At 39.3% G+C, this 576,716-nt stretch overlaps 1 protein-coding gene across 1 annotated transcript; it reads left to right on the forward strand.

Moving 5' to 3' along the window:
- Positions 1–14,125: 14,125 nt before the first annotated feature.
- Positions 14,126–472,870, forward strand: CPQ (carboxypeptidase Q). Its single transcript, XM_079126296.1, has 8 exons — positions 14,126–14,260; positions 105,804–106,268; positions 153,893–154,100; positions 210,134–210,341; positions 306,429–306,540; positions 359,961–360,052; positions 396,581–396,782; positions 472,414–472,870. Exons 2-8 carry the CDS (start codon positions 105,836–105,838, stop codon positions 472,575–472,577), a joined length of 1,419 nt encoding a protein of 472 aa, XP_078982422.1. The 5' UTR covers positions 14,126–14,260; positions 105,804–105,835; the 3' UTR covers positions 472,578–472,870.
- Positions 472,871–576,716: the final 103,846 nt, after the last annotated feature.

Consider the following 576,716-nt stretch of genomic DNA (forward strand, 5'->3'; position numbering starts at 1 on the left):
GATGTTGGGGAGGGGGAGACACAGCCCATAAAATAGATATACTCCTGGAAAGCAAAACATCTTGTATTCTTCTTTAGGTGTTGTGAATGCCTTGTGCAGTTACAGATTTTGAAGACATTCTTATGCGAATGACTAACCTCCTTATAAAATCTTATATCCCTTCCCAGCAAAAATTACTGTCACCAAGCTAGGAAAATACCAAACTCTTTGGTGGACCATAGAGGTTTTGACCTTTAGTTTTCCTGAATCATATAAATAAAAGCCAAAAGAAGTGACATCAATAAGCAAATGAACATCTATTAAGCAAACCTGGAAACTCCCTATAGAACCCACTTAAGGAGACAGAATGACTCAATGGTTCTTCTTGTTATGAAGAGGTGCCTAACTCAGGGGTCATGGTGTAGACATGGAAGTCAGAGAGGCTGCTCGTGGAATGAAAAGGACATAGCCTAGACCTTTTGGAGGGACTATATTCAAGGTGAAACAGAAGATCAGGTTCAATGTACCATGAAGTGTCAATCCAAAGATATCTAGGTATAGGACCACAGGATGAAGTCAAGATAAGGAAACAGAGCAAGAAGGTTTAGCATGGAAAGTACAAAGTGGAACCTGGAGCAATTTTCTGAACCAGTGGGACATAACTGTAGGATCTGTTTATACGGCCTCAGTAACTTTAGCCATGGGAGATGAGGAAGTTGTTAGAATTACCAACTCAGGAGCTCTATAAACCAAGACTCTTTTGGAAGCAAGTAACAGTAACGCAAACTCAAATAAGCCTAAATTTATAAAAAGGAATTTGTTTGTGCATATTGCTGAAAAGAAGAGAATCTAGTTTCAGGCATAGTTGAATCTTGAGGTTCAGCACTTTTCATTTATGGTCTGTTCAATTCTATTCCTCTCCTTGGGTTGGCTACATTTTTTTTTCCCACTGTGTATTATATTACATCAAGGAGTTGGAATATTTTTAAGAATTCCAACCTTCACCTATCCTGGAGAATCCACTCTATCTTTGGGCTAAATTTTAAAGTGGACGCAGGCCCAGTTTGGATCATATACCCGATAGTAAACTAATCACATGATCAGGAGATTAAGTGTGGTGTGGGAAGTAGGGTGTGGGGATTATGTACCAGAATCACGTGGAAAGGGTGAGCCAGAAGATCTCCAGAAGGGCAACATATTACCAGAAAAAGGGAGAATGAATTAATGATGGGCAAACCAACTCTACTAGAATGGGTGCCCAAAGCACAAAGTCCTAACATCACATGCACCCATCCATTACAGACCTGTATTCCCAAGCCAGGGAGTGGATGTGTTTCCCATGCCTTGGACTTCTCCTGTTTGGAATTATTCTCTATGCTAGCTCATCTCTAACATGTAGGACAATAACCACACAGAGCAGTTCTGCCATAAGACATCCTGGAGTGTCTTGCTATGGTACTGGCCTGCTTCTAAGTCAGGCCATCTATACCTGCTATACCAGGGTCCACTCTGATTCACATTTGCTTGTTGTTTTAGTGTTTTCTAAGAGACCAGTGGGCAGTTTGCTTGACTGCAGCACAAGTAGTAGGCAAAGTGCATTCAGGATCAGCCAAGCAAAGAAATGAATTTTCGGGTCTCTGGTGAGATGACTTCAGCCATAGAGGCCACCAAATACATCTGCCTTTGGCAGAAAAATGTCAGCTTCTTTTATTGTAGTCCCTTCCTCCCTCATTCTATTCCTTCATCTTATCCATCCAGCTATACATATCTATCTATCAATCATCTATCATCTGTCATCTGTCATCCATGACACTCACATAGCACTCACCATTGTAGGTGCTTTGTTTTACAAATACCAACTCCTTTATTCTACCTAATCTTCATAACCTCATAGTTCTCTTTGTGTCCCAGCTGAGCAGTTAAGGAGAGGGGTTTTCAGCTGTAGGCTTATAAAAGTCCACATATTGATCCTTGTTATTGTTTTTTAGATGTGGTGTCCCCCAAAAGCTTACATGTGAGACAATGCAAGGTTTGTAGGAGAAATGATTGAATTATAGCCTTAGCCTAATCAGTGAATAGATCCTTGATGGGATTAACTGAGTGGTAACTGGAGGCAGGTGGGGTGTGGCTAGAGGAAGAGGAGCATTGGGGGCATAGCTCTAGGGTATATATTCTGTATCTGGGGAGTGGATACCTCACTCTTTGCTTTCTGATCATCATGTGAGCTGCTTCCCCTCTGCCATACTCTTCCACCATGATGTTCTGCCTCACCTGGAGCCCTGAGGAATGGAGCTGGCCTTCTATGGACTAAGACTTCTGAAACTGTAAGCCCTCAGATAAACCTTTCCTCCTTTAAAATTATTCTGGTGGGACCTTTCAGTCACAGTAGCAAAAAAACTGACTAAAATAATCCTGAAGATTTGAAGAGTCAAAGTAATTCATAATTAAAACTAACAGAGAGTAACATAGCTCAGAATAAGTCAAGGTTACCCTGGAAGGTGAATAAGATGTTACATAAGTATTCACTGAAGTGTTTAGTCCCTGGGTCTTTTGAAAATTATAATTATAATTCAAGTGATTCTTCTGAAGTACCTTAGTGTAATATAAATAAACTAAATTCAATTAAAGCTTTTAAAGTTCTTCTATGTGATAAAGATTGTGCTAAACTTTTTGTGTTTAATGAATTAGATATTTCCACTATCATAAAACTTGCTTTCTAGTAAATAATCATCAAATGTGACAGACTGATAGTTATCTTTACATTTATGACACCTTTCTTCCTATTGCTAATAGAGTGTCTAAAAGTTTTAGTTGTATATTTGGTAACCAGACTAGAAACTACATCCTTTGTGTCTAAGGTTAGCTATGAAAGTACGTGTTGGCCAACCATAAGTAATACATCAACTCTCGGCTCGTACTGTCTAAAGACTCTCCCTTGTTCCCCTTCTTCTGCCCCATCCTATAGATTGGAATGTAAGGATTTGGTGCCAGAGTTTAACTTCAACTACAGGATCAGGGCTACACTCCAGCATCCTTTCTCAACTGGGGTTCCTATAAGGGAATCAAACCCTTTAGAAAATTATTTTAGTAACCATTACTACTATTATAACCATTCATTTTTTTCAAGGGTGGTATAAACTTACCCCATTTTAGAAGCATAGGAAAAAAGTTCATGTCCACAATGGATACCTTAAATCACTGAAGATTAATTCTCTCAAGAAAACTCCATTGGGAAGGGCTACCTGAGGATGATGAACCAAGATCATAGAAGAGACCTAGACTCCTGTAGCAATGTGGGTCTTAAGGGGCATGCGGATCAAAGAGATGTATATTATTGGGCAAGTTAATTTTGGTCCCAGAAGATAAATAAGAGTACTTTTGATATTGTCTTTGGTGCCATCCTTCAGCTGAGGGAGGTGATCTGGACAGAGCAGCAGCAGAAGAGACAGAGAGAGCAAACTACAGCAATGCCAGGGGCACTTTTCCCATATGCCTCTTGCCCAACTTTACCCTGACCTATCTAGGATACCCCAAAAAGTATCCAGGAACCCAAAAATGTCAAACTGCCTAGAAACAAAGAATACATAAAAAGGAATGGTCAGACTAAATACATATTAGTAACTGGCTGCTGTTTCTTCTGGGAGGCATCCATTTTCCCAGAGATAGATGGCTGCAGTTGCCAGCAGAGTGGGTGTTCGTGGACAACTTGAAATGCTGTGTTCTGTGTCCTATTGGAATTTTGCTTCTCTCCAGTATGGTAACTTTACAGCACTCCTAGCAAACCATTGATCTCCTTCCTGTAGTTTTTACTAATAAAGTCATGGCATACTAGATGGAGCTAGCAGGTGGAAGGTCTCTCCTAGCATTGGTGCCCAAAGTACAAAGCCAGCCCCAACATCACAAGTCATTCTTAGAATCCCTTATAAGATGGGGAGTTTTCAATATAGCCTATAGATAAGAAAACAGATGTCTGGAGAATTTTAAATAATCTGTGAAAGGGTCTAGAGTTATTAAATGATGTCTGGCTCCATAGCAGATACTTTTTCCATTATACCATGAAAGTTTTCAAGTACTGAGTACAAAGGATCTCTATGGTACATAAAATTGTTAGTCCCGATTTTTCACCTCTTTGTGTATCCATGCTCTTCACAAGTGAGTTTAAAGTTTCTTCCACTAAAGGTATGATGTACTTTTTGGTCTCTTGGCTTTGAACTCAGCTCCATGACTTAGTTTGGGCAATAAAGTGTGGAAAGTCACCATGTGCCTTTTCTGAACCCAGCCTTTAAGGGGCATTGCAACTTCTGCCAGCCCTCTGGTCTTTTGCCATTGCCATGAGAAAAACATGACCTGGATAGTAACTTGTCCTATAGAAGAATGAGAAGAGCACACTTAGGTAATTCAGTCCTTTAGTCTAAGGTCCAGAATGAATATCCACACTTAGGTAATTCAGTCCTTTAGTCTAAGGTCCAGAATGAATATCCATTGAGCAGACCTGAGCCTAGCCTATAACCTGAGCCTAGACAGACCTGCAGATTAAAGTAGAGCAACCATTCTGTGCCCACCCTAGATCAGACTCAGCCAACATGCAGACATGGGAGTAGGAATAAACGCATATGAAGACACTGAATTTTAGGGTACTTTGTTATATATAAATAGCTGACTGAGACAATCTGTTTGATCACGTTTAAGCCCTTGGGGAAATATTATCAAAAATATTGCTATTCTTATTATTATTCTTTAATGACTCCCTGTAACTTTTATGATAAAGGCAGGACTATAACCCATCTCTAAACTGTCTTGATCTGGCCCTGTCTTAACCATCATTTCACCTCCTCCTCTGTGCACCTGTTTCTTTGGGTTCACAAACAGGTCATGCTGTTCTAACCTCCACATCTTTGTGTACTTAGTTCCCTCTTCCAAAAATGCCTCTTTACCTTCTCTAATTAATTCTAATTTTTCTTCAAGATGAAGCTTTCTCAGTCCTCCAGTGTGATCAATACACCCCCTTTGATGAGTTTTCTTTAGTCTAGAGCATATCACGCTTTGCTAAAACCATCTTCATACATGTCTGTCTCTTCTGGTATCTAGAGACCAGAAAATGTTTCATTTATTTTTGATTCCTGGAGTCCAGTATGATGCTAGTCATAAGATGAACCCCACAGGAAATGAATACTAGTTGGAATAAATGAGCCATCAAGTGGTTATTTAAAAACTTCCCTTGCTTAAGGAATTAATCTGTACTCCAATAAGAGGCTCTTTCCCCTAAGAGAAGGATCTCAATTATACGTGGTCCCTTAGACCCATTATCTTTGTCTACCAAGTACTTTGGGGCCATCACTGGTTTTTATTTAAAAATTTTTAATTATGATAAAGTACCCAAACCATAAAACTCACTATATTAATCATTTTTAGGTATACAGTTTAGTGGCATTAAATGTATTCTCGTTATTATGCTATGGTTTGCACCATCTATTCATAGAACATTTTTCATCTTGTGAAACTAAATGACTCCCCATTTTCCTCTCCCTGAGCCCTTCTCAATCACCTTTCCACTTTGTATCTCCGATTCTGACTATTCTAGGTACTTTATTTTTGAGGTACTGGGGATTGAACCCAGTGGCACTCTACCACTGAGCTACATCCCCAGCCCTTTAAATTTATTTGTTTTTTTAAGTTTTGAGACAGATTGGTCTCAAACATGTAATTCTTTTGCCTCAGCCTCTCTAGTAGTTGGGATTACGGGTGTGTGACACCAAGTTGGACTTACTCTAGGTACTTTATATAAGTGCCATCATATGGAACTTGTCTTTTTTGTGACTAGCTCATTTCACTTTACATAAAGGTCCTCAAAATTCATCTGTGTAGCATAAGTCAAAATCCCCTTCTGCTATGGTTTTGATGTATGTAGCTCATGTCTGAGGTATCCCTCCAAAGTTCATGTATGAGACAGTGCAAGAAGTTTCAGAGAAGAAATGATTGGAATGTAAAAGTCTTAACCCAATCAGAGAATTAATCACCTGACAGGGATTAACTGAGTGGTAAATGAAGGCTGGTAGGGTGTGGCTGGAGGAGGTGGGTCATTGGGGGTGTGGCTTTGGGGTATATATTTTGTATCTGGTGAGTGAAGATCTCTCTCTCTCTCTCTGCTTTCTGATTATTATGTGAGTTGCTTCCATCCTCCACACTCTTCTGCCATAATGTTCTGCCTCACCTCGAGCCCTAAGGAATGGAGCTGGCCTTCTATAGACTAAGACCTCTGAAACCATGAGCCCCTGAATAAACCTTTTCTCCTCTACAGTTGTTCTGGTTGGGTCCTTTAGTCGCAGCAGCAAAAAAAAAAAGCTGACTAAAACACCCTCCTTTTTTATTTCATCTCATATGCCACATTTCTTGGATAGGATTTTCCATGATAGACACTTGGGTCGCCTTTGGGCTATTGCAAATAATGCCATATTAACATGAGTACACACATCATCTCTTGGAGTCTCCACTTTTAATTGTTTTGTGTATACACCCCGAAGTGGAATTGCTAGATCATATGGTAATTCCATTATTTATTTATTTATTAATTTTTGAAACAGAGTCTTACTATATTGCTGAGGCCATCTTGAGCTCTTAGGCTCAAATGACCCTTCTTCCCATGTAGTTGGGATTATATGTATGTGTCACTGTGCCCAGATAGTTTTAATTTCTTGATGAACTACTATATTATTTTCCATAATGGCTTCATCTGAAGCTAGGATGGCCCTTCCATGTTCTCCCCTTGGGTACAGTTGTGGGAAGGGCAACTGTTCAAAAATTGTATTATATTTCATGGAAGGTGGCATTGATTTAATCCAGATTCCTAGAAGTCTCTGTTGTAACTTCTACTAGGATTGCTGAAAATTGTCTGTGGCATGTTTTCTGACCACTGATACCTCTAGTAGCACAGATTCTGCAGGGTTGTGCCGTTCGACTTCAGGATATTCACTGCATCCTGCATCTATCGCATAGCCCTTTCCTGCTCTGGGACTCACTCGAACCTGGCAGCCTGTTTTGTCCCCTAGCATCTGAGTTAGAGAATATCCAGGTATGGAAATATCTGTCCTGGAGGAACCAAAGAGGCATACCAAGCCCCATGCTTCCTTGTTTGTGGTAGATGATGCAAGATGCAATAAAATTGCCTTTTAATTGGGAGGGATGTCCCAGGATGCTCCGAACTCATGCCTGCATATTTTACTGATGAAGTAATTCCATTCTTCCTAATTTGGCTTCTATCTCACTCTCTGGAGCTCATATGTCATATAGTATCACTATTTCAATGAGCCATTTTTTACTTATCCACTCTAATAAGCATTCTGAACACATAGAGTAGACCAACATAATATTCTGGGATGTCGAGTTGGTCAGGTATCATTAAGACAGAGAATGGGAGTTGAGGGGAAGGAAAAATAACATAATGAGACAAACATCATTATCCTATGTACATGTATGATTATGCAAATGGTGTGACTCTACTTCATGTACAACCAGAGAAAAGAAAGTTGTACCCTATTTGTATACAATGAATCAAAATTAAAAAAAAAAAGAGAGAGAGAATGGTAGGATTAAAATAGCTCTGAGTCAAGACTGTCCATTCCAAGTGAATATGACTTGTTTCTGATTCTCCTGTTTAGTGGGAGTGGAAGAGATCTATATTTATCATCTTCACAGCAGCATACTACGCCCCTGGGACCATGTTAATCTGCTCTAGTGAAGGTAACATGTGGAGCGATGTCATGTTCTAACTATATTTGATTTTTAAGGCAAAAGAACTGTTAACTTATAGGGAGATACAATGAGGACCACATCTCTATATTTTATCCGTTCCTCTGAACAGTACTTAGCACCTAGCAAGGATCTCAGGATGATCCTAACTAATGTGCGACCACAGTGGCTCTTCAGAAAACATGGAAAAACCAACACCCTATACTAAAAGAAGTACACGTCTCAGAACTGCCAAGGTAGATGGTGTAGAAAGGGATCAAAGGTTCAGAGAGGTGGGCCCCATGTTTGAGGGGGTCCTGTACAAGCCAACCCTTCAGGGAGTTAAGAAAGGTCCAATGCTTAGTAACTGCTTCCTTCATCACCTCTCTCCTGAGAGGCAGAGGACATGAGGAAGCCAAACTTTCCACTCCGAAGATTCCCACTCATCCTGAAGCACAGAGTCAACTTTATTTAAGAATTTACTACAACTTATTGGTCTATTTTAAACTTGGAATGGAACCACCATTTGACCCAGCTATCCCACTCCTTGACCTATACCCAAAGGACTTAAAATCAGCATACTATAGTGATGCAGCCACATCAATGTTCATAGCTGCTCAATTCATAATGGCTAGTTTGTGGAACCAACCTAGATGCCCTCCAATTAATGAATGGATAAAGAAACTGTGGTATATATACACAATGGAATATTACTCAGCCATAAAGAATAAGAAAATTATGGCATTTGTAGGCAAATGAATGAAGTTGGAGAATATCATGCTAAGTGAGATAAGCCAATCCCAGAAAACCAAAGGCCAAATGATCTCTTTGATAAGCTGATGAGGATACATAATGGGGGGTGGGAGAGAGGCAAGAATGGAGGAAGGATGGATTGTATAGAGGAATGAGGGGCGGGAGGGGTGTGGGGAAGGGAAAAATAACAGATTGAGACAAAGATCACCCTATGTACATGTATGATTACACAAATGGTATGAGTCTACTTCATGTACAACCAGAGAAATAGGTTTTACCCCATTTGTTTACAATGAATCAAAATAAATAAATAAATAAAGTTAATTTTTTTTCTACGTAAAGAAATAAAAGTTGTTTCTAGAGAAATTGGAAATATCATGCAAGGAAAAGGAAGAAATAAACATATTCATCTCATTACACAAAAGCAAATACCATTTTGGTACCTTTCATTCTTGTGTTTTTCACAATCTTTTATATAGTTTCAATCATATAAAACATGTTTTGCTACTTTAGACTTTGATATTATAACAGAAGCATTTTTCCATTATTTAAATCTGTGTGAACACCCCAGGTGGGATACTATACAGCAACAAGTGCATTGTTTACTTGGTCATATCCTTGTTTGGGGATAGGTACCCAGGTGCTTCTTGACTTATGATGGGGTTACATTCCAATAAACTCATTATAAGTTGAAAATACTGTAAGTCAAAACTGCATTTAAGGCATCTAACCTACATTATACCATAGCTTAGCCTACGCTATCTCAAATGTGCTCAGAATACTTTCATTAGCCTACATTTTGGAAAAATCACCCAATGCAAGCCTATTTTATAATAAAACGTGGACTGTCTCATGTACTTTATTGAATACCTGTATCCACAAAGCCTTGTTGGTTGTTGTCCCTCCTGATGGCATGTGGCTGGGTGGGATCTGCAATTTGCTGCCACTGTTGATATTGGGAGAGAATATTGGTCACATATTGCTAGGCTGGGAAAGGTCAAAATTAAAAAATTCAAAGTACAGATTTTACTGAATTAATATTATTTTCATAATAAAAGTTGAAAAATGTCATAAAGTTGAAAACTGTCAAGTCAAATCAGCATGAGTTGGAGACCATCTGTACATGATGTATATTACAAATACATATATTTGTAAAATTAAAACTGTCAACATTAAGATTTTAAATTTGAAACCATATGCTAATGTTTTTTATACTAGGAAAAATGACTTGTAAATCTAGTTCTTAATTGCTGCATATTTCACTATGTGGCTATATGAAGGCTATTAGGAGCTGTCCCTGTATTAGTAGTCATCTAATGTATTATCACTGTTTTGCTATACTAAATTAACCTGCTATATTTATGATCATTTCTTTAGAATAGATTCATAGAACAGCATTATTGGGTCAAGGAGTGTAACAAGGACAGCAAGCTGTTCAGCAAACCCTTGCTCTTTTTTCCTGAGCACACAACTAGATGACATTTCCCAAGTGCCTTTGCAATGAAATGTACCTGCATGACTGAGTTCTAGCCAGAGCAATGTGAGCTACTGCCAGGCCTGCTCTACAAAACATTACAGGCAAGCTCTCTGTATTCTCTCCACTTTTGCTGGCTCAATGGACCTGTCCATTGAGAGTGACCTTGGACATGTCCATTGAATCTATCTAGCCAAAACTCCATTAATTTTCAGGTTCTGACTGATTATATACAGCAGCACTCTCTTCTCCCTGCTCTCTTTGACTCCCTTCCTCCCACGCCATCTAAGACCTGAAACCATTCAGGGAAATCATATCTACAAGAAATGAACTTGTATTTTATTTGAGTCTTTATACATTATTTGGGTTAATGTTTAAGTATTGTCTAATAAAATCACACATTTTAAACTGTCTTTATATATTTTAACCTTTTTTTTTAAGCTACTATCTAGAAAGGTACTACTAATGTATATTCCCATCTGAAATGTATGAAGGAGCCAACATCTTTGTCAGTATTAAAACTATATTTGCCACCTTGCATGGTAAGTTTTATCATCATTAACTCTGCCTTTTAAAATTTTCAAATTTAATGATCAGTTGACATTGAATATTTTTCTGTTCATTAATCTTTTGCTTTTCAAAAGTGACATTTTTTCTAACAAAGTTGTAAAATTTTTAAATATAGTTTTTTCGAATGTATTTTTCATGCATTTCATGTTTTAATGTATGTGTTTATATACAATTTGAAGTTAATACTCTATTGACTCAAAAATTCAGGTTTAAATTTTTGGTCAGTATTTTAGAGGACCCTCAAACTATCACTATCATTTAAAGGCATAAGTAGCATCTCATAACAGATGAGTCCAAGAAACAAAAGAAAAAAGCTTAATTTGGTTCTGTGATTTTGGGAAAACTAAATAGATAAGTGGATAATTGTAGAATAATACATTTAAAATAAACATCAAGCAATTCCTTTGAAATTCTGATGCTGGAAAACAGGGCCAACACCTGGAATATTCTGTATTTATTTGGTTTTAGATAGTGTGATTTGGCTGCAACCCACTTTAATCAGGAGCAGTATTATAATGATGTTAGCTCAACTCTTAGATTGGCTTTGACTTAGGAGACATATGTTACCATCTTGAGTTTCTTATATGCACTAAATACTTCATTCCAAACATAATAACTGCCCTGGCATGTTCTCAGCTAGGACTGGAGGAATGAATGGTGGCAACTAAGATTCTAGAAGTAAAACCCATTCCCCTAGGCTTTCTTTTACCTCTCTGTTCTCACATGGCTCTGCAGGTCACCTGATTCCCTGGCTATTCTGGTCAGTTCAGTCTCAATTATTATTAGGATTTATAAGTTTGTATTGAGTGCCTACTTAATGTGTTAGACACTGTTCTAGGCATTGGGAATATAGTAGATAAGAGAGAAAAGTTTCAAAATCCCTGTTCTTGATGAACTTGCAAACTGTACAAAATACACATAAGTATTATCACCTAGTATGCTGGAAAATGGTAAGTGCTTTGGAAAGAATAACTAGTAAATCAGGGGGAGGGGCACTGGCAGTGGTAGGGGTGGGGACAAGGGGCTGGTTGCAGTATTAAATAGGTGGTAAGGGCCTTAGGGGGAAGATGAGACTTCAGCAAAATCTGGATGGAAGGGCACAGGAAAACCAGCCAGGTGGGAACAGCCAGTGTACAGTTCCTAAGGCGGGAGTGTGTAAGGAGTCACAGGAGAGAACGTAGTATGATCAGAGTCAAGTGACTATGGCGAAGGGAAAGGGAGGAGTTAGATCATGCAGTATCTTGTAGGCCACTATATACACTTTGGCTCTTACTCTGGACAAAACAGAAAGCCACTGGAGGGTTTGAACAAATGACATGATTTGCCTCTCCTTAAAAAAATCTATTCCTATGAGGTATTGCCTACCCTGTAGGGCTGTTAATGAGGTCACAGAGCTCTTAGAACAGTAGCCCGATACAGTGGCACAAACCTGTAATCCCAGCAACCTGGGAGGCTGAGACAGGAGGATCATAAAATCTAGGCCAGCCTCCACAATTTAGTGAAGCCCTAAGCAACTTAGTGAGACCCTGTCACAAAATAAAAAAATTAAAAGGGCAGGGGATGTGGCTCAGTGGTATCATAAGTGCTACTGAATGTTTATTTGGTTACATAAATTAAAAAAAAAATCTTTGATGAGATAATTCTGAATGTAGTGAGTGGTTTGTGACTTAGCAGGGCATACTGACAGAAACCAAAATTATAAGATGATGTGAAGTAAGCATGAAAGATAGTGGAAACACAAAGAATACCCCCCCCCCCTTATAGTGGTCATTATGAGCAGAGTCCAGGGCTTAAAGAATGTTCCAGCTGGAGAGAGCAGATGAAGAGATACACAAATGTCACTATATCGGAGGCTTAAAGGCTCTGAAACAGACATGAATGAAATGAATGAAAACCAATCAGGAAAAATGTTATAGTGGAGGTATAAGTAAGGAGTGATTCACTTGCAACTGTGGAGGCTTCATAGAGAAGGGACCCAGCATGATGACTGATTAAATGTACTTCAGAATCAGGCCAGTTCAATTTGGAATACTGACTTTTCCTCTCTAATCCTCACTCTCTTCACTGGTAAAGTGGGAATAATAATGATGATGATAATAGTAACACCTAGCTCATAGAACTGAAAAAACTCATTGAATACATCTAAAGTTTTAGTGCAAAGCACTCAATAAAGGGGAAACTCTTATGATCATCACATTACGAACGAAGTATCTGACAGAGTTAAAGAGAACAAGTCAGTGCCACCTAAATGATAGCCTATGAACTGTTTTTTTATAGGCCCATGAAGCAGTATAGAAACTGAGAGTAAGCATTTAGAATTATTTTTAAAGAATAATTTACTTGTTGCAAACTTGTATTCTCATTCTAACAAAAAACCAGGGCTTGCAATATTTTATGTCTTTATGTCACTTTTGCTAGGGTTTTTTGTATTTTACAAAAATAATAGCCATGAAAGACTGGACGCAATAAAAACTTGTTCTTTATTCAAGATAGTCTGAGGAAAAAGTAACTTAATGGGCTGAATAGGACATCTAGAAATGATCATGGAAAGGTTGACCAGGGCCATATTGTGAGGGTCCCTGAATGCCTTACAGAGTTGATATTGTGTGGTGGGCAACTGGATTCATTAAAGTTTAGAGGGATTTTTAACTGAGATTTATAGGTATGTAGTAAAAGGACTTTGCACATTTTTTGTGTTTAGTGAACATGTAATTTTTTTATTTGTGTGTGTGTGTGTGTGTGTGTGTTTGGTTAAGAGGAGAGACTGGAACTGCTCAGTGTTTTACAAAGATAACTGTTTGTATTTGATAAGAGTTTGGCTAAACAAAAGAATTTAGCTAATCAAAACAAAAAACGCTGACAATACATGAGCACATACTTTGTGACCAGAAATGTGTGTGACTGTTGAGATAAGGTACACCCGGTCATCAGATGAGTCAGCTCTCTTCTTGGTCATCTTTACATAATTAATGCAAAAAAAGAGAAAAGACTTTCAGATCTCCTAGGGTGGGTCATGTCCTCTCCCCTCCATCATCACTGGCTCTCTCCTGCCACCGGCAGAATGGGGAAACAAAAGTTTAATAATCTCTTCCCCATGGGAGATGTTTGACAGCTCATAAAACATAGTTTTCGAGGGCAGCTTGCCCTTAGCCATGCTCAGAGAAAGAAACAAAAACAAAAACAAAAACAAAACAAAAATAGTTTTCCTTCCTTCCCCACCTGCACAGACTCCTGAAAGCACTCCACAGCAGTGCCAAGCCCTGTGCCTTCCGGCGGCCCTGACGCAGGTGGGACCTGACTGAGGCCACAGCTTCAGGAAAGCACCAAGCCCAGAGCCCAGGCCCTGCACACCCACGAGGTCTGAAGGCGACGCCCGCGTCTCTGTCGCCCCTGTGAGCAGCAGCTAGGCCAAGGGGTCCAGGCACTCCGGCTGTGACACCAGTTTTCCAACCGGAGCCAGAACCCAGAAGGTGGGGAACCATCCGGCCGACTGGTGGCCCCGAGGTCGCCAGACTCAGGGCGAGACCCCCAGGCGTTCTGGAGGTGGCGCCGGGTGCCCGCGCCCCGGCTCGGAGCCAGGCTTCCCGGTCCCGCCTCCCCGGCCAGGGCGAGGGGGAAGGAAGCCGGTCACGAGGCGTCGCGGCGCGGCAAGGTCTGGCCCGGGGTGTGGCCGCCGCCACGTCTGGTCCGGCTGCAAGCCTCCCTAGGGGCGCTTCCTCCGCCGCCTCGTCCGCCTCCGCCGCGGAGCTCCCAGACCAGGTGCGTGCGCTGCGGTCCGGGCTGTGCCCGCGGGCGGCTGAGCCCAGGCCCTGGCTCCTCCCGGCGGGCGGGCCCGGGGAGGGGGACAGGCTTCCAGCACCTCTCATTCGCAGGAGCGACTGAAGGACGGGCCTAGGGAGCCACTGGGAGTCGGCCCTTTAGTGACACTGGAGGCCCGGGCGCTGGAAACTTGGAAGTCCCAGGACATGGGGATGGAGGAGGATGCCGCGCTACAGCAGCCCTGCCCCACCGCGGCCTTCGTCCGCCGGGGCCCCAAGCCCCAGGCCCCAGGCCCCAGCCGCCAAGCTTCCCTCGGCCCGCATTTGGAATATTCTTAGTTCCTTTGAACTGCCAAGGGGCTTTATCAGGGCGCTTTTGAGGTTCCTTTCACTCTTTACCTTGTACTTGTGCTTTTGGTGTGCTTGAGCAGTTTCCTCTCCTAGACTCTATGATGCATGAGGGCCAAGCCCACGCCTGGCTGGCCATGGACTTAGTGCTGCTTAGTAATGAAACGAACATCTACAGAGAACTGGATGAATTAACAAATTAAGTGAATGACTACCTATGACATAGGGCAGAATGAAGGAATATATGAATGGATACAAATACGTATGAAGTGGAGGCCGTGGATATGCAGGCTTCTAACTTGTATTTTCTGTTCCTCTTCCAAAGAGTTGTGTTAAGCGGTGCACTTTTGCAAATGGAGTCGTTCTGATTGTCATTACTTAAAAGGAATTCTATGCTATTGTTAAAGAAATATCACCAGACATCCCCTGATACATCCACTGTGGAGTTGGATATACATGTTTGCTTAACACAAAATATACCTAGGCCCTTTCTTGGTTGTACTTAGTTTTCTTCTACATTGAAACTTTTGAAAAATTCTTGTCAACATGTTATTATTTAATGTATTTCTGGAAGATAAGTTTGAATTTAAAGGTTGAATCACATGACTCAGACTTGTTTCAAGAACCAGGCATTTATTTCTCTTGAATTCAGGATTGTGAAGAATCTACTGTTTTCCTGAGACAGGTGCTGGTTGTTCTGTGGGTGACTGAAGAAGGCTGAATATGGCCCAGAGAGGAAAAGAGGGACATTTACATGTGTGTGACCATATAGCACACGACAACTGCTTTAACACAATTGTTCAACGAAGCAGTGCTGTTTCTAGATCAGAGTTCCAGAAAAGCTGGGCGAGCTTGGATTTGTTACTTGATATCTTTAGGTTTTAATTTCTTAATTTCCAAGATGAGGGAGCTCAGCTGGGTCTCCTTTGTGAGTTAAATTTTGTCTTTTATCAGGGCTAGAGGGTGTAGATTATTTCTTGGAGTTCTGCTAACTTCAGTGGTCTGCTTGGCATTCTGTAGAATCTTGTTACTTTCTTCTCTGCAAGTTACAGCTCATTTGCTTTCCTCTCAATATCTGCAATAAGAGGACTTGAGACCCTTGCTGGTGGGAAGAAATGAGGGTAAGACTTTGTTCTACATTGTCACAGGCTTCCCATCCTGGTTCTAACTTATTTCCAATGCAACCCACACAGAAGATGCCATATATTTCGAGTTATCTAGGGAGTTGTGCCACTATTAATTTGCATGCATTTGAGATTAGTTATCATAGATCACATTTTAGAGCTGAAAGGACCTTGGAGATTTTTTAAAGGCACTTAAAAAGTCATTTTACATACACATTAAAATATTTTTGCACGCTACATTTAACAAACACAAAGTCCAAAAATAAAATTAATGTTACTTACTTTAGTTATTTCAAGTCTGTAGCGAGAAGTGGAGCAAATGTTTTGCTTGGTGAAAAAGACTGATTTTCTCAGGCTCTTTTCCCAAAGAGCCAGTTATGGGGTCATGTGTCATTCAGGCATGGAATGTCACAAAGATGATATTTATGGAGCACTGACCATGCAGTAGGCACTGTTATATATTTAATCTTTTTACATATATTGCCTCCTTTAATCCTTACTGTAAATTTAAGAGCCAAGTACAATTGTAATCCCTATTTGACCTTCCTAAATAGGAACAGTGCTTGGAAAATGGAAAAATCAAGACTCAAAATACAAGCACATAGAGGCAGGATTTCTCCCAGATACAGAGACAATCCCTGCTAGGAAAGCCTGTGTGTTTTGAAGAGTGTGGTCCAGAATGTATACATATTCTGGGTCCTGAGAGTAAGTGAATTTAGAATGGTAGCGCAAGATTGGAACGATTAAGACTGAATTATAGAAAAGTTGATCATTTCATTATTTTGAAAATTATGGACTTCCATTGAGATTCTAGCAGACTGATATTTTGACCTAGGTGCTCATGCATTTTAAATTTAAATTTGTTCAGTCTTACCAATTTTAGAGTATAAAGTGGGTGACATTGAGAGCTGTCATCTTGAGTGGCACTTGAGAGCTTAGAAGCCTGAGTGCCAAGCACTGTTGTTTCTTGGGCTAGCTTTGTGTCCTTGGGAAGCTGCTATCTGGCAGCTCCTCCATAGGAGGACAGCCCCTTGTGCAGACAAAGCCCAATGCCTCCGTTTCTGTAATCCAGGGACAAGAAAATAAGATGAATTTCCAGGACCCTTAAAAATTGATTAACAAGATCAAAGGACAAAAAAAAATAATTGGAAATAATTATTACTACTGTTATTATTATTATTGCTGTTATTTTGTCAAACAGGTTTATACTCATGGAAGGCAGAGACCAATTGTGTCTGCTTGGAAAACCGAGAGCTGATGCCAGTTTGATTTAGTTCAAGAGGCTGAAACTTTCTGCCCTAAAGGCTGGTATGATGGAATAGACCTTCCCGTTGCTTGCAATATTATGGAAAAAAAAAAAAAGCCAAACAAACAAACATTAAAGAAACAATTTTTATTACTTGCCCTGGAGCTGGAGCTTTAGAATGTACTTTCTTTTCCCCCTACCCTCTTAAACCACTTGGTTTTTAAAAGCATACAACCCATTCATGTGTTAGCTATAGTCAGAATATTGATCCTTTCTCTTTATTCCTGGGCTCTTCTCTTTAATGCAGCAAAGTAATAGGACTGGTGTGCTTCTAGGTATCTGGAATTTTTCTTTAGTTATTATTTTATTTGGCAAATATTAATTATATAACTACTCATCAAGTGTGTACTCTGTGCCAGATAAAGAATGGGATACTTAGTTTCAGGAGGAGAGTGATCCATTACAAATACTTGCACCCCAAATGTAGAAGAGGAAAGAGGTATGGTTGGAGCTTGGAAGACTTGCCAGAGGAGGTGAATTTTGAAGTGTGCTTTGAGGGAGAGGCAGCTGTGGAACATCCAGGTAGAGATGCCCTGGATAGAACCTTGACCCTAACAGAGTTGTCACATGATAGAGATTTCTGTCAAACCCCACAATAGGTCCTTGATCAAAAAAGGCACATCCATTTGATATCTCACTTAAAAAGAAGAAGGAAAAAGCACATTTGATTGGCTAATGACCATCACATTGTATTTCAGGTGAGGTCTTAGACATTGGATCCTTACGTAAGTTTCAGTGAAGAAAGAAAGGTTAAAGACTCAAACAATGAGGACCTACCATAAGCCATCAAGAGACACTGTGATAAGGAAACAGACAGGAATGGTTCAAAGAAACAAAGATAAAGAAACGGCAGGACTGTAACAGACGGCGGTGATCCCTACAGATCCAAGTATGGGCAGATTTGGAAAGCAGAAGAAAATTGAGGTGACTTTGCCAAATAACTGTACTTCTCTAAAGATAACATTGTCACAAGCTTTGATTTCTCATCTTACTCAGTTTGTCAGGAAGAGACAAACAGGAGATTGTTCAGAGGTGTGTGTGTTATCCAGAGAGTTGATCTTATTTTGCAGAAAAAGTGCTGGGAGACTTTGAACTAACTGAAAAATAACAGAGGAAGAGTAAGATAGAAAAAGGATAATGATAGGAAGAATTTTTCAGAACATTTGGCAAATTTCATGAGGCATGGTTGTTAATAAGGAAAAGGTGAACCGGTGTATTGTATGTTGGTATAGCAGTATTAGATTTCCTTGGAAAAAAAAAAGATTAGTACTGTGTATTTAAAAAGCAATTTTACATCACATATAACTAATTAGAGCAAATTTTTTTAAAAAAGCAACTTTACATTTGATTTTTATAAAAATGCACAGATGTAGAATGTAGGCAGACACTATTAGCTTTCTATTATAAACTTAAAATCTGGTATTAAGGTAGCTATGGTTGTAACTGGCAGTAACTCTCAGCCTTTTATAGTCCTCTGTTCTGACCATTGTATCAAAGTCGGAATTTGCCTTGGAGCCTTGGTTTCTTGCAGTGTGTCCTCTCAACCTCTACCATGTCACATCAAATAAAAGGAAAGCAGATGGTCTTTGAAGGTCAACAGAGTAAAGATCTTCAGGGGGAGAGGTAGTGGTGGAAAGGATTTTTAGTACCAGTTCTGCTGAGTGCAGTAGGGATATTCATGAAAGGTTGTATTAGAGAACATCAGTGGAAGTGAAATGACACTTATAATACAATAGGCGAGTACAATATATAATCTTATAAATCAATCTTCTGTGAAGGCAGTCACCCCTTTAGAAGGTGAACTATCAGTCATTACTTGACTTATATTGTCTGAATAAATCCAAACTTTTAAGTTTATTTAAAGCAAGATACATTCCTAACATCTAATTGTATTACATGTGAAGACTTTGCTGACTTGGCTTTCAAATATGAAGATGGGAAACTGGATCCCCAAATTATTAGAGACTACTTAAAACATATCAAACACCATGATTTCCAGTTAACTTCATCTAGCTACTTTTACTGCTTGCCAAGCACCTACGTGTAGGGCACTGGATGGAAGGAAAGACAAACCCAGCCCTGATGTCATCCCCAGTTTAACTGTGGAACTTGCAAGAGTCAGTCATGATGTGATCCATCCATATAGTGGGTCAGGGTAGGGAAACCAGAAACTCTTACAGTCCTTGAGTTCCATATTAATACTAAAATAAAACCAAGTATACTTCAAAAAAATGGGCGTTACACTAGACCCAGAGTTACTTTCTATTAATAAGAGATAAAATCTAGAAGGAAGGGGTAGTTGTCAAGCATTTAAAATGTATATCTTCAAAATCAATAAAACAAAGAAAAGTGTGAGACACTAGCAAAACAACCTGTAGGAGACCTTAGGTTTTTCATTTTACATGATAAATACATCAGACAAAACTAAATGGAAGATTTGAATACTACAACTAAGGAGATTGAAGACTATAATTTATGAGTGAATAGGGATAAGGAATGTTTCAAAATTATGAAATTGCAGTTTTAGTAATTTCTGTAAGGCAGAATTTGTGGTCATGAACTCTGTTGGCTTTTGTTTTTTCTGGAAATTTTTTATTTATTCCACATTTCTGAAAGTTAGCTTTGCCAGGTAAAGAATTTTGGTTGGCAGTGTTTTTCTTTCAGCGATTTGAATATATTATTCCATTTTCTTTTGGTCTGCAGGGTTTCTGTCACAGATAGCCGTATTGAGAATCACTTTTTGTAATATTTTTCTTATCTCTTGGTGCACTTAAAACTTTTTTATTTGTCTTTGGTTCTTAATAGTTTGACTATACATGTTATTAATGAACTGCTCTTGAATTGGAGACCTCTGTACTTCTTGTATATAGATATTGGCATCTTTTATAATTTTGAAAGTTTTCAGCCATTATTTTACAAAATATGCTTTACAACCATTTTTTCCTCTATCTTTTCCATCTGAAATACTATTTAGTGAAGATTATTTTTCTTGTTGGTGTCCTAAATTCCTATTTGCTTTCTTCATTTTTTCATTCTTTTTCCTTTTTTCTCCTATGACTAGATGATTTCAAACATTCTTTCTTTGCACTTATTCTTTTTTTTTCCTGCTTGACTGAGTCTGTTGTTGAAGATTTCTATTGGATTTTTCATTTCCATTATTATGTTCTTCATATCTAGGATTTCTGTCTTTTCTTTATCGTTTGTATTTTTCTACCTTCTCATTTTGTTTGTGTATTGTTTTTCAAAATTTATTTAATATTATGTCCATGTATTCTTGGAGTTTAGTGTATTTCTTTACAAGGATAATTCTGAAATTGTTGTTTGTTATTTCACAGAGCTCCATTTTTTAAGGCCTGCTATTGGAACTTGATTAGTTTCTTTTGGTGGTATCATAATTCCCTAATTCTTCATAATCCTTGTGTTCTTGGACTTGTTGTCTATGCATTTGAAAAGACAGATACCACTTCTGGCCTTTTTTGAAAGGGACAGGTCTTCAGAACTTGGTCTAGCTTGCGACTCTGATTGGGCCACCTGGTAATGACCCAAGGCAGGCAGAGCTTGTTGAGTTCCCTAGTTGGCTGGACCACTTTCTGTGTTCTGAGTTTGAATGGGGCTGCGCTCTAGACTCTCAGCCATCAGCCTAGACAGTGGAGCTTCCAGTTAGGAGCAGCAATCCCCTCTGGTTGAGCAGAGTGGCTGTGTGTGTTCCCTGACCATGTATTTGGATTCCGTATTTGGGCAGGGCTGCAGAATGTACCCTGCAGTTAGGTAGAAATGTGGCTCAGAATGAATGGACCCAGAGGCTATGCTCCATAGAAACCCAAAATTGAGAATTGCCTCTTCTTCCTGGGAGGTGTCCTGGAGTGGGCTCTGAGTTTGGGTTGAGCTGTCCTTTTGTCCCAAGTTGAACAGTTTCAAACGCCATGCTCCAGATAAATGCTCTGTGGCAAGACTCTCCCTTCGGAGCTGTGGGACCTTGGAGTAGGCTCAGAGGTAGAGCCCAACCACTGTTTGGACTCCAAGGTTGGGCTGGTGTAGGTCCTGTGTTCTGCTGATATGCACAGAGGCAGTGTCTCCTTGCCTGTGCAGGGCCCTGGGGTAGGCACTGAGACAAGGTGTGGAAGCTTTCTATCTAGGGAATCAAGCCAGGTTGAACTTCCCCACTGTTCTTCTGGGAGTGACCAGCATGGCTTTGCAGGTGAGCTTTGCCATTGACTGGTATCTAATTGAATAACTACAGTGGCAGGAACATGAAGCTACCACCGAGCTCCCTATGCTGGTTGCTGTGAGCACTGCCTCCTTTTTCTCCCTACCTAACCCTAATAGGTCTAACCCTGCTGTTACCCTCAGTGTTCCCTATAAGGTAAGACACAAGCTTACCTTGAAGTGAAGGTAAGCTTAGGTGAGCTTCCTGTGAAGTGTCTCATAATCCATTTTCTACCTTCATATACTATATCCTTTCTCTACCCAGAATGCTAGGAAAGCTGATGTCCACTCCCAGTTCTCTTTTCTCTCTGTAGAAACTATGAGCTCAGGGAAATCTTATCTTTGTGCTGTTGGGGCAACATGGAAGAAGGGGAGGGTTGACATAGGCAAAATGAGACTGTTCTACTTGTCCTCTAATATGGTTTTATTTGGTTCTCTGGTTCATGTGATGTCTCAGTATAATCCCCAAGTTTTGAGGTTTTCACAAAGGTGTTCTCATCTGTGGATATTTGCAAGTGAATCTTTCTATAGAGTGAAGAGAACCTTCTGGAATCATATTGCTGACATCACTTTTATATATTTGCAGAGAATTTACTTCCTTCTTGGAATATTTATGAGAAATTATTAAAAAAAACTAAATGAAGACTTCAGTGAAAAATGTCTGTCTTATTCTTACTGACCTTGTGCCTTGGTCTTCTTGTTTAGCACATGGTTTTAGCCAACTTTGTAATAGGTTGAAATAGTAAAATAAAAAGGTAACATTTCTCTTTGTCTCGTGATGCTGTTGAGCTGTTCACACAATCCATTTTCCACTTTCATATACATATCCCCCTTTTGTGTCCAGATGATCATTTTGAGGTTCTTTTTTCATTATAAAACTACATTAGATCTATGTTATAAGTAATTTGTATCTGTATTTATTATATTTTGTTGAGTAACTATAGATCCATTTTGGATCATTAAAGCCATATATTGTACCCTACATTTTAATGCTTACAACATCTGGCTATTCTTTCATAGGGTTTTTCTTTTCTAAGCTAAAGCTTAATAAAAGAGGGGTGGGCAGGGGATAATAGGAAGTCTAAAAAATAAATGGAAGTATCACAAACACTAATTAAGTTCTTTGAGAAGCAGATGGTAAATGTGGAAATCAACTCTATTCTGATTTCATTTATCTGCCTATTCTGTCTAGATCTTAGGTCTGCCACTTAAACTAATCACTCACTAGTATCCTGTGTTCCTTGTAGTTTATTAGTTAAGAACATGGGCTTTGGCCCAGTGTGGTGGTGCATGCCTATAATCCCAGCACTTTGGCAGGCTGAGGCAGGAGGATCACAAGTTCAAAGCCAGCCTCAGCAGTTTAGCAAGGTCCTAAACAAATGTTTCAAAATAAAAAAATAATAATGAAAAGAAAGGACTGAGAATGTGGCTCAATGATTAAGTGCCCCTGGGTTCAATCCCTGGTACAGAATTAAAACCAAAACCAAACAAACAAAATGGGCTTTTTAGCCAGTGTCTTGGATTCAAACATGAGCTCTACCACTATCATCCATGTGACCTTGGGCCAGTTATATATCCTGTCTGTGTTTCAGATTTTTTATCTGTAAAACTGGGAAAATATTTATAGCTGTCTGTGGTAGACAGAATAATATCTTGTTTCCACCCTCAACAGTGTCCACGTTCTAATCCCTGGAACCTGAGAATATATTAACTTCTGTGGCAAAGGGGAATTAAAGTTGCTGATGGAGCTGGTTATGGTGACACATGCCTGTAATTCCAGCAACTCAGGAGGCTGAGGCAGAAGGATTGCAAATTCATGGCCAGACTCAGCAATTTAGCAAGACTGTCTCAAAATAAAAAAAGACTGGGGATGTAGCTCAGTGGTATAGCACCCCTGGATTCAACCCCCAAAATCTCCCCCTTACAAGTTTGCAAATGGAATTAACATTGCTAATCACCTGACTTTAAAGTAGGGAGATTATCCTGGATTATCTAGGTGTCCCCAGTGTAAGGACAGATGTCCCTAAAAATGGATACAGAGGAAGAGATGTGACTCTGAAAGAATGATCAGAGAGAGGCAATATTGCTGGCTTTGAAGAAGAGGAAGTGGTCTGAGTTAGGGATGGGAGTGGCCTCTAGAAACTGGGAAACACAAACAGGTCCCTTCCTAGAGCCTCCAGGAAGGGGAGCAGCTCTGCCAACTCATTGCTTATTTTTTACCTGGTGCATCCAGGGTTGGTCATCTGACCTTCAGAACTGAAGAGAATAAATTTATATTGTGTGAGATACCTAGGCGGTAGTGATTTGTTACTGCTATAACAACAACGTAAAATGCTATAACAACAACGTAAAGTAGTAATACATCCCTGGTCCTACAGAGTTGTCTTAGGGTTTAGCAGTGTGTACATTTAGGACCTCTTCCATGCAAGGGTAAGTGCTGAATCAATATTAGACACAATTAGTATTTATTGGTACTTCATTCTCCCTTTTGTCCTTGTCCCTTTGTCATAGTTGTCTGGTGATTACCCAAAATCGTTGTGCCTCCCCTACCAAGACCTTGGACCCAGGAGTCTCTCATTTTCGTGCTGGGCTAGACTCAGTCTCCAGCAATTTGTCTAAGTTACCATTTCAGTGTCCCCACCAGTACTGGCTCCAGCAGCATCTGGTCCAGGGAAGCAGCTCTTGGCTGTGACTCTCCAGATGTGCCTGCCTCCCCAATAGTAGGTTGGTGGTTTGCCCTGCCATCTCAGTTCTCTGATGGGTCCAAGGAAGGTTACTGGTTTTCAGTTTGTTCAGTTTTATCTGTTGTTGTAAGGACAGGAGTGATGACTTGCAAGCTCCTTCTGTGTGGAGCTGAACTTGGAAGTTCTGGCAATGTTGTCTTCACCCCAGGGCTTTAAGGATCTCCATTATTCTCAGTACATCTTTCATGTCTATACTTGACTTCTTTCTGGTTTTTATTCTCTGGTCTTCACCTTATCAATTGTAAGAGTGGCAGAATTTTTCTTCATGATTCTTTTCTTAAACTAACTCTTCTTAACACATTACCCAATCAGTGTCCTTAATGTATATGTCTAATTTTGGACTTTTAACATTTAAATTTTTCTCTTAAATGTTTGTGATAATAGGACAAAGTGAAGGTATTATAACAGTTTTTGATAATTGAATCTTTTTCTTCATTGCATTGTTAAAGGCAAAGTATTAGTGGTACAATTCTTAAAGATGAATGGATTCTTCAATGTGTATTTGTAGTATATTTTTATTTATTCTTCCCTAAAAGAACTGCTTCTCTATAGCTTTTATGTTAAGTTGGACTTGTCTGTTAGCTGAGCCACTAAACTAAGCTGCATTTTCCTGGGTCAATGAATAATGGAAACAATTCTCAGAATAATTAAATCAGCTAAGACCCAGTTTCTGGGCAGGGAGTTAGGATTTGATATTTTCTTTTGATTGGTTTTCTGAAAACTACTAAAACTTTAACACTAAACTTTCTAGAAATGGAGTAATCACCTCTCATGTCATTTCTCTAAATCCTTTTCCTGAATGGGGACAGGCAGTTGTAAAGACTGGCAGGGGAAAGAGGATGTATACTCATGAGGGAAGAAGGACTCTGCTTTGAAAACACAGATGAGCCTTTGGATGTGGAAATTTACAAGGCTCAAAGAGGCCTGAAACATCTTTAGAAGCCGAGTCCAGCAGAATAATGGGAGGCTGTGTGCTGGCTTGGCATGGAAGCCTGTCTGGCACAAACTACACTGTAAACAACTCTTCAAACATTTGCATCTGCATACATGACATGAGATTCTCAAAATGTCCAATTAAACACTTGTCAATGGAAGAAATGTTTGTTTCCTCAGGGGACTGGGTGTCAGCCTTGGCCTTTCTATTGGGGAACCAGCTTCAGCTGATACTGTTATGTGCTCTTCCTTTCTGGTCTTGCTCCTCTCCTTCTTGTTCTGATGAAATTCCTCTTGAAAGCTGTGGAAAGTGTGCCAAGCTGTGGGCCATGGGATTTGCTTAGGTAACTAAAGAAATATCCAGGCTGTGAGCACTTTTCAAACCCAACAAAATCCCAGTGCTTTAGATTCTTTTGCACAGTTCTAAACCGGTTGTGCTTGAAAATTTTTAGCAAGTGGTTGCAGTTTAGGAAAAGAGAGAAGGGTAGTGCTGTTATTATTATTTTTTAAATATACTTTTTCTAAGGACTGGATTCCTTTTTATCAACAAGCATTTATAGAACAGGAATTAATAGTAGTGTTGTATATGTGTTTGTGTGTCCTCATCCTCTGATTGAGACAGCAATGAAATATTTGGATATATGTTATAGCATCACAGAGGACAAGAGAAAAAACAGAGAATGATCAAAGAATTTTCAATTTTTTTTTTTAGAAAACTTGTATAAAAAGAAAACTCTGTGTCCTTGAGCAAATTTCCCAGATCCATTGGCCTCAGCTTCCTAATCTATAAAATAGATTGTATAATATCAAGAAGAACAAAGATTATCAATATCAAATAAAACGATTTCTGTGAAGCACCTGTAACAGTACTTGCCCCATTGTAAATGCTCAACAAATATTAGCTAGTAATGAGATATTAATAGCTTTTTGGACTAAAGAGGTTTAAACATTCTTGTATGGTGAAGGAAAGGAGGAAAGAACAGGGAGAGGAATTAAATAGTTGGTGCAGTATGGATTGAGGATTTAGTTTGGGGAAGGCTGGTCAGCTGTTCTTTTATCTTTACAGGAGCTGAGAAACTCAGGATAGATAAAGGGATAGAAAAGTTTTGAGGGAAGATGAAATACAAAGCATCTCATGGACATAAAATTGTCCCCTGAGTTATGTGGAAGAAGAGCGCTTTCACTGATCATGAAGGGGAGTAGGGGTGGAATTTGGGGCTTAAGGAGAGTGGAAAAATTGTGTGGCAGCTGCGTGGGGAACTTGATAGGGGTCAACTGAAGATAAATATAAGGGTTGCCCAGCAATGCAGAGGATACAGCTGAGGTCAGAAAGCCCTAGTTTCTTGTGGAGATATTTGGTTATGTGAATGTTGATGGTAGTATTGTGCTCCCTGAAGCATGCACAGAGACAATCCAAAATTAGTTTTGAGGAATGGAAAAGGAGGTGAGGAAGAAAGGCAAAGGCATTCTAAGATGCCTTAGTGAGAAAGAACATTGTTGGAATCATTAACCACCAAGTAAGGTTGTGAGCTAAGATTAATCTGAAATATTAATTTGGGTGGATAAATGTTCAGACAGACTGGAGGTGGGGGTTCTTCACTGAGCCAGCATGGATCTGACTGCTGCTCTGTTCCATTCATGTGCTGAAAGATGGGGTGACAGTGACGTAGGAGACCAAGCTCACTTTGAAATCTCAAAAACTGGGCAGATGATCCAAAGGACAGCAATCTGTCCCTTTGGGAAAGTTTAGCCTGGTGACTTAACTGAGTAATTAAAATTCAGATTGTGAGGTACTTTGGAAGAGGTAAGCAGAGGGTGCTAGGAAGTCATAGAAGAGGACATTCAACAACCTGTGAAGAGAGGGCAGGTCAGGAAAAGCACCTGGAAAGGATCTTCCATGAATAGAGCCAAGGCAATTGTAGGAAAATGAGGGTGAAGAATGACAGGAAGTGAGAGGAGAAGACAAGGGAGCAGACCAAGGCAAAAGCAGGGCACGGACATTGATTTGGTCAGGGCAGATGAAGAATTTCATAGAGAAGGTGGTAACTGAGGTAAATTATGTATTATACTGTTCCTTAGTGAAGGAAATCAAGAAAACCTGAATTGAAGTGGTAAAATTTAATAGGTAGGGACTGAAAAAAGAGATGTCAGTAGAAGAGAAAGATGAGATTTAGTGACTGATGGATTTTGTGGGGAAATGAACAGGGGATTTTGTACTTTTGAGCCTAAATAATGGGGACAATTACAGATTCAATAACAGGGAAATCGAACCGTGTTCTTTTTTTTTATTTCTATTTCAATTTTACTACTGATTATTTACTCTTTAATTATTGTCTCTGTAATGTTTTATGCTTCTGAGGGCGGGGATCTTTACTGTCACTTCTTTTGTATTATGGAAAGTTCAGGAGATATAGTTTTAAATAAAGAGTTGGTAATTGAATAATTATTAATTGGAAAAACTACTAACCTGTAGTAATTACACTTTGAATATACATTGTGAGCTTCCCTTTTCCCTATGGGCAGAAATAATTTTGAATTGATTGGACTGACAGATGCTGAAACAATTTAGTTCAATTAAGAAAATCCTTATTAAGTTCTGGAACATATGGGAAAGTGCCGAATAAATATTCATTTGTTTACTTTATTCAGTCAGCAAATATTTAATGAGTATATACTATTTGTCCTGTACTGTGTTAGGTACTGTAATAAATGTTTGCTGTTAACCATCTAGATATGTAAAATCCAAACTGATATCTGGGCATGGTGGCTGAGGCAGGAGGATCAAAAAATTAAAGCCCCTCTCACAAATTTAGCAAGACTGTAAGCAACCCAGTGACCCAGTGAGATCCTGTCTCAAAAAGAAAAAAAAAAAAATTAAAAAAGGGCTGGGGATGTGGCTCAGTGGTTAAGTATCCCTGGGTTCAACTCCTGGTAATAAATAAATAAATAAGATCCAAACATGAATCTGACGTGGTTCTCATCTTTGATTGATTTTACTTACATGACCAACAGTGATACCACTGATGATGATTATTATGGTTTGGATATGAAGTATCCCTTAAAGACTTGTGTTGAAGGCTTGGTCCCCAGTGCAGCTGTGTCCAGAGGAGGGACTTTTGGAAGTGATGGGGAACCTTATGAGGTGTCTATCCTCATCAATGGATTAATGCATTGGTAGCTGAATAGACTGCTGGGAGGTGGAATATGTAGGTGGTAGAGCATGTTTGGAGGAAAAGTCACCAGGGGTGTGCACTGGGAGGGTGTTTCTTGTTCCTTGCCCCCTCTTCTCTCTCTGCTTCCCAGCTGCCATGAGCTGAGAAATTTTCCTCTTTCATTCCCTTCTGCCATATTCTTCTGTCTCACCTCAGATCCAAAGCAATGGAGCCAGCAATCCATGGACTGAAACCTCTAAAACCATGAGCCAAAAATAAGTCTTTCCATCTTTAAGTTGTTCATGTCAGACATTTCATTTCGGTCACAGAAACAAAAAGTTGACTAACACAATTATAAAACTTTACAGAAAAGCGGAATAGATGCTTATGGACATTTGAAGAAAGGAGTAGTTCATTCTGACTCAGATATTTCAGGAAAGGAGTTACAGAGAAGTTAATATATAGGAAAAAAAAATGAAGCATGCTGAAGGGAAGCATTGACACTCATGTTTGCTATGAGAAAATATTGTGTTTTTCACAGGGTGTTGTTAAAAATTAGCACATTGGAATGTTTTCATTTCCAGGAAGATAGGAGTATATTTAGTTTTTCCTGTTTATCCCACAGGTAAAACTAAAAACCTTGACATTATGTATACAAAACAAATATACAAAGGCTCTGAAAAGTGAAAAGAAGGCAGCAGACCCTCTAGGGACCTTGGGACCAAAAGAATGACATGTTAGTGTGTTTTCTTTTCACTTTGTGTGTCTTGGACTTATAGCTGAACAAGCTGGCAACTTGGAAATACCAAAGGATTTAGAGATAAGGGAAAAAAAGGGAAAGAAAAACCCCAATGAATGCTTGATCTCCATAGCTAGAGGACCAGGAAAGGGATAATCTAGCCAGACAGAAAACTTTTAAAAGGCAAGCGCTCTCCTCCAGACCAGCATCACAGAAAAACACTGTTGCTGCCCTTAGCAATGCAACCAAAGATGGAGCAGGTACCTTAGATATCTTCCCAACCATGACTGTGTGAGATATCCCAGCACTCGTGAATGGTGGTGTCAGAGAAGATCAAATAGGGATTTTATGCCCCTCCACATCCCCATCTGTGGTGTCAGTATGGACTCTGCTGGACGCTTGGACTCATGGTGTAAGTAGCCACAATGCACTATTCCCTTACTGGCTGCTATGGTGTCAAATAGGCTCTTGTGGAGAGTCAGGACTTTAACCATTGCCCAGGAGTAATGAGGCCATCCCATCATAGTGTCACTGGAGACCACACAGAGGGTTGGAATTCCTTTACTTAGAATCAGTGAGGAGACCTCTTCTTCCTCCAATGTCAAACAAAGTGGGGAACCTGAACTTCTGCATCTGCCTGGCCCTATTGAGGCACTGTCCTTCTCTTGCCGTACAGTGGTGGTATCAGGGAAAACTAACTAAAATAGAAGGTTTGTAGTCTTATAGTATAAAAATGTCTGGATTTCAATTAAAAATTGTTATAACGTGAGCTAGAAAATCTCATGGTGAAATGAATGACTAAGTGCTATAAATTCTTTAAACAAATTAAATGATAAAAGAAGGAAGTTTGGAGTGTTAAGAAGGAAAGAATACAGTGAGCAAATATGTTGGTAGATCCAATGGGTTTTTCCTCTTGAACTTTCTTAATTGTGTTTGACAGGTGAGGTGAAAATTATTAACACTGTCTAATGTAATTCTAAATGTATTTAGTGAAAATAGTTAAGATTATATTATAAATGTGAAAGGGTAATGGGATATAATAGCAAGTAAGTTTTCTATCTTCTACTCAAATGTTTTCTATCTTCTACTAAAATGATGACACTGGCAGACTATTTTATTTATATATAAATACTTCGAACAGGCACTAAAAATGCTATGTAAAGAATCATGTTGAAAAATGCTACAGATAAAACAAAGTGGAATTCTGTAAAATTTTCAAGCTTAGGAAAGTAATGAAAAAACCCAGAGAAACAAAAAAGAGAAAGGAAAAATAGAAAACAAAATAAGCAGAGAGACAAGTTCCAATATATAAATAATTGCGTTAAAGATTAATGGTGCAAACACACCAATTGAAAAATAGAGATTGGCAGAGGGAATTGAAAAAAGAAAACATGTCCCAACTCTATGCTGTGTATAAGAAAGTCACTTCATCTACAATATAGGCAGATTGAAAATAAAATGATGAAAAAAGTTAAAGTGAATTTTTGTTATTTGAGGTAACTACAGATTGTTTAAAATTGACCTGAATGCTGAGTTAGCAAATACTGAACTGCTGCACCTGGGGAATATGCATGGTTAGGTTCACAGGTGTTACAGAGTTAGGAGCTTCTGTTCTCATTTTTGTTAACTGGTGAGTAAATAACATGTTTTGTGTATGTTTCTGTTTAAAGATGTCTTATTGAGTATGTATTGTTGATTCATTAGGTTTGAACTCTTGGCCAGTAGCACTATGACTCATGTTTGAATAAACCTTGTCTAACATATACAGTGTTTTCTGTATAAATCACATCATAGCCTTCATGTTCATAGGAACAATAGTCAGTACTTCATTACTATTTTGAACAGTGGAATAGCCAAGTTAAAGCACAAAATTATTAAAAATTTGGCATAAAATAAACCGTGAAAAGGACACTTGTTTATAGCTTGAGAACAAAAATAAGAAGCCACAGCATCGTTTTATTTGACCTTCACTGGGAATGTGTGTGTGTGGGGGGTGACTCAAGGTTTCTGCTACTCTTGATGTTCACAAATGACTGAAAGAGCACTCTGAATATTGATTTTGGTATTACAAATAAATTTTAGCATAAGGTGAATCAGCAAATATAGAATGCACAAATAGTGAATCAACTATATTATGCCAAGATAAATCAAAGGAAAGCAAGAGTAGCTATATTAATATCTGATAAAGTAGATTTCAGGTCAGAGAAAATTACCAGAGACATTATTTCACTAAATATGAGATTTAGTCCACCAAGAGGACATAACAGGTCTACATGTGTAGGTAGCAAAAACCAAACCAAACCAAACCAAAACCACAACATCAACAAAACAGTTATATGGGAAGCAAAAACTGACAGAATGACAGAAGAAAAAAAATGTAAAATTATAGTTGAAGACTTGAGTATCTCTCTTTCTCTTTCAACTATTGCATGAAGAGTGAGGCAGAAAATTAACAGGGATATAATAAAACTCAACATCACCAACCACCAAAAGTTTATAATGGATATTTATAGAGCATTCCACCCAACAACAGTGGAATTCAAAATGTCCATGAAACATTATACTATGTTAGACCATATCCTGAACCATAAAACACACCTCAGCAAATTTAAAAGAATAGAATTCATGGAGACAATAGAATTGTCAATAGAATTCTGACCACAGTGGACCAAGTAAAAGTCACTAAAGGAAGATAGCAGGAAAATCTATAAACATTTAGAATTTAAACAACACACTTCCACATAATTCATGGATCAAAGAAGAAATCTAAAGTGAAGTAAAAACCACACTTAATGAATAAAAATGAAATTACAAATGTTAAAATTCATGAGACACAGCCAAAGCAGTACCAAGAGGGAGATTTATAGTAATACATGCATACATTAGAAAAAAGGACAGGTCTAATATTACTTTAACCACTCATCTCAAGAACTTAGGAAAACAAAATCAAAATCAAAGAAAGCAGAAGGAAGGAAATAACAAAAGTCAATATTCAATGGAATTCAAAAAAGTAAAACAATAAAATCAATGAAATAGGTGATTATTTGAAAAGATCAGTGAAATTGGCAATTATCTAGTAAGACTGACAAAGAAAAACACACATACTGATAGAAATAAATTGATAGAATAGAAAGAAGAAAATGACTATAAATGAAAGAAGAAAAGGAAAAATCTAAAGTTATACTTGGAGACTTCAGTATCTTTCAATTATTGCTTGAAAAATGAGGCAGAAAATTAGTGAGGCTATGGTAGATGTCAATGCCACCAACAAAAGGCTAATAAGAGAATATTATAAACAGTTTTATATACGTGAATTTGACAACATAAGTGAAATGGACCAATTCCTTGAAAAGCACAAACTACCACAATTCACTTAATGTGAAATAAATAATATTCATAGCCCTGTAACTATTAAAGAAACTGTATTTAGAATTTTTAAATTCCCAAGAAAAAACTCTAACCCCATGTGATTTCAATGAAGAAGTCTACGAAATGTTTACAGAGAAATTAATACCAATTTGATACACTCTAATCTGAAAAACGTAAGAAGGGGAAACATTACCAAATTCACTTCATGAAGGTAGTATTACTAGGATACCAGATAGCAAAAGCAATAAAAAATAAATAAGACTAGAGACCAGTATTCCTCATGAATTTAGAGACACAAAAATCTTGAAAGAAATATTAGCAAATAGAATACAGTGATATAGGAAAAGAACTATACACCATGACTAAAGGAAGTTTATTTCTGGGATGCCAGGCTGATTCAATATTTAAAAACCAGTCAATGTAATCCATCATATCAAAGGCAAAAGAAAAAAATATCACATGATCTTATCAATGGGTACACAGCAGGTATTTGACAAAATCCAGCACATGTTCGTGCTTAAAATTCACAGCAAGATAGGAATGAGGGAAACTTCTTTGCTAAAGAGTGTCTATAAGAAACTTAACATTTTATTTAATGATAAAAAGCTCAGTGTTTTCCTCCAAGATCATAATAAAATGGGCAGAATTAGTATACTCTTTTCAAACATTATTATACAGGTACAGTAGATTGTGTGGTACTAGTAACAAGATGGACACAGGTATCAATAGAGCTGAACACAGAATGCAGAAGTACATTCACATAAATGTGCCCCAGTATTTGCTTACAAAGATTCAAAAGCAACACAATGAAAGAAAGAAAAGCATTGAACCTTGTCAGCAAAATATGATCCTTGACATAAGTCTCAGACCTTATATAAAAAATTAACTCAAAATAGATCATGAACTTATATATAAAATGTAAAACTATAAAACTTGTGGGAAAAAACATAGGAGAAAATATTCAGGATCTAGGGTTAGGCAAAGATTTCTTAGACTTGACCTCAGAGCATGATTCATAAAAGAAAAAATAATAAATTGCAGTATTCAAAACGATAACCTTTTGCTCTGTGGAAGATCTATGAAGAGCTTTGAAGATGAAAAGACAAGATGCAGATTATGAGTACAAATTTGCCAACCATTTATCTGACAAAGGATTAGGTGTCTAGAATAAAAAATCTCAAAACTCAGAAATTAGAAAGCGTGTCATCCAATTAAAACAGGGGAAAAGACAAGAAGAAACATTTTCCTGAGGAAGATATGCAGATAGGAAATAAGTATGTGGAAAGTTCAGGTGTCACTGCATACCTATCACAATGTCTAAGATAAAGAATAGTGGACCATGCTAATGCTGGTAAGGTTGTGGAGAATCTGGATCTCTCATACATAAATCACAAAGCCACTCTGGAAAGAGTTTGGCAGTTTCTTTACAAAACTAAATCTGTAACTACTGTGCAACACTTGTACTCCTGGGCATTTATTCCTGGAAAGACTTATGTTTGCACAAAAACTTATAGCTTAATGTTCGTGGCAGCTTTATATGTAATAGCCCCAAACTGGAAACAACACCCATATGTTTCAGTGGGTGAATGGTTAAAAAATTCTGTCACATATCTGTCCTGTGGAATATCACTCAGCAATAATAAAGAACAGATTATTAATATAAGCAATGACCTTGATGAATTTCCAGGAAATTCTGAATTAAAAAAAAAAAAACAAGGTAATCTACTGTATTATTCTATTTATATAATGTTCTTGAAATGACAAAATTATAGAAATGGGGAACAGAATAGTGGTTGCCAGGAGTTCAGGTGTGGATGAGTGGGGGTGGGGGAAAGGGTGAGTCTAGTTATAAAAGAGTACAGCATCAGTACATCCTGGTACTGATGGAATGTTCTATATCCTGCCTGTCTCAGAAGCAGTATTCTGGTTCTGATGGTGTACTATAGTTTTGTAAGATGCTATATCAGGGGAGTTGGCAGTAACTTGGGAAAGGGTTTTGTAATGAGGCTGGGGATGTAGTTCAGTGGCAGAGTGCCTGCCTAGCATGCATAAAGTGCTAGGTTTGATCCCCAGCACTGCAAAACGAAACAAAACAAAAGAAAGCAAAAGACCTAAAAAGCCTGTAAGAAAAAAGCAGAATGATTTAGTGTGGTTTCTTTCCTTGTGGTTGATCATCTTAAATCTTTTTGTCAACCAGTGAGCACTGATCTAAAAATATTTATTCTAAATTCCTGCTTTGCAGTCAGCATTATGGTCACTGGTACAATTATAGAGACGTAAGATTTGGAATGCATACAAAAATGTGTGTGTGTGTGTGTGTGTGTGTGTGTGTGTAAAGCATGTGCAAGGATGGACATAACTCTCCTCTTTCAGTAGTTCTAATGTTCCACTGTAAATTGTAAAAGTTATAGTGTAAAGTGGTATTTGTAATCCTATTCAGCTCTTAACTTGCCAGGAAGAATATCCTTTCTCAGGATATGTAGCTTCACTACAGTACCAGCCATTGTATTGTCAAATCCATGTGAATTATGCAAAACAAAAGAAAAACAAATGGCCTAGCTAAGGTTTGGCAGCTGCAACAAGGAACCTATCAATCTGAGGTTTGTTGTAATGCACTGCATTTAAAAGAATAGTCTTCCAAGTAAATTTAGTGCTTGGAATGAATGAAGAATCTGAAATTCATTTTCAAAAGATTGGAGGAAAGAAAAAGAATAAGAAAATGCTTGCCAACTTTTCCTTGATTTGTACTTATATAGAAAGATTTAGCAATTTAGATTCTTCCCTAATTATCAGTTAATTTGTCTGTGGAATCTCTTGGAAAATCTATTTTCACATTTATTTGAATTTGAGGAAAAATGGGAAATTTGGGAAAAATAAGAAAAGCGTTTAACTGGAGTGATAGTTCACTAATATGGTTTTCAGGGAGCTGGCAGAAAAATAGATCCTATCAGATCTCATCGTTTAGAAGATTCTTACAGATTTAGGTGAACCAGATTTGAGAATTTCTGATTTTATAAAATCAGATAAATGTCTTGAAATGCAATGTCCAATTCCAGCTTACTATGTGATAAAAATGAAACTATAAAAGCAAAAAGGAGGCAAAAGTAAGGCTTCATGGACTTCTTAGGTCATTTGTGAAAGCTCCTATTTTGCAGATCACAAAGCAGGTGGTTAGCAAATACTTTGTGCCTTGATAGGGCTCTACTATTGTACCACTCCCAGGCTGTGACATAGTATCCTCTGGGGCTGTATAGTGCAGGATTCGTCTGTATTTGTGAAGATACCCTGGCACCTATTGTGTGCCTGACTGTGTTAGGTACTGAGGATACAACAATGAACAGAGCACCTGAAAAAAAAAAAAAAAAAAAAAAAAAAAAAAAGTCCCTTTCATGGTGTTTCCATTCTAGATTAGAAATACAATGAACTAAGCATTCAAGTTAATTTTACAAAGGTTGAGTATCCCTTATCTGAAAAGCCTGGGGCAAGAAATGTTTTGGATTTCAGATTTCTTTTTGGATTTTGGAGTATTTGCATATATATAATGAGATATTTTGGGGATGGAACCCAAGTCTAAACACATAGACTCATTTATGTTTCATAGACATCTTATGTACATAGCCTAAAAATAATGTTATATAGTATTTGTTATGGTTTGGATGTGAGGTGTCCCTCCAAAGTTCATGTGTAAGACAATGCTAGGTTTGGAGGAGAAATAATTGGGTTATAGCTTAACCTAATCAGTGAATTAATCCCTGATGGGGTTAATTAAGTGGTAACTGGAGGAAGGTGGGGTGTGGCTGGAGGAAGTGGTTCATTTGGGGTGTGGCTTTGGGGTATATATTTTGTATCTGGAGAGTGGAGTTTTTCTCTCTCTGCTTCCTGATCATGTGAGCTGCTTCCCTCCGGCCATACTCTTCCACCATGAGGTTCTACCTCATCTCAAGCCCTGAGGAATGGAGCCGGCCTTCTGTGGACTAAGACCTCTGAAACTGTGAGCCTCCAAATAAACTTTTCTTCTTCTACAATTGTACTGGTCAGATCTTTTAGTCACAGGGCAAAAAAGCTGACTGAAACAATATTTTATATAATTTTGTGCTCAAATTGAAGTTTTATGGTGTGGAATTTCTACTTGTACATCATGTCAGTGCTCACAAAGTTTTGTGTTTTGGAGTATTTTTGATTTTCAGATTAGAGATGCCCCACCTGTGTAGTCTGTTTGGAAGTGACATGTTCTACCTTTATTTTATTTTTATGTGGTGCTGAGAATCAAACCCAGTGCCTCATGATGCTATCATTGAGCCACAACCCCAGCCCCTGTGACACGTCCTATGCAGAAAAATAAAGTACAGGTGGAGGAAAAGGATATCTAGGGTTGCGCGGTGGGGGTGGGGTCTTTGTGATTTTAAATAGGCAAAGGAAAAGTTGCCTGAAAAGAGGATTTCGAACAAAGACTGGAAGGTACTATGTTCCCTCTGGGTAAGATTATTTTCAAGCAGAGGAAACAGGAAGTTCTAGGATTGAGGTGGGAATATTACAACTCAACAACAAGGCAAGATTGGCTGGAGCAGAAGGAGGGGATGCTAGAGATGAGCAAGGACTTACTCCTGGTGAGTTGGGTCCATTCTGAGTGCTCTGAGTGAAGGAGCAACACCATCTGAGCAGATAACTGGTTTGAGTTCTGTGGGCTTGGCTAGTTAGAAAGTGGCTTAAATACCATATGGATGCAGTTCCAATAAAATGCTAAAGCTAGAGTTGCAACAGGGGAAGATGGTGGTTAAAATGGAGACAAAACAAAAACAAATAACCACTAACAAGATTTTCCTATTGCTTGTAAGAGTGGTGGATATTGCGTTGTAATTAAAACTTGGTCTTCCAAAAGTCATTGTTCCACTAGAAGCAATGAAAATGGACAATAGGGAATCTATTTCAGTAGGTAATGCAAAATGTCAATCATTATCCTGGTGTGTTAAATCTTTCAACATTGGCAAAATATATAAGACTGGTATTACAGCTTGGATTCCTCCTGTTGGAAAAACCAGTTGGAAACAGAAAGGTTCTGAAGGAGAAGGAAGTAGGAGAGGTAGAAATGGCTGAAATACATGATATTTTTCTTCTCAATAATGTGCTTTAAAGCAATCTTGTGGGTTTCTTTAAAAATTTACATCTCATTAGATCTACAAGGCAGAAGAGTAAAGTTTGGTAATCTCTAATGTATAGGACTTCATGACCTAAGCAAACTTCCATATTACCCTGAAATAGTACTGAGTGCACAGGTTTCCTTAAGAAATGCTTATGGAGACTTTAAAATAATGAGAAGGACCCAGCACACCTGGCTAAGAATGGCTGCATGATATTCCCACTCTAGATAAAAGTCTGCCAGCACCTTCATTCCAAGTGCATGCATGCAGGTTGCAACTTGGCACAGTGGCTCTAAACAGGGTCGAGATTCAAACGGCACATGAACAAAATCTTTCTTTTGTTTGAAGGAGATATATTCCGTTCGTACCCTGATATAGCTACATCCACAAAACTTTGGGAATCTCATTCATCTTGTTTTTGGTAAAAATAAGAAATGCCTTTGAAAAACAGTTCATCTTTGGATGTAAAGGAAGAGAAAAACCTTTTGATGTTTGGCAAGATTTGCTTAAGAACAAAAATGATTTAAAGGGCTTTTAAAAAAGAACCAGTGCTGTTAATTTTTTTTCTTCTCCAGATCATAATCACACTGAAAATTGAAATATTGATACCCTTAAGGCTAAACATAGCCTGCCTATCCCTGGAACAAAACAAGAATACCCACAAACAGGACATCCTCTTTGGAAGAGCAAACATTAAGTGCATATCTGTTGACGATGTGAAAAGATACATGAGTCAGATAAAAGAAACCATATAAAAAGGCTTTTTAAATTTCCATTTTTTTCCACTTTGCTATTCTCAGCATGTAGACTCTTCATGGTTGTCTCTTTTGGTTGCATAACTGCGGCAAGAAACAGGAAAAGTGCATTTCTCATGTTTCTTCCTAAAAGCAGAGAAAGAAATGTTTTCTTATGTCTCATTGGCTGGAATTGAATCACATGCTCATGCTAAAATGAATTAATATCAAGGGTCATCGATTTACCAAGACTTGTTGACACTAACCACAGAGCATTTCCTGGAGCTGGGGAGAACCTCTTCCTACCTTTGACAAGAGAAACAGGAAGGATGGATTTGCATAGGTCCCCAAAGATGTCTGCCACCCCTGCCTCAGTGAGGTGAGGAAATCAGCACACGATACCACCAACAACTTTCTCACCCCCCTGTTCTCACTTTTGTTAATTATGCATCACTTCATGTTAGGGCTTCTCGCATACTCATTCTATTCTGTAATCATAATCACTGTATTTGTTTCAGTCTTAGTTATAGTGAATTCAGTATAATTACAGTCATGTGCTGAATAATGATGTTTTTGTCAATGATGGACTGCAGATATGACATTGGTCCCATAAGATTATAATGATGCTAAAAATTCCTATTGCCTACTGACATTGTAGCTGTCATTATGTCATAGAGCAATGCATTATCCTGTGTGTGTGGTGATGTTGGTGTGAATAAACCTACTGTGCTGTCAGTCAAGGAAAAGTATAACACATAAGTTGTGTATAGCACCTAATACATGACGATGATAATAAACAACTATGCTACTGGTATATGTATTTACTGTTCTATACTTTCTAATCAGTATTTTAGAGTGTACTCATTCTAATTGTTTAAATAAACTTACTGTAAAGAGGTATGCAGTGTTACATTGGCAGCAACCTCATATGTCTTGTGTTTACTGCGTTTCTTGATTGCATTGTTATCCCTTGTGCTTGATTTAATTTTATGTTGTTGTGTTCATCATGCATCTAGCAGCAATAGACTCTGCCATATATATACCACGCAGCCTGGGAGTGTTGTAGGCTGTACCATCATAGGCTGTGTAAGTACACTCTATGATGTTCACACAATGACAAAATCACTTAATGACATATTTCTCAGGACACATCCCTATTGTTAAATGAGGTATGACTGTATTAGTCCTTTTTCCAGAGTTACTTATTTATTTACTTAGTTAGTTATTGTTAATGCACTTCTTGGGTAAAGTGAATACACTAGCAATTTCTTCCAGGGGAAGAGGGAACAAAATTCTTTGGGTTCTTGCATACTCAAAAAATATCTGTCAGCCTTTCCTAATTCCTGAAGTTCAGGAGAACCTATGAGAGTCTGAACAAGTCAACTACAGCATCCAAAGAACTAGGCACACCTCATTTCCCTGCATTGTGCATGTAAGTCTTGCCACACGCCAACAGAGTAGTTGTAGGATGTCAGAAGAGAGCAACTGTGGCTCCAGATCTGAGATAAAACCAGCAGCAGACTGGAGGCATTCTTGTCATGGATGGAGTGAGAGTGATGCAGAACATCTCTCCAGGTGAACCACATGCACCTTCTGAGGAGAAACCACCAAAGAAGTGAAGGCCAGCAGAATCAGAGAACCAGAACTATATGGAGTAGGAATCCCAACAACCACCCACCTGTCCCAAGCAGCTGGTTGCATGCATCAACCCCCGCACCTCTCAGATTTCGCCCTCCCTGTTGTAAGACCTGGGTGCTCTCAAAGCCTGGAAGATGAGGCGAGCGAGGCCCAGTGTGCACACGGTGTGTGGGGAGAGAAGAGCAGATCCTGCTCACTGCTCCCTCCAAGCCATGAGCTGAAGCCTGGCTGGCTCCAGGGAAAGGAAAGGAGAAGAACTTTTAACTAGATATAAACTGGAATTTGAACTCCTATTAAATACTGGAATAAGTCTTCTAATAACAGAAAGTGATTGAAAAGTTGTGCAATCTGTCCAGGTGTTATTACACAGCTGGCTGCAGGGATTATTTGGATTTCACTGAGTGCAGGCTCTGCAATAACCTGGTTATATGCAATATAGTAGAACTAATACAGACATCAAAGTCAGACTGATTTGGTTTGAATTCTTGCTCAGTCACTTACTTCCACGTGATTTTTGGCAAATTTTGTTCCACTGTTTCTTTAAATATGGAATGGAGATGGGTCATAACATCACTTTTCAGGGATTCGGGGGAAGATTAAGTGAAATAAATTCCAGGAGATATCTAGTGTGATGCTTGTAGCATAGATCCTCGAAAGGGCATGGTGATAATTATTGCAGCTGAAGACAGATGTGGTAAATCAAAGACCAATGGTCGATGTAGCTATCAAGTGTAGTTTGCAGTGGTTAGATGAGTCAAGTGCAGGAAGTGTTTGACGTTTTCCCAAACTGTTTTCCAATGAAGTCTATACATTGAGAAAGCATTTTTTTCTGCTTGCTTGGGAAGCTCAAATGTAACTAACTGAAAGCTATTACTATGAAAACTATGAGAAAGGGCTTCTTGTCTTGGATTAGAAAGATGAGGAAGCTCCAGAGAGATCTGAGGCAGGCTTCTGCCAGTCCCAAAATGTGCCACCCACATTTCACTGGAACGATGGTCTGAATAACGTGCTCTGGGCCATGTGAGTGTGTTCCTTGGCAACCCTGGGCCTGCTGAGTTTGGCAGGAGGGGATTTTCATCTTGCCAGCTAAATCCCTGCCACTCTAGACTGGCTTTAATGTCTTTGCTCCTGATCCTTTCCTTATCCCCAGCTGAAGGAACTTATGTTTGCACAATAGCCATTGTGTCCCGTCCCTTCCACTCGCTGACTCTGACCCTCACCTCCTCTCCATATTCTCAAGCTTGGTCATGCATGTGGGAGGCTTGCTTTGAGAAGGCCCCAGCTTTGGCATTGCCAGTTTCTCATCTGCCTCCCAATCTCTCTCTTACGTTGTCTGGAGTCTGTCTCCTTTGGCAATCCACTAAAAACTGAAGTTGCGCTGGTGAGTGGAAATGTTCTATTTCCGGCTGCCGTGGAGAAGGCAGTTCTGTAGAACTTTAGGGTTAATAGGAAGGCTTCTGCTGCCCACAGGTGGTCCATTTTTCCTTGGCAGCAGCTGATAGGAGTACAGCAGGGAGATGGGATCATTCCAGGAGTTGTCCAGCCTTCACTTGAAGTACCATCTGAGAGCAGCTTTCCCCCAGAGCATGCTCTACCTTTGGATTACCCACTCTTCTGGGTGGGCCTCTCATTGGTCTGAGGCATAGGCAAGAAAAAAAGCAATGGAAACGAGGAAGGAAAGGGAGGGGAGGGGAAAGGGAGAAGAGTGAGAAAGGTGAATGAACACTATCGAATTCTCCTTCTGTTCTTGTCCTGTAGTTTTACTGACAGTTTAAGATAATGTCCCATTGTTTCGTGCTTGTTTATTTTGATAAGTAACAAATAGTGCTAATTATGTGCCAGGCCCTGAATCAAATACCTTACATGTAGTATGTTTCTTAATATTCACTACAAACACTCAAGACAGGTAATATTATCTTCGTTTCAGAGATGGGTAAACCAAAGCATGGAGTCCTAAGATCACACAGGTGGTAAACGGTAGAGCTGAGTTTCAAACCCAGGAATTATATTTCCTTCCTCCTTGTTATGGTTTAGATATTAGGTGTTCCTGAAAAGCTCATGCTCGAGGCAATGCAAGAACATTCAAAGGTGAAAGGATTGGGTTATGAGAACCTTAACCCAATCAGTGAATTAATCCCCTGTTGGGAGTTAACTGCATGGTAAGTAGGTAGGGTGTGGCTGGAGGAGGGGGCCTTTGGAATTATGCCTTTGGGGCATATATTTTGTATCTGGCTAGTGGAATCTGCTTCCAGGTGTGATGTCTTGAGCTGCTTCCCTCCTCCACACTCTTCCTCCATGATGTTCTGCTTCACTTGGAGCCTGATAAGTGGAGCCAGCTGGCTGTCTAAGGACTGAAATCTCTGAAACTGTGAGCCCCAGAATAAACTTTTCCTCCTAATTGTTCTTTTCAGTTCTTTTGATCATAGCGGCACAAAAGCTGACTAAAACACTCCTTTCCCCTTCTTTTTCTCAAGTTGTAAACAAGTGTCTATTTAGTTTTTTTTTTTTTTTTTTTTTTTTTTTTTTTCATTTTATGCTTATTTTGGGTGATTTCACTGTTTAAAATGGTCCCTTGTGCCGTCCTCTGGGCTATCCAGTACTCCTGAGAGCAAAAAGTTTGTGACATGCCTCCCGGAGGAAATGTGTGTACTAGACAGGCTTCCTTCAGACTTTGACTTTAAAGCCAGACAGACTGTGGCTACCAGTCCTGGGCTGGACCTCTGGCTTGTGTCAGGCACTGTGCTGGTACTGTATGATCTTATCTTTATCCAGAGTTCCAGTGTTGTTGGCTCTGAGCACACTGTCAAAGAATCAATTGATATTCAATAAGGGTGTCTTTAAAAAAGAGTCATGCATAAAGCAAGATTGTGTATTGATAAGCTAATAAAAATGATGCACATAACCTAACCCTGTTTTCCCCCAAGAGCCATGATTCAGTCTTCTCAATCCAGTGTCTATGGCAACTTTACAGAATATAACTACTATGAATAATGAGACCTGATCATATGTCTTTTTTGGCAAAGATGATAATAAATGTCTCCTTGCCAAATCTCAGTTTGGTTAGATACACTGTCATCTTTCTAAGCAATGTTGTCATTTGCCAAGCACTGCCACTTCCTAGGTTTTGTTTCTTCAGTTTATAAAACCCTGTACAGAATATTGTACCTGGTGCCTGGCAAATAATCAGTGCTCAGGAAATGCTTATTGGGTGCATGAATTATTAAGTGAATGAGAAAAGTAATACTTAAAACCTAAAAGATAACCTAGTCCAGTATTTTGCATTTTAAGAAATATATGAATGGACCTGGGAATCAATATTTTCTTTCTTTTTAAATAAATTGTAAATCTTTGAGGTAAGAAAGTTGTTCCAAGTTGCCTTCTGATTGATTATAATACTATTTGTTGAGCACTAGCTATTGCAAATTTTTTTCTATTGTGATTTTTTAAATGGAATTTTACACAGTTTGCTATGTGGATTATTTATTTCCTTTAATCCTGTTGAATAAGATTAAGGTTCATCTGTCTTGGATAAGAGTCTACCATTTATTATCAATAGCACTTTGATAAACAAAGAGGCGATCAGCTACCTTATAATCTGTTAGGCTATACTAAGGTTAAAAGGTGATGACTCAAAGATTTAGATAGATTATGTAAGGGGATTCTGATCCATGAAGGACCTTTTCTATGTCTAAGGTCCTATGGAAGTAGATTTCTATTTTTTTTTTTTTTGCATCTATTCAACAAATATTTTGAAGATGGTGATATAATTTGAAATATCAAAATGTGTCTTCATTGAGATTGTTCTTTGGCATATTAGAAAATACTGTTTAGAGGGAAAAACATCTTTCATACTTTCATTCCTCAAACATTCATTTTGTACTTATTTTCCAGGTACTTGGGATACAGCATAAGACAAAGCCCCTGCCCCTCAAAGCTTATATTCCTTCAGGAAAAGCAGAAACCAAGCCATCTATCCAAGGTTTGGTCTCTCCTGTGGCCCTGTTCCTGACCCAGCCACTCTATTTCATTATCTGTTTTATTGTACTCATATCACCTATTGCTGTCTAAAATTATCATCTCTGTGTTTATTTATTTATTGCTCATCTCCCCTCATGATGAGTACACAGCTTTAGAAGAGCAGAGACCTTTTTGTCTTCCAGCTCCACCTAGAATGGAGAATTTGGTCCAACAGTATGCACTTAATAAATGTTTGTTCTTATTTAATTATAGTAATGCCATGAAGTATATTCTTGACAATTTTGACTTAGCATGGGGAATCAGGAATAGTCATTAAGGAAATACTGATTGACTTAAACTCTGAAGAAGAAGTAAAAATTAGCTAAAGGGGCAAAGAGGATATATTGCAGTCAGAGCAATCTGGACAACACATGGCACATTGGCAGGTGTGAAATAAAATCAATGCATCTGGAGTTTCAGAGTAGGAAACTGAGATGGGCCTGGAGAGGTAGGAGAGGGCAAGACATTCAGGGACTAGGATGATTTGGAGTTTTTATCTTAAGAGTGGTGAGAAGCTAATGAGGAACTATAAACAGGAAATTAATCTGAGTGGGTGTGTTATCACTCATAGCCTTGAAGATCAGCTGTTCAGTTTTGAAAATCTTGAATTCAAAGTACCTGTGAAACATCCAATTGAATATGAGAAGTAGAAAATTGGGTGTACACATATTTGGGTTCAAAGATGAGTCTGAAATGAACATACTTATTTAAGTGACAGCATTCTGGACAGTGGTTGAAGTCGAAGATGCTGATGAAATTGTCTAGGAGAAGAATACAGAGGAGAAACAAGACTTCATTCAGACTGGCCCTCGGGGAACTTCACCTTTTAAAGACTTCATAAAGAAGCATGAAGAGAGACAATCGTGAATGAGGAGGAGGCTGATCTATGCTTGTTTCCATGACCCCTCTAAAAGGTTCTTTTGGGGGACGATCCAAGATGGTGGACTAGAGGGTGACTGCATCTCCAGTCACTCCAGAACCCAGGATTCAAGAAGGGGAGGCATTGAGAGACTCGGACTAAAACAGAGCCACGGGGTGAGTCTCCCCCACCCGGTGAAGTGCTGCCCGATGGCAGGCCCAGATTCGGGTGACTTATTAGAGTAGGGCAGAGCAGCTAGAGTCTTCCCCAGGCAGCTCTGCTGCACTCCGGCGGTGGGCTCCTCCCACAGGGCCAGATTTTCCAGCATCTCGGAGCAGGCCCCCCAGTGAGAGCCTTTCTGCACAGAACCAAACTTCAAGTCCCTGATCCAGGGCGGCGAGTTCCTGCCCGCAGGTTGCTTCAGGGACCAGGACAGGGCAGCCAAGGACTTCCCCAAGCAGCCCGCAGCCCGGCCCCCTCCGGTGGGAAGCGCCTTTCCAGGCTAGCTTCTCAGAGCAGGGCCCCCAGTGAGAGCCTTTCCACACAGAGCCAGCTCCAAGTCCTGAACCAGTAGCGGACTAGGGGCAGCTTTCCTTGGAAGCACTGCATTATCAAGTCACTCCAAGACTTCAGGCTACTGAAAGCAGGAAGGTGAGACACTGGAAATCGACAGGGACACTATAAGCCAATAGAAGAATTCTGCAATATCACAAAGTCCCACTGACATCTGACCAATATGAGAAAACAAGGGAAGAAAATGTCCCAAACAAACCTAGATACTATATCAATAAAACCCAATGACAGCACAGCAGAAGAAATGTCATAAAAGGAGTTCAGAATGTACATAATTAAAACAATCAGGGAAGCAAACGAGGAGATGAAAGAGGATTAAATGATTGCACCAAGCAATAGTTAAAAGAGCAAATACGGGAAGCAAGAGATCATTTCAATAAAGAGTTAGAGATATTGAAAAAAAAACAAACAGAAATCCTTGAAATGAAGGAAACAATAAACCAAGTTAAAAACTCCATAGAAAGTATAACCAATAGGATAGAACAACTGGAAGACAGAGCCTCAGATATTGAAGACAAAATATTTAATCTTGAAAACAAAGTTGACCAAACAGAGAAGATGGTAAGAAATCATGAACAGAATCTACAAGAATTATGGGATATCATGAAAAGGCCAAATTAGAATTATTGGGATTGAGGAAGGCTTAGAGAAACAAACCAAAGGAATGAACAATCTATTCAATGAAATAATATCAGAAAATTTCCCAAACCTGAAGAATGAAATGGAAAACCAAGTACAAGAGGCTTATAGGACTCCAAATATACAAAATTACAACAGACCCACACCAAGGCACATTATTATGAAAATACCTAACATAGAAAATAAAGACAGAATTTTAAAAGCCGTGAGAGAAAAGAACCAAATTACATTCAGGGGGAAACCAATAAGAATATCAGCAGATTTTTCAATCCAGACCCTAAAAGATAGAAGGGCCTGGAACAACATTTAAAAGCCCTGAAAGAAAATGGATGCCAACCAAGAATCTTACACCCAGCAAAACTTACTTTCAGATTTGACAACGAAATAAGATCCTTTCATGATAAACAAAAGCTAAAAGAATTTACAAAAAGAAAGCCAGCATTACAGAACATTCTCAGCAAAATATTCCATGAGGAAGAGATGAAAAACAATGATGCAAATCAGCAATGGGAGGAACTAGCCTAAAGGAATAGCCAAATAAAGGAGAAACCAAATCATGTCAAAAAACAAAAATGAGTCAAATGACTGGGAATACAAATCATATCACAATAATAACCCTGAATGTTAATGGCCTGAACTCATCAATCAAAAGACATAGACTGGCAGATTGGATTAAAAAGAAAAATCCAACAATTTGCTGCCTGCAAGAGACTCATCTCATAGAAAGAGATACCCATAGACTAAAGGTAAAAGGATGGGAAAAAACATACCATGTACACAGACACAGCAAAAAAGCTGGAGTATCCATCCTCATTTCCGATAATGTGGCCTTCAAGCCAAAACTAGTCAGAAGGGATAAAGAAGGACATTACATACTGCTTAAGGGAAGCATAAATCAGCAAGACATAACAATCATAAATATCTATGCCCTGAACATTGGCTCATCCATATACGTCAAACAAATCCTTCTCAATTCCAGAAATCAAATAGACCACAACACAATAATACTAGGCAATTTTAACACACCTCTCTCACCGCTGGATATCGTCCAAACAAAAATTGAATAAAGAAACCATAGATCTCAATAACACAATCAACAATTTAGACTTAACGGACATATATAGAGTATACCATCCAACAAAGAATGAATACACTTTCTTCTCAGCAGCACATGGATCCTTCTCTAAAATAGACCATGTTTTATGCCACAAAGCTACTGTTAGCAAATACAAGAGGATAGAGATACTACCTTGTACTCTATCAGATCATAATGGATTGAAATTAGAAATAAATGACAGAATAAAAAACAGAAACTTCTCCAATACCTGGAGATTAAATAATACACTATTATATGATGAATGGATAAGAGAAGACATCAGGAGGGAAATAAATTCTGAGAAGTAAATGTGAACAAAGACACATCATATCAAAATCTCTGGGACACTATGAAAGCAGTACTTAGAGGAAGATTTATTTCATGGGGCACATTCAACAAAAGAAGTAGAAATCAACAAATAAAGGACTTGACACTGCAGCTCAAAGCCCTAGAAAAAGAAGAGCAGACCAACACCAAAAGTGGTCGATGACAGGAAATAGTTAAAATCAGAGCCGAAATCAACAAAACTGAAACAAAAGAAACAATTGGAAAAATTAACAAAATAAATAGTTGGTTCTTTGAAAAAATAAACAAAATTGATAAACCCTTAGCCACACTAATAAAGAGAAAGAGGGAGAAAACTCAAATTACTAAAATTTGGAATGAACAAGGAAATATCACAACAGACACAAGTGAAATACAAAACATAATTAGAAGCTATTTTGAAAATCTATACTCCAAAAAAATAGAAAATTTCGAAGACATCAACAGGTTTCTAGAGACATATGAATTGCCTAAACTGAATGAGGAGGACATACACAACTTAAATAAATCAATTTCAAGTAATGAAATACAAGAGGTCATCAAAAGCCTACCAACAAAGAAAAGTCTGGGACCAGATGGGTTCTCAGCCAAGTTCTACAAAACCTTTAAAGAAGAGCTCATTCCAATACTTCTCAAAGTATTCCATGAAATAGAAGAGGAGGGAACCCTCTCAAACTCATTCTATGAAGCCAGTACCCCCCTGATATCTAAACCAGACAGAGACACATCAAGGAAAGAAAATTTCAGACCAATATCCTTAATGAACATCGATGCAAAAATTTTCAACAAAATTTTAGCAAATCGCATCCAAAAATATATTAAAAAGATAGTGCACCACGATCAAGTGGGTTTTATCCCAGGGATGCAAGGTTGCTTCAACATCCGGAAATCAATAAATGTCATTCACCATATCAACAGACTAAAAGTTAAGAATCACATGATTATTTCAATAGATGCAGAAAAAGCATTCGATAAAATACAGCATCCCTTCATGCTCAAAACACTAGAGAAAATTGGGGTAGTGGGAACATTCCTTACCATTGTAAAGGCCATCTACGCTAAGCCCATGGCCAATATCATTCTAAATGGTGAAAAATTGAAAGCATTCCCCCTAAAACCTGGAACAAGGCAGGGATGCCCTCTTTCACCACTTCTATTCAATATCGTTCTTGAGACTCTAGCCAGAGCAATTAGACAAACCAAAGAAATTAAAGGGATACTAATTGGAAAAGAGGAACTCAAACTATCCCTGTTTGCTGATGACATGATTATATATTTAGAGGAATCTGGAAATTCCACCAGAAAACTCTTAGAACTCATAAGTGAATTCAGTAAAGTAGCAGGTTACAAGATCAATGCTCATAAATCCAATGCATTTTTATACATAAGTGATGAATCCTCAGAAAGAGAAATTAGGAAAACTACCCCATTCACAATAGCATCGAAAAATATAAAATACTTGGGAATCAATCTCACAAAAGAGGTGAAAGACCTCTACAATGAGAACTACAGAACACTGAAGAAAGAAATTAAAGAAAACCTTAGGAGATGAAAAGATCTCCCATGTTCATGGATAGGCAGAATTAATATTGTCAAAATGGCCATACTACCAAAAGTGCTATACAGAGTCAATGCAATTCCAATTAAAATCCCAATGATGTACCTTACAGAAATAGAGCAAGCAATTATGAAATTCATCTGGAAGAACAAGAAACCCAGAATAGCTAAAACAATCCTCAGTAGAAAGCGAGAAGCAGGGGGTATCCCAATACCAGATCTTCAACTCTATTACAAAGCAATAGTAACAAAGACGGCATGGTATTGGTACCAAAATAGACAGGTAGATCAGTGGTACAGAATAGAGGACATGGACACAAACCCAAATAAATACAATTTCCTCATACTAGACAAAGGGGCCAAAAATATGCAATGGAGAAAAGATAGCCTTTTCAACAAATGGTGCTGGGAAAACTGGAAATCCATATGCAACAGAATGAAACTAAATCCCTATCTCTCACCCTGCACAAAACTCAACTCAAAATGGATCAAGGACCTCGGAATCAGAACAGAGACCCTGCATCTTATAGAAGAAAAAGTAGGTCCAAACCTTCAACTTGTTGGCTTAGATTCAGACTTCCTTAACAGGACTCCCATAGCACAAGAAATAAAAGCTGGAATCAACCACTGGGATAGATTCAAACTAAAAAGCCTTCAGCAAAGGAAACTATCAGTAATGTGAACAGAGAGCCTACAGAGTGGGAGAATATCTTTGCCACTCATACTTCAGATAGAGCGCTAATTTCCAGAATCTATAAAGAACTCAAAAAACTCTACACCAAGAATACAAACAATCCAATCAACAAATGGGCTAAGGAAATGAACAGACACTTCACAGAAGAAGATGTACAAGCAATCAGCAGATATATGAAAAAATGTTCAACATCTCTAGTAATAAGAGAAATGCAAATCAAAACTACCCTAAGATTTCATCTCACCCCAATTAGAATGGCGATTATCAAGAATACAAGCAATAGGTGTTTGCGAGGATGTGGGGAAAAAGGTACACTCATACATTGCTGGTGAAGTTGCAAATTAGTGCAGCCACTCTGGAAAGCAGTATGGAGATTCCTCAGAAAGCTTGGAATGGAACCACCATTTGACCCAGCTATCCTACTCCTCAGCCTATACCCAAAGGACTTAAAATCAGCATACTGCAGAGATACAGCCACATCAATGTTCATAGCTGCTCAATTCACTATAGCCAGATTGTGGAACCAACCTAGATGCCCTTCAGTTGATGAATGGATAAAGAAACTGTGGTATATATATACAATGGAATATTACTCAGCCATAAAGAATGATAAAATTATGGCATTTGCAGGCACATGGATGAAATTGGAGAATATCTTGCTAAGTGTGATAAGCCAATCTCAAAAAACTAAAGGATGAATGATCTCGCTGATAAGCAGATGAGGACATATAAGGGGGGGTATGAGGGGTTAGCGTTAGGGTTAGGGTTTGGGTTAGGTTTAGGGTTAGGGATAAGGAGGGTGGTAAGAATGGAGAAAGGAAGGACTGTATAGAGGGAAAAGAGGGGTGGGAGGGGTGGGGGAAAGGGAAAAAATAACAGAATGAATCAAACAATATTGCCCTATGTAAATTTATGATTATCAATTTAAAAAAAAAACGGTTCTTTTGTCAATTACCCAAGCTATCTCTCCAAAAGGACTTGAATTTACCATAATTTAATCATGTATTTTTTTTTTTTTTTGTCTTGTTTCGTCTAAATTCTGCATCTGTGGCTTCTTTGCATGTATTTTTTCCTATTGGAAGTTATTTCCAGAAGCTATTGTAGCTGAGAATTTGGCGTCACCAGCTTGGACCATGGCCTGCCCAGGTCTACCAGGAAGCCCTTACCTCTACTTCCTTTCCCTCTGCACTGTCTGACACCCATCTCTCTTAACTTTATCCCATTTCTTCTTCCTTTGCCCAAAGAGTCCCAGGGGCATGTTTCATAATTACAGCCATCATTTTACTCAGGGTTTAATAATGTTTTTGTACAGCTAGCACCTTTTTTTTTTCATTTTCCATTCTGAAATACATTTCCCCATCTCATATAATTTTTGCTTTTGTTAATGAGGTTTCTGTATTTTCTTTGTTAATAGTTTCGATGATAATATGACCAGTGTGTGAAAGTCAGTGGGGTGCCTTCTCCTCCCTGTCATTCCTCATTCTGCCTGGGTGTCTCTGCTAGCTCAGCCTGCTATCCATAGGTATGGGGATTGATTCTCTTTCTTGACTGAGGCACTCAGTTGTAATATGAAAGATTTTTGACAGCTAGCGATCTAATCCTTGCTGCCTGGACTCTGCTTTGATTCATGATCTTTGCTGCTTGAATTTTTCATTTTCTTGTGGTTCTTTCTTTGTTTTTTGATTCTTTCCTCCCTCCCTCCCTCCCTCCCTCCCTCTCTCCTTTCCTCCCTTCCTCCTCCCCTCTGTCTGTCTGTCTCTGTCTCTCTCTCTCTCTCTGTCTCTTTCTCTCTTACTGTTTGTTCTTGATCTGTGGAATTTTTCTTAAGTCTCTGATTTTGAACCAATGACTCTATTATTTGGAGCCAGGTATGTTTTTCAGCCTTTGTCTGTCATCTTTTGTGCTGCCTGTTGTAATTCCCATTCCCAAGTGCCTTGATTGACGGCATTTTGCTAACTTTGGGGAGGACCACCATCAATATGACCTTCTGTGGTTGGAGAGGGAGGGCTTAGGTCTGGAGGGCTGGGCATGAGTGTGTGGAGGCTGTAAGGCAGAGAGTCCAGGTGAGAGAGGGATGAGTAGGAGGGAGATTTTCAACAAAAGAGTCGTACTGGCTTCAAATCAATTGAATTTGAAATTCTGTCTATTTGAGTGAAGGCTAATTTTTAAAACATTTGAAGGCATACATTTAAAATGACAGCTTAATGTTAAAATGGGAAGTTATGATTCATAAGTAGTAGTATAAGTTTGAATAACATGACCTTATTCCTTGACACTAACTTCCTTATATCTTCAGGTTTCATTATATTAGTACTATGAATAAAACCCAGTAAAGTTATAGAGGAGGAAATGACTTTGAATTTTTTATCCACTATTCATTATTTATATTGTGTATTATTTAAATTACATGACTTTTTACATTTTTGCCGATTTTAGATTGTAGTATGATCTTGCTATTAAATTTTTCTGCTCTTATAATCATAACCTTCTGGAATAGGCACAAAGGTAAGAAGGCTTTGAGTTCAGTCAAGTGCCTTCCACAGAGCCCTTGGTATCTCTTTTCCTATGATGGGCCTTGAACTTATTTGATTTAGTTATATCCATGGTATTTTATTTATTTTCTTCTGGCAACATATATATTTACTTTTGATCTAGGAAAGAAAAGGAGGCAGGCTTATAGCTACAGAAGTAACCAGGCACAAGATGATAGGTCCAGTAACAATTGAGGACAGCTCTGAAATGATCCACTACTGTTCAAGAGAAATTCCTGCTGGGGATTGATCATGTTAGGCAATGTGTGCTACTGAGCCACATCCCCGGTCCTGTGGTAACTATTTTGAATAGCATGGTTCTAGATCATTGCATTAGCTTTCTATTGCTTTTATTTAAAAAAAAATGCCGCAAACTTAGGTGGCTTCAACAACCTAATTTTATTATCTTTTCATTCTGCAAGTTAGAAGTCTGGCATAAAAATCATTGTACTGGCAGAGTGACTTTCTTTTCTCAAGACTCTAGGGGAAAATCTATTTCCTCGGGAAATTCCATTTCCTTGCCCTTTCTGGTTTTCAATGGCTGCCCACATTCCTTGGCCATGGCCTCCTTCCTTAATCCTCAAAGCCATCAATGCAGCATCTCTGTTTTTTTCTTCTATAGTCACATCTTCCCCTGACTTTCTTCTTTGCCTCTTTGTACTTATTTAGCTAACTTATCCATAGGTATCAGGAATGAAGACTTTGACATCTCTGGCTCTTGTAAATCTGGAGCCATTTAGTGAAAGGACAGGTGAAACCCTATGTCTATAATATATCTATAATGCATATTATGAATACAATAATCTTCAAATCTGTTATCTATCTCTGAAGAGGTGTGTGTGTGAGTGTGTGTGTTTTAAAGGTAAGTTGAATTACTGACCGTATTGAATTTAGATAGAATATTTTTCTTCCCTTTGCTAGAATGGTTCTATAGAGAGATTTCCATTTGCCTTTCTAATTTACTGGGGCTTAATTTACAAATTGTTTTATCTGAAATCTTATTAAAGCTTAGTTTTAGGCTTTTCTTGGATAGGTCTAGAATACTAAGTGTGTTAGGGCAGTGTTTCTCAATCTTTTTTTTTTTTTTTTTTTTTTTTTTCTCAATATAACCCTTCAAAGAGACTTTCTGGACATTTTCCCCCAATTATTGTTTACCCCCTACACAATTTTAATACCAAAAAATAACTATATATCTGTTTGTATATGGTGGGTTTTGGAGGGATACAAAATACTATCTAAGATTTTTTTATACCTCCCCTTCCCACTTAGAAGTAATTTTCACTCTTTTGGGGATAATATCACCTCTGTTGAGAAGGCATTCTCCAGGATATGGTCCTTGTTCATAAGGTAAAGACTTTCTGGTGTCTCTGCTGGATGCCCAGGGTAGTAATGAGGTGTTAATGAGATGTTTTTCTTCCTTAGCTGAGTCAGAATGCTAGTATCCTCCACCAAAGCTTAGACCCTAGTGTTTGTATTCCTTTTGAACCCTAGAGCAGCCACTCTCTGAAAGCTTTGGGTAATTTGCCCTGTAAATGTGGGTAATTTGCTCTGTAAATGTATAGCCTGGCCCTTACCATTGGACTTGCAAGGGACCCTTGCATAACTTCTTCCTCTGATGCCCTGCCCTGCATAGTTGAACTCTTGACACTTAACAACTCTGGCTTCTCAGCTCAGTGGGACTCTTGGGGTCTACTTGGACTCCAGTTCACTTCCCTATGGTTAGAAAGTGGTCTCAAGGCAAAGAGCTGGGCAATCAGGATTAACTGATGATTTTTTATGGTCAGAGATTATAGTCTTTCACTGCCTCCTTCCCTTTGCCTGAACATAGTTAACTATTTGTGTGTTTTGGTTTTTTTTTTTTGTTTATTTATTTATTTATTTTTTTTACCAGGGATTGAACCCAGGGGACCTTACCCACTAAGCCACATCTCCAGCCCTTTTTAAATTTTATTTCTCACTAAGTTGCTTAGAGCATTGCTAAGTTGCTGAGACTGTCTTTTGAACTCACAATCCTTCTGCCTCAGCCACCTAAGCAGCTATGGTTATAGGTGTGCACCACCATGCCCAGCTCTTATATCTGTTCTTTTGGATCTGTGATTATTTGTGGTGGGAAGGTTGGGCCTGTACCAATAACTCTAGTCTCTCAACTTCTATAGGAAACAGGCTTTCCTGTGTGATCTTCCTCCTATCACTTCTTGAACCCTTTTGCATTTTTATGTTGATCTTTCCCAGTTTGTCAAATGTGCACTGAAGTTACTTTTCCCCTTGCCTTAGCATATTTATTTTCCTGTGCCTGGAATCCCTACTCTCTGATTCCCCATGTTACCTGGCTAACTTTTGCTCACCCTCAAGTTTCAGCACAATCTATCCTTTTCCTAAGATGCCTATATTAGCCCCTGCTATATGCTCCATATACTACTACCCTAGGGTAATTATTTAACAATTCTCCTAACTCCCCTGGAAATGAGCTCTATTAAGTCAGGGATTTTATCTATCCTGTCTAGTGCCATGTCTACAGTACTTAATACAAAGCCCAAGGAAAAACTAGTTAGCCTATTAATATTTATTTATTGAAAGAAGGAATATGTAGAAATTGTTTATTCCCTTTTTTGTAAGACTCTTCTTCAAATATGAAGGATTATTTTTATGGATTCCTTAGTTTTTGCTTCTCCTGACTATATCTCCAGAGATCATCCTGGAAAGTATTAAATATTTATAGCAGTATTTGGCAAACCATAGCCCTTGGGCCAGACCCGACTTGCTGTCTGATTTTGTAAATGAAGTTTTATTGAACAAAGTCCTGCCCATTTCTGTATGTATTGTCTACCTATGACTGCTTTCTTTCTTCCATGGCAGGTTGAGTCACTATGACAAAGACAGATGATGTTTTAAGTCAGCTTTTTTTGCTGCTATGACTAAAAGACCCAACTAGCACAATTGTAGAGGAGGAAAAGTTTATTTGGGGGTTCACGGTTTCAGAGATCTCAATCCATAGACAGAGCCTCCATTCCTCAGGGCTCCAGGTGAGGCAGAACAACATGGTGGAAGTGTTTGGTGGGGGGAAGTGGCTCACATGATGATCAGAAAGCAGAGCAAGAGAGATCTTGACTAGCCAGATACAAATATATGCCCCAAAGCCACTCCCCTCAAGCCCTACCTCCTCCAGCCACATCCCACCTGGCCTCAGTTACCACTCAATCCCATCAGGTGATTAATTCACTGATTGGGTTAAGGCTCTTGTAACCCAATCACTTTTTCTCTGAACTTTTGCATTGCCTCACACATGAGTTTTTTGGGGACAACACATCCAAACAATAACATATGACCAGTGCTCCCTAAAATATTTACTTTCTGGACTATTATGGGAAAAAGTTTGTTAACTACAGTCTCCAACATCTTCTATTTATTTAAAGGGAGAAACATGGGAAACCATAGTAGAGTAGATACTGTTGATGATATACTAGGTTAGTTTGAGGTCAGAAATAAACCTTGAAATCTCAGTTGTTTAACTCAATAAAGATTTATTTCTGCTTCATGCAAATTCCTGTGCTACTTTGCCAATTTCCCCTGGCACTGCTCTCCATACAGTGGTTCAGAGATCATTTTGGGTACAAGAAAGCACCCATCTTTCTGATTGCCCTGGCATGGGGAGAGGAGACTGGAGGGCCTTCAGTTCTTGGGCCTCAAAATGATACCCATCCCTTCTCGTAGCCCATTGGCTAGAATAGTCTTATGGCCCCACCTATAAGAAGGGTGTTGGAAAATGAGGAAGAGGGCATGGATACTTGGTGAGCAGTGTGCATCTGTCAAAGGATTGTCAAGATAATTCAAAAAGCCTTTCTTTTTGGCGGGGGGGTGGGGGCTAGTTTTTCAACTTAGCCTTTTCAGTGACAATTATCTTGCATGTGTACTTTTCCACGCACTGTTATAGTTATGCTTTTATTGCCCATGTCCAAAATATTAATAAATCCTTAAAAGTAAATGGGAAAAGGTATTTGTTTTTTAATCAGAAAAATTCAGAACAACTTTCCTTTAAATTTGGGGTCGACTGGTTTTTAAAAAATATATTTCATTTTTAAATACTCAACCGATGCAATTGTCCAAGAATATAACAATCATGCAAATTAACCAAAATACAACAATGTTTATATGGCCTGAAGTATCTCCCTGACATAAGAGGATCCTTTTATGAACCCTTAAATGCAGAGTGAAAACTTTTCTCATTAATGTGTTGTTATTTTGAGTGTTGATTTTTAAGCCGTCATCTTCTATTTTTGTCTATTTTGAGAAATGAAACCCTTTCAACAGATGAAAGCTTGGGAGGAAGCTCATTTTATAAACTATAAGAAGGACACTATTGCAGTTGATGTGAACTCTTATTTACTCAGTCTTTCTTTTATTGCTCCCATTTTTCTTTCCCTGAAGGGCACCTTTGTGGGTATCCTTGAGGAGTGAAAACCACCTCTGTAAGTCATCTGCAGGACATTTAAATTGTAGAACCATAGACTTTAGGACTCAAAGGGAGTTTTGGGACCATTTATTCCAATTCCACTGTTTTTTAGTAGTTGTTGGTTAACAACATTGGCTATATGGGACAACAACCAATGTGTGTGCTGTATCTTCTAAAAAAGTAGGGAATCTCAAAAATAACTTGAAAGTGCTCAACATGTTAGTTATTGTGAAGAAACTCTTTATTGAGGGAAGACCATTAATTGATATCAAAATATATTCCAAAGGACATTTTCAGGATATGCACTTTTCAATGAGCTTAATTTAGCTTTGATTTTTAATAGGATAAAAAGTATCCAAGAACCAGACACCCAAAACAAACTCTGAGATTTTGACAATAATCTACCTTTACACCTCATCAACACCTCACCCTGCCTTTTTCCTATCTGAACTGATCATTATTCTGAACACTATGTTAATATTTCTTTGCTTTCCTTTTTATAGGGTTTATTACATCTATATGCAGACTCTGTTTCTCTCCATATTTATAAATATATATGAACTGTTTCTATGCTATTTTTAACTAAAAAATAAGGTATCAGACTGTGTTATTATTTGGGGGGATTTGTTACTAAAATTCAGTATTTTAATGCTCTGAATCATTCATATCATTGCATGTTACTATCATCCATTTATTTTGACTTCTTTGAATAATCTGTTGTATCAGTCTAACAGTTTGTTCATTCACATTCCCATTGATGGAATATTGGGTTGTGTCTAGGTTCTTAGTGTTGAGTATAGTGGCAGCTATGAATATTATTGTATATGTTTCTTTTTGGACATGTGTAAGAGTTTGTTTTGGATTGTATGCTTAGGATAATTATGGGATCATAGAGTATATGAGTTTTCCAATTTAGGAAATAATGCTAAATCTATCCCTTTAGCCAGGGTCTGATGGAAGCAACAGCATCTACTTAGGTCTGTCTTTGCCATCCACATTCCCTCTCTTGTACTGGGACCTGCAGTACTGAGGTTGACTAACTTCAGAAACAGGTGGGTTCAATCACCTACTTTCGTCTTAGATCATCCTTGGTCTGATTAGCAATTACTGTTCTTGACACAGGCATAAAAACACTGTCAGATTCACTTCAGGTTTGGTCTCATCTTACTGCTGAGTTCTGCATTGCTGCCATCTTGATTTTTCCTAGCTGTTTGAGCCCTGACAGCTCTTTAATATCTCACCTTGCTTTCTGGCTTCACAATCCCTTACTTGTAACTAAACATGGAGGAAAAGTAACTCTGGAGCTCACTGACTTATAGACCTCTGGTTCTTTCTCACTTTTGGCAGTTGAGTAATTTTAAATCGGAGGTGACAATACTCAAATTGTTATATGGGCTAGGATGGGAACACTAAGAAGTGATCCAGGTCCCAGGATTAGTATGACACTATTGGGAGGCCTGAGAATGGGGTAGCCTTTTCTCATAAGGCTGCTTGCAGTTCTTCTGATATTCCAGAAGAAAATAGAAAACTAGATTTGTATGTGAACTCGACCTTTTTATGTCAGCAATTTATTTGATATTTGCAAAAACACTGTGCAGGCCAAACAAAATATATCTGACCTGGTCTCATCCCACAGAACACTCTGTGAACTTTGCCTTGAACTTTGGCTTGTCTGCCTTTTGCTTTGCTATTGCCCCATCTGGTTGCTCCTGCCAGTGTGTCAACCACTCTCCGAAGGGACACCTCATTGTAACATCTGTCAGGTTAACCTGGGCTTCCAAATGGACTGATAGTGAAACCAGGCAGGGCAATGTCTGATTTTTTTAGCCTTTCTCTCTGCTTGCCTTAAGTGCTTCTATCAAATGCTGGTGCTAAGAGACCTAACATTTTTGATAATATTAGTAAGAGAGAAATGTTATATAGAAGTTTTTTTTTTTTAACTATTAAAAAAGTAAACACTAGAAGAGACCAGCCTTTTTTTGTTCATTGCCTCTCATATATGTTTGCACTTGAGGGTTTCTCTATATGATCTTGCTCTAATATTAGATAGTTCTGACTTTAGTAGATGCTGGATTCCTCTACCCCACTTTATCCTAATAACTAGTGGGCTGAAACAAGAGTCTTTTAACTTAGAAAAAGGGAGTCTTTCACCTTCTGCTAGGTTAGAAATCTTTACCACCTTGTGATTTGTAGACTCTGGGCTATTGAGTGTTTAAAGCATAGCCTTCTTGAAACAGAAAAAAAATTTTGCTTTCCTTGAAATTATTTGGCACATTCTAAGGGTGGATGTGGTCAATATCAACCTGGGGAACCAAAAAAACACTTCATAAATCACATAGTTTTCTTTGCTCTTGAGTCAGTATCAGACACAGGTATTTTCTGAACTGGGCCTGCTGGTCTGCCAGGTATGGGATTATGATGAGGTCTCTGAGATTAAGCTAGTGCAGTTTGTTTCAGCAAGGTGGTAATTAAGCATAGGGTCATGGATTTGATCCCCATATGTGTCTGTTAGCCCAAAAAGAGACTCCTGGTTCATCCAATCTAGCAAAAGTGTGGTCTCAGGCCCAAGGAAGATTGGATTAGGGAGTGAGCAGATCCTTCATCATTATGGAAAAGGGAACTTCCTGTTGAATGTAGGAAGTGATGTCATCTGTGGCTAGAGTTAGTACCAATATCACCTATATGTAGGGAGAACATTTGCATCCAGTGAAATCTCCCAGCATTTTTAATATAGAGCACATAATATTAAAGGCTCAATGAAACCGTCATGGTTTCCTAGAAATATAGCAAGAGAGGAGTCTTGGAGTTTATAGGGTTGGGGTGGAGCCCTCATGGTCAAGTTGGACCTCTGTTAGACTATGCTTAGAGCTTTTGTGTGATTCCTTTGGGTGTGAAGTCATGCACTTGTACTCTAAGATGATGCTCTCCTCTCATGAATGCTAGGCAGAAGGGCAGAGAAGATTGTCTGTGGGTCTAGGATTGTGGAAACTTGTGCAGTGGCTGCTTTATGTACCCTGTGTATTTGTACACCTGTTGTATTATTTCCTGAGTATTTTCCTATGTAAATATTCATTATAAGACAGGGACAGTGTTTTCTAGCTGTATCTATTTACTAAGGGTGAGATATTTTAAAAATTATTTTTACTGTGAAAAACTTCAAAGTAATGAGAACAGAATAATGAATATCCATAATATACATGATCTAAATTTAACAATTGTCAACATTTTGCCATATTTGCTTCATTATTATTATTTGTGCTGCTGTTATCTCACCCTTACATATTTTTCCAAGACAATGGCAATTTCCAGCATAGCCACAATACTATTATCACTCCTATTAAATGAGCCATAATTCTTTAACATCATCTAATACTTGGTCCAAATTCAAATTTCCCAGTTGTCCCCATTGTGTCTTTTGCAATCACTTTGTTTAGTTCAGGATCCATTGAAGGATAATGAATTTCCTTTAGTTGTGTCTCTTAAACCTCTTTTAACCTAGAATTACCTTTCCTCACTCCTGCTTTGTGTGTTTGTATATGTGTTTGTGTCAACATGTAACATGAACTTGTTGAAGAGACAAGTTAGTTGGTCTGTACCAGGTCTCATCTTCTGGATTTTTCAGATTTTTTTCAGGATGATTTTTTTTTTAATTAAAATCTTTTTTATTTTTACAAACTACACTTTGATTCATTGTACACAAAGGGGGTACAACTTTTAATTTCTATGATTGTGCAGAATGTAGATTCACACCATTCATGTAATCATACATATACATAGGGTAATACTGTCTGTTTCATTCTACTATCTTTCTGTCCCCCACCCCCTCCCACCCCATTTTCCTCTACACCATCCAAAGTTCCTTCATTCTTCTCTTTCCCCCCGGGTACCCTACCTCATTATATATTGTCATGTGCTCATCAAAGAAAACATTTGGCCTTTGGTTTTTTGGACTTGGCCTATTTCACTTAGCATGATACAGGATGTTTTGATGCTTTGCATTTGGTGTTGAAAATAGACTTGGGTCTGGAGTTTGGCAGTGGCCAGGAGACCCTGTATGCAAAGGGGCCTCAGAAGGAATGTTCCATGTTCCTGCTCCTACCAGAACTGACAAAGTAATGTGAACTCAGTCTTTTCCAAAAGAACCAGATAATCCTTTTTCTTTTCTTTTTTTTCTTTTTTTTAGCTAGGCCTTGGTGCAGAGCTTGAGTGTGTAATGATACTATTTAATGTATATTTTGAGTAGCGTGCCCTGAACAAAACAAGATACCACTAAGAGGAAGAAAAATGAAAGGGATCTAAAGTTGTGAGAAGGTCATGGCATTTTGAGTTTGTTCTTTCCTAAAGTCTGCTAAAATTTCCTAAAGGTTTTTCTAAACCAACTGAATCCTCTCATTTCTTCCTCAGAGCAGCATCTTCATAGAACCAGGCTGTGGAGAGGAGGACCATTTGAAAAATGACTGGACTAGCATTTACTGGTTTTCAACCATCCAAACCTGGATATGAACCTGCTTCTGTCACTAAATTTACTAGTAAATGACTTTGGACAGGTGTGCTGAAACTCTGTGGGCCTCAGTCCCATACATCTTGATTTTAGAGATCCTAACTATCTCACAGGTGGTGTGAAGACTAGAGTTGGACGTAAGCTGACGTACTCTCAGCAGAGGTTGGTTAACTCCTGTGGTAGGCCAGGCTCTTCCTGAGGCCCCCGTAAGCTTTCAGATCTGTTCTGGCCTGGGACTGATGGTTTGATTTAACATAAGAACCTTTAATCAACCGGGTATTATATTATAGGGTGAACACAAAGCCCTTTTCTTTTGATGGTCTAAAATTTCTGATTCACTTGCAGTAATAGAGGCAGATGTGGTGGGGTCGAGGTGAGAGTTTGTTACTGAGTGTGAGGGAGAAGCCAGGCACTTCCATGGAATGGTTCAGGAAATACTGTGTAACTCAGGTAACCTGAGCAGTGGAGAGGGAGCCAGGAAAAGTCTGCTTACCTGAGAATGACCGAGTGAAAGAGGAATGAAGGTTCATGTAGTGTTACTGAAGGGGCTGGGTCAGGGCGGATGTGGGAAGGAGTTCTCTGTGGACTAAGGGAGCAGTTCATGAGTGAGGGAGGGATTTTTTATCTTTTTGCTATGTATATTTTTACAAACAATGAATTTTAAGCAGGCCCAAACATGAGCATATTCTTTCCAATTTTCGTGTGCCAAAATGGTTCAATGGAATTCCCAGATTATATAAAAACCTCTTTTCCTTTTATGAATATTTGGCCAATGATGAATATTTGTATCAAGAAGTTACACTGATGGAAATGAATTTATCTCCCTCCTCCTGCCTCTTCCTACCAAAACATTAAAATGTTTTGTAAATAGTAAAATGGCTGAGATATTCAGGAAGATGACAGAAAAGTTAGAGGCCTGGGGAATTCTGAAGTTAGGTGATGTGTAACTGAATAATATTGAACAAAATACACAAATCAAAAGAGGTCTAAGGTCTGTTAGAGGAGAAACTCTTTTGGGTCAGCCCTGTCTCAATGACATTGAACCTGTGTTTCAAGTCTAAACATGTCCAGAGGTGGTATTTCCTGTTTATCTTTCACAAAGCTAGCAACAATTTCCACATCACGTTCTCTGCAACATCTCTGACCTCTACAGAATGAAAAGTGCTCTTTAGTTTCCTTAGCATTCACAATGAAGAACCTTCAAGAGAAGCTTTCTTTGCTTCCCGGCGTCTGAATAATTGGTGAAATATTACCCAGAGGTGGGTATTTGACTAGTAAGGATGTTTGGTGTACTCAGTGAGAATGGTCCTTAGTGTTAAAATTTGTTTTTTAGAATTATCTTATTTATATATTATTATCCAAAAATGTCACACCTGTGCTTGGTTGCTACCCCACCTTAAAGTAGTAGCTGTATTTTTATTTTCTGCCTTTTAAAACATTTTACTTCTTAATAGACAAATAAGGAAAGAAAAAACTCAATGTTATGTCCTCATACAAGCATACACATTTCAAAAGGAGTCTCTTATAGACCCCAGCTAATACATACACAAAGGTGTTTCCAGGATTTTAGGTATAGATTTAATGACTGGGGCAGAGTGACATAATCTTTCACATAGATCCTCCCAAATCTCAACAGATGACTTCTATTTCAAACCGATTTGAAAGGCAGAAACTATTTAAATTTTACTGTAACATCATCAAATTCTGTTTCTGTTATAGCTGCGTATTGCCAGGGCATTCAAAAGTGCTTTCCATTCCCACCAATGAAAAGATATGGAGGACATCCCATTGCCTGCCTACCTGGTGACTATTCTTGATACTGTAGAATGTGTAGACTAGGGATTTCAACCCCTCACTTTGCATTCACTAATACGTGACTTCTTTTATAATGGTTCTGACTTTTCAGCTTGAGGCACATCTTTATTTCCCTTTCTGCAGTGTTAACAACGAATGTTTTCAATTCATCACTATTTAATGAAGACGTGATTAACAGTGAATACAGGGTTCAGTTATTTCTTAGACAGCCCTGTCCAAAGGAACTATGATGCGAGCCCCATATTTAATTTTAGATTTTCTAATAATCACATTTAAAAAAATAAACAGGTGAAATAAATTTTTAATAATAAATGTTATTTAATCCAATATATCAAGCATATTATCATTTCAACATGTCATCACTAAAAAAACAATGAGATAGCTCATGTTCTTTTTCTTTTGCTCTCTCTACATGGTCTTTGGAATCTAGGATGTGTTCTACAACTGCAGCACATCTCACCTGGAGTAGCCACATTTCAAAGTGCTCAATCACTAACTGGCTAGTAACTACCACATTCACAGCCTTAGGACATTTCTGAAGAAGATGACTACAGAACTGTGACTTTGTACTTAGTTTCAATTAGACTGCCTTCTTTATAAAAAATGTTCAAATCGAGGCTAAGGGTTTTTCTTCCTAAATCTGCTTCTCTGCTGGAATTCTCCAATTCAGTAATTGTCTCTGATAGTCCTACCATACATATATTCTAACCTATTTGAAAGACAAAACTATTTACAGGTAGGACACTGTACCTTCAAGAGATGCTATTTACAGTGTGCACAGTTGTATGCAGCAGTATCTTTTTGGCAATACTACCGAGGTGTTCATGCCAGAAGGGAACTTGTTCCAATAGTTTGTCTCCTTTATCTCTACACCTGATCCTCCAAACCTTACTTCTGTTGGTTCTTCCAAAGGACAACTAAAAGCAAGTCACAGCTCTCAACCTCTCCTAACACTCCAGTCCATCCTTTGTGCTGCAACCTCTGTTGTCAGGGGCAAAGCTGGGCATGTCACTCTCCTACTTAAATCCTCCATCAACTTCCCAGCCACCATCATGGGCTGTCCTTCCATCATCTGATGGTGGCCACAAGTCCTGTGTGACCTGGCTCTTACCAGTCTACCTTTCCTCCATCCTTAATTTGCTGTGCTTCTCTCACTTTCTGGGAGGACTTTCATACATTCTCTGACTTTTATCTGCAGTGCTGTTGCCTCCTCTCTGCCTGGCTATCCTCTTTCTGCCATTCTGGTTAAGTGGGACTTTCCTAGGAACTTGTTGACTCTTGGGCCCCATCATATGTGTTCTTAAAGTATCTAGTATTTTCCTTCCTACCACTTTTAACAACTGTATCTCTATGATTTTTTTTGTTTGATTTTGATGTATTATCTCTATCCATCAATTTAATCTTCATGAAGAAAGAGAACTACATTTTTCTCATTTGTCTGTTATACCTGTAGTATTAGCCCAGGGCCTGGCATATAATAAGGCTTCAGTAAATTCTTGTTGTTGTGTCTAAGAGTTCCAGCTTCTGTTTCATTGTGAGTATTTAGAGTATAAAATTTAAGAGGCATACTGTGACACTGACAAAACCAAAAAAGCCTGATAATAACTTTGAGAGAGGACACAGAACAAAAGGATTCCTACACTACTGGAAAAAGTTCAAATTGGTATAACCATTTTGGAAAACAGTTTGGAATTATATGGTAAATTTGAACATGCATGTATGCACCATGACCTAGTAATCCCATAAACACATAAGCTAAATTCAGGGACAAGAGGGATTAGTGGTAAGAGTATGCTTATTTTAGAAGGCTAATTGTGACATTGTGATCATCTCAAGACCTGGTAGAAGTTTCCTAGGTTTACCTTGTTGGCATCTCTTGCTGGCAAGGGTGGACACTCAGCAGTGTCAGTATCTCAGTCCTTTGGTGAGTGGGAGCTCCTCTTGTTGGATCTATTCATTGCTTCCATTGCTGACTCCATATTCTAGTGAAGCACTTATTGTGCAACACTGTTGTGACAAAGACAGAGACTGGGTCATTCTGTCTCCTTGGTTCTTGAGTGCTTACTCTGTGAAGCATTCATTCTGGTGAGTCCTAATGTGCTATAAGCATCTTCATCCATTGTGATAGGCTTCCATCATTCCGTCTTCAGACAGGCCTCTGTTCCTTTCTTGTTACTGACCTTGTAATCTTTATTGTTATAGGCTCAGGTCATTGTTCACTGTTTATTAATGCTTACCCCTTCTAACAGCATGCCACTTCTTTTGCACATAAAGATGACTACGTATACTGCCTGGAGCTTTATCCATTAGCTGTATCTTTTTAGACCATTTCTGAGTGGAGTTGTTGTACAATAGCAGTTCATTTTTGAGTCTCACTGATATGGAGCTGATTCATTTATTAACTAGTTTTCCTTCTTTCACTTTGTCAATTAGGAATTCTCCACATAACCACAGGTATTATTTGAAGAGAAGTAGATGATATGGGCTTCCAACAGATACAGTTTACTTGTGTCCTTGAGTCCTTTTCTGGTGTAATCCTGGATCTTATGGAATACTGCCAGACCATAGACTTGGTGGCTTGGGAAGAACTCAGCTCATGCTGGTCATTTTTTATTGCAGGGTAACAGATGTCCTTATGGTAGATGCTCAGTTTCTTCCAGAGTTCAGTAGTATCATAGGAGGTGCATACTGAGTGCCATGTAGTTCATTACTGAAGACTGCATGGCCTTATTTCAGAACCTAGGGGACAGATGATGCTATGATTCTCCTATTGCGTATTTCCGTAAAATTCGACTGGTATGTTTTCATACCATTGAAACCTCAAGAGCCGAAGGGTCTACCAGATCAGGCCCTGCTACAGAGTTTTTTGCTATTTTGGACTCCACTCACAGCTGGCAAGCATGTATTGTTGCATAACCCATGTAAATGGTGACTGCATCTGATCCTCCTTATTAACAGGAAAGGCCTACCATGTGCCAGATATGTTAGTTCATTGTAGCAAAGGCATCATATCTAGCCCAGCAATTGCAATTGTGGCTACTTTGTTATTGAATGTTATAGATTTAATTTCTTTAATAATTATTAAGAATCAGAGATTTTTTAAAAGTCTCTTTGAGTCTGTTCTGATAGTTTTACTTCTCTAGGACTATTTCACCTAAAAGATTTCATAAATTTATCTTATTAGCTTTGTAATATCTGCTCCATCCGTAGTTGTGTTCTTTTTTTTATTCCAAATATTATTTGTGCTATTTTTCTCACATCTGGTATGCCAACTTTATTGGTTTGGGCAAGGAACTAATATTTGAATTTGTTCTATTATTCTATTATATCTTTGCTCCCTATTTTATTAATTTCTTTATGTTCCTTTTCAACTTTTATGTTTCTCCTGCTTGTTCTGTCACTTCTGAAGTTGTATATTCAGCTTATTGATTTTTTAAGTTTTCTTGTTCTTTGTTACAAGGACTTAGTATATATATTTACATATATTTATTTTGTATACATAAAATATGTATACATAAAGTATATTTAGTTGTAAAAGACTATAAATCTGAATCTTGTTGCATGTCATGAATTTTGATTAGTATTTTTTCTCAGTTCTATGTATTTTCTAATTTTTATTCTTCTATAATATATGGGTAATGTAGAAGTGTTTTTGAATTTTCACATATATAATTTTCTTTGACAGTTCTTTCTGCTACTGTTTATTGATTTAACTATTTTTGTCAGATAATACAGTACATGGGATGGATTCTCTGACATTTGTTGAGATCTATTTTATGGCCTGAAATTAATTTTTAAACTATGTTGTTAGATGCATTGTTTTACAGATACATGTTGGATCAAGCTTCTTAGGTTGTTTGAAATTTTTAATATCATTGATTTGTTGTTGGTTGAGATATCCATTATTGAGGAGGTATGTTAAAATCTTCTATTATTATGTGAATTATTTTATTTCTCTGTATTTCAGACATTTTTGATTCATAGATTTTTTTCATAAGTTACTAAGCACGTATACCTGTGGAATCATTGTATCTTCTTGGTGAATTGGGCCTTTTATGTAGTGATCTCTTATTTTACATATAATTTTTTGCCTTTAATCTGTTTTTGTCTGATACTGGTAAAAAATTTATCAGTTTTGCCATTAACATTTTCTTGACATATCTTTTCATAAATTGTACTTTAAATTTTTGTGTGTTAAGCTTTGAATGTGTCCCTTGCAAATGTCCTTGAGTTGCATTTCCATTTTTATTCTGGTCTGATGATATTTATCTTTTAAGCAGAGGTGTGCTAGGTAATCAATTCCATTTACATTGTGATTAATGCTATATTTGGATTTATGTTGACTGTCTTGGTTTGGGTGAAAATGTTGATCTGGATTATTCCTCATCCTTCTGTTGAAAGATGTTCCAACCACTGAATCACCCAGTCACCCATCTGTTATGTTGGGTTATCCCTATGGCCCCTGACTGCACAGTGACCTGGGATCAAATAGCATCATGAAAAGATGTGGGAAATTGATGGAGATAGTTAAAGAGCAGTTTCAGGAAGGGACAAGTTCTTCATTATCCTGTATTTTAAGGACTATCATATGCATATAAAAGAAGGATTAAAACATGAGCAGCAAGTAACAGAGCTAGAACAGATGACTGAAATCATACTTAAATTTTTTTTTTCAGTTGTAGATGAACACAATACCTTTATTTTACTTATTTTTATGTGCTGAGGATCAAACCCAGTGCTTCACATGTGCTAGGCAAGCATTCTACCACTGAGTCACAACCATAGCTCTGAAATCATACTTTATGCATTGAGCAATTATACATGCCATAAAAGTGACTAAGTACTTTAAGTATTTTTCACATATAACTTAATTCTTACAACAAGTCACCGAGGGAAGGGGCTTATTATCTTTATTGTATAGATGGGGAAACTGAGGTTCAGAGATTAAGGAAGACACTCGGAATCAAATAACTAATTAAGCGACAGAATTGGCAATCTTACTAACTTCTGTCTACCTCTAAATCCTGTTATTTTCACTGAATAATATGACAGGAAAATAATGGAGGAATTCTCTTATAATTAAAATTTATCAAAAATGTAATGAAGTGTCATTTGAGGTAGTGAGCACCCCATCACTGGACATTTCTAAGCAGAGGTGATGTGGATATGTCAGGACTATTACACTGGAAGTTTTACTTGGAGTGGGAAGTTGTACTTTATAACAGAGGCTTGGATTAGTTGATCATTAAGATCTAGTTCTGCTTCCATCAGCTTTTTGGAATCATCAGAGCTTAACAAATATGTGCTTTTCAAAACTCCCTACTTTCTGAAAGTAGCCATGGTATGAACTTGTCCTATCTTTACTTAGTCTCCTTAACTCCCTGTAGTGACAGGTGATGTGTGCAGGTGGGGACTTAATACAATGCTCTTTTACGATGAGTTGATGAAAGTCTGTTTGGCTCATTTAGATAGGAGAAAAACAAGTTGTGTGTTTTGTAAAGTGAAAATATGAGAGCAGTGTAAGACTCATTAAAGTGATAGGCTGGAACCAAGAATTACAAAAGCTGAGAGAGTCTTCCTATCATGTTCATATATCAATAACCTTCACATTAAATTCATGACTCATTTTAAATACAAATGATATTTTAAATATGCTATTGTTTTATAGATAGCTTTGTTTTAGTTGTAGTTGGACACAATACCTTTATTTTATTTTTGTGTAGTGCTGAGGATCCAACCCAGTGCCTTGCCCATGCTAGGTGAGCACTCTACCATGAGCTACAACCCCAGCCCTATAGATAGCTTTTTTATTTGTTCTTTTTAGTTATACATGACAGTAAAGTATATTTTGACATATTTATACAAACACAGAGTACATATTATTCTAATTAGGATCCCAGTCTTGTGGTTGTACATGATGTGGAGATCACTGTGGTGTATTTATATATGTACATGGGAAAGTTAAGTAAGATTTATTCCACTGTCCTTCCTATTTCCTGTACCCACTTCCTAGGTAGCTTTTTGTAAATTGCCAGTGTTCATTGGGAGGGGGAAAAAATCCATCCTCTGTACCTTTCTTTGTGGACATGATCTACCTTATGAAGGCAAAGTGTCCATAAGAATAAAAAATTAATTTCTGTCAGCAACAGTCTCATCAAGCTAACCCCTCTGTGGCCTCTGCTTCTGTCTGCTAATTTTTACCCTCACTGCTACTCCATCAGTGACCACCCCCTTCTTTTAAAGCCTAGCCAAAAGCATATTTCTTTCAGAAGCACCACTGGCCCGTGCCTGTTCCTGTACTGTATTTCTCCAGGTAGCTGTGGTAGCAGTTGAAGTATATGAAGAAGTATTTTACACATTTTTACTTTTATTTTTGAGTAATCCTTTTAAATCTTATAAAAGCAATTCACAACGGGTCCCTACAACATCCTTCTGTGGTGTCTCAACACTGTAGTCCCTCTTTGTCTGTGGGGGACACATTACAAGATTTCCAGTGTATCCCTGAAACTGTGTACAATGACATACCCTGTGTAAGCTATGTTTTTTCCTATACATACCTACCTATGATAAATTTTAATTTATGAATTTGGCACACTGAGAGTAACAATAATCTCATTAATAAAATAAATTATTACAGTATTCACTAATGAAAGTTATGTGAAAATAGTCTCTTATTTGCCCTCTCTCAAAATATCTTATTGTACTTTCACCTGTTCACTTAAACCATTGAGTCCCAAATTTATAATTCTGAAAATATTTCAATGAAAGTGATAGGTGCATTAAAATAGGTTTGAAATAATAATCTAGATGTTGTATATATTATCATATAAATTAATATTATAATTATATTCTTATTGTTATATAATCTTATACTACGTACTGTATTTAAGTTTTTATAGATATTCCACATCTGTGATGATAGGACATATGGGTTAAAGGAAGCACTTTATTCCTTCTCTTTGGTATGTCTAAATCTTTGTCACTGCTCTTGTGCCCTCAAACTATTATTAAATAAAATAAGGGGATCCCTTTAACACAAGTACTATAATACCATGATAGTCAATCTGATAACTGAGAGAACTACTAAATGACTAATAGGTGGATAGCTTATACAGTGTGGATACACTTGATAAAGGGAAGATTCATATGAAGTGGGATGATGAGAAATTTCATCTTATGAGTTAGAATGGCATGCAATTTAAAAATCATGAATTATTTATTTCTGGAATTTTCCACTTCATCCTTTTGGACCATGGTTGACTGTAGGTAACTGAAACTATGAATACATGAAGAAACTGAAGCATAAGGAGACTGAATTGCTCAGTAGTTAGCAATAGTTTTATCATATTTCAGCTCCAAAGATTTATCAGCCAAGTGTTATGTTCCAAAATATTTCCTATGGATTTCTGATTCTTGGATTTTTATATTATATGACATAGCAGACATCTGGAATTTGTGTTTGCAGTTGGTTTGACTTTTTATTTGAATGGGCCAAGCAAGTGCTAACTAATGCAAAAAGGGAAGAGTGGATATTAAATTCCTACTAGAATGTGAACAAACTTTGAAGAAAGCCTATGACTGAGCTGAGTATGCAATAACCTGAGTGTGAGGCAGAAGGCAGGCTGGCAGATAGGCAAGAACGGAAAGGAAGGAGATATTAAAGAAGAAAAAGGAACCACCCAAGAAAAATTCTTTCAGAATTTGGCCATGTGTCTCTATTGGTTGAATATTCTGGTTTAATCCAGTTGACTCCAAGTTGACTGTGGGCTGTTTAGGGCAGTCAGAGATATGTAGTGTAAAGATGACTGGGGATTAGGAGCCTGAAGTTCTAATTCTGGAACTTCTCAAGGTTAGATTCACCATTCTTACTTTCCTGGCTTCAACTTTTCTCATCTGACAGTTGAGAAACTTGCGCCAGACCAGTGATTCCCAGAGTATGGTCTTTGGATAACATGTACCAGAAACCCTAGCAGAGCTTGTTAAAAGTCTGGATTCCTGGTCTCCACCCAAGCCTACTGAACTGGACTCTCTGAGGGTGGCTCTCATGTATTTGCCTTTTGCCCAGTTGACCAAGTATGTGCATTGAACCTTGAACACCTCTGGATGAGGTAACCTCCAAGGTTCCTTCTACCTTTGGCATCCTACAATAGCTTGACTAAGAAAGACTATTTAGTTTAGCACTATATTTAGTTTGGCTCTTTCTGAGTTTATTATTTAACATTTTTTTGTTTCTTTTTTTATTTTTTAGTTTATTTGCTACCTCTTGGTTTTAGAAAAGTGAAGACAAAACTATGTAAATATTTGTGTAAGAATCACTTAAAATTAAGACAATTCTATATATTACTTAAGAAAATAGACTTGCAGTAGATTGTACCATTTGGCCATTTTGTAATTCAGTTGATGTGGCACCAGTGTCTCCGGTGAACGCTGCTGGGGCAGTGGGACCTGTGTCTTTGTAATTCTCTCTGGGATGTTTCTGAAGCTTCTCCTCTTAAACAACTTGTCAGATTTCAAGACTCAGCAGATTCATCATCTTTCCTGTGAAGTCTTCTCTGGCTTCCACAGAAATAACCAAATCCTCCTCTATGTTTTTCATGTTACTTGGAATATTTGTCTATACTTTAAAAATAATCTGCCTGTCTATCTCTATCTATCCATCCATCAATCCATGCTGGGAATTGAACCCAGAACATTGCATGTGCTAGGCAAGTGCTCTACTACTGAGCTACATCCTCAGCCCTATAATTCATATTGAACACAATCATCATCATCATCATGCTTCTGTTGCTTGGTTATATCTCATTTGTATGTCTCTGATTTTATGGGGCCTGGCACAAAGGTGGTGTTCAATAATTGATGTTTCTTGAAAGTTTTGTGTGGACTGAGATATTTGTTCCCTAAGAAACATACTCTTCTCACCTTCTTCTGTAGTACCTAGAACACACGATCTTTTATGTACCCATTTAGAGATGACAGACTGGCCAAGTGATCTGGTTTCTCTCCTTGCTCTGGGAAATAGTTCAGCTCCGCCAAAAAGCTGTCAGGAAAGGTTCTTATATTGAGAGTGATGTGGTGATGGCTACTTGAACAGCTCAGAACTCCCTTCTCAGATTAATAGACTCGGGTCTGCCTCAAGTCTGGATTAGGGCCAATGCTTTCATATCCCAGTCAGCCAAGATCAGAAGTCAGCAAGTCACAATATTTCATTCTGTTTTGAAAATTGCAGAAATGATTTGTCAATAAACAACAGAAAGCTTCTAGGGCTGGATATGAGAAGGAAGAAGCCTAGAGCTTGGAAAGCATGTTTTTCTGTTAGCTTGGGACTGTGGACTATGCAGGAATCTTACTTCAGTCTGGTAAAGAACTTGAGAATAAGAGAAGTGCAAGGGCACAGTAGTCAAAAAGTGTTATAGTACTGGGTGTTGGTTCAGGTGTGAGTAAACGGGCACTTCATACTGCTGGTGGGGAGGACAGACCGTGTACACTGGTGCTGTCTTTCTATAGTGCAATGTTGTAATGTATCTTAAAAATCTTAAAGGTGTTTATACTTTATTTTCCCACCAATTTCATTCTATGAATTTTTCCTAATGAAATTATCTGACAAGTGTACCAAGATGTTTGTATAGGGCTATTTAGTTAGAACCAATCTAAAGATCCCAAAACTGTTCAAATTGATTCATCTGTATAAGGGGGTATTATAAAGCCATTGAAACAATGATACAAAGACATATTCACAGAGGAGGAAAGAGGTATATATTATCAGATTTAAGAACTATAAAATCATGGGTAAATTATAATTAATTTTGTGAAACATGTATCTTTATGTATGTATGTACCAATTATGGAAGTTATTGCTGAGAGATTTTTTAAAATTTATTTTTATGTTACACATTTTCTACAGAGAACATATGTACTTGATTTAGAAAGAAGTAAAAATTTTTTATTGAAAATTAACTCTTTCAGATTGGCATTCTCCAGGTTGAATGAGCAGCACTTGGAACAGAGTACAAGGGTCATTTATTAGCAAATTAAATGACTGAGTGAACAGTCAAAAAGTTTTACTTACTCCAAATTTGGTGATGTGTGGTGATACTTCTGACTTTTCTGAATTTTCCTCATTTATCTTCTTCCACTGAAACTACTTCTTTGGGGTAGCTGCTTTTTAATTCCTGAGATCTTTTGTCTTTCTCTGGCTTTCAATTTTCAGAGGTTACTGCCCTTCCTCCATACTTATGAGATTGTGCTCCTTCCTTTGAGTGCTGCTGGTATATTTCAAGCTGGCCGTTATCATTTTTATATGTTCCATTAAGGATTTTGAGAGTCAGGTTCCATGATCCAACATCATTCTACCATTTTAGCCTGTGGGTACATAAATGTTATGATGGTTAGAAACTTCTCCTTCTGTCCATTTATCTACTTATTTTATGGTTTAAAAATTCATTAGTTTTCTCTTTAGAGTTTAATTTTATGCATCCTTTCCTCACAGCTAATTTCTTTTCTAGCTTCTTGCGTTGATTGAATAGTCCACCTAAAACATAATTCTTGCCTAATAATGAAAATACTTGTCTATAAATTTGATTTCAACTTCTGTATTTTGTGGTCCTTTAGGCACATGGTGCAAAATTCCAAGGAGAAGCTTGAGATTCCTTCCCCTGCCCAGTCTATAGTCCCTCCCTAGAAAGTGACCTCAGTTACCAGACCTGCTGTTTCCTTCCAGAGCTACCCTAAGTGGATTCGTCTTTTGAGTTCAGTTTTGCCGGGGATGCATGTTTTTATTTGGTTACTATTGTCATTTTAGTATAGATTTTAATTTTAATTTCTCATTTGATATGATAATTAGGAGAGTGGCTTTAAAGCACTTATTCCAGGGATACTAGATTATTTTGTCTTTAATTTCTAGTTTTGTTACATTGTGATTAGGGAATGCAGTGTACAATTTCTGTTTGTAGAGCCCTGAGATTTAGTAAGCAATCAATTAAATGATCATTTTTTATAAATATTTCCTATATATTTAAAAGTAGATAGTCTTCAAAGGACACAAAATATATAATTATTAATTCAAAGTAATTTTATTTATTGTGGCTACTTAATCTATTATGGAAAGTGATAAATTTGTTTCCTTCTTAAAGTTTTATCAACTTCTATTTATGTTCCTGACAAATTCACTTAGGGTAGCTCTGGAAGGAAGCACCAGGTCTGGTAACTGAGGTCGATTTTTCCAGGGAGGAACTATGAGCCTGGGCAAGGGAAGGAATTTCAAGCTTCTCCTTGGAATTTTGCACCATGTGCCTAAAGGACCACAAAATACAGAAGTCGAAATCAAATAGTTTTAATTTTTGTATTTTATACCATAATATTTGGCATGAATGCTTGATTCTTATATGTTAACTCTGGATTTTAATTTTTAGTAATCCTAAAAGTAGCACCTGTATCTGGTTATAAGAAATAGTACCAAAGGACTCCAGAAGCAAAGTAAAATCTTTCCTCAGTCTCTTCACCTCCAACTTTACACTTCAGTGGCAATTATTTTCAAATACTTTTTATTATTTTTATTTCTTCTGGCAATTAGCTTCATAACTCTAATATGCCTTTTATCTTTCATTTTAAATTAATTAACTGTAGTCATTATATATAGATTCTTAGATATGAAAGAGTAAGGGTAAAGTTATGTGTGCTTTCTTCTCTTTTTCAAATAATTTCTAATTTTTATTTTTTCTTAGACAGGTGACCTTTATAATTAAAAAAAAATTCAACTTCTTAATTCATGAACTTTAAATGTTTTTTGACTTTTTTTTATTTAGGATGGTATTTTAGCTTTCCCTCACTATAACAACATACCTGAGATAATTACCTTATAAGAGAAGAATTTTATTTTGGCTCACAAAATTTTGGAGCTTTTAGCCTGTGATCAATTGACCCCGTTACTTTGGGCCTGTGGTGAGGTAGGATATCATGGTGGGAGCATATTGCAGAGCAGAACTGCTTTACTCAGGGCCAGGAATCAAAGAGGAAGAGGGGGCTGGTTGGGATCCTACAGTCCTCTTTGAGGGCATGTGTCCAATGACACAAGGACCTTCCATTAGCCCTCACCTCCTGAAGGTTTCACCACTTCCCTGAAATGCCACACCTGTGGACCAGACCTTTAATACATGGACATTTAGGGGACATTCAACACCCAAACTATAGCAGATGGGAACATGAATTTCCTAATTAATGTTCCTTGTGTCTCCCTTTCTCTAACATATGACTGGTATTAGCTACTTTATCACTTTTACATGGGGAATGTTTATATCACTCAATTCTCTAATTTTAATTAAATCTGTTTTGTCTATAAGTTGATTTTAAATGTAAAAATTTGATAGCATTTTAAAACCTAACTTTTTTTTTTTTTTTTTTTTTTTTGATATGGGGGTCTCATTATGTTGCCTAGGCTGACCTCAAACTCCTGGGCTCAAGTGATCCTCCGGCTTCAACCTCCAGAGTAGCTAGGCCTACAGGTGCATGTCACCACACCGGCTAGATAGCATTTTAATATAATAGTTATGTAAATATTCACTGCGTTTTTGGTAGGAATATGGGATATGCCGAGAAAGCAATGTAATTCAACACACCTATGTCCCTTTAAGGAGAATGTTCTAAAGATTGTGACTACAAGGATTCTCTCTAAATTTTAATATTCATTTCATCTACTAATCAGATTAAGGCCAAATAACAGTTCTCCCTTCTTTTTGACTACATTTTCTATAGCTTTATTTAATCTATGGGTTTAACCTATTAGTTTATATCTATTAATTTATACCTTATGTTCTTTTAGGTTTGTCATTTTTGAAAACCGGTTTTCTTGTTTTAGTTTCTAATTGTCTTCTTTCTTGACAGAAGACAGCCCTACCTGTCTACCATCTCACCAATACCTTGCGACCATTAGTCATAGTATCTGTTGAATATGCTCTCGCAAGAGTGTTGTCCTCTTTCTAGGTCTGTTTCAGAGCTGGCATCTGGCATTCCTCTTCATTTCACTTCTGTATTGGTTCCACTCTTTCTTAATCCTGTATGTTACTTTTTTTTGTTGTTGTTTTAAATGCCTTTACCCACGCTGCAATGACATTTTTCCCCCCTGGAAAGATTTATGGAAGGTAAACTTTCTGGGTTCCAGTTTGTTCTGAAAACGTCTTTATTATTTTACCAACATTTCACTAAAAGTTTTGCTAGGTTAAATTCTAGAATTAAAATCATCTCCTCTTAGCAATTTGAAGTTGCTACTCCTCTGTTTTTTTTGTTTTTTTTTTTTTTTAGCATCTCCCACTTCTGATAAAAGGTCTGATGCCAAACTGATTTTCTTAACTTTGTAGGAAAGATCAGTTTTTCCTACTGGAAGATGCTAAGATTTTTCTTTTAAACTCCAGTATGATAAAATTTTGCCAAATGTGTCTAGGAATTGCTTTTCTGTATTCATCTTAGTCAATGATCCTGGATTCTTTCAATCTCAAGACTGCTGTCTTCAGGTTTGAAATTTTTATTGTGTATTTGGTTGTTTTCTGCTTTTATTTTCTCTTGTATTTAAAAAAAATTATTTCAGTGGTTTTCAGGGAAGGAAAAGAGTTCTATTTGGATAATCAAACTTCTTCCTGAATTGGAAAACTACAATGTATTTTTTTTTCAATATTTTGTGACCTTTTTTATTCTATTAATTGTTGACTTAAATCCCTTTGTGTTTTGCATGCACAATGTGCTCCCTTCTTTGGCTTATATTTGCTATAGCTTTATTTGATCTATTGGCTTAACCCATTAGTCTATATCTGTTAATTTATACCTCAGGTGCTTTTAGGTATGTCATTTGTCAGCAGTACTGAGTTGCTGCTTGCTCACCCAGTCCTTTAACTCTGTACCTTTCCTATTCATTGGCTCTTCATTTTGATTAGACTCTGTAGGCAGAATGTCTTCAAGTAGTTTTATCTGGAAGTGTGGATCTGTTGTGATATTTTCTGCAAATATTCACACCTGAAAATATTTGGGATATGCACAGTGATTTATATGGTATCAGATTCTTTGGGCACAGAGTTTTATCCCCCATTATCTCTACAGATGTGTTCAGTTTGGGGAAGTCTGAGACCAGACTTTTCTCCATGCCTTTATTCTCCTTCTCAACTAGCACACCTCCACCCACTGGAATAGGCATCTGTTCTCTTCATTCTACTGACCATCATCCTTCTCATAGCTTTTGTTTCTCTGTATCCTAGGAGAGTTTTTCCAAGCTTCTTCTCTTTTGTTTTGCTGCTTCCATGGTCCATGGAGCAGTAGTTTCAGCATCACTAGCAGCTTGTTAGAAATGCAGAATTTGGGTCCCACTCCAGATAGCAAGTCAGAACTTAACCTTTTAAAAGATTGCTGAGTGACTTCAGTGCTCATGAAAGTTTGAGAAGTGCTATTCTGTCATAAATTCTGTGTCCTGCAATTTCATTCTGTTCTTCATTGTTTTTCATAGACTTTTAAACTTCTATTGCATTTGGAGTTTTCTTATTTTTCTCTATCTTAGCCCTTCCTTTGCTAGCTTCTTTTCTATTTATTGTGTCTTGGTCTTGTTTTGCAGAGATGGTGACCTTTGCCATCTTTATGAAAACAACAGTAAAAATATGCTTAAAAATTTCCACTGTTGTAGAAAACTGTTTTTAGAAGTTTCTCTTTTGGAGGTTTTAGTGTTATCCATTTTCTCTTTTGCTGGAATATCAATTTTTTTTTCATAATTTCATTGTTAGATATTTTATTGTTTTCTCATTCTGGATAAAAACAATATATATTAGATATATCCAGACTTTGTCTTTAAAACAAAAGGAGTACAGAATTACTTGCTGTTTCACTTGCTTTTTACGTGTTCTACTCAGATTTAAAGTAAAAACTGAATTTGACACTTGTTCTTGAATGTCTGAAAGGCATTCACCTATCATGAACTTAGGTGGATTATACTTAATAACCTGTTAACAGAATTCTTCCATTTTTAAAGTACAAAGTACATGCACTCTGAAATCATTTATATAGTATCAAACATTAATGATTCTTTCACTGGCCCTCCCAGAACCTGAGCTGTTACCATTTATAAAGCCTTTTCCAAAAATCTGTTTGCATATGTACTTATTATCTTGCTAAGTTACACGTGTAAGGAAAGTAGAGCTTGTAGGACAGGAAGACAGGTTTATGTGGAAGTCCAGGATAGCAGGAGAGCAAGTTCCCATAAAACTAGATGCTGTTCACCATATTTCTGGCACTGCAGCCCATGTGTTATGAAAGTTGCTATGGACCTCCAGGGGTAATTGAGATTTCTTCCTCTATTGTTTGGGGCCATCCATTCTGTCTGGTTGTAAGGATAAATTATGTGATGTATGGTCTAAGTGAACTTCCTACCCCATTCTCATTCATGCTGTACTGAATGGAATTTTTTATTCTGATAGCGAATGGCTCTATCATGTGTGTACATGTTTCTTGAAAGGGGAAATGGGAGAAGCCCTATTGTGCACATCTAACCTGCTACCTGCTGCCATGTTTAAAAGTCCAACCATTAGCTTGTTAGTGAATTTGGATAGGTAGGCCTCTCAGGTGGCACTTTTGGTTCTCCTTTTAGTTATTATTGTTTGTTTCTCATGCTTTGTGATTATTTTAATCTATCTTAAATCCTAAATTCTCTCACTTAACTCATCTTGGATTTTCTCTTTCCCTTTTTACCCCAGAATTTTTTGATGAGTCTTTTTTACTACTTTCACATTTGGGGTTCCACCTTACATTAAAAATTACTGATTGTTATTTCAGGTTCTGTATCACCAAGTAGATTGTGGGCCCTTTCCGTAATGTTGGAACCAAATCTTCCTCTCTATTGCCCACATCATAGATGTTCAATGCATATCTACTGGAAAAGCTGATCAGCATCCTGCATGCAGAGAAGAGGCGTGAGCTCCTGCCCCTTTTTCTTCCACCAAAACTAAAAACCCTGGAAAAGGGCAAGATCTGAGTGATACTTTAAAGGAGAACCTGGAACCCAGATGTCTACTATGGAGATCTCATCCACTAATGCCCTACTTAGCCTTGTCTCTCTGGTCCAGACAGTAAGTGTGCTGCTCGAAGGTTCTGCAGGTGGGCTCACTCACCTGCTTACTTTTCTCCATCCCTGTGCAGACTTTCATCTGCTTTCAGGAGGCTCAACTGATCCTCTTGTCTCCTTTCTTCCCTTTCTCCCAAACCTCCAGTGAGAGAAGAGATTTTAGTAGTAGGAAAATGGGCTGTTGAATTTTAAAAATCAGAAATAGATCACATAAATATGTATGAAGCATTAAAACCCTTCTTTGAAGTGTGATTTCCTGGCTAATGGATGCTTCTGGGCTGACTCCCTGCCCCCCTCAGTTAAGCGCTTTTCAGACCATCTTACTTTTTGGATGGTCTTAAGGACTTTATGATTAACTACCATTAGCATTTCTATAACATTTGTATTGTAATAATAATACCTTCTAAAATTTCAACACCATATCTTTCCCAAGAATGCTTTTACACCTGGTTGTTTGATTTGATGCTTCCAACAATGCCAGGATGAGCTTTGGGAGTCGCTTACTTTCCTGTTCTGTAGAGGAGACTGAGATGCCGAACCCGTGAACGACTTATCCAAAGTCATGAAGTGAGTAAGGTAGCAAGTGCTGAGTAGGAGCCGTGTGTTCAGCTGATCTGGACAGGATATGCTTCCTAGAGGTGTCAGTTATTGCAAAAGACAACCAACACTGAGTGTTACAACACAGCAGCTCCTGTATTCATTTTCACCTTTAATACTCTTCACAACCCTGCAGAGCAGATACTACTGTTATTCCCTCAATTACACACAAGGGACTGCAATTTAGAGAGGCTAAAAGAACTTACTCAAGGCCACACAGCTAGCCCTGGTAAAGCTGCAGTCAGGACCCAGGCTTCCCTTGAGTTTAATCCTAGCTCCTAGCCACGTGTACCTCTCTCAGCTTTATTAGACTGAGTCACTGAAGATGTTTAAATAGCGCAGATATTAAGAGGCTGTTCCATCTTCCATGATTTCCTGAGTTCTGATTACAAATTCTGTTTTCTTCCCAGTGACTCGAACAGGTCTGGGGTCTATTGTCAGGAGTAGAACTTGGAACCATGTGGTTGAGAAGGGGAAAGAGAAGGGAACTAACTTTTAACGAGTGCTTACTATAGGTCTAGTGACTATGAGAACCTGTATCACAAGAACACTATGTGTCTGATATTATCAGCCCCACTTTATAGAGGAGGAAGCACAGGTCAGAGATGCGAACAAATTTGTGTAAGCTTGCCAGTAGAGGAGTGGGGATCTTTTCCCCAGGTCTATCTTATGAAAAGCTTACAATCCAGACTTTCTCCTTTGTGCTCCATCAGGACTGGGCTCAGTGGTGATGTTCTAATTCTAATGAGAAAGAGCAATATTTCCCAGGGGTATAAAGAGGACTTAACTAACAGATGAATTTAGCCTCTGCTGGTTATAAGGCATTATAATCAGTATTCTGGAGTCCCATGAGCTGTGCTCTGAAGGAACTCGTAAGAGAACCCAAAGCGAAGAAGAGCTATGGGAAGTTGTAGGCCACATTGCTTTAAGTTATATCACAATGCCAGCAGGCCTTTGACTGGGATACATTGGAGCTGGGACTTAACCAGCAAGAACACATTGGTAAACATCATAATGATACACACATTTAGGAAAATGATGTTTTTAATTTTAAATGCTATGCAGCCTTGCCTTTTATAGTCAGTGCTGGGAAGTTGTGGTATACCAGGAAATGATTTACATTTTAGCCTTAGGGCAAAAATATGGAACTTGTAATTATGTGAGAGAGAGGCAAAATCTTCTAACGAGAAAAACCGAAGCTGTAAAAGTCTCGGTTAGGATGTGTGTTGATTAAACTGAGCGCTTTGCCTGACATTCATAGGGAATAAGCAGCTGTTAATGACTTTCAGGTAAAAACTTCTCTTCTAAATCTTTAGTGCACTACTGCCAAAGTTACAGAAGTGGTAGGTGACAAGCATTTTCCTGTTCCTTCTAGGGCCTTCCTGGTCCATGGTGGTCTTGAGCTTGGAAGGCTGTGCTGGCTAGACTTTGGCTCACGGGAGGAAAGCCACACATCAGCTCCAGATACGCACTAGCTGGAGCTGGCCTGAACTCTATGATGCCGATGATCAGTTGCAGATAAACTGCCAGACAGAGAAGCTGCCTTGCAGATGTGACTTTGCTGCTTCTGGGATCCAGGGCTTTCTGCACCTGTGATCTAGGCATCCCTAATTTTCCTTTCCCTGTAGTCCCAGGTTGACTTCACTAGAAGAAAACCCTTCACTAGAGTCTTGGGTGATGGGTAAAGTGACTGCCTTGCCCCTGGGAATGGGAGTGGGGTGTTTATGAGGGAGAGTTTCTGATTCTTTGCTCTTCCTCTGCCTGAGAGAGGTAGGCTATGATGGTAGTTCAAAGAACTGACTCTGTAGTCACAAATCCTTTTATCTATTGTGTGGCCTTGAACACATCATTTATACTCTCTAAGCCTCTTTTTTCATTTATAACATTATTTTAATGACACCACAATAACAGTCATGGGATTTAAATGAGATAAGGCAATATAGAATACTTAGGACTTGGTAAAGATATTATTATAACTCTTACCTCCATTGATGGCATCAAAACATGGATCTAATCTGGGTTTGGTCTCTGTACTATTTACTATTATTTTATATATTCGTACCATTTTGCTGTTGGGCCTTACTTCTGAATGAAGCTTAGGCTTTTAACCAAGTGAAATTCACTGCCACAGATCCCTCTGAACCACTTGTTTGTCAACAGGGAAGGAGTATATATCTGGAAGAGGGCTTGTCAAAAATATTTGTTCCATAGCTACAACACTATCTTGTGTGGCTGTCTTCATGGGAAACATATCCTGGATGTTTGTGACAAGTTTCATTTACCTGGAATTTAATTTCCTAGGGAAATAAACTTTTCATCTTTTGAGAAAGGATATTCATTTTGTACAAATGGTTTATGTCCACAGAAAGTTCACATTCTTACCTTTTATGCTGGTTTTAAGTCCTTGTGTGTATGTGGTGACCCTGAACATTGGAACTCTAAATGAGTGTGGGTTTGGAGACCAAAGCGGGGTCCAGATTCCAGTGTGATTGGTGCCAGCTGTGAGAGCCTTCACTTCCTCATGAGATGAGACAGCAAATGACACGACAGCATATCTATCACATTTAAAGTAACCTCTCAGTAAAACATAGCAGTTATGATTGGGGGCAGATCCCAACATTATGTGAATAAAATTCCTCAGCTTCTCCAGCTTATTCTTTAGCATTCTACACTCTGTAGTGTCACCTTAGTGTCTGCAAAGGAGGGTGATGTGGGGACTAAGGTAGCAGTACCCAGGACCCATGTCCCCTTCAAAAGCGGCTCTGCCAGTGTCTTTTAAAAATTTTTTACATGGAGCACCATATATAAAATAATTTTTTTTGATTTTTACAGACTTCATTTTGATTCATTGTACACAAATGGGGTATACCTTTTCATTTCTATGGTTGTGCATGATGTAAATTCCTACCATTCTTGTAATCATACATGTATGTAGGGTAATGTCTGTCTGTCTCATTCCACCATCTTTCATACCCCCCAGCCCCTTCACCCTCTCATTTGCCTCATGTAAGATTTTTCTTAAGAGGGGAAAAAAATGCTTACAAAGTACTTTAGGTTCAATTTTTTCATTTTTTACTATATGAACCATACTGTTAATGTTGTATTTAGGAAATGTTTGCACAACCAAAAGTCTGTTATACTAATTGATTTATCTGTTTTTGCTCCAAAACCATATTGTCCTGAGTGTTTTAGCTTCATAATATATTTTAGAAATAATTGTGACAAAATGAAATTCTTCAAAATGAAAAATTCCTGCTCTTTAAAAGACACTTTTGAGAGAATGAAAAGACAAGCCACAGATGGGTAAATTATACACACATACATCTATGTATATACACACATACATCTATGTATATACACACATATAAATAATTGGTAAATCATCAATTTAATACAGGACTTACATTCAGAATAAAGAATTCTAAGATCTATACAATAAGGAAATAACCCAATAAGAATGGGCAAAAGATTGAACAGACATTTCTGTTCAATAAAGATATGTGAATAGCAAATAAGCACCTGAGAATATACTTGACATGATCAGCTTTTAGGGAAATGTCAAGTAAAATCACAGTAAGACACTTCCATACACCTGGCTATATCAACTTATATTTAAGATATAGAGAATAGAACTCTCATACACTTTTGGTGAGAAATAAAATGGAACAGATATTTTGGAAAATAATTTGGCAGTTTTTTAAAAAGTAAAACATATACTTTTCCAGTTGTGCTACTACTAGAAATGAAAGCATATGTCTATATAAAAATTATACATGAATATTTATAAGAGTTTTATTTGTTATAGCCCCAAACTGGAAATAACCCAGTATATATCAACAAGTGAATGGATAGATGGTCTGTGGCATACACAGACAATGGAATACCACACAGTAATAAAAAAGAATAAACTACTGACACCTGTTACAAAGTGCATGAATCTCAAAATAATTATACTGGGTGATAGGAGCCAGATATAGGAAGAGCATATAGCACATGATTCCATGTAAATAAAATTCTAGGAAATGCAAGCTAACACATAGTATCAAAAAGCAGATTGGTGTTTTACTTGTACCAGGGGTAGAAGGTACAAAGGAGAGGAGAGTAGGAGGAAGGGATTACCAGGGGCATGAAGAACTTTGGGAGGATGTTCATTATTATATGTTCATCACCTTTACTTAATGAATATATATTCATTAGCCAATGATTATATATTCATTATCTTAACTGCAGTAATGGCCCCATGAATGTAAAAACATGTCAAAACTTATCAAATTGTATCTTTCAAGTATGTATAGTCTGTTGTTAATTATACCTCAATAAAGTTGTTAAAATATGATTGAATAATTTGGGCCAGTATTTCAAAGGATCAAAGAATAAAGTAAAAAAAATGCAAGAATATCAGTGATCGGCTTTCAGACCTATTAGAGTTTCCACTCTCTCTGTGGCATTTGAACAACTATATTTCTTGTATGCAATATCCAATCCAGGCTGTCAGAAGACTGAGACTCCTCACAGTGTTGGTAGCCCTAAAATACAGCCTGAACCACACAAATGCCAAGACAAATTGAGAAAGGTTTACCCTTTTCCCATAGATTTCAGTCCCTATGAATTAAATGCATGTTTGGCTTTGGTTCTAGTTGCTAGAGGCCACTTTTTTCAAGTTCATGATTGGCTCCCCACATTGACTATGGAATTCAGTAAAAAGAGCTTTTGCACCTGTGTTTGCTAAAATCTGTACCTAAATGAGTTTGGAACAAGAGACAAAAGTAACTAGAAGCAGATTTATTGCAGTCTGGACTTTGTTGTTTGGCTGACCTCTTTGCTGGTTTTCTGGGTTGATTAGACTTTGCTAACTGATGGGGCGTCAGGGGTGATAGCCCAGGCAGAGCCCCCCACTACCCCCAGCCCTGTACTTGGAATTGGTACAAACATTCTTGGTGGTCAAGTCATGTATTTTCTAGTTTGGAAACAGACATTGGAACACGATTGCGGAGTCCTGTGTTGGAGAATGCAGAATCACTTCCAGAAACATGGCTCAGGTAATTTGGCTCTCATTTCATTCCCATCTCTAAAAGGAAAACACCCTTCAATGTTGAGAGCATCTTAAACATTTTTGAAGTGGCGACACTGAGTGTGAATAACTGGTGCCCATGGGACTCTGGGTAAAAGTGGGGCTCACCTGTGCTTCTGAGATAGAAAAGAACCCAGAAAAAAAAAAAAAAAAAAAAAAAAAAAAAAAAAAAAAAAAACCCTGTAGACAGACAGATGTCAACCCCCCGCTCATTTTCAACCAGGGAAGATAAAGTACTACCATGTCGTGTAGTCGCTTGCGTTTAAACATCCTGTTTTACAAGTCTACGGTCACATTCCACATAGTGGTATTAGTGCCATGGAGGTTTCACAGTAAGATCCTGAAAGTAGGACGTGGATTGTCTTCTTAACCCTCTTTCATTTTGCTAAGCACTTGGTTCAATTAGAAGGCTCTAGACTGTGGAGTGGTGCCTAGTCAGCGCAGTGCTGGGACCTGTGGACCACCTAACCCCAACTATGAGGCGTGGTAAGCCTTCCCAAGGGGCGAGTCTTCTTTGAGAGTTACCTCCTGGAAGAAATGGGACAAAGCCTTCTGCCTCTCGCCTCCTCTGTGACAATGAGCAGAACACTTAAATTCTCGAGTGCCTGTGTTGGATGTAATAATTTCCCTCACTGGGCACTTACGAGGATTAAATCAGATGAGCTGCATTGGAGCACCTGGCCCGCGTCTTGCCAGCAAATGGCCAATATTGGTTTTCATTCTTCCATTTTTTTCCTCCCCTCTGGCTTCCATCAAGTGAGAATTTTGATTTGTATAGCAGACTACACAGAGGTAACTTTTGGAGGGTTTTCAGACGTCATCTCTGTCACTTGGTGTTTATCTTTCTGCTTCCAATTCATCTGGGTCTTTTTCCTCTGATGCCGGTCAGGGCCATGCTCCCGTCTTTGATGTGCCGCCTGTGACACTTCATCAGTGGAAGTGGCTGGCTCTCTGAGCAAGTGCTGGAGGCAGAAGGAAGATGGGAAGCAAATGTAGCCTCCGCCGGGCTGTGTTGAACAGAACCCCAGTGTGGCCATCACGTCTGTCGTCCTGCCCTGTGAGTGGGCATCTATGAGACAGGGATGCCTCAGCAACTGAGAGGAGAGACAGCTGAACGCATGTCCTCCAGGGAAGACAAATAAAGACTAAAATCATCTTCAAGAATACCTCGGATTTATTCTGCACATGGTCTCCTGCATGGAGTACCTTATTCCTGCTCTTGCCCAGGTCTTACCTGTTCTAGAGGCAAATGGTGCCACTGGGTTGAGGGGCCTTTCTGACTGGCCAGCAGGTGCTTCCCACTGGGGAAGCAATGCAGAAAACTCTGCAAAGGACTGGGCACACTTTGCTTTCTGCTGCTCTGCATTTTCTTTTAAATTCATTTTCCTGTGCATTCTCTCTTCCTAAGAAGATTCCGTGTTTTCCAATCCAAATCACCTTCTCATGTTGCAAATCCACCTAACCTCCAGACATTTTTTTTTTTCTCTGCACAGCTGTCACAACAAACTTCCCCTCATCTGCTACTAAATGTATCAGACACCATTGCACAGGCTGAGAGTTGCCGACTCATTACCCCGGGGCTTTCCAATAGAATCTGATGTTATCCAAAACTTCTCATCTGTTTCAAAGGGTACAATTTCCTGCATTCTCTGGAGGGAAATCAAACACAGTACATTTAGGAAATAGGAGGATCCTTCACAGATTTAGTAGACCTCCAGGCAATTATGAGGTGATTATTCTGAACTTAGCGTTTCCTCACCTCATTTCCGATAACAATGACTGGAGTGACCTGACTATGGGCTTTTCTTCTTTGGAGTGAGACATTGGGAAATATATCGTAGAAATCAAGATGAGCTGTGGTCTCTTTCACTTCACTCTGTCTTCCTTCTAGGCTGTTTTTCCGACTCCCCAGAGGCAACCCGTTCTCTTTCCTTTTGCTTCTGCAGTCTCTGCCTGGGATCCAAGGATCTTTCTCTCTAAGTCCATTTTCAAAATCCTTTAAATGATACATCAAGTCCCCTGATAAATGTCCTTCTCCTCTGAAAAATTACTATTTGAATTAGAAACTGCCCAGGAAAAAAAAAATCACTTTCAGCAGGTTTCCCAGGCCTTTATACAGTTCTTCTCTCCTCCCTTCTCACCTCTAGGCTGGGATGTGTTTTCTTTCCTCTGTGGTCTTTGTTACACACTCCAAACTCATCTCTCTTCAAGTGTCTCCCTAATTCCTTTTTATTTTATTTTTTTAGGTTACCTTTTTAATTTCTTGCTGTCAAACATCTGCTGTATCACCTTGAGCGCTCCAATTCCTAGAAAACCTGTTTTACAAGTGCTCTTTCTCCTTGGTATCATTTTGCTAGCTGTGCACTGATGTGGTGCTACAATGGTTTTATTTCACATTGACTGATTAAGCATTTTGAATAATTGTTTTAGCTCCATTACTGTGAATCTATTTGGCTTAACACTTTTCTCTTGCAACCTTTGATTAATGTCTGACCACTGAGAAAGAGAGGAATCAGCGCATTAAATTCCCCTTGACACCACTGAGAAGTGCTCTTTTTCCTGTGCAAGAGCCTGCAGCGACAGATGCTCTGTGCTCTGTTGCAGGGGGAGGGAGGAGGCCCGGTGGAAACAGGTCGGTGTGCGCTCTCAGCCAGTGTTTGCTAATGGTGCTGTGTGGCAGCCATTTCATCGCAGAGAGCAAATGTTAGGATTTAGGAAAAAGCATTCCGGCATATCGGATTTTAAAACGGCATGGTGAATTTCTGTTGAGTTAACAGAGTAGAGCTAGATGGTATTTTCTTTTTCAACTCATGAAACTTAACAACTGTTTAGTGAAGCGGTATTTTCATATATGTCTGTTTGACAGGTTTAATAGCAAATCTAGCAGTAAGTGACTTGCTGAACAGGCCTCCCTGGCTTGGACTGGATCTAGAACTGGGTTTGCAGCAACATAGATTGAGAGCATTTCTGCTTTTGTGTTTGTGGGATGGGGAGTCCTGTCTAAAGTGAGGGAAACTGAAAGGCATGTTCCAAAGGAAATTACTAATACTCTGCCGGAGTGTTCATTGGAACTTGTTATTAACCAGTTCAGAGGAAGATAATAAGGGAGAAACATGCTGTTTAGCAATAAAACACGTGAGTACAGTCAGCTCACTGTGACCCTATATTGGTGAGTGATAATTAAATCTGTATATCTCCGGCTTTACAGTTTTCTGCAGCTGAGTCTCTGGAAGACTTCTGTATCTTGTTTGATTTGAGGAAGCCCATATTCTCTCCTCTGCTTCTGGAAGAGGCTGTCATGTCTTATAATAGCTTTTTAACATTACTAGATTGAAGACAAATGCCTCAGTGGTTTTATTAGCACTTCCTATTACTCTCATGTAGTGTGTGGGGGTGGGGGGGTCCATGTGTTGGGAAACTAGCACTTCATGAAGCAAGAATCCCGTTTTCCTCAGATTGTGGCACCTCAGAAGTGTTAGTACCTAGGATTACCTACTTCATATTCAGACCCCAAGGGTGTACAGTATTCTTTTCATGATTTGTCTGTGCTTTTACTGACTGTATGTGCTTGGTTGTGGCTGCTGATAGTGAGCATGTACACCCGTGAGAGAATCCCAGGGTGTAGACTGCTGTTCCCAAGGGCAGCACCCTCATGGTCAGCTTGGCATCTTCAGATGACAAAGGCTCCTGTCCCTTTGGAATTTCAGGACAGACTCTGCAAGCCAAGAATACAGAGTTTGCCTACAATTCCTACTTGACTTCACTGATTGTCATTTGAATCATATTGTTTCCCTTAAGGAGCATGTAAGGGAGTGTCATACTGCTGTACCTCAGTCCTGTTGTGATAAATGTCCACAGTCAGTGACCTGCAGCTAGCTGCATGACAAACATACCTTCTTTAGAACAACAGAAATTTAGGCTTTCTTGTGTTAGGAAAGTTGAAAAGGATGAAAGAAATCCAGAGAAATAAGTAGTAAAGTAAGCCTAATTAATTTTTCTAAGATGGAAAACTCAAAATGCTCATTGCTAAACAGTAAAATGTCAGGGACATAAAATGAGTCTGTCCACTGGCTTATGGAATAGGAAGGGAGAGGGGAGAGAAGGTTGCTTCATATTGGCAGAGAGTGGGCTGAGGGCAGTGGGCCATTCATTGTGGCCAGTGGAAGGAGAGGCCAGTGTGAGTCCAGCAGGTTGTCACCCCCACCCCTCCTGGCCCAGAGCTCCTGGAGTTCCTCTGGGAAGACATCAGTATACCACTTGCCTGACTCCCCTCACCTCACCAGCCTCCTGCTTCTGCTGTGACTCCCAGAAACGGTGGGAGTGGAAAGAGGATATCATGAACTGTCCCTTGGCCCATCCCTTCGGATTCACCTGTCTTCCTTCACTCCTTCTTCCTCCTTGTTTCTACCATGTCCATGTTTAACTCAGGATGCTGTGTTCAGGGGCAGAGACATTTGAAATGAAGATTTCTCCTTGTGGGTCTTAGGAAAAATAATGGTTGAACCATTAAATACCCATGAATCCTAGTCCAAGATGGCAGGAGAGTTCCTCCTGAAACAGTCTTCTTTCTGTCCTGGAGCCCAATTCTAACAAGCAGACACAATTCTGGTTCATTCCTGTGTGGTTAATATCAGAAGTACAGATGAGTGTTAATTATATTTAAAAAAAAAAAAAAAGTTCAAACTTTTAAACATTGAAGCCAGATAGGTAGGACTTACTCTTTTCTTTTGGAATAATTATAGAATCACAGGAAATTGCAAAAATAGTACAGAGAGATTCTGTTGTGTCCTTTGTCGAGCATCCCCTAGTGGAGCATCTCTGTATCTATGGTATGTTGTCAAAACTGGGAAGAGGTCACTGGTACAATTTGTAGACTTTATTCAGATTTTACTAGCTATTGCTGGTTCGGATTTTCTAAGGAGTTCAGATTCTATGGCTTTTTTTTTTCTTTTACAAGTAGGATTGAAGGTGTACTAGGAGCAAATGTTCCTTCCTGCTCTCTTCATTTCTTCCTGTCCCCCATATGTGAAAATAGATACTTGAAAATTATATCAACAAGCACATTCTGAAGGCTTACTCTTTAAGGCAGTACAGTAGGTGTCAAGGGGAACATGAATATCTATAAAAAGGAAAATTATTTTTATCTGCGAACTATATGCTTACACAAAAATATTCTGCTCAAGTCAGTACGTATTTCCAAAGCATATAAGATGTCTTCAGCATGGTTCTTTGGGTTATAACCCAAGAAGAACCACTCTTCAGTCTAAAATGTACATCCACCTCTTCTCCCCATCTTTAGTGCCTGGTAGCTCAGTTAGGGCTTCCAAAATGAACTCTGTATTGCCTCTGGAATGGCCTGTGTTCACTTGGAATTATATTCAGTAGGCATGAGTACCTACCAAATTAGAGATTAATCCTAGATCCTAGGGGCTCAACAATGGATTTTATATAACTCACCCACAGTGAGCCCACAGTTTAGTGGGATAGAGAGGCAGTTAAAGAAGAAAATGCAATAAAGTGTAATAACATGTTTATGTAGAAGTACAAGTTCACGAGCATACACAAGCACACTAACTCAGACTAAGAAGTCCAGCAGAGATTCTCAGAGGAGACAAGACCTCTGTTCAGTGTGTCTGTAGTTTCAAAGGGTGAACAGGAATTCTAAGACAAATGATCAACAAAAGAAGCCTATAGGCAAGGGCATCAGCACACCTTATGACTCTCAGGCTGAAGAAATGATGTCATGTTTGGGAATTTGGGGTAGTTATCTTTGCTGGACCAGAGGGTGTAGAATAAAGAGGGACAAATGATAAACCTGGTAAAGGAGGTGGGGGCTTTGCATGCCAGGCTGATGCTTTATTTTGAAGGCAGTGGGGAGCTACCAAAGGGTTTGAACAGAGAAGGGAAACAATTGAATTTCTATTGGAGAAAGATAACTGCTATAGCAAAGAGAATATATGGGAGAAGAGGAGGCTGGAGGTGATTGTGGTAGTTCAGGTTGAGGGAAGATGTCTAGAAACCAAGATGATGAAGAGGGACTAGATGGAAAGGGCTGAGTGTGAGGACAACTTGGGAATCAAATTTGACAGCACTTAGTGACTAACTGGCTTCATCATTTAGAAGAGAGTGAGGGGCAAGAATGGTCCAGATGTTGGGGTGGAGGAAATTCCACACACCAGGAGTGGGGGTTCAGGGAGAAGAGCAGACTCTGGAGGGAAAGTTGTGAGAGGCATGTGGATAAGGTGGATTTGAGGGGCATCTGAGTTGTCCACACTGGAGCTTATGAACCCCTATGTTGAGCTCCAGCAATAAACAGGAATAAAGTCTTGGAGTGAATGATTTTGACAATTTGAGTGTGTAGTAGGACAAGGGCATCAAGGAGAAAGCTCCAGAATCTATCGTATTTAACGTACACATGGGAGGGAAAGGAGCCCTACAAGAAGATGGAGGAGAGCAGAGACAGGAAGAAGGGTGGAAAAGGAGAGGCTGTCTGCAGTGTCAAGTGTCCCTGATGAGGTATAGTAGAAACGGAAATATTGTCATAGGATTTAGGAGCAAGGACATCCTTAATGACCTTTGTAAGTTCAATTTCAGTTCATAGTGGGAGGAAACATCAAAGCAGTGGATTGAGTAGTGATTTTTAAACATATACCAATTAAGAGTTTGGTATAAGGTGATTTAGTTAAGTGCTAACAGGGAGTGTAAAGAAAGTGTGATTGATACTAAAATATTTAAGAATATCCATAATAAAATGTTAGAGTTGCAATGCAGCCCCCCTTTTATATTAAAAAGAGACTTCAAATAAATTGTTCAAGGTCATACACCTAGAGAGGCACAGCCAGGACCAAGTCTCAAGTCCCTTGACTCCCTTTGTAGAAGAAACTTGTGAATATGCTATAGTCTACAGAGGAAAACTAATGTCTGATGAAAGAAAAGTAATCGTTAAAGTGATGAATCAGAACCATACACTTCTATTTACTCATATGATGAATTTATTCATTTATTCTATAAATATTTATAGCAGGTATTGTGCTATTTGGTTTGTATACAAAGACAAATAAAACACATTCCTTGAGGAGAACATGCTTGGTAAATTTTATGAAAGTAAAATATTATCACCATTAAGTAATGTATAGTCTAGCAGGATGACAGACAAAATAGTAGCATATAGTGTGGTATTGAAAAAGCAGCAAGTAATTCTGCCTAGGAGTTCATGACAGATAGCTGAGTCTTGCATCATGATTGTGATTTCTCCAAATAGAGAGGATGAAAGGAAATTTTTGGCTGAGGGAATATGAGCAAAATCAGCAAGATATAAGGAATGTCTATAACTTCAAGGACTGGTAAAGAGTCTAGTGGGGCTGTAGTGTAAGGGCAGAAGAATGGTTATGCAAGCTGCATTAGTTGATTTGTGCTGCTGTAACAAAATACCTGAGATGGGTAATTTATGAAGAATAGAAATTTATTTTCTCATGGTTCTGGAGGCTGGAAGTCTAAGATCAAAGTACTTGTATTTTGCCTCAGACAAGGGTTGCTTTCTACTTTACCTTGTTGCTGCATTCTCCAAGGTGAGTGAAAGCTGTGTTCTCACATGCTAGAAAAGCAAGAGAGCTCTCTTCAACTTTGAGTCATTTCATAAGGGTACTACTCCCATTCATGATGGTAAAGCCCCCAAGACTTAACCACCTCCCAAAGGCCAGACCTCTCAATGCTGTTGTGTTTGGGATCAAGCTTCCACTTGAATTTTGGAGGGGACTTCATCATTTGATCCTTAGCAAAAGCCACAGCCACACACAGATCAGTAAATAATGGGGAAATAGATGTTTTTAGCCCAGGAATCATTTGATTTAGGCTTAAATCTTGCAGTAGTATGGGAGGTAAGATGGAAAAGCACTTGAGTTTAAACAAGTGAGATGTGAGGAAATGCTTCTAATGAGGGATAGTGGGGTTTTAGGCTGGGAAAGTGATGTAAGGGTGGAGAGGAGGGAAGTTAGTCAAGGAAGAATCTGGAGGTGAAATTGCAGACAGGTTTTGCCAAGGGTTCACCTGTTCTCCCTGAAGGAAAAGAAGAATCCAGTAAAATGTTTGCAGTTGCTAACTGACTAGAGTGGGGAATAAAGGAAGAGACAACTTGGGCTGGATTCCGAGTTCGGTGTTGGATATTTAGAATTTCAGTAGCACTGGGAAATCTACACAGACCATACGCGAGATCCTAGGACTTGCTTATGGAGTTCATTAATATGAGCAATATGTTTAGTTATGGGTCCCCAAGAAGCACCTAAAAGCAGTATATCCATTGGAAATGAACTCCCAAATAGAAGGAGCAGAAAACCTGACTGTCAGTGGCTAAAACAAGTGGAACTGATTTTTCTCACATAAGAGGAAGAGCTCTGGTGTTGGTATCGGGTCAGCCGCTCGGGGACGGAGGACCATCAGAGAACGTGATGGTATTCCCACAGAGGAGAAAAGCAGATGTACCTCTAGCATCATGAAGACTGTCTGGTTGGGTGCTTCTGTTAGGATCCCTTTGGGTAGGACAGGGCCAGAAAGCCTATTCTGGCTGGAAGGTTGACTAAAAAAGAAAGGAGAATTGTTGAATTTCCTTAAATCGTTACTCCCCCATCCTATGGAATATAATGCTTCTTTTTAAAAACAAATATTATATAATGTTTACTTTATTATCCTGAAATAAACATCGAAGATAATTTGCCTATATATGTATTTTTACATGATCAGTATGTTGACCTGACTGTAATATAGTGGAAAAATGAAAGTAGTTCATAAAAAAGCATTTCAAAATGTAAATACGAGGCATGATTGCACTAGAAGACACAGGAAGTTGTCAGATTCTTGTCTGGTGAATGTGACGGGCAAATGTAGTACAGTAATGATCTTTACAGTACCACAAGTGGCATAGGCAGTGTTTTACCAGTTCTTGGTAAAGTTTTGAACAAAACAGAATAGTTTTCTCTTGATACACTTGGTAGTTGCTTCTTGAAAAGATCGACTTGCTTCAAAACTGGAGAAAAAAAACCTATTTTGTATTTGTATGTACAATAGAGTTAAGTTCAAAGATCAGATCATGAGTTTTTCATATTGAGAAAGCCTAGGTGGATGACAGGAAAGCTCTCAGCACATCGATTGTCATCCATGTAGCAGTATGTCTGGTGTCCCTGGGCCCTGCCAATTAATGATTAGTAAGATCTCCACACCATTATGACAACCCAAGATATTCCCCCTGCACACACATTCAAAAGGCTTCCTAGGGGTAACACCATCCATATTGAGACCAACGAGGCCATTAACTTAATAAATCTGGACACTTTATACTCCAAACATATTTGAAGATTGGTTAACAGGGAGAAGGGGGCATGAATTTTGAACATGTAGTTAATAGCATTTGTTAATAGTGGGAACTCAGTCATGCTGATTTTTGTATCTTCCTGCAAATTCTTTCAGTGCCTGGCGTATAGTAAGTGCTCAGTATGGTTTCTGAATGGCTGAATGAATAACTGGAATTAACTATGAGAAATGGAACTCCAATATTACCTGAGCTTTGACTTTAATACAGGCAGAAATCTTAGGATAGTTAAAGGACTACCTACCATAGATCCAGGAATTCCATTGGGAATTGGGAAGTGAACTTTGATGTGCCACAGTATCTATGTTAGGATTTAGCATTTCTGACCTTTGTCTCAGTCCCACATCCTAGACTGAAGACTTAGAGTTAAATTTCTGTCCATGAATACTGCTCAGCAATGAAAGATTTAGGGGAAATACTTAAGCTTTCATGTAAGTTATATATTCGGTCTTTAGAAGTAAAAGTAACTGATGCAATAAAAAATCAATAAAAATCTCAGACCCTCAATCTCACTCCTTCTGTCTTTCAGCACTTCTCTTTTCTCGTGTCCCTTTCCACTTCAATTAGTCTATTCATTCTAGCATTTTTATCATAGCCTGAGACATTTTCATACAATAATTTTTTCAGGAAAGAATATTTAGAAGTAGAGGCAAAGGGTTTTGTTTTGTTTCCTCAAAATATAAACCTATTATTAGAATATAATTCACAGTATGAGAAATGTTGGTTTTGCTTCAGTTTACTTCCAGATTTAAGTAGAGAAGAAAGAAAATGACATTATAAAGGATTTTATCTCTTTTTGTGAAAAAGATAATCTGTAACTATGGATTGTGAAGACAATAAATGAAAAGCAAATCTTTTTCGAACGGTGCTCCAAAGATGACTTTGAATATATATATTCAAAGTTTTTGAATTCAAAGGCATGAAACAGCAAGGGTTTTAAAAATAGTCATTTAGCATTTCGGAGAGTACAGTATTTAATATTTCTGTAGTTGAATACAGGTAAAGGAACAATGACTTCAAACTTTTGTGCATAGGAATAAAAAACATTTTAAACTGTGCAGTTTAAGTTTAGACATTTCAAATAATTGTATAATTGCTTGAAAGAGGGCTAGACCCCTTTTTTGTCAACTAGGTTATTAGTAGTATAGGCATTTTAAATGGAAGAAAATCTTGAGTGTTTTTATAAATGAATTGCTTGACTAATGCATCTTTTGTGGACAGAGTTTCTTACTTTGGCAGGATTATTTTCATCTCTCTGAAAATTTTAGAGTACCCAGATAGGTAATAAGTAATGGCTTATTGGGGGATTTTGAGGAATCCAGTGCTATCCTTGTCCTGGTGTGGTACTGGGTTAATCACCTACACTATGGAGAGGAGGGGTAGAGAAGATCAGAGAAGAGACTTCCTTCTCAGTCCGCTACATTCCTCCCTCCCTCCCTCCCTTCCTCCCCCCCTTCCCCTCTCTCCCTCTCCCTCTCCCCCTCCCCCCCCCCCTCCCCCTCTCCCTCCCTCTCTCCCCCCCTCCCTCCCTCTCTCTTGCGCGCTCTCTTTCTCTCTCTCCTCCCTCCCCCTCCCTCTCTCTCCCCCTCCCCCTCTCCCTCTCTCGCTTGCTCTCTCCCCCCTCTCCCTCCCCCTCTCCCTCTCCCTCTCTTTCTCTCTCTTCTCCTGGCTTCATGGCAGCGGGGCGCGAGCAGCATTCACTGTGTCCCTACCCAGACCGGGAGCCTCTCCCAGCAGTCTCTTCCAGGCAGCCCCTGGGGTACCCCGGGCTTTGGAGGCTGCGTCTTCGCCTGTTCTGCCACTCGGCGGCCGCCCACTTTTCCATTACCCCTGCTACGTGGGACCAGGTTTGATTAAGCCCCTTTCTTTCTGCGTGGGTCGTTTAGTTTCCTCCTGTGTCCGTCCCGCCTCTTGAGGGGCACGGGGGTCAACTCCTGGTTCCACTTAAATGCCGGCCCAAGCCAACGCTCCCAGCCTCCTTTCCTCCTCTTTCTCATAGACCCTTGGAACTACCCTGGTCACAGGGCCTTTCGCATCTACCTCGTTACACTTGGTGGCTCTTTGAGGCTGGGGATATCATATTTTTATGCCTCCGTGCTTAGTAGGAGCTTATTACATTTTCACTGAATGAAGGGGAAGATGAAGTTGTGACCTGGAACAAAGCAGAACACCTTTTATAATTGAATAGAGAGAACGTGTTTGAGATGAGTAATACTATTTGTCTTTGTTGATCATTGTGGAAAGATTTTTTTCCTTTTTGTAGACACTATAGGAACACCACAGCTTACTTTTATTCAGCCAATATGACTATACTTCCGTGTTTCTTTTTAAAAATTTCTTACTATTTTTAGTTACACATGAGAATTGAATCTTTCTTTTTTTTTTCTTTTTTTGTGGTGCTGAGGATTGAACCCAGGGCCTTATGCTTGTGAGGCAAGCACTCTACCAGCTGAGCTATATCCCCAGCCCCTTTTGATATATTTATATAAGCATGAAACATATCTTACTCTAATTAGGATCCCAGTCTTGTGGTTGCACATCATGTGGAGTTTCACTGTGGTGTATTCATATATGTACATAGGAAAGTTATGTCAGATTCATTCCACTGTCTTTCCTATTCCTATCCCCGCTCCCTTCCCTTCATTCCCCTTTGTCTAATCCACTGAACTTCTATCCCTACCCCACCACTACTATGTGTTTAGAGACTCAATTCAAAATAGCCAAGCTATGGAACCAACTTAAGTGCCCTTCAACAGATGAATGGACAAAGAAAATGTGGTATTATATGCACTATGGAATAGTACTCAGCCATAAAAAAGACTTTATGACATTATGACTTGTACTGGTAAATGGATAGGTCTGGAGACTATCATGCTAAGTAAAATAAGCTAATCCCCCCCAAAACAAAGGTCGAATGTTCTCTCTGACAGGTAGATGTTACCTGTATTCTTGATAATTGCCATTTTGGTTGGAGTGAGGTGAAATCTTGGTGCAGTTTTAATTTGCATTTCTCTGATTGCTAGAGATATTGAACATTTTTTCATATATTTGTTGACTGTTCTTATCTCTTCTTTTGAGAAGTATCTATTGCATTCCTTTGCCCATTTATTGATGGGTTATTAGTTGTTTTTGTGTGTGTGTGTGTGTGTGTGTGTGTGTGTTAAGCTTCCTGATTTCTTTGTATATCCTAGAAATTAATACCTTATCTGAGATACAGGTGGCAAAATTTTTCTCCCATTCCATAGGGTCTCTCTTCACGTTCTTAATGGTTTCCTTTGCTGTGAAGAAGCTCTTTAGTTTGATACCATCCATTTATTGTTTTTTGATTTTAATTCTTGTGCTTTAGGAGACTTGTTAAGGAAATTGGTTCCTAAGCTGACATGTTGGAGTGTTAGACCTCCACTTTTTTTAGTAGGAGAAGGGTTTCCAGTCTAATACCTAGGTCTTTGATCCACTTTGAGTTTTGTACAGAGCAAGAGATAAGGGTTAAATTTCATTCCACTATATAAATGGATTTTCAATTTTCTCAGAACCACTTGTGGAAGAGGCTCTTTTCTCGAATATGTTTTTTGTGCCTTTGTCTAGTATGAGATGATTATATTTATGTGGGTTTGTCTCTGTGTCTTCTATTCCATTGGTCTTCATGCCTGTTTTGGTGCCAATACCATGCTGTTTTTGTTATAGCTCTGTAGTATAATTTAAGATCTGGTATTGTGATGCCTTCTGCTTTGCTTTTTCTAGCTAAGAGCTTTGGCTATTCTGAGCCTTTAATTTTTCCAAATGAATTTCATGACTGATTTTTCTATTTCTATGAAGAACATCACTGGAATTTTAATAGAAATTGCATTAAATCTGTATAGTACTTTTGATAGTATGGTTATTTTGACAGTATTAATTCTGCCTAAGAACTTGGGAGATCTTTCTGTCTTCTAAGGTCTTCTTCAATTTCTTTGTGTTCTGTAGTTTTCATAGTAGAGGTCTTTTACCTCTTTTGTTAGATTGTTTCTGAAGTGTTGTTTTTTTAAAATTTTAATTTTATTTGAGGGTTTTGTGAATGGGATAGTTTTCCTAATTTCTCTTTCAGCTGATTCATCATTGGTATATAGGAACACAATTTATTTATGGGTATTAATTTTGTGTTCTGCTTTTCTAAATTCACTTATGAATTCTAGAAGTTCTCTGGTAGAGTTTTTTTGGGTCTTCTAAATATAAGATCATGTCATTAGCATACAAAGATAGTTTGAGCTCCTATTCATATCCTTTTCATTTCCTTCTTCTTTTTTTTTTTTCTTTGATCTTGGGGATTGAACTCGGGGGCACTTGATCACTCAGCCACATCCCCAGCCCTATATCATATTTTATTTAGAGACAGCATCTCACTGGTTTTTTAGTCCCTCACTTTTGCTGAGGCTGACTTTGAACTTGCCATCCTCCTGCCTTCCAAGCTGCTGGGATAACAGGTATGTGCCATGGAGCCTGGATTTAATTTCTTTCTTTTGACTAATTGCCCTGGCTAGAGCTTCAAGTACGAGGTCGAATAGAAGTGGAGAAAGAGGGCATCCTTCTCATTTCAGTTTTTAGCCGGAATGCTTTCAATTTTTCTCCATTTAGAATGATGTTAACTCTTGGTTTCACATACATAGCTTTTACAATGTTGAGGTATTTTACTTGTATCCCTCGTTTTCCTATTATTTTATACATGAATGGATGCTGATTTTTTAAAAAAATGTTTATTTGTTCTAATTTGTTGTACATGATAGTAGACTGCATTTATTTATTTTGATCATACATAAATGGAGTGTAATCTTTCATTTTTCTGAGTATACATATTGTAGGATGCTGATTTTGTCAAATGCTTTTCAGCATCTTTTGATATATGGTTCTTGTCTTTTAAATCCATTAATGTGGTGAATTACATGTACTGATTTCTGTATGTTGAACCAACCTTGCATCCCTAGAATGAATCCCACTTGATCATAGTGCACTACCTTTTTAATTTTTTTTTTTTTTGAAATATGATTTGCCAGTATTTCATTAAGAGTTTTTCCATCTGTGTTCATCAGGGATATTGATCTGAAGTTTTCTTTCCTTGATGTGTCTTTTTCTGGTCTTGGTATCAGGTGATACTAGCTTCACAGAATGAGTTTGTGAAGGGTTCCCTCCTTTTCTATTTCATGGATTAATTTGAGGAGGATTAGCATTAGTTCTTTAAGGGTCTGGGAGAACTTGGCTGAGAATCTATCTGGTCCTGGGCTTTTCTTTTTGGTAGGATTTTGATGGTGTCTCCAATTTCATTACTTGAAATTGATCTGTTTTAAATTTTCTATACCCTCCTGGTTCAATTTGGGGAGGTCATATGTCTCTAGAAATTTGTCCATATCTTCAAGATTTTCTAGTTTATTGGCGTATAAATTTTCAAAAGTTTCTGATTATCCTCTGTATTTCAGTAGTGTTTGTAGTGATATTTCCTTTTTTATCATGGATTTTAATAATTTGAGGGCCCCCCCCTTTCTTTTGGTTAGTTTGACTAAGCGTTTATCAATTTTTAAAAATTTTTTCAAAAAACCAACTTTTTGTCTTATTAATTTCTTTCAATTTTTAAAATTTCAATTTTATAGATTTTGATTCTGATTTCAGTTATTTCCTGTCTTCACCTGATTTTGGTGTTGATTTGCTCTTCTTTTTCTGGGACCTTCAGATGTAATGTTAGATTATTTATTTGTTGTCTTTCTATTCTTCTAATGAATGAGCTCGATGAGTGTCCCAGAGATTTTGATATGTTGTATCACTATTCTTATTAACCTGTATGTATTTTGTATTCCACCACTGATTTTTTTCCTGCTATCCATTCATTATTCAATAGAGTATTATTTAGTCTCCAGGTGTTAGAGTAGCTTCTATTTTTTCTTATTGTTGATTTCTAATTTCATTCCATTGTGAACAAATAGAATTCAAGTACAAGTATTTTCTCTATTTTTTTTTTGTATTTGCTAAGAGTTGCTTTGTGGCCTAAGATATGATCTGCTTTAGAAAATGATCCATATGTTGCTGAGAAGAAAGTGTATTTAGCCATTAATGAAGAAAATATTCTATATATGTCTGTTAAGTTTAAATCATTACTTATAGTTTTTAGTTAAGCTTATTTATTTAGTTTTTGCTTGGAAGATCTATCTAGTGATGAGAGAGAGGCATGTTAGACTCACCCAGTATTATTGTGTTGTGGTCTGTTTAACTCCTAATATTAAGAAGGATTTGTTTGATGTATATAGATGCTCCATTGTTTGGGGCATAAATATTTACAATTGTTATTTCTTCTTGTTGTATAATTCCCTTAGGCAGTATGAAATGACCTTCTTTGTCTCTTTTGATTAACTTTGGCTTGAAGTCCACTTTATCTGATGTGAGGGTAGAAAGCCCTACTTGTTTGCAAGATCCATGCAAAGGACATATTTTTTCTCATCCTCTCATCTTCAGTCTGTGAATGTCTTTGCCTGTGAGGTGAGTCGCTTGGAGACAGCATATTGTTGGGTCTGTTTTTTTTAAATCCCATCTGCCAGTATGTCTTTTGATTGATGAGTTTAGACCATTTACATTCAATGTTATTATTGAGAGATGATTTTTATTCCATATCATTTTGATTTACTTCTAATTTTTAATTTGAATTTGTTTCTCCTTTGAGTATTTTTCTAGTTTAGTTTCTCCCTCTGCTGGTTTTCATTTCCTCATGAAATATTTCATTGAGTATGTTTTATAGTGCAGTCTTTCTAGCTGTGAATTCTTTTAACTTTTTTTCTTTTTATTGTGGGGGCCCTTGTATTTCTGATACAGGGCAGACTAAGGGTCTTTCAATCAGCACAGGGAACTTCAGTTTGATCAGTGTAGTGCCAGCACTTTGTGGTACATTTAAGACGGTTTGCCTTCTAATTACTGTGTTATTTCTGATTTTATCTAATGCTTTCGTTTTCTTTGATAAAAAAAAGTTACATATGTCTATCATTTATCATTTACTGTGTAAACTTGTGCATTTTGATTTTCCTAAAATTAGCCCTGAGCTTCTAGGGCTGTCCCCTGGTACAGTACTAACATTAGATTTGCTGAGTGAGTTTATATTAGTTTTATCCAACCCTGTCTTAATTTTATACACTAAAATATCTGTACCCTTGGCCCAGTGTTTTTACACACAGGAGGGCTAGTGTTTTTAGTCATTGTTTCTTTTATCACCTTCTGCTTTGCCCTGACTCCAGGTCTAGAGTAAATTTTTGATGTACAGTGACCCTAAATCTGCCTTAGGAGAGACTTTCTTCAAATTACCCTTGATTATTCGTCTTTATGCAATCCTATCCTCTCTTTTTATTTCATTATTTTAATTTTTATGATAAGTATCTTAATTATTACTGGAATGTACAAATCAATTAGATTATAGTTCTAGTGTTTTAAAATTGCATATTATATTTTATCTCATTTTTCTTAAGTGGGATATGATATTTCAATATCTTGTTCAAATTTTGTTACCTCTCCAAATTTAGATTATTAACAATAATAATTTCTGTAATTTACCAGCAAAAATCTTAGTTGAGCTACTATAACTTTCTAAAAACAATAATAATAAAAGATCCTCTAGTACTCAGTTCAAATTATGTTCCAGGGAAGACCAGGCATGGAATCAATGAACATATACTTACTGTTTACCTACATTAGGTGTACTAGGGATTTCTTATGTAGTTCATTGTTTTGCACCTTCAATCTTAGTAGATATTTCAAGTATTGATGTTACACTCGGGAAAACTGATCTTTTGAAACATATCTTCATCTTTTAAATTAATCTACATTCAAAAATAGCATTTTTGCATTTGTGGGATTTGAAGATTTGGATTAGTTAAGGTATTCAGAACAACACAGGCATCAGTTTCTGTTTTAAAGTCTCATTTTTTAAAGTGTCAAAATTAATCTGACTGCTAAGTATTATTATCAAAATGACATGCTATTTATTAGTATAAGTGACATACATGCAAAAGTATATAAAAATGGGACTTTTAGGCATTGTTATTATGAACCTAGCTTTCTTTTATTATTATTATTAGTAGTAGTAGTAGTAGTAGTAGTAATCATCCAAGAGTGAACCTGTCTTTCAACTTGACTGGTGGTCCCTGGGGGAGGGGTTTGGGTCCCTGTCCTCTGCCTGCTGAGCCACCTTTCTTTGAGGATGCTGTCTTCATGTCTTGTTTTCTCTAAAGCTATTTATGAAAACCTATTCACATGGTGCTTTGTGCATAAGTCTGTTTGAGCACATGCATTTCATTATAGTTACTTGCTTCTTAGACTGCATTTGGGTATTACTCATTGAGTTTCTATTATATATAAATGCATACCATTTCCTATTAAAAGAATTTATAATCCTCCAGGAAGTCTGTATTCATTGGTCCAGGTACCTGGTTGATTGAGGTTGCTGGTTTATTTCCTGCCTGGGAATCACAATATAGTCCTTGGTTAACTTTCTACAAAACAAGGGTATGGACTAGGGATCCCTAAGCTCTTTTTTAATGCTACAGTGTTGTTATTGTGATTCTAATTCATCACTAGAAATGTATTGTGAAATTATTAATTAACATTTACAGAATGCTTAGAGAATTTTTATTAAGTAGATACTTGTGGTATGAGTGGTTCATAAGATGGTTTATATAAATCTTTCTTATTTTCTTCTTTTTTCCTTTGCGCTAACACCACATTGGAAAAACGTTCTTTTAAGAATAAACTGTAATATGGTGGAATGTTTCGATTTGCCTAACAATATTTAACTTTCACAAACAAACATCAGTACAGTGATCACAAAAACCAAGAACCTATACATGTCAATAGTGGTGATAATCCAGAAAGCAGCAGCATACATTTTCAAAGTTTTTATTCCTGTAGCTTCTTTGTGAAGGAGAGACCAGTACTCTAATACCCTAATAACACTACGACATAGAGAGATTAAATGCTCATTTATTTCTTAAATTAAAAAAAATAAACAAATGTATTGAGTGCCCAGCATTTGAAGGTGCAGTGGTGAATAATTTATCCTACTGGACTATGAGGGTAGGGGAGAGAGATTTATAAACCAATATGTGACTGATAAAATATTACAGAGGAAGCACAGAAGATGGTGCAGATAACTCGGGTGTTGTTTGGTAAGGCTCCACAGAGGAGGTGATTTTTAAAGCATTCTCATTAAAGAATGAATGAAAGCATTTGCTAGGAGAGTAGGAGCAGGGCAAGAAGGGCCTTGCAATAAGAGAATGCATGTGTGCGGGGACCCTGAGTTATGAATGGGCCTGGGAATTTGAAGCACAGTGTGAAGTTCAATGCAGCTACATCACTATTGTCCAATATATGTATAAATATGTAACCTAACAATTTCCAATAGCCATATTAATAACAAATGAAATAGGTGAACTCAATAATAATATATCTTACTTAACCCTATATTTATGAAATATTTTAATATTTGTCTTTAAAATCAAATTAAGTGCATATTTTACACTTACAGAATCAAAATATCTGAATTTGGGGTAGCCACAGTTCAAGTGCTCCATATCTAGAAGCTTAGAAATTTGGGGAGTGCGTGTGTGGGGTGGGTGAAGAGAATGAAAACCCACAAGTGTGCTCTAGAAGGGAGGAGGAAGAGGGAGGAAGTTGAAGTAGCTGTTGGCATCATTTTTTGAAAGACCTTGCTTAGGTGCCAGCTGAATTTAAAATTTATCCTTATAATATAGTAGCTTGTGACTGTGTTTCTGAAATTACCTGTAGGGCAGGACCATTTTTTTTTTTAAATTTGAATTTGTTACAGACTAAAACTTTTGTAAAATATAGTAACAGTGAATTAGAAAAATAAAGTGAAGCACCAATTTTTTTTTAATCATTAGATTTGACAGATGTTGTCTGGGTCCATTTGTGCTGTTCTAACAATACCACAGACAGGCTTATCAATAACAAACAAATTGACTCACTGTTTTGGAGCCTGGGAAGTCTAAGGTTGGAGGTGGACATCTGATGAGGTCCTTTATATTGTGCTATGTAGATGGAAAACATCATGTGTTAGAAGGGGAAGAGAGGACAAGAAAGAGAGCAAGAGAGGTGAACCCACTCTTAACACAGTGAGTCCACTCCATGATAACAGCATTAGTTCAGTCATGAGGGTGGAGCCCACAGACCCTAAACACCTTTAAAGGCCTCACCTCCCAATACTGCCCAGTGGTGCTGAAAGTTCAACGTGTGTTTTGGAAGGAGCAAGTGTTCAAATCATAGCAGATATGTAATCTACAAGTGTCTAAACCGGATGTATGCAACCCCTTGTAACGATAGAAATGTTCTCTCAGTCTGGACACTAGAGTAGCCACTAGTCACATGTGCACATTGAATGCTTGAAATGTGGCTAGTGTGAGTGAGGATTTAAATTTTTCATTTCATTTCATTTTAATTGATTTAAATCGAAATAACTACATGAGACTATTGGCTACTGTGTTGGGTAGCACAAAATAGATTCACTCCTAATCTTTGCATTTACCCAATGTGGACTAGTAAAACCAGTCTGTGGATTGGCTTCAGTCCCAGAGCCATACTGTAAGTAGCACTGTTTAGAACATGGGTCCCAGAACTAGGATGGCTTTGTGTGTCAGCAAGCCACTTAATCTCTCAATGCTGGTGCCCCAGTTCCTCGTTTGTGAAATAAAGGTAATAATAAGAAACTACTTCATATAGTTGGGTTGTTATGAGGATTAAATGTGTTAATGAATGCAATGTACTTAGAACACTGTTAGATGCATGGCAATAAATGTATTTTGTTATTATCATTATTGTTTTCATTATTATTGTGTAGGCGATGGATATCATAAGCTAATGGAAACAAAGCCCAGTCTCTTTATTAAATCTCTGCTTTTTGTAACAATTTAGACTTCTTCCTTCTAAAAGCATGCCACAGTCCCTGGTACATAGTTGGTGTTCAATAAATAACTTTTGAACCCATAAAATACTTTTGGACTGCAGATGAAGAAGCAATTATTCTTAGTGGAAAGGGGATTAGAAAAAGCACTGAGAAAAGATGACATCTGAAAGTGCCTCAAAGGACATGCTCAACAAGCAGAGGAGAGAGCGTGTCAGCCATGAGAGCAGTGATACCCACCAGATCATACTCTATTTAGAGGGAGATGCGGCACATGACACTCTTTGCCCTATCATTGCTCCCGCTGCTTCTTTCTCCCATTCCTGGTTCTCTTTGATTTTAATCTTTCAGTAGACAGGATGACTAAGTAGCAAGAGTTTCTATGTTTTAATTGCCCTGTTTTTTTAAATTTATTTTTATTGTAAACAAATGGGATACATCTCGTTTCTCTGTTTATACGTGAAGTAGAGGCATACCATTTGTGTAATCATATATCTACACAGGGTAATGGTGTTTGATTCATTCTGTTATTTTTTCCTTCCCCCCACCCCTCCCACCCCTCTTTCCCCTCTATACAGTCCCTCCTTCCTCCATTCTTGTACCCCTCCCACCCCCCATTATGTGTCATCATCCACTTATCAGCGAAATCATTCGTCCTTTGGTTTTTTGAGATTGGCTTATCTCACTTAGCATGATATTCTCCAATTTCATCCATTTGCCTGCAAATGCCATAATTTTATTCTTCTTTAAGGCTGAGTAATATTCCATTGTGTATATATACCACAGTTTCTTTATCCATTCATCAATTGAAGGGCATCTAGGTTGGTTCCACAATCTGCTATTGCCCTATTTTTGATAAGACCAGTCACTACCTCTTGTCCATTCTTGGGAGTAATGGTGCTTGAATATGATGGAGGAGGCTGGATGCTAGTTGGGAAGGAAAGGGAAGGGGCTGCCCCTTGAAAAGCAGTCCCTGGATTATGGGTAGATGATCCTAACACATCATGTTTTTTACTTACATAGATTATTTTGGGAAGAAAACCAACTCGAAAAAAATGAAGTTCCTTCTTTTCACTTTTGTTGGTGTTATTCACCTTTTATCCTTCGGCTCTGGGAAAGCTGTATATAAGAATGGCATCTCTCGGAGAACTTTTCAAGAAATAAAGGAAGAAATTGCTGGCTATGAAGATGTTGCTAAAGCCATTATCAACCTTGCTGTTTATGGTAAAGCCCAGAACCGGTCCTATGAGCGATTGGCACTTCTGGTTGATACTGTTGGGCCCAGACTGAGTGGCTCCAAGAACCTAGAAAAAGCCATTGAAATCATGTACCAAAACCTGCAGCAAAATGGACTGGAGAATGTCCACCTAGAACCAGTCAAAATACCCCACTGGGAAAGGGGAGAAGAATCTGCTGTGATGCTGGCTCCAAGAATTCACAAGATGGCTATCATGGGTCTTGGCAGCAGCATTGGGACTCCCCCAGAAGGTATCGTTTGACTTTTCAATTTGCTATGTATTTTGCTCAACTAATGTCAGTTAGCATAATTGATTATGATATGCATGATTCGTATTATTATTTGGACAACAGAAAGGGAAATATAATCACTTCTACTCTATTGACTTAATGAGTTCTCCACTCTTAACATTCTTTTTCTGCCTTTCTCTCCTTCCTTACTTCTGTTGCTTTTTTTCTTTTTTTTTTTTAAACAAGATTGTGTAGGGTCAATTCTGAAATGAATGCTCTATACCTTTTGGTCCCTGAGACTTTAAGCCCCATCTCTTACTAATTGTGATATAATATAAAATTAGCATCATTCTGTAGAAAATAAGATATATGTGAATAGAATATTTCTTCTATGTGGCCTCAGTGTACAGAATTTCTTAGAATTATTGAAGTAGGAAACAGAAGCTGTGCAGTGAATCAATTTCATTTGTTGTTGTTGTTATTATTATTTACAGAAACTGAGCCTCCAAATGCAAGGAATCATCAAGGGTCATGTTCAAACTTTACTTATCAGAACCCTGGCTCAGTTTTGTTAGACATAATAAATGCCTAGATAGGAAATAAATAGCCAGTCAACAGTGAGCCATCGGTCAGTCTTGAATGTATTCATGGACTAATTTCCCATGGCAGATGAATTAGTTTCTGTTCTTTTGACTTTCTCTTATGCCCGAGAAGTAAAGTAGATTGTCAGTTTTTAAAAAATATTTATTGAGGTATAATTCATACACTGTAACATTCATCCATTTAAAACATACAATTCTGTGGTTCTTAGTTTATTCAGAGTTATTAAACCTTATTGTAGAACATTTAGGTTGTAGAACACAATCTAATTGTAGAATATTTTCATCAACCGCAGAAAAAAATACCATTACCCACTAGGAGCCACTCTTACCTGTTTCCTACTGAGTCCTACTTTGCTTTCTGTCTTTATAGATTTGCTTATTCTGGACATTTCATATAAATGGAATAATATGCTCTGTGGTCTTTTGTGACCAGATTCTTTCTGGTTTTACCTATGTTGTGACATTCATTTTATGGATGTACCATATTTAATTTGTCTTTTCATCAGTTGATGGACATTGGGGTAGTTTCCAGTTTTTGATAATTATGAGTAATGCTGCTATAGATGTTTATGCACAAGTTTTTCTGTGGACATGTTTTCATTTCTCTTGGCTATATACCAAGGAGTAGAATTGCTGGGTCATTTGGTAATGCTATACTTAATTTTTTGAGGTACTGCCAAATTGTTTTCTAATGTGGCCACAGCATTTGTTTTAGTTACCTTTTCCTCACTATGACCAAAACCCCTGACAAGAACAACTTAGAAGAGGAAAAGTTTATTTCTGCTCATGGTTTCAAGGTTTAGTTTATGGTTGGCCAACTCTGTTGCTCTGGGCCCAAGGTGAGGTAGAACATAATGACAGAAGGGTGTGGTGGAGCAAAGCAGCTCAGGACGTGCCAACCATGAAGCAAAAAGAGAGAGAGGGAGAGAGGGTACTCTGCTCACTGAGGACAAAATATAAACCAAAGGAATGCCTCTAGTGACCTATTTTTTCTAGCCATGTACTCTCTGCCTATAATTACTTCCTAGTTAATCCATATCATTGGATTAATTCACTGATTAGATTAGGCTTTTATAACCTAATTGTTTTACCTCTGAACATTCTTGCATTGTCTCACACATGAACTTTTGGGGGACCCCTCATATCTAAACCATAATTTCTGCCCCTGACCCTCAAAAGCTCATGCTCGTTATGCAATGCAAAATACATTTGGTCCGTGTTCCAGATTCCCCATAGTATAAACAGTTCTAGCATTACCCAAAAATCCAAGTCCAAAATCTCATGTAAGACTCAAGGCAAACTCATATATGTTTTTACCTATAAAGAACAAAAGCAAGTTACGTATATTTAGCGTATAATGGCAAAGAGCAAACACCATTTTATGTTCTCAATATTAAGTATTTTTTTCTATATACTTGTCAACACCTGTGTTGGTTATAGCTATCCTACTGGATATGAAGTGTTATCTCATTATGGTTTTTATTTGCATTTCCCAAATGACAAATGACATTGAGCATCCTTCCATATTCTTACTGGACATTTGTATGTCTACTTTGCAAATTATTTGCCTGTCTTTATATTGGACTACTTGGTTTTTAAAAATTGAGTTGGAAAAGCTCTGTTTTGTATTGTGGATATAAGTCCCTTTTCAAATACATAATTTACAAATGTTCTCTTCAATTATAGAGATTGTCTCTTCACTATCTTTATGATTTTGCTGCAGAAATCTTTAATTATGATTTAGTCCAATTTTTTATAACCTGTGATTTTTGTGTCCTATCCAAAAAAATCGCTAAAACCAAGGTCACAAATATAATTTTACTGGATATATGATTCTTAGTTGATAATTTTTTTTACTGTCAGCACCTTGGATATGTCATTCCATTGCCATCTGGACTCCATAGTTTCTGATGAGAAGTTAGCTGTTAAAATCTTGGAGGTTCTCTTACATGATAGGTCATTTCATAATGCTTTAAAATTTTCTATTTTCATTTTTAATCTTTTACTTTGTACCTAGTAAAAAGGTACCTTTTACTTTGTACCTTTGTACCTAGTGGGTTTCTGCTTTTATCTTATTTGGACATTTATCTTCTTGGATGTGTAGATTAATGTCTTCATCAAATTTGGAAAGTTTTTAGTGATTATTTTTTACAGATATTTTTCTTTCCTCTTTTCCTCTTTTTCTTATACTACATTTATAAGTATGTTGATGTATTTCATGATTTCCTACATTTCTTCAAGGTGCTGCCCATTTTTCTCACATTTATTTTCTCTCTCTCTCTTCAGTGTGCATAACCTTTATCAATCTATCATTGAATCCACTGATTCTTTTTTCCATTAGATCAAATCTGTTCTGAAACTCTACACAGAATTTTTCTTTTCATAATTTTTCTATTATAGTTTTCAACTCTAGAGTTTCCTTTTGGTTTTCTTTAAATGCTATTTTTATTTTTTAATATTATTCATTTGATCAGACATTGTTATCATGTCTTCCTTTAATTATTTATTACTTTTACTATTACTTTTATTACCTTGAACATGCTCATAATGGCTGTTTTGAAATCTTTTTCTGCTGAGTCCTATATCTGGGCTCCCTTGTAGACAGTTTTTACTGTGTACTTTTTGTTTAATGTATGATTAACAATTTGTTGTTTCTTTTCCTGACATAATATCTTAATTGAAAATGAATATTTTAAATAATATATTACAGAAAGCCTGCATATTTATCTCTCCCATTTTGGTCATTGGATTAATATATGAAATTATAATTTAAAATTATATATATAATATATATGTATATATATATTTGTAGGCATGCATGGTTTATTTTAAAACAATACCTTTATTTTTTGTTTTAAAATGTTAGCTTATAAAAATTTGCAAGTATGCTATAAAGAACTACCATATATCATCTAGATTGTTCAATTGTTAACATTCTGTCATATCTGCCTTGTTATTCTCTCTCTCTCTCTCTCTCTCTCTCTCTCTCTCTCTCCACAAACACACACACACACACACACACACACACATCACGTCACATTTTGCTAAACAATTTGAGATTAAATTGCAGATACGAAGCTCCATTATGTTTTTTGTTGTTGGTTGTTGTTGTTGGGGGGAAGGAGGTCTCCTTAATTTCGCACTCAACTATTCTGAAAGTATCACTAGGGTGGCCAGTTTTGATCTCTCGAAAGGCTGAATGAATAGGTGGTAGAGAACCCTGAACTTCTTAGGGAGTCCCTTAACCTGGGTTCTAGTGTCAGTCAGGAGTTTGTTCAGTTGCCTTCTATTAAGCACAAATCTGGGATAGGTACCAATTTTCAGGCCTCCTTTTAAAACCCTCCCAAATGTCTTAAAAATGCTAGACTTGACTTCTTTTTCTTTTCTTTCTTCCTTTTCTTTGCCTCCTCTTCCTCTTCTTCTTACCCTTTTCTCCCTCCCTTCCCTTTCTCTTTTCCCTACCTTCCCTTTATCCCTTCCCTTTCCCCTTATCCTTTCCCTTTTTTCTCCCCTCCCCTCCCTCTCTCCCTCCCTCCCTCCCTTCCTTCTTTCTTTCCTTCCTTCCTTCCAGAAAAGCAGACTTTAACAGGTTATGAGGTTTACCCAGGATTATACAACTAGTAACAGGGCATGTTGAGGCATAAACAATTGTGAAACTCCAGAGTTTGTGTTTTTAGTCATTGAACCACATTGCCTCACATACAAATATTTTGATGTTATTTTCATCTGTAAGATTCCTATTCATAGCCATGTAGCTAAAGCTGATCTATTTCAAAAGCTACTGTACCTGTATTGTAATGCATCTTCTTTTTGGACATGTTTTTCTATTCTTGTTATTTTCTTATCCTCATTTGTCATTCTGTAGTGGGGCCTGCTCTTCCTTGGCTATCTGCCTGGTATTGAAAACTAAGCCAAGTTGCTGATTGCTCCTGGGGCCTTCAAATCCCAGGGGAAGTAAGTTATACTCACTGGAATCTATTCTGGTGTTCCAAGACACACTTTCACCCCACTCCTCATTCCATGGGGTTCAAAGCAGACAAACAGTTGTCTGGCAACTGGACTATTTTAGGTTCTGAGGAGACTAGAGAGTTAGTCTAGACCAAGTGTGGAAGATTCCCATAGGAAGTGGAGTAAAATCTGCATAGAAGAATCTCAAGATGTAAGCAGAGTGATACAGAGACACTTCGTAGCCATTCTCCTAGGAAGCCGATCTTCCAACTTTGGCTTAGCTACTAACCTGTTGTGTGAACTTGGTTTTGAGTCATTTAATTACCACAGGCCTTAATATTGTGACTTGAAAAAGGAGAGTTAGTTGGAAGGGGAATCTGTAAGGTTTCCTTCAGACTGGGAGATGTGATTTTTATGAGAATCCACAAGGGATCAGGCAAGCTAGAAAGAGGTGGGTTCTCCCAGCACATGTGATGATGCAAATTCCTTGTATAACCAGAGAGGATAATTTTTTAGCTTTCCAGTTCTAGATTTGAGTTTTATAATTCGTGCTAGTTTTTCCCAGTGACAAGGTGAGGGTTCTGTGATATATTTGTGAGTTCACAGGATATATAAGCTGTTTATGTAAGAAGAGATGTAGAACAAAAACAGTCTTAGAATTAAGCTTTGAGAAATAATAATCTCTGAAGAATCCCAAGATAATATAACTGATGTCAGATTTGAAGGGAACAGGGGGAAGAATGAGACTCAGCGGTCAAACCCAGAATAGTCTGACATATGGGCAAAAAAGAGGAATGTGGGTAAAATGTATGGCTGTTCCCCAGCAGACACAGCTCTGGGTTTTCATGCTGTTGGGTCTCTGAGCCCACTCGGCAAATCACTGAACGTTTACTAATACATTTCTGCAGAGGTACAGGGATTTCCTTCAATACTCTGTTATAAATTGCATGTTTGATATCAACTTGAGAGTTCCTGAAGGCCTGGAGTGAATCTTATCCATTTCTGTATCCTAACATCCTAACACCATATTCAATAAGTAGTAGTTATTCATTCAATGTTTGAGCAACAGTGGATTTTTTAGGTAGTTCTTTCTTTGGGGTATTATCTAATTGTAATAAAAAAGTACCTTCTCCTTCTATATACTGAATGACAATGCTCCCAGCCCATTATCATTTACTTAGAATTTTTTCTGATTATAAAATCAATACCTGCTTATCACAGAAAATATGTACATAAATGTAGCAATGAATAAAAATCATGTTTGATTTTCTCTCCACTGGGATCATTGCTGTCATATGTATTTTTCCTCCATTATTTCCATATCTATATATATTTTTAATTTACAAGTTTTTTTGAAATTTATTTTTATTTTAAACAAATGGGATACATGTTGTTTCTGCTTGTACATGGAGTAACAGCATACCATTTGCGTAATCATACATTTACATAGGATAATGATGTTTGAATCATTCTGTTATTTTTTCCTTCCCCTCCACCCCTCCCACCCCTCTTTTCCTACTATACAGTCCCTCCTTCCTCTATTCTTGCACCCCTCCCACCCCCCATTATGTGTCATCATCCGCTTATCAGTGAGATCATTCGTCCTTTGGATTTTTGAGATTGGCTTATCTCACTTAGCATGATGTTCTCCAATTTCATCCATTTACCTGCAAATGCCATAATTTTATTACTCTTCATAACTGAATACTATTCCATTGTATATATATATATATACCACAGTTTCTTTATTCATTCATCAATTGAAGGACATCTAGGTTGGTTCCACATTCTGGCTATTGTGAATTGAGCAGCTATGAACATTGATGTGGCTGTATCTATGTAGTATGCTGATTTTAAGTCGTTTGGGTATAGGCTGAGGAGTGGGATAGCTGGGTCAAATGGTGAGTCCATTCCAAGTTTTCTAAAGAATCTCCATACTGCTTTCCAGAGTGGCTGCACTAATTTGCAGCCCCACCAGCAATGTATGAGTGTACCCTTTTCCCCACATCCTCGCCAACACCTATTGTTGCTAGTATTCTTGATAATCGCCATTCTAATTGGGGTGAGATGGACTCTTAGGGTAGTTTTGATTTGCATTTCTCTTATTACTAAAGATGTTGAACATTTTTTCATATGTTTGCTGATTGCTTGTAGATCTTCTGTGAAGTGTCTGTTCATATCCTTAGCCCATTTGTTGATTGGGTTATTTGTATTCTTGGTGTAGAGTTTTTTGAGTTCTTTATATATTCTGGAAATTAGTGTTGTATCTGAAGTATGAGTGGCAAAGATATTCTCCCACTCTCTAGGCTCTCTCTTCGCATTGCTGATAGTTTCCTTTGCTGAGAGAAAGCTATTTAGTTCGAATCTGTCCCAGTTGATTCTTGCTTTTATTTCTTGTGCTATGGGAGTTATGCTAAGGAAGTCTTATCCTAAGCCAAGAAGTTGAAGATTTGGACCTACTTTTTCTTCTATAAGATGCAGGGTCTTTGGTCTGATTTCAAGGTCCTTGATCCATTTGTGAGTTGATTTTTGTGTAGGGTGAGAGATAGGGGTTTAGTTTCATTATGTTGTGTATGGATTTCCAGTTTTCCCAGCACCATTTGTTGAAGAGGCTATCTTTTCTCCATTGCATATTTTTGGCCCCTTTGTCTAGTATGAGGAAATTGTATTTATTTGGGTTTGTGTCCATGTCCTCTATTCTGTACCATTGATCTACCTGTCTATTTTGGTGCCAATACCATGCTGTTTTTGTTACTATTGCTTTGTAGTATAGTTGAAGTTCTGGAATTGCGATACCCCCTGTTTCATTCTTCCTGCTAAGGATTGCTTTAGCTATTCTGGGTTTCTTATTCTTCCAGATGAATTTCATGATGGCTTGCTCTATTTCTGTAAGGTACATTATTGGGCTTTTAATTGGAATTGCATTTGAATCTGTATAGCACTTTAGGTAGTATGGCCATTTTGACAATATTAATTCTGCCTATCCAAAAACATGGGAGATCTTTCCATCTTCTAAGGTCCTCCTCAATGTCTTTCTTCAGTGTTTTGTAGTCTTCATTGTAGAGATCTTTAACCTCTTTGGTTAGATTGATTCCCAAGTATTTTATTTTATTTTTTTGAGGCTATTGCAAATGGAGTTGTTTTTCTTATTTCCCTTTCAACTGTTTCATTGCTTGTGTATAAAAATGCTTTAGATTTATGCATGTTGATTTTATAGCCTGCTATTTTGCTGAATTCATTTATGAGGTCTAGAAGTTTTCTGGAGGAGGTTTTTGGATCATCTACATATAGAATAATGTCATCAGCAAATAGTGATAGCTTAAGTTCCTCTTTTCCTATTCGTATCCCTTTAATTTCTTTAGTCTGCCTAATTGGTCTGGCTAGAGTTTCGAGGACAATGTTGAGTAGAAGTGGTGAAAGAGGACATCCCTGTCTTATTCCCATTTTTAAAGGGAATGGTTTCAGTTTTACTCCATTAAGAATGATGTTGGCCATGGGCTTAGCATAATTAGCCTTTACAATGTTCAGATGTGTTCCTACTATCCCTATTTTTTCTAGTGTTTTGAGCATGAAGGGCTGTTGTATTTTGTCTAATGCTTTTTCTGCATCAATTGAAATAACCATACGATTCTTATCTTAAGTCTATTGACATGATGGATTACGTTTATTGATTTATGAATATTGAACCATCCTTGCATTCCAGGGATGAACCTCACTTGATCGTGATGCACGATTTTCTTAATACGTTTTTGGATATGGTTTGCCAATATTTTGTTAAGGATCTTAGCATCTATATTCATCAAGGATATTGGTGTAAAGTTTCCTTTCCTTGATGTGTCTTTTCCTGTTTTGGGTATATGAGGGTGATATTAGCTTCAAAGAATGAGTTTGGTAGGGTACCCTCCTTTTCTGTTTCCTAGAATACTTTGAGAAGTATTAGAAGGTGTTCTTCTTTGAAGGTCTTGTAGAACTTGGCTGAGAATCCATCTGGTCCTGGGCTTTTCTTGGATGGTAGGTTTTTAATGGCTTCTTTTATTTCATTGCTTGATATTGATCTGTTTAAATTGTGTATGTCCTCCTGGTTCAGTTTGGGAGGAGCATATGTCTCTAGAAATTTGTCAATGTCTCAGTAGTTTCTATTTTGTTGGAATACAGATTTTCAAAGTAGCTTCTCATTATGTTCTGTATCTCAGTGGTGTCTGTCGTGATATTTCCTTTTTCATCATGAATTTTAGTAATTTGAGTTTTCTCTCTCCTTTTCTTTGTCAATGTGGCTAAGGGTTTGTCTATTTTGTTTACTTTTTCAAAGAACCAACTTTTTGTTTTGTCAATTTTTTGAATAGTTTCTTTTGTTTCAATTTCATTGATTTCAGCTCTGATTTTAGTTATTTCCTGTCTTCTACTACTTTTGCTGTTATTCTGTTCTTCTTTTTCTAGGGCTTTGAGCTGTAATCTTAGGTCATTTAGTTGCTGACTTTTCATTCTTTTCTGGAATGCACTCCATGCAATGAATTTTCCTCTGAGTACCGCTTTCATAGTGTCCCAGAGATTTTGATATGCTATATCGTCGTTCTCATTGACCTCTAAGAATTTTTTTATCTCCTTCCTGATGTTTTTCGTTATCCATGTTTCATTCAATAGCATATTTTTTAGTCTCCAGATGTGAGAGTAATTTCTGTTTTTGATTTCTACTCTCATTTCATTATGATCTGATAGAACACAAGGCAGTATCTCAATTTTTTTGCATTTCTTAAGGGCTAATTTGTTGGCATAACATACGGTCTATTTTCAAGAAGGTTCCATGTGCTGCTGAGAAGAAAGTAAATCCGCTCGTTGATGGATGGAATATTCTATATATGTCTATTAAGTCTAGGTTATTGATTGTGTTATTGAGTTCTATGATTTCTTTTGTTGGTTTTTGTTTGGAAGATCTATCTAGTGGTGATAGCAGTGAATTAAAGTCACCCAGAATTATTGTGTTGTGGTCTATGTGATTCCTGAAATTGAGAAGGATTTGGTTGATGTACAGGGATGCACCATTGTTTGGGGCATAAATATTTACTATCGTTATGTCTTCCTGATTTATGGTTCCCTTAAGCAGTATGAAATGTCCTTCTTTATCCCTTCTGACTAACTTTGGCTTGAAGTCCACTTTATCTGATATAAGGATGGAAACCCCCGCTTTTTTACTGAGTCCATGTGTGTGGTAGGTTTTTTCCCATCTTTTCACCTTTAGTCTGTGGATATCTTTTTCTATGAGATGAGTCTCTTGCAGGCAGCATATTGTTGGGTCTTTCTTTTTAATCCATTCTGCCAGTCTATGTCTTTTGATTGATGAGTTTAGGCCATTAACGTTCAGGGTTATTATTGAGATATGATTTGTATTCCCAGTCATTTGGGCTTATTTTTGGTTTTTAACTTGGCTTGGTTTCTCCTCTGAGTGTTTTTTCTCTAAGATAGGTCCTCCCTTTGCTGAGCTACATTGTTGTTTTTCATTTCCTCCTCATGGAATATTTTGTTGAGAACATTCTGTAGTACAGGCTTTCTATTTGTAAATTCTTTTAACTTTTGTTTATCATAGAAGGATTTTATTTCTTCTTCAAATCTGAAGGTAAGTTTTGCTGGGTATAGGATTCTTGGTTGGCAACCATGTTCTTTCAGAGCTTGAAATATGTTGTTCCAGGCCCTTCTAGCTTTTAGAATCTGGGTTGAGAAGTCTGTTGCTATCCATATTGGTCTCCCCCAATATGTAATCTGATGTTTTTCTCTCATGGCCTTCAAAATCCTATCTTTATTTTGAATGTCAGGCATTTTCATTATAATGTGCTTTGTTGTGGATCCGTTCTGATTTTGTGTGTTTGGTGTTCTGTAAGCCTCTTATATTTGATTTTCCATTTCATTCTTCAGGTTTGGGAAATTTTCTGATATTATTTCATTGAATAGGTTGTTCATTCCTTTGGTTTGTATCTCTGTGCCTTCCTCAATCCCAATAATTCTTTAATTTGGTCTTTTCATGATGTCCCATAGTTCTTGGAGATTCTGTTCATGATTTCTTACCATGTTCTCTGTTTGGGCAACTTTATTTTCAAGATTAAATATTTTGTCTTCATTGTCTGAGGTTCTGACTTCCAAGTGGTCTAGTCTTTTGGTGATGCTTTCCATTGAGTTGTTTTATTTGGTTTATTGTTTCCTTCATTTCAAGGATTTCTGTTTTTTTTTTTTTTTTTTGAGAATCTCTATCTCTTTGTGGAAATGATCTTTTGCTTCCTGTACTTGCTCTTTCAGCTTATTGGTATTATCGTTCATTGCCTGCATTTGTTCTCTTATCTCATCCTTTACTTCATGAATTATCTTAATCATGTATTATCTGAAGTCCTTTTATGACATTTCTTCTAACATACTGTCATTGGATTCTATTAATATAGAATCTAGATTTGTTTGGATCATTTTCTTCCCTTATTTTTTCATGTTGTTCATTTATCTTCCCCTGTTGCAGTGCAGATCTGGGTATTGCAGATTTCCCCCGTTGGCTTGTACTGGCCCTATAGGTTTCCAAAACCTTTTCTTTAAGGGAAGATCAATATTAGCAGTGCCCAATTCAGACACTATGCAATCCTAGACCAAATAGCCCTTATGAGGCCAATAATAAAATTGTCATAATGAACAGAATGAGTTCAAATATTATCTTCAGTAAAACAAACAGATTTGCAGTAAGGTCTGCAGTTTCAAATGGAGGACAGAGAGGATGCAGAGGGATGTGGAATGTAGCTGTTAATGGGATAAAAAAAGAATATACAGAAGTTCTAGATAATAGAAAGTGTGAGAGTGTAATCAAAAGAAATTGGATGTTAGCATGCAAAAGAGGGAGAAAGAGACTCTGAAAGTACAGGTAAATAAAAGGAAAAGAGAGCAAGAAAAGTAAAGAAATAAAAACTTAAAAGTTTACAATAAGGAGAAAAAAGAAAATCTACAGTATAACAGTCATATAGTAATGAAACCTCCCAATCTTCAGTAGCCTGAGGCATGAGAGGTACCTGACAATGAGCTTCAAGTCTCCAGCAGTGTCTCAGGATAGGATTTGCCCCACCTAAAGATCGGAGCTACGGCTTCCAGGATTATCCAAGATGGCCGCTCTGGCTTCGAAATGTGTTGGCAAATGGGGAGCTGCAGCTCAGCGTGTGGCCATGGTCAGCAGGAGGTCCTGGAGGTGGGATGTGGTTGGTCAGGCAGGAGGCCTGGAGGTCGGTTGTGTTTGGTGTGGTTGTGGGATCCTGGAGGCTGGGTGCAATCAGTCCGTCTGGGGTCCCGGTGATAGGGCACAGTCAGTTGGTCTGGGGGTCCTGGCGGCAGGGAGCAGTCAGTCAATGTGAGGGCCCCAGAGGCAGGGAGTCATCCTTCCGGCTGAGGAATTCTGGAGATGGTGCTCAGTCAGTCTGGCCAGGGGTCCTACGGGGCCTGGCTGTTGTCTCAAAATGACGGCAGCCACACGTAATCAAACCTGCAAGTACTGTAACAGTGAACTTCCAGGCAACAGCAGGCAGCTGGTGCTCTACTGGTGGTCGGTGATCAGTTTGCTGACTGTTGTTGGACGATCTGGAAGTGAACCTCATGTGTTGGGTGATGGATAGGTGTAAGGCAGGCGATGGACAGGTGAGAGGCAGGCAAATGGCGGATGATAGGTGCCTGACAGTGAGCAATCAAGAAACAGATATACTCTGCTTGAAACCGGAGTTACAGAGCGACAAGGAATGCAGCCTCCTTCTAGTCCGCCATCTTGGATTGGATCTATTTTACAAATTTGAGTTCACACTCCATAAATTTTGTATCCTTTTATTTCATATGTGGCAAACATTCACTACATACTCGTATATATCATTTGAAATATGTTTTAATGATTACAAAATTAAAATATGATAATTAATATAACCCAAGCCCTGATTTGGAATCTATATTTTTTTTCCCCAATTTTTCTTTCCCATTTTTCTTTTAAATGGCATGGCAATAAAAATCCTTTGCTATAAAATTACAAATAAATTTTTAAAGGGTTTTTTTTTTACATTTTTAATAAATAACATAGAAAAGGAATGACCAGGGTATTCTAGGACACTGTAACTGGGTAGCAATGAATGACTTTGAAAGTGTTCCTACAGATTTTAGAAATGCCAATATGATTATTAGAAGCCACTTTCCATCTTAATAGTTTTAATTATTTAAAGATATTAATGTAATAAATATGTGATATTACATGTGATGTTATTTATAGTACAACGTAATATACACTTATATTACTAATATAAATGTTAATACATTTAGGCTTTTGAAATATTTACGTAAATTGTTTTTCAGAAAGATTACACATATCTACTCCGCTATCAGCAATGTATCTTTAATACTTGTACATTTGCCTATATGGGTATTTTTTCCTAATCCTTGTCAATTTGATGGACTAAATGTAACATTTCACTGTTATTTTACTTTGCATTCCTTTCCTTATTGGTGACATTAATATTGTCATCTGAATATTGGCCACTTTCATTGTTCTTCTTTAAATTATTTCTGTCTAAACCACCCATTTTTCTGTTGGTACCTTAAGGATTTTCTCATTGATGTGTAAGAATGCATTACATACCCAAAGAACTTAAAATTAGCTTACTACAGTGACATAGCCACATCAATGTTTATAGCAGCTTAATTCACAATAGCCAAACTATGGAACCAAGCTAGATGCCCTTCAACAGATGAATGGATTTTTTTAAAAAGTGGCATATATTCACAATGGAATATTACTCAGCCTTAAAAAAGAATGAAATTATGGCATTTTCTGGTATATGGATGGAGCTGGAGAATACCATGCTAAGTAAAATAAGCCAATCCCAAAAAATTAAAGGCCAAATGTTTTCTCTGATATGTGGATGCTAATTCATAATAAGTGGGGGAAGGAGCTAGGGAGAAATAGAGGTATTCTGGATTAGGCAGAATGAAGGGACGGTGTTTGGAGGTAGGAAGGGTAGTAGAATGAATTGGACATTACTATCTGTGTACATATATGATTACACAACCAGTGTGATTCTACAACATGTATAACCAGAAGAAGGAGAAGTTACACTCCAGTCATGTATGATGTGTCAAAATGCACATTCTACTGTCATTATAACTAATTAGAACAAATTTTAAAAAAAAGAAAAAAATTAATGTCAAAAAAAGTTTGTTTATTGATTTCCAGATGTTGAACCAACCTTGCATCCCTGGGATAAAACCCACTTGATCGTGGTGCACTATGAATCACATGATTATTTCAATAGATGCAGAAAAAGCATTCAATAAAATACAGCATCCCTTCATGCTCAAAACACTAGAAAAAATTGGGGTAGTGGGATCATTCCTTAACATTGTGAAGGCCATCTACGCTAAGCCCATGGCCAATATCATTCTAAATGGTGAAAAACTGAAAGCATTCCCCCTAAAAACTGGAACAAGGCAGGGATGCCCTCTTTCACCACTTCTATTCAATATTGTTCTTGAGACTCTAGCCAGAGCAATTAGACAAACCAAAGAAATTAAAGGGATATGAATTGGAAAAGAGGAACTCAAACTATCCCTGTTTGCAGATGACATGATTATGTATTTAGAGGAACCTGGAAATTCCACCAGAAAACTCTTAGAACTCATAAGTGAATTCAGTAAAGTAGCAGGTTACAAGATCAATGCTCATAAATCCAGTGCATTTTTATACATAAGTGATGAATCTTCAGAAAGAGAAATTAGGAAAACTACCCCATTCACAATAGCATCAAAAAAAAAAATAAAATACTTGGGAATCAATCTCACAAAAGAGGTGAAAGACCTCTACAATGAGAACTACAGAACACTAAAGAAAGAAATTAAAGAAAACCTTAGAAGATGGAAAGATCTCCCATGTTCATGGATAGGAAGAATTAATATTGTCAAAATGGCCATACTACCAAAAGTGCTATACAGAGTCAATGCAATTCCAATTAAAATCCCAATGGTGTACCTTACAGAAATAGAGCAAGCAATCATGAAATTCATCTGGAAGAATAAGAAACCCAGAATAGCTAAAGCAATCCTCAGTAGAAAGAGCGAAGCAGGGGGTATTGCAATACCAGATCTACAACTCTATTACAAAGCAATAGTAACAAAAACGGCATGGTATTGGTACCAAAATAGACAGGTAGAACAATGGTACAGAATAGAGAACACGGACACAAACCCAAATAAATACAATTTTCTCATACTAGACAAAGGGGCCAAAAATATGCAAAGGAGAAAAGATAGCCTCTTCAACAAATGGTGCTGGGAAAACTGGAAAACCATATGTAACAGAATGAAATTAAACCCCTGTCTCTCACCCTGCACAAAACTCAACTCACAATGGATCAAGGACCTCGGAATCAGACCAGAGACCCTGCATCTTATAGAAGAAAAAGTAGGTCCAAACCTTCAACTTGTTGGCTTAGGATCAGACTTCCTTAACAGGACTCCCATAGCACAAGAAATAAAAGCAAGAATCAACAACTGGGATAGATTCAAACTAAAAAGCTTTCTCTCAGCAAAGGAAACTATCAGTAATGTGAACAGAGAGCCTACAGAGTGGGAGAATATCTTTGCCACTCATACTTCAGATAGAGCGCTAATATCCCGAATCTATAAAGAACTCAAAAAACTCTACACCAAGAATACAAATAACCCAATCAACAAATGGGCTAAGGAAATGAACAGACACTTCACAGAAGAAGATGTACAAGCAATCAACAGATATATGGAAAAATGTCCAACATCTCTAGTAATAAGAGAAATGCAAATCAAAACTACCCTAAGATTTCATCTCACCCCAATTAGAATGGCGATTATCAAGAACATAAGCAACAATAGGTGTTGGCGAGGATGTGGGGAAAAAGGTACATTCATACATTGCTGGTGGGGTTGCAAACTAGTGCAGCCACTCTGGAAAGCAGTATGGAGATTCCTCAGAAAACTTGGAATGGAACCACCATTTGACCCAGCTATCCCACTCCTTGGCCTATACCCAAAGGACTTAAAATCAGCATACTACAGAGATACAGCCACATCAAATGTTCATAGCTGCTCAATTCACTATAGCCAGATTGTGGAACCAACCTAGATGCCCTTCAGTTGATGAATGGATAAAGAAACTGTGGCATATATATATACAATGGAATATTACTCCGCCATGAGGGATGATAAAATTATGGCATTCGCAGGCAAATGGATGAAATTGGAGAATATCATGCTAAGTGAGATAAGCCAATCTCAAAAAACTAAAGGACGAATGATCTCACTGATAAGTGGATGAGGACATATGGGGCGGGGTAGGAGGGGTTAGTGTTAGGGTTAGGGTTAGGTTTAGGGTTAGGGATAAGGAGGGTGGTAAGAATGGAGGAAGAAAGGAATGTATAGAGGGAAAAGAGGGGTGGGAGGGGAGAGGGGAAGGGAAGAAAATAACAGAATGAATCAAACAACATTGCCCTATGTAAATTTATGATTTTTAATTAAAATTTAAAAAAAAAGAAATAACACTTAAAAAAAAAAGTTTGTTTGATTTTCATGTTTGATTCAAATTGAGTGTTTTATTTTAAAGTTATTGAGATGGTTTGCATTGATCCCTCACCTCTTTATTCATTTCTTCTTGAAAGCCTTTATTGTCTAATTTGAGAATGACTGGAGTATAAGCATAAGGCTGCAAATACCAAAGGTGACCAATTTACACTCCTTCTACTTTATCAAAATGCTCTAAGAAACTAAGTGTTTTAGGTCAGTTTGGGACTTCAGCCTCACTGTTTGCTCTTAAAATTGCACTTACAATCTTAGGGTCTCAGTCTAGCTAGACTTGAATCTTGAGCTGTGTCTGATAATGGGTACTTCCGCTGGTTCATGTCAGTGTATGTGTGTGGCTCATTACTTCCCTTTAAAGGAATGTTTTAGGAGCAAGAGGAAGAATATGTAGAGATAGAACTAGATTAAGCTTCATGTAGAAGTGATGGGTAGTTATTAATGGTTAGCTTGGAGATTAGAGTCCATTTTAACTGGTTTAAGGAGATGTGGGTATCTTACAGAATTTTAAACGGCTTACAGAATCACTGGAAAGGTGCATGATACACTTTAAATTGTGCTTTACAGAATGAATTTGCAAATCCCTCTGTAGAGCCAGGATACCAAGATTACTATTGCCTTTCCTAGATTAAGCAATGGCTTTTACCAGAAACCTGCTGTGAAAATTTCAGACATTTCCAAAATGGCACTTGTCTCTCAAACAGTAGAAGCAGCAGAAAATAGCCTCTTCCTAATTCTTCCCTTCCAAATCTTGTTCAAGTGCATAAATTTGGTATCACTTAATTTATCTCTAGTCCTTAGCTGTAAAAGTCCCAGAAATACAGCTTTTGGGTTTTTAGCCCTTGCAGAACAGAAAGGCACATCTGAAGGATGTTGGAAAGGATGTTGAATGTCACATGCCCATATCTAACACAACGTTTGTTTTGTTTCATCTCTTAATCAGCACTATGAAATGAACATTTTTGAAAAAAAAATAAGATAGTCATTGGTTATATTAGTAATACCACCAGTAGTATTTTGTTTCTCTGTGGTTAATGGATTAGAATGGATTTAACAGTATGAAAAGGAATATAGAGGAGAGTAATCATGAAATGGAGGGGGCCCCATCTCCCAGGGAATGCTGATGGAGTGAAGGGAAGTAGTTGTAGGGTATTCTTCAAATCTGCTGTATAAATTAAAATGGGTCCTCCTTCATCTTTTCTACCATTGCTCTCTTATGGACTTTGCATGCTTGTCTTTATTAGACCTTATCTAAAAGACCTCATCTTGGTGTTTTCATCTTCCATTAATAAATTTATGAACATTCTGGTGGTATGAAGTAGTCCATGTCTTTGAGTACCACCAGCTATGTACTTTTAATTTCTAAGTGTGCGTGTGTGCCCTTGATTTCTATCTGCATGTGTGTGTGTGTCCTTGATTTCTATCTGCATTTTCAAGAACTACTGGATGTCTTACCAGTTCCATAAATTCAGCATCCTGTTTCTCATCTTTTTTTAATAACTCTGCCATTCACCCAGACACTCAAGCTAGGAGACTGGTATGGTATTTTGCTTTCATGTTTTTGTCCTCTGTCTGTAATGCCTGTGATTAACGATTCAGCTTCTGTGTCTCCTCCTCTATAGAGAATTTTTCCATGATTGTTCATCCCCAAAGAAGTATTGACAGCTTCCTCCCTACTGCTATACTCTGAACGTACTTATATCAAAGCATCTCTCTCCTATATGTTAAGCCTCTTAAATTCAGAGTCCTTAGTTTCAATGGTTCTCAACCAGAGACAGTTTTGCTCCCCAGTATAAATTTGCTGACATCTGGAAACATTTTGAATGGCCATAACAGGGATGGTGTTACTAGTCTTTAGTAAGTGTGCTGTTATATACCCCCCAACATAGCGGACAGGCTTCTCCATCCCTCTCAACAAATAATTTTTGTATTCCAAAATTTCAGTAATGCAGATGTTGAGGAACCCTGTTCAAGTCTTCAGCACAGCATCTCCCACACGGAAAAGTAGGAAAAAACATTTGTAGAATGAGTTAGTCTTTCCATTTATCTCACTCTAACATTCAGTGGGTCATGAAGCCTTAAATGTACCTGACTCCATTTTTCAATCTTCACTATTACTTGCGAGTTCAGGGCCTCACATCTGACTCCAGTGTTATATTTTCTCTTAACTGGTACTCCTGGAGAAATTAAATTTCCATTTAATCTAGTTCCATACTCATGTTAAATTATCTTTGTAAAATATGGATCTCATGCTACTCCCTTGCTTAAAATTGTTTTGCTTTTTAGAGTATAGTTTAAATTCTTATGACCAGTGCCTGGTATATAATAGATGTGAATTAAATATGTACTGATTAAATAATGAAGGGATTTTAAGAATGTTTATAAATTTAAAAAGGATATTTGAAAACTCATTCATGCTTAAACTTTCTTGAGGACTGTGCAATTTTCATAGTTCTTTTATGCCCCCGTCATATTCTAATAATAGGTTTAGATTTGCATTCGAGTGAAAGCAGTCAGGAAAGAGGATGACAAATGAACATCAATCAAATCAAGAGGAGGGTGTTCATGACAATCTTTGTGTGTGTGTGTATGTGTGTGTGTTTTTCGAAACTTAAGCATCATGGATCAGAAAGCCTGGGAAGCTACAGCCTAAGCTTATCCACACCCTCTCAGTATTTACCTCATAGGAACCTAAAATAGCATCCCTGCACACCCCAGGGAGACATCCTACCCCCGTTACTTGCAGTTCATTTGTTAGTGAGATAACTAACTTGCCCATAAGATCCCACCGTCAGATAAGTAGTTATTTGCACCTGCTCTTTTCCTTTGGTCTCTTCAGGGAAATAGCATGTTCACAATTTTTTTTTTTTTTTTGTCAGGACTTAATCTTTGTCTGATATCTCGTCACAGTCTGAGCAGGAATGCCTTGGCCTGTATCCACAGCTACTTAAATTTGAATTTAGAGGTATAGGATCAGCTGATGAATCTGATTGCTGAGGGTCAGAATGTGCAAATTCCTTCCTTTTGCATCACATGAGGTATGGGAATTAGGAGGAAGGGGCAATGGAGTTTGTATTTATTGAGTACCTGTCTGTCATATGCTAGCAATTGTGCATGTTCTTTTACTTACATTGTCTTTGGGGACAGGTATTGCTCCACTTTATGGGATGGCCTCTTGCCAAAGGCCACACAGCTAATATGTGGCAGTCTTGCCCTGAGGTCATGCTTCCCTAAGAGCCTTCCTTCTTGAACCTGCCTCTCGGTGGAGCTTCCTGCCTCCAGTCCTTCAGGTATTTCCGTTCTCCACTTGATTACCTCTGTAAGAATGAGATCGCCACATCTGTCTTCCATACACCTTCACACATCACATAAACACATCTTAAGAAATGAAAGCACACTGAATTTGGTGGTACCAGAATTTAGAATTTCTGTTCAGCAAACTATACCAGGAAGAAAGCTATTAGCAAAATGGCAGGGGATGTTAGCACAGTTTCAGATTTTTAAGGGATTAAGACATAGGCTAAAAAATACTGGAAATCAATATGGAAAAGGCAGTAACCCTAGTAGAAAAATGGGGAAAAGCTCCGAATTGGAATTTTAAATAAGAGTAAACCTAAAAGCTAGCAAGTGCATGAAGAGATGTCAGCCCATTAATAAACAAAACAATGCAAATTTTAAAAGTAGTGAGATTTTAGCAGGGCTATAAAATGGGTCATCAGGGGTGTGAGGACAGGCAACCTCATGCACTGATGAATAGGCATGAAGTATGGTGCTGCCATTCTGGAGAGCAATCTTAAATATATTTATAGCAAACTTAAATATATTTTTATACTCTATGACTCAATAATTCACTTCCCTGGTATATTTCAAAAGGAAGTTGTCACATAGGCCCCTAAGGGTACATATATAAGGATGATTATCATAGCTATATTTGCGAGGCAGGATTCATCTGGGAGTCCCTCACTGGGCAAGTGGACATGTAAAATGTGGCAGATGTCCCATCCCTCCACCTGCCTCCACCACCCATGGAATATTATGCTGTAGTTGAAAGCAGTAGATTACTAAGATTACTATATGTATGGCAATATGGATGGACCTTATAACATCAAGTTAGGTAAAATAAAAAGTAGAACAATATACATAATGCAGTCATGCTTAACACATACAATTTTAAATGCACACAGAATACTTTACAATTTATAAGAAGAAGTATAAGCAAAACAATTCTTGGAATGGCAGGGCATGGATGGTAAGTGAGGAATGGGAATAAAAGGAAATAAATACGTTATAAAGACAAATCAAACGAAGAGATTTGCCTTGCAAAGTTTGATGATGAGTTTGTACTCTGAATTAAGGAGTATAATTAACCAAATACCATGCACCTGATATTACAACCAAAAATCCTCTTGCCTACCAGTGAGGTTAAGCTAGATATTTGGATACTTTGTCATTTTTCTCTAAGGAGAAAGGAGGCTGCTTTTCTTTTACTCTTTAAACATTTGCCAGTTCCCTCCTGACCCACCCTCTGTCTACGACATTTGCTTTGATTTTTGTTTATACCATTTAACTTATTACTTCTTGTTCATATGCTTTTAGTTTTCAGGTTCTGTGTATCTTTCTTAATTTTGTCCTCTGAGTTTCTGAGATTTTAGGAGTAGGGAAGATGTCTCTTCATTTCATTTTGTACAACTTTTAGCAAGGTCAGATCTTTAGATCACATTACAGATAGCCCAGTGTTTAAATGTGTGGATAATGTTCCCTAGAGATTTGATGATGAAATAATGCAGGTTGATAGTCTTAGAATTAGAACATGTGAAGCAAACTGGTGAGTTCATAGTTTGTACTCCACGGCAGTGAAGTTCTGTGGTACATTTTACATTAAAAGTAGTTTCCAAAGAGTTGGTGGCATTTTCTTGGCACCTAGAAAGTGCATCAATAATCTTAATGACCTGAGGGCACTTTGATTTCTCCAGGGTAGCTGAGCAGGCTGCATATTCCCTTATGGGGCACCTCACGGTCTTGATTTTCTTTGTCTTGGAAAATTGCATGTCAATTTTCCAGGAAATTTTGGAATTGTATATCATCCAAGTGAAATATTTTCTTTTCTGAGAAAACTATTAAGCAGATTAGTTTTCTTTGGTAACTTATAGGTTTGAGATCAACTACTGGCTAATGCAGTGGATGTTCAAGTCCCGATTGATAAAATAGATACAGATACCACTGGGACTGGGTGATGTCAACCTAGAATTTTTAAATTTTTAAAAATTTTTTACAGACTACATTTTGATTCATTGTACACAAATGGGGTACCTCATTTCATTTCTATTTTTTAATAAACTAGAGGGTGAAATTATATTAAATTTAACCCTTGCTAGTTAGTGCTGAGACCAAGAGCTGTTAGATTTTCCTTGGGAACACCTTCTACAGGAATCACTGCAAGAAGACCTCAAGAAGTACAATTTATTGGTGATAATTACGTCTTTATTTCATCACTGTATTAGGGTCCTCCAGGGAAATGTAAGCAACAGGCAATATATTTATATCTACAAATATTATGTATAATATATATGTGAAGAAACTTATTATAAGTTATTGGCTCATACGGTTTTGAAGGCTGTAAAGTACCATGGTCTGCCCTCTGCAAGCTGAAGGCAAAGGAAGGGCAGCGGTTTTCTTTGAAGGCTTGATACTGAAGAGTGGCAGTTTAGATTCTAGTTCAGGCCTGAGGCTTGAGAACCAGGAGCTCTGAGGACTGGAAGAGACTGAAGTTTCAGCTCAGTCAGGCAAAGTTCACTCAAGAGTCCTGCCTCTTTGTCCAGTTTGGTCCTTCATCGTTGGATGATGCATCTGTTTTTCTCAGTTCACCAATTCAAGTGCTAATCTCTTCTGGAAACTCTCTCACTAGCACCCCAGAAGTATATTTAATCAGCTCCCTGGACAACCTGTGGCCCAGTCAAGGTGAAAACATAAAAGAAACCATCACAATTCCCAGGTACACAACAAGGTAATGGATAGGGCATTTCTGAACAGTGCATATAGATGACAGATGACAGATGATGGGTGGAAGGAAGATGATGTCCTATTAGTGGTGAAAACCTATGACAGGACCAGATCAGATTTATAGTTGGGGAAACTATTGATATTTATAAATAGGAGGATTTTCAGATAAATATTTTTTAGAAAGCATTCTCTTGACTCTGGGACAAATGGGTGGGAAAGAGAATGACTGGAAAGAATCCAGATTGGAGGGACTAACATAGTTTGGATTAATGACTTCAGAAATAAAGGAGTAACTATTAAAGCACAATAAAAACCTTTTGATATAAGAGATGAAGAAATGAGAGGAATCAAGGATGATAAAGCTTTCAAGTTTGGGTTAGTAGAAAAATCATAATATTTCACTGAGATCTGAAGAAAAATCAGTGATGTTATAGAGGAAAAAAAGGAAGGTTTGGGGAAGACACTGGCTGAAGACAGTGGATATTTGTTTTCAATATGCCGATCTTTTGAGGCTGATTCCATAGAAAGTAGGCATGTCCTTTTATACAGTGTCCTCACATGTCACAAACTGATAATAATAAGTCAGGGTAATCACTGATCCTATCCATGTGGCATTTCTTAATTCCTTCTGTTAAATTTACAGACTCATCCATATCCTGTCCTGCTGCTGCCACTGTGGTCATTCTTGTTTGCTAACCTGTCAGATCAATGTAAGGTAGCCCCTGCCACGTGGTAGGTACCCAGGAATTGGTTATTGCATTGGGATCACTTTATGCCCAGCACAGGGTCAGGTGATGGTGGTAAACAGGTGAATTAGACAAGGAGAAAACACCGGGGAAGTAAGGTGGGAACAAGGAGAAGAGGGGAAATACTTCTGTCTGGGGGTTGAACAGTACTTCAGAGTGATATGACATTGAAGGACAAAGGATTTACTGGGTGGGAGAAGACCAGAAGGGTATTTTTAGGATAGAAACAGGAAGAGCAAAGACTTGAGGTGGTGAGAGCGTGAGGTACGTCTGCTCAATGCCTGGAGGAACAGGGTCATGTCAAGGAGACTCAGTGCCGAAGGGACTGTGAAGGTACAAAGAGGGACTGTAGGAAACCTGAAGCCCTCTCATGTATTTCTTAGGACTGAAATTATTTCTGAGGTGAGAAATGAAGGGAAGGAACACTCAATGATCATTTAATTTGGTATTTTTAGTAGAAGCATACGGAACTAGGAGTGAAGAGTTGGTATGAGTTTTAATGTTTTCTACTAAATAGTGTGACCAGGACAAAATTATAGAAATTCTCTGAACCAAGGTCAGTTTCTATGTAATTTATTATTAGCATACTTCGTATCTGATACTAGATTTCCTGAGAGTTTTGTTTTTTTAGCAAGGGATCTAGTTCTTTGATTTTTAAAAATTGAATAAAACCAACAGCATTTCATAGTCTATTGATTATATGGACATCGATGAAATAGTTTCTAGCCTTACCTTCACAGAGGACTGTTAACCTCATTGCCTATTAATGTCCCCTCCTTCTCTACCCTGCCTTTATATAAACTGTCTATGACAGTCTATGATCCAAATCACTTTAAAGCTAGTGAGGCTTTTAGTGACAGAACTAATTCTTTGTGAAAAAATTTTTTAAAACTTCAGGCTGCCATATTGTATTGCTCCTGCACCCTACCTTTCAAGTGCATTTCTATGCTGAATTTGGGGGAAATAACCTCAAAACAGCCAGTGCTTTGTTTTCAGAGAAGGCTCTCGGCTCTCTCTTTCAGTTCATGAACCAGGACATTGGTACTATGACTGCATTTTTGCTTTGTTTTTATCCTTACTTGTGAATATACCGGGTCTGAAAAGAAGAAGCTAATGATGTGCAAACAGGAAGTATTAATTCCATCAAGTTTTTAAAGTAATATTTCCCTGATTTTAAAAGTAATGTATTTTCTTTCAAATGTAGAAATTTGAAAAATAAAGAAAAGCAAGTAGTGGGAAAAAAACACAAACAACAAACATGAATTCCTACTGCCCAGAGGTAAGAGCTCTGATCCCTGTGTTATATGTGCATAGTGTATTTTTTTATGCATTCAAATGTTTGTATTCTTTAATAATTTACTGTGAAAACATACTCTAAAAAATGGGAACTTTTTAATGAGAGCATAGTATAATTGTTCAGAACTTGGATTTGAGGTTGAATCCTGATTCAATCACTAACTAACAAAGTGACCTTATCAATTTAATTTTTCAAAACTACTTTTTTTTTTTCCTTGCAAAATGAAAATAATTGTGTCTACTTCTTGGGTTAGAATCAGGGCAAAATGAGATAATGCATTTTAAAGTATTCAGTACTTGATGCACAGCAGTTTATTATATAAGTGCTTCATTATTGAATATTGAAATTACTTCTTGTTAATTTTTGTTCCCGTATGTGATGTTTACTAAGCTATGCACAGTTGGTTCCATCAGATTCATTACCATTCAGCTACTAATCTGTGAATTGTTTCCATTAAAAGGAGAATTGCTGAGTCAGATACTCATACCCCTGTAGGTTTTCCCAGTTGAAAGTTTTTCCATTCTAACTTTCCATTCAAGTTTTCTGAAACTTGGAACTTCTCGTATTTTTTTTTTTTTTTTTTTTCTCTGTATGCATTTGGTCACTTACTTGGTTGTTGTAGGCTTTATTTCTGTAGTGTTGACATTCTCTCGTGTGCCCTCCAGGACTGGACTTGTTAGAAGTGAAAATTAGTCAGATGGAGCTGATAACAGAAATGACATTCTGGGTGCTTCTAGGGTCTGGATCTGTGTCACTTCTGGCAATGGGGTCAGCCACAGGGTCCACATGAGTGTTTGTTAGAATCCCATGAAGCAGAGTTCTAAAATCTGGGATGGACCACGTTAGAATGTAGAATGGGAGCTGGTTGTCATAAGCATGAGGTGGAATGGGTGAAGGGATGAAGCCAGAACAAATGTAATTAATTTGCTGCTGTAGGGGTTCAGCAGAGTGTCTTCTTATGTCTTGGTGATGTCTTAGAGTCTCACTGTATTATTATTATTACTATTTGTTAAAAGATAATAAAATTGAGACAGTATTTAACAAAAAATTTCCAAATTTGACCCTGGCAAAAAGTTTTGGAGGAGGAGAAACCCTTGAGTGCTAGTGGGAGATGAGATGCTATTCTAGCCACTTTAGAGAACTACTAGGGCACAGGACCATATCCTGATTCTAGGCACACATCCCAAGAAACTTTGCACACCATACTTAGGAGACTTGTACAAAAATACATGTTGTGGTGTTGTTTGTAATAATAAGTCATTTTTAAAGGAGAGGGATCAATAGATTAGGAGATATTTACACAGTGAAATAGTTGAAAGCAGTCAAAGTGGATAAGCTAGAGTTACATGTATCAGCTTATATTGAACAATGTTGAATTTTAAAAGTGAGTTGAGGAATTATAGGATAGTATCATACAATGTATATAAACTTAAAGAACATGCAGGTTGTTCTGCTTTTATACACTTACGTGTGGGGAAAGGATAAGCATGCATATTTTGAATACCACATTTAGACAACTAGCATTATGTCTGGAGAAGGAAGAAAATGGGAATGTGATAAAACATCACAGATTTGTGGTCTGAAGGCAAACGGAAACCAAGATGGTAAAATATTAAAACATACGGGTTGAAATATATTCTGTATTATCTTCAGTTCTCATATGGGTAAAATATTTCTTGAATTCATAAAATAGGAAAATGGGGACCAAGAAAATCAATGTGACCATAATGAGGAGAAATTCTAGCAGTGCAAAGGGAGTAAGTCTTTATTGCCTTTGACACCTGATCCTTGTTCCTGGGGCCAGAGGAACCACTCTCTGCAGTGGCCAGTGAACCCTTCCCGCCACAGCCTGCGATGGGAAGTGTGGCTCTCCTTCCCTTTGCACCTGCGCAGCTAATGCTCTTTGCTCTTTTTCGTGAACCATATATATCTCCAAGGTCTTTCACCCTCCAATTTCTGACACTGTCTTGTCAAGAAACTTTTGCTTTATGAAGGCAAATGCAACCATAGTCTGGTACTCACTCTTGAACTCACTGCTCTAGAATATATAGGATTGATTTTAGGTAGTAAATCCTCGAGACTGGTTGCGCTCAGACCCAGATTCACCTTGGAAACAAAGTATATCTGTATTCATGTTTAAAAAGCACCTTCCCCATGTCTGTTTGTCAAACAATTGAATATAGCAAGCACAGGACCAGAGACAATGTAAGGGCCAACACAAGTGAGGGATTCACAACCTTTAAAGAAGCCCTCTTTCTGTCGCTTCAGGCAAAATGGGATCTGGTGCCTATGGTACCCTTGCAAGTCACTGTTTGAGACTGCTACGCCTGCATCTCAGGGATGCTGCTGAATTCCGATAATACTCTTTTGTCCTCATTTGTATTCTATTCAGTTTTGCCAAACTAAATGTTTACTAGCTGGTGCCCTTAGGAGGTTGTTAAGACAGTGACAATAAAACTATATTTTATAGAAAAATGGAGGGAAGCTCCCTTAAATATGCCTAAACTCTTTTTTAGAAAGAAAGAAGAATAAAGAAAGAAGAATAAAGTTGACAAAATAGCGAAATGGGGCTTGGTAGTTGAGCCGTAGCTGTAGGGTGTCTGGTCTGGCTCTTGGGAGGGTTTGTTTTGGTGTCTCAAAGAGCCTGGATACACAGAGCGTGGAAAGTCCCTGATCCTTGTCATCACAGAGTTTGGCTTACAGCTCCCTCATAAAGATGGAGGCTTCTGGCCTGTCTGGTATTGTTTTCTCTTCCTCTTCTCAAATCCATTTTTTTTTTTTTCTAAAATTCTCTTGAGTTGAATTTTAGAGCATTAGAGGACAGAACTTATGTAAGACCTAAAGGAGGAAATGTGTCCTCCCTTATCAATCTACATGTAATTCAAACATGTCCTACACCCACCTGTTTACCTCGTTGTCATCCTCAGGCAAAGGACAGAAACTCCAGAAGTTCTAGCTTGAAGTTCTTTGTCTTTGTTTCTCCAGGGTCTCATGGTTGTCAAAATTCTTGACTTCTTTGAAACTCAGTGTCCTCATCCTCAAATGAAATCAATAATATCTACTTCCAGAAGTGCTGTTCAAAATATGTGAAGGAAGAGTGACCTGTCACAGGTTGACTGCGCACCCCACAAGGTGCATGGTACTCAGCAGCTGCCTGTCAACCAGGACTAATTTTTTGAAGTTGCTGTAAGGGCAAAATAAGATCATGCATGTGAATGTGCTTTGCAAACTTTAAGGGGGGTATGTAAATTTGTACTATTAATGCAAAATACATGCAGTGGGCAGAACGTTGGAGAAGTGCTTTGAGCTGTTTAACTAAAATATTCTTTAATGGAATAAAGAATTATTATCCCAACATATTTAACTTATTGTCAACTTACTTAAGCATATGCTTATTATAAAACTCAGCAATTGCACTCCTAGCTATTTACTCGTGTGAAATGAAAACATAAGTCCACGCAAAGGCTTGTATGTGAATATTCATTAAGATTTGATTCATAATGGCTGTAAACTGGTGGTAGTTTCCCATGTTCGTTTACCACCTGGCAAATGAGTAAGCATGCATTTGTGCATCTACACAAAGACACACTACTCTGTAATCAAAAGGAACAAATGACTCAACAAGATGGAGGAACCTCAAAAGCATTATGCTGAGTGGAAGAAGTCAAACAGAAAACATGACACATGTGATCCCATTTCTACGAAATTCCATGAAAGGCGAGACTTTAGTGACAGACTGCACTTTATCAGCTCTGTACTGATTGTCTTCCCTAAGAGACCGTGTGGCCTTCTGGAGGTTAGGGACCATAGCTTAAACACTTTAAATCCCCAGTGCCCAGCATGTGGCCAATGGTCAAAAGGGTTTGTAGAAAGAATGGATGGGAGTGCCCAAGGGAATGGTGAGGCCTTATGAGACTGCGGGACGAGAAGGAAGATACTGAACCTGTGTTTCCCTTAGTGCTTAGAGGAACTCTGGACAAATGAGTTAAGGAGTCAGCCTCAGTTTTCTCAGCTGGAAAATGAATACAGGGCTGGGGAGATAGCTCAGTTGGTATAGTGCTTGCCTTGCAAGCACAAGTCCCTGGGTTCGATCCCCAGTACTGCCAAAAAAAAAAAAAAAAAAAAAAAAAAAAGAATACTAACTATGGGGTAGGATTGCTGTGAGACATAGATAAGAGGGTATGTGTGAAAGTACTCTGCATAGTGACACAGTTTGCACAATAAATTCTTATTATATCATTGCGTGAGTGTAGTTTTTCAGCTCTGGGATATGGTGGTGCAAAACCAGACCTAATACATAAGGGATGTTCACCTTCGTGTGTTTAAGCATAGCTTCCACCTTACATTGATGTGGTCACTTGACTCCTTACAGCATCCAGTCAGAACTAATTCTGTTTGCGAAGACATCTATGGTCTTGTGAAACTCATTCACTCAGTGTTATTTATCATTGAAGCAATTGCCAACCAGTCTGAATGTGGATCTTGTCTTATTTATTGTTCGGTCGTCTACAATACTTAATAGAATTGCAATGAACCTAAAAGTGTTAAAATAGCACACCAAGTACAGCTTAACATAGAAGTCTTAAGAAATGTTATCCAGTGTCTTTAAGAAGGCTAAATTTCTAGATAGTGAAATAGTGTCTGTCTGTTAAGGCAATTTTGTTTCCTCTGAAACCTTTTTTTTTTTTTAATTTTTTATTTGTTATTTTTAGTTATAGGTTACAGTAGGCTCAATTTTGACATATTCTTACAAACATGGAGTATAACTTATCCTAATTAGGATCCCTTTCTTGAGGTTGTACACGGTGTGGAATTTCATAGATGTAGATAGGAAAGTTACATCAGATTCATTCCACTGTCTTTCCTGTTCTATCCTCCCTCCCTTCCCTTCACTCCCCTTTGAGTTTAAGCTGTTAAATTGCTCTGAATCTTTGGAAGTCTACTGGAACTTTGTATGACTAAAGAATTGCATAGCAGCTACTATCTGTTTTCCATAAGTTTTAAAATCTGAAATCTAACACATGATCAATATGGTATTCTTTCTAGGATTTATTAACATTTTATTTTTTGAAAATAGCATTTTACCTGGATAACAAAAAGAATGGAGACTAGGCCTTATTTTTAAGCAGGAAGAGCACCAGGCTCTTGATATAGTACTATTGCCTCTATTCATCATTATTTTTGTTTCTACTTAACTTATTGATATTATTTGGAAAAAGATGAGAGAAAAATCTTCATTAGTTGCATACATTTTAAGGTACATTAAGAATTCATCCAAGTGATCTTGTGGATAATGTGACTATTTTCAGATAGGATAAAAATAAGAATTGACAAGAAAATGTGAGAGGTACTGATGTATTTTGCTGGTACAGTATAGTCTTCAAACACTTACATTTGTGAAATAGAATAATCATGGGAAGCAAAAATGTCTCTACATTATAATCATTTTTAATAAGTGAATTTCTATTTCAAGGTAATTTAAATCTATGTTCTAATCTTGGTAAGCAATTTAAAATAATTTCTTGGTTTATTGATTTAACCTTTTAAATTATATGCCAAGGGCCACTAACTTTTTGCAGCGTGTATAGATATTTATTTGAATGTGTTTTTGGTTAGGATGTGAAAATATTTGGGGAATAAATCCAATACTTATGCTTATTTACTTTACATAAATTGGAGTTTCCCATGAGTGACTGTAAAAATTGGAGGAAGTGGAAAGAAAGCGGAACTGGAATATAAACCAAATGTTTGTTTATGGGCTTTATTTAGAAATCTACGTTAGTGATTCTGATCGTTGGAATATTAACCCAATAATTCCTTCCTCTTTGTTGATTATTATTTTCATGTGCGATTATATATTCTTATGAGGCAATTCTCTTTGGAGTACCTGAAGAGAAATATTACATTTTTACCAAATGAGTTCTTTTCAATATTCTACTCTAGGAAATTTGCATTTAAGAAAATTACTTTATTTCCATTCTAGATTTTTTTCCCACAAATATTTTCCTGTTCATCCCCATCTCCCACCATCCAAATAAAAGCAGTTTATAACATCTGATAGCTTTGTCTCCTTTCAAGATTTTAGTACACACACTGTGTTGCATGCCATAGCAAAGTATTTCCCATTCATCTTTAATTACATTTCTATTTACATTAATTTAAAAAGGAATAAAAGCACCTTCAAAAGTGATTCATGTATTCACTAAACATCATGTATTAATTTGAAAAAAAAAATATTCTATGGCTCTTGCCCCAATACATAACAAGGAATCTCTCCTTTTGAAAGTGATTGCTGTAAAATATTGCTTGAGGGATTCAAACATTTGTGTGATTGGGAAATGGAGTCCTGGCTCTTAGGTTGTTTCGAGTTGCTTAGGTGCAAACATTAAGCTGGGTAAAGAGAGCTGATGTCAGGGAATGATAGAGTGTGAAGTAGAAATCTTTGGAAAGGACAGTCCTTGAAAATAAGGGTGGCGTCTTTGATCCTTTGTCCAGTCATTCCAGTGCCTGGTACAGATCATCAAATGGTGGGAGGGTGGTATTGGCACCTGAATAGCCAGGAGACGATCCAGAGGTTGTTGGTGGAAAATGCTGAGTCCCCTGGAGCTTTCTTCTCCCAAGCTGAGCTGATGTCTGGTTTTCTCACTGTAAATAATTTCTTCTCTTTATAAGAAGTAACATTCCTGTTTTAAGGAAATCTCAAATGTTTGCTGTTAAGTTTGGCAGTGGCTTGGACCTTGCTGAGTAAGAGATTTCTTCCTGTGATTTTGGTCCTGTGGGTTTAGGTCAGAGGGATGTAGTTATAAAATAAACTGTGATTTCTTTTTGTTTATCGCCTACTCAGAAATCTCTAGTGCTCTCCATTTCTCTACAGTGATGATAGGAAAAAGTTCAAACACTGGAGCATGGCAGGTGGAGGCCTTCTGGAATTTGGCTCCAAGCTAAGCATGATTTGTATCACTCTCCAACTCAGTCCTTGGCTTTAGCTTAACCACTCTTCTATGTAATCGAGTCATTCTAGGCACCTCTGGTGGGAAAGAAAGAGTAAGCTAAGGCTGGAGGGGGAGAGGCCCGGGAGCTCTAACAGAGTTGGAGAGCATCCACATCACTGAGTTCAGGGGTCCAGTGAACTCTGGAACTGTCAATCTGTTCTTTTTATTTTTTTGTACTGGGGCTTGAACTCAGAGGTGCTCAACCACTGAGCCACATCCCCAGCCCTATTTTGTATTTTATTTAGAGATAGGGTCTCACTGAGTTGCTTAGCACCTTGCTGTTGCTGGCTTTGAACTTGAGATCCTCCGGCCTCACCCCTCTGTGTGGCTGGGATTACAGGTGTGCACCACTGTGCCTGGCCGGTACTGTCAATCTTTGAGAGGTAACTTTTCAAGATGAGAGAGCAGTGCTTGTCTAGGTGACTGTGTTCAGGTCCCATGACATTTCTTGATCCCTGGCTGTCATTTTATTTCTAGATCAGGACATATTCTGTGAGTGTATGTGTTAGATTCTGGAAAAAAAGCCAGGTGGAGATTAAGTGAAGAACTCCAGACTGGTCTACCATCAGTCTGATGTTTAGTGCTGGATTTGAGTCCATGAGGAAATTACCATGAAATCCATGAACAGAGGGATATGCAGTCAGACTGGCCTAAGACTGGGGGTGGAGTGGGTGGGATGAGGGCAGCTCACACTGATGCCTGGACCTCTTGTAATCCCTGGCATATCAAACATCACAAAACACTCATCATGCTGTTCCAGAGATTTCTCTGATTTACCCCAAGGCCCCTGAGCAGGGGAGAGCCTATCAGTGACTGGCTTTTAATTTTAATGTCAGGACAGGGCAAATTCTTTCAGGGACTGACATGTACCTTCTCTGAATTCTCTCAACAGCATAACCCTTTATGATGTGTATGATTAATTATTTCATCTCTCCTAATTAATTCATCTTAGTTTAGGCCAAGGAATGACTTCTGTTTATTTTTTATATTCTGTAGGTCTTACCAAGGTAGTAAGTCCTCAAGTGAATAACACATTTTGGGTCATTATTATATCCCCTTTCCTAAAGCAAGGATGATGACAAACAGTCCACTTTTAGAAGTTAGATTTTAATTATTTTTAATGGATAGAAATTATTTAATTTCCTTAAGCTCTGTTTGTCCTCCTATCAGTAGAATGCAAGATGACAGGATTTTTTTATCACTTAGATGGGGGGGGGGGGTTGTGAAAACTGAAGGAAAAGAAGTGCATCTCTTTTTCTGATTATTTTAGAAACTGTTTTTCACTAGGAGGATCAGAAGCTCGAAAGCAAAGATATTTGGCATAAAACAGTGAGGGGACTCTGGATGGATAGATGTTCCAGGACAACTTCCATTACAAGCAAAGAAAGTCAGGCTACATGGAGGGAAACAATGTCTTTGCCATGGAAACATTAGTGGGAAGCGTTAATGAATGAAAAATGCTAATCTGAATCTAGATATTGGAATTTCCCTAAATCATGCCCTCACATATGTGTTATTTCAATAAGTGATTTCTGAACCATCATTCATTCATTCATTCAGTAGACTTTTTTATTGGACACTTGCTATGTGCAAATTGGGCTGTAGCTGCTGTAGATACACAAATGATTAAGATGCAGTTGCTGGAATCATGTGAGGCACTGCATGGAATGCAAAAATGTGTCCTGAAGCAATGAAGGCATGGACTTTTAAAAAATGGTATAATCATATCGAGTATTACTTGGCAATAAAAATGAAAGAAGTACTACCACATGTTAAAATATGGATGAACCTCAAAAGTATTGTTATAAATGAAAAAAACCAATCACAGAAGACCACATTTTGTATGATTTCATTTATATAATATACAAATTCACAGAGACAGAAAGTATATCAGTGGTCATCAGGGGTTTGGGCCCAGATGGGGACTGATGACTGATGAGTTCAGTTTTGTCCTGGGGATGATGTGAGTTGTTCCAAAGTTGATTGTAGTGACGGCTGCAGAACTGGATACACAAACACTTTTGAATGGTCCATTTTAAACTGGCAAATTGTATGTTATATGAATTTAATGTCAAAAAAGCTGTTATTAAAAAAGAGGAAGAGAGGCAGAGAAAGTAGAGAACTGACAAAGCAGTAAAGGGGTATATTTAACTGTATTTGGTAATCTGATTTATACAACAGTTTCAAGTACACATTCTCATTTTATCCTCACAACATTGCGGTGGTATTTTTTATCATGTGAAGAAACTGCAGCTTGGAAAACTTACGTGAATTATCAGAAGACTTATCACTTATGTAGCCGAATGAGTAATTAAGCTCAGGCCTCAGGAACTCATAGCATGGTTGAGGAGCTGACTCGGGAAAGTGTCCACTGAGATGGGAAGAAAGAAGGACAGATGAGAAAATCAGAAGTTCTTATATAGTCTAAATCACAGCTTTGGGTGCTGTCTATATTTGTTCTTTTGTAAGCTAATGGATGAAGCGAAGTCTTTACATGTTTAAATTCCTCGAGGATAATGGCATATCTATATCATCCAGACTCTTCCTGGTGTATGTGGGGACTTGACTACCCGTTTGCTTATGTTGGGCAACTGTATTCCAAGGGAAATGTGAGCTCACAGGCAACTAGCCAGGAGAAGTTCAGGGCCCACAGATTCAAACCCATGTCCTTGTCAGTTGTCTTAATTTCTAAGAGGAAAACCATTGTCATATCAACATGACATGTTGCCCTGCCCTGAATTACTGAATCTGAACACACAGTCACTCCAAGTTTTTGACAGAATCCATCCTTTAACTCTTTATTTTATTCATTTCCCATAGAATTTTCTTCTTTTCATTCTCATTTTACTCCTCTTTCTGTCCCTACATTGAATCTTTCAGTGAAAACTGTTGATTCTGTTTCTAAAATATATTGCAAACTCGGCCACTTCCTTTGTTAAACAGGTCAGGCCACCATTATGTATGTTTCACGGGTCTCGCCATTTTCAAGTCTGTGTCTTCTCCAGAACTGTGCATACTATGAATTTTAATGAAAATTCCATTACATGACTTCTGGTAGGTCCTTCTGCCTAGAAAAAAGCATCATCACACAATTATCTTTTAAAATACATCTTAAAAACTCATTAAGCAAATATTTGAGGACCTACTATTTGCCTAACACTCTTCTTCCTTCGATTATAGAACAAATTCTTTTTTTTAGCTCTTATGTTTTGCAGTTTTTTTTTTAAAAACAAATTTGTATGATTGACAAGTAAAAATTGTTTTTATTTGTAGGATACGACATGATGTTTTGATATACGTGTACACTATAGAATGGCTAAATTAAACTAGTCAATATATGTATTATCTCACATACTCATCTTTTTTTTTTTTTTTTTTTTTTTAGTGAGAGCACTTAAAATCTACTCTTAGCAATTTTCAAGTATGCAATGTGTTGTCATTAACCATAGTCACCACGATGTACAGTAGGTCTCTTGCACTTACTCTTCCTGCTTAACTGAAATTTTGTGTCTTTTGGACAACATCTTTCCCTCCAGTTTCTGGTTATTTCACTTCACATAGTGTCTTCTAGGTTCATCTACATTGTCACAAATCACAAGATTTCTTCCTTTTTTAAGGCTGAATAGTATTCCATTGTTTCATATATTAGGTCTTCTTTATCCATTCATCTGCTGATGGACACTTGACTATTGTGAATACTGCTACAATAAACATGGGAGTGCAGATGCCTCTTTGACATACTGATTTCACATCACATCCTTTGGAAAGATACTTCAAAGTGGGACTGCCACTTCACATATGGTAGTTCAATATTTAAGTTTTTGAGGGTCCTCTACACTGTTTTTCATGATGGCTGTGCTAATTTCCTTTTCCCTCAGTGGTGTATAGATGTTTCTTTTTTTACATCTCTATCAGCACAAATTCTAACTCTTGACTCTTGCCTTCAAGGCTCTTCATGATCGCCTAAACTGAAGATTTGTTTCCCTCATTCTTCAGTTAGCTAGAAAACGCCAAATAAGGGTGGCTTGTTTATACAAGGTAGATATTTTTTCTCTGACATGGGAAATTCTAGATAACTCTTCTCTAGGGTCTTATGAATCCACAGTCTTGTCCAGATGATCCCGTCTGAGCCTACCCCTAGTCCAAGATGGCATCCTCCATTCTCATTTGAGTAAAGACATGCCTCCCCTGTTAAGGATCCTGGTAACATCCAACTGCAGAGAAGTTGGAAAATTAGTTCTTTTCTTTTTTCTATATTATCATTTTCCCAGCAAAATGAAAAGGTTTTATTACTGAAGGAAAGGAGAAAATGTGTATGGAAGGTGGAAGAAGAATGACCCCATGGTAGAAATGAACTCTTGTCCATTATTATAATCACATATTATTTTCTTTATTATTATCCATACCATAATTTTCTTATAGGAAAGATGTGCTTTTCCTAGGTAACTGCTTGCTTTCCTCTATGAACACTGGATTTTGTGCCTGATTTTTTTGTGCTTTTTGCTTTGCTTACCAGGCAGTTTGTACTGAATTTATGGTCCTCTTCAGCAACTGCATAAACCTTTTGACATATATATTTTTTCCATAATATTGACCATGACATTATTTTAATTTTACTACACCTGTTGTCTTTACCTTCCTTCCTCATTTATTTTTATTTTTGATGTAGTTTTTGAAGTATCCACAGATTCTTTGGGTAGTAAGCAAGGAAGTATTTAAAACATAAGTCTAAATAAAATAACTGTATTTAGTGAAGATAATAAAAGTGCCTATATCACGGGACTGATGAGAGAATCAAATAAATTAATATAAGTAAAACAGAACAGTGTCTGGCATATTGTAAAATCTATATAAGTTTTAGTTCTTTATTATTATGTTAACTAAATCTTTATTCAGTGACCATCAAATAAACCGGCATAAAGAGACAGTCTTATAAACACTTTCAAAGAATGTTAAGTGAAGCAAAAGGTAAATATATATACTTAAGGACCATTCTGTAAAAATTATTTTGTCTGCATATTATAATCTGTATAGCAAGTAAGTGTTGTGTAAGATATATGTTAAAAGTTGTAGTTAAATGGCTTCCAAGACATTTGGAATGTCTTATATTAGGTGTCTTGTAGATAAAATGTATGAATGATTGCAGGTAAATGGATGCAGTTGGAGAATATCATGCTAAGTGAGATAAGCCAATCCCCAAAAACTAAAGGTCGAATGATCTCTGATAATAGATGATGATACATAACTGAGTGGGAGGGAGGCAAGAATGGAGGAAGGATGGATTGTATAGAGGAAAAAGAGAGGTGGGGAGGTGGTGGGGGAAGGAAAAATAACAGAATGAGGCAAACATCATTATCCTATGTACATGTACGATTACACAAATGGTGCGACTCTACTTCATGTACAACCAGAGAAACAACAGTTGTACCCCATTTGTGTACAATGAATCAAAATTAAAAAAAAAATGTATGGATGACTAACTGGATGAGGATTATGTCACCAGAAGAACTGTTGCTTGCTCTTCTGTTTTCCTGATAAAGATAGAGGGTCTCCATCAGAGAAGTCTGGGTCTGAATCCTGAATCAATAACTGACCAAACTTTGTGACCTAGGTCCAGTCTGTTTCCATATCAGTACATTTACTGATTGGGCATCAATAAAACCTACCACATAGGGACATAAATGAAATAATGTGCGTAAAGAGCTCTTCATGGTGTCTGACCAGAGTATGCATATTATAGTTATTATCATTAGTTTTATGCAAATCTTTCAGACTAGAGGATTATTGCCTTTTTACCTCCTAATTTTATTTTGAGTACATACAGACCTGATTTTTTTTCCTTTAAATATTTGAAAACCCTACCTTGAAAACCAATGTAAATTCTGCAAAGTCTTAAATTTTTACTTTTCCATCATGATGTTGTACAGAATAGTGGTTTTCAAATGTGACTCAAGAATCACAAATGGATTCTTGGAAACTACACAAGCTGTGAGCCCCTATAGCATTAATATTTCTATTACCATAGCTTTTGTACTTAAGTTTCTGGTGTAGATTAATAAATTATTTATGTTGCTAAATAATCACCTGTTTTTCATTAATTGTTAGTTCATCATAAGCTCATCAAAAACTTCCCATTTGTGTTTTGTTGAGTTCAGTCATTGGGAATAAATGTTCTAAGAAGTTCTTAGGTCTGCCAAAGTGGATCAGGAGCAATATGGTCAATTAAATTCAGTTCAGTAAATATATGTTGAATTCAGAATATGGGAAAAGCATTTTGCTAATATCAAGAGGTATCAACACCATCCTGTGGTGGTCATTTTCCTTCTATTTGGGAATTGAAGCCTTTGGCAGTTCCCAGCCATTTGGTTTGGGTAGGATTGGCCTCTTACCCAGGATGGAGGGACCTTGCTTAAGGCAGTCAGCGAAGCCCATCTCCATGGCCATCTTACTGGATTCAGTAGTGGATCTGTAACCCATGAGTCTTGGACTCATTTGCTGGAGTTCCTGAAAAAAAAAAAAAAAAAATTAAACTGCTTCTGTCTTTGCTGGAAGACACTGTTTTTCCCTGGGGCATACAGTGAGGCTGTGAAGTCTGGGAGGACCTGGAGCTGTGCTGTGGTAGAACATCACACAGTCACCGGAGATGATGCTGACACCGTGAAAAGCAGCACCAGGAGCCAGGAACCGCCTGAATCGATCCTGCCACTGATTTCATCAGCAAAAACATTTCCAAACCAATTGCAATGGAGTTTTCTACCACTTGCAAGTATAAGAATTCACATGTTCCTTGATCTCAGTAATTAGAAAAGAAGATTTATGGTAGCTGCAACTTGAGTGTTACTGTTATTCTAGAATACTTATTCATATCTGTAGTAAAACTTGACCCAGGGATTAAGATTATTGTGAAAACAAAATTGGCCAATGGCAAATAATTACTGAAATGGATTTGAAGTCAGTCTGACTCATGCAGGTCTTCTGCACAGTCAGTTCACACTCAGTAGTACTAGGTTAAGTACCACCTTCCAAAATGCCAGTGGCTTGGAACCACCAAGATTTATCACCACTTTTTTGTTTGGAAAAATCGTGACTCTTCGTGTGCCTTAGTAAAATGGGACTAATCCTCTTACTTCCTCCTATCACTGGACGACTCCTTAAATGCCTTTTCTTGCTTAGAAAGTGTGGGATTAATGTCTCTACTTGGATTTGTGCCCTTCTAGGGTAAGAGCTTTCATAAAATGACCTCCAGGAAATTTTCACATAAGTCATGTGGTTCTATATCTATATCATGTCTCCAGAATCTCCTTCAAGTGGCAAATTATATCAAATTGAATCATGAGACTGAGCCAGGTTTACAACTATTTCAGACAGAAGTTCTGTTTTGTTACTGCATTTTTTTAACCCAACTTTTACTCCTAAGAAGAGAGCATAGGACACTCAACATTTCAAAACATAGCTAAATAAAAAGGCCTACTTTAGAATACCAAGTTGTCATAGAGTTGTTTTATCTCTCTGCCATAACACTGTAATGACATTATCTCATATCTAACATAAACACAAACACACTCGCTTCTGTCATTTTTGCCCTTGGTTTGTGAAGATGGAATTCAGAGAGAAAACACATTTATAGATGAAATAGTGGAATCTGCTGAAAGTGCATAGAATTACTTAACTGTGACACAGCTACTTGTTTCTTTTAGAAATGACATTGTAGCTAGCTGACTGAAGCTACCAAGGATGTGTTTTAATGTCTCTAGAGTTTATCTGCTATTTAAAATTCTTTGTCATGTAAGTCTACACCTTAGATGACTATCACTTGCTAACTTCTTCAGATGTGTTGTTGATCATTTGATCACTTTGTGTAATAGGAGGAGGAAAGTAGTTTTCTAATTTTTACCGAACAATCTTCCTATGGTATCAAATATATTCATTTGATATCTTATCAGTTAGCCATAGATTGTGAAAAAACTCAGGGAGAAACTTTAAATTCAGGGCCCTGCAAAAGGCAGTTGTCACTCAGTAGTGCTGGGGTCAGTACCACCATATTGTTTTTGATATATATCAGTTGCCAGTTGGTGATTCTTTTATTCCCACCTCAAGTCTCTTTTTCACTCCAGACAGAAGAAGCAGCTTGCATCTGGTGTGTGCCATTCTTGTGGCCAATGGCAGTAAGTTCTTAAGAGACAAAGCCAAATCTTGCAATAGCTTTTAAAGGTCCTGCTCAGCTGTGACCATCTATCATGCCCATTCACACTGCATTGACCAGACCAAGTTGTTTGGCCAAGTCCAAGGGTCAGTGTCTTTAACACAGATCCTGTAGTTTACAGTTTAGGCAGTTGGTGGGAATGTGTTATCCTTTGAAGAGGAAGGGAGAGGAAATCATAGTGTTTCACGGGTCTGTCGTGGATAGGGCTATGCATCTCTTGCACCCATACCCTGTTCTGATGCTGCTTCCCCCAAAAGGCCATTTCCTGCTTCTCTCACCCACCCCTCCATCACTGCCTATGTACCCCTTGTTGTCATGTAGACCCATGGAAACTGCTCAGCTTTGCTGCAACCTTATGTGGGGCCTTTATGATATAGTGGCTAAATTATTGGTTTAGTAAAAACTAGAGCTGTCTGACATGATAAGGAACAGCTCTGCTCTAAGCCAAGAAGACTCAATCTTTACTAAAGTCATATCCATTTTTTTTAAAAATTATGCTATTGTTTCCAAGTGAAATTTTAAAATAAATCATATAATAACTGCTTATACCTAGTACATATATGTTTAGAGCCCTTAAATATATACCTTAATGCCTTAAAGTGGTTTTATCATCCTCATTTCATATGATGCTCATGAGAAGCCTATTGATGCCAATAATAGTGTGATTCCCATTTTATAGGATAGGATCAACAGGCTAGTGAGCTTTATGGCTGGAATTCATACCAGGATATTCCAATGAAGAAACATCCTCTATTAAGTATATCTTGAAAAATGCATAGTGAATTATATAAAATACCTTATTTTTAAATTATAGAGTAAGGTGATTACTTGCTTTATTGAAATAATTCACCTTAAAAATTTAAAAAGTATTTCTTTGTTTTTTGAATATCTGATTACTAAATTTCAGTTACACACAAATTTCCATAGGAAGACGGTCTTTGCCCAGAGTGGGCAGTGTGGTCAGCGAAGCACAAAGCTCCATGAAGCCAGTTACCCCATGAGAGAGAACAGAGTGCCTTCCCTGCTGTTGCTCAACATGGCCCACTGGACTGTATCCCTACTGCCCACCTAGTCTAAGCCACTGTCATCTCATCTTAGCCAAAATGTGGCAGTAGGACCTTAAATGCCCTTCCATACCTTTCCTTCCCTCCTCCAAGCTTTTCATCACACTAAGCCTCGTGACACTTTCAAACTGTGAATCCAAAATACTTCTCTTTTCCCACCCAGATTACTTAATATAGCTACAGGCTTCCACGTAATGTCACCCCAACTCTGCCAGCCTCTCATGTCATTCTGGACCTCACACTCTACCGACTTTGATCTCTGTCCTCTTTTCAGCTTCCTATCTTCCCTGCCAATGTCTCCTAGCCAATTAACATTCCTTTGGCAGATTTCACCTTTCCGGGAAGTCGGCCATGCCCCCAGACTCCTATAATCAGCGCTGTGTGAGTCTACCTAAGTAAGTCTAACTTGCCTCTGTATCCAGCCATCATGAGGCCCCTGGATTGTCCTCTTTAACCACCACTTGAAGTTGAAGGTGACTGGTTGCATGGTGCCTTCCTGCTACTCATTTGAGAAGATGTGTTAAATGACAGTGGGTTTTGCAAAATCCCTTACCCACCCATACCAGTCATCCTTACAAGGAAACATACAGCAGCTGGGGAGAAAGCAGCCATGTCAATCATGTTTCAAAGCAACCAACTCGTTCTGACAAAGAGTCCAACTCATATTTTAGAGTAGAAATGTTTCCTGTGATAACTGCTAAAGTAATCGAGGTCCTCCTGGGTCTGATTGCCTCTTTATGCTGCTGAAGTGAAAATGGCAGCAGTTGGATTTTAAGGCCAGAGGTTTTCTAGGGACCAGACTGTGCTCCATGCTTGTAGATGCTGCGTGTTGCTGAGATGGGTCCCTGTAAAACTCATGTTCTGCCTTAATGCTCAGTTAAGCCTCGTGGCCCTATGCTAGATACTGTCCATAAACAGCAAAAATCTTGCTATGAATTCTGCATTTCAGAGATTAAAGTAGACAAGCTGCTCTACTTGCAGCTTGGCCCCTGATGTCAGTGTGACAAGATGGCTTAGCACCCTGGCAGGCAAACGGCGTCCTCTCTAGAGTTGGTGGTAATTTACTGTGCCTGTAGATTTTGATGCAGTTGGGTCTTGTAAGGCTGACAGACCAGGTTTAATTGGAGCCAGGCCTCAGGAGACACAGCTTGGAGAGGATGGGTCATGTGCCTCCAGTGACCATTTGGAGCTGTGCAGAGCCCCTCATTCATCCAACTTTCAATCAAACCAACAGTTGAGTTTTATTTTTTAATTGTTGAAAAATTTTCAAGGAGACCACATCTCTTCCTTCCCTGGAATTCGTAGAGGAGAATGAAGGACTATAAATATCTTGGTTAAAAATTGGAAGATTTTTTTTTAGTGTCTGGGCCCTGGCAGGAAGCCTCCTATTCACTGTAAGTGAATAGATGTTTCATGTATTTTTCTCTTCGCTTCTTTGTTCTTTACCTGGGAATGCCCTTTCCCTCATTTTCAGGTGTCTGAAATCTTCTAAATCCCACTTAAAGTTTCTTCTTACAGGAAACTTCCTAGATTCTTCCCAGTCAGAATTTAAACTAATCTATGTTGTCATTTCATGATGTTATGCTAGACTTTAATTTAGTGCTTGTGACATCCTGAGTCTTTGGAAAAGTTGTTGTTTACCCATTTTTCTTCCCTGGCTCATACCATTCTTAAAGTGGGAACTGAAATTTACTCATCTTCCTTTTGTCCACACTGCCTAGCATGAAGTCCTGGCCTAGGAGGAAGGCTATAAACTTGTTGAATTAATTTGAATCTTTTAGACTAGTTCCTCCATGAAAAGTACATTGCACAATTGTAATATTCTCCATTAACAAATGAACCCTCAGAAAGCAACATCTGATGTGCTTTTATCTGCCTGGCCTTGAATTTGCAATTTCCTTACCATGTTAGGCAAAACACTGAGTTTCCAAGAACAACTGTTTTCCCTTCTCTGTCATTCTGAGTTCAGGAAAGGCCGACCATTCCAGGGACCTAGTTATCTTTCATAGTGCACCGGGTGGAAGATTTGGTGATAAGAGTATGAAGCTGGGCTTCCTTTTGGGTAGGGCTAGACTACTTCCTGTTTGGGGGTTAAGCCTTCTTCTGAATCAGAATCAATTTCCTAAAACCTACCACATTGAGTTGAGGCCCAGAGACATGTTTTTCTGTCTTTTTCTTTCAATAGTAGAAAACAAAGATTTCTCCCTTCACTATCTTCTTCTTCTTATTATTATTATTTTTATTATTATTCTTGAGGCAGTCTCTTTATGTTGCACAGCCTGACCTTGAACTTCCCATCTTCCTTTCTCAGTCTCTGGAGTAGCTGGGATTACAGTCATGCACTACCATGTCTAGATTTCTTATTAACTGTGTTTGGAAGGAATTAAGTCAGAAGAGATGGTGAGTGGGTCTCTATCAAATTCCCCATAGAACAGATGACCTGAGCCAATACCACACTGGTTAGCATCTGTTGTCTCTGCAGGGAGACTGCAAACAGTAATCACACACAAGGTAAGTGGCTTAAAGATGAATTGATCAGTTTTGAAAATTAGGTGTGAAAGATAAAAAGGAACCTGAGGATTTTTGTACTCTTTGTGATTTAAGAGGCTATAGCCAAGAGAGTCACTTTATGGATATTTTTAGCTTTGGTCCCACATTCTCTTCAGAAATTAACTACTTTAATCCTTTTCAGCACTGTAACATCTCACCCTAAAGTGAAGAGCCCCTCCCTGCTCCCCTGTGAGTAGGTTGGGACCCATTGTGATAATAGTACCCTGATATATGAGAGGGCTTCTGGAAGATAACTGATGCCTGACAACTTAGGTAGGCTACTGTATAACTATTTCTTTTTCCTTTTTATTCCTCTTAAAATGAAAATACTTGGCTTTTCTTTTGATATGCTCTGTATTTATAAGAGAATAGTTATGCAGTTAATGGAAGGAGCATGACCCTTAGATTCAGACAAAACCGTTAACTCAAATCTCAGCTCCCACACCTAGTAGTTGTATTAACTCTTGGAACCTCAGAATCCTTACATAAGGTACTTAGTAGAGCTTCTGTGAATGTTGACATAAATAATGGTCACTTAAATATAGCCATTAATATTAATCTCACCTACAGAAATATGTAAGTTCCTTGGAAACATGCATTTTTGGAGGGTGATAAGGGATGAGGCATATTTTTATTAATATTTTTTTTATTTCTCTTCATTCAGTGTGTGTTTCACAAATGCACACACACACACACACACACACACACACACACACACACACACACATGCCAGGCATCATTTCAGGCACTTCGGTAACATTAATGAAGACAGTAGACAAAAATGTCTACCCTATGTGTGCCTTACATTATGGTAGTGGGTACAACTGGATGCTGTTAAAGGATATGAAGAAATTCAGGGAGCTAAGAGAGACAGAAGGTGGGGAACAGGTTGTGATTGTGAATAGGAATTTGGGGGTAGGCCTTATTGTGAACATGACCCTGGTTGTGTGTCCTCAGAGGTTTTTGTAAGCTGCCTTTTAGGTTGGTGAGTGGGAAGAGTGAGGAGTAGGAGCCTACTGATTTGTAGGAGAGCACCAGTGAATATTCCCTTTGGAGTGACATGTCAAAATGCAAGCTCAGAAGAGTGAAGTTTTTCCAATGGCCTGGTGTTATTTTGTTTAATTTGGGCAAACATCTTCCTATGATATTTTGTACACACCCTGCTTTGTACAGCAATGGCTACCGAATACGGTCCACTTGTTCCGTGACTACTGGAGGAAATTATCAGTGTGACTCATGTCTGTTATTAACTGTCACCAATCAAGTCCTTTGGGGCCAGCAAAGATGCTCTCAGGTATTTGCCCTGTGCAGGGGCCAGAGCTTGCGGTGACTGTGAGTGCTACCCACATGTGACTGTTTAAATGGAAATATACATTAATTAAAATTAATTAACATAATAAATTAAAATTAAATTTGACAGTCATGTTCTCAATCACACTAGTCACATTTCCAGTGCTCAATAGCCACATGTGGCTAGAGGCTACTGTGTTAGATGGCACTGATGTAAAATATTTCCATCATTGTGGAAAGTTCTGTTAATATTTGTCGTTTTGCATGTTTCCATCTCTGACTTTGGATTTTTTATGGTACTGCTGTCAGTTTTCAGGCCAATCTTCTTTTGATTTGTTGTTTTGATTTGTTGTTTCTCACGGATCTTAGGTTTAAATACCAGATATAGAATATAGAGTTAAGGAAGGGTACCTAAGCTCTAAGAGAGATTTGAAGAGCTATCTTATGTTCAGGAACCTAAATTTCATTCTTGGAATTTATATCAAGATTGCCCAGTGCTGCTTTTGCCTGGTTATTGTGCTACAGCTCTACTCTCCTCTGGGTGGTAAGAGAATCCGACTGCTGACTTACTATGGTGTCTGAATTAGAGTTGCTAAAAATGAAAATACTGAGCTTTTCTTTTGATATGCTCTGTATTTATAAGAGAATAGTTATGCAGTTAATGGAAGGAGCAGTCCACCTTTAAAAGGGCAGTCCACCTTTAAAGGTAAGATTGCACATTAATGGGAAGGCCCTTGGTTCAGTCGATGACCCCTTATTTGGAGCAATGGCATTCCAGGAATGTTTAATGCCCAATTGTCTATCCATAGGCCAAGAAATTTGTTAGTCCCTGGAGATACAAATGAAAATGAACATGGTTCCAAAGCCCAAGGAATTCAGTTTGGGCAGTAGAGAGAGCCACATAGAGAGTGTCATTTGTCTAGTACCCAACTATGCTGAGCTTGTCCTAAAAATCTGGAGGAAGTTGGTATATGACCCAGCCTTCCCAGGGACAGGAGTGAGGAGATAGGAAAGGAAGCAGGAAACTGGGAAATGCTCCCTAGAGAAATGATTCTTGCATGGAAGCTTGAGGGAAAAATAGGTGTGGATAACATGAAGATGTTGAGAGAATGTGGTCAATAGACAGGACGTACCACGTACCTTGGACACCAAGGAGTAGAATAGCAGAGGATGAGAGTGAGAACTTGTAGGATTTGTGGTACTGAAGCTTAAAATAAATAGGAGCCAGTGCCTGTAGAGGTAGGTTGAGAGATGTGTTTTCAGCAGAGCAGGGAGAGGGACAGGGTGATGGTTCTGTTGGCAGATCTGGCTTCTCAGTAGTTCAAGTAGTCCATTTGGGAAAATGTGTAGGTTACATTTTGGGGAACTGGACTGGAAGTTGGGGTGCCAGTGGTGTGAGAGGGCTGAGGAGGAGGGGCTTGTAAGAATCCAAAAGGAGATAAAGAGGGCCTGAGGTCAGATAGTGTAATGGGTTGGACCAGGGGACATGGATTCAGTTGATACTAATTTTTAAGGGCTAAAAGTATTAGTAATTGAGGATTGATTTTATCATTGGGGCATGAAGGAGACAGCAATCAGAGATGACTCTCAGCTTTCAGGGAAACAGACTCATTCAAACTCTTCCACATTCATGGTGACAGGCTTTGACCTGTAGTTGCTACTAGTGATTTGCATTGACAACTGCGTTCTCTAGGTTAGCTTTTGGCTCTCCTTTGTTAAAATTTGAGTTGAAGTATAGACTATAGTAGTGAAGTACCACCCTTGTATGACTTTAATTTTGAAATTTTATAGAAGTTTGACTTCATTTTTAGCAGCTCTAATTCAGACACAAAATTACCCCATTTGCTGGGACATCCCTTGGGCAGACCATTGAACCTGTTATTCATTAGGAGCAGCTGAAAATCATCAGCAAAATTCCTGCACTATGCCAACAACAACACCAGTCAAATTTCAAGGTAACTCCAGGTTTCAGAAAGTTATGAATCTCAGAATCTGTCTAGTTGACTCCTTATTTGTATTTTTATGCACATTTATCATATAAAGAGCTGGAGGTTTCCTTATTTTCCATAATTGTACACTGATTTTCTTAGATCATAAATTAAATTCTGAGTTCTGAGTGTTGGTGGAGACATGTGTACAGATTTGTAGCTAATCATTTTAAAGTAAATGTATAAAACCCGGCCGGAAGTAAGAGAGGAACCTGCCCAAAGGGACCATTATGATGGGGCCTGTATTGAAGGCGAGAATTCTCCAGTACCTGCAATGCATTTTAAAAGGATTTTCCAAGCAGCAGTTAGCATTTTAATGACATCTTAGTTAACCATAAGTTAAGTTTTCAAAAGAAAAAGTAAAGAAATATAGTTCTGTCATTTATAACATTAAGGAAATAGGAGAAATATATGTTGATACTTCAGGTGTTACCAATGTATTTCGTGACTGCCTGGTTAAAGCCAAAAATGGTAGTTGTCTACCACTTTCTTTTAAATGGTCTTATTTAACCACTGCATCTGGTATTGTTCCCAAATATTTTTCTTTGTCACTCTTAACTGCTCTATCAAATAGGCTCTTTGGTGGTGTGGCATTTTTTGAATGACTTTTTGGAATATGTGAAACTCTCTTCCCTATCAGGAAACTTTGGTCAGGTCTTGAGGAAAGCAGGCATGTTTCCCCAAGTCAACAGGACAATTATATGACATGTTCGAGATTTTTATTTGAAGAGTAGTAACGTGTTGGGTGATGAATGAGGACTGTAAAATGAGAAGCATGGGAAGTTTCCACATCCTTTAAGAATGTTTTTATAGAAAGGAGGAAAGAAAACAAGCTGACTCTCCATGATTCTTGGGAGAAGTCACATTAACCATTTGTTAAAAGTTGGATTTACAAGGAACATTGGCTTCTTAAGAGTGTTCTTCACAAAGTGCCGTTTTTTGCATGATGTCACTGAAGGTTGTTTAGCAACATATCAAAATAGTTTCATGAAAAGATAAATATGTGTTTCATTAATCTCAAGAGGAACTTTCTAAAATGCCTTTTTAAAAATAAATAAGTAGTGTCATTCCATGAAATGCATGACTTCTTAGGGTGGGAAAGAAGAAGAAGAAAATAAAAGTGGCTGTTTTTCCAAGCAATTAGTGATTTAGTACCAGCTGGTCAAGTGAGGTGAAAAACTTGAGTTGTATGTTATATTATTTTGAATGCTAACCCCATAATCTTTCTCCCAGGGTAAATGGCTCTAAAACTTTGATCTTCTCAAACAAGTTTGCCAGATGTAGTGGACAAAGCATGTGTGACCTTTTGTGCACCAGTTCCACCTGGCTGCTGGGAAACCATAAGTTAGTTCTTGTTTGATTTTTATTTCTAGGCATTATAGCAGAAGTTCTGGTGGTGACCTCTTTTGATGAACTGCAGAGAAGGGCCCCAGAAGCAAGAGGGAAGATCGTTGTTTATAACCAGCCTTACATCAGCTACGCCATGACGGTGCAATACCGCGTCCGGGGGGCTGTGGAAGCTGCCAAGGTGGGGGCTTTGGCATCCCTCATTCGGTCAGTGGCATCCTTCTCCATCTACAGGTTGGTTATGGCATTTGTTTGAAATCTTTTAAAAATCTTTTCCATGAAAGAGGAGCCCTTATGAAATAAAAATAAAACCATTCAAATGAAAATACTGATCGTTCATGGATTTCCCCCCATTTCATATTTGGTCATTTGTTTGCAATATCTTCTCTGGCCTTTTTGGGATTCCAAGTATCATTTATGCATTCTTTTAGAAAGCTTTCCACATTCACAACCATCCTTTAACATTCCTTATATAACTAATACACTGTGTATTTTCACTGGAGGGTGGGTTGACTTCACGTCTGTGTTTCATCAGGATTCCTAATGACTTCAGAGGAAGCCAAGCTACTTTCCACGTTGCTAGAGAAGTGAAATAAAAATAGAGCGGATAACATGGTGGGGGCCATTTCTGCAGTAATGAAAAGAGCTGGGGAACTAGAGGAACTTGGATATAGACCTGGCTCTGCCACTGAAAGCCCTATGAGCAACTTTAGTGTTTCTTAAAGTTCTCTGGGCCTCACACTTCTCCACTGGCAAATGATGATGATGAAGAAGAAGAAATGTGCAGGATCATTTTAAGATTAAATTAAGTAAACTTAGAAAAGATACTTGATTATCTTTACAGGTCTGCATCAATGTTTGGTAGCATTATTTGAGAACAATGTAAGATTTTTATTCTTTATTACCCTGATTTAAGTGTTATCAAAGTGTTTTATTTATTTTAATGTTATATTTTATTCTTTTAAGAGACTAACTCCTCTTAGTCAGCTTTTCTTTTCTTTTTTTTTGAAATGGGCTTTTACTATGTTGTCCAGGATGGCCTTAAACTCTTGGGTTCAAGGATTCTCCTATCTCAGCCTCCCAAGTAGCTGGAACTACAGGCTTGTGCCACTGTGCTGAGTCAAGTGTTTTAACAATTCTCTGTCCCAGGATGCAGTTCAATATTGCAGTGGATGAAAGGTCTAAAACTTGACCTGTAGACATTTGGCCTAGTTTAATTGTTACATATGGTTGTGTCACACATTAAAGATAAAATATTTGAGTAACATAGATTAAAGAAGTACCATCTTAGTGCTGTAGCCTGGCCCAAGATTTTCAAAAAATGCAAAGGTAATTGCAGATGATGTTTATTTGGGTTGCAGGACTGGATTTCTAGTATCTATGTTTTAGTATCTAAGTTTATTCTGTACAATTGCTGTTTGGAGCTGAAGACACAGCTGCTTGACCTTAATTAGCACCCTACACCCTTGAAAATAAAATAACTGAGAAATAGATGTCGGCAACTAGAAAATACAGTGAGAGAGGAGTGGTACAAATGTGCAGAGAAAAGGAAAGAGTATTTTTTTTTCCTTTATAAATAGGGATAAGATGTCTTCCCAGGAGAGGAAGACAGGGCATGTTAAAACCACTTGTTGGGAATTTTATGAGAGAAAACCTAGTTGCACTGGTACTATAGTGCTAAAAATAATGTTCTTTGTAAAGTCTTTAATGGTTTTATGACTAGTGAAAAGTGATTGGATCATACTCTTTTGGATGGTTTATCTTCCCATGAGGGAAGTCCTGAAATGGCTAGCTTACTTCCCAGAATATCTCCGATCCCTTGGAATAACAAGCTAAGCAAGCTGTGGCCATTCACCATGATTTCATTGGTCATGAGAATGAAATTATGGAGCTAGTTTGTTGCTTTGTGAAACTGGGAGATTGCCAGAAATCTTTATTTAAGAACCACTACTCGTAAGACTAATAAATTCCCAGATGACTTAATACACAGTGATCTGCCAGGGTTCATTGGCATAATTTTTTTTTTTTCTGGTATAATGAAGACATTTGAGAACCAAGGATACAGCATAGGAGTAGGATTTGTCTAGCCTGTGACTTCAGAATGTCAGCCTCTAAGACTTGGGGTCAACAATTTGTCATATGCATAAAAGGGACATTTTCTTCATACTTCCAAATCTAGACTGATTATAACTCTTCACTGATTTTATAGTTACCATATTTCACTGAACTTAACTTTGTAACTCCATTCTTTGACCATTTATAAATGTGTAATGACATCGGTCTTTATATAATACCTTAGAATCTTTCATATATGTCATATTATTTTATTGTGATTACATCCCGAAGGGTCATGCAGATGGGGCATTATACCTGTTTTACAGGTAGGGAAGTAAAAGTTCAGAGAATTAGACATATTAACGTGTTTACATCTTATACCCCGAAAAGTAAAAACTAAAATGACATAGACTCCCTTTGTCCACTTCTAGCTTATAGTTTTTAGAACCAAGTTTCTTTAGGGTATTCTGTATTCCTATCTCCAAGTCTTCACCCCTCATCACTCTGCAGACTATTTTAATGCAGCACTGAAATGGAACTTCTGAAGGTCACAAATAACACCTCATTGTCAAATATAATGGGCTTCTCAGGCCACTGTCTTATTGCACCTCTCTGAAGCAGTAGTCATTATTGACTGCTTTTTCAATATTTCTTCTCTTTGTCTCTTATGACTTCTTTTATACATCCATTTTCTTTCTCTTCTCTCTCACTCTTCCTTCCCTATTTCTCTGGCTTCTGACTCTGACCATTCTACCTGAGCATTACCATCATGTTTGTGGCTTCAATCACCTTCTGTGCTTTGGCAATTTCCAGGCCCACCTCTCCCATCCATACTACTGCCACATTGCCAGCTACCTACTGGTTCTTTTGGATGGTCCATGGATATCTCTGTTCTAGCTTTCTTAAAATTTAATCCAGCCTCTCATTTCTTTCTTCTACATTTTCTATCTCAGTAAAAATAACATCTGTCTTCTAAGTCAGGTGGTCCTTGATTGTGTTTGCTTTCTTGCCTTGTCCCTCATATCTAGTAGTTACTCTGTCTCTTAGGTTCTGCTCTGTAGCAGCCATTTCAATACATACAGACTGAGCAGCTCTATTTCCCAGCCTCGCTCCACACTCTAGTCACTGGGGGCCACTAACACTTTGCCAATGCACCATGTTTCCCCAAGGTTTCATGACTGCATGTGCTTTCTTCTCCAATACCCCACTTTCCTTTCTCACTGTCACACACCATTCTTCAAGATTCATCCTAGTATCTCTTCTGGGAAGCCCTCCCTGCTATCAAATGTAGCCCAGGTGAGCCTCCTCTTTTTGGTATTCCTATGCCATCTCATATATACTCTGGATCACAATGTTTTGAGGGTAGTTTCGGCTCGTACTTTGGCAGGGTAGACTACTGGTTGTAACAGACAACTTCACATCTCAGTCAATTAACACAGCAGAGATCTCTTTCTTGCTCACATAAGAGTGCCAAAGGAGTGTTCAGCAGGTGGACGTTTGCTCCTTTTCATCTGTCTCCACATCTCCAAGATCTCAGAGTCCTCGGTACCCAGTGGACAAAGAAGGGGATGTTGAGAGAAAGTCAGTAACCAACAGGGAGGTTTTTCATGGTTATTCCTATTTTGAACTGGATATAACATACTTCTGCTCATATTCTGCTGGTCAGGATGCCATTTTGTGGAGACTGTGCACTGTGGTTTATCTTTATGCCCAGGGTGTAAGGAAAATGGATTTGGTTAAAAACTGTCCAATCTGCCCCAACTGCCTGACTACATAGTAGACTTACTAGACTGTAAGTTCCAGAAAGACATTGATTTCAGTGTGTGTGTGTGTGTGCATGTGTGTGTATGTGTGTATTTTTTTTTTTACTTCTATGTTTTATTCATTCAGTATAATGTTTGATACATAGTTTTCTAGAAATACCTGTTGAAGGAATAAACTTGTCTAAGGTTATGTAGTAAATCATGGCAGGGCTCTGATGACAAACAGGTTGTGTTAGCTTTTCATTGCTGTAACCAAAAGATGTGTCTAGAGCACTCTAGAGGAGGAAGAGTTTATTTTAGGGTTCATGGTTTCAGAGGTCTCAGTCCATGGTCAGCTGACACCATTACTTTGGGTCTCAGGTGAGGCAGAATATCATTGGACATGGTAGAGGAAAACTGTTCAGTTCATGGCATCTGATGAGAGGAAGGGGCCAGGGACAATACAGCCCAAGGCCATCTCCCACCTGCCTACAATTACCACCCAATAGTATTCAAATGAATGATCTACCAAATGGATGAGGTTTCAGCTTTCATAATCCAATCTTTTTACCTTTGAACATTGATACACTCCCTAACAATTGAGCTTTTTGGGGGACATTTTTTAGATCTAAACCATGACCCAATTCCTAGTACTCTCATCAAACTGTATCATCTCTGTAGTAAGCTTTACAATAACTTGATCTTCTAGGGAACTTTGCTCTGTATTTTGAAGAAAATAGCAGGTGCCCAATACACTAGATTATGTATATATTTTTTCTACCAAAACATTAATGAATAATGACATTTTCAGTTGCCAACTAAAAACAAAAATGGTTCCTTTCTCCCTGGCAAGATTTTTACCCTTAACTGTGGGAGTGGGCAATGTTGGATTCTGTCTAGGAGTATTGTAGACGTAAGCAGTGCTAAAGAACAGAATATGTATTGTAATTTGTTGCTGCTTATCTTCAGAGTTAGAGAGTCCCTAGAAGGAAGTTTGATATGACACTTCTCAGTGTAGTCGCCAGAATTGTCGGCCATTTTGGAAGTAGATTAGTCACATAGCTGCATGATAGATTCCTCCAGAGGAGGCTCATTACTTGTTGCCAGCTGCATCTCCAGGTTATTCTTCTTGTTTCTCTGTACCACCTTTATTAGTGGTTCTGTGCTCAGACTTCAAAGAGAAGACTTTTCCTTTATTGATGTTTTTATAACAACCTGACCTTTCATTCACCATTGACCATCGATTCATTAGCACTTTTTCTGAAAGTAAAACACCTCTTTTCTTTGTAATGGGAAAATATTTTAAAAATCAATGTAATTAATTACAGATTTAGGCTCTACAGAGGAGACCTTCTTAATAGAACCATTTGTCTTACATTATTTCTCAAATTTATATATTTTAGTAAATGTTTACTGAGAGCTTACCAGTTACTCAGAAGTTTCCAGGCACTAGGGTTACTAAGATGAATCAGACATGCATTTTTTTTCCCCTTCAGAAATAGGCTATCTCAGGAAAGAGAAGGATGTAAGGTTTAAATATACGTGATTAGTGTAACATATTTTATATGTAATGCTTAATGCAGGAGTAGGAGAAAGGAATGAAAGAAGGGAATGACCATTTATTAAGTGCCGACTTTGTACTATGCTTTTCTCAAGGCTTAAATTGTTTGTGTTAATTCTTTATGCAACTCAATAGATGTAAGTATTGGTATCTCTCTTTTACAGGCTCAGAATGGTTAAATGACTTATCAAGTTACACAGCTAGTGAAAGAACTAGGATTCAAACTCAGAAACTTTTGCTCTAAATTCCATGTTCTCTAGTTTGCACCAAGCAACCTGGAAAGCTAGTGTGGTAGGAGTCAAGAAGAGGTAGCAGAAATCAAATGTGGGTTCATTTCATTGAGGGTGTGAGTGTGGGGAGTAATCAATGAGACGGCAGAACTTGAACAAGAGAAAGTAGGTGGGAAGACATTCTACACAAGGTAAAGGCAAGGTGGGAGTGCATGATGTATTGGGGAACATACAAACAGACCATTTCTGCTAAAGCCAGGTCTCCTAGGAAATCAGAAGAATGGAACCCTGGGGTAAGGGGAAGAGGCCAGAGTTGAAGAATCCAGAGTACCAGATTGGGGCATGTTCAGTGTAATGTGCAGGAAATGGAGAACTGCTTAATGTGTTAGCACTGTTCTGGAATAGTGTTCTCAAAGTGGTCCCTGGAAGGAATCAGCAACCTTACCTGGGAACTTGTTCAAATCACTAACTTTAGCCTCTGCTAGAGATTCATTAAATCAGAAGTGCTGAGGGTAGCGTCCGGCATTCTGAGGTTTAAGAAGCCCTCCAGATGATTGTGCTGCACAGTGAAGTTTAAGACTACTTTTTAGAAAGACTCATCTGCATATGTGCACAACACGCTTTGCAGAAGGAAAGTGAGGATACTCCCCTAGAGTGCAGAACAATGAGGACTGAGATGATGGTGATGGCAACAGAAATGGCAGTGGCAGAGACAGCAGGAGGGACGGTATGAAAAAAACAAAAAACCAAAACACAGAACTTGAGAACTGGTTGGATTTGAAGAGGAAGGAGAAGGAGCTGAAGTTTGATAGGAAGGATCAAAAATCAGTTCAACTCAATATTTTAAAAAATCATGGTTTATGAAACAGTATGGGTTTGTGACTTGGAAAGAAAACACAGGTCTGATGACATATCTGGCACATTCTGTAGGGCAAACTTGTGCCCAGCAGATTAGCCGCCAAATTCTTTTCATGGATGGGATGAACCATCTTTCCTTTGCCCTTTTCCCACAATCTTTTTTTCTTACTTTATTTGTACTTTATCTTACCTTGTTAGGTGCTGAAGGCATTTGAGTTCGCGATCTCTGCTCTGAGGATACCAGATTGGAACCTGGACAATGATGAGACGAGAGGAGGTCTAGGTGGTCTAGAGGGTAGCACAGCCAGTTTGTATTTTAGACATTTTGAGTTTGTCTAAAGATGACTATAAATCCCATTGATCTGATTTTTAAATTTTATTAAAAAAAACAGTGCAACATTTCCATTTCTACATTATCCATGTATTTGATCACCCAAGGCAATTTAAAATTCTAGCCTGGCTTACTTTGCACTATAGTATACCTTGGGGCTTCCGCCTCTTGCTTTCTGAGCACACGAGCTCGAGCATGCAAAGTAATTTTTACATTAGCCTGAGTGAAATATAATTCAGAAGGTAACTCTGCTGAGGCCAAATTGTCTGTTATACTGCCATTGCCAAATATTCATTTTTTTTTCCTAGTTATTTTCTCCATTGCCCCAGATAATTGAACAGACGGTATGTTTTAATCAGCTAAGGAAGCAAAAGGCTCTCCCTGTACTGTGCAAATCAAATCCCTGCACTGGCTAACAATTCACCGAGGTGGGAATGAGTTGTTGAGAGAACTTGGCTTTGTAAACACTACTGGCTTATGTTTTACATCTCATGGCCTTTGTGTACTGTACTGATAGAATGGAGTGAGGAGGAGGAGGAAGAGGAGCAATCATTTTGGGGATGACTAAGAGATGATGAACCACACAGCTGGGGAGAGATGAGTGTGTCCAGGTGATCTTTCTGGAGTGCAGAGGGGGAGAATGCTATACCATCTGGCGAGAGAGATGTGAAAAAGTCTATAAATCAGTCTCTGTAATGATACTTAATTAATACAGAGTCAATAAGTAAGATAATTGAAGTGCTGGTTGGGCGACATTGTGGAGTTAAATAGCTTCAAAGAGGGCTCTGATTAAAGCCATTACAATTTATAAAACATTCTTCATCTTAAGAAAGCGTCTTGATGAGATTTCACATGAACATTTTGTAATCAGAGGGCCAGCTTAAAACATTCAGAGCAGAGGTGAAATGTGTTAAGAGGTCTATTTGGGATGAATTCTGAAAGCCAGTTAGTTATTCTCCGGGAGGAAAAAAAAAAAAAAAAAGAAAGAGAAAAAGAAAAGCTCACCCTACCTCCTTTGTTTTTTTAACAGGAAAAAATTAATATTTCACATTTAGACAGTCTTGGATTTGTGATGTCCTGGTGGTTTGGTTCTTCAGTGTGACCTTAGGATAATTAGCTATCGAGCTTGATTTAAATTGTTTTGAAATATTGTTGCAGTGGAGGGGGCCTGTGTGCCTCCTGGTGAAAAACAAGGAAAATGCCGCTTTGACTCCACACAGGACAATGGGCCAGCCTCCATGAGGAGGCTTTTTCCCCTCTTACTTTGTTTTTGCTTAATTCACTCCGAGCCTCATAACAGATGCACCGTAATCAAGCAGAATGCCAATTCTCATCATGTATGCCCGTGGAGGGCCACCGGGCTCCCGAGGGGGGAAACCAGAGAAGACCCGCATTGAATGCTGCATGTTTTCTTCTCATCATCCTTTCCTTCCTCCCACCTCCCCACCCCACCACCTACTCTCTGGTTATTTAAAAGGCAGATTCTTTCTTTAGAAGTCCTTTGTTAGAAATTCCAAAATGTTCTTTAATCACTGAGCTTGCATCATTGCTCCAGGTAGTGGGAACATGAATGCTACCTCATAGTGCAGAGAGCTGGGCCCTTATGCTTTGGTGCCTGGATTCTGGAGGCAGCGGCCCTTGGGTCTTTGTTCAGTCACTTGGCCGATGTGACCTTAGCAAATTGTGTCACCTTCCTATGCCTCAATTTCATCTATAAAATGGGGGAAATGATTGAACTTTTTCCAGGAGTTTTGTGGAAATTAAATGAGATAATAATATTGCCTGATGCATAGTAAGTTTTAAAAACATGTAAAATATTATTATATAGTTTTACTAACTAATTACTAGATATAGTTATTGAAAGAAAGTGGAAGGAAGGAAGAAGGAAAGGGAGGGAGGGGGGAGGCATACAGAAAAGGCGGGAGGGAAGGAGGAAGAAAAGAAAAAGCAGGGAAGGAAAGAAGGGGGAAGGGAAGAAGAGCTTAGTTTTTTAAATATCACTGTTATTTTTGAGGGGGCGTACCTGGGATTGAACTCGGGCACTTAACCACATCCCTAGTTCAGTTTTGTATTTTATTTAGAGACAGGGTCTCACTGAGTTGTTGAGCACCTCACTTTTTTGCTGAGGCTAGCTTTGCACTTGTGATCCTCTTGCCTCAGCCTTCTGGGGTTATAGGTATGTGCTGCCATGCCCAGTTAATGTCACTTTTATTAATTGGTGGACTACAATTGCAGCTATGTGGTTGGGAGAGAAATCCTTGCATCATATTGCCATTTGGATCTCTGTCTCCATTGTCTTTCCAGACTCTGCTGGGGCTATGTGTTTGCTTGTCTGTCTGCCTTTCTGGATTGGCAGTTCTCCTGGACACAGACTGTGTGTCTTGTTCCTGTGGTGTTCCCAGGACTCTCCCTAATTCCTGGCACACAGCAGTGCTAAAATAAATGAGCAAGAGTCAGAAGCAGCCTATCTAGTTTGCTAACATGTAAATTCAAGGTGTCACTATTTCACAATCACAAATGTTGAATAATAATATAGATGAGGTGACTAACCTTTTGAATTGCTACTTATCAAAAATAGAATCTCTGGAACCTGAGAGCAGACTCTATAGTTATGTAAATTTTGGTAAAGCATTGCAAACTGCATATTACTATGGTGCTTTGTGAGGCAGCTATAATTAATGGTCTGTTTGCATTGCTAGTATAGACTGTCATTTTTCATCTACTTATAACCTTGATGTAAAAATTTATTCTTGGTTACTATTTTGCATTCATAATTTTAAAATATATATAAATGTTCACCTTCTATTTTCCAGCTTTCTGATTATCAAAAGTGCCCGCTTAAGAATCACATCACTGTGGCATGTTTTTCTGAATCTCTAGTGGTAAAAAGAAATTAATGCATTTTGAATTCGGGTTTCAGGATTATGAGAATGCTGTTTGCTTATGCAATGCCCTTTGAACATTGACTAGCGTAGCACAGGAACCAAAAGAATCCTGAGTAACTTTGAGCCGATCCTTACTATTACATGAGTTTTTTTCCACTTCTTCCCCACACACACCAAGTTAAAGATGACGCTAAACATCTCTTGCACCATGACCCTCCGACTCCTTTATCCTGTTGGAGAAAGTACCAGCCAAAAGGCACTACCAGCAGACTTGGAGACTAACAAAGGTAACAATAAAGAGGGAGGAATTTGGATTCAGACAGACTGGATACCAGTGCTAGCTTTGCCTCTTAGATGCTTTGTGACCTTATGCACATAACTCAACATCTCTGAGCCTGTTTTCTCCATCTGTAACGCAGGGAGTGCGATCAGGCACTCGACACAGAACTGACTCATGGGAAGCAAACATTGAGTTGTAATTGACAGTTTGTATTGATCATGTTGTATTGATCATTGTTATTATCACTAGATAATGATGGGATGAAGGATGTAGGTTGATGTGAGCTGACTTGTCTTAAACACCAGCTCTAGAACTTTCCTCAGTGTGTGCTCTGGAGACCTTGGTTCCATATAGTTCTGACTTCAGAACCCACTCTCCCTCATCTCCCTCAGATTTTGGCTTAAAACAGTGAAGGTTTCTGGTGTGATCCACCCTCTCTGGCCTCATGTCAAATTCTCCATGCTGTTCTTGCATGTGGTTCCAAACTCAAATCAGTGACCAGTGGCCAGCCAACTGAGATGAAGCAGGTGTTCTAGTTCATACAATAGCCAAGTACTTTTCCACCCCAGGGCCTTTGCATTCACTGGCCCCTTTGCATTCCTGGTTCACTTTGTATGCTGTCTCCCAGCTTTTGTGTGACTGACTCCTGTTCGGTCTTCAGATCTCACCGGAAAAGTACTTCTCTGCAGGGTCTTTCCTGACAATTCTGAGATGTGGTCTCCCTCAGATTCTCTTCCATAACACTCCTCTGTTTGCTCAGAGTCCTAATGGCCTTTGGCAGCTCTGCCTCCCTCCCTCCCTATCTGCTTGTTTAGCATGTACTTTCTCATAAAAGTATAAGTTGCATGAAGACCAGAATTGTATCTTTCTAGGACATTATTGTATTCTCAGAGCCCAGGAGATTTCCTGGCCCATGGCAGGTACTCAAGGGATATTTGTTGAATGAATAACTATTTTAAAAATCAGTTAAGATAAAAGAATAGAGAACAAACTGTAAACAGATACACACACACATTGTATCGTGGCTTTTTTCTTAAAAATGTACCACAGTTTCTTTATCCTTTCAATTGAAGGGCATCTAGGTTGGTTCCACAGTCTAGTTGTTGTGAGTTGAGCAGCTATGAACATTGATGTGGCTGCATCTCTGTAGTATGCTGATTTTAAGTCCTTTGGGTATAAACCGAGGAGTGGGATAGCTGGGTCAAATGGTGGTTCATTCCAGGTTTTCTAAGGAATCTCCACACTGCTTTCCAGAGTGGCTGCACTAATTTGCAACCCCACCAGCAATGCATGAGTGTACCTTTTTCACCACATCCTCACCAACACCTATTGTTGCTTGTATTCTTGATAATCGCCATTCTAATTGGGGTGAGATGAAATCTTAGTGTAGTTTTGATTTGCATTTCTCTTATTGCTAGAGATGTTGAACATTTTTCATATATCTGTTGATTGCTTGTAGATCCATAAAAAAAAGAATTAAATTATGGCATTTGCAGGTAAGTGGATGCAGTTGGAGAATATCATGCTAAGTGAGATAAGCCAATCCAAAAAACCAAAGGCTGAATGATCTCTCTGATAAGTGGATGACGATACATAACAGGGGGTGGGAGAGAGGCAAGAATGGAGGAAGGATGGATTTTATAGAGGAAAAAGAGGGTTGGGGAAGGGAATGGGGGGAAGGGAAAATAACAGAATGGAGCAAACATCATTACCTTATGTACATGTATGATTAAACAAATGGTATACTCTACTTCATGTACAACCAGAGAAACAACACTTGTATCCCATTTGTGTACAATGAATCAAAGTTAAAAAAAAAAAAAGTACACAATTTTTGTTTTCCTTTGCTAGGAATCCAACCCAGAGCCTTCTGCATACCAGGCAAACCCTGCCACCAAATCATATAAAATAAGAAATCGCCTCGCTTATCAGGAGTGGTTGTACATTTTATACTACCCCGTCATGTGGGGAGAGTTCAGGCTTCTCCACGTTCACCCCCACATCTGACCTGGTCAGTTGGTTTAATTTTAGCCTTTCTGGTGGGTGAGATGGACATTTCTCTGAAGGTTTGGAAGACATTTCCCTCTTTTCTGAATCTTCCTTTGTGAAGGGTCTACTCAAGTTTTGCCCTCTCATCATTTATTTTATCCAGGAGTAAGTATTCTTTCTGTATTCTAAATACAAGTCCACAGCCAATACAAGTTTTACACGTGTTTCTCTTAACTCTTGCCTGTTCCTTTGCTTCGCAGTGTCCTTTGGTGAGAGGTTTTAAATTTTGATGAAGTCTATAACTTATCCATTTTTAGTTGCCTTGTGTATACTCATACATGCTTAATCTATATTTTATACTTATCTGTTTCTCTCTCTCTCTCTTATTTTACCACATTTGCTATCTACCCCATCTGTCTTTCTCTCATTTTCTGGAAAATTTGAAAAATAAGGTAGGAATAATCATGAAGGAATTTCACCAATAAATACATTAGTGTGTGTTTCTTATAAGCAATGACCACAATATCACCTTATGCCTAAGAAATTGATCATTGTTACACAAATGTTATGTGTTACAAAATCCATCCATATTCAGAATTCTGTGACTGTTCCTCCCTACTCCCAATAAAACCTGATTCTTTTCTAATTTCATAGTCCAATCAAGGACATTACCTTCAATTGTCATATAGCTTTAATCTCTATTATTATTATTATTGTTGTTGTTGTTATTACTTTAAAATTTGGGTTTATTTGGTCTTAATTATAGAGAAAAATAGAAAAATACATTCTTTTTAGGGGCACAGATCTGAATTTTGACAAGCAAAGAAGTTGTGTAATGACAATGTTAAGTTTTGCTTAAGTCCTGTGCTCCTACATAACAGAAATGATTAAGAAATCTCCTTTTGCGTTCCAGAGAACAACTTATTACAGAATGACCTTTCTTCATAAGGCTTAGATAAGATTTGGGGACACATCACTGTTTGCCTACCACAAAGGCAAGGCTTTAGTCTTGTGAAGAGACCTTTTTACCCCCTCTTTTCTTTTCTTTTTTTATAATCTGGAATCATTTTGGCATTTTATTTCACTGACATTTTTGAAGATTACAGAACCACAGTGTTGTACAGCATCCTTCAGATTGAACTTTTTGATCATTTCCTCATTAGATTCAGTTTAAATATATTTGGCAAGAATTCTATATGAATAATATTGTGACCCTCTTATATCATGTAAGGAAGCAAATAATGTCCCCTTTCCTTGTTGGTGAGTGTAAGTTTGATCTGGTCTAAGGCATTCTCTGTGGATTTCTTCATTGAAAGGTAGATTTTTTTCCTTTGCAGGGAAAATGCATTGTAATTATGGTAAGATGCTTGGAGACTTTGTGAGTTTTCAGTTCCCCTAGTAAAATTTTAGCATCCATTGATGTTCTCACCTGAATCAATCATTTTATTTGTAGTTGCAGATGTTTTTCCAATGTAGTTATTTCTGTTTTTCTTATTAGTTGGTGTGTTTTTTAGGGAAGAGTCTAAACTCTCCTTTCTTTTAGTTTCTGAGCATCACTGGACTTTTTAAATTGTATGAGATAATATTCATTACTATCATTCTTTTTTTGATAAACCTCAAAAAATTTCAAAGTGCTTAATAAATATTAAAGTTAGTATTATAAGTTTGAATATTTGAAGCATTGAAAGGAATTCACTTTTTAAAAAAATCCAAGTTACCCAAACTACCCCAGATACATCAGCAAATTAGCAAGCTGTAATCAATACAGTTTCCTCTGAACTTTTTCATTAGCAGCATAGATTTGGGATAATAACTCCTCAAGTTATTTTTAGTTTACTATTACCAATGTATACCATATGCAGATGAAGATCCTTCACCTCATACATAATTGCTGTTAATTGTTAAAATAAACACACTCTCAAAAACTAGCAATCTCTTCTGAGTTTCTCCAAACTGACTCCTTCCCTTCCCTTTCTCTCTCTCTCTCCCTCCCCCCTGCCCCTCTCTCTCCCCCACACCCCCTTCCTGCTCTCTCTTTGATGATGCAGTATGGAGGTTGAGGAATGTTTTCAAAGAGCTCTTTCTTTCCAAGAGAAATTAGGTCTCACTGTGGGTTTGCAGAGGCTGCTGGGGTGTTCCTCTGGGATGAGCTACTCTGGTATCTGGTACAATGCAGAATCATATAGATCATCTCCTACACTGTCCCATTCCAGTGGTGGTTATGAAGGGACAACCAGGAGGTCAACAGTCAGTCTAAGGGATCTGCGAATGTCTGGTGCTGGACTGTCACTTCTCAATAAAGTAAATATTTGAAGTCTAGGAGAAGAAGAATTCAATTTTAATATTTTCCAACTTTCTTCATTCATTCATCAATTCAATAAACATTTACTAAGTACCTTCTGTATTTCAGGACAGGGGAGGACCCAAGTTTTATAGAGGTAACTGCTTACATAATTTGGGGGTCTCTTTAAGAAAAAGAATACAAAGTTGCAAATATAAATTTTGATATAAAGCCAGTATTTATTAGAAATTGCAACAAATTTAATAAAGATGTAAAACACCGTAAACCTTATAAAATTCAGAAAAGATTTTGTTTTGATAACTACCTGTCAAGGTACAATATTTTCCAATAATTGTTGCTTACATAGCCATTGGTTTTTTTTAAATATAACAATGCTATTGTATTTTATAAAGAGAGAATAAAAAAGAATTAATCTTTCCTCTAGTTCGCTTGATCAAAATTTAGTTTTTATTATTGACAGCTTGGGAAAGTTTTTTCACCTTTGCACCATTTATTTATTTATTTTACACCTTTTAATTGGTAGTGTCATACACATTTTTGGAGTTGTCACCATTTAGAAAGCTTCTATTAAGTTTCTTTCATGTATGAGATGCAAGATTTAATGACACTGTACAAGTTTTCTTGTACATGTCAGTGAATTGGCCACATTGAAGTCAGTATGTTATCAGTGTCCTCTTTTTAGTGGCGAATTTTACTTTGTTACCTTTGTATTTGTCAATATTTTGTGTCAAATTAGCAAGAAATTTAAATATTTTCCAATGTGACTTTTTTTTTAAAATTTTTTTAGTTGTTGATAGGGCTTTATTTATTCATATGTGGTGCTGAAACTCAAACCCAGTACTTCATATATGCTAGGCAAGTGCTCTTCCACTGAGCTATAACCCCAGCCCATGATTTTCTTTTCATTATTTGGATTATTAAATAATCTAAGACATGATCCATCATGAATACTCAAAGCACATCTCTTTTTTTCAATAAGTCATAGTTTCCATGACATCTGTGTGGAATCACTAGACTTGGTCATGACAAGATATGTTACACATGTTAACATGTTACCCAATGTGTTGAGGCAAAATGTGTGATTCATACACAGATGTGCTCACTGTAGCATGACTACAGGCTTGTGCCCTACACACAGGAATTCTGATAAATTCTATTTTGTATGGCTTCCTTTAAAAAATACACAATAGGAAGAGGTGTTTATAATATCATACTCTGAATAATTGAGTCTGTTCTTGAGAACATTTCCCTTGCAAGTAGGCATCAGTCAGAATCGAATGCTTGGACTACAATTCTATGTGTCTGATAATTGGGGAAATTTTTCCAGTGACTAACTTCTGCATTTCCACACTTTCACTGCCAGGTATTACAGGATGCATTCTATCACAACAGACCTTTGTTTCCTCCATTCTTTTATATTATAACACCATGAGGGAAAGAACTTGAACCACATAACTGCATCCTGTAAACCCAAACTGATAATCCCTAAATCCAACTTCTTGTTAGCTAGATCTTCAATGCCTGAAGTCAGTCCAGTGTTGTCCAAGATTATGGAGAATGTTATGATTTGGATGTGAAGTGTCCCTCAAAGCTCCTGTGTTTCTGTAGGACTATTCAGAGGTAAAATTATTGAATTGTGGGACCTGTAACCTAATCAATTCATCCCAGTTTGAATGGACTGACTGGGTCGTAAGTGAAGGCATGACTGGAGGAAAGTAGTCACCGGGGCATGTCCTGGAAGTGTTGTTCTTTCTGTGGCCCCTTCCTCTCCCTGTCTCTCTGACTCCTGGCTGTCATGTCCTGAGCTGCTTTCTTCTTCTCCACCCTTCCACCATGATATTCTTTCTCACCTTGGCTGACCACAGACTGACTCTAAAACCATGAGCCAAAATAAACTTTTCCTCCTTTAGGTTATTCTTGTCGGGTATATTCATCACAGTGACACAAAAACTGACTGAAACAGAATATGACAGGAAGTCAGAGTGGATTGAAAGAATTAACACCTGTGAGGTTCATGGATTGGTACTGCCCTCTGAGTGAGGTATCCACAGATGTTAGCTGATGACGTTTTTATCCTTGTCCTTCCTGTCATCATTTCTATGAATGTTTTAGAGACCTTCTCCACTGTTTGCTGGTTTGGCACTTCATAAGAAGCTTCTTCCTATTTCTACTTAATTCACTTTGATAACTCAGATTTCAAAATGTTTGAGCTGGATGAGCCCTTAGAGAAGATCTGCTCCATTCCTTCATTCACAGAAAAGGATAGTGAGGCCTCAGGTTTCTCAGTTAGTTAATGGCAGGGCAAGGACACACGTCTTAAAGCTCTTAATACCATTTTTCTTTTTCTTTCAGACTACACCCATTCTCCCAGTTTTAATGTGAATTGATTTAGGCATGCATCAATTTAATCTTTATGCCTCCCCACAAGTGGTTTGTGCCTCTAAAATGCTGCACAACAGTGATATTTTGTTTGTTCTGATGACTTTTAGCAAAGTGAGCTTGTTCTGTATACTCTCACAGGAAATGGAAACTCGCCTTGTGTAAAGGTGAGCTTTCCAGGGGCTTTCTGTTTTCCTTTCCTCGGCAGAGAAGAGCCCATGCATAAACTGCCTGGCCTTCCTCTGGGTTTGGTTTTTAATCTCCAGGGAGGCGAGGCTGACAAAATGTCATCTCTTTGCCTGCTAAGGAAAGAAGCTGTGAAATAGATCTTCATTGCTTACACTCCTCAAGTTGCTTAGCACCGGCTGTATCCATAACACCATGGTGTATTTAAAATTCTGCTCATTGGATTACATTTTAGAGGGGATTCTGATGCTCATAAATAACCCAAAGAGGCATTTATGGTGTTACACTAATTTTTATCTTTAATTAGATTTATTCCCCTTAGAAAATTTAAGTGTGTGGATGCATGCCTAAATCTTGCCCATTTACTGATCTGGATTTTTCTGTTTTAAGTTCTAGAAATCTTTTAATTCAGAGAGGAGAAGAGAAAAGAATTACCATTTATTCAAGCTTTTAAGTATTGGGTGATTTATAAATTTCATCTCAATTGAGCTCTCACAAGAACCCTGGGAGAGGGATCTGTAGATATGTTTTGCATTTAACTCCATCAAAATCATATCCTAAGACATTTTGAAATAAAGGTTCATTGATGATCTGTTTTCCAATATAAGATTCTTAATATAGCTAATAGCATTAAAAAAAAAAAAAAAACTCATACAGATAAGGGTATTTTAAAGTGATCTGCAGGATCACTTTAGTAAAGGTTGCAAAAGAGGCCACACAATGTATCCCAACTGAGAAGACCAGGTGGAGTGTCCTAGTCTGTCTGTGCTGCTGCAACAGAATGCTATAAGCTGAGTGATTTATAAAGAACAGCATTTGTTCCTCACATTTCTGGAGACTGGAATGCACCAAGATCAAGGTGCCAGCAAGTTAAGTGGTCTGGTAAGAGCTGCTCTCTACTTCCAAGGGGGTGCCTCATTGCAGCATCCTCCAGAGGAGCGCTGTGTGCTCCTGGTAGAAGATGGAAGAGCACATTCCAGGCCCCTATTATAAGGGCCTTAATCCCATTCACATTTGGAGGAGCCCTCATGACCTATCACCTCTTAGAGGCCCCACCTCCTAGTACTATCACATTGGTCATTAAGTTTCAGCACCTGAATTTTGAAGGGTTCAGGGTTGAACCATAGTATACATAAAATAAAAGGAATAAAACTGCCAACAAATGTACTAACGCCAGCATTAATGCCATTAGACAACTCCAAAGAGGCTTCTACAATCTTGGGCCCTTTGTTTTGGAAGACAGATTTTGAAAGACATCTTTGGTTACATTTCTTTGTGTTCCATTTGTTCCTACCCTTCTCTCTTGTCTGCTTTCTCCTCTTTATTCAATACCTTCCTGTGGTAAATAACAGTTCCTAAATTAGGTTCTCTGTTATTTTCCAACTTGAAAGGCAAGGGCATAGGCAGTGCCCTGGTACCCCCCACCGCCCCGTAATTATGATATTTCTCCTTCCGGAGATTTGCCCTATGGCAGCTTCAAATTATTATCATCACTTCTTTTGCCTATATTGGCAGCTCCCCAAGACCCACAGAGGGAAAAGCAGATCTGCAGATATGTAAACCTCAACATCAAGACCTGGTTGATGAAATCACTCCTCCACTTGCCCTTGCCTGTTACCGAATCCTGTTCCAGCTGAGATGGAAAAGTGCATTGGTCATGCTGTCAAAAGCAGATTGGATTTCTTCACTGCTATTTCCTCCCTTCTTAACTAAAAACAAAAACAAAATACCACACACGACAAATAGGAAAGAAAAAAGGCTGTGTGCCTGTGAAAGTAGTTGGTACCATTTTCGGATTTCATATTTCTGTCAGCAAACATCATTGGAAGTGGTGCTGTTTTCCCTTCCCCACCTTTTGGCACTGGATTTACAGGTGAAGACAGGAACACACTAGCTCTCCAGGAACAGCTCTGCACATCCCCTTCTTGGTCCGTGTGCTCCATCTTCCTGCCCTTGTCTTGCTCTTGCTCACCTCTCTCTCTCTTTCTCCTTCTCTCCTTCAGTTCAGAGCTTAGTGAAATCTTTCACTCTTCTTTTGACAGATAGACAGTATGAGCTCCTTTAAGCTGAACTGTCTTGGGGGAAACTAAATTTGTTCAGGAGCAGAGCAATTTGGATGACAAGTGCCAGGATGTACCAGATGGCATGACCGGAGAAAGTCTTTTCAGGCTCCCAGCTCATGTTCCAGGTGGCCATTCCCTCTCTCTCTCCCTCTCTCTCTCTTCCCCACTCCTCTCTCTCTCCTTCTCTCTCTCTCCCTCCCTCTGTCTCTCCCTGTCTCCCTCTCTGTCTCTCTCTCTCTCTCCCTCTCCCCCCTTATTCTTATGGGTTCATGGTTAACCCAAACGGGAACCTTGAAATACAAATGAAGTTCTTAGAAATTTCCAAGAAAAAGAGTTGATGGTGACTTAGCACCAGATGCCTGCATCCTCTTAAAAGCATAGTCAGTACTTATTTATTTCTTACTGTTTACGCATAGTATTATGGATACTTTCCATACACATTTGAGCATATATCTGAAGAAGCCTCAATTATGAGCCTCACTAGTTACTTGGTAAATAAGTCTATTACTTAAGTTGAAAAAAAAAAATGGCATTTTGGTCATTTCCCAACCTCAGCTAAAGCTTGGAAGTTCTTTCCAAGGCGTGAATGGAAGTGTTCTTAAAATTCTCCATCCTTTGCTACACAGTCTCAGTGATTTTATTGGCTTTCACTCACCAGAAAGGGAACCTATGGCTATAAATGTCATAGGAAGGTCTTCAGAGAAAGGTGAGATTTTCTGTTCCATGTAAAACAATCTAAAATTCAAGACCAGGGCACTGTGGCAGGTTCTAATCTATGAATCATTATACTCTTAACATACCCTGAGAACAGGAGGAGGGAGATCAACCTTTCCAGACACAGATGGAATTTCTCCTTGGAACACTGGTAATTCAAGTGACATTTGCCATTTGTTTATGTTTGCAGTGAAATTCTTTCCCTCAACCTTGCACTTGGCCATTGCTGGTCACTTAACAAACCTTCTGAAAGAGCAATGCAAGTTGATGTTTAGGTACACAAACAAGGCAGATGTTATTAATGTTGGGCATCATGCTTGATATTTTTTTGGTTAATATTTGGTTCACCTGAGAAGCTTTATTTTTTTTTCTAGCCTGTATGCTTTGGCTCTGAATTTACATGTTTTGGAAAGTCTGAGTTTTTGATAATTCAGTGATGAAGCTTAGTCATAGGAAAGGTTGATTGTAAGTGAAGAAATAAAGTACCAGGTGGTCTACACGACACACACTTTCCTTTATTATTTAATTCTCTACTGAATTATATGTGTGTTGGTATTACGAATCCCATAGTTAGGCAAAACCAATGGTAGCAATGCCACACTAAACTAGAGGCTGAGGATTCATTAACAACTTACTGGAAATCAAAGGAAAAGACCCCTGAGCTACCCTCATAGCTATTAGCACCTTCATGTAGCAAGATGGCTTATTGAACTTCTGCTCTTCTCACCAAGATCTTTTGGGGTTTTAGCACATTAGTTTTAACATGTTTAGATTTCTGGTGTTTGGGAACGTACCAGATGAGCAGATGTAGGAATGACATTCAGGAAGGAGAGAGGAAAATCAGAATGTAGCCACAAAGCTGGATTGTCCTACCCTGTAGTGGTGGGGATTTATAAAGATAACGTCAAGTCATCCAGAGAAGTTCTGTTGAGTCTTCCTTTTAAGAGGCCGACAAGTCCTGAGATCGTCAAGGTGAGTCACATGCTGAAGATGCACCTGGTTGGTTCCTCTCTGAGTCCAAAGGCCTGGGGCCAGAGCCCTGATGGGGAAGTTCCAGACTGAGGGCTGGCATGCTAGAAAACTGGAAAGAGGACCTCCTTTTTACTTGGGAGAGAGTTAGGCTTTTTTCTTCTATTCAGGCCTGCAGCTGTTTGGATGACTCCTATCACATTAGGATTGTGCTCTACTCAGTCTATCAGTTTATATGTTGATCTCATTCAAAAGCATCTTTACAGAAAAATCCCAAATTATGTTTTACCAAATACTTGGTTACTCCATGGCCCAGTCAAGTTGACACATAAAATTAAGTATCACAGCCTCTTTCCAGTTGGTCACAGAAAGATATTTTACTGTCTCAGTGCAACAGGAAGCTTCCAATAAAGGCCAAGATCAGGAGATTGATGGGTACATGTCATGGATTCAAGGGTCCAGGGCAAAGACAATAAATCCAGCCCTAATAGGAGAATGCCTGGTTCTTAGAAATGGGTGGATTAGATTCTAAGCTATGGAAAGAATTCATTCATTCATTCATTTTTTTTCCCATTGAGATCTCTACTCAAATATCAGTTTTTCAGGGGGTCTTCCCTAGACACTGTCTTAAAGTAATCCTTTCAAGTTGCTTTCATTTATTTATTCACACAAATTTATCCAGGACCCACTCTGTGAAAGGTTCTGGGAATTCAACAATGACTATGAATAATAAACAAGGTCCCTTCTCTCACGCATTTTATATACTAATGGGGATGGACAGAAACTAAATAAGCAAATAAAGAAGGAAATTTCAGATAGTGATAAGTGCTATAAAAATAAAATAGGGTAATGGAGCAGAGTGTTGACTTGGGAACTTACACCAGTTATGTTGGTCAGGGAAGATGTCTCTAGAAGATTACAATCAACTTGGATTTGAGTGATGAGAGTGAACTGTCCATTCAGAGATCTGGGGGAAGAACCTTCTGGGCAAATAGCCGCCTGTACAACTCAGAGGAGAGAACCATTTGCCCTGCCCTGGAGATAGATAGAAAGCCAGGATCACTGGAACAGAGTGAGCAAGGGGGAGAGAGGCAGAAGTGTGCAGAGAGTGGCATGCCAGATCTTCATGGAAGGTCACAGAGACCTTGATTCAGAGTTCTCATCCCAGTGGAAATGGATTCTAAATAGAGGAGTGACTGGATCTAATTTGTGCTTTAGTAAGATCACTGGCCACAGGTGGGAAATAGATTATGGGGAACAGGAATGGTAGTCATAGGAACATTTAGGAGGCTGTTGCAAGAGTCTGGATGAAAAATTATGGTAGCTGTATTAGGGTGGTGGTAGCAGAGACAATGGGCAGTGGTCAGATTAGGCTGTTTGGTGGCAGATCCTTCAGGATGTGCTGATGGATCAGATATCTAGGGAGTGAGAGAATAAAGGATTCAAGACTGATTCCTAGCTTTTACTTTTTAGCAGCAACTTATTTTTATTTGCAGTTATTTTGTATACTTATTTGCTATCTGTCTCCTCTACTCAGACCTTAGGTACGAGGAGATCTGGAACCTTATGTGTTTCCTGACTTTGGCTCAGTATCTAGAACAGTACTGGTGACTTGAATGCATGGACATATGTGTTGACTGAGTATGGACAAGACCTGTGCTAAGCCTGAGATACAAAGGAGACCAAGATAGAAATGAGCTCCATGGTCCTGAGATAGACAATGAACACATAACCAAGTTGTTTCAGATCTTAGTAAGTGCTCTGTTGAAAAAAGGCAAAGAGGGTGTTTAAGGAGAAAACCCCCCCTCTAGTGCTGTTGTTCTGCATGTATTTAGTAGACCTTAACTTCTGGAAGAGCAAGGGCGGGGTCTTATATTCTTTGTATCATGTTAAGAACCTTGTATCTACCTAAGAAATGCAAGTGATCGAGTCATCCTGGAAGCTGTGCTTGGTGCCTGGCACATCTTCAGTACCTATTTTACCTGTGTGATATGACTTGCTAGGGAAATTGACCAAGTTCCTCCTCTCCTGTGTGGGTTGGCAATGGCTGGACCCAGGGAGCTCTGTCTGCCTGGACAGGCCTGGAATATAACTGCCCCCCTGGTTCTGGTTTTTAATAGGCATGGGCAGCCCAGCTATGGATTTGCACAACCACACACAGCCTTGCTGCAAATTTAGCAAGAGATAGTGCCTCAAGGTCACTAGGGAAGAATTAAATCTGTAAGGGGAATAAAGTAAGTTCAATAAGCATAGAGTGCCAGAAAGTGGTGTCCAGAGGGATGGAAGAAGCATCTGCATGTTTATTAAAAAACAGTTACAACAATGACAAAAAAACCCACACCTCCTCCTCCTCTTACTGAAAGAACACATTTAGTCTTCCTCTTAGGAAGTCGTTCCTTCCACCGCATCTGCCTTGAACAGAAGATTTTCAAAAGATCTTTGTTTGCCCTTAAGCAGTCTTATCCCCAGACGAGGATGAACAATCTGAGAAATTTCACTGGGTTGTTGGTGAGCTATCAAAATGAAAAATGAAAAACCTTCCCTCACTGGAGTAAGTGTGGAATACTTTGGTAACACAGCAGCGTTCACTCACCCTTTTGCAACTCCTGTCCACGTTTTATTCAGAAAAGACATTTTGGTTGTCAGGTAGTCAATAAATATTTATTACATGCCTTCTGTATTCTGGTCCTCCACTGGGAACCGTTCCTAAAGGTTTGCTTTCATGTTGCTTTTCTTGTCCCTGTGTTCATCATAACTCAAAACCGCTGACCCATCGAGGAGGTTCCAGAAGGCAGGGTTGATCAGAAGGCAGGCTGCGCCGATGGGTCACAGCAGTTCTACGAGGTGAAAAACCCAGTTGAGTCTAATGCTAAGGAGGCAGTAGCGTTTCAATTCCTAATTCAAAAATCAATTCTTTCAGTGAATGATGGCCTGCAATGTGAATGTCTGATTGTTTTCTTGCTAATATATAACACGCTCAGAGGTCTCTTCGGTGGCTTAGAACACAAGCATGAGTAGAGGCTGTACTCCGTGAGGACACTGCTAGGGAGGAGGCAGGGCATTGAGGTCCCCACTCCTGTACCACTGTCTGTCCTCTGGGCACTCAGTGCTAAGTGAGGGCGGAGAATCTGTGTGCGTGAAGACAGTATCTCAAGAAAGAATGTGCTACCACGAAGAAGAGAAATAAGTCTTGTGGGGACAAAGGAGAGGAAGGTGTTGATTCTTCTTGGGGGATTCCAGGCCTTATTAGGGGTCATTCTGTACACTTTCCCTCCGAACCTAATTTTGAGGGCTCCTCTCTCTTGTGTCAAGCCTCATCAGGATCGGTCCATGTATCTGTTTTTGCTTTAATCAGATAATCTACCTACTTTGATTTTATCCCTTGTTTCTGAGTCCTAGCTTAACTTCTAAATTCTTTGCAGAGCAGTGTCAGATATTCTGACTCTTACTCCCTTTTTTCCTCCCTATCCAACTGCAAGTTTATATTAAGAAAATGAATATGACTAAAATCACCACTACGGGAGCAGTTAATAAGCAGAGGTCTCCCCTCACTCTGCTCCCGTCAGCCTTTCTCCTTCATCCTATCAAGGTAAATGGTTGCTGGCTCACCGATTCCCCAGCTGTTGGGATCAGTGCCTCCTTTCTCGTGATACAGATAGCTGTGTGCATCTATTTCCAAGGCGACAGACCCATTTAATTGGTCTTGAGAATCAGTTCTGTTAAAAAATGAAAGCATTTGAACAACACAGATAGATATTTCCCTTGATTATCCTCTATCCCCTATTCTAGTCAGTATCCTTAGACAAAATGAATGATGTGAATTTGATATATATTCTTGCAGACTTTTCCCCTGTGTATCAAACAAGTGTGCGCATGCATGTGTGTGTAGTTTTGTGCTTTTATCTAACTCAGAAATCTTTTTACATTAGTACATATAGTGCTATTTCATTGCTTTTCTTTTCTTTTTTCTCTTGACTGTTATTAATGCATTTCTGACTCTATGTCTAATGATTTTTGTTTGGGTATCTAGCCTTGTTTTAAAAGGCTATAGTGGCTACATAGACTTACCTTTCCTCTGCTGAGCAGATCAGGTTGGGGGACTGATTACCCTAATCCAATGCAGACTAAGTTGCATAAGGACAGTTTGCAATTTCCTTAAGACTCAAACTGCTTCTGATTCTGTTTCTGGAACTCCTCCAGGGCTATTATTTATTTTTATTTTTGTGATGCTGAGGCTGGAACCCAGGGTCTTGTACATATTAGGAAGGCACTCTACCACTATCCTCTATAGGACTTTTGATCAAGAGTCTTGCCAGCCTTTGTCTCCTGAGAGAATACAGAAATACTCGTCTGCTTTTAGTAGATTTTGGCTTGGCTCTTTAGTCTTCTGTCCTGTGCAATTTTAGAACTTGACAAATAACTTGATAGGGAGACCACCTCTGTGTAGACAACCCCTCAAATCTCTAATTTTGTCACTGATGTCCTCTGTGGTTGCCAGACAAACTGTTAGTTTCTCTATCTCAGTAGCTTCTTCTGTCTGGTCTGTCGTGGTTCCATCCACCAGTGTCAGCCACTGTCCCTGTGGGTAACTATCTGTCCTTAACTCACCTCCATGATCTTCTTTTCAGAATTTTATTATTTTTTTCTTTTAACTTTTTTAGTCTTTTTGACTTCAGCAACTCTCTAATGCCTTTAAATATGTGAGTTTTGTAATTTATTTGGCTTTTTAAGTTGTTTTTCTGGGAATGGTGGCCCGCCATGAGCAACTCCATTAGGAGAACTTTTCCCTCATTGTTTTAACTGCTGCAGATTATTCCATTGCATAATATATCATCTCCTGTAGTTTACTTAGCGATTTCCCTGTTAATGGGCATACTGAATGTTTCCAAAGTTTCATTGTCATAATCTTGCAACTAAAATCAAGATACATGCATCTTGGGCACTTGCTTTGAACAATTACTAATATTGGGAATATCTAGACTGAAATGTATGGATTTTTAATTCTAACAGAGATTGCCAAATTGTTTTCTAAAAAAGGTTAAATTTAAATCTCAGGGATTGAGACGTCCCTTTAAGTAAATCAATACTTCTTAGGTGTGTGTTAGAAATACCGAGGTACGGGGGCATTCCAAGATGGCGGACTAGAGGGTGACTGCATCTCCAGTCACTCCAGAACCCAGGATTCAAGAAAGGGTGGCATTGAGAGACTCGGACTAAAATAGAGCCACGAGGTGAGTCTCCCTCACCCGGTGAAGCTTGACCCGGGCAGCCGGCCCGGATACGGGCGGCTTATTAGAGTAAGGCAGGACAGCGAGAGTCTTCCCCAGGCAGCCCTGCGCACCCCGGAGGTGGGCTTCTCCCACACGGCCAGGTTCTCGCAGCATCTCGGAGCAGGCCCCCCAGTGAGAGCCTTTCCACACAGAGCCAGCTCCAAGCCCTAGAACCAGTAGTGGGCTGGGGGCAGCTTTCCTTAGAAGCACTGCATTATCAAGTTACTCCAAGATTTCAGGCTACTGAAGGCTGGGAGGTGATACACTGGAGATCTTCAGGGACACTATAAGCCAATAGAGGAAATCTGAAATATCACAGAGTCCCACTGACATCTGATCAATATGAGAAAACAAGGGAAGAAAATGTCCCAAACAAACCTAGATACTATATCAATAAAACTCAATGACAGCACAGCAGAAGAAATGTCAAAAAGGAAGTTCAGAATGTACATAATTAAAACAATCAGGGAAGCAAATGAGGAGATGAAAGAGCAAATGCAGGCATTGAAGGAGGAGATGAAAGAGCAAATGCAGGCATTAAATGATCGCACCAATCAACAGGTAAAGGAGCAAATACGGGAAGCAAGAAATCATTTCAATAAAGAGTTAGAGATACTGAAAAAAACCAAACAGAAATCCTTGAAATGAAGGAAACAATAAACCAAGTTAAAAACTCCATAGAAAGCATAACCAATAGGATAGAACACCTGGAAGCCAGAACCTCAGACATTGAAGACAAAATGTTTAATCTTGAAAACAAAGTTGACCAAACAGAGAAGATGGTAAGAAATCATGAACAGAATCTACAAGAATTATGGGATATCATGAAAAGGCCAAATTTAAGAATTATTGGGATTGAGGAAGGCTTAGAGAAACAAACCAAAGGAATGAACAATCTATTCAATGAAATAATAGCAGAAAATTTCCCAAATCTGAAGAATGAAATGGAAAACCAAGTAAAAGAGGCTTATAGGACTCCAAATATACAAAATTACAACAGACCCACACCAAGGCCCATTATTATGAAAATACCTAACATACAAAATAAAGACAGAATTTTAAAGGCCATGAGAGAAAAGAATCAAATTACATTCAGGGGGAAACCAATAAGAATATCAGCATATTTTTCAATCCAGACCCTAAAAGCTAGAAGGGCCTGGAACAACATTTACCAAGCCCTGAAAGAAAACGGATGCCAACCAAGAATCTTATACCCAGCAAAACTTACTTTCAGATTTGACAATGAAATAAGATCCTTCCATGATAAACAAAAGCTAAAGGAATTTACAAAAAGAAAGCCAGCATTACAGAACATTCTCAGCAAAATATTCCATGAGGAAGAGATGAAAAACAATGATGCAAATCAGCAATGGGAGGAACTAGCCTAAAGGAATAGCCAAATAAAGGAGAAACCAAATCATGTCAAAAAACAAAAATGAGTCAAATGACTCAGAATACAAATCATATCACAATAATAACCCTGAATGTTAATGGCCTGAACTCATCAATCAAAAGACATAGACTGGCAGATTGAATTAAAAAGAAAAATCCAACAATATGCTGCCTGCAAGAGCCTCATCTCATAGAAAGAGATACCTATAGACTAAAGGTGAAAGGATGGGAAAAAACATACCATGCACACAGACACAGCAAAAAAGCTGGAGTATCCATCCTCATTTCCGATAATGTGGACTTCAAGCCAAAACTAGTCAGAAGGGATAAAGAAGGACATTACATACTGCTTAAGGGAAGCATAAATCAGCAAGACATAACAATCATAAATATCTATGCCCTGAACATTGGCTCATCCATATACGTCAAACAAATCCTTCTCAATTCCAGAAATCAAATAGACCACAACACAATAATACTAGGCAATTTTAACACACCTCTCTCACCGCTGGATAGATCATCCAAACAAAAATTGGATAAAGAAACAATAGATCTTAATAACACAATCAACAATTTAGACTTAACTGACTTATATAGAATATACTGTCCAACAAAGAGCGAATACACTTTCTTCTCAGCAGCACATGGATCCTTCTCTAAAATAGACCATGTCTTATGCCACAAAGCTACTGTTAGCAAATACAAGAAGATAGAGATACTACCTTGTACTCTTTCAGATCATAATGGATTGAAATTAGAAATCAATGACAGAATAAAAAACAGAAACTTCTCCAATACCTGGAGATTAAATAATACACTATTATATGATGAATGGATAACAGAAGACATCAGGAGGGAAATAAAAAAATTCTTAGAAGTAAATGTGAACAAAGACACATCATATCAAAATCTCTGGGACACTATGAAAGCAGTACTTAGAGGAAGATTTATTTCATGGGGTGCATTCAACAAAAGAAGTAGAAATAAACAAATAAACAACTTAACACTACAGCTCAAAGCCCTAGAAAAAGAAGAGCAGACCAACACCAAAAGTAGTAGAAGACAGGAAATAGTTAAAATCAGAGCCAAAATCAACGAAATTGAAACAAAAGAAACAATCGGAAAAATTAACAAAATAAATATTTGGTTCTTTGAAAAAAAAAAAACAAAATTGATAAACCCTTAGCCACACTAACAAAGAGAAAGAGAGAGAAAACTCAAATTACTAAAATTTGGAATGAACAAGGAAATATCACAACAGACATGAGTGAAATACAAACATAATTAGAAGCTATTTTAAAAATCTATACTCCAACAAAACAGAAAACCTCCAAGACATCAACAAGTTTCTAGAGACATATGAATTACCTAAACTGAACGAGGAGGACATACACAACTTAAATAAATCAATTTCAAGCAATGAAATAGAAGAGGTCATCAAAAGCCTACCAACAAAGAAAAGTCTGGGACCAGATGGGTTCTCAGCCAAGTTCTACAAAACCATTAAAGAAGAGCTCATTCCAATACTTCTCAAAGTATTCCATGAAATAGAAGAGGAGGGAACCCTTCCAAATTCATTCTATGAAGCCAATATCACCCTGATACCTAAACCAGTCAGAGACCCATCCAGGAAAGAAAGTTTCAGACCAATATCCTTAATGAACATTGACACAAAAATTCTCAACAAAATTTTAGCAAATCGCATACAAAAATGTATTAAAAAGATAGTGCGCCACGATCGAGTGGGTTTTATCCCAGAGATGCAAGGTTGGTTCAACATCCGGAAATCAATAAATGTCATTCACCATATCAACGGACTAAAAGTTAAGAATTACATGATTATTTCAATAGATGCAGAAAAAGCATTCGATAAAATATAGCATCCCTTCATGCTCAAAACACTAGAAAAAATTGGGGTAGTGGGAACATTCCTTACCATTGTAAAGGCCATCTACGCTAAGCCCATGGCCAATATCATTCTAAATGGTGAAAAACTGAAAGCATTCCCCCTAAAAACTGGAACAAGGCAGGGATGCCCTCTTTCACCACTTCTATTCAACATCGTCCTTGAGACTCTAGCCAGAGCAATTAGACAAACCAAAGAAATTAAAGGGATACGAATTGGAAAAGAAGAACTCAAACTATCCCTGTTCGCTGATGACATGATTATATATTTAGAGGAACCTGGAAATTCTACCAGAAAACTCTTAGAACTCATAAGTGAATTCAGTAAAGTAGCAGGTTAAAAGATCAATGCTGATAAATCCAATGCATTTTTATACATAAGTGATGAATCTTCAGAAAGAGAAATTAGGAAAACTACCCCATTCACAATAGCATCAAAAAAAAAAAATACTTGGGAATCAATCTCACAAAAGAGGTGAAAGACCTCTACAATGAGAACTACAGAACACTAAAGAAAGAAATTAAAGAAAACCTTAGAAGATGGAAAGATCTCCCATGTTCTTGGATAGGCAGAATTAATATTGTCAAAATGGCCATACTACCTAAAGTGCTATATAGATTCAATTTAATTCCAATTAAAATCCCAATGGTGTACCTTACAGAAATAGAGCAAGCAATTATGAAATTCATCTGGAAGAATAAAAAACCTAGAATAGCTAAATGCAATCCTCAATAGAAAGAGCGAAGCAGGGGGTATTGCAATACCAGATCTTCAACTCTATTACAAAGCAATAGTAACAAAAGCGGCATGGTATTGGTACCAAAATAGACAGGTAGATCAATGGTACAGAATAGAGGACATGGACACAAACCCAAATAAATACAATTTCCTCATACTAGACAAAGGTGCCAAAAATATGCAATGGAGAAAAGATAGCCTCTTCAACCAATGGTGCTGGCAAAACTGGAAAACCATATGCAACAGAATGAAATTAATCCCCTATTTCTCACCCTGCACAAAACTCAACTCAAAATGGATCAAGGACCTCAGAATCAGGCCAGGGACCCTGTAACTTATAGAAAAAAAAAGTAGGTCCAAACCTTCAACTTGTTGGCTTAGGATCAGACTTCCTTAACATGACTCCCATAGCACAAGAAATAAAAGCTAGAATCAACAACTGGGATAGATTCAAACTAAAAAGCTTTCTCTCAGCAAAGGAAACTATCAGCAATGTGAAGAGAGAGCCTACAGAGTGCGATAATATCTTTGCCTCTCATATTTCAGATAGAGTGCTGATTTCCAGAATCTATAAAGAACTCAAAAAACTCTACATCAATAATCCAAATAATCCAATCAACAAATGGGCTAAGGAAATGAACAGACACTTCACAGAAGAAGATGTACAAGCAATCAACAGATATATGAAAAAATGTTCAACATCTCTAGTAATAAGAGAAATGCAAATCAAAACTACCCTGAGATTTCATCTCACCCCAATTAGAATGGTGATTATCAAGAACACAAGCAACAATAGGTGTTGGCGAGGATGTGCGGAAAAAGGTACACTCATACATTGCTGGTGGGGGTTGCAAATTAGTGCAGCCACTCTGGAAAGCAGTATGGAGATTCCTTAGAAAACTTGGAATGGAACCACCATTTGACCCAGCTATCCCACTCCTTTGCCTATACCCAAAGGACTTAAAATCAGCATAATACAGAGATACAGCCACATCAATGTTCATAGCTGCTCAATTCACTATAGCCAGATTGTGGAACCAACCTAGATGCCCTTCAGTTGATGAATGGATAAAGAAACTGTGGCATATATATACAATGGAATATTACTCTGCCATGAAGAATGATAAAATAATGGCATTTGCAGGCAAATGGATGAAATTGGAGAATATCATGCTAAGTGAGATAAGCCAATCTCAAAAAACTAAATGACGAATGATCTCACTGATCAGCGGATGAGGACATATAATTGGGGGTAGGAGGGGTTAGCGTTAGGGTTAGGGTTAGGTTTAGGGTTAGGGATAAGGAGGGTGGTAAGAATGGAGGAAGGAAGGAGTGTATAGAGGGAATAGAGGGGTGGGAGGGGTGGGGGAAAGGGAAAAAAATAACAGAATGAATCAAACAACATTGCCCTATGTAAATTTATGATTATACAATGGTATGCCTTTACTCCATGTACAAACAGAGAAACAACATGTATCCAATTTGTTTAAATAATAAAAGAAAAGAAATACCGAGGTGCTGCAGGAAATCAAACCCATGCTCAGAAGTGGGTAGGCAAGGCAGATTTTACTTCTGCCAGAAGGAAGTACTACCAAACCTGACTAGCAAGCCAGCTAGGATGGCAACCCCCGACTTTTATCCCTAATCTTGTGCTGCCCCTTGCTCTGATAGGAGCTTCGGGTTACAATCTACGTGATTGGCTAATTTTAAAATCGTGGTTGGCAAAGGGAAGGGCTATAGTTAAAAAGGCCTGGAATGGGATCTTACATCCCACTGGCTAAATACTAAATGGACCATTGGACTTTCTATTTCTCACACGTGTGTCTGGTGCAGTAGCTTCAACCTAGTACAGAGCAGTTCTTCCCGGAGCATGGGGTGACTCTAACTCTCAGGGGCCCTGAGCACAGTGAGGGTTCACCTGCCATGCTGCCCCTGCCCCTCTTCCTCCTGAGGCACATTTAATAATTTTACTAAGTTTTGTGTGATCATGCGGTGGGTTTCAAGAATTCAGCAGGTTCCCTAAGACGTCAGGGGAGTGATGTAGGCACTGAGCAGACATTCAGGAGAAAAACAAACAAACAAAAAATATATATATTTATATATATATATATATGTTACTAAGCAGAGTGTATTTTCAATATAGCAATACAGGCAATTACCCAGTTGGAAAGATTAATTGTTATTGCACTGAGAGAATACTGGCCATAGCTTCAATATGGGGCCTACTTTTGTTCATATCAGTGATTTTCCCATGTGCTTGCTTTAAAATCAATCCTTTGGATGATTCACTCGGGGTATTTGAATACCTTTTTCAATTCCCCAAAGCTCTTTGGCTCAGTAGCTCTTCCTTTCCTTGCCAGGGGTTGAAAAATGGAGAGGTGTCTTTTCTAGACATCATACATTGATATTGAGCAATGGGAAGGGTTGGAGCCAGTGAGCATGGAGTGTGCAAATGTGTTCAGCCTGTTGGAGTTCCTTTAGTTCCTAGGTGGATCTGCTGAGATGGTTGTCTCAGGTCTCCTTTCACTCCGGAGAGGAATTAAGCTCTTGGCTGAATAGGAAGGATGTAGATAAGTCTTAGGCCTCTGGATACTTAACTTAAAATTGTAAAGTACAATTCCTTATTCCTTTTCTCCTTTTCAGTAGCTTAGCTTTAGGTAGCATTAATACATTCTCTTTTGTACTGAAATAAGATACCGTAGTGCTTATTTTCAAACCTAGTAAAAGGATTTTCATTGTGAGCATCCTGGTAATAAATGCTAGTTCATTTTGAATTAAAAATTGGAGTTTTGATTTTTGTGCTACCAGTTTAATTCTGACATGTAATGGAAGATAAGTTAGAAACCAAGCAATTTTTCTCCTGGATTCATTCTTTCTTTCTTTACAAGGAGGTGTTAAATCCCTACTGTGTATTTAACATTGTTTTGCATTGGTGATAGAAATATGAATAAAACTGTGATATCTGTTAGTGCTACATCATATATATTGTCTAGATTGCACTTCCAAGCAATAAGCATTTCAGAATATTGAAGATAGAAACTAAGCAGAATTATTCTACTTAGGACCAAAAGTGTATGTCTTTCTTTCTTTTTTTTTTTTTTTTTTTTTTTTTTTTTTTTTTTTTCATTTTACCAGTAATTTAGAATCTTGTGACTAAGACTAAGCACAAAATTGGGAAGAGCAGTGAAAGGGGCAAGAAGTTAATGGAACGAGGTCAGAACTGAGAGGACAAAATTTGAACAAAGGGGGAAGAGGGACAAGGATTGAGGAAGGTTGTCTACGTCACTAAACTTTCAAGATCCTCTGTTTCTCAATTTATACATCGTGACCCTGAAGACGTAAGTACATGACGAGAATATCACTGGGGAATGACAAATTCTTCACATTCTCACTTCCCTTTGCTAATTCTGGCATCAGGCGTTCTTTACAGAAAGCATGCTCAACAGTATATGGAGATACATTTCAAACAGATGATCCTATTCTTAGGCAAGCATAGCACGTTTAAATTCAGATTAATTCATTAAGCAAAAGTTAGATGATTACTCAGTATATTTGGCAACCAGTGCGCTCACAGTGGGCATACGCATGACCAACACACAGGGTTGGCACTTGGGAATGAGAAACCTAGACAAAGGGTAGGCTGGGATAGAGCCAACCATGAAAGAAGATAGAATGGGTTTAAGACTTTAAATGAAAAACAAAGCAGAATATTGTGAGCATGCAGGGGGAAATGTGCTTTTGGTTTTGGGAAGGAGGGTAGAGGGGGAGAAGGCAAAAGGATCAGAGAAACTTTTGTGAAGGAGTGATCTTTTTAACCAGTTATAGAAGGTGATTTGCATGTCAATAAGTGATGGGATGTTAATAAGAAGGACACAGTGTCTTGGGTGAGGGAACAGCAGGGGAAGCTTGTTTGATGGCTAGCAGTGCATTACGGGGTGGGGTGAGAATACAGAGGAACAATGTAATTTGAGATCACGCACTGTATCTTCAAATCCAAGCCCCGAGTAATTTTAACTAATACAGGCGCAGGTGGCTTAACCTTTCTGAATCTCATATTTCTCATCTTTAAATTGAGGACAATAGTAATGATTTTGTGCACATGTGTGTTTGTGTGTGTGTGAGAGAGGATGAGAGGGGGTGGGAGGGAGAGAGAGGAGAGAATGAGAATTGCTCACAATCGATGTAAACCTTTGGTGCTCAATAAATGGTAGCAATTATTGGTCAATTGCCTGTCTCAGTTTTGGACAATGTGTTAGATAAGAAAAGTAGTGTGTGATCCAATTTTGGGTGGTTTGAAGAAGCTAGTGAAGGAATATGGATTCAGTTTCATAGGCATTGGGAAGCCATTGAGAACTTTTGACTAGGGAGTGATATGATTAAGATATGGAATGGAAAATTTTATTCTGATTGCAGTCCTAATGTCGGTTTCATTGTAGAGATAAGACAGAAAGGATGAGAACCACTAGATAAGAAACATGGCATCTGACACCTGACTGTTACTTTCCCATCAGAGTAATAAAAACCCTGAGTTTTAACTGGCAACATTACTATCTAAAATAAAGACCTGTTTTCCTTGTAACTGTAACTGTGTGTAGTTCTCTGATTGTGTTCTGTCCAGAGAATAATGATGTTTCTTTCCCCTCACAACATCGCCTAAAAGATGGCTGGCACACCACGTTCACTTTTGTCTTTATCATTTCATTTGTCTGCCACTTAGGTCATCTGCCATCTTGGTCCAGAGACAGCTTCTATTTTAGACCCTAGGAATATTGGAAGGATGAGTTGGAAGGAGCCAGATTCCCAGAGAACTTCATGTGGCAGAATTGTCATGCTATCCCTAGATTAAATTTCACCAGCCTTTTACTTAAGAAAAGAATTAATAACTTCGTTCAAACCTCTGGGATTTTGAGATTCTTTGACTTGGAGCAGAATCTAGTACAATTCAAGAAAGAAGGAAAGAAATTACAATGATCTTAGTTCATAGGATTTGAAGCCAATCACAGTTATAGGAATATGGAAGAAACATGTTTGGAGCAGGGGAAGGATGATGGTTTGGGTTTGGTGTCCAAACCAGGTGGAGATGTCAGGTGAGTGTAATCAAGTGTTAGGAGCTTGAAGAGAGATCTGAGTTGGAGTGTTAGACTAGGGTGGGAACCAGGCCTTTAAATATCTCTAATAATCGAATATCTGGTAGGGGAAGAAATTTCTAAGGGATAGAAGTTTAAATAGTGCAAAAAATTGAAGGCTGTCCCTGGGCTATGTCTGTTCAGGCAGAGGAAAGAGTCAACTGAGAGTGAAATTGGGCAGGAGGTCCTGTCTGGTGAAGGTAAATACAGTGCTATTTTGTTTAGTGTTGGAAAGCTTTGTTTTCGTTTTTCACTTTTAACGCTTAGTTACAATTTTGTTAGACTCTTCTCAGGTGAATAGCTGCACACTCAAGTGTGCCAATGACAGAATTATCAAGGAATTCCATGGATGATGGATGGCTTTGGTCGGAAAGTTACTTAATGGCTGTTAAAGTCGTAAGCAGATGATCATGCTACATAAGTGACATGTGAAGACTGAGAGCTTATGAACAGCTTTGATGTTGACTTCAAATAAAATTACAAACAAGTCATATTTGATATATTTTAATAGTATGCATAATTCTTGTTTGTCTTCATGAGCATAGTAAGTTGCTGTTACTGTCCACACTGATATAGATCAACTGGGTGGTAGCTATAGGTAGGTAGGGTATGGCTGGAGGAAGAAGTCACAGGGGGCATGCCTTTGGGGTTTGTGGTTTCCCTAATGAGTGGTGCTCTCTCTGTGTTTCCTGGTTGCCATGTCCTGAGCTGCTTTTCTTCACCACATCCTTCTACCATGATGTTCTGCCTCACCTCAGGCCTAAGCTATGGGGTTGGCCAACCATGAACTGAACCTCTGAAACCCTGAGCCCAAATAAACTTTACCTCCTTTACATGGGTCTTCTCAGGTCTTTTGGTCCCAATGATGAAAAGTGATTAAAACATATACCTACTTTGTGGAATTGTGAAAAATTATAAGAACTTGCATAGCAAACTCTGAGACAATTAAAATGTTGGGTGTTTTAATTGATATCAATATAGTAATAAAATAATAAAAATTGGAGCTCTGTTAGGAAGTGGGGTCTGTGAAGGAAAGCTTGAATAGAAGCAGGGGTTTAATGCGTGGGCTCTGGACCCCTGGATGTGTAGTGAGGCAAGTGGCCCCATTAAGTAGAATGATAATGACAATTGTCCTTTGTAAATTACAGTGTGCTGGGCATTTTGCGTATAAGGTATGGTGACAACTCAGCAGCTCACTGACCTAAGGATTATTTCCATTTTATGAGTGAAGAATCTGAGGCTTAGCCCAGTTACGAACCCTCTGTCATACTGTCAATGTCAAAACTGGATTTGACCTTGATCTCTCTGGTTCACATGGTGGTCCTGTTCTCTCATATTCCAAATAGAATCAACAGTTCCCAAATGACAGCAGAGCTCTCTTCAGTTTGAGCACTTGACAAAGGTAACTCTCACTTGCTGAGACCCTGTGAGTCTGTCTGGAGTAGAGAGGTGATAGTTGCCTCTGTCTTGGGCAGGAAGGGCAGGGCAGGAGGCTCTGTGCATCATTTTGACAGCACTGAGCGGCACACAGGAGGTATGTACCCAGGTGTCTCACTCCTTGTGCCAGTGAACTCTGCAGGAGCCCAGCAGAACCCTTTTTTGGTGTCTTTGGTCAATAAGCAACCCTGTGGAGGGTGGCCATGTATTGAATTCCTATTCCACTCCACTTCAATTCATTTGACTTTGGAGGGTTCACACCATGCCCTTGCCTCTTAAGCTGAGCTTTCTCTAGAGTTGCTGTGTGACTGATTCCTTGTCAGCCTTCATTAGAAATTCAGATGATATTGATTTTAAATAGGCCCATGGGGTTTAGAACTGGTAGAGCAGAGGTAAGGAGGAGAGGTTAAATTTTTCCTAAATTCAAGTTTTATTAAATTCATCATTTCCCAGTAGTGCATATATAGTAATGGAAACAATACATTTTTTTTTTTTTTTAGTCATTCATTCATTCATTCTCTGGGACTCGGGTCCTTCCAACTCATCCCTCTAATACTCCTAGGGTATAACAAAGGTTAAGAGCCTACTGTGTACAAGTATACTGTGGTGAATACTAAGTGCTAGACCTGTAGAGATTCATGTATCAATCATGCCTGTCCTAGGGAATGGGGCAGAGATTCCAAGGATGGCATACGGTTTTGGATATAAATCTCTAACTTTACCAGAGTGGAATTTTGTTTTCTTAGAAGATAGGAATTGTATTTGTTTTGTTCATGGGTGTAACCCATCTATTCACTGCCTAGCATAGAATCTAGCTCAGTTATGATTCAATAGACATGTTTGTCTTATATTTTAATTGGTACATTATAATTATAAGTAATGGTGGAATTCATTATACTTTTTGAATTGACTTAACATTTCTTTGTTTTAATTTATTTTTATTTTTATTTACATATACATGAAAGTAGAGTGTAATTTGAAATATTATATATACGGAGGATAACTTATTCTAATTAGGGTCCTATTCTTGTGGTTGTACATGATGTGGAGTTTCACTCAAGGTATATTCATATGTGAACATAGGAAAGTTGTATCCAGTTCATTCTACTGTCTTTCCTATTCCCATTTCCCTCCTTTCCCTTCATTTCCTTTTGACTTAACATTTCTTATTGCATGCTCAAGTGGCCAGAATTGGTTATCAGTTCTTTTTATTCCTTTTAGTGAGATAGAAATTTTTGATTTTCAAAGTCAATCTGATAGTCAGATGGTTAAATTCTGGTAATTGGTGAATGTGCTTAGTCACAGATTGGATGAATGATTTATTTTTAATAAAAGCAGAAGGCTAATGACAAGCTCAGCAAATTGTTGGCAGTTTTAAGCCATTATAGCAGGTAGCTTAGGAAAATTTCTCGGCAAATGAAACCTGCTAGATTATATAATATTCTTGCAAGGCAACTAGGCAAATAACTTTTAAAATTACATCTATCTTGTTATTTAAAAGCAAAAATTACCTGAAAAGTCACATATTATGACGGATTGATTAGATATTTGATGGCATTTTATATGATTAAAAAATTTATAGATGATATTGATTTTAAATAGGCCCATGGGTTTAAATTAAACATTAAATTAAAATTCTAGATTTAGAAATAATAATCTCCATTCAATTACCATTTGTTAGAGTTAACGTTCATCTACTGTTGGATGATCTCTCCTTTTTAAAATACACATTCTAAATTTAAGGCTATACCTCACCATAGTGTTTATGAAATGGATTGAGTCTTACAGAATGTTCCAGTGCAATCTGAAACCACAGCAAATACTAGAGTTTTTATGTCTTAAAGTATTGTAATCAGTGATGGATTTGGAGTTATTGCCATCTTATTCCTGAATCTCGAGGCCTAGGCCTTAGAACACATTATCCAGATGTTTATAAAATGTCATTTTACTAATGTCCTGTTTATACTTTGCCTTTGTGGTTAAACAAATACATTTGCTTACTTCAAAGAACTAGATGAAAGAATTTCACTTCAACTAAATATTACATTTGAGCTGCCCAAAAACCCTTCATCCCCACCCCTTCTGTCTTAAAAGAACTCATTCCCTATTATCACTGATTTTCTCCATGACACATGACAAGAATTGAGTCTGTTTCGTGGGGTTTCATGTGAATACTGAATTCTCGGCATTGCTTCCTGTACTTCCCTTGGCTCTTCTATCTTACCTTAACAGTGTTTTCTCTTTGAAAGAAAACTTATCAATTTCTTAAGCCAGATTATTAATTAAAATATGCAAAATGAATGAACACCCATTCACTCCTCAAAACTCAGTAGCAAATCTAATCCTTTGAAAATCTTTCTGCTTAACTCATCTCTATTAATCAGCGTGAGACTAAGAAAAGGGTTCAGGAGAAAGCAATGGGAAGAGGGAAGAATAGACAGTAGCAGAGCTGATGCTTTATAGTCAGGTTGGGAGGCAGTTGAAATTTCAGCTTTTCTTTTTAAGTTAAGAACATCATGTAGTTTGATATTATTTTTAGCTTAACAATGCTTCATACTTTTTTCTGATCATAAATGTGGTATTTACACTTCTTACAAATTTTGAATATGTAGAAAAGTAAACACGAACATAAAAATCATTCATGATTCCCACCACCCAGAGAACACCACTTTTATCTTCTGGTTTTTTTCAGGTCATGTTTTGCTGTATAAATTTACTTCTATACATAATTGGGGTACAAATATGCAAAATTTTGGAACATGTTTCAACCATTTTCTCGTGACAATAAGTGTTCTTCAAAATGTGATTTTTGGTGGCTGTAGTCATCTGTTATGACTTTACCATCCTTTATTTGGTCTTTCCTGTCAAGTTTTAAGGAAGAAATTTCTGTCATTTCCTCTGACATCCAGACATATTCGTATCATCCCAAATTTTCTCCTATTTTTTTGTGCACAAAATTTATATTGCTTTTCATAGTTTACATGCAAACTTGGCATTTTTTCTGTATTGAAGTTTTTTTATGTAATTTCCTAGTCTTCATAATTAACATTTTAATGGCTTAAAAATTGCACTGAAATTGAATACTATATACATATAGCTATTTTCTTATTATTGAGTTCTTACTCTGTTGCCACTTTTTTGAAATACTGTTGAAATAATTTTAAAAGTATCTTAAAATAAGTACATTAGAATGTGTACATCTCATAAGTAGTTCTGCATAAATAACTTCCAAATCTAAACACGTATTCCAACATAGGCCCCACTGAAGTAAATGTTTCTAATATTTCTCTTTTGAAATTGTCTTTAGAACCTGTTGATGAGCTATACATTAAAAACTGGTCTCATTATTTTATAATATATCTTGGTTTAGATCCCAAATCATTCATTTGTCATACTTTCATTTGTTTATTCATTATTTTAATTTTGAAGTGCCAAATTATGCCTCCATGTAGACCATTTGGAAGGCTGCCAAATCCTCTGAAGGCAATTTCAGGGGGAAAATTCCCAGAATGTTTAGAGCAACGGGCAGTTGCTGCAGTAACTGTGAAGCCTACTGCAGCAATGGCTTTGGAGGGATAACACTCCTCCTGTTATGTGAGTTTGAGTAGATTTGTTACTATAGCCATGAAATCTGAAACACTGTAATCACACTTGCCATCAAATGCATGTCACATCTTGAGAGCAGCAACAGATTCTTTCATGGCACCTCCGTTAGTTGTGCACATGGGATGTACTTATGTATATGTGTGAAGGAGTTGTAGAATACCCTGTTGAGAACACTCTTTTGCCACACACAAAGACCCACCTGAAATAATACTGCCTTCTGGTGAAGGCTTGAACTCTCCAACACTCCGGATCAACAGCATTAGCATCTCCTGGGAATTGGCTGGAAATGCAAGTTCCCTGGCTTCATTTACTGTATCAGAAATTCTAAAGGGTGGATCCAACAATCTGTTTCAGCAAGCTCTCCATGTTATTCTGACAGATGATCTGTAAATGGTAACAATTACCTGGAGAAAAGCTGAAAATAAAGGTCAAGGAGATGACTGCATGGTGAAAGAAAGTTGGTGTTAGAGGTCACAAGTTGGCTAATTCAGTAAATGTTTCCTGAGTACTGATAATGGACCAGCAATTGTGCTGTAGTCACCAGATCCACAAAAATATAAAAGATAATGTCTTTGTTCTGATGGAGGTGATGGTTTGGAAAAATAAAGATAAGTGTAAATGGTTATAAATATGTAAATAAATCCAATGCTGCATGATACTTGGATATAAAAGTACGATATGATGATGCTGATGATGGTCTCCACCATCTATGAAACATGTTATCTTCAGGCAAGTACAAGCACTCTATATTGCAATATATTGTTTCTTTCAGTCTGTCTGTCAGAAGGAATATCAAAGATTCAAAGATTTCTGGGTACCTTAATAGGATCCCTTAAAATTGGGAAAGTTTGTTTTTGGTTTCAAAGTTCACCATTTCTTATTCAGAGCAGTTGATCCCTTCATGGACTCTGTTTGTCAGTTCACTTCAGAAATGTGTATTTTGGCACCTATGTCAGAATTAAGGTGAAGATTAAATAAGGTAAAGTATGAAATTGCTTAGCTCATCATATGTCACAGATAGTAGATAAATCATTGTTATTTTTATTGCTATTAACTGTAATCAGCATCGTCAGCATGAAAGTGGTAAGTGGCAATATGGTAAAGACTGTAGAGATATGAGCAGGACTCCAGCCAGATCTCCAGGGTTTAATTCTTGACATCTTATAACTGTGAGACATGGGCTTAGCCTTCCAGTTCATTCTAAAATGGGAAATATAAGCCAGTACTTCAAAGGGTTGTCATACTGCTGCATGAATCAGTGCATGTAAAACAGAGATGTGACCAGCACATAACAAAAGCTCAGCAAGTGTTAGTTATTATTGTCATTAGATGATTTAGAATACTCTCTGGACTGCTCTGCCAAGGAGTCTAACATTTCCTTGTGGCATTTTGTGATTTTGATGAGATGGTGTATGCTTTGGGGGCTCTACAGAACAATGATGTTACCCTTCTTTAAGTTTGTAGGATTCAAAACTCACTACATATTTGAGCAGAAGATTTCTTCAGAATATCTAAGAATAACAAGGGAAAAAAAAACTGATTCCAAATTAAGGCCTAAAATGTAATTGGGTAATTGGGCATGGCAGCATGCACCTATAATCCCAGCTATATGGAAGACTGAGGCAGGAGGATTTCATGAGCCCAGGAGTTTGAAGCCAGTCTAAATAACAAAGTGAGATTCCATCTTAAAAAAAAAAAAAAAAGCCAAGGAGAGGGAAGTTTTAAATAAAAGTTCATCCATTTTTGTTTTATGGAAATTTATCATTTAAGCAAATATGCTGTTAATGATGCACAGATGCTGTTTGTAGACACTGTTTTCTTCCTTTGCTTTGAAGTAACTGAGTGTATCACAGATTTTTACCTGTGCCAGCAGTCATTTTATAATTATGTGCTCCTGTCTATCACTGTATGGGACACAGATCTGACATGTGACTTTTATAAAGATTAGAAGACTAAAATATGTATCTGTTGCCTCAGAGGCTAAGAAGATGTACACAAACGTGAATAAACAGTTAAAACATCACCAGATGTATAGAAGAGTCCTTGAACACGTGTGATTGGAATTTAAAAATATTAGCTTTATAATTCTGCCTAGACTGTACACTGCTGGGCTGGTGCTGCAGAAGGATTTATCTGTACATATACCCTGTAACTGATGGTGGAAGAAAGGAAGAAAAGAAAATTTCAACCGACTTGTATCTATTAATTTGCCACAAGTGCTCAAATGCCTGCAAGTTAGAATCTCAGGAATTCAAATTGCCACCATGATAGCTTCAGGCTTTGCTTCCAGGTTTTTCACTGATTGTGGCATTCATTATTAAAAATTTAATTCCATTTATTGGTAGTGCTGCAGTTTGCTGGATTATGGTTTAACAGGATGACTGCCGTCTTTCTAAGACCTAAGTACATCACGGCAAATTCATATTCAATCTTTATCATGTGCACACTGTTCAGTTCTTTTATTTTAACAACATTATTTCATCTACATGATTCTGGGTACTGCTTTTGACCATTCGCATGGTATAGAAGTCCATTTTATTGCTCCCTTTCCTAAAGTTTCTCTGTTTGATTTCTTCTAGATTTACACATTTAATACACAGAGATGCAAACATCTTAGTACACTTTGCTTTTCCTATGGAATTGTCAAAGAGTTTCTTCTCCAAAGCAGAATGATCAGAACAAAGTCACTGAAGAATTTTTGTAGGTTTCGATACATTCTGGGAGAATCTTACTCGAGAACAATCAAACTAATTAACAGTACCACAAGCATGTTGTATATGTGCAGTTTCCCCCACAGTCTACATGTTAGATTTTATTTTTGTTTAGGTATGTAATGGTTCTGATGGCAATTTGAATTTATTTACTTGATATGATACTTTTGTAAAATAAAATGTTTAATATTTTTAATTTGAAAATATATAATGCACTAAGATACCACTTTGGTCATTACAAACTTTAGGAATATATTTGGTTGCAAATAAAAGACGATTTAACTTATGGTGACTATATTAGTCAGTGTTCCCTAGAGAAACAGAACCAATTGTGTGTGTGTGTGTGTGTGTGTGTGTGTGTGTGTGTGTGTGTGTCTGTCTGTCTATGTGTGCAGAAAGAGAGAAACAGAAAGGAGAAAGGAAAAGATTTATTTTGGGAAGTGGCTCATGCAGTTGTGGCTACTGAGTCTCAGGATCTGTAGTTGGCAAGCTGGTGACTCAGAAGAGCTGATGGTGCAGTTCCAATCTGAGTCTGAAGACCTGAGAACAAGGAAAACCAATGTTGTAAGTTCCGATATGAAAGCAGAAGAAGACTTCCGTTCCAACCCAAATCATTCAGTCAGGAGGAGTTTCTTCCTACTCAGCCTTTCTGTTCTATCCACGTCTTCAGTTAATTGGTGAGGCCCACCCACATGGGGAGGGCAATCTGCTTTGCTCAGTCTGATTTAAAGGCTAATCCTGTCCAGGAACGCCCTCACGGACATATTGAGCATAATGATTGACCAAATATCTGAGTGCTTTGGGGCCCAGTCTTGTTGATCATTAAGCATCACAGTGGCTTAGAGGCATGAGAATTTATTTACCATACTTAACCATGAATCACATTGGACACCTAATCAATGAGTCTGAGTTTCAGGCTCTTTCTATCTGATTCTCCATCCATGCCTTCATCCTCATGCTTGCTGACATATGGTCGTAAGACAGCTGCTGTCTCTTCGGGCTTCCACCCTTGTTCTAAACAGAGAAGCAGCAGGATGGGCAGAAGAGTATGCAAAAACTCTCTTCTCTGAGTTTTACCTCTGCCTCCATCTGATTGTCTGAACCACATCATATTCCCAAGTTATACTTGCAAGGGAAGCTGGAAAAATGGGTGTCTGGTTATTCAACATTGTAGAGGAGGGTAAAAGAGAGTGTTTGGAAATGGTGTTGGATGAAACACTATGGAGTTATTTCTCAAACCTCTAACCATGTAGAATCTGGATATAGTTTTGGTCAATTCTCTTCAAAATATTTTGTACAGTAATGAATTCTGTGTATCATATTCTTTCTGCGTGCAATTGTGTCATTTTTTAAATCTTTTTGAAGTCACATTTTATTTTGGAAGAAAGTTAATTTTGATCTATCTCATGTATTCTGTCCTTGCTTATATTTTACATTTTAAAAAGCTTTGCAGTTATATTAATATTTATTACATAGTTATTTTCCTTTTTGTATGTTTTCTATCTTAAAAATTTTTTTCTGGAATCCATATTTTATATATTGGTTAAATATATTGGTTAAATCAGTCTTTTTATTTTAAAAATCTGATAAGATTTTGTTACATTAAATTGCTTACTCTCTGGGAACATTTCATTATCGAATACATTCAGCATATACGTATTTGTTGAATATAAAGATAGGGTAACAACTATAAATACTCAAAGTATGGTAAATCCTATAAATTCTTACTATATGAAGAAGAATTAGATGTGGCCTTACCTTTTAAGAAACTCATGTGTAGGATATGATGTTTAAATTGTTAATCAGCATTTCATTGCTATGAGAAAATATCTGAGAAAACAACTTAAAGGAGGAGAGATTCATTTTGGCCCACATGTTCTGAGGTGTCCGCCTGTGGTCAGGCCACCCTGTTGCTGTGGGCCTGAAGTGAGGCAGAACATGGTGGTAGAAGGGCACAGTGGAGGGAAGCTGCCCACTGCATGGCAGCCAGGAAGCAGAGAGTGAATGAAGAAGGGGCCAAGGACAAGATGCAGTCCTCAAGGGCACATCTCCAAGCACCTACTACTCTCTTCAACTAGTCTTACTCCTCCAGTTTTCACCACCTACCAATGAGCCATTCTGCTTTGAATCCATCAGTAGATTAATCTGTTGATGAGGTTAGAACCTTCATGATCCAATTCCTTCCTCCAAGCCCCACCTCTGAACTTTGCTACACTGTGGACCAAGACTTCAACACATGAGTTTTGGGCAGACATTCCAGATTCAAATCATAACAAAATATATAATTATAATATAATGTCCTAGAGGCTATAGATAGAGGGATGGAGGGGCCCAAGAGTAGATAGGAGAGTGCATGTCCAGTTCTGTCCAGATAGTTTGCAGAGATGTTACAGAAGGACCATTTAGTTGAAACTTGAAGGAAGATATCCAGGTGTTGCCGGGGGGAGGGAATGGGTCAGACAGAGCCAGCCTGCTGATAAAGGGAGAGGAGTCTTCTGAGAGTGGTATGACATCAGCACCTCTCAGGAGCATAGAGGGTTCATGTGGGGAGTGACAAGAGCTGGGGTCAGGTTACAGAAGACTTTATATATCACACAGGTATAGAACTTATTTTCTGGCAATGGGAGCCAGTGGAGGGTTCACTGCTCTGGGGGAGCTGGAAATACTGTTGCTAGCATTATTTCAATAAGCTGTATTGGGATGTCACAAACTATATTCTTGTCTTGGTGGTCCTTCTTTTTTGTAGGGATTGAATAGAGGGGCACTTACCACTGACCTACATCCCTAGCCCTTTTTATTTTTTATTTTGAGACAGGGTCTCATCAAGTTGCATAGGGCCTCTCATAAGTTGCTGTGGCTGGCCTCGAACTTGAGATCCTCCTGCCTCAGCCTCCTGACTCACTGGAATTACATATGTGTACCATTGTGCCCGGCTCTGGGTCCTTCTTAAAGGAGAGTGAGTTGACATTTCACAAAAGGTATAGCTCAGATAATCTATGGGATGATAAAAGTATGTGTGAAAAAGGGTTTTATGTTCAATTAAGTTTAGGAAATGCTTAGTCAATTATGCTTCTTAACTCTATTTTTTCTTAGAGCTTATAATAGGCTAATGTGCATCACGATTTCCCTAAATGGGTATCTTATGGATGGATTTAACCATGAATTTTTTTCTGCCTTACAAGATTTCCTAAGTTTAGCATTTGGTGGAAAACATTGAAAACATGGCTCTAGTGTTTCTTCATTGAGTACTTAATTGATGCTTTCTGTTATTTTTCCTCATGTCAAGAATGAATTATTCCAATTTTTATCCCAAGTGTTTCAGTCAAGAATAGATATTAAAATTTTCAAGTGTCTTTATCCTGCATCTTGTCCAAAAACATATTCTGTTAGTCATATGATTGGTCCTATTGCAATAGGAGGATATTGGGGCTCTGAGGTAATGAGAGAGGTGTAGTTTAGTTGAGTACAGCAGTAAATAAGGAAGTTTCTGAAAAAGAAGACAGTCATCTGGGTTAGCTGAAGTACCTTCTACTCTAACTAGTCAGTTACAATGGTTTCCCATTGGAGCTGAAGCTGAGAATAATAGCTGATAATACAGAGCATTTCTTTGTTTAAAGTTGCAATCTACTCTTACCAAAACATTTTTGAGTTCCTCCATAGATTTATCATTATATTTATTAAAGAAATCATCTATTTTAATATTTTTGTTATTCTAAGATTAGTGTTCATTTTGCTTAATATGGCTATACACACAAATACATATTTCTTTTAAAATGGTGAATATTGAAGTAGAAAAATAAGGAGATAAAGACAAATTAGGATGATATAACAAGTTTATGCAGAAATTGTAACATAATCAGAAAAGAAACAGGGAATCTAATGTATTTTGTGATGCTGAGTTTGGGCTACAGACTATATAACAAAAACTAATATTTATGCAATGCTTTCTAGCTGACAAAATATTAAGTGTAAAAATTTAGCTTTTTCTATTTTCGTTTGTATTTATGTCACAGGCAGTTACCTCCCCTAAGACTCTTTACATTTTTGTGTTTGAGAAAAAAGCTAAAAATCCTTCCTATGTGCTGTGGATGTTAAGAAGCAAACAGTTTTACCCCCTCAGCATCTTGACAGCCTTCCTCTGCTCGCTCTCTTATGGTGTTGGCTGTTTTTGAAGCTACATCCTCTGCACTGTTTGTGAGAGTCTCCTTATTGAGATCTGTAGGACATAAGATATTAAATGTGTCTGCTGAGTTTTGTCCACATGGATTCTGTCGCCCATGTGGAGTAGAATTCAGGAATCTAACTTTTCATGCCTTTTTTCTTCCATTTCAGCTGAATTGTAGATGTTAGCCATGAATTGTAGTCCCTTCTCTTTCTGGAGTGGATTTTTTTCTTCTTTTTCCTTTTATTTTACTTGTGCAAGTTGTCAATAATTCAGTGTTTCCCCTTTGTGAAAGTATGTTGTAAATGAACCTTTTACTTTTGTGTTGTTGACAATATGAAAGTTGGAGATGGATTGACTCTTATTGTGGTTAATGACAGTTTAAAAGTCTGAGATGAATTTGTTTTTAAGGTGGTAGATCTAAAAAAAAAAATTAAAGTCAATTGTAAGTTTTTTCCAAGAGAGTTACTGTTTTAGTCAGCTATTTCCCTGCTGTGACTAAATGATCTGACCAGCACAATTATAGAGGAGGAAATGTTTATTTGAGGGCTCACCGTTTCAGAGGTCTTAGTTCATAGAAGTCCAGCTGCAGTCCTCAGGACTCAAGGTGAGGCAGAATATCATGGTGGAAGAGTGTGGAGGAGGGAAGCAGCTCACATCATCAGGAAGCAGAGAGATAGAGAGAGACTCCACTCTCCATATATAAAATATATACCCCAGAGCCACACCTCAATTCCCACCCCCTCCAGCCATACCCTACCACTCAGTTAATCCCTGTCAGGGGATTAATTCACTGATTGGGTTAAGACTCTTACAACCCAATCTTTTCTCCTCTGAACCTTCCTGCACTGTCTCACATGTGAGCTTTTGGGGGACACCTCACATCCAAACCATAAGTTACTTTCCTAAATATTTTATTTTCAATGTTTAGAGCATTTTATGTCCGTAATAGTCCTCAAATGTCTACCTTTCTTAAGGATTTTTAAGTCAAACAAGCTTTCTAATAAACAGACTAAGTGTTCCTTACTTTTATAATGAAGAAGGAAAACAAAAAAACAGAATATCTTCTTGAAATACAAGACTAGTTTCTAAAGTGCACTTTCCTCCAGCCATTCCTACCTAAAGATCACCTCTTTAGAAAGCACTTTAAAACTTAAAAGTGTTGTGATGATTTTTACTCTACTCCATATACTTTATGCCCCTGCAAAACCTACACATTCTTCATAGAGATACATAATTGTCCTCCTGTTGGATGTTTAACCTATTAGTTGATGCCCAGTTTCAAGGATTGAGTTGAATTTTCTAAATTTTGAAGGACTCAGAAACATAAAGTGCCGTGTCCTTTATAAAGAACTAGTCAGAGTGACTAGCATTAAAGAAGTTTGATGTGTAGTAATCAAGTGGGAAATTTCACTTATTTATTTAAACATTGCACTATTTTATGTAGATAAAAGGAAAATATTCAATTGTCACCAAATGAGGTCACTTTTCATAGTATACACAAGAAATTTAATGAAATTTGGGGAACTGACTTAAGGCTTTCAAATTTCACTTTGGTCCCACATTTATTTTATATGTGGGATCTAAAATGGTGCACACAGGCATGAGCAGGCATGAGCTTTATTATACATCTCATGAGCCAGGTTCACAGAAACATGATTCTTGAATGAGAAAGACACCAGAATTTCCTCTTAAAAATCTGGAAACTTAAGACTTTTATTTTTTTTTATAATAGAAATTTTATTTTATTGTAAAATTTGCCTCTTTAACTTGCACAAGTCTGTGGTTTTTAATATATTTACAGAGTTTCACAACCATCCTAATTTTAGAACATTTCCATCATCCCCAAAATAAACCTCATACCCTTTAACACTCACCATTCCTCTCTTCTCCACCAGCCCTAGGCAACCTAAAATTTACTTTCTATCTTTGTAGATGTATCTGTTCTGGACATTTCATATAAATGGAATTTTGCAATATATGGTCCTTTGTACCTGGCTTCTTTCACTTAGGATAATGCTTTCAAGATTCATCTGTGGTACACCATGTACCAGAACATTTTTTTTTAAATAGCTGAATAAAAATCCATAGTATGGCTATACTGATGCATGTTAGGATTGTTTCCACCATTCGATTTTTATGAATAATGCTTTTATGAATATCTGTGTGCAAATTTTTGTGTGGACATGTATTTTCATTCCTCTTGAGTATATGCTAAGGTATAGAATTGCTGAGTCATATGGCAAGTATATTTTTAACTTTTTGAGGAACTGTCAAAGTAGCTAGATCATTTTGCATTCCCACCAGCAATGGGCAATGTACAAGGGTTCAAACCTCTTCATCACCTCTCCAATACTTGCTTCTGTCTGTCTTTTTCACGTAAGCACTCTAGCCGGTGTAAAGTACCATCTCATTGTGGTTTTTGGTTACATTTTCCTATGGCAAATGATGTACAGCATCTTTTCATGGGCTTGTAACCCATTTGGATATGTTGTATTGTCTATTCAGGTTCTTTGCTCACTTTTAAACTGGGTTCTCCTTATTATTGAGCTGTTAAGAGATCTTTGTATGTTTGAGGTACTGTACAATTGATTTTTGTATATTGATCTTGTATCCTACAACCTTGCTGAACTTGTTAATTAATCTGCCATAGGAGATATATGATTTTCAAAAATTTTTCTACAATTCTGTATGTTATCTTTTAACTTTTTGGTGTTGTCCTTTGCAGCACAGAAGCTTCACATTGTAATTGTTGAATTTGTCTGTTTTTTCTTTTGTTGTTTGTGATTTTGATACTATATCTAAGGAACAGTTTTACTACCCAAGGTCCTGAAGTTTGGTAGTTTTTGCTCTCACATGTAAGTCTATGATTCATTTCGAATTAGTTTTTGTACACTGTGTGACATAGGGTTGCAATTTTATTCTTTTGCCTAAGAATATCTGATCAACCCAGCACAATTTGTTGAAAATACTTTTCTATCCTCATTGAATTCTCTTAGCATCATTTTTGAAAATGAACTGGCCATCTTATAATTTCTGGACTTTCAATTCTATTCTATTGATTTATATATCTATCTTTGTATCAGTATCACACCACCTTGGTCACTATAGATTTGTGGTTACTTCTGAAATTTGGAAGTGGGAGATCTCCAACACTGTTCTGTTTGTTCAAATTTCTTTATTTTGAGGTCCTTTGCTTTTCCACATGAATTTTAAAATGTGCTCATCAATTTCTTCAAAAAAGAAGAGATTTTGACAACAGAGATTGCATTAAATCTTTACATCAATTTGAGGGTATTCATGAATACTTCCAATCCATATATATCAGACATTTTTTTCATTTATTAGGTCTTTAATTTCTTTTAACAGTATCATTTATTTCTTATTATGGTTTGGATATGAGGTGTCCCCCCAAAACTTCTGGTTTAATGAGGGATATTTAAAGGTGAAATAATAAGATTATGAAAGCTGTTAACCTAATCAATCCATCCTAGTTTGAGTGAATGAACTGAGTGGTAATTAGGCAGGTGAGGGGAGGGGCTATAGAAGGTGGGTCACTGCGGGTGTTCCCTGAAAAGGTTCATCTTTCGTATGGCCTTTCCCACCCTCTCTGCTTCCTTGCCACCATAAGTAGGGCAGTGCACCTCCTTCCATGATGATGTGCTACCTTACTTGGGACCAAAGCAATGGAATTGAAAAACTGTGGACTGAACCTCTGAAACTGTGAGCCCCAAATAAAGTTTTCTTCCTTTAAGTTGCTCTTGCCAGGTATTTTGGTCACAGTGACAAAAACCTAACAGTTTCCAACAAGATGTAAACCTCCTGCTTCCTTTGTTAAATTTATTCGTAGTAGTTCACTGTTTTGTTACTAGTGTTCATGGCACTGTTGACTTATTTTCAGATTGTTTTCTACCACTTTGTTACTGTTGTATTGTTCATTGCCCCTTGCTACTGTTTGCATATGGTTTGTGTCCTCCTCAAGGTTCAGGTGTAGGTAACCTGGTCCTCAGATGGGAGCTATTGAGAAGTGGTAGAAACCTTAAGGGGTGGAGGATAGTTGGAGGTCCTTAGAAATATTGGGGGCATGAGGTATTCCTATTGGACCCTTTTGGTAATTGTTCAGAGAGGGCTATTTTAAAAGAGCAAGGCTGACCTCTTCCATCCTCTTTGCTTCTGATTTAAGACGTGATCACTTGTTTGTTCCCACTCTTGCACTACCATTTGCCATTTACCATGAGGTCCTTACCAGATCTGAGTCAATATAGGTGCCATGCCCTTGAACCTCCAAAACTGACCTAAACAACCTTTTTCTCTTTTTAAATTTTGGTGCCTCAGGTATTTTGTTATAGAAAGGATGGCTGATACACCATGGTACAATTACTTTGTGTATGTTGATCTTGTACCCTAAAACCTTGCTGAACTTGTTAATTGTGTATTTGTGTATGTGTATTCCTTAGATTTTTCTAAACATGGATCATGCCATTTGTGAATAGAGAGTTTTAACTCTTTCTTTCCAACTTTAGTCCTTGATCAATGTTTTCATCAAGAACTGATTTTAGATATTGTCAAATGTTTTTTCAACATCTGTTGAGGTGATCATGTGATTTTTGTCCTTTATTATTTTAATATGATGCATTACTTGGTATTATTTTGGTAATATTGATTAATTTTTGGATGTTAGACTAACCTTGCATTACTAAATTAACTCCCATTTGTCATACTTTGTAATCCTTTTCTTATATTGCTAATATTTTATTGGGGATTTCTTGAATTTATATCCATGAGCCATATTGGTTTGTAGTTTTATTTTCTTCTAGTTTCTTTTGTTTAGTTTTGATAGACAAAGTGACCTTGTAGAATGAGTTGGAATGTATTCTCTCATTTGCTCTTTTTTGGAAGTATTTATGAAGAACTGGTATTAATCTTCAAATGTTCCTTTTTTTAGTGCATTTTAATTATATAGAATAATCAGTTTCATTGTGGATTTTGTGTCTGCAAATAACACACTTTAATCATATCCACTTTCCTTACCCTTCCCCTCACCCTACTTTTGATCACCCTCCTTCTTTCCAATATAGTCTCTGTCATAGATAGAAGAAAACACAGGAAAAACAAAAGATTTCCCCCTCTAGATTTCACAAGGGAAAATGTGATACTTGCCCTTCTGTGTTTGTCTTATTTGGCTTAACATTATGATCTCTGATCCCATCCATTTTCCTGCAAATGACACTACTTCATCCTTAATAGCTGAAATACATATAGAGGGTGGGAGAGAAGCAGGGAGGGAGGAAAAGTGAGCTACAAGGGCACTAGGTGTTGATGGCATCTAGGCTGATTCCATAACTTGTCTATTGGAATTGTACCACAATAAACATGGGTGAACTGGTATCACTATAGTATGCTAGCATGAATTCCTTTGTGTTTATATCAAGGAGTAGTATATCTGGAGCATATGATAATTCTATTTTAGTTTTTTGAGGGACTTCCATATTGATTTCCATAGCAACTGCACTAATGTACACTCCCACCAGTAGTGTGGAAGGGTTTCTTTTCCCGTGTATCCTCACCAGCACTTACTGTTTTGTTGTTGTTGTTGTTGTTTGATTTTGCATTGTTTGTGTATCTTTTATTTGCATTTTTCCTATGGCTAAAGATGTTCAACATTCTTTCACATAATTATTGGCCATTTGTATATCTTCTTAAAGTGCCTTCTTTTGAGAGTGCCCATTTATTCGTGGGGTTATTTGTTTTTTTGGTGTTGTTTTTTGCGTTCTTTATATATTCTGGATATTAATTCTCTGTGTAAAGAGTAGCCATACAGATTTTCTCCCATTCTTTAGATTGTCTCTTCCCTCTCTTATTGGTTTCCTGTGCTCTGCATGAGCTTCTTAATTTATACTTACCCCTTTGTCTATTCTTGCTATGATTTCTTGAACTATTGGAGTCCTATTCAGGAAGTCATTGCCTATGCCTGTCTTGGAGTGTTTTTCCTGTTTTCTTCTAGAACTTGCAAAGCTGGTGATCTTACATTTCATTCTTTGATCCCTTTTGAGTCTATTCTTGTACAAGGTGAGAGAGAGAGGGCTCTAGATCCATCACATATGGATACCCAGTTTTACTAGCACCACTTTGTTAATGAGTCTATCTTTTCTTCAGAAAATTTTTTGGCACGTTTATCAAGAATCAAATGACTATAGCTGTGTGAGTTTGCCTCTGTATTCTCTATTCTATTCCATTGATCTGTGTGTCTCTTATTATGCCAGAATCATGCTGGTTTTGTTACTATGGCTCTGTAGGATCTTTTGAAATCCAGTATTTGATTCGTCCAACATTTCTGTTTGCTCAAGATTGTTTTGACTATTTGGGATTGTTTTTGCTTTCATATGAATTTATGATTTTTTTAAAAATTCTGTGAAGAACGTCATTGGCTTTTGGGTGGGGACCACATTGAATCTGTGGATCACTTTTGGTAATGTGACCTTTTTAACAATATGATTTTAGTTGATCCATGAAGATGGGAAGTTTTCCATCTTCTAATCTCTTCAATTTCTTTCTTCAGTGTTATGTAATTTTCACTGTAGAGGTCTTTCAACCTCTTGTTTAGGTTTATTTCTATCTTGTTTTATTTTTTGGAAGCTGTTATGAAGGAAATTGTTTTCAGTATATCTTTCTCAGTGGGTTCATAATTGGAGTATAAAAAGAGCTATTGGTTTTTTCATAGGTTGATTTTGCATCCTGCTACTTTGCTGAATTTGTTTATCAGTTCTCAAATTCTTCTGGAAGAACCTTTAGGGTCTTCTAAGTTTAGGATTATGTCATCTTAAAATAGGGATAATTTCATTTCTTTCTTTCCTGTGTATGTCTCTTTTACTTTTTCTCTTGCCTAATTGCTCTGGCTAAAATTTCAAGTACTATATTGAATTGGAATGGTGAAAGCAGACCTCCTTGTCTTGGTCCTAATTTTGGAAGAAATTTTTTCAGTTTTTCCCCATTTTGTATGATGTTGACTATGGGTTTTTCCTATATAGCCCTTAATATGTTGGCACAAATCCATCTAAACCTGGTGCCTCCAGGGCTTTTATCATGAGGGGATGTTGAATTTTGTTGATGACTTTTTCTGCCTCTATGTAGATGATCATGTAATTTTTGCCTTGATTTTTTAACCACTTCCTTGGTAGTTTACACTTTGCTACTGTTACATTGCAGAGCATATAAATGAAGGCATAAAGGTGGTGTTTATGCCAATTGTTTCCTCTAGGACAATTTCACTATAGTGAAAGTATAAGATTCCAAAAAAACACTGAGTCTTCGTTTTGTCCTGTTATACTAAACAATGAAGTATTCACCAGGGAAGATGTATTTAATTGCAGAAAAAGATTGAAAGGCCTTTATATTTTGAATTTAGAATCATGGCTAGAAGATACCTTTCAGTGTCATTTCTCCCAGGGGAGCCACGGGTACAAACCTGACTCACTAGACTCCTGTATGCACCCTTACCTATAACTTACTAGTACAAACTAGTCTAGAAACAGTATTTAAAGAGCCTATTAAGAAGTTAAACAGATCTTCTCTTGAGAAAGAGTCTGAGAACAAGGGGACTTTGTTGAATCCCAGACATCACATATGAGTAATAAATATTTAGATTGTCTTCCTACATGTTGCAAGGTAATTTTCAAATTCATTAATCATTCTACCAACTCAGTGGGAAAACTCTGTGCTGAAGAAATAATAACAACTAATGTTTACTAAGTAATCACTATGTGCCAAACACTGTCTTAAATCCTTTGTGTATACTATCTTTTATTCCTCATAGCAAAATTATGAGATTAATACTAAGATTATTCCCTGTTTTACAGGTGGGGGAAAACAAAGATGTAATCTGAGTTGCTTGAATGTCATGCAGGTAGAAAAAGCTGGAACCAAGATTTGTGGTTTTGTGACTCCAGAGCCTGAATCAGGCGTTGGAGTCAGTGACACACATTCCCAAGCAAGGATTCAGGTTCAGGTACTCTCTGTTCTCAGTTCTGAGCTTATAAGTAATTTTTTTTTATGAATAATAACTTTTGCAGTCAAAATTTAGGAAATAGCCATAGAGGGTATATTCAGATGGTGCTAATGACTAGAGATTAGTCTCTGCAGAGAGATGTAATAAGCAAGTTAATAAATATTTAACATTTATTGAAGTATTACTATGTTCTAGGGTAATTTATTTACTTGTGGAAATTGATTCAGTCTGAAAATAATTCTATGAAATATGTACTATTATTATCACCTTTTTAAATAGAAGAAGCTCCTGAAACAAAGATGTGGGTGATTTGCCCAAGGACAATTTGCATTAAATGGCATAGCTCAGATTTGAATCCACATAATCTTGTTCCAGAGCCTCTGTTCTTAACCATTTTGCTCTACAATTTCCCTCAGTAAACAGTTTTCTGAAATATGGTCAGAACAAAGCAGTCACACCAAGAAATTGGTTAGATATAAAACAGGATTATTGTTTGTGTATGTGGCTTGGAGTCACTCCTATGGGAGAGAAGCTTCAGACTCTTATCCACAGAGAGAAAGATATCATGGCTGAGTGGAGAAGGGCTTCCCTCAACATGTGAGACAGCTCAAAACAAATAGGTGAATAGGGAAAAAAATCAAAAGGCTTTTATCTTCCGTTTCAACAGGAGATGGAAACAGACTAATAGGTTGTGTTATGCATGCAGAAGCTGGGCTATGGTCTTGGTCTGGGAAGAACTGTGGTCTGAGAGGGTCTGGAGCTGTATCCCAGGTATAAAAAGGGACAGTTGGAACATGCAGTTTTAGAAAATGATTTTGATGAACTTCATTAGCAGATACAGAGGTTGAATGAACAGTACATTAACATAGATTCCAGTGTAAGTATTTTGAGTAGCTTCTGGATCTAGGTTCCTTCAGTCTTTTCCTCGTAGGAGCACACATATTTCCTTGCATATTTTTCTATAGTTTTCCTGTGCAGTCTTCTACCAATAGCACAGGGTCATATATTTGAAGCTTACCTTGGATGGAAAGAGTTCCAGTGTCAGTCAGTGATCACAGGACTGACAGTATTTTCTTCCAAGCACGTGGATCTTCTGGTCTGTACCCTTAACAAACTTCAGAGCTCCTTTATTTCCTATCCACATGTCCTCTTGGTCATGAAAGCACTGTTAATGTCCTTCAGAGTCTGTGGCAATTTGAAACTCAAAATGATCATCCAACTTATCAAAAAAAATTCTTATAACATTTTCAGTGAGATAATTATTAAATTGAAATTTTAAAGCCTCCACATAAGAGTCAAAGGTTAATATGCAAAGGTTCCTGGTCCACTTTCACTTACTTTCAAGGTAACCTGTGGCTTCTTTTCCCAAGTCCTCACACAGGTATTCAGGAATACCAGGATGGTGTGCCTAAGATCCCAACAGCCTGTATTACTGTGGAAGATGCAGAAATGATGTCAAGAATGGCTTCTAATGGAAACACGATTGTTATTCAGCTGAAGATGGGAGCAAAGACCTACCCAGATACTGATTCCTTCAACACGGTAGCAGAGATCACTGGGAGCAAATATCCAGAGCAGGTACATGAACGAGTGGGATGGGTTGTCTGGGAATAGGGTGTTCTGGTCAAGTTTGCATTTTTAGAGATCCTCTGGGGGAGAGAGAACACATGTTTGTGGAGATGGTCCTCATAGACTCATTAAAGACTGAAAATCTCTATCTCTCTACCTATGTTCCCATTAAAACTTTCATTACATTGGAGAAGGACAAGACAAATTGAAAAGCAGAGTGAGATCCATGGTGTGGAATCAACCTCTGAACAATTGAGAGCGTACCATATTGTACATATGTGTTAGATTCATTCCATTTGGAGCCAGCTGGGGATTTGAGATCATATCAATGGCTAATACTTAGTGTGTTTATTGGCGATTGATCTTGTTGAATCTTTCAAAACTCAATGAAATAGGAATATTTTCTTCTTTATAGACCAGGAAACTGACCTAGAAAAAAACTCACTTGCCTATGTCCATACCGGTAGTAAGTGGCTAAGAAAAAACTCAAATCCAGGACCTTGTACATATTAAAACAATTTAACCCACAGTTTATGTGCTGTTTCCAGTTTTTATGTTTTTTTAAAAAAATAGTCTTAGAGGTATATCCAGTCTCTCTATACTAACAATATTAAATAGCTGGGGCAAGTTACTTAGTCTCTGAGTTTTAGAGAACTTATCTGTAAAAATAGGATAGGTATATGGAGCTAACAGGATTATTATGAGGACTAGATAGATAGTGCACATCAAAAAGCCCAGTTCAGTGTTTGGTGCCTTACAGGGGCTCAGTGATTTGAGTTTACTTCATGTGACATCTGATGTGCACAAAACAACTTTCACAAGTTATCCAGCACAAAAATCTTTATTAGTAGTAATTGAAGTTCTAAAAATAGAGCTCAAAAATAAAGTTATTCAGAAAATTTTCGCTTATATTTTGATGGTATCCTTGGAGTGAAGGCAGAGTTCACACTAGTATTTGATGATGTAAGAGCAGGCCTTCTGCACAGGGCTGGATGGAGAATTTCTGTATTACAGTAAAGATCATTTTTCTGTTTAACCCCCTTTTTCCCTTCTCAAGTTGCCAGCTTTTAGGACTAGGCATCTTCAACCTTGAGGATGTGGCCACAGGGATGATGGAAAAGCAGATCTCAGTTGACCCTCAGGAGTGAATTAGTTTTCCAGAAACTATGGTTTCAAATGTAGAGAAAGAAACAGGCTGAGCTCCTTGTCCCTCTGGGAAACTGGTAACAGCTGAAGAACTAGGAGACTCTATTCCAGGTACAGAACAGTTAGACTCACAGTGTAATCCTTACCACATTCCCCCCATCCCCAGTCAGTAGCTCCAACATGAAGTTTTGCCATCTTCAGATTGCATATTAGAGGTTTAGGATTATCATTAGTTGTCTGGGAGAGTTGGCTGATATTTGTCCCAAGGATGGGTGGCAGGGTCAGTGTGAGTTATTGGCATCTTTAGACCAGAGCAGTCAGAGCTGTCAGGGTTTCCAACTAGAACACTTAGGCAAAAGAGTTCTTGAGAGGCACATGCTGGGGTAGTGTTAGCTCTGACAGTGTCCTGGATGCCACTCACATCTTCCAGCTGGGACAACTTGAACCTGTTTCTCAACCCAGCACAATTTGTTCTTTTTATTTTTTAAAACCCGTTTTATTGATGTATAGTTTACATAAATTTAATTTATCAAACTTAAATGAGTAATTCAATGAATTTTGAAAATATCCACAGTAATGTAGCCACTACTACAACTTTAATAGAGAGTGCTTACCTTTTCCTGAAGATTCTCTCAGGGGTCTTTGCAATCCATATCTTTCTCTAGCTCCTTCCCCCGCTGGCAGCCACTGACCTCCCACCTAGAACTGTGGTTTTGTCTTTTGTAAAAATTTCATATATAAGTGAAATCATATCTTTCATATCTGACTTCTTTCACTCAACGTAATGCTTTTGAGATTAATCCCTGTTATTCTGTCAGTTATTTCTTTGTATAAATTGATGAGTAGTATTCATTATATGGTTGTACAGCAATTCGTTTTTTCATTCTGCAGTTGATACACATGTGGTGGTGTTTAGTTTATGACTCTTAGGAGTAAAATGTCTGAATATTCTTTTTTGTTTTTGTTAATGCATATGTAATAGTGGGGTTCATTTTGGCATAATCATACATGCATGGAATATAATTTGCTCTGTTTAAATCCCCAGAACATCCTCTTTCCCTCCCCTTTTCTTCCCCCCGTTCCTTTGCACCCACTGATTTTCCTTCTATTTATTTATTTATTTGTTTTTTAATTGATGCTTCATAGATATGCATAAAGGTGAAATTCACTATGGTCTATTCATGTATGTACACATAGCATAATTTGGTCAATTTCATTCCACAGTTCATCCCTTTTTCCATCCTTCAGTCTTCACTTTCAATCCCTTTCTCTACTCCACTGATCTCCCTTCTATTTTAATGCCCCATCCCACCCTGCTCTGTGTGCCTTTTTCCCCCTTATTTGCTCTATCTTCCACATGTGAGAGAAAATATTTGATCCTTGACTTTTTGAGTCTGGTTTATTTCACTTAGCATAATTTTCTCCAGTTCCATCCCTTTACCAGCAAATGACATAATTTCATTCTTCTTTATGGCTAAATAAAACTCCATTGTATACATAAACCACATTTTCTTAATCTGTTATTCTGTTGACCAGTACGTGGACTGTTTCCATAACCTGGCTATTGTGAATTGCACTGCAATAAACATTGATGTGTATGTGGCTCTGTAGTATGCCAATTCTATTTCTTCTGGAAAAATAACAAAGAGTGGGATAGCTGGGTCACATGGTGGTTCCATGCCTAGTCTTTTGAAGAATCTCCACATTGCATTCCAATGTGTTTGTAATAATGTTTGAGTGTACCTTTCCCCTCACATTCTTGCCAGCATTTATTGTATTTCTCTTGATGATTGCCATTCTTAAGATAGAGAAGACAAAGATATGAAATCTCTATAGTTCATTCCATTGGTCTTCTTGTCTGTTTTGGTGTCAATACCATGATATTTTTGTTACTATAGCTCTGTAATATTATTTGAGATCATGTATTGGGATGTAGCATTATTCTTCTTGTTCAGTATTGCTTTGACTATTCTGGGTCTTTCATTCTTCCAAGTAAATTTTAGGATTTTTTTTTCTAGATTTGTAAAGAATGTCATTGGTATTTTATTGGCAGTTTAATTGAATCTGTATATTGCTTTTGATAAAATGGTCATTTTTATAGTATTAATTCTGCCTATTCAAGAACATGGGAGCTCTTTCCATTCAAGGTCTTTCAGTTCTTTCTTCAGTATTCTGTAGTTTTCATTGTGGAGTTTCACTGTAGAGGTCTTTCACCTCCTGGATTAGATTTATTCCTAGTATTTTATTTTCTTGAGGCTGTTGTCAATACGATGGTTTTCCTGAGTTATTTTTAGTATATTCATTATTGGAATATTTTTGTCCAAGTCTTTCTGTAGACTTACACTTTTATTTCTCTTGGGTAAATTTGTAGGAGTGGAGTTGCTAGATTAGTCTGAATTTTAAGCACTCTGGTCTCTGTCAAGAGCTTCTCTTTGTATTCTTTAGGAGTAGCACCTTCTCCAGGTGGGTGGATGAATGATTTCAGAGTGATCTCAGGACTCAGGATTAAATTTTCAACCATTGCATTGCCTGACATCCCAAGAGTTGGTCATAAATACCTTATTCTCAAGATATGAAAGGTATACTATCAAAAGCTCTCCCACAAAGAAGTCGTAGGGTTATTTCTACAGAAGGAATATAAAGAGCATGGTGAAGTTCAGACTGTGTGGCTATGTTTTTGGAGGAATCTGCCCTAGAAGAGGCTTGAAATCACAGCAGATATATAGAATGTGAAGGCAAGTGACAAGCACCTCATCCCCACCTCAGATGTTAGGTCCATTAACCAACAGACCTGAGTAAGCACTGTTCATCTCATCGCTGGTTAGTGTCACCTCTTCCAGGAAGCCTCCTCTGGTAACTCTCCTCTTAACCCAACACTTTAAGTCCCTGTTGTTTCCCACTAGAGTTTGCAAATGCCCTGAGAACTGGCACTATGTTTACTTTATTTCTTTTCTTTTTCTCTTCTCTAATGCCTATCCCAGGACTTGGCATCAAGTAGCTTCTCAACACATCTTTTGTTTTATTAAAGTGAAGAGAATAAGTAAAAATGGACATGACTGGAAGATTTTCTCAATCTTGATCCTTTTTAAATCTAGAAGTTTTCCTGCCCTTTTAGAACATTGATTGTCCGTTGGCATATTGGATTTCACCACTGAATGTGCTCAACATGTCCAGAGCTGAGCACATCTACTCCCTCATGTCTCATCCCTTGCCTTAGTTTCTTGTGCCTGCTAAATGAACCATATCTATCTATGAGCACAGCTACAAAGCTTCAAGCTATTTTTCAATCCCTCCTCCTTATCACTGTCTTACAGTCAAGCATCACATCCTGTTCAGTCTACTTTCAGCATATTTTTGGGAAAAAAAAAAAAAACCTGTTTCCACCTTGCCTTTACTGCTGTTACCACCCCAATGCAGGTCCTATTACCGTCCTGAGTTTTTCTTCTTCTGATCTCTTCCACATTCCTTCTGTTCTTTGCAAGGAAGCTCAAAATAATTTTGAAAACACTGATCTCAGTGTTATTTCCTTGCTTTCTGGCGCCTCTCTGATGACTATGCGGTAAAGATAGTAATGAAGGTAGATGCTGAGGTGAGCAGAAGATGCACGGAAACAGAAAGAGGGAGAAGCACAGAATGTGAGGGTTAGATGGGAGACAGTTCTATTAGGAAGTTGTACATTTCCCTTCACACATGAACAGAATATGGGGATGAAGAAAGGAGGAAAAGGAATGTGTGATGAAAATCCTATGCCAACTACAAAATGTTCTTTCATAGTCCAATGAGAGAACTCAATTCTCTTAAACTCTGGCAAAATTTCCTCAAGTCGTTGAATTTTATGTATAATGATCAGTAATGCTGACAGGGACACAATGTTGGTTTTGATAGTTTACATTGACTAACTTATCCCTGAAGCATTCTTGCTACTTTGTTCCACAGCAGACTAGAGAATAGTGGTGCTAAATAATGGAGTAAATTGGTTGCAGTGGAAATTCTTTCTAAAATAGGAGAGGGTAAACTGAAATCCCCATTATTCTGCCTGAAGGTGGGACGTGCAGGGTGACTTGAAGATAGGCAGAGGAGAGGAGGGTGGGTTAACACTAGGCAGTGCCTGAGATAACACTCAGTACAGTCCCTTATATCTCACTGTGTATGCCCAGAACCTGAATAAAAGTGAGCAGTTTGCATGTAAAGAACCTTCTGCTTTAGCCTAAAAACCATTGAAAGACGTAGTGAATTTCAGCTCTGGAAAAGGGTTTATATGATTGATGAAGTATTAGCACATTTCAAAACCCTATTGCATAATCCAACCATAAGCCTGGGATAAATTACCAGAGAATTTTTCAAAATGCCAATAATATGAATACTTTTTTTTTCCTTGGGATTCAATGTGTGAAAATAGTAGAACAGGGTTATTATACACATAAATCTTATTCTTTTCCCACAGAATCCATGGTAGAATGTTTTGGCTCCTCCAAGATGAGGATTCTCTTTCTGCTCTGACTTATCAGAAACTGGCTTTTGTGTGAATAGGTTATGTTGCAGGGTTTAGCAGATCTTGAACTTTGGAAGCTCCAACATTAACCTCTGAATTTCTTTCTCAGACAGCTTTATTCCTGGGAAATCATCTGTGTTAGTCAGCTTTCTGTCACTGTAACAAAATACTTGAGATAACTAACTTACAAAGAGAAAAAAATTATTATGGAGGTTCTAATCTAAGATCAGGCAGACCCATTGCTTTGGACTGCTGGTGGGCATGCTGGATGGCAATTGTGGGGAGCCCTTGGCAGAGCAAACCACTCACCTCATGGTCAGGAAGAAAAGGAGGAAAAGGAAGAGATCAGAGTCTTACAATTCCCCTTAAGGGTAGACCCCTGGCTATGTAAGGAAGTCTGTGCTAGTTTCTACCTCCCAGTAGTGCCAACCATGGGAACCAAACCTTTAACCCATGGGCCTTTGGGGAACATTCAAGACTCATAACATAGCCCTATGGTACATTTGTGAGGCCTATCCACGGCTGAGAATGAGTCATAGGGAAAGCATGTGAGCTTTTTTTAACTTCTGAGATGATATTCCATAGCACTAAAATAGCAATAAACCCCCATTCATTAAGAAATTATTTTGTGTTTGAAAATTCACAGAAAATTTGTTACCATCTATTAATAGGAATTATTTTTTAAAAAAATTTTTTAGTTGTTGATGGACCTTTATTTTATTCATTTATCTATATGCTGCACTGAGAATCAAACCCAGTCCCTCGCACATGCTAGGCAAGCACTCTGCCACTGAGCCACAACACCAGCCCAGTATTATGTTTTATTAAATCAATAGAGTTGATCCTAACACTTAAGACCTCTTAGAAAGAGATAGAGTAGGCATTCTTGGACCAACTCTATGGCTTTCAGGTGAGGAAACGGAACCTGGAAGTTCCTATGCAAGGGGACACCATAAATGCATGATAGGAAAACATATGGAGCAGGACTTTAGGTTTCCTGACTCTCATTTCTTCCTGTGCCTAAGAAATTCCTTTATGCCTGGGTTCACCTTAGCTGAATGCTGTTTAAATCTGAGGAGTGTAGAATTGATTCAGAATATAAGCAGTACCGTCCTTATCAAGTTATCACACAAGAGAAATTTATGTCTTTCCCTTAGACATTTTCCTCCTGGCATCTCTTTCCTATGCACAAAGAGCTCTCAGATATTCTGGCCCTTGTTGCCTCCTGAGGGCACCCTCCATGGGATTTCACCTGGGAACTTACCTATGCTTGGTCCATTCCTTCTTCTCATTATCTCTCAAACAAGCCCTTCGCTGGTGACCTTTTATATTCCTTGTCACTTTAGAAAAGGATCTGATGATGTACGACTTTTGTGGTATTGATGACTTTATGATGTCCCTTTCCTCTGTGCCCCACCCATGACCCTCATCCTCATCAGTCTGGCACATCTGTGTAGCAGAAGTTTATAGACAAAGCCACAATACATCTACCAGTTGCATCATTAAGATATATAACAAAACACTTTTCATTTTCAAATAATATTAGACTCACAAGAAGTTATAAAAATAATGCAGAGAGTTAAGGTATACCCTTTGCCCAGGTTAACATGGTTAGTTATAACATCCTATGTAGTGATAGTACATTAACTGGATGAGGAAACTGGTTAAAAGGTACTCCTGAGAGAGAAAGTAGCTTTCTTTTAAAGCGTGGCCTACCCCAGGGCATCCTCTGTACAGCATCCGGTGCAGGGTGGACCCTGCTCTGACCTTAGCTCTCAGTCCTTTCCCAGGGTTAATTTCTGATGCTTCCATGATTTTCCATTCTAACAAGTAAACAAATGAACAAGTAACCCGAGAGGAGTTGTACTCAAACTGACTTGAATAGAGGGCAAATGGATCTGAAACTAGTGTTTCACTTCACCTGCTGGAGAGGCTTTCTCACTAGCAGGGGATTCTCTAATGTTGACTCTAGGGGCTGGCCCGTTTCATTTGATCCTCAGTGATTTCCTAGGTCTTATTCTGAGATTTTCTCAGGAAATGCAATATTTTTAAAATGTTAATATATTCAAGAATTCCTCTGAGAGGATTGTATTAAAAGAAAAGGGTTTTGGATTTGCAAGGGAGGGGGATTGATGTTATCTAACACACTTTCTGATAAAGCCTTGATGAGGGGAATTGTTTTTCATACCTATATTTTTCCTATAGCAGTTATTTTCTTGGATTCAAAGAAAAATTTCAGGTTTCATGTGTCAGTATTATTTCAAATATAATGAAGCACTATGGAGACCAATGGGAAATATCAGCATGAAGGTTCCAGACTTTCCACTGAGCATTCTTTCTCTTGCTGTGGGGCAGGGGTACTCAGCATGGTTGCTGTTGGATCTTCTGGGTCAATAGTTGTGTCCTGGGCATTGCTGGACTGTCCAGCAGTATCCCCAGTCTACTCCCTTGTATCCCTGCCCCCCCCACCCTCCCTCTGCCTTCTGAGGTCTTAGTCATTATTTTTAAAAACGTAGTCAGATAAAACTTTTATCATGAATGGGTAGTACACTATGTGTACTATTAGACAAGGTGTTAGAGAAGAGTAGGAATTTCATGGAGTAGGCGTGTTACTGAGTTTTGTTTTCGAATAGTTAGAAACTCTGCTATTAAAAAAAATTTAGAGGCTCTTCTTCACCCTTCGATGTTTTAACCTAGCGATATGCATTGCATATCTTTAAGAGGGAGCTTGGCAATATTCCCCAAATTTTTGATCATGGAACCTTTTTTCCCAGAGTATTTGAACATGAAACATAACTTGAGAAACAGTAGAATAGAGGAATGAGGTCCACTGGGTAGGTATGTTTTGATTTCTTCTGCAGTCTTTTCCTTATTATTCATTAATTCAGCAGACATTTATTATCTGGTATGTGTCAGGCACTCTAGGGTTCAGCAAGAGCGTTGGGTGGAAAGCTGTGCGTTTAGAAAAACAAAGAAGAATTCAAATCCTGCTTTGTACATTTCATGGTAGATTATTTTACCTTTCCAGATATAGATATTAGCCTTTCTTAGGGGAGAGTTTATGCAAAAGCAAGGAGTAGAGACTAAGGATGGTCACCCCAGGAGTGACAGCCCACAGTGGGCCTGACATGCCATATGAAGGGCTGTGGCTTTGTCCTGTAGACAGCAGGACTTGTGAAGGGTTTGAACAGGAATTTTCCTTTGACTTCATCTGTTCGTTATTATACATTCGAGTAGGCAAAGACTAAAATTTAGTCAGGAAATAATAGACCTTAAGCTAAAATAGTCGAAGTAGCATTGAAAAAAAGAGAAGGATTCAGAAAATATTTAGGAAATAAAATTGGTAGGAGTTGTTAAAGTGGGATGTAGGAGAAAAAAAGAGGGAAAGGGCAGTTTGGATGACTGAGAGAGTTCATTCATTAAATCCACAGGAATTTATTGAGCTCCACTGGTATTCTGGGTGTGTCAAATTAACTCACGGCACATGGGTTTGCATGGTAGGGATGGGCAGTTAAATGAGCAATTGCAGTAGATGGTGGTGAGTGCCATATATGGTGGGGCATGATTTAATGGCTCATTTCAGTGGCAACCATCCTAGTCCAGAAGGCCAAGGAAGACTTTCCAGGAGATTCAGTTTATTCCTACGGCATGAATAAAAGGAAACCGTGCTAGGACTGGAACTAGCATGGAGTGTATTCCAAGCAGAGAAAACAGTACATACGAAAGCCCAAAGAGTAGTGTTATTCTGTTTTTAAGGGATGTGATATAAGTTCCTATAATTTCCGAATCCATTTGATAATAAGCCTTGTTTTCATGGAGTTATGCTGTAAAATAACCTGGAGAAAAAGGCATGGCCTATTTCATTTATGTGTGTTTTTAAAAATAAATTATTGAAAAGCTCAGCAATCCCCTTGGAAACTGCTTTAACGTTGACGCTGTCAAGACCCTTGTTGAAGTAATACACAAAACCTGATTGACCTGGTGGACAAACTCATTCCATACATAATTGAGTAGTTAGAGGCTGTGCAGCAAATGCAGCTCTGTCTTTCATCTGAATACATAGTCTGATGATTTGTAAAACCTTCCCAGTGAGTACAGCAGGTTATTCTGCCTGGGTGGGAGCCTTTTTACTAACTTAAGCAGCTGTTTAAACTTTCATAAGCAAAGTAATTATTAAATCTTTCATGAACATATTGGTTGGAACATTCGTTCACATCTTAACCTTGAATTGGAAAGTTTTGAGGGTGGGGTTAAAGGGTTTTAAGCTGGCAAATTCATTCATTTTTTTCCCCTTTTTTATTATAAACCTTTTATGGCTTAGAACCAGCCAACCTAAATCATGGGAGGAAAAATACATGTGTGGCAAGCATGAGACATTTAATTGTTTGTTTTTCAAGTTTCTGAACTATGCTCATAGCTATGCATGCCTCTGGGCTCATAAAGACAGCAAATGGAAATAGCTTGAACCAGACAGGCTGTTTTAGATAGATAGCCACCCAGGTAGGCAAGACAAACGTTGGTGATTACTCTTTCCTGGAGTCAAGTCATCTTGGTGTGCCAAAATGGGACCTGCAAACAGGAGGATTTTATTTTATTTTTCATGGGTTGAACACCTTGCCCTTAGGAATGATGGAACCGTTTGCTAATAATCACAATCACAAGATGAAGGATACTACACATTTATAGAGCACTTATTAGGTGGCAGGAATATTCTAGATGCTTCTCATACATTATCCCCTTTAGTCTTCACTGCAACCTTGTCAAATAGGTAATGATGTTATCCCCACATAACAGATGAAGAAACCAAGGTTTAGAGGGCAAAGTTCACAAAGCATCTGAGAGGCAGAGCTGGAATTTACACTACTCAAATTCTGTCTTATCACAAAACCTGTGTTCTTAACAATTTATCCTCTTGTGCTTCTCAGTCCCCTTCTATTCTAGTTTGTAAAATTCTGCTACCTGACGACTTTCCCCTGTTTAACCCAAACTGAAAGGAGCTGGGACAACCATCAGCATCAAATGCTTCTATAGCAACGAATGCTTGTTGAACACCTACATTGTACAGGACACACTGGTTATGAGCCTGGGAAATATTATGGGACAGAGAAAAGATGAGATAAAAGGCTCCTTGCCTGGTGGCAGTAAGTTTTGGAACTTAAGCTACAGTGCTGAGGCAGGGCTCATAGCACTGCAAACCGGCTGGCCCAGTACTAACAGATGCATGGAGTAGTTTATAATTTGCAGTGTGCTCTCACCTATATTATCCCTGCTTAATTGGCAACAGGGCCAACTATTATAATAATATATATATACGATATAATATATATTATAATTCCCACTTGAAAGATAAGGAAGCTCATCTTTCAATAAATAAAGCTCATCTTTAAATAACTTGACTAAACTCAGTCATATACCTAATAAGTGGGAGATTTAAAAAAAATACAAAATGTGATTCCTCCTTAACTTACTATGGTCATTGTCCAGAGTCCTGAAATTTTATATAGCATAAATACATGCTTTATGAATGTCTGGAAACAACCTAAAAACTGAAAATATTTGCATAAATAATTATGATCGTAATTATGGAATAAGATAAATGTTTGTAGTTTTTAAAATATGGTCCACATATTTTTGCTCCCTTTTGAAAGATGGAGCTGAGTTCTCTTTCCCCTATGTGTGGGCTCTACCTCGTGTCTTAACTTCTAATGAATAAAGATAGCAGAAGTGATGGAGTGAAAGCCAAGATTAGAATGTAAAAACACTGGATTAAAAAGCAATGTGAGGGCAATCCAAGATGGCGACTAGAGGATGACTGCATCTCCAGTCGCTCCAGAACCCAGGATTCAAGAAGGGTAGGCATTGAGAGACTCGGACTAAAATAGAGCCACGGGGTGAGTCTCCCCCACCGGTGAAGTGCAGCCCGGGCAGCAGGCCCGGATTCGGGTGGCTTATTAGAGTAGGACAGGGCAGCTAGAGTCTTCCCCAGGCAGCCCTGCGCACACCAGCGGTGGGCTCCTCCCACAGGGCCAGTATTCTCCAGCATCTCGGAGCAGGCCCCCCAGTGAGAGCCTTTCTGCACAGAACCAAGCATCAACTCCCTGAACCAGGGCGGTGAGTTTCCTGTCAGCAGGTTGCTTCAGGGACCAGGACAGGGCAGCCAGGGACTTCCCCAAGCAGCCCACAGGCCCGGTCACCTTCCGGCAGGAAGCGCCTTTCCAGGCTAGCTTCTCGGAGCAAGCCCCCGCCAGTGAGAGCCTTTCCACACAGAGCCAGCTCCAAGTCCTGGAACCAGTAGCGGGCTAGGGGCAGCTTTCCTTGGAAGCACTGCATTATCAAGTTACCCCAAGACTTCAGGCTACTGAAGACAGGAAGGTGAGCCACTGGAAATCCACAGGGACACTATAAGCCAATAGAAGAATTCTGCACTATCACAAGTCCCACTGAAACTCTGACCAGTATGAGAAAACAAGGGAAGAAAATGTCCCAAACAAACCTAGATACTATATCAATAAAACCCAATGACAGCACAGCAGAAGAAATGTCAGAAAGGGGAGTTCAGAATGTACATAATTAAAACAATCAGGGAAGCAAACGAGGAGATGAAAGAGCAAATGCAGGCATTGAAGGAGGAGATGAAAGAGCAATGCAGGGCATTAATGATCACACCAATCAACAGTTAAAAAAACAAATACGGGAAGAGAGAGATCATGTCAATAAACAGATAGAGATACTGAAAAAAACCAAACATAAATCCTTGAAATGAAGGAAACAATAAACCAAATTAAAAACTCCATAGAAAGCATAACCAATAGGATAGAACACCTGGAAGCCAGAACCTCAGACACTGAAGACAAAATATTTACTCTTGAAAACAAAGTTGACCAAACAGAGAAGATGGTAAGAAATCATGAACAGAATCTCCAAGAACTATGGGATATCATGAAAAGGCCAAATTAAGAATTATTGGGATTGAGGAAGGCTTTAGAGAAACAACCAAAGGAATGAACAATCTATTCAATGAAATAATAGCAGAAATTTCCCAAATCTGAAGAATGAAACGGAAAACCAAGTACAAGAGGCTTATAGGACTCCAAATATACAAAATTACAACGGACCCACACACATGTGCCAGACCAAGGCACATTATTATGAAAATACCTAACATAGAAAATAAGACAGAATTTTTAAAGGCCGCGAGGAGAAAAGAATCAAATTACATTCAGGGGGAAAACCAATAAAAATATCAGCAGATTTTTCAATCCAGACCCTAAAAGCTAGAAGGGCCTGGAACAACATTTTTCAAGACCTGAAGAAACTGGATGCCAACCAAGAATCTTATACCCAGCAAAACTTAATTTCAGATTTGACGATGAAATAAGATCCTTCCATCATAAACAAAAGCTAAAGGAATTTACAAAAAGAAAGACAGCATTGCAGAACATTCTCAGCAAATAGTCCATGAGGAAAGAGATGAAAAACAATGATGCAAATCAGCAATGGAGGAAGGAACTAGCCTAAAGGAATAGCCAAATAAAGGGGGAAAACCAAATCATGTCAAAAAACAAAAAGTCAAATGACTGGGAATACAAATCATATCACAATAATAACCCTTATGTTAATGGCCTGAACTCATCAATCAAAAGACATAGTCTGGCAGATTGAATTAAAAAGAAAAATCCAACAATTTGCTGCCTACAAGAGACTCATCTCATAGAAAGAGCTACCCATAGACTAAAGGTGAAAGGATGGGAAAAAACATACCATGCACACGGACACAGCAAAAAAGCTGGAGTATCCATCCTCATTTCAGATAATGTGGACTTCAAGCCAAAACTAGTCAGAAGGGATAAAGAAGGACATTACATACTGCTTAAGGGAAGCATAAATCAGCAAGACATAACAATCATAAATATCTATGCCCCGAACATTAGCTCATCCATATACGTCAAACAAATCCTTCTCAATTCCAGAAATCAAATAGACCACAACACAATAATACTAGGCGATTTTAATACACCTCTCTCACCGCTGGATAGATCGTCCAAACAAAAATTGAATAAAGAAACCATAGATCTCAATAACACAATCAACAATTTAGACTTAACCGACTTATATAGAATATACCATCCAACAAAGAACGAATACACTTTCTTCTCAGCAGCACATGGATCCTTCTCTAAAATAGACCATGTCTTATGCCACAAAGCTACTGTTAGCAAATACAAGAAGATAGAGATACTACCTTGTACTCTATCAGATCATAATGGATTGAAATTAGAAATAAATGACAGAATAAAAAACAGAAACTTCTCCAATACCTGGATATTAAATAATACACTATTGTATGATGAATGGATAACAGAAGGCATCAGGAAGGAGATTAAAAAATTTTTAGAAGTAAATGAGAACAAAGACACATCACACCAAAATCTCTGGGACACTATGAAAGCAGTACTTAGAGGAAGATTTATTTCATGGGGCACATTCAACAAAAGAAGTAGAAATCAACAAATAAACGACTTGACACTGCAGCTCAAAGCCCTAGAAAAAGAAGAGCAGACCAACACCAAAAGTAGTAGATGACAGGAAATAGTTAAAATCAGAGCCAAATTCAACGAAATTGAAACAAAAGAAACAATCGGAAAATTAACAAAATAAATACTTGGTTCTTTGAAAAAATAAACAAAATTGATAAACCATAGCCACACTAACAAAGAGAAAGAGGGAGAAAACTCAAATTACTAAAATTCGGAATGAACAAGGAAATATCACAACAGACACAAGTGAAATACAAAACATAATTAGAAGATATTTTGAAAATCTATACTCCAACAAAACAGAAAACCTCGAAGACATCAACAAGTTTCTAGAGACATATGAATTACCTCAACTGAACGAGGAGGACATACACAACTTAAATAAATCAATTTCAAGTAATGAAATACAAGAGGTCATTAAAAGCCTACCAGCAAGAAAAGTCCGGGACCAGATGGGTTCTCAGCTGAGTTCTACAAAACCTTTAAAGAAGAGCTCATTCCAATACTCCTCAAAGTTTTTCATAAAATAGAAGAGGAGGGAACCCTCCCAAACTCATTCTATGAAGCCAATATCACACTGATACCTAAACAAGACAGAGACACATCAAGGAAAGAAAATTTCAGATCAATATCCTTAGTGAACATCGATGCAAAAATTCTCAACAAAATTTTAGCAAATCGCATACAAAAATATATTAAAAAGATAGTGCACCACGATCAAGTGGGTTTTATCCCAGAGATGCAAGGTTGGTTCAACATCCGGAAATCAATAAATGTCATTCACCATATCAACAGACTAAAAGTTCAGAATCACATGATTATTTCAATAGATGCAGAAAAAGCATTTGATAAAATACAGCAACCCTTCATGCTCAAAACACTAGAAAAAATCGGGGTAGTGGAAACATTCCTTAACATTGTAAAGGCCATCTACGCTAAGCCCATGGCCAATATCATTCTAAATGATGAAAAATTGAAAACATTCCCCCTAAAAACTGGAACAAGGCAGGGATGCCCTCTTTCACCACTTCTATTCAACATCGTCCTTAAGACTCTAGCCAGTGCAATTAGACAAACCAAAGAAATTAAAGGGATACGAATTGGAAAAGAGGAACTCAAACTATCCCTGTTCACTGATGACATGATTATATATCTAGAGGAACCTGGAAATTCCACCAGAAAACTCTTAGAACTCATTAGTGAATTCAGTAAAGTAGCAGGTTACAAGATCAATGCTCATAAATCCAGTGCGTTTTTATACATAAGTGAAAAATCCTCAGAAAGAGAAATTAGGAAAACTACCCCATTCACAATAGCATCGAAAAAAAAAAAAAAAACTTGGGAATCAATCTCACAAAAGAGGTGAAAGACCTCTACAATGAGAACTACAGAACACTAAAGAAAGAAATTAAAGAAAACCTTAGAAGTTGGAAAGATCTCCCATGTTCTTGGATAGGCAGAATTAATATTGTCAAAATGGCCATACTACCAAAAGTGCTCTATAGATTCAGTGCAATTCCAATTAAAATCCCAATGATGTACCTTACAGAAATAGAGCAAGTAATTATGAAATTCATATGGAAGAATAAAAATCCTAGAATAGCTAAAGCAATCCTCAGTAGAAAGAGCAAAGCAGGGGTTATCGCAATACCAGATCTTCAACTCTATTACAAAGTAATAGTAACACAAACGGCATGGTATTGGTACCAAAATAGACAGGTAGATCAATGGTACAGAATAGAGGACATGGACACAAACCCATTTCTCATACTAGACAAAGGGGCCAAAAATATGCAATGGAGAAAAGATAGCCTTTTCAACAAATGGTGCTGGGAAAACTGGAAATCCATATGCAACAGAATGAAACTAAATCTCTATCTCTCACCCTGCACAAAACTCAACTCAAAATGGATCAAGGACCTCGGAATCAGACCAGAGACCCTGCATCTTAGAAGAAAAAGTAGGTCCAAACCTTCAACTTGTTGGCTTAGGATCAGACTTCCTTAACAGGACTCCCATAGCACAAGAAATAAAAGCTAGAATCAACAACTGGGATAGATTCAAACTAAAAAGCTTTCTCTCAGCAAAGGAAACTATCAGCAATGTGAAGAGATAGCCTACAGAGTGGAGAATATCTTTGCCACTCATACTTAGATAGAGCACTAATTTCCAGAATCTATAAAGAACTCAAAAAACTCTACACCAAGAATACAAATAACCCAATCAACAAATGGGCTAAAGAAATGAACAGACACTTCACAGAAGAAGATGTACAAGCAATCAACAGATATATGGAAAAATGTTCAACATCTCTAGTAATAAGAGAAATGCAAATCAAAACTACCCTGAGATTTCATCTCACCCCAATTAGAATGGCGATTATCAAGAACACAAGCAACAATAGGTGTTGGCGAGGATGTGGGGAAAAAGGTACACTCATACATTGCTGGAGGGGTTGCAAAGTAGTGCAGCCACTCTGGAAAGCAGTATGGAGATTCTCAGAAAGATTGGAATGGAACCACCATTTGACCCAGCTATCCCACTCCGTGGCCTATCCCAAAGGACTTTCAAATCAGCATACTACAGAGAAACCCGCACATCAATGTTCATAGCTGCTCATTCACTATAGCCAGATTGTGGAACCAACTAGATGCCCTTCAGTTGTGAATGGATAAAGAAACTGTGGCATATATATACAATGGAATATTATACCGCCATGATGAATGATAGAATTATGCTTTGCAGGCAAGTGGATGAAATGGAGGAGATCATGCTAAGAGAGATAAGCCAATCTCAAAAACTAAAGGATGAATGATCTCGCTGATAAGCGGGTTGAGGCCAAAAAGGGGGGGTATGAGGGGTAGCGGTAGGGTTAGGGTTAAGTTTAGGGTTATGGATAAGGAGGTGTGAGAATGGAGGAAGGAGGACTGTATAGAGGAAAAGAGGAGTGGAGGGGTGGGAAGGAAGGGAAAAAATAACAGAATGAATCAAACAATATTGGCCTATGTAAATTTATGATTTTGAATTAAAATAAATAATTTTTAAAAATGCAAAAAAAAAAGCAATGTGAAACGGGAGAGCAGGTCAGCCTGTAGAGTGCTTGCCAAGCGTGTACACGGGCCTGGGTTCGAATCCCCAGCACCTTCGAAGAAGCAAAAAGTGAAAAAGCAATGTGGCTTCCTTCTTTCTCTCTCTTGGATCACTTACTCTGGGTGAAGCCAGCTGCCATATTGTGAGGATACTCAAGCAGCCTTGTGGATAGTTTCACGTGATAAGAACAGAGGCCTTCTGCTGTTAAATGGAACAAATGTGTCAATAAGCAAATCCAAGTGCTCCAGTCTGGCCCTTAGAAGGCTACAGCCCTGACCCATATCTTGTCCACAACCTTGCCAGAGACCATGAACTGGAACCAGCCAGTTACACTACTCCCAGATTTTTGATCCACAAAATCAGTGTTAGATAATAAATGATATTTTTTTTAAGCCACTAAGTTTTGGGGGAAACTAATATAGCAATCAAGCAGTACGAGATATACAGAAAAGAATAACTGGGTCTGAGTTGCTACAAAAGCAGAACATTGAAAGATGAGAAATACAATTAAAACCTTACTAAGTGGACAAATAATTTAATATGAGACATTCTGGCAAAGAAAAGAGAGTGTGTGAAAAGCATGGAAGGTGTGTCATAGCAAGGCCTGTTGATGAACTGCACAGTACAGGACAGAACAAAACCACACACCTCAAAACACACAGCATTTTGAGTATGGGAATCTATGAGAATTCCTTATATCATAATGTAACAACCAAAGTTCTTAAAGTAACTGGGAATCTACTACAAGTTAATTTCTATATGGGCTATTGAAGAAGATAAGAGAGCAATGAAAACATCATTTGAAATATTTCCCTCAAAAATTAAACCCCTCCAAAATACTGTATATCCTTAAAGTGGAGTTTAGGCTATCCAGAATGGCACCCTCCCTATTTTTACTTCACTAAACTGTCTGGGCCCATGTTGTGAAAACACTAGTTTAAATGTAGAGCCAAAAAGTAACTAATGAAGAACACCTGGAGTCTCCCCAGGATTTCACCACACCAGTTCTGCTACAACAATCAGGTAGAAATTAACGTTTTATAAGCAATTAAATGTTTTGCTTGGCATCAAGCTACCCAACTGAATTTTTCAGAAAGAGAATTGCCCAAATTGACTTGTTATTCTATGCCATACCTCATTCATTGACTGACTATTTATTGAGTGCTATCCATGTGTTACCCACTGTGATAGGCCCATAAACCAAACCTTTATGATTGCAAAAATCTCCTGGCATCCCAGTTTCAGCTCTACTATTTTTTAGTTAATAGCTGAGTTCCTGGTACAATGACTATGCTTGTTGTATAAGTTGAGTTTTTAGTATGAAATGAATACCTACTCTTTTGACAAATAGAGAAAAATTAAAATAATCTTTCCTTGGAAATGCTAATGCATTTCAAGGAGTTGCTTTTATCATCTTGCTGTACTTCCCTATAATTTTTCTATGAATATTTTTTCATGGTTATCATATTTTATAGATACTATCAAAATCTATTTTTATTTAGTGTCAGGCAAAGAATTCTTGAAACAGAATTTTTAATATATTTAAGTTATGGCTATTTTATAATTTATTTAGCCTGTTATTAGATTTTGTGATTATACATGATTGACATGCAAAAATGAAGTCATAACTAAATAAATACATAGCAAGGGAATTTTGAATTTGTCTTTTGAACCGTATATGGGCTTTGTGATAATTGGGTAGTTTTAAATAATATTCAACAGGAAGCTTAGGAAGAGGTTAGCATGGCTTCTGTCCTTGCCAAAAGAACTGCCTTAGTGAAGTTCCATGAGGGCCATCACAGCCATGTGCCGAAGGTGTCGTTATAGTTACATTGCTTGCTAAATTAAGCATGAATGGTGGCATGAAGAAGATTATTATTCTGAGCACATTATTGACTCTTAATTTAAGGTTAAACTAACTTAATTTAATGTCATGTGAATTTTTTAGCAGCAATTATGGGCAGTTAATGCATGTTCTTTCTTAGTCATGCCTCATCTCTTTGCAAATTTACAATATTTCATTCCAAATTTATTCTGACCAGATTTGTAAGAAGCATTTTCTTCTCTCTCTTGAATGTTTATATCAGAAGGCTTTGGAGGTTATACTGTCGAGCCCCATTGTATATTTTCGTATTGAATCTCTAAGAAACTGGCCTGGATATGAGGACATTAGAATCAGTGCAGATCAGGTACTAGCTCAGTCCTGTCTTCATCCCTTAGGGATATTGTGTGGACAGTAGAGATGATATCTGGACATCTCTTCCTGAGTCTTTCTCCTTTCTGTCTTGCATACTACCACCCAACCAACATCCCTTCAATATATGTCTCTGTAGAAGTATAAAAAGTCAAAGGCTTCATATTTCTTCAAAGTTCATAGTTGATATTCCTCAAACCTGTCATTCAAAGCCTATATGTACAAGACGTTATGCTGGTCCTCCCTTTTCTCAAAGGTAGCCTAATATTCTGGAAACCCAGAAGACTTGGTTCTACATGTTTGGTGTCTTCCTTATCTTGGTGCCTTCCCCATACTGGCCCCTTGTCTATAGCCACATGTTGAAGTTTTACCTACTCTTTAGTGTTCATTTATTCATTCATTGTTCCATAGCATTCGTTTACTTAATAATTTCTTAGCAAAGTAGCTATTAAGTCAGACACTGTCAAAGGCCCACTCAAATGCCACCTCTCCTAAGAAACCTTTCCTAACCATTCAACCACATGCAATGTTCTCTCTTGAGAAGTTCCATTGGTCTTTTTATGCTTCTCTTTTGTCATAAATCCTCTGCCTCATTTCTGTGCCTAATGTATGCACTCAGACATGTTTTTTTTAAAGAAAAAAGGAATGAATTGATGAATAAATAAAAGTATGACTTCTGTACCAGCAGATGTTAATGACCAAAATAAAATAGTCAAGCTAGAATAGAAACTTAAGACTGTCATGGGTTTCTAGTTTATGAAACACCCACAATGTGGTTTCCATATTGGATCATACTAACAGAGAAGGGACTATAATTCCCATTCTCTGATTCCTAGATCATTGCTCTTTTCCAATTGTGCTATCAAACTCAACTCCACTGAACAATAGAAGTCATAGACAGTATTGCTTTTCATTGAAAGAATGAATGTGTCATTACGAGAATGTGTTTTGGATATCATTTATTATGGTTTAGATGTGATGTCCCCCAGAACTCACATGTGAGACAATACAAGGTTAGAGGAGAAATGACTGGGCTATAGCCTTAAGCTAATCGGTGAATTAATCCCTGATGGGATGAACTGAGGAGTAACTGGAGGCAGGTGGGGTGTAGTTGAAGGAAGTGGTTCACTGGGGTGGCTTTGGGGTATGTATTTGTATCTGGTGAGTGGAGGCTCTCTCTCTGTTTCCTGATCCTCATGTGAGCCGCTTCCCTCCACCATACTCTTCTGCCATGATGTCCTGCCTCATCTCAAGCCCCAAGGAATAGAAACTGCTGTCTGTGGCTTGAGACCTTGAAACCATGAGCCCTCAAATAAATTTTTCCTCCTCTACACTTGTGCTGGTGGGGTCTTTAAGTCAAAGAAGTGAAAAAACTGCCTAAAACATCATTGAATAGGAAGATTAAGCAATGAGTAAGGACTAGGGACCATGATTAGTTCCTGTTAGAAATGAGCCACCAAAACAGTAATCATAGCAGTCGCTTGGTGTTTACCATGTCTCAGGGACTTTATTGCTCATTTTCTCATTTAATCCTCCAACAGTTCTATGAGTCATATAATTTTATTGTCCTTATCTTAGAGATAGGGAACAGGAAGCTTAAAGAGATTAAGCAACTTGTCCTTGCCCACAGGACTAGTAAGTACAGGGGCTAGGCAGATTAAACTTTGGTTATTCAGTTTCTGAAACCCATGAGCTCAACTCTGTGCAGTTCTTTGTCTATTTATGATGCTACTGTATGTGTGAGCTTTGAAAGTGACACCTGAAATGATTTTTATTTACATAGTTGTTTCCATATTAGCTCTATTAAAGAAGAATAGGACTCAGGGGTTAAATTTTTTGTTTGTACTTTGTTGAAACCACAGAACAAAAACTCAAAAACTCACACTGCTTTGACTTGTTCCCTTTTAATATGTACACAGTCCATTCAGAAACATAATAGGGATGACTCTCCTTCTGGAGATCATCATTCCTCCAAAATCTGGAATTATTTTGAATTCTAGTTTTTACAATAGACTTCTAGAGCAGAGAAGGGTAAGATGTAGGGACTCCCTAAGGAACTGGGCATATTAGAGAAAGATGGTTTTTCTTCCCAGTATCCTTTCCTTTGGAAGTAGCCCCTCTCTTGATATCTGTGTTCCTGGTGGACTGCTGACTCTCACTCCTGAGAAACCGGGATCTTGAGCTGCGACAAGCAGGTACAGAGCAGGTTGGGGCTGAGTCATGTATGATGATGGCCTGGACAGCTCAGGATCTCTGAGCCTCAGTTCTTCTTTCTGCAAAATGGGATTCATATGCCTCACTGAGGATTCAGTGAGCTAAGTTCCATGAAAGCTTTGGCCTAAGAATGCTATACAATGAATGTCAGTCACCACTCTTTAAGAGTGTATCCAATTGTCTTGGATACAATTCCTTTTTTTCCCCTAAAGAAATAAAGGCAAAAGCAGACTCTCTACTGAGGAGGCAGGAAATGCAGACTCACTGAAGGTGCTTGAAAAGAAAATTCAACCATTCAAATGATGAATTAGCAAAAGATAATCAGGAGATTATAAACTGTGGGATGATGAACTGCGGCTTTGTTAGACTACTGCTGTTGAAACCCATGGTACTCAGTTCTTTAAAAATCAAGGGTACTAAAGAAACTCAGGCTTCTTGGGAGGGGGAGAGCTGACAGGATGCGGAGAGAATAAAAAGACTGAGAGTCTATAAAGGAACCAGCCGTCCAGCTATCCATGGTCAAGTCCTTCTTTTAATGAATAGAGTTATGATGAGGCTCCAGCATATTAATAAATGTCCCACCCTGGGTGGTGAGAACTTCAAAAGTGAAACAGTGCTTATTGGATTTGATAATAAGAATATAGAGAATTATAAATGAGATGTCCAGGAGGCATCTGTGTTAAGGAGACCTAGGATCAAGACTTTGTGTATTCTAGCTGATGAAAGGTTGTGGATAGAATCAGGGTGCCGTGGTGGAAAAAGAAAGGATCCTGCTAGCTGGAGGAACACTGGCATGAAGTGATCGGGGAGTTTTGATCAAGCATGTATCTTTGATCTTTAATATAGGGGCCTGAAGAGAGTATTAGAAGCCATAGGTGCAGCCACATACCTGATTAAAATTTGACGTTTTGCTATATTATTTTAAATTTGAGCAATTACCACTTACCCACAGTTGTACAGAGAGTAGATTTTTTTTTAAAGTTTGGAACGCAATTTTGCATAGACAAGAAACTGCAAATGACTCTTTTATGCATTCTAGTATTAGGTGTACCAGAACAAGGAATGAGAGTAGGAGGAAGTCAGTATGAAGAGCACAGGATGATGGAGATAGAGACTTTCTTCCATCATCTAGGCAATTAACTAGGGACTTTGGGCCAACTCTTGGCAAAAGAAGAAAAACAGATGGTTGTTGTCTCTGATGGCTTCTCTCTATCCTCTTCTCCCAGTTTCCACATACCCTTCTCCCCAAAAGAACCCTCTTCTTGCACAACAACCCAATGAGAGGTGTTATCTCAGTGTTATAGTTGAGGAAAATAAAGCTCAGATAGATTTCTATAACTTGCTGGTGCCTGTTTAATAAGTAATTGGGGAAAGTCAGTTTCATAATCAAGTATGTCAGACTCAAAAACTCATGACCTCCAACACTTCTGGTTTGGAATATCTGAGTAACTAGTGTCACTGTGAACAATGGAATATGGGTTGGTGTAGGTAAGAGTAAAGGGAGGTAAACTTGGTTTTAGAGCTTTAGAATTTTGAGCTTCCTTGAGATAGCCATGTTCTGCTTTCTAGACATAAGGAATATATCTTGGTTTGTTGCCCAGTGGTGGAGATCAGTGAACTTGGAGTGTTTCATTTGCTGCAGAATTAGTCATAGATGGATAGGTAGATAAATAGACATGATAGATGATTAGATATTAGATAGATAGGCAGTCAGATGGTTGTTGGTGAGGTGGGTGTTTGAAAGTTGGAAAAAGTCTCCAGTTACTAGTCAGTATTCCCATTGCTTAGTAACTTTATTTATACATGTAGCCAGGACAATTGAAACTTTCATATTTATTTTTTGTGCCTCTAGGCTGATAGTCCTCTCTGTGACTGGTACATAAGTGACAATTTTATATTATGATCATTACCCTGCCTCTTGGAATCCTAGAATCTCCAGGTTGGAAGGGAAGTTACATTTTCTCTCTTGAATTTGTTCTGTAGTCAGATGTTGCTTTAAACCTTCATGAAGTCATGATTCACACATTCCTGTCCTTCTGATAGCTCCTTCTATGAAAGTTTTCACTTTTGAGGTAGAATCTGCCTTGTGTACAGTTATTCAGCAATTGTTCCTAGCTCTTCCCTTGAGGGCTCAGCATACTTTGGGAAACAGTCTCCATGCTCTTAATGTTCTTTTCACTTGGCTTAATTTTTTTTCTGTTTCTTCAGTAGTTCCTTGAAGGACATCTTCCTTCAGGGGATTTGTTGGCCCAGGTGGTAGGAATGCATTTAGTATATGACTCCAGTGTCCTCCCCTTCAGGCATTGTCTTGCTGGCAGAAAGCTGCTCATCCAAGTCTACACCTTCTCCTGGTGTGGACCATACTCAGTGACTGATTCTACTACAAGTTTAAAAGCTCGGTTATTTCAGTTCAATTGAATGACAACTCTTTTTAGCCATTTTAGTATTCGGAATGTTCATGAGGCCAGCTGAAGCCAGTGTTGGGCTGCATTGTAACTTGACTGCCCCTTCTGTCCCTTCTTATGTCCTTTCCCTCCCTTTCTCAGGTGTTCATCTGAAGGGTATGAACTACACATGCCAAAATATGGCCCAGTCTGCTTCAAAGGGAGCCTGGCCTATAATATATGACATCGGATCTTTTCAAGAAATCATTCCAATTTGTTTATGGACTTAGACACTTGTGTAGGGCTTCTGGAGTAGATGGATACCTAGGAGCAATATCCTATATAAGCACAATGTATTTGGATATGAGGAATATGTTGAAAAAAATTTTATTACTATGCATCCACTGTTTAAAGCTCATATAGGTCAGAAATTTTTCACTTGGGGTATCTTAGCTTAGATTCAAAAGCAGGTCCTGAGACAAGGATTTACATTTGAGTAGCTTATTTGGAGAAATGATCTCAAGAAATAGAAGCAGGGCACTAGGAATATCAAAGGAAGGATAGCCAATCCAAGGTGGCATAACAAAGCCTGGGTTCAGAACAAATCCAAGAGAGAAACTTCCCATCCTACCTGGAGATTCTGGGATTCCAAGAGTCAGGGTAATTCTCATTAATGAGCCACTTAACACTATGGGCAACTGAGGTACATTCCCAGTTGGGACCTTCTGAGAAGCCATGTAGAATCATTTACCAGAGGATGAAAGAAGAGCATGTGTCACCAAATCTTGATCCCAGTGGGCCAAGCCTTGCCCCTTGAGGTGTTAATTTCTTTGTACTTTCAGGTTGTGTGTGCCTCAGAATGGCAGAGTGAGTACTGGTCAACCTCCCAGGAGACAGGCAGAGAAAGCCCTGGGCAGAAAGTTAGCTAAAGCAAGGTGCTATCAGGTTGCTACTATAAACAAGTGCTTGTTGTAGCAACAGTGGGAATAAAATGTTGAGATGAGAGGATGTGAGATAGTTTATGAGAAAGAACTAATTTAGGGGGATAACCATGGCCAGTAATGTTGAGTTTCTAGAGCTCTCTTGGTGAAGAACAAAGTGCATTGAACTAGATTCTCTCCTGACATCCATGGAAATACTGCCAGCTTCCTTTTCTCTGATCATAAGGGACAGAGAGACTTTCTGATGAGTTCAATGCAATAAAGCAGTAAGCACATGAATAAATTACTTATCTTGGCTAGCTAGATTTGTGACCAATGAAATATCACAAAGAGAAATCACAGAAAACACTATAGAGAGGCCCACATACCTCACGTGCTTTAATATCTATAGTGGACACTTATTACTGAGTGGTTTGACAATGGTTTTTCTATGAGTTCTGGAATGTTTTTGACTTAGCTGCTCTGTGTCTACTATATATATATATATATATACATATATATATATATATATAGTGCCACTAGAGATTCGAGTAGAATGCTGTTAAGTCATGTGGTGGTTCATTGTTCAATTGAGGTGGGAAGTGAAGGACCTGGGAGAGGGCTTAGAATCCAAATGAATGATCATCTGTCATTGCACAGACTGTGACAGTGTTCTAGCATCTCATCCTGTATAGAAATTGCAGTGCTCTATTTGTCAATCACCACTGAAATGATTGGTCACAATAATCTCATCATTTCATAGTCAGTTTTTTGTTGGAACTTCCTATGAGCTCATTCTTGGGTGCCTAGTGCTAAAGGCATGGGTTCTCTTTCATGAGACTTGAGTGATGTAGTCAGGCAGCCAGTTAGAATTTGATTTACTTTGGGAGAGCTTTGAGTCACAAGTCTGGCATGAAATTGTCCTGGTAGAACTTACCCTAACAAAATGTCAAAAATTTCATATTTGTCACCAGGAATTTGGCCCAGTGGGACTGAGAACTTGGTGACCAGGAGAGGCTGGTGAAAACTGTATGTCAGCAAGATGAGATATCCAAAGTACGGAAGAAGTAAGGTTAGTTCAGGTAATGAGAATAGACTGGGTTCAGTTTAGGAAACTCATCTAAGAAGTAGGAATCTAGTTAGTAGATAAAAAGAAAGACATGGGGTCCCGTTAAAGAACCTAGGAAATCAGAGATTGGACTGCTGAACGAATGTCTAACAATCTCAAATATGTATTTTGTGTCAGTACGTGTCAGACACTGTTCTCATAATTTGATGTCTAAGTCATTTTGATTCCCACAGAATGCTTTTGAAGTAGGTGTCATTATTATTACCATCAGACTAATTTAGCAGATGTGGTAACTGAGGCATGAAGGGATCAAAATATCCCATAACTAGAAAATAGATAAGCCTGGCTTCAAATCCAAGCAATGTTTTCCCAAAGTTCTTGCTCCTCTGAATACTATTAGGGTTTCCTGTTTCTGGGACAAAAGGCCCTTATATATTATAAATTCCCTTGATAAAGGAAAGACCAGTTCAGAATGTGGCTGAGTGTGGGGGAGAATGCAGTATAACAGACCCACATTTCTATGCCTCCTCAGGTGTGTCTGGTCAGCTGCATCTTGCACTGTACCTCCTGGTCACTTACCCTGTACCATTCAATCCTTGTCCTTTCCTACCACTGGGCAGCTGGGCTCCTGCCTATCCCATGCTTGGAGCTTCTGGTCCTTCCAGCCCCCTCAGAACTTGGATGAATTTCTAAGCCATGGTACATGGATTATGGGCCCATGAGCATCAGAAGTCAGTTGATAAAACTTGGAAATGCAAGAGGATGTGGCGTGAGACTTGACTAGAGGAAGGCAGCTAATGGATTCCTTCATCTTCCTCTGCCCCATTAAGTACTCAGAGGCATGAGTTTTCCTTTGGGCTCATCCTGCCCCTTGCATCAAGTGGATGCACCAGTGAAGGACCTGTCACATCTCTGGTTTATTGATAAGCAGTAGGCAACACAGTGACACTTCCCTTGGCATTGCTGGGCGTTGTTCCTCTGAAGGAAACTTCAAAGTACCATTAAAGGCCAAACTGAGAAGTTGACCTGGGATAAAATGTAGAAATAAATGGAATAATGGACATAGTTCTTAATACTCCATTGTTCAGAGGCAAGATGTAGATTCTTTGAAAAATAAATTCAGAATAAAGCAGAAGTTGATATTATGACTAAAAAGTAAAGTCAGTACTTAATAACCAGTTGCCATAATGTGAGCACTTATAAAGAAGGAGGAGGGAATTTTAGGAGGAAAGAATTTCCTGATCAAGCTCTCCATGTCAGGTTTGCTTATGGTCTGTCATCTTCATGTTACCAACGGCCAAACGGCTACCATTTTCTGCACACTGTAGTGTGTCTGACACCATGCTAAATGGTACATATATACATATTTCTCATCTACTCCTTCAAGGTAGAAAATTGAGACTCAGGAAAATGACTGACAAACTGCTCGAGTGTAAGAGCTAGATTTCCAAGCCAGGTCTGCCTAGTTCTGAAGACTATACTAAAAACTGCAAGGTTCCTTTTCAAAGGAAGTGATCTGGAGCAGAGAAAAGCCACATGGAGAGAAAATATGGCATGAGAGAACCTTATTTCTTTGTTATAATTGGCTCCCAAAGCAACTTGTGGTGAAGCCTGCTGCTGGTGTTTGAAGTATCCTTGCCTCCTAGGAGGAAGTGCCCATTCTTGGGGAACAGACTGAGTCTTCTTGAGGCTGGAGTACTGTCTTTTTTTTTTTATACCAGGGATTGAACTCAGGGGCACTAAATCATTGAGCCACATCCCTAACCCTTTATTTCATTTATTTTTTTAAATCTTGAGACAAGGTCTCACTAAGTTGCTTAGGACCTCACTAAGTTCCTGAGGCTGGCCTTGAACTTACCACCCTGCCTCAGCCTCCTGAGTCTCTGGGATTACAGGCCTGTGCCACTGCACCCAGCCATTAAGATAAGAGTACTTTCTATTGTAAAATATCCAACTCCTCCATGAACTCTTATGTGTTGGATTGGTGTAAACCAATCCTCTAAGTCTGTCTGGCAGAACCCATCCCTCAATACCCTGGTCTTACAGATGCCACTCAGCCCACAGCAACCAGCAGGCTTCCTTCTTGATTCCTTCTCCTCCTCCTCCTCCTCCTTCTTCATAGTAATATTTTTATTTGTTCTTTGTAGATATACTTGACTATAGAGTGCATTTTGATATATTATACATACATACAGTATAACTTCCCATTCTTGTGGTTGAGTATCATGTGGAGTTACACTGGTTGTGTATTCATATATGAACATAGGAAAGTTATGTATGATCCATTCTACTGTCTGTCCTATTCCTATCCTCCCTCCTTTCCCTTCATTCCCCTTTGTCTAATCTAATGAACTTCTATTCTTCCCTCCATGCCTCTCCCCTTTCTTCTGTATTAGTAACCACATATCAGAGAAAACATTCAGCCTTTGATTTGGGGGATTGGCTTATTTCACCTAGCATGATAATCTCCAGTTCCATCCATTTACCAGCAAACGCCTTACTAACTTCTTTTATAGATGTTTTTAGGGGAGCCAACATTTCTTTTAAATGATTCCTTTGAATCTAGAGCTCTTATGCCCCAATTTTCCCTCCTGGGTATAACCGCAGAGTCTTATGTTCTTGGCCTAAATAGGGTCACATTTGCATGGTAAGAAGGCATGGTGTAAGTGTTCCATATGATAGAGAATATAAATGGCATCTCATATATGACACTGACATGTCTCAGCTACTTTTTATCCTCTCAATATTGTCATTTTTTGTTTGTTCTTGTTTTTGTTGTTGGTATTTGAATGATGGTGGCAAAGGCCCTTGTTCAGAGTTATGACATCTGGAATCTGATTGCAGCTCTTACTTACCAGCTGTGTGTGACTTTGATTTGTCACCTAGTCTTCTGGGGACTCAGCTCATTCTGCTGCAAAATGGGACACTTGGGTTAGATTATTTTTCCAACCATGCTAATCATCAGAATTTCCACAGATGCCTTTGTATTCTGAAGGGCCCATCTCAGACCTGAAGCACACCTCCAATAGGAGGAAGGTCAGTGTTGGGTGGGGGCAGAAGCTTAAAATCCACTCTCACAACAAGTTCCCTGGTCATTCTGATATATTTATGTAGTATGGCCAGTCGCACGACTCCATGGGTGCCATTTACACTGTATGGACTCCATGGGCATGGTTCACACAGGATAGAATGTGAACAGTACCTCTCCCAGTGGTGCAACTCAGCAGCCCTGGATGAGCTGTTTCGGTACAGGGTCATTTCCAAGTATAGCATGAATATTCTTTGATTTTTATGACACTAGAGCAAAAAGAGGTGCTGAGTGGACAGTGGTCCAGAAGCAGGTGGTTAAGGATGAAGGCATAGTTGCTGTGAGCACAGGATAGGGAGGTGGAAGCAGCTCAAGAACAGCTAATCAACACTGCCCACAGGAAGTGGGCACATCACAACTGGCACCTGTGTACAAGAGAGAGGTTTGTGGAGAGAGAAAGGTGCTGAAGGCAGCTTGGTCCAAAATGTGTCCTTGGATCACGGGTGCTCAGACAGCCTTGAATGAAGGAAGAGAAGCAAGGCTTTCTCTCAGCTACGCCAGCTTTATAGTTGCCAACCAGTTTCTCTGCTTCGAGAGTTCTTTGACTTTGCTTTCCCTTTATACATTGTGAAGTTTCTTATGGAAAAAATATTCCAACCATATGTTAGCTAAATCAAAGAAAGGAGAAAAGATTTGTTCTCACAGCTGTACAGAGATGTTGCAGAAGCTGCCAGAAGCTGGGTTATGTTGGTAAAAAATTGCAAAACACCCGGGGTATTCAGGCAGATAGAAGGCTGAAATTCTAGGGACAGAGAGATGGCTTGCATTTGTCATTAGATTAAATGTTATAAATGAATTTTTTTCTCACAAGCTAACAAGGTGTGGTTGAGCCTGTGTCAGGTATGTCTACTCTCTAAAACCAACTTTACTTAATTTGCATAAGAATCAGTTGAGGCACTTGTCAAAAATGCAGATTCCTCTGTGGCCCTAGTCATTTCTGATTCAGTAGGGTTGGAGGAGGCACCTGGGCTCTTTGTACCTTACATGAGCATACAAGATCCAAGGACCATGCTTTCAGAAGGCTGTCCTAAATTATAATTGGAAAGATGGTGAATGAACTCTGTCCCAGAATAGGGTCTTTTGGTCCTTGGGAATTAACTCTGTGAGCCTTAGTTTCCCCTTTTGTAATATCTTTCTTTCACCAAAATCTCAGGTCTCAGAAAAATATTTCAAAATAAAACCAGTGGATTAAAGAGGCAGTGATAGTTAGAAGTCTACATGAATAAAAATCTATGTCCTGGACTTCTCTAAACCCACCCCCAAATTCAGCCCTGAGCACACGTATGCATACAAATGGAACTCTATAGTGACTATTTAAAATTTCTTAGGAGACTTTCTTTATTCCGTTGGGTTACTATAACCAAACATCATCATCTAGGTGGCTTATAAATAGCAGAAATTAATTTCACACAGTTCTGGTAGTTGGGAAGCCCAAGATGAGGTGCCAGCTGATTTGGAACCTGGTGGTGGTGCCTTCTTATGTGGTGGAAGGGGCAAGGCTCAGGGCCTTTTATAAAAACACTAACTCTATTCATGAGGGTTCAGCCTTCATTGCCTAACCATCTCCCGTTGGCCCTGTCTCCTAATATCGTGACATCGGTGATAGGTTTCAACATATGAATTTCAGGAAGAAGTGGACATTCAAATGACAGCAGAGCTTTTGAAATGTTTCTCAGAAATCAAAATGACAGAACTGCTATTAATTGGTGCCTATTAGAAAATATAATCTGCCAAAGTAATACAGGAGAACTTGGCAAGGCAGATTGCTAGAGTTTAGTAGCTAAGAAAAACAAACGTTTACCAATTAATTATATTTTTAATATATTTTATATTTGTAAGATGTTTTATTCTTATTTGGAAAATATATTAGGGTAAAGTCTAGCTGCCATAAAAAGGAAGATCCAATAATATAGGGGCTCAAATAATAAAGAAATGTATTTATTGCTCTTGTCTCGTTCTGGCACCAGTAGTTTTTGCCTGATGAGTAGCTCTGCTGCCCATGGTCACTCAGGGAAGGGTTTCTTTCATCTTGTTGCTCAGCTATCACCAAGGACACTGTTATCATCTGCACTGCAGAAGCTGGCTTGTCACCTGGAAGAGGGAAAGAACATGGAGCATCTTAAGACTCAGACCTGAAAGTGGCACTTGTGTTCACAAACCATTGACAAGCTTAAAAACACCATTGTGTCACGGGCGGCCTGGGAAATGTAACCCTCACTGAACAGCTACACGTCTAACTATAACTCTATCATTACTGCTGTACACCAAGAAAACAGCAGAGTTGGAAACTAATTAGCAGTCTCTGCCACAGAAAAGGTATACCGTGCTTTGAAAATGGAGCCAATCACTATTTTTCATGACTTCACTAATTGACCAGAGCTACTACTGTGCTGTACAATATCAGTATGTTCTTTGATGTACTGTTTCCAGCTTTTCTAAAGTCTTATTCCTAGTATCCAGCTAAGCCTGCAAATTCTTCTGGCTAATGTGGTTGTTGGTATTTCTGTTTCTCAGTTTTAGTGTTCTCCTGCATCCTGTGTAGGTCACAAGAAAAGATATTTTAATTCCTATCCAATATTTACTAAATGTGCTGTCTGTTAGAAAATGCTGGCAAAAGCACTAGAATGTATTGTCTTCCATTTACTTTTTCAATAGTTATAATGAATCTCAAGTATGACCACTGTCACATAATCAGAAGCTCTAAGCATTAAGAACATTTTCATAAGGATCATCCAGACAGAAAATGAGTGTACAGATTTTCAGCATTTTTATCGATGGATCCCAAGGCTCCACCTATCCAAATATCTCTGCATTCTTTATTCTGTTCTACCTCTTTATTTTATTTCTCTCTCTCTCTCTCTCTCTCTCTCTGTCCCCTGCTCCAACCCGGTGTGTGTGTGTGTGTGTGTCTGAGAGAGAGAGTGAGTTTGGGAGTAGGAAAAAGAATGTTTTACCAAGATAATATATGACTCTTCAGGATCATTTCTCATTATTCTTTGATGTATATCACTATTCATAACAGAAAGGTCTGATAATTAGCTTCCTTGGGATGTTCTAAAGGTGAAGTCACTCTGCTGTCATGCATCTTGCAAGGTTAGCAATATAGATTGGAGGAGGACAGAAGAAGATTGATACCAGTGAGAGCTGTTCCTGGATCACAGCCTTGGTTTAAAGAGTGACCTCCCCACCATGGGAACTGGATCCCTGTGAGATTTCAGTATGGCTTCAATGAGAGAAATTACCTCGAAGAAAAAGCTGAAGGCAGATTTTTGTGGGTTGTGGGTAGGGGGACTGGGGATTGAACTCAGATGTACTTACCACTGAGCCACATTCCCAGCTCTTCTTCTTCTTCTTCTTCTTCTCCTTCTCCTTCTCCTTCTCCTTCTCCTTCTCCTTCTTCTTCTTCTTCTTCTTTTTTTAATTTGAGACAGGGTCTTTTTAAGTTGCTTTGGGCCTCACTAAGTTGCTGAGGCTGGTCTTGAACTTGTGATCCTCCTACTTCAGCCTCCCAAGTTGCTGGGATTACAGGTGTGCACAACCATGCCTGGCTGAGAAATTCTTTAGGAAGCTCAGATATGTGTGTAAATGGTGTAATGGGAACTAGGTTACTCTCCTCACAGCTAGTTGACATTGTCGTTAAAGTTTGCCTTAGTGGAAAAATTATACAGGCATTTCTCTTTTCAGTTATACACACACACACACAGAGTTTGAGAGAGAGGTGTTTTGTTTTACTTTTGTACCACAATTTAATAGCCCTAGGAGATCTGGGCTGCCAACTTTGTTCTTACAGGATTTTGGAATTTTCCCTCTACCTTCATCACCCACGTGTTATGGAGCAGAGCCTCACCAACTGCATTTCTGTCGCTTGGTGAATGTTCCATCTTGGGTTTCATGTTTTGCCACTTGTGATGACAATTTATCATAAAATCAAGATATTTGATTTTATGGACATTTCGTGTCCAGCAATTCCAAAAGGTTGGAGTCTGCCTGTGATGTACAATGTGCCTTCCATGAGGGGACAGCTGTGATGTGAATGTATTTTTTGGGTTGGGGAAAAGGGCCTTAATGCCTCTTCTCTTTTCCCATGGATATAAAACTTTGTTATAGTAAACTAACCCTCTGATATCATATAAACTGCTGGCATTCTAGATTGTTTTAATGGCCACTCCTTATTGCTTAATACTAAACATTACCATCTGTTTCTTTCTTAATTATAAATGCAGCAGGAATTCACAATTACATCAGTAACGGTGGAAATAAAATGGAGCTAGAGGCCTGTATTTAACACAAGGCAGCCTTCCTGTAATACTTTTCTTCTCTTGCAGGCGTTCATCAGAGAGGAGAATTCCTTAGTGGTTTTCTTTATCCTCTCTGCAGTATACTTTCTATGAGAGTATCGTGCTGTAAATTCAGTGATTTCTTTTGGTGAAAGGGAGAGCTGTGTTCTTTTCTGTCCATGGAGCTAGCCATGTGTGGGCAGCTCTTTCTCACAGTACTGGAAATCAGTGGTGTGATTGTTCTGCTGTTATTGGCCTGTGTTTTTGTGAGAAGAGAGATGAGTTGTAATAACCTAATGACATGAGTCATATCATCCCCAGAGAAGACTTGGGAGTGGACATCTAAGGAACATTAGTAGCCAGACCGCCTCTCCATGAAAAATAAAGGAACATTTGGGAAGAGTGGTCATGCAGAAACTCGAAGACATATTTGCCTCAGATTACTTAGGATTTTTTTTTTTTTTTTTTTTTTTTTGGTTGTTGTTTCTAAGTGGAAAAACTAATCAAATTATAGACTTGTGGAGTTTTAGAGTTAAAAGAAACCTTTCAAAGTCTCCTGTGTCAATGCCATGGTCACTATTTCTTCCTTTTATTGTGCCTGGCCAGTTCGAACATGGGATTTGGAGTCAGCAGAACAAGGTTTGAATTTTGAGTCACCACTATGTGCTTTGAGTTCTCATTGCTGAGTTTTTAGTGTCTCTGTCCTCTTCACCCAGGGCAGTAGACATCATAATGCTTCTTGTGAATGCTGCTATTTCAATTAAATGAAAGGGACAAGTCAATCCTAGCCATTCTATCATTCCCCTTTTCCATTCATTATGATATATAAAGAAATGTTGGTATGACCAAGTTTAGTGCTTTGCCAGTGTTGTGCATCTAGTTAGTGGTGGATCTCTAGCTAGAAATAATGTTTTCCAAGACCTTATTCCAAAACAGTCTCTTTCATGTCATATCTAGAGCCTTTGCTGTCTTTCTCCACCCTAGTCCACCAATGTATTTTTGCACAATGAATAACCATAATTATCATTCATATGGTTTTTTAATCTGTAAAGTCCTTTGTAACATGTGTATTTCCATTTAGTATGCAGTAGGTGAAGTCATGCTGTCATCTTATCCTTACTCCTTAGGGAAGCTAAATTTCTGCAAGGCCAATTCTCTTGTTGAGAACACAGTGAAGGCTGAGTCAGGTCTTGAACCCAGGTCTGTGAGACTCTAGTGTGTGGTCTTCAAGATATACTCAGAGGACCGTCACTGTTGGACCAGTGCAGACGTAGATGACTGAGCAGTGAAGCAAAAAGAATCGATGTTCATCTCTATAATTTAGTAGCTGTAGTTAGAATTTTTAGGTTGAGGATTCCATGAGACCAAAGCAGTTTTCTTGAATTATATTAATATTTTAGTGATCCATGTGCTTTTTAGACACCAGACGGTTCCCTTGGGTATATGAAGCAGTGGAGCAAGAGAGAGCAGGCTTGCCCTGGGAGTGGTTACAAAACAAAACAAAACAAACAAAACAAAATGTACCAGACAACAGCTACATAAGGGCCTTGTTCCAACATGCAAATGAATAATTTGCTACTTTATAAATGTAGCTCATAAATGAGGAGACCATTTCAGTTATTTGGTCCCACCCAAGTTCAGGTTCAGGCCAGTAATGGTCAAGCTGGTGCATGATCTGAAATGGGCACCTGTGAGATCAGCAGTGGGTGAGAGTGTGGGCCTTGCGCTTAGCTGTGCATCCCAGCGCCCTCGTTCGTGAGGTGTCAGTCCTCTTTGTCCTTTCTCAACCTCAAGGCCATGTCCTAGGTCTCTTCCATCTGGTGTGGTCTGATAGTGAGCTTCATTCACATCCTGCCACTGTTGAACAATGCCCAGGCTCCTCCTGTCATGCTAGGACTGAGCCCTCCAGGACCACCATACATGTAATAAACAGGCTTCCTGAAAACCAGTCCTTTCCAGCAGTAAAACGAAATCTCTTAATCTCAGAAACCCTATTGTTGACCATGTGTAGAAAACCATGTGAATTTTAAAAAATGTAAATATTGACATTGTGAGTTTCCCCATGTAACCTGATGTAGTCTGACTTTCCCATTCTTTCTGCTATTTCTGTGGGCATTTTACCAAATCCAGTTTTATGAAACAGCTCAGAAGCAGCATTGTTCTGATGGGAAGAGCATAGGTTGTAGAGCCAGCTGGACCTTGGGTCCAGTCTGGTCCTGCAGCTTACCTGAATGACCTCAGATGAGTTCTCTGGCCTCAGTTTCTTCATCTGTAAAGTGGCAGTCACGGTGCCTACTGCCTGGCTGGTACAGTGAGGGTCAAATGAGCCACTGCCTGCAAAGCACTTCGTTACAGAGCAGGATTTTTCCTGATCTCACTCCCCAGAACCAGATGAATGATTCATTTGTGATGTTTTCCCCTCATTAGGAAGCTCCAGCTAGACAAAAGTCATTCAGGGCTTCTTAACATATGAAGTGCATTCATTTTATTCAAAAAATGTAAGAAACCCTATTTTTAAAGTTTTGTCCCTTACTTTAGAAGTCAAATCTTCTACCATTAATAGATTTTCAGTTCAGATTATTTTTACTTCTTATCCTTTCCCTGTGAGCAAGGTAGTGAGAAAGGCATTTTTTCTGTCTTGAATGTGAAAATCTCTATGTGCCAAGTACATCTTTGCGAGCATATTGTTTGTTTTAATCCAGCCTTTTAATGTCAAAAAAACTCAAAAGTTCCACTATAATTATAATAGCTAAAATGCTTATTAAAAAGCACATTAAAAGATAAAGTTATTTTTGAGGACTCAGGGGCATATAAACAGGTTATTATTTTTTCATAATTGTATTAAATCTGGCATGCACTAGCCAAGTACAAGACTTTATATGTTTTTTTTTAAGAGTTTAATTGAAATCATGCTAAAATAGAGGAATGTGAAATCCTTTGCCAGCTCTTTAAAGAACACAGTAGAATCTGGCCTACCTCAAAGGAGTATTGAGAGAAACAACCCAGTTATAACGCTGAAGGCTTCCAGTCTTTAAATGGTTTCAAAGATCAAACCTGCACAGAGTGCTACCATATGGTCCCCTCTGGAACCTCATCTTTTCATCTCTAAATGGGGCCCTCTGGTTCTCATCCAAGAAGGAGAGGGACACAGAAGGACTCTGCCACGGAGGGTGTTGGGGACCCTCAGGACACTGTCATCTGATTGATAATGACACCCTCACCGCTGTAGAGGCCACCCTTGCTGTCTCCAGTTCTGCTTTCCCCTGCTCTCCTCTTTCTACCACACATGCACACGAGCTCTGTGCACCCACATGTGTACACCTTTCTTCTCTCAGAAATGAGAGGCTTCACAAATGGTATTCTTTGGGAAAAGGTTCCATTCCTCTCTCATAAGAAGAGGAATCTGTGTCAGACATTTTCATCCTACTAACTATGCAGAAGCCCTGAGTGAGGCATTCGGGCAACCACATGTAGCTCCAGATGCACCATACAGATGGACCATTGTCCACACTGCTGGTGAGGCTGGCAGCACTTTTTAAAAAATGGACGTAGCACATATGGTCCCTTGCCTTTTGCTCTGGCTTCTGAAGTCTTACTGATCTAACCACAATATCATCGTGATACTTCCAGGACAGCAAATATGCATTCTCCAGTTGTAAACTCCGTGTTCCCCTAGTGCAAGGTGGGAATTTAATTTCTAATGAAAGTGAGTGGTAGCAAGTTTTGCTGTCATCCTACCCTTGAAAGAAGAGGCGAGGAGTGTTAGGTGCAGAAAGAGGAAATTAATGGATTGGACTCTTCAGTGTTCTGCATCTCCCCTATTCTAAGCCTTCCAGCTTCATTGGATGGTACTTCCTCATTCCTCTTCTGACCAAAGCTCTAAGGTGTGATTGCAGTCTGGAAAGTAAATTCTTTGTGCTTTGTAAACAAAAAGTTCCGAGTTTCTCACAGCTCAGAACCCTTCTTCAGCCACCGCCTTCACAGCCATTTTCAGAAAAGTTGTTCTTTTGTCTAGATATTTACAAGTTTTTAACAGGAGTCCTCTAACATCTTGCTGATTGCTGAAAAACTTGCAAAAAAAAAAAAAAAGGAGAAAGTAAAAAGATATTGTGGTCCTCTACTTCTTGGCCATTCCTTTGCTTTTTACACACCTACATGATTACCTTGAACACCACCGAAAAGAAATTATAAAATAACACATATTTATTACTTTACAAAGTAATAAATTGATTTAAAATAACATAATTCCTATTCTTTTCATTATGTTCCACTTCTTGACATAATTCTGTCTGTGTGTGTTAGGAGATTGAGGTGGTAAGTTAAAGTACCTTGCCAAATAAATCTAGTTATTTTTCAACAGACAAAATTATATTAGTGGTACAGACACTTTTGTTTTTAATTGGCTTTGAAAAATGTTTATCAAGTATCTTCAGTGTGTCATAAGAAAACTTGACCTTACTTTGGAAATGAGGTTTTTGTTTGTTTCTTTTCCTCGATTAGTTTTGTGAAAGGAGAGAGCAACCCAAGGACTTTATAACAATAAAACAGCAAGGGTAGTTACAGTGACGTAGATATGAGAAAAAAAAATAGCTTTGATTCTTTTCTTGAATGCCTCCATCACAGAACAGCCTATAACAATAGTGGTAAGATTGTGAAAGGAAATGAGCAGAGCCGCAGGAATGCTCTTGTGGTATTTCAGCAAATATTGGTGGTAGAAAATTAACAGATAAACACTGTGGTTTGATGCCATTTTATCTATCCTTTGAACAGGTTTAGGAGCTATAATTGACTCGGGCCTAGAAATCTGAAATATAATTTTTTTGTAATAGTGATTTCCCCTGCAGCTCTGACATTTTCCTTTCCATTAAACATCTTAGTTTTCAGCAAGGGGATACATCTTAGTTTTTAGCAAGGGGACTACAGCCCTGGTCATGCTTTGTCATTTTGGAATGATTTATTTTAAAATTATAGTAAGGGATTTGGGGTCAGAATTCCACCAGGCTAATTTCAAACCGAGTTTGCTGACTCCAACTAGCCATAAATGGTCCCCCACCTCCAGCATACACAGCAGAAAATGGCATACTAGGATGCCAGGAATAAGGCGATGGCTTAGATGGAATAACTCTTGGCAGTTTGGAAGAATTTGTTGATGTAAGCTGAAATGGTAGGTTAGAGACTGATTTGTGGGATCCATTTCTGCCAATGATAGCCCATTGTACAGTCAAAATGGGGGAAAAATTACTTACTGCAGCTGGCTTTTTGGCATTGAAATCACTGATGGAATAATCAGAGGGAAATCTAAGTTATCTGAAAAGATATATTGTGGCACAGGATGCCGGTTTCCTGTGTTATCTGTTTTACCTGCCTCACATGATGTGAAAGTTTTCTGTTCAGGGAGGAATGGAAACCGTGAATCTGTTGGGTAGTCCTTGGCATTGACTCATCCAATAATAACTGATGCCCACAGATACCCTTCCTGTCCTGCCTGTGTTTTTAAGAGCTGAGGCTTTGAGAAGCCTCTTTTTCAGTATCTATCCTGGGTCCAAAGCTCTTGAAGCATCTGCAACTTCCTGTTCTAGAAGCATGCACATCATCTACCTGGAATCCTGCAGCTGAGATGCCAAGTGCCAAAATTACTACAGTAGATCACTGGAAACCTGCCTAAGATTGAACTTACTTTTTCCTTTTTCATTCATGAACTTGTGCATATTCTAAAAAACATCCCTCTAAAAATAAGATTCGCATAAGAGGAATTAAGGGAAAAATGTACCACCCACCTATGTAGACAAAATGGGCAATTCTCTTCCTCTGTGACTTGTGTCATTTGGGCTTTCCCTACCTATTTTTCATTGAATGCCCTTCCAGTAGGACCTTGTGTTTTAGTCAGCTTTTTCACTGTTGTGACTAGAAGAACTGACAAGAACAACTAGAGGAGGAAAAGTTTATTTGGGGCTCACAGTTTCAGAGTTCTCAGTCCATAGATGGCCAGCTTCATTCCTTGGGGCCCAAGGGAGGCTGACCATCATGGCGGAAGAGTTTGATGGCTCAAGGCATCAAACCAGGAAGCAGGAAGAGAGCTCTGCTCAGCAAGGACAAAACATATACCCCAAAGGCATGCCCAGGGGCCTACCTCCTCCAGCCAAACCTGCCTGCCTGCAGTTACTACTCAGTTAATCCCTATCAGGAATTAATTCACTGATTGGGTTAAGTCTCTCTCAACCCGATAATTTTACCTCTAAACCTTCTTACATTGTCTCACACATGAGCTTTTGGGAGACATATCTAAACCATAACACCTTGCCATTATCTGCCATTATCCATCACAGTACTCCTGGAACTTAGGAAAGATCTTGATGATTGCTCTCTTTGAAGTCATACCTCCCTGCTTTGTGCTTTTCTCCTCTGTTCTCTATTTCAGGGTCTAAATACCCTCCTTGTCTGGGCCTTCCCTTTGGATTATAAATTTCTGAAGGGACTTGGGCAGCTGATGATTTGGCTCACCCAGTATCTGCTTCCTCTTATTCTGGAAATAGTACCTTATTTGCTGAAGAGAACTCACTCTCTTCCTTTGTACACAGGCTCAGTGGAATACTAAGTAAGATATTCTGCTCTCTTCTAACTGGAGGTGATCACATGAGACCATCCAGACTTTTTGTCTCTGTTCTAAAAGAAACCCTCTCAGAGTGGAAATGAACTAAAGCTGATTCCTCTCAAGAGAATTCACTGAAGAGAAGCAATAGATCCTGCTGCCTACGTCCATCCTTTATAAGGTCTGGATGGGTAGATTGATCTTAGAATCTGTGAGCTGTCCCAAAACTTCCAAATAAATCCCTTTGTTGTATCTCAGTTGGCCAAAATTGGTTGTCCTTTGCTGGCAAAGTACCCTGAATAGAACCTCTGTCTTCTATTCCCAGTGTATGCATTACGGTGTCTGCAGCATTTTGAAAGCAGAGTGGTTTGTTTCATAAGCTTCAAAAGAGGGTCCAGTACTCAGAGATCATAGGTACAATTGAAACAAACAACATTCTCCATTATACCCCTTCACTTCTTCCCAGAGTTTTAGAGTTTAAAATGGAGAATTAGAGCAGAGATTAACTGGAAACTTATCATCATATCTTTTAAAAAAATTTTTTAAAGAGTTTCAAACAGATTTAAATTTTCAGAATTATCATGAAAATAGTGCATAGTTCCCATGCACGCTAACACCCAGTTTCCTTTATTCGCCTCTTACCTCAGTATGGTACATTTGTCATCATTAATTGAACAACATTGATGCCATACTTCCTTTAGATTCCTCCGTTTTTTCCTAATGTCCTTTTCCGGGATCTCATTCAGGACACCATGCTATGATCATTAGTCACATCTCTGGTGCAAGGTTTCCCATACTTTCTTGTTTTCAGTGGCCTTCCCAATTTTTGGTGGTGGGGGGATTGAACCCAGGGACCCAGGGGTACTTCACCACTGAGCAACATCCCTACCCCTTTTTGTTGGTGGTGGTTTTGTTTATTTTTTAATTTTGAGACAGGGTCTTACTAGGTTGCTCAGGACCTGGCTAAGCTCCTGAGGCTGGCTTTGAACTTCCAGTCCTCCTGACTCAGTTTCCCAAACCACTGGATTACAAGCATGTGCCACCATGCCTTCCCTGGCCTTCACAATATTGAGGAGGTATTTTGTAGAATGACCTCTACTGGGATTTGTCTAGTATTTTTCTAATAATTAGGCTGAGACAATGTGTTTGGGGGACGAAGCCTCAAAGGTAAATTGCTTTTCTCTTCATGTCACATCAAGGGTACATACTGTCATTGTTGATGTTAACTTGGATCAACTAACTGAGGTAGCGTTTGTCAGAGTTACACTGTAAAGTCACTTTTTTCCCCTCACTTTGCAGACTGCACTCTTTGGAAAGAAACCACTATGTGTAGCCCATATGTAAAGAACTGAAGCATTATATACCACCTCTTTAAGGGTATAGTGTCTATATAAACTATTTGTAACACTTTTGCACAAGAGAGTTGTCTATTTTTTCTTTACTTAGCTAGGTATTTAATCATTTATATTAGTATGGATACATGAATATTATTCTTTGTTTTGGCTTATTGATTAATACTAATTTATTTATTATGTTGCCTAAATTGTTCAAGCTTTGGGAGCTCTTTGGGTTGACTCCAATGTCCCGTTGACATACTCCCATTATTGGTTTTTTGTTTGTTTGCACTTGCTTACTTTCTGGCACTAGTCATCCTTGCTTATCTGACATATTTCCTGCTCAACCATAGAATTCGCCATTTCTCCAAGAAGCCCTAATTCTTCTTATTGGAGAATGATCTTAGAAACAAAGATCTACTATGCGGTATGTTCATTACTCCTGGAATATCATTGCTTCTAGATCCTTTCTGCTACAGACCAACCCATGTATATATACCTATCTATACATTTTTCTATGTGCAACTATCTGTATCTGTCTTAAGCTGAATGTGAGTTCACACTGATGTCTCCAGTGCTAATCCTTTACCATATTCTAGTTTCATTTTCTTGCTTTTCTTTAATCTCCCCCCTCAACACTGAGAAACCTGGCTCTTATACCATCATCCATTTAGTTAATTGTGCAATTTCATCATATATGTATATATATTTTTTTCAGGATCATTAACTTGTACCCCTATGGGAAATGATTTTATCAGCTAGAATATAGTGCATATAGTATAGTTCCTTTTTACTTTAAGCCTTAGAGTCCACTCATTTCTAAAGTTACTAAGATGTACCTATGCCCCCACTGTATGTGGTAAGATAGTTTCATACCATTATCTTTTTAAACTTATATTTCATAGTTTTCCAAGAGATTAATTCCTAACTTAAGACTACAAATAGTGTTGACAGTCTTGTAATGAAAACTGCTTGGTCCCCTCCTCCCACTCCCACTTACCCTGACCTATTTCCCAAGAGCAGACTTTCAACTCTTGGCTGTTTATGTACACTCATCTAAAGTCTAAACAATCTGCCTTTTAGCTGTCTCTTGAGACTTCAACGTGAAACATTATCCATTGATTTTTCTATCATTGTAGATGAAAATTTAGTTTTATTACATCTCCTCCATCTGACCCATTTTTCACAACATATTTATAATTTTTGATTAAATCAATGTTAGTGTCTGAATTACTTACTTTCCTGATAATTTTTAAAACTCACATTAATAATTACTTCATTCTTTGTTCTTATTATGATTTCCCACCCTACAGCATTATTTGCCTACATAATCAAGCTTACTGGATAGTTTCACTTCCTTCGACCCTCATCCTCACCTCCTTGCCTCATGCTTATTCATTGAGAATAAGTGTACATAGCCAGGAACGAGGCTGCTGGTGTCTAGAAACTGAGTGGGGATGAGTCTCTGGATCTCCCTGTCTTCTATGCTGGCTTTCTTTTCTCCTTATTCCCAGATGGGAACCTCCCCCCACCAGGTCACTGAGTCCCATGCCTTTCTGAATCTTTCTCTGTGAGAATGTGAGTTGAAGTTTTCTGCATAGGCTTGGAGAGAGTAAGGACTGGGGCTGTGTAGGCCTTTTGCACATGTCTTCTGCTTCTGACCCTGTGCCTTCTCTCTGCTTCAGTGCCTCTGATTCCTGAACCTTCCTTAGATTCACTGCAGTAATACTCTTTTCTCTTAGGTAGACTCCCTGCTTTGTTCTGCTGATTCAGTAGGAAGTCCTGTATCAACTTTTCAGCTTCACTTGGCATGTTTCAGTGTTACAGATGTCTTTAAATTTCATCAAAGCTGGAATTTATATTTGAGTGTCTTGTGCTGTTGCTTATTGTGTGTGAGAGAGGGGGTGATTTTTAAGAGAAAAAACTGTCCTAACTTAAACCTGAAGTCACGTGCCTGGTCTATATTTTCTGTGACCCCCACTAAACTTAGCTCACATTACCTCTTGGGAGGAGGTCCTCTTGTATCCTCTAAGCAAAGGAAGTTGTTGGTGGATTGGCTTCCATGGCATTCTGTCTGTCTATCTACCAGGGCACATGCCGCACTGTACTACTGCTCAGTTTCCCCACTGGACTATGAGCTCATCTGGGGCAGGGACCACATCTAACTAATGTATGTGCACCATGTACCCTGCAACTGCCCATCTCTTCAGGGTGCACTCAGGATATGCTTATCAAGTTAAGCATGAGTCAACAGTGTTGAGTTTACTGCATTAACAAGTGGGCTCCGAAACCTCTGAGATACATTCCAGTTGCTTTGGCACCACTGGAAAAGTTAAGTGACAATGCTGATCTGAACTAGAAAGTCTTGATCCCATTTCATACCCTGCGACTATCCTGCCCCTGGGAGGTAAGTACTCTTGGGTGACGTAGAAAAGAATTAGAGGAAATGGAGAATTTGCAATCTGGGATGTTCCCCCAATGATCTTGAAAGGCATCTTTCATACTTTGATTTCATTTCTGTGCAGATTTACTGTGACCTTGGTGTGGACTCATTATTAGAAATAATCACCTTAACAATGGAATTAACTTAGAAGTCCAGTTGTTGCTAAGATAAAAAGGCCACACAAGGTAATGATTAAAAGAATAAGTACTCTGAAGTTGGATGTGGCTTTGAATAGTAACTCCTTCACTTGCCAATTGCTCTGAGCCTATTTTTCTGCATGAAACTTATACATACCCTATAGAGTTGCATGAGGATTAAACAAGACACTGTGTATACAGCACTGAGGACAATGTCCAACATGTGGTACGTTTTCAATAAATGTTATCTATATTCATTAATATCTTTCATGACAGTTAATATAACATACGGAAAATTGGTGATTATCAGAAATAAACTGAAAAAGTTTAGTGAAAGAAATTGGGGAGCTGGGGGTTGGGGATTGGGCATAGGAAATTAAGCCATCTAGGGAAGCAGTGGTACTTTCTTCACTGAGTACTGTTAAATTGAAAGATTATGTTCCAGCAACCAAGGAAAAGAGTAGCTATACGAATCATTTCTTATGATCTGAAGTCCATTAGCCACACCATTTAACTGTTAATGTTGTGAGGCCATTGGTGTAAATAAACGTGTTATTTGGTAATGGTCTTGTTTTCTTAACAATTATAATATATTGTTCTCTCCAACTGCTATAATTTAACTCTGGCATTCCACTAATTGGCAGATCAGCCTTTAGCTCTGTCTCAGTAGCCCATCCTCCCATCACAATTTTATATGGAAACTCACATTTAGTTGTGATTACAGGCTGAATTCTGTTCTCTCCAAATTCATACATACCCTAACGCCTAGTTCCTCCACATGTGATTGTTGAACTTCATCTGCCAGCCTCCAGAACTGTGAGAAAACAAATTTCTGTTGTTTTAGTCACCCAGTCTCTGGTATTTTGTGATAGTAGCCCTAGCAAAAATCTTATAGTTGGCACTGACAAACAAACTTTAGACAGATTTTCTGATTTTATTTTATTCTTTGTAGTCTATAAAGTTTTATCTTTTAGGTCATTTCAACTTTACCCAGCCATGTTAAGTAAGTGTTAGTGTAATTATTAACTGATTTAAAGAGGAAGCTATTGAGTTCATAGAGACTATAAACACATAGCTTCTCAGGGAACAGGTAGAATTTGAACCGAGATCATTTGATTTAAATCCCTTCTCTCCTCACTTTGCCAACTTTGTCTTACTTCTTTCCCCTTTACCACAAGTGAAGAGAATGCCCCTGTTTCTTCCTAGTGTTGCTTACACACTTTTACAAGTGACAGGTTACCCCTGGGGACTGAGGATGGCTGCCTCATGCTGGGCTGAAGAAAATAACAAATTTGACAAATCTGAAAAGAGAGCATTTCAATTTATTACTCAGTTTTCAGAATCTAATGCCTTTTAATTTTCTGTCATTGTTCCACTGAAAGTAAAGAATGGGATGTTGATATGCTTTTTTATTTTTCTGCATTTAAGCCATTCCACATGGTTAGATCCACTTTTAGGTATTCATTCATTCCACAAATGTATATTGAGTACCTGTTATGAGCTCTGAGCTTGGATGTCAGTTTTCGAGGTAGGCATTAACGTGTTCAGCATGGAGAGATGGAGCTGAATAGAGAACTGTTGGTTCTGAGCCAGGGAGGCCTTTCCATGAGATGACATTGTAGCTGCTTTGGTTTATTGAAAATATGCTTCATTCTCAGAAGATTTCTCTTGAATGTTGAAATAGTTTGCCTCAAAATAACATAGCAATCAATCTGATCTGACTTATTTTATATAATCTTAGTTTATTGTCACAGTCATTCACGATTAAAATTTTAACTGTGTTCATATTCCAAGTATCTTGGGGAGAAACAGGCAGGTATTGGACATTTTAATAATAAATTTGATTTGGGATTTCTTCCCTATTATTCTTAGATTACAATGTAAATAAGCTTGTGTGCACTTTTTTTTTTCACCAAAAATTTTACTTCAAGAGATGGAGAATGCTCTGTTTCCCTCTTACAAGTAGCAATACTTTTAAAATTAAATTAAAAATTTTAATTTTATAGACTTTTGTTTTTCTTGTGTGACTACGCAGAATATGTAACTTCAAGCTTTTGGCCATCTAATTAAAAAGCTGTTTCCAAAGTATGACCAGCACTGGAATCAGTCCAAAGCCCATATTTATAAACAGTCACTATGGCAACCCATTCTTCCTAACCATGTTCAATTCCTAATACTTTCCCAACTGTCTTTTTTACAAGATGACATAAGTAGAGGACTTGGGGGAAAAAAATGAAAAAGAAAAACTTTGGACAACTATCAAATGCTTTTTGCAAACAGAGCCTGTAAAGCTGTTTGTTCAGCAGCATGTGATTCGAACAGTGGGAGTTCATCAGACAGCAAGGATTAACCCCCTGATTTGTTTCTCTTTTTCCTTTTGGAAGGGGATAGACTGCTATGAATTCCATGTACTTAGCCTGAGCTGCCAACTGCGATTGGGAACCATGTGACTGACTGGTAACTGAAACACAAGGCAGGGACAATTCATTGTTTTCCTGCTCTCCGGGGTCCTATAGAATAAGGTTTTGTTTTGTTGAAAAGAAGTAAAAATATTTCACAAATTTCAAATCAATGTCCCCATCACCCTGAAAGTTAAGTTATCCTTTTCTCATAGAATGAAATAATGCTACTAATTTGTAGCAATTCTAATCAAATTCCTTCTAGTTACCTCCATCTCCAGTGTAGAAACTCCCTTCAAGTGAATAACACATCACAGGTCATGATGTATTTGAAGAGGATGCATTCTTTAGGATGAATGCATACATGATTGGTTTTGATTAGACCATTGTGGTACACATAGGGCTCAGAGAACCCATGGCAGTGTCAAAATAGTCCTTTGGTACTTGACTGGGTTGCATATCCTGTAAGATGAACTGATTTTTGAAAGTGAGGAGGTGGCAGGACTGTGCCATTGAGGCATCTCTTTAGGATTAACCCCTCTCCTCAGTTCAGTTTCAGTGTTTCATTGATATTTAGTTTCCTGCAGGCATAGAGGAGTCACAAGAACTGCTTCTACTGGAGCAGCCCCATCTTTTCCTGGGCCATCAGTAATTTGAAAGTAGTAGGCTACAAACTGTTTGGTCATGTCTCTAAGAGCTCTTGCCACTGGATGCTGAAACCATCTTGGCTGTGAAGGGACAAGGACTTCTTAGTCAAGGTCACAACAACCATATTAGTGACATGGAGCACTAACCAGCTTGACTTTCTGATATTTCCTCTTCCTTTGGCTTCTAAAAAATCTTTGCTTTTTTTTTTTAAATATCATATCTTTGCAAATTAGAATTCTAACCTGGAGGTTAAAAGTAATGCATTAACCTAAAGCTGTTAAAATTATGATGCAAAGAAATTTGAGGAAGCAGTATAAAATACAAAATTGAATCATCTGTGGCTAGACAGTTAAGAAAATGTTCAAGTAGTCAAAGAGAATACCTTTTTAAAAATGTACTTAACTTCCATAAGCCCATGAAATACCTTCTTTGCATCTCTGCATTGGCATGTCTCTTCTACCAGAATCACTCATATCATAAAACCCGGCCAAAGGGACAATTCAGTCTCCTTCTTCCACTTCTCCCCCACTCAGGTTTCATTGTTTGGACCATGGCACTGAATTAATCTCCTTATTATTTTATCCACTGTCCCCAGTAACACACTCTTCTTTGTCTAGCTCTGTTCATCCATTGTCTATCCATCCATCCATCCAATCAATTGTTATTATGCCTTCACTATGTGCACAATATGTGCACTATATGAAGTATATTCTCAAAGTTAGGAAGATCAGATGCTTTGACGTAGCCAGGCACAGTGGCGCTTGCCTATAATCCCAGCCACTTGGGAGACTGAGGCAGGGAGATCGCTAGTTCAAAGCCATCCCCAGCAACTTAGCAAGACCCTTAGCAACTCAGTGAGACCCTGTCTCTAAATAAAATATTAAAAGAAGGGCTGGGGGTGTGGCTCAGTGATTAAGGCCCCTGGGTTTAATCCCAGGTACCAATTTAAAAAATAAATAAATAAATAAACCACAGATGTTCTGACTTAGATTGGCTCTTCCACTATAAGACGTTATTGGGTATAAGTAGTTTTTTTATTTTTTTTCTTTTATTTATTTATTTATTTATTTTTATTTTATTGTAAACAAATGGGATACATGTTGTTTCTCTGTTTGTACATGGTGTAAAGGCATACCATTTGTGTAATCATAAATTTACATAGAGTAATGTTGTTTGATTCATTCTGTTATTTTCTCCCTTCCCCCCACCCCTCCCACCCCTCTTTTCCCTCGATACAGTGCTTCCTTCCTCCATACTTGCCCCCCTCCCTAACCCTAACTCTAACACTAACACTAACCCTTCCCTCCCCACATTATGTGTCATCATCCACTTATTAGCGATATCATTCGTCCTTTGGCTTTTTGAGATTGGCTTATCTCACTTAGCATGATATTCTCCAATTTCATCCATTTGCTGCAAATGCCATAATTTTATCATTCTTTATGGCTGAGTAATATTCCATTGTATATATATACCACAGTTTCTTTATCCACTCATCAGTTGAAGGGCATCTAGGTTGGTTCCACAATCTGGCTATTGTGAATTGAGCAGCTATGAACATTGATGTAGCTGTATCTCTGTAGTATGCTCATTTTAAGTCCTTTGGGTATAGGCCAAGGAGTGGGATAGCTGGATCAAATGGCGGGTCCATTCCAAATTTTCTAAGGAATCTCCACACTGCTTTCCAGAGTGGCTGCACTAATTTGCAGTCCCACCAGCAATGTATGAGTGTACCTTTCTCCCCACATCCTCGCCAACACCTGTTGTTGCTCGTATTCTTGATAATCACCATTCTAATTGGGGTGAGATGGAATCTTAGGGTGGTTTTGATTTGCATTTCTCTTATTACTAGAGATATTGAACATTTTTCCATATGTTTGTTGATTGCTTGTAGATCTTCTTCTGTGAAGTGTCTATTCATTTCCTTAGCCCATTTGTCGACTGGATTATTTGAATTCTTGGAGTAGAGTTTTTTGAGTTCTTTATAGATTCTGGAGATTAGTGCTCTATCTGAAGTATGATTGGTAAAGATATTCTCCCACTCTGTAGGCTCTTTCTTCACATTGCTGATAGTTTCCCTTGCTGAGAGAAAGCTTTTTAGTTTGAATCTATCCCAATTATTGATTCTTGCTTTTATTTCTTGTGCTATGGGAGTCCTGTTAAGGAAGTCTGGTCCTAAGCCAACATGTTGAAGATCTGGACCTACTTTTTCTTCTATAATCTGCAGGGTCTCTGGTCTGATTCCGAGGTCCTTAATCCATTTTGAGTTTAGTTTCGTGCATGGTGAGAGATATGGGTTTAGTTTCATTCTGTTGCATATAGATTTCCAATTCTCCCAGCACCATTTGTTGAAGAGGCTATCTTTCCTCCATTGCATATTTTTGGCCCCTTTGTCTAGTATGAGAAAATTGTATTTATTTGGGTTTGTGTCCGTGTCCTCTATGCTGTACCATTGATCTACCTTTCTATTTTGGTCCCAATACCATGCCGTTTTTGTTACTATTGCTTTGTAATAGAGTTGAAGATCTGGTATTGCAATACCCCCTGTTTCACTCTTCCTGCTAAGGATTGCTTTAGCTATTCTGGGCTTCTTATTCTTCCAGATGAATTTCATAATTGCTTGCTCTATTTCTGTAAGGTAGGTCATTGGGATTTTAATTGGAATTGCATTGAATTTGTATAGCACTTTAGGTAGTATGGCCATTTTGACAATATTAAATCTTCCTATCCAAGAACATGGAAGATCTTTCCATCTTCTAAGGTGTTCTTTAATTTCTTTCTTTAGTGTTGTATAGTTCTCATTGTAGAGGTCTTTCACCTCTTTTGTGAGATTGATTCCCAAGTATTTTATTTTTTTCGAGGCTATTGTGAATGGGGTAGTTTTCCTAATTTCTCTTTCTGAAGATTCATCACTTATGTATAAAAATGCGTTGGATTTATGAGCATTGATCTTGTAACCTGCTACTTTACTGAATTCACTTATGAGTTCTAAGAATTTTCTGGTGGAATTTCCAGGTTCCTCTAAATATATAATCATGTCATCAGCGAACAGGGATAGTTTGAGTTCTTCTTTTCCAATTCATATCCCTTTAATTTCTTTGGTTTGTCTAATTGCTCTGGCTAGAGTCTCAAGAACAATGTTGAATAGACGTGGTGAAAGAGGGCATCCCTGCCTTGTTCCAGTTTTTAGGGGGAATGCTTTCAGTTTTTCACCATTTAGAATGATATTAGCCATGGGCTTAGCATAAATGGCCTTTACAATGTTAAGGAATGTTCCCACTATCCCTATTTTTTCTAGTGTTTTGAGCATGAAGGGATGCTGCATTTTATCAAATGGTTTTTCTGCATCTATTGAAATAATCACGTGATTCTTGACTTTAAGTCTATTGATATGGTGAATTACGTTTATCGATTTCCTGATGTTGAACCAACCTTGCATCCCTGGGATGAAACCCACTTGATCATGGTGCACTATCTTTTTAATATGTTTTTGTATGCGATTTGCTAAAATTTTGTTGAGAATTTTTGCGTCGATGTTCATTAAGGATATTGGTCTGAAATTTTCTTTCCTTGATGAGTCTCTGTCTGATTTAGGTATCAGTGTGATATTGGCTTCATAGAATGAGTTTGGGAGGGTTCCCTCCTCTTCTATTTTATGGTATACTTTGAGAGGTATTGGAATGAGCTCTTCTTTATGGTTTTGTAGAACTCGGCTGAGAACCCATCTGGTCCCAGACTTTTCTTTGTTGGTAGGCTTTTGATGACTTCTTCAATTTCAGTACTTGAAATTGATTTATTTAAATTGTGTATGTCCTCCTCATTCAGTTTAGGCAATTCATATGTCTCTAGAAACCTGTTGATGTCTTCAAAATTTTCTATTTTGTTGGAGTATAGATTTTCAAAATAGCTTCTAATTATGTTTTGTATTTCAATCGTGTCTGTTGTCATATTTCCTTATTCATTCCAAATTTTAGTGATTTGGGTTTTCTCTTGTCTTCTCTTTGTTAGTGTGGCTAAAGTTTTATCAATTTTGTTTTTTTTTTCGAAGAACCGACTATTTATTTTGTCAATTTTTTGTATTGTTTCTTTTGTTTCAATTTCATTGATTTCAGCTCTGAGTTTAACTATTTCCTGTCTTCTACTACTTTTGGTGCTGGTCTGTTCTTCTTTTTCTAGGGCTTTGAGCTGCAGTGTTAGGTCGTTTATTTGTTGAGTTTTACTTCTTTTATTAAATGTGCTCCATAAAATAGATTTCCCTCTAAGTACTGCTTTCATAGTGTCCCAGAGATTTTGATATGATGTTTCTTTGTTCTCATTTACCTCTAAGAATTTTTTAATTTCCTTCCTAATATCTTCTGTTATCCATTCATCTTATAATAGCATATTGTTTAATCTCCAGATGTTGGAATAGTTTCTGTGTTTTACTCTTTCATTTATTTCTAACTTCAATCCATTATGATCTGATAGAATACATGGTAGTGTCTCTATCTTCTTGTATTTGCTAACATTAGTTTGTGGCATAATATATGGTCTATTTTAGAGAAGGATCCATGTGCTGCTGAGAAGAAAGTGTATTCGCTCTTGGTTGGATGGTATATTCTATAAATGTCTGTTAAGTCTAAATTATTGATTGTGTTATTGAGATCTGTTGTTTCTTTGTTCAATTTTTGTCTGGAAGATCTGTCCAGTGGTGAGAGAGGCGTGTTAAAACCACCTAGTATTATTGTGTTATGGTCTATTTGGTTTCTGAAATTGAGAAGGATTTGTTTGACATACATGGATGAGCCACTGTTTGGGGCATAGATGTTTATGATTGTTATATCTTGCTGATTTATGCTTCCCTTAAGCAGTATGAAATGACCTTCTTTATCCCTTCTGACTAACTTTGGCTTGAAGTCCACATTATCTGAAATGAGGATGGATACTCCAGCTTTTTTGCTGAGTCCATGTGCATGGTATGTTTTTCCCCATCCTTTCACCTTTAGTCTATGGGTTTTTTTTTCTATGAGGTGAGTCTCTTGTAGGCAACATATTGTTGGATCTTTCTTTTTAATCCAATCTGCCAGTCCATGTCTTTTGATTGATGAATTCAGGCCATTAACATTCAGGATTATTATTGAGATATGATATGGTTTCCCGGTCATTTGGTTCATTTTTTAAATTTTATTTATTTATTTGTTTGACACAACTTGGTTCCTCCTTTATTTGACAATTCCTTTAGGATAATTCCTCCCTTTGCTGATTTGCTTCTTTGTTTTTCATCTCTTCCTCATGGAATATTTTGCTGAGAATGTTCTATAATGCTGGCTTTCTTTTTGTAAATTCTTTTAGCTTTTGTTTATCATGGAAGGATTTGATTTCATCGTCAAATTTGAAGGTAAGTTTTGCTGGGTATAAGATTCTTGGTTGGCATCCATTTTCTTTCAGGGCTTGAAAAATGTTGTTCCAGGCCCTTCTAGCTTTAGGGTCTGGATTGAAAGATCTGCTGATATCTGTATTGGTTTCCCCCTGAATGTAATTTGGTTCTTTTCTCTCACAGCCTTTAAAATTCTGTCTTTATTTTGTATGTTAGGCATTTTCATTATAATGTGCCTTGGTGTGTGTCTGTTGTAATTTTGTATATTTGGTGTCCTATAAGCCTCTTGAACTTGATTTTCCATTTCATTCTTCAGATTTGGGAAATTTTCTGATATTATTTCATTGAATCGATTGTTCATTCCTTTGGTTTGTTTCTCTAAGCCTTCCTCAATCCCAATAATTCTTAAATTTGGCTTTTTCATGATATCCCATAGTTCTTGTAGATTCTGTTCATGATTTCTTACCATCTTCTCTGTTTGTTCAACTTTGTTTTCAAGGTTAAATATTTTGTCTTCAATATCTGAGGTTCTGGCTTCCAGGTGTTCTATCCTACTGGATATGCTTTCTATGGAGTTCTTAATTTGGTTTATTGTTTCCTTCAAGTCAAGGATTTCTGTTTGTTTTTTTTTTTCAATATCTCTAACTCTTTATTGAAATGATCTTTTGCTTCCTGTATTTGCTCTTTTAACTGTCGATTGGTGCGATCATTCAATGCTTGCATTTGCTCTTTCATCTCATCGTTTGCTTCTCTGATCATTTTAATTATGTACAGTCTGAACTCCTTTTCTGTCATTTCTTCTGCCATGCTGTTATTGGGTTTTATTGATGTAACATCTAGATTTGTTTGCAGCATTTTCTTTCCTTGTTTTCTCATATTGTTCAGGTATCAGTGGACCGTTGAGATATTGCAGATTTCCTCTATTGACTTACAATGTCCCTGAGGATTTCTATATATATCCCCTCTTAGCCTTCAGTAGGCTGAAGTTTTGGAGGAAGTTGATAATGCGGTGCTCCACAAGGAAGCTGCCTCTCTAGGAGTGGTGGCCTTCAGGTGGTATATTCCCTGCTAGTGGGCAGAGGTGCCTCCACTTGTTGACCAATGGTCATCCAAAGGGGAACTAGGCTGCGGGCTGAGGCAAGGCCTGTTTGGGCCTGTGTCTCTGGTTTTACCGTTCTTGTGGGGAAACCTCACCTGGCAGGGAAGACTCACCCGGTGGGGAGGTCTCGTTGGTCAGTTCCCTCCTAGAGGTTCCCCTCAATTTACAGCTACCGCCTGGGCTGGGCTGCCTTCCTCTGCAAAGTTCCCAGGGGCCTGGTCCTTCCTCTTGGGCCTGGGAGCCTCACCCTTCGCAGATGAATCTCCTTAGGCTGCCCCTCCTCAGAGAATCTGCCCGCAGTCCTGGAACCTTCGCTCCACCCCTAAGCCTGTCTCTGTGGGGCTCTTCCACCAAGAAGCCTCCTAGATCCTGGGACCGTGCTCTGCACCTAATCGCCTGGCTATGCGGCCTCTCCTCTGAGCAGCCACCTGGGGCCTCGTACAATTGCTCTGAGTCCCAGAGACCTGCCACACGCCTCTTCCTCCAGACAGCCGCCCAGTATTCCGGTGCGGTCACTAGGAGTCCAAGCAACTCACTGTGTGCCTCCTCCTCCCACCAACCACCCGTAGCCCGGGGCAATCAATCACTCCGAGTCGAAATGACCCTCCCTGTTCCTCCTCCTCCAGGTAACCCCCTGGGTGTTCAGGAGCGGTGGCTCTGAGTGGCTCTGAATCCACATGACCCGCTGCACGCGTCCTCTGGGCAACCGCCCGGAGCTCTGGTGCAGCCACTCGAGACCAAGCAACCCACCACGCTTCTTCTGCAGGTAGCCCCTCTGTGTTCAGGAGCGGTCACTTTAAGTCCAAACAACTCACCACTCGCCTCCTCCTCTGAGTAGCCGCCTGGAGCGCTAATGCAGTCACTGTAAGTCCAAACGACCGGCTGCGCTCCTCCTCGTCCTCCTCCTACTCCTCAGGGCAGGCCCTGGTGTTCAGAAGTGGTCTGAGTCCAAACAGCTCGCCACGCAGCCCCTCCTCTGGCAACCGCCTGTAGCTCTGGTATAGCCACTCCGAATCCAAGTGGCCACGCTCCTCTTCCTCCTCCTCTTTGTCCTCAGGGCAGGCCCCGGTGTTCAGAAGCGGTCTGAGTCTGCCGCGCCGCTCCTCCTCTGGCAACCGCCTGTAGCTCTGGTATAGCCACTCCGAATCCAAGCGGCCATGCTCCTCCTCCCCCTCCTCAGGGCAGGTCCCGGTGTTCTGAGTCCACATAGCTCTCCTCGCCGCTCCTCCCCTGGGCAGCCTCCGGAGCCCCAGTGGTGGCTCCGAGTCCCAGCGCTGTGCTGAGCGGCCTCCTCTACGTCGCTCCCAGTTGTCCGAGTTCACTGCTCCAGCGGGGGGAGGGGTGTCTCGCCGGCAGCTCTACTTCACAAAGTTCCCTACGTTCTGGGACCACCGCCCCATCCGGGACGCCTCCCCAACGGGAGAGACTCACCCGGCTGCTTTGAGTTGGTCCCAAGTCTCTCAATATCTTCTCTTTTGAATCCTGAGTCCTGGAGCAACATGAAATTCAGCCACCCTCTAGGCCGCCATCTTGAAACCCCATAAGTAGTTTTTTGATACATGATTTCAGAAAACAAAAGTGAAGTAAAAACGGAGAGGTAAGGGGAAAAAAGAAATAAGACAGGATGCATTAAGAAGTGGGAGACTGCTGTGGTTAACTGGACTTTGACCTCCTGGGGATTTTTTGAGAAACTGTGTAGAATATGCCTCAGAATTGTCCCCCTGAAGGACCTGAAAGCTGAGGTATTTATCTGTTGACTCCTGTCCTCACTGCTTGAGAGTTATCCTGGGGACATTACATCCCTTGCACTCTCAGGATGTTTGCTAGGGCTTGCAAGTCCTAGTGCTAGAGAAAGCACTTAGACAGGGACGCGCATAAGTCTCTCATGCCAGGCTGCAGGTGAACTCGGAGATGGGCCCAGAGGCTGTGAAGTGGGGCATTCATATCTTCTACTTCAAATTCTTTAGCCATCCCAACTGCCTTAAGTGAAAGTGTATGATAGTTTTCCATTTTCTAATAAAAAACACTAGGGTGGGCATTTACTCTTTTTCATCTGCAAAAGCTCAGCACTATGTATAGAATTGAACATACTCATTTCCTGAAAAATATATGTCATCCCTTTTTCTACAACCTTTTTCCAGCAGATTTATGCAGACAAGAAAAATATTTTAACCCAAAGCACCACTGCAAATTTCACTGTGCTGACATTAATCATGCCTATTTGATTTATTATCTATCATTTGAAAATAATTATTTTACAACTCTGCACAATGGTTTTTTTCCTTTTTTCACCAAAAAATGATTATATTCATGTAGCATAACTCTTTAAGGCTAATACAGTTTGGTTTATCACCCATTCTCTCCCTGATTCTGGCGTGTTAGTAAGCAGACTTTACGAATAAAGAGTTGGGAGAGAAATAGTTGATGCAACCTATTTTCAGAGAAAAGGAGGTGGATGCAAACCAGACTAGATACCGTAGTTTATTGAGTCCTTGGTTTTGTGGGATTAATTTACTAGGTATTATTTAATTGTTTGAAACACTTTTTCGAAAACCACTTCTGTGGATGTTAATACTTTTTAAGTGTCAAAGTTTGAATGCTATCTATTTTGGGTCCATTAAAAAGATTTTCACTGCTGGGCACAGTGGCACATGCTTATAATCCCAGCAGCTCCGGAGGCTGAGGCAGGAGGATCACGAATTCAAAGCCAGCCTTAGAAACAGCAAGGCACTGAGCAATCAGTGAGACCCTGTCTCTAAATAAAATACAAAATAGGACTGGTGATGTGGCTCAGTGGTTGAGTACCCTGGAGTTCAATTCTTGGTATCTAATAAATAAATAAATAAATAAATAAATAAATAAATAAATAAATAAATAAATGCCCCCCAAACCAACCAAACAAACAAAAACAAAAAGATTATCAGTAACCCTTTCTAATTGAATTGAATCTTGTCCTTTTTTTCTCAACACAGCCACCCACCTTTGTGTGTCACTGCTTCTACTCTACATATCACTTGGAGACAAAAGTAACAGTGAGGGATTAATATATGGAAAACAATTATTGCATGAATAAAAAAAATCCAGTTTAGGTTTATATCCAAAAACTAATGCAAATGAACTATAATAGAAATTCATAAATTAGCTTTCTTTTTGTGTTCATTTGTAGACACTCTGTGTGTTCATCAAACAAATAACAGTTTATGTCAAGAATGTCTCTTTTTCCCATGAATTTATTCAAATGTTCAACATTGAAGCCCAGGAATAATTTTTCCTTCTTTAATTCATTTTGTCCCATTATCTCAGATGTGGAAGACCTATAAAATTTTAAATGTATCATTCTCCATTTATCAGGGAAAACATTCAGCCTTTGGTTTTTTAGGCTTGGCTTATTTCACTTAGCATGATATTCTCCAATTCCATCCATTTATTTGCAAATGCCATAATATTATTCTTCTTTATGGCTGAATAGTATTCCTTTGTGTATATATACTAGAGTTTCTTTATCCATTCATCTGTTGAAGGGCATGGAGAATGATATATAATGGGGGTGGGGGTGGGGAGTAAGAGTAGAATGGTGGAACTTAGATTATGCAGAAGAAAATGAGAGGGAGGGGGGTATTAAAAATGATGGAATGAGACAGACATCATTACCCTATGTACATGTATGATTACATAAATGGTATGAATCTACATTGTATTCAACCATAGAAATGAAATGATGTACCCCATTTGTGTATAATGAATCAAAATGCTGTCTGTGAAAGAAATTAAAAGATAAATAAAAAAACAAAAAATTTTTAATGTATTATATGACATAATTACTTAATATTAAGAATGATATAAAAATTATAATATAATAATATTAATCTAGTAATATATAAGCTCTAGTTATGGTTTCTAACCTATTTTAATACACCTGTGTCAATTTCATTGAAATATTCAGAGAACTGAAAACTTGGGTTAATGAAGTTTTCCCAATTTTTTCCCTTCAAGGCTTCTTATACTTGACTGAAATTGGGGAACTCTTAAAAATCTTTTTGCCTCAGCTACACAATTGCTAAATTGTCTCCACCGTTAAAAGGTTAGATGGCTGAAAACTACCATCCTACCTGAATGTGATATCTCTGAAGATGCAGCAAACCTAGATTGCACCTCTTAAAGGTAGTTTTAATTGGCATTATATTCTGGGTGGAGGTGCTTTTAAAGATCAGCTAATCCAACCACTCTCCCAATTCTTGGATACCATTGCCAGGCTCTGGCCACCCATCTTGAATACCCACCCATCCCTAGTGCAGCCTTGTCTATTTTTGAGCATCTCTGACCAAATCAGATACAAGCTGATCTCTTTGTAACTTCCAACCTTTCTTCCTTTTTCTACCAGTGTTGAGTGGAGATGGGGGAATTTTTCTAATAAGTTTTGTAAACATTTGAACAAACTCTTCATTCAATAAATATTTATGGAATGCCTGTCATGTGTTGGACACTGGGCTACCTCATGGGAAATAAAAGTATGGGTTCCTAGGAGAATTTCCCATGTCTATAAATAAGCTCTGTTTGTTGGTGGTGGGTTTAATCTACTACACTTATATAAAATGTCATCCCAAGTTGGAACAGTAGAAGAGCAAATAAGACTTATGCTCCATCACAGAAATTTAGGGAGCAGACTAGTGACTATTAAACTTTGGGAACAGTTTTCTGGGTAAAGCGTGGAATCTTTCCTTGAGACTTTAAGTATGACATACTTTCATGTGATTCCATTTATATTCTACCTTCAGGGCAGAGGGCAAGGCCCTATGTTACTTCTCAGAGTCTCTTTCGAGTCATTCCAAGTGTCTAAATGGGGTGGCCCTGGGGGATACCAGAGTGAATGATTCAGATACGGTTAACGTCCCGATGATGTTTTGGGGGAAAGTTAAACAAAGTGGCTTCCCCTCCTACTGTTCCCCACTCTGCACGCAGCCAGATGAGTTATTCTCTGGGGAGGATCGTGGTCGAGCAGTGCTTGTTTGTGCCACTTCCCTGAAATTGAAGGTTTTGCTGGGAAACATAGCACATTAAGGGTGGATCTGGGTCAATCCAGATTCACATATTTTTGTGAGGCCAGAAAAGGCTGAGTTCCAGGGGCTCCATTCACACTGCTTTTCTCCTGAGCGGACTGGTGGTCCCTGCAAGAGAGTAATGAGGTGGCTCTGGATGCAGGGCACAATGGAGACAGGTACCTTGTGAACGAACTGTGTTGGAAAAGTGTGAGCAGTTCCATGCTGTCTCAGCAGAGGATGTCAGGGGTCCTGGAGATCTTTCTTGAAAACAAGAACATGGTTCCATTTACTCCAAGCTAGAAATACACCAGACAGGCCTTCTATACTGCAGGAACTGAGCAGACTAAGATGTTTCTACCACCCTCTCTTACCTGCTTTAGCCCACAGATCTCCCTCCCTTCAAATGCACCCAACCCTAAGGTGACCTGAGTTCTCTCTAATCTGAGTACAAGGATTTGTTCTCTGGTTTCTGGTTATTCCTCCCACCTGTCCTCCTTTATCCTGTGGTGTGCATTATGCCCTGGTGTAGCTGTGCCTCCCCCAACGGCATCCAGACAATAAGCACTGACGATATGCAGGTCAGACTGGCAGATCCCAGCCACGCACGGTCATCGTGGTGTTTTACAACCAACCAATTACTCAATTCATTTTATGAGTTGACTGTGCCCATCTTTTATTCTCAGGAAGCATTTTCTAATATCATAAGACAGGGAGTGAGGGAAAAGTGCTTTCAGGTCCAAACCCTGGGGCATTTATGCACTAATAACCTTCCTCCTCTGTGCTTTTCAAAAGAACGTAAACCAAAGCAATTAAATTAAATGGAGTTAACATTGGCGTGGTAGCATAAATCAACTGTCAGGAAATTCAATACTAAAGGGTTAACATTCCTTTCTTATGAACTGACTGGTATCTGCCTACTCTGAATTAAAAATAAGTAAAAAAAATATGATCCTGGTATAAATGAGAAGATTTCACACATGAAGGAGAGAGAGGTTGACCTTTGGCTGGTGGCAGATAAGCCGACTTGTGATTTGTGGGGGACGCATGTTCACCAGGTGTTTGTCTCCTCGCTTCTCAGTCCTTCTGCCCGTGGTGTTCTGAGCAGGGTGACATAGGTCAACAGTGAAGCAGAGTGCCTCTAGAGCGGAAAGAGAACAGCTCCCATGTGTTTAGGCCGCAGCCACCGAGCTCTGCTCTGCAGATCTGCAGATTTCTCCACATCCCTGACTCTCCCCGGGAAAAGCAGAGGCTACTTCTTCACTTTGTTCATGGAAGGAAAGCAGCTTGCAAGATAGGCGTCCAAATCTCAGACTCTGTGATGAAGGAAAATTATACTCCCAAGTCTGCAAGCGGCACATCAGAAGAAACAATTTGTTTGGATTTGGGTCTTACTTAAATTTCAGGAATCTGGGGCCTGAAGGCTTTCTGCAGAGTCTAAAAACAAACAAAACCCAAATCCTCAAACCAGGTTGCTTTTAAGGAATTGTAAATTATTTAAAACCTATTTTTTTTTTTTTTTATTGGAACTTATTGCCAATGAGTAGATGTTCTCCCCTTCCAATTTCATTTTGCATGTGACTTTCTAAGGAATAGGCATTTTTGCTAAGAGCTTGCTTAGGCTCTTGAAGGACGAAAGACCCTTATGGTTTAAATGAATGACAGTTTAAAATCCCCAGTGCTTTCTTTCTGTTTGTTGGGGCAGTACAGGGGAAGGACAAAACTACCTAGACAGAACCTTTCAAAGACAAAGGATTAAAGTATGTAACATCCCGTTTTGTCAGCATGTGGAAGGACTTATTAAATGCTGGTGAGCAGATGTCATCCTTTGCATTGGTTAAGAGGAATACTAAAAGATAAGATGGCTTGCTCTGCTTGCATGTATATATTTAGCAATGTTATATCATAAAGAACTTCTGCTTATGACTCTTTTGACCTGCTTCCTGAGATTAAACAGAGGTACTCATCTTTCCGGGCTTTCCTGTACACTTCACTCAATGCTAGTTTCTCAGCTCGGATGTTAGACAGCTGAAGTATTGTCACCTGTTCCATTACCACTTTGACTTAAATTCAGAAATCCAATTAGACAGTTTTATTCAGTGTAGTTCAAAGTATGACTTCTCACCAATTCTGATGGTCTTGCTGCAACATGCTTAAGTTTTCCTATATCTATCCTTACACTGTAGAGTTTGGGTTGGAAGTGTATTTTCACTACAGTCTCTTATTTTTAGGAGTGTGTATATAAGCACTTAAGTGAATTATGCTCTGAGATAAAATTACCCATGCTTACTTCCAACTGAAAGCATCCACTGAAAACTATGGATAAAGAATTTAGTAGTACCTCTGAATATCAGTGTCTTGATAGACAGAAGTTTCTTTATAGTAATTGCTATGCCTTGGGAGCAGCCTTTTCTGTGTTCTGAGAACCCAGGAGGGAGTTGTGAGTTCAGCTCAAACTTGGGATGAGGCATATCAAGAGGCACCCCCAGCTGGAGAAGTCAGAACTGGGAGGGGAGAATCTTAGCTTTTCTGAACTTCACTGTTAGGAGATCAAAGGGGACATGTAAGTTTCATGAGACGTATTTAGAAATTATATAGGTTTCTATGGCAGACAAAAATGAAAATATAGTGTCATCTTCCTTTCCTAAGATTCTTTAGCTTCATGTGAGCCTAAAATCAAGGGATCAAATGCATAGAAAGTCATAGAGCAGAGACACATGCTCCCTTTCACCCAGCAGATGGCTAGCAACTGGAACCCCTTAGAAGCTTTTACTGGAATCAAGAGAACTGTTGCATTCTCTCTTTGAGTAATTTTTTGGAGAGATTGAAAAGTTAATTCTATTCATTTGTGCACAGTTGTTTGAAATAGAGAGTTTATCTCATTTGTATCTCCCCTATGGAATTGAAGTCCATAGAATTGCTGTTTTAGGAGTTTCATTCCCCAGGGAGCTATTTCCAAGTATAAGTCAAACCCACACAAACAATATTACCAAAGGTTTGGTCTCTAGCAGTGAAGATGACATGCTTTGAAGACTTTGTTTTAAACGTCATATTTTACTGGAATAGTATGCATATGCCCATTTCCCAGGGTTTAGAGGGAAAGGCTTCATTATCCTCTTGGTTCTCCTAGCAGTGACTTCTTGGGTCTGCAGAATGCAGAGGACAAGGCCAAATTCCTTCTCAGGAACACAATCAGACATGCCATTTGAGTAACTGGGAAAAGGATAGGAATTGAGATAGTTTTATCTGGCTGGACTCCAAGATAAGGAAAGAATTTTGATGGGCAATTGGAATGTCAGATTTATGTCTCCTTGGACTTGGGTCTGTCAATACTGCCAGGAGAAGGGAGATGTTTGTCCCACATAGAGACATTCACACAGCAAAGATCTGACATCAGTGTGCTAAGTCTTATAAACATCCTTTGTATCAAACATTTGGGCAGGTGGTCCTGAAGGACAAGCTGCACACCCAAGGTATCCACTCTCTTCTGACACTGGCTGTTTACACACCAAAGGGTATATTGACCTTTCATCAAATATACAAGCAAGCCTCTGGCCACTCCCTCCCTCTTTCCCACAGGGGGCTTGTTGAAGTAAAGATTGTATTATTGGCTAGTAGGTAACAGGCTTCCTCTTATGGAGTATCCTGGGGATTACAACTGACCTTTTCTTTTTATAGCCATGCTAAGTTCAAACATAAAATAGGTTAAATGGTTTTGTTTTTGGCTTCCTTTCTTTTTATTTCTCTTTAACCTTTCTCTTGTGCCACAAAAGACACCTGCTTACCTAATGAAGTTTTTTTGGCAAAGGTGAAGTTGTGCTCCTGTAGTTTGATGGTAGCCCTGGAGAAATTGCTTGCTGTTTCCATAGCATTATTGCTTGCTTGCTTGCTTACTTGCATTTATCATAACCGCCCCCTCTTTCTTTTGCTCCTATTTGATGGAGTGGAATGCTAACTCTCCTGGGCTCGCTCTAGCTCCTGTTGTTACCTAGGATGGAGAAGCCTGCCTTCAGAGGTGGAAAGGACATAGAAGAAAGGATAGATGTGAGACCACAGTGGCTTAACTTGCTTAGAATGACCTCCCTCTCTTCACTTGGAACCCCTTTCCTAAGAATCTGTGACCATCTTATGACTTGGCACAGGTGAGCCCTGGGACGACCTAAGCCATGTTCTTTATATGACAAAATCCCCAAGATAACTAACTCATAAAGAGAAAAGGTTTATTTTGGCTCAGAGAGTTTTGAAGGTTCAGTCCACGATCAGTTAGCCACACTGCTTTGGGCCTGTGGTCAGGCAGCACAACATGGCAGGAGCATGTAATGGATAAAACTACTCACCAGCAAGCAAAAACAAAGTTAGGAGGGGCCTGGGGTTCCACTAATCCCCCTCTAGGACATGCCCCTATTGACTTAAAGACCACTCTAGAACCCTCTTAAAAGTTTGACCACCTCCCAATAGTGCCACCTGGGAGACCAAGCCTTTAACACATGGGCCTATGAGACATTTAAGTTCTAAATTATAGCAGTCTGAGTATTGTGAACTTTGAAACTACCATTTTCCTCTTCATCCCAACACCACATGCTCACTTTTAAAAGAAATCTATCAGCAAAATTGCTCCAAATAGATGGTGCTTCCTTTCGAAGGAAGAGAGACATTAGATAGCATATTGGTGTGGTGAAAGGTTTGAGCAGACCAGAGTCTTCCTGGTGCTCACTTGGTCCTGTTGCCTTGAATGATATCTATAGATCTCCCTGGAATATTTCCCTCTTACCAATCACTAACATCCCCAGAGGGAAACTTGAGATCTTTAATTCTGGATTTCTAGGTCTCTAAATTGTCCCAGCATTTCTTTCTTCACTTATTACTTTAAATTTTTAACTAAAAATGCTTCAGACATACCAAAAAATCTCAGAAAATCAGAAAGAGATGAACATATATATTCACTATTTGTATTGAATAGCTATTATTAAACTTTGCTGTATTTGCTTCAGATTCCTCCTTAAGGAAAGAAGCAAGAAAGGAAGAAAGCAAACAAAACATTATAGATGAAGTTAATTTTCTACCAAGATTTCCTCAGTCCCTTCTTTTTTTCCCCCACAGAATTCACTTGAGGTTTGTGTACATCATTGTCATGCATGTTTTGATGATCTTTATCGCAGATATCAGTTCTCATAAAAAGTGCAGAGTCTTGATTTTTAGTATTATAGTTTTAAACAAGCAGTGTCCTAAAGTATGCATCCTTTTGAAACGTGATGTTTACTCAACATTACTTTTTATTTATTGCATTTTTAAAAATGGGTCTATGTTGATCTATCTATATAACTGGAGTCCATCCGTTTAAACTGAGCACCAACCAGAGTTGATTGAGTCCTCACTCTTCTGAATGATACTTGACTGCACAAAGTGATGGCTTGTCCCCTACTCTTTTTAACCTGACTGCAACCTGCTCCAGTCATCATGAATTACACATTCTTGGATCCATGGCCTTGCTTGGACCTTGCTTTTCAAAAGAATTATTAGTTTATAAGTTACTGGTCTGTGCTTTGACCTCAGTGAGAAAAAAAAGTTCTCACAAGGAGTCTCTTCCAGGTGAGAGAGTTCATTTGAGATAGAATTTGCTCATTCACCCTTATCTTTCTAGCCTCCAGGAGAGTGCTTGATTCTTAATAGGCGTGCAGCAAACACTTGTGGGATGAAAGCCTGCCTGAGTGGGAGGAGACAGTTGTGGAATAAGGGTTTACTACCATGATGCCAATGCATGTGAGAGAGTATTAAGGGCTTTTCTGAAATACACCTCTCTCCAGCAACCATGGATTTTTTGCCAGTTCATTCTTCAGGCATTGCCACAATGGAATAAAGAGATGATTTTTGTCAGCTCTCTAAATTGCAGATTCTCACATGGCTCAGTGGGGACCACTGGATGTTTGTAGACACCCAAATTTCCCGCCATGAAGAATTGGCAATTTGAAAGGCCTGGCAGATGGTACACTCTTTTGCCATCTGTCTCTTAGAAGTAGCTTTGCTTTGGCTTCGACTAGGCCCCAGCAAGGTCATGAATGCCAGATTTGGTGAGAAAATGCCAGTTACATGGCTCCAGTCAACAGGAGACAATTTTCCCATATGCTGCTGTTCTCCACAGCCCAGGGCCAGTCTGCTCTGCCTGGAAGTGGGCATGGCCTCCTGTAATGAGTGGGGCAGCGGGGAGAGGGAAATGGAAAATGGCTCTGTCCCATCAGCAAAGGCTTCCTGGGGACCTTGTCAGACTCATTCATTTAATAATTGTTTACTGAACAAGCAATTGACAAGATGTTACCACTACCCCCAAGTTGCTTCTAATCCAACTTGTTTTTAAGGCACTAGGTAAACACTAATGTAAGGAGTAGAAGCACAGGGTGGTACAGAGGCCCTTAGGAGGAACCTCCCTGGTGGTCAGCAGAGGCTTCCTGGGGGAAATTTCTATCAAATGGGGGATAATACCACGTTGCAAGGTGTAGAGAATTGAAGGTGATGTCTTTAAGTTTCCTGCTGCTTGCTGGTAGCAGCAGTGATGCCAATGTGGTATCCATGCGGTGGTGATAATGGCAGAGAAGGGGAAGAAACAGCTTCCACAAGTATGTAGCCCTGGTTTCCAATCCTAGCTCTTCCTATTCTTGGTTCTGTGGTCTTGAGCAAGGCACTTAGCCTCTCTATGTCTCATCAAGAAAATGAAAATGGTGATTTGTAGCTCCAGGACAATTTTGACAATCACAGTGAATGTTTATAAGCAGCCCTTGCACAGTGCCTTACACATGGGGGGGCATTCAGTGAGAAGCAGGAGGAGAGGGTTGGAATGAACATTCAGTCAAAAGGCAACAGGAACTGGAAGGGAAGGTAGCAGTAGGGGGTCCTTAGTGGATATGGAAGGAAAGAGCTCTTGAGGTGGAGTCTGGGGACCTCAGTTTTCAGCTGACTCTGTCACTGAGGAGCTGGGTGCCCTTGGGCTTGTCTTCTCTGGCATTCTCTGGTGTCTCCCATCAGTGCTGAGGGGCCCATCCACAAATCAGAAAACTTTTAAGTGAGAGGAACCCACAGAAAGGGCCTAGGATTAAGGACAGTGGAGAGATGCCCTGACATGGGAAGGCTTTGTGCAGGAGAACGGCCTTGGGCTGGGTGCTGAAGGTCGGGTAGGATCTAGACAGGAAGACCTAAATGAAGAGGACATTCCAGGCAGGGGCACGACTGAGCAATGGGGCCAAGTCACCGGTCAAGTGTGTCAGCACCTTCCCTCATCACCTCCTCCCCTCTGGGGCAGCCCTGCTCATGGAGGAGAATGAGTAACACAAAGGTCTTGACTTTGACTCAGAAGTTTGTTCCTCTGAGAGTCAGGACTGGTTCAGGGAAAACTGTCAAGTCGTTGAAGTTAGCCCGCGAGGCCATGGTCTTCCTGTCAGGGGCCCATCCTCCTCTGCCTGCGTGTGCATTCCTGCCAGCGGGCCGAGCAAGCCCCTGTGCCCAGCCCTCTGTGTCAGCCCTTGTGTGATTCTTCTTCCCACCCTCAAAAGCAGCCCTAGAATCACTGTATGTCAAAGCTTAACAGAAGCTTGGAGTTTGTTGTGACAGGCCCCTTATTTTATTATGAAGAGACATGTCCAAGGTTAAGTACATAGGGACAGAAAGGGAACAGAGCCAGGTCACTGTTATGTTCTCTTTCTTCCACTCTGCACCTGCATTTCTCCCCACCATGTATTTTGTTTAATTAATGTGAGGCAGGGCATCGATACCCATGTATTAATCAGGACCATGGGAGCTTTAAGTGTCAGAAACCTAGGAAAATGGATTTAATGAGAAGGGCTTGTCCCTCTGTGTGTCACTGAAGCATTCTGGTGGGGCTGAGTCCAGGTTTCCAGAAGGTGGAGGTGTTTGCCTCTCAGACTCTGCTTTCCTTGACGTGACTCCATTCCCAGGTACACTGCCTACATATGGAAACCCAAAGGCTTCTGTAGTGCCAGACTTATATCCTACCATCTTAACATCCCAAGAAAAATAGGGGAATTTTTCTGGGAGAAGTCTAGAGTGGGATTCCATTGGTTTGCCTTGAGCCATGTGCCCTCATTGTTTGTGGTGAGGGGGTTGTAGAGCTGAGATTGTCCATGACAAGGCCAATGACCTCTACTGGAACCAGGGGTCATGGTCAGTCTCCCTAAACTATGCAGTAAGAGTAGTGAAGAGGTAGATCCTAAGATACACACAGGTTTTTATTTTTAAAGGAAAGAGAAATGGATGTTGAGCCAGTATGTGCACCCAGCCCCGTATCACCCCACACAACCCACCACAAGCTGCTAATTGTTTAAGGTATAGTATCCCTGATAGCATTTGCATCTTGGGAAGGTCTGTCAGTGTTTCAGTATGTGCGACAAGGGAATTTTATGTACCCTGGGAAAGCCATTGAGGGCACTGGAGAAGGGGGAGATTTGGGGTTTCAGTTTCTTCAGGCTCCCCCCAGTCACAGCTCAAATCAACTGTCTGCTCTGTTTTCTTATAATTCCTATCCTGATGTTGGCCAGGGAAATCACCTGGTGCACAGGTTTCTACTGGTCATTCACACGTGGACAGTTGAAAACTGATGCTACCTAATTGTTCTCCCAACTGTACATCCATTTGGATTCATTTCCTACCAGGTGTTGCTTATCTCCTCCTGAGCATAACTAATGTCTTATGAGCCCAAGTCCAACAGTGAATGTCTGATAGGAAATGATAAATTTGTGTATTCTTTCTCTCCTTTTCATGACCTTTGTATAGTGCTCATGTGCTTGGAGAGAGCCCAGGCTTGTTGGTTAAGAATGAAGTACCCTCGTTCTTTCTCACCAGGATGGTGTGGTGGTGGGTCCAGTAGGCACATTGCAGAAGGAAGGAAGTCCAGAGAGGGACCCTTAAAAAGTAACCTAGTTCAGTATGGCAGGATGAATACGAATATGCATTTCTGGACTGAATTGAATGGAGTTTTTGCCTACGGTCTTTTAGAGATCATTTTCAAGTCTGTTTTAATTCCTAGTGTTCCCTTACATGATTTCTGACTCATTTGCTTAATGGTTTCATTTGAGTTTAAAAAAGAAACACCAAACCTTCATTATTTACTTTCCCTGATGCTTCTCAGATACCATGGAATTCTGTAAAGCCATCAGAGAGACAGAGGGGGCCAACATTAAACATTCATCTTCGTTACTTTGGCAAAGAATTCTTGAGATAATTTGGCACAGAGGAACCAGTGTGGGTCTCAAATAGCTATACCTAGAGCTAATTAAATCTCCTTGCAAAATCTCCTGCCTGACAATTAGTAGAAATGTACAGAAAATATCTGAATATTCCAAAGGTTTTGGAGAGATCTCTGGAAAATATTTTAAAACATTTAGAAACATCAGAAGTTTGAAAAACAAATGCACATATAAGTCTGGAGCGGGGGACGGGATTTTGTATAATTTTTCCCATTACATCACTGGCCCTCAGAGCAGTGATTGGTGGGGAGAAGCTTCTTGGTAAATAGGTGGGGAAATCTGTGACTTCATCTTTACACTGATTCTTGAGTGACTCTAATGAACAGGATGATCTATTTCGCTTTGCCATATCTATGGTTCCAGCAGCATGAAATTTGCTTCCTTCCTTCCCTCCCTCCTGCCTCTCTCTCCCTGCACCTTCCCTTACTTCCTCCCTCCTGCTTTCCTTTCAGTATTTCATTTACCTCTAATCCACCTCAATGTCCCTGATGAAATAAAAGTGAATAAGGCTTAACGGCTTTGTAACCCTCAGAGAGCTTGCAATTTAATGAGGGGATACATGCAAATAAATGGGCACTTTTAGTGTAATACAATAAATACTATAATGAAGGAGCTACCCAGGCCCATGGCCATTTAAGGAGGAGAGCACTTCATTCATGCTCGATTAATCAGGACAGGGTTCTCAGAGGAACTGCCACCTAATCTGCATGTTGAAGGATAAATCAGATTAGCTAGACCTACTTTCCTGTGGCTGGGTAGGTCAGGTGGGAGGAGCCTAGGCAAGGCAAGGGTTGGTCATTAGCCCTGGCTCCAGGTGCTCAGAGTCCAGCCCAATGGTCACAGTAAGGCAGCCAAAGGATTCAGCCATGCAGACCATAGTCTAGAGATACCTCCAGGCCCTGGGTAGCAAGAGAGAGGATAGAAGTACTGGATATCTGTCAGACCTTAGGAAAGACACTTGTATGAGCGTGGTCAGGTTCAGTTCTAATGCCCAGAGACAGTGGCACTGCTCAGCCCTCAGAGGGCTGAGGACCTCAGGGATATGGACCCTGTGCAGTCCAAGAAGCAGACTGACACCCTGTGGATACCCACACCTATAGTCACAGGGGCTATCTCCACCACACCTTGCAGGAAGCCTCTGTGAGCTTCTCTAGAGTTCTTCCCTTCCCTCTAGATGCTAATCTTGATTCTGAAAAATTCCTCAGGTTTAATGTTCACACATTAGTGTTGGCATTCTTTTTTTTTAAATTTCTTTATTTTGATTCATTGTACACAAATGGGGTAAAACTGTTGTTTCTCTGGTTGTACATGAAGTCGAGTCGCACCATTTGTGAAACCATACATGTACATAGGGTAATGATGTTTGTAAGTGTTGGCATTTAAAAAAAAATTATTTTTTGATATTCTTAAAATTTTATTTTGTCCAAATAATACATGACTATTTTTCTCTTAGAAATAAGTTATATATTGCAGAAATATAATGGCCAGAGAATTAGTGTTTTTCATCTTTCTCAAATTCTGACTTCTTTCACTGGCCCTCATGACTTTTCTCATATATCTTTCTAGTTCATTTTCTGTGCTTTTTTTTTTTTTAATCCATATGTAATCATATCAGTTGGGGTTCGGGTAAGAAACAGATGGTACATTCAAGTTAGGACCATTTAAGGTGAGTTTAATAAAAGGAATATTCACAGGTGTGGAGATGGTTTAGGGAAAAGACAAAGAATCATATTTACTACATCTAGGCCTGAAGAGGCACAGAGAGGGATGGTCATGGACTGGGGCATATGGTGCTCCAGGAGGGCAGGAAGGACTCTCCAATGGGTGCTGGGACCTCAATGGGGGGATGCAGTAGTCCTCAGAGATCATAGAGAAGTAGCTAGAAATAGTGTACTCCTTCCTCTCTCCTGCCCAAGCTCCCCCATTGACTGAACCCAGGGGGAGCCAGGGAGCAAGAAGATTTAGCCTCCTAGGCCTGAGAAGAGTGGAGAAGTCTGGAGAGCTGACTGAAGGGGTAAAGAGGTAGTCTGCAGTGCAAATTTGTGCTTATTATATGATTTTGGTACCTTTAATTTCTCTGCTTGTTACAGAAATGAGATGGTACCAAGGTATTGTTCTGAGAGTTTTGATGGAGTTAACCTAAACAGTTTGTCTTCAAATTCTTTCCTGTCAGTACATATGGACCTAATTTTATTCATTGGCTGTGTAGCATTTCATCATACAATACATCAGAAATTTTTAAAAAAATGTTTATGCTTGCAATAGGTGCTCTGTCTAATAGAATATGTAACATCAGTGTAAATTAGGAAGGTTTATAATAAAACATTCACCTGTAAACTCAGCTCTCGGCCTAAGATCACTAATTACATTGGCCCCATCTGGGGCTCCTCACTTGTAGCCTTCCTGTGTCCTCTCACCCTGCAAAGGTGAGTCTGATTTTTGTGTGCGCACATGTTAATCTTCTTATGTTTTAAAAAATAGTTTTTTCATATTTGTATGTATCTCTGAACAACACCTTATGTAGTTTTACTTTTTTGACACGATATAAAATTGGTATTTTAATGGTATATAGTCTTCCTCAATTTGCTTTATATTTTTAAACATAACATCCATTTTGTTGTGTGCAGCTGTACTGTGTTTATTTTCACAGCATATAATGCTGCATTGTGTGAACATGCTACAACTTACCTTCCCATTCACCCGTTGATAGACTTCTGGGTTGTTTCCAGTTTTTACTGTTTTGAGCAATGCTGTTTATTAACATTTTTGTCCATGTCTTCTGACACATATATAGGAGAGTTGCTCCAGGGCATATACCTAGGAGTGGAATTTCTGGGTCATGGGGTTTGCTAGGTAATGTCGAATTGTTTTCAATGGGAGTGTGCCAATTTGCATTCCCACCAGAAGTACGTAAGAGTTCTGGTTGTTCCTTGTCCTGTCCGGTGCTTGGTATTTTCAGACATCTTAATTTTTTAATCACTAGTATTCTTTTCAGGGATGCCAAGGGAAACCTTAATGAGATTCAGACTCTTTTATCATAATAAATATTTTTAACCTGACTATCCTAAAAAATGCCTTCTACTTTTCCCTGTAAAATTTATTTTCCCTTTCCTGCCCTATTTTATTTGCCTCATTGTTTCCTGAAGTTTATGTTATCTACTAACTGTAATGCATTCTAAACATATGTAAAGGTAGTTAATACACCAAAAACAAACGAGTCTTTCAGTTCTTTCCAACTCTAACATAAATTCTGATAGGACTCCATATGCAAATTATGGTTCATGAAACTAAAGATCAGGATTGGTCCCATATGAAGAAGTTAGCTCACAAAGAGAAAAGAGCAAACCAGCAGTTCTCCATGGCTCCATTTTACCAAACTCTGGACCACCTTGACTTTCACAGCAAACTGGATTGTGTGCTCCTTGAAGGAAATTGTGTCTCCTGCCATCTTCTTCCTCCCTCCCTTCATTCTTCCCTACCTCTTCTCTTTCTTTCCTTCTTATATGTCCTCATTTGCTGACTGGCTAAAAAAATCTAGTGGAAAAAACAAATGGATTATGACTGAGTGGCTGGTAAATGGGATGATGAAGAATGGACCATGGCTTCTGGAGGGCAGAGGAAGACACTTGACCTCTGTATTCTCTGGATCCACTTCCATCCTGGGATGGGGAAGGTGCTGCTGAGTATTTGCTAAATGAATGAATGAATCAATACTACACAAAGTTTTCGGTTCTTTACTTATTATAGTTTACAGAGAGCTGAGTGGAGTTGAATTCCTAGCAATCTGTCCATCTTTTATTACTAGAGTTAATCTCTTTGGTAATTTAATACTTGGTGTACCTTCTCTGATCTCTTGATTGAGTCCTTCAGGAGATATAAAACATTCTATTAATTTATTTTACTTTTTTTTTTTTTTATTAGCTCGTGCTTTCTTTCAAGCACTTCATCTTCTTTTCCTAAATCTTGGGAACTGGCATCAGCTCCTTCAAATGAGCCAGCCTGCATTTTCCCCCTTCCACACAAGTAAGAGCTTGTAATCACCCAGTGTTCCTCTGACCTAGAAAAGCTGAGAAATTCACATTAATGAAAACACAGGGACTAACAAAATTGCTCTCAGCCCTCTTCCATAGAAGCATGTCTGGTGCTTGGTAATTAGCTGGATGGAATGTGGGTAATAGGTGGAGTGCCTGGCCATGCTGCTGCTGCTGCTGCTGCTGCTGCTGATACTGATAGGGTTATGCAACTTTGAAATCAGGAAGCAGAATCCGTGGGGTAGTGGAGAACTGCTTTTAACAAGCTGCTGGGATTGGCTGAACTTGCGCTGGCCTTGCACTCTACTATTATAACCTTGATGTTTTTCTCATCTGTAAACTTTATTTGCACGCCAGAGCTCAGCTGCATTTGCCCTGGTCCCTAGTTTCTTTAATCTTTTGTCTTGGCTGGCTTGCATGTAAATCGGCTTCAGACTTTCAGCTGCCCATATATTGCCCCAGTTTGCACTCTGTAAAGAGTTCTTTCTTTGTAGGCTCTTGTCCAAATGGCAGTGTGGCTTAACACTGAGCAATATGGTTGCTATTAGTAGTAATGAGTTGTTATTGAGCTTCAGTTAGAAGCTTGAGTAGATGGAGCGATTCAGATAGTTCAGGGCTGAGGGTTTCCCAGCTAAAGCTCCATGGGACTCTGGAGAACCTACCAAGCCACCCAGTTCCCTATTCTGCTCCTGCCAGAGGAGAGGTTCCCTTTCCCTACTAGAGATGTCATAACTGGTACTATGATTTTAAAATCATTGCAGTGAAAGTTTATAACATCTTTCTGCGTCCCTCACAGTAATGGAATAAGCACCATTTCCATACTTTTACATACATTATACATTATAAGGTCCTCGACTCATACCTATGCACCAAATGTGGTCATTTTCTTTTGAAAATATAGAAATGCAGGAAAACTGAACTGATAGAAAACAAAGCCGTTAACATTGAAAGAGGAAGTTGCTTAGCTTTCCTACTAGTGAAGTAGTGAATTTCTTTAAAGTGATATATGCTTAAGAATATTTTTCCATGTCCTTTCTCCTTTACTTTTTCTCTAGAGAAGATGAATTTATTTTGCAAAGTCCAATAACTAAGAGGAGTATATGCTGATTTACAATTTAGAGAAACAATTTGGCGACTCTTGCTAGCATAACCTGAATAGCATTATCCTTTTAAAGACTGTTTAACTTGATTTCATGAGTAAATCACAAAAAGGAGTATTTGATATATTTTGCCATATTCGGTTTCTTTCTTTCATCCCCATAAGGCAGGAGTCATGTTGGCTTTTTATAAACCTCACTGTTTTGACCTGAGGCCCCACAGTTGTTTTATAAGCAGGAACTCAATAATCTTGCCAAATGTCACGTTAAGGCAGGAATCCTGCAGAGGCAGCAGCGTTCTCAGAGCTAAGTTCTCAGGGTGACCAGCTCTGCCTATCACCTTCTTTGGTCCCAGCATGATTTGTACAGTTGAGTTCTGTTTGAGGCTGGGTTCGGTATAGGGACCAAGCAAATGGAAAAATAAAGAAGGACCCTTGGCATATAAGAAGAGGTGAACCAGAGATCAAGCTGACACAAAAGATCCATCACCAATAGCACAGGTTTGTGACTCAGTTCCACAATTTGAGTCAAATTTTGAGAGCAGTTCTAGTGATTCAACACACACAGCAGTCACCTGGATGCCTAACAAAAACATTGATTCCTGGGACTCACGCTCAGATTCTGATACTGTAGGTCTTGGGGGGACCCAGGAATCTGCATTTGTGTGGAAGATGCATGTGATTGCTACCCCTTGTCATCCCTTCCCTTTGACCCTTTGCCTCTGCTTCATAAAGTGACTTTGAATGTGACTCTAGTGTCACCACCTGGACCTGGAGGCAGGAATTCCTTTGATGTACATTTCTCTCACCTGCTCGAACTCCATCTGAGGGTACTTTAGGTACATTCTTTACTGGAAACCTGACTTTCTAGGAGAATCCCACTGGTCCAGCAGTGAAATTACAGAAAGCTGGAACAAGCACCACTTTCCAGACCTCCACAGATCCTCTTCCTTTGAAAAGTCCTCTACCACTCCAGTGTTAAGTAAGAGATGGTTCTGGGCTGGAATTTCAATTAGGAAAGGTGAATGGACTGGAATTAAATTGTCAAGAATTTTAAAGATTCCTCTATATATCAGAGTGGACTCTATACAACCTATAGGTACAACTAAAATAACAAAAATAATACAAATCATTTATAATCGACTACTATGTGTCAGGCCTTACTCCACAGGAGTTTCATATATTCAGCTAATCCTCAGAATTGCCAGTACTTTAAGAATTATTATTCTCCGTTTATAGATAATGAACTAAGGTATAGGGGAGTTAAGTAACTTGTTTAGTGTTGAAGAGCAAGAAAATAACATCCTGGCCTTCTTGGCTTATATAAGTTGAAATGAAGTCCTAGAGGAAATCATGAATCAGAAGAAACTTCCATTTTCAAAAGATAAAGAAAGTAAATTCATGGGAGGCAGGGATCAGAGGAACACAACACAACCAACTATGAGAAGTGCAGATATTTTTTTAAAAAATTTCCAGAAGTGTACCTAGACACAGTAGCTTTATCCTCTAATGCATATTGGGGTTAATTCCAAGACTTTCATTGTCATTCGGGATTTGACAATATAATAACCTTTTAGGCTGGAAGGTTTTGTACTTTAGTAGCTGTTAAAGATCTTATGGAGGAAATCACTATCATGACCGTGGAAGTTCTAATTTAACCCACATTGATCATAACATGTTTTTGGCGTGATCTAACAGTTCTTTCCTGATTCAAATAGCTTTGTAGAGTGTGTTCAAAGTCTGGCTTCAGTCTCTCTGGAGTTATGTAGTCCTAGGAGGTTCCCCTTTTGAGGATTTTGGCTTGTTTGTGTTGAGTGTTTTAAAATGACAGAAAGACCATTGGTATTGCTTAGTACTGAATTCTAGAGTCCTGTCTTGATAGAAACAGCTAGTGGCTCATCAGCCACAGGTACAAAGGTGGTCTCATTATGGTCTCATTATGGCCCATTTTGCTTGTGTCCTTGTCCTTGGTTGTGTCCTGTGTCCTTGGCTTGCAGAGCTGCAGGTCTCCAGGCCTCCTACCAAGTCCTCTCCAGGCAATTCTGGAGTTCCAGGGGGTACCTCTTCTGTGCTCAGTCCCAAGTTGTTTGTGACCACCAACTTCTGTCACCTCATCAATGTATTCTGATATAGTAAAATAAGTGATAGAAAGGAACAGATTTTTATGCTTTACCATTATTTCTTTCAAAGGAGCAATTTGTTAAAAAAAAAAAAAAAATCCCTCTTCTGGAAGTGTGGAGTTCTTCATATGTCAACCATCTGTAACCTTTTGAAGCTTTAATGAAATCGGCAAATATAATCCAGTATATGAGAGTGGATATGAATCAAGTCTATTATTGTTGAACAAATGGCATTAATTTCCAGTGCACATGTGGACCTGAGTTTTAAAATATTTGTTTGAAAAATGTCAAGCTGCTCATTGTTTTAGAATATTTGAGCAGCCTGCCAGTGTACTCTTTTTAAACAGTTGTGTTTCTGAAAGGTTACAGTGTTCACATATTTACTCTTTCAAATTTAAAAATTCTTCCGGTGGCATGGTAGTAGGGAAATACCTCAATTCTCCTTTTCACGGAGTGCATTTCCTACAGGGTATAAAAAATTCCCCTTCACTTTCAGCAGTGGCTTTAGACTTTGGGACTCATTGTGCATTCTGGTGCTTATAAACTTGTCACTGGGTGGAGAAGTTCTCCTCAGTGTCCCCAGAAGTTATAGAATTAGATTGCTTAAAGCTCATGGAAAGCGTGTCCTCCTGTATCCAATGTCCTAGGAAAGAGAGGGCTCGGGGGAAACTAGCTTGAGTTCTCTAAGGCTCTGGGGATTGGGTGATGAACAAGATGGCCATGGGGCCTACCCTTCTGGAGCCCAGTAAGGGTCACTATAGGCACAGGCACAGCAGTCTCCAAAGTGAGTATGGGGAAATGCATGAGGATGTTGGGAGAAAATACAAAACTTAAGTTTATCTCATGTTAAGTTTCTGCCCTTGTGTATAATGCAATATGGTCTTGGTATTGGTATCTATTGTAATAAACTTCATTATTTTGCACATATATACACAGATGAGGTTCAGGACCATCTTTTTTTTTTTTTTTTTTCTATTGATCTTAGCTGAAATCCTTAAGAAAGATTGACAAGTATATTTTAAAAATCTAATCTATCTAATCAGGAGATTGATTTCATCAGAATACCCCATTCCATAAAATATTTGATTTTTTTTTCTCTTAAAGATGAAAGTGCACCCGGCAGCATGTTTACTTTTTTGTTTTAATATCCAATTCAGCACATTTATTGAGTTAGATTTGAAATCAGAGATACTACATTTGTGGAAGATTAGCTGTTGTGAAGGTATGATAACTCCATTTCTTACTAAAACACAGCCCTCCTTGTTCATTTGTTCACTCTTCCCCCTTTTATCCTTTCTGCCTGCTGTGAATTCTCTGTAAACTGGTTTCCCCTGGCTCTAAACCATGTCCTTGCTTAGGGAAAGCCTGCACACTCTCAGCTGGCCCTCAGATTTCCCTGGGTTTTCTCTCTACCCAACACTGGTGCCGAATTGTAGACGGCTCATGTGACTTCTAGGTGATGACCTTGCCTAAACAGCGGCTGCTCCTTTCATGCACTGCAGAATTGCTGGGTCTTGCTAACCAATGGATGCTACCAGTGTCACAGGATGCTCATATCAGGGCTGCTTTCTGTGATGTTGCCCTTCCAGTCAACGGTGCAAGGAGACATTTCTCGGACCTCCCCTTCCATTCATTCCATCACTAGCCCTCATCCTTTCCCAGGTTTCCCTGCTATAGGTTGTTTTTTTTTTTCTTTTCTTTCTTTTTTTTTTTTTTTTCCCAAAAGAGATTCTTTCCTTTTGCTCCCCTCCTAAGGTACTTCTCTAACAATTGGATGTATGCATTACTTTCATTTCTTAAATAAAATTATTTGATACTGTATATGAATAGAAAAACAAGTTCTAAGAAGATCATGTTTTAGTTTGCTATACTGAATCTTTCCTGGCTTATTTCTCCAGTTCTAATTTGTCACATTCCACTACTAGGATGGAAAGTATCATCAGCATTTCCAGATGGATGTTTGTCAGTGTTTAATTATTTCTTTAATTTCCTAAGTGGGCATGCCCATCCATAATTCCCAAATTTAAATTAAGTCAGTATTTCTGGCACCTCAAGTATTTCCTAAATGGGGCTCCTGGTTCACGACTCTGTTATGAAGAAAGTCTTCTGCACTCAAACTTATATCCACCTATTGGCCTGTATTAGCTGCTCCCTGTAGCTCAGTCCTTCTTTCCAGATCTTCATGGACCATCTCTTACCACTCAGGTCTCAATTCAAACTTTACTCTGTTGGCCACTGAGTCTCCTGCCACTGTTGGTCACATTGTTTGCTTTTGTGGAATGTGTCACTGTCTAGAGTTGCATTGCCTATCCTCTGATGAGAACACAAGTTCAGAAGAGGAGGGGCATTGTCTATCAAGTTTATTGCTGTATTCTGTGCACTTAGTATGGTGTCTGGCAGTTGGTGGCTTGATAAATGCTTATTGAATACATGGATAAAACTTTTGAGAAATGCTAGGCAAAATAAAGTCAGAGTGAGCTATGCTGGCCTAGCACTTCTAAATGTACCTAAGAACACACCCACACACACAGTTGGGGGAACACAGAAGAATCTGGATAGACGGTCATAGCAGTTTACTGTCTATAAAGACATATGGATGTCAGATACACAATTGTCACTTTTAGCATTATACCAATTAATGGTTCTTGTAATTTTAAGACTGTACTACAGATCAGGCTTAAAGAGGACCTCTAGAAAGTGCAGAAGTGCCCTCCCTCCTCTTTCGTCCTCCATGTGTGTCCCTGGTTTCACCATTCAATGAAGATCACTGCTGTAGAGTGGGCCTGGAGCCATGAAGGCTAGAGGTAGACTTCTCTTGTGTCTGATTTGCCATGTTATGTTGGCTTGGGCCCTGATTTTGGTGTGAGCATTTATAACCATGGTGGCAGAGGTGGTTTCCCTTGCCATGAGTGGTACAGCCCTTAGGACTCCAGGAAAGGGGAATTCCTAAGCCCGCTTTCCTAAGGGGTGGGCTAGGGCAGCCTCCTGCTTCGGGGCTCTTATCTGGGCAGGATTACAAATTTGGGACACAGTCCCATATTTCTATTTTATTGTTGTTTTGTTCTTTTTAGATTGTCAGGTACTTCTCCATTAGTATACTACATGTTTAAGAAAAATAAACGGTGGTGCTACTATAGTGTTGGTAGGCTTTCTAGATTTGGGTGATGAAGCGGAAGGAGTAAACAGATTGAATGTGATCATTTTCTGCTCAACATACTTCTTTAAACTTTAAACAATAAGTTAAAACCGATCTTCCTAAATGTCAAGCACATAATCTATAGAACCCTTCATGTGTAGAACCAGAACTATAGGTTTTAATTTTTCATAAAAACCACTAACATATATATTTCACATTTTAGACCAAATATAAGTTTTTATTTATTTTTATATTTGCTTTTTTCAACATTTATGAATTTACCTTAGGATAATACATTACATAGATTTACTAGAATCATAAACCCCCTTTTTAACCTTGCCTGTTTATTTTCTTATTTTATCTATTAGAATTGGAGGAAGTTTTGCTGCATGTTTAATAATTTTACATTGTGTTCATAGCTAAGATTAGTCTAAAATGTACTTTATTATGCTGTCCCTGTCTTGTTACAGTATCAAGATAAGTGAGCTGGTTTAACTTTTTGATCATTCTTTAAATTGGATAAACTCAACAAACCTCTTGAGTCTAGTTACTTTATATGTATGTGAAGAAGGGAGAGCACACTTTTTGATTTGGGATTTAATTTCTTAATGTTTACGGATATTTTCAGGTTTTTTAGTTTCTTCTTGAGTCAGTTAGGATAATTATTTTTTCTAGATATTTATTCCTTTTATCACCCTAATTTTCAAAAATGTATGCAATCTTTTCATAAACTTAATTTAATCTGGAGTACAGTTTCCATTCTAGCTGTCAATTTTATTTTATTTTTTTAATTTTATTGTGGTGAGAACATATAACACAAGATCTACCCTCTTAAGAAATTTTAAGTGTACAATACATTATTGTTGACCACAAATACAATGTGGTTCAACATCTCTCTAGAGATTCTTCATTCTTGCTTTACTGAAACTTTGACTATTGGTTGATAGCCCCATGTCCCCCCTCCCTCCAGTTCCTGGCAACCACTGTTCCACCCTTTGATTTTTATAAATTTGACTAGTTTGAACACCTCCTCTAACTGCTATCATGCAGTACTTGTCTTTCTGTGACAGGCTTATTTCACTTAAGGTCCTCAAAAAGGTTTGTTGGGTTCCCACCTCTTCAGTATCTTTATTTAAATCCTGGATAAACACCCAGAAGTAGAATTGCTGCATTATATGGGAGTTCTGTTTTTGTTTGTTTTGTTTTGTTGAGATACCTCCATCCTGCTTTCCACAGCAACTGCATGCTTCAATTCCCATGAACATTGTGCAAAACTTCCAGTTTCTTGACATTGACACATGTGTTGTCTTTTTTTTTTTTTTAACTAACAGCCATCCTGACAGATGTGAAATAATATAGTGGTTTTGATTTGCATTTTCCTAAAAATTAGTGACCTTGAGCATTTTTTTCCTTGATCAGTTAGTCATTTCAATGTTTTCTTCGGAAAAATGTCTATTTTGAGTCCTTAGCTCATTTTTAAAACTGGGTGATAATTTTTTTATGTACTGAGTTATAAAAATTCTTTATATATTTTGAAGATTCACCTCATATCAGATATATACTTTGCGATTATTTTTTTCCTCTTCACCTTTTTACTCTGTCAACTATGCCTTTGTTGGCAGAAACTTTTCAATTTCATGTAATCCCATTGTTTATTTGTGGTTTTGTTTCACATGGTTTTGGTTTCATATCCATGAAATCGTTGCCAAAATCAATGTCATGAAGATTTTTCCCTATGTTTTCTTCTAGGAATTTTACACTTTCATCTTATATTTAAGACTTTAATCCATTTTGAGTTGATATTCATGAATGGTATAAAATAAATCCAGTTTCATTCTTTTGCAGGGATTATCCTGTGCTTGCCCCAAACCATTTGATAGAATATCTGTTCCAGAATTGTGTACTCCTGGCACCCTTGTTGAAAGTAGTTGACCATATGTATTAGTCAGGGTTCTCTAAAGGAACAGAATCAACAGGAAGTATAATTATAAAAAGGGGATTTATTAGATTGGCTTACACAACCACAGCTGAATTCTCCACAATGGCTGTCTTCAGGCTGGAGAGCTGGAAGAACTAGTAGCTGCACAGTCTAAGAGGCAGAAGCCTCAGAACAAGAAGGATCAACAGTACTACCCTAACCCAAAACCAAGGCTTCTGGAAATTACCTGGAGAATCACTGGCAGAGTCCGCTTTGGAAGAGTGAAGAAATGAGAGTCTTCAGATGATCAAAGCAGCAATCAATAACCCATTCAAGAAGAGTCGAGCTTGCATCTGTATCTACTTCCTTGTTCTTCCAACTTTTATTCCATGCAGGCCACCATCCTATTGGGCAGTGCTGCCCATGCTTAGGGAGGGGCTCCACTTCAGTTCACTATTCTACATTCCAATCATTCCTAGACAGCTCTCGTTGGCATATCCAGAAGCCTCTTAATCATTGGCATCTCATAATCCAATCAAGTTGACAACTTACCCATTACACTGTATATGCACATTTATCTCTGGGATTTCTCTCCTGTTCCTTTGATCTGTATGTCTTAATGCCAGTGCTATATTGTTTTGATGACCGTAGCTTTATAATATATTTTGAAATCAAAGCGTGATGCCTCTAGTTTTGTTACTTCTTAAGTTTGATTTGGCTATTCATGGTCTTTTGTGGTTCCCTGTGACTTTTAGAATTGCCTTCTTTATTTTTGTAAAGAGTGTCATTAGAATTTAGATAGGAATTACATTGAATCTTTAGATTTTTGGGGATCTTATAGACATTTTTACAATATTAAGCATTTTTACAGTATTAAGGATGTCTTCCCATTTGGGTTCATGATTAATTTCTTTCATCACTGTTTTGTAGATGTCAGTATATAAGTTTTTAACCTCTTTGGTTAAGGTTATTCCTAAGTATTTTATTATTTTTGACACTATTATAAATGAGATTATTTGCCTAAATCCTTCATATAGTTTATTTTTAGTTTATAGGAACACTACTGATTTTTTAGCATATTGATTTTGTATCCTACAACTTTGCTGAATTTATTAGTCCTAAGTTTTTCATGGAGTTTTTAGCATTTTCTCTATATAAAATTATGTCATTTGTATATTAGGACAGTTTCACTTCTTCCCTTCCAACTTGGATGCTGTTTATTTTACTCTTGCCTATGTGCTGTGTCTCAGACTTCCAGAACAATGTTAAATAAAAGTGGAGAAAGTGAGCATTCTGACCTTGTTCCCAATCTTTGAGAAAAAACTTTCAATTTTCTACAGTTGAGTTATGATGTTAACTGTGGGCTTTTAATATCTGGCCTTCATCATCATGGGATAATTTCTTTCTACTTGTTTATTGCATATCTTTAATATGAAAGGATGTTGAATTGTGTCAAATGATTTTTCTGTATCTATTGAGATTATCACGTGGTTTTTATCCTTTGTTCTATTAATGTTATATGTCATATTAGTGGATTTTTTTATGTATTAAACCATCACGTCCCAGGGATAAATTCAAGCTGGTCATAGCATATGATCCTTTTAATATGCTGTTGGATTTAGTTTGTGAGTATTTGGGGATTTTTGCATGTATATTTATTAGGTAGTTTTCATTCCTTGTGGTTTCTTTCTCTGGCTTTGGTATAGGGTAATGCTGGTGTTATGAGTTTGGAAGTATTCCTTCTTCTTCAGTTTTTCCAGAGAGATTAAGAAGGATTGGTATTAATTTGTCTTTAAGTATTGGTAGTGTTCACTAGTGAAGATGCCTAGTCCTGGGGTATCCTTCAGAGGGAGGTTTTTGATTACTGATTCAGTCTCTCTACTAGTTATAAGTTTTCCATTTCTAGGACTTTATCCATTACTTCTAGCATATCCAGTTTGTTGAAGTAGAATTGTTCATAAATTTCTTACAGTTTTTATTGGTGTCATCAGTTATGGTACTTCTTTGTTCATTTGGGGGGATGTTATTTATTTGAATTTTCTCTTTTTTTTCCCCCAATTTTAGTTTAGTAAAGAGTTTGTCAATCGTATACCTCCTTAAAAATGCCAACTTGTACACAACCATAGAAATAAAAAGATGTACCCCATTTGTGTATAATGAATCAAAATGCAGTCTGTAAAAATGAAACATAATTAGGAAAAAAAAATTAAAAATGCCAACTCTAGCCAGACACAGTGGGCGCACACCTGTTATCCCAGTTGCTCGGGAGGCTGAGGCAGGAGGATGATGAGTTCAAAGCCAGCCTCAGCAAAAGTGAGGTGCTAAGCAACTCAGTGAGACCCTGTCTCTAAATAAAATACAAAATATGGCTGGGAATGTGACTCAGTGGTCAAGTTCAATCCCTGGTATGCACCCCCCCAATATATAAATAAATAAATAAATAAATAAATAAATAAATAAATAAATAAAAGATTAAGCTCTTAGTTTTGCTGTTTTTTTTTTTTTCTCTATTTTTCCATTTTGTTTAGTTCTTATTAATTCTTATGACCTTCTTTCTGCTAACTTTGGGACTGGTTTTTCTCCATTTACTAATTCCCTGGAATGAGGTATTAGGTTAAATTGTTTATTTGAGCTCTTCCTTCTTTCTTAACTGTAAGCATCCCTTTGTGTGTGTTTGCATCATAGTACTGCTTTTGCTGTGACCCACAAGTTTTAATATATTGTGTTTTCTTTTTGTCTTGGACTACTTTATAATTTCATTTTTGATTTCTTCTTTGACACAATGATTGTTCAAGAGTGTTTCATTTTTGAATAGTTATAAATTTCTCAGTTTTCCTCTTGCTGTGGATTTCTAGTTTTGTTTCATTGTGGTCAGAGAAGATACTTGGTAAGATTTCAATCTTAAATTTGTCAAGATTTGTTTTGTGACCTAGCATGTTATCTACCTTGGAAAACACCTGTGTGCATTTGAGAAGAATGGTGGATTTCTGTACATGTCCGTCTAGTTCCGTTGGTCTGTAGTGTTATTCAGATCCTTTCTTGCCTTATTTATCTTCTGTCTGGATGTTCTGTGCATTAGTTAAGTGGGGTATTGAAATCTCCTACCTTTGTTATATTGCTGCCTATTTCTCCCTTCAGATCCGTCAGTGTTTTCTTTATTTATCTGGGTGCTGTGATGTTAGATGAATTTATATTTATTATTGTTACATTTTCCTGGTGGACTGACCCTTTTATCCTTAGATGTTCTTCTTTGTCTTTTCTGATATTTTTGTCTCAAAATCTGTTTTGCCTAATAAAAGTCCAGACACTCATTTTCTCTTTGGTTACTATTTGCATGGAATATCTGTTCTCATCCCTTCACTTTTAGACTTGTATGTCCTTAAATCTAAAGTAAGTTTCTTAGATTGAATTTTATTTGTTTGTTTGTTTTATCCATTCAGTTACTCTATGACTTTTTATAGGAGAATTTCATCCATTACATCCACTTATTGTAATTATGGATAAGGGAAGGATTTACAATTGTCATTTTGTTAGTTGTTTTCTATTAGTCTTTTAATCCTTTTGTCCGTTTTTCCTCTCTTGTGATTTTCCTTTGTGTTTGATTGTTGTTTTAAAATCGATTTGCTTTGTATTTTAAGCATTATAGTTCTTGGTGTGTTTTGGAATTTTGGTTTGCTGACTTATTTTGCATAGGATGTTTTCAATTCCATTTTTGTTGAATTTCCTCTCCCTTGAGGCTCATTATTTTTTCCTCTAGAAGGCTTGCTATCACTTCCACCTGGCCTGCACCACTTCCAGTCCACAGCCACATTTTATATCAGTTGCCCTTGCTAATGGTGATATTGGCAATAGCCCATTCTGTTTCTAAGCCAGCAGGTGACTTGACCAAGTGCCTGATACTGAGTCATGCCTTTATCCATTCCTCCTCAACAGGCTCCAACATTTTATAAATTTTTATCACTTGCCATATTTTCTTGTTGTTTGTTTCAGCCTCCTCTCCTAATCCCAATATCCTTGCTTGACTTCACACAATTATCCTGGCTTAGGTCCCCTTATCCCCAGTAAAGCAATTTTATATTCTTTCCCTGAGGGGCAGAATACCCCATGGTCAATGCCAGCTTCTGCTGCAGGAGCCCTGCAGCTACCCTAGCTTTACATCCACTCCCTGCTTGTGATTCTAATTCATTTCTAGTCCACAGAGATGCTTATCTGCTTCTTGGAGCCAAACTGTAACCTTTTGGTTTTCACGTTTTATATATCATCCCTAATTGCCATGTGTTTGGAACAGAGGAGTCATAATAGTGTAGATTTGCTGAACTGTGTTGACCAGAAGTCTCATCATTAACTTTTAAGCATTGTTTTATTTCTGGCCTTAATTTCTTGTCTGTAGCTTTGTATGGTTCTGACCTTTGAAGTACACAATAAAGGTTAATTTTTTTTAAAATGTGCTCATTGATTATACTCATCACTGAGAGTAAATGAGTTACATTACACAGTTGTTGAAAGTAAACTTCTTTAATGTTTTTATGCCTCTAAAATTGTAAAGGTCAAAGTGATTAATGGGAGATGTGTTTTAATTGTGCATTGATCACAAAAAGTGATATTGTTTCCTTTAAGGGACTAAATTCAAGCTTGATTCTGGGTCATATTTTATTACTAAACAAACAAATCAACTTGGGTTGACTCTACTGTACTCCAGGCCTTGGGAGAGATGCATGTGAAAGGGGATACAACGGCCTGTGCCATCAGGAAGTCTGGTGAGTCTCAGCTGGAGGCTGAGGTGGAGGCATGATCTCCTAACCCTCTGTAGAAGTTCCCCAGAATCAGAGAGGACAGCCTTTTTGTTTTTAAAATGCCCATACTATGTCCTGGCCTCAGCTCCCTATCAGCAGAGGAGTTTATTCCATAACCCCCACCCCTACCCCCAACTGCTTGAGATTTACCATCAGAGAGCCACTTTTAGTAACAACATTTATCTTATCAATTGGGCATTATAATAACAATAAAACATGTAATTACATTCTAAAATGGATTAGGAAACTGGATGGACAGAGCATGCGCTGGGTGCCGGTCAGTGTGTTAGGGCCTTTGCAATCACTGTTGAAGTGGCACAGTAGAGGGACATTAATATCCATTTTTAGACACATTGAAATAGGAGGTCAGAGAGCTCAGGGGCAGCCTGTTGAGGTGCCTAGTGAGTGGTGGAGGCAGACTCCAAATCCTGGCCTTTTTGTCTCTAAAGCATATGGTATTTGATGCAATAAGAGGGCCGAACACAAGGCTAAAACATGCTCTATGTACTGCAGGTTTGCTGAAGGAACATCTGAGGATCAACAGTCATAAACTGTTAGAATGTAGTATTAAAACACAGGAAAGCATGCTCCTATGACCGACCATTTAGTTTGTCCTTTGATCTTTAAACAGTTCTCCACTTAAACCTTTGTCTACAATAGCAAAGCAAGTTGATATTCAGCCTTCCTTATCTGCTCCCCATTTCTGACCATCTCTACTCCCCTTCTCAACAGAGTATGCTTTAATGGCGTGTCAGCAGGTATTTTTTGTCCCCTGCTTATGCTTCTCATTGCTCATGAAATATTCCAGACTTTTAATGCTTTCTCCAAGGCCCTATTTTTCAACCTGTCCTTGGATTTAAGGAGCTCCTAGGGAGAGAGCTACTGTGTGGCCATTTTTTCAACTCTGTTCATGCAGTTGACTAGAATCATTGATAAGATTCATCAAAACCAGGATGAAACCATCCCCAGGTATATGGGACACTTCAGTTCAAACCCAGAGCTACCTGGTTACCTAGTAACTCCAAGTTCTTTAGAGAAGGCTGTGCATATGAGATTGTTTGAGCTGTAACTTTTTCACCCTTTGCACCCTATTGTTGAAATAAAAATGTAACTTAGCTATTTCATGACTAATGGATGTTTTCAAATGGAGTAAGTTCATGCTGTTTTAAATTAGGCTCACCAAACAACATTTTTAGAATATTTGTCACATTTCTAAATAACATGTGCTTGTGATTGATATTCCCTCTAATTCAAACTGGCAGCACATAGTACCCTCAACCAGTGCTGGCTGAAGCAGACCGTATGAAATCTACTTATGCTCTGCAGCTACCCAAGTGAATCTTTCCTAGGGAGAATTTTTGCAACGTTTGAGGTGGTCTTAAGATAATTAGGCTATAATCAACAATGGCAATCATTCAAAGAGTTCATGTCATGTGCCAGGAAATAAGACAGTGGTAAGCATGTCATCTCTTTTAATTCTTACAACTTTAAGGTTGTAAGACTTTAAAAGTAGGTTTTGATTATTACTCCCACTTTACAGATTGGGAAATGAAGTTTAGAGGTGTTCAGTAACTTGCCTGTGTCAAGATGACTGGGATAAATTGTTGAAAGCACTCATTACCGTTATGTGTGTCGGCATCAGGGGGCAGAATAATTTTTAGCATGGTCAAGTAATAGGTCGTGCATTAAAGAACAGCAATCAAAGTCAGGTTCTGCACCATCTTTTGTGAAGCAGGCAGAGGGATATGATTGAAATAACCCTGGGCTGTGGGGTCAGGATTTCTGCATTCTGTTCACAGCCCTGGCAACTTGGGCAAACCGTTTCACTTCTCTGCGTAAAAGTAGAGTGTTACCCAGAATCTCCTAAGGTCTTCTAGCTTTAATAACATATAGAAAACTAAAAAAAATAGAACCTAGACTCATTGTAAATTTCTTTATTTATGATGTTCTATGCAATTAAAGAGAACAGATAAATTCTGGGAACTGTCATGAAGTTTACTATAGTTTACACATAATGCACAAAAAGTTCATGGTATCTATATATCCCAGTCTTGGTTGCTATGTCTCTAAAATCTAGTAAAATTTAGGGAATTTCTGAGGGAGCTGTCAAAATGACACCATAAGATGTTATGGGGTGGGTAGCAATCTTCAGCCTGCAAAAGGGAAAAAGAAAAAAAGAATCCCTCAGTTCAAAATGATTACACATCATGGTTTTATGTATTTCATACCTGAGAAGGTAATCTTAGGGCAGATAAAGGGAAATACTCTTTCACAAGGTGGGTGATAAATTTATAGAACTTTCTGCTCATGGACAGAAAATAGCAAACAGAACTCTGAGAATATTTATGCAAATGCATAAATGAAAGTTCATCATAGATTATCAAAGGACACAAAGTGTGGTGTTGTCAGTGACCATAATTACTGTGCCTTTCACAGGGTTCCCCCAGCTCCAATGGAAGCAAGTACCTGCCCCATGGCTCCTATTCAGGAAGGCAAATTTTAAGTTCCTTTTAGGATGGCAGAATTCCTTAAAAATAAATATTACAATTAATATAGAATAAATTAAAATTTTTTTGTTCCAGTCAGAAAAAAAATGATGGTAGAAACTTGGAAAAACAATACTAGACTTATAGGAAAACATTAGCAGTTCCTTCCCACTGAATAATGGCCCAGGTAAACCTTCTTTTTCTTTTAGAATCATTGCATCTCAGCATTGACGGGTCCTTGGAGATGATCTGTCTCAGTGCCCACCTTCTGCTCCAGGCCTTCAGGTCTGGTATTCACTCTTTACCTGACAGATGGTCCTCCCCCCTTCTCCATGATTCTTTTGCCTCTGTTTCATCACAAGGATTTCCTTCCATAGACATTCTCTCCTATGCCCCATCCTCAAATCAATGTTTAATCAGTTTCAGCCATTTCTTCCAAGTACACTGCAATCACATTTCCTATCTGCCCAAGGTTTTTAGGAGCCACAGATAAATTACACCCTTCTTGTTTTAGCCTCAGATACCAGTCCAGTAATGTGCTCAGAGAATTCAACTAGGAACAGGCATGAGTTTCCTTTTATGAATCCAATCTGAGTGACCTACACAAATCAGAGTGGATGGTCTGGAAATGGAAGCAGCTCTTTTCAGGAACAGCTGTGGAGGTGCATGCACATGTGGGCAGATGGCCCATTTTCCTGCAAAAGAAGCCTGTACCCCATAAACTAGCAGCCAACAGCTTCACTAAAAATACTTGAAGATAAGAAATCAATTCAAGAGCAGCACAGATGTCTCTGAACACACCCTGTGTGTCAGGGACCTAGCTTTGTTCTGTGGACCACCTAGTCTGAATCACTGGGGAGGAGAATATTTGTTCAAACACGCCCCCATTTGTCTGTGCCAGACAGTAGCATAATACATTCAGCTGTTGCCCTGGGGAATCCAAGGCTTTGTCTCCAACAGGGACCATGAAAACACCAATTTCTTAAGAAATTCTAGCCCACCTGTGCTTAGAATCTAGCATATGAGAAGATGCTTAATAACAAAAAGAGATGCTCAGAAAGAGGTGTGGAGTTTATGGAGACTTTTCAAAGGACAATTTCTTTACAAGTTTTTGAGGACTGTCTTGGAATATTATATTAGAAGGAATCTTGAAGTTTTATATATTCCTTCTCTTTTGATTTTCCATCTAAGACCTGTGAGAAGCCTTCAAGAAACTTTTATGGAAATTTTCCATAATCTTTCCCCTGCTGCCCATTTTTTTTTTTTTTTTTAAGAACAGCCTTCATCAGAAAATTCTCGATCACTTACATGGCTCCAATGATCATGGCTGCAGCTGAAGCCCTGCTCCCGTCACGTTTTCTTCTGCTGTTCATATCCTCCACAGAGGGGCCAGTCTCAGCTGAAGCCCATATTAGGCTTCTCTAAGGCTAATAGTGAATTTCTTTTTGCTCCTCCTTTGTAGATCATATTTTTCAACCTCATTTTTTGTTGTTGAAAATTTGAGGATTTCCTGTCTGGAAATACATTAGGCCTCAAACTTTGTAGCTCTGAAACTCCTCCTAGTACCATTTAAAATACACATGATAAAATTAAGACTAGAAGAATGAAGCATTTACAAATAAAACAATGCCTCACAAAAGCAAAAAATAAACATGCTGAGTTGCCTTCCTGAGTTTTGATTGACCAAAATATTTGTAGAGTGAAGCATGACTCAGTGTCAGATAGACATCCTGTTTATTGGTGAATGATCAACAAGAATGTGGTCAGGTTAGATAAGTACCTTTCCAACTTAAATTTCCACAAGGAATGTTAAAAGGTAGGCATGCCAAGAAGATAAGTATGGCCCAACAGTGGCCCTTTCTTAGTATTATTTATTTATTTATTTATTGGTGCCTGGGATTGAACCCAGGGGTGTTTAATTACTAAGCCACAACCCCAGACCTTTCTTTTCTTTTTTTTTTTATTTATTTTTATTGTAAAAAAATGGAATACATGTTGATTCTATCATGCTAAGTGAGATAAGCCAATCCCAGACCTTTCTCATATTTTTTATTTAGAAACTGAGTCTTGCTGAGTTGCTTAGGTCCTCACTAAGTAGCTGGTTTTGAACTCTCCATCCTCCTGCCTCAGCCTCCCAAGCCAGTGGGATGATAGGTGTGTGCCACTGTGCTGGGCCCTTCTTAGTAATTCTGATATGTACACAGCTTCCAATTGCATTTGGAGACTCTAGAGATAATATTGAAGTGTCTTTTAATAAGCTGCTAGATACAATTATTTCAAATTTGCACAATTATATTTGATCCCTAATAGGTTTTTAAGGGAATATTGTATCTGTCAGGTTTTTGTGTATTAAGGTTATTATAAAACAATCTGACCCCATGCCTTTCAAAGGCAGGTCTTTGATAATTCTTGTGAGTGTTTAATAATAGCTCATATACAAAAGTGTACAATCCAGAGAACAGTAAAGGAAGCATCCCACATGTTCTCCACACTCTTTCAGAAACAGACCACTAGCAGTGCCTCAGAGGCCCCTGTGTGTCCCTCCCTGTGCGTCTCCTCCTCTCTGTACCAACCCCATGTTCCATGTAAACACAACCCTAATTCTGATTTACTGTTATACACTTGGCTTTTTTTCATGACTTTACCATTTTTTTGTATGCATTACTATATTGCCAGTCTAATTGAAATTCATGTAATAAAATCAAGCCTTTCTATTTCTTCTTTCAATTTTGTTTTTCTTTTTTGTTACAGATTTCTGTTTTTAGATTCATTTAAATTTTTATATGCAACTATATGTCATTTTCACTATTTTATAATATTCCACTGTATGCCTAAGCAACAATTTATTTATCCATTCTACCATTGATAGATTTTGGGGCTATTTTCAGTTTGTTACCTCATTGCTTCTGAATCTTTTGGTACATGTCTTCTCGAACTCAAACCCTGGAATTCCTCTATACCTAAAGTAGAATTGTTGGATGTGGGATGCACATATATTCACCCTTACAAGGATATGTCTGATCTTTTGTTTTCCTGAAACATACAACTAATTTCCTACTCCTACCAAGAGGAGATGAGAATTCCTATTACTCAGCATTTTTGTCAAGACTTCATAGTATCAGATTTTAAGATTCTTTCCAATCATGTGCAAAGATGTGTCTTATTGAGGACTGGATTTATATACTCCTGATTAATAATAATATTGATTATCTTTCAAATGTTTGATGTCAATTCATACTTTCTTTTTTTATGAAATGCTTGTTTACCTCTTGTCCACTTGCTTTTAGATTGTCTTTATCTTGTCAATTAGTAGGAATTCTTTACCTCTTGAATACAAACTATGTTTTTTGGCTATATGTATATTATAAATATTTTCTCCCATTGGTACCCACTCCTCCCATTCCATGATTTCTCTTGATGAATATAGAGGCCACATTTTATTATAGTTGAATATGTGCATCTTCTCTTCCTGCTTTGAATCTCATATCTTATTTTAAAAGCCTTCTACTTCTCACTGAAGATATGGTTTTATTTTCTTATAAAATCTTAAATTTTAACTTTTACACTCAGGTATTAAGTCCACCTATAATCATTATATTTTTCACTTTTAGCATTTGCATTTGACTTTTTTAGTAGTTTTGGTAGATCTTATAAAATGCCCCATCTTTTCATAGATTCATTAATATATTAATCATGTCTTTTAAAAGTTCTTATCTAATAGTTTAAACATCTAGATGATATTTTGGGTCTGGTTCTGCTGAATCCTGTGCTTTGTGATAATGGATTGTTTTACTTTTTGCTTCTCTTGTATCTCATCATTTTTATAGGATGCTAGATGTTGGATGTAAGAGAACAATAGGCCCTGAGAGAGCCAGTGCTGTGTCCCCACATGAGGACACCCCCAGGAACATGGTGCAGTTGAATGCCCATGCAGAGTGGAGCTAGATTTGGGTTTCATTTCTGGGTGCTCACATGCTTCATAGGCTGGTGCTACTCTGTTTTATTTTGGGGTTTGGGTGGCTGGAGAATCTGCATGCTGCGTAGACCTCATCCTCAGCTTTCAACAGGTTCTCTGTCTGTACTGCAGAAGGTGCATCTCTGTGCTCCTGTCCTTCCCTGGCTGGAAACTGTCACTGCTCCACCTATGACTCAGCATGATGGGACAGTGTGATTTCTTGGTCCTCTGCCCCTTGGTGTTAGTCAGCCCTGTATGCCTGAGCTCAAGGGTGGGCTTCCTCAACATCCCCTCCCCCCGCCTTCCTGCCCCTCTCCAGTGCAGTACGACTCCTCATTCTGTCTGTGCAGGACTCTGGGTATGAGCGGGCTTCCTGCTGTTCTCCAGAGGACAGGAAACTCATGTATTCCCCCAGTGTCAATGCAGGACAGGAGTGCCACTTCCTCCCCCTCTGCCCATGGCCATGCAGCTGACATACAGGACAGTTTTCTGCTTCTCCTTCTGAGAGATGGACCTGTTTCGGTTTGAGAGAACATTCCCAGAGGCATGTTTGTGGGCTGCCTTCCAGCAGCCTTGGTCTACTGCACCCCTGCACCACTGAGGCAGGCTGTCCCAGGGCTAATGCCCTGCTTCTAGTCTTTCTTGACAGCACTAAGCGGAGGCCTGTGACAAAGATCAAGAAAATGGGTACCTAGTGCCCTTACCTTGGGTTTCCAGAAATTCTAAACTCTCATGCTCACCCACCTTTGCCCTCTAAGAATTTATTAACGTTTCAATTGCTTTCTTCCTTTCTGCTTTTGTCACCTTTCCCTTCTGTCTCCACCAAAGGCAGAACAGTTCTTGGGTCCCAACTAGTTTTGGAGGGGCTTGTCATCCCCTGGAAATTCAATCCATCTTGTTAAATCTCTGAACTTAAAAAGTTGTGATGTCCAGCTTCCTGTCATTGTGAGGTGGGAACACCATTCTCCTGTGACTGTACATTTTCAGAGAAAACAGACTGATTTTCCCTTGCAAATTGATTGCTGATGAATTAATTTCTTTGAGTTGGCCTGCCTTCCTTTCATCCTTCACTCTTTCTCTGTACTAGCAATGATTTTTAGGCATCCACTGGATTCTGTGATTTTCCCCCTCGCTTCTTATCATCGTTAAAATAAAGTCCAAGTTCCCCGTATGGCCTGCAAGTTTCTACTTGATTCTGCAGCCTCCGGCGTTCCTCCAGCCACTCTCTTCCTTACCGCTCTCTCTGCCTCAGTCACAGCAGCCCTCTTGCCAGCCTTCAAACAGGTCATGTGTTCCCACCCAGAGCTTTTACATATGTTTCTATGCTGCCTGGAATGCTCTTCCCCCAGATTTTGCAGGACTCACTTTGTTTGCCTGCAGGTCTCTATTTAAATGTCATCTCCTTCGGGAGAGACCCCCCTGACATTTCTACCTAAAATAGCTTCATTTTCCATCCACTCCCTGCCATCCCTCTGTTCTCTTTCACTGTCTTAGTTTTCTTTCTAGCATTTAAGACTTCCCTGATAGTGTGTGTGTATATTTTCCCCCTTCCCTAGCAGAATGTAATTCCATTTTGTTCATTTCTGTATCTTCAGCACTTAAGCAGAACTCAATCAGATGGTGGAAGGAAATGATGAGTGGATGACCTTGTCTCTGGTATCTTGCATGGGCTCTGTTCATAAGAATGCAGTTCCTACCTTGTTCTACCATATTTTGATCTTAGGCATCTTTTAGTCATGTGAATCCATTTGGACCCAGCGTCTTTGTAAGAGTGGAGTAAGGGCTTGTCTTGGGGCTGCTCACCATCCTCCCATGCTTTCACCCAGCTCATCTCACAGATCGATGACAGGCCTGTAGGTGGTTGTGCCTTTGCCAGTCTGATTCCTCACCCCAGCAATCCTGTACCCTCTGCATATCTGCCCTGCCAGGCTGGGTTCTTCCCCCACTCCTAAAGCCTTTGGGAGTCAGGGCTAATGTCTGCCTCACAGTGAATAAGCTGGGCAGTCCCAGAGCACCAGATCTCCCATTCTGTCTTCCTAGCCCTTTTGTTTGGGCTCTTACTGTGATTGCTGCTGTTTTCAATATTTTTTACTCTGCACTGCCTGTGGAAGGGATGGTGGTGGAAAGGGAGTCAGGGGAAAAGAATTGGTCAGTGCTGTGGCTGCATCAGGGAGCAGTATGAGAGGATGGGAGACTCAGGTGCCCACATGAGTCTCTGTTGGCTGTCAGCCATGTTTTTGCTCTAGGGGCTTCATATGTGGCAAGGGAGGCAGTGAAGGAACTGTGTATTTTCCTATCTTTTACCAGGTGATTATCATTCAAGAAACAAGTTTACTACAGCTCAGCGTAGTCTGTTTTGGTTTGCTTAAGTCAGGTCCAACTTCATTATAATTAATGTTCATTTGTGCCTGACCTTGACCTAAAGCACATTTTCAGAAGTTTTGTGAGTTTGTATATTTTTATGGGGTGTCTTTTGAAACTGTGTAAGAAATGTTGGCAAGATACTATTTTGAATGAAACCTTCTGCATGATGATTTTTTTAAGTGTATGCAGAAGTTCTCATAATTAGAAAGAATATGTCCATTCAAAATAAGGATGAATGAGGAGTAATTTTTTTGTTATTACCTAGTTTAAAATCAATAGGTATTGAAGTTAAGCTATCTCACTGTGGCCTCCATTTTTTTTATTTGTAAGAATATTTTTAAAAAAATCTCATAAGCTAAATGACATGTAATCATTCTTCTGTAGTGTTGTGCCAAAGACCTGTTCCCATGGGATATCATTTAGTTTCCCACCATTTAAAACCATCTTTCCCACCTTTTAGTGTAGGTAATAATTCTGTTTTAGAGAATGGAGTCATTTAAAAAAAAAAAAAAAAAACATTAAGAAGTTTAATTGTAAAATCCCAGATATTGTGAAGGAAGTTTGAAGGATAAAATAATAGCTTCCTTGATTTAGTAACTTTTATGTGTTATCTGAGAAAAAGTTCATTAGAACACATTTTGACATTTTTAATACACTGCAACCTTATTGAAAAAAATGGTCGTGAGGTCAATGAGAGAGTTGACTAATTATGCTCTCTTGTCTCAAATGGGATTACACCACATTTTAAATCAAAAGTTCCTGCTATTGCACCATGAATTTTTTCTTTATGTTTGTTTTGTTTTTTTCCCCTGCCCCTTAGAAACAATCCATTTGGGTTCATTACATGGCCACTTGTTAGTCTGGGGCATTATCCCTGTTTGTAACTACAATGAGGTCATACTAGACTGGGTCGGTATGTAGTCAAAGGAACAGCCCACAGCTGCTCAGTGGACCAGGCAGTACAAAGGGCCACCCTGATATTTTAGGTCAGAGTCCCTGCTTTCCTGGTGTAATGGGGAATTTTTGTTTTAACTATCAAGAAGATTGGTTCAATTTTAGTTTGCTTATTACTACACACTGTGCATAGATCTCAGTCTGTTGAACAATTTTTTAGGCTTCATATATTGAAGTGTAATATTCTCAGTGCACAAATGCTGAATGTATAATAAGACAAATTTCTGCAAGCTGAGCATACCTGACCAACCAGGACCCTCATCAGGAAAGAGCATGGCCCGCCCCTGGGAAGCTCACCTTGGGCTCCCTCCCTGTCACCAGCCCTCCTCACCAAGGGGAACCACTTTCCTGCTGACTTTTACACTTGATGTAAATGGAATTGTACAGTGTATTATTTTGTGTATGGGTTCTTTCATTCTTCATTACATTTATGAGATTTATCCACATTTATTGTGTATTGTGTTTGTTCATTCTTGCTGGGGTGTGTTGTTCTATTCAGGAAAACAGTTTATTCTTTCTACCATTAGCAGGTGTTCCAATTGTTTCCTTTTGGGAGGAGGGTGGGGATGTTATGGATATTCTGTTACGAGCATTCTCCTTGTTAAATCACGCGCACGCACACACACACACACATACACACATACGCATACCTGTTGGAGGTACTGTACAGCTAGGAGTGGGCCTGCTGGGTCATAAGCTGCCCTACTGATTTTTATGTCCAATTTAAGAAATCTTTGCCTAGTCTAAGTTGGCAACGCTGCTCTGTTGATGTCTCTAAGATCTTTAGTTAGCTCTATAATCCATGTACCTTGGTATTCGTTTATTATTTGATGTGCAGGAATCGAGGCATATTTTTTTCATATCAACATTCTACCATTATTTTACTTACTTTTTAACTTGTTTGAAATGTGCCCATAAAATTTAGTTCCAGAGAAACATTTTTAAAAATATTTTCCTAGAGACAATAATGTTTTTTGAAAAACAGTTTAGATTTAAGGTAATTTAAAATTTATCATGTAATCTTTAGGTTTATTTAATACTAATGTAAATGGAAATCTCAAAGTTCTTCTGTTCGATGAGTTTAATTTTTAAATGTAGCTACCTATTTGTTCAACAAAAGTAATGTATTATGAGCACAATGCAATCATTTAAAAAATATTGCTCCTCTTTTCCCATTCAAATTCAATTTGATACAGCTTTATTAGGTGTTTTCTAAAATGGGAGACAACTGAGAATGTGATTGAAGTTTTGAGTCCATTTTGATGACATTTTTGGTTTTAATTCATGTAATAAAATTACCAAATGTCAGTCAATATTAAACCAATTTATTTGGTACTCATTTATAAATAAGGAGAAGTACAATGTGAGGACTTTTATTACTATTAGAATGACCTTAGACTCCTTATGTAGTGCTGCTATACCAAGTTTTCCACTAGTGGAATAGATACAAAAATAAAAAAGGAAACATAAAAGTTTCATTTTTTGTATTCTGGAGCCTCTGATGTCATCTTGCTTAGTCTTCATCTCTTATTTGTTCTAGGTTGTGCTGGTCAGTGGACATCTGGACAGCTGGGATGTCGGGCAGGGTGCCATGGATGATGGTGGTGGCGCCTTCATATCCTGGGAAGCACTCTCGCTTGTTAGAGATCTCGGTAAATATTTAGAAAATCGTTAACCAAGGTGTGAGGATCTCAGCAGTGACATATTTAACTCAGTACACAAAATTCTTAACAGATTAGTTCCTGGGGTATGTTCAGAGATCCTCCTGAGGTTGATATTTTTTTTTAGTTGATTCCCAGAAAAGAACTAGTTTATTCCCTTAAAGAAAGAAATTTTTATTTGCTTGTACTCCAGACATCCAAAGTATCACATATTATTATCAGCCACTGGGGAAAATGAACAAGCAAATAAAACCCAAGCAAATGTAAACCACCTCAGCTAGAGACTGTTCAAGGAACTCATGACCAAGTGCAAAGAGATCGTGACTCCCCTACTTCCTCTACTTCTTCATCGTAAGACCTTAGCAAGCTGTTACGATAATGGAAAGGGTAGAAATTAAAGGGAGTGACTCAGGAATGATTCCTACAGCCACAATAGGAATCCAGGCTCAAAATTGGACCTTTCAGGTAAACCCAGATGCAGGTCAGATGGAGAGGCATGAAAGGTGATGGCTATAACAAAAGCAGCTTAATTCAATGACCAAATTTGTAAACAAATTACATACATTTTCTCTGTGCACTGGCCAAGTAGGTGGATTTTGAGTGTGGTTAGAAATGACAAGATAGTCCAAAGTGAAAGTTCCATGCCTGAATTAGACCCATGGTGGTTTTGAAGTGCCTTATCATCAGAACGTCTTGTACCTTAACTGTGGAGTAACCTGGGTTTCAGATGTAGTAAAGATGAGAACATTCCACTGCTTCTTTAAGAGCTTGTGTCTTGCTTTGTGTTTCCTACTGCTTTTAGCAAACCTTTCTAATCTCATATACAGGCATAGGAAAAATGTTTATCTTTTTAACAATAGATTGTTAAAATGGTCTTGTTTCAGGCAGCTCTTTGGAGTAGTATTTTGATTTATATCTTACTTGTGTTTTAATTTTTAAAATTTTTATTTATTTATTTTTGGCACCAGGGATGGAATTCAGGGGCCCTTAACCACTGAGCCACATCCCCAGCCCTTTTTTATGGTTTATTTAGAGACAGGATCTCTCCGAGTTACTTAGGGCCTCTCTAAGTTGCTGACACTGGCTTTGAACTCTCGATCCTCCTACCTCAGTTTCCCAAGTTGCTGGGATTACAGCTGTGCACCACCATGCCCTGCTTACTTATGTTTTGTGTTTTAAAATGGAGAGATTCAAAGGTGGTTCTGCATGTTTTTACTTCTCAGTAGGGAAGTATCTCCCAACTCATTATTATTGACAGTTTGGATCAGATAATTTTTTGTGGTAAGGTACATTCCTGATGATAGGTTGTTTAGCAGCATTCCTGACTGTTACCCACTTGGTGCTGGTAACACCTACCCCTGCCCCAAATTGTGACAATCAAAATGTCTCTTGACACTGACAAATGACCTTGGGAGAAGGAAGACAATTGTTCCAATTTGAGAAACACTAAAATAAGCTGCTTAAAAAAAAATCTCTAGGTTACCTGAATGTAGGATTTTTTTTTTTAAAGAAAAACTTACCTGAAACCCTACATTACATATATAGATACCTTCATCATCATCACCATATGTAACAGAAAAGATTCATCGAGCACCTCCTATGCGTTTCATAAAGCCCTTTGTGAAAGCGGGGCACACAGAGAAGTTTAGAACATGTCCTTTGTTCTTAAGACCCCTAGAACAGACACACACACACACACACACACACACACACACACACACATCATCATCATCATCATCATCATCATCAATATACTCATAACTTCAATGTCTAATTTTAGGATGGGGTAACACTGGAGAGAGGACTTGTCCATCAAATAAAACCAAAAACTACATTCCTTCAGATAAGATCTGAGAAACTCTGTGAATGGTCTTCTCCTCTTTCCCATCCACTAAAAATGTTCCTTGGTTATCTCTTTTTCTTCCCTCACATCATTCCAGAATGAAGTGGGCTCTAGAGTAAAGCAGGCAGAAGCAAAAGCATCTTTCTTCTTTATAGAACACAGAAAAATTTCTGGAAACTAAGTTTGTTTCATTGCTTTCGACCAGCTTGATTGGAAGCAGAATGGTGGAGAAGAAAGAGGAACTAGATTCATCTGACTTGATTTGAGGTCACTCTGTGCTACAAACTACTTTTTTGGCCCCAGGCAGGTTCATTTGAACTCTCTGGACTTCGTTTTCCTCATCTCTAGTCAGTTGTAAGCCTCTCAAGTATTCTATTTGCTCTAGGTTGAAATAAAAATTGTGTTTTCTCTAGGCTTTGAATCTCCATGCTCTGATACTCAGCATGGGACCCTAAATCACTGTTAGTCGAGTTCAATTCAATTGCATAGATAAATGTCAAATACCATGCCAAGGTGAACTGAATATCTTTCTTCCAACTCTGACAGCACATTGACTTCAGTTGCTTTTGATAACTAGTAATCAGTCTTTTAATTCAGAACTATACCTCTGAAAGATTTCTGTAAACCTGTGTAAACATGTGAATAAAACTCTAAAGTGACATTTCTTTTGTGTAGGTGTTTATGAAGCAGCATAGTATACTTAGAACACACACACACACACACACACACACACACACACACACACACACACACACTCTCTCTCTCTCTCTCTCTCTGGGACCAGACTCCTTGGGTTCACTTCTCAGTCCTATGACTTTCTAGTTATGTGGTCATCTGTGAAATGAGGATAAAAATCAGACCTACCTCACAGGGTGGCTTTGAAAATTAAATGAACACATAATATATGTAGAACAGGACCTGACCCACCCAAGTTCCCAGTAAATGTCAGCTTTTATAATTTAATGAGCATGACTCTGAATCATATTTTTAATATATGGGAGGATAATAACTTTTTTTACCATTTTTTTTTACCTCCACCCCCATGAGTGATTACTTTGCCTCCTAATTTAATATTAGCTTTACTAATGTAATTCTAGGGCTATTTTAGGGATAGCTGTTTTGCTATCCCTAAAATATACTTTGCCTTTACTATTTAAGCCACCATCTCTTGTATGATGGAAACCCACTCACCTCTCCACTTTTTTCCTATCTTTATACTAAATTTTCTGGAATCTTAAATTCCTCCTGGTCACTTCCTGAATCCATGTCTTAAATTGAATGCCGTGTATCCACTGTCCCCTTCACTTCCTGTGATTGCATCCACTAAGTGTTAAGCTTCCATTTTGAATTTGTGGATTTTGATTTGTGTATGTATTTTAACAGGAAGAACTGGGTCCAATGTTCTGGACAAAATTACTGATATACTTGAATAAGAAATAGGGCCTTGGACTTGAGACCAAGAAATGGTTTCATAATGATATTATTTAATTACATTGAGCCCGAACTGTTTAATTGATGAAATATGAAAGCTCTGTGGTGAATTCTTTTCCCAAGAAAAATGACACTCCTTCTGGATGCTTTTCCTCGGATGATGTGTCATGCAGCATGCATGTCAGAGTCCCTTGGTGGCTTGTTAATTTGAAGTGTTTGTCCAGTGGGGCTCTCTGATATTTTGAAATCTTTTTTCTAAACTGTATCCTTCTGGTATCTTCTCTTTTGCCTTTCTTTCTCACAACTCGAAGATTTACTCTTTTGCCCAAGTCATCAGCTTAAATTATATTCAATTAATATAACAAGATCTTTGTGCTTTGTAAATATAATCAGTCTTTCTCGAGTAACTGTCAACAGAAGGCTATTTGCTGTGAAGTGCTGTTGAATACTTTTCTGTGTGTGTTTGTGGTTTACTGGATGTGAAACTGTTTATTTGAAATGTCATTTCCTGGAATGTTCTGGTGTCAGTGGACAAGGCCTGTGGCCAAAAATGCTATACTTCAAATGATCATTTGGCACTAGGAAAATAAACTACCATCCATTCCAAAAATCTTCCAACTTTATCATTTTCTCTGAAGTTAGAATTTTGAGAATAATTTTTGGCCTAAAGAAATGAAAAGAATTAGAGTGAACAATATTGGTTATTAAAATGTGAGGTATATAAGAAACATCTTTCTAGACAAATTTCAAATGTGAGCATCCTCATTGTGATCATTATAGATCTAGAAATTCTCTCAGAAAATTACTTCATTTGTGTGTTCCCTCACTCATTCTCTCAATAGGGACTTGATGTGTGTTGACAGCATGTTCATGTCCCAGATGCCTTGTACCAAAGAGGAGGGAGGAGAGTCATTTGATTCAAAAATTACAATGAAATTTTTATAAGTTCCCTAGATGTAGTATATACAAATTATTTTGGACACCAGTGCGGTGATTGGCCAGCATAACTTGACTAAGTTCGTGTAACTTCTCCAAAATGAAGTTTGAGCTTTCTTTCTGCAGAAGGGGTGGGATGAGGAATTCCCAGTGGAGTACGGAGCTTCCAGTTCTGCACATGTTAAAAATGAGGATAAAATTGTTGACAGTAGCAGTCTTGGGATTGGGAGTTGGAGAATGAGGGGTGAAGGGCGATGGAATTGTAGGAGTATTTCACTTTTGACTTGATGTGTCTGCATAACATTAGACTTTGTGTAATAACCATGTGTTTAGTAATCATGAAAAAGCCCTTGAAAGTGTCCTTTCAACAAAAAAGAAAAAAAGAAAGATTCTTGATACCACCAGTACCATAAACACTCTTAGGAGCTGTACCAGGGCAGAGGAAGGAAGCAGGAAGTCATGAAGGAACCTTTATGATCTGGAACACACCAGTGAACAAGACCACATGCCCTCCAAAGCTTTGACATGCTGGTTCCATGGCAGTTAGAGATCCGTTCAGTCATTTCCAATGCAGAGACTTCTCTTGGAAGTGGGGACCCAGTGGGAAGGTTTCCTCTCCCAGGCCCTGGTCAATTCTGCCTTAGAAAAGCCCCAAGAAACCCGATATGGAGTAACCAAGGGAAGGAAATGGGCAGCTTCCAAGGAAATGGAGTCCTAAGCACAGTGATATCTGGCAGAAGCCCTGAAACCAATTTGGGACTAACACAGACCTAGAAAGGTGATCCCACTTAGAAAATCCCTGACTGCAGGCTTAGTCAGACCTTTGGGTGTAATAAAAGTGTTAAGAGCTATCATATACAGCACCATGTAGCACGCACAGAACTATACACATGCTCTCTTACCTTCTGGACAATGACCCCAAGTAGGAGGTAGTTCTCATTATTGTACAGAAGAGAAACTGAAGCAGAGAAAACTAAGTCCCCTACCCAAAGTCACACAGCTACTATGTAAATGAAGCAGTCTGACACCGCACTCAACACTCTTAAGTATTTAATAATACTGCTTTACTGGAACAGATTCCCAGTCTATTCCTAGGAACACTTGTCGTCCTCAGGATATCAAGAGAAGTTATACAGAAAATGGGGGTGGGGCACCTATGGTCAAATAAGTTAGGAAGCTCCCTTGTGGTAATTATTTTTATTTATCAAAAACATTTGTTTGAAGATGTTCCATGAGTACCATCCCTGGAGCATTTTTGGAGGTAGCAGAACTAAAAAAAAAAAAAAAATCCAAGAATATTCATTCAGATGCACCTCATGGAATCGAGTACAAATGGCTTTGGATTTGTTTTTATTCTAGATTTTCTGGCTGCCTTTGGGAGCTTTCGGTTGCCAGAATATTGACAAGCTAGAGCAAGGTGAGGTTCCCTAACTGACATGGTAGAGGTTGTCTTGTGTTTCTTTTTCCAGAGCATTTATATCCATCCAACTCAAAACTCTACCCAAACTCCACCCTGTCGAGTGAATACAGGAAGGTGCAGAGCATTCAAATAAAACATTTTCCTAAAAGATAATGGCCCATCTCTACCCTCTCACAATCCAGATACTCACATTTAAATTTTCCTAGAAAGATGTTTCTCATATATCCCACATTTCAACAACTGAGTCTATTTTATTTAAAATGAATGTAGTATTATTAGAAATATTTGAAATATGCTAAGGCCTTTCTCTGCCAAGTTTCTCTATATATCTGGATTTGGTAGAATTTTTTCCTAGAAAGAAGTTTTAGCTTAAAACATTCCATGAACTCTCCCTATTCCCATTTTATATACTTTTTCTCCACAATTATTTTGTGACTACAAGAAAGGGGTCTGATGACCCTGGGAGATATATTCTATTAAAATCACTGGTCCTCAGTATTTTTAACTTGGATGTGACATGGGAGTTTCCATGGCCATTTTAGAACATTAGGCTGCATGAATATTGCTGTTATATTTCATCATTTAGTTAGAATATTACTATTTATTTGTAAAGGTAGCCACAACCCAAGCCCAATGGCATACAGCATTGTGATCAATTCCTCTGTGCCAAATAAAGAATCTGGAGGAGTGGCAGATGAAATACATTTGCTTGTGAAGTGTTCAGGCAATTGACTTGTCTTGAATCTAAAAAAATATTTTCCCCAACATTAAATTTAATTTTTATTAATTTCAATTTTATTATGTGGGCACTTGTTTTTGTTTTTTATAAACAAATTTTTTTGATTCTGACTTTTTGTAGTTGAACTTACCCAGAATAATTGAATTTGTTTCTTTCCTTTTTTTTTTTTTTTTGTACATTTGTACTCCATTTATTTGTGTTTGAGGATGATCTCATTTTTTATTCAAATATGTTATTTCTCTAGTGGTAAGTTATGTAAGTGTCCAGCCTTTCCATAAGACCTATGAAAGAAACATTTTTCTCCAGCTGGGAATTGCTGAAAACTCTTTCTGAGGTCCAAATACATTTATAAGTTTCACTAACACAGTTGCCATCTTTATATCTTAATCAGCTAATGTAGACATTTCTGTTACACGTGCAAGAAGATAAATTTTATGTAGATCTGTCAAATAGTCCATGGGATAAAGGAAAATTTGTTAAAAATAAATCTCTTAGAAATATGGTCTACCTTTTAGTTTGAATGTGGTATGGGAAATTTAGGGGTCATTTTAGAGCCATATGCTGCATGAATATTGCTGGTATTATTTTATCATTTGGTTGGATATACCATTTCTATGTGAAAGTTCACGTGGTGTATAACATCATGACCTATTCCTGTCTGTCCGACAGAGTTTCTGGAGGGATGGCAGATGCATGCCAGGAGAGAAAAAGGCTAATAAGTCCCGCTTTTCCAACTGCCTCCCCCATGTATGCTTTGATTTGACCTTTATGCCTTAGAAAGTGAGAAAGGCAGGTGGTAAAGGAAGTGGAAGCTTAAGAAATTGGTACTATTTATCTTGGAGAAGAGGGGCCATGGAAAGATTTGTAGTAACATTAGTATCCCAGTAGATTTTCTCCCATCCAAGAATGGGATACATGTAAGTCCAGGGTGGGGCTGTCTGGAAAACCTAGCTACCTCACTGAAACATTATCATCACAGTATTGTGTACCTTGACTCACACGATTTCCTTTCAGTAAGTATTGAGCTTCTACTTCACATCAGACAAATAAAATGGACAGTGCACAGTTCCTCCTGTGGAAGAGCTCATGCTCTGGCAGCAATGACCTCACATGGTCAGAGACATTTGAGCTAAGTCTTGAAATGGTAGGAGGTGGGAGAAGAAAATGCAAGATTAATACTCATGAAAGGCCATAGCTGGAGGAGTGGAGGCCATGTTTTTGTAAGTCTGCAACAATATTTGAGTGAGGGGTGCTGGGAAATGCTCAAACGCAGGGAGAAGGTCAACTTTGAAGGGTGCTGGCTGCAAAGCTCAAGTTTAGAGTTGTGCTATGGGCAGCAGGAGTTGTTGAAGATTTTGAGTGTGGGATTGGCTTCATTGGACTTCTTTCTGAAATAAAGACATCAGTTGGGTTCTCCTATTGACCTCTAAAATGACCTGATATTAGAATGAAAACAGAAAAACTGTGCAGGAATATCCCAGCTATCCTGAACCAGGAAAACCACGGCTTTGGAATGACTAAGCAGATTTTATCTGCTGTGTAGTGATGAGCCAGCTTCTACCTCTCTATGCTAAAAATACCAAAGAGGAAGTGATGGGGTTTCTAGGGATGCTGTGTTCCTTGCCTCCACACTTCTCTGCATCCTGCTAATGCTGCATTTTGCAAAAGCTGTGGTTTACCCAGCTTCCAATGAATTCTTTTCCAGTAAACTTGTCTAAAAGAAGAGGCCTACAAAGAAATGAGAAAATATACTTTGAACATCTGATCTGACCTTTATGGTTAACTGGATTTTAAAAATTGTCCCAGAATGTTGGCTTTAGTTGAGTCTATTCTTAGGTCCCTGCACTCCCGTGAACATTCTCAAAAGCAAACATGAAGAACAGAGAGGTTCTACCGGGCCTGTGATGGAAACGAAAGGCTAAAGAAAGTATTGAAAACAGGGGGCCATTATAAAAGTATATATTTGCAATCTTGTAATGCTCTCTCATATCAGATGAGCACATCAATAGCCATCAATCATCATTGATGAGCTGATGCTCAGCTGATGTTTTTGCCTGACACCGGCACCTCCAGTCTATGAAGTGACCCAGATCTCTTTGACTTTTCAACCCTTTAAATCCTCCTTCCCTTAAGTACCTCAAAATTGAGAGGTAAATGAGAAATAGCAGGAATAATAGATTGAGCACATGCTCTGTCTTAGAATAACAGGTTCAAATCTTCCTGTGCTGCTTAGTAGTTGTCTTACCCTGTACTGACCAATCAATCTTTTACATCTCAATTTCCTCTTCTTTACAATGTGAGTAATTTATCCTCAATAGTTGATAGGATGGTTTGGAATAACTTAGATAGTACCTGACCCACACTAAGGCATCACTAACAGTAATAGTGACCATTGTTATTAGAGGCTTATTGCCAGAACAGTGGATGGCCCAACTGGGGATATAATCTCAGGGTCTTCTCAGCACTCAAGTCTTCATATTACCCATATATTACCCACTTCATATTACCCATATTACCCATTGCCCAGTTCAGCACAGTCAGGACTGACCCCACAGCAGAAAAGCCCTCCTAATAGCAGTAGCTGCTTCACAGACCTCTACTCCAGCACAACCACCATCCATGGTTGCTTACAAAGTCCTTTTTGCTATAGTGAAGGATGCTACATAGATGCTCCATAAATGTTACGCTGAGAAAGAGGAGGTACCAGAGAAAAAAAAGACCAAATTATATAGTTATATTTTGTGCTTGTATAAATATGTAACAGTCCCACTATTATGTATAATTGAAATGCACCAATAATTTTTTTTAAAAAAGAAAGAGATATACAAAACCTAAGTAAATAAATAAAGTTATACAAAATTAAAAGAACACCCCCAGGCTTGAAGAAGGAGATGATCTTCTTTTCCCACCCCCTTTGCTTACTGTGAATGTCCTTAACCTAAAAGTAACACTCTGTGTAGAAAAATGTATAATATTCCTGAAGAAAAAAATAGCAAAAACAGGAAACAGCTGCTGAGGGTAACCTAATATACCACAAAGTAAATTATCTGAGAAATAGAAAAAAAATTAAGGTGGAGAGAACAAAGAATCAATCAAGTGCTTATTATTTACAATTTACACTGGGCCTGGATTCTCAAGAAATTTTTGTTTTTAATATAGTCAAACCCCCACAATTTTCAGGCATTCTCAGAAGATCTTGCACAGAAAACCAAGGTCAATGACCACTGATGTTTGTATTATTGTCCTTTTTCTATAATAATGGCATCTTTTGAAAGGAATATGTTTAAGATATAATTGGAACTATTCTGAGTTATTGCTTTGATTAATGTGTGTGGGAAAATATAACTCAGAAGTACTCAAAGACTGTATTTCAGTCCTCATCACCATAGAGATCCATTTAGCTATCCCGTGTTTGCTTGTTTCAGGCAACACATTAGAACAAAGAAATATTTTATGAAATGCTTCATACTCTTTTTCTAGAAGAAGGAAGTGTGAATTCATCCATTATGGTCGAATAATTTTAGGTGGTGTCATTTTTGGTCACAAATAAAGCATTTGGTCAAGGGATTTTTTTTAACTGATTACCTTTCTGGGATGTTGCATTGGTTAGATCTGGAGATGGTAACTCAGTGATCGAGCACTGATCTGGGACACATGGTTCCTGAGTTCTATCCCTAATGCAGCAAAATTTAAAAAAAAAAAAAAAAAAGAAGTTGGTTAAATGTAGAAAAGGATTTTGGTGAAAATGTAAAAATATCTTCCAAGAAAACCCATGTCCTATGTTTTCTTGTTTATCATCAGCAAACATTACTGAACACAAGAAGAAGGGAGGAGAGACCTATTTATTGAAAGTCCTCTATGTGCCAGTTGCTTTCCATGACCTATTTTAATTCTCAAAACAACCTTCTAAGGTATTTGTACTATTAACTCTGGAGGTCACCTGTCCTCAGTTTCTTATCAGTAAAATAGAATGACCATATATTTGCAAAAATCAAGCATGATGTGGGCAAAGCACACATCTATCAGGGTTGGAAAGACAGAACATATAGTTGGTGGCATGAAATGTTGAAGAAAACCTTAGTGGCAATGCTTCACTCGTGATCATCTCACCGACTTGGAATTCCATGGGGTACTTTGCTGGAGCAGTGATGTGACATCTAGAGAATCATGGCCAATATCCTTGTGGTTATAATAAGGAAAAACATCAGTATTGCTCTACAGAATTTTATAACAGTAGTGTCGTTTAACTAATTGCAAATGTATAACATTTCATGACTGAAGAATCCATGGTAGTAGTGAATATGCTCACTTTAAGACTTAAATGAAGTAGAGTCAAATAAAATTTCACGTCCAGATCTGCTTAGATGGATGCAAAGATGCGATTAGATGGTTTCCAATTTTAGGATCAAGTAGTGATAGCATCTAGTGTTCTTGAACACATGGTACCAACTCTGTCCTGTATGTGCAATTATCATTGAGTCTAGAAGGCAGGAAGACAGTGATTCCTTTTATAAATGAAGGGGCTTAAGCTGATGCTACTCACAACTTTCAAAAGTAGAAAATCTCATTTCTTTTTCTTAACATTGTTTTTTAACAATGCTCTATTTTTTCAGCTAAGAAATATTTCAAGTGTTTAAAAATGACATAGAGCAATAAATGTAGACATGTCCACCCAAATTTCATAAATGTTAACAATTTGGGGTATAAGTTTCAAATTCTTAGTGTAAAAGAAGTGAAAAAAATTACAGGTACTATTGAAATTTGGTTCATACCTCTCCACTAGCCATTCCCTTCTTCCTCTGCAGTTTGTAACCAGTGGTCTGAGATGGTTTTATTTGAGTATGCACATCCAAAAACAGTATCCTGCAGTTTTTGTGATTTTAAATTTTCATAAACAGTATTATTCTCTTCCATATGCAAGTTAATTATTTTAGTTTTTGAGGTGAGTGTTTTTAGTCCATGAATTTTCAGTCTTTCTTATTTTCTAATATATGTATTTGAGGCCATGCAACTCTCACTGGATTAGCTGCATTCTGCAAGTTTGGAATTAAATAGTCATTCCATCTAAATATGTTGGAATTTTTGTTCTATTTTCTTCTTTGATTTTTTAAATTATTGCAGCTTTAAGTTTCCAAAAATACAGAGTTGTTATGAGTTATTAATTCCAGTTTTGTTGCATAATGATTGAAACATGGTCTACAGGATATTAATTTTTTGGAATTTGCTGAAAGTAAATTTTGGCTTATTACCTAGTTGGTGTTTTAAAACTATGTTGTGTTGACCTGAAAAGAATATGTAGTTTACTTTTCTTGGGACTATGATCCTATACACTAAAGATAATCATTGATTGTGCTGTTCAAGATGACTGTATCATTAATAGGGGTTTTAAAATCTGTTCAATCTATCAGATTTTGAGAGAAGTATATAAAAATCTCCCACTAGGATTGTGATTTTATAAGTTTCTCTCTGAGCTTCTATCAGCTTAGTGTTATACAGTTTGGGGGCTTTGTTTCTTGATATGGTTGAACCTAAAGACCTTCTTTATTCTTTATATGATTTTCCCCCACAAGTCCATTTTATCTTGCATTAATATCACAGAACCAACTCTCTTTTGGTTACTCTTTTTCTATTTCCTTTTTTTGTTTTATTAAAATCTTTTATTCTTACAGACTGCATCTTTGGGTTTTTTTTCTATTATTTTTTTTTTATTTTTACAGATTGCATTTTGATTCGTTATACACAAATGCGGTAGAACTTTTCATTTCTATGGTTGTGCACTATGCAGATTCACACCATTCATATAATTATACATATACATAGGGTAATACTGTCTATTTCATTCTACTGTCTTTCTGTCCCCCACACCCCCACCCCATTTTCTTCTACACCATCCAAAGTTTCTTCATTATTCTCTCCTCACCACCCCACCCCATTATATATTGTCATGCACTTATCAGGCCTTTGGTTTTTCTTTACTTTCAGCTTATCTAGGTCATTGTGCTTTAATTGATGTTGTTGTAAACAATATGAAGTCAATCTGACAGTATCAGTTACTAGGGAGTTTTGTTCTGTTTATTTTGATTGCTTGTATTTCGGTAGTTAACTTTAACAGTTTTTCTATTGCTATATTTTCTTTTCTCTCTCTTTTATTTATTTTTTGTATTGGATTAATTGTATTTTCTTAGCCTTTCTCCCACCTTCCTTCAACTATTTGGAAATTCATACATTTTCCTTGCCTTCTTTTAGTGGTTACTATTAAAATATCGGTATCTTTGTCTTGATGAAATAGTACAGCAATCATAGATTGCTCCAATAGGTCCCCTTCTATTATATATATTATCATATATAGTATTTTAGTTAGACCTTTTTTATACCCCTTCCCAAATGGCTTATTATAGTTTGCTTGTTTATTCTTTACTTTGCCACTTACTATTATCTTGCAAATTGTTGAATTGTGGTATGCCTCAGTTTTCTCATATGTTTAATGGAGATTATAATAGTACCTACTATGGGATTATTTTTATAATTAAATGAGCTAGTCAGTTCTTGACAGATAACTACTCTGAAGTTTTGCCATTCTTAATGATTATTAGATTGTCAATGTTTACTGACGTTTTTATTAACTATTTCTTTTTTCTGGTTCATTAACCTTCCTGAAGTAGAACCAAGAGTGATTCTTTTAATATAATTTTGTGAACAATAGACTTCCAGTTTTATTTTTAAATTCCCTTTATTTTGTTATCTTTGAATGATATTTAGTCAGGCAAGAAATTGTAGATGACAATTATTTTTTCCCAGAATTTGGAAGATATCCTAATTTCTTTTGGCTCCTATACTTTTTCTTAAAAATCTAATCTTGTCATTGATGATCTGCAATTTTCCCGTGATTTGTTTGGGGACACTTTGTTTTTATTTTCCCCTGCTCTGATTCTTTCTGCTTCTTCAATTTGAGAACTGATCCCTTATCTTCTTTCTTTGTTCTTTCTTTCTTTCTTTCTTTCTTTCTTTCTTTCTTTCTTTCTTTCTTTCTTTCTTTCTTTCTTTCTTTCTTTCTTTGTGGAGAATGGGATTTGGTAATGTCACAGCTAGTATCTCTTCCAATATTGCTGTCATTCTGTTCTCTCCTCCAGGAGTCCTCACAAAACAGATACCTCGTTCTGTCTCTGATGTCTCTTCATCTTTCTTTGCAGGTTTCTGGGTGGTTCCTTAGGTCTATCCTTTCAGTCAGTTCATGGTATTTTTTTTTCTATTTAACATTTCTCTTGGGGTTTTATTTTTAAAGAAGTTTTTAATTCTAGAAAAGTTTTAGATTTACAGAAAAACTACAAAGATAGCTCAGAGCTCCCTAATATACCACACCCAACTTTCCCTGTTAACATCTTGCAACTCATGTGGTCATTCGTTACAATTAATGAACAAATACTGGTACATTATTATTTCCTAAAAACATGTAGCTTATTGAGAGTTCCTTAGTTTTGGCCCAGTATGCTTTTTCTGTCCTAGTATCCCACCGAGGCACCCCATTATGTCTAGACCCTGTGTCCCCTTAGGCTCCTGGCCCTGAGCTTCTCTAACTTTTCCTGTTTGTGCTGACTTTAATGTTTAGAGGGCGTTGGCTCTTTCATAGATGCCTCTTGATTGTGATTGGTCTGACATTTTTCTCAGGGTTAGACTGGGGTGTGGGTTTTGAGGAATAAGACTACCAAGGTAAGGCCCTGTTTCTATTGCAACATATCAACTGTACATGCTGTTTACATGTCTTTCACAGTTGGGACTGATCCAGATAACCTGACTGAGCTTATACACTGTTACACACTGTCACTCCCTCACCTTGTCCATTCTGTGCCTTTGGAAGGTACGCAGTTCAGCGACATTAGGCATATCCAATCACCACCACCATCCAACCATCTCCAGAATGTTTTTCTCCTTACAAAACTGAAAGACTATACCCATTAAGCACCAATTTTCCATTCTTTCCTCCCTTTGTCCCCTGATAACCACCACCAAGCAGTTTCTATTGAGATTTAATTTAAACTATATGTGGTCTATCATTTCATAGAGTCCCGGTGTATAGTTTTTCTTTATGGTCTTCTTGGGTCCTTTTCCCTTGAGAGTAGCATGGAGGTGCCTGCACTTCAAGTCCAGGCTCGCTTTGACTTGATCTCTCTGCATTTCAGGAAAGCCATGTTCCAGTTACTGTCTCATCTTGGAACTTTTAAGTCCCAATGGATTACTGCAGCACCAGCTTTGACTTTGCTCTGTGGCCCAAATTCCCTTACTGTGTCTGGTATCTAAGGATGTCTGGCTTTCTCTCTCTTCCTCTTTCCCTTTTCCTTCCTTTCAATCTTCTTTCCTTTCTTTCTCTTTTTTTCCCCCGTGAGCTATGCTGTGCATTAAGCAGTACTGGTTCCTAAAATTCACACTTTCTAAGCATTTCCACATGTTTTTATGGCAAAGGGATCCTTTCTGCATCAGCTTGATTGGCCAGAAATCCCCCTAATTCTTTGCTTAGGAAGCAAAACACCTTTCATTCTCATCTGAGAAGACACCTGGAAAGGCAGAAGGGTAACTTATCTGTAACACCCAAGAATGAAGGGCAAAGGGCAGTTATCCCCAGGTGACCATCAAGTTTTCCTTATATCTGTATCTGTTTGTATGTGCTTTGCAGGTTTGTGGAACAAAAAAAAAAAAAAAAAAAAAAAAAAAAAAAAAAAGGAAAGGAAAAAAAACATTAAATTAATTAGCTCATGATTATGTACTCCAGGTTTTCTTAAGCACATACATGTATGAACAACCACGTTTTAAGCCTGAGATTACCAGTATTACCAGGGCAAGTTAATATGCTTTCAAATAAGACAAAAGAAATTCGAACTGTATCACCATAAAGGCATAATTTTTCCAAGTTTCTTCAGAATATTCGAAACTGGATCATAGGGTCCCTTTCATGATCCTGAGTTTGGAAACACTGCCGTAAATGTTCTAATTAGAGCCCCAGAAAGAAGAAAGTCATTCCTACCCACCTCCTTCCTCTTTTTAAGGTTTGGTGCCCCCGGCTAGTCCAGCACCTGCTCTGCAGCCACTGCTCACCCCTTTCTTGACCCAAGTTGCAGCATCTACCAAGGTTACAGATGCAGTTGCTAAGTAGTCTAGGTGTGGGTGTTGATTAGCTTTTAGAAGATGATATTTGGACTAGCACAAAGAGTATCACACAAAATCATTTCATCACCACCTTGACAATTGACCCCAATTTTCATATGAGATTAGAAAGTCCTGGACCATCAAAGAAAATATGTTCTTTTATGACTTATTGGTGATTTTGCCCAACTTTGGAAAATGTACCTTATATAATCAGCTCTCACATTAAAATTTTTCACTGTAGGTCTGTTTATTCTTGCAGAATCATGCCTTAGAAAGATTTGATTGATTTTTTCTTAACAGTTACTAGGCACGCCTTCCCCCTTCCCATCTCTCAACCCCAGTCCCAGCACTGAGGAAGAAATTAATCCATAGTCCTGCACCTAAGCCATTTGTGAAACCCACAGCTGGTCTTCCTCTGAAGTCAGCCTGTCATCAAAGGACAGCGGATAGGACATGAGTCACTGGAGAGCTTGGGGAGACCACAGAAGGGGAATCAGGAAGCCATCAGGAGGTGGAGTGTACTCTTTGTTACTTTATGTAGTTAGAGCATATTTTTAGCATGGACTTTGCTAGAGAGAAAAACAATACAATTCTATTATCCAGACTTTTGAATCACACACCTAGCCATTTGACTTACCTTATATGACCCTAGGTACTACTTTTTCCATAATAAATAAGGGCATTAAGTGAAGGATGGTATGTTCATGAATATGCTTAGGCTCTGGGTGATATGGATAAAGGGAATGGAATGGAGAGTGACATTGGTCACTGCTGGTCAGTACCCTGGAAGGTTAGGGCAGGTACTGAGTAGGCACAGGTAGCAGTCATATAGGAAATGAGCATGTGTGAACCTTCCCATATTTCCACAGGGGCTTCTGCCTGCTTCTCGCATGCCAGGGCATTATCTGTTGCATCTACTTGCAGATACCTAATATGTCATACTCTGTCACTGCTCCTCATTCACTGTGTCTCCACACTTGTTTTGAACTCATTTCTGTGACCAGATTTGAGCTCCTTATGCATGACTTTTAATCTTCACTGGCCCACACACAGCATGAGGTAAAAACTAACAGAGTTTGTCAGACTCAAGAACTGACCATGCTCAAGTACATTAGGACAGAAACTGAGAGCGTCAGAGGGAAGTTTCACTCTGGGGAGTGGAGAAGCCAGTTCACAAAGACTTTAGTCTTTTTTTTACATATAAAGAGAAAGGATAACAGAGAGTGGCAATGACCAAAGGAAAAGGACAGGAGAGAAAATAAGGTAAAGAGGCCTAACCAAGTAAAAGCAGAGCCTGGCCAAGGAGACAGAGTTGATTGGAAGACTGACATTTGTGGTGCCCATCATGAAGTCACTTGGGAAGTCCACATCTGTGTTTGGTTTGGGTCATCATCATTATACTGTCTCTGATCTTTGACCTTTAGTTAATCATTCAGCCTATTTTTGTTGTTGTTGTTTGTTTTTTGTTTTGTTTGTTTTGTGTGTGTGTTTGTGTGCTGGGATTAAACCCAGGGCCATTTGCATGCTAGGCAAGTATTGTACCCCCTAAGCCACATCCCCAGTCCCCTGGGCTCCATCTTAAATATCCATGAATGATAACAGAGAACTTGTAACCTAGTCAGTCTCCAGGTAAGCGACTCCCAATTTCTCTTGATACACTCATGTTTAAAGTGACAGTTGTTTCTTCTTCTGGAAGATAGATCTTGTTCATAATTTTTTTCAAGTGGGGAGATTAGTCGTGGTCACGGTGGCAAATTTTTCATAATTCTCCAAGTGCTATAAAAAGTAACTTAATGGCATGAAGTGAATTCCCATGATGGAGTTGTCCTGTCACTCTGAATTGCTGTAATCATCTTTGAAGTGATATTTTTTTCCACACTGTCTGTCAGCAACTATGTATAGTTTGTTTTAGATTCAAAAATGTGCAAGATTAGTTGATCTACATCCAAAGAATTCAAACTTTTTTTTGGGGGGTGGGGGTTGTTGTTGTTGGATCTGGTCACCATTTGCTAGTTCAGTTGTGAGTAGTCTTTAGTTTTGGTTATGTTTATCCGTCCTGAAATTTTACATGCAGATGCAATTTTTAACCTACCCTCTTTTCTTACCCTTCACTTACTGAATTATAGCTATAGAAAAATAATTTTTATCTTTCCTTTTTAATATTAACTTCATGCATCCACCTCTAATAAATCATATAACTTCTCTTCAGTTTTATTTCTCAAAATTTTGATGCTGATAAGACTGATCATCATCTTTCCCTATTTGCTGCATACTTATTCAAGGATTTTGTTTTCTTTTTGTATCTTCTAGACTGGGAAAGAATGTACTATTTGTAAGCAGATGATTTAATTTGGATAAATGCCTTTTTTATTTCTCTTTCCCTGTGATTTACTGCTTAAACCCATGAGAAACTTAAGTGCAGACGTGGTTTTCCAGCTTTGACAAAACCTTGGTGGTTGACCTCACAAACTTAGAAAGATTTATCTCATGTGATTCATTGTTGGAAGCAATAATATCAGCAGTTAAAATCTTCTAAGACACCATCAGGAAAAGGTAATTTTGGTCATTCTGCTTCTTGTTAAGAACAGCTGGCAATTTAGAAAGCAGATACTTGCTTAGGGGGAGGAGAGGAAAACGATCAAACAGAAATGCCTCCTTCTCAGTAAAATATGAACTGAGGATACTGTGTGGTTGTCGTAAAATCAAGTCTTAGGAGCTTACCCTTGATAAGTGTGCAGATATGTGCTTATTTTTATGTGATCTTCGGAGATTAATTTTCTTGTGCATTTATTCTCTTTGAGAGAAATACATCTAGATCAAAAGTATTGTTTGTAAACTTCTGGTTCTATATAAAAGCCTGTTTAAGATGTCATATTTGCTCTGGGTTTGTTGAGACTCAGAGTTATCTGCTGTGAATATGTCTGGGATACATGGTTTCTCCATGCCTTCTGCTGGTGAATTCCACTCACTTGCCAGGAAGCAGAGATGCTTCCCATCATTCTGAGGCTACCCACAGAAGACACACCCTCTGCCCTCCATAATACTGAGGCACTAAACTAAGTCTGCAACAGTTATCTTCAAGTCCTGACTGTGCAGAAACATCTTCAAGAGAAAATGATTCTTAAGAAAGAGATCTGCATGACCAGTTTTAGGTGAATGACGTCATGTGACTGGTGGTACATTTCTTCCTATTGGAAGCATATACAGCAGGAGGTTAAAGAAGTCGACATGTGAGCTGGATTTCCTCAAACCTCACTGCTATAGTCTGAATGTTAAATGTCCCCCAAAGGCTCTTGTGTAAATGCTTGGTCTCTGGGTAGAGCTACTGGGATATGGTGGAACCTTCAGCCGGTGGAGTCTAGTGGATGGTCCTTAGGTTATTGGAGGCATGCCCTCAGAGGGGTTTGTGGGACCCTGACTTCTTTCTCTCTCTCTTCTGCTTCCTGACCATGTGGTGAGTAGTTTGCTCCACTAGGAGCTCCCTGTCATGCCATCCAGCATCCCTGCCAGAGGCCCAAAATAAAAGGTCTGCCTGGTCATGGACTAGAACCTCTAAAACCATAAGCCAAAATAAACTTTTTTCTCTTTGTAAGTTAATCATCTAAGGTATTTTGTTATGGTGATAGAAAACTGACTCACACTCACCAACCTGCAACAGTGACTTTTAGGGACAAAACGATAATAAACTTCAGCATCTAACATCAAACTACCCAGCTTCTTACTTTTAACTTATGTAATTCCAGGGGATCACAGCTGAGCTCAAATTCATAGAACATATTTTGATTTGTTCTTTGTGGTATTGGCTCTCTCCCCACCCTGAACCTTTAGCTAGAATTGGAGTAGTAAGTTCTCTTCCCCAATAGCTTGAAGAATCAAAGAGTCTTAGTTGCCAGAACTGGAAGAGAATCTCAAAGATCATCCAGTGGAACAATCTTAGTGTTCATGTCGATAAACTGGAACCAAGAGAGAACATGGTTTGTGTAGGGTCAGGAACCATAGTGTCCATGTCAGAACACAGGTTTTCTGATTTTTAGCCCAGAGTACTCCATAATATACCCTGCCAGTGGAATTCCATTTCTGCCCAGACATTTCTGTTTCGCCAAAAGAATCTCCTCACTGTGTCTTCCACAAGCCAACCATGCCAGCAGGTATTTCCTTTTATCCTTTCTCTTGAGACAGTTCAAGCAAGGGATAGTTCCTGTCATTGTTGGGAAAGGTCTCCTAAAGGCCTTGCCAATATAACTTTTAGTTTCACAGTTTCATATGCAATTCCCCCTTTTAGAAAGGATACAAAACACAGAGTGGGTATATGGCAGATGCTCAGCATAGATGTCTACTACCTGGATGGCCGGTAACTCCTAGGAAAGTCAAGTGTTTTAATAAGGACCAGGGTTAGCCTAAGTGAAGGAGCATCTGTGAATTATAGGGTAATTGATAGTCATGCTTTTTTTTAGCTCCTTTAAAAATTCCTCCTAAAACAGCAGCCCTGTGGGTTAAAGTCAAGAAAGGGAAAGTCTCAAGGTCATCTGTAGAATTAATTATAATCTATTTAGTTGTTTCCCATCATAGTTTGTATTCACTATGTTCACTATATTCAACATGAGCAACATCACAAGACAGAAAGTGTCCTAAAAGTACAGAGACCCAGGTTTAAGACCTTTATGGGCTATTTACTATCTCAAAAACATTGTCTAGATGTAGGGCGAGTATCTTTCTCATTTCCCAGATGGGTATGAGAGACAAGAAACTTTACTCAATGTTTTTGAGATGGGAAGTAACACAGTCAGACCTCCTTATTGTATAATAGGGTCAATAATTAGTGCCTTCTTCAAGGGATGTTCTGGTGAATCAGTAAGAAAATACATGTGAAATTATTGAGCACAGAATCTGACCATAGTAAGTATTCACTAAAGGTGAGTTTCTACCTACTTTCTTTCCCTTCATTCTCTTTTCTGTAAGTTAACCTGAGATGAAAAGTGGCAGAATTAGACTTCAGTCCTGTAATGGCTCACTTAAAGTGCATCCTCTCAATTCATATCCATCTTTCAGATTGCTTGCTGTACGCACATCCCCTGTTAACACAAATTGGAGGGAGTAACATGACCTTCATTTGTTGACAGAGACACAAGTAGGCAGAACACAGTGATGAATGCCTCAATTCAGGCAGGAATTGAACATTGCCTGTTGGGTAGGATAGCTCTGCCACCTGCATTGACCATACATCACCCCTGGAAATTAACCCATCTTCACCATAGTCATTAAAATGGAAACAAGTGCCTGTCCATTGAAATTCACCTTCAGATGGGAAGGATGAAGGTCTAGCACCGCATTCAGTGCATCCATATCTATAATCATGTCAACATTTGCATTATTCTGACTCTGCCACTTGGAAAATGTTTTTTAAGATATTATGTTGCATGAATGGGTTTGTGTATGTATTATTTGTTTCTTGAATAAGAGCTGAACAGAAGCTAATAGCTTCATATGAAAATATACTGATTTCCAAATTTTGAGTCATTGTTCTCTTTCACATCCGTTCTTGCTCCCTTTAGTACATCAGGCATCCCTTATGCATTCTCAGGCATGTTGAAAGTGAAAATAATGATATGAACCCTGGTCTTTATAGGGCTAAGGGGTGATAATACTATACCCTTGCTATTTCAAAAGTATTATCACTTGCTGAAACATATAGATCATTTTAATTTAAAAGAACAATTAGTGGGTGTACAAATAGGTTCCACACCAACAACTTTTTGTTTCTTTGTCTTTGTTAAAAACCTTAGCACTAATTTAACCTTACTTTTAAATCTACTTTTTCAAATAATATTTATCAGTTGGTAGGTTATCTTAATACTAAGCATATGTGTTAAATTTTATATAAGATAATGTTTATATTCATACAGAATAAAACAAATATCTATACAATAAAATGTGAAAACAAATGATTAATGTCTCTATAAAATTAACAGATTTAGGTTCTACAATTTTGTATTATTTAATTACATATCAGTGAGGGGAACAGAAACTATTCTAATTATTTCAAGCAAGAAGGGATTTAATTTGAAGAATTAGAATCTGTAGTAGGAATAGCTAATTGTTCTATCATTCTCTCTGGCCTTAGTTTGAGGACTTAACATGGTCCTGACTGAAGGACTGTGAAGGGAAGTAAAGTTTAATTAAAGTAGTTAGGAGCTTATGTTCCTTTCCAACCCTATTGCTCCTGGAAGTAACCTTGGAAGCTAAAAGTTAAAATGGAAAATACATAGTCATCTGAGTCACCAGATAGAGGAGAGCTCTCCCTAATCTGTATGGATTTTGCATGACAAAAAGTCATCTTTAACCAGGATGAATAAATGGAGATTTGAGAATTTTGTCTGTTGAGGCAGCTAGGGTTTATTAACTTGCAAATCTTTATAAAAAATATTGGAAGGTCTCAGGGATGGTCAGGGATGCAGTTACTCATTTTAGAAAATCATAAAGCACAGAAACTATAGGAAATGGTCACCAATGATCTCGCTATCTGCTGATGAGTGATTGGTAGGAAGATACTTGGTATTTGCTGGTCAAAGTCATATCTGGGATCTACCAAGCCCTTTTGACTACCCACTTCAAAGGGGCAGAGTGATTTCTATTTTATCTTTTGTCTTTGAATCCTAACATGGATGAGTCTCATTGTCTTAATTGAAACCAAATTTCTACTGGCAGAAGTCCTAGGAAATGTAGTTTCCATGGTTTAAATCCCTGTGATACAGGGGAGGGTATAGAAGGAGAAGGTAGTATAGAGTTGCTGAAACATAATCTGGAATATAGAGGCAGTTGGTCTAAGGATGGAGTTGAGACATATCTGAAAGAAGTTGAGGAATTAAGTTGTACAGATCTTGATAACTAATTGGCATAGAGGTTAAGACCTTAGTCTCTTAAGTCAGACCATCTGGGTCTGAAATACAAGCTCCATCACTTGTACTCAGGTTAACAATCTTAACCAAAGAAGTGACCAACTAAACTCTGCCTCAATTTACTACTCTTTTAAATGGGAATTATAACAATACTTGATTATTGTGACAATTACATACAATAAAAACTTACAAAGCTCATGAATGCCTCCCATATAGTAAATACTCAATATATGTTTGTTATGATTATAATAATGAAAAAGAAATAGTTGTTTCTCCTTTTGCAATGGCTGAATATGAATAAAGTGTCTAAACAAAACCCAGGTTTCTAACTTGAGTGTCTTGATGAATGCTTATATAAAATAGCAAATGCAAGGGAAGCTGTCTAAATGGGGGAAAGAATACATATAGTTTGGAAGAATTACTAAAAGAATAAATACAGGAAAAGCTAATTTAGGTGGAGAAATAATGCATTTAGTTTGATTATGTTGAGCTTGAAAACCTGCCGGGGTCCAGCCCTAGCAGGAGTTCATGGGTTCCACACTGGTAAACGGGGCGCGGGGAGACAGCGTCGGCGATGGATGGAGAATGAAAGACACAGACTCTAGTTCTGGTGCAATCAATCCCACTTATTCTGGGGAAGGCTGGGTTTATATACATTTTTCTTCAGGCTTTGATAACAGGCTTATGATTAATAAAATCAAAGAAGTTTCCAAAGCATAGGCAGGAATTATTTTTACCGAAAGATTATGAGAAAACAGTAACCTTACAGATTATCCTTACTTAATCACAATTATTTTAAAAATATCTAACTACGTCAATGAGCTAATACAATGTTTATTTCCTTAATATCTAAACTCTATATGACCTAAGACTATTCTTACTATTTTTGCGGTAAAGCGATAGACAATCTCACGTGACCATTTCTACTAGGTCCATCTGGTTAATATCTAAATTGCTGAGTTAAGGGTTACAGGAGGACAGCGGTCCCAATGGTTATTGTGTATCAACGTTTATTATAGGGGTGACATATTTTTTGTAGGAAGGAAGGAATGTTATGAAACCTTATTCTTTTACCTTACACATAAACAAAACCATCATCTGGATTAAACCACCCTGTAGGAGATAGGGGGAGATCTATATCTACCTTCTCTAAGGGCTTGCCTTTAGCGGGGTACCAGGGCTTGCCATAGATAAAATAAGCTAGTCCATATCTAGTAGCTATTGTGGGAGGTGCTTTGTACTTAGAACTTGGGGAAACATTGTTATATATAAATTTCTGTGCCCCAACAGGTTCTGGCTTTGCTAGTAAATGCAGTGTTTGATTTTTAACATAATAAGAACATTCTTCGTAGTGAGGTTAACATCACAGGGTTTCAACATGTGTTTTTGTCTCCATGATGTTTTTCTGGAAATTTGTAGAATTATTCCCATCACCTCTAGCAAGATCCTCAGACTGAAGTGAGTAATATATTATTAGGAAAACTCCACAGAATAACATCCAAGCTAGGGAGGCATACATCTGGCTACGATCCTTTTAGGATGAATCTCTGCAATCATCCTGGAGTGGAACTCTGTCAAGCACTGCAAGGAGAGCCAGGTGCCCCCACAAAAACCTATGGGGTAGCCGAATGGCAATGTCTAGTAGGCAGGTGAATATCTAGGTTTGGGGCTCACATAGAGTTCCTAACTGAAATCTGGATTTGTGAGCTGTTAGGATTTAGATGACAGTGGAAGCCAAGGAAACATAGGAGATCAATTAGAATATGCAAAGGTCATTAACAGTTATGTGGGAATAAGTCAGTATTTAAAAGAAAGCAGAAAAGAAACCCATGAAAAAGACAAGACATAATAGCCAGAGGAATAGAAAACAATCATGCAAATGATGTGAAGGAAGGGAGGGTAGGAGAGAAAGTAAAAAACAACAGAGGGGAAAACAGTGTCAATTACCAAACATAAATCAAGACTGTGAGAAGAGAAATGAGTTCCACATATTCAGCAATGTGGGTCTTTTGGTGATTTTAATAATAGATTCAATGGAGTAGAGAAGGTGGAAGTCCAGCCAGATCACCAGGGGTAGAGGTTAGAATGGGAAGACAGGACAAGTAGATATGAAATATTCTCCCTTTATTTGAGGCACTTCACTGTAAAGGAAAGGGTTAACTGATTACTGGAAGCTTTTCAAAATCAAAGCCTATGTGATCATTTGGTCCCAGAATCACACAGAGGATTTGCAGGCCAGGAAAGATTTTGAATTACATGACTTTCAAAGTCCTTTCAATTTCAAAGTGTTTATTATTCTGTAATACTCCACTTAATAAGTACCCAGTTTCAGATTTTATATCCATAGACTGATACCCGTGAACAAGACATAAAATTTGCCTTGTCTTAACAGATTTAAGTTAGAATTTAACTTGATCTGACAGGTTTTTAGGGAAATATATTCTGGGTATCAAAATGTATATCCATACGTTGAGTATGAATGACTAGTGTCCTAAATTGTTTAGCTTCACAAACATTCCATTCCTTTACAAATAGTTTTTTAATTGGCTTCTCTTTTTAACCAGTTGCTTATGCTTATATGCAGTTGGTCTTTTTGACTACTTTTTTTTGGTGTCTCTTTCCAGCTTCTCCCAAAGAATAATTATGAAATGATTACCTCATAGCACTGGAGGTGGTTTACTGAATGGTAATTCTTTTCAAACGCTTCAGTGTTTCCCCCAGAGCCTTGGTTGGTTTATCAGCTCAAACAGAGTTAATTTGCTACTAGTGGGGTAAGTTAGGCTCCCATCTGGAGGTGCTCTACCAGGAGGAGCCCTGGCCTTGTTTGTGAAAGGTCCCAGGTCTGCCATTACTCACCTGCCGTCTTGCTAGAACACGCTAGAATCAGAATTTATAACCACGTCATCATTCTGTGCTACAGCCTTTCATCTGGGATCTTCTGTTTGGAAAGTCTCTTCAAATGTTTTCTTAGCCTCGAGGGGAAAGTTTTTCCCAGAGATACCTCAGTTTTGATCAAAAGAGTTCACAAGTCCGCTTTTAGTTTTTTCTCTGCCAATTAAGGTCCCCTTAGCTGGGTAGATTAAAGCTCATAAAGTTGGTTGCCCTGGTTTATTAGAAAACTCACTTTAGCTAGAAGAGTCAAAGTTTTCATATAGACAGACCCTAGGGAGCTAGGAAAAGGTTATTTTCCTCCAAAGAGTTCAAGTTCTGTAATTTAATTTTCCTCTGGTTTTGACCAAGCTCGATTTTTGCTGACTTTATTGTGTAATGTAGCCTATCCACTTTGGTTAGAGATTGGTCTCTGCTATCCCTTTGCATTAGAAATTCCCAAATTGTTGCTCTCATTTGTTTTTACATTTGTGTTTAAGGCCTTTCATGATCATATTAAAATATTCCATTTCTTTAATTCCAAATAACAGTGAAAAGATGCACCTTTGATATAAGAGTTTTTCAAGTGAAAAACTCCTTCTCAATGTATATATTCATTGATCATAAGGCTGCTCTAATTTCAGAAGCATTAAATGTGAAAAAAAATATGCTCTTGGAATTCAAGATATATGGCCTTAATGGTCATTACACTTGACTAAGCTTTCTTCCTGGTAGGATTCATCTTGACTTAATATCCATTCCTCTATTGCTCATTAATGCATTCAACTCAGTTATTGCGAACTGTATTACATCTTCAGCTCTTTTGCTAAGCAAAGGACAATGAGTAGTATTTGAGGATAACTGTATTTTGAGTTTGAAAATTGAGCCATTTATCATATATCTTAATCTAGGATATTTCCCAAAAGGATTCAACATTTTCCTTTAAATATTTTGAAGTCTGTCTTGAGAAAAATAGAAATTACTAGGTGGCTTCTTACATAATTTCTATCACCTCTATTCTTCTGCTTCTGCCATTGCCTTAGTCTTACATTCCCCTACACTGTTCAGCAACCTGAGCTTATATCTCTCATAGTATGCCATGCCTCCCTAGTCACCATAGGGTGCTGGGATCAAGGTGGAAGTAACTTGAAAATAAGTATGTTCATAGTCTACACATACTGAGTGCATGCACACACACACACACACACACACACACACACACACACACAAACATATATACACACACTAAGGAATAGCATCCAATAAAGAACGGGGCCTGAGGGTGTAGCTCAGTGGTAGAGTATTCACTTAGCATGCACAAGGTCCTGGGTTTGATCTCCAGTACTAAAAAATTGAAAAGTAAAAACAATGGGAATTTATGAAATGGTGATAAGTGGTAATGAAATCAGAATGTGCAGATATAAAAGAGAACTAATTTAAATTATTAGAAATAGAAATGTATGGTCATTTATAGTTTATTTAAAAAAATATCCACAGTAGAAGGAATAAACAGAGAATGCTGTCAAAGAGAGACTCTATTAATTGAATCACAGAAATTAGAAAATTGCCTAGGTGTATCAAAGGGAACACAAAATTTAAAATATTAAAGACTTTGAAACAGAATAAGTTCTATTATACATCAGTCAATACTTCCAGTGGGAGAAATTTGCTGAACATTCTCTAGAATTAAGGCAAGATGTGAGTATTCATATTCAAAAAAGGAAAAAAGATGACAAACAAGATTAAATTTTAAAAACCTTTTGTATATTTACATTATAGCCAAACTAAATAACATTGAAGGCAAAATGTCTGCATTTTTTAATGAGATATGAAATATTGCTGGATTTCAATAGGCTCACTCTTTCATTCTTTTGGAGAAAGCTGTCTTCTATGTTGATTTAACTATTTGCTACTCACTACTCATCCAGTCATTATACTGGCTTCAGCTTATTTTAGTATACTGCCATTCTTTGCTAGATGAACCAAAAACCTATTTTTATTAAAATACTGTAGTAAATAAGAGTAGACTATGGAAGAAAGGATTGGCTTTAAAGCAAGCTCCTAATACTAGTACAACAAAAACTTACACGTCTAGGGTCTCAATAGACACTTTTACAAGGTTTTTCTTCACTAATCCTCACAACATTCCCATGAGACTGGTACTACTATATCTTCCCATTTTTCCAGATGAGGCATCTGAGACTTGGAGAAGCTGAGGCATGGAGCTCTAGCTATTTTGTTAAGTGGCAGATCTTAGATTTTAACAAAGCCAAATCTAAGCTCAAATTCCTAGTGACTGTTCTATATTTTTTTATGAAAAAAAAGAAAACCTTTTAGGAAAACTACTGGTACTTTGATCATTCTTTTTCAGCAGCTCTTCTCCTGTGGGGTTGTTATTTTGGAATATTGAGGTTGATGAATTCTGATCCGTAGACTGGTGACTGGCTGTTTTGTGCATGTTTGACTTTGCTCAGATCTACCTGTGACCAAGTCCATTCAGGATGCCCAACCATGAGTTCTTTCTCAGGCAGTCTAGTTATGTCTATGATATATTACTGGGGGAACCAAAAACTCAGACTCCTGAGTCATAGAACTTACCTGCCTTTTTTTAACATGCTAGGAATTTTCTGTTGCTGGAACTTAAAGTTCTTCCCAAGCTGCCCAGTAAATTCTAACAGAGGGGCATTTCTTCTTCTTGCTTTTATGTCTTTCTGTTGAAAGCAGATACCAGTGCTACTTTTAAATTGTGGGAGGTTGGAACAAGCTGGCAGCTTGTGCTTTCTGCAGAGGTTGAAGAACAGGTATCCAAAGAGGGCCTCATTTCTTGATCAGTCAAATCCTTCAGACTGTGGATGAGCTTCCTTGGTGTAGCTACCACAGTGTCGTCCTCGAGGGACATTTCCCTAAGTCAGGAGAGGATAGTTGAGGTCATACTGAAGGACAGAATGAAGAAACATGTCCACCAGAAAAGCTATTTGTTCCCAAATTTTCACTGAATTCCTACGAGGAAAGGTATTTTGTTGAGTTGCCTGATCTTGTAGTCTACAGGTCGAACTTCAGTTACCCACACTGCACCATAGAAGTTCTGAATTTGGACACCCCAATGAAATTCTTAACTGCCATGTCAATAAAATGAAGAATTTCTCTTTATGAAAATTTCATTGAACTTGGGAGAGGTAAAACTGAGAAAATTAATGTGAAAACCTTTTGAACTACCTAAAAGCATATATGTATATTTACTTTTTATGAACCTGAAATTTCATTTTAGGCACATAAAGTTGGAATTCAATTATTGTGACTTTATTTCCCAGGACTTGACATGCTATAAGCTTCTGTGTAGTTCTCTTGAAGCCTGAGAGCCTTGGTCCCCTCTTCAACTGTACTCATTTTTTTGCACTTGGAAGCCTCATCACTTGATTCCCAGTGTGGAACTACCTTTGCTCCATTTTCCTAGTGGCCTGGTGCTTCCTAACTCAATCATCAGTCATCTGCATCCATTGCCCAGGGATTTGATACTGAAGGATTTCATTAGGACTTAAGATAAGCATGGTTTTATACCAATATCCTCTTCTTGGAAGGGAACTTTAAATTTGCACTCTTCTTCACAATGGCAGACCAAGTGGGGAAACTAGTTCTCATTGCTAGAGTGGACATTCATAGAGCATCTACTTGGAACCTCTTCACCCTCCTCAGTACTATTATGGTCATTGTGTTGACTGTCATCGTCACTATCATCTCAGACACGTGCTTCTTACTAACTAGACTTAGAAATGTTGGTTCTGTTGGGAAATAGAATTCGTGATCTTGGTGACAGAATTACATTTTGGAATTAACTATCCTGACATCTTTTCCTTTAATTCCCCTAATTCATTTCTATTATGTGATAATCCAAAGCTATCTTTTGAAGTATAGTTAGGGAAGTCACAGAAACTAATATAAAATATATAAAGGAATTCTGATAAAATTAGAGCAAACACTATCATTAACACATAATGTAGTCAAACAAATCAATAAGAAAGAAGCCTCAGGAGTGCAATGGCTAAAACCTGAAATACACAATTTGCGATTAAGTTTGAAATGTTAGATTCCAATAGCAATTAAATACATGCAATTCAAAAATAATAAAATAAATTTTTTAGGCTTCAAAATTAATCATTTGAAAAAATTATAACATTGCTTATAAGATCATAACAAAAATGCATTTCATAGACTGTGGAAGAATAATTTTGGTACCAAATATTTGGAAAGTAATTTGACAATATATATCAAGAGCCGTAAAAGTACCCTTGGACCAATTTTATTTCTAATAATATAGTCTCAAAAAAACTCAAATATCTTAAAATATTTTATGTTCAGGACTAGTCATTACAAATGTTACTTGTAACATTAAATGAAAACTGGAGTAGTTTAAGAACAGTTAAAATTTGTTTCTTCCTTAAAATAGTTTGCAGACAAAAAAAATAGTTCGCAGACAATACAAATAGAAGTTTAGAAGTTTACGGAGACTGTAAATAATACAGATAAATGTGTAAATTGTAATATAAAATTAAATATGTACATACATGTATTATGGATCAAGTTCAAAAAAATCAAAAGAATGTTAAAGAATTAAGGAAACTACCAAAAAGTTAACAAAGATTATCTCTTTTCTTTAGGGTTTTGACTATTTTTTTCTACATTTTACGTGCTAAATAAGATTTCTTCTGTTTTAAGAAGATAATTTTTTTTTTTAACAAAAAAGAAAAATATGCTCAAACCTGCCTTTTGGATGGGTTGGGGGATGCTGGCTTTCACTATGAGACCCATCTGTCCTTGAACTCATGGATCCAACTGATCCTCCTGCCTCAACCTACTGCATGCTGGGAATACAGGTGTGCACCACCACATCCAGCTTCAAAACTATTTCTCCTGGTGCTAGAGAAAGGACATCTATAAGTGCAGCTTGGTTGGGAAAGCCTATGAATTTTTTTCTATAGTAACTGAGTATTTGTGATCATTTCATATGTATTGGTTTAATATTTGTTTTGAATAACCAACAGATAACTTCTCCTAAGCCAACCTGTAAGAGCCTGAGAAAGATGGCCAGAAAAGTGTTTAGCTTAGATCCTAAACCACACATAGTATGTGATGGGCTTTAAACATGCTAACTGCACATAGATGATGCTAGTTACAAATCAATCTTCTCTCTTCATTGACAAGATTATCAATTTAAAGAGGTGAAATCTAAATGTGTGAGTGAGTATATATAGTTGAACTTGGTTTTTTGGTTCTGATGATTGAACCTCAGTTTGTAGTTGTTCAGGACTAATCTTTCCACTCTAGAGGCGTTTTCCTACATATATACATATATTGCTGCTCTGAGCAATGGGGACCTAAAACGAAAAATATCATTGCCCATATTTTGTGCTCCTCAAAATGCATTACGGTAACCACCAGTGTCTCAGGTCCTCTCTGCAGTTTAGAATCTTGAATACTTTCCTCAAAAATGTATGATGCGGGAAGGAAAGTCTCACCAGACTTTGCCAGTCACAGAGACCTTCCAGCCTCCATCAGCCATGTCTGCTGACTGGTCTGAGGGCCTTGGACCAGGGGTTTTCGAGGATTTATCTGTGCTTGTCAGAAAGTCCTCAGGATTTTAGTTAAAGTGAGGAAGCAGTTTTAAAAACAATAAGACTGTTAAACTGTGTGTAAGTAAGGGAGATGTAGAAGGGCATGGTCAACCAGGGCAAGATGGTGGGTGAGGAGGGCGGGGACAGGGACAGACAAAAGGAGCACGGGAGGTCTTCCAATGAGGTCAACTTCCAGGATGATGAAAGTGCTTGTGGGTCCAGGGAAAGTGAGGGGGAATCCAGTCAGACAGACACTTCCATTCTTGAGCTCCTAAGCAGGGAATCAAGTAGAAAACAAAAATAAACATGTGGACACAGGGGCCACCAATGAATAGTGAGGAGAGCATGGACAGGGGAGAAGATAAGGAAAGACACCATAAAAAGAACAAGCCAAAATTTCCACACTGGACTCCCATCTCTTGGGCCCCTTCTCTTCAGAGAACTCTTCTTACTGTTGCTTTTGCAGTAAACCTGATGCAAGTTTTATTGCTCTGTCTGTGTCCTGTTCTTCAGTTGTTTGCTGAATGGAGACAATGAACCCAACGCACCTAGATGGTAACATAAGGAATAGAAGTGAAATAGAAATGGGATTGTTTTAGCCAGCTTTTTCACTGTCATGACTAAAAGACCTGACAAGGACAATTTTAAGGAGGAAACATTTATTTGGGGGCTCACGGTTTCAGAGGTTTCTGTCCATACACAGTTGGCTCCATTTCTTGGGGCTCCAGGTGAGGCAGAACATCATGGTGGAACAGTGTAGTGGAGGGAAGCAGCTCAATGATGATCAGACAGCAGAGAGAGAGACTCCATTCTCCAGATACAATATATGAACCCCAAAGCCACACCCCCAGTGCCCACATCCCCCAGCCACAGCCTTCCCACCTTCAATTATGGCTCAGTTAATCCCATCAGGGGATTAATTCACTGATTGGGATAAGGCTGTCATAACCCAATCATTACACCTCTGAATGTTCTTGCATTGTCTCACACATGAGCTTTTTGGGGATACCTCACATTCAAACCATAACAGGGATGAAAAAATCTTAAACTTGAGTTCCCTTTTTCTTTTGAGTCTCCATCAGTGCGCATGCAATTCCTTAGGTTTTTCTCAAACCTAAGTGGTCAGGAGCTGGTGTACACCAAGTACCCTCTGAAGGGCCTGTGACTCCTCCATCCTTTGTAGTCACTAAACAGGACAGCAAAGAATTGTTCAGTGTACAAAGAAGAGCAAGGGAAATAAAATCTGTACAATGTACATTTGCAGTCTTCTCAATATTTGTCCTATTTGAAAAATTCTGGCTCTGATTTCTTACTGAAATTGCAGTTCAGCCAAACATAGCTGATTCTACCTTGTGTAAGTCAGTTATTACTGTCTCTCCCTTTCTTAGAACCCCTGGGAACATACAAGGCAAGGTAATAAAAACAAAATACTTATTAAAATGTAAATACAGCAGCTGGATCCCTGATGTGTTATGCTGACAACCCTTGCTGGCAGCCCAGGAGGACCCAGGTGCACAGGGCACTGACTTCTCTGGTCACAGAGCAGCGGGCCCTGAAGATGGACAGGCTCTGAAGGGAGGCTTTTGTTTCCTGATTCCTGTGGCTGGTTGCTGGCTCATTCTCCTCCATGGAATAGCTGAACTTGTCTTTCAACTAAATAGAGTACATGGGGGCAGAGATTCTTTTTTAGTTTGGCAACCCAAGTATATGATGGGGAAAAGCCGCTATGAAATAAGAGGAACGCATGAAAAATGCTTTATGAAAAAACATAAAAGAAACCAGAGGAAAGCATATTCGGCCTCAGTCATTAAAAAGCACACTACTGTTCCCAGGCATGCCTTCTACCACCCCTACCAAAGTTTGTTTGAAGAGTTTCTTCCCTAGAACTCCAAACTGGCCTCCAGTATGCTGGCGTCTCTAACAGCTGGTTCTGAAATAAGAGATTTCTCTTAAGAAAGACAAAGTCTTCCATTTCATTTGGAGTTTTACACAACGGTCTTTTGTGTGGCTTAATTTTTGGCATCTGTTTTCATAGAAGCTGTGTGGTGTTTTTTCAGTTAGATCTTTGAGCACTCACATCTTTTCACAATGCCCCTGGCAGCAGATAAAAGCAGGCCCACCCTGCAGAAATGCCACAGGTACTGCCTCAAAGAAAGGACACATGCAAATGCCACTGGGAACTTGCTTGCCTCCTGACTCATATTTTATCTTCCCTAAAGTGGCTGTTTTCAAAACTGACAGTGTCTGTTGCCTGGTAATGGAAGATAATGATTAGCACAACAAAATGGAAGTAATCACAGGGCTATTTGACACTGTCCTTAGAAAAATTCTGTACTTTCTCAGAAGCCAAAGCAAAGAACTATTTCTAAAATGACAAATGTATATAAATTTTCAAAGCAAATTGGGATTTCACTGGCAAACCCAGGCAGCTAGAGCAGTTTGCTTTAGAATATAAGGTGATATCTAATTCTTGAAATAAAACTTCATGTTGAGCAATGTCATGAATTTTTAGATAGGAAAAGGAATTGTTGTTGTTTATACTAAAGAGTAGGCTGTTTTTCTTATTTGGGAACTTGAGGGAGATGAAGTAATAGTCTTAATGCTATAAAGAAGTGGGCTTCAAAACCTGGGTTAAGTCTTATTTATTTAACATTTAATGCCCATGGTCTGTTAGGCATGAAGAGACTCACTCTGGTGCTATTATTTACTGCTGGAACAGTAAAATAGTCTTGCCAAGATTAGATTAGGCAGTTGACTGAAAGTACTCCAGATTCAAGGCTCAGAAATGAATAGATGAATCTTGTTACTGTACAGAGCACTTGAACATGTGTGTGGTGGGGTAGTGGAGTCCGGATAGTCCTCCCTCTTGAGGGCCACTCCTGAAATCTGAGGCTTGAGGAAATGACCTGACAGCTTTATATTATTAAAAAACCACTTTAATGTCAATCATTGTTTGAAGACTTTAAGAAGAAAAACAATCAGATGCTTTCTGCTATTGATCCCCTAGCACACTGATATAGATGGAGGGAGGCTGTGATCATGGTGGTGGTCCAAGCCAAAGGGTACCAGGAAATTGGAATTGATAGCTCAGTAGTCTCTGCAATAATGCATCAATTTATGCCTGGACACTTTAAGGAATATATTTGTACAAATGTGAACAAATGTGCCTTCAACTTGTAGCCAGAGTGAACCCACTGTCCAAGGAATAGCTCTTCCCTTGTTCTAGGCTTCTTGTTTTTCCTTTGCGTGACTGGCCCAGAATGCACTTTTTCTAATTGGAGTCTCATAAGTGCGCATCCAGTGAGTTTGTTACTATTTCCATCTGTGCCAGGTTCCCACAGGATTTATCTCCTCTTGAGTCAGCCTCAGCCCATTGGGAACAGTAAAGGGATTCACATAGATTAAAATCTTAAACCCTGGGCCTTGGACAAAAGGGTCTGGGTTCAGGTCTTATATTCTGCCTCTTGTTTTGTATGTGACCATGAGTGAGTTGCTTCACCTCCCTAAGCCTCAGCTTGCTGATTTATAAAATAGGAAAAATAATAAAACATCCTTGTGTTACTCTGAGGCGTAGTTGAGAAAAATTAAAGGAACCAATGTATATAACGAGCTTAGCACACTGCCTGGCATGTAGCAGGCCCCTCAGTAAAGGCTAGCTTTTTGCTGTTGTTGTTTTTGTTACTGAACATCTTTATTTAGTGCTCTCTTGCCAAGGTCAAAGACAGCTCAACATCACAGAAGTCTGTCTGGTTTGTAATTTTGTCTGCTGCTCACATGGGTGTTTTTTCACTCACTCACTTGGTTGGCTGAGGTTTTGGCCATGTGCCATCCTTCCTGTGTCCCCTGGCTTTTGATCCCATCCCATCCTCTGCACAATGCCAGGAGCAGGGCTGCTTTTACTGTCCCTGGCGGAACCCACCCGGTCACTCTGCATTGGCAGCCTCTGCACAGCCAGCTGCTGGGCACTCGTTCTCCATCTGCACCAGCTCTGTGCTAGCCTCTAGCAACTACCTTGTACCTGTTGATGTCACAGAGAGCCAAGCCAGACAGACCCCTTCCTTGCTTTGTGCTCGACTGCTTCCAGCACTCTTTCTACTTGGACCCAGAGACTTGCACCTCATTTCCTCCATGACACTTCTGATTTTTCCTCATTTAGGAGGGTGGATACAGGGTCTAAAAAGTGAGTACGGTTTGCCAACAGCTGCCCCAAATAGGGTAAATGCATTGGCAGGACAAGCAGAAAGTGACAGGCTAAGGTATCCACATCTTAAGTTCATGAGAATGCTATGTATAGTCATTAGTTTTTATTTGATGAGTTATTCATCTATGGAAAAAAGATGCTCTTTATTCTATTTGTTCTTTATAAAGCTACACAGGTTGCCATCTTGCTTTTGTCTTTAGAAATGGGCCTTACACATGCCTATGTTGTATCTGTACCATCCATGTCTCTAGTCATTGTGCCTCTGGATTTTCTTACTTTTCATTTGTTGTTTTTCCTGCATGTATTCATTCAGTCAGTCAGTCATTCTGGTGAAGGAGCAAGGGCTGCTATATTGGAAGGTGACATCTTCTATCAGAGTGCAGGGTATAGTGGGCAGAGGGGACTGGTGATGCTTCACGGCCTCAGCTTGGAGGGCAACTGGTGCAGTTTCTGTGATTTCTACCAGTCACAGGCTGCTGGTGTTTTGATTTGCTGTGCTGTGCTTTGTGGCTGCCCTCTATGGCTTCTTTATTTCCTCACACTCTGCCTGTTTCTGAATCCTTTTGCATTAGTCAGTTTTTCCTTGCTGTGATCAAAATATCTGAAAAGCAATTTAGAGGAAGAAATTTTCATCTTGGGCTCACAGTTTCAGAGGTCCAGTCCTTGGCCAACTGACTCCATTGCTCTGGGCCCAAGGTGAGGAAGAACACCATGGTGGAAAGGCCTGACTCAGATCATGGCGGACAGAAGCAGAGAGGGAAGGAGGAGCCAGGAGGGCAAGGCATAATCCCCATGAGCACACCCCCAGTGACCCACCTCCCCAGCCACATGCCACCTGCCTACAGTTACCACCTAGTACCGTAGTCCTTACCTATTATTAACCATCAAATGGATTAATCCACTGGCCTGGTTACAGTTCTCATAATCTAATCATTCCACCTCTGAACATTCCTGCACTGTCTATCGTATGAGCCTACTGGGGACACCTCATATCCAAACTATAACATCCTGTTTTCCTATGGAGGAGGGCCCTGGGAACATGGGGGTAGAAGGTTGGGTTCTAGCAGAAACCAAAATGGAGAGGTGAGCACATGCCTGTCCCTGTTGTGATGACACATAGTGACTCAACACTGATGACTCAGAAAGCTGTTCAGTTTCCCTCACATTGTTATTGAAGTCAGCCTTTATGGTCTGCCTATGCTGTAATATTTATCTTAAGTTATTTTTGTTTTCATATGTCAGAGAATGTTCTCTGTGTCAGGGGTCCCGGGTCAGGTGGTCTAGTTGAAAAGGCATGGGCACTGGGGTTAAAAAAATAAATCTGGACTCCTATCCAGCCTCAAGCATTGACTAGCTCTGAGATATTCTGCAAGTCACTTAGGTTTTTTGTAATCTTTGTTTTCTTCTCTGTGACTTGGGGATAATACTATCAGATATCATGATACTCTCAGGTATTATAGGATTGTTGTGAAAATTAAATGAGATAATGTCTGGAAAGAAATTAGCCCAGTGTCTGGCATGGCGTTAAGTGCCCAGTAAACTCTCGCTCCTCCTCCCCAGCCTCATCTCACCAGCATCAGTGGAGCTATAAATACCTTCACAGTTACGTAACTGCTCTCCACCAACCCACTCCTCGATCGCCTCTCTGCCCTCCCTCTGGATCTATACCTAAATTCAATTATGACTCTACTTCTGTTATAATCTCCCTCTCTGTAGAAAACAGTAAAACCTTGATGCTTAGAGCATGATTATGCTTTAGAAAAACTTAAAGTCCCTAAAATACTATTATGAACCACGAATATCTACATTAAAAAAAACAAAGTGATCACAAATAAACAACCTAATGATGCATCTTAAAATCTTAGAAATATTAACAAGAATCCAAAAACTAATAGGAGGAAAGAAATAATAAAGATTAGAGCTGAAATTAATGAAATAGAAACTAAAAGAATAATGCAAAGGATCAATGAAACAAAGAGTTAGCTCTTTGAAAAAAATAAACGATTGATAAACCCCTAGCCAAACTAACCAAAGAAAGACAGAAAGCACAAATTAATAAAATTAGAGACAAAAATAGGGATATTAATAAAGATACAATTAAAATCCAGAGAATCATTAAGAACTATTTTGAAACTTTACATTCCAATAAATTGAATAATTTAGAAAAAAATGGATAAATTGATAGACACAGGCAACCTACCAAAACTGAATCAAGAGGATATAGAAAATCTAAATAGATCAATAACAAACAAGGAGGTTGAAACAGTAATTAAAAACCTCCCAACGAAGAAAAGCCCAGGACAGATGGATTCACAGCTGAATTTTACCAGATCTTTAAAGAAGAAATAGTACCAGTATTCCTCAAATTATTTCAAGAAATCGAAATGGGGGGAATGTGTCCAAAATCATTCTGTGAAGTCTTAATCACTCTGGTTCCAAAATTGGATTAGACCACTTTGATGAAAGAAAACTATAGACAGATACCCTGATGAACATAGTTGCAAAAATCCTCAATAAAATATTAGCCAATCAAATTCAACAACACATTAAAGATATCATACACCATGATCAAGTTTGTTTTATCCCAGATTTGCAAAGCTGGTTCAACATGTGTAAATTAATAAATGTAATACAACACAGAAATGGAACCAAGAACAAAAATCTCATGATCATCTCAACAGATACAGAAAAAGCCTTTCACTAAATTCAACACCCTTTTATGATAGAAACCCTGAAGAAACTAGGGATGAGAAGGAACTTACCTCAAGACAACAAAGGCTATTTATGACAAACCCAAAGCCAACATCATACTGAACAGGGAAAAACTGAAAGCATTTTCTCTAAAAACAGTAACAAGTTGAGAATATCTGCTTTCAGCCCTATTATTCAATATAGCCAGAGCAATTAGGAAAGAGAAAGAAAGAAAAGGGATACAAATAGAAATGGAAGAAGTCAAATATCCCTCTTTGCAGATTATCTGATTCTATACTTAGTAGACTCTGAAGTTTCCACCAGAAGACTTTGAGAGCTAATAAACAAATTCAGCAAAATAGCAGGATACAAAATCAACATATAAAAATCAGTAACTTTTCTAAAGACTAATAATGAATTCACTGAGAAAGAATCAGGAAAACATTTCATTCACAATAGTCTTAAAAAGAATAAAATATCTAAGGATATCTAAGGCTAAACCTAACTAATGAAAATTTTAAGACCCCAAAGAAAGAAATAGGTGAAGACACTAGAAGATGGGAGGACCTCACATGTCCATTAGTTGGCAGAATTAATTTTGTTAAAATGGCCATATTATAAAAAGTGAACTGTAGATTCAATGCAATCCCCATCAAAATACCAATGACATTCTTCACGAAACTAGAAAAAAAATACTAAAATTCATATGGAAGGGCAAAAAGACCCAGAATAGTCAAAATGATCCTGAGGAAAAAAGATTTCAAATTATACTACAGAGCCATACAACATGATACTGACATAAAAACAGTCATGTAGCCCAATGGAACAGAAGCCACAGAGACAAAACCACCAGATACAGTCATCTGATCCTTGACAAGGTTCCAGAAACATATGTTGGAAAAAAGACAACCTCTTTAACAAGTGGTACTGGGCAAACTAGATATCCATATATAGAAGAATTGAACTGGATCACTATTTCTCATCCTGTACAAAATTCATCTCAAAATAAACGTTAAGACCTGAGTATAAGGACAGAAACTTTGCTATTGTTAGAAGAAGAAGAAAAAAAAAAATAGGAAAACACTTCAAACAAAGACTTCCTGAATAGAAATCCTAGAACTCAGAGGAGTTAAGAGCAAGCATCAAAAAAGGGATGGCATCCAATTAAAAAGTTTCTGCGTAACAAAGGGAATAATTAACAGAGTAAAGAGACCCTGACAGAATGGGAGAAAATCTGTGCTACCTGCTCTTTCAACAGAGGGTTAATATCTAAACTATATATTAAAAAACCAAAAACCTCAACATTAAAAAAACCAAGTAGCCAGGAACAGTGACACATGCCTGTAATCTCAGCTACTTGGGAATCTGGGGAGGTGGTTTATAAATTTGAAGCCAGCCATGGCAACTTAGCAAGACCCTGTCTCAGAATTTACAAAAAAAAAAAAAAAAAAAAAAAAAAAAATTAAGAAAAGACTGGGATATAGCTTAGTGATAGAGCACCTCAGGCTAAATCCCCAGTAAAACACACTCACACACACACACACACACACACACACACACACACACACACACTACATAAAATAACCCAATCAATAAATGGGCAAATGAACTGAACACACTTCTGAAAAGTACAAATGACCAACAAATATATGATAAAATGTCCAACAATCTTTAGCAATCAGGGAAATGCAAATTAGAACTACACTGAGATTCCATCTCACTCCAGTTAGAATGGCCATCATCAAGAGAACAAATAGCAATAAATGCTGGCAAGGATGCAGAGCAAATACACTGTTGGGAATGTAAATTAGGACAGCCACTGTGGAAATCAGTTTGGAGGTGCCTCAAAAAGCTAAAAATAGAATTACCATATGATTGGCCCAACCACTCCTTGGGACTTATCTAAAGGAATTAAAATCAGCCTACTATAGAGACACATGCATACCCATGTTTACTGCAGCACAATTCACAATAGCCAAGTTGTGGAATCTGCCTCAGCATCCTTCAGCAAATGAATAGATGAAGAAAATGCGGTATATATATATACACACACACAATGGAGTTTTATTCATCCATAAAGAAGAACCAAATAATGCCACTTGCAGGAAAATAGATGGAACTGGAAACATTTTCTTTTTCTTTATTTTTCCTTTTGGTACTGGGGGTTGAGACCAGAGATGCTCTACCACTAAGCTACATCCCCAGACCTTTGGCTGTTGTTGAAAACTGTCTTGCTAAGTTGCTGAGGCTGGCCTCAAACTTGTGATCCTCCTTTATCAGCCTCCTGAATCCTTGGGTTTACAGGCCACTGTACCTAGCTGAAGACCATAATTTTGAGTAAAATAAACCAGAGTTAGAACAATATTATGCTTTCCCTTGTATGTAGAAGCTGGAGGGGGAAATGGGAGGCCATGAAAGTAGAAGGGTGGCCAGTGAGGGAGAGAGAGGAGGTTGTGGGGAGGGAGAAGGGGAGAATGGAGAGTGTTTGGGGGAGTGAAGTTGATCCAATTGTATTTTTATATATGTGTGACTATGTCACAATGAAACCCACCTTTCTGTATAATTGAGATATGCCAATAAACATAAAAACCAGTTTTTGTTAGAACATAAATTCCCTAAAATATCATTGTTTTTGTCTTCAAATAGGATTGATTACTGACATCAAAAATCAACATATTTACTTTGTTGTTCACAACGAAATCTTCACTATGCCATTTCCTTGGTATTTTGAAAAGCCCTATGATTTTTCAGAGCAGACAATACATTGATTTTTTTCAAGTGGGTGCTAGGCTTATAATTTTTTAGATTCACTTTTAATTTTTCTGGAACTCAGTCCCCTGAACTGCAAGTGAGTCTGAGCAACCCATCTTCTCTGACTCCTACTTACTCCAAGTTCGTTATGATTTTTTGGACCCTGTGGTTCAAGATTTTGTCATTCTTGATGCTGTCCGTCTGGACTCTGCAGTGTTGCTCAGCTTCTGACTGTCTCAGGAACTGATGGCTTACTTATCTCCATCAGCCTAGAAAATGTCCCTCCCACAGGCCCAAGTTTCCAACCCCACTGAGGGAACATATCTCCACCTAATGTCTACAGTCTTGCCACTTTGTCCCTGAAGCTGGACAGTTTCAGTTGGAACTTGAAGGTGCCAACATGGACCTCCGAGTGACAGGGAAGATGCAGTAGCTTTGTTAGATGACACTTTCTAACGTGAGAGTTTCACCTGGAATGAGGCAGAAGAAGATGGAGGCTGCTCAGGACTAGTGGGACCCTTCCGTGCAGCCCCGCATTTGGAAATGCAATCTCAGGAAATGGTTGAAAGCATGGTTTGGCATCAGACGGTCCCAGGTTTGACTCTCAGCTTGGCCATGTACTAACTGTGTGGTCAGGGCAAGTGACTTGATTTCTGTGTCACTCAATTTCACTCTTTGGAAAAGAGGGAGGCGATATTACTTGCTTTGCAGAATTAATGAGGTAATGTTTATAGAATTGTCTGAGATATTGTCTGGAAACAGCACAATGTCTGGCATGGGTGCCTGTACATCTTAGTCCCTTCTCCTCCCAGCTTGTCCTGAATGTTGATCATCTCTAAAGTCACATGGGAGATGCTATAAATAACTCTCAGTTTCTCTCATTCCCTCTCTCTCTTCCTCTCTCACTGTCTCTAGTAATATCACTCTTTGTCCAGAACAACAAATGTTTTAAGAATCAGTTTTCCTGGATGGATTCAAAGCATTCACAATAATGATGGCAAAGCAATGATTAGAATGATATGGGCATTTCTTACTCCCCTGGTCCTCCCCACAGTGGGTTTTAAGAGTTCAAACAGCATGATCATCTTCTTCCCTTGGTTCCTGGACCAGGAATAGTTGTTGAATGAATATGTCTGCTATTTTGATTGTGCCATTTAATCTTAGGGTTTTTTGCACAGCTAGTCCAAATGAGTGCTTATTGATTATTTGTGTGTTCACTTCTATTACAGAATTTCAGTTTCTTCCTTTATGGAGTAGAATTTTTAAACATATTCTGTGTGTCTAAGATGGACATTGATGATGTGTTTTAGCAATTGTTTAGTATAGGAACTAGAAATAAGTTAGAACAAGACAGGAAATAATGTTCTTGACAGGTTAATGTCTACAGGGGGAGGGCAATCTAGTAGATTGATTTTAAGGTTTAAGGACAGGGGTCCTGGGAAAAGTGCTAAGAATGAAGGCAGCACATTCCTTCCCACACTAAGCACATAACTCTGCATGAATTTGGTTTCATTTCAAAAAATGGAGTGTTCACAGACTGAACATACCCCTATAAACTTGACCCTGGGCGGGCAGCAGATAAACTTGGGGAACCATTCTCAGACAACAATCCCCTGAGATATTAAGTAAATTTTGACATGTTCCTATAAATACTTTTAACAGACACAATGTAACATCTCTCCCTTACCCTACCACATTTTATACAAAAGATGGGTCAAAATGACCCAGAAAAGCAAACCCTGCATAAGGTCAGATAACCCACTGCCTTAGTGATGTTGTATTCATGAAATTTGAAGCTTTGAAATTTCACATAAACACCTCTGAGTTTGCTCTAGGTTTTCTTTCATCTTGAGGATACAAATGTGTCTCACACTTTCCATAATTAAGGAATGAAAACGTTTGAGATAAACAGCACTTCTCCTGGGAGGCCAAATACTCCTCTTGAAGAAACGCCAATTCCATGTCCCTGTGGGTGGGACTCAGTATTTGTACAGTCACCAATTATAATATCCTAGATTCAACAGGGATTCGGGGATTCCAGTCTGTTGCCACCTCCCTAGCTGCCCTTCCCCAGCCTTGTCTCCAGGTTTTACTGTCCCTGAGGCAACTTTAACTGATAATGGATTTTAATGTTTGAAATTATACTCCGTTCAAAGTTCTTTCTATAAATCTAATCTGTATCTCCTGCTGCAGCTTGAAACAGTTCTGTTAGTTGGGCTAATCCATAAACTAACATATACAGGGGGCTCTTTGATTTATCAGCAGCTGCGTGTGAGAACCAAAAGCAGGAAGTACATTAACCGCGATTATTTGCCAGATGGGTGGACCAGAAAATAACAGCTTAGAAGTTCAGAGGAAGGAGAGCATGGAACAGGAGGAATTGGAACTGGAGCCTCAAAGATGATTGAGATACGGGTTAGTTGAGAGAAAAAGGAAGGACCAGCCAGGTGACGTAAATAGCGTGAGGAAAAGCACAGAAATGGGAAGAAAGTAAAAGGGAAGAATTTATGTGGAAATGAGGACTTGAGAAGAGGAATAGTTGGCGGTGAGTCTGCATAGGTTCTTGAATACCCTTATGTAGGATGGCCTGTCCTCTATACCCATGGCCTCCAAAGTCAGAGTATGTATAAAAATCCATTTGTGTACAGGAAAGCTGTTGTTTTTTATATATAAAAAGAAATGAATTTTACTAATAATTACTTGTATTGACAATGTGTATGTTTCCCTTACATAAATATACACATATGGTGATTTATGCTCAAGTTTATTGAGCATAAATAAATTACTATTTTATTGATAGAGATGCATGTTTCCAAGAAAGGCTGGAGGTAGAATATTGCTACAGATGATAAAGAGTGATTGAAGATTTTTCACATGGCCAGTGACATGTTCAACACAGCATTTTAAAAAGATGAATTTGGTGGCAGTTATACAGAGAGGATTAGAGGAGGCAGTTAGTTGGCAATTGCAGCAGTTCAGAGGTCTAAAATTGTGGTAGCCATCATGAGATGGATGGAAAGGAAGGATACAATACCAGGGATACTTCGGTGATCTTGTTCTTATGGTAAGATTTCCCCTGGCAAGAGTCTTCAGCAATCACCCTGGGGCCCTGGAACGGAGATGTACTCAGCAAGATGAGTTTTTATTGACAACTGATTGAAAAATGGATAAGTACTACTCAATGTGCTGTAATCTGAAACCTAAACTGAAATGGAACCAAGAATAAAAAGTTGTGCTTAATTATGGGTCAAAAATAACAAAGGATCAGTATTTCAACCACGTATAAGTAACTTCATATAAAGTATTGGTAACTTACTAACTTTATACACAAAGAAAATCTTTGAAAGTGTAGATAATATCTTTGCAATCTGCATTACTATAGAAAAAAGCTTTTGAAAGAGTTAACAAAGTAGCTTTATGATAGCTTCTGAATTATCCAACAACTTATTCATCATCTTCTGTTGGGTATTGAAAAGGGATCCCAGAAATGTTCTCCTCTCTGTTGCTTGTTTCGTCTGTTCTTTTTGATAATCCCTGATCCAAGGACCAACAATGTTGTTGTTCTTCCAAAAACTACATCTTCACAAGAAATATAATTTAAAGACCAATACTGATGAATGTAAATTTGAAAGGAGCTTTGTTCCCACTCACATTTGGTCCATCGTTTTCTTAACAACTGTGCTGTTTAACACCTCACCAGTTGATGTTTCTGCAAGGTAGAACTCTTAACCAAAGTGTGATTCAGAGTTCAAATCTGTCATTAGCCTGGCTTCTCAATTTCTCCTTACAGATAAAAACACTCTAAATAATGATAGGGAAAAGGAAATAGTACATTTTAAAATGCCAACTGGATCAGGCTTGTGATCTCTACATGCTACTAATATTATCTCAGAAATATATGATTGAAAGAGTTCTGCTACCAGGCAATTTCAGTAAGAAAAACAAATTCACATATTTTAACTCGAGTCAGGCATCAGATTTAAGCTAAACATTTGTCTCAATCAAGTTATACTATAGATTGTGTATGACTGCATATGTGTAGATATTTTGTTTGAAAATGAATAAAATGAAGTACGGAAAAATAGATAAAACATGAAACACATAAAAACAAAGCCAATAAGACTGAAAGTTCTACATTAAGTAAAACTGAACATTCTCCTTGTAAGAATGTAAGTTGATACCCTGTCTTCAGGGCACTGGTGACATATGTCAAGAAACTTGAAAATGTTTATCTTTAACTTAGACTCAGTATTTTTATTTTTAAAAGAATTTGTCCAAAAAATAAAAACCTTAAGTGTCCAATAGTTAGGAAATAGCTAGAAAAGTTAGGAATAATTTTCCTGAAGATTGTTGATCATAATAAAAACCATATATGCTACGAATTTAAGTGGGAAAAAGTAGTATAAAATCATATATAAGAATCACTGTATATGACCAAGGTAACTCCACAAGAGTAGGAACCTAAAAGAATAAGTTATACTTTATGTATGTATATTCTGTCAAAATACATTCTACTGTCATGCATAACTAAAAAAAAGAATCACTATATATATGATTATATAAATTTGTATATATAAGTTTCATAAAACATGAGACTAGGGTTGTGGCTCAGTGGTAATGCACTTGCCTAGCATGTGTGAGGCCTTGGGTTCAATCCTCAGCACCACATAAAAATAAATACATCAAAATAAAGATATTGTGTCCATCTACCAAAAAAAAGTATCATAAAACATGTAAGGAAATATAACAATATACTTATAGGTTGTTTTTGCTTTTTATAATTTTTAAAAGGATGTATACTGTTTTCATATTCAGAAAAAACTATTAAAAGTAAAAATTAAAGAAAGTTGTCAGTTTAAAATAAAAATACCTATATTTTATAGTTTAGACATAAGATACTCTGAGAAAGCTCATGTGTGAGACAATGCAAGAAAGTTTAGAGGTGAAATGATTGGGTTTTGAAAGCCTTAACCTAATCAGTGCATTAATCCCTGAATAGGGATTAACTGGGTGGTGATTATAGAAAGGCAGTGTGTGGCTGGTGGAGGGGGGTCATTGAGGGCATACCTTTGGGGCAGATATTTTGTCCTTGGTGCATGGCACTCTCTGCTTCCTGATGCCCTGTCCTGAACTGTTTTCCTCTGCCACACCCATCCACCATGATGTTCTGCTTCACCTCAGGCCCAGAACAATGGAGTTGGGGGTCTGTGGACTGAGACTTCATGACCATGAGCACCAAATAAACTTTTCCTCCTCTAAAATTAATCTCATCAGATCTTTCAGTCACAGTGGTGAAGAAGTGGACTAAAACACCTGAGATTCTGTACCATTATATATTTATTTAATAACTTAATCAACAAAGAGCTCTTGATTTACTACATTTTGACTAGACAGTGCTGTGTTACAAAAGTAGGCAACATAATAGCAACTAAAGCAAATGTCAGAATTGAAGCACATTTAATTTTCTCGACTACTGAAGTGCTTTTACCTGTGTTTTTTGTGCTTTGGCCTCACAAAAATAGCATATCTTACCAGCTTTCTGAACTGAGTAGGTGCCAACGTGCTTTAGATTAAATGTCAAGGCAGTACCTTTTATTTATATTTATATACATATATTCAGTCCATCAGTTAATCAACACACATTTATTCAGCACTTGTTAAATGTTAGGTAGTAGTCCAGACCATGAAAAAGGGAAATAAGAAAATTAATGGTTTGGTGAGAAGATCAACATTGAAGTGTGGTTGGACATGAAAACAGAGATATACATCTATGAAGTTTTAGAAGAACATTGAAAAAGGAGCAGCCATCCCTTCCTTTGGGCTGGGGAAGCCTTCCCAGAGGAAGTCACGTTAGAGATGGGTTTTGTCGAATGAATGGGAGTTTGCCAGATGGAAAAGGTGAAGAAAGATCATGGATAGCAAGAAGTGCATATTCAAAGGGCCAAAAATCTGAGGCACAGGGCATATTCAGGGACCAGTGAGAACTGTGGTGTTGCTAGAGCTTTGGATGAGAGGCAGGAGCGGGGCTGAGTGAAAAACTGGGTTGGTCCAGAAGTGGCCTTCACACACCTGGAGGCACAGGAGCTCTGCTTTACCTATGATGAATAGTGCCTTTCCTGGCTATTAGAATCCTAATCATTATAATAAGGTAGGACTGTTCCCTTTGAATTATGGAAATTATAAGTGTTATGACCTGTCCCACAACCATAGATTATAAATATAGTCATATCGCTCCCATCTCCTTTGTAGTTAATCACCTGAGCCTCCACAGGGCTCCTTAGCAGGAGGTCTGTCACATCCTCCTGAGGTCCCTCCCACCGCCTCTGAGTTGTCCATGAATCCTGGGTCAGGCCAACAGGTCATTGCTCCTCCAGAAACCCGTAGCTGAATCTGCTGTTCCCTCTGGCTGCTGTGTGGCATCCTTGTACGTCCATGTCACAGTGGTGTCGATTTGGAGCAACAGGGTGACAATGCCCTTCGTTTCCATTTACGTCCTCGACTATTGTTCCATAAATCATAACCACTGCACCAGGGTGGCTGCATCTGGAGGTGTCTCTGGAGTTGGCCTCATGCCAGGCTGTGATTAGTCCTTGCCCCAGATCCTCAGGCCACTGTGTTATACCCAGGTCAACAGCCCAGACCCCTTTTATCAGGGTTAATTTATCTCTGTATCTTCTAGGACCCTCCCTGTCTCAAAACCTCAATCAGTAAGTCTCTCATCCCCAGCCCTCAATCCAAGGAAACAGGGCTGAGGGCACTGAGGTTTCCCTTCCAGAAGGCTCCTTTTTCACTGTGATTCTTCTCCTACCAGTGTCCAGATTGTTCCCCCAGTTGGCTCAAGACCTATAAGCTTGCAAGATGGATTTTTTAAAAAAAGATTCTGTTGCCCTGTCCAATGCCTCCCTCTAAATGCCTAATTGCTTATAAATACAGATCTAAGAAAGACACAAAGGGATTCTTCCAAGAACAAAGATCTTCAGGGTGAATGTTCTGTTCCTGCCTTTAAAGAGTAGTTGCAACTTACTTCCCTAAAACAATTTCTCTTTGTCTAACCACACCACTTATTTTAAAAAAAATCAATGTTAATGTGCTCATATATTATATGAAAAATTGCCCAAGGTGGAAACAAGTCTCAACCCCATGAATTTAACCACTAAGCTTCAATATCTCTTCTCATTCAATTCCTATGCTTCACTTGTCATTATTTATTTCCGGTACTCAGATACTGTGCTTATATTAATCAAGCTAATCTCAGGAAGAGAAATCTCTCCAAGTGTAAGCATTCTTTTCCAAACTGTTGCTAATTATAAACTTGTGTGAGTGTATTTCTACACAGGTGTGCTTTCTCTACAAAGTTAGGTTGCAGAACGGGGAACTTCCCTGTAGTTCCTGAGGACTTGAAACTAATAGTGGGTGGGCGCTGGGGGTCAAGACACTGCTAACAAATACTGTGCCTTAGAGGCCAAGATTTGAGAAATCCATTTACAAGATTGGATTAATCTGAGTTCTTCTGCTGAAAGTCAAGTTTACTTTGCTTTACCCTTCTCCTGGTGCAAACCTAAGACAATCAACTGACCTTTTCAATTGATCAGCTGAATGATCATCATCTCTCAGCCTTCTCGTCTTTAAACTTGTGAATAATGTGAAAAAGTCAAAACAGTTTATTTAATCTTTTCTCATGGACACTCTTTTCCCCTTAGCATTATCATTCTCTGCAATGAAATGAAAATGAAATGCATGTATACCATATTTCACAAACCAAAACAAAGTTCAGCCACATTACTGATAGTTTTTATTCTTTTAGAGAAAAACTATGATGTTGTCAACTGTTTGTCACACTATCTGGAAGTCTTAATTAAAATTCTAGGAGGTCAGGGGATCTCTGGGCAGTTTCTGTAAATCTATAGGAAAGCAAATTGCCTATCTTCTGCTGCAACCTCAGTGGGACTTGACTCCCAGCCAGTAAGTCCCACTCACCTCCAGTTCTAGAACTTTCTTTCATATGCTTGCTTTGGACTGCATCTGCCTTGCCCCAAGGCAGGGCCAGAGTTGGAGACAGGGATCCTAACTGTACCCCAATTCTACTGTGAAATGCACTCCCCCATAGACTTTGACCCCAGACTTTGTCATGTTGCTCTTCCTGTTCTTGTTTTTTTCTGTAGTTGTTGCTGCTGTTGTTTTATATGCTTCATGTTCATGGCTTTTAAAACCAGTTTGGATTTGAGAACCATAGTAAGTTTTATCACTTAAAAATGATAAATATATTGGCCAAATTATATCCCTATATTGTGTGAATGTATGAATATGTAACAACAAATCCCATCAATATATACAACTATCATGCACCAATAAAAATGGGGAAAGAAAAAAATGTTAACATATCATTTTTATATATGTGTGTGTGTGTGTGTATGTGTCTGTTGATTTTATTGTTTTCAATATATTTAGCCTTTGACCTTATCTGGAAAACAATGATTCTGGCTGGTCCTCACTTCAAATGTGCAGAGCCTGCTTCTGTTTATTTGGATTTGGATATGCTTGATGTTAGGGTGAGGAAGCATTTCATGCTGAAAACAGTCATGCATTTTCCTGCAGGCTGAATGAGATCTGTGTTTTTCTTGCAGGGCAATGCATTCTGTATAATCAAAGGCATCTGTGGGTCTGAGGTGGCCTGAGGACCCAAATGCCACACTAGGCTCAGGGTCTAGTCATTCATTGAATGAAATCCCATCGTATCTCCTAGGTTTAAGGATCATCTGATTGTCAGAATGAAAGACGTTGGCTTTAGTCAGGTGTTTGCTAACCACTGGTTTCCTCACCTCTCTGTAGAGCCCTTCACTTTGTAAATAGGTACTAATGTTCCATGCCAGTGGGAACCAGCTTTCACCAGGGCTTGAGGGGGAGAACATGAGGGCAGCACTCCAACAAACACCTAGGCAGCAACTTCCTTAGCAGCTCAGGAAATAACGCAAGAATCTATAAATGGGATGGCGTTACACTAAAACACGTCTGCACAGCAAAGGAAACAAGAGTGCAAAGAAAGCACCCAGAGAATGAGAGGCAGCTACCTTCCTACAGAGGACTAATATCTGGAATACGTGAAGAACTCAAAAAAGGCTGTCAATCATTTTAGGGCCAGCTATGCTTCTTTTCGAGGCCTCAGCATCTCTCACTTCATACCGAATGCTTCTTCATTATCTTAATATGATATCATTGGCCATCTGGTTAATTTGAAGTGTGAAGGAATCTAATCCTGTATGGTAATGACTCTGAGTTGCCCACCCAATCTACAGAGAAAGTCAGAGCATTTGCTTTTTAACAGTTAATTCTCTATAGTTGTTTGCCCTTAGAGAACTCCATCATTTTAAGAACTTTCTTGTACTGGGCATTGAATCCAGGGGTGCTTTACCACTGAGCTACATCTGCAGCTCTTTTTATTTATTTATTTATTTTTTGCAAGCCTCAAACTTGTGATTCTCCTGCTTCAGCATCCTGAGTCACTGGGATTACAGATGTGTGCCATAGTGCCTGACCCTTTTAATAATTCAATACTGTTTTGCTGGGATATGCAGAGAGATGTAAAAAGAAACTGCATCTTTTCCCCTTTTCTTATAGATTTGAAACTGGTTAGAATTTTCACTTGCAGCCTAAATGTAATATCACTTTATCCTTTCTTATTTTTTTCCTGTGTTACAAGCAAAATGTTATTCAATTTAAGTAAACCCTAAGCATATTTCTTTTAGGGAAACCAAAGACTGGCATCTTTAACAACCCTGATTAGATATCTTTCTCAGACAACAGCTTAAGCTTGTACACAAATCTGAGCAGACAGTCAAACTCTGTGGTGCAGGCAGTACGCTCCAGGAATCTTCTTTCCCACGCGCTTGAAAGCCTTTGAAGGAGTTTCCTCTTTGGGCATGGTCAGGTTCCTTCTTTTCTGTGCATATGAAAGTGTGCCTGGACACCCATTACATTGTTTTATGGTTCATTAGGAAATGTGGATTATATGCGGCCACAGGGTTGTCTTACATACAACATTCCATCTCATTTCATCCTCAAAACTACTCCAGGTAAGAGTTATGGTGTAGGCATACATTATCTCCATTTGTCAGATAAGGAGACTAGGTTTAGGTGGGTCAATTTCCCACTAGTTACCCAGTTATCACCTAATGATAGCAGGGTTCACCAGATCTGTCCACGTTTTTCAAATATAATGCCTAGTCTGGAGATGCACTAGCAGAAGAGTTTTAAATGCAGCTGGAAAAGTGGCTTTGAGTCTTATTCTAAACAAGACTTCAAGTTTGCACTCATTCATTTCTTCAGCACCACTGAATGGATACTTAATATGTGCCAAACAATCTTGGTGCTAGGGACATTTCAGTGAATTAAAAAGCATAAACCCCAGCCTTGCAGAAGCTTACATTTGGGTTGTGGGAGGTTCTGATCAAAGAACTGAAATGACCTGGCTTAGGTTTTGCAAAGAACCTCTGACCATGGTAGGCAGCATCACCTGCAGAGAGGGAAGACCTGTAGGAAGGCAGCACAACAATACAGGCAGCTGGAGGTGGCAACTTGGACCAGAGTGTAGTGGAGGTGAGGAACTGGGTTCCAGATGGATTTAGATGGAAATGCCAGTGGAATTTGCCGAGAAATTGGATGTGGAAATTTCTCTTCCAGATTTTACCTGGGACTCAGGTCAGGTCTACATCCTCAACCTGTTTTCTTGTAATGATGTTAAAATGCTTGAGTGTAAAGTGACTTCCCCCTGTATTCCAGTAGAGAATGCAGCTCCTTCACCTTTCAGTCCCTTGGTGTTAGGTTTATGAAAGGAGATGCTTGTCAGTGCCTGGAGGAGGCAGGATGGGGTTCCCAGTCTCAGGAGCATTTGCCATCCAGGCTGTGACTGCTCAGCTGCCTCCTCCTTTCAAAGGCTGTCCCTCCAGGTGGTGCACATATGTAGTTATACCTGAGATTTGTAGCATGACCATCTCAGAGTCACTCAGAGTACATTTCAATCTTTCCCAATGGCTCTTCCAGCAAAGAGGAAGATGAATTCTCCTAGTTAAGATTTAAGTCCTGCTTCACTTGTTCTGCCTTTCCTATTTCTCAGAAATGACATTATCAGGTATGAGTCAGGACAGATTTTAATTCTTGGTGACAAAAGTGGCACTTTTAGCATACCATTTTTACCATTTCTTTCTAAGTTTGGAAAAGAATTTTCTTTTTTTACTTATTTTATTTTATTGTTTGTTCCATTTAGTTTTACATGACAGCAGAATGCATTTTGACTCATTGTACACAAATGGAGTACAACTTTTCATTTCTTTCTTCGTACACGATGTAGTCACACCATTTGTGCAGTCATACATGTACATGGGGAATGATGTTCATCTCATTTCATCATCTTTCCTACTCCCTGCACCCCCCCTAATTTCCCTCTATACAATCCAAAGTTCCTCCATTCTTCCCTTACCCCCTGCCACTATGTATCAGAGAAAACATTGGCCTTTGTTTTGGGGATTGGCTTATCTCACTTAGCATGATATTCTCCAACTCCATCCATTTACCTGCAAATGCCATAATTTTATTCTTCTTTATAGCTGAGTAATATTCCATTGTGTTTAAATACTACAGCTTCTTTATCCATTCATTTATTGAAGGACATCTAGTTTGGTTCCACAATCTAGCTATTGTGAATTGAGCTGCTATAAACATTGATGTGGCTGCATTACTGTAGTATGCTGATTTTAATTCCTTTGGGTATAGGCCAAGGAGTGGGACAGCTGGATCAAATGGTAGTACCCTTTTTGTAGTTAAATTTTACTGAATAGACAGGGTCACTCAGAAATGGTCCTAGACACAGCAAATCTGCCACTAGCCTTAATAACTTCAAGATTCAAAGGCTCCTCAACTTATGATGGGGTTAAATCCTGACAAACTCATCAAAAGCTGAAAACATCACAAGTGAAAAATGAATTTAACACACTTTATTCTCCCAGCACCCAAGCTCAGCAACACAGCACACGTCAGAGCCTCAGTTGTTCCCCTGGTGATTTTGTGGCTGATGGGCTTTTTTCAGCTGCCCAGCATCACAAGAAAGGATCGTGCTGTGTATTAGAGCCTGGACAAAGGTTAAAATTTAACAATCAAAGTTCATTTTCTACTGACTATGTGCTGCTGCTGTACTACCCTAAGGTCAAAAACTAGCAAGCCATCCTAAGTCAGGGACTATCTATATAAATTTGTTTATCAGAAGCCAATGAGATTGCTACCAAGCTGTTAGTGAAGCAATAAGGTGAATAAATGTCATCCTCATTCAATTAATTTTCATTGACCTTAAGTGAATGACCTGTTTCCAAGTAGAAGAAAAAACTTGGTCATGGGTCAACATAAATGTTGCATCTGCTTCTCAGTTATTACATTGCTGGGATAGCAGGAGAAGCTAGCTATGCCTGTAGATTCAAACCAAAAGTAATCTCCAACACACTTTATCTTGAAACAGAGCAAAATTTGGTTTTAATGAAGATCTCTGTAAGGTCCCAACATCTACTAGGCTCCTCCTAACTGCACCTTCTAGATTTGACCTAATATCTCATTGAACTCGAACACCTGTTGGGCCCTGCAGAGCAGGATATCTAGTTAAGGCTGTGGTCAGAGGCTATCAATTCTTGGTCTACAAGGCTGCCTTTGTCACAAGACCTTTTGCCATTAACTTGTCCTGGAGATCAGCCCCAAAGTTGCGCCTTTGCCGTGTCAGCCATACCCTGAAGCAGGCAGCCACACCAGTCAGAGAGGAGTACCCCCCGATTCCACCCCACTACCTCCACAATGCCACTTTTAAAGAGTCACAATCAACTGAAACATTGCTTCTTCCTTTATTTTTCCTAGGGCTGCGACCAAAGAGGACTCTGCGCCTGGTGCTCTGGACTGCAGAGGAACAAGGTGGAATTGGTGCCTCCCAGTACTATCAATTACACAAGGTAGAAACCAGCCATGGATTTTTGAGTGTTGGTACATGTAATATCAGTATAAACCAAAAACATTGATGCTTTTGGTTTAAAATTCTTGCTAATGGTCCCATTTAGGATTCTCAGTAGTACTCTGTGGTCAGCTAACCCTAACAAATGTTCCTAAGTAGAAGCTTTCTTCATCCAGCCCTGTGAACGAGAATATACTAGTGAACTGAGGCTGCTCTGGTGTGGAGCCAAGGGATTTTCTTTTTCCATTTCATGGTCTGCAGCCTTAGAAAACTCCCACCTCCATGCTGCCATTTTCTACAGTCTTTCTAGTTCTTCTGTAGTATGTGTGTACTGCAGAGAAATAAACAGGCCCTCTCTTCACCGAACACCCCTCCCATATCTCTGTGTGCTGGATCCTTCTGGAATCCCTGTTTTTTAAGTACCCAGTCATGAGGCCTAGAGTCAACCACTAGCATGGCCATCCTAGTGATTGGGATGTGGCACCCAAGGGTCTCAGATCTGGGAATGTGGAGGACAGCTTGGCTTGACACTAAATATAACTAGGCAAGAATGGAGCCTGAATCAAGACGAGAATGGGGAAGAACATGATGAGCAATCCAAGACCACATTCAGTTTGGGGACGGGGAGATTTGTCTCAAGAATGAACTTCAAGAGAGCAAAACTGTAAGGTCAGAAGTAGTCTGCGTCCAGCCCAGAGGAGCTTCCAAAGTGACAGGCGTGCTGCTGGGCAGTGTTGTGTGAGCACAGAGAGGAGGGTGTGCTGCTGCTGCTGCTGCTGCCACATCATTCTCTCTAAATCTCCAGAGTGGAAGAAATGAAATTGAAATTATCCAAGTCAGAGGGTGTTTGTTTCTTGAATTATATTGATACAATTTTGGGGGGTCATTTTTTTACAGTGTCAGTCTCTGTTGCCCCATTTCAATTAGTTAGAGCATGAATTTGGGGTCATGAATTTGATCACTGAATATAAATATTTAGAGAGTACTCATGGTTTACGTATAACTCTTTTACTACTTTAATTCCTTTGACCTCAAGTAATCCCAGGGATAGGAAAATTCAAGACAAGTGTCCTTTGATTGGTGGGTCAGTAACATCATATTCTATATGTCCTGGTAGACCTTGAAATCAGATAAGGATTGTACTAGATTCAGCAACATTCAGTTAACATTTTCTGAACCCCTACCATGTCCCATGCGCTATGTTAGATATGAGGTTTAACATCATTAAAAAGATTCACACTGACCTTACAGCGACTGCAATGTAAAGGAAACTGACCACTGAGCTTCAATTATACAGTGTTCAAGTCCTTTGATAAAGAATGGCAGACACAGGAAGCTCACCAAACTGGACTTTGAAAGGCAATTGGAATAAGCTGCGTGGAAGAAATGACATCTAGGCTGAGACCTGAAGACTGAGTAGAAGAGAAGGAAAAGGAGTCGGGGGGTGGGGGGGAGGAAGTGCCGGATCTTGGCAGAGAGGACTGCATGTGCAAAGGCTGGAGGCGAGGGAGGACACAGATCCCAGAGAAACAGAAGGAGCTCAGAATGGCCGGCGTGCAGAACGCACTTGCGTTGCGGTGGGAGCATAGAGTAGATAGGTAAGCAGGAGCCTGAGCAAGAACATATAAATCCTGCTTAGAAGTCTACACTTTATCCTCGGGGCAGGAAGGGTAACTGAACTATTTTTAAGGAGGAGCTTTAAAATTCAATGCATCTTGGACTTCATAGAAAACAGAATATCTGAAAGAACTGTTCTTAAAACTCTTTTATTCTCTATAATATACTCTACCCCAAGGAAAAAAAATTGGATTTAATCTGCAGTGGATCAGCTTAAAATTTTCTCACCACTGAAATTCCTGGGATCTGAAAAAAAGATTTATTTCTCTATAAGGGTTTGAGTTTCACCATAGCCTACTGAAATGCATGGATGAAATCAGAAATTACTTGATTTAAAACTCACTCACACTTTCTCTCTCTCTCTCTCTCTCTCTCCCCTCTCTCTTTCCCTCTTTCCCTCTCTCTCTCTCTCTCTCTCTCTCTCTCTCTCTCTCCCTCTCTCCCTCCCTCTCTCTCCCTCCCTCCCTCCCTCCCTCCCTCTCTCCCTCCACCCCCTTCCTTCTCTTTCAAATGATGCATAATTGCATGAACAGACCTGGAGTGTCTTGACGTTATCTCTGTTACCTTCATACAAATGCTTTGGCATGTTGGTGGCTAAGTCTATATTGTATTTTCAGGGATGGAAAAAAAGGAATTCCAGAAAGGGAAAACATAAGCTTTTTGTTTTAGAGTTGCTCTTTATTTTACATTTTAAACGACATTCTGCCTGTTTCACATGGTTCAGCCAATCTCAGAGGGCTTGTTCTGGTTTCTTAAGATTAATACAATAATAGAAGCATTGCCAAGAGCATAACCATTTGAGGGAGAAACTGACTTTGACCTAAAAGTAAATATATAAGCAAGTCACAAACTGGAAGGCAGGGAATAAGTCAGATTTTCTTCTCTGAGGCATCTTTGAATGCCAACAGTGTCCATTCACTGCAGTCACAACAGAGATCCTCTGTTCTAGGTAAGATAATGGCAATTGCTGAAACAAGTAAGTCCTCCAATTTCAATGACTTAATATAATAGAAGTTTTTTTTTTTTTTATTGTAAACAAATGGGATACATGTTGTTTCTCTGTTTGTACATGGTGTAAAGGCATACCATTTGTGTAATCATAAATTTACATACAGTAATGTTCTTTGATTCATTCTGTTATTTTTTCCCTTCCCCCCACCCCTCCCACCCCTCTTTACCCTCTATACAGTGCTTCCTTCCCATACTTGCCCCCCTGCCTAACCCTAACTCTAAACCTAACATTAACCCTTCCCTCCCCCCCCATTATGTGTCATCCTCCACTTATTAGCGATATCATTCGTCCTTTGGCTTTTTGAGATTGGCTTATCTCACTTAGCATGATATTCTCCAATTTCATCCATTTGCCTGCAAATGCCATAATTTTGTCATTCTTTATGGCTGAGTAATATTCCATTGTATATATATACCACAGTTTCTTTATCCACTCATCAATTGAAGGGCATCTAGGTTGGTTCCACAGTCTGGCTATTGTGAATTGAGCAGCTATGAACATTGATGTGGCTGTATCTCTGTAGTATGCTGATTTTAAGTCCTTTGGGTATAGGCCAAGGAGTGGGATAGCTGGGTCAAATGGCGGGTCCATTCCAAGTTTTCTAAGGAATCTCCACACTGCTTTCCAGAGTGGCTGCACTAATTTGCAGCCCCACCAGCAATGTATGAGTGTACCTTTCTCCCCACATCCTCGACAACACCTGTTGCTTGTATTTTTGATAATCGCCATTCTAATTGGGGTGAGATGGAATCTTAGGGTGGTTTTGATTTGCATTTCTCTTATTACTAGAGATATTGAACATTTTTTCATATGTTTATTGATTGCTTGTACATCTTCTTCTGTAAAGTGTCTGTTCATTTCCTTAGCCCATTTGTCGATTGGATTATTTGTATTGTTGGTGTAGAGTTTTTTGAGTTCTTTATAGATTCTGGAGATTAGTGCTCTATCTGAAGTATGATTGGCAAAGATATTCTCCCACTCTGTAGGCTCTTTCTTCACATTACTGATAGTTTCCTTTGCTGAGAGAAAGCTTTTTAGTTTGAATCTATCCCAGTTATTGATTCTTGCTTTTATTTCTTGTGCTATGGGAGTCCTGTTGAGGAAGTCTGGTCCTAGGCCGACATGTTGAAGATCGGGACCTACTTTTTCTTCTATAATCTGCAGAGTCTCTGGTCTGATTCCAAGGTCCTTAATCCATTTTGAGTTGAGTTTTGTGCAGGGTGAGAGATATGGGTTTAGTTTCATTCTGTTGCATATGGATTTTCAATTCTCCCAGCACCATTTGTTGAAGAGGCTATCTTTTCTCCATTGCATATTTTTGGCGCCTTTGTCTAGTATTAGAAAGTTGTATTTATTTGGGTTTGTGTCCGTGTCCTCTATTCTGTACCATTGATCTACCTGTCTATTTTGGTACCAGTACCATGCCGTCTTTGTTACTATTGCTTTGTAATAAAGTTGAAGTTCGGGTATTGTGATACCCCCTGCTTCATTTTTCCTGCGAAGGATTGCTTTAGCTATTCTGGGTTTCTTATTCTTCCAGATGAATTTCATGATTGCTTGTTCTATTTCTGTAAGGTACGTCATTGGGATTTTAATTGGGATTGCATTGAATCTGTATAGCACTTTAGGTAGTATGGCCATTTTGACAATATTAATTCTGCCTATCCAAGAACATGGGAGATCTTTCCATCTTCTAAGATTTTCCTTAATATCTTTCTTTAGTGTTCTGTAGTTCTCATTGTAGAGGTCTTTCACCTCTTTTGTGAGATTGATTCCCAAGTATTTTATTTTTTTCGATGCTATCGTGAATGGGGTAGTTTTCATAATTTCTCTTTCTGAGGATTAATCACTTATGTATAAAAATGCATTGGATTTATGAGCATTGATCTTGTAACCTGCCACTTTACTGAATTCACTTATGAGTTCTAACAGTTTTCTGGTGGAATTTCCTGGTTCCTTTAAGTATATAATCATATCATCCGCAAATAGGGATAGTTTGAGTTCTTCTTTTCCTATTCGTATTCCTTTAATTTCCTTGGTCTGTCTAATTGCTCTGGCTAGAGTCTCAAGAACGATATTGAATAGGAGTGGTGAAAGAGGGCATCCCTGCCTTGTTCCAGTTTTTAGGGGGAATGCTTTCAGTTTTTCACCTTTTAGAATGATATTAGCCATGGGCTTAGCATAGATGGCCTTTACAATGTTAAGGAATGTTCCCACTATCCCTATTTTTTCTAGTGTTTTGAGCATGAAGGGGTGTTGTATTTTATCAAATGCTTTTTCTGAATCTATTGAAATAATCATGTGATTCTTGACTTTAAGTCTATTGATATGGTGAATTACATTTATTGATTTCTGGATGTTGAACCAACCTTGCATCCCTGGGATAAAACCCACTTGATCGTGGTGCACTATCTTTTTAATATATTTTTGTATGCGATTTGCTAAAATTTTATTGAGAATTTTTGCGTCAATATTCATTAATGATATCGGTCTGAAATTTTCTTTCCTCGATTTGTCTCTGTCTGGCTTGGGTATCAGGGTAATATTGGTTTCATAGAATGAGTTTGGGAGGGTACCCTCCTCTTCTATTTCATGGACTACTTTGAGAAGTATTGGAATGAGCTCTTCTTTAAAAGATTTTGTAGAACTCGGCTGAGAACCCATCTGGTCCTGGACTTTTCTTTGTTGGTAGGCTTTTGATGACCTCTTCTACTTCATTACTTGAAATTGTTCTATTTAAATTGTGTATGTCCTCCTCGTTCAATTTAGGCAATTCATATGTCTCTAGAAACCTGTTGATGTCTTCGAAATTTTCTATTTTGTTGGAATATAGATTTTCAAAATAGCTTCTAATTATGTTTTGTATTTCAATCCTGTCTGTTGTGATATTTCCTTGTTCATTCCGAATTTTAGTGATTTGGGTTTTCTTTCGTCTTGTCTTTGTTAGAGTGGCTAAGGGTTTATCAATTTTGTTTATTTTTTCAAAGAACCAACTATTTATTTTGTCAATTTTTTGTATTGTTTCTTTTGTTTCAATTTCATTGATTTCAGCTCTGAGTTTAAATATTTCCTGTCTTCTACTACTTTTGGTGTTGGTCTGTTCTTCTTTTTCTAGGGCTTTGAGCTGTAGTGTTAGGTGTTTATTTGTTGATTTTTATTTCTTTTATTGAATGCGCTCCATGAAATAAATTTTCCTCTAAGTACTGCTTTCATAGTGTCCCAAAGATTTTGATATGATGTTTCTTTGTTCTCATTTACCTCTAAGAATTTTTTAATTTCCTTCCTAATATCTTCTGTTATCCATTCATCATGTAATAGCATATTGTTTAATCTCCAGGTGTTGGAGTAGCTTCTGTTTTTTACTCTTTCATTTATTTCTAACTTCAATCCATTATGATCTGATAGAATACATGGTAGTGTCTCTATCTTCTTGTATTTGCTTACATTAGCTTTGTGGCATAATATATGGTCTATTTTAGAGAAGGATCCATGTGCTGCTGAGAAGAAAGTGTATTCGCTCTTGGTTGGATGGTATATTCTATAAATGTCCGTTAAGTCTAAATTATTGATTGTGTTATTGAGATCTATGGTTTCTTTGTTCAATTTTTGTTTGGAAGATCTGTCCAGTGGTGAGAGAGGCGTGTTAAAATCACCTAGTATTATTGTGTTATGGTCTATTTGGTTTCTGAAATTGAGAAGGATTTGTTTGACATACATAGATGAACCACTATTTGGGGCATAGATGTTTATGATTGTTATGTCTTGCTGATTTATGGTTCCCTTAAGCAGTATGTAATGTCCTTCTTTATCCCTTCTGACTAGTTTTGACTTGAAGTCCACATTATCTGAAATGAGGATGGATACCCCAGCTTTTTTGCTGAGTCCATGTGCATGGTATGTTTTCCCCCATCCTTTCACCTTTAGTCTATGGGTATCTCTTTCTACGAGGTGAGTCTCTTGCAGGCAACATATTGTTGGATCTTTCTTTTTGATCCAATCTGCCAGTCTATGTCTTTTGATTGATGAGTTCAGGCCATTAATATTCAGGGTTATTATTGAGATATGATTAGTATTCCCGGTCATTTGGTTCATTTTATTTATTTATTTATTTATTTTGAGACGACTTGGTTCTTCCTTTATTTGACAATTCCTTTAGGATATTTCCTCCCATTGCTGATTTGTTTCTTTGTTTTTCATCTCTTCCTCGTGGAATATTTTGCTGAGAATGTTCTGTAATGCTGGCTTTCCTTTTGTAAATTCTTTTAGCTTTTGTTTATCATGGAAGGATTTTATTTCATCATCAAATTTGAAGGTAAGTTTTGCTGGGTATAAGATTCTTGGTTGGCATCCATTTTCTTTCAGGGCTTGAAAAATGTTGTTCCAGGCCCTTCTAGCTTTTAGGGTCTGGATTGAAAAATCTGCTGATATCCGTATTGGTTTCCCCCTGAATGTAATTTGATTCCTCTCTCTTGCGGCCTTTAAAATTCTGTCTTTATTTTGTATTTAGGTATTTTCATTATAATGTGCCTTGGTGTGGGTCTGTTGTAATTTTGTATATTTGGAGTCCTATAAGCCTCTTGTACTTGATCTTCCATTTCATTCTTCAGATTTGGGAAATTTTCTGATAGTATTTCATTGAATAGTTTGTTCATTCCTTTGGTCTGTTTCTCTAAGCCTTCCTCAATCCCAATAATTCTTAAATTTGGCCTTTTCATGATATCCCATAGTTCTTGGAGATTCTGTTCATGATTTCTTACTATCTTCTCTGTTTGTTCAACTTTGTTTTCAAGGTTAAATATTTTATCTTCAATGTCTGATGTTCTGTCTTCCAGGTGTTCTATTCTATTGGTTATGCTTTCTATGAAGTTCTTAATTTGGTTTATTGTTTCCTTCATTTCAAGGATTTCTGTTTGGTTTTTTTTCAATATCTCTAACTCTTTATTGAAATGATCTTTTGCTTCCTGTATTTGCTCTTTTAACTGTCGATTGGTACGATCATTTAGTGCCTGCATTTGCTCTTGCATCTCGTCATTTGCTTCCCTGATCATTTTAATTATGTACATTCTGAACTCCCTTTCTGTCATTTCTTCTGCCATGCTGTCGTTGGGTTTCATTGATGTAACATCTAGATTTGTTTGCAGCATTTTCTTTCCTTGTTTTCTCATATTGTTCAGGTATCAGTTGACCGCTGTGATATTGCAGATTTCCTCTATTGTCTTATAATATCCCTGAAGCTTTCTAGTATATCCCCTCTTAGCCTTCAGTAGGCTGAAGTTCTGGAGGAAGTTGATAATGCGGTGCTCCACAAGGAAGCTGACTCCCTAGGGGTGGTGGCCTTCCGGTGGGGTATATTCCCTGCTAGTGGGCAGAGGTACCTTCACTTGCTGATGAATGGTCATCCAAAGGGGAAGTAGGATGTGGGCTGATGCAAGGCCAGTTTGGGTCTGTGTCTCTGATTTTACAGTCCTTTTGGGAGAACCTCACCCGACAGGGAGGACTCACCCAGTGGGGAGGTCTCGCTGGTCGGTTTCCCTCCCAGAGGTTCCGTTCAATTCACAACTACCGCCTGGGCTGGGCAGCTTTCTTCTGCAATGTTCCCAGGGACCCGGACCTACCTCCTGGGCCTGGAGGCCTCGCCCTTCCCAGATGAATCTCCTTAGGCTGCCTCTCCTCAGAGAAGCTGCCTGCAGTCCTGGAGCCTTCGCTCCACCCCTCAGTTTGTCTGTGGGGCTCTTCCACCAAAAAGCCGCCTAGGCCCTGGGACCCTGCTCTGCACTTTTCGCCTGGCTATGCGGCCCCTCCTCTGAGCAGCCACCTGGAGCCCCTTACAATCGCTCCGAGTCCCAGTGACCCGCCACACGCCTTTTCCTCCGGCAGCCACCTGGTGTTCCGTGCGGTCGCTCTAAGTCCAAGTGACCCACCACGCAGCACTTTCTCCACCAGGCAGTCACCCAGAGATCTGGTGCGTCACGAGTCCCAGGAACTCACTGTGCACCTTTTCGTCCCGACTGCCACCCGTAGCCCTGGTGCAGTCACTTCGAGCCCAAGCACCCCGCCGTGCTCCTCCTCCTTCTCCAGACAACCCCCCTGTGTTCAGGAGCGGATGCTCTGGGACCAAACCACTCACCACGCTGTTCCACCGGATAGCCGCCCAGAGCCCTGGCGCAGCTGCTCCAATTCCAAGCGACGTGCTGAGCCCGTATTTCTCCTTCTCCTCTGGGCAGCCCCCTCTGTTCAGGGGTGGTCGCTTTCAGTCCAAACAGCTCACCAAGCACCTTCTCCTTTGGGCAGCCTCCCAGAGCCCGGGTGGGTTGCGCCGAGTCCAAGCGCTGTGGTGAACAGCCACCTTTCCAATGCTCCCAGTTGTCTGCGTTCACTGCTCCAGCGGGGGGAGGGGCGTCTCGCCGGCAGCTCTACTTCACAAAGTTCCCTGCTTTTGGGGCTACTTCCCCGCCCGGGATGCCTCCCCAATGGGAGACACTCACCCAGCTGCTTTGAGTTGGTCCCAAGTCTCTCTATATCTCCTCTTCTTGAGTCCTGAGTCCTGGAGCAACACGAAACGCAGCCACCCTCTAGTCCGCCATCTTGAATCCCCTCAACATAATAGAAGTTTATTCCTTGCTCATTTAACATCCAATGTACATGTGGTAGAGTTCTGCTCCATGGACTTATTCAGAGATTCAGGCTGAGAGATTTCAGCAACATGGCCTTTAATATACCTTGGGTGGCAACATACAACTGGCAAATAGGGGGGTAGTTGGGGGTTTTGATGGGACAGTTCTGGAAGTAAGTCACATGGTTTCTACTCACATTTCTTTGGCAAGAATTAGTCACGTAATGGAACTGTTTGGGTGTTAGGAGACGACATCCTGGCTGGGCAACCACTTCCCAGACACAGCTCTGTATACACTATTGGAGAGCATATAGTTCTGGTGCAAAGCTAGCCCATGCAGAGTCTTCCTCTCACTTTGTTCTGGACTCTCAAACAATTCCAGCTGCCCAAGGGACCAATTGCCATAGAGTCCTCACCTGCCATGGTGCTCAAAGCAAGATCAGCCTTGTGAGCTGCCTTTAAGGAAAAGAAGTTAGTTTTTGCCCATGAAGAGCTTGCAAAATTAAACAATAATTTTAAACTTACACATAAGAAAGTCAGAATAACAAGCAATATAGAACATGGTTCTAAATTATTTAGTGAAGTATTTTGTTTTTTGCAAAGGATTTGATCATTAACAGAGTGAGTGGAAAGGCTTCGTGCAGTAAATGTAAAGGAGTTAGAAACAGAAGAAATGATCATGACCTGTTTATCATGAGGGAGGATTCTAGGCCTCATCCTTGCAGAGTAAGTGAATCTGAATGAGGATAGGAGAAAGGGACAGCCACTCCCCGTCATCTCAATTATAACCAAGTCCCAAGGTTTGCCCTTCTGCAATGGGGGTGGTATCAAACAGACAGCTTTCCTTCAGGGGAGATCTACTTTGGTAATTGTAAAAATAAAAGGTTTAAGGGACTCTGCCAGCATTTTCACAGTATAATTATGGTTATTAGTGATCGGTATCAGGAAGTAGCAAGTTGAGCCCTGCAAGCCAAATCTAGCCTGCCACCTGTTTACGTACATATCTCAAACTAAAAATGTTTCTGTCTTTAGCTGGTTATGGAGCAGAGACTGAATGTGGCCCACAAACTTAAAATATTAACTATCAGGACCTTGACAGGTAAAGCTTACAGACTCCTGGTCTATATGATTTAAAAAATCATAAAATATTTTCAAATTATTTCTGCAATACTCACCTTGTGATTTTGAGTGACCTAAAGAGGAATTTTATAAATTTTATTTAGAGTGCAGTATTTTCAATGTAAATATTTTCCCAGAAGATATTATAATAATATAAAGATGTATGCACAATCTTTTTTCCCCCCACTCTTATTTGATTGAGTTTAATAGTAAAGTTAGCTAAGCTTACATTGCACCAACTGTGGAGAAAAAGAGCAAGTAGAAAATTATCTTTTATTTTCATTGCTTTGAATTTATACTTTCTTTCCCTGTGAAGAATCTGTTCAACAGTGGAAGTACTACAAAATTTATTTTTATTTTAATGGACATATTTAGGTAAAATTTATGGAAATAATATTATTTGTTATCCTTTTCTTAGAAAATATTTCTTTGTTCACAGTGTGCTTTTATTAATATATGCAAAGAACAACATAAATCAAAGTGATTTTAAATCATATAGTAAAATTTATTGCCAAACTAATTTTCAAAATTTTATTCAGATTAATAACTACCTTTACTTCATAATTATGCTGTCTTGTGAACTATTACCTCAATTATTATAATAACTGTTAAAATTTACTAAATTTACTAAACAATTCATTAAATTGTTTGAAATATATGAAGCCATTTGTTCTTTGTGTACAAATTTTAAAACTCATATGCAACTTTATTATAATATCTAAAATGTTCTATCTATGGAAACAAACTTTGCTTCAAAAGTTTATAAGCATTCTGATGATAGTTACTAAGTCAAATAATTCAAATAAGAGCAATTCAGTTTTTCACTATATTTTGGCATCCACTAGAATAGGGATCATTCCTGAAATCCATCAGCAGAAAGTACATAAAGGATTTATGTACGAATTTTTTTTCTTATTTAAAAAATGCTAACTCACATATTTTGATAGGTTGTAAGATGTTCTTTCCACTGTCTGTCTCTCTTCACCTTAGCCTGAACTTGAGAACCAGTTAGAGGTGTACTGTTTGCTCTTTATGTTCACTGATTCTTTTTGAGGGAGCTCATCATTTTTCATGCTAGTTGTGTTTTATGGAGGTTGAACGAGCCTTTGGTGATGCCTGGATCTTGAGTGGACAACCCATACGCTTGGAGAAGGAGACCCCTGTGTGACCCCAAGCAGATCATGAAGAGAGCGTTCCTGTTGCTCTGGAACATTTCCTTCAGGTTGACCTCCAGCTCCATCAAAACAACTACTGTGCTGTTCTTTCTCACCACAAATAGGTTATGTCTGTTCTTGAGCTTTGTAAAAATGGAATCATACAGAATGGAATCTTGAATCTGGCTTCTTTCTCTAACTGCGTAGTTTAGGGATTTATTCTTGCTGTTGGACTGATAGTAGTTTGTTCCTTTCTGTCGCTGAGTGGTCCTCTGTTACCTGAAGAGGCCCCGATTTCTTTATTCTCCTGGACAAATGCAGCATAGATAGTCTCTTGATGGACATTTGGTTGTTTCCAGTTTTATCCATTATAAAAAGACCTGCTATAAATATTTCTGTACAGATCTTTTAGTGGACACGGGCATTTATTTTCTTTTGTAGTGGAGTTGCTGGATCACATGCCCAGTGATGTTTAACTTTATTAGAAACTGCCAGAGAGATGGGAAGTTTTTCTATTTTACATTCCTGCCAGCAATATATGAGACTCCTAGTTACTCCCGTCCTTCACAGGACACAGTATTGTTCACAGTCTTTTATTTTGGGTCATTCCTGTGAGTGCCATATTTTTATATTTTTCAAGGCAAAGTTCTGGAGAATAACAAGGAAAGTTCTGTCTCTGCCTCCATTTGGTCAGCATTCTTCCTTCTCCTTTGATGCCTTGCCTTGAGACCATCTCCATTCTGGTAATTATCTTATGATTGAAGGGGGACCAAAGGCCTTTCACCCAGTGAGGTTTGCAGGGGCTGTTCTAGTTAGAGTGAGCCTGTGTAAACCTGGAGGAACACCTCAGTAAGACCCGCTGGAGAAATGCTGTCCTGCTGGGGCCACAGTTCTCGGCTAGAAACACTGTCTGGGGCTGTGGCAATAGCTGGGTCCAGGAAGGGGACGATTCCCACAGGGCCTGGGAAGGGCCATTCCTCCTATGCCCAGAAAGGAGGTTATTCTAGGTAGGGGAAGAAAGACTGCATAAAATGCCCACGTGTTATTCTTTATTGATAAAAATATTATTTTAAAAATATGAACTTCTTTACTGGTTGAAATCTGCTTGCATTCACCTAGAAGAAATGTCGCCCCGCAGAGACGCCTATTATGATGAATAAGAGTTCAATTATAGGAGCAGAATTCAACTTTGGAATTTAAAAACATTGTACATGATTTTATTGAATTTTCAAATCAGTGAATAGAATGAGGGCTGTCCAGATGCCATTTGCCTAATCTGCTTTTATGAGAACAAGGTTACTCTCTGCTCTTCTCATGGAAGGAGAGCAGGATGTCATTTCTCATCCTCAAATGTAGAAAGAAGGAGAGAAAAATCCCTAAATTAGTTTCAACTAGATTTCTGGCATTTTTTAATCTTTTCCATTTTAAGTAAAAATATGATCTGGCATAATTATAATGAGTAAGGTAATCTAGTCCTGAGAAAGCCTCATTACACAAGGTAATCAAATAAAATAGATTGATATGTTCTATTCTGGCATGAAAAATATTTTAACCTTTTCCTGATTTATGGCACAAACTTCTGGCAATTGAATTACAAGGATAATGAACACTGCTGTGTTCTGCTAGTCATTAATAAGGGTAATATTTTAAATAGGTTTTATTAAATGAGGGATGGGATGTATGATCATTCTAAACACATCAGTTTATTTGAACTCTGGCCAACTTGAAAACAGAAGAATCTGAAATGAGTATGTGCAGTATTTTGTTAGTATTTCCTGGGTCACCAGTTCTGAGAAACAAAATTTCCTCTTTACTTATATAAATATGTCAAAAACATCATGTTAGCTACTTTTAGTAGTGAAGTTCTTGTCCACTTCCCCACCCGCATTTCTCATTTCCCTCTAAAATCGAAATGCTTGTGAGACTTCAGATGATCTGGGCAATGTGTTTTAATTTTGTAATCCTGTTGCCATCCTGTAATGTTACTGTAGCCAGGGTCACCCTGCTAGAGAGCTACAGTGTTGTACTCATGTTCTGCTCTGGTTATAAAAGTCATAGAGCTGATGTACTCATTCAGCATCATGGCGCCCGGACTGTGTGTCCAGCACTGCTTTCTTACATCTTCAATGTTCCATGCCGTATAGCCGTGCTAATCAGAGGTTGTGGTTGCAATCACTACTGCTGGGCTTTTCTGCATCCTGTGTTTTTCTCTCAATGTCTGAATATTTGCATTAGTCTGTCGAGAATATCACAAAATTGGTTTAAATTTCATTTCTCTCCATGTGTTCTTGGTCTGAAGCTCTTGCAGTTACAACATCCACCTAATTTGTACAGGACACCTGGGAGCTCTCAGGGGTCTTATTAGAATTTGTGGATATTATTAAAAAATAAAAGACCATCTTTTGCATTTGTTTGCTTTCTCCTGTGTAAAATTCCATTATGACTATAGAATTTCTCATTTTTATGTACATATGGTAATTACATATAGATGTACGTTGGTCTGGGCAGAACTGTCAAAATATTACCTTTGATATCAAGAGAATCATATGCCACTAAGTGAACAAATGTGAGTAGGTATCAGCACATCTCTTTTTTCTTTCTTTTTTCTCTCTTTAAGGAAGGATGCTTCTTAGCTGGCCTTTCTTATTATTTTTCTATGTAAGTGAAGAGATAGGTTGTGACCCTAGAATAAAATTTTTCCACGTCCTTGGGGTGGCAAGACCTTGCCTGCTGTTCTGGAGTAGTATTTATCCTACAAGAACTTGTGGTTTCATATCATAGTGAAGTTTGACTCGAGTGTTGGCCCAGTACATGTAAAAAGTAAGATCCTAACGTCTCTGCTACTGTAACTAACCCAAATAAGGCAGCAGCTTTTTAAAGTTGGTTCTAAAAACTTTGAGTCCAAACACTGAGGCTTATTGTGAATTTCTTATCTTATCTTATCTCACTTTTCCTACACTCCTGAACCCTGAAGGGCCTCAGCTTGTATCCAGTCTGTTTTCCCAGCTCACCAGAGGTTGTCTACAAAGCACAAACAGTTTCTGCTCCAGTGCCTCCCCATGTTTAACCAGGTCATGATCTGACCTGGAAGGACCCACAGCACACCTACTGCATGAACTGCCCCAGGAAATCAGGTTGACACACCAGGAAACACAAATCTGAACCGAGGTGTCATGCCTTGGGCTCACAAGTGACCTATATGGGTCAGAGCCTTTGGGACTAAATTATCCCATTACATGTTCTTGGGCCTCACAAAGTTACAGAGTCAGCAAACTACTTTTGAATCACCAGCACTATTTTAATGTGCCTGGAGCTGTCTTCTACCCTCTGTTGTCTAAACCAGAGGTTAAAAGATGAGATAGCAAAGAGTTTAGGCCTGCAAGACATATGGTCTCTGCTCAGTCCTGCTATTGTAGTGCAATCACAAACAATGCCAGAAGAATGAGCCTGTGTGTGTTCCAATAAACTCTTACTTACAAAAAGAAAAAACAGAAAAGCAGTCAGGTATTCAGATATGTTGCTGACCCCTGTTCTAAGTCCTTATTGTGTGGAAGTTTGGATGGAATACTTTCCCCCTGAAGCCATTGCAATCTCAGGCACAGTTTTTGGTGAGAGAGGTTCATAGTGCACTGTGCAGTCCTGACATTTAAAGGTTGTGTCTTGGTAGGCCCATCATGCGACTTTTTGTAAGGCCAGCACTCAGGAGAGTGCAGATGCTCTCCTTAGGTATTTTGCCAACGGAACCACCGTCACCAGGTCAGTGTACAGCCTTCGTTATAGCCCAGCGAGCCCCCACAACATGAATGCTGGAGTTAACACACTTCCCTCTTATTTCTTAAAGCAAGAATAGAATATTAAGATGGCTAAATGTGCTGGGCACAATGATGCACATCTGTAATCCCAGCAGCTTGGGAGACTGAGGCAGGAGGATTGCAAGTTCAAAACCAGCCTCCCCAACTTCGCAGGACCCTAAGCAACTTAATGAGACACTCTCTCAAAATAAAAACTAAAACTAAAAATAAAAATGACAGGATATAACTCAGTGGTTAATTGCCCCTGGGTTCAATCCTTGGTACTAAAGACAAAAAAAAAAAAAAAGAAAAAAGAAAAAAGAAAAGCCTAAATGTAATAATACTGAAAGACTTAATAAGGGTATATTTTGAAGACGTTTACACATCTAGAAACAGCTCTTAAAGAAATGAAGTCCCAATACATCTTGATACCGCAGCTTTCCTACTAATCCCGAACAATTGCCATTCATTGTTTAACCACATCCTAGTTTTATCCACAGGTTTGCCAACCATATTTCATTTTTTAAAACCTAAATTATTATCTGAGAGAGAGGCTTTTCCCCAGAGATCCAAAGAACATTAGGTCTTTGGCTAATCAATAGCCTTCCAGAAATTTGCCCTCTCCTGGCTCCTGTTGTTTCTCCGTGCTACAGGAATACCCAAACATCAGAGAACCATTCTCCCAAGACTTGAGGAGTGAACAGGCAGAGTGAGACTGCAGGCCGCCTGCAGGGTCAGTGCTAGAAAGCAGCTACCAGAAGGTGAGGTCACTTCGTACTCACTGTGTCCCGCAGTCACACTGGGCAGTACTAAAACTGTGTTCTGAGTGCTGAAGATCAGACACAGAACTGGGCCACAGAACCACAGGACACAGTTGTCCCTGAGAATTTGTCACAGTCCTTTGTCTTTCTGGAGCTCTTCCTAATGGGCATTCCTAAGGGTATTAGTCCTGAAGTCCTGTGGTGTCCTAAGGGCCACCCGTCCTCTGATAGAGTTGCCCTGGGTCTGGTTTTCTAACCTCCTTATCAATTAGACCACATCTCTGATTCTCGCCCCCTCTCCTCCCAGTGCTGGGGATGGAACCTGAGGCCCTCCCTAGTCTTGCACTGCCACTGAGCTGCATCCTCAGCTGCTGTAATTCCTGTTGACTTATCTGTTTGTGTAAAAAACACAAACGTGCATTTCTAACCCTTAACCTAAAGTCTAGAACTTTCATTCCTTATTTTCTTTCGGAAGACCTCCCTCTTGCGAGCTCTTATCAAATGCCTGTCCTGCATTTGCAACTACTCATTCTAGAAACTGAGGTTGCCCTTGGCAACCAGCAGTTTGTCTCAACTGCATTGGTTTCAGGGTTCTCTTAGAGAAGAGTTTCTCAAAATCAATTTCTAAAGAGCTTTTATGCCCCACACAGCAAAACATATATAAACAACAATTCAAATTCAGAGAGCTTTAACAAGGCCTTTCAACAAAGGCTTAGATTAGTTCCATAACTTGAGTTATTTTGAGATTAAACAGAATTTCTGTTACTAGTTAAAACAGGAGTGTAATTTGCTTTTATGGATTCTTATAGTTTCATTTAATAAAACTCATCCAGTGAGGTGCACCACCCCCTGAAATAGGAGGCAGTACCATAGTCAATACCTGTAAATGTATTTCAGGCATCTGTCCAGGTATCAACCGAGAGCCAGGAGAATGTATGGCATGCATCTGTCCCCACTCACTGCCATAGATGGATGCCTTTTTTTCCCCTCCAAAGCTCTGGAAAATACTTTATTATACCCATTGGGAGGCAATCAAGCTGTTTTGTCATTTGAATTAGGAAAGGTCAAAGGGAAGAGAAAGTAATAGTAGACAGAGGGAAAAGTACTTTGTAAAAATCATCCATTTTTCCATGTAAGGAAAAGTAATTTGTTCCTTTTATTAGATCTGAAAATCTAGTGGTAGAGATTTTTTGGATAAGCATATAAAAAGAAAAGAAACCATCAAAACTTTGGAAAGATCTCATTCCCCAAACAAATTATGTATCAAGTTCTTAGAGTTTATAAGATGGCATTGTAACCTCTTGCATCTAGGTGATCATTTGTAAATTAGAGTACTGTTTCATAGACATCATCTCTGCTAATAGTAGTGAGTGACTCAGGTAGTAGCCAAACCATGCACTGTTTTCCTACTTCACATGTGATGAAACAGAGGTTCACAGAAATAAGTGATGTACCCAAGTCTGCACAGGCCAGCCTCTGAGGTTCGGAGCCTGAACTTGAATCTAGCTTTATTAAGTCTCCAGACTTCAGCCATAATGGCTTCTATGACTATCTTTCACCCATCTCAAATACAGGTGTCTGTCAGCTTGTCATACACTAAAGGAAGTCTACATTAACATATCCAGGAATGCTGGATCGTTAGTAGTACATGAATGGATGAGTAGAAAAGTCACTTCAAGGTGCTTGGTTTGAAACACATACAGCACTAATCAATTCTGTACAATTTTGGAGTAAAAAGCCAAGGAATAGGGTGTAGCATGAAGATGTTGATTGTCACTATTCATTCTCAATGCTCTGTTTTTGCACTTTCTCTGGAGAGTATAGAAACAAATATCTATATTATTCATGAAGTTAACTCTCCGAATTCTGCTACAATGATTTTTCTTTTTAAAAGCACCACTTCGATTTCCAATACAATTTTTTCTTAGTTTGGGGCATTTTTTTTAAAGTTTATAGCTAAACAATAGATAAAATTAAAACTAAAACAGCCAAAGAGAACTTTTCATAATATAAGACTTTCTCAATACTAATAAATGTTAAAATTCTTCCACTTTTTAAAAATATTTGTTTAGATGTTGATAGACTTTTATTTTACTCATTTATTTATATGTGGTGCTGAGAATCAAACCCAGTGCCTCACACATGCTAGGCAAGTGCTCTACCACTGAGCCACAACCCCAGCCCTAAAATTCTTCCACTTTTTAAAAGGACTATCTTCAGATCAAAAACACCCCAAGATATCATCTTAGGACATTCCCCACTGCCTTAGCCTTAAAAGAAAAGGAAATTGAGGACAGAAACTCAACTCTTGAGAGATAGAAATGCGTGTGTGTGTGTAAACTCTCCACAATCAATTCTAGCCTTCTTTCAGAGTAACTGTGCCTGAATACCAAGGGCAGGAATGTACCAGGATGGATCCCTGCCTGTGCTGTTTTTAAGGATTTCTAAGGACAGAGGTTTCATTGTGTCAGTATTTTTTGGGGGGGTGGGTTGCGGTACCGGGGATTGAATTCAGGGGCACTTGACCACTGAGCCACATCCCTAGCCCTATTTAGTATTTTATTTAGAGACAGGGTCTCACTGATTTGTTTAGTGCCTCTCTTCTGCTGAGAAGCTGACTTTGAACTAGTGATCCTCCAGTCTCAGCCTCCTGAGCTGCTGGGATTATAGGTGTGCACCACTGTACCTGACTACAATAATTTTTAACATTATCAGACAATGAACATGGCCCTGGCCAGGTCTACTTAGTGATGTCTTAATCTAAACATGCAAATTAGAAGACAGGAGACACAATTATAAAAGAAGGTAGTTGCACATCTCCAAAAGTTAACGTCCCTAATCCTAACCTGTTTTAGTAGTCCTATGTGGAAGTACTAAGGAAGGGTAAGTGAAGAGGGGGGTTTGAAGGGTGGATTGTGACTTTTAGAAGAGAATTTTAAACATAATTTGCAAACTAAACTCAGAGCACAAATGACATAACACTTGTTTGGTTTTGTTGTAGCTGGTTTTTTGTTTGTTTGTTTGTTTGTTTGTTTGTTTGTTTTTTCAGAAATTGGAATCTTTTTCTTTCCTTGGTTAGGAGATAAAATAATGGGCAATCTTCAACACTTCTTTTTCTTCATAATCGAGACTTCAGTTTTTTCATACCTTCTCTGGCAAAGTGTTTTCTGAATGTGTTGGGAAAGTTGAATCTACCCTCGATGCTTGTTCTTCCTCAGTGGAGGCTGTTGGGCTGAAGAGCAGCCTCGTGGATAGTTCATCCAGAGTCTAATTCAACAGAAGTGGAAAGGAGGATGAGAACAAGGGACGAGATTCCAGAGTGTAACAGCATTGGCCCCCAAGGCATCAGGCCTCAGCTCCCAAAGAATTTGATAGAAAGACTTTGACCACCAGTGTGATTTTTATCTTATCATCTTTGGAGTAATTACCTTAACGCGGCAGACTGTAGTGATGGCTTCCGTGGAAAGTCTCTATTTAAACAGCTTTTTCTGAATCACCAAGAAAAGAATAGAGCAAATGAAGAGGAAGAAAAAAAAATGTTCCCTTGTACACAAAGCTGCTACCTTCAATTCTAGAAAATTGTAGCTAATTCCTAATTAGACTGACATTCCTATTGTACAAAAATGTTGAGAATGCAAATATAATTTCTCAGCTAATTATTTCATTATATGGAAGTGACACATGTGAAGTAATAAATTAACTTTGTCTTCAATGAGAGCCGGCAGTTGTGGATTTTAATATAGAAATTTTCAAGTGGAATAAAGTGCATTTCTCTCGAGACTAGGTGAAAAGTGCCCTCTATATTTATGTGTGTAATACACCTTCTTCTGTTAGCAGCTATTTTACCATTAAAACAGGTTAGTGATATTTATGAGTTAACTATGACTGATAGGGAAACCTCAAGGATGTCAAAGGTCATGGCGCCAGCTGCTACAACAGCCTCCTCTCCATCCTTCTCCTTACACACGGTTCAAGCAGTTGACTTAAGAATAGTGGTGAAAGCCAACCCAGAAAGGCAGAAAGACAAGGAAACATACAACACCAGCAGAGTTTGGAAAAACTATGGAGATAGGAATCCAAACCGCAATATGAAGTTAGGATTTCTCTTCCAACAACATAGCTGCAGTTATAATCCACCAATGAATAACAGAGACATTAGCTGGACATGGTGGCACATGCCTGTAATCCCAGTGGCTTAGGAGACTGAGACAGGAGGATCAAGAGTTCAAAGTCAGCCTCAGTAACAGTGAGGCACTAAGCAACTCAGTGAGACCCTGTTTCTAAATAAAATGCAAAAGAGGACTGGGCGGGCTGGAGTTGTGGCCCAGTGGTATAGCACTTGCCTGGCATGTGTGTGGTCCCTGGCTTGATACTCAGCACCACATATAAATAAATAAACTAAAAAATCCATTGGCAACTAAAAAAAATAAAAAAAAAATAGGACTGGGGATATGGCTCAGTGGTCAAGTGTCCCTGAGTTCAATTCGAAGGAAGGAAGGAAGGAAGGAAGGAAGGGAGGGAGGGAGAGAGGGAGGGAGGGAAGGAGAAAATGTAGTGGTAAAAGAATCTACTTTTCCTTTTTAAAAAACACAACCACTAAGTGGCTGTGTTACCTGTTTTGAAGGTAAAAGAGCAACAGAATGTCAAATGTTGTCTTCTCAAATTTATACTAGAAGATGGTGGAGCCTGGGGGAGGAGAGTGTCACTGAAGAGTGACAGTGAACCTGGTTAGAAGGTATCGAATTCTCCATTTCTTTAAGGATCATTAGTTGACAGGCACAATTACGGTTAAGATAGATTTTCAGGAAACTTAAGCTACATTAAATTTACAGGTTTTTTTTTTTTTTTTAAACTGACAATACCTAAACTAACACATCTGCCTTTGGAATCAACCCATGTCTAAAATATCTTGAGCTTGGAGGCTGCAGATTGCTTTGAATACTGCTTGGTCATTAGCAGTGACACCTCAACACCAGGGTACCAGGCCAGTTGGCGTGACCCGTATTCCTTGTTGGACAAGGTGTTAAAATCACACCTTTGGGGTTGATGGTCTGATCATGAGGCATATTGAATACAGCTTTTTCCTCTAGCTTCAATATGGCTAAGTTCTTTTTTAGTTTATTTTTAATTTTAATATTTCTAAAACCCACATAGCTTCTCTTGAAAGACTTAAGGAGCTTTTGATAAATTGTTCAGGACCAGAGTGGGAGGCCTTCATGATACATGTTTGATGACACCAGCCTTTGCTAACCTTGAACACTCTGATCTCTTCTGAAGACCTGGTGATTTCCACTGCACTTCATTGTTCTGCCTCGCATGGGAAAATCAATCTTATGCATACATCAGAACTTTATGAAGAATTTTAATAAATAATTAGGGTCTCAAATTTTAGTGGTCTGTATTGATACAGTGCAGATACCTTAAGCGAGGTGTAAAAGGAATTACCTGAGCTGCTTTCCGTCTGAGAAATCCTGCATGCCACAAACAATGACAACTGACTTAACGGCATAGTCCATTTCTTTGGTGTTTGGCAAGTTTCTTATGGAATGCATCAACACGTTTTCAAAATGTTATGCTAGGTGGAAAATGAGATCATTAGAATCAAGAAGATCTGGTGTTTATTTGTTAAATTTTATAGGAGCAGAAATAGGCGATACCAAAGAATCAGAAAAGTAGCACTCTGTAGCTTTTGGGTTCCTGATTTGCCTGAAATGGTTGGTACCCGCCCATCCTCCTGCAAGATTATCCCTGGCCCTCCCTTTCACTCTCTCCGGTGCCCTGGTTTGGATGGTATCTTAGATCACGGCTCTGCTTATTAGTCACTCTTGTTGATAATGCTTACAAGCCTGAAGGGAAAGGAACAGCATGATATAGGACATACCTTTGAGTACATACATTAGATCCGTGGAATCCTCAGAACAATCCTATTAAATGTAGGTCTTTCCTCTGTTGAAGAGGGCATGAAGCTCAGAGAGAGTGAATGGTTGTAGTAAAGTCCTGGTATAGTAATTACAACAACAGGAATAATTATCATCATTACCTTACTAATAAGGCTTTACCATTTTCCCAGCTGAGGTCCCTGACCAGTGCTTGTGCCATGGACCACAAGCTTGTATCACAGGTCTGGTGAAACCTATGCACTTCTTCTCAAATAATGTCTTTGAAGGCATAAAATAACATGATTACTGTTCCAAAGATGTGAATTTTATTAAAAACTGTTATCTAAATTTTTATCCTAAATGTATGATAAATGTAGTTTTTAAATATAGCAAATAAGATCTTAGAGTATTATTTATTACTATAATTTCAAAGTAGTGTAGTAATGAAAAAGATTATTTTGAGATTTCTGTGACAGTTCTAAAGTGGTATGAAAATATCTATGATTTCTATTGGTGACAAAGTGACAGGTTCTGTTCCACTACTGTGTTGTGTCCATAATCGAAGGAAATTTTGAATTTCAGTTAGAGGTTAATGGAAGTAAAGATGTAATTTTTTTCCAATCTAAAATCTGAATCTCCAGGGGACCTCAGATTGAGAGCTCCTGCCTTGGAATAAACCTGGGAATAATTATTGTTATCCCCATTTTACAAATGAATAAACTGAGGTTCAGAGTAGTTAAGTAATTTTCCTATTATTTTTCACTGACTGGTCAAGACCTGCATCAAATGGCATTAGTGTCTGCATGTCACCTCTTCTTGCCCCCAGGTGGCAGTCACTAGGGAGGTGGAAATTGCTCCCAGGATCACAGCCTCCTAGGGTTGCTCCACTCGTCACCAGCACAGCCTTCTGTCACCAGTGACGCCCCTGGTGAACAGCAGTGAAATCCAAAGGGAAACAGGAGAGAGGGCTGTGTGGCTGCCCAACTGCTTTTACTGAACTTGCCCTGAGCATTTCCAGCGGTCAGTCTCCCCTCAGTGGGCCTCAGGTGGCTTCCCAGGATGATCGTTATTTCCAGCGTATCCGATGCCATTTTTCTACCATAGCTATTTCCCCCTTCTCCCTTTAGGTGATTATTGTTGCTGCTTATTACTATTCTCAGAAGAGGGAAATTGTGTTTCTTCACTCCCTTAACTCAATACAGATGCCTATTGAGATTTTTTTTTCTGTAATCACTATAATTCCTTGGCCTCCTTTTATCTAAACTATACCTATTAAATTATCTTAACTCTTCTCGAAGTTAAATTGCCTCATCTATTTATTATTTCCCTTCATTTTGCCTGAATACTTTAAAACTTAGGAAGTATGTGAAGTGATTGTTAAATCGTGTTAAAGGAGTCCCAGAATGCATTTATTGGTTTCTATAATTGAGTCTTACTGATGATACCAGGTATTATTAACTTCATGTTGCACTAACTTTACTCTAACAAACCTTGAGATTTTTAAAATATATACTTGATATTTTTTAAATTCCATAAATTTTCACTTGGCGGTTTGGTAATTATTGCTCACTCCCTTCTCCTCCTGCGCACCATGGCCATTTTATTGGGAAGCGTAACACATTAGACACTGTTCCCTTGGATAGGGAAATAGGGTCTGCCCAGAATGTATCCAACCCCGTTTTCACCTGAGAATGGGGATAGCAATTGCCACACAGCCTCCAAAATAAGAGCACCTTCTTATTCCATTATGGAAAGAACCTTTGATGTTTCCCTTGCAGTTTGATAATATGGCCATATTTTTTCAAAAGCATTTTTACTCTATATAGCTTTCTGGAAAGTATTTGTTTAATGATTTCTAAAAATTATTAAATTGTTTATCATCAGAAAATTATAGATACTCATGACGTTAGAAGAAATAATAGATCCATGTGCCTTTTACCCAGTTTTCCCCTGTAGCAACATCTTACAAAACTACCATGAAATACTGCAACCTGGGTGGGGAGTTAATGCAGATAAGACACGGGACATCTCATCTCCAGCAGATCCTTCGGGCTGCCATTCCATGACCACATCTATTTTCCTCCCACATTTTTTCCTCTCTCTTTCTTTCATTAATTTTTCTCTTTTATTTTGCTTTATTTTCACTATATTTTTTTAAACTAAATTTATGTTAAACTGATACATAAAAACTTTAAAATTAGACACATTAGTGGGGTAACATGTAATAGTTTGGTACATATATACATTGAGTAATGTTTAAATCATGTTAAACATCTCTAGCTTCAAACATTTACCATTTCTTTATGGTGAAAACTTTCAAAACCCTTTCTTCTAGGTTCTGGAAATGTACAGTTTACATACTTGTTATCTGCATTCACCCTACTGTACAATAGCCCCTAACTACAGCTGTTAGCTAACTTAGTTTAGTATCCATTGACCAGCCTTTCCCACCCTTTCATCCCTCCCCTCGGCCCCTCTGGAGATGTCATCAAAACCTCTATATTTTTAGTGCTTTATAAAATATACACCAAAGATTCAGCTTATAACCTGTTGTTGAACCCTATCCTTGCTTGAGAAAATTAAACAGCAACAACAAAAACAGATTCTGAAAGACTAATGTGTCATCACCAACACTAGTGACCATATCATTGTGGTCATCATCTTCACTGCCACCACCATCATCCAAAATGGAACCCGTTATGTGCTCTTGTGGGCTTACATATATAAAATACACACACTCATGCATTTAAACACATACATAGATAGATAGATTTATTCTTTGTCTCAGCACACATTCACTGAAGCCTTCACAGTTCCAGAAAGTGTTCTAAGTTCCCTTCTTGGTATGCTTTGGATATAAGGTGTCCTGAAAAATCTTCTGTGCTGATGCTGTGATCCCAGGGGACACAGCTACTGCGTAACCTGGCAGCAGACCTAGTGTCATCCACATGGTGCTGGTTCTGCAGCAATGCAAGATGCTGGAGTGATGGGGTCATGGAGGCATCCACTGAGATTTCAGAGGAAGGCCTGGGAGTCCAGACAAAATTTAACAAATGGAAGGAATTGGAGAATATCATGCTAAATGAAATAAACCAATCCCCCAAAAAAAAAGGCCAAATGTTTTCCCTGATAAGTGGAGGATGATATATAATGGGGGTGGGGGCACGGGGAGTGAGAGAAGAATGGAGGAACTTTAGATTATGTAGAAGGAAATGAGAGGGAAGGGGGTATGAAAAATGGTGGAATGAGACAGACATCATTACCCTATGTACATGTATGATTACACAGATGGTATGAATGTACATCATGTACAACCATAGAAATGAAATGATGTACCCCATTTGTGTACAATGAATTAAAATGTAGTCTGTAAAAAATAAAAAAGTAAATAATAATTTTAAAAAATTTAACAGGGCCAATATCCCTGCAGGCTGCCCCTGAGAGGGTGATGCATGAAGCTGTCAAGGTGCAACCAAAGCTGGAAATGGAGACCCCAGGAATTAAGAAATACCAGTAATGTGGACTGTGTGCCAAGGAAAGCTACTGGCTGTGGGGAAAGCCAGGCTGAAAGAGAGGCCATGTGGGCTGCAAACAGCAAGGCCAACTTGCCACCATGTGCCCCAGATGATGGGTGTGAAGCTACAGGACCTCATATCTGCCGAGCTGGGTTTTAGTCTTGTTTTAGTGCCATCCTTTCTTTCTATGCCCCTATTCCTCCCTTTTGGAATGGGAATGTTGACTATGTTCCACTTTACATTGGATATATTGAAATTGCTTTGGATCATTACAGGGTATCGCAGCCAAGATTTTGCCCTGATTCTCAGAAGAGACTTTGGACTTGGACTTTTGGGCAATTTTGGAACTGTTAAAACTGTAGAGACTCTTAGAGACAACTAAATGCATTTTGCATCCTGGGATAGACAGGAGCTTTGGGGGGTGAGAAGTGGAATGTTATGGTTTGAATATGAAGTATCCTCCAAAAGCTCTTGTGTTGATACAGGAATATTCAGAGGTGAAATGATTAGATTAGATGGATGTGATCTAACGGATCCATCTGAGTTTGAATGGAGTAGATGGGGTGTGACTGGAGAAGGTGGGTCACTGGGGACTTGCCCTGGAAGGATTCATCTTCCCCTGGCTCGCTCTGCTGCTCTACCATGAATGGAGTAGCATTCCTCCACCACACCTTTCCTCTATGATTTCCTGCCTCACCTTGGGCCCAAAGCAGTAGACTCAGTTAATCCATGGACTAAACTTCTGAAATTGTGAGCCAAAATAAACTTTTCCTCCTCTAGGTTGTTCTTGTCAGGTATTCTGGTCAGCTGACTTCCACTCTCCTCATCTTGCTTCCATTCCAGTGGATCAAGACTAATAATAAAGTGGATAAATGGGCAGCATAGTATGTTAGGTGAAGATGACTACTGGGGAGGAAATAGGACGAGGAGCAAAGATAGGGATGTGAAGAGGGAGATGTTTAGTGTTTTACAGGGACAAGAAAGATTCCATGGAGGTGATAATATTAGAGTAAAGACCCAAAGAAGATGAAGAAGAGGGCTGCATGGGTATCTTGGAGGGAACTTTTAGGGAAGGTAAAGAGTTATGGAAAAGGTGCTGATGGGGACCTGCTCAGCATGCAGGGAACAGGGAGGAAGCCAATGTGCTCGAAGTGGAGCTGAGGAAGCAAAGTATTGGGACGTGCCATCATGGCTGTAAAGGAGGCCAGATGGAGTCAGGAGGGCTTCCTGGGCCTTTCTTCTGAGTGAGACTGGAACTTCTGAAGTCTCTTGTTGCAGAGGAGTATCATGAACTGAATTAGCACTCTAACATGATTGATCTGCTGCGGGGTGAGAATACACTGAAGGGGACTGGAACTGAAATGAAGCAATAATCCAGCCAAGAACCTAGGGGGCTGGGACAGGGATGGTGGCAGTAGAGGGGTGACAAATCGTCAGATTCCAGCCAACTGGAAAAGCCAATCAACTATGATAGGGGATCATAGATGGAGCATGAGAGAAAGAGAAGAGAGGATGTGACCCCAAGTATGGGACCTGAGCAACTGAAATAGAGGAATTAGAGAGAGGGAGGCAAGGTGCAGATTAAGAATTCAGCTTTGGACACAATGAATTAGAGGTATCAGACATTCACTTGGAGAGGTCAAGGAGGAAGTTTTGTAGAATTCAGGGAAGAGGTCACCTGCTAACCATGAGCATGTAGTTTTCTCTGTATAAATGCCCCATCTGTATCAACAATAATTCTTTCCCTCTATCAGCTCTACTTCTGCCTGTCCAGTAGAAGCTCAGCTTCTATGCTTTCCACACTGTGGCTGATATTTTTGCTCCCAGAAAACATAGCGCCTTTAGATCCCTTCATCTTAAAGACCCCCTGGTCCTCTGGTGAGGCCTCTCCACCAGCCTCCTTGTGAGCCTCACAGTGAATCACTATCTCTGAACTGTTTTCTCCAACTACCCACGTCTCCATCTCAGTTCTCTTCTCTCCTCCCAGGGCCACTGTAGCCACCATCCCATAAAAGTCATTGAATTCCCACTTCCCATTCACGAAGTGGACTGATTTAGTTGGATAGGGATGGTTTTGTGGCAATTCATTGTGTCCTTAGAGGTTCAATTCAATATTCTGTAGACAGCTTGAGGCTTCTTTAATCATAAAATCAAAGAGCTAATAACTCTGGCCTTCAGCGTCTCCATGGTCCAGATGATTTCCTCTTTTCTTTTGGTCAAGAATTCTGCAAATTCAATTAAGAGTTTGGGCATTTCAGCAGATTCAGAGAAAGGTTTGGCCTGAGGGCCTTAGGGTCACATGACTGTGAAGGCTTTGCTTTTTACTCTGAGATGGGAGCCATGTGGAGGTTTGGAGATAAGGAATAGGATCATCTGGCTTGGACTTTTTAATAGTCTCACTCTACATAGAGAACAGCTGAAGGATGGAAAGGTTTGAAGCAGAGGGACAGTTGGGAAGCTATCCCAGTATTCCAAGAGGGCAGCAGAGCTGGGGAGAAGAATTGATCTGTCTCCAAAACAGAGCAGACAGGTTTTGCTGATAGGTTGCATTTGGGGTACAGAAGCAAGACAGGGGTCAAGAATGACAATCAACATTTTTAGACTCTGCGACCAGAAGGATGTTTTGCTGTTTTCTAAGTCACACCCTTCTTAGAAGAGGAAGGAAAGATGACCAAAGGAGGCACAGGACAGTGTGATGACAGAGCAGGAGGAGAAAAGACATGTGATAAGGAGCCAGGAGCCAAGTCACAAGGGCAGGTTTGAAAAACTGGAAAAGACAAGATCAGAGCCTAGAAGCCCTGCCAACCTCTTGATTCTTGACTCCTTTCAGACTCACAACCTCCATAATTGTTAAAAGAAAACTTTTGTGTTGGCACAGTCATTAAATTTGTGGACATTTGTTACAGCAGCACAGAAAATGAATACACAATTAGACGAGTCAGTGGAGGTGCTGAGTGGCTGTTGGATGAGTCTGAATTCAGGAGAGAGGTGTGGAAATAGGAGCTTGGACTTATCACCAAATAGACTTACCTAAAACCAAAAGCTTGGTTGAGAATTCCAACAGAGTGAGTGTGAATAGAGAAAAGAAGAGGCTTTTAGACTGTTTCTGACCACCCCAACATCCAGAGGTCAGTGAGATGAGAAAAACAGCCAAGAAAAATGAGAAGGAACATCCAGGGATTCATGAAGAGAGCCAAGATTTCAAGGACCCAGAGGCCAAGGGGAGAACGTGCTTCCTGGAGTAAGCAGGTGTCAAGTGAGCTCCATCAAATATTTGCAATTTAATGCTCAGAAATAATCTCAACGGTGAATGTTTGCTAACTCCTATAAAAGTTCTAGGAAGGACAATTGATAACTGAGAGTGGACTAATTTACAGAATATGCTTATAGTTATTCTTCTAGAGATTGCCTCGGCTCTGCTTCTCTCAGGAAAAGCTACAGATCTGACAACATTATTTAAATGCTCAGAATTGTGTCATGCATTCATTTATTCATAGGTATGTTTGTAATAGGATTTATAGTTAAATCAAGAAATCTTTGCAAGAGAAAGGAGGGTCTCCATCAATAACATATTGAGGTTAGGGGTATAAATTGGAACTGGCCAAGACAAACAGGGACCTGTGGCTATCCTACTCCTTGGTTTCATTCTCAATAACTATTGAAGAAATGCATTTGCTCCCTGAAGAAAACACCTTACACCTTTACTGAAATATGAGTTAATATTTTACTTGTAGCTTTCATTGAGGATCAATATGCAGGAAAGAGACTTAGGAAAGTTAAGCATTTCTGTTATCTTTTGTAAAACCATTATTGGAGACTCTGTCCATTATTTTGTTCAATGTTCCTCATATAAAGAATCATGAAGGATTCCTCTCAGAATTGAATGCTGGGAAATGTGTTGCCTTTTCCAAGGAGCTGGTGGCATCATGCATTCTTTGGCTAGATATTGAGAGCTCAGTAATACATCAGTCTTCCCTCTTACACTGGCAGTCACAAGCTAGAGCTAGATTGTACCCTCGAGTTGCTTCTGGGGTCAATGTCAAAATTTTCCCAGTTGTGGCTTTTTTCCTTCCTCAAGCATCTGTTAAGCATCTTCTGTGTGCTGAGCTCTATTGTTTAATATGGAGTTGCAGCAGAGATCCACCAGATTTCTCCCTTGACTCCCTGGCATCTTCTTGGTCCTTGAGCCTTTGCTTACTCTTCCCACCTGTCATTGGGATCTTTACTTTGTGGAAGCCTCGGATTCCTTCAGGAGCAAGGCAAGTGTAAAACATATATTGGATAAAATGGAACTGGCCAGCATATTAGGTAGGGGCATGTTATTCAGGAAAGCCTTGGGCAGTGGTAAGATACGAAGACACTTGAGAGAACCAAGAGGGCCAAGCTCATATTTGGGTACTATGGTATTTATGAGGTTTCAAACTCACTACTGTGTTTTTGAAAGAGAACGAGGAAAAGAATGTTTAAGAAACTATAATTATTTCTAAAGCTATGTTTAGCATCTTCACTAATATTACTAAAGAGTGCTTGATCAAGTAAAGCATATGAGGATATTATAATCCAAAACTGCTAGAAGTATAGAAAAGACTCTGTTATAGAAAAAAAAAAAAAAAAAACTCTATAGAAAAGGACTTCATGAACTGGGTTTTAATATGATTTGTTCTAGGGTTGAGTGATATTTGGGTTCTCAGCTTAGTTCTGTAGGATGTGAAAATGATGAATAATATGATTTTAAAAAGAAATAATCTGCCCACTTGTAAGAAGATGAACTCAGTTGTCAGAAAGAGACTAAAGAATGAAGTTGATGTAGCCTTCCCAGCCAAGAGAAGGGCAGCAAAAGTCAACTAGTAAGCATTCAGCTGAGGGCAGACCAACACCATCCAATGGAAGAAGCACATCTTTATGTCTGTGCAGCACATTAGTGCTGAAGGAAGTGGGTCAGTGGAAGGATGAGCTCTTCCTTTTGGCAGTTCAGTTTGTACCTTCCAAACATGGATAAAGATGGATTTGGTGGAGATAAGGAGAGACTGACAGGGAGTAACCTGGGAGGGACAGAGAATGAAAAGGCTGAGAAGCTTGCTTGCACAAAGCCAGTGATATGGGACATTTCTGTTTTACAACTGCATATGGAAATGAGTATGAAGCTAGTAACATGAAACGTTTGGCCACAGTATAGTGTTAAAGGAATCAGTAGTGTATTAAAGTGTAATTGTGAGACCTTTGCCAGACATGGTGGCACATGCCTGTAATCCCAGCTACTCAGGAAGCTGAGGCAGGAGAATGTTAAGTTCAAAGTCAGTCTGGCCAGCATAGCAAGACCTTGTCTCAAAATAAAATAAAAAGGACTGGTGACGAAGCTCAGTGGTAGAGCACTTGCCTAGCATGGTGAGACCCTGGGTTCAATCCCCACTGGGCCTCCCTGGGCCTCGGTGTGGCAGCGTGGGCGGGCGCACGCGTGCACACACACACACACACACACACAACAGAGGTTGATTTTGAGGTCTGCTGCCTATGATCAAATAAGTTGCTACAACATCAGGAAAATAATTAGACACTGTGATAACATTAATCTTAACCTTTGTAAAGTCTATCTACCAATACCTTGGATCTGGCATCCTTTTATTTTTAAAAGCAAAGCAAATGCAGTCCTATTTCCTATATAGAATAAGTAAAATACATCTTTTAGCCAATGTTCATGCCACATCTTTATCCTGCTGACTCACTGCCGTTGCCATAGAGACATTTAGAGAGGGATCATATGCTTTCAGTAAGTTTAAGGGCTATCTGCAGACCTTGACTAGCCCAAGAGGAAAATTCAGAGATCTAGAGTGTTTCAGATGACATTGTAAACATGGGGTTGCATGAAAACACAGGTATTCTCACAACAGAATACCTCTGCACACGCGCCATATGATAGTGCTAGAAAGGGGTCCCTGGAAGCTATTCACTCTGTTCCTGTCTCCAGGCACCAGGCGGGCTAACCCACAAAAGGTGTCTGCAATTTTCATACTAATGCAACTTACCCAAGACAGCCTGTTTCCCCACGCTGCTGCCAGTTAAGCTGCCAAATGAAAATAACTCACGGCACTACACCTTGTCACCTTTGCTCTAGATCTCCCTCGGGTACCCAAGGCTGTTCAACACTAAATGCTGAAGACTGGTTAGAAACAAAAGCATGAACTTTGAGGTAGACCTGACCAGAAAGGGAGGCCTATTTCTGACTTTGCAAAGCAGGGGAAATCTCTTTACCTACCATCGGATGATCATGGCGGTGGTCTGAGCTGCCGGCTCTGTAAGAAGGGCCACCGCCACCTCCACTGCCACCCTGGAAACGGGACTCCAGGGCCACTGGCATGCTGTGAGAGATGAGTGCAGCAGCTCAGCCTGCACACCTGGGAACTCTCTGCTTTTCAAAACCCACTTTGTGCCCACTACCTGACCAGGCGGCGTCACCACTACCATGTGTAAAATGTTAATATTCTGCAGGGCAAGGAAGTCAGACGGAGGCTGATCGCCCTGTGTCAGTGTGGACTTTATTTCTTTGATGATTGATATGAGGCTCCATGATTAATTCAGATAATGAGGAGACTCTTTTTCTTTTCATTTGATTTTGGGATTTCAGTGTTGCTTTAGGTCAAATCCAAAGACATTTTGAGACAGATGAGAAAAACGCATTAATTTTCTCCTGGTTTTCTCATCATGTTATTTTCTGTAGGTTATGAAAAAATTTAAAAAAAGCTTTTAAACAAAAGAAGCAGCCAAATTTTGGGGGGAGAGGAGATGTTATTGAATTTGGGTCTTAATTTCTGAAGAAGAATCGCCTGGAATTTTATAAAAACAAAGAACACAAACATCATTCTTGTGTTTATATTAGGAGGGAAGTATTTTAAAACATGCAATATGTATTTTAAACAGTTTTCTTCTTTTTAATCTTGCGTCGCACCCAAAGAATGCTAATGGTTACCAAATTGGTTTTTGGCAGAGTTGCTTGACCCTTAAGGGGGGAAAAAAATAAGTGTTATAGGATGTGATTGTAGCACATGACAAAGTCATGAATCCTGAACTCTGAGTAGATATTAACTGGTCCAATGATCCCAACCAACACCGTTCTCTGAGGCCATTTCCCTACATTATATGATGTACATTACGTGGTAATGAATGACAGTTTCCTTGGCTCCTAAAAGAGAGATTCCTTTATTAAGAGAGCAAAGTGGGGGGTTCACAGATAATAACTGAGCTCATCATTGAGCAGCACAGCTTCCTCCTCTGTATGCTCCAGCTTGTCCCAATCCGTGCTGGTTATCTCAGCAATAAAGCATTCAGTCTCTCCAAGCAGGTTTCTTCCTCCACCCTGGAAACCCGAGGAAGACTGTCTTGTGTGTGTGTGCTAGATTGAGTTAAGTGAAATGGGCATGGCCCTGCTCCTTGTCACTAGCAATAATCAGTTTTTCACATCCACCCTGAGTATATCCCCAAAAGCTCATGGCATATAAGGAATCTGGGTGTTTGTGATGCCACAGTCCCAAGAAGCAGCAGTTCTAGCAGCCTGGGGACCTACCTATCCATCCCAGCTTCTCTGAGCAGAGACATTTTGTTTTCCCAGATCCTTCACCATGTGCAAACAATTAGATAATGACTCCATAAATGTGGAGCAAAGGCAGTGTCATGGATGGTGGGTGGTGTGTTTTCTTAGTTCTTCATTGAAAACATATGGAGATATTTGTATATCAATAGAAAACAATAGAAAGCTGCCATCACAACTAACATAACTATACATGAATGGAAATCAAACAGATCTCTACCTACGCCAGAATTCTGGCTTACTGATACCTATACATCCTGTGTTATTTAACTGTAAAAAATAAAATGTGTTATTAAATTAGGCTTTTTATTCTTAGTTGGAAAGAAATTCCAGAGCAAGAGTTTTTGTGTCTGTTTTCTCTCCTCTCTTTGCTTAATTAAATTGCTTTATTAACAGGGATAATAAATTCTATCCAAGCAGATCTTACACTGAGATCTTGACATTAAACAACAACAACAAAAAGTCTGTACATGTGTTTAACTACAGTCTCTCTTTCTGACGGAGAAGTGAGGACTTGTGGCTGGAAAGTTAGAGGTGACCTTGGGAGACAGGGTGGTGGGACTGAGAACCCACTCTGAGAGAGGCAGACCTCTGCGTGTGAGTTCTGACTGCAGCGCTGGCTAGCAGGTAACCGTGGGAAAGTTGGGCAAGTTGAACCTCAGTGGCTCGTCAGTGAATAAACATAACAGCAGTTATCTTACAGCACATGGGATGAGCTGCAAAGCATTCCACAGTGTCTGGCTTGTAGGAGGCACTGACAAAAATGTTAACCTGCTATCATCACAGTCAGCTAGGAGAATAGTTGATATTGGCACCATCCTGATAATCTACGAGGTAATGACGCCCAGTACTGAGAACAGTAACATGACCATGTGGCTGCTTATCAAGTGCTAATCGTGCACCAGGCTTCCCAGTGCCATTTCTCACAACTCCATGAGCGGGAGATGGGGTGGACCACGATCATCCCCATCATGTGGCAGAAGCTGAGAGGTTACGTGGAGCACCCAAAGTCACACTACTAATGATCGGTTAATAAGAGGCTCCAACCCAATCTGGAAAACTCCAAAGCCCAAACCTTTCATCTCTCTGTGAAAATGGCTGCCACACAGATAGCGTACGCTAACTTTGAAATTTCCTTTGTTTACATTACTCTCGACACCCTATGACATTGCACAGTGGCATTCCAAAACTACAAAGTCCCCTGTCCTTACCACAGTTATTCACTTCCAGTTAAAGAAAGCCAGGAAGCACTTAATGAACATGTTGTTCGAAGCCATGGTAAATTCAGTTCATGCAAAATTTTCACTCTGGTCTACAAAGGTCTTTTCTTTAAAGGTGCTAGAAGTTCATGTACACAGATTCATTGTTCAAGCTTAGGAAAGAGCATTTATCCCAACCTACAGATGGAGAAGGCAAGGGCCAAGGTGAGGTGACTTGGGGAGGAGGAGGAGGCAGGTCTCCCTACCTTAGTGGCCCAGAGCATCAGTTGCTGTGTCAGGAATAGAACAGAGTGGATGCAAGGCTGGGTCCACCTCACCAGGCTGCTAATTAGTGTTGGATGTGACAGCTAAACGGCTCACCAGCTCCACTTTTAACCTACATAGTACCTAATTAGCAGCACTTTGCCTGACTTTCTTGTTGGAAACATAGAAAATGCCTGCAATATGGAAACCCTCACATATAAGATTATCCAATTCTGTTTTCATTTGTAAAATATACTGTGATTTTCTTTTCTCCTGTTTGCAGGAGAGGCAGAGGTCGGGTGAGGAGTATTGGAGGGCCTTCAAGGGGAAAGAATTAGTACTGCCAAATCCCATGCCCACCTGCTGACCTAGCAGCAATGTATAGTTAAATGAGCCCTGAATATAGGCCACAAATGCAAATATTTTGCATATTATTAATTCTAATGATGCTACCATAATGCTGTAGCCACAGCTGAAAACTGAGGTGGCCCGTTCTATTATAAATGACTTGAGTCTTTCAATGAAAATCACCATGAAGACAGAAAATTCCTGAGAAATGAGAGTAGAGTTATGAGCAGGCTTATGCTTCGTTGACCTTCTTGTCATGAACAAAGACAACAAAAATGCAGGTGTCTCAGGGCCTCATGTTCAGGCCTATAAATGCTGGCAGAGCACCCTCCCTTGGAACCTGCCTCTGCCCTTGCTTTTTGTGGCCTTAGTACGTTTCCACAGCAAATGTTAAGAAATCCCTATAAAATGGAATCTGCTTCAGGAAAAAAGATACTTATGCAACCTTCAAATTGTTATGTAAGTGAAAAGTCATCTTCATGCGGGACAAGTGTTGCTACTCCAGTCCCATGTAAGCAGTGGCACTGTGGAGTTTCAGAAAGCAAAGAATTTCAGAGCCAATGCTACCATTTGCCTGCTGTGTGACTTCGAGAGAATTGCTTGATCTCTCTGAACTTCAGATTATCTCCTATAAAACTGTATCAATAATAAAGCCTCTTTGTCTATTTTATGGGTTGCCAAAGAAGACCAAAAGAGACTGCACATGTGGAAACTCTCTGGAAGCAGTATACAAATGTGATTATTGATTTGTAATAGATGAGTAATGAAGAATGAGTAATAGTGCTATCCAAAGATAGCTTGGGAATAACTCAACCAAATTGCTTATCAGTCTCAGAGAAAGGGATGGATCCTGGGAAACAGAAGACCTGACCAACTTGAAGGGCCTGAAACTTGCAAGTCAGGGCTGGGTAGCAATTTAGCCGTGCAACCTGTCAAGAGCCTGTTATAGTCTAAGCTCTTGCAGTGACAATATTGGCTACATCAAATCACTGTGTGCTCTCTTACCAGACTTTATTTGGGAAGAGTTTACAAACTGGCAGCCTGGCAGAGTTGCCTGGGATTAGAGTGCTGTGGTTTTACACCAGGGAGAGCAGTGTTTCATGTCTTGTTCTATTAGTGCCCTCCCCAGGGATTCAACAGATGGAACAACAACAAAACCAGAAACCCAAGACAAACCTGTCAGTTTGATGCCTTTTAGCTTCTGCAGAACTCACAATTAAAATAAGACAGACTATCTCTGTAGAGGGAAGAGGTGCAGAAATAAGTCCACAGAGCACACTGCCTTTTGTCTGAGCACGTTGAACGCTTTCTGGAGACCCCCGCCACATAGGAGGGATGGTATGCTGGCACACTGGAGACGTTGAAGAAAATTAGTTGAAAGAATATTATTGCTAGTAGAAATAATTGAGCAACTTTAGTACATTTCCCTTCGCTGTATTTTTTTTTTTTTTAATCCTTCCAAGTCAAGGCTTGAGTTTGGCAAATCCCAGAATGAGTAACTGTGCATCTCAGAATCATTAGGTAATGTGCAGACCAGACCCTAAGTCAGGCAGAGCCACATCTGTCTTGGCAACATGTGAGGAGGTGGTGGATAGGGCTAGTATTGTTTGATAGTTCCCAAGAAGAAAGCAAGGAGTGGCAGCTAGGAACCAAATATGTTTTCTCTTTTGTTTAGGTAAATATTTCCAACTACAGTCTGGTGATGGAGTCTGACTCAGGAACCTTCTTACCCACGGGGCTGCAATTCACTGGCAGTGATAAGGCCAGGGCCATCATGGAGGAGGTGATGCGCCTGCTGCAGCCCCTCAATGTCACCCAGGTCTTCAGTGATGGAGAAGGGACAGACATTAACTTCTGGATTCAAGCTGGAGTGCCTGGTAAGACAAAAAAATGAAGTTGATCTTCCTTACATACTGCCACCAATTTAAAATACAATCTCTATTTAACATGGTATAGTGGTTACTGGTTGGCCAAGTAATGCATGGAAACCCTAAGCTTTTGCCTAGCAGGTATAATCTGATGATTTCGAAAATTGGGATATTGCTACTCAGTTTGCATTTGTTACCCATCTATCTTTTCTTTCTAAATGGTAAGCTCATCTTCCCCCAGAGATTCTGATTTAATGATTCTAGAACTTGGCCCAGAAGTCAGTTGTTTTGTTTTGTTTTTTAAAGAGGTATCTTTGGTGACTGTACCACAGTGAGCTCACAACCAAAATTTGCAAAATAGAGTAGAAGGCAATTATTACCACTAATATCTATCTAGTTCTAGCTCTGTGCTAGGAAACCTTCACTGATCTAAATTCTCTACCCAAGCAGTGTGGCATCTGAAATTTTACGATTAGATTCATTCTTTGAGGGTGTGGGAGTTCCTGCTAATGATGCTTTTTTCCTTAATGCAAAGACTTCTGTTAAGAGGTTGGACGTAAGCTGACTTGCCCTGATTAGTGATTTATCATATGCATATTCTGAAGAGAAACCCTAAGTCTCTGGGGACAAGGATGGAATTATGAAGTTGAAGTAGACCTGGGGAGATGACAGAAATAGAGACAGGAACAGTCTTGAGAAGACAAACTTGTTGACTTCACAAATGTGCCCAAGACCAGGCATGGAAAAGTGCTCTTAAATGTTTATGACTCCTGTAGTCCTCCCAACACCATTATACACATAATCAAAAAACTTGTCCAAGGAGTTATCTGCAAATTAGTCTGTATTTGTGTTACACAAATAGGAAGGCCAGATTTTGAACATTTTAGCGTTATTGTTTCCAGAACCCTTTCAGTGGCTATAAAACATTTCAAAGATACAAAAACAGTGTCTCCAAAGCACACCCACTCCAGTTTTTCTTTCTTTCTTTCCTTCCTTCCTTCCTTCCTTCCTTCCTTCCTTCCTTCCTTCCTTTGTCTGCAAAGTGGATTTCACCAACAGCATACTACGTAGGTTTAAGATTTGTAGAAAGCTTTTTCTTGAGATATTATAGGTTTTAAATCATGCTTTTGGTTTTAAGGTTTATGTTCATCTTTCATAACTAGAAATAGAAGGAGTTTTCCTTTATTCTAATACAAGAACCTGGGTCGGGGGTATAGCTCAATGATAGAGCACTCACCCAGCATGTACTAGGTCTTGGGTTCTGGAAAAAAAAAGGACTAATACATGGACTCTCATTCTCTCCATTTGTTCTGTGTGTTTTACGTTCCCCAGAAGCAGCATTGTTATTTACAATGACAGTGTAATCCCTGGTCAGATCGATATACTACATATATGTTATTGACAAACTTGATCAAAGTTTAGGAGAGTTTGCCCTTACATTGCACAGACTTGTTTGCTTGAAATTTTGAATTTTTACTGAGCCTAAAACTTTTCAAAAGGAAATTATTGACATTTGAGAATCCCTAAGGAAGCTGCAGCGGGTAGCTGTGAGGAACAGACTGGCAGATAAGGGTGAAATGGACTGGAGACCCTCTAGGGGTGGTCATGGGAAGTGAGAAGGAACTAGAACCTACAACAGAATGGGGGCAAAAAACCTTGTGCTGTTTCTTGCTTTGTTGTGTGTGATGGTGAGTTCACACTGGTGTCCACCCGATTCCTGAGACAGGTTCTGTGTGGAAAGCACAAGGTAAGGAGGCCTGTTCCCTCTCAACCATGACGAGGTCAGATTGGATATCCACCTGCTGAAGTGGAGTGTGGGATTTGAGCCCATTAGAGTTGCTTAAGAATTAACTTACAAATTGTTGAGCTCTTGCTATTTGTGGTGTGCTAATTTTTGAAGATGCCGTCCTTGAATCCTACAACCATCCTATGATTGTAGGTGATTGTCCCTATTTTGTAGGTGAAGAAATGGATTCCGAAGGGTTAAATGACTCACACAAGTCTACATTGCTCTCAGGGCCAGCGCCACTCAGAATGAGCTACCTTGGTGTCAAGGCTGGCGGACTTTTTGCACAGGGGCATTGGAATGCTGAGATGGCCCTCCAGATATCTGGCAGTGTCTAAAATGTTTATCTTACTCAGCTCTTGCTTATGCAAAGGATTTCAGTTCACTGCTGCTCCAAAATAATTTATCTCTGGGAGAGAGGAGTCTGTTATTGTAAATAACTACTTATTTCTTCTCATATTCTTGGTTCCACTCCCCTCTCTACCTCTGTAGATCAGAAAAGCAACAGTTCTTTTAGATGACTATGAATGTTTCCTGGAATTTTTAAAACATTTCCTATACAGTATTGAAAGAATGAAACAAATTATCACAGCCTTCCCCTGAGTTCTATCGAACTATCTTTCGATATTTCAGATTTGGGCTATTGCTAGAAGAAAAAACATGGAACTACTCACATTAGAACTTTTGTTGCCTATTGAAAATTTCAAGAACTTTAGAAAACAAAGGAAACCAAAGAATCATTATTGATCTGAAAAAGAAAAGTATAACAGTTCTGTATTCTGTATTCTTAAAGTCCTGGCAAATAAATATTCAAACCTAAGGGTAGGATTCAAAATACTATTGAAGTTTGTGATCTAAATAACTGCTTACCTAACTTTTGGAAGATTAATTAGAAGTGATATTTCCAAATTCCATTCATCTTTTTTTTTCTTTCATTGATTCAATGAACATTTATCGAGTCCCTACCAGGTTTAATCCTATCAAGTTTGTATGATGCCTTGGCCCTGACTTCTTAATGTTCCATATATGCTGAATACCAAAATACTAATTGAGAACACAGATAGAATTAAAATTCAACATGATTTTCACTAGTTATAGAAGACAAATAGATCAATTTCTGAAAGAATTGTCTTTAGGAGAGGAGAGATGATGTCCTTCGCCCATCTAGATAAAATCTATGTCAAGGTATACAAGGCTTTGGGGAAAAAACTTAAAAATGAGTGTCTTGGATGCAATTTCTGCGTAAGTGCTCTGTTCCAGATGTTGGTACTTTAGCTTCCTGTCCTTCTGCTCTTCCTCCAAATCCTGATGTTCCTTAAGGCATACTCTGCATCCACTGTTCATTATCTTTCCTCAGCCCATGGTGCTGTATTGCTTTTCTGAATTTCCAGAGTACTCTTGGTCCTTATTCCACAATCCGGCACTTGACTGCACATGACAACATTGTTCTTAGATTATTAGGAATTTGTGTGCATCCTGCCTCCAATATTTAGTGATCAATTCTTTAAGTCTAAGGTCAATATTTTCTACTTCCTTGCCCTCACATAGCTTTTAGTTTAATTCTGGGGAATATTTAAGTTCTTGAAACTCTGAGTTGAGAGAAGCAACAAAAGCATTGAAAATAATGTTTGATAAGTTTTTGGTCCCTTACATTAAGAATGTAGAGAAAAAGGCTGAGATATAGCTCAGTGGCAAAGGGCTTGCCTCACATATGCAAAACCTTGGGATGGAGCCCCAGTTCTAAAAAGTAAAGACAAAAAAAAAGTGTAGAGAACATAATGGATGGCTGTGAAAAAAATTTTAAAAATGTTTTAAAATATTGTAAGAATGCTATATATCAGGAAGTCCAGAGCAATTACAATTACTTCTCTTAAAGGAGAAAAATGTGAGAGATGTTGAAACATATCTTCTAGTACTTTAATGATTCTCCTGCACAAAATGGTGAGCAGCTGTTTGCTGAATCTTTTAAGGATAATTTCAAAGATCACTGGCAATAAGCGATCTCAGAGGAATTTAAGTTAGTCTCTATTCACTCCAGAGAGTGGACAGACTATAAATTTAAAATTTTTGCCTGATTCTCTAAGTATGAATTTAGAAATAGGAGGAATTTAAAGTAAATAGGACTCTGGAAAACATTTGGTTGCATGTCCCAAATTATGGTGAGGTTTTGGATTGTGGTACCAGTCAATGAGACAGGGGACAGAGGAGGAGGAAAGACCCGTGAGGATGTTTGGTGGAAATGATGATTCTCTTAGTATGAGCTGAAAGAGAGGAATCTCTGTCACTTTGAATATTTCAGTACTGAGGTATAATAAATGGTTCTCAGATGTCCCTAAATACATCCTTCTTGAACATCTTTAGAAACTCTTCCACAAAGTATACACTAAAGGAAAACTTGAATACCCTCTTAATGTGACCTAAGACAATAATCCCACTTGTATTCCATATATGCCCAGTAAAAGTTTCCTTCTCTGCTTCAAAATCTGAGATTTAGCCTTTTTCTCATTTGTTGGCTTGTAGTAGAATGTGCTGGACAAAATTAGAGACCTTGAGTGTTCTGGCTTTTCAACTTCTAACTATATATGCAAATAATATAATTTTTCTCTCTAAGCCTCACTCTTCACTAGTCATCTACTGTACAGCACTGAGGAATCAATAGTAAAGAGGATGGTGGAGATTCATATCCTCACAGACGATACACTCTAGTGAGTACACTGGTTGTCTCATCTGCGAAGTGCATTTGGTAACTGAGAGTCATCATTTGCACCAAACATCCTCATGTGTTTCTCCTCCTCCTCTGTCCTGTCTCATTGACCTCTACCACAATCCGAAAACCTCAACATAATCCCAGACATGCAACCAGTTTCCAAGTCCTGTTTCTTTTAAATCCCTCCTATTTCTTCAACCACTCCTTCCTCTGCACCCCACAGACCTTGTCTCCTCGCCACTCACTGATTCCTACAGAGCCTCCTAGGATTATGCTGACCTGCATTCCCAGTCTCCTTACACCTCATGGGCTCACTGCTTCCAAAGTAAACTGCCTACACTGAAAATCAGTGCCTCAGTTGGGATGCTTTTGTCTATGAAATAACACACAAGACCCAACTCAGAATGGCAGGAAGGGGATTTTTTTAATTCTCTTAAAGGAACAGGGTTTAAGTTAGCCCTTCAGCCATGACAAGGACCTTAGCTCTCTACATCTTTCATCTCACCATCCTTGGCATGTTGACTTTTATCTTCAGGCTGTCACCTCACGGTCCCAAGGTGACTGCATTTGTTCCAGGCAACACATCTCCATATGTTGTACAATGGTGGAAGAGAGAATGTCTGTATTATCCCTTTTTAAGAGTGAGGAACTCTTCAAGAAGTCCTAAAACAGGTTTCTCCTCCATTTCATTGACCAAAATTGTGACACATGTCTAGCTAAGTATCATTGTGCTAATAGACTACCCAGGTTGGCTTACAATGATCAAATTCTACTTCCTGGGCATAGGGTGGGGCCTGGTATCCACTGGAAATAGCTTCCTGATGTATGAGAGAAGTTCTTTAAGAAGACAAGAATCTCCAATGGGCAAAAAAGTAAAATAGAAGTTGCTGCAATGTCAGTTCATCTCTCCTCCTTGTTTAAGACCCTTCACTATCCCTCATTGTCTCCAGAGCATTGTGCATTTTGTCTACTTAGCATGGACCTAAGACACGAAAGTGCCTTACTTAGCAAGGCCTTTCTCGTTCCACCTTCTTGCCTTTGAACCTGCCCTATTCCATCTTTTCTCACCAGCCAATTCCATGATTCAGCTCTTTGTTATCCTCTTTTTAAAGGCTTCTCTAATTTCCTGTAGCCCTGGTAAGTGTCCCTGGTAAGTGTCTCCTGTAGCTCTGATAAGTGTCCCATGAACTCCTCAGAATTCCCAGTGGCCTGAGAAGTAGTGTCTGGTCCGCAACAAAAGTCTATGAGTTGAAGGCCAAGTAAGTAGGTTCCAGGTATATAGCAGGAGCAGAGCTCTATGAGAGAGCGTGGCTAGCTGCAGTGTACTCTCCAACTGTAGGTTAGGATTACTTTAGTAATAACATTGCCTCAGTGCCTTGTCCTCTTTCACTATGTGTTGAATTGGTTTTCTGAAACATCATATTTTGACTTCTTTTATCTTTTGTATAATAGTTCAGACTCCACATTGAAGTACCAAATACACAAATTACTCAGACTATCACATATTTTCCATATTGCTTATTTCTGTCCAATACTTCACATGGCATTAAGCAGAACTAAATTAAAACTTTCCATTTTGACATTCCCAAAGGCTTTTCTTCTAAAATGTTCCAAGAAAAGAGACAATGAGGACACAAGTAGGCATGAATGTGTAAAGTAAACAAAAGGTTCAGCCTCTGGACCCACGTCACGTATGTTTTCCAGTCACCAGATGGAAGAGTGCAACCCAGCAGTTCTGTGTCCCCTGCTGTCCCTAATTAAAAGACGCCTCCCTGATGGTGAAAACACTCTGTGCAGTGGTGTTTGAAGAGCTCATTGCTCTATGGTGAGGAGGCTTCACCCCACTGGAAACATGGAAATGGCACTCTCCATTGTGTGACTGTATCCCTGAAAACCTTCATTTAAGTAACTGGGTAAGTTCTGTTCAATCAACAAGTGTGTCTTGAGAGCTTACTAAAAACCAGGTGCTGTTTAGACACTGAGGACAGAGCACAGAAAAGACTTAGCAGATCCGAGCCCTTGTGCAGTTTCCACTGGGGGCAAGGGCACTGGGACAGCGTGAGGAAGTGGACTTGAACAACCACGTCAAGGAAGAGTGGAGAAAAATCTGGGAGATTGATGAAGGGTCATGCAGAGAATGCCAGTGGGTGGCTCCCTCTTACCTCTTTACCTCAGACAAGTTGGAGCACTCGCTTTGCTAGACCTTGACCCTTTTATTCCAGATGGATATGTAGAGCAGCCACATCAATACTTCACCCTAGAATTGTACATTGGAAGAACTGATAAGCTCTTCACTCTGTTCCCCCTTGCAGCAGATCTGCTTCAGCTCCAGCAGAAGCCATTGGGTATCATGCCCATGGCAGAGCTGGCTCAAGCCTTCAGGATGATAACAGAGTAGGTGAAGAGGGCACTGTTTATACCAGAAGTTTCTTCCAGCATTGCCTCCAACAGTTATTTAAAGCACCCACTTGCACTTTGAAGTTAATGTTCTTTGCATTTTATCTCCTTAACTGGATGGAGGAGCGAGAGAATATTTTACTCTTGTTCGTATACCCACAATGCCTGCTACCACCTAACACATAAAAGTTTACTGATTACACATATTGATTTGAAGATGAACACAAGGAAGTTATGTAACAGTGAAAGACAGTTTGGAGGTCAGCTTCCCGATAAATAACATATGCGGAATAGCTGCAGGAGCTCCCAGGACAGAGGCCAGAAGAGCAGCAAGAGGAGAGCTCCGGCTGGATATTGGACACTGCTCATATCGGAAAGGACAGACAGAGTAGAGAAGGACATTCCTGGTGGTTCATTGTGGAGGGCCAGGGGCAGTGAGGACAGTTGAGTAACTCTGGGCCACATGAAGGGCCATACATTTTAGGTTGAAAACTCTTACAGATTTAGCAGAGTGGCCAGAAATCTTCAGCAGAAGAGACTTGATGACAGCAGTGTTTTAGGATGCCCAGGGATGTCTAGATCCCACTCAAGTAGGAGGCTCAAAGTAGAGCTCAGAAGTAGAATGAGAGCCCAAGGAAGTAACAAAGGAGGAAAAACGCTGCTTTAGGTACTATCATATGCTCTGTTTCCTGCACTGTAATGACCCTTGAACACTCTGACTTGAGTGTCTCTCTCTATCATTTGCCTTGCCTTCTGATAATATAGCCCAGACAGGTTTTACTTCTCTAACTGATCCTTTCTGGGTCTCAAGGTTGGCCCTCCTGGGTTTCCCTTCTTATGCGTTTGATGGCGATACTTGACAAATACTGTACAGGTGTTCCTCGGCTTACAATGGGGTCATATCCCAATAAAACCATTATAAGTTGGAGATCTTGAATCAAACCCACCAAACATCAGAGCTTAGCAAAGCTGCACACTGTACTGCACAGGCTGTGTCTCCTGGTGATCCAGTGACTGGGAGCTGTGGCTCTCTGCTGCTGTGTCCAGCGTCTCCAGAGAGTGTCATGTGGTACATTGCTAGCCTGGGGAAAGAGCAAAACTCAAAGTATGGTTTCTATTGAATGAATATCACTTTCACACTGTCACAAAGTCAAAAAATCATATGGTGAACCATCATAAACCTGGGCCATCTGTAATTGACTCCTTTTATATATTCTAGTGTAATAGGTAGCTATATAATATATAAATCATGGAGGATACAAAAATAAGATATGACCCCTTCTCTCCAAGAGCTCACAATTGAAAACTCACTGATTTGGTTTGAACCCCCATGCACCACCCATCACTCAGCTTAAGGAATTTTAAAATTATGAGTAGTCTTATTTCTTCAATGTCCAACCATTCTCCTAAACCCAGATTATTTTAAAGCAATCATTTCATTCAAAAAATATTTTAATCTGTGTCCCTAAAAGGTAAGAAGTCATTTTTATGTGCATAACTATAATACTATACTATTATTTCACCAAAAATGCTTAATAATAATTTTTAAAACAACTTTATTTGTACATAATAATTATACATAATAGTGGGATTCATTGTGACACATTCATATGTGCACATAATATAATTTGATTACTTTCATTCCTCAGACACTAATTTCTTAAAGTTATATCCAATATGTGACCAGTTTCCAAGTGTTTCCAATTAAATTCTTCCCATTTAAAAAAAAAAAAAAGATTTCTGCTTTAAACAAGATTTCAGTAAGTTCCAAGCAATGGAAGTGTCTGCTATGTCTCTTAAGTCTTATAATGCATAGATTCTGCCTTCACCTTTTTTTCCCTACCACTCGTTTATTGTAGAAACCAAGTAATTTGTCATGATTCCATTTCCATGGCATCATTAGACATGTTTCTCTATCCCTCATCTTTACTGTGAATTGCTGGTTAGATTTAGTGGCTTGCTCTGAGTTGAGTCTGATTGTGGATGGTGGGAAAGGCAAGGATACTTTCTAGGTATTTCATTTTATTCTCCTTAGGAGTAATGTTTAATTCATTCTCATATTCATTCTCATTCTCATTCTTTCTCTCTCTCTCTCTCTCTCACTCACACTCTCTCTCTCTCTCTCTCTCTCTCTCTCTCTAAATGTTAGCATCCACTGAAGATTATTGCCTAGTTTCATTATTTCATTACAGTATATTCTAAATGATATATTTCATTTCTCTCATTTTTTTATTAGTTTATTATTTTGTTTATTAGTTGAAATAATTCTACAAAAAAGAACTTACCCCTCATCAGCCATTTGGTTACCTTGAGATACTTTTGTATAAGAAAGGTAGGGAAAATGTTTTATTTTTCCCTTTATTTACCTATTTTAAAACTCATCAGTTGGTTCCCTAGCATCATTCAAAAATGATTAATTGGGTGATTTTTTTGTATTATTATTAGCTGATGAACTGAAAAACACTTGATGTTTTTCATTCTGTAGATATAATAATTTTTTGGCTGTTCAAATTGTCCCATCTTTGGCCAGTGAAAGCCAAAAAGCTGTTTCCTGAGTGCTTTTCCTATGATTCTTGTGGTGACTTTCTATTGAAAATCAACTTAAAGGAGGAAAGATTTTATTTTTGCCTCAGTTTTAAAGGTACTCATCCATATTCAGCTGGCTCCAAGGCAGAACATCATGGTGGAAGGTGTAGCAGAGGAAAGTTTCTCACCTCATAGAAGTCAGGAGCCAGAGAGAGGCTAGGGATAAGACATATAAGATAGACTCCACATGATCTACTTCTTCCAACCAGGCCCCACCTCTTGAAATTTCCACCACCTTCCAATATTGCCATATATTTTGAACCCATCAATGGATTAATCCACTAATGAGGTCAGAGCCCAGGTGATTCAATCACTTTCCACTTCTGAACATTGGGAACTAAGCCTTCAACACATAAGCATTGGGGTACATTCCAGATTCAAACCATAGCAACCCTCACAGACATTGGGAGCATCTTAGTTTTATGACATGACAATTGTTACAGGCCATCTTGTACATTTCTTGCAGATCTGGATTTGGCTATTACTCCAAAAAATCCAATTTCTTTTACTGGGACATGGTATATAAAGGATGCCCGCTGAGCATACTTATTGCTATGGGTCTGGTCATTGTTTCTACATATTTTCAACAGCCAGAAATAGAAAATATGGGATTTCTTTCTAAAGAGAAATTATATTAGTATTATATATTTCCAGTTCAAGTTCAGGACTATAAGGTTGTACATAACTTCACTAATGTTAGGTCTGAATCTCCTTTATCCAGTGCCAGAAATCTTTGTTTCTAGTAGAACAACAAATCACTTGTTCGCTTTGTCCCCAAATACATGCACAATAGCCTAAAAAAAAAAAAAAAAAAAAAAAAAGCCCACCAGAGTCACCACAGTATGACTAGTGAAAACAATTTGATTCCATTTGTTTTTAATATATATATTCTACTAGGATGTACAAACTTCTGTTAACCTGGGTGTGATATCATTTCGATCTTTGTTATTTTTGCATTAACATCAGAAAATGCTGATTTCTAAAGTTTTTACATGATTATTTCTAATTTTCTTCTGTAAAGTAAAAAAAAAAGATTGCAAGTAAGAATCATCATGAGATTTATTATTCCCTTGGAAAGTTATAGTTGTATTCCCAGGATGCCATGCCTGTATTGCCTGTTCTTTCTTCTTAGACCTGACTCAGACAATTTCACAATTTCATTTATTTGTCCAATTTTATATATATATATATATATATATATATATACACATATACACACACATAGAGAGATTCTATATATTTTTTTTAATTTTCTCTATATATTTTGTGCATATATATCTATATATATTTTATGCATGTGTGTCTGTGTATATACATATGCATATATAGAGAGTGGGGGGAGAATTGAGCCTATTCTGTGCCAAATATTATGGTAGATGCTTTGCATATGCTATGTAATTTAATTTCAGGAGAACCTGTATACTTTTGAAGTATGTAGTATTATTTGTAACCAGTTTTCACATAAAACTGAAAATTGGGGCTCAGGGAGTTTCCTTTGTCCAAAGTCACAAAGATATTACATGGAGAGGTAGGAATTAACATAAGAGATCTATTTTACTCCAGTGTCACAAGGATTAGCTCACATAGACAATGTCACATGACCATCCCTGTCCTTAAGGAGTTAATGCAGTGTTTAACATAGGAAGGACAACGTGATATAGTTCAAGCAAGAGAGGCATTGATCTGCCGGGACACAAAAGAGGTAACATTTCACCAGATTACCAGGAAAGAATCGGGTTCATTTGGATGGAAAGTAAATGCATTCCATGTCAAAAAACAGGGGTAGGCAGAATCCTGTGGGTAACAAATTGCAATGGGTTCTATTTTTTCTTTTAATTTTTTTAAATTGCAGATGGACACAATACCTTTGTTTTACTTATTTAAATATAGTGCTGAGGATTGAATCCAGTGCCTCACACATGCTAGGCAAGTGCTGTACCACTGAGCTACAACCCCAGCCCTGCAGTGGGTTTTTGAAATAATAGGTCATCTGTTTTGGCCCAAGTTTAGACTGAGTATGGAAATTGTCAAAGACAACCCTAAAAAGGTTGCCTGAAGCCCCAGTTGGAATCTGACTGCCATCCTGAGACTTAAGGATAGTGTGAGACTGGAATGTTTTGAGCAGAAATGAGACACAGTGGGACTTGATCCCAGCCAGTCAACAGGCTCCATCTAACCCCCATCCTCCTTGAGGAACTCAAAATAAGACCCAGCTACACAGATCCACGTACCTCAATGACTGGCTGCATGTCTGCTGGTAATTTCTTGGCAAACTTGCATTTTTTTTTTTTATTTTGCTACCAGAAGTTTTGCCAAATTAATACTTTCTTTTGATAGTCATCCCAGAAAGCATTGCACTTGTGATCATCAGGGCTTGTACTAAAATTCTCAGATATCAACAAATAAAGTCTGATGACTTAGCATAACCTGCGTGTTGAATCTTGGGGTCATATAAGTCTTGTGACATTCCTTGGGCTTCTTAAAACAGCTCTGCTAAATATATGATTATCAATTTAATTACTTTAATGGTCGTGGAAACAACAGAAAAAACATCACAATGAAAGAGATTTTGGCAAAATTGAGTTCATATTCGGTAAGGACTTTTTAGTATAGAAATAAATTATATCTCAATTATTTACAATAGACTTTCTAGTTTGGGTAATTTCAATAGATTGAGATCTTCCCTTTGCTCAGTATTGAAATTAAAAAAAAAATAACCACTTAACATGGTATTCTCATTTATAACCCTCATGGGAATTTCTAACATAGTAAATTAAATCTCCCTATTATCCCATTTTATAAGAAAGCATGAGATTAGGTAATTAATGGTAACTAAAGTTTCTCTTCTTATATGACATTTGCTGTCTTAATTGTCCTTCCAGTGCATAATATCTAAGTCAAATGTGGTTGAACTCTGTGAAATCTATTAGTTATGGATCTCTAGAGACTTGAATGATCTGTAGCCCATAATGTAGATAAGAAGTGTCCTCATTATTAGTATTCTCTCCCTCACCTCTCTCCTTCCCTCCCTCCCATCCTGCCTTCCCTTCTTCCTTCTATTCCCTTCTATTCCTTCTATTCCAGAATCTTATGGATACATATGGCATTGACTCCATCAGTAATCAGAACTATCCAGTTGTTGGAGGTTTAAACCTAAGTGAAAAATGTTTGGTGGACATGTCTCTTTTAAAAATCTACTTTTTGCAGAAATAGCTTATCACTGTTAATGTCATATTTACAGATGAGGTTATGCAATAGGTATCATTTGACTATCTTAGCACCGTGCTGCAAAACGCAGTAGAAAACAGAGCCACTGTCCAGATGGTTTCGTGATCCCAGACGCTGTTCCTCACGGTTTTATCTGACACACATGATGATTATAGTCACGTGGCATGATCATTTCAATGGTCCCCATAAGTTTAACATTTTTCATTTTGTGCTAGTGTAAACCCAGACATATAAACCCCATGATATGCGTTTGGTTATAGTCGTGGTTCACACTCTGCTATACTTTAAAATCACCTGGGGAGCTTTTAAAAATGTATCGGTGTTGGGGCCCCACTCCCAAAGATTCCGATTTAATTGGTCTGGCTGCAGGATCACAGCAGTTGTAGAAGTCCAGGGAACACCATTTATGGAGAACCTATTCATCCCCTGGCTCGCCATCCTCCTGGAGCACAAATCCATTCCTCTATGTGAACAGTTATCCCTGTACTTCTGCAAACTTGGAGGCTTTAAAGACAGGGCCCATGCGCACCTGGTTTCAGAAGCACCCCAGGTGATTCTGATATGCAGCCAGAACTGAGAACTACTGGAGTATAGGATAGTGTCAATGTTAAGAGCCGATTAAGGAGCCATGTTGAAACGGACTCAGAATCTTACTCTACTACCCTCTAGCTGTGTAAACTTAGTGAAGTCACTTAACTTCTTGGCAACTCAAATTCTCAAAAACTAAAATGGGGATAGTAATACTTCAAGAAATTTTTTTTAAAGGGCATTCTAAGTAAAACGCTTGGCACAAAGTTAACACTGAGCAAGCCTCGGTTAATACTTTAGCTACTAAAACAAAATTTCCATATTAGTCTAGACTTCTTTGTCTTAAGTCATAGAAACTCAATTCAGATGACCTGAAGCAAAATTGGGTATTTAAGTAAACCACAAGAAGAGGGTATCTGGATCTGACTTCACAAATTCCAGCATCTGAATGGTGTTATGACACACACTCGCTCTTTCTCTCCCTCCCTCCCTCCCTCTCTCTCTTTCCCTTTTCAACATCTTTTCTCTGGAGCCTTCATTCTCTGGGACCAGCTGCCCCCTTAGGCTATACTGTGACCATGGGCAACTCAAGACATATCTGTATGGAAGATGCAAGGAATTCATCCTATTCAATTCAACTGGGAAAATCAGATTGACCCAGCGTGACTGCTATGTCCATCCGTGCAGTCAGGGAATAGGCAAAGTACAAAGAAGCAGTACCGTGCAGATTTATACAATATTTCACCTGCTTCAAAATATATAAAACACTTAAAATCTCTGCTCTCCTAGGATCTATTGTCAGATAAGGGAGGACAGCAGCAAGATCCCAGAAGCAAGCAAGGAGTTCCCTAAAATTAAAACACTTAGTGTCTGCTTTTCATGATCCATATCATAATCATCCTCTTAGATGAGTTTTAAGAACAAAAGTATTCATTAGTTTTTGAGGTACAATATACCTGAGACACTCAGATTGCTAGGAAGATGAGGAGTTGGGTCAGTTCCTACCTTGCTCCCAGGAATCTGCATTACCAGTGACTGAAGTATTCTCTCCCCTCATTCCCATTCCAGTCTCTTTTCACCCAGACAGATGGGAAAACTTAGTGAAGTTCTTTACCAGAACATTCTCTATGCTACTGTACTGTGCATGGTCTCCTGGAGTAAGGCAACGAGGAAGGACAATCACAAAAGGCCCAGAGACACCGTTTAGCATTTGAATTATTCTAACCCCTTACCTAAAACTTACAGTGGAGAGGCAGCAAGTGTTGTGAAAGAGGAATAGGATCTATTACTTTCTTTCTTTCTTTTTTTCTTTCTTTTTGGTACTGGGGATTAAACCCAGGGGTACTTAACCACTGAGCTACATCCCCAACCCTTTTTATTTTTTTTATTTTGAGAAGGGGGTCTCACTGAGTTGCTTATACTAAGGCTGGCCTCAAACTCATGATCCTCCTGCCTCAGCCTCCCAATTCGCTGGGATTTACAAGTGTCACTTTCTAGCCATGCACTTTTGACAAGTTATTTAACTTCTTGGAGCTTGTTTCCTGATCTTAAACAAGAGCAATATATTCAGGGTTATTGTAAGAATTGAACATATTCGATAAGTGATAATGTATTTGAAAGTCAATTATACTCCACATGGATGATATTCAGTAAGTGGTTTTTCAGGGTTTGAGGGGAAGTTTTATATATTAAAAGTTATTGAAAAGTATCAGTTGTGAACATACTCATATGTATTTAGACCCAATAGAGAGGATGGCTGGGTGTATATTTGACTAATCTAAACATTTCAAAAGATACATAAGTATTCACTGAACTTTGGACTTTTAACCCCCTTACTTTGTGATTAGTAAACACAGTTCCAGTGCTGCTTCCTTTCACTCCAAGCCACCTGAAACTATCCTGGTTCAGTGTGACCTTTCCTAGGAAAACAACCTGACTCACTCCACCTTAATGTGGTGTGACCCTTCAGAGAAGGAAGCAAATAAGAAAAAAAGGCCATTATTACTAACATTACTAGCTCTTCTATTTCAAAGGATGTCACCGGGGATTTTGAAGTCTCTTTATAGTTCCCATTCAGCCAAAGTAAATTGATTATGAGTCAATAAGAGTCACAGGGGAGATTATCTGAATGAATGTGTAAAAACACATGGCCAAGGACACAGACTGGCACTCTACATTCTAACTGACTCTTATAAGCAACACTGAGTAATGACACGTTATGGACAGACTGGATGTTCTCTATTGGCCAGGATCCTCACCCCAAGTAATGATGTTAAGATAGTATCTATCAAAAAAAAAAAAAAAAAAAAAAAAGCATATAGTATGCATCTTCTCTGGACTGTAAGTGGGATAATTACCTCTCTAAGCCTCTCTTAATGTTAAAACTCTAATTAAAAGCACATTACTCTCCACATGAAACAGGAGCATTTTGAAGGAAGGAGCCAGTCTACTCAAGAAACCCTACTTTTTAGGAACAGGAGATGAAATAGCTCAAAATATGCCTATATCAAATAAACATAATAAATAAAGGTCAGCCAGAGATTTTATATAGTCAAAAGACTGGCACTTTGACATCACTAAAATATAGGGAGCAAACTGATGAGAATATCTTGGAAGCGAAGGAATATTTTCTTAATTTTTTTTTAACATCTGGTTTTGGAACTGATTTTACTCCAATTTCTGGTAATATAGCTGCATAAATGTGTGATTTATACAGTTTATGTGTCCCATGGCAACATAATCTTTTTCTTCTTTCATTTCCTTCCTATCCCCCTCCAATTTTTTTTTTTTCTTGAGAGAATCGGGGAAAGGTTTCCTATTTCTCAACTGTTGAATCTATTTACGAAAATTTGAACTAAACAGTTTAGCACAATTAAGCAGGATGCCTTATTCATCAAACCTTCATTTTTCTAAGACCCCAATCCTGTCAGTCACTAGAACGCCTGTATTAAGTGGAAGCTGTGTTTCCTGTCTCTTGGCACAACACATCTGGTGACGATTACAGAGGCACAGCAATGCCATTCATGTCATGGCGTATGTCTCCTGTGCCTCAGTTCACAGGCCCTCAGGGTCATTTACAAAGTGTGTGCTTTTTAACTGTCCTGGAACTCAAGAGTTTAATATTGCCTGAGAATGTGTTTATGTGCCTTGTAAAGGAGCTAGTTATTCCTTTTGTTTTCCATTATTATTGTGTGTGTGTGTGTGTGTGTGTGTCTCCAAAGAGGAACCATACAGGTTATGGGCATAAAGATACTTATTTACAAACCTTTCGTGGAAGTTGCTGCTTTTATTTATCTATTCATTCATTTATTGTTGTTGTTAGTAATGTGTTTCTTGGCTTCTCTTGGATTTTTCTGTTCTTTGAATTTAGTTCCAACTTCATACCTTCATGTTCTTCAGTCAATTCAGGTCAGATTTCTTAATATGATATCACATGCAATGAAGTGTTGGGACCCTTTCTAGAGTTATGCCCATTTTTAAAAATCTTTTCCTGACTAGTAAGCATATAGCAGTTCATCCCCTAAGCCATATTATTCAGGAGCATCTAATACCTGGAAAAGTGGAGAATTTGTAAGTCATCTATCCAAGTTTTTCATTTCTCTAATCTTAATATCTGGGATATTTGATAATATTGACAATTTTTCCCATTTTCATCCTTATGTTTAATAGTAGGTAGGCATGACCACAAGAATGTTAATTTTTTCATTTAAGAGAAAAGTACTGCTTTTTGACATTGTGAGGTTCTCTTATTATTAATATTACAGATAGTTAAATGAATTCTAGTAGAAGAGCTACCTGAAGGAGTTATTTAATGACTGAAAAAACAACTTGGAGAAAAAGAAGTTGAGACTGAGGTTAAAGATAATGGTGGTTCCATCCATGGTGGTTAATGATGTTTCTTAAACTTTAAATATCAAGTGTGTTGTAATGCTTAATTATCCTTCATACCTAAATGAATTACCAGCATATTAGAGAAAAGTGGAAGTGACCTAAAAATTCTTTAGTGTTTACTGAAAAGGAGCATCTTGGGGCTTTGAGGATTCTACAGAAGAGGGGAAACTGTTAAATTTTAGGCTGCCTTGTCCTTCGAATGGGAAAAACAGGATGCCTGACTGTGTCTCTTCTCCAGCATTAAATTTAGCATCCGTTTGCTATTAAACTCAAGGATATGTGAAGGAAGCAATTTTAATTGCTTAGCACTTAAAAACCCTGCTCTACTACTGTTCAATGAGTTAGAAATATTTTTGAAAATTTGATTGCATTTAGGGTCACACATATTTACCTGTAATAACAGTTTCTCTGAATACCTGAGAAATCTATCCTCTAGAAATGAACATTAAAGTAAAGCTGGAAGGGAAATGGAAGCTAAGATTTATGCAAGACCCACAGTGTGCCACATACGTGCATTATTTTATCTGGTCCTCTTTAACATCGTTGTGAGTATGTACTGCTGTCTGTGTCCTCCAGATGAGGAGACTGGGGCTAAGACTCTGAGGAGCAGTCACCTAAGCAGTATGAAGTGGTCAGAGCTGAAACCTGCTGTTTTCCTTATTGGCTGTCTTTATATCCCTGAGATTATGTTGAAAAGAGCAAAGTGGTTACTTCTTTGCAGTGAGTGCTATCTGACTCATCAAAGACACACACCCAAACACCACAGAAATCCACCTGGGAGCTGATTTATCTGGAGTTATGTCTAAATTATCCCATATATCAAATAATGCTGGCTCTTCTCTCCACTTTCTGCTTTCTTGTCAGCTTAAAATGTCTCAAAACTCACAATGTCCCCAAAGTATACTAAGCATGTTGTCTTATGTTACTCAAATATGTGCTGTGTTGAGTGTCTCATAGTAATCAAATTTAGGATACCTAAATCAAGAATCCTTTAGCATGGCATTTTCTAACACAAAAGGAAAGAAAGCCACCTCTAGGTATACTTCAGAGTCCTTTCAACTCGTCCCCACCTAAGAGGAATCTAGTCTCCATGAAAGTTTTTAATGAACCTCCTTATTTGACAATTAGTCAAATATCTAGAATATGGCCTACCTTTGTCATTTATTTTTCCACTTATAGTTATGTTTTAAGGCTCTTTTGATGTTGTTTGAACCCTTAGGTCATAGTAAATGACGAGGATGGCTAATAGGCTGGCTTCCACAGGCGCCTGCTAACAACTGCCTCATAAATATTCAACAGGGGCATTCTGTGTGAAGGGCTGGGGAATTAGGTGACCTGCCAAGTCATTCCACATCTAATATCTATGATAATGGCCATAAATTACATGGGACAGAAGGAATGGCCTTGCACAATGGAAAAACAAAAAGGAATCAAGATAGCCTGTGGCTCCTAGCTCACACAGGCAGCCACCGCACCCAGCACACTTCTCCCAGGTGTGGCTGCTGAGATCATGGGTCTCCCACCTAAGGAACAGTACTTCTCAACCAGTCAGGACCACCCCAAAGAGTGGTGAGCTCTTCTCTTTATTCGAATCTTTGTTATAAAGATAATGAGCATTACATCTCGAATAGTAAATTAAGAAATCCAAAACTGAATTTTAAATTTAAAAAGCTTTTCCATTAGGAATCCAGTTGCATTAATTTCGTGGACTGAAGGTAAGCTAAATTAGCCCAAGTTTGTGCATTCATTACCTTGTTCTAATCCTCGACATCACAAATGCAAAAAGCTGTCATTAAATCTGAGAACTGACGAGAACTGGGACTTCTCAATAAGAGTGTTGAAAGATTAATTTGAAAAGATCTCACTAAAAAACACAAAAGGTTATTGCTAACATAAGGTAGTTTATATTCACAGTCTGTATCTGGTTTTAAAATGCCTATTTATAGTATCTGGTTTTAAAAGGAGTTATACATTTAGAGCACCTGATCAAATTGCAGTACTTCTAAGTTATTTATTCTGGTGATATACATGCACTGTTCATAATAATGGAAATATTTCCTGATTATCAAAGAATATTTGGCTTCTAGTTATTAAACATTTTACATCCAAACCAAAACTAAAAGCAAAAAGAAATGAGAAAGAATGAGCTATTTTTTACCCTCTTTCTTCGTAATATGTTTTTGAAAGAGAATGTGCCTCTTTAGCATATTTCACACTTTCTGTTTGCCCTCAAAATATTAATGGTGAAGAAGAAACGTTAGTGATGTTAACAGTGGTAGTAAATGTCATCTAAGTATAGTTAATTTTCACCCAACTAGTTGTGAAGCTGCTAGTGGGGTAAAACTGTAAATGTTTCATCTTTGATCAATGGAAATTTTTATAATTTTATAAATAGCTATATGCCTTGATTTGTGCATCTGTAGCAGATTTTAAACATCTGTGTTCAAGATGACCATTGGCTCCACTCAGGGCAAGTTGTTTGGTTCCATGTACTACATTCAAGTCCCAAATGAGGCTTTTCTAAAAAGAAATTTTACACAAATTGTGTACCTTATTATAGACTGCATAACCTAGAATGGCTTTTTAAAAACCAGCATGTGTGATTTCACTCTGAGTTTTCAAATGTTATTCAGTTGTTGAAGAACTGAAACTTATCCATTTCAACAGTGAAAATGAGAATAATTGAGACTTCAGTGCTAGTGTGGCTGGTCACAAATGACTGTCTTAGGCTCTCTGCTACATGGGATCCCGCTCCCTTATGGACCATTTATGAGTCTATGGAAGATTTTTGCATTCAGAACCTGTGGCCTGGTTTTTCTTTCTTTCTTTTTTTTTTTTTTTAATGATTCTTTAGGGGAATAGACTGGTTTATAGCATTATTTTTATCAAACTCAATTAATTTTAGCTATAGGTAGCTTGAAAGAACAGCTCGATTAAAACTACTACATATCTAGGAAGAAAAGAAACAGACTGCCTCTAGCTTAGCTGTAAAACAGGAAGTCCAAGCCATACTTGAAAAAGCTTTTATAAATGGTCCTTCTATTTAAAAAAAAAAATTGAAACAAATTATATTACCACTCTTCAAATGCCTAGGCAGCTGTTGCCATTAAGAAAATCGCACAGATTCCATTTCTCTTGCTGTGTCTTCATGTCTTTCCCAAAAGCACAGGCCTAGTTGCATTCCAGTGATCCAGGTGTAGCCCATAGTTTCTCCTTCAATCAAAGCCAAACCTCAGGCTGCAGATTCTGCTGCCATTTGAATAGTCTTCTGATTCCTTTTGATCTGCTATTAGGACACAGTTTTTTTTTCTCTCCTGTGGGCATAAGAACAGTAGCTTTGTTGCAAGAGAATCTGAAAAATGTCTGGATTTCTTTCTTCTTGAGATCTGTGATATTTTGTTATCCTTTGGTTGGTTTGGTTTGGTTTTCCCAAAGGGTTCCTTTTGAAATTTTGCTTGGTGACTTCTAATTTAAACATTTACTACCAACTCTGCCCCTCATGTGTACTGAACTGAACTTAGGATGGGTGGAGTAGGGAGTATTGATCCCTTCTCTAACTTGAAGTGGCTTTTTGGAAACACCTATCCCTGGACCAGTAGTATTTAAATGAGGCAGTTAAGTCTCTTGGTACAAGTGCAGATTCCTGAGTCCCACACCCACAATACTAATGTAGTAAGTCTGGGGTGGGCCTCAGAATCTTCATTTTCCCCACATTTCCCTGATGATGAAGATGCAGGGCATCTGCACACCATTCTTTGAGGAACAAGATGGTTGCTGGGACCTTATTTCTCTTTTCACATGGAAATGATCTCTTGTAGCCACTTATGAATTGCATGACCTGCGCAGTGTTTCTGCGAGTTTCATAATGTTATCAGGTTAAGGACCACAAGGAAAGCAATGAGGCCACTCCATGAAAACAGCAGCTTGGCAGATGCTGAGACTTTCTGGAACAGAAGACGGGGTGAGTTCCAGGGCCCAGTTGCTTTGGTCCAGCAGTGTTGTGCAACTTATTACCACTACTCACTCTTCTAGCGTGCAACTGGAGATAATCATCTGCACCTCCTACCCACATAATGCCAATGTGCTGACAAACATTGAGGCACAACTTATAAAAATAAGCCAATTTTTACATGGAGGTGTAGTTATATAAGTAACAGATTTCCAGAAACCAAACACAAATAGGAAACCCAGCATTTTTCTTCATGTTTTATAATCCTTTCCCTCCATTTGAGATCATGGCTTGTGAAACCACTTCCTCTGAGACTTGCCCCATAACTGTGTCCTTTACCTTCATCCTGTCTCCACTCATTTCTATAAAGATACAGAGATGGCAGATTAAGTGTCATGTTTCTTCAACCACCCTCTAAACAGTGTCCTTGGAAATATTACATTTCCCATACTCAGAACCCAGGAGGTCAACCATATTTGACTTGCTGAAAATAACAACCAGCTGCTGAGCTAGCCTGGGGTATCGTGTGGGATAAAAAGTCAGGTTCAACCACAAAACCCTCCCAGGAATGAGTCAGTGTGTGGGTGCTGATATCCAAGACCTCATCTGAGAGCAGAAGGAGCTGAGTAGGGGAAAGTTCTAAGAGGTTCTTCAGAATTAGAATTTGGGCAAGGACTCATTCTTGCCCACCCTTACTAGAGAAACTTTGCTCATTGTTTTGCCCACCTCAAACTCTCCAAACACTCTGGTATTCCTTTGCATCAGAACAGAGCAGCCAAAGCCCATGCCCCCCTTAACCTCTGCTTTGTCTGACTAAGAATGCCCCTGTGGTTGAACAAGTCGGATTTATTACTCAATGCAGTGAAGGAGGAGTCATGAGGCATTGCAGTAAAAAGGTGTCAGAGGGACCTAGAGGAGGTGGGTTTCACTTCAAGAAGGATTTGGGGAGAGCAGAGGAAGTAGAGATTTGCTCTATATTGATGCTATCAGGAAGCAGGGACAATTCTATGACGAGGTGTCTTAATAAATTGCACCTATTGGGAGGTACAGTCAGACAGACACTGATACCGCAATTGGTAAAGAAGCAATAGTCACTCGTATTACTCAGAAAGGGGATGTTTAATATTTGGTGGTTTGCACAGTGGCTTTGTTTTTTTCTAACCTTACACAAAATTATGAAGTGGCTAGATTTGACTCACTCTGTCACAGTTGCAGAGTGACCTTGTCAGATGCTGGCATTCCACGAAATTAGGTGTGTGCCTGGCAGGGTTTCTTTAACAATACCAACATCTACCTGTAAATGTCAGGCTAGTTCCCAGATGCCAGGGGCTGGTTTCTTCTTCTTTTAGATCAAATGCTTTCATAGTATAAAATCGGTTTCAGGGCAGTGTGATTTTTCATGGTGAACATTTCAGGTTCTCTTTGTAGTTGCTGTCTTTAAAAAATTAATCTTCGGCATTGCCATTGTTCATTTATGAGCTGTTGATCTAATCTCAAGATACATGTCCTTAGCATTTAGGAACCTATGCAATGGGAGCATTTGGGGATTTAGGAACAGTGAGAGTAAAGAAAGACTTCTCCCGAGAAGTAGTGCATCAGTAGGGAAATTGTAACGAAGAGCACAAGGAAAGAAATGGTCCACAGGACCATGGAAGGGAAGGAGGGGTTGACAAGTATTTGAGAGAAACAAAATATCAGGCTCATCTGAACTTCTTACCATCCCTAGAGGAGCTGTAATTATCCTGAATACCTCTAGAACCAATCACCAGCAATCCCATGATTCACATTATTTATGTTTGTCTGTATGTATGTATTCAGATATGTATCTGTTGCACCTATTTGACGCATAGTTCTGAAAATATGGACTGTTAAAATTAAAGACCAGATAATGTTTCAGAAGGATTTTTTATGCTATATAGTTAAGGGGGAAAAATGTGGGATGAAAATTCCAGTAGAAAACTGTGCAATGATTAGTCTTAACACCCACTGCCTCTGAAATCTGCCAGCAATCTGCTGTCAGCTGTGTTGTCCTCGGAATCATAAGGTTTAAAGGCTAAAATATTCATTTTCACATAAACATAGAATGGAGTCAGTGTCTGAGAAGGATACATTCATCTCCTAAGAGGCACTTCTACAGAACTACCCAGGTGAGAGGGAGCCTTCCTCCAGGTATGGGGAGACCCCTGCTATCATGTGAGGGGCACAGGTAGCTGGGGAGATTGAGCTTGTGCTTGATGCTTATTACCTGGACAAGAAGAGCAGTGACTCCCTTCCTTCCTGTGCTCTCTGTAAGGACTAGGCCTCCTGAGAGGTTAAATGACAAGAGTCCAAAATCTTTATGAAAAACCATCTGCCAGTTACTTCTTTGCTTTCTACTTTAAAAAGTTCTGTCACGGCCAAAAGCCAGTCTCTTGCACCCCTGGCATCAGAATGGGGATACTAGAGTGTATTGTGGTATCCTAAATCTACTAAGCTGGTGTTCAGGGTAGGAGTTCCACTGGGTCTGCCTCATCTCAAACAAGGGTAGGGCATGCCCCTGGCAAGCCCCGCCCCCTGGCAAGGGTCTGGGAAACCTCCTTTCTTCTCTTTCTTCTCTTGGTGTCTTTTGAGAATGAGCATTTTGAGAGCAAAATTCTTCTCTGGTAATTCTTATAAAACACTTTTGTACTTGACTCTCCAAGGACTAAGAATTGGGCACGTATTTCTCCACTCATTTCTCAAGTGTCAGGAGAGAATTGAGTTTAAAGGCTCCAATTCCCTCTCAGGTTGCACTATCTAGATGAATTAGTATTCAGCACAGCTTTGGGAGAATCTCAGCTGATTTGCAGGTTTGCAAATTGTTCCGACCCATAATGAAATCTCAGGCTGAGGAAATCACTAAGCACTTCACGACACAAGCTTTTACCCCAGAGGTCTGGACATCTTGGACCAATTCACTCATCTGCTTTCTCTGCCCACGTACGTCAGCCAGCCAAGGGACTGCTTGGGAAAGTGACATACATACTACCTTGGCCTCCATTTTTAACTTGGCCCTCAACGAGGCCTCATAATCCTGCTGTGTGTCCTCAATCAGCTGCTTGCCCAAGCTGTCACACTGATATCATTCCCCTGCTCTCCAGCCTAGCAACATGATGCACTGCAGAGCCTCATCCCCTGGCTGCCTGCCCCAGCTCAGTCCATCCCCCCATCTGTTCCCACTCTTCCTTTCAGATGCAGTAGGGCATGTGTCCCTCTTCTCATCCAGGAACACATCCTAGGTCCTATTCCCTCTGTCCTCAGGCGCCTCAAACTGGCACTTTTTTCTATCTTACATATTCAGTTCTCTGTCTTCACTTAAGTTTTTCCTTCAGAATATAAAATATTTCAGGTCATGTCTTTTAAAAATACATATAAATGCTTTCTCTGGACTCTATGACCCTCTGGCTCCTTCTCTCCCAGCTAAGCTTTGCCTCTTCTCCCTGATTCCGCAGTCGGAATTCTACCTGGAGCAGTCTACAAGACTCTAGGCCTCAAAGTCCTTGCATAAACTCAAAGGTCTTGCTTTTGGCCAAAGCAAATGGGCCCATTCTCATCCTTTCCTTCCTTGGTTTCTCTGACGCACTGACACAGTTGACCATCACCTACATCTTAGAACCCTTCACAGAGCACCCTTGACTTACCACCCTTCAACTTGTATGATCTTTCAACATTATGATGGTGTGAGGATAAGAAATATTCAGTGGAGTTCACACATTGAATTTTGAACTTTGACCTTTACCTGAGCTAGGGGTACACAGCCCAAATTCACTCTCAGTGCTGAGCCTTGGGAGCAAGCAGCAGCCCACAGCCAGCCAGAGGATCCCAAGGGAAAATGATATCTACAGTGTGTGGTGTTGCTAGACTGCACTGTTGGGTAGGCAGGTGTGTTAAATGCATTTTTTGTGTGTGTGGTTTTTTTTTTATTGTAAACAAATGGGATACATGTTGTTTCTCTGTACATGGAATAAAGGCATACTATTTGTGTAGTCATAAATTTACATAGGGTAATGTTGTTTGATTCATTCTGTTATTTTTTCCCTTCCCCCCCACCCCTCCCACCCCTCTTTTCCCTCTATACAGTCCTTCCTTCCTCCATTCTTGCCCCCCTCCCTAACCCTAACCCTAACCCTAACCCCTCCCACCCCCCATTATGTGTCATAATCCGCTTATCAGAGAGATCATTCGTCCTTTGGTTTTTTGAGATTGGTTTATCTCACTTAGCATGATATTCTCCAATTTCATCCATTTGCCTGCAAATGCCATAATTTTATCATTCTTTATAGCTGAGTAATATTCCAGTGTGTGTGTGTGTGTGTGTGTGTGTGTGTGTGTGTGTGTGTGTGTATATATATATGTATGTATCACAGTTTCTTTATCCATTCATCAATTGAAGGACATCTAGGTTGGTTCCACAGTCTGGCTATAGTGAATTGAGCAGCAATGAACATTGATGTGGCTCTTTCTCTGTAGTATGCTGATTTTAAGTCCTTTGGGTATAGGCCAAGGAGTGGGATAGCTGGGTCAAATGGTGGTTCCATTCCAAGTTTTCTAAGGAATCTCCACACTGCTTTCCAGAGTGGCTGCACTAATTTGCAACCCCACCAGCAATGTATGAGTGTACCTTTCTCCCCACATCCTCTTCAACACCTATTGTTGCTTGTATTCTTGATAATCGCCATTCTAATTGGGGTGAGATGGAATCTTAGGGTGGTTTTGATTTGCATTTCTCTTATTACTAGAGATGTTGAACATTCTTTCATATATCTGTTGATTGCTTGTACATCTTCTTCTGTGACGTGTCTGTTCATTTCCTTAGCCCATTTGTTGATTGGGTTATTTTTATTCTTGGTGTAGAGTATTTTGAGTTCTTTATAGATTCTGGAAATGAGTGCTCTATCTGAAGTATGAGTGGCAAAGATATTCTACCACTCTGTAGGCTCTCTCTTCGCATTGCTGATAGTTTCCTTTGCTTTGCTAAGAGAAAGCTTTTGACAACCTACAAAGGGTTTATCAGGATGTCACCCCACCACTTGTGAAAGAGCGTCCTACTTCTTGTGTTTCTGTACATTCCTCTTCTGGGGTTTTGAATCCCTCTTCTCCATTCCTCTTTAGCTTCCTGTCATTATTCCTGACTGCTAAGTGTTGTTATGTTGTCATCCTTGAACCTTCTTATTCAGTTCACTGTGCCTGGAAGCTAATTCTACAGATTCCCAAATCTGTATTTCCCGAGTATTTAAACCTGTGTAGTTGCTATTACCAATTGGAAATCCTGTAGGTACTTGAATTCAACATACCCAAAGCCAAGCTTTGATCTCACAAATCTCCAAACCATCTCTAGGAATTGCTGCCTGATCCCTCGAAGCTGAAGCTTGGTACTCATGTAGACCCTTTTTCCTCATTCAGGCTTCTCCATTCAACTCTCAGCTGAGACACACCACTCCTGTTCTCATAATGACGCCTCTCCTTTATCATTGGACAGGTGACTTAGTTACAGCACTCACAAGTCCTCAATGCTTCACCTCTGCTAGGTATCTTTCTAAGACGTAACTTCCCAATACTTTCAAGGCAAACTCATGAGAGCACAACCTCTATCTGCCAAGCTCTCCAGCCTGATCCTTTACCAGTTCACCATGTGGACTTCACTCTTGCCATCTCACCCCTTACTGGAAGTTTCTTAAAGATACCCAATTGAGGGAAGAAGCTCTCTCCTCCTAAATGACTTTCTTGAGCACAATTTCTCATTTTATATTCTGCCTCCCTGCTTCCATTCTTCCTTTCTGGTCCCTCTGGCTAATTTCTACTTATCTTTAAAGCCCCGCCCCCCCAGTTGCTACTTAACATATCTAGATCACTTAGGAAATGTTAGTAATCATTGTTGCTGCTGTTTTGGCTGTTGGACCTACCTTCCATGTCCTCTGTCTCCGGGGTAGTCCTGGAACAGCATTAATCATACTGTGCTGTGATTGACTACATGCTTTTCTTAGCACCAAGTTCCCAATTTTACTTTTCTCACTTACATTACCTTTCTTAGCTCTAAAGGCATTTTGGTTTTCATTTCTGTTTAAAATAACAAAAATCATCTACATTTTCTAGCGAAATGGTTGTGGTAGGAGGGTAATGGTGATGATGATGATAACTACATTTATTGAGTTCTGTGTGCTAGGAACTTCCTAAATATTTCCCATTATAATCTTATTACTAATCTCATTTAATGTGTGAGGAATCTAAAGCTGAGAGATAAGTACCTCAGCCAATTCACAAAGCTTTTGTGTTGGTGGAGCAGAGCCAGGATTTGTACACGTGGAATAGTACTCCAGAGACCAAAAATATCAAGATAATATGATCCACATTCTGACACCAACTTTATTCCTACTACTTTATGAGAGAAAGCCTGGAAAGGCAAATCAACATAGTCATTATAGATCTACTTTTCGTTGTTTTAAATTGGGTCTTTGAATAAAACAGAACTCTTGCCTCAAGTTACTTCCTAGAAAGGGGAATAAGATATGAACATACCTCAATAACTAGGAAAAGTATTATGAATGCTAAAACTTACAAGGGCTTTGAAAATTGAAAAGAGAAGGTTTAAACAGATTGAGGAATGCTCAGGAAAGTCATCTGGGAGGAAAGCATCTGACATGTGCCTGAGCAATGGTGTCCCATGGGTGAGGGTGGCAGAGGGCTGAAGGCTGCCTGGGTTTCGGGGCTGCTTGCAAGGAATCAAGCAACAACCTCTTATTACCTCGCTTTGTGGAAGAATAAACCAAAGGCTAGAGTCTGGCAGAACCTTCTACCTATAGGGAAGGAAAAAAGAGAGTATAGTCCCTCTTGACCCAGAATCTCTTACTTGCTGCTGTGGGGGCATCTATGGCAGGAAGGAGGTGAAGCCTCCCTCCCAGAATTCAGTCCATTCCTGTATTAACCAGTGCCTTCTAAAGTGGAATGGTCACTTAACAGATCAGGAGAGGGTCGCATTGTCCTGGGGCTTCACGTTTGAACATAGTATAGTTCTTGCCTTGAAAGGGATGTCGGTGCTCTTTTCTCCAACTACAGAGTTGTGTGACTCCTGCCCAGAAAGCAGCTCAGTGCCCTTGACCCTCGCCTTCTCAGAAGACAGAAAATACTTTTATTTGATGAATCTATTCCATTATTTTTTTAAGTAGAGAAATATTTTATGGATGCTTTTACTTAGGGAAAATAATTAATGGTCGTAAACAACCTGAAGTTGGAAATGGCCAACTCTGACGTGACTTCTTGATGAATATGTCAACCTTAGTCTCTCTTCTTTTAGTTTATAAATACACAAAAAATCATTTTTAAATGCCTGGCACATTATTTTTTGATGCTTTGCATATGGAGGATGCTTAAAATTGCATTTTTGATTCAATATACACAGATGTTAATGTGCCTGTGATTGTAACTCTTATTTTATAAGTCCTACTTTCTGTCAGGAATAAGAGGGTTTGAGGTCCCTATAACTAACACGAAATTTAATTAATGTAGGTAATCTTGACAACTAAGGCAAGCAGCCCCATCTCAATGTCTTAAATCATTTAGTCCTTGGCCATTTCACAATGCAGTGGGATCAATCTGAGGGAGTGCTTTAGTGACGGGATTGTGTACCTCACAACTAATCAAGTACCAAGACTTCTTCCATCTACTAGCATCGCTGTGTTGTAAGTCCTCAGAGCCTTGAAGTTCTCCACTGGATCATTTGCATCTGTTCAATCACACAAGCAGGAGAGCTGGGGGAGAGAGTGGAAATTTGCAAGATTTTTCAGAACCTAAAAGTAGCACGCATGACCTCTGCCTAAATTCCATGATGAGAAAGTTACATGCTCCATCTTAGCTCAATGGAACCAGGAATGGTAGCCAGGAAAAAAATACAGTGATTTGGTAAACAATTAACTCTATTACAGTCTTTTTTCCTTTATTTGTCTAGTTAGTCTGATTATTTTGAAAGTTTCAAAGTCTTCTCTCCCCTCTCAGATATCTAAGGGGTCTCATAATATGTTGGTGGAGAAAGCTGGGGATACAGAGGTGATCAGGTTGTCCCAACTTTACACCATACACTTTTTCCTTGATTGTGACTTTCTGTAGCTGCTTCCCATTTAATTCAGTTCAAGAACAGGTGCACTGAGGTGCACCGTCCTGTGTTGTGGGGAGTCTTTGATGAAGGAGGCAGTCTCTTTACCCCAGATGCCCTAGCTAGTGGGACCTCTCTTCTACTATGGCATGTCCTAATATCAACTCTGCTTTTCTCCCTCCCAAGCTTCTCCTGAGCCCTTCAGAGAAAAGACATATTTCACTTTCCATATCGTCCATAGACAGCAACTCTCTAAAGAAGCCTTAGTGGTTCCACCAGAGACACTTTGTTTCCAAAACCTTTTGTAAACCTCCCTAGAATTAATTTCAAGAGATTAGTCTGGGTAGCATAGCCCGGAAGTATACCCTTGCTCATATTATTAAAGTTCTTTTTAGATTGTGTCCAATGCTCCCTGGTGACTCCCATGCTTCTGGTGGATCTGATTGTCCTCAGGGTCACTAGGCAGGCCATTCATACACTTGTGGAGGAAGAAGACTCTTTAGTAACTAGGAGAGTGAGCAATAGCCCCAGGTTCCCCTTCACATGTCTCCCATAGGAAGAAAAGGATTTATATAAATCAGACCCCAATTAACCATTGGTATCCTATAATCCCCCAAAGACACACAAGCAAAATTACACAATGATTCAAGGGTGTGTGCAAGTGTGTGTGTGTGTGTGTGTGTGTGTGTGTGTGTGTGTAACATTTAAATTTAGAGAAAATTTTTATGGGAGAGACTGATTTAGGCCTGTTAAATGTTAAGTTTAATTTAACAAAACAAAGATGTGTTTTTCTTCCAGACACCAGATTTCCCAAGATGAATTTTCTGGAAGAAGTCCCTCAATTCCTCCTCTGATAATCTCCTACCAGACTTGGAGGAGACAGGTGTTTTGTTTTGGTGGGCTCAACTCCACCCTTGCTCATTTTGGTTATATTAAAAAATCTGAAAATACATTTTTCTGAGTAAGAAGTTTCTCCTAGTGCTAAGTTCCCACCATGCCTGAAATGTTGTAAGGCAGCTCTAGTTGTCCTCAAGCAAAAGATCAAAGAAGAGAAAAAATATATTAATGAGTGCAGTAATTTAAAACCTCTTAAAATGTCATTCCCAAGTGCGGTGGGACTTTCCTAGCATCTCTCTGAGAAATAGATATTTTAGATCTTGCTTTAGCCTAAACAGGAAACTAGTGTCCAGGAAGTTCCTCTCATAATTCCTTTGCAAGTTTCCTCCTAGAGAATTCCTAAAGTACCTTACTAAACAGTAATGTAGATTTCCTAGTTAGAAGACCATGGAAGAATGGAGTGAGCTGGTGTTTCCAGTATGTTTACATATCTGGTCCCCTGATATCAGCCAACTGTTCACCTATACCTCCAAGACCACCACTTGGGATTCAGGGATACACTGCACAGCAATGCAATTACAATTGTTCTTCATGGAGAAAACATGAGTGTGGCTACTAATGTCAAGGAGATTAAAACCCAGCCATGAACACTAGAGGTTGGAACCCCAGCTGGAAAGTAAGCTCCACGAGAGGTAGGCTTATTCACTGCTAAATCCCTCGTGCCTTGAATATGCTGGAAAATGATAGAATCCTCAAGAATTGTTTGTTGAATGAGTGGGGATCAAACTGCATAGGCCACTACATACCATCAAGTATTATAGCTGCAAGAATAAAAGGAGCTTAGTAAGAATAATGAAGACTTTGTGAAGAGGGCAGAGTTGATCAGAGCCAGGAAGACTTATAGAGGAGAGGAGTGGGAAGACTAGGCAAGGAAAAAAGTTGAGGGAAGTAATAGAGGATGAACTGAGCATGATGCAGTGGGAAGGGGGACTTGACTGATCAGAGTAATCCACGTGGTACGTGGAGTAATAGAAACCAACAGGTCATGGAGAATGAACTTGGACATGCCTTCTAGGTTTGGGTACTGGCTGTTCCATTATTCAATAACTGATAAAGAACCCCTATTTAATATCTTTAAATTAGGAATAATATATAGTACATACATTAAATAAAACCAGGAAGATATTATAAAGTGAAAAGTTATCAATTTGAAGAGCTATTTAAAAGATGATATTATTATTGTTGTGATTGATGGCGATGGTGGGCAAATGGTTTGTAGAATGGCCCAAGAATGTGTGTCTGGGAAAAAAATAAGTTAACAAATGAAATCTAGGGATTGATTGATTATTGGACAATTTCCAAATAGGACAAGTAGGAAAATTCTCTTAAGATTCCTAAGTAAATAGTAGAAATGAATTGGGTATGGTGGTGAACACCTATATTCCCAGGCTCGGAATGTTGAGGCAAGAGGATCACAAGTTCAAAGCCAGCCTCAGGAACTTAGTGAGGCCCTAAGCAACTTGGTGAGACCCTATCTCAAAAAAAATTTAAAAAGGACTGGATATATGGCTCAGTGGTCAATCATCTTTGGGATCTTTGGGTTAAATCCCTGGTACAAAAAAAAAATCCTGGGTAAATATTAGAAGTGATTCTCAGCTAAATTTGTATGATCAATTTAAATTACTATGAATTGTATATGTTCATTTCACAAAGTTAGAATGTGGAAAGTAAAGATCTATTCATGCACTGAGTCAGCAAAGGAACTTGATTAGAATAATGCTCAACCACACTTGTGTTGCTAAGGAATGTTAGATAAAGCTTTATTGTTAATGATTCTTTGTATATATAATATTTCTCATCTTCAGAGAAATTTAACCTTGATTTAAACCTCTTTTCAAATAAATTAAATTAAATTTAAATTAAATCAAATTAAAATTAGAGTTTCTGAGTACCTCTATAAGTATAAAGTAAGATTTACTGGTTGTCACATTAAAGAAACCATTGAAGAAGCAGAAGTAAAAACTGCATATTCATAGAGTAGAGATGGTTTTGGACATGATGACATTGTCTTAAAACAAATTTGGAAGTATGCTGTGCACACAAATTGCATAGACAGTTTCAGCAAATATATGGCACTCCTATTAATTCCTTCTTCTGAGTATTAAACAGGTATCACTACTGATCAATCACATATTCTTCCCAACCAAATCTTGACTTGAGATATAGAGCTCAGGGCAGTCAATATCAATAGATTGGAGTAGGTACAGGCAAAGTGAAACCTGCTTACTAGGCAGGAATAGAGGATGGATGAGTATAATTTCAAACAAAGGAACCCCTTATCAGTGTAATGACATGCAAATGTATAAGTATAGATGATTGGTAATACATAAGTATAAAACTTGTATTAAAGTTCTATCTCAACCTTCCTTCTTACATGTTGCTTTCTTCATTCATTTGACCTTTCATTATTTATTTAATCTGACTGATAAACCAATCACCCCCTCAATAACTCATCTTATGTTGGGTCCCAGGAGAAAACAGGTCTGTAAGGTCTACTTGCTTCTCTGGAAGAATATACAGTTTGGTAAAGTTGGGGAGGTAAGATCTAGCTATGGGAACCAGTCAAATCCTGCTCCACTGTAACATTAATGTACTCTCCTGAGCTTTTCCTTTGTTTTAAAAATGAAAATGCCTTCAGACCTTAAACAAAATAAAAGGGATATGTTTCTTTCTGGGTTTGCAAAGCCACTTCTGATTTCAAAGAAAGCTGCTGGGCTCAATTCCTGATAAAAGCTGGAAGCTAAGAAGACTTCAGAAATCAAATCATTGAATTACTAAATAATCTCTGTCCAAGCATCTCTGTTCAGGTTAAGCTGCCCTTTTCCAGAATTTAGAAGAGAATAAGGAAGAGCGTCTGTGATGGGAGAAGAGTGAGGGCCAGAGCTATTTGTCTTCCACAGGGACATTGTGTACATTGCTGCTTCTGTCCCTCCAACACGTGATTGAAGCTGGGCTCTTTTGCAGCATTTGGCAATAGGTGTCCTTCCCCTTACCTCTTTTTATCTCAAGTTTTAAGGATTCAGGTTTTAATATTTTAATTAAGAACATGGTTTGGGGTTACCAAAAACCTGAGTTCAGTTATTAGCTATGTGATTTAAGGTTAATTCTGAACATCTCTAAATCTGCTTCCTCAACTATAAAATGAGAAGATTAAAAATAATTCCTCAGAAAGACTGCTGGGGGATTTAGCTAGATGCTCACCTGGAGCACCCAGCACCATGCCTAGACATTGCGAGGGCTGGATAAATATTATCTGTTATCACTGGTGACCATAGTTGACGGCACTGGCTTCCTGTTGTCACTGTAAAAAAAAAATCACCACAAACTTGATGGCTTAAAACAATATAAATTTTACAGTTCTAAAGCTAAAAAGTCAGAAATCTGTTTCACTGGGCTAAAGTTATGTGTCAATAGGGATAATTTCTTCTGGGGAGTCCATTTTTCTGCTTTTTTCAGTTTCTAGTGCCTGGTGGCCCCTTCCTCGGTCTTCAGAGTTCAGTACTCCAGTCTCTGCCTCCATCATACATTGCCTTCTTCTCCGATTCCTTCTAGATTCCTCTTACATGAACCCTTGTGATTACACTGGAATAATCAGGGTTATCCAGGATGATCCCCCATTTCAAAATCTTTAAAATAATAACATCATCAAAGGCCCCTTTGCCAAGTAAGAATAAGGTAACACTCAGGCTCTGGGGATGAGACTGAATACCTTTGGGGTCCTTTATTCAGTCTACCACATTAATCAGTTTTTTTAACATTACTAAAATAATTGGCTCCATATTTCTACAATACAGTAGTGAATGTAAACTCTGAGAACATGATGGCTTCAGAAACTAATCAAACAAATCATTGAAGAAAATCTAGTATTTTCCATATCATCTCTCCTTCCCCCTTTATCTTATCTCCATTTGCCCAGCAAAGAAGATATTATCAAATTGAGCAGTATTATTGAATAGAGAAGAATAGGAAAGTATGACCCTTAAACTCAAACCTGGGTTCCCATTCCAACCCTGCAGCCTTGGAAAAATTCGATGGTGTATTCCTGGGTGTATTCCCCAAAAACATTTCTTGAAGCAAGAATTCGAGGTAGTTTTCTTGAAAGGCAACTCTGGGAAGCACTGACAGGGAGCAGGGAAATGAGTGAGAAAATGAAGGGAAGCCACTCAATAATCTTAGCAAGCAGTTGCTTACGTGGCCACTGAGCGCCCTCTGGGATCTGGGATGCCTCAGAGGGCTCTCACCCCTGGAGAGGAAGCTTTCTACAGGGACACCATCTCCAACACTTGCAGGCACTCCTCATGCAGGCCAAGAAGCTCTGGGCTGCCATGGGACAGCCAGCATCTTGTGAGGAGCCCCAAGTGGCACAGTGTGGGAATAGGGCCCTCCCAGCATCTGTTGACAGGTCTCTCTGACTTTGGTTCCTCTAAAAACCGAGGACCACAGTGTTCCTTGTAGGGATATTTGTGACAATTATCAGTTGCATATTTAAGCACCTAGTAGCATCCCTGGCACATAATACTTGCTCAATAACTGGTGACTTTAAGTCGTGATGATATCAAAGGTTTCCCTTTAGTTTCTGCTTGTGAATTTAGTTTGTGTTTGGGAAGATCACTCAGCATTTCTGAACCCGTTTTTTTTTTATCTCTAAAATCAGAAAGAAGGGTAAAGTAAGCCATGTCAGTGTGCGTTCGTAGGACTCATACCTGATTCTCATGGTTTGATGAGATCCACGACCTTTGACACTAGCATTTGCCTCTGATCACTAGGCTGGTGATCGTGAACTGACCTTTGACTGGTTTAGCCAGGTGGGACTCTTAGGTTCTCATTGCTAGAAGAACCCAATCATGGTAGCCTGTGAAAGTTTTGATGTAAGGGTTGCCAACTCTCCTGACAACTTAACTATGAGGTTATAGTGAACAGAAATCTCAGATGAATACTGTCACATATAAAACATCCAGTGAGTAAATATTTATTAGAAAGTAAACACACGGAGAGTTTATGACCTGTTTTGTAAACTTGAATATAACCCAGCTCTGTATTTTACGGTGTTCTGACCCCCATCTTGCAAAAATTATTCAAAGGCCATCTTGAAGTTTCCAGGTTCAGGTCTGCCACTCTTGTGGCTAATAACATCAGGGATCCAGGATCCCCCAGTGTTCCTGGATGGACAGAGGACCACTTAGAGATTTGACCTTTACTTTCAAACCTGAAAATAAAGAACACAGGACTAATTGAATTCTATGTTGGGAAGCAGTCTTGGAAGTATCTTTAAATTATTTCTACAAACCCACAAATAATGAATTCTTTTCATTTTGCTAATGAGAACCCTTTTCTAACATTCACCAGACTAAATAACAAACTACTATAATTTCATCAACAAAAATGCGTTTCTGACTTTTGGCATATTAATTGACAAAGCATTGCTTATGGGTTGAGATACAGAGAAGCTTGTGGTACATAATTGAAAAGACCAGCCCTGTGCTGTGCCCTCTTCATAAACTTGCAGTCAGCACCCGGGTTATACCTTAGCAATGAGCACATAGTATCACGCACATGGTGAAGTTTGGGAGTTTTTTAGATTATGGTAAAATACAGGTGACATAAAGTTTACCATTTGCAACATTTTTATGCTATTGTCCATCACTATCACCCATCCATGGAACTTTTTTATCTTCCCAAAATGAAATTCTAAATGAATTTAAAAAATCCTTAATTCTCCAAAATGAAATTCTAAATAAATAAAAAATCCTTAATTCTCCATTCCCCTGTTCACTCAGCCCTGGCAACCTCCATCCTACTTTCTGACTTTCTAAATTTAACTACCCTTACCACTAATACTCAAATAAGTGACATTATCCAATACTTGCCTTTCTGTGACTGGCTTCTTTCACTTTGCCTAATGTCTTCAAGGTGCATCTTTACCATGGCATGTGTCAGAGGTTCATTGCTTTTTAAGACTGAATGCCTTTCCGTTTTATGTATATACCACATTTTATCTCTTTATTAGTCAACGGACATTTGATTTGTTTCCTCCTTTCGGCTATTGTAAATTGTGCCGCTATAAACATTGGTGTACAAATATATACTGAAGTATTTGAGGTAAATTACAGGCATAACAATCTGGTGCTTTTACTAGGAACCTAAGGAACTAGGTAATAATACAGGCAGAATATTGCCTCATCTGTTACTGCAGGTGATGAAGCACTTGTAACTTTTTCTGTACCTTACTGCAACTGAAAACATTGGTCTTATGGATCTTAAAAATAAGATTTTTAGAAGGAAACAGTTTGAAAGTCTCGATTTGGTCTCCTAGAACAGATTTTTAAAGTTTCATCTCCAAAAGAGCTATTAAAAATATCATTCACTGTATTGTTTAAATTTAAATTGCTTAAATTTTCTATATGATGTTTTCATTCTGTAAAAATTAGATACATTTCCACCACTGTTTGGTACTTCTGCTTGGATTTCAGGATGCAGTTGCATAAAACATTATATTCTGGGACTTCATTCTCTTTATCTCTGAATTCTGAAATGTGCCTTCATCTTCCTCATCATGAGGAGGGCACCATACTTTATAGATTATAAGCACCTTCTGAAAAACTGTAAATTCAGGAAGTATCTGGCCTGAATTCTGATGATGGCCACTGATGAACCTAGTGAATTACACTTTCAGAGGGTTTGGATACTGGACAGGACAGATCATTTGTTTCTCTAATTTATACGTGTGAGTAAATGTGTTTGTAAGATCAGGAAAACTAAGAACTAGGCCCTGTGCTTACTTACAGGCACGCTGGCAGACAGCCTCTGCCCAGGACTCTGGATCTGTCTTTCACATAACTGGAAAGAGATGGGTTTCCTGAGTTTCTGGGTTCTGACCCTACCTACTTCTTCCATCAACTATAAGACCTTGGGAAGGTTGACTTATGATTTTTCTTTCATTAACTGGAATGTAAGATGGTTCTGTTTTTAATGGAACCTAAAACTATTTTCCATAATTGACCTTGGATTTTGATCATACATTTATGAACACACTTTTATTGAGCACCTACTTTGTATCAGGCACTCTGTGAGGAGCTTAGGATGCCTCAGTGAATATAACAACATTCCCTGCTCTTATACCCCTCAGAAGCCAAAACTATTCTTGAGATGGTAACCACTAGCCACACATCTTTAAATATAAATTTATTAAAATTCACTAAAATTTAAAATTCAGTTCTTCACTGTGTTAGCTATATTTTAAGTGCTCAGTAACCACAGGTAAGGGGCCAAGGACCAATTAAGCAGAGGATTCTTAGGAGCAGAGTGCCCAGAGTAAGATCTAGAAGCAAGGGGTCTCAACTCTAGGTGCACACTTCTCTTTGACCCAGCAGGTACTTACCCCTAGCATAGTGGATATCTGAAAGGGATAGAACATGGCCCTATAAGGCTCAGGGCCCAACAGAGGCCCTATTACTGGCTCTCAGAGCTGAGCTGATGGGGAAACAGGGTTAAATTTTTTAAGAAAGATTTTTAGGATCAGCAACATAATAATAGGTTTGTTTGCTCAAGAGAACAATCCAGTTGCAAGAGAAAAGAGATGATATGGAACAGAAAAGTCTGACCAGAGCAATGACCTCAGTAGGCAGAAGGAAAGAGGGTTCATGCACAGGTGTGGAAACTGGTTTTGGATATGAACTTGAGTAGTCTTACAGAAACCAGGGGAAGGCAGAGCGTGTGGGGACTGGGGAGGGAGAGGACATGCAGGGTGGGGGGGCAGGCATGGAAGTTCTCTCCTTATTCTTCAGTGTTCATCTGCACAAGGTCCCTCGCTAAGAATCCCTTTCCACAGTGCCATTTCAGGTCCAAGTTAATTTTGTTTTGTTTTGTTTTTTGTTGTTGTTTCATTTAATTTCTGTCTCACTCACAATTCACTGTTAAGTATATTAAAAATTTATGCTCCACGTTGTATAGCTCTCTTTCACTTGCATGGTTTCTCTGTGAAGAAACCAAGACACAGAGAGACTATGATATGTCAAGAGAAACACAGCCTTGAGCTGGCAGAAACAGTTCTGTTGCTGTTTCCTCCCAACTCATGACCTACCAAGCAGCTGACACCGACCTTTTGACTATATTTATTGATAAAGGACTCACTCAGAGAGTCCCCAAATAAGAATTCTGATCTTTGAAAGTTTGAAGGAATTTTCTTTCTATTTTAAGAAATTAAAAAAAAAAAAAAAGATCTGGAAAGATAAGAAGGAAATAATTCCTTTTTTCTCTCTAATAGCATTTAAAAAGTATCAAAACATGAGACTTCTTTTTGGATATTAAAGTCTATAACATCAGTATCCTTTGTCTACACAATCACTTTCTGAGTAGTCAAGTGATTTCAGCAATTACCTCTATGCCCCCAAATCCAACCCCAAATGGAAGACAGGCAGTGAGGAGGAGATGAGTCCCTGAAGTAAGGCTCCTTATTTGTGAAATGCAAATAAAAACCACTTTTAGGCTATTCATGGAGACTTGATGGAGATCAGCTTTATAACATGTCCTGATGAACGTTCAACTTCATAGAATCAAAAGGGTTAAATGTAGCCAGTAATGGAGGAGAGAGAAAATTTTGTTACGTGGGAATACTCTGCCACATTTTCTTGGGGACTCGGTCTCCCTTCTTACTCATCTTCTGCTCTCACCCTTGATGACTCCAGCTGGCAAGGCTGAATGCCACTGCCCTTCGGTCGACCTTCAGCCAAGCTTGTAATTCACGGTCACTCAGCAGCTCTCCTGCAGACCTCTCAAGCACTAGGACTTCCTTCACAGGTCAACGTGGCTTGTACTTACCCACTTCTTTTTGCCTCCAGAGCCTGTCCCTCGACCTTCACCTCTTTGTTGGCCCTGCCTGTTTGTCCCTCTGCCACGACCTGTTCCCAACGTGTTCTCGGTAGTCACAGGGAACCTTCATCTCTCATGTGGGTCCGGGCCCCAGCCTTAGCACTTACCTCCATGTTCCATCTGCGCCGTGGGATGTTCCCACCCTTCTCAGGCTTGCAGCCTTCAGATTCCCTGTAGTGTGGTCTTCTGAGTCCTCTTCATGCTCCTCAGACCCCAGGCTACCTCTTCGTCACTGTCACAGATGGTCTTTTCTCCTGCTGTATTGGGACAGGAGAGGACATCCATCATTGTTCTCCTCATGACCTCTCATGGTCTTCTTCTCTCTCACCCTTCACAATTTTTCTCTGTCCTCCATCTTCCTTCCAGACAGGGCTACCAGGCCCTCCTCCCTTCTCTAGTGATTAGTCACGCAGGCCCACCAGAGCCTTGCTCTGTGAGCGGCCTCCTCTCTTCCAAACCTGTTCCTCTGTGATTGTGCCCATATTACAAACACATGTGTTTTTATTTTACATCTACAATTTTAAAATTTTTAATTGATAAATAAAATATCTACACATTTATATGGTGCCTACCAGGTGATATTTTAATACTTGTCTAGATTGTGCCCTGTGTTCAAATCAGAGTGGACATATCTGTCTCTTCAAATGTCATTTCTCTGTGATGGAAACAGTTAAAGTCCTTTCTTCTGTTTTGATTTGTTTTAATTCTCTAGATTTTTTTTTAATTCTTTACTTGTTTTAATTAGTTATATGTAACAGTAGAATGCACTTTGGAACATCATATATAATGAAGTATAATTTCTCATTCTTCTGGTTATACATGATGTAGAATCCCACTGGTCATATAGTTATATATATATATATGCATGGTGTAATAATGTCTACCCCATACCCCCCACTCCCTTCACTCCCCTCTACCTAATCTAAAGTAACTCTATTCTTCCTTAGCCCCCCACTATTGTGAATTAGTATCTGCATATCAGAGAAAACATTTAGCCTTTGGTTTTGGAGGATTGGCTTGTTTCGCTTAGCATAATATTCTCCAGCTCCATTCATTTACCAGCAAATGCCATAACTTCATTTTTCCTTAAGACCGAATAATATTCCATCATATATATATCACTTATATATCACTTATATATCACATATATATATATATATATCACTTTTTTTAATCCATTCATCTGTTGAAGGGCACCTAGGTTGGTTCCATAGTTTGTAACTACTCTGAATTGAGCTGCTATAAACATTGATGTGGCCGTATCACTGTAGTATACTGACTTTAAATCCTTTGGGTATAAATGGGGAAGTGGGATAGCTGGGTCAAATGGTGGTCACTTCACAGAAGATATACACTCAATCAACAAATATATAAAATATGTTCAACATCTTTAGCAATTAGAGAAATGCAAATCAAAACTACCCTTACATTCATCTCACTCTAGTCAGAATGGCAATTAGAAGAATACAAGCAACAAGAAGTGTTGGCGAGGATGTGGGGGGGAGGTGCACTCATACACTGCTGGTGGGACTGCAAATTGGTGAGACTACTATGGAAAGCAGTATGCAAATTCCTCAGAAAACTTGAAATTCTCTAGATTTTTAATCCCTAAATTGTCATTCTATTTCCCTTCTCTCTTTTGGCAAATTCTATGGAGTATATATTCAGTGCTTCCAGCTTCTATGACCCACCTGGCACCACAACCACAGCCTACCTTTTTGACCCTGTCCCCCAAACCCCCATAACCCTTCCTGAGACCCACGGTGCCCTTTCCCAGCTCCCTACCTTCTGTCTCCCCATTTCATCCCTCTGGATTGCTTTTCCCCAAGAAGTCCTTAAGGGTCACTCTCTGTGAAGCCTGCTCAAGCAGCACTTCCACCAAACCAGGCTGTCCTTTTACACATTCCTTTTTTGTTCTTCATTTTTTTTATTGAGCTATAATTGGCATATGGTTAAGTGCACCCCATCTGATAACTTGCTAATCATGCAATCTGTGCGACCACCTTCCAAGTCAAGATATTTCAAGTTCAACATACCAAACATCTCCCTCATTCTACCTTCGAGGCGACACCCCCACACACCAGAGACAGACAGCACTGTTTCTACCTCTGTCACCAGGGACTCCTCGTTTGTGCCAAACATCAGTACAATCACACCTGGATATCATGTCCTGTTCTGTTTTTCAGATTCACCCATGTCATTGCATTTATCAGTAGTTTATTTTATTTGATTGCTGAGAACTATTACATTATAGTTCTCAATATAATGTATTTATCCATTCTATTAAATACACATTTTGCTTTTCCACTTTTGGGCATTAACACCTGAAGTTACTGTGTATATTCAGATGCAAGTTTATGGTGGACCTGTTTTATTTCTGCCCCCCTTGGGAAAATAGGAGTGGGATTGCTGAGTTCTAGGGTAAATATGAGTTTAACTTTGTCAGAAACTGCCAAGCTGTTTTCAAAGTGGCTTTTACCCATTCTCATCCCTGCATCCCCTCCAGCAGCACATGTGGGTTCCAATTGCTTCTCATGCACCTCTGGCTTCTGAGTCCTCATTCACACCTTTCTCTGACATCTCTCTCCATGTGAGCTGCTGAAGGCTGCAGCGGTGCCTGGGTCCCCTGCTGTCTACCCTTCCTTAGACCTGCTCCCACTGAATCTGCAAAGAACAGAATAAAATGGGACCCAGGGAGGCAGCCAGGGGCTGGGGAATTCTGTACAGACAGCGAGTGGCCTGAGGAAATCAATATGATCTGAGTCACCCGGCAGTGTATTACAATACTGCAGCTTGAACGCAGGGCTCCTGTGGCCATTTGTTACAGCTTCAGGAAAGGCTTTTTATCAGATTCATAGTGGCAAGTGATACAAATTATTGGATTTCTTTTCCAACATAAAAAATAGCTATTTGCAGCCTTTTGAAGCGGGGTAAATGAGCCATTGATCTTACCTGTGGAACACTGCAGGATATTTTTGTCCTGTCTTAACTTCCAATATTCTGTGACTAGAGCCCGCCTCTCCGGACAAGCTGGCCTCATCGTCATTCCCTGGCCATACCTTGTCTCTACCCTCTGTATCCTCACAGTATGGGAAAATTCTTACTTGGAATGCCCTTTTCCCTTTTCCCCTCATGGAAGCTAAATCTTCAGGGCCTGGCACAAACGCTGATGTCTCTGTGACACTTTCCCAGCCAATTCATCCTTCGGTTTTGTTCTCCCTTCTGGAAAATTATAACCTTCCCAGGATGGTATAATAGGCCCCATCCTGGCTTCCAGGGCCTCTAGACTATTAGGGGCATCCCAGGGCAGCAGAGAGTACCCGAAATGACAAGTGTACCCCAGATGCTGTGGCCTGGTCCCAGAGGGCCAGCTGCTTCGCAGGCTCTCTTTTGATGTCCCTTCCTCAAAAGGAGCCACCGCGCCCCCAGCCAGCACTGTCCGCCTCCTGCCATCATCTTGAAGCAATAAATTGCTTCAGACCAGGTTTCATCACTCAGCCGCCAGTGCAGAGCCTGTGTAGCGTTCAAGAGCACGTGTTAGAGTGCACGGTCCCCGGGGCCTGTGGCAATAGGGCTCCAGCAGGCTGGTCGCTTAGGCTGCTCATTTTCTAAGGGAGACATGGGGACTCTGGGCTTTCAATTTGGCAAACATCACAAACAAGAGGGGGGTCAACAAACCCTCTGTGTTCTCTTTTCTCTTGTTCTCTCGTGCTCTCAAAACAAACCAGTGCCTTGTGTGCCCCTCATGTGCTCTGGGCAGGTTCCCCAGGTGTCTTCCTAGCCGTCTGTTGACTCCCAGTGTTTCCAGAAAATGTTTCTTTAACCTTGGGAAATGGGAGCTGAGGACGTAGAAATGCTGCTGGCTCCTGCTTCCTTATTGTGCCCTTCTGGTTATGATATTGTACTCACTCCCAACCTCCCATTCCTTCAAAATATGCTTATTCACTAAAGAATACTTAACAACTTTTCTTTCTTTCTTTCTCTTTCATTCTTTCTTTCTTTCTTTCTTCCTTCCTTCCTTCCTTCCTTCCTTCCTTCCTTCCTTCCTTCCTTCCTTCTTTCCTTCCTTCCTTCCTTCCCTCCCTCCTTTCCTTCCTTCTTTCCTCTCTCTCTCTCTCTCTCTCTCTCTCTCTCTCTCTCTCTCTTGCTCTTTCTTTCTTCTTACTAGAGCCTGTATTAGGGTTAGAAGTCCAATAGCAGCCACAGTAGAATTAGAGCTACTTCTGAGGTTTATATTTTAATTAGGAGATCTAGGTGACACCAAGTGGCAACTACAGAAAAGCGTCCTGACTGCCATCATAGTAAAAGGACACCGCCATGGGAACACCAGAGAGGAACACGGGGTCCAGGCTTCGGAGGCCTCCAGGAAGTGGTGGCCTGACTATGAGTAAGCTTCTCTGCAGTCAGTGGAAGGACAGGGGAAGGGTGCTGCACACAGAGGACACGTGTGGAAACACCCAAAAAAGGAACTGCAAGAAGCTTGGTGTGTTCAGAAAGCAGAATGCAAGACAGAGTGTTGACCACAGAGCTGAAAAGACAAGCAGGCACACAGATGGCACTTGACTTAAGAGTTTTCAACTTTACAGTGGTGATACACTGTAAAGAACATGATACACATTCAATAGAAACCATACTTCAAATTTTGATCTCTCCCCAGGCTAGCAATATGCAATCTGAGGTGGTCCCTCTCCCTCTTCCTGTCTCTCCCTCCCTCTCCTGGGCAGTGCAGTGAGCAGCTCCCACTCAGCCACACCATCACATGATCAGACAGCCCACACTCCACTGGGCACAGTGTTGTTCAGCTCTGACGTTCGAAGGGTTAGCTGTAGTCAATGCATCTTCCACTTACGACATTTCCAATTTACAATGTTTCTCGGGACATAATCCCATCGAAAGTCGAGGAGCATCTGTAATACTATAATGGAGGTTTCATGAAACTTCTAAGGAGTGGGGACCTCTCATAGCAAAGGGGAGTCAGGGAATGAGAGGACCCTTTTGTGTTCAGAAAGGTCACTCTGGTAGTGGCCTTGATAGTGTGAGTGGGAGTGGCAAGCTAGAACAGGCAGGAAGACCAGACAGGAAATGGGGATAGCCTTGGTGAGGAAGTGGTAGTGCAGATGGAGAAGATGGATGGGCTGTAATGTCACGGGAGAGAAAAGGGGAAAGGATAAGTCTCAGCTTTCAGCCTCTGCCTGTGGGGACAATCGAAGTGCATTCACAGACGTAGGGAACACAAGGAACTTCAGGTCTGAGGGCAGGGTCAAACCATCCTTTAGGCCATTTGATATGTATCTGGGCCTCAGGAGAGGTCTGGACTAGTAGAGTCATAAATCATCAGTACTTTGACAGTTACGTGGCCCCAGAAGTGGATCAGACAGCCCAGGAGAAGAGGAAAGCCTGAGGACACTAAGACACAGGCAGATGATGGGAAGCCCATAGAAAAGACCAAAAAGTGGCAGCCAGAAAGTGAGGGCAGCCAGACAGAGGAGTCCCTGGCGTGGAATAAGAGAAGATTCTTTCAAGACAGACAGATGGTCCAATACGTCTAATGTCCCGGAGAGACCTTTTATGTCCACCGGATTTAGCAACCAGAGGGCCAAGGTTGGCAAATACAATTTCAGGGGAATAGTGAGAGTGAAGTAGGTGGAAAAATGGGCAGGAATTGAGGAAATGGAGCTAGCAAATAAGGAAATGGATTTGCCTATAAATGGAGAAAGAGCCATACTAAAGAGAGGTGTGGGGTAAAAAAAATGATTTCCCTAAGATGGAACAACATAAACAGTATTTCAGTGTTTCAGAATGAAGTAAAAGAATGAAGGAATAAAATTTGTGCTGAGAAGCACCTGTAGAATATAAAGCAATTAATGAGAATATAGGTACAATGTTTACTGGCTTAAGCTTGCAAAAATGGCATAACTAAAATAGCAGGTGGAACCACACTTTGCAAAAGAGATGGAGCATTCGGTTCCATGTAGTAGACTTAACATGGTGGGAAGGTTTTGGAGCAAACTACTATGATCCATTCCCCACCAAAAGAGACTGTTATGGTTTAGATGTGAGGTGTCTCCCAGAAGCTCATGTGTGAGACAATGCAGGAAGGTTCAGAGGCAGAATGATGAGATTATGAGAGATATAACCTAATCAGTGGATTAATCCCCTAATACAGATTAACTGGGCAGTAACTGTAGGCAAGCAGAGTGTGGCTGAAGGAACTAGGTCACTGGGAGTGTGCCTTTGGGATTTATATTCTGTTCTTGGTGAATGTAGAAAAGCTCTCTCTGCTTCCTATCGCCATGTCCTAAGCTGCTTTCCTCCTCCATGCCCTTCCACCATGCTGTTCTGCCTCACGGAGGGCCCAGAGTTATGGGGTCAACCGTAGATGAACTGAGGCCTCTGAAATGGTGAGCCAAAATAATCTTTTCCTCCTTTATGTTGTTCTTATCAGGTCTTTTGGTAAGAGACCAGAAAGCCCACTAAAACAGAAATCCTGAGCAAATCACCTAATCTCTCTACCCCAAGTGGCTAGCTTGGCAATGACGTCTCAATTAGTCAAGTTCTCAATACATGCCAGCTCTAATCATCTCCTGAAGTCTAAAATTGAGAAAAAGAACATAATCTGATGATTTCTCATCTGGGCTGCTAAAGATGCTGAAGGCCGTGACCTTTGTGCTATTGATTTCTAAATTGTTGAAACTCAGACTCGTCTGAAGAGCTGGGCCTATGCTCTCTGTGGAAACACTAGGGTTTGTGTCACTTGGCCCCAGCATGGGCAGCAGAACAGTCATCATGAAGTCGATACCTGAGGTGCAGACAGAGCCGAGAAGTCTCTTTTGGGTTCCCACCCTATTTCTTTCCAGAGCTTGCCTCTGGTTTTCAAATGAGATTTCCCTGATTGAGAGGGATGCCAAATTCTGGGAATTTCTTTATACTCCCAAGCCAGGCACCAGATCTGCGTAACTGTGATGGTAGAGATTTGAATTGTCCTTCAAAGGGGCCCTTTGCTGTTTGTCTGTCTAACTGTCTGCGTGTTGGCAGAGCTGAAATTACAGGAAATAAAGAACATGAGCGTGTGTTCCAAAGTAGTTGGCACATATTGGTGACCCATAAGTGCTGTTTCCCTTTCCTTTCAGAACTGTGTTCTATAAGGCAGCATGGCAGGGCAGGAGCATAGAAGATTTGCCCTAAAATTGTGGCTTGCTTTTGAGCAGGTCTGTGAACTTGGGCTATTTTTGTATCTTCTTGAGCCTTTTTTTTGCTCTTCTGTGAACCAACCATGATACCCACAGCACCAATGTGTTTTGTGGATTAAATGAGACAACGTGGAGAAGTATCAGACCCATAATAAGGATCCAGTGTTTTACTTCTCCCTTTTCTCTGTCCCTATTTTGACTACAGGTAACACATTTGTTCTCATGGATCCAACATATTTCTTGATGTTAAGCCAATATATCAAATATTTAGTCATCCTCATGCTAATGCACTAAACTTACTACCAGGAAGTCATACTATCACCTAGACTCAGCCCTGTCTTGTCAGACACCCACAGAGTTGTGAGTGGCTGCAATAGAGATGTTATCCCCGTAGTCAATGTTGAAATGATGCCCTCCTTCACTCTTGGTGAAATCTGCACAAGCATTCTTCCTTTCTCTGGTTGAACATTTTGCAGTCTCTTTTAAAAACTGATGCCCTCATTTCATTTCCTCTCTCTGACCTGCCTCTTCTCCTCCCTCCCAGCTTCCTAAACCCCATCTTGTTTCCCTGTATTGTTTGTTTAATGGGCAGTTTAATGAGTGTAGCATTTCCATTTTGAAATGCACAGAGCACAAGACAGAAATTGGATTTCTTCCTGGACAGTTTCCATCTGCAGTCCTTGTTTACAGCTTTCTCCTTTCTTTTTTGTTCTGCAACACAACTGAAATTTGCTGAACCAGAAAGGGGAGGAAGGAGGTATGAAAGCAGAGGCAATCTGCCTTCTCATTGTTTCAGGAAGAGCTTGTTAGCGTCCTGCTCACTAGAAGACCAAGTGAAGTTAAGGTACTCCTGTAGTGCCTCTTCTGTTTGCCCAGAGCCCTGAGCCCTGACTATACAGTGCATGACAGAATCTAATTACTGAGATAATTATTGTTACCTGCACTGCCCAACTGTTGTGTTTTGTAATCAAAAGCTATATCGGCAGGTGTGAGTCCGAGCCTGCTAAAAACTCAGAGAAGCTATTGAAGGCTTATCAACCAGAAGCAGTTTTACTCTAGCAAGTGGGGCCCGTGTTGCTCTGATTTGATGTTAGCACAATGTTTGGAGATCTGGATGATACACCAGGGCCCTTCAGCCAAGGCATAGACATCAGCCCTGTAGGAATATCCTCAGCTGACTTAGGTCCACGTGTTGCTAAAACTGGGCTTCGTGGCAGTTTCAAAAAAGCTCCCTGACAGTTTTCAATTGCTTCTACAAATTCTTGATCCGTATCTTAGACAGCTTTCTTTTGGCATTCAGTGGAGGATAAATTGCTTTTCTCTGGGCAGGTACAGGCTGTGTGTTACTGGTGGGACAGTGTGTGCTGAGCTGGATGTAGGTATATATTCCTGCTCCTCACCACCTGCTTCATATTCAGCTGGCACAGAGCTACAAATTAGCTTTCGGTTCCCCATCTCAGCCAGCTCTAGTTAATTTATGTCTTTACCTCTTTGCCATAGCACACTAAGGAAATGGGGTTTCGACTTTAAAAACTGAATTTATTAAAAAGAAAACATGGTTACAATTGGCTTCTAAAATGCTTAAATTCCAAATGGAAAACAAAGCACTACTTGCAAAAGAGAAAAATTAGGTAACGAAGACAAGGACACTTAAAAGGACAGAGTAAAATAGTGAAGAAAAATGGGTGAAGCTGACAGGTGATATATTGGAAAGGGAGAAAGGGTCAAGGAAAAAGCAGAAGAGAAGAAAGGAGACAGAAAAAGAAATGCTAGGGACTTGAGTAATGGGTTCAAAAAAAGAAATAGAAAAAGTGAAGGCCAAAGCAAGAATTATGGAGGAAAAAAAGTCAGAGACATCCAGGTCTGAAGAATTACAGGTTATCTGTGTCCGGGGGGAAGAAGAGGGGGCCTGCACGTATCCCTAATGAAGCTAGATGTCTGAATTCCTGAAGACAGTCTGACAGTCAGGGAGAGTGTCCCCTGCAGATGCTAATTCAGGCTCTGAAATAAGAGCCAGCCAGGCTCATTACTGAGTTTGGCCAGCCTCTAATGGCAACAGAATTCACTGATGCATATGTAAACGGAATTTTTCTAACCCAGGTCTTAAATAAACAGCCACCAGATGTAACTAAAAAATCAGAATAGGGTTTTCAGTGGTACTTCTATAGGAATAGTCTGAAAATCCTTCACACTGCTTTTTCCAAAAATGTTGGTCATTTGCAGTTTTTAATACTTGACTCGTATTTTAGTAACTATTCCATTGCTGGACTATGAATCTTCCTAGGGTTTACTGTTAGCATTCTGCTAGGCAGAGATGGTGGCTGACCTGTGAGGTAAATGAAGCCCCTTGGCAAGAATATTAACTATATCAGTAACAGAGAAACTTTTGCAGGATTCTGATGGGACAACAACAGAAATTCCTTCCCCCAAAGTTGAGATATCCAAAGCAAGTTTCCTGACCAGCCTGAATTTGCAAAACCAGTTTCATCAGAAGCAGATAGACATGACAGGAGGCCTAAGAGATATCTCAAGAGGGTATCATTTGGTCTGTGGGCTCAGACCCAGAATCTGAAACCTGGCACTACCTCCTGGGCTTGCTGTGGATCCTGTGCTGGCAATTGGATGCTTCACTGAATCCAGGAATTGGCAATCATCAGGAACTGGGTTATAGTTTTCCAGATGGAGGACCAACTTTAGCTAAGCCCTTTCAGGTGTCTTCTGTTATGGTTGGAGAAAAACACCCTCTTTATCTATGTTTTGTAGGTTAAGTGGCAATACAATTTTTGCTAGTGAGTGAGAGTGTAGCACCAATTATCCAACTGATTTACATTTGTCTTTGGACCAGTCTCTTATATATACCTTGTGATATTTTAATATAATTGGTTCTGTTTGTTTACAAAGTGATGAGACCCTCTTGTGCTCAAATGCTGCTAGGAAGCTGGACAGCCCTGCTGGTCTTTTCCCCAATTCCCCAGTTCCTGTTCCAGAAGAGGATCATAACCTCCAGGGATGCAGAGTTATGGGTAGTGGTCAATTCATTCAGCAATTATTTATCCAGCAATTAAGGTGAACAAATCATCCTGGTTTTCTTGAGACTTTTTCTGGTTTTACCACTCAGTGTTCTGTGTTCCAGGAAACCCCTCCATCACAGGCAAACAGGAGGGTTGGTCATTCTGTCCTCTTCTTGCTCTAGCAGAGCAATGGGTGATTCACAACCACCCATTTTTAAATGCTGGTTAAAACCCAGAAGTCCTCTTTGTCAATTAATTTTCCTTGTGATTGGCACATTCCCTGGACCAAAGAAGATACTTAAGTGCTACAGTTGAAGATGTTATCTCCAGACTACATTAGAGAATAAAATTAAACTAAGGGTATTGCAGTGTGCCAATAATCAATCTAGACAGGGATTTAATATTTAAAAAATCAAAGAGGGTAGGGGTGTAATTGCGTGGTACAGCATGTGCTTGGTGTAGGCAAGACCATTGTCATTTTGATGCTGGTTCAATCCCCAGCATCAAAATAAAAATAATTAAATAAATAAAAATTAGTCAAAAAGATAAAGTTAATCAAAAACTTTTTATATGTGGATACTTTTAGTAACTCAAAAGATCATTTATGAAATGATATCACTTCAGGAAATTGAAAGAATCAACTACAATAGACATACTATTAGTTGATCTCCAGCTCTTTTTTTCCTGGAAAATGTTCACAATAACGTGAAGGGACAAAGACCTGCCTGGGGGCCAACAGATGGTGGTCCTAGTCCCTGCTCAGTCACTCACAGACCACTGATCCCACACAAGTCATGGAGCCTTCCCACTGATTGGATTTCCTCAAGTGGAAAGGAAAGCTTAGGTCAGAAGTTCCCATGGAACAGCTCGCAGAGAAGAAATGTCACAAGCCAGGAGACTGGTGCTGTAATTTCCACACTTCATTTGTAACCACGTGGCCTTGGACAAGGGCATTAGCTTCTTAGTTTCTTCATATATCAAATGGAAAGTTATTAATAGCCTACTCAGCAGGATTCTTGTGAAGATCAAGTGATTATGTAGGAAGTACATACAAATGTCACAACCTGATGTCATGTAATGACCATACAGCTTAAGGGAGCATTCAGCATTGGGTCATGATTTAGTACTAAAGTTGATAAACTATAGCCCATGCCTATTTTGGCAAAAAAAAAAAAATTTAAGTGTGTGCATATGTATTATTTATATAACATACATATATTATGTACAGCATATGTACACACAATAATTAATATACATAGCATAATATATAAATATTATATAATCTTATAACTAACCATGTTTATTCACCATATTTAGATGTTGTTCATGATTGTTTTCATGCTGTAACCACACAGTTGAGTAGTTACCTTGCAATAGAGATTATATGATGCATCAAATCTAAAATGTTTAGTTTCTGGTCCTTTATGAAAATACTTTGCTGATCTTGATCTAGCAGAAACATTGCAAGACTTTTCTGAGCTAAGATCCTCTTAGCTTAGGTCTCTCTCTCTCTCTCTCTCTCTCTCTCTCTCTCTCTCTCTCTCTCTCTCTCTCTCTCTTTCTCTCTCTCTCTCCATCTTTCTTTCTTTCTTATGCTGTAAAAAGAAATGAATGCAGAGTCCCTTCTTTCCTTATGGAAATGTTAAGAAGATATATAAGAGAACAAAAGCATTGATCCTTTCTGGAGGAAAGATTACTGAAACTCAGAGTATTATGCATAATACTAGATAACGTTAGATGCTGTTAGATGTCTCCGAAATGATGGTGGTGTATTTTTATCTGGTATTAATTCTCTCATGTCAGATCAGCTATTGCATACAAACCCCTGCACCATAGCACTACATCTAAAGCTAAAATACTATGTAGGAATCTAATTGAATCACAGCATCCAGTCAGGAATATTGGATTTAATTGCTTCTTTATCCATTTATCCTCTTAAGACTGTCATTAAACATTTACAAGACATGAACTTCAGATCATGCCAATATCTCTACCAAGGTCATTTGGCAACTGGCCATTTAGTCCAGGACCAAGATGGAGGAGCCCTGTGGGCACATGAGGAAAGACTATTCTCAAGACAGAAGAACTGGTGGCAGCACATGAGTGGTTTGCAGAGCAAATGCCAAAGATATCTGTTTATGTTGAAACTTCAATCCATATTTGAATCTTGGATGCAAGACCTACATCCAGGCTGGTTAAACACATACACAAGTGATTAACAAATCTGTGCCTCACACATATAAATATAGAGACCTCTTTCCCAAGAATTTCCTCAAATCTCCAGGAAGAATTTCCCTAAAGGAATGACTCATGTGGCTGAAGGCAGCCATGTTAGGGGGCCAAGCCTGATCTTTGAAAGTAACATCATCCTATATACAACCCATTTATAGACCCTAGGTACTCAAATCTAGATTTATGGCATAGATAAATTAGTGGATAATCATTTGCTCTATAAAAGGACTCTTCACTTTACAAGCAGATTCACTATCATCTTCCTTTACCGATCTATTGCCACTGCTGCAGTTCCAATAAAATCTCATTGTTAGAAATTCAGTACACATAGGCTTTTTCGTTGCTAACCTAGGTGGAAAGATAATGAACAAGGTGCACTTACAATGCCTTTAGATATTAAGATACAGTTTTGTCAAAGCTCTTTTAGTCTCAGCCTAGGAATTTAAAGTTACTTGCTACTTATGATTGTCTGGGAGAGATGGGTAGAGAATTTTTTTTTCAATAAAAATATTATGTGAAACAATACTAGGTGGTTTTGTTGACTAATTTGCTTTGATTATCTGCATGAGGACCCTCCAAAATGAAACCTCAGTCATATAGAAATTAGCTAACTGGCCTTTTGATGATTAGTAATAATAATATTAACAGTAACTACCATAATCATGTGCCAAGCAACATTCTAACTCTCACTCACCGAAACTCAAACCTAAACGGTAGGTATGATTATTTATTATTCCTATATTATGAATGGGAAAACTAAGGCTCAGAGAAATAAAATATTGTACCCCATGTCACAAGCTGTCATATGCAGGGTCAGGATTCAGATTCAGCAAGAAGGCTGACTCTATAATTTTTACTATTAACAACAGTACCATGTTGACAAGTAAAGCAACTGTCAAACACTGAAATGTTAGAGCAAGAGCAACATATGACATATTTCCTACCTTTTTTAAAAGCTAGTAAGAATTTCTGCCTCAGGCCATAAAAGAGGAACTGCACAGGAATTGTCCTTTTTCATTAAAAAAAAAAAAAAGAAAGAAAGAAAAAAAAAAAAACAGGATAACTGAACAAATAATAGCAACTGCTTTCATACGTTGGACAACAGGACGGTGAGGACTGTGATCCTTGAGGTAAAGGAAAGAAAAGATGACACCTACAATTGCCCCAGTTCTTCTGCCTAGAGGCACATTTTGGACCACAGACCAGTGAGGGGAATATAGCACAGTGGTCTGATTAAATTGCAGAGACAGAGATTAGAATTCAGGGAGTTTGAGACAGCTATATTTTGTACAACAGAATGCCAGACAGGAGGGGCTACACAGAAAAAACTTCAGACATCTGCATAAATATTCCCTTGAGTCTTTAGCTGAATACCAAAATGAGCATGATTGGGTAAAATTCTATAAGACACAGCAAAGAACAGCTATCAGGGATCTAGAGGCTGAAAAAGTCCAAGGGCCTATAGGGCTGGTAAAAATTTCAGTTCTGATCAACTAAAGTGAAAAGAACTTGTTGAATATGTAATACATTTAACAGAGACCCCAGAAGAGCCACAGTTTAATAGTAGGGATAAACTAGATTGAGACTGTGCTAGACTCCCCCTAGCAAAACTTAAAAACATACCATGAAAGGATCAACCACATGTATAACTACCAAAACAATACTCAACTCTTTAAAGAAGACAAGAAAATCCAGACAATAGAAAGTTTACAATATCTACCATCTAATCAAAAATTACTAGACATGTGAATAAGCAAGAATATTTGACCCATGAGCAAAACATTCAGTCAAAAGAAGCAAACCCAGAAATGTTAGTGATGATATATAATATATGTATATAAATTATTACATAATGGATTCAACAGCAGATTGAGTCAAAAGATTGGTGAACTTGAAAATATAATAATAAAAGCAATTTAAGACAAAAAAGAAAAAAAACTAGTAACAATGAACTGAGTCTCAGTGACCTTTGCAACCACCTCAAGTAGCATTATATGTAAACAGAGCCCCAGAAAATGACAGGGTAGGGGAAGAGAAAGAAAATTGAGTGATTAATGGCTGAAGTTTTTTCCAAATGTATTAAGAACTATAAACTCTCATATTCAAGAAGCTCTGTAAAACCCAGCAGGACAAACAAGAAAATCATTATAATCAACTCCCTGGAAAGCAGCAATAAATATCTTAAAAGCTTCCAAAGATAAGAAACACATTACATAAAAAGAAAAAGATAACAGTAATCAATGATTTTTGAGAAAATATAATGTCTTGAGAAACAATGGAAGACATCTTCAAAGTGCTCTAACAAAAACCTGTCAGCCCAGAATAATCAGCAAACACATTCCTCAAAAATGAGATTGAAATTAAGAAGTTTTAGACAAAATTTAATGGACAAATTTTTCACCAAAAGACCTATGCCTCCTGAAAGGTTGATGTTTATCAGATCAAATTAAAATAATGCCAGATGGACACTCAGAAGATCTGCAAAAGAGAGTTGTTAAACAAATAAATTTTTGAGTAAGTATAAAGAAGCATTTTTGCTTTAAAAAAAAAAGTTTAACGTTAAAGGTTATCTCACTATTTAAAGCAAAAAATAATAAGGATATATGTGTGATATATAAATATGAAGAAATAAAATATTTGATAATAACACTATAAAAAGCAGGAGAGAAGAAATGGAAGATTCTTAAATATGTGAAGTGCATACTACTTAATGAAGACTGTGATAAGTTAAAATGAAAGTGATATTGTCACCACTCACATCATGTACAACCATAGAATTGAAAAGTTGCACCCCACTTCTGAATAATGAATCAAAATGCAATCTGTAAAAATAAAATTTAAAAAAATAAAAATAAAGTATTTCTTCCATAGGGGAAAAGAAAGAGGAGTGGAAAAAAGAAGAAATATATGACAAGTATTAAGGTGGTGGGTTTAAACCTAATCATGTCCATAGTTACAATAACATAAATGAGCTAAACACCCCAATTAAAAGATAAATTATCAAGCAATTGAAAAGTCTGACCCCATTATATGCTGTTTACAAAAACCACACTTTATACATAAAGGCACAAGTTAGATGTAAATAGACAGAAAAAGGTGTACAACAATTTTTGAATATGTAAAAGCTACCATAACTCTACTGCCTGAAAAGGTAGGCTTCAAAATAAAGAATATTATAGAGGAGGAAGGACATTTCATCATGATAAAATAATCTGTTCATCGGAAAGACATAAGAATCTTACATGTGAATGCACCACATTGTATATCTTCAAAAAGTATATGAATGAAAAATGGACAGAATTGAAAGAATAGGCACATTTATAGTTGCAGTTAGAAATTTCAGCATCTGTTTCTCAGCCTTGTCAGAACAAATAGATGCCAACTCAGCCTGGACATGGAAAATTTGTCGACCAACATGATGAAACTGGTATTGAAGAACCCTGGGCTCCACAGTAGCAGGACTCACATTCTTTTTAAATGCAGCTCTACCACATGCTGGGTCATAAAAGCAGCCGTGAAGCATTTAGAAGGACTGAAATCATATGGAGTATGTTTGCTGACCACCATGGAATCAAATAAGAAATCAAAAGCACTAAGATGTCAAGTAAATCCAATATATGGAAATTAAATAGCATGATTCTAAATAAACCATGTGTCAAAGAAGAAATTGCAAGGAAGTTAGAAATTATTTTGAAACTTTTTGGTAATAAAAACACAACATATCGGACTGCATGGAATGAAGGCAAAGCAGTGCTCTCAGATGGTTAGCAATACTTCTAAATGCCTGTATTAGAGAGTAAGTTCTAAAATCAAATGTCTAACTTCCCATCAAGAAGCTAAACAGAAATATAGTACTCAAAATAAGTAAAAGTAAGGGAATAAGAAAGTGGAAACCAATGAAATAGAAAACAATAGAGAAAATCAATGAATTTTAAAATCATTTTAGTGAAAAAAAAATCTGTAAAATGAACAAACTATCAGATCAGTCAAGAAAAAAGAGAAGATGTAAGTTGCCAATATCAGGTATGAAATGGGGCACATCATTGTTATCTCATTAAAATGATAGTAATGGACAAGTATACATCAATAAATTCAATGACTGATGACATGAGCAAATCCCTTAACTATCACAAATTACTAAAACCAATTCAAAGAAGAAATAAAGAGCCTACATAGCCCTATAAATTAAATGATGTGAATTAATAAATAAAAACCTCCACTGGAAGAAAACCCCATGCCCAGGTGTTTCCCTAGTTAATTGTATCAAACATTTAAGGGATTAATAACAGTATTATACAACAGACATTAACAGAGGAGAAGGTAAATACTTTTGAACACATTTTGTAAGGCCCATATTATACTAAAACCACAACTAGACAAAGATATAGGAAAATGACAAGCCAATATCTTTCATGGACTTAGATAAAAAAGTCCTTAACAAAATATTAGCAAATCATCTTGGATGTTGAAAGGATAATACACGATGTCCAAGTGGCATTTATCTTAGAATTTAAGGTTGGTTTAACATTTTTAAATCAATCAATGCCCTTGTTTTAGTCAGTTTGTTTGCCATGGCGACCAAAAGACCTGACAAGAGTAACACAGAGGAGCAACAGTTTATTTGGGGCTCACAGTTTCAGAGGTCTCTGTCCATAGACAGCTGACTCTGTCTGGGCCTGAGATGAGGCAGGACATCATGGTAGAATAAAGCATCCCAGGACATGGCAATCAGGAATTAGAGAGAGCTCCCCTCAACAAGGACAAAATACAAACCCCAAAGGCATGCCCCTAGGGGACCTACCTCCTCCAGCTACACCTCACCTGCCCACAGTTACCACCCAGTTCATCCCAACAGGTGGTGAATGCACTGATTAGGTTAAGGCTCTCATAACCCAATCATTCACCTCAGAACCTTCTTGCGTTGTCTCACACTTGAGCTCTAGAGGACCCCTCATATCTACACCTTAACAACACTTGACCCCACTAAAGAAGAAAGGAGAAAAGTATGATAATTTCAGGAGATGCACAAAAACACTGAACAACATTCACACCCACTTGTGAAGAAAAAGAGGCAACTCTGAAAATCTACAGTTTATTTATAAAAGACGAATGATGTCCTTCAGGATGGGAATAAGAAAAGGAATTTCATTCTTGCCACTTCTATTCAACATCATACTGAAGGTCCGCCTACCACCATTAGGCAAGGAAAAGAAATGAAGTACAGGCTGGAAAGTAAGAAGTGAGGTTGTTTTCATGATTAAACAACAGGATTGTGTACACACAAAACCCTAAGAGTGTTACAAAAATATACCATTAGAATTAATAAGTAAATTTAATAAGGTCACAATATACAAAAATTAATTGTATTTCTGTATTCCAACAACTAGCAAAAAAAAATCACATATAAGTACATGAAATATCCAATAATAAATTTAACCAAATACATGTGAGATTTGTATGCTGAAAAATCATAAAACATTTAAGAGAATTTAATGAGACCAAAATAAATGAAGAAATACCTGGTAGTAATGGGTGGGAAGACTCAACATGGTTAAGATGTTAATTCCTCCCAAAATGATCAAGTGTTCTGCAATTGCAACTAAAATTTCAGGAGACTTTATTGTGGAACACGACGAACTGAGTCTAAAGTCTATGTGTGTGGGACTGGGGTTGTAGCTCAGTGGTACAGCACTTGTGTAGTATGTGTGAGGCACTGGGTTCGATCCTCAGCACCACATAGTATAATAAATAAATAAATAAATAAATAAAAAGTCTATGTGAAAATTCTACAAACCTAGAACAACCAGAACAATTATGAAAAAAAAAAAAAAAAAGTAAAGAAAAAGTTGCAGGACTTCCTCTACCTGATCAACTTACAATAATCAAAGTAGCATGGCATTGGCATAGTGGCATAAAGATAGACAGATGAATGGCATGGAACAGAGCCATCCATTTATTGTCACTTATGTTTTTATAAAAATATAAGACTATGTTTTCAATGAGGGAGAGAATAGTCTCTACAAAATATAGTGCTGACACAGATAACCTTATGGGAACAAAATGAATCTTAACTAACCTTACCTCCACACCATGTATGACAATGATCTTCACATTGATCACAATCTAAACAAAGTCTGAAACTATGACAACTGTAGAAGAAAATAGAGAAGGAAAATTTCTGGCCTCAGGTAAAGACTTAGGCAAAGACTTCTAAAACACATTACTTAACATGCTAACGATTAAAAAATTGAGGCATTGGACTCCATCAAAATTAAAAGCTTCCACTCTTTGGAAGACATCGTTAAGAGAACAAAAGGCAGAACGCAGGAGAAAATACATTACCTGACAAAAGACTTGTAACGTTTACAACCCAAATAAAAGGCAACAATTCAATAGAAATGGCAAAGTGTTTTAACAAACACTTCAAGAAGATACATGCATGCCCAATTAAGGACACAAGAAGGTGCTTGACATCATTAGTCATCCTAGAACTATAATTAACCAAGATGAGATGCTGCTACAGATTCACTAAAGTGGCCACAAGCAAGCAAATAAACTATGCAACAACACGGATGAATTTCTGTAAAATTGTGCTGAGAAAAGAAGCCAAACACAGGAGATTAAATATTGTTTGATTCCATGCATGTGAGATTCTGGAAAAGATAAATCTAATCAACAGTGATGCAGCCAAATCAATGATTTCCCGAGACTGTAGCAGGAAGGAAGGGGACAGGAACATGAGACAAGACTTGCCTCCTGCAGCTTTTCCCCTTAACGTGAAGAATATGAATGCAGCAGAAGGTACTGAGGTCTGCAGACCCTCTCACCAGACTCCCGTGCTTATGCTCATCATTATTACCTTGAAGTCGAAGTTTACTCATCTGTAAAATGAGGGTAATAATAATTATAGAATCACTGGGAATATTTGATAAGATAATGCATGTAAGTGTTTAGTACAAGCCATGGCTCATAGAAAGTACTTAGTAAATCCTAGCTATGATAATGGTTATGATTTTGTTCCTTTTTTCGTTATTAAACCATATGTCATTTGCTCCCAAGATGAAAAGTAGGAATGCTGGCTCCCAGCTTCCCGTACCTGCCCATCCTGAAACAGCCTGTGCCAGACACTCATACCCCAAAACTATCACCACTGCATTAAATCAGGACCCTGGGGGGTGGTGAGGCTTTTTTTCTTTTCAGGCTTCATCTGCAGAGCCTCAAGCAGTTTCGATGTGCTTTTATTTCCCAGTTGGCCTCATTTCCACCAAGATATACTTCCCTAGATTGCAAGTTCCATGAGAACGGGTACATGGGATGTTAAACCCACCATTGATTCCCCACGGTCTAGAAGGGACTTGGCACTTAGTTGGAAGGAACTTAATAGATAATCAGTTGAATTAATAGGATCCCTTGGCCACAAACCTTCTATGCAAGTCATGTTTGAAAGAATCTGCTGGTGGCTGCCTTACTACGCAGTCATGAGCGAGAGGTTAATATTGTGATCATCCTGGGTAGTCATTTAACCTCTCCACAGCAGCTGGAAGATTATTTCTCAACTCTATGAAATTAAACAAGAAATAATTCATGCTTCATGTTCCATGTCTTCCATAATGAGGTCTTCTTACCAGTTTAATTAGTTAATGAAGGACAGCACACTTTCTACTTTCTGTCAAGAATCCTAAAAGCTTTCGAGAAAAATGACTCAGGATGTGAAGCAGCAGGACTCCTGGAAAATATTTTGGTATCTGTAGCAGAGAATCTCAAGTACTGATATCCTTACCCCATTGTTCTGGACTTTGAGTATGAAGAATGGAGCAGCTAATGACATGTTAGCCCACCAAGTGCCTTTAATCTTTCATCATCAACCATTTTTTTTTTTTTTTTGAAGAACACATGGAAATGTGTAAATTACAGTTTATCTCACCACAGAAACATTTAGTCAACTATGGTTTAATTATATTTTGGGTGACTCCTGAGAATTACTAGTGTTTCCTTATTATTAGGATTGTCCCATGAGGGTCAACCATAAATAACACTGGAAATTTAGCTACACTTAAATGTTAAATTTGCATCTCAGTTTCGTAGACTCTCCGTAAATGCATTATCATGGGCCAGGATCTCTTCATGAGCATCGGTATTTAATGGATAGTCCTTGAACCAACATTTTGCTTTAAGTGAAATGTATTTGCATTAAAAGCATATTCATTTCCCAGGATCCTTCTTACACATTTATTTTCCTTTGTTTTGGTATTCACAAAGCTTTTCATGTTTAGCTCACTTATTCTCTTGTGGCATAATGATTTTTAGAAGGTTTTATTTTAGAAAGTTTGGTATTTTTTAAAAATTGCATCCCTTTATCAGATAGTGCAAAGGGCTGCATTTTGCTACCAAAAAGAAAACTGCCAGATTACCAAGGAAAAAGCCACATTATTTGCATAAATAGAAAGAAAGCAGATTAGAGTAATTGAGCTAACATTGACCTGATTTTTCAAAAGTGTCAACATCTAACTTTGTTCCATCTTTAAGATTTATGGTTTGAGACAAAGATTATTCACTGGGCTTCTGTCCCTGTAATTCTTTCCTCAGAAGCTGATTTGAGGGAAACTTCAACTAACATGTTGTAACACTAAGTAGTTTGTCATCTCTTTGTGACCAATTGCCTTACATAAAAGCAAAGACACACTTCCTTTGGATCAATCAATGCTGTCTGACCCATAAACAATAATGGAGAATAGGAAGGACCCAGAAGCAAAACTCGAATCAGTTTTTTTCATTGGCCTGATCTGCCTCTAAATAGAATCACATGACACCATACTCTTTTTTCGGACCCTAATATGTATTATTCAAGCTTTGTTATATTTTAATTTATCCTTTAAGATAGGATTTCTTTTAACAGGAAATTTTTCTTCTATTTATCTTCTATAATCTGTGGTACAACTTCTTGTGACCTTGACACTGTGGTATTAAGAAATGAAAAAAGCCCATTTTGGATCAGACTCTTGGTCCATCCAGCCCATAATTCTGCTTCTGATGATGGTCCCCTGAGGCATTTTATGGATAGCTAGGCTGCCCACTTTGACACCACCCCTAAACTTATTGAATGTGCCCTCACCAAAATAATTTAATTTCTCTTTGAAATCCAGCATAACTTAATCACTGTATATTTACACTGGAACCCTTTAAAAGGACAATTTTAGCTTGCCCTACTTCTTAGTAGGGTTGTGGAGATTCACAGCATTTTATAACTGGAAGGGCCTTGACATGTTCTCAGGATTGATTCCAATTCCAAATAACATCAGTCCTCAAGTAGACCTCCTTGTAGAGAAATATTTGTTTCTGTTCTTTGTCTCAAATCCAGTTGTTTGCTATTCAGAGCAAGTTATTCCCACAATCCCATGGCAATTCAGCTTTTTTGTCTATTAGTATAGTTTTATCAAAGTTTCTTTGAATAAATCAAACACCCCTTTCTCCTTGCCTCCAACCATTTCTTTTTTCCTAAATATTAGAAAGAACTGTCGGTCAAGACTTCCTCTTACAAGATTCAGGATCTCTTTTCCCCTGCAGATTATATACATAAGTGCTGAATAATAGACTGTGGATTTTATAAACTGTCAGTTCGGCCATGTGGAAGTAAAGGTCACAGGTCAGGGGTTTGTAGATTCTCCTGGTGGCCGCTCTCATTCTGCTGTCGACCAGTTGGCCTCTAGTACTGTAATCCTTTCACCACAGCCAAGAGAACTGGGCCCCCAGCTCCACATTCCCGGGCCAAACAACCTTGCTGAATTATCCATATTCAGGATGGGAATCAAATCAAAAATGTCTTGTGCACGTACTTCCCACATGGCTAATTCCTCTGTTTCTGCTTGCCAACAGGATGGGAGGTGGGCACGAAGAGGTGACAACAGACAAGTTCAAGTACCCTATCTGCCAAAACCTGCTTCCACTACCCAATGGCTTTGTAATGTCCAGGGTCTTTGAGCCAGAATTTTTTTTCTAAATCTATCCATTTGAACATGATTATAAAAAATTGTGGTTGTGGTAAAGCTTTTATTATAAACACCACCCTGGAAACCATCTTTAGAGTCTTTTCAGGTCCAAATACCCATATACATTGAGAATTCATGTTGGGCTCCATCACAAACAGCTTTTACTGATGTTTTCTTTGTGAGCATCATTCCTCAGGTGTGGGGGAAACTGCAGAAAGGTATTTACGAAGAGTCACACTGACTCAGGTAGGTGAAGAACTGGATTGACATCAGGCTGGGAAGGAAGAGTGGGAATAAATTCTGTACAGACAAAGCAGAAAACCAGGATATCAGGACTAATAAATAAGCATAAATGTGATTCCAAATCACCCTATCAGAAGAAATGCCAAAATTAGCTTTTGTTAGAAAACAAAAAAGAGAATGGTAAGGAGGCACGAGTGTTTGTTTATAACTATTATGACATCACACACACACACACACACACACACACACACACAAACTACGAACTCAAAGATAAGGAGCCTAGAGTCATGTGGATGGCAAGAAGCAGACCAAGGGAGAGAGGAAGGGTTTTCAAGGGGACCAGGGTTGGGGAGTAGGTGCCAAAGCAGAGAGATTTTACACACACAGGCACATGAGCATACATACGTATCTACATACATATACATATACGCATATATCTATATCTGTTTGTGCATTTATTTTCCCCCAGCCCCACGCATACATGGGAAACCATCCACTACACACAGGGGGCCACAAGCTTTCAATGCTCTTACTTACGAGGGTAATCATGGATAAAATCATGGATGGTGATTTTGTGAATCAAATCAACTTTTTTTTTATTTTTACAAACTGCATTTTGATTCATTGTACACAAATGGGCTACATCTTTTCATTTCTATGGTTGTGCACAATGTAGATTCATACCATTGGTGTAATCATACATGTACATAGGGTTATATGATGTCTGTCTCATTCCAACATTTTTCATACCCCCCCCTCCTCCCTCTCATTTCCCTCTACGTAATCTAATGTTCCTCCATCAATTAACTTTTACAAAGAAGCCTAGGAATGTGATCGTTCTTTGAAGCCCTGTAGGTGGGTGGTAGTAAAGTTAAAATTTCTGAGATGTAAAATCATGACTTCAGTGCAGATATAAATTGAACACAAAGATTTTATTCAATCATTGACTTATAGAAAAATCAGTAAGAGGTTAAGACCAATTCAAAGAACTTTTGAAGGTGAGCTTCCGTTGTAGGAAACTGGTCCAGACACCAACTTGGGGGATTTAAGTCAAATAACCTCAAACCCATTTCTTCCTGTGTAGGGGTGCAAGTCTCTGAAGCTCTCATACCCACCCCTAGTCTGCATGGAAAATGTACTGTGATCCCCCATCCCCAACTAACTACCCTTGCCTTTGGTGTGAGATGTTTTCTCACACCTAGTTCAACCTGAGACCCCTACTCCTCTGCCAGCCAACCCCCAACCAGCAATAGGGGTCCAAGCCAGGGCTTCCTAGCCATACTTCCTGCCTCCTATCCATACCTCCCACGCCACCCCCTTGGGAGTACCTGGATTTCCCACTCTATATCCACATACTGTAGTATTCATTCTCCATCTCTCACCTCACCTGTGGTGATTTATGGGTGTGATGGGATTTTTAAGATTATTATAAACCAGTAAAAAGAAAAAAACTCACCTTTTAAAAAAAACAACAAAGAGCTTTTGAAAAGTGGAGTTTAAAAAGAACAAATAAAAATAAATAAATAAAAGAATATGAATAACAAAAAAGTGGAATTTATACAATTTAATAAACAATTGGGAAAAATTAATGGGTTAAACAAAAATTGCTTAATGTCTTAGAGGTCAATGAACTGTAAGTTCTGGGATTGTTTGGTCTACGGGACAGAAATCATTTTTTATCTCTTCCAGTCACTTAAAAATGAATATGCAGCTTTATTAAGTCTGGAACTTTTAATCGATAGTAAGTAGTGAGTCAAAATAAGTGCATTCTCCTGAACACCATTAGGTGTTCTTGGCCCCTGTGTGACATTGAGAGGACTTGCTGTCCACCATTTTGCCTTGTTTTCAAGTTATGGATAACTTCCTTAACAGTGGAACTTCCTTAACTTCCTTAAGGTGAGTAGGCATAAGAGAATATCTGAATCTCAGAATATATTTGTAAGTAGGTGCTGACGTGTTTTTGTTAAGGAGCACCCACTTGCCATTCCTCAAGACAAGGGAAGAATAGATTCCCAGTAAGTGGGATTTATTTATCAAATTTGTCCCATTAGATAAATGTGTAATAATTCATTCGTTTATCTGTTCAGTGGTTCAACAGAAATCTATTCGAGTATTTATTATGTCAGACATTGAGGACTGCAATAAAACAAGGTCCCTGCTCCTAAAAAGCTTACATTGTAGTAGAAAAGATAGGCAACAAATAATAAAACCCTCACAGAGTAGGTACGGTTCCAGGTAACCTAAATGCCCATCAACTGATGAATAGATGAAGAAACTGTGGTACATATACACATGGAATACTATTAAACCATTAAAAGAAAACAATCCTGTTATTTGTGACAATACGGATGGAACTGAAGATCATTATGTTAAGTGAAATAAGTCAGGCACAGAAAGACAAATACTCCATGATCTCACTCAGATGTGGAATATAAAAGTTGATCTCATAGACATCCTGAGTGGAATGGTTGTTACCAGAGGCTATAGAGAGGGGAAGGGGAGCTAGGGAAAGGTTGATCAATGGGCACTAAGTTATGTTGGATAAGCGTAGAAGCTCTGTTGTGGCATTGCAGGGTGGGATAGCTATAGATAACAAGTATGTTCTGTATACCTTAAAAAACTGGGATAAAAAATTTTGAATGTTCTCAATAGGAGGAAATGATATCTGGTAAATGGAATAAATATGTTTAACCTGATTTAAGCATGACACAATGTATACATGAATTGGAACATCATATGGTGCCCCATTATTATGTACAAATTTTATACTTTTGTGTATGACTTTTAAAAATAAAGAAAGATAGGGCCAGGCATGGTGGTGCACACCTGCAATCCCAATGACTCAGAAGACTGAGGCAGGAGGATTGAAAGTTTGAAGCCAGCCTCAGCAACTTAGTGAGGCCATGAGCAACTTCATAAGACCCTGTCTCATAATAAAAAATAAAAAGGGCTGGGGATGTGTCTCAGTGGTAAAGCACCCCTGGGTTCAATCCCCAGTATCAAAAATAAATAAGATAACTATGGAAAAGAGAAAATAAAAGAATAAGGGAGATAGTAAGTGACCAAAGGTAAGGGTGGGCTTTATATTAAATGGTCAGGGAAATCTCCGGAGGATTGGCAGGCCCACAGTGTGTGGCCTCCCCTGAACTGAGGGATATGTATCCCTCATTCACCTTCTGACAAGTGGCCCAGGCTACTTGGGTCCAGTGTATCTCCAATTAAAATTCCCATCCCCATGTCATGAGGCCAGAATGGATACAGAGCCTGCCTTTTTATCAGAGATACCTGAATCTGAATCCTATTCCTACCACTTACTGCTGTGTGACTTTAGACAAGTTCCTCAAATCTATTTTTCATCTGTTAAAGACACATGATGATCACTTCCTCCTGATGTCATTTGGAAAATTAAATAAAACAATGTTCAAAGCTCTAGGTACATAGGAAGCATTCAACAGCTAGTAACTATTCTTCTTATTCCGCTATGTGGAAAATTTACAGTACCATCTTCACATAGTACTGGTTAGTCTTGCTAGTTCTGTAGTACTAATCTCCACTATCACATAGTTCTGGAACCCTCTGACCTAGAGGTCCCCAGGTGTATTGGTGTTGAGATAAAATACGTGGAAAAAATTATGCGGGCAGCCAATACAAGTTTTCCAAAGAGATGGAAGTTATATGGGCTTGTGGCCCACATGAAATATTTTAGCACAAGCTTTTAGGTCCCTGGGTAAATGGAGAGTCTGGAAACAAAAACGATAGTACTTTCATGGAGTTTTGATAGGGGATTTTTTTTTTTCTTTCCTTTCTGATCCTGCCCTGCTCTTTCTTTTCCTGTTTCTTTCCTCTTTTGAATTGTCTTCTCTTCTGGGGAGCTATGGGTGAGCAAGCTATTAATTAACTACTCCTTATTCTAATTTTCACTAAGATTTAGTAGGGATTAAACTACCCCCTTGAAAAGAGAGATTAAATGCCTACAAAGTCCATGAATTGATTTTCTAATTGTTTTGGTAATAATGGTTTTTGTTTCACTAGATAATGTTGCTGAAAAATAATAATTTTAATTAAATTCTAAATGTATTTTTAGCATTTTATGGATTCTAGGGAGACTAAGTTTTCTTGCAGGGAATATGTGAAGAACATAACATTCTTCTCTAACTCCATGGTTATTATAATCAGGGGAATGCCCATGATACATTCCATTGCAATTCAGTTGCACACCCCAGACGGCTCAAGATCTGTTTATGAAGGAGATCTTCCACAGCTGCTCGCCTGTGAGTGCATCCTTCATGCAGTACCACAGCAGCCGTGTATGTACTTAAATAACAGACTTGAATTTAAACTTTCAAAGCTCTCAAATGTCTCTCAAAATTTTTCTCATGACACGAATTGCTTAATTTTCCTACATGAAAAACTCACTGATTGCAGATGAGTGGAGTCAACCCACAAGAAGGGGCTCTGCAGAATCTGTGTATTTGTTCACCCAACTCTTCAGGAACTAACAGGATCCAATCTGGTTCAGAGAGCCGATGCAGGCCATGGTCATTACTGTACTCCCCTTGTGGAGATTGAAATCCACTGTGAACAGAATGGGGAAGCTTGGCTATTTCTTATAATATTCACTGGCTGGTCATCACCCCATCACACACCTGGAAAATATTTTCTTTGAGATGAGTGTTTATAAGAAAGACAAAGAGGGAGAGGAGGAAGTGGCGAGGGAAGGAGGAAGAGGGCAAATAATCCAAATTGGGGTCATATAGTCCAACCGTTCCATCTTTAAGAATAATAATAATAATAATAAAGTTCTTGAAGAACTTTGATTTATTAAATTAAAATGTTTATTCTCCAAGTTGTATTTAAATGGTGATGATGCTATGTGTATTCTGGGTCATCCTTGTGGAGACACAATGGCTATAAGAAAGAATTAATTGAGGGCTGGGATTGTGGCTCAGTGGTAGAGCACTTGCCTATGATGTGTGAGGCACTGAGTTCAGTCCTCAGCACCACAGAAATAAATAAATACATAAAATAAATTTATTTTAAAAAGAATTATTGAGTACCTAGTATCCTCACAAGCATCTTGGAAGCTAAGTTTCAGTCGCCCTATTTCAGGATGGAAGAAACTCAAGTCAAATGCCCTTCCACGATTCTTGCAGTGTCACCTGATTATTAAGCAGAAGGTTTGAATCTGAGCCCAGCCTCCCCACCTGTAACCTCTCTCTCTCAGCTGTCTCCCTTGTCCTTGGCTGACATGTTGAGGGGGTATGTCTTCGCATCCTGACTTTCCAACCTCCCTTGGGAATCATTTCCTGAGAGTAAACTGCCCAAATACTGCCATCGTTTGTTTCTAGGAGAGCATATTGGCCTTCAGAGCAGGCTCCTTCTATCAGCTTTCTACTTCTAAAAGGCATTTCGTGATTCTCTGTTCAGAGCTCATATAGCTGTCAAAAGAGAGTACACAATTTATCCCTCGGGATGGTTAACATTCCCCCACCCTGATGTCAGGTGCTCTCAGAAATTGAAATGCAGGCGCTCCCCGGGTGCCAGCCTGTTAGATCAGTAGCTGTCATGATAAGACGTCTCCTCGGAACTGCAGAGACAAAGCTGCGAAACAGCCACCAGGCCACCCTCACAGCTTCTGTGCTTATCAGCATCCTCACTGGTGGTATCGGATTTTCCAGAGTTGTTTTAATTTTGTAGAGTGTTGGTGGGAACTGAGATCTCTGAGGAAATGCCTTCCTTAAGTCATGAGTTCTAAAGGGAGGCCGCCAAACACCCACCCATCTGGCAGTCAAATTCCTTCAGTCAGAGACAGGGAATTTTGGAGGCCTGAGGAGGATATGCACAAATATTTCTTGCCTCTATTTTTTCAAAATGGGATTTGGAGTCCTTTCCTGTCAGCCACCATTCCCTGTCTTCTAGAAGCTCTGAATGGAAGGAAAACAGCTCCAAATGAACCACACTCTACTGGTATTAAATGTCCCTTCCTGTTTTCCCAGGTCCATAATAACAGTTCACCCTCTGACCACCCTCAGTGACTTCTATTTGGTGAAACTTCTTGACTCTGTCCTTAATTTGTGCATGAATCTGACATTCACTTGATGCCCTCTGAAGTCTACAGTGTGTGTGCTTCCCACCAGCTTCAACTAATTCTAAAATGTCACGGTTTCTGTTAAAATGCTTCCAGCTACTGCCAGAGTAAGCAAACAGATTTGTCTTTCCTGGGTGTGCTGGGAGCTCATGGCAGGAAGAAGCTTCTGGTAGACTTCTGGTCTTTTCAGTGGGAAGTGTGGTTCTCTTTATCTGCTTGCCTTCCTGAGAATTTCAGAGGATGAGATGTCATCAGCTGACCGTGGCCCTTGTCACCCAACCCCTGGACTATCCATCTTCCCCACCTCCTCCTCACCTCCACGTGGGTCCACACATCTCCTCCTCCACGTGCTTCTGGAGCATCTCCCCAGGTGCAGCTGCCATCGCCCCACCTTCCCTCCCTCTGGCTACCTGTGGCTCTGCACTTAGGAACTATATCCAGCCTATTTTCAGGCTCACGTTTACGACCTCCCACAGTCAACTGCCAACTTCATTTGCCAATAGTTAGCCCAAATTATCTCCATGTCACCCACATTGGGATGCTGCATATCCTAATCACCAGAATGCCTGGGTCCTTGTCACTCTATTGACATCCTAAGTATCTGTGCTGAGTATTTGTCCACTTTCCTCTACCCTGGAGATGAACTTTTATGGACTTCATAAATGAGTTTCCCTTGCTCTCTGGGTTATGCCTGGGCTTTGCTAAGGGGGACCCAGGAGGATATTGGGAGGCACTAGAAGGGGACTGAGTCCCTGGACTACCTCTGCCAATAACCACAGCTCTTCTCTACCCACTGTAACTGCAGCCATGGCTGTCCTGCTGGGTTCTAAGTGCTGGGCCACATTGGCACATGCTGTAATCTCAGCTTCTTGGGGAACTGAGGCAGGAGGATTGATTGCCAGTTCAAGTCCAGCCTGGGCAATTGAGCAAGAGCCTGCCTCAAAATAAAATTTAAAAAGAACTGGGGATGTAGCTCAGAGGCATAGTATTTGTCTATTATAAATGCAGCCCTGGGTTCAATGACCAGAACTGCAAAATAATAAATAATAATAATAAAAATAATAGTAATAATTCTTCAAGTTGCCTTCTTAGAATGTCCCTTCTGTTTCCTACCAGGACTCTGACAGGTACAGCACACAACAGGCCCAGTTTGTTCAAAAAAAATTTGCTGATTTTCATTTAGTCAGTAAAAAAAAAAAAAAAAAAAAATACATACTTTCATTTTCCATTTGGGTCTAGGTTATAGGCATTGGTGACAGAGGGCGCAGCAAAACCGAGGCCCTGCCTTCAGGAGCTTACTGTATAACAAGGGGAATGTGAGAGAAGCAATTTTAACAGAGATTGGGACAATTATAGTAAGGATTGTATGGGGAGCACACAACATGGGGACTTCACCTAGGGGTCTGGGAGGTCACTTGGTGACATGATCTCTCCACCATTTCTTTGTCCTTTTGTTGTAGCACTCAGTGCATTCTATGTTGTTATTGGTCGTGCACGCATTTTCTCTGCTCCTGCTGAGCTTTTGGAGAGCAGAGATTGTGTCTTTTCACCTTTATGTCTGCCTCAGGCCTTAACCACTGCCTAGAACATTGCAGAGACTTGATGAGTGTCCAGTCAAATTGGATTGAAACTTCACAACTCTACAGAGCTCAGCTCCAGTCCACCACTGAAGGCTATGATATCAGTCTGGATGATAATAAGTTCCAATCCATTCTGAGCTACTGAAGTAACAGAAAACAGTCTGGAAACTAGTGTAGAAAGAACACCATTGCACAGGAAGAAGCCTCCTAAATGTGGGTGACGAATTTGATAGATATTGTCAACACACCCCCTGTTCGGGATATTTGCCAATGGGCATAGGAGCCATTAATTGGGGTAATTGCTGAGTTTTCTTTTCTATATATATATATATATATATATATATATATATATTTGCTCCACTAGCTTGTGTTATGTTTAACAGCACCATGGCTGAACTCCGCAAAGGATGAAAGAATAAGAGGCAAACACAAATTCCACTCCAGAGCAAGGAGTTTGGGAAGTAGGTAGAGGCAAAGAGGCAAACCTTTCATGAAGTTTCAAAAATGTGGGTTGAGAGAAAGTCCTGATGCAGTGAAGTTCTGGAGAGTGAGTGTCCAATCTCCAGGACAGGAAGTGGGAGTAGAAAAGAGAACCCCACCTGGAGCTATGGCGCATGCCTATAATCCTAGTGGCTCAGGAGGCTGAGGCAGGAGGATAGTGAGTTCAAAGCCAGCCTCAGCAACAGCGAGGTGCTAAGCAACTCAGTGAGACCCTGTCTCTAAATAAAATATAGAAAAGGGCTGAGGACGTGACTCAGTGGTCAAGCGCCCCTGAGTTCAATCCCTTGTACCTCACCACCACCAAAAAAAGAAAAGAGAACCCTGGCAGTGTGGTTACTAGACGTTCATAGAAATGTACCTCTCACTCCCCAAAAGGTGTATTGAATGAAACAATAATCATCTTTTTATAATACATGGTTTATCAGAAGGCAAAGTAAGGAAACTTCTCAGAGGTAAGAAATGTTAAAGGGAGTATCTACAGAGGTAAAAACACTGTGGAACCCAGAATTTTTGTGCCAATTCCTGTTTGCCTAGAGCAGGGACCATTAAGAAGCAGTGAGTTCACCTAGAACAGGTGCAAAAGGTGGGGCTGCTACTGTCCTCATGTAATATATTAATTAACTTTAGACTTAGTAAGATAAATATGTGACATCTGATTTCTAAGGTCTACACTAGCAGAATTGAAATAAACTGTAACTTCCCAAAGAGTGGGGGTGGGATATGAGAGAATGGGGGAAAATCAACCCAAAAGAGGCAACAGAGAGAAAAAAAATTTTTTTTGAATTAAAAAACACAATAAGTCAATAGAAAAAATTAAGATCATGTAAATCAATCCAATTTAACAATAATCATAAACTGCATAAATGGATTATACTCTCCAGCTAAAAATCAAAGAGTCTTAAACCAGAGTTCAAAACTCACCTATATACTGTTCATAAGAAAAATCCCTAATAACATCAGGGCAGAGAAAAACTGAAAGTAAAATGAGGGAGAAAGGCATACTAGGTCCCACACTCCACAAATTGAAGCAGATGTGGCTATATTAAATATTAGGAAAAACTAGTACTAAAATGTGTAGACTTCAGTACAAAAAACATTCCAATATGCAGAGAGGGTCACACATTAATAAAATTTCAATTTACCAGGAAGATAGAAGTCTATATTTATATACCCCTAAAAGCATAAACTTTGAAATATATAAAAAGGAAATTGATAGAACTACCAGAAAAAGAAATATATCCAAATCCACAGAGGGATATTTTCACACATCTCTCCCAAAATTGATAAATCAGGTAGACAATAAGTCAGTAAGGAGCTAAAAGGTTTGAAGATCTCAATTATCAAGCTCAAGCTAATGGACACACATGGAGCCTGAGAGCACATTCTTTTCATGTAGTACACTTGAAACATTTATGAAAATGGATCAGATCATAAGCCATGGGGCAAATCTCAGCAAAATTCAAAGAATCTGTGTCATCCAGTCCACCTTGTCTAACAGTTACGTTAGAAGTAAACAATTAAAATTAAGTTAGAAGTTAATAACAAAATATCAACAAAGAAACCCTGTACTTTTTGAAAATTATTTTTTAAAATTATTCTAACTCTTGAGTCAAAGAAAAAAGTCAAACTAGAGGTTAGTAAATATATATGTATACATATATATATAATTGAATAATCATGAAAATATCAATCAGAGTAAAGCTAAAGCAATGTTAAGGGAAATATTGCCTTATTGCTCATGTCAGAGACAAAGGTAATCTGCAAAATAATAAACTGAGGATTCAACACAAGAAGTTAGGGGGAAAAAAACAAAGAAAGACGGGAGATAATAAATCTAAGAACAGAAATCAATGAAAGAAAATCTACTACATAATAGAAAGTATCTGAAAGCCCCAAGTTGTCTTCTTTTTTTCTTCAAAAGATCAACAAACTGCTAGCAAGACTGATGAACTTTTTGAAAAGAGAGAAGGCATTGATAATTCACATCAGGAATGAAAAAGAGACATCACTATAGGTCAGCAAACATTGGCAAAAATACAAACAGGATATTCTTAACAACTCTTTGTTGATTATTTTGAATATTTGGTGAAACTCATAAATTCCTAGCAAAAATGTAATTTCCAAATTCAATTCAAAAAGAAGTACAAAATCTAAATAGTCCAATAATCATGAAGAAAATTAAATCATTAGTTAAAATTGTTACCATAAAGCAAGCATCAGATTTATGTGGTTTTGTAAAAAGTTCTACAAAATAATCAAGAAATAAATAATTCTAATCTTAAACACTAGCAATTCCAAATGTAGGCAAAGAAGAAAGTTCATTTTTTGAATCAGACATACCCTTTTTACTAAAAGCAGATGACCACAAACAGAAAAGGTGAGTTTGTAGAAATATACAATTTACAATAACTCCAAAGGGTATAAGCTATCAAGGAAAGAAAACCACCAAACTGTACAAAAGTTCATACTATGAAATTTTTAAAAAAAATGACAGAAGACTTAAGTAAATAAAAAACATGCATCAGCACATCATTTTTATTGATGAGAATACACAAAATCCTATGATGTAGATGTAGAATGATGTAGAATTCTCCCTGAATAGACATATGAATGAATACAATTCTGGGCAAAACCCCAAAATATGTCTTTTGTAGAATGTTAAAATGATTCTGATATTTATTTGGAAAAGCAATGGTTTAGAATAACCAAACCAGTAGGAGAAAATCTTTGCCAATCATATTTCAGATAGAGCACTAATCTCCAGAATCTATAAAGAACTCAAAAAACTCTACACCAAGAATACAAATAACCCAATCAACAAATGGGCTAAGGAAATGAACAGACACTTCACAGAAGAAGATCTACAAGCAATCAACAAACATATGAAAAAATGTTCTAGTAATAAGAACATCTCTAGTAATAAGAGAAATGCAAATCAAAACCACCCTAAGATTCCATCTCACCCCAATTAGAATGGCGATTATCAAGAATATAAGCAACAACAGGTGTTGGCAAGGATGTGGGGAAAAAAGTACACTCATACATTGCTGGTGGGGCTGCAAATTAGTGCAGCCACTCTGGAAAGCAGTATGGAGATTCCTTAGAAAACTTGGAATGGAACCACCATTTGACCCAGCTATCCCACTCCTTGGCTTATACCCAAAGGACTTAAAATCAGCATACTACAGAGATACAGCCACATCAATGTTCATAGCTGCTCAATTCACAATAGCCAGACTGTGGAACCAACCTAGATGCCCTTCAGTTGATGAATGGATAAAGAAACTGTGGTATATATATATACAATGGAATATTACTCAGCCATAAAGAATGATAAAATTATGGCATTTGCAGGCACATGGATGAAATTGGAGAATATCTTGCTAAGTGAGATAAGCCAATCTCAAAAAACCAAAGGATGAATGATCTCACTGATAAGTGGATGATGACATAATGGGGGGTGGGAGGGGTTAGTGTTAGGGTTAGAGTTAGGGTTGGGAGGGCAAGAATGGAGGAAGGAAGGACTGTATAGAGGGAAAAGAGGGGTGGGAGGGGTGAGGGGAAGGGAAAAAATAACAGAATGAATCAAACAACATTACTCTATGTAAATTTATGATTACACAAATGGTATGCCTTTACGCCATGTACAAACAGAGAAACAACATGTATCCCATTTGTTTACAATTAAAAAAAAGAATAACCAAACCATTCCTAAAGAAGAAGAAAGGGGTGAGGGATCTTGCCCTGGCAAATGTCAAGGATTAGCAGGTAACAGCAGTGACGATGGTATGGCTTCACCACAGGGATCAACCAGCAGACCACTGCAGCAGAATTAGCCCCAAAGGAGCCTTCCCATTTAAGGAAACTTGATACGTGGCAAAACCGATGCTGCGGGTGAAAGGGGAAGGAGGAGCACTAGTTGATAAATGTTCCTGAACACCTGAAAAAGAAAAGTAGAAACCTACCTCCTATCCTGCACAAGAATCAATTCTGATTCTAGATAGATGGGCGATCTTAAAAATGAAAATCCAAACTCTAAACATTTTAGAAGAGAACATAGGAGAATTCTGATTGTAAGGTAGGGAAGCAGTTCTTAAATAAGGTGTGCAAAGTGAAAATCATAAAGGAAAATTCATCAATTTAACTATACTGAAAGTAAAACCATTTATTCATCAAAACACATCGTTAGCAAGGGGGAAAAAGTTAAGTCACAAATTGGAAAATAATACATATGCAAGCTTAATGCCAACATAAGATTAGTATCACAAATGTATCAAGAACATATCATATCACAAATCAATAAGAAACAAATCAACTGAAAAATTGTCAAAAGACCTGAACAGGCATTTCATAAAAGAGAAGATAAAATGACTAAGAAGTGTATATAATAATATGTGCTCATTCCCATTAATAATTTTAAAAAAAATAATGAAGTAACATTTTACACTCATCAGATTAGCAAAACTTACTTTGATAATACCGAGTGATGGAGAGCGTGTGAGACAAGAGGAGGACTCCTGTGCGGATGGTGGAAGAGTGAATTGAAAAGGAAAACCTTTTGGAATTGCATGGTAAATTGAATACCCACCTACCCTGCAGTCCAGCAATTCTACTTTTACATTTTGGTCCCAGAGAATGTTGATGGCAACCTATAATAATACATAACTAGAAAAACCTAAATACCCGATGTCAGGAAAATGGATAAAGACAGTGAGTAGAAAAAAGAAAAAAGAAATGATAACAGGTAAATTTTACATATGTTTTGAGTGAAAAAAGCAAGATGAAGAAATACATCTGCAATCTGCAGTATATCGTTCAAAAGCTGGCAATATTATTGTTGTTATGTGTGTGCGGGGCAAGGGGGAGGTGATTAGCACACACGCAAGACAGGACCATGGGAATCTCTGCAGGAAAGAAGGGATCTGCAATGGGAAGTAGGAGGATTAAAAAAAAATGGCCTTCAGGAATACTGGAAATATTTTTCTAGTGTAGAATTATGGACACGTGTATACTTTTTATATCATCTCCCATGGTAATATACATTTTTGTTCTCTGCAGTCTTCTATATGTATGGTGTATTTCATAATAAAACAAACTGCTAGAGGCTAAAGAACTGTGACTCTCCACAAGATGGGCCTAGTAGGTTTTCAAGGATGAACAAGACTGGAAGTTTCCCTGAGGCTCTGATTCAAGGCTGAAACTAGTGAAAAGTGAGAAGAAAGCTTTTAAGTGGGGCAGAGACTCCTGCTGGTGCCCTTGGAGGTTGCTGGGGATTTCACGTCTGCAGGAAGTAAAAGAGTGATTTGAGAAGGAAACTTGAGCAAAAGAGTATTGACTTCCTTTTGTATCCAGGAAGGGACATTACTTGCACTCTTACAGACACAAAAGAGATGCTCTTTTATAAATATGAAGACATCTGTATCAGTTACCCATACAAATGAAAGTCTATTTTCCTTCAAATGGCAGGGAGTCCAGAAGTGGGCAGGACTGTGTTTGTTGGTTGGTTAGCAGAAGTTTCTCAATCCAGCCTCTTTTGTCTTTCCACTCTGCCATGTTGAGCTGGTGGGCTTTTTGCCCCTGGCTGCTCCTAACTTCTCATCTGACTTTAATGCAGCATTAGAGACATTTTCCCAGCTCTCTGTCAGCAGAACAAAGGCTTTCCAAGAACTCTGCCAACGCCTGCTCTTCATATCGTCATAGTGAGAATGTTGTCATTTCTTGCTGGGGGGAGACAGCCTGGGAAAGTACTTATTTTTCCACCACAGCCAGTATAGTAGGAGCAGACAAAGGGAAAGGGTAAGGGTAGCCGTGGTTTCTCAGCAGTCTATCACAATATTCCACTCAGAATCCTTTCTCTTTTCTCCCTAGGAGCCAGTCTACGTGATGAATTATATAAGTATTTCGCCTTCCATCACTCCCATGGAGACACCATGACTGTCATGGATCCAAAGCAGATGAACGTTGCTGCTGCTGTTTGGGCTGTTGTCTCTTATGTTGTCGCAGACATGGAAGAAATGCTGCCCAGGTCCTAACAACAGCGAGGAAGAAGGCACTTTCGCCCTTTCTATCCAGGAATCCTGGGTCTGCAGCTTCAAGAAACTGCTCTTCCCAAAGCAGTGTTATATGATTCATCTTCAGAGCATAGTGTTTTCAGATATTCTGTTATCCTCTGTCTTGATGCTTTCCAAATTGTTTCCAGAATAAGGAATAACCCCCATCACCACATAGAATCACCGTATGGAAGGGATCGCAATGAGGGCGTTTCTTTATGCTACCTTTTAAAAATATTGTTTCTACTTTGAAAATAAATGTTGAATGAATCTTTGGAAGGCCTCTCATTTTTTGGGTTTGCTTATGAATATTAAATATAATGATTGATTGTTGTGGTTTATGTTATTTATGAAGGAGTAGAGGAATTATAAATTCCTCTTAATATCTTAATTGAATGTATGGATACATTTGGCTTTCTAATTTGCACATGTTTATAGTATAGGAATTTTAAATGAGATATGGAATTTTTTAATTAGCAAGAAAGAAAGATGTCCCCATTTGGAAAAAAATGAAGACTGTATAATCCAATTACCTTATTAAATGTGAGTACTAGGATCTGTCATTAGATGAATAATAATGCCAATTTACATGTACATTTTACATATTTCATGCATTTTAAGGAAGTTAGGGCTTATTTACACTTTGCTGAGATTGAAGCTGAAGAAAGGGCAGATAAAATATTCACAGAGTCCTACAGCACAAAAGCAATGGTCCTAATCCACTCTACAGACAATCTCTACTGTCCTCCTGCACTATGCCCAGTATTCAATAAAGAATTACAAAATATACCCAGAAGGCAAGAAAAAATAAACTCGTTGTCAGGAAAGAAAGCAATAAAAAGAACTGCCTTTCTAGGCAACCCAGAACTTGGAACGATAACCGTGATTAATGTTAAGGATCTACTGTGAGAAGTGAATGTCCATGCACAAGAACAGAGGAGAATTTCAGCAGAGGTGGTAGCTATAAAACAAATACAAGTGCAAATACTAACATGAAAATGACAATGACAGAAATTTAAGAATTCTTGGGCTCATCAGACTAGACAAGGTTGAAGAAAGAATCAATGAAATTGAATACAAGTCAATAAAAATTATTCAAATTGAAACACTAAAAGAAAAAAAGAGGGAAAAAATGCTGGAATGGATCACCCGAGAACCATAAGACAATGTCAAAAGGTCTGATATACATGTCATGTAATTGGATGACAAGGAGGAGGAAGAGGAAAGGAGAGAAGGAGGAGAAAGAGAAATAATCAGTTTTGTTAGTGATAATAGTTAAAAGAATTGAAAGACAGAGTAGAGTCATTTCTGGCAAAGTAGCAGACCAATACTCTGACTTTTTAATTCTGAAAGCAGCTAAAAATGCTAGATAACATTTGAGAATATATGAATGAAGTGATTAAAAGGTAAGGGATATTAGACAAAAGATGTGAAGCCATGTGCCAAGCCAATACAGAGCATTCCACCATCTTTCCCTTTGAGAAAATCTGAAGGATGAATATGGAAAACTTAAATCCCATTTTTTTTTCAGACTTTCCTAGCTTGGGGAACTGTAAGCAAATTCCAGATCCTGCCACATTGGGGATACTAGAAAATCCCAACAAAAATGAGACCCCAAAAGATTATACCTCAGTACCACAGTGAACTAAAAATAACTCTGAGGGCTGCAAGAAAAATTACCCATGAATCAATAGAAAAGTGTTGAGTAGATGATCCAAGAAATTCCCAGATACAGTTACAAAAAATATGAAGTCACAAGCAAAAGCAAAAAACAAACTGGAACCATAACATTCTGAGCTTTTGCTGGCATCATCAGGAAACAGAGAGACTCCACTCTCCTGATACAAAATATATACCCCATAGCCATGCCCAATTCCCACCTCCTCCAGCCACACCCTACCACTTCAATTAATTCCATCAGGGATTAATTCACTGATTGGGTTAAGACTCTTACAACCCCATCATTTCTCCTCTGAACCTTCCTGCATTGTCTCACTCGTGAGCTTTTGGGGGATACCTCACGTCCAAACCATAACAAGCACTGAGCCTTTGGTATCACTGAGAGACAAATATCTACCTAAAAAGTCTGGTTGCTGAAAATGTTTTTCAAAACCAAGGACAAAATAAATATATTTCCAGAGCAAAAACTGAGAGAATTTACCACCATCATACCTTCACTAAAAGAAACTTGACAAAGAATGCTCCCAGCAAAATTAAATGATCCTAGAGTGAACTCTAACATGGTGTACCAGCCCTCAAGGAGCCTGGATCTCAGCCCGAGGCTAGATGTGATCTTTCAGGCCAGTGAGCAATTTTACAGACATGGGTGTGGCAGGCTTCCTGGGAGAAGACTGCCCTCCCCTCTCCTGGCAGTGCATAGACATTGCATGATGGTTTTCCAGAGGGAGTTGCAGTCAGGGCCTCAGGCCTCCTGGGTCAGCCATGCTCACTTACATATCTGCATACTTAGCCCAGATTCCTCCATGAGGTCTCCTGATCTTATAGGTAAGGCACTTGGCTCCACTCTGACTTTATACTTTGCCACCTCTGGCTTCCTTCTCCTACCTCTCAGTTCCATGTGCATAAAAATACCAAGAACCTTTTGTCCAGGGCTCCTTAGCCGTGAGATGCCTCCCCACCACATCTGTACTGCTTCACCTGACCCTTGCCTGGTGACAGTCTCTAGGGAAAGATAGAACACTAGGGAACTGGTGCCTATTTCTGCCTCTTGTGTTCACTGAGTGACTAAGTCTTGTTACTTTCAATTTGCTCCTAGTCCTAGTTAACCATCTCAACCTGCCAGTTTGATAGCAATTAACAGGAAAAAAAAAGTGATAATTATTTTAAACAAATATGGGTCAAATAAAACAAAAATAATAATGTGGTCTTTGAAAGGAAAACAATATGGGGACTGGGGTTGTATCTCAGTGGTAGAGTGCTTGCCTAGCACGTATGAGGAACTGGGTTTGATCTTCAGCACCACATAAAAATAAATACACAAATAAAATAAAGGCATTCTGTCCATCTATAACTAAATTTTTTTTAAAAAAAACCATATGGAAAGGAGACACTTAACTAAAAATCATGAATAAGAAGGAAAGTTATTGGAATTAATGTTCTAAGGTCCTTGTAATGCTCTAAAAGAGAATAAAGATATTGTCTAATTTTAGGCTTTGCTAAGTTATATATGAATGTTAAATTTTCTAAAGTAACTATAAGAAAATAGAATTAGAGTGTATAATAACAGAACAACCCCCTACACATGGAATGAGAACAAAGGCTCAACAAATTTCACATTGATGCCTCAACCATCTAATCAACTAAAAAATATTAAGTTTGAGAAATAAGAATGACTAAATGAAATTAATAAAGGACTACTAAGTAATCCATAAGATGCAGAAGAAATCACAATTGAATTTAAAACATTTACAACTGAATAATAATATACACAAACACCTCTATATCAAAACTTGTGGAATGCAGGTAAGCAATTTGTTAGAGGCGTGTTTACAATTCTAAATGCTAAAAATAAAAGGCAAAAAAAAAAAAGAGCTCATTTAATTTAAGAAGGAAAGGGAATGGCAGGCAGGGAAAGGTTTAGGCAGTAAATATGGAAACTCCCCTCAGTGTGTTAGGTAGTACCATCTGTATTGTATTCTCAGAAAAGGAGACAGTGATCACAAATGGAAACTTGGATTGGAAGACACCACTCAATGATTCATTTAGTAGTAATTCCTGCCACAGTGGCCCCAGAGAAAGATGAGGAGCTGTTTGACTGATTAGTAGTGGTCATGTGGCTTATAAAATGGTGTCTTTCAATCCAATCCAAAAGACAGTCACTTTCAGGTTCCTGCTGGATTGAGAAAAAAAGTGTACCCTAATTCTTCAATCAAGCAGTATGAGGTGAGATTACAGGAGCATTTAGTCTAGGGCTAATTTTGTCCCTCTCCGAGTGTGCAATACTTCTAAATACTCAATGCCTTCACCTATGCCTGGAACTATTTCTGTCTTTGTGTAATGTAGGTTTCCTGGTGTTATTCCTCCATTCCTTTCAGTTGAATCTTTTCCCAGTCTCTCATAATTCCCTCAAATGCATGCACCAATGAACTGGTTAGCTGAAGATAATGTAGTCAGGTAGGAGACCTGTGCATCTCTGACATCCTTTCTCTGTGTAGCCCTCGTCTCTCCAAGACCATGTCCTGTGAACTCCATATCCGCTGCCTCTGTGGACATTGAGGCTCCTTCCTCACTCGTGGTGGGCTCTGCCTGGGCTTTCATCCCCTGCACTGCAACTTAAAACTCTACCAAGGAAGTAAGTGAGGGTCATCACAGGCTTACCTCATTTCTTTTCTGTCTCTGGGACATGATTGTCCTTCATTTCCTGATTTCTGGTATTTTGAAAACTTCTATTTCATATATTTAGTTGGATTTTAAATTGTTTTCATGCATAAATGCAAGTTTGGTTTTTGTTATTCTTGCTTGGTTAGAAGTCACCTTGTTAGGTCACTAATTTTTGTCTAACATCTACACCCCTGTTCTTTTTTCATCTAGTGCATTTTGACTAAATCTTTTCTCACTACTCTATTCCAGTGTGAGAGCATTGATCATCAGGAATTTCATAAACTGTCTGAAGACTGAACTATCATAAGTTTTCATAACAGGAACTATTCATTTGTTTAAAAAAAAATAGCATATCGCTTGAGTGGTGGGCTACTTCCTGCACATCCAGCTGCTTTCTGATTTGACTGTGCCGTCAAGTTGCTTTTCTTATTCCTTTGGCTGCGTAGACTTAAGTGCAAATTGAGAAAAGAACCCCATTTAAATATTGTATAATATGAAAAGGGTGAAATCTGGAACAGAGAAAGAAAAAATTAAGGGGAAAGGAGGCTGATGGCTGATTTTGCCCTTGAAATTGCTAAGATGTGGTTTCTAAGGGTTCTAGTGTGTCTGTGAATGATTTGGAGTTTAAGTTCTCTGGAGTATTCCACCTTCCTCTCAATAATTACACTAACGACATCAAGAGTGTTTTGAAAATTCTCATGTGTCTACCCTGCATACATTACTGTGCCACACAGTACTATTTGCTCAGTATGCGCTGTTCATAATAATTTGAGATGCTTCCCATTTACCTTGAGTAAATATCAAACAGATCTTGATATCTATATCTGTCTCATGAAATATACATCTTCTCTAACGGTACCCAAATGATTAATTTACAGCTATGTGATGATTAGCATAAAAATCTCATCACGACACAAGATAGAAATGTTATCACTAATTGCCATTTGAAGTGAAGAATGTTTGCTGCATAGAAATTAATGATGCATGCTCACTTCTCAATTCTCCGTTAAGCCAGAAAACCCAGAACTGTTTCTGGAACAGAAAGAAATTACCTTTGAAGTTTGTTTTTCTTTTTTCCCTCTCCCTTAGATGCTCCACAATTAACCAAAGGAAGAGAGGGAGGCAATGGTTAATGGAGTTTCGTATATAAAATGAGACAGATGAACTCAGATCTCATTCAATCAGGTCTTCCATTCAATCGATTACTTATCTCCAAGCAAAGACCTTTTCCCTGGACAATTAGGACCTCCTGTGGCCTTGAAACTTAACAGATAAATATTCATAGGTTTGCAGCATATCCTAAGGGTGCTCAAATTCTTAGGAGAACCTGACATTCTTAATACTATTATTGGTCATTCCAGGTCTGCACACAATTATCTACAAGCTTGGTGGTCCCTCACAAATCTTTGGTTTATTTGCCAGATTTAAAGAACATTCAGCTGTGCTTTAGACCTTCATGATAAAGTCAAGTCCTGATCTAATTATTTCTCTTAATTCTAAGTATCAGTCTATCCTAGAGATTTCCCCAAGCTAAGCTTGTCTCTGATCCTCTGCTGGGCCATTCACATCATCATCATCATTATCACTAATACTCACCCTGGGCAAACTATGCTGCTAAGAACCTCACATGCATTTCCTCAGTGAATCCTTATGCAGTGAGTTGGTCCCATTTTCATGTTGTTTTAGAGATGAGAAAACCTGGTTGTATAGTTCATGAGTAATTTTTTCAAAGTCACTGAACTGATCAAATATGACCAAAATCTAGAAAATTCACATTTGAGTATCATCCCCAAACATGCAGTCTCTGGATGGAGAACCTTCTGGTCTTTACACTGTGGATAGATTGCAGTTTAACTGGTTCCATTTTCATTGCAAGAAATAGAAAGTGGGATTTAAACACTACCATGCTTTGACCAAAAGAAAAAGGAAAGAGGGGCCCTGACCTGGACCCTGTGCTTTAGAGGGACCCACATATCACAAAACACATCAATAATAAGTGTATTAAGGGACACGTGGATGCTTCTGTTACCACGGAGCTGGCATTCAGGGCCAACACAGTGTGACTCAGGGCTTGGCATACCCATTCAAGCTAATGCCATTTAGGCTCCAAAAAAGGGAGGTCCTCAGGTCCTGCCTTTGAGAGAAGCCAATGTCTCAATGGTGTGAAGAAAGACACTGCTGCAGAGCTTGAAGATTTGAGGAAGAAGAAAAAGCAAATTCATTAACGTGTCAAATCTTTCCTCTTAGTATGAAAGCAGCAGGTTCTTACATAATAAGGTTTTGTTTCCTGGCAGCCTCCAGCTTCTTCTGTCTTCTTGATTCTCAGCATGTTCCAGATTGTGATTCTGAAGGTATTCATGAGTTAGCAGGGTATTAGCAACAGTTGAACATGGTGACGTTTTGCATTACTTAATATTTGCAACATTAAATAATTTGCCTTCCTTATAAACTGGAGTATGTGTTAGTTGAGGCATAATACTTCTGAAATGTAATTTCCATAACTTACATTGTCAACTTGATTGGCATGTCATGCTAGAAATGCAAATAGTTGTATTTTATAAAATTATTAATATTTAACAAACATCTTAAAATTTAAGTAGGAAATATTTTCATTATTTAAATATTATTTATTTTAACATCTGATATCCATTAATTATAATGTACACTTAATCCAATAATCATTAAACTATTTTAAAATTGAATAAAATTAATATAAAATTCACCATCTTAGCCATTTTTTAATTGTATAGTTCAGTGGCTTAAGTACATTCATAGTGTCATGCAAGCATTACTACCATCTCCAGAACTCTTTTCATCTTGCAAAACTGAAATTCTGTCCCCATTAAGCAATAACTTCCTGTTCCACCCTCATCTCAACCTCCCGCATCTGCTATTCTACCTTGTGTCTTTAAGTTGACTGCTCTAGATACCTCAAGATAAATGGAATCATACAGTATTTGACTCTGTTGACTGGCTTACTGGCTTAATTCATGTAGCACAACCTTTTTTATTTTTTTTTTTTGGTGCTGGAGATTTAACCCAGGGCCTAAGTACCACTGAACCACATCCCCTACCCGTTTTTTGTTCCATATTTTATTTAGAGATAGGGTCTCACTGAGTTGCTTAGGGCCTCGCTATGTTGCTGAGGCTAGAGTTGAGCTTGTGATCCTCCTGCCTCAGCCTCCCAAGCCACTGGGATTACAGACATGTGCCACTGCGCCTGGCTAGCATAACATTCTTAAGGTTTATTCACATTATAGTACATCAGAATTTCCTTCTTTTTCAGACTGAATGATATTCCACTGTATATATAACACATTTTACTTACTCCTTTATCCACAGATAGGCACTTGGATTGCTTCCACATTTTAGCAATTGGGAATAGTTCTGCTAGGAACAAAGGTATACAGGTATCTTTTTGAGACCCTGCTTTCAGTTCCTTTGGGTATATACCCACACATGGAATTGCTGGATCAAATATGGTAATTCTATTCTTATTGGGGGGGGGGACCTCATACTATTTTTTATAGCAGTTGTGCCATTTTGCATTCCTACAAACAATGCACAAATATTCTAATTTCTGTACAATTTAGTCAAATACTTGTTATGTCTGTGTTTTTTAACAGCAGCCATCCTAATGTCAGGTAGTATTTCATCGTGGTTAGATTTGCATGTCTCTATTGATTAATGATGGTTGAACATCTCTATGCTCACTGACTGTTTATATATCTTCTTTGGAGAAATCTCTATTCAAGACCTTTGCCCATTTTTCAATAAGATTGTTTGGTTTTTGTTGTTGTTGTTGTTAAATTTTAGAGGTTCTCTATATATTCTAGATATTAACCCTTTAATAGAGATCTGACATGTGAATGTATTTGAAATTTACCTTTTCATTCAGTTGATTGCATTTATTTATTTATTTATTTATTTATTTTTGATGGTGAGGGATACGGGGATTGAACTCAGGGGCACTCCACCACCGAGCCACATCCTCATCCCTATTTTGTATTTTATCTAGAGACAGGGTCTCACTGAGTCGCTTAGCACCTTGCTTTTGCTGAGGCTGGCTTTGAACTTGCTAACCTCCTGCCTCAGCCTCCCAAGCAGTGTGCCACCACGCCCAGCTGATCATGTTTTTTTAATGCACTGAAGTTTGAGATTTTGATATAGCCCAATTTTATTCTTCTTTTATTGCCTGTGCCTTTGGTATCATATCTAAGAAATCATTACCACATACAATGTCAAGACGCTTCCCTCCTGTGTCTTCCTTTATAAGTTTGTCATTCTGGTTCTATTAATTAGGTCATTGGTCTACTTTGAGTTAATTTTTGTATATGGCCCAATTTATTTCCATGTTGTAAGAGTTCAAGTTCTTTTTTTTTTTGCATGTGAATATCTAATTCTCCCAACATTTGTTGAAAACACGATCTTTTCTCTATTGAATGATCTTGGCACACATTTCAAAAGTCATGTGACCATGTTTGTGTGGATTTATTTGGGGGCTCTCTATTCTCTTTGTTATAGTTTGGATCTATAATGTCCCACAAAACTCATGTGATAGGATAGACAATGCAACAAGGTTCAGGGGTAGAACTTTTAGACAATGATTGGCTCATGAAGACTCTGGTCTCATCAGTGGATCAATTCATGGATAACCGAATGGACTACGGGGAGGTAGGACCTGGTGAGAAGAAGTAGGTCACTGGAGTATACCTTGGAAGAAGTTGGTCACTGGGAATGTGCCCTGGAAGGGTTTATCTCCTCCCCAGCACACTTCTCTCCTCTTTCTTCTCAACTCTCTCTCAATCCCCAACCCCTCTCTCTCTCCTTCCTGGCTGCCAGGAGCTGAGTAACTTTCCACCATGCCCTTCTACCATGCTGTTTCTGCCTTGGAGTCAGCTGACTGAATCCTCTGAAGCTATGAGCCAAAATAAGTTTTTCCTCCATTAAGTTGTTCTTGTCAGGTATTTTGAACATAGTGACAAAAACGAGTATCACACTCTCCATCAGACTATATGCCTATCGCTATAGCAGGACCATACTATTTTGATTACTGTAGCTTTATAATAAGTTTTAAAATCAGAAATTGTGTGAGATCTTCAGCTTTGTTCTTTTGCAGCACTATTTTGGCTAATTATGCCTTCTTGAGATTTCACATGAGCTTTAGGATGGATTTATTTATCTTTTACTGCCAAAAACACCATCGGGGTTATGATAGGAATTGTATTGACTCTGTAGATCACTGTGGGTAATATTAATGTGTTAATAGTATTGAGTCTTCAATCTATGAATAAAAGAAATTTTCCATTTATTTGTATCTTCTCAATTTCTTCCAGAAATGTTTTATAATTTTCAGTCTATAAGCTTTCACCATCTTGGCTATTTCAGAGTATTTTTTTCTTCTTGATGCTACTATAATTGGAATTATGTTTCTTACTTTTCTTTTTGGATATTCACTATTAGTGTGCAGAAATGCAAATGATTTTTGTGTGTTGATTTGTATTCTACAAATCTGTTGAATTCATTTACTAATTCTAACCGTTTTTTGTAGAATTGTCAGGATTTTCTACCTGACCTCCACATGACCTCTAAAAGATCATGGCACCTATGAATAGAGATAATTTTATTTCTTCCTTTCCAATTTGGATGCCTTTTTCTTTTTTAAAGTAATTCCTCTCACTTTAAAAGTTCATTTTGAATATTTTAGAAGAAAGAGAGCCTTTTATAAAACATAAAATATTTTCATATTTACTTTATATTTTATTGAGCATATTCAAATGTTTTAATACGAACAGATTTTAATTTGTAATACTTGTTATTGTCAACAAAATACAAATTGTGTGAAAAATAATTAATGATTTTGTTAAAATAAAGATAAGAGATATTTCATGGAATGCATAAGTTGCAAATTATGAATTTTTTTATTATTCATTCACATCCTACTGCCCATCAATAAAATACCCAGGCCTGGGAAATAATAATTAAATTCAACTATCTTTGATACTTTTCTGACTTTCAGTAATTATCAATGTGTATTTATCAAAGCAATATGCTAAAACATAAATAGTTTAACAGTTTGTTAGTTTTCCTTTATAATGTCTTAAATATTTACACATAAAATTTCTCTCTCACAATCAAGAAGACCAGAAATAGCCAGGCTGGTCAGGTCTGCAGTTCAATGCTTTGCCTGCTCAGAGCTTCACAGACGTTATTGGCAGTCTTAGATTTGACAGTACAAATACAATAGATTTCTCATCAACTGAAGTTATACGCTGATGAGATAACTCACTCCCTACATTGCAGCCAGGATATTTATTCATTACAAAACTGTCTTTGGACTCCATGGCTTGGAGTTCTTCAGGAACTTCCCTTTGTACTTGGAATAAAGTTCATTATGTGTAGTGCCCTGCAAGTTCTTGCCCTGCCTGCCTATCTAGACTCAACTTATACTATCCTCCTTCTCACTCTGGCCACATTGGTGTTTTTTTGTTTTCTAGTTCTTCCAGCATATCTCTTTCTTCTCTGTGGCATTTTCCTCCTTCCCCTTCTTTGCCTAATTTACTCCTGCCTATCCATCAGACTCATCTCTGAGGTCATTCCTTCAGGAAACACCCTTTGAATCTTTGATCTAGATAGATCTTAACTTTAACAAAAATAATGATTCTGCTGGTCATGCATAAAGGCTAACATTTATTGAGTATTTGCTATCCAACTGTCAAAGAAGTATGCACTTCACTAGTATTGTCTTTGAATTTTCACAAAGCCTCCCCTACACTTTCATAAATAATTAAGTCAAGATTAGACAAGTTGAGTCATTTGCCCAAGTTCACATTATTAATCAGAAGTAGGTCCAAGATTTTAATCAAGACCATGTAGCACCAGAGCCTATATATGTAGCCACAGCGCCATATTGGTTTTCTCCGGTAAGGACCCTCCTTCAAGATTTATGCATTGATTCCACGTGTTTGTTAAGTGTCTGTCATGTGCCAGTCACTGTGAGTCACTGATCAAACAAGATATCCCAGTTTCTATGATGGAGAAGAAGTGGGGATGGCCAGCTATTGACAGGATGTATGTAGATGGCCTCTAAAGAGAGGACATTTGAGCTGTGTCCTAAAGGATTATGGAGTAGAGAGACCTAGTTGTCCTTCAGAATTCTGCCCTTGCTATGATAATAGAGACTCTACATTTTAGCTGGAGTAAGGATTACATTCTCCCACCACACTTTGTGATCGTATGCAGCCATATGACTAAATACTAGCTAATGAGTCATAACGGCAAGTGGCATGAGAAATTTCCAGAAAAGTCACCTTAGGAAGACTTAGGGATGGGAATGCTCTTTTCCTCCCCATCCAAGTCAAAATTTGGGAATGGAAGTCATGAAACAACAGAGAAGAAGACAGGAAGGGGGTCCCTGAGCTCTGTACTGACCACCTCAGATAAACTTCAGTGAAGCCATGCTTCCTTCCAAAGGATGATTGGACTTCTTTATTTTTCTGAAGATTTAATGCTGCTACTTGTGCAGTATAGATGACAAGCTTTTTTCATGCACAAGCTTTGACCACAGTGGTGATTAATAAAGCATTCCCAGGAAGTCATTACAGAACCCCTTACCTCTGACTCCAAATCACAGGAAGTGGCCAGTTTCCCTTTCTCTCATGCATGTCTTTGGAAGGCGATTGGAAGGTGTTTGGCATACTGGAGGGGCCACTAGCTTGATCAGATGGCACCTGCCAAACTGACAGATAAAAAGTACTGCAATGCAAATCTCTGAGAAATGCCCCATGACACAGTGGTGATTTCACAAACACATTCAAGCGCTCAGATAAAGCTTTTGATGTCCCTGATCTTTGCACTTCCAAATGGTGGCTGAACAAACAAAAATCAGTCTTCTTTGAAACCCTTCAAAGCAGTGGTATCGCCTAAGTCAGTTTGTTGACTATTCTTTAACTTCCAAAGGTCAGGGGAAGTTTTCTGTTTGTTCATCTTTCCAGAGACACTTTCACATTCTCTTCTAGGTACCTTTGTCCTGGGAAATTTAAATCTATAATTTATTTGTTTGCTATACAAGTTGGAATTCCCCATAGAAACAGCCAATTTTCCTAAAAAAGTGAGAATGATTACTTTCAACAGTTGTATAAACATTCTATTAGGAAATGGAAAATAGAATTTACCATCATGGCAGTAAATGATTAAGGGCAGGAACTGATTCCTTTTTCTTTATTGGTACTTTATGATTATACATAATAGTGGGATCTGTTGTGACCTATTCAACCTATTATGATCCATCTCGTTCCTCAGTACCTCTCTTTTCCCCCCTCCTCCCTCCCCCTGATCCCCATCTTCTACTTTCCTGGTCTCCCTTCTATTTTCATGAGGTCCTGTGTTTTACTTTTTCCTCTCTAGCTTCCACATATGAAAGAGAACATACAATCCTTGACTTTCTGACTTTTCTTGCTCAACTTGATGCTCTCCAGTTCCAACCATTTTCCTGCAAATGACCTAACTACATTCTTCTTTGTGACTGAATAAGACTCCATCGTGTAGATATACCACATTTTCTTTGTCCATTCATCTGCTGACTGACACCTCGGCTGGTTCTCTAATTTGGCAATTGTGAATTGCACTGCTATAAACATGGACATGCTTATGTCACTATAGTGTGCTGACTTAATTCTTCAGGATAAATACTGAGGAGTGGTATAACTGGGTCATGTGGTGGGTCCATTCTTAGACTTGCAAGGAACTGCTATACTGATTTCCATAGTGGTTATACTAATTTGCAATCCTACCAACAGTGTGTAAGTGTTCCTTTTACCCCACATTCTCACCAGCACGTATTCTTACTTGGATTCTTGATGACAGCCATTCTGACCAAAGTGAGAAGAAATCTCAGCCTAGTCTTTGATTTGTGTTTCCCAGATTCTAAAACTATTGAACGTTTTTTCATCTATGTGTTGATCATTTGAATTTCTTCTTTTGAGAAATGTCTGTTTAGTTTATTTGTCCAATTATTGACTGGGAATTTTTTTTTGGCAGGAGATAAGTTTTTTGAGTTCTGTATATATTGAAGAATATTAATCCTCTATTGGAAGAGTAGCTAGCAAAGATTTTCCCCCATTCTGTAGCCTTCACACTTTTGCTTCCTTTGCTATGCAGAGCTTTTTAATTTCATGCCATACCATTTTATTAATTCTTGGTATTATTTCCAGAGCTTTAGAAGTTCTAATGAGCAAGTCATTACCTGCACCTATATGTGGGAATGATTTTTTTATTTATTTTTAAAAAAACTTTTAACAGACTACATTTTGATTCATTGTACACAAATGGGGTACAACTTTTCATTTCTATGGCTGTGCACAATGTAGATTCACACCATTCATGTAATCATACATGTACATAGGGTAATATTGTCTGTCTCGTTCCACCATGTTTCATACCCCTGCCCCTCCTCCGTCTCATTTCCCTCTACGTAATCTAAAGTTTCTTCAATTCTTCTCTTACCTCACACCTTTCCACCCCCATTACGTATTATCATCCACTTATCAGGGAAAACATTCAGCCTTTGGTTTTTTGGGATTGGCTTATTTCACGTAGTATGATATTCTCCAACTCCATCCATTTATCTGCAAATATCATAATTTCATTCTTCTTTATGGCTGAATAATATCCCTTTGTGTATATATACCACAATTTCTTTATCCATTCATCTTTCAAAGGGCATCTAGGTTGGTTCCACAATCCAGCTACTGTGAATTGAGCTGCTATAAACATTGATGTGGCTGCATTACTGTAATATGCTAATTTTAAGTCCTTTGGATATAAACCAAGGAGTGGGTAACTGGGTCAAAAGGTGGGTCCATTCCAAGTTTTCTGAGGAATCTCCATACTGCTTTCCAGAGGGGCTGCACTTATTTGCAACTTATGTTAGAATGTTAACCCTATGTTTTCTTCTAGAAGTTGCAATGTTTCTGGTCTAATTCCCGAATCTCATCCACTTTGAGTTGGTTTTGTGCAGGATGAGAGTAGGAATCCATTTTCATTCTTCTCTGTATGGATGTCCAGTTTTCTCAGCAACAATAATTTAAAAGCATTTTCTCCAACTTATGTTTTTGTCACCTTTGTCAAATATCAGATGACTGTATGTATGTGAGTCTATCTCTCTGTCTTCTATTCTGTTTCTTTGATCTGTATGTCTGTTCTTATGCCAGAACCATGCTGGTTTTGTTACTGTAACTCTGCATTATCATTTGAAATCTGGTATTGTGATGCCTCTAGCATTACTTTTTGTTCAGTATTGCTTTGGCTGTTCTGTATCTTTTTTTCCACATGAATTTTAGGACTGTTTTTTCTAGTTTTGCGGAGAATTTCACTAGTATTTTGATGAGTATTACATTAATCTGTAAATCACTTTGGGTGATGTGGCCATGTTAACAATATGAATTCTGTTGATCCATGAACATGGAAGATCTTTCCATCTTCTAGTATCTTCTATTTCTTTCTTTCAGTGTGCTATCATCTTTGTTAAAGAGGTCTTACACCTCTTTGATAAGATTTATTTCTAGATATTTCATATAGGCCATTGTGAGTGAATTGTTTTCCTGATTTCTTTTTTAGCATGTTTGTTACTTGTGTAGAGAAAAACTATTTTTGTATGTGGATTTTTGTACCCTCTGGATTTGCTGAATTTGCTTACCAGCTCTAAAAAGTCTTCTGGTGAAGTTTTTTTGTTTGTTTGGTTTTGGTTTTTTGTTTGTTTGTTTGTTTGTTTTTGTTTTATTGGGTCTTTTGAGTACAGGATCAGATCATCTGCAAACAGTAGTGATTTGACTTCTTCCTTTTCTGTTTGTTCCCTTCCCTTACCTAGCGACTTTGGCTAAGATTTCAAGTATTGTATGAATAGAAGTGGTGAGAGTAGACATCTTTTTCCTGAACCAATATATATAAAGTGCACAAAGTCACATACATGACTTTGTCATTGCACTAGAAAATTCTGTGTAATTCTATGTGTGCTGAGGTTGTTACCTTACCATTTATGTAAACTGGAGCTTGGTCATAGTGTAGGAAGGTTATGATTTGTATCTGTTTTTCAGCAATTTTTAACTAAGGAGGGTGGCTCTCCCTATGTGGAAAATACCACAGAAATTACTGCATGAGGATATGAACTACAAAGCAAATGCTTTGGGGGTTTTTAGTTTTGTTTTGTTTTTGCTTTTGTTCTTGTCAGTAGACCCTTTTAATCAGGGAGCCACAGGAAGTGACAGAAATACATTTAAACAAACTTCAGCAAAAAGAGGAGATGTAGCCAAGCACGGCGTGCCCCTTTATAATTCCAGCTACTCGAGAGGCTAAGGCAGGAGGATCACTAGTTCAAGATCAGCCCAGGAAACTTAATAAGACCTGTCTCAAAATAAAATAAATAAAAATGTTTAAAAAGGGATGAAGGTATAATTCGGTGATAGAGTTCTTGCCAAGCATGTATGAGGCCCTGAGTTCAATCCCCAGTACCTCAGAGAGAGAGAGGGGGAAAGAGAAAGAAGGTGGGGCAGGGGAGACAGAGAGAGAAAAGTCATGTAAAAATGCCCCGACAGCACACAGACTCCAGGTCTCCAACACAGCAAGGCTCCAGGAACTGAACCAGAGACTGATGCCTGCTCAGCCGTGCTTCCCAGCCTTCCACGCCTCACATATATTACATAAAATAATGATATTTCTATGGCCCATGGGGATAAAATAATGAGGCTGCTTCATGCAACTGAAAGTGACTTACTTCCTGGCATACTGATCAGCCACCCAGACAAAGCCCTTTCTTTTTCACCCAGTTCCCCGTCATGACCAATATTTACTGAGCTTCTTCCCAAGTGTGGCAAGCACAGTTCTAAGCACTCTGCATGCATTTCATCCACTTGCCAAATCCTCCCACAGTCCTCTAAGTCAGGTATTATATTTCCTCATGTTAAAACGAAGAAAAAATTTTAAAAAATAAGAAAACCCATTCGTTTAGAGGTCAAGCGACTGGCCCAAGATTGAGGCCCATCGTGAAGGCAGCAGTTGAATCGTTCTCCTCCAGGCCCTGAATCCTCAGCCACAGTGCTCGGCTGTAGCAGGCATTCAAGCCGTCCACAACAGGCACTGAACCGATGATGGCCGAGGTTGCGTTAGATCCCCACCCCTGGACCTAACAACCTTGGGAAAGGGGTGGGCTCAGTGGTAAAAACCAGCCAGGAGCTCCTGCTGTGGAAGTAAGGAAGGGGTGTTTGCAGCACATCTCACTTTCCCTAACCCACGTCTGGTCCAGTCATGTGTGTTCTATGGGTCGATGGTGGTCAAAGGCCATCCCTTTTCATGCTGATTACCCACCTGTTTTTTGTAGCATCCCAGGGTGGAACCTTTCCCACTCACCTGCCTCAACTTGTAAGCCCTCTTGTCTAAAAAGCCCTGCCTGTCTGGAGCCTCCAGGCTGAGTTCAGCATCCCTTCCTTCCCAGAGCGCTTCACGTTTGCTCCCGTCAGGACAGATACCTCAGAGCAGGGTCCTTAAAAGTACAAAGTCTGGACCAAACTGCCTAAACTCAGAATCTGGCTCGCCACTTACAAATTAGTCAAAAAACCTCTCAGTGCCTCTACTTCCCTGTCTGCAAAATGTCATTCACAGCTACTTACAGGATAATTGTGAGGATTGCTGGAGAAAGATCTGTGAAAAAGTGCTAAAAATTGTATATGGAACCAATTAAATGCAATTTGTACCTTCTAAAAACAAAATACTTGTTGCGTGTATTGAAATTATCTGTTTAATTCTCTTTCTCTGCCACCAGACTATGAAATCCTTGAATCCAGGACCTTGGCTTTCTCTGTATCAAGAGTCCCACACATGGCATGAGTCCAGTGACAGTGCCAGTCACCAAATGCTACCTCTCCTGCTCATGCTGTGCTTTGACTGCAGGATTTGTATGTGGAAACCAACTGGATCAAGAAGAGGCTTAAAAAGGAACAAACTGGAGATGTAAGCTTAGCAGGTAGAAATTTCCTGGATCTGTAATGCCATGCAATAGAAAGAAATATATAGCATCAGCTGCAACATGCAGGTGAGCAGGTCAGTAGGTCACACAAGGCTGTCCCACAGAGGACATCCTTACATGGGTAGCTGATGGGCTTGACTTGAGCAGCTCATGGTCACATGCTACCAAGTTCTGGCCTTGTCTTAGCTTCCTCATCTATAAAACAGGACTGCTAATGTCCACCTCACCATCTTGCCCTAGGACTATGTGAGCAAACGTTTCTCAAAAGCTTTAAATGGTATCTGGCATGCCCTCCATCATCAATAATTTAGCTCTTCCTAGTATGATCATCACCAAACCAACTATTCATTTTTTTATTTATTTTAGTTATACATGACAGCAGAATTCGTTTCTATTTATTGTACACAAAATGGAGTACAACTTTTCAATTCTCTAGTTGTAAACAATGTAGGATCACACCATTTGTGCAATCATACACATACATAGGGTAATAATGTCCATCTCATTCCACCATGTTTCCCTCCCCCATACCCCCTCCCCTCACTTCACTCCCCTCTGCCCAGTCTAAAGTTTCTCCATTCTTCCCTTGCCCCCACTGCATTATGGATCAGCATCCACATATCAGAGAAAACATTTGGCCTTTGGTTTTTTGGGAATGCCTTATTTCACTTAGCATGGTATTCTCCAACTCCATCCATTTACTGGAAAATTCCATAATTCCATTCTCCTTTAAGGCTGAGTAATATTCCATTGTGTGTATATACCACAATTTCTTTATCCATTCACCTGTTGAAGGGCATCTAGGTTGGTTCCACAATCTAGTTATTGTGAATTAAGCTGCTATAAACATTGATGTGGCTGTATCTCTGTAGTATGCTGATTTTAAGTCCTTTGGGTGTAGGCCAAGGAGTGGGACAGCTGGAATGGTGGTTCCATTCCAAGCTTTCTGAGGAATCTCCATACTGCTTTCCAGAGTGTCTGCACCAATTTGCAGTCCCACTAGCAATGTGAGAGTACCTTTTCCCCCATATCCTCACCAACATTTATTATTACTTGTATTCTTGATAATTGCCATTCTGAATGGAGTCAGAGGTAGCATCTTTGATTTGCATTTCTCTAATTGCTAGAGATGTTGAACATGTTTTCATATATTTGTTGATCGATTGTATATCTTCTGTGAAGTTTCTGCTCAGTTCCTGTTTTAGTCAGCTTTTTTGCTGCTGTGACTAAATGATCTGACCAGCACAAATATAGAGGAAGAGAAGTTTATTTGAGGGCTCACAGTTTCAGAGATCTTAGTTCATAAAAGACCAGCTCCATTCCTCAGGGCTGGAGGTGAGGCTGAACATCACAGCAGAAGAGTGTGGCAGAAGGAAGCAGCTCACATCATCAGGAAGGAGAGGGAGACTCCACTCTTCAGATACAAAATGTATACCCCAAAGTCATGCCCCGATTCCAATCTCCTCCTGCTATGCGCTATCACTTCAATTAATCCAGCCACACCCTACCACTTCAATTAATCCCATTAGGGATTAATTCACCGATTGGGTTAAGACTCTTACATCTCAATCATTTCTCCTCTGAAACTTCCTGCATTGTCTCACATGAGAGCTTTTGGGGTACACCTCATATCCAAACCATAACAGTTCCTTAGCCTATTTATTGATTGGGTTATTTGTTTTTTGGTGTTAAGTTTTTCAAGTTCTTCATATATCCTGGAGATTAGTGCTGTATCTGAGGTGCATGTGGTATAGATTTTCTCCCACTCTGTAAGTTCTCTCTTCACATTATTGTTTCCTTTGCTGAGAAGAAGTTTTTTAGTTTGAATCCATCCATCCATCCATTTATTGATTCTTGATTTTTTTTTTTCTTTGTGCCTTTCTCTTGTTAAGAAAGTCAGTTCCTAAGCCAACATGGTGAAGATTTGGGCCTACTTTTCTTTCCATTATAGGTGCAGGTTCTCTGGTCAAATTCCGAGGTCCTTGATCCACTCTGAGTTGATTTTTGTGCAGGGTGAGAGATAGGGGTTTAATTTCATTTTGCTGTATATGGATTTCCAGTTTTCCCAGCACCATTGGTTGAAGAGGCTATTTTTTCTCCAATGGATGTATTTGGCTCCTTTGTCTAGTATGATAAAACTGCATTTATGTGGTTTTGTCTCTACATCTTCTTTTCTGTACCATTGATCTACCTGTCTATTTTGGTGTCAATACTATGCTGTTTTGTTTCTATAGTTCTGTAGTAGAGTTTAAGGTCTAGTATTGTGATGCCTCCAGCTTCACTCTTCTTGCTAAGGATTGCTTTGGGTATTCTGGGTCTTATTTTTCCAAATGAACTTCATGACTGCTTTTTCTGTTTCTATGAAGAATGTCATTGGGATTTTAATAGGAATCACATTGAATCTGTATAGCTCTTTTGATAGTGTGGTCATTTTGACAATATTAATTCTGCCTATCCAAGAACATGGGAGATATTTCCATCTTCTAAGGTCTTCAATTTCTTTCTTTTGTGTTCTGCAGTTTTCATTGTAGAGGTCTTTCACCTCTTTTGTTAGATTGATTCCCAAGTATTTTAATTTTTTGAGGCTATTGTGAATGGGGTAGTTTTCCTAATTTCTCTTTCAGAAGATCCATCACTGATGTATAGAAATGAATTTGATTTATGTGTATTGATTTTATATCCTGCTACCTTACTGGATTCATTTATTAATTCTAGAAGTTTTCTGCTGGAATTTGTTGGGTCCTCTAAATATAGAATCATGTCATTGGCAAATAGTGATAGTTTGAGTTCTTCTTTTCCTAATCGTATCCCTTTAATTTCTTTCAACCGTCTACTTGCTCTGGCTAGAGTTTCAAGGACTATGTTGAATACAAGTGCAAACCAACTATTCTTGCAAATAGATTTGGAATGCCACACTCTTTTTCTCCTGTGTCAGAATCTTGGATGTGTGTGTGTGTGTGTGTGTGTTGTTTGCTTCTTTTTACTTTTATTTATTCAGAGCTCTGTTGGGAATCATTTGTGAGACAGTTGTCTCTTGGAAGGGTCTAACCCTGTCCTCTTGGCCTCAATAAATGTATCCTTGTACTCACAGGTGCGAAGTATAGCTTCTTGATCTTTGAAGACTTTCTAAGGACAACACCATGCTCAGGTTCAAGTTCTCTTGATATTCCCAGGAATGTGAGGGGACAGCGTTGGCAATCACAGAACCCACTTAAGTGGAGATGAACTTGATTTTGTTGTTGTTAAAAATAAATAAATAAGAAGAAGAACAAGGAAATCAAATCCAGGTCCAGTGGGACTCTCTAAGTAATAAAGGACTTTCTCATTAGCTTTCTAAGCAACTTTTAGGCTGCTGCTGTGCTGCAGAAAGACTTTTTAAAAATGCTTTGGTTTCATACGTGGAGAGAAGCCCTCAGGGTGAATTACTGGATGCCCTACATTAAAGGCCTAGCTGTAAGATCCATTAACTATAAAAAGAGAGGTTAATTACGAGGAGAACTTCATGGCCTAAGCTGAGGGAGTTACAGTGATTCCCAGTGGGAGGGCTAATCAGGAGGCTGCGTTTGGTGGCAACAGTCCTTTCCTGGTCAAGCGCTTAATGGGAAAGTCTAAGACCATTTTCAGTATTTGGGTTTGTGTGGGGACCAGGAACCCATGTGTTTGGGTTCATTAGCTTTGGGGATTATTGCCTGCAGGGATTCATTAAATAGTGGCAAGGGAAGGGGTCAGGGGCAAGAGGAACTGGCAAGATTCGACAAAAACTCTCATTCTATAAAATTAAGATCCTGATGAAACTACAAATAGTCTGCCCAAGGCTGGCACCCTGAGTCATCTGGATTGGTAAATAGATGTAGACAGCACTTTACAAGATCTTACTCCCCACTGTCATCTATCCAGATGACCCTATGATATATATGCCTTCAAATATGCTCACAGAAGGAGCACTTGATTTCCAAGGGACCACATGAGTTTTTCTCTTAGAAGCTCTTGAAAACAATGTTTTGTGTTTTGTCCAAAAAACGTTTATTTTGAGCCAGAAACCCAGTTCCCAATCCAACACTTACGGCCACCAACTTTGTGAGAACAAGTTCAGAAGGGGCAAAATTTAGGAGCTCATCCTGCAGAAGGATTTTCTGACAAAATGTATATGCACTTCAGATACCACTGTCAATTACTGAGCACCTACTACATGCCTAACACTGTGCAGAGCACTTTTCTTTGCTTTGTCCCACAATTCTTGCAATGCTCCTAACTCTCTGGGACAGGGTACGGTCACCAGTTCTGCAGGTGATGAGGGTCAGGCTCAAACTCACAAAAGCCACATCAGGGGAGCAGAGTTAACATCTGTACTCAAATGGCTTGGGTCATTTTCTACTCCTCTGACCTGCCTCAGCAAAATAGCCCACTGGTTACCTGTAGCAGAAATTAGACCATTGTCCTAAGCACTCAAAGGAGGTGGCTTAAGGGAAGAAAGGTTAAAAGGTCTACCCCGGTGGGTTTCTGACTGTGATGCCCTCTGATCTATCTCACCCACCCTTCTGATGCTTCTGGACTATTTGTTTTGTTAATCTTCCCAACTTTGAAATAAGTAAGTATGCACTTATATACAAAATAAATCTGAAGTGCTTGTATGTATTGATGATGATTCCTGGTCTCATGATAGCTGCTGCTTCAATTTTTTAAGGTCCTATTCATTATTCTTGATGAATAATAACAGAAATCCCTTAAATAGAGTTACTCTGCTCCAGACATTGTTCTGAATACTACATAAATTAATACTTCATGGGGCGTGTGTGTGTGTGTGTGTATTTTCAATCTCTATAAGTAACTTTTTTGTCATAACACTTTCAAATTGAATTATTTTTTTAAGACTATCTACTTCACTGTGCTTGCACAGATGAGAGTCCACCATTCTGAAGTTCTGCTGTTCCTGCCCATCTGGCAATTGAGGTTGTTATAGGAGATGTTAACAAACAATGGCCATGTCAGAGGTTACTAAAAATTAATGTATTTTGACCTTCAGTCTTTAGTTTCTTATCAACAGTGAGCATAAGCATTTTTCACTTTCCAATATGTTATGTTTAGCCATGTTTATAAGGCATTTCCACTTGAGTTCAGCCAAGGAGGTATGCAAATGAGGGACTGACATTAGAAAGTACTGGATATGGTAGCAAGAGCATGATTTCTGGTGCCAGCTTTCCTGAGTTTGACTCCTGATATGCCATTACTTATGCTGTGATCTCAAGCAAGTTACATCACCTATCTGCATCTTACCCTCTCCTCTGCAGAGGACTGAGAGTTTAGCTCGGGGATAGGATGTCTGCTTAGCATATGTGAGGCCCTGGGCTGGATACACACACACACACACACACACACACACACACACACACAACACACACACACCATGAAGTATTAATTTATGTAGTATTCAGAACAATGCCTGGAGCAGAGTAGCTCTATTTAAGTGATTTCTGTTATTATTCAGCAAGAATAATGAATAGGACCTTAAAAAAATTGAGGCAGCAGCTATCATGAGACCAGGAATCAGGATTTGGTTTTGTCTGGATTGTACCACCAGGACCTTCTGGAATTCAAGTACTTAGAGTACTAAAGCACTCAGTGATTGTCTTAGTTTCTGCTTCTATTTTAAAAATGACCACAGACTGGGGAATGTATAAAGAACAGAAATTTATTTCTTACAGTTCTGGAGCTGGGGACTCCAAGGTCAAAGCCTCTGGCTCTGGTGTCTGGTGAGGCTGCTGTCCTCCTCCAAGATGACTCTTCCTTGCTGCATCCTTATGGCTCAGGTGAAAGGTCAAGAAGAGAGAATTGTGTCAAGTGTTCACTAGGTCTTCCCCTTCATGGTTTAACTGCCTCCTAAAGGTACCGCCTCTTAATACTGTCACATCGGTGATAAAGTTTCAGTATATGGATTTTGGAGGAAACATAAAATTTCAAACCACAGCAGTGATATATTCATTACTCTCCTCTAACTCACCTCTCAGGCTTTACCCTATAATGTGTTTTTGAGAATATTTAGTAATGAATAAGTTTGTAGTTCACAAACATAGGCAAACTCTTTGAAGATGTTTAAGAATAAATAAGTAGTTCATAAGCAAAAAGTTTGATTACCCTAGGAAGAATTCATGGGATGTATTAAGAATAACATAGTTAATAGGTAGAAATTGGATATGTTAACCCCAGATAGAGAGGGGTGAATGGACCAAGAAACACTTACTGTTTATGATTCATCTGAGTACTAAATATTCATAAGGTACCAGACAGACATAAGACTAAATACCAAGAGGCACGAAATACATGTGAGCATCTAATATTCATGATTTCCTAATTTGGCTAAATATTGGCTATACCCTTCTAGCCTCATGTCTTCTGCCCAAGAAATACAAATAGAATGGAGAGCTGCTCATCTCTCTACTAGAATGAGTATGTGACATGGACCAAGGCAATCCATCATGGACCCCTGTGTTAGGGGTCACCATGACCACCCTCATGCACAATGATTTGCTAGAAAGACTCATGGAAATCAGAAAAGCAATTAAACTCATGGTTACAATCTGTTAAAGCAAAAGGATGCAGATTAAACTCAACAAAAGAAAAAAAATTGCATAATGCAAAGGACAAGAGAAACCCTGTGCAAGCTTCTAGTTGTCCTTTCGCAGCAGAGTTGTGTGAATAACACTTAGTTATCCCAGCAATGATGTGTGGCACCACATACAAAGTAATATCAACCTGGAAATTCAGCCAAGTTTTGGTGACTGTGGTTTTATTGGGATTCACCCACATGAAGTACCTGTGTAACTTAGTCACTCAGGTCCCAGACCCCGACAGGTCAAATTGAGATCAAATGACCCAAGGCTCTGCTCTAAAACACATTGTTACCAAACACTATCTAATGTGGTCCAAGACCCAGGTAATCAAAGACACTTGTACCAGAAAGAATGTTCCAAGGGCTCAAGGTTTATCTCCTAAAAAGTGATCCAGAGGCCAGGGCTTTCTTTGAATATACAGGGTTTGAAAACCCTAAACCCACTGCACAGCATTATTCTTACATCCCAGTTGCACCGAATCCTGAGTGTGCTAATGTACCCCATCTCTCTCCTCCTATTTCTCACTCTGTTTTAAGTTGACTTAATAAATCTGGTGATTTGAGCATCTTAGTTTGCTTGGTGACCCTTTTTGGGATATTTTGCGTGATTGTATAGTTCAAGATTACCACCTAATGTACTTGAAGCTAATTTTTCCCATGGCATGTCCTGCCTTCACCATTTGCTGCAGGTGGGTGGAGGGATGTTATGTATCAGTCAACTCTGCTGAGATATGCCACAGGAGGAAACCACACTGAAGCTTACAATGACCATGATTTCTTCTCTATTGGCCTCATTCTTCCCTTATGGCTGTTGACAACTCCAAGCTGACATACTTACATCCTGGCAATCCTAGCTATGTGAGAGATTCTCTTTCCCAAGAACTCCACCACAGACCAAGGAGTTGACAACTTTGATTTACTCAATCACTCTAGTCACTGAGGTGAGGTAGTAGCCGGGCCTGGTGATACGGCCACCCTTGATGTTGGATGCTGCATTTAGTCTCACTTGAGTCACATGGCTTAAAAATAAAGGAAAGCATTTCCCCAAAGAAAAACGGCATTGTTGCCAAAAAAACAAAAAAGGAGGAGGAGGAGGAGGAGGAGGAGGAGGAGGAGGAGGAGGAGGAGGAGGAGAAGAAGAAGAAGAAGAAGGAGAAGAAGGAGAAGAAGAAGAAGAAGAAATGTGTCTGGGCAGGTCAAAACAACTGATGTTCTCATAGGGTACAAAAAATACATGAATATTAAATATATGGATGGATAGATGGATGGATGGACAAATAAATGAATGCAAAAAGTCACTGCCCAAGACAAGGGTTTCTAAGAAAAGAAACTCACAAGAAAAATATTTCTTGTGTATCCAAACAAAAAGAGGAGTCAAGTTTAGATTAGGTTAGTCAAGATTAGATAAACTTCACTTCTCTTACATAAAGAGACACAAAGCAATTTAGGAGAGATGATGTTTTAGTCAGTTTTTTCATCACTGTGACCAAAAGACCTGTCAAGACCAACTCAAAGGAGAAGTTTATTTCGACTCACAGATTCAAAGTTTCAGTCCATGGTTGGCCAACTCTACTCTGGGCCTGAGGTGAAGTAGAACATTTTGGCAGAAGGGTGTGACAGAGGAAAGCAGGACATGGCAACCAGGTAGCAGAGAAAGCTCCACTCACAAAGGACATAATATATATCACAAAAGCATACTCCTAGCAACCTGTTTCCTCCAGCTACACTCTGTTTGCAATTATCACCCAATCAATCCATATCAGTGAATTGATACACCAATCAGGTTGCAACTTTCATAATCTAATCATTTTATCTCTGAAAATTCTTGTGTTGTCTTACTGCATAGATAAACCATTACATTCTGTCCTTGGTCCCCAAAAGCTTATGCTTATCTCACAATGCAAAATACACTTAGTCCATTTCCAAGAGTCCCCATAATCTTAATGGTTGCATCTTTGCTCAAAAGTCCAAGTCCAAAATTTCATCTGAGTCTCAAGGCAAACTCTTAGCTGTGAAAGTAGGATAAAAAACAAGTTAAATATATCCAACATATAATGACACAGAATAAATATTTCCATTTCACAAGGGAAAAATTGGAGCATAGAGAGAATGGATGGGACCAAAGCAAGACTGAAATACAGCTGGGCAAACAAGTCTATAGCTCCATGTCCAGCAGCTGGGGCACATGGCATTGTGATGTACTCTTCAAAGGACTTCTGTAGCTCTGCCCCTATGGCCTTGCTGGTTTCAGCCCACATGGCTTCTCTCTTGACTTCTTTCTGCTCAATTCCTGTACAGTTTCTGTCTGAGCATAAGGAAGAATCTTCTTATACCTCCCCCTGCAAGCAGGGTGCCCCCAGAGTCTCATCTCAAATAAAGTTTCACTTTTATACCCTTGAGCCTTAAGTGGATATGGTCTTGCCAATTCCTAAGACACTCCCGAGCCATATTTTCTATTATCTCCATGCAAAGTACTTAGCATCTCTTTAGTAGCTGTAATGTCTTTAGCATTCACAATTTCCTTAGTCCCAGTTTTAATCACACTTTTCTGGCCAAACTGCAAGTTTTCATATCTTTATGCTTTGCTTTCTGCTTCTGATTATTGCAGTAAACTTGGCTAAATGCTGCCAGCAATATCCATGCCACTGCCTGAATGTTGTGCTGCCTTGAAATTTCCTCTGCCAGATTAATTAGTACATTGCCTTTAAATTCAACCTCACAAAAAATCTCAAGATCTGGGCAAAATATAGACAACTTCTTTGCCAGAACATAGCCTGAGTGACCTCTAGTCCAATTTCCAATAGAGTCATCCTCTGAAATATTATGAAGCCAGTCTTTGCTCTCTGCCATCCTATAAGCATTCTGATCTTCTGAGCTCTTACCAAAATTGTCCATTAAATTCCACTTACAATATCCTAGAGCTTTTCCAGCCTGCATCTTAAACTTTTCAAAAACTTTCCCATAAACTCCAAAAAACTGTAAAAGGTTCTGAACCATATGGTCGGATTAGTTACAGCAACAGCTCCATTCCTGGTACCAATTTCTGTTTTAGTTAGCTTTTTCATCACAGTACCAAAAGACCTGACAAAAACAACTTAAAGGAGAAAGATCTATTTTGGCTCATGGTTTCAGAGGTTCAGTTCATGGCTGGCAATTCCATCACTCTGGACCTGAGATGAGGCAGAGCATTTTTGGCAGAAGGGTGTGGCAGAAAAAAGCAGTGCAGGAAATGGAGACCAGGAAAGAAAGAGAGAGAGAGAAAGAGAGAAAGAGAGAGAGAGAGAGACAGAGAAACTCTGCTTACCAGGGACTGTATAAAAAAAAAAAAAAAAAATATATATATATATATATATATATATATATATATATCCCAAAGGCATCCTCCCAGTGACCTACCTTCTCCAGCCACTTCTCCAGCCATATCCAGCCTGCCCGCAGTTGCCACCAGTTAATCCATATCAGGGTACAAGTTTCATAATCTAATCATTTTACCTCTGAACATTCTTGCATTATTTCACACATGATATTTTGGGGGACATCTCATATCTAAACCATAACAGAAGGAGGACTACTAAAGAATAGGTATACAAAATAAAGAATGAGAACATAGAGAAGAAATTCTCTAATAGAGACGATTACAATTTTAATAGGACATCTGCTCTAAGCACTGTGGGTTTCCAGATGCTGCTATTATTGTTATATCTCTTTTTCTTGATGCAGTAAGTCGACTGCAGTTGTCATGGGCAATTACAGTCCAGTACACAAAGTCGCAAGTCCCATCTGGAGCGATGGTCACCTCCACTGGCACAAGCCAGCAGGATCCTCAGGAAATATGAGCTCGCTCCACAGGGTTTCTCAGATTCTCTTCAACTTCCTAACTCAAGCCTTTCCTTTAGGTTGCTCCTTAGTTTTCAGCCCTGTTTGTGTCCCCTTAAAGCTGCCATTTGAAAAGCTGATTTTCAGAATGAGATTTGGCAGGGCAAATAGAGCCCCAGTTGGGAGAGTACATCTACCCTGCTGAGAAGGTTATGAAAAAGGACAGGACTATAGATTCCAGCAGCAGGTACAGGGAGAGGGAAAAAAGAGTCATGCACACACTCACATACATAAGTACCTTGAACTGCTTTTGTGCACAGCTTGTGTTCAGCAAGCCCTCAGCATATTTCAGCTCCAAACCCTTGTCTTAGGTTATTTTTCATCCTGTGCTACATTTCAGGGGAAATGCAATCTGCCTCTTTCTAATTCGTCTGACTTCCATTTTGTCATAAGATTTATTAACCCATCTTTTGTTTATTAATTCATACAGCTACTCTTGTTTAACAACTCCAGTTTGCCACAGTCCAGTAGATGTTGATGTCTTTTGTGTTGATATCAGAGATTTGTTGCAGGGTGGTAGGTTTCTTCAACCTAGAAGTTTTTAAGGGTCATGAGCATCTGGGTTAATGGGTTCCAGTCAAGGATGCCTTCTGAGATGAGATGCTTCATCCATTTAGCTCTGATGTGGAACTGAGTCTGCTTGAAATCTGGGACCTAATATCTTGCATCAAGATTGATGATGTCCGTTTTAGCCAACTTAGGATTAAATGTAAGAAAGTGTTTTGACTGTGGCTTGCAAATCACCAGCCAAAACTTATGTTCAAACTAAAATCTGAAGGCAGAAAAAGCAAAGTAAGGTCACTTATAGAAACTTTTGACAACCTGGCTGAACTTCACTGAAACATGAAGCAAGAGAGTTGATTTTCTAACAGTGCCTCAGTAGGGCACAGGAAGGGAAGCCCAGCAGAAATCATGGCATTACTCCCCCCCACCCCCCACACACACCCAGAAGTCCTGGAGGAAGTGGTGACTTGGCCTGCTTTCTAATCTCATCCATGAGGAGCCTGCACCCAGTGAGTTTGAAATTCTTGACCAGTGGGATGATGAACCCAAAGGTCAGGCCTCCTCCCTTCAGCATGCTTTCCAGAAGGGACAGGTCAGAGGGCTCTTGGGCTGACCCAAGCTCCATTATGGAAAAGCAAGGAGCTTCCTGCAGTATACATACTTTCCTCAATGCATTCAGTTGTCATACATTACAATCAAAGGAGAACCTAAAAGACAAAACAAAACAAAAAATGAACATCTGGAACCACCTAGACCAAAGAAACTGGGCTTTCAGGGAAATAGCTCTGGACATCAGTATTTTATTTTATTTTATTTTTTTAGTTTCCCAAGGTGACTTTAACATGTGGACGGTCTGAAGATTGACTCCTGGCTGAGCTGGAGCTGTCTCAGGGTTGTCAGGCAAACTGAACAAAGAATACATGTTGACTGTGGACTAGCAATTTAAGGTGCAAGCAAAGAGAAATTATAGCCACAGAGGCTATGAAGTGCCTCTAAGGGCCTGGCTTCTGTAGAGGGTGAAGAGATGACAAGGGGCATCTGAAAGGTGTATTCTAGCCCTTAAATACAGCTTTGCTCTCTCTGCTCTCTGTGCAACCAGATTCTTGGCACAGATAATTCCAAACCTGCCCTTTCCCAGCACTCTCAGCTGGCCAGGTATTGTGTGAGATTTTCTGCTTCATCCTATTTTATTACCAACCTATCTCCACTCATTCCAGTTTTGACTAGGTATAATTAATAGCAGCAAGAGCTTTCCAGCCTACAAAATTAATACAGAAACGGCTGAAACACAGTCCTGATGGCAGAAGGAAGAAACACTTCCTTATAATTTGTAAACAGTCCACTGCATCTATAACTGCACTTTTCACCTGCTGACTTGATAGATGAGCTTAATTAGGCCTCTTTAGGAAGAATGTCACATCCGAACTTGACTTCAGGAAATTCAAACCTCATGCACCTTGGTACATAAGGTCAAACTAACTTGATTGATTGATTGATTTCACTGATACATAAAAATTATAAATATTTATAGGGTACCCAAATTAATGTGATTTATGTGAATGCCTGATGGGGGACTGATGTACTTTATGTGAGGCTTGATGTATATCTTTGCCTATCTCCCAGACAATTTCATGTGAATTCAACTTTCAGAGTCCAAGTATTAATACTGACAATTCACCTGTTAAAATATGGGGGATATAATTTTTCACATAATGAACTGGATAACCCACTTGCCCAAACTTGACATATTTCAGTGAAAACCTTAGTCTTTGATAGAATAAAGCCAGACTGGTGAGAGGAAGCCAGAGTGGGCAAGGCAGCCCAGGCAGGTCTTGCTCAGGACTTTGGATTGGAAATGGTGTGTTTTGAGGTAATACTTCATCTTTTTACTTTTATATTATTCTTATTTTTTCTTAACCAGGATTCAATTTGTTTTTAAGATGCTTTTCTAAAAAAAGAAGGAATACCAGACCTGAGAGAACCAGATGTCAGCGTCAGGAGACCAGGCAGTCACAGAGAGAGAGCAGCTACATTTCACATATTGTCCATAAGTGGAGCTGCCCAGGCTCCACGTGTCCTCTCCGGTCTTGACACAAAGGGAAGAACTGGCAGAAAAAAATCAAAATCTGACCCACATCATTCCTTTCTCTAAGCAGCTCAGTGATACCAACTTCGTCTTTCTTACCGCACTTGATAGTTAAGAACTGGGTTCCCGGCTCAACCTTAGCTGCCTTTGGCTTCCTGGCTTTGCCTGTGACTCACAATGCTCTGCCACTGAAAAGTCCAGACTGACCTGGCCAGGCCCCCTCACTACCAGCCTCACTTTCCTGTTCTGTGCAGTGAGCCAGACTAGGTGTCCTCTGAGGCATTTCCACTCTGTCTTCCTACCGGTCAGTCTCCACTTTTTTAATGTTTTCATTTAAGTGACTGATGTGAGGAAGGTTCTGAAGGACAAGGTCTAACCCTCCCCTGCCCAAGCACCCAGAGGCGGCATCCCATCAGTTGCCTCCTCTAGTGGGGGTACTTAATGCCCCCAGTTAGGATTTGCTGACTTGCCTCTCTCCTTGGCTGGGGCGTGGGCTTGCCTTCCTTCTGCTCCTTCCTGGACAGTTTTCTTCCCCCACGTCATTCCCAACTGTGGTAACCATCCATGTGCTGTGTAGATATCCATTGAGCACCTTTATGGCACAAGGCCTCCATTTCTGACCTTCTGAAAAGGGCAAGATGGTGACCCAAGGTTGGAAAACAGACAGAAGGTTAAGAGGAAAAGGAAATCACATAGTCTAAGGATTTTCCCCACCTGAAGAAGCAAACAGGAGGAGCTAGGGGAAGGGTAAGAGAAGCTCACAGAAATAGCCTCAGGACACTTGCACAGGCACAGTGCCTAAGTGCCCTCTGGCATATTGTTCTGTGCCAGCTTTGGTTTCTTACCTCTGATGAAACTGGGAGCAGGTAGGGTGGGGGTCCAGAACCAGATTTCAAAGCATCTCTCATTCTTTGACTCCAAGGACCAAGCCCGTAGGCCTCTGCATATAGAAACATTTTTGACAAGATTTTGCCTTCTAGGGGTTTGAAAAGGAAATGAGATATAATAAGTCATTCAGAAGGGCAGGGCAGCAGAAAGGAGGGGGGACAGCTCATAGAATAATAATCAACCATCATAAATTAATATTGAACCTGAAACATGTGGACTCCCTTTTAGAGCATAAATGATTAGTTCCCACACAGACCAAGTCTTTACAAATATTTAAGCTGGAAAGGGAGAGAGGAAACAAATCCACATTTGCAGGAAATATCTGGGCTTTGGCTTGGGAGACAGTGGGGCCTTCCAGGACAAAAAGTGACGCTTTGAGCAAGTACAGTTCCCACTCCTGCCTGCGGCAAGCAGCTGCCTTCCTGTCCACCCTGGAGCTATCGCTGGAGGGTCTTTCCACACCACCTCCTGCTGCAAACCTCCCCGGCAAAAGAAGAGGACTTGTAGCCAGACACTGTTGCTTTGGAGCATGTTCTTCATGCAAGACCAGAAATAGGATGGCAGTAAAAAAAATAAAAGTATAATTTTCACTAAAACTATAGCAAAATAAAAAGATCAGACTAAAAACACCACCTTGTTGAGAAGAGTCAGTTTAAAGACAAACGTCAGAATATAAAGTTTGGTAAAAAGAGTAACCTTAGCAGAATTATGAATTCCAGAGAGTTCCTTTGATTTTGATTTTGAACTAGCCATTGGAATCAGAGCCATCTCCATAGAATATACCTTGGCAGTTATTCATAGCGTTAGTAATAATGATGAAGATAAATGTGTTATCTGAAATTAAAGATTGAGTAATTCTTTATTGTTAGCCCAAATTACTCTCTAAATATCATCTCATTTGATAGAACAATCTTGATGAACATGCCAACCCATTCCAAGGCAGTTGAGAGACAATCCTGCGTGTTATGAACTAACGTCCCACATCACAGACTCTCAGAACAGGAAGGAACCACAGAATCCAGGTAGATCACTTTACAGATGATGAAAAGAAACTCTGGCTAAACCAGGTCCCGGGTTATACACTTTACGTTCACTATCCCATGGGCTCCTCACAATCCTCACCCCCAGTTTATTGGCACAGAAGCCAAAGCTTAGCAGGGCTAAGCCCCCTACTCGTGGTTACTCAACTGGCAAGTGAGAGCCAGGCTCCGTGGCTGCAAGGAGGTATCCTGACTGCCCAGGATATGCCACAGCTCCTATCCTACACAGCCCCACACTTTTACTAGCAGAGGGACAAGGTAATGACAGATTTTCTGCCTTGGAAGTGAAGGGTCCAAAAAGAAGATAAATGAGAGTGAGAAGACCTGTACTAATGAGCTGTTTGACCTTTGGAAAATCAGCCTCCCATGGCCTCACTTTCACTTTCTGTAAAACAAGATGCTTAGACTAAATGCTCTCAAAAGAATCATCCAGCTCTAACGTTTTATGATACCATGAAATACATCATGTCTGGTGATAGGCAAGTATGATAGGAATGGAAATGTTGCTATTAGCAAAAAGAAGAAAGGAATAACCATAGCTGCTGTTACATTCCAGAGAAGCAGCAGAATTCCTCCCATTGGACCCTTCGAATGCATATTATTAGGCCTTTGACTGTTAGCATAATTCTTATAAAGGAACTTCTAAGTCCTCTGGTGCTCATAAGTGATTTCAGCACTTCAGAATCCTTCTCAACACAGCACCACCAATCAATGATCAAAGGGGCATGCAAGATAAAATGCACTTTGTATCCTTCTCCTAGAAGATTATCTGGTGGTTTTTTTTTTTTTTTTTTTTTTTTTTTTAAAGAAAGGTATATGCCTCATGGGCATCTCAAGGTTATATTTGCAAAGCCTGCTAAATGCAATTGCCAGCGACAAGGTCAACATGCATATGAAAATGAGGTAGCTCAAGCTGTGGTCATCAGTAAGACCTGACAGTCCCATTCATTAACTCTCATTATTAGAGCTTAACCCCTCTGCATTAGGAATCGATCTGTCCCTTTCAGCCAGGGCAGAGAGAGAACAGCTTCGCAGGAAGAGTCCACACTCCAGACCCTGGGGATTCCTGTCTGGGAAGGTGGTCACTGCTCTTAAAATGCTGACTCCCATGGGGCTTGTGGACAAACCCACCGATCCCATACAGATGAGAGTGCCTTGCCCATCTGTCTCACTTCTCTTGCCTTTGGGAATGAAGATGAGCTTGTGGGATCTTGACCACAAGCTGTAAATAACAGTTGAAAGGAGCAAGTGGATGATGGGCAGCTCCTGGCACTGCTGCTTTCCGGGCTCACCTGCTCTGGCAGCCACCAAACCATTCCCCCAGAAGGGAGCCTGTGTCACCCGGATTTATCGCTCCCGCGCTTTGGCTTTCTCGTCTCCTCACCTTCTCTCTGTGAACCCTGGACGATACAGCACAGCTGAGCAAAACCTCACTTTCTTCTTTTGAGCCAGGCACTCCCAGGAGGCCACATGATTCTCTGCACATCTTCTCAATGGGAAAAGGGAAGGGTATCTCTTGAAGCCCCCACTGGGTGGATGATCAACACAGCGCACTGGGAAGCCACTGAGTGACAAGCAGAAGAGATATGAGAGAAAACAACGGGGACACGGTCCTGGAACTGGCAGTCTAGATGGGAAGATGGCTACAAGTAGTTACAAATGATAAATGGAAGGATTTTCATGTCTCAAGTGCTGTGAGGGAGGACGGTGGGCAAAGGAGCATCAACGGGGGACACAGTGGAATCTGGGTAGTAGGTGGTAAAAGACCACACACACCCATTAACATACACATCTCCTCAGAGCTTTGTAACCATGGCGACACCATTAGCATCACTCCCTCTTCGCCTCAGTTGCAGGCATTTTCCTTATAAAGCACCTCCAAATCCAGGGATAAGTCACGTTTCCCAGGCTCTAGGTGTGGCCATGGCAGTAGTGGTGGTTGTGGCCACCATAGCCGTCAACACAACACAACACAGAGGGACAATGGCACCACAACAACGTGGTCCGCACCACAGCCGCCTCTGTGGTCCAGTCAATGTGAATACTCTGCAGGTGCCATTTGCCCTTTTGCTCCCTCGCCTGAGGAGGGGTAGCAGCTCTCTGCTGTTACTAGCCTCTGGTTTCCCTTCTCCTTCCCTTTTTGCTTTTCAGATTTCCAAATCAAGTCCCCAAAGTGAATTCTCCCTGTTTGAAATCTCTGGCATGTTTCAGTTTTCCTGATAGGATACTGACTGATATGGGGTACAAAGGTGTCCAAGAGGTAGCCCCATCTTCTTGGTCTGCTGAGGACCACTCTTCTTGACCTTCAGAGTAGGAATACTTGGGTTCCTTTCTTACATCTCTGTGAGTGGTGGGGTGAGGATAAACCCCCTCACCGTCCTCTTGCTAACTGTGGCCCAACTTGACTCAATGCTGCTGGGGCACAAAAGCTTTCCCTGGGTAGATGTGAGGGGGCCTGAAATCCTGGAGAAATGCCAGAAGTAACTTGAAAGAAAACTAAAACACCAGTGAGAAGCATTGCTGAAAGGAACTTAGCCAGGGGACTGAGAAGTACGAATGACAGGAGGCAGCTGAAGGAGAGAACTCAGAAGGAAAGGGTGAGCAATAAACAAAGGAGAAAATAGAAATCCAGCTGATGATGTCACGTTGGCTCATTTCTAGAGTTGATGTGCTAAAGAAAGTGACATGAGCTACAGAAGTACTCAGAGCATTGGGGAACATCTGCACAGTCGCTTCAGCCCAAAGTCGGGGCTTATGTCATTGATAAAATGGTAGAACCACCACCAGCTTCATGAATTAAGATGATGGGAATTTTTTTTCACAGTTCTGAAGGACAGAAGTGTCAGCAGAGCTGTACTCACTCCATGAGGCCCTAGGAGAGAAACGGCTCTGAGTCCCTTCTCTTTTCTGATGGCAATCGGGCACCCCTTGGCCTGTGACTGCTCACACCAGTCTCTGCCTCCATCTTTACATCACCTCCCTGTGTGTGTCTGATCTGCCTCCTTCACATAAGGAAATTTGTGAGGGTGTTTAAGATCCACCTGGAGAAACCAAGATAGTCTCCTTATCTCAAGATCCTTAACTGAATTGCATCTTGTCAATCCCAGGAATCAGGACCTGATTTCTTTGTGAGGGCAGCATCATTCAGCCTTCTATAACTGAGGTCCCTGGGCTGAGCTGATGTCCTGAGTTCAGGGGAGTTTATGTTATCCCCTGGATCACAGCCAAAATCAAAGCCGACTGATAGGATGAGAGGTCGCAAGATGGACATGCGAGAGCGCCTACCTGGAGACCTGGTGGATGAGTGGGCATGTTTGCGAAGGGAGACATCCTGATCTGATCCTGCTTAAGACTGACTCCCTGCGTGCCTCCAAAAGCTGAGCGAGTATCAGAACAGGCATTGGCCGGGCTTGTTCTTCTGGGGGATTGGGTGGAGGCAGGAATGGCAGAATTGGTCTAGCAGAAGTTTATACTGGCCCAGGAATTCATTTGAAAAACATTCTGACCACTAGACCACTTAAAAGGAGGACTCAGAGATTCTGTCGTCCCTAATCGGTGGAACTTTCTGTGCCAACAAAATCAGCTTCATTTTTTTGACATAGCAAACTTTTTCTCCCATCTCCAGCTCCACCCTCAGGAAGGAGAAAACCCTGTCTCTTCCTATCTACCCACATGGTACTCAGCATGAGAACTTGGAGAGCTCCAATTTCTGAGCCCAGCTGACAACACCCGGTTTTCTTCCTTTTCTCACAGGGAATGGGCAAAGGTGAGACGATCCTCCGCTTCTGCTCTCTGGCTCTGGCCCTCACTCTAACACCACCAGCTTCTCACTAACTGGTTTCCTTCTCTGGAGCTGCTTCGTCCTCTCTGCAGCTTTAGTCTCTCTCTTCCCCTTACTCCCCTTCTTATTTGGCCAGGGGTGTGCACATGTACAGTTGCAACCCTTAAATCTTTTAAGAGGGGCCTGCGGAAGATGCTGTGAGTCCCCCGACTGAATTTCTCAGCATTTGCCATCACCATTAACTCTGACCCAAGTCTCGACTGCCATCCAACCCCTGTGACACTTTGCTCAAGGGTTCTCCCGGGCTACAAGCCCTTGGCCAACACTGGTAGGTGGTAGTCAAACACAACAAGATACCCCAGAGGCAGGATGACCCCCAGGCCCATGTCCTCCACCGACTCCCAGTGCACATGGGTGGGATTAAGTTCTGTCACAGTGATACCTTGTTTAATGACATACCTTTTACCAGCTGCCTTCCCAGCTCAGTCTCATTTTTTCCACCTCCACCCCACCGGCATTTTCTGCAATTGCCTCCAAAAAAGACTACTTGCACTCAAATTCTTGTCTCAGGGTCTTCTGACAAAAATTCAAGCTAGGACATCCTGTCATCCCTTTGGGACCTGTGTATGCCCCACACTCCACTGGGCCTGGTGCCTAGAAGCAGCAAATCTTCCTTTTTCACTCTTACAGGTTTGTACCCTGAAACCTGATTGCTTTGGTAATAGTGTGAGAAAACAGATGTGCCCAGCATGTCCTCGCAGGTCTTTGTCAAACAAGATTGTTCCCTCCTGTTTGCTTATTATCTCATTTTTTTCCCACTTCAATTTAGTTTTCCCCACAATAAACACCCACGCTTCTTTTCAGGCACTATTTCAAGGCCAACTTTTGGTAAACTTCAAATTTTCTTGCTATTTTGTTTATTTTTAATTTTTAAATATTCCCTCCTCTTTTAGAAAGAGGCAGATTCATGATCCCTGAGACAAGTCAAGTCAATCACTTGACCTCCTTCCTTTCTCCTGAGACAAATGTCGGCAACGACTCTCCTAGGAAATCTTCTGTCACTTGCCCCTTCTGCAACTGCCAGAAACTGGATTTCCTGAGTCAGCTCTTCCAAAGATGTCAGTATTTATCTTTCTGGTCCCCAAGTTTCCTCAATGTAGTTAACATTATTTTAATGCAGATAGACTTGAACTTTATCCAGGGTGGCTCTGATTCAATTGACTTGTGTCCCATGCCCTACCAGTGACAAGACCCCTTACCCCAAGTCAGCTTTGCCCCAAAGTGAGGCTCATGGCCTCAGTAATTACTGATCCATTACTAGGTGTTTTTCACTGCATGTGGTCCTTGAATCTTGCTGATAGTGATAATTGCTCATGTGACTAAAAATGCAAAACTATTATAAATACATACTTGCTAGTAATTTGATCAAACTTCTTCAATGTTAACTCCAATGGAACCCAAATGTCTGGAAAAATCCTTGATCAAATTGAGGCCTGCCCCCACCTTTCCAGGTCTGCTTTTCTGCCTACCCCCAGAAGTTTCTAAATGATCCCAAGGTTGATAAGTGAAGCAAAGCTAGAAAGGCCAGTACAAAGTGTGTGGGTGTTGAAACCATATAATACTGGATTACATATCTCAGTCTTACCTCTTGCGTGTGACCCTAGGCAAGTAAAATAACTGCTCTGAGCCTCAGTTTACTCCACTGTGAAGCAGGAAGCCTCCACAGAGAGAGCTGCACAATAATAAAGCAAGATGCTAGAGTACAGCAATCTACTGCCCTTGAACCAATGTCCCACTGCACATGGATGTAGTGCTAGCCATGGTTGCCCCAGCAACTGACCTGTGGAGAGCAGTGTGAAGAGGCACCAAGCAAGAAAAGAAATCTTAAGGCATAAATTGGACTAGAAAATCTCTGCAATATCCTAAACCTTTCAAAAGCCTGGTTGGTTTTCATTTCTTTTCTTCCCTGCTGTTTATGGAGTCCTGTCTACCAGGCACCATGCTAAGCACTTAAATACATCGTCTCTTTGAGTCTTCTCAACAGCCTTCTGAGGTCAGTAGCATTATCTTCCTTTTATGGGTGAGTAATCTGAGTGGGGGTGTGTTAAACAATATGGTCAAGGTCACTCATGTAAAAAGTGTGGACTTAAGGTTTCAAATACTTTTTTCTGACTTCAAGACCTTTGTACTAACTCACATATGAATTTCACTCTAAGAAATGGAAAGCAAAGTCATGCATATTTTAAGATAAAGTCTGAGCTCTGGTCTGTTTTTCACTTTATTTAAGGTGAGGAGCAGGATGCAATGTCACCAGTGTGGGATCTCATATGCATTTGGGTAATCACACCTAACAAGGTCAAATTCCTGAAGGGAGCTTGGTTTCAGGACTACCAGTGTGCACTATATCTCCCCAAATGTCCAGTGACTAACTTCTCGCACATTTGGTATTTGGAAACTCAAACCTGAAAGCGAATAGCTCAATGAACTGTGATGTGATTTTTCCTTAGAGATGCCCTCAAACAGTGGAAAGCATCATCAAGACCCAATCTCCATGTAGGAATTTCTGACTGGATAAAATGACAAATTAAAGGACAAATCACAATCCCTTCAGGCTGGATGAGAAAACACAGGTCTAGGGAGCACTGGTGGATAGATGTTCATTTTGAGGAGACCCTTGCACCGCCTGCCTGAGAACTTGGGATCTTAGCCTGTCCACAGTACATGCTGTGGCCCAGAGCACAGGACAGAGGATCCCCAACATTCCTCAACTGATCCAAAAAGAAACACTGAGTTTTATAAAGAAAATGATTGTCTAGAAAGCGACTTAAAACTAGATGCTGGGTTCTCAGGACATTCTAATAAAGATTCTGTGCATAGTCATTTTTAGCACAAATATTCTACCCTATATTTTTAAAAAATTTAGGTATAAAAAATGAGCAGTATGTTTTAATGTTATAGAATTCATCAAACAAAAAATGAAGTGTACAACCTGATATTAGGATGGACTTGATGTATTTTTTAAAGACATGGCACAAAATAAACGTCAAACAGAAAAATATGACCCCTCTAAACCCCTATATGACAAATAATTAACTAAAATAATTGGTTTTGAAATACTAGTCTATGCTTAATAGTCACTGTGATGTGCAATCACAGGTCATTTGGGGACAAATGGCTTACTTCAGTGGAGTGTTTTTCTGGGCTGTCAAGAAAAAAGACCAGGCTGACATGGCAGAGGGAATTGGTAGAGGAGGGACCAGGAAGTCTGGAGTCTAAACAGCCAAGAATAAAAACATGAATAGCAGGCACATTCAAAGACAGCTCCTACTCCTGTAACAGTATATGGCATAATGGGTTACTGAACTCTGGGTTCCGACCTTAAGTTCTGTCCCTTTGCCCTGCCCCTGGAGGCCATTGCCAACACCTGCTTCCTGTTATCCGCTGTTTTTGTATCATGCTGTCCTAGCACAGCTCTCAGGACTCTGGTCATAGTGGTGCCATCAAGTGCCCCTTCTTGGTGCCATATGACACAGAATTTGCACTATGAAAGCAGGTCAGTTGTTGAGGAAGAAGCTGAGAATTCAGGTGACTCTCTTAATTGCATATGGCAGCTCTGGATACAGATTTGGTCTGGGTAGCCAGGATATGGTGAGCGGTTCTGGAGTAGGGGAGAGTGGGAAGACTTCACAGCTTTCCCTCACAGTGAAGAGACCCCAGGTGTGGGGATGAGTGAAAGCCCAGAATGACATCATATGCTGCACCAGAGGGCAATTCTGCAATGCCAGAAATGGGCTGTGTAGCCATTTTCAATGACCTTACCTACTTGCCACCCAGACCTGAGCACTTTGTGTGTTCCAGGGCTAAGATCAGCAAGGGGTATGCAAAGATGAGCCAGGCTACCATGCAGCACATGGTACTGCTCAGCAAGGATTTTTTTTTTTAATTGTACAGTTCCATGAATCTTTTTTTTTTATTGTAAACAAATGGGATACATGTTGTTTCTCTGTTTGTACATGGAGTCAAGGCATACCATTTGTGTAGTCATAAATTTACATAGGGTAATGTTGTTTGATTCATTCTGTTATTTTTTCCCTTCCCCCCACCCCTCCCACGCCTCTTGTCCCTCTATACAGCCCTTCCTTCCTCCATTCTTACCACCCTCCTTATCCCTAACCCTAACCCTAACCCTAAACCTAACGCTAACCCCTCCCACCCCCCATTATAAGTCCTCATCCACTTATCAGTGAGATCATTCGTCATTTACTTTTTGAGATTGGCTTATCTCACTTAGCATGATATTCTCCAATTTCATCCATTTGCCCACAAATGCCATTATTTTATCATTCGTTATGGCAGAGTAATATTCCAATGTATATATATATGCCACAGTTTCTTTATCCATTCATCAACTGAAGGGCATCTAGGTTGGTTCCACAATCTGGCTATGGTGAATTGAGCAGCTATGAACATTGATGTGGCTGTATCTCTGTAGTGTGCTGATTTTAAGTCCTTTGGGTATAGGCCAAGGAGTGGGACAGCTGGAATGGTGGTTCCATTCCAAGCTTTCTGAGGAATCTCCATACTGCTTTCCAGAGTGGCTGCACTAATTTGCAACCCCACCAGCAATGTTTGAGTGTACCTTTTTCCCCACATCCTCGCCAACACCTATTGTTCCTTGTGTTCTTGATGATCGCCATTCTAATTGGGGTGAGATGGAATCTTAGGGTAGTTTTGATTTGCATTTCTCTTATTACTAGAGATGTTGAACATTTTTTCACATATCTGTTGATTGCTTGTATATCTTCTTCTGTGAAGTGTCTGTTCATTTCCTTAGCCCATTTGTTGATTGGATTATTTGTGTTCTTGGTGTAGAGTTTTTTGAGTTCTTTATAGATTCTGGAAATTAGCGCTCTATCTGAAGTATGAGTGGCAAAGATATTCTCCCACTCTGTAGGCTCTCTCTTCACATTACTGATAGTTTCCTTTGCTGAGAGAAAGCTTTTTAGTTTGAATCTATCCCAGGTGTTGATTCTTGCTTTTATTTCTTGTGCTATAGGAGTCCTATTAAGGAAGTCTGATCCTAAGCCAACAAATTGAAGGTTTGGACCTACTTTTTCTTTTATAAGATGCAGGGTCTCTGGTCTGATTCTGAGCTCCTTGATCCATTTTGAGTTGAGTTTTGTGCAGGGTGAGAGATAGGGGTTTAATTTCATTCTGTTGCATATGGTTTTCCAGTTTTCCCAGCACCATTTGTTGAAGAGGCTATCTTTTCTCCATTGCATATTTTTGGCCCCTTTGTCTAGTATGAGAAAATTGTATTGATTTGGGTTTGTGTCCATGTCCTCTATTCTGTACCATTGATCTACCTGTCTATTTTGGTACCAATACCATGCTGTTTTTGTTACTATTGCTTTGTAATAGAGTTGAAGATCTGGTATTGTGATACCTCCTGCTTCGCTCTTTCTACTGAGAATTGCTTTAGCTATTCTGGGTTTTTTATTCTTCCAGATGAATTTCATGATTGCTTGCTCTATTTCTGTAAGATACACCATTTGGGATTTTAGTTGGAATTGCATTGAATCTGTATAGCACTTTAGGTAGTATGGCCATTTTGACAATATTAATTCTTCCTATCCAAGAACATGGGAGATCTTTCCATCTTCCAAGGTTTTCTTTAATTTCTTTCTGTAGTGTTCTGTGGTTCTCATTGTAGAGGTCTTTCACCTCTTTTCTGAGATCAATTCCCAAGTATTTTATTTTTTTCGATGCTGTTGTGAATGGGGTAGTTTTCCTAACTTCTCTTTCTGAAGATTCATCACTTATGTATAAAAATGCATTGGATTTATGAGCATTGATCTTGTAACCGGCTGCTTTACTGAATTCACTTATGAGTTCTAAGAGTTTTCTCGTGGAATTTCCTGGTTCCTCTAAGTATATAATCATGTCATCAGCGAACAGGGATAGTTTGAGTTCTTCTTTTCCAATTCGTATCCCTTTAATTTCTTTGGTTTGTCTAATTGCTCTGGCTAGAGTCTCAAGGACGATGTTGAATAGAAGTGGTGAAAGAGGGCATCCCTGTCTTGTTCCAGTTTTTAGGGGGAATGCTTTCAGTTTTTCACCATGTAGAATGATATTGGCCATGGGCTTAGCGTAGATGGCCTTCACAATGTTAAGGAATGATCCCACTACCCCACTTTTTTCTAGTGTTTTGAGCATGAAGGGATGCTGTATTTTATCGAATGCTTTTTCTGCATGTATTGAAATAATCATGTGATTCTTAACTTTTAGTCTGTTGATATGGTGAATGACCTTTATTGATTTCCAGATGTTGAACCAACCTTGCATCCCTGGGATAAAACCCACTTGATCATGGTGTATTTTTGTATGCGATTTGCTAAGATTTTATTGAGAATTTTTGCTTTGATGTTCATTAAGGATATTGGTCTGAAATTTTCTTTCCTCGATGTGTCTCTGGTTTAGGTATCAGTGTGATATTGGCTTCATAGAATGAGTTTGGGAGGCTTCCCTCCTCTTCTATTTCATGGAATACTTTGAGGAGTATTGGAATGAGCTCTTCTTTAAAGGTTTTGTAGAAGTCGGCTGAGAACCCGTCTGGTCCGGGACTTTTCTTTGTTGGTAGGCTTTTGATGTCCTCTTGTATTTCATTGCTTGAAATTGATTTAAGTTGTGTATGTCCTCCTCTTTCAGTTTAGGTAATTCATACGTCTCTAGAAACTTGTTGATGTCTTTGAGGTTTTCTGTTTTGTTGGAGTATAGATTTTCAAAATAGCTTCTAATTATGTTTTGTATTTCACTAGTGTCTGTTGTGATATTTCCTTGTTCATTCCATATTTTAGTAATTTGAGTTTTCTCTCTCTTTCTCTTTGTTAGTGTGGCTAAGGGTTTATCAATTTTGTTTATTTATTTTGTTAATTTTTCTGATTGTTTCTTTTGTTTCAATTTTGTTGATTTCAGCTCCAAATTTCACTATTTCCTGTCTTCTACTACTTTTGGTGTTGATCTGCTCTTCTTTTCTTGGGCTTTGAGCTGTAGTGTTGTCAATTATTTGTTGATTTCTACTTCTTTTGTTGAATGTGCCCCATGAAATAAATCTTCCTCTAAGTTCTGCTTTCATAGTGTCCCAGAGGTTTTGATATGATGTGTCTTTGTTCTTGTTTACTTCTAAGAATTTTTTTATTTCCCTCCTGATATCTTCTGTTATCCATTCATCATATAATAGCATATTATTTAATCTCCAGGAATTGGAGAAGTTTCTGTTTTATATTCTGTCATTTATTTCTAATTTCAATCCATTATGATCTGATAAAATACAAGGTAGTATCTCTATCTTCTTGTATTTGCTAACAGTAGCTTTGTGGCATAATACATGGTCTATTTTAGAGAAGGATCCATGTGCTGCTGAGAAGAAAGTGTATTCGTTCTTTGTTGGATGGTATATTCTATATATGTCTGTTAAGTCTAAATTGTTGATTGTGTTATTGAGATCTGTGGTTTCTTTATTCAATTTTTGTTTGGAAGATCTATCGAATGGTGAGAGAGGTGTGTTAAAATCGCCTAGTATTATTGTGTTGTGGTCTATTTGATTTCTGGAATTGAGAAGGATTTGTTTGACATACATGGATGAGCCACTGTTTGGGGCATAGATATTTATGATTGTTATGTCTTGCTGATTTATGCTTCCCTTAAGCAGTATGAAATGTCCTTCTTTATCCCTTCTGACTAGTTTTGGCTTGAAGTCCACATTATCTGAAATGAAGATGGATACTCCAGTTTTTTTGCTGTGTCCGTGTGCATGGTTTGTTTTTTCCCATCCTTTCACCTTTAGTCTATTGGTATCTCTTTCTATGAGATGAGTCTCTTGCAGGCAGCATATTGTTGGATTTTTCTTCTTAATCCAATCTTCCAGTCTATGTCTTTTGATTGATGAGTTCAGCCCACTAACATTCAGGGTTATTATTGTGATATGATTTGTATTCCCAGTCATTTGACTCATTTTTGTTTTTTGACATAATTTGGTTTCTCCTTTATTTGGCTATTCCTGTAGGCTAGTTCCTCCCGTTGCTGATTTGCATCGTTGTTTTTCATCTCTTCCTCATGGAATATTTTGCTGAGAATGTTCTGTAATGCCGGCTTTCTTTTTGTAAATTCCTTTAGCTTTTGTTTATCATGGAAGGATCTTATTTCATTGTCAAATCTGAAAGCATGTTTTGCTGGGTATAAGATTCTTGGTTGGCATCCGTTTTCTTTCAGGGCTTGGAAAATGTTGTTCCAGGCCCTTCTAGCTTTTAGGGTCTGGATTAAAAAATCTGCTGATATTCTTGTTGGTTTTCCCCTGAATGTAATTTGATTCTTTTCTCTCACAGCCTTTAAAATTCTGTCTTTATTTCGTATGTTAGGTATTTTCATAATAATGTGCCTTGGTGTGGGTCTGTTGTAATTTTGTATATTTGGAGTCCTATAAGCCTCTTGTACTTGGTTTTCCATTTCATTCTTCAGATTTGGGAAATTTTCTGCTATTATTTCATTGAATAGATTGTTCATTCCTTTGGTTTGTTTCTCTAAGCCTTCCTCAATCCCAATAATTCTTAAATTTGGCCTTTTCTTGATATCCCATAATTCTTATAGATTCTGTTCACGATTTCTTACCATCTTCTCTGTTTGTTCAACTTTGTTTTCAAGGTTCAATATTTTGTCTTCAATGTCTGAGGTTCTGTCTTCCAGGTGTTCTATCCTATTGGTTATGCTTTCTATGGAGTTTTTAACTTAGTTTATTGTTTCCTTCATTTCAAGGATTTCTGTTTGTTTGTTTTTTTTCAGTATCTCTAACTCTTTATTGAAATGATCTCTTGCTTCCCATATTTGGTCTTTTAACTGTTGATTGGTGAGTTCATTTAATGCCTGCATTTGTTCTTTCATCTCCTCGTTTGCTTCCCTGATTGTTTTAATTATGTACATTCTGGACCCCCTTTCTGACATTTCTTCTGCTGTGCTGTCATTGGGTTTTATTGATATATTATCTAGGTTTGTTTGGGACATTTTCTTCTCTTGTTTTCTCATATTGGTCAGATGTCAATGGGACTCTGAGATATTGCAGATTTCCTCTATTGGCTTATAGTGTCCCTGTAGATTTCCAGTGTATCACCTCCCAGCCTTCAGTAGCCTGAAGTCTTGGAGGAACTTGAAAATTCAGTGCTTCCAAACAAAGCTGCCCCTAACCCACTACTGGTTCCAGGGCTTGGAGCTGGCTCTGTGTGGAAAGGCTTTCTCTGGGGGGCCTGCTCCAAGATGCTGGCCCTGTGGGAGGAGCCCACCGCCGGAGTGAGCAGGGCTACCTGCAGAAGACTCTAGCTGCCCTGTCCTGTTCTGATAAGCTGCCCCTATCCAGGCCTGCCGCCCAGGCCGAGCTTTACCCGGTGGGGGAGACTCACCCCATGGCTCTATTTTAGTTCAAGTCTCTCAATGCCTCCCCTTCTTTAATCCTGGGTTCTGGAGCAACTGGAGATGCAGTCACCCTCTAGTCCGCCATCTTGGATCGCTCCGTGGAAAGAGCCTGCGGTCGGAGGGGGCAGGGCTGCCTGGAGAAGTCTCTGGCTGCCCTGCCCTGGTCCCAGAGGCTGCCTGTGGGTTGGAGCTCTCTGTTGGCTCGGGGACTTATGGCTGGCTCTGTGTAGAAAGGTTCTCACTGGGCGGTCTGCTCCGAGAAGCTAGCCTTGAAAGGCACCTCCCACCGGAGCGAGCCGGGCTGCTTGGGGAATTCCCTGGCTGCCCTGTCCTGGTCCCTGAAGCTGCCTGTGGCCCAGAGCTCACTGCGCTGGCTCCAGGACTTGGAGCTGGTTCTGTGCAGAAAGGCTTTCACTGGGGGGCCTGCTCCGAGAAGCTGGAGAAGCTGGCTGTGTTGGAGGAGCCCACTGCCGGAGTGTGCTGGGCTGCCTGGGGAAGACTCTAGCTGCCCTGCCCTGCTCTGATAAGCCGCCCCTATCTGGGCCTGCCACCCAGGCTGAGCTTCTCCCATTGGGGAGACTCACTCCGTGGCTCTATTTTAGTCCAAGTCTCTCAATGCCTCCCCTTCTTGAATCCTGGGTTCTGGAGCGACAGGAGATGCAGTCACCCTCTAGTCCGCCATCTTGGATCCAAAATCAAGGATTTGTTGAGTGGATTTGTTCAGTGCATGAATGAATAAGTAAAAGAAGTCATTGCCCTCAGGGTCTTCACACTCCTGTAATGGAGGTACAAGCACGGAAAACTTAGTGGTAAACAATAAAGGTGAACTGGGGATCACACTGAAGCAAAGGTGTGTGCCATGCTGTACTAACACAGCTCCCAGGATTCTGGCCATCATGGTGCCATCAGGTGCCCCTTCATGGTGCAATATGACATGCAATTTGCACTATGAAAGTAGGTCAGTTGTCAAGGAAGTAGTTGAGAATTCAGGTGATTCTACTGATGGTGTATGGCAGCTATGGATACAGTCAGGCTGGACAGTGAGAACGTGGTAAGGGGTCTGGGTTAGATTACTTCTACATAGGTGGGTCAAGAAGCATTGCTTCTGAGTTTTGAAAGAAAAGTAGTTTTCCAGTTGTAACCCAGGTAGAGAAAATAATTATGCTAAAGCATAGAGGTGTGATGTAGCATAAGATATATTTGGGAAGCTGGAGTTCTTCAGTATTGCTGAAGAGTGGAGCGGAGTCATTGGCATGGTGGAAGTATCAAGATTGAAGTGAAGGCTGGGGTTATGGCTCAGTGGTAGAGCACTTGCCTAGCACATGTGAAGCACTGGGTTCAATTCTTAGCACCACATTAAAAATAAATAAATAAAGATAATGTGTCCATCTACATCTAAAAATATTAAAAAAAAAAAAAGGATTGAATTGAAATGAAGGAATTTGATCATGGAAGGCTTTAGGTGTTAGCCCAAGCAGTATGAACTGCTACAATGAGAAATTGAATTCAGGCAGAACCTGCCAGTAAGGTTTGGGTAAGCACTCACCCACCCATCCCCATCATTTCAGACTAAAAGAACTTGACTGGCTACAGATCCTGACTGTCACCTGTACCCTCTGGAGCTCCAAGGTGGAAGTACACTCAACTTTGGCTCCCTCTACACCAAGTCTGTACAGTGGTGGTTGGTGCTTTTGGGCGCCACGCCACTTCTTCATGCTGGCTCCACAATTTCTCTCACATTCAGTCTTGCCTCAAGACACAGGCCAAACGGAAATAAACTGACGCAGTTGGCCCCTTTCCCAGAGAAATTATATTTAGCCTCCAAAAGCAGCAGGCTTCAAAATGGCGTGGTCATCTCTGCTAAAAATGGCCATCCGGAAGGAGCTGGATGTGGAAAGCCATCCAGGGATGAGGAACGGGACACTCTGGGTAAATGACTATTATGTGCTTCAAGGGATCCTGTTCTGTAGTCCTCATAAACTGGGCCAAATTAAAACAGATGGGCACAGGGCATTGTACAATCAGAAGCAACCATAAAAGAGGCTTCTCTGTATGACCCCAGGCCTAGAGCCAAGGTTGGCCAGGGCAAATGTTGCCTAGCTCCAAAACTGAGCTCACAACATGAATAGCACTTACTCTGTCACAATATTAAAGGCATTTTAGGAAAAAAGGACATGAATGGGCATTATACAAAGGCAGCAATGAAAAATGGCAAATGTGGTTTTAAAAGTTTCATTTTTGCAAAGAAATATAAAATGTACCATTTTTCAAAAAGTTCTTAAAATGATTATAGACAATATTAAGGAAAGTTTAGGAAATGGGTACTCTCATACAATGCTAATAGGACAGTAAATTGGTTTACCTGTTCTTAGAAAAAGCTCTTGGAATACAGGGTGGGGAATACATTGGAAGGGGGAAAATTCAAGGAAAAGAGACCATTTAGGGGGCAAGATTATAGTCAAAAGGAGAGGGTAGGCTGGTAGAGGGGTGGAAGCAAAACAAAATTAAGAGAACTGCCGAGTCTGAGAATTGATTGAATGGACAAAGATCAATCCAATGGATTCATCACGACCACCATCATCACCATCAGTGCAAACCTTGTAGACTGCTACAAGTGGGGAAGAACTTTACAAGCACTAATGCATTTCATCCCCACAACAGCCCTACGAGATAAATGCAGTCTTGTCCCCACATGACAGACGAGGCAACTCAGGCACAAGAATTGAAAACTCTAAAGTTTTATATATTGGCATTATTCTTTTCAACTCTATTTTTTAAAAGAAAACAATTTCATAATTGCACAATAATGGGTTGATTATATAAATGGTAGCAATCCCAGTGGCTGAGGAGGCTGAGGCAAGAGGATTGTGAGGTTAAAGCCAGCCTCAGCAACTTAGCAAGGCCATAAGCAACTCAGTGAGACCCTGTCTCTAAATAAAATATTAAAAAGGGCTAAAGATGTGGCTCAACAGTTAAGCGCCTCCTGGGTTCAATCCCCAGTACTTATACACACACACACACACACACACACACATATATGTATATATAAATGATAGCATAGCCATATTATAGAACGTATGTTTTAGAAGAATATTTGATAAATGGAGAAAGAAACGCAATGTAAGTGAAAGAATAGTTAACGAAATTCTGAGGGGGAAAATACATACAAGGTTCCTATTATCTGATTGGAAAAGACCACTTAAAGTGAATTCACTTAAAACAAACATTGTTATATTAAATTACAAGAAAAGATTACAGTTTTATCTTAAAAAATAAAATTTATGAAAATGTTATTTTCCATTTTATTTAACACTGCATCAGTTATCATTCAAACTTTGAACTAATTCTTTATACCCAGAAAGGAGGGTTGGATGTGATTTTTCTGACAAACTATACATTAGTGACTTGAGTCCCCCTCAGAACAATGTCTGAGTCAAGGACAAGCGTGCTGCTAGGTGACTAGATGGAGATCCTAAGTAGTATGTCTGAGGGAGCAAGGGGAGGGACTGGAGAATAGGACAGACTATAGGCTGCTTTGTGGAGGTCACTTCTATGGCAGCGAGGGGGTAGCCTCAACTGTGACCTCCTGAGGAGGGCACAGAATGCCCTCAGAGTCCTAGATGATGGGCAGGAGGGTACCTAGAGATGGGCAGGAGGACTATTTCTCCATCTGCTGCTTGCCCCACACTGCTTATGGATTGTTATAGGATCCTGAGTACTCCCAGCACCTTTGACAAGCAGCGCTGGTGTCTAAGGCATCAAAGAAATCCAAGAAGGAAGTGATAGCTCAGGTGGTTCCGCAGGGAACCATCTCCCATCCCATAGCCCTGGCTATGAGCAGAGCTGAGACCAAGAGCACGTGACTCCGGCCATCAGAAGTGGGTGAGCTATACGACAGCATGACGTCATAGCATTCTCATTTGAATTGCAGAGTGACCATAGTAAGGACCTCTGCAAAAGCATCGCAAAGATGATTCCATAGTCTTCATCGATTTTCCCAAAGACCTTGCTTATTCTTTAATATTTAAAGCTTTCCATGACTTCTTCCTTGCTGAGTTAGTTTCTATTCTTTAATAGTTAACTGTCCTGACCCTGCCAAACATGTGTTGATGATCTGGTACGTGATTCCAGCAATTTCCAACATTGTTATCAGTCTCAAAAACAATGCATCTTTGGCAAGATTTGGGACTCCTCTTTTATATAAATATATATAAATATGTACATATAAATTAAGAGAACATAGATAATATATTTGAATGCTCTCTTAACATATATATTTACATATACATATATTTCAAAACCATGTGAATAAAACAGTTCTTATATATGTGACCTCACTTTCTAAAATTGCATTACAGAGGGACCTATGTCAAGTTTGCATTTTGTTCACATTTCAGATAATCAGCCTATACACCAGATACTTGTATGTTCATTGTTTTTTTTTAATATTTTTTAGATGTCAATAGACCTTTATTTTATTCATTTATTTATATGTGGTGCTGAGACTCGAATCCAGTGCCTTACACATGCCAGGTGAGCGCTCTACCACTGAGCCACAACCCCAGCCCTGTTCATTGTTTTAAGTTTTTAAAATTTTTAAAATTTGTTCTAATTAATTGTACATGATAGTAGAATGCATTTATACATTTGATCGGTCATACATTAATGGAGTGTAATTTCTCATTTTTCTGATTGTACATATTGTAGGATCACATTGGTCATGCAGTTATATATGTGCATGAGGTAATAATGTCTGTTTCACTCTACTGTCCTTCCTACCCCCAAACCCCTTCCCCTCTCTTCACTCCCCTCTACCTATATAAAGCAACTCTATTCTTCCCTATCTCCCCACCCCCTTATTGTGAATTAGCATCTGCATATCAGAGAAAAGATTAGGGCTTTTGTTTTTTGGGATTGGCTTATTTCACTTAGCATGATATTCTCCAACTTCATCCATTTACCAGTAGATGCCATAATTTTATTCTTCTTTATGGCTGAATAATATTCCATTGTGTATATATACCACAGTTACTTTATCCATTCATCTGTTGAAGGGCACCTAGGTCGGTTCCATAGTTTAGCTATTGTGTGTTGAGTTAGTATAAACTTGATGTGGCAGCATCACTGTAGTATATTGATTTTAAGTCCTTGGGGTATAAACCCAGGAGTGGGATAACTGGGTCAAATGGTGGTTCCATTCCAAGTTTTCTGGGGAACCTCCATATTGCATAATGGTTGCACCAGTTTTGCATTCCCACCAGCAATGTGTGAGTGTACCTTTTCCCCCACATCCTCCCCAGCAATTATTGTTGCTTGTATTCTTGATAATTCCCATTCTGATTGGAGTGAAATGAAATTTTAGAGTAGTCTTGATTTGCATTTCTCTAATTGCTAGAGATGTTGAACATTTTTTTCATATAATTGTTGATCAATTCTATATCTTCTTCTGTTCAGTTCCTTAGCCCATTTATTGATTGGGTTGTTTTTTTGGTGTTAAGTTTATTGAGTTCTTTATATATCCTAGAGATTAGTGCTTTATCTGAGGGACTTCTCTTTGCAGTGAACTTTCAATGTATTTGCAGTGAGCAGACTAATCAACAAAACTACTCTTATGAAGGATACATGGGGAGAGCTGCTTGTTAAGACTGTTAATTTGCTCCAGTGGTCTGCTCATTATGTCTAGGTAGTGTCTTTTGCCCCCACACATACCCCTGCCCTTTTTCTAGTTTAGTTACCTTATGCTATACCCCCAAGAGGGCAAGGACCAATGCATAAAGCACTGGAAATTCCTATCATACAAGTGTTTCCATCACAGCTACACCCAGAAGTGTGCCCAGAGGAAAGGAAGCAATGCAGAGGTGCCTGTGTCCCCCGGGCACCTCTGTGCCTTCCCCACCATCTGCTTGTGCTTCACTTCTTTGCTAGACCATATCCTGACATTGGCTTCCTCTCTCGAGGGCCTGAACCAGGGCTTTTTATCACCATAGCAATATCTCACTAATAGACAAAATCCTCCAGACCATTAACACTGACTCCGCCCCCGCCCCCTAAAGCCAACCCTATGTGTATGTGGATACTGTTGCTTCGTTTTCTTTCTCACTAGGAAGAGGGTGGTAGTTCCAAAGCATAGTTGAAAGGGTTTTAGCACACCAGCTTTAGCACAGCAGCTGCTTTGCTGACACACATAGCAAACATGTTCTCAAGTTTATGTAAAATTGTGAAAAGGCAGGTTTAGGTCAAGTCTGAGTCAGTACTTTTATCCAATGGTTGCCTCTAACTTCTCCTCAATGGAAATTCTGGCCTTACTCCTGACAAGGATGGATTTTATATTACTTGGTCATTGTTGAATCCTAAGCAATAGCATGGGTGGCATGCCAAACTCAAAATGTACTCCAAAAATGAAATACTTAATGTACTGTGTGGTTTTAAATGCATGGATATGACTAAATTAATAGATAAGCACTGACGTAAGCATCCAACTAGTGATCTTTACCCTAGAGTCAGTTTAATCAGATTATCAACGAATAAAAGGCTTTTGGGAAAGTGATCCTTGAGGAAATTTTATCTTTTCTTCTAGGTTGCTTTCTCCTCGAGCAAAATGAGAAGTTTCTTTGTAAATCGTTCAACCAAAATGAAGGTTGTGGGTGCCTACCTGGGTATTATGGGGGCTACCAAAGGGAAAACAGAGCCCCTCCTGTCCAGAGTCTGGAAGGACAGGGCTCATGCATGGGAAGCAATCAGAAGGCAGGCGTCGGTGGGGAGGGGGCATCTGCTACAGCCTTAGATGACTCCTCTATGGAAGCAGGTTCTCCAAAATCAGGTCCATAGTGCCTTGAACTTGGAGGTATCTGTATCCCTAGATACTCAACAACAGAGACTGCAGGCCAGCAAAAGGCACAATTAATGTAGAAATGCCCTCCCGTGCCAGCGCGGCCCCCAGGGAAATACAGCAGGCTCACACAAGCCATTGTCTCTCGGGCATGACAAGGAATCACAGGGAGCCGTCCCCATGGGAAACCATTTGCTCTATTGCCAACCCCCAGTCATTGTTTAGGCTCCTCTGAGGTGCCTGAGGTCCTCCTCAGTGTGGATTCTGGCCTTAAGGCAGTTTGACAGTGCCAGGCCCCTGCCCATGCCATAGCTCCTGCTACACAGGCAACTCAAGTGCCCCGAGCTGCAGAAAGCCGTCCGTGCCTTTCACCTGCACCCGCAGAACACCATGACCATGCTAAGCTCCCTGCCAGTGGCCCCCCAACACCATGAGGCTTCATCCTGAACTTGCCAGCTGGGCCCAGAGCTTGCCTCAGTGACCTGGCCTTCAGAGGCAAACAACAATTATTTTACAGTCAGTACCTTGAATGTGACACTCATCTCTTTCCCAAATCGAGCACTGTCGGCAACTTCTAGGTGAAATTCATGGGAAAGTATTGGGCAAATCACATGCTGACATGTTTATCTTGTTAGCTGTCAAAATGAGTAACTATGCACGTTGAATGCTATCATTCAGCCTGAACCCAGAAAGGCTACCACTCGAGGAATCTGACAAAATAAATATTTTCTAACCTAATTTGTCAGATTTATATTAATCTTTTGTTCAGAGCTTGTCGTAATCGACCTTAAATAGACCAATGATGACCCAGACGACTAGAAACTGAAAGTCGTCACATGCCCCACGTACTAAACTGAGGAGCTGACAGCATTGCTCTGCGGAGCTGCGCGGCAGAGCCGCCCTCTGGCCTGCATCCATGTTTCGCCTGTCTTTTGGAACCACGTTACCCTGAAAGAGCCATTGAAACCCACCTACGTTCAGGTCTCCTTGATATGCAAGCAGAAAACCACAGGGCGGGTGAGGTCCTTGTCACATCCTCAATGGTTTTGTCCCTCTTTCCAGGCAGCCAGAGCAGAAACTTGACATGAATTCAAAGACAGAGGAAATGGCAAGTGTAGGGATTCTGGGTACAAATACCTAGAATTGTTGACAGACCTCAGAAAAGAGAAATCAAAATAACTGCCTCCACCCCTTCTGACCCTCGTGATCAACTCTGGACTGGCCTGAGGCAGCAGATTCAAGCACCACGCGGGGAGGGCAGGTCCCTGCCCTGTCCCCTTCCTTAACCCCTTACAGAACACCCCTAGTGTCCTTCTGCTTGTAATTCCAACTCGGGGACCCAGGGACCTGCACTTGTTAAAGCTCTGTGAAGCGGGGTGCCTGGGGTATAGACTTGGAAGTTCCCCCACACCAGAGAGGGTGAGTGTCCAGTCTCAAGCCTGAGAGCCCTGAAGTCAGGTTCAAAGGGCAATATAGACATTGAAAACACAATTGTATCCTTAAACTTATAAAAAACATTTGTATGATACGCTTGCTCTGTTCAAGATAATTGCTCCTTCCCAATTCTTTAATTTTCCAGAAGAAAATAATATGCCCTGTTCATCCTGTGGCCTCTCGTGTGGGAATTCCTTGAGCATTTGCTAAGCACTTGTAAATGCACCTAAGAGCTTCCCCACCCTCGCTCACTTCAGTGGCACATGGCACTACGAGGGACATATCACTCGCAGCAGGTCACTGATGAGGAAGCCAAAGCGTGGAGAGGGTGTGCGAAGTCTCACACAGCCAGAGAGAAGCAGAGCTGGAGTCGTCCCTAGGTTTGTTTGATCCCCAAACGGGTGCCCTTCATGGACAGCCTTCTGACCCTAGAAGCACAATCCCAGGGCCAGAGGATGTTTTCCTTCCTGGATGAGGATGGACTTTAGTGACACTCCTCCCTAAGATGACAGAAATGGCAGCAAAACAAACAATGGTTTGTGCAAGACCATCGGGCGAGTGTGCAAAGTGACAGGGACCCAGTGTGAAGTCACAGGGATCCAGGCGTGTGTGTGAGGTGACAGTGTCCTTCAGGTCGGGCACAGCACCAGCCATTTCCCAGACAGGTTGGAGGTGCTCTGTGTGAAGTGCTGTTCAAGAGACAGGAGGAGGCGTGATGGCCAGCGCGCTCGGGCCTTACTTCCTGCAGAGTCCTGAGGGAAGGTGCTGTCCCAAGAGCCCACAGTGGGAGGGGTGCACCCAGCCCTAGAAGGGGCTGCGCTTGGAGCCCCTGCATGCCAAGGGTTTGATTTGCATCTGAAAATGCATATGCTTTCCCAAGGCGCATTTGACAAAGGCAGGCACTAAAACTTCTTTGGGGATGCGCCTTGGGAAAGCATATGCCTTAAATTATATTTCTCTGCAGGTTCTCTTCTGAGATGACAATGCCTAGGGAAAATCCTCTAGTCACCCTGAAAATAGGAGGTGCCATGAAGGCCCTCCCCAAATCTCTGACTTGAATGTTTAGCTCAGTTGACAACATGAAAGATGAAACCAATTGACAAAACCAATTGTAGACGGCAGTAAAGAGGGAGTCTGTGTGCCTTGATTTAGGCTGTATCTTCACCCCAATTCATTCATCCATTGGATCATGGGTGTTTACTGAGCAGCTACTAGGTAGGTGCCATGTATTGGGTGGGTGCTATGGATATATAGATGCAAATGACCCCACCTTTTATGACTTCAAAGTCAAATGAAGAACAATGACATAAACACCCATGTATACTTAGAGTATAGAAGATAAGAACAAATAATTGCACAGCAATAACTAATAAGAGCTAATCCTCATTGAGCACATACTATGTAGGCTACATTAAACCATTATTGTGCACTACTGTGTTCAAAATTTACAAAGCCCTTTGGAACAGATCCAATTAGCATCCCATTTTATAGATGAAGCTGCCAAGGCTTAGCAATATTAAACAATTTGCTTAACATCACATAGCTGGTGCATTTTGAAACAAGCTTCTTGGAACTTGATTTATAACTATTTGACTCCAAAACTGATATCTAAAGGGACTCAGGTTGGGTCCTACCATGGCCACTCGGCAGCCATAGAGCAGGTTGTGAAGGTAAAAGACAGAAGCAGGAAAGATGCCTGGACATGAAGTTCTCTGTGCCTTGGTAATGAGGTCTGGACCAAGCTGTCTGTGGGTCTGGAGACAGGCTGGTGGGAGGCATGAGAGGGGATCCTGAACAGGGTTTTGAAGGAGTTGCATAAGTTTTCCTGACCATGTGTAGAGGGGGACACAGGAAAGGCAGTGGAAACAAGAGCAGAGAGGGAAGAAGCAGTTAGTCCCAGCTGGAACCCAGAACAGGGTTGGGTGGGGAGAATAAGACAAAGAGGCCCACAAGGTGGGCGGGGGATGGATCTGGAGACCTTAGACACCTCACCATGAGGTTATGCTTGACTCTGAGGGTGACAGAGTGTAATGGGAAGTCCACTCTGCCGCAAGGTGGAGGGTGAATTAGAGGAGGTGTCCTGAGCAGCAGCCGGAAGTCCAGTTAGACCGCCATTGACACAATACAAGCAGGGATCCTTTCATTCTGTTGTTCATTCAGTCTGTCAGTCAATCAACAAATATTTGAAGATCATCCACTCAGCAGTTCTCAAGTTATGATCTGGGGACCCCTGGGAGTCCTCAAGACTCTTTCGAGGTATCCAAGTGGTTAAAATTATTTCATAACACAGCTAATGGGTTGTCTCTTTCACTCTTGTTCCCCCATGAGTGTTCTATGGAAGTTTCCAGAGGCTACAGGACTGTAGCAGAGAAGGCAGGGCCAGGTATAAGAATCCTGGTCTTTCATTAAGTCAAAGAGAAAGGAGATTTGCAAAAATGTAAAACAAGGCCATCCTTCTCCTTACATTTTCTTGGTTTTGGAAAATATGGTCATTTTTTCATAATAATAAGCCTATGTTAACATGTATCAAGTTTATTATCATTTTAAATGAACACGTATGTTTACTTACTTAATAATATAAATGGATATTTGCATACTTCTAAATGAAGTATTTTATATTTATGCTCCATTTGCTAATATAGAAAAGATTGATAGACATAGCCAATTTTAGGTAGATATAAAAACAATTTTAAGAATGTAAAAGAGTACCTGAGAGCAAAGCACGTGAAAGCTACTGGTCTAGTAACTCTGGGTACTTACTGTCCAGGACACTAGGAATAAAGCAGTGGACAGGTGTCTGTCCCCGCTTAGGGGCTCATTCTAGTCCAGTGAGATAATTGTGTTAACAAAGATCACTTCAGGAAGCAGCAGACTGCGACGGACGTGGGGCTGGCCTGGCCTTGCTGCCTTTGTGCACAGGCAGCAATCCCCTGGTCCCACCCTTTTCTCTTGTTCTCACTGAGTGTCCTTGTCCCCAAGGGCACCACATCTTCTGAGGGCCCTTCCCTCAATGACAGTTTCCCTCCCACATCCCAGGTAGCACAACCAGGGGACCTGGAGTCAGGGAAGGGGTCCGTCTTCCCCACAGCCTCTTCCTGGCCCCTCCTTCCTTCCAGCTCAGGCATTGACACATTGGAAGCTTCCAGAGCCAGGATTAAAAATCATTCCCTGGTACACTCCCACCACTCATCCCATAGGTGAATCTTTGACATTCTCTCCTGTAATACCTCCTCTTTCTCCCTCACAGTAGCCTCATCCACTGAGAAAACTGAAACCACCCCAAAAGAAAAAGGAATGGCACATTCTCCCCTCATTCCTCTTACCCACCGGGGGTTCTGCTTCTCCCCTTGTTATGGATGAATCTCCAGCTCCAAGAGCAGCTCTCCTGGGCATCCCTTCTCGCCTACGCACGGCCCCTGGCTCCAGCTTCCTCCTCTGGCCCCTCCACTCACATTTCCCACTCTTTACTGGAATCTTTCTATTAGCACATAAATACAATACTTCTCCCATTTAAAAAAATTTTTTTATTTTTTTTTTATTTTTTTTGAATGAATCAAACAACATTACTCTATGTAAATTTATGATTACACAAATGGTATGCCTTTACGCCATGTACAGAGAAACAACATGTATCCCATTTGTTTACAATAAAAAAAAAGAAAAAAAAATAATAAAAAAAAAAAAATTTTTTTAAACTCCCTTTATCCCACATCCCTCTCTGTTGCCCCATTTTTCTGTACCCTTCTGCAGGAAAATTCTTCAGAATGGTTTCTGTCTCTGATTGTTGCCTCCAATTCCTCCCTTCTCATTCATTCCAGAACCCACTCCAGTCCGCACTTCCTCCTGCCACCCCAGGGAATGATTTCCCTCCCCTGGTGCTAAATGCTCAGTCCTCGTCCCTCCAACACCATCTCGCCCAGTTGTGCGTGTCCTCCCCTTGAAACGCTCTCCTGGCCTGATGTCCAGGGCACCATGCTCCTGGGTTTTCCTTCCCTCATGATCTCCTTTCATAGTAGTAGTCGTCCCTCCTCATCCTCCTGACTTCTAACTGTTGGAGGGTCTGGAGGTCTGTTCTCAGGACTTTTCCTTAGGCTACAGTCGCCCTCTGAATTATCTCAGTCAGTCTCAGTGCTTTACATAGTTACAGTCTGGATATGGAATGCTGCCCAGAACCTCATGTGTTGCAGGCTTGATCTCCAGCTGATGGCGCTGCTGGGAGGTGGTGGAAACTCTAGAAGGGGGTGGGGACCTAGTTGGAGGAAGTGGGCCACTGGGGGCAAGTTCTTGAAGGGTATCTCCTCTCTTCCCCTTTCCTTTCCCCTTCCCCCTCCCTCTCCTCCTCCTCCTCCTCCCCCTCCTCCTCCTCCTCCTCCTCCTCCTCATCCTCCTCCTCCTTCTCCTTCTTCTTCTTCTTCTTCTTCTTCTTTCTCTCTCTCTCCCTCTCTCTCTCCCTCCCGCCCATTGGTTGCCATGAGGTGAGCAGCTCTGCTGTGCCCTATGCTCCCCTCCATGATATTCTGCCTCACCACAAGCCACAGCCATTGGGGGCCAAGTAACTACAGACTGAAACTTTTGGGACCATGAGCCGAAATAAACCTTTTCTCCTTTAAGTTGATTTTCTCAGGTATTTTGTCACAGAGATGAAAAACTGACTAACACACATAATATGCACAGCTGGTTTCCAATTTTTTTATCTCCAGCCTGGACCTCTCTTCCCTTGGCTACAGATTCATAAACCCAAACTATCTAACAACTTAAAATATCTAAAACCAAACTTTTCTTGACCCCCAAACTCTATTCCTTCTTTCTTATCTCCATAAGTATCAACTTTGTCCTTCCAGGCTTGATCTCCAGCTGATGGCACTGTTGGGAGGTGGTGGAAACTCTAGAAGGGGGTGGGGACCTAGTTGGAGGAAGTGGGCCACTGGGGGCAAGTTCTTGAAGGCTGTGGATTCTGTCCAAGGATGTTGGGCTATTTAGTGCAGGTGCAGAATAAGAGTTAGGTAGGGTCAAGCTGAGATTCTTTCATGCAAGAACAACAGAAGGACAGGGAGGCAAGGGAGGATAGACTGTCTCCCCCCAACCCCCATGGACTCTCTGCACTAGATCCGAAAGGAACTAAGAACATGGTTCCTGAAAGCTTGACAGAGTCTGTATGTTGGCAGTCCCCCTGGAGTCAAAGGGCTGCTGAGAGCTACTGGAGTAAATGAGGTCACAATCTGAGTATGATACTTGAAAAACAGATTGTTATCTTGAAAACAATTGTTATGGATTTCTTTTGTGCATTGTTTTATATGGTGCCATATACGACAGCCTGTGGGAGTGAGGAGCTGAGAGGGAGGAAGATCAATGGCCTGAGTGGCCAAGGAACTTGTCTCTGTATATGGAAGATAAAAACAGCCATCATTCTTTGCATATCCTGTATCACCCAATTTTTGTTTTACATCAGTCTCCCAGGCTAGAAAGCAAGTCTAGCAAACATAGGAACAAAGTCCTCTCCAACATCTACTTTGGGAGCACTACATAAATGCATTTGGTTCTTTGAAAAAGTCAGAATAAAATCTCAGCATCTGAAGGGACAGAGAGGAGATTCTGGATATAGGACCTCCTCCACCTTAAGAAAGGGCTGTTAAAATCTGAACCCAAACTGGTTTTGAGGCATGTGGACTGCATGTCTTGTGTGCTGTCTCCACTCACCTCTGCATGCTCATGATCTCCATCCACCACTTAGCCATTTAAGAATACCACACCAAGAACTTCATCCCATAGAAGTCAGATCTTTTCTTCTTCAGAATTTCTGATCCAATTCTATTCCAATCTACACATATTTACTAAATAGCTACTGTATGCCAGACCTGTTTATGGAACAGTTAATGGACATGGGATTAAACCAGCTGCCCATACTCCTCCCCCTTCATTTCCATGAAGCCCAGGAAACTTGGGTTGCAAAAGTAAGAATAGTACTTTGCTTCCAAATTAATTTCTTGGGAATAAGTCATTGAAGATTGGGAGGCTGTTTCTCTAAAACTCTAAGTAAGCATAAAGCTTTGCTGAGTCTCAGTAAATGGGACCAGTGCCACCTTTTTAGTGAGGATTTTGCCTTACTAAGCTGGATTCCCATTGGTTGTTTCTTCTTATTGCAGCAGAGGTGATTTACACGGGCCATTTTCTTCCATGTAACATTGATCTCTTAAAGACCGAATCTAATGCCAGCCATTCACATCATGAATACAGGAGAAGCATAAAAGGCAAATGGAGACCTTTGCTTTCCTGTTGTCACTAGTCACCCTCTAATCCAGGCTGCCTAAGTCTCACTGGACTCTGGAGAGAGATCACCTCACTGCACATCCCTAGACACACAACAGGACAGTGGTCGAACCTGAGTTAATGGTGTCAGACCATTCTGACTCATTCTTACATGAACCCAATTTTCTCAAAGAAAATATTCTAAATCCTGAGCTTATCACCATCTTTTTTTAAAATTATTTTTTTTATTTTTACAGACTGCATTTTGATTCATTATACACAAATGGGGTACATCTCTTCCTTTCTATGGTTGTGCACGATGTAGATTCATACCATCATGTAATCATATGTGCACATAGGGTGATGATGTCTGTCTCATTCCACCATTTTTCATATCACCATCTTTACTCAGTGTTCCAATAATTTCAGCTATGCCTAACCACCAAGACTCCTCTTAACTCCTATAATTTGATAAAGGAAAACATTCAATTCATTCACTCATTTATTCATCATTTCTGCACCAGGCACAACTAACATGGTCAGGAGGTGAGCAGATGAGCAAAGCAATGATTGCAACGACACACAACTCCTGCTAACGTGGAGGCAATGCAAGGTCCAGGAGAGCATCTGGTGTCTCATGCCAGTGTTTGCACGTGTTTTCTTTTCTGTTTGAAATTACAAACAGTTAAGATCCACAGAGCATTTAGTAGTATGCCAAGAACTGTGCACAATTTAATTTTCCTTAAATTGAATGATATAGTTACTTAACATCTTCTGGGGTTGGTTTTCTCTTCTCAAAGACTATTGAAGAGTCTCAACTTGCTAGGTGTAAACATAAGAAAATGTAGTTTTTCAGTAACTGTCACTTTTAGCCATTAAATTGTGTAGAACTCTGTGCTATCTATTTCAAACTTAAAAGCTTCTTCACAGCAAAGGAAACAATCAAAAAAATGAACAGAGAGCCTACAGAGTGGGAGAAAATCTTACCACCAGCACCTCAGACAGAGCATTAATCTCCAGGATATACAAAGAACTCAAAAAACTTAACATCAGAATAAGAAATAAATAAATAACCCAATCAATAAATAGGCTAAGGAACTGAACAGGCACTTCACAGAAGAAATACTAATGGTCAAAAAATATGTGAAACTATGCTGAAAAAATATGTGAAAACTATGGTAAGAATGGCAATTATCAAGAATAAAAGCAAAAATAAATGTTGAAGAGGATGTGGGAGAAGGATTCACTCTATCTTGCTAGTGGAACTGCAAATTGGTACAACAACTCTGGAAAGCAGTATGGAGATTCTTCAGAGAACTTGGAATGGAACCACAATTTGACCCATTATCCCACTCCTTGGTTTATATTCAAAGGACTTAAAATCAGCATACTACAGTGACATAGTCACTTCAAAGTTTATAGCAACTCAATTCACAATAGCCAGCTATAACCAACCTAGGTCCCCTATGACAGATGACTGGATAAAGAAAATGTGGTACATATACACAGTGGATTACTCAACCATAAAGAGGAATGAACTTATGGCATTAGATGGTAAATGGACAGAACTGGAAACTATCATGCTAAGTGAAATAAGCCAGTTCCAAAAAACCAAAGGCAGAATGTTCTCTCTGATATATGGATGCTAACCCACAACAAGGGAGAAGAAGATCAGAAGTTCTTTGAACTAGACAAAGGGAAAATGAAGGGAAGGAAAAGAGAATGGGAATAGGAAAGGCAGTAGAATGAATCAGGCATATCTTTCCTGTCCACATATTTGAATACATGGCCAATGTAACTCCACATCATGTACAACTACAATAATAGGATTCTAATTGGATCAAGTTATACTTTTTCTATGTATATATGTCAAAATATACTCTACTGTCATGTAAAAAAATTTAAAGAAATATAAAAACTTAAAAATAAAAATTTTTTTCAAAAAATCTGAAATCTCTCATGTGGTCCGAAGTTCTTTTCCACTGCCCACCCAGTGCCAACTGTTCTGTGGCTCCTGTTCTTTGGGGGTAATGGGCAGACGTGGGTCAGGTCCTGCATTCTCACCACTTCCCTCCGATGCCTTTGGCAGGTATTCAACTTCTGATATTGATCAGGGAGGAGAAATTGGGGAAGGTCCCTCCTTATACCCATGAAAGTTTGTCCTAAATCTAATCAACCATTGTAACCCAGCTCCCTGTCTTCAGACCTGCCAACACACCCTACTGACAGAACTCTCCTCTGAGGCAACTCCTTAGGTAGCCATCGGCCATTTTCCAGACTCTTCCCAGAAACTCCACTGCCTTTATCTGATGAATAAACTTCTTTGTCCCAATCTGGGCTAACCTCCACAGACTTACAGTCCCCAGCACATCCATGCTCTGCAGGTGATTATTTTTCCCAGTCCATCTGCCTTCTGCAGGTGACTGTCTTTCCCAGGCCATCTATCCTCTGCAGGTGACATCATCCCTATATGCTGTCCTCTGAAGATAACTGTTGTCCCACCCGCCTGTCCTTTGCAGGTGACTGCCACCTCTATTCATCTGCCCTCTGCAAGTAGCTGTAGTGCCTGTCCTCTGCAGGGTGACTGTTGCCCTCATGCCATCTGTCTGTCTTCTGTGGGTTACGGCTGTCCCCACCCATCTGTCCTCTGAAAGTGACTGTTGTCCCCTCCCCCCATCTGGCCTCTTCAGGGTGACTGTACCCTTTATCACCTAACTCTGTCCTCTGACATCTCTTTCGATTGTTCTGAGCTAAACCTTAATCTTCACTGTACTGAGCAGGGACCAACCATGAAAGGTTGGCCTAAACTGCAATCAAGTAAAAGTTGTGTGTATGCTTAGGTGAGAGAAGAATTTGATGAATGGCATGATTAGGTTGGCATTCTGTTGCACTCCTTCTCCTCACACTGTAGCGCACAGGCAGAAGAGTGTGAAACCAGCTGCATGGAGACTAACAAGCAGCACGGAGGGTTTTCAATTTGCATATTGTCTGCAAACATGGCCCATCTTGATCATCTTTTGCTGATGACATAGTCTAGAAAGTGATTCAACATGCCTTGGAACAAGTTGATTCCTACTGCTATGGAAGACTATAGTGGATTGAATTGTGTCCTCCAAAGATACGTAGAAGTCCTTACCACTGGTACCTGTGAATGTGACCTAATTCGAAAAACAGGTCTTTGCAGATGTAGTCAACTTAAGGTCATGCTGAATTAGCATGGACCTTAAATCCCATGACTACTGTCCTTGTTTGCAAGGACACAGAGAAGAAGGCCATGTGAAGAGAGAAGCAAAGCTTGGAATGATACAGATACATGTTAACAAATTCCAAGGATTGCCAGTCACTCCCAGGAGCCAGCAAGGCAAGAAAGGAGTCTACCCTGAGTCTAGAGGCAGCATGGCCCTGCCAATATCCTGATTTCCAGAACTGTGAGAAAACACATTTCTGTAATTCTAAACAAGTCTGTGGCCATTTGTTAGGGCAGTACTAAGAAACACAGCAAAGGTCAAATAATTTCAGAACATTAGAACTGAAGCCAGAATTAAAATCAGGCAGTTAGTGTAGAATAGGTAATTGGGTTGAATCAAGAAAATGGAGGCCAATTCTGGGAAGCTGGGAACTGCCCCTGGGAGACTGGAATGTTCGCGTCTCCAGAGCCCTTTGATACCACCCTTCCCAAAAAGGCTATTAATGAAGCAACTCCTGAGGAGGCAGAGAGCTATGATCACTGTCCCTGGGCTGCCACTCCCTTTCTGCCTAGCACTCCACCTTGGCCCTTCCAGCCCATCTGCTCCCCCACCACTGCCATTCCACCAATATCTCCCAGTCACTATGCAGGGTGGGGGAAATGAACAAGATAAGGGAGAAGAATGCAGGAGAACAAAGGAAACTTGAGATGTATAAAATGGACAGGACTTGTTCACCCCACGGATTCGGCCTTTAGGTCCCCTTCTTCTACAGAGAAGTCTGTTCTACTATCCTTTAATAAAAGCTCCTTACTTTCTACTCTATGCTTGCCTCTGCGTGCTTCTCTGGTGTTATACTCCAACATTTGAGGATGCAGGACTCGTCAAGGTAACCAATAACCAGCAGTATCATATTCATTTAGATCAGATGAGAAAGCTGAGGCACAGGGATGTGTTGTGGTTTCCAGAAGTCCAAGTTAGTTCATGGCCAGTCCCGTTGATAAGGATGGGATATTTCAGAAACAGCACAGTCCATCCATGTGGTTTCTGACACTGCTGTGGCTGCTCTGTTCTTGCCTGGCCAGCTCCTTCACCTACCTGGCCAATTCTCACCTCCCTCTCTGTGTATCCAGTCTTTGCACTGCTAATAAATCCAGGACCTAGTTGGACTCTGCTCTAGGAATCTCAGGCCCCACACCTGCCCAAGCCCAGCCTAGCTCACTGCTCATAGAGTCACATCCTCCTGTGAGCCAGTGCCAAGGGGTCTCTCCAACTTCTTAACCCAAACACCACACTCAAGACAAGACCATGTCATCTTTCCTGTGTCTCAAATCTACAGGCTCTTTGAGGAAAGAGAACACCAAATGTTTACACCAACTGAATGTTAGGTTTTTCAATTTGCATATTGTCTGCAAACTTGCCAATCACAACACAGTACTTAATCCATAGTGAGCATGTGAAAATATTGAATGTCCTTATTAATTGAACATGTCCCAACCCTGTGGAGAGAGCTGGAGATTCCTTGAGTCAGTTCATATAGAACATCCTATGCAAAAGTATGTGTGCAGGTTGGGGATGTGGCTCAGTGCAAGAGCATTCCCAAGGCCCTGGGTTTGACCCCCAAAACAAACAAACACACAAAAAACAATGCAAGGTTGTCAGCAGTTAAGAAGTGTTCCACAAAAAGAAAATATTGTGTGTCCAAATAAGTTTGGGAAGCTCTCATAAAAAGTTAGGCCTTTTTACTACAGAACCTGGAGGGGTCTTTAATATGCTAATAAGCATCTCTCCTAGATGAATATCCATAGCAATCACTGTGTTCCCTGAAACACCTGACTTGGACCAGGTGTCCTCTTCTGCTGAAGGATATTTTGGATTCCTGGTGTATTTCCGTTTTGTTTTTAAGTAGAACATGAGCCAAAGGCATCATCTTGTGAGCTCTAAGTCTATGCCAGTTCAGTGTGAAGGTGCTGACATGGCCCTAAGTGTCACCACATGTATATTAAAATCCCTGGCTTCTCCCCACTTTGAAGTGCCTCTGGGCTCTTTTACCAAGTCCTTTCCCAGGGAAAACGGGCATAGGAAAGAGATTACTGCAGTGTTGTGTAGCAGTCACCTGGGAGACCAGCTGTGCCTCTCAATTCTGAGTACGGCCCCAAAGAAATGAGGCTCCCCTGCAGCCTACTGAGCATCCGGCCTCTTGTTGGGCATGTGGGCTGTGAGAACAGGGATGCTTGGAGCTCTCCTCTGCTCCAGCCCCAGTTTAAAGAGGGGGGAACGAAGGCCCAGAGAGGCAGTCCTTCCCCAACATCACAGAGTCAACACTTTGTGTGAGAAAATAACTCTCGGCCTCGTTTAAAATGAACAATGATCATTAACTACCAGTCATTACGAGATGCTGTATTATTATTTTTCTTCACTCGCTTCAGAAAGGAGTATATGCATTCAGGTCCTAGGCTGGCTGTGGTGGTGGGGCGGAGGTGGAGGAGGAGACAACAGAGGCAGCCCTCATGTGCCATTAAGATGGCAAGACATCCACAGGGACAAAGTCACTGTGATTTCTCCCCTCCAGGTCTCAGCTGCACTTGCTCCAGCCTTTTCTTGCTCCTGGAGATTCTCCTGAGTGGCTGGATTGGTAACGCTGGGGCATTCAAGGGAGACTTCCCTTGGCTGCCCAGAGGCCTCTGACCCCAGCTTCCTAGTGGGCACAGTCCACCTTCCTCTTTACAAGAAGGGGAACAATGCCTCCCCACTTCTATCAGAGGGTCTCTTTCTTCCCTGCAAGGACCCTGCAGCGGCCCTCCCGGTGGCAGCAAGCCTTCTGTCTGAGGCCCTCTGGGACTGCCTCCTCTCTGGGGACAATTGCATTAACAGGGAATTCTGCACTGAGAAAAGAAAGAGAAGAAAGGCCACACACCTGGTCCTCCACCTGGCACTGCTGGCAGTCTCAGGCAGGGAGGAGGCGGGGACTGCGGTGACTCTGTGCTCCCCACTCTCCCCTCAGCACCCATTCCCCTGCACTAATAGCACCTTCATTTCCTTCCGGTTTGGGCCATGGTGGGATGGTGAGCCCAGACTCCTGCCCTCTGTATAGAGCAACAAAATGTTCCTCCCTCAGGGCCTCCCCGGGTGCCCCAGTGTTACAAGAGACAGGCACAGGAGGACACTCTGTCAACGGGTGCTTTCTACCTCTTTGAGCATTGAGTGGGTGTCTCCAGAACTGGTGACCTGGTCAGATTCCCCCAACCCTACCTCATGCACCCTGAATCTGAGCGCACAGCCCAAACAACCTGCTGTTCCCACAGCTTCTCTTTCCAGCCCCCAGGGGCTACCTGGCCTCCTGCTTGTCTCCTAGCCTCAGTTTCCCTCTATTCTATGAGCACCTGACCTACCTCCTGATAAGCCCCTTTCCCCAGACCAACTGAGTCACTTTCTCTCACTTGCAGTCAAGGAACCCTACAAGATATAAATGGCATGCAGGCGATCCTCAGCAGACTGGGTAAATGAAGTTACCACCAACTACCAGGGAGAGAGGGAAAATGCCAGGAAAAGGGAGAGAATGGTAGGGGAGGGGAGTCCGGGAAACCTGAGAGGAGGAGGAGACTTTGGGGCAAAGATCACTCACAGATTCAGGAAATAACCTGACACTTGAGCAAGCGTGAGGTTGGATGCTTGGGGCACACGGAGAAGCTGGAAGGAAAGGAGAGAGCCGAGCGTGTCCCAAGTGCCCCCCCTGCTCGTGACAGACACAGCCAGGCTGAGCTTCCTCCCCAGAACTGAAACCTGACACCATTGGATGCAGCCCCTGAGACTGGCGCCCACCCTTCCTTCCATCTCTCTGCAAGGGGCCCAGGAAGGGGACTAGATTTCAGCACAGTAACAAAGCCAAGCCACAGGCGTGTTGGCAGCTTTGCGTCCTCACATCTGGCCACTCCTGAACCCAGGCACAAGTCTTCCACTGAGCACACCACGGGGGGTCATGGCACTTGGGGTTCTAGGTCCTTCCCCTTCCCTACTCTAGCTTACTGAAGAAAAAAAAAAATCCCCTCTTCATGTTTATGGCTCTCCACTGGCCCTATGTGAAACAGAGACCTCTGAACATGAAGAGGGTTTTGTTTTTGTTTTTGTTTTTTTCCGTTTTATGCTTTCCAGGGGACTATGCTTGCAATGCCCTGGATTAGTAATTTCCACAGAGATTTGAGCAAAACAGCAAATCTAAGTAAATTAATTCTGACAAAGCTCTGGCAAGAAAAAAAGAGGAAAGAGAGCCAATTGTACTGTTCTCAAACCCAAAACCAGCACTGTGGCAACTTATGTGGTATTCCCAGGTGTTGGGGACAAAGGCAAGATAAGAGCGACCCTCCTTCATGCCAGTGCCTTCTTCTCAAGAGCACTGGAAATAAGGTCTGGGAATGAGTCATTCAAGGGTTCAGCTGCTGGCTCATAGGACGGGATCTTGGGAAATACACTACAATGCAATCGTGATGAAAATCCCTTTTCAAGGATTTGCAGAACATTAAACACCATCCACTGCTTCGGATGGAGTCCCCAGTTGGAGGGAACAGAGGCTTTTGAACCTGAGGTTCTCCCTGCTGTATTTTCAAGACAGCTCCTTCCATTTGGGCTGTTGTGTTTGAGGTTTGGTAATGAGGTGGCATTTCCTTAACAGGGAAATAAAATACATATTTTGGTGGCTATGGACCAGGTAGCACATATTCCCAGAGGAAATGAAAGTCTTTGAAAGGAATGTTTGCCTCATTCAGTATAAATAATGTTGATTTGCTTATGTCTTAACCTCTGTTTGGTGCTTAATAAGTAAAAAATATATCTTCTGAGATTTGGAGCACACTGGATCCCTTTTAGTAGGCCACACTAGTATAAATAAAGAGGAAAAGAAAAGAATCATTATGACTCTAATGAAATAGAGTGTTCTTAATCAATCTGGCTTGGATGACCCAGGCTGTCCTAGGGAAAATCAGCTTTTTCATTGATATTTTTCTTTCTTTTTCTGCTTGCACAATCATGACTCTTAGAAATTTTAAATTACTTCTTAGGGTTTAAAAAAAAAGTAATTATGTGATTACTTGGTACACTGCATGATGTGGTAGATTTGGGGATGGGTCAAGTTCCTTGATTTGATTTCCAAGTCAGCTCTTGGATCTTAGGAGAACCATTTTCCCTTCAAATCCTCAGTTACCACAGGTGCGAAGCAGGGTGATAATACACACTTTGTTCCTTAGGGTTTTATGCAGATCAAATGAAATAAAGACTCAAAAGTGCCTTGAGAAACAGGAAGAATTTCTTAATTGTAAGAGAGAGAAAGACTTACTTGCACAAAGCCCTGGGTTCAATCCCTAGCACCAAAAACAGAGAGAGAGAGAGAGAGAGAGAGAGAGAGAGAGAGAGAGAGAGAGAACAGGAAGACAGAGTTTGCTGTGCAGCCTGTGTACCAGGCCATTTGTAAATTGGTTCTGGCCGAAGACTCCTGGGCCCCCTCTACACCACCAGTCTTGCCACTCGCACCCCAATCCAACCAACAGTGGAAGCCAACATGGCATAAATCAGAATGTGTGATTCCCAGCTCTAAAGTCCTTCACTGTTTTCCCAGTGCAATTGTTAACAGGATCCAAACCTGACCCAGCACCTCTTCCTGCTCCAGTTGCAGCACCTGCCACTCTGACCCTTGCTCTCTCTGCCCTTAGTCTCCCTTCAGATCTTTGCTGATGCTCAGTTCCTCTCACGGGGCCTCTATACATATCATTCTGTCTTTCTAGGACACTTCTGCCTTTCTGGATTTGGGGGGTTATTGTTTGTTTGTTTGGCATTTTCAAGGGTTTTGTTTCTGGTTTGGTTTGTTGTTATTGTTGTTGTTTTGAGACAGGGTCTCACTAAGCTCCCCAGGCTGACCGCAAACCCCAGTAGCTAGGATTACACACCCATGCCACTGCATTCAGCTAACAGAACCCTCTTACATAATTTTTCTTTAAGATGGGGTCTAACTGGGCATGGTGACACATGCTCATAATCCTAGCAGCTTGGGAGGCTGAGGCAGGAAGATGGTGAATTCAAAGCCAGCCTCAGCAACTCAGGGAGGTCCTAAGCAAATTAGTGAGACCCTGTCACAAAATAAAACGTTTTTTAAAAGGGGCTGAGGATGTGACTCAGTGGTTAAGTGCCCCTGGGTTCAATTCCTGGTACCAAAAAGAAAAAAAAAAAAAAAAAAAGATGGGCTCTCATCATGTCGCCCACATTGGTCTCAAACACCTGGTTCCAGTGATCCTATCACCTCAGAGTCCTGAGATGTTGGAACTATAGATGTACATCACCCTACCTGCTCCTTCTTCCTCCTTTCTTAACCTGACCAATTCTTCTTTTCCATTTGCATGTCATTTCCTCTCTCTTGACCAGGACTGAACACTGGTCAGCCAGGTTGCACAACATAACACCTCCAAGGGGTGTCATTCACATAGACTCCAGTCTGCTTAATGGCACATGGCGACTCCATTCTCGGCCACTGCACCCGTTATAACCTTAACTTGCACTGCACTTCTTCAGCTGTCTGCACATGTCTAATCATTTATTTGTTAAGTGTCTTTCTTCTCCACTAGACTATCAGAGTGGGGACCTTGACTTGCCTGTTCACCCAGAATCCTCAGCACCTAGAACAGCACCTACATACAAAGGTATTCAATAAATGTGTATGGACTGACTCTGTGAAGTATAGATGAGTTCATGTCATGCTGTCTCAATCCACTGTCACTGAATAGGAACAAGCACTGAGGATAGGCAAACATCTCAGCAGCTTCCCATTATCCAGAGTCAACATTGACCTTGAAGCTAAGAAGTGCTGGTAGGCCACAGGCTAGGTGCAGAACGGGGCCACTGAGAACTGAGCCCTGCCTTCAGCTGCTAAGAGAGACATCTCCGCCCACCAGAAGCAGTCAATGCCTCTCTTTAGAAATGAAACAATCCAAAGAAAAGTGTATGGGAGCAGAGTCTGAAGATCTGAAGATCTGAATTTTACTCCTATTCTATGGCAGGCTAGCTGGTGATGACTGGTAAGTAATTATTAAATGAAAATGTGCTGTCCTTTATTCTGGCTGGGATATTTTTAAATTAAGCAAGGCACTTTATAAGTAGAACCCTTAGCTCTGAAAAAGAATGGCTTTAATAATGTGATGTAGCATTACTATTCTACAGTTGATTAATATACAGCTCAAAGCATGCTTCCCTCTCACCTGGTCCTTTAGCTGTAGCTATCTTCAGTCATGACTTGTTGATTAACCAAAGGATTTAGAAGCAGGAGGTGATGCCTGCTCTGGGTTTTGCATAATATTAAAATAAATAAACTTAGCAACTCAGCACTATTGTTTGGTGAGACCTCATTCATTCACTGGTTCTTAGAGAAAACATTTATCAAATGCCTTCTCTGGACCAGGGACTACAGTGTGTGTTGGAAAAGACCTATTTCCTGCCTTTGAGTACCTCACCAGCTCTCGCAGGGGTAGAAGCCAAGGGTGACCCAATGTGCAAGCCGACCATTTTTTGCAAGCTGAGGATAAGTCTGCTCTGATGAAGGTATCATCTGCCTCCCACAATAGCATAGGGAACACCAATCCACTCTACCTGGACACTGTCTCAAACAAGGTCACTCTGGGTTTGATGCAGATCCTCAAGAGAAAGGAAGGAGACTTTCCGGAGCTATTCCTTTTTCCATCCCAGGAAGGAGAACAAACAGAGCACTGCTTTCTGAGTTCCAGTCCCCTCTCCTCATCTCCAGGGCTTGTTAGTATGAGGCTCATGGGCACAACATGCCTCCAGATTCCTCTCGAACATGAGGGGCTTGGCAGGGGGGCTTTTTGCCTGGAGCATTTTCCTTCATATTTGGTGAACTTATATACTTTGGATAAAATATAATTCTTGAGTTTCTACTTGTTTATGCTTCTCATAATGCCTGTATTCAAGGTAAAAGGAGACTCCATGAGCCCATTCTTTCAAATAATGCTGGATTTTGAATCCCCAGGGTCCAGAATGTGGTCTCCAGATCTGAACCTGGAAAATCAAAAGACGTTTGAGTTACACATTCCCATCTCTAACTCCCTGGGCTTTCGACAGGGCTGGTGGTGAGATGGTATATGGGTGTGACAGTGTGGTATACAGGGAACATGAGCTTACTGTGGCTGCCACACCTGGGCTGGAGTCAGGAGCTGGCTTTTGTTGACCTATGGAAGCTCCATGAGGCTTTGCACAGGTGGATATATTGAAAAATATTTTGATAAACTTCCTGAAGGGAAGATGAGAGCCAAGGAGACAAAGGAGATGGCTAAAAAGGTCTACATTAAAAATGGACAGAAATTTGGGGATGAAGGGAAAAGTCAGGAGAGAAGATCCACTGACGAGGTAGCTAAGAGACTTTTAGAAACAGGATTATATGACACTGTGTTTTGAGTCACTTTCTAATGCTACAGTATAGTTCCCTTCATCTTCCCAAGTAAGGTCATCCTCACATAAAATAAAAGCCTGTTGGAGGTTTGTTTGGGGAAAGTTAATGACTGAGTTCCACTTGGTCTGAACTACCCAAGTGGGATGGCGAGACAATGCCTAAACTGCCTAATTTAGTGGAAGCAGGAGCTTACAACTAAGGTGACCACAAGTATACAGATTACCCAGAAACTCCCTTGACTCTGGAGGAAATAACAAGCTATTCCAGAATTTGTAGTTTGAAGGGAATTTGGTTAAAATGTTTTTGCCCCCTCTAAAACTCATGCTGAAGCACAATCTACAAAGCAACAGGTTTTGGGGGTAGGGCCTACTGGGAGGCGTCTAGGTCATGAGGTACAGATCATGATGGGTTAGTGCCTCTGTATAAAGGGCTTACAGGAGCAGGCTCACTCTCCCAATCTTCTGCCTTGTGAAGAGCAGAATTCTTTTCCACCACAGGATAGTGTTCAGGTGCCCATCTTGGAAGCTCATACAGGGAACTTAGCTGACACCAAACCTACTGGTAACTTGATCTTGAATTTCAAGCCTTGTGAACTGTGAGAATTAAATTTCTTTTCTTTATAAATTACCTAGTCTCAGGTGCTCTCTTATAGCAGCACAAAAAAAAAAAAAAGACTAAAACAGAGGACTTAAGCAATCTTATTTAGCCCTGATGGGACAAAGAGACACCAGCTAACATCTAGAATTTACACTTTTACTGTCTCAATTTGTCATGCAATAAACTTTTTTTAAAAAAATCCTCATCTTCTAAAGGAAAAGACCCTGATAGTATGTTAGTCCTCTAAGTCTCATACCTAATAAGTAACAAATTCAGAATTTGAATTCAAGCTTTTAGCAGCAATTTCAAAGACTATTTGTTCAGAAATAACTATAGACTCATAGGAAACCACATTAATAGTACGAAGTAGTCCAGGAGACACTTCACCCAGATTCCCCAACCTTGGGAATTCTTCCATCACTTAATATACTTCCCAACACCCACTGAATCTAGGAAGGAAGAATTGAGCCAGAGAACTGAAATTTTATGCTAATGCAGCCTTTTTAGATTCTCTTGCTGGAAACTGGAAATCAAGCAGATAAGAAGAGTTTAACCTAAAAAAACACTCAAATCCTAGAGCAGTGTCTCTCAACCCTAGCTGCACATTAGGACCCTACAGTGCCTGTCCCAGTCTAGTGGTTCTAGTCTAATCAATTAGGTCTGAGGCTTAGGCATCAGGATTTTGCGAAGCTCCTCAGAGGTCTTTAATATATGACTCTAAAAGCTATACCCTTGGTACCAAAGGGTTCCCAGGTGAGTTCACCCTCTGATCAGACCCAGCCAGGATACCTGTAAGAGGAGATGGTGAATGGAGAGGTTCCCGGGTTACCTGGCAGGGAAATTTCTCTGGTGCATTTATTGCAAAGCTTTGTTGTCCTGCCACTCAGCTCCAGGCACATCAAAGGAGATTATCATTCCTCTGGCACCAGCTTTGTTTCCCAATACCTCTGAAAGAAGCAGGTCCACTTATCTCCAGAATGCTTTCCCAGAAAGCTCAGTCCCTGCTGGGTGAGGTCACCGTCACCGGTACACAATTTGCATCCATCACACCTTATATGAAGTGGGGAGGAATTGGCTCGCTTTGTTTTCCAGCACTGAGGAAACAGATTTCTTCTTAAGCTTCGCAGAATAAATTGTATTAAATCCTTTCAGCAGGGTTTCCATGGCTATGTGAAAGGGAAATCACACAGTAATTGTTTTAAATAATACAGCAAGGCAAGCTGGAGAGTACATCTTAATTTTTGTCATCTGTGTGGACTTTCTGTTTGCATGGAAATGTTCCTGAGGCAAGAGGAAAGGCTTCTGCATTCACAGAGAGGTGTTTGGTGATATAGTACAAGGTCAAGTATAGATTGAAATAAACAGACCCCCAAATCCCTCAGCCCCCTACTCTGTCCACATGAGCCCCAGACCTAGTTTGCTTATTTTAAGCAGTGTTATAGCTTAGATCTTGTGTCCTCAAAAGCTCCTGTGTCAAAGCAGAAATATTCAGAGGTGAAATTATTAAATTATGAGGGCTGTTACCTAATTAGTCTATCCTGATTTGAATGGGCTATTTGGATGGTAACTGGAGGCAGGTAGGGCATGGTTAGAGGAAATGGGTCACTGGGGTGTTTCCTGGGGAGGGTTCATCTTCCCTCTGGTCCCTCCCTACTCTCCTTCTCTGTTTCCCAGACACCATGAGGTGAGCAGCTTTCTTCCTCTGCTGTCCTTCCACCATGATGTTCTCCCTCACCTTGAGCCCAGGGCAATGGAGTTGGCCAACCATGTACTGAAACCTCTGAAACCATGAGCCCCATAATAAACTGTTCCTCCTCTAAGTTGTTATTGTCAGGCACTTTTGTTCCGATCTTGAAAACCTGACTAACACAAGTGGGAATTACAGTGATATTTATATATCTCTTTGCTGCACAGGCCTGACTGCTGCTTCCCAGGCCCTGGTTTTCAGTTGGAACAGAGAGTTGGTTCTATGCCCTAAACAAAGGTGACACTGGAGAGAAACCTCAAATATAAATTTGGCCCAAGTACCTAGGGAATTCCAAAGGGTTAGGCCCTTGTAGTAGTGTTAGGCCAAGAGTCCACAGCAAAATGCCATGGATAAGAATTCAGGTTTTAGTAGGTGACTGCCCAAGGTTCAGGTCCATGCCCCATCGACCAAGTTATTGCAATTTGCCTCACTTTTCTACAATTCCACTTCTTTACCTGCAAAATGAGAATGATAGTTACCTACAAACCCAAAGGTTCTGAGTCTTAAATCAGTCAAAAAAGGTATTAAGCATTGAAGTATTCTAAACTTGAAAAAAACTATTGTTCAATATGATCAGAGTTTGTATAAAGTAATTTTATCATTGTTATTTGACTACAGAAAAATGCATCCCATCCTACCCCAACCCCTGCCCATTATAAGGTGAATTTGAGGGCTGTTACCTGCCTGTGTGATATCCAGGTTAAATTCAGCAGATAATAATGAGTCCCTTCCAGATGTCCTAGAGCATGCTAGAAGCTGGAAAATGGGGAAAGAAGGTTTGGTTCCTGCTTTGAAGGAGTTCTCAGACCAGAACTTACCAACTGATGCTGATGAACATGACACTCAGTTTGTGCTTGACAATGACTGTCCCACATTGTATGATTACTCCAAGGAGAAAATGTCTCCTGACTTAGGATGAACCATTGACTGGATAAGGAAGGGGAGAACTCTATATTGTCACTGACAGAAAAGTCTCCTTCAGTCCCTATCCCTTGTAGGCAATTCAACTTCCAAATAGGGATACAAATAAAGTTCCTCAGCCAAGCCCCAAAGAGAGTTCAGGGCACACTTCACCCAGGGGCCTCATCCTCTGACTATAGCTGATGTTGATGAGAACCTCATGTGGGTGGGAATTGGGGGAGGCGAGAGGAAGCAGAACATGGGAGGAGGAAGGCAAAGCTTTAGCAAGTATGCATGAGATCACTTGGCAAGCAAGTCAACCTTGGAAGAAAAGGACATTGGCTTTAGTCACAGTCTGCCATTTTGAACTCTGTGGCAGTTTATTTTAGCTTTTTTTTATATAAATGTTTTAAGCATAGATAATAAAAAGTAACAGAACACATGCTAAAAAAGATTCGCCCACACAGAAGTCATCTTTGGAGCCAAAACCAAGACATGGTTGAGATGCTTTTGCTTTATGTCTGGGCCTTTGGGAGATGTTCTCCCTCTTCAGGGCCCATGGGAGATAGGGAACAGACGCACCAGATTCCAGGAACCGAGCCTCAGAGTGGCCAGCTGATGTCCCCTAGAGGCCCATGTGGGCTTCTTTGGTGCTTCTGGTCTGTGGCATCTGCCTGCACCTTGCTTTCTGTGAATCTTGAGCCTGTCCTTCTTCCAGACCCAGCTTATGCCCCACTTGCTGCTTTTTGTCACCAAGTGGAGCAGAGTTGAGGCCAGTATTGGGGGCCTTCCTCGGCACCCCTTTATTGCCCTCTACTACTTCCTGTTCACAAATCTGTCTCTCCCATCAGATCATGAGTCCCTTGAAGAGGAATGGTCTAGACACACCCTGGGTCCCCAGAGCATAGCTCAGTGGTCTTCAATATACACCTGTCAAATGAGTGAATACCTATATGAATAAATGAATGAGTGACAAAACTCTTATGGCCCACTTCGGTATGATGACTGTGTTGGAACATCGTATAATGTTCCCTTAAAGCTCTCTGCTGGGGTCAGATCTCTTTAAGTTTGCTGTCATCTACTTTGAATCCTGACATCCCCAATCACCCACCCACCCACGTGCAAACAGCACCAACCCAAGTATCCAGGGAATTTCAGAGCCCTTCCTATCTCTCTAGGCAGGAAACCCACAGGTTGCACTGTGACAAGGTCCAGGTCTGCTCACTGCTGGTTATGCCCTCCATGAACAAGGCCTTCCGTGTCTATGCGGTGCTGGCAACGCCATCTACAGAATCGTCGCAGCCCCATTTTCAGAGACCAAGTTGCTTATAGTTCTTCTGACCTCGGAATTTCTTTGGAACACTTCTCCAGTGACTCAAAATCCCCTCCTGGTTGGCTAACAAGCCATCCGAGACAACAATTTATTGCTTCTCATGATCTTCTGGGCTGACTAAGCTCAGCTGGGTGGTTCTCTCTTGGGGTTTTCATAAGATCATAGTCAGATGTCAACTGGGACAGCACTTTTCTTGATTGTGTGCATGTTTCAGACATCTCACCCAAACAGCCGGCAGCTGGTATGAACCTCGAGCTAGGACTCAGGTGGAGTACCTGCATGTGGCTCCTCCATATGACGTGAGTTCCTTGCACCTAGTTCCAGGAGGGAATACTCTGAGAGTGAGCGTTCCAGGAGATGCAGCCATAAGGAGCAACACGTCTTGTTACCTAACCTCAGAAGTCCTGAATATCATTTCACTACATTTATTAGTCAAGCGAGTCGCTGTGGCCAGCTCAGATTCAAAGAGAGAGGAATTAGAGGCCATCGCTCAAGGACAGGAAAGTCTCTGTATCCTCCCACTTAAAAGTACTAGTCTATGAAAGTCATGGATCAGCTCTGTATGCTCAGTGACTCATGGATGCTAAAGTTTCCCCTAAGGCCATCTTGCTGTCTCTTACCTTACAAATACACATATGGAAGCAACCCCCACCCTTCTAAGCTCTATATCTGCAAACCAACTGTTAACCCTTTAGTAATTTTAGAATGTGTAATTGCCAACATTTGCAATGGCTCTGTGAAACAGTCCTCCATGGGGAACCCAGATCAGGGATACGGCTCCTCTTTAGCCAGTTCTCCAGGAGCAAATAGCTACCCAAAGCAAGGAGGAAAAAGCCCGAATCAAACATATTTATAACCTTGGTTTAATCACTGCTGCTGAGTGGCAGATCACAGTGTAAGTCTACCTCCACTTACGCACCTTACAGGCCATTGATTTTGATAGGTTAAGAGTTGTGGGCCCCTTTTTCCTATCTTGATCCTTCTGAAGGGCTATTTTATGGGAATGAAAGTGAGCAGCCATTCTCTACTCACACTTTCTCGTCTTTGTCTACAAGCACAGCAGGAGGGATGGGATTGCTGGGAAGGATAATAAGAGGGAGGAAATTCAGCAAGAGTCTCTGCAATTTTTTAAAGTATATTAAGTATGTTGGGAGACAAAAGGATATATACTATGCCATTATATATATATAGGACCATTTGGCAATATCTTCTCACACTGCTTCAAGGGAGCATAGATAGCATGGTGAGAAAGGGGAGAAATGGCTTTGTTTTAGTTCCTGGAATCTCCACGTCATGTATCACAGAGGCCAAGTCTGTGGCTCATTCTCTCAGTTCTCAAGACTGATTAGTAACATATAATTTACTTAGCCACTCCCTCCTCTGAAAATACCCAGAGTGAATGAAGAGTAGGAAGAGTCAACTAACAGTGAGCTGAGCAATCAGCTGAGAAACATCTGAGGGAATGGCATTTAAACTGAACTGAGAGTGAAAGAAGAAAACTACAGATGTGTAGCAGTCATGGCAGGTATGTTAGTTTCCTGTGGCAGCTGTAACAAGTTACCCCAAACTGGGTAGCTTAAATCAACAAAAAGTTATTGCCTGATAGTTCTGGAAGCTAGAAATTCAAAATCCAGGTGGCAGGGCTACATTCCTTCCAAAGGCATTAAGGGAGAATTCATTCTTGCAAACCCAACTTCTGGTGACTCCAGGTATTCTTTGGCTTGTGGTTGCATTATTTCAATCTCTATTTCCCTGGACACATTGTCTCCTCCTTTTCTCTGCGTCTTCACCTCTGTGTGTCTGTCTAATAAGGATGTGTGTGACTACATTTGGGCCTCACCTAGAGCAGTCAGGATGTACCCCTCTTGTCAAGATCCTTAATTTAATCACATGTTTTTTGCCATATAAAGTGACATTCACAGGTTCTGGGGAATAAGCTGGTGGACATAATTTTGGGGAGCCAATATTCAACCTTCTACAGTATAGCCAAAGAATAAGGAAAGGTCAGAACAGGACTAGGGTCTTTTCAGCCTGGGAGGATATTCAGTACTATAATGAAAAGTCATGAGAGATCACAGGCAGGTTTCATACTGAGGTCTGTGTTACAATGATTCCTCTCGATCATCTGCGAAGAATACATTTGGGGGAGGTGCAGGGAATGCCAGCAGGCAACCCAGTTCACAGGCTATTTGCCAACCTAAAAATTTAGACATGGGGCAAACACTTCTTCTTCAAATCCTATAACCCAGTGTTGAAGGTATGAACAGTCTTTTGACAAAGCAAATTCTAATTCTACATTCTGTAAAAGAGGACTATGTCTTGGCCCCATTTTATCCTACCTTAATCCCAAGTAATTTACTTCTGCAATGAACTGGAATAAACTCGTGTCCTTTCTGCCACAATATCTGGAGACTTCCTCCTGATTTTATAGTCAGGAAATCAGAATAGTCTTGAGAAACTAAAACATTTGGTTAACAATGGTCAGAAAAAAGCAGCCACTCATCAGGTAGGCAAAAGTTAAGACATTTGTGATGGAGGGCAAGAAGGTAAGCAGTAGCCTGAACACATCTTGTCTTTGGGCTGATATAACAAAGCACTATAGATTAGGTGGCTTATTAAAAACAGAAATTTATTTCTCACAGTTTTGGAGACTGGAAGTATGAGGTCAGGGTGCCAGCATGGTTGGGTTCTGGTGAGGCCCATCTTCTGGGTTGCAGATGGCCACCTTCTCTTTGTGTTCTTACATGGTGGAAAGACAGTGTGTTAGCTCTCTGACCTCTTTTTATAAGAGCACTGATCCCATTCAGGAGGGTAGCACCTCATTGCCTACCGAAGGTTCCACTTCAGATAGCATTACATTGAGATTACAGGTTCAACATGTGAATTTAAGAAGGTCAAGTGCCTTTCCCCTTCCCCTGCTATGCCCCACAGACCTCTTTCATGACCTGAAATTCCCTTGCATCCAACTCAGTTGGTGGGTTCACAAGCTTGGGAACATGCTCAAAAATGAACTCTCTGTAGGGAGAAGACTGATGCAGTTTTGTAATTTAAAAAGGCAGAGATTAAACTTCAGGCCAGAAATGTCTCTCTCATGCATAAGGCACAGATCTCTATGTTCTTAACCAAGTACCTGTACTTGCTCGGACTAGCCTCAGAGTTCAGTTCAAGAGCAAATGTTGGCACGACCAGCAGTTACCTTTGCATACCCTCTATGCACCTGGGTATCTAGGCCTTGCTGCAGAGAGAGAGGGGAGAGAGGACCAACATTTACTGCCCATTCTCTCTCACCGGCCTCTGTGCTCCAGCTTCATGCTTCCTCTCTCTCTCTCCCAGTCAGTAACAGGACCCTTGATTTTAACTAGTGAGAGTCACCAGATAAAAGATAGGACCCCAGTTATATTTGAATCCCAGATGAATAACAAAAAAATTGTTTTAGTAAAAGCATGTTCCAAATATTTTATGATACATAGTCTTGTTAAAAATGATGATTTACCTAAAATTTGTTTTCCCTAAAATTTATTGTTTATCTAAAGAACACTGGATATTGTGTGTTTTGTTGTTTTGTTGTTGTTGAATCTGGCATTGGGCTGACTATGAAGCTAGGTGTGACCCCATGACAAAATTCTGCCAAAGTAATATAAATAAAAGTATTCTAAAAGGAAGTGGTATATCCCTCTCTCTTCCTCCTTTCTGTCTTCTTATTGAAATGTGAAGGTGATGTTGGAGCTCCAGCAGCCATTTTGGACTGTGAGATGATCTTAAGCCCTGAAGCCACTTGTGGGTAGAGAAAAAGCCTGTGAGGAGCTTGGTTCTTGGTCTAGAACATGAGTGGAAAGTGAAGTATCTTATTTAAGCCACTGCTATTTGGGGGTTTTCTGCTGGTTGCAGTGGAAGCCATAATAAAAAATTTATTATGCCATCTAATTCTCACTTGGCCTTAAAACTAATGCACGTCATCCACATTTTAGCAAATAAAAGCCCATATTTGAGAAAAAGCAAGAAAATTAGCCAATGTGGTCACATAGCAACTGGTGGGCCATATTTTGAACCCAAATCTACCTGAATGGTATCCTGGGTTCTGAATTTTCTATATATTGACTCTCTGTGTTAGAATTTTTATCATATTCCTAGATATCATAACATAAAATATCTAATTTGTTTCTGCATATCTTATATCTAAAGCATTTAGTTTTCTCTCTCATCAAAAATGCAGAATATGGGAGGCACTGGGAATAATATGGACCAAATTATATTATATGCATGCATGAATATGTTACTATATCCCACTATTATGTCTGATTATGATCCAGCAATTTTTAAAAATTATTTAAACTATAGAATATGGACATTTCTAGCACCTGTCAGTGTCACATGATCTAGAGCTCCACTCCCATGCCTGATATTTCAAAGACTGACAACAGAAGACAAAGTATTTATTTGTTTCCTTTAGGGTCTCTAAAAAAAAATGTATCCAGTCTATATTATAATGGTTCCCTGCAAAAATGTCTCACCTGAGTTATGGGTCAATATGAAGTCTTCAGCTTTTATAGAGAATCAGTATTAAAAGGTCTACTTGTCTGTATCTTTTGGAAGCATATTGTGTTGCTTGTTGCTCCTTGTAAAATACAATTTTCAAGTAATAAATTTCACACAGAATTTAGAACTAGGAAAGAAATTAAAAGCATCTACTCAGGTACAATTCTTTTCTATATATATATTATAATAATATTATATAATCATAGTATGTTATATATATATGTGCATATATATGTATAATTTTTTGGTCAAACAGTGAGAGAGGAAAACCTGACAATCACTCTTTTACTCTGGTTTCCAGGAATCGTGGAGCTAAACCATGTTTGGCCATAGTCATTGAATTGGCTCAGACACTAAAATGTTTATGCCTCTTTTTTCTTTCACCATCTATTTTTCTCTGGCATTTTTCTTTGTTTAATTTTCCATCTTAGGGTATATTTTTATCATTACTGACCACCCCAAACTACCTTCCTTTATTTAACAAATGTGTATTCATTGCTCCCTTGAATACAATATCTGTCTGAAAGAAGATGCGCTACAAGCCCTTCCTTCCTGATGAAGGCTTTGCCCATAATGCTTGAACACTCCTTTCTTTGGAAAGGGGCTGACACACTTCTACCGAGTAATCTATCCCAGAAGTTAGGGGAGGATCAACAGTAAACTCAGCATTTTCCAAATTTCCCTTATCTTCTTCCTGCTTAGAAGTCAAAATATTAGCTCCATCATTCCCTCCTCTGATGTGACACATGTAGCAGCCACAGATTCCAGGTACCATCAACAGACCAGAGTGAGAGACACTTGCAAAGGGAGAGTTCAATGGCCTTCTCTTTTTGCAGTGGCCCTTCTCTTGGTTTCCAAATGCCGAGGTCTCCTTCTCACTCGCCTCAAAGGACATCTCAGGCACTGATTATATTCCCTTGTAGATGCCACTCTTTTCTTCTCCCCCAGGGGCAACGGCATTTTAGCCTTTGTTGCAAATGAGGGAAATGAAGAGCTTTGTTTTCATTTAAAAAAAATATATATAGACACTATAGAATTCTGGCCTTCTGGTGGTGGTGAGGGGGCGGTCCTCTGGAATGGCCACTCTGGTCAGGCATATGAGGTGCCTGGTTGTCCTGCCCAGCAGAGCACTTGGCAGGTTCATGTCTCCATGGCAACACAGGCTGGTGTGTCAAATATTACTGAGTTTTCAGAGGGTGGAAAAAATAGTCAAACAGACAAATTGAACCTATTTGCTTGACCAGGAAGGGAGGATTAGAATTTTGATTGTCTTCATTCTAGTCCCTAGAAATGCTTGACCCCCACTGTCTAGGACAGCCTGAGCTTTCTGCTCTTTGATGCTGAAAGGAGAGAGCAGCAATGGCTTCTAGTTGTCAGGCATGGTAGGAATCGGCCTGGCTTCTCCAGGAAGTCACCTTGATGGCATGCAGGGCTCTCCTCTCAGACAGGTTCTCTTCATGGAAGGCAGCTGCTGACCCAGTTCCCCCCATTCTCACAGAGGCAGCTGGAGCACATGACACACTGTGGTTTGTAAACTATGTGCCCAGGCTCTGTGAGGTAGGTTTATAAGCTCAGAAAAATGTAGTGACTTGCAGGGTTGGGACCAAAAGGCTGCAGCTCAAACATCAAGAGGTATTTTCAGTTCTCCTCAGCTGATGGTGTCAGAAACCTCATGCTGGCACAGCCTTAGCTTTGCCTCTTCTGGTCCTGTTAGCAGTTGATGTGACTCCATTGCTAGAAGGTGAGTTTAATATCTGCTTCAAGTCTGACTCACCCACACCTAGCATAATAAAGGTGGAGCGGATGAACTTGGGGCTAGACCCTTACTGCTGTCATGCCAACATAACAAGAGCACTCTGGTCCTATCACACCCCATATGTAGGGGAAAAAAGAGTCATGTTCTTGGTAAAGTCATCTCCATGACACTACTGATAAATTCATTGTATAATTGAGCAGGTTTTGGATGCTGTTGGACATTTCAGTGGGAAAGATTTAGGACCGTGGAATAATGTCTGCCTCATCAAGTCCACATCAGAAAATCAAACAAACCAGAATATGATCATTTTTCTGTTTTTGTCTTAACGGCTTTGGAATTGTGGTCAATGGAAACAGCACAGTTTGCAATAAAAATATTCCTGGCTCGCCAAGTGACACATCTGGTTAGTCAACGCTGAGGCAGAGAACGAGCCCTTTCATTCCTCTGAAGCCCAGGAGAAGGCAACTGGGTGGGTCTGCCCTGGGAATGTTTGTGAAGTGTCATTCAAGTAACTCTAGGAGAGTGGCAAGATGAACTTCAGGACTGGAATCAGGAATCTGGTCCAGAATAAAGTTTGGATGAGTTTATGAAATCACAGATTCTAATGAGGACAGTTAATCTATCCCTCCCCAGCTCTGAAAGTGTCCTAGAAAATTTACTTTTCTTTTTTCTTTTTCTTTTTTTTAATCTCCAGAATGGGAAACTCTTAAACCTTCCTGGATAATACAGAGTACATCACAGTCTTCATGGAAAGAAAAGTTTTCTTTCTTTCTAACCCAAATACCTCTTGCTGGAATCCACTCTTTCTTGTTTGGGGATCATCCAGGGATTTAATGTCATGATCAATTTTCATTAATTACATGAATTAAACTTGCCGCTTTTTAAAAATGTTGTCAAGTATCTACTAGCACTCTTCACTGTAAGTAAATACCCAAATCACAGTAACAAAAACAATAAATTCTTCAATCCCCATAAATGGAAAGTACAGAGGTAAGCCAAGTTTTGGCACCTTAATAATGTAAATACAGACTTGTTCTCTTTTACATTATCTATTCTGTTTTCCCCATTGTGAGTCATACTAAAGCTATTTCCCCCTGGTCACAAAATAGCTACAGTAGTTCCACACTTCACATATTATACCACACCATCGCTTCCAAGAAATAGGTCCTAAGTTTCTCAACTTGGGTCACATACCCACAAATCAGGAAATTTGATGTGCCAAGTTAATTTAATCAACATCTACCTCTGGACCTGGTAGTGGGGTCAGATTACCAGAAGCACTCAGGCTTTGGGGCGGGGGGCGGGGAGAAAATGGAATTAAAATCTTGCAGTGTTGTGGGAGTGAGGAGGTGGGCAATTACATGCTAGGTAATTGTGCAAACAAAAATACCTCTAAGGTTAAACATATATATATATTGCGTGCGCGCACACACACGTAACAATACTGTTATAATATATAAATATATACAATGTATATACCATTACATGTATACATATAATTACATATAAATATATTTAAATTATCTCCTCAGACCTGTGGCTTGTCCTCTTAGAATAGGGTTTTCCAACCTTCACAGATCAGTGTTTTCCTTACTTCCCTGATGAGAATCCCATGGGGCACTTGTGAAAGGCACTCATTCTTAGGTTCCTCCCCTGGAGCTTCTCTCCAAGGTGTCTGCATAGGGTTGGGAATTTGACATGTGCTCCAGGTGGTGCTTGTGAGACCACCTCAGATCCATGACCAATGCCAGCTCATGCTCCTCCTTGTTCCCAAAGCAAGGCAAGTACACTGTGGCTGCCAAGACCTTCAGGGCAAGGGCAGACATGCTCAAATCATGACTGCTCCACCTAGCATAGACTTTGGGAAGGTCTCTGTGGACATGGCCATTGTGAATTCTGTTCACCAGTCTATGGGTGATGAAAAAAATAGCTAGGTAAGTGCTTCGCCTGGAAAGGATGCTGAGCTGAGTGATTTGTGTGAATTCTCTCCTGTGACTGAGACCATTAAGGAGGAATTTCCAGCCTTCTAAAAGAATCTATGTTGCAATAGTGTGTGAAGAATCAGGATTCCCTCATAATAACAGTTATATTTCTATTGTCTGAGAAAAATCAAGGAGTCACTTTGGTTGAAATTATGCAAAGCAGCAGGAACTATGGTCATTACTTTTTGATGTGTGGGAATGATTTCTGGGACACCTAAAGGCCTCCAAGCTCTGAGAGAGGAGGAGCAAAGCTGGAGAGTGCTCTCCCCCAGGGTCTGCTTTCCAAGCAGAAAATGCGGGCAAGGATGATGCCAACCCACAGTTCCCAGTTCCCAGTGTATATTACCTCGAGGCCAATCACCTGCACCCAAAAGCTCTCTCTGAAGGCCAATTCCAAGTTTCTAAAAGGGAGTCTCTGGTTGGCTGATGTTACTGAAGGCAAGTCCAAATGGCTGTGACTGGGAAGAAGGGGTTCACATGGTACAAACATACAAACTGGGTCAGGGCCTGTTTCTACTGGAAGAAGAAGCTCAGTTTTCATAGAAAAGAAGCCTTCAAAGGATGAGAAGATGCCTCCAAAGATTCTTACTACAACTACCATAAATTCCATAGCTCTTAAATGAATTTTTACTTTATTTCTCCCAGAAGCATCTGGAAACACTTGAAGAACTGCAGAGGCGGATGCACTCATGCCAATCTCCTGCAGTAACCCCCTCTGCCATCCTGGGGTCGGTCCAAGGCCAGTAGGTGGGAGTCAGCATTTTAGAAGCAAAATAAACCAGATGATTCAGTAAGTCCTTGCCCTCTCTGGTCACATCCTTGGAAAGAAACGAGAGACAGAACACTTCACTTGCTAGAAGTGATTAGAGGAAGGAAAACAGGCTTTCTCCTTAGTCTTCTCCCAAGACCCTCCAAAGGGTCTCCTTCCTCCCTCGTCTGCCTCAGAGCAGGTCTGGCCGCTGTGCCAGTGAGGCAGGTGGTACCATCTCAGACTTCTCTGGCAGCAAACTGCGCCACTTCCGGCTGCTACAAATTATAGGAGACTAATAAAACAAGCCCTAATGAATGGATAGCAACGCAACGTAGTAATATCAAATTCTCAGATTTTTTTGTTGATCATTTGAATGGAGTAGACCAAAGGGACTCTTATCAGTATATCTAGGAGATAAAATTCTGATGAATGAAGCATTACCCTGTTGCTTAAGGAATAGTGCATAATTAAGAGGGCTATTGACCCTAATTGAAGCAATGTTGCCAAGGCGAGCCAAATAGCACTTCTGGACCAGAGAGAGAGCTTCCCACCCAAGGCGGACTCTGCTAAAAGCCAAGGAGCTAACTTAAATTATGGTTAAGCTAAGAAATGAGCTTTGCTAAAGGGGCTGCTTGACCTGGATGTGGAGCTATACCCACAGGGTGTCAAGTGTCAGATTCTGCCTTCCATAGTTGTCCTGGTTAAGAGGAGGGGACTGAGACAGAATCAGGAGGTCCTCCATTCAGATTCTACAGTCGCTTTACTGGGTACCGAGGTGAGCAAGGCCAGGTGGAGACTTCCAGAGAAAGAACAAAACAAACCAACAAGAGCAAGAATAACAACACAATACATCCCACCCACAATATACTACTTAAACTATAACAGTAAACTTTAAAATTAAAATTTAAGGAGGGCAGGGGTATAGCTCCATAGTAAAGCATTTGCCTAGTGCATGTGAGGAGGCCCTGGGTTCAATCCCCAGGACTGAAAAAAAAATTTAATGCATGAAATTCTAGGATGTTCTGAGGACATTGATGCATCTCTCAGAAATATCAAATATTTTCTGAAAGGGGTTTGGAGCCTGTCTTAAGCATATTACAAGGTTCGTCTTGATAAACCAGTACCATGATGAGTCAGAAAGAGCAAGGACTGACCATCCACACACCTGGGTTCCAAACCTGGTTCTGCTTCTCAAGCAGTGTCCCACAGTCTCAAAGTCAAGACTTGTGCCTTGGGCAAGTCATGGGTTTTCTGGAGCTTAGAAAAAGTCACCTAAAAATGGTGGTTCCTCAGTGGGCAACAGTGAGGATCAAATGAAATGTCAGAGCTTCATAAACATTGAAACACTCAATGGGCATAGAGGGAGGGCCTTTTTACTAGAATATTCATCAGGCACATGCCTGAAACATGGAGTGGCATAGGACAGCAAAGTTCTCATACTCCAAAAGTGTCACTGCTAAATAATACCAATAAAATTAGTCCCCACTCTAACACTCCTTACAATAAATGAGTTCTCCTTCCTGCCCAAGGGATCTCTCCCGTCCTCATGGTCTAATACCTACAATGTCTGACCTTATTTACAAATGCAATGCAAATATATGGCAAAATAAATTACAAGTCTAGAAGAATTAGGTATTTCATGAGGTCAATGAAAGCGATGTTGAAGGCTGCTTCAACATCAGAAAGCCTCACCACTGACCAAGAAGTACAGTCAGAAGTAGCCAATATCCCAATAAATAGAGAAAAAGTAAGGATGGTGATACTTCAAAGAAAATTACTTAAATGGCAAAGCTTTGGGGTAAGAAATGATAATAAATTCAAATGTTTTATAAAAATTACTGCTATTTGGATTGTGAGGCAAAAATTAAATGTGAAGAATTTGGTACTAGGCAATCATATAATTTTGTTGGAAATTTTTCACACGTTAAAAAATGTTTTATTCATTCTTTAAGAATTTGCTGATAGTTGATACTTCTGACCTAAGTTTTGTTTAACATTACATATAACATTTTTATAGTTTTTAGTTTGATTTTATAAGCAAAAATCAAACAAACCTGTTGTTTGTTGTCCTTATTGCTTTTTGGTGTTTTTGTTTAGTTTTTGTTTGTTTGGTTGGTTGGTTGGTTAGTTGGTCAGTTGGTTTTTTACTATTTACCATGATCATTTTTTGGTCAACATTATAAGTGGATTCACTTTCAAGTGAATTATTTTCCTGATAGCAAGCATTCTCAGATAATGAGGATCTTTTATAATTACTGAATTATTATTGCTAATTTTATTATATCCTAGTCTCCTTCTGTGAAAATGGTGTTGACAGCCTTGTCAAGTCCAAGAGAGGGAAGGGAATGTGCTTCTAAGTCTTTTGGAAATGAGAAGGTCAAGGATGCTTGGAAACAACACAAATAGAAGGAAGCCCAGTTTGGGCGACAGGGCTGATGCTGGCATGCCAGGCCAGCTGCAGACTGCACTGGGAGAGAAGCTGGCAAAGATTGATATGAGGGACAAATGCCATGACCTCCACACCCTATAGCCCACCAGGCTGGCCATGTGCACACCCTCATCCTACCCAATGGCTCCACTGTCCCCTCCCCAAACTTAGGAGGACTAAATCTCAATTGAAAAAGTTGGAGTTTCCTGACCTGCAGGAGGGTGAGGAATCGAGCATGCCTTGTTGGTACTGTGTCCCTCCAGGTCCTGGACCACCATTCAGAGAAAATGTGCAGCTAAAAGATGAGTTCTTAGGGTGCTTCCAGGCAGACCTGTGTTCAAATCATAATTCTGCCATCTTACTTGTTGTATGACCGCAGGTAAGTGCCTCCAACTGTCTAAGCACCAAATTTTCCCTTCTGTAAAATGGGGAAGGGTTCACTATAATCGATCTACCTCATGGGACTTGGGGCAGGTGTGTCTTAGGTCAGACTCCCCAGAAGCAACCCCTGAGAGAGGAATTCATAAGGACACAACTTATTTAGATTATGATCCCACTAATGGAATTAGCAGGGCAGACAGGGAGCGGGTATATCCGCGCAAGAGGCAGGTTCCCCGCCTCATCCCACAGGGCATTCTGAAGGGTCAGTATTTCGCAGTTGGGCCCCAACTGAAGCAAGGGAGCTGAACTGTAAAACTCCCGCACTGATCACTCATTAGGTTGGCCCAGGTACTCAGGCTTTCTTTGTGGTGGCCAGAGATTCCAGGAGTGCCCAGGCAGGGTCACAGGTGTGAGCCATTGGAATGTTGTCATGGTAAGGGAGTCAAGAATCTGGGCAGAGCATGAATGGTCTCTGACCCAGCACCAGCTAAATGAGATCATTTGTGTCAAACACCTAGCACAGTGTCTGGTGCAGCAGAGGCTCAGCACATGATCCCTACCAGCTTTTGGTGTTGCTGGAATTATTGAAACTATGATTGGTCATTTTCTTAAGCACTTTATATCAGGGAATCTGCACTATGGGCTACAGATGAGGAGCTAGTGGTCAAAGGCTCCATGTGGGTAAATAGTACATTCTAATAGGACAAAAAGAAGGGGCACCAACATTTTTTGAACACCTACTGTTCAAATGTCAGGTTCTGTCCTAAGCACTTCACATGAGCTGTCTCATCTAACCCATACAACTGCCCCATGAGGCAGGTTATTATTGTCATTTTTATAGCTTAAGAAACTGGTCCAGAAAATAAAAATACATTGCCTATTGTCACACAGCTAAAAAAGCAATAGAGACAGAATTCAAATACACTTATAACCAGGTTCCAAAGCAATATTCTTTCTACCTAAGCTTCAGAGGCTCCCCCTAAAAGATATGACTGAGCCTGCCTGTTGTCTGCCCAATATATTCTAAGCAGCAATGTACCCTAAAATAATATATATCTCAGCTTCCCTTTCAACTCGAATTTTACCAATAAAATTAAAAACTGGTGGGGCTCCTTTAAATAAAATTGATTCCACCATGAGGTATTATTTTTGTCCTCCTCGCTTTACTCTTCTTCTTAGAACACAGACGTAATGGCTGGTACTCCAAAAACCATCTTGGGTTGTGGAAGCCAGAAGCCTATAGATGAGCTCTGAACTTATCTAAGAATCAGGATTTATTTTATATGAGAGAAAATAAACCTCTCTGTTATCTAAGCCACTGCTATTTCTAATCTCTGTTTCTAGCAGCTGGACCTAATCCTAACAGGCACAGATTGTATGACATTTATGAACCCTTTTAAGAAGGACTTTATGATCTTGAATCAAAGTCAACTACCCACATGCCCCAGGCTTTCTGTCCTGAAAAATGTTGCTGCATCTCTATGCTATAGGATTGAATCATTAAGTCCTAACTTGTTGCTTTCTAACCATCAACAGATGATGTCACATAAACCATGAGACAGATTCTGTTGTTCCAGAATTTCCAGAGCCAGGTCCAATTTATTACCTTTTGAAACCAGGGAAACAGGGGCACATGCTGAGAGACAAAGCCCTGATCCGGCAGGGTTCTCTGAGACCCTAGAGTCACGACCACCAGCACCTGGACTTCTGTGCCGCCCTGTATGTCACCCATAGAAGAGGCATTCATCTTCTCCTCAGTGAAGCAACAGTGTTTCTCCCTGTATCTTGCAGGCTCTTAACTCCGCACTACGCAGCAGTTTGTTTCCTGACTGCAGTTCCAGGACACGGTGCATGACTGAAGGCCTGACGAGGACTTCAATCTATATCCTGCTATTTGCAGGAAGAGTTGATCAGAAGCTCCCGTCAATAGTGGTATCTCCCCAGTTTGAAGCACAGCAGAGGGCTTACATAATCAAGAATGATTTGTCAAAGCAAATTTCACATGCAACTTGATTCTATCACCTTGGGGACTCTCTGGCAGAATAAATAATCACCATACACATTTTGTTAGCTACGCCTCGTTAGAGATGGATTTTTGGAAATGGCATCCTGAAGGCTGCTTATCTGTCAATGCTCCTTTTAAGCATGGTAAGCTTTCCAGATTGGCTTTTCTAAAAAATTAGACTGTTGCCATGGCCAGGTGCAACCCGTCATGGATACTGGAACTGTGAGGGATATGAAGGGAGGGATATGAAGACCTGAGCTCACCTTCAAAACTTGCATCTTCAAGAGCTGGAAGAAAGATGTTTCTTTGCAGAGTGAAAGCTTGCTGGGAACCCTTTCAGAGAAGGCTCTGAATTAAACATCACAAAACCCCAACTTCAACTCCCCACGTCTTTCTATTGCTTTCTTCCATATCTCTCTTGCCTCCTTTCCTCTTCGGGAAGTGTTTGATTGGTCCTGCTGGTACCACCAGAGTACAACAAGAGGACCTTGTTGGAAAATAGCTCTACCTTCCATAACTAATCTGAGTCACAAGATGGCAGGGGTCTCCAAGCAGTGCTCAGAAGTGCTTAGGGGCCTTTACTCTTCCCTACCATTCGAGGGCAGGAACTAGTCATGGGGCTTTCTACTCCCTAGACACAGTACAGCCACAGGTACATAGTAGATGCTCAATACAAAAATTAAATAGAATTTGACAGTCACATCCTCCAAAGGGCTTGGGCTTCTTCTAACTGTAAATAGCTTCTCTACAGTGAGAAATACTTTCCAGGCCCTCTCATACACTCTCCTCATTCATAATCAAAGTTGCAAGGTAGAGGCCTTCTGACTAGCTTCAGCAAAAGGCTACTAGCAGAATGGACACTGCCAGTAACACCAGCATAAAACAACGGAACGTGACTGTCTGGTTGCGGATGCTGTGGAATATCAACATCATGTTATACGTGAGAAAATAAAGACACAGGGTATTAAACATACAGATTCTCATTCTTTGTAAAAATATGGATTTATCATAAGGCAAGATTAAGAAATGATAACTTGCCTCACACAAGGATTCCTTTAATTTCCTTTTACTTTCCAACTATCCTTGTGTTCCTAAATATAATTAACAATTTTTTCTGTACATATGTAGCTTTTAGCATTGTGTTCGGTTCACAAAGTAAGACTTGTTTGTCCAGATGAGCTTGGTCCTAGTCCATAGGTATCCATGAGGTGGGAGAGCGGCTCAGTTTCAAATTGGAGTATGGCATTCAGCCAGGAGTGTCATTAAAGGGTCTTTGGCCCAGTTCCTCCAACTGAAAAGCAAGAAACACAAGTTAGGAGCCCCAGTGGAAACAGCTCTGCCCTCTGTAGACCACACTTAGCCAAGCTGTAATTCTAAGCTGAATAACTGGTGGCTGTTCTTTTCATCCTTCTGGGACTTGTTTCCCCAGGAGGAAAAAATGAAGGGTCAAATAAAACGAATTTCCATACTCTTCTCAGACATGATATTCTAGGATTCTAAATTCAGGAGGAGCAGAGGCAGAGAGGTGGGTAGGGTTAGAATGGACAGCAACAGTCACCTGGTACAAGATAGAGAGGATAAAGACTTTCAGTCACATTCCCACCGATGCCCTACAAGTGACTGAAAGATTATTTCATTAAAACACACATGTCCACGTGTGTGCATGTGTGCGCTCGCACACACACTCGCACACACACAAGGCCAAATGTTTTGCATCTAAGTCTCCTTGAATCTGGCAACCATAGTGTTTGTGAAGGATGCACTTCTCCGCATCTACTACAGAAGTATTCCCTTTATCCATTTGGCTTCCAAAGCATCCAGGGGAGAGGTTCTTGTGTCAGATGAATGAGCACCGAGCTTAGGAATCAGGAGAACTTTCAAGTTCTCTCCAAAGTGAAGTTGCACTAGTTAATTGTTTTCTCCAACCTGCCGGCATAAAACAAGATGAACAGTAGCAGCGCACAGTGCTCAGACTGAGGATCTACTGCAACAGCTCTTACACTCTTCGCCTTTTAAAAACAAAGGCATTAAGTTTATGGATGTGTTTGTTGGAACAGTGAAGGCCCCTGTAAAGAAAGTTTCTAGGACATAAGTAATGGCTAGTGACAGACTGGGCTTCAGGGATTCCTAACAAATGAGTGCTCCCTGCTCCAGTCTGTCTGCTCAGCCCATGGCCAGCTGTCCAGACCTGTTCGTCCCTAGAAACAGGGAGAGCTGTGGCATTCCAAAGCCTCTGGCCTCCTGCAGGACAAACAGGTCCTAATGGGCTCAGCCTGTGGGTTTCCTCTCTCTCCGAGAGTTCTCTCTTTTCTTCCCCCTGTGATTGACCCCACACCTTGAGTAGGCTCCTCTTTGAATGGAATGAAGAATGGACAGTCTTCATGCTTCTGTCTTGCTGTCTATGCTTCTGTGATTCTAAGGGATGTGGCAGGACCCCCATGTTGCACAACTCCAGAGCACTTCATTCCCACACAAACTCCAGGATGTGGTTTGGGGATTTTATTTTTAACTCCATTTAGCATGGAGTGTATTACTGAATGACGATCTGCATTTTACATCTTAAAACCTAAATGTTTTTTCAGAGTACTCCTCAGTATTTTTTCTAAGCAAATTCTTATAATATATTATGCAGTTCTTATTTCCTACATACACCACACCGGCCTCAAGAAAAATCAAGATCTGGGACTAATGAACAAAGTCACTGGCCCCAGATCTCACACAATATTTTTTAAAAGACTAATTACCTACAACATTTGTATGTGGGAAGTTGTTGAAGGACATAAAAGTTGACTTGAATATAAGGAAAGACGTATTAGGATGACTTGACATTATAAAGATGTCAAATTGCCTTACATTAGGGATTCAATACAATTTTGATGCATAAAATGAATTTAAATAAATAATAGCTTTCATATTAAAAAAAAGAGTAATTACCTTTATCTCGCCTTTTGGTCATATGCCCCATCCCCACTTCCTGTCACATGGAGAACTGTATAGGCCTTATCCAATTCCTGCTTCATGTCAACCACATTTAAACACACCCACAGTCTTCATTTATAGATACATAGGTAGATGGACAGCTAGACGTCCATAGAGTTATATATATAGTTATCTAATTATATGTTGTTCTTATTGTTTTACTACAAATTTTGATAGGATGTTTAATTTTCATAAATTTTGAATTTAAGAATAAATCACTTTACTTTTATAATACAAATTTTTATATTTACATATAAGTGTATAACACCTATACATAATCCATTATTCAATGATTTAATGTCACTTTTTTAAATTTTTATTTTTTAGTTATTTTATTTGTTCTAATTAGTTGTACATGACAGAATGCATTTATACATTTTGGTAGATTATACGTAAATGAAGTGTAATCTCTCATTTTTCTGATTATACATACTGCAAGATCACATCGGTCATGCGTCATTACATGTACATGAGGTAATAATGTCAGTTTCACTCTACAGTCCTTCCTACCCCCATGCCCCTTCCCTTCCCTTCACTCCCCTCTACCTAATATAAAGCAGCTCTATTCTTTCCTATCCTCCCCCACTTATTGTGAATTAGCTTCCACATATCAGAGAAAGCATTTGACCTTTGGTTTTTTGGGTTTGGCTTATACAATTTTAATTATTAACTTACTAATTTTGGCTTTGAAATTTTCTTCATGTATCAATAGCTAATCAATATTTTAACAATTCCTAAAATGCTTATAGGCCCTGGACAAGCAGTGAATAAACCCTGTACTTCTCCCCTCATCCCTAATACTACCTCAGCCAGACCCAAATCCCCTTCTTCCTCATAGATCTCCAGGAGTTCTGTCCCTATATCCTGGCTTACTAGGCAGATATTACTTCTGGGTTACCATTTCTGTTGCACTGGATTGCCTAAGATGACCACACCGTTGAAAAGTTCATCCTTCTCTTAAGGATTAAGGCTCCCTGTTATGGAGACTTTCCATCAAGTTCCCTCGATATTCAGTTTTTCCATGTGCCATTTTGTATCCTGCCACAGAACATACATCTCAGGAGGGGCACCAAACATGACTCTCCCGAAATCCTGACTCTCACTGCCTCATTTTGTCTTCCAAATCAATAGCAGTGTCTGGGGATCTGACTGTGTATCTGAAGGCACTTATTCTCCAAAGGTCCAGGATCATAAAAACCTGTTTTGGTAATCCAGGCTCACATTTAGATAGAATTTTACCCTCCTCAAAAGAATTTTAAGAACAATAAAAGATGTCTAGACCTCAAAAGATATTCTGTCCTAGGGATATTTTCACTCCTAAGCATAATACCTTTTAAGTCACAGTTACATCATCATGGATATATTTTTTTGTACTGACAGAATTTTCTGGAGGAAATTCCTTGTCAATTTAATTCCTTGAACAATTTTTTAAAATAGTCCAGTTAAATCCTTTCAATTCTTTCAATTTTCAGTTCCTATTGCATTTCACACAAGTTACTTTCAACGGGGATTAATTCTTTCCCATGCAAACTTTACATAAGGCTTTGATCCATCAATCAGTTTACTTTCTTTACATTAAACATTTTGGTTGAAAATTAAGATATATCTATGAATATATCACAATAAATCCTGTAAATATATAATTATAATGTAACTAAATAATATAACTAAACTAATAATGATAATAATAATGGAAGGAAGATCAGTAGAGAAGAGCAAAAGGATCAGGGGAGGGAGGTGATAAGGGAAAGAGAAGGTACTGGGGACTGAGAGTAAATAAATTATGTGATGTGTATGCATATATGAATGTGGCATAATAAACCCATCATTATATAAAAATATAATTCACCAATAAAAAAAAAGAAAAAATATGGTTGTAACTTTTGGCATTGACTACTTACTTTATTGACATTTTTTCTGCAAAGTTCAATATTCCTAATTCAGACCTCAAAGATCAAAATTTTACACTGTACAGATTTTAACCACTATAGACTTTCTGTCAATCACTTCTACCAGTGATATTCATCATGAACTATATAAAAAACTGAGTGATATCTCTTTCATAGCAAAGTCACAAGCTTGTGCCCTCAGATCTTCTAAACTAGACCCTGCCTCTAGGGTTGCATTGTGTACAGTGAGTGCCTAAGGCATGAGCCCTGGAATAAAACTGTCTAGGTGAACCTGGGCAAACAATTTAATCTCTCTGTTTTCCTATTTGTTAAAATGGGATTGATATTAGTACATATACCACAAGGTTCTTGTGAAAGTTAAAGCATAATATACTTCACATATTGTATGGTACATAGAAACCGGGTAAAAATTAATAGCTCTTGCTCTCACACCAACCACCTTTAAACCTCTGTTACTACAATGACAACCATCTGAATTCCTAATGCCTTAAAATACCAACAATTTATGACTGAATAATACTCCATTTTATAGATATACCACATTTTGTTTAGTGACTCACAAACTGATAGATGCTTGGATTGTTTTCACTTTTTGGCTATTGTGAATGAACCCCAGTATACAAGCATTTGAGTGCAAAGAGGAATGAAGTACTGACATACATTCCAATGTGGAAAAACACTGAAAACACTATGCCAACTGAAAGAAGCCAGTTACAAAAGTCTGTCACCAAAGAAGCTGAAAGCAGACATGGTAGCCAGGGGCTAAAGGGAGGGGAAGAGAGGAGTGGGTGCTTACTGGGTATAGAGCTTGCTTTTGGGATACTGAAAATGTTTGGAAATAGAAATAGTTGATTGTTGTATAACATTGTGAATATACTAATGCTAATGAGTTGTATATTTTAAACCTGTTAATTTTGTATTAGGTGAAATTTGTCTCAATTTTGAAAATTGTAAGAAAAGCCATTCATTATTCCTTGGGAGCTGGAAGGCTCCATGGCCTCACCTGGGCTCCATTAGTAGGAAGCTGGGTAAGAGGGCAGGAACCCTCTTTCACCTGATCTTTTGCCCTCAAAGAAGAGAGCCCCAGTTTTGACAAGTCCCAGAGCAGGAGCACCAACCAAGCTTCTGTTTGTGGTGTGTGTGCTGAAGTCCCACTGGCCAAAACAAGTCACATGGCCAGGCCCAGTTCAGTGTGTGGGAGGGCTCCAATAGGAGTGAGACCAGAGAGCATAGCTCACGGGGGCCATTGCTGTGATAGTCCTCTACAGGTATCATTCTAAACATCCACCCCAATTCAGACTTGGGTCTGAAATGACCCTTGCATCCCAATGATGAGGAACCGGAAGGTTGGGCCTGTGATGCCAAAAACGTGGTTCAAGAATAGGGAGGTGCAAGCTTTAAATATATTCAAGTTCTCTGAGTGGAATGAAACTCAGCTTCGTTGACGTTTCCTGGACTTCCCTCATATTTAATTTCATTGGTTTTGATCAGAGACCATCTTGCTCTGAACCCTGATTACAATTTAATATGAAACAACTGAATAAAAGGTAATGCAGGCTCCATAAAATGGTCTTCACATTGTCCAACTTTGGGGGCTCTAGATTCACCACTCTGACATTCCTGGGGAGTTAATCCTATCAGAAAGAGCTGAGGTCACCTTTGCCAGGAAAAGACACCTACAGCTAGGCTGCCTGGCAGGCAGAGTACTCACAATGCCCTTAAAGAAAACTGATGTCAGTTTACAAAAGATGTGCACACGTAGTAACTGACTCACACCCTGCAAGGTTGGTACTGCTGTGATCCCCACTGGACAGATGAAGAATATGCTGAAACACAGCACTGCCCAAATCCTATTTCTGGAAGGAAGGACTTTTTGCCTCCAGCTGTTAGTAGCTCTTTCGGGTGTGCTTTCCATGTAGAGCTGCTTAACCCTAGCGCATTTCTCTCCTAACCAGACAGCCCATGTGCACAACTGACAGAGGCAGGGATGGGAAAGCTCATGATAGGACACCTCTGTGAGTTGTATATGCTCCAGAGTGCTCCATATCGATTGCTGTCAACTCCTATGCCCATTCCACTCCCTCCCCTTCCAATTCACACGTGTTGATCCTCAGTAAACACCCTAGAGGTCAGACACCATCTGTGTCTGCTTCCAGAAATTCCAACTGCTACAAAGAACCTGAGATTTCTCCACATCCAACAACAGGAACCTAGAACTCAGGGCTGCAGCACCACCCCTGAAGGCAGTTAATGTGACAAGTAAGTATTGGGCTTGGAGGCAGATAATGCACTGCATCAGGTAAAACAGGATTCAGCCATGAGTAAAAACAACACAGATGCTTATTTCTCTCACACATAAAATCCAATCCAGGGCTGATGGGAGTTGCAGTGCTCCATGGAGTCTTCAGGAGCCCTGGCTCTCTCTGACTCACAGTTCTGCCACGCTCTGCCTTAACAAGGAGCAGATGGAAAAGAGGTGAGGACAAAGGGAGTGCAGTTGTGCACTGGCTGTTTTTTTAAAGGAAGGTTTCTGGAAGCCACTGCTAACATCTCTGCTTTCACTCCAATGGGCAAAACTTCACCACATTGTCACATCTATCTGCAAAGAAGGCTATGAAATTGTCTTTCTTCTGGATGACCACGTTCCCCAGTTAAAGTTGAGGAGATAATTGTGGGAGAATAGACATTGGACAGATACCCAGAAGGTCCCAAAGCAGGTGGTGTTCGAGAGTTACAATTGCCATTTCTCAGTGAATCTAGGCAAGTTATTTTGTCTGCCTGTATAAAGGGTCTGCTTTTCATCACTGTGACTGAAATACCTGACAAGAACAAATTAGAGGAAAAGTTTATTTTGGTTCATGGCTTCAGAGGTTCAGTCCATTGTTGGCTGACTCCATTGCTTTGGCACCAAGGTGAAGCAGAACATCAGGGAGAAAGGGCTGGCAGAGGAGTACTACTCAGCTCATGGCAACCAGGATGTGGCCAGGGGTGGGGATGGGGGTCTATAGGGAAGATGAACCCAGAGCATGCCCCAGTGACCTACAGGAAGTTACTGCCCAATTAGCCCATTCAAACTAGGATGGACCAACAATGAGGTTACAGCTCTCGTAATCTAATCATTTCATTTCTGAATGTTCCTGCATTACACAGAAGCTTTTGGGGTACATATCCTATCCAAACCATAACAGGGTGGGAGAAGGCTGCCCAGCCAACTTACAGAGTGTCAATGAGATATAGAGATGCTTGTGAAATAGAAGCAGATGTGTTGACCCCAATATTTGCTTTGTTCCAACAACATGTGAACATCCTTTCTTGGCTCCACAGACACCTTCACCTCATTTTTTTCAAATGGTTTTAGATATAGATTCACTATGTACTAGTTCCTGTGGTGACAGTATTACCTCATCTTATTTAGTACTTATGAAAATGCTATGAAATAGGTACTATCTGAGGGAGATTTGTTATTTACTATTTCACTGCTTTCAAAGAAATTTAGATCTGATAAAATCTGCTAAGCAATTTAAAAAGTTTGGGTTTGAAATATTGGGAGTAAGTTGACCTGGATTTTTCTTACAAATGGAAAAGGATCTGCAACTCTGAGAAGTCTAAGAGGACAGGAATGAAGAGATATGAGAAAAACCAGGAATGAGACAATCAGGTGCCTATTCAGAATCCCCAGATGGTCCATAGGTATATCAGACTTGCAAAGTGCATGCTGAGAGTGGATTTTTGTGGAAATTGCTGAACAACTTGAGTTTTGAGTGTGGGATGATGTGGACACAAATAGGCTGTTGAGTGAATCAGCAGGAGAGAGGGAAGAGAATACCAGGGCATATGTCCTATTTTTTGCAGAAAGGTTTGGATCTTCACAATAAATAGAAATGACCTATAGGTCTGAGTCCCAGGAATTGATTCAAAAATTACACAAGATTTTGTGGGGAACCAGAGGTCCTGGGACTTTATCTGAATTAAATGTCATTACTGCTGAATTAAAAATAAGGAAACTGACCCTCAGAAAGGACAAGCTACTTTCCCCAATCACATAGCTCCTAGGTCCTGCGACCAAAGATTCAATCTCATGCCTGTGTTGTTGCAAAACCAGTGCTCCCAATCACTACCGACACTGTCCTTTTCCTTTCCTCCCTCCCCACACCATCTGACCCAGTTCCACACATGCTTGCATTCTCACACAGCCCCGTAGGCTGCCCCTTCAGGCTCAAGCACAGCTGACAGGGCACAGAGCCCACCCATAGGAGACCACCGCTGCAGTGTGGAAGTATGGGTCCAACAGACAAGTCCAAAGGTGCCTCCCATGGGTTAGCCTTACACTCCAATTTCTATTGGGTTCCTTTCCCTTTCTGCACACAACTGCACCCCTCCTGTGCAGGTAGAAAGAAAGCAAATCCCTCTGAAAAGAGGCAGGTGGCCAGCAGCAGTCTCTTCTTCCAAAGGCAAAGGGAGCTCATGGCAGATGCCCAGAACTGATCTGCAGCAAGAGCCCTGCGGCAATGGAGCCAAGAGCAAGAGCTACAGAAGGGAGAGGCCTGCAAACAGAAGACAGGGAGAGACTGGCGCTGCCAGGACCACACTCCTCAAGAGGGGCCACTTCGGGCTACATCCTCGTCTGCAAATAAACAGCATGGCAGCACTGCCCAGGGCCAGCCGCACAGCAAGGAGCTGCCAACATTTCCATTAGGAAGCCCTCGTTTCTAGTGTTGAAAATGGAGCTTTCAGAGTTTATTCTGGGTTGAGAGTCTTCCGTGTAATCTTGGGAGCCGGTTTTTAATTTATTTCTCATTGATTTTGATTCTCTAGGGTGAAGAACTCCCTTGATGACTCACTGTCCGAAGCACTCCCATTCAAAAGTAACCAAAACAAAACCCCTGGTTGTTAAAATGGTCTTACTTTCTGCCTTGACTTCTTTTTTTCTTTCTGTGCTAGGGAAATCATCACAATAAAGTTGAAAAGAACCAATGATTCCTCTAGGTTGGGCTGGAGACTGAGTGCTTCATTATTTAAAAGTGCATATGTGGGTGGGGGAGGCAGAAGGCCCTCCCAAAGACTTGGCAGAAAACAGGATATAAACTGCCAGCCCAGAGCCAAGGTGGAAGAGACCTACGGGAACTTTTCTGAAGTATGCCCCCTGGCTCTCCAGTTAACTCCCAGCTTCTTCCACCCAGCATGTACTTCTCTGTTGAAGGCCTTAGGCCTGGTCTTGGGCATCCGCCGCTGGCCCTGCATTCTTACTCAGCATCGCTCCAACCTCCTGTGCCCCAACAGCTGGCTCAACAGAGCTCAGCTCAGCCACAGATGAGGGAAATGAGTGTGCAAAGGTCAGAGACAATATGTATGTGTCCTGGGTCTCCTGCCTTGGGACAGGAAAGGCCTCCTTCCTGGGTGGTCTCTTTCCTTCCACACTAACCTCATCCTCAGAACAAAGCTCTCCTTCCTCTTTCACATTCTGGCCCAAGAATGAGCATCGGCTGAATCCCTCTGGTGGTTGAAGGAGGAAATGCCTCCCTGCTTGGGCCCCGGCCCATGCCTTAGACTCCTGCATGGAATTGCTGGGACTCCCACATACCCCAACTAATTAGCCCCTGCCCCCTTTTATGTCGTACTGCTGGGCCTCTCTTTTCCCTTAGTTCCACATCAAAGACTAGATCCCCCCTCCAAGCTCCTACATTTTGAGCAACTCGTCTAAAATTCCTTCATTCTCTTACCCACCTCCTCCCTCACCATGGCCCAGTTGGTAGGGAGCAAGAAGAGTTCCCCTCTTTCTGACCCATCTTCCTGCAGTAAGTTTCTGTGGAACACTTTTCATGAACAATCTTTTCAACAGTGTTCTAAATCATTCTAATCCTGACCTGTCTATGTCTTGAGGTAAATCTTGCCATCTATCTGAGGCTCAGAGACTTCACTTGTATGGCTGGTATTATATCCTTCCCTTAAGTGGCACGGTCCAATGTTGGAAGAAAGGAAGGAAGGACAGGGCTCTGGAAAAGAGGAGTGAAAAATCCTTAAATTTCCCAGAAGTACAAGCAACCCTCTGTATCAGAGAGTTCTGGAGGATTCAACCAATGTAGACTGCAAATGTAGCTAGGCCCACAATGGTCGCATCTCTACTGAATGTGTACAGACCTTTTTCTTGTCATCACTCCCTAAACAACATCGTATAATGACTACTTACATAGTATTTACATGGTATTGGGTATTATGAGTAATCCAGAAGTGATTTAAAGTATGCAGGAGGATGCACATGAGTCATATGCAAATACTATGCCATTATATAAATGACTTGAACATATGAAATTTTTGGTATCAATAGGGATCCTAGAACCAATCCCCTAGATATCAAGGGGTAACTACACAGTAAGTCCTGTGGCTCCCAGGAAAATTCCATCTCCAGGTTCTCAGACACCTTCCTGGGTCACCTGGCCCAGCACCTATGCCCACCAAGGAGCCCTCATCATCTGTCAGTGGTAGGGAATGGCCTCATTTTTCGGACTTCCCAGTCTCATGTGCCCGAAGACAACAATTAGTAAAGGATTATCTATAGAAGAGGCACACCAGCAAATACAGAAGAAAAATATCAAGGCATTAAGAGAGGAATAATAGCAATTCAACAAGATTTGATGCTTTCAGAGTTTAAAGCAATGTGGGTCGTACATTACCTCCCAGCTACAATCAAATTTCAATAAAGATTGTCAAACTGCAAAGAAACGTAAGGCAGGGTTAGGAGTTGGTGAATCTTGATGCTTAGCTCAGCCCAAATCCTTATAAATAACACTGCTGTTGTTCTTGCCTACCCCCCTTCCTTATTAACAAGGATGACCTGGGAGTGAACTAGGTTCAGTGAACATCTATTGTTTTGGCCTGCTCAGCCACCATCCCTCTTGCTCTGGTACTAGCAAAATGATTTATTTTCATTTAAAAAAAATAATCCCTTCCCTATTGTCAGTCCTTGGAGCTTGGGTGGGTCTGACCCCATTCCTAGCTCCTGGGCTGGGCGGTAACCCATCTCTTAATTTGGTTCCAGTGTTCATAATGACCTAATAAGCCAAGTCAAATTTCAGGACTTCTTTTTTCTCTATCCTCTTGGTACTAGCAGTACATTGTACTTTTTTTTTTTTTTTTCTTTATTCAGGTAGCTGAAAGGGTAAGACTCGTTGACCTAGAGCATCAGGAGGCCCTCCTGCCATAGGAGAAAAGTGCCTACCCCTGAATCAAGACCTATCTAGAACCCAGACTGTCCCTGGACTTTAATATTTTGTTCTGCGAATTCAAGTCTTTTTTGTAAATGACTTTTACCCAACTACAAACTTTTATTGCTCTTTTCTAGATAAGAAACCCAGATCCTACAGAAGCTAATGATCTACCACACATTAGCTAGTAGTTATCAGAGCTTGGATACGAACCCATATAGGCCTGATTCCAAGATTTAGCTGTCATACTCTAAGACCTCCCATGCTATTTCTTTCCTCTCACTCTGAACATCCCAGACCGAGCTTTGGTAAATATTTAGCAGTCGACCATTCTGGAACACTTGGTGTCAGCATCAAGGACTCAAAGCCAATGACTCTGGGAAGACTTGCTTAGACCACAGTCCAGACACTTCTCTTTCTTGCTTCCAACTAGAGTTTTGGTTTTAGTGATGAATGTCAAGGCTTTCAGACACAGACCAGCTACAAGGTGGGCATGTTCTGCTATCTGTATTTTGTTCTTTTTCTTCAGCCAAGAGATCCATAACCTTTTACCCAGTTGCTCTTTGGCCCAGAAACTACTGGAGTATTCAAAGAAAGAGAAAAATCCATGACTGTTTGGCAGCATTGTCTCTTTTAAGGTTGATTTCAGTCATTATGGTTCCAGCACACTAGGCTTGAGGAACATTTAAAATACCCAACAGGTTGTAAAGAGGCATCAAAATGCTTATATCCAACTCTAATCAGAACAGGCCCTGAAAAGAGACCAGGAAATGCCAGGGTCTATGCCATAACCTCCCTGCTCAACTCCAACTCCAAACCAAGAGAAACTAGATAAGTAAGGTAAGCTTTTCCGGGAGGATTCTATAATGAAAATCCAATAACAAAAAGAAGGGCCTTCCAAAGAGTGATCATATCAAAGTAATTGAGCTATGGGGAAAATTCTTGAGAAATGAGAGTTTATGTTCTGGATCACCACTTAGGGATTTAGGGTTTCAAATGATGATTACTCTTAACCAATTTATTATAAAAGAAGCAACATAAAATTATCGGCAAAGTATGTGTGTTTAATCTACTTATGGGATTATTCTAGAAACTAGGGTCAGATTGAAAAGATTGCCTGTAATCAGAGACCAAATTAAGCTTTTGGCTATTGCTGTGGCATTTTGCATTATTCAAATGCTTCAAATATAACTAGTAAAAGAAATGTTCATGCTTAATTTGAATTTAAGGTGCCACAATTTCATTACAATGCTGCTTAGACCCACAGAGAACCCACCAAAAGGAAAATAAATCATAAGACAGCCATACTTGGTAATGCTACCAGGACCAATATTTAAATTCATGGCTGGTTCACATCTCTTGCTGAAACACCAAATATTTTTTCTAGGAAACCACAAACATTGTATTTAACATTTAAAAATAATTTCCTTGTCCAAAAATAGCCCCAGATCATTGAGAAATTTATGTGCATTTTCTTTAGAAGGAAATAATGAAAATGAAAATACAAAATGAATCCTGCTGATTAAAAAAAAGTACAAAGTTAGCTGGATGTGGTAGCACACGCCTGTAATCCCAGCCACTTGGAAGGCTGGGGCAGGAAGATCACAAGTTCAAACCCAATCTCAGTAACTTAGCGAGGCCCTAAGCAACTCAGTGAGACCCTGTCTCTAATAAAATATAAAAAAGGGCTGGGGATGTGGCTCAGTGGTTAAGTGCCCTTGGGTCATCCCTGGTACAAAAAAAAAAAAAAATCACAAAGTGCTTTCTCTGAGTAGGACAAAGAATCCCACAAAATCTAATGCATATCTCTCTGACCCAGAGACCACTTGGTCATACACTTTTGTTAAGTTTCTATTCCATGTTTTTATTGAACT

Source organism: Sciurus vulgaris, assembly GCF_902686455.1.
Source record: "Sciurus vulgaris genome assembly, chromosome: 1".
Taxonomy (NCBI): domain Eukaryota; kingdom Metazoa; phylum Chordata; class Mammalia; order Rodentia; family Sciuridae; genus Sciurus; species Sciurus vulgaris.

What these genes read in the sequence shown, in the direction of transcription:
- CPQ (XM_079126296.1), top strand. Translation starts at nt 105,836, where the DNA reads ATGAAGTTCCTTCTTTTCACTTTTGTTGGTGTTATTCACCTTTTATCC. An exon ending in GGAGCAAATATCCAGAGCAG is followed by an intron (nt 210,342 to 306,428) that starts GTACATGAACGA and finishes TATTTGTTCTAG; the next exon opens with GTTGTGCTGGTCAGTGGACA. An exon ending in AGTACTATCAATTACACAAG is followed by an intron (nt 360,053 to 396,580) that starts GTAGAAACCAGC and finishes TCTTTTGTTTAG; the next exon opens with GTAAATATTTCCAACTACAG.